General features: G+C 44.7%; 1 protein-coding gene, 1 long non-coding RNA gene and 1 pseudogene across 3 annotated transcripts; 1 reads left to right on the forward strand and 2 right to left on the reverse strand.

Annotated features, from left to right (window-relative positions):
* The first annotated feature begins 4,897 nt into the window (after positions 1-4,897).
* LOC138570016 (uncharacterized) lies at positions 4,898-272,797 on the forward strand. 2 transcript variants are annotated; one of them, XR_011303379.1, is made up of 3 exons: positions 4,898-5,144; positions 240,476-240,559; positions 253,942-272,797. It is a non-coding gene; the product is annotated as an uncharacterized lncRNA (long non-coding RNA). The 2 variants fall into 2 exon arrangements; XR_011303380.1 differs by lacking the exon at positions 4,898-5,144 and adding an exon at positions 18,385-18,562.
* DLX6 (distal-less homeobox 6) lies at positions 6,759-16,731 on the reverse strand. Its single transcript, XM_069648545.1, has 3 exons — positions 15,787-16,731; positions 12,760-12,953; positions 6,759-7,782 (listed from the first exon to the last, which is right to left on the reverse strand). The coding sequence occupies exons 1-3, from the start codon at positions 16,160-16,162 to the stop codon at positions 7,531-7,533; spliced, it is 822 nt and encodes a 273-aa protein (XP_069504646.1). The 5' UTR covers positions 16,163-16,731; the 3' UTR covers positions 6,759-7,530.
* Positions 272,798-495,243: 222,446 nt separating the features above from the next.
* Positions 495,244-496,214, reverse strand: LOC138568842 (plexin-A3-like; annotated as a pseudogene).
* Positions 496,215-576,716: the final 80,502 nt, after the last annotated feature.

A 576,716-nucleotide genomic window follows, 5' to 3' on the forward strand; every position in this document is an offset into this window, starting at 1 on the left:
CTGGTTCTCATGCTCCATCTACCAGGTGTCACCTCGACCGACAGCGTATGTCTCATCCACTCGCTTGCAGAGACGGACACTGACTGGCGTGTCACCTACCTCCCTGAATCTCTGGTGATGGCACTTGTGTTGTTCGCCCACCTCAAATCAGTGAATGTGTCGCTCAGCCCTGTGTACACCAAACAAATGCCAAATCTAACTGTCTTACTGTGTCCCCAGGCCCTCATTACGTCTCACGACCCTTCTTCATACTCAACTTCTCTGAGAGCACTCTATTTTATGACCCCTTCCCTAAATGTCCTCGGTCTGCCACCAGCAATGACCTCCTGCCTCTCTGGAAAGGGACTGAGACAGAAAAGGAGATCCAGCCATGTGTCCCCCTTTAGGCCATGTTTTCAAACTTCAGCACACGTTTCCAAACATTTGTCAGACGTGCGACCTCTGTTGAATCACCTAGAATTCAGCGATTTGAGGTTTGTGTAGGAAAGTTCATCCAGGCCTACGTGCGAGCCACTCAATAGCTCACCTTTCTGACTACATGGGAGAGCAGCAACCGGAAGATGTGGAACTAGAGTTTGTTAAACCTCTTTTGTTCACCCTGAAAGTTTTGTTTTCTTCTCCCTTTAATGTATTTTGTTGTGCAATGGCTGACTGCTCATTTGACCTCTACTTCTTTCTGCCATGGTTTCTAAAACAAACAAAGAATTCGAAACTGATGTTGCTATGTGGTACTAAAATAAAGGGCAGCACCAGAGAGGCTCCTGTGACCAATTTGGACTTTGGCATACCTTCAACTTATCCCGCCAGCCGCCAATGCGTAGCAGAGTATTAATGATTTACTGGCTATGTGTATGAGGCCTGGGTAGGAAGGTACTGACTCACTGGGGGCAAGAAGGCTATCAGCACAAGCAAGGGCAAAAAGGTGGCACGCCACACCACTCGTTCACCCTATTGTGCTGCACAGATCATCATGCTTTGGGAGAGTGCATGCTGTGGACACTTTTCCTTGGCCACCGCCGAGTCTTGCTGAACTGCTTTTTTTCTGTGGTTGTGGACTTTTGGAACAGGTTTGGGACTCAGATAGATCCCACCAATGAGAGAACCAGACACTTTTGGGACGCGAAATGAATGGCTCTGCCTCTGCATGGCACCACTAGTATTTGAAACCCACGGGGAAAAGCTGCAGTAATGTAGTTATGTGTTTGAGCCCTTAACTAGGTTTCTGGCATGTACTACTCAAAGATGGGGCGGGGGGGGGCAAAGATAATTTTAGGTTGCCTACTTAGAAACTACTGGAGTCCTCCGTGGAAGTTGCATCTTTTGAAAATTGACTAAATGAGTCAAATGGAGGAAAAACATGGATAAACAGCAGTGCCAAGCTGCAGCCAATAGCCAACATTACACGCGCACAGCAAGTGTGACTGCTCGACTGGAATCATCCGGGCTTAGTGGCAGTGCCAAGCTGCAGCCAATAGCCAACATTACACACGCATAAGTGTGACTGCTCGACTGGAATCATCCGGGCTTAGTGGCCGTACCAAGCTGCAGCCAATAGCCAACATTACACGCGCACAGCAAGTGTCACTGCTCGACTGGAATCATCCGGGCTTAGTGGCAGTACCAAGCTGCAGCCAATAGCCAACATGACACGCGCACAGCAAGTGTGACTGCTCGACTGGAATCATCCGGGCTTAGTGGCAGTGCCAAGCTGCAGCCAATAGCCAACATTACACGCGCACAGCAAGTGTGACTGCTCGACTGGAATCATCCGGGCTTAGTGGCAGTGCCAAGCTGCAGCCAATAGCCAACATTACACGCGCACAAGTGTGACTGCTCGACTGGAATCATCCGGGCTTAGTGGCAGTACCAAGCTGCAGCCAATAGCCAACATTACACGCGCACAGCAAGTGTGACTGCTCGACTGGAATCATCCGGGCTTAGTGGCAGTACCAAGCTGCAGCCAATAGCCAACATGACACGTGCACAGCAAGTGTGACTGCTCGACTGGAATCCTCCGGGCTTTTCCCGTAGAAATTCGGTAAGGGTCAAACACCATGCGGCAGCAGTCGAATTCAGCAAAAAAGGTGTAGCTGGCTAGATGAACTTTCAGAAAAAAGTGGGGTCATGTTCTCTTGCTGTTTGACTCAGAATTGTCACTTAGTTTAACCACATGCAGTAGAGCATAATTATTATAATGGGTCTAGATTGCAGATGTGTATGATAACACGTCCACCTAGGTAATGTGTCAGTATACTCTTCTTTGCATGTTTTCATATTGTGATTTGCTAAATGAAGAGCATTGCGTGTGTCTTTGTTGAAATGGATTGTACCCGCTGACAAGTCAATTGAAAGAGTCCCAGCTGTCTGAGGCTTGACCAAAAAGAAATCATGTTTGCCTTGCTCTGTTTAAAGGCTTCAATTGTGTTCAGTAGTAAAGTGGCTGCCATCATGTGTAATTGTGCGAACAATACAGTTGCCCTTTGGTCATGGCATAAAGTGTATCAAGGCAGATGAGAATGCACTTGTGGTGTGACAGTCACAACCTATTGGCTTTGCCCGTACGTGTTTCTAACTGCACAGGGCGTACCCAAGAAGGTTCACAAAGCACTATGAAGACCCGGGGAGGATCCATTTAAAGAAAGTCGCTGCCTGCTGCGGCCCTGGGTCCGGTGGGTGCCTGGGTGTGCCCCTTTGGGAACACGGAGACACCACCCCTTGTCCTGTGTCCTCGGGAACTTGATGTGATCGTCGCCTCGTCTCCTCGCGCCTTTATACCATTACTCAGCGAGTGCCTCGTGAAATTACACTCGCGCATTTTCCACTCAGCAGCCCATCTGCAGTGCAAAAGTGGGGCCTGTGTAATAGCTGCATTTGCTCTACTGGACAGCTTCAGCTGCAACACTCGGTAATAATTATACTGCAGGCTGGATTAGGACGCTATTATCATAATCTGGACGTTTACAATTATCGGCAATTTGCAAAGATGCGCCAGGTCTTGATTACAGCGGGACTTTTTGTATATATATCAAGCAAACCATCACTAAACAGTGACAGTAATAACAGCTAATTTTGCTGGCAATATAAGAGGTGCCGGGGTGTGCAAACAATTTCACACCTGGATGTGCTCGCTCAACCAAGAAGCGCGGGAAGCGCTTCCGCCGCGAGGCTCAGAGCCCTGCCTAGCGGCGCTTCTGGTCGGTCTAGGGTTCTGGGCACGCATTCTGCAGCCTGTTACGGAGGTGAGTGTTGAATTTGACATGCGGGGCGCGCGGCGGTTCGGCAGTTTGGTGTGTGTCTTCTGCCTGAGGGTGGTTGCTTCGTCGGCTGCGGGCTAAAGTCTCTGGAAACTGCTTGGTGCTTCTTAGGACTGGCTTAGAGGGCGCGTTACATCCGTTTCTAGGGTATACATCTGCGGGTGCCTTCTCGGTGCCTTCTCGGTGTGGGCATAGCATAGCCGTGCATGGCAGAGCACCGGAATGAACAGTGCCACCAGCGCTGCTTTTCCTGCCTAGGTCGGTACCTTGGTTTGCCCACGCGAGTGTCTTCGGTAAAATGTCGGAGGGGTCCTTGTTGCCCCACTGCTGCCCATGCGGTGGCAGCACTTCGGCTCTCTGCGGGCGTGTTCCTCTGAACTCTGTGTTGCATGCTAGAGAACGGGTGTATCGGTATACATAGGTTGGTGATATAGACCTGCGATCAGCGCTCTCTGCAGATATCTGTGGAAGTATATATATATATATATATATATATATATATATATATATATATATATATGGCAAGATAGCACTGACAGTTAAGCGCTCTGTGCAGATATGTGTGCGATTTGACTGAGTATGCCATTAGGAGTCGGGTAATAATAGCGTCTATTGATACAGCGGCTGGGAGCAGAGGAAATATATATTCGAGTTGCTATAGTAGCAGGTGGTCTTTGTTGAGTGCGAGATCATTGGTGTGGTGGACGGTGGGGGGTGAGTAACGCGACAGAAGATGCAGTCACCGATCGCTAGGTGCCGCTGTTTGCTGTGGGAGAAGCTCCGGTGCAAGCTCCCAAGGAGGAGCCTTGGCTGCTGTCCCGGTGTTGCCCGCGCCGTGGCAGGGCGTGGGCGGCTGCGGGATGGCCCGGGCCGCTCGCGTTGGCAAAAGCCACTTGGCTGTCTGTGTTCTCCCCACGGCATCACGGCACGCGCATGGCCCTAGGCAGGCATGGCACGCACGCGCAGGCACCACGGTGGCGAGACCGCGGGGAGCAGTGGCCCCGCCCGGGCTGCCGGGGGAGTCGGGGCTGACGGCACACATAACGTACACAATATGGGAAAGGTTTCATCCGACTGCTTGGCACTTTATTTATTTTTTAAAAGGAGGGATGCGTCGGTGTCTAATACATCTAATACAGAGGTAAATAGGGGCTCGGGGTATATTTGCCCCCCACCCAGTGCACTGCTCGCCTGGCGAGCTGTGTGTGGCGGGGGCTACACGTGCCCCCTTCGCCCAGACTCTCTCCTGCATTAAAGTGCCCGTTGAAATGCGCGAGGCTTTCCTGCGCTTTCCGCGGTCTTCTGAATAATTCAGCGAGCCTCGCTCCCAGCTGCACTTCTGAGGCCTCAGCCATTCTTTTCAGCTTTATAATTTCGGTTAATTTTCAATTTTGGGCCCTACATCTCTGCAATCTGTGTATGAATAACAGAATAATTCCCCTCTTTTGTTTCGCCTTTCCTGTTCCTGAATCTAAATAAAGATGGCTTTTTAGTATTAAAAGTGGAAGAAAATTACAGGTAATTATCTTTGACGGTAAAAACGCTGTAATCAGCGGGCTACATGAAAAATTACTCTAATTACGGCTGCATTTAAGAGAATGGAAAAAACCTTCTTGCGGATAAAACCCTCAAATTGTCCCCAATGTCTGCTTCAAACTGGATGGGACTGCAGCTGGAGGCTTTGTCTGCGAGTGATCCCGGGGAGCTGGGAGCCCGGACTCACAGTGGGAAGAGGGGAAGAGAAAGGGGCGCCTTTCTTTGCCCGCCGTAACAATATGAAACTTGTCTATGACAAGCCCGCTCGGGCTGAGCCGGCGCTCGAGCCTGTCTGGGCGCGGAGCTCGCTCGCTCGCTCGCTCGCAGAGCACCCCGGCGGACCCGCGCACTCTGGTAAGCGAGCTTTGCTTTGTGCCTAATTACAGAGACTGTCCTTTTTGCACGACTGTGTCTAGCTGTCATTATATCGAGCACTCCGAGGACGCCTATTGACTTCTGATAAATGGCTCAGTGGTTTGGAGGTTCGCAATTTCGGCGGTGCCCGTTCGCTAGCCATTAATTCTCGCCGCATGGGGCTTCCTGCTTCTGGGAAGAAAGTCCTTTTCGTGTTCATTATGTGCTCCCATTACACAATAATGGGAGGGCATGCTTTTCGCAGCGTGTGAGTGTGCGCGCGCGCGCGCTCGCGCCTGTGTGTGTGTGTGTGTGTGCGTGCGTGTGTGCAAATACATATAGACAAACAGCCCAGTGTATGTGTGTGTGAGTGGGTGAGTGAGTAGATGGATGGCTGGGTGGGTTCGAGTGGTGTGGGTGAGTTGGTTTGGATAGATGTACCTGCTCTTAAATTGGATGACTATTGATTATGAATTTAAAATGTACTGTGTTGTATATGTATAATCTAAATCTATAGGGTGTGCAATAAACCATGTACTTAATATTTTTTTTAAAAAAAAGATACGTGGTCGGGTGGATGTGAAGTCAGATAGATGTGTAAACAGGGTAGATGGTTTCCATCACAAAAGCGCTGTCAAACAGACACGAATATATATATATATATATATATATATATATATATATATATATATATCGAGAGAGGTAGGTAGATAGGTAGGTAACTAGACCGGTAGATAGATACCTAGATATAGAGAGATAGACAGGCAGAAAGATAGATAGATAGACAGACAGGTAGGTAGATAGATGGATAGGTAGGTAGGTAGATGGGTAGATAGATAGATAGATGGATAGGTAGGTAGATAGATAGATAGATAGATAGATAGATAGATAGATAGATAGATAGATAGATAGATAGATAGATAGATAGATAGATAGATAGATAGATAGATAGATAGATAGATAGACAGAGAGACAGGTAGGTAGATAGATGGATAGGTAGGTAGGTAGCTGGGTAGATAGATAGATAGATAGATAGATAGATAGATAGATAGATAGATAGACAGACAGACAGACAGACAGACAGGTAGGTAGATAGATGGATAGGTAGGTAGGTAGGTAGGTGGATAGATAGATAGATAGATAGATAGATAGATAGATAGATAGATAGATAGATAGATAGATAGACAGACAGACAGACAGACAGACAGGTAGGTAGACAGACAGACAGGTAGGTAGATAGATGGATAGGTAGGTAGGTAGCTGGGTAGATAGATAGATAGATAGATAGATAGATAGATAGATAGATAGATAGATAGATAGATAGATAGGCAAGATAAATGGAGCAGTGATAGATGGATGAATTCATGTGTAGGCACTGAGCACAGGCATATACAATTTCATAATCATACTAGGACAATTTTCACTCAGTACAACTACACGCATCCCATTGTCACGTTTTGGGTGGGTGGGGCTGATAGGACAACTTGATAGAAGATGTGAGCGACATGGTGTTTTTGAGGGTACAGCCGTCATTAACACGGATTGAGGGTTAGAGTGCATCGGATGCACGAAATGCGCGCAACGCCCTTTAACAATAATAACAACCGGTCCACATTAAATACAAAATTAAGATTTATAGTGAAATCAAAATAATTGAGAAACACACATTGAAAAGAAACACTGCTCCCACTTCCTGGGAGACGCCGGGCCAGCCGTTCCACGGGCGCACGCTGTGTGCGACGGTGCAGCACATTTTAACGGAGAGAAGTGTACAAGACAGAGGACGTCGGTGGCTTCACGCGAAATATGAAAGGTGACATTACCATACAAAGTATTTACAACCGAAATTCAACCATATATACATACATGTTCTTCATATAAATGTCCCTTCCTTTTGCAAAAGGGATGCCATCGGGAAGGCCCGAAACCCCTGTAGGTCCTCCTTGTGTTTCCTGGTGTGTTGCTGGTTTGTGGAGCTTCATAACAGTGGTTCATGTGTTGCTTCCTGTCTTTTGCAAAGTTTAGACTAGTCGTGTTAGTGCTGTGTCCATGCGTGTGTGTCTGTGTGCACGGTGACCCTGCGAGACCATCTCATACAGAAGGCCTCAATTAGTTTTTTAAAAAAGGAAACAACATTGGAGAGTGAAAGGTCGACACGTTCGGCGGCGCCGAGGCAAGGGCCTTCTGTGTGAACGCTGCGAGCCACATAGGCCTCATTCCACAGTTAAGCAGGCCGGGGGTCCTCCCCAGGCGGCCTTTGCAGAATCCATGTGAAGTGATGCAAGCGTACCCCCGGGCCGTGCTCTCCACGCCCGCCGGAGTGGCCCCGGGCCAGCCCCCGGGCTAGCCCCCAGTCCCTGGGCGGCTGGCTCTCTCTGGCGCACCCTCACATCATCTGAGCTCTCTGCATGGTGTCCTGGTGTGGCGACGAGTACCAGTGAGAGTAGCCGGGCATGTAGCTGTTGGCCGCCATGTTCACCCCCTTGGCAGAGGCGGAAACGTCCCAGGCCGGGGGCATGGCCGGGGAGCGCGGAGACAGGGCAGCTGTGCCCGGCAGAGGGTCGCTTTCGTGCGGATTGCCGCCCTGCTTCAATAGCTTCTTAAACTTGGAGCGCTTGTTCTGAAACCAGATCTTCACCTGTCAGAGAAACAAGAGAGCGTTAGACAATGGCAGCCCTGGCCCGGCCCCAGACGCGGCGCACTTGTCGGCCCTTCACACATGGTTGCACTTGGCGTTTCCTGTCAGTTGTAAATCACCGACCTCTCTGGCAGCCATTTTGTAGATCCCAAGGATCCGTGGGGATCGCGCAGAGGGCCCCCTCTGGTGCCTAGTGGACTCCCCCTGATTGCTTTGTCTAGGCAAACACGCCTCCGTGGAAATTACAGACCGACCAGACTCTCTCAAAGTGCAATATTTATTGTTGCACAACTAAGCATGCATCCTGCTTATGTCACCAGGGCCTGGTGACCTAAGAAATATTGCACTTTGGGAGAGTCCAGCCTGTCTGCACTGGTGACTTTCACATTGCTATTAGCCATGTAAAGGGAAAGAGAAAATCAATCGTGTGCACAATCGTAAACATAGGAACGTGTGACCATTCATACACAATTTTAGTTCACGACTTGTGTACATCTCAGCTACCACTCACACGCCTACAGAACACCCATAGAGCCACTTTCACTACACCAGCCTTATTGGTACGACTGAGGCAGGGGTCAGTTCCAACTGGGGTGTGCGGACATTAAAGGGGCGAGATCTACGTGCATGATATGATCTGATAGGTTATTTATAACACGCTTAATACCCAGAGGTTTCTAAGCGCGGACCCGGGGATCGGACCTGTGTTGCTCCATGTCGTCTTGCTTGCAAGGCGAGCAGTTGCCCCTGAGTTATCCACCCGAGAAGATTGCTAATGCACCCCATTGTATCCTTACATGTTGTTTATACCAGGTGATTCATTCAGCTAAAAGAGCATTTTGGTGCTGCTTTTAGTGAGTGTTTGTGTGTCTCTCCTGTAATAGAAACTCGCCTTTTGCGTGTCTTTTCTTAGTGTGCGAGAGCGTTTATTTGTGTCAAATTAAGAAGAGAGGCGGTTCACAAAGCACCGGTTGTGGAAAAGAAAGGCTTTTCTTGGGAGAAAGCACATCCACCAGGTGCATAATAGGCATATATCGATATTTTCGTTTCAAACTCACGGTTTCTGCGCGCTCCCATGTCCCTTGTTTTGCACGATGAGGCATGCAATGTAATCAATCCATCAACCAATAGCATGCGTTCCCCGGGGATGCAGGCAATGCTTGCGCCTCAAGGCGCCAAACAGCGAGTGCTGTGAGAAAACTCCAGGGGACGTACACAGGAGCATATGCAAGTATCCGAAGCGATATCAGCACGCGCGCACGACAATGTGATATGGGGGGAAATAAAATGCGCGTTCCTTTCATGTCGCTTTTTTTTATCATCTGAGCCCTAGTTACTAGTGCTGGTATTTCAAGCAATGCTGGAATCCCCTGGAGCCTGCCGATGATTTCACCGGCGCTCTCTCCCTTTCTTGATTGAATTCACAATGTGCGTGTTGTTGTGTCCCTGTGGGTTTCTGGCAGCCATGTTGCTCGAGGCACATTGTCCGCCATCTTGTGTGGGGGTCATTGGATACATCAGGGTATTATTTATGTAGAGCGGTATTAAAGAGCAGGCCAGTGAGCAAACACACTTAATTACACTGTCACACGGCACGCGCGCGCACACCCAGGCAAGTCGTTTTTTCCTCAATATTTGTGTGAGAAATCTGTGTTACCACTGCAACCACAATGTTTGCTCCAACGCATTAACGCATTAATGTTTATGAAAATAAAATTACCCTTTTGAATACAGGGAGACGCTGACCTACTTCAAAATCAGCACATTTAATGCGCGCCCTTTCATTTATTTTGATGCACGCTGTGCCCATATGTAGTCAGAAAATGCACACGCTACAATATATACATATGACAGTGAAAAGAACGGGGCCCAGGAAGCTGGCAGGTCAGCGGTCAAGCCAGGCGGCGGGGATCGCAGGTTGGAGGGGTCGGGAGGGGGGACTTCTTGCCCTCCCATTAGGCTGCACCACCCATTAATATTAATGTGACTTCAAAGGCTCCAAACGTTATTTATACACCATTTACAATGCGAATGGAATCATTTGCTACGAAATCCCTGTAAAAATTCTCCATACCCCAAGAACTGGCCACAGTAGCCCCCAAGTCGCCCTGATGTGGAGGCTCCCGTATGTATGGGAAGTGTTTGCGTTCTCATTCTGAGGTGATCATAATATGAGCACGAGATCACGCGCCTTTGCGAGCATAGTCCAGTTCACACCACGCATGTCATTTCATGATAAATGGGCCTACGGGCAATGGCAAAATGCACAGTTTCACAAACATGTACCGTCATTTGAACCCCCCCCCCCCCCCCCGCTCACTCAAAATGGCAATCGATTTGGCCCATTGTAAAACACACAGATTCATACGGGCACCGGGTCACATGCACGCACCACTGAGCCAGAGCAAACCAACTGAACTGCAAACGTGAATCATAGGTCTGGGAAAGGTGCAGGCATTGAACATACGCCTGCGTGTATGCACGAAGAATCATCGTACATGTTGCCTAGTAATGTCTACAGCATCCTGGGCGTGATTTACACACATGCTTTCAATCGGTCTTTCCCATGGTAAAACACGTGTGTAAACCAGGCCCTCTGTGTGGCGTGTGCTCGACCAAAAACCGCATCAGATACACGCCCACATTGGAGCCCATATTTAAAGCACAATACACCGTGAGATGCTTGAACCGCTCACGTGCCGGCCTGTGCTCCCCTGGCTTTTACTACTACAGTATTAGTGTACACCTACTTCACCAGCGAGACCCCCTGATTGGTTTCCAGGTGCCACCCCAACTGCAGCCAGAGACTCGCACACTCCACGGTGCCCGGCCGTGTACCTGCCTTTGGCCAGTGCACTGATGTGCATTACACAACATCTGCTATGTGGCAGAGTTCAGCAATGCCAGGACGCAATGGCATGCATGTGCACTGTGTCACTCCCCGTCCCACCCCGGGTGCCTCCTGCCCTGCCAGCGGAGAGGCGCGTGTGCCCGTCCGTGCCTGCAATCATGTTAACTATGTGTGTGCACGTGTGCGATACACAGCAGTGTGATGGTAGAGTGTATACATTCATATAACTGTACAACTATTAGCCAGGTACTATACACACACACACAATCTCCTTGCACGTGTATGTCCGTCGGTTTACACACACGCACTAACCCAACTATTTAATTCATCGATATTGTATAATTTAATACGTGTTTTTTATTTGTGCTGTGGTCGTTTTTTTTTTTTTGCATTATTGGGGCCTGAATTAAAAACATGTTTTAACATGGGAAAGACCCATTGAAAGCATGTGAGTTAATCGGACCCTGGGTGTGTTGGTTCGCCTTCACTCGCTGGTATGTGTGCAATTGCTCCCCTGTACACCCGCATGCTGCGGGGTTAGGACACGCTTTGCTTGACACAGCGCGCACTGGCTGTGCTCACGCGCCTAAGCTCCGACAGTCGCCGGTACTAGTTACACGCTTGCATTCGATGCCGTATCACGGAGGGGGCAGGCCACAGGCCACGGGGAAGCGTGTGTATTACAAGGTTCCCCGTGCGTGGCCAAGAAATGACAACAGTCCATAAAGGGTCAAAGGTTACGTTGACGGGTCTCACAGGCCTGCTGCTGGCGCTCTTGGTCTGTCAACAGTAGATCCAGTTGTTCATTGTATAAACGCCCCCCCTACCCCCACCTGCGATGGAACTGCTCTAAGGACAGGCCGGCTCTCCCGGGGTGTCCTGCGCCTGCCACCTCTGCAGGGCCATCTTCTGCACTGCAGGCCATACACATACATGTCTGCGTGGGTGTGTGCAGGATCAAGAGGGGCATGTGCACTGGCCCCTCACTGCAAGCATGTTTACATACATGTAACTACACATTTCACTGCCTTTGATCTTTGGGTGCCTATAGTTGTTTATATGGATTGAGGAAAGTGTTGCATTGTTGTCTAGAAGTATGTATCAACAATTGGTATGCTACAGTACTTCCCCATGCACATGTACACACACATGCTGTGCCTGTGTGAGAGCATGTGCTGTGAGAATGGGTTTTCCAATTCCAGGCCTTGAGGGCCGGAGTCATGTTGGAGTTTCAGGATAACCCTCATTAATTTTCATCAGAAAAATGTGCATACATGTATTCAAATGTATGCGAATTTGTCCTCATGAATATTAATGAGGGATATCCTGAAAACCCGTCAGGATCCCAGGCCTGGAGGCCTAGAGTTGGCCAAACCTGATTATAGATAGAGCAGGAGGGCCTGATTTACACAAATATTTTAACATGGGAAAGTTTCATTGAAGACATAAGATACCTCGTGGCTGTAGCTGGTCTGCATTCTGACACTTTTGCTAGCTGTTAAATATTAACTATTTCAGATTGAGGATCATTTTAAGTTAATGGTTGAGCAAGCGTATTGTAGGGCTGTCATGGGTTTTCCAGACAGATGGCACCTGAGCAGTATTTACTGTGATCATTTCTGTCCCGTGAGATGTGATGTGAGTATGGCTGCTCCTTATCCATTGGTTATTTCCAGAATCCACCTACTAGGGCCCCCCTGCAGTACAACATCAGTGGGAATCTTACCGACTCGTATAATGAATGGCCTGTGCGTGCCCTGGCCAACATGGCCGCCCTTTCACTGACACAACTCCCAAGCCAGTAGTTACCCACGCCCAGTGCACTTGATACTTGTCATGTGGTCCATACCCTGTCCCAGTGCCGACCCAGACATGGCCCGTGTGGTCGCTCCATGGCCTGGCCCAGTTCTGGCAGGGGAAACCCTACCATGTACCCCAACAGGAGCCTTATTATTGCTTAAAATCCATACCCAGTGTTGTTCCCTCCCAATGGCCCCCCAAACCCAATCTTGACCCAGGCCTGTCCCGATCAGGCTCCTTGACAGTGAGCAATGCCCCCCCCAACCCCCCACCAGGCTGGACTCACTGTCATGCCCCCCGCACGCCCATCGTGGCCTGGTCATTACCTGAGTCTGCGTGAGTCCCAGAGAGGCTGCCAGCTCGGCTCGCTCGGGCAGGGCCAGGTACTGCGTCTGCTGGAAGCGGTGGTTCAGCGCCTGCAGCTGCAGGCTCGAGTAGATCGTGCGAGGCTTGCGGATTTTCTTCCCCTTTCCATTGAAACGGATTTCGCCATTTTCTATCACGGTTGTTTTCTGCTGATCTGCAAAGAAACGCGTCCACAGTCGCGTTAACAAACACCGCACGGCCGTGTGCGCTCGAGGCCATTCACATTACACATCGCGCGCAAGGCAATGGGCGCCTCCACGCGCCGCCCGGCATTTCAATAAAGGAGATATTCCCAGCTGGATGAAGATCGGGGCCCTGCTTCCCGCGGAAGCAAATACACAAGCACAAGAAACCAGTGCCAAGCGTGCAGCTCTAGTGCGTAACTGTACAGGGGCGCGGCATTCTTCATTTAGAGCGCACACCACTAGTTTACTTTAAACGAGCCTCCCCGTACGCAGTGGGCCAACAGTCTTTGGTTTGAGAGTATTCCGATTCACCATTACTTATGTATTCCTCTAGTCACTAGTGCAATGCAATACCCCACAATTAGTGTCAGCGAAAGTGCATTGCACAAGAAGCAATCATATGTTTTTCAACAGGGTGCGGCGAGCGAGTTTCATGTTTACGTTTCTTTAGTATCATATATTGTCATTATTATTTGTACACTGACTACTTATCCAAGTATGGTTGAAGTTATTATTATTAAAATGATTATCACAATTATTATTGTTATTATTATGACTATTGGTATTGTTCGTTGGTTATTCGTATTAATACGGCTACTGTTGCTACTCGTAGTATCGTTGAAGAAATTACTATTATTAACATTATTATTATAATTATTCCGATTGTTGATATAAGCGCTCTGGGACCCTATAAGTAGGACCAGCGAAGAACAAAAATTAAAACAAAGTAGAACAAAACAAATTATTATTATTATTGTTGTTGTTATTATTATTATTATTATTACTATTATTATTATTATTATTATTACCCGTATTGTTATTATTAGTATTATCAGTATTATTATTACTGTTGTTCACAATTCTATTGATAAAATGCAGCAATGTCACTGCCTGACAGTGTCCCCTCTAGTGGGGATATAATGAGAGGGGTAGTTTCGGGGTACCCGACACACGGTTAACTTCTTGGGTACATATGAGTTCCCTCAATTTTTCAGTGATTTGAATGACAGCCAATCCAGGCGCGTCGTCTGTCAAAAACAAACAGCGCGACCACTGTGGCTTCTGCCCCTGTGCCTCTGCGGCCCTGGCATGGGAAGGGCAGCGTGTTTCTCCACCGCGGCCACACGTTGAAGCCCGAAACACCTTCATGCACACACATGGCGGCGTAAAATAAAACGTGCAATTTACAGTAAAAGGCTCGTATTCAGCGCGCCGTCGCTTCGCGAGCGAATCCTCGGCAGTGGATTGTGGAATAAAAACATGGGAGCAGAATTCTGAGTTATGCCACAGAATCGGCCAACTAGTCGTCTGCAAGCTAGTTATCTTCACACCCCTTTACCCGCCCAGGCCCAAGGGTTGAAGGAAGCCCAGGAACGCCCTGCCGCCATGCTCCGTCTGCGCTCAGACGCGTGTGCAACAGAAAACCAGCTGCAGGCACCCCCAGTAGCAGGAAGTGCGGACTCCACTCGGCTGCTCGCGTCCCCGTGCAGGAGCAGCCCGGCCGCAAAGACCCATGCAGTACCCCGACCACCTGCACCCTAGCCCAGTGTATACCAGTTAGTGCCTGTTCTGTGCCTCTTTGGCTCAGAGGTGGCCTGCTCAGGGCCCTCGGTGTTTTGGTGCTGGTTGAGTATTGCCCTGGAATGCTGTTTGCTCTGCCTTCTTGTTCTATCAATGCCCCACTACGTGCCACGGCTGCCTGGGTGCCTGCTGAGTGCGTCCTGGATCTGGCGAGTCTCGCTCTCACCCTGGCCTGTTAAGCGGCTCGCCGGTGCCTTGCCTCTCTAGGCGCCTCTTGGGTGCCATGGCTGTGGTGGTGCCTGTTCAATGTTCTGGCTGCATTGAGGCCTCGCGTGCCATGGCTCTATGCATGCCTGGCCAGGTGGCATGGTTCTGTGGGAGCTTAAGGTGCCACCAGGTCGGCCTGTTCAGTACTTGCCCTGTGTGGCCTCTGTTCAGGCCCTCCGCTGCCCATTCCGGCTTCTAAGGATCAGGTCCCCCCCATCTGCACCACTCTCTGGTCCCTGGTTACTGCCCCTGTGTCCGAGCCGGTGTACTTGCCCTGGTCCCAGGGCCCTGAGCTGGGATTGACTGATCGCTGATCTCGGCTCTGGACTTTGGCCTGGTACCTGCCCCAAGGGCCTGATTTACAAACAGGTTTTCAATGGGACGTTCCCGTGTAAAAACATCTGTGTAAACCAGGCCCTGCACTTTACGCTGCCGCCTTCTCGTGTTTTATTGTTCCTAGTCCCTGCCCTGCACTGTACCCTGAACCTGTGCTCTGCCTCTTTATACGGCACTGTAGTGGTTTTTGCACAGGCCTGGAGCCCGAAATTCACCCCTAAAGGTGAGCTCTGCCTCATTCTCGCACTGCGCCCCCATCCCTCCCCTGCACTGGCCTGGTACCGGCAAGATGCTCTGGTTCTGTGCTCTGTCACGTTCCCGTGTTCTCTCCAGATCCCTGCCCTGTGCCTGGTGCTTGCGCCATACCCCGCACCTGTCACCCGCCGCACCCTGGAGTTCTGCCCTGGTTGCTCTCATTATTATGTTGGCCCGGGGCATGTGGCGAACATTATCATCCGCATGGTGTGAGCTGAGTACCGCTGCCGGGCCCTGTTGCATGCACCGTGCCAGCCACACTCCCTATGCCAGGCTCTGATCCCGGTGCTGCAAGCACCCTGATCCCGCAGGGTGTCCGTGGTCCCTGCCTTGCTCTTTGACCCCGTGTGCAGCATGTTGCACTGCGCGCCCCTCCCCCACTCCCCCCTCCTCCCGCCCCCCAGTGCCCGACTGCGGCCTCACCTGGGTCGTCGGGCCGGCCCTGCGCGCCCCCGCCGCTGTAGGGCTGCAGGTAGGGGCTGTGCTGCGAGTGTCCCATGTAGGGGTAGACGGAGGCGGCGGGCATGGGCGGGCGGCCGTACGAGGCGCCCCCGGAGTAGGACGAGGCGTCGTGCTGGTGCTGCGGGTGGTGCTGTGGGTGGTGCTGGTGGCCCAGCGGGCCGGCGCCGTGCAGGCAATGCAGCGGGTAGTGGCCGCCGGCGGCCGCCATGGCCGGGGAGCTCTGCTGCTGCTGCTGCTGCTGCTGCTGCTGGGAGGCGGACTGACCGAACTCCATGAAGGCGGACTTGGACGAGTCGGCGGCTTCCAAGCCGTCAGCCATGGCCGTCATGGTCATCATCAAAGTTTGTGAGCGAGCGCCCGCCAGCGCCTCCCCCGCCCCCTCCTCCTAACGCCAGCGGCGCATCGGGCTCCCCCAGCGGCGGCCGGGCCCCTGCGGGCTTCTCTGCTCCCCCTTTATTGCGCCCTTTGTTTCCTTTGTGGCCCGTCAGTTTAAGGCGGATGTCTTAAGGTGGATCCGCCGCCGCTAAAGTTGCGCTCCTGCTTTTAGACTTCGCTTAGACGCCACAAGTCGGAATGGTTTGTCTCCAAAGGGCATCGCTTCCCGATTGGTCACTCACCCCCTGACGTCACAAACCTTGGGGCTGCTGCACTAGTGCTCGGTGCTGCTGGTGCCTCCCCAGAGCTGCTTCCTTGTGTGCTATGCCCACCTCCACTGAGCGGATTCCTTGAGTGCACAATCCACCTTACGGGACATCCCCCACGTGTGCACACTCCACCTCCCAAGGACTGCCTCCCTGTGTGTACCACCAAGCATCCTCACAGCAGATCCCCTGTGTGCGCACTCTACGTCCACAGATCAACCTCCTTATGTGCGCGCACGAAAGAACTTCACCATACAGCCTCACCCAAACGAGGCGTGCGTAGCACACACGCCGCCATAGCACGGCTTCCAGGTGTGCTCACAACCAATAGCCACACTACTGCCTCCTTGTGTGACGGGCCTGCGTGTTGCAATGTGCACCATTCATGCGCGCTGCCACGCCACAGAGCGATCGCTCCTCGGTGCTGTGTCCACCTTAACTGGGTAGAAAGCACCTCCTCAGATCTGCCCATCGCTCTGCTTAAGTCAGATGCACGGACCAGGCTCCTGCGCGAATCGCCCGCTTTCATAAACACGCCCCCCCCTTTGTGATGAGTGCACCCATCGTGTTGTGTGACCGCATTTGGACCGTTAATGGCCTGAGCCCACCTTTCGGAGGGCGCCCCCTGCTATTGTTCTGCACACACCATTCACTTAAGCGTTGCTAAGTCCATCAGTTTAGTGTCCAGGGCTGTGTATCTGCCGAGCCCCTGTAGCGCCGCGAGTCCAGCACTGGTTCAGTGGGCACCCACATGCTACAACCTTCCTGTGTGCCGAGTTCACCCCCAGGAACCAGCACCGCTGCGTGCCGATCCCGCCCACTGTTCTGTGCCCAGACTCTTATCACGCCCCCGCATCCCCGCCAGAGATCCTTCCAAGCCTTTCATTCCCTCTCCCCTGCCGCTGCAGCCCCTGATCCCCGCCGATCGCCCCCGTCGCCGGCTGCAAAACGAACCGCTCTGGCAGCGTGAGCTGTTCTATGCACCATTTCCATCTGAAAATGGGCCTGATTTACTAAAACGTTTTCAATGGGACTTACTCGTTTGTAAATCGGGCCCAAAAAGGGGCCTTGGTCCCATTGGCTGACCCCCAGACCCACCGAAAGGCTGTCCCAATTGGATGCATTATTGCATAGAATCGGAAAGCACCAGCCAGTCCTTATCACGTCCATAATGGCCCGGTGGTAAAGATTCAGCTGGGCTGGCGATAGGGGCCTGGCGGGGCAGCAGTCAAATGCGCGCGCGTGTGTGTGTTTTACATGTTTGTATTGTGCTTTGGTTCCATCCTAAGAACCTTTTGTGAGCAGCCTGACTCCATCCTGCCCGCAGGAGGCCAAGCATGGAACCTGCGGCCGGGCAGGCGCGCATGTTCACGGCTGCACGCCGAGGCCACCCCTGCATAATACGTTCAAATGTGTGCGAACGACACCATGTGGTTAGTGGTTTTGGCAACTCCTTATTTGAATACAAACTTGCCCGGCACCAGAGGCGTCCTCCTAGATGTGTCAGTAGATTGCGATTCCAATTGATTTTTTTTTAAATGTAATTGTCAACACGGCTAATGATGCAAATAGAGTCGTTTCCCAGGTATGTGCGCTGTCTGAAGAGACGCAATTAGACTTCTAATCAGGAACGCAGAGACATTTCCCATGATTAACCGCAGCAGTTTCTTCAAATTGCTGCTGTAAAATTCAGAACAATTTGCGCTTGCAATGATTATGGACTGGGTTTATTTTGGGAGGTGGAATCAAAGTGGCTATAGCATAAATTATCGGCTAATTATACACCAGTGTCGCCTCAATTATCCTCTTATCAAAATGGTTGTCTAACTGCAGCATTTAGTTTCAATTCTATTCTTTTTCTCCTCCTATAAAAAGAACTTCATACCTTGTTATTATTAATCCATTTATTATTTGCGAGGGGAATTTATACGCGAACACGTCGCCGCGTTCCTCCATTTCTCGCTGGAAGATGGACCAGGGAAAGACATCGGGGTGCGAGCGGCAATGCGGCGGGCGGCGCCCCTGCCGGCTGCGAAACCTAAAATGGCAGCGAACCCCGGGGGGCGAATTCCTGAGCACCTGGTGCGGGCTACCAGGTAGGAGAGAGAGAGAGACTGGATGCGCGAACGAATGACGAGGCGGAACGCCGTCCATCCCCGGCGGGGCCAGCAGCGGAGACGCAAGCAAGCACAGGGCACTGATTCAATGTGGCACGGGACCACGCCGCTGCAATCCGGGATACACGTGCGCCCCCCCCTAACGCTGCAATCCGGGATACACGTGCGCCCCTCCCCCCCCCTATCGCTGCAATCCGGGATACACGTGCGTTCCCCCCCTAACGTGACTGTATTCTCATTCTTCTCGCAGAGTGGCCTCGGGTGTCAAGTTTGCAACAATGTCTTCGATATTGGCTTCCACTGTTTGATGATCAGAAATACATATTCCTTCGGCACATTTAAAGATGGGGGGGATTTAGCAATCTCTCTTTATATGGCTATTATAAATAATTAATTATATCTACGTCTCCCCATATATAAGAGAGAGAGATCGAGCGAGAGCTTGCTATAGATATTTAGTTAAAGCTATATATTACAGCGCCTCAATGCCCCCGGGCTGTGTAAGCGCTTTAAAAATGCAAGTGAATAAAAAACAAATACAAATATGTATTGTTACATATGTAGAGGGAGGGAGATAGATAGATCGATAATGTGATGGATAGATATTTCCCTGGAAGTGTCGCTTTTGGCCCGGGTTTTGTGTTTGCCCTGCTCCCTGTGTTGGTTCTCCAGCCCACGGTGCCGGCTCACTGAGCCTGAAAGAGGGTTTAAGTGTCTGCCGTGTTCTCTCCTTCCTTGAACAAGCGTCCCCACTTGAACACGCGGAGGGGTAACCCGAGCCCGGCTTTTACAGAACGTGCTGAATTAAATGCCCTCTCTGCTATAGAGCGGGCCGACAAGGTACAGAGGGGGGTCCGGCCGAGTCCTAGGGTCTGCCCGGGCGCCCACTGGGAGCCGCCCCGAGGCTGGCGGGGACAGGGGGCAGAGGGTGGCGGGGTTACCTCACCAGCCACAGAGCCCTTTGTTCGCAGCACCCCCGTCTTTACAGGTGCACGAACTCAGCGTACATTCCCACGGATTTCTGCAACTATGCCGCGAGATGCTGCCGGAAATGGCCAGTTAACACAATCCGGTGGCTACCCCCCTACCCTGCCGGTGTTACCGTGTTCCCTATCCAAGGACCCCCCACCACCCCCACCAGCTCCCCTTCATTAGAATCATCCCCGGATATTTACTGAGCGGGCATTGTTTCTTTTACACCTGCACATGTGTCCGCGCTTCTCTATTTTCGGGGCAACGCATTTTCCGGGTAATTATGCGAAATAGCTCTTGTGTATTTACATGCGCAGAACACATCGTGTGTGTACTTAAAAAGCAAAGCTGTGACTATACAGCGCAGAACATTCAAAGGACGCGGTGCTACGCATCTGATTAGAGCGTGAGGGGCCGCGCAAACGAACACAGACACAAACACGCAAACGCGCGTGGTTGTGACTTCACGCAGCACGGAGACGCCGGAGGGCCACATGGCCCGGCATTCTGCCACACTCCGGCAACACTGCCCCCGCCACTCCGCCGCAGTTTCCCAATGCCCAGTGGCTGATGTTAATGAGACTTGACAGAGAGAAGCGAGGCGCTGTAAATATTTATCACCTTCTTTTTGTGTCCTCTTGAGAAAGGCCTGCTCCGAGCGCGCCACACCTTCAGGGGCTGTAAAGCGCTTTGGGGGCCATTGAGGCAGGCTTGTGTGCTCGGCCCTCTGCGAGGTGACGAACTCGGGTTTCATCGCCAGGAGGTATCTGTCGCTGGGTTAATTATTGCCCATCTCTGGGGTCTGAGGGCTCCTGAAAGCCGCTCTTTGTTCGGGGGCACTGGCTTGTTGTAGGGTGTTTTTCCCCCGCTGAGAGGGCCGGCTCCCGCCCAGGAGAGGGCCTCTTTCTTCCTTTATTATTCCAATAGTGCTGCGGGGCTAAGGAGGGTAAGGGTGGACTGGCAAGGTGTGTGGGGGTTTGTGGGGTCTCTGGGAAGGGAGGACGGCAGGTGTAGACGGTTTTTAAACAGTCGGTCACTGCCAGGGTGTTTGTTATATTAATAAACATGTATACTGGCCCCATCGTCACCAGTTTGGTTTTATGGACTTGTCACACATGATCATTGCAATGGGAGCGGCGGGAGCACCCATTTGCGAGAGCAGGCGCCGGGCATCTCTGTGGGTGGGATGCACGGGTGGGAGAGATTGATTCACGTGTACACACAATACGCAGCCATGCATCGGGAATGCAAACACACGTGTGGGTAAGTGCAGGCGCAAGTGTGACATGGTATTTGCAGTTGTAAAGGCGCTCGGTAAGATTCCACGTTTAGGCACGACGTCCGATGATGTGCAGTTGACATGTGCGCGCGGGCACATAGCATGCACGCGTGTCGTTAATGTGACCTCTCTCTGCTTAGGGCATGTGCACTGGTGCACTGGTGTACGTAGCAGGAATGAACATCTGAAGGGAAGAGTGCTAATATTTAGATAAGATGCACGCATGCTGATGAGAAGAATGCACGTCTGCAGGTAGGTGCATGCACATTGGCAAGTAAGATGCACGCAACTAAGCGGGTTAAGTGCAGATAATATACGCGAACACATGGATATAGGATATATCTGCATCCACATGTAAGGTCAATATGCACGTTTTGCTAGGGTATGTACAATGTCTAGGTCAGATACGTTTGCATGTGTACGTTTTCGTAAATGCACGTGTGCAGTGAAGGCACGTGCATTTGCGTTGGTATTGTAAGGTATAGTCACACATGTTGCTAGCTGCTGCCACGCGTGGTCATTTCTCGAGATCCCGAATCACGCGCTTGCACAGTCAGATCATTCCATTAGTTGGGTGTCATCTCACATGAGCGCTGTTTTGTTAAGTCATTTCATTAACTAGGCCATCTGCACTCTCACATGAGCACTGTTTCTGTAAATCATCGAAAAATCTGTTTTTTTGTTTGTACTCACACATGAGCACTGCTTTTGTAAGTCATATAATTATTGGGCTATCCTCACTCTCACACGAGCACTGCTTCTGTATGCTGTTTCATTATCTAGGCTATTTGCATTCTCACACAAGCACTGCTTCTGTAAGCTACCCCATCACCGGAGCAATCTGCATTCTCACATGGGCATTGCTTCTGTGAATCATCACATTACATAGGCTACCTGCCCTGCCACACAATCACTGCTTCTGTAAGGCATCTAGGCTCTCTGCACTCTCACACGAGCACTGCTTCTGAAATCATCCCTTTACCAGGGCTATCTGCATTCTCACACGAACACTGCTTCTGTAAATCATCTAGGCTCTCTGCACTCTCACACGAGCACTGCTTCTGAAATCATCCCTTTACCAGGGCTATCTGCATTCTCACACGAACACTGCTTCTGTACGTCATCACATTACCTGGGCTCTGCACTCTCAAATTAGCACTGCTTCTGTAAGTCATCACATGACTTTGGCCTCCTGTACTCTCACATGAGCACTGCTCATGTAAGTCATCTAATGATCTGGGCCATCTGCACTCTCACATAAGCACTGTTCTGTAAGCCATCCCATTGCCTGGGTTATCTACACTCTCACATGAGCACTGCTTCTGTAAATCAAACATTACTTTGGCCTCCTGTACTCTCACATGAGCACTGCTCATGTAAGTCATCTAATGATCTGGGCCATCTGCACTCTCACATAAGCACTGTTCTGTAAGCCATCCCATTGCCTGGGTTATCTACACTCTCACATGAGCACTGCTTCTGTAAATCAAACATTACTTTGGCTATCTGCACTCTCACATGAGAACTGCTCCTGTAAGTCATCTAATGATCACGGCTATCTGCACTCTCACATGAGCACTGTTCTGTAAGCCATCCCATTGCCTGGGCTATCTGCACTCTCACATGATAACTGCTCCTGTAAGTTATCTAATGACCTGGGCTATCTGCACTCACTCATGAGCACTGTTCTGTAAATCATCCAATTACCTGAGCTATCTGCTCCCTCACATGAGCACTGCTTCTGAAAGTCACCACATTGCCCGGACTAATTGCAGTGTCACATTAGCACTACTTCTGTATGCCGGTTCATTACCTAGGCTATCTGCATTCTAAGTCATACCATTACCTGGGCTATCTGCTCCCTCACATGAGCACTGCTTCTCCAAGTTATCACATTGCCTGGACTAACTGCAGTGTCACACTAGCTCTGCTTCTGTATGTCGGTTCATTACCTAGGCTATCTGCATTGTCACATGAGCACTGTTCTGCAAGTCATCCCATTACCTGGGCTAACTGCACTCTCACTTAAGCACTGCTTCTGCAAGTCATCACTTTATCCGGGCTAACTTCTGTCTCACATGAGCACTGCTTTTGTAAGTCATCCCGCTACCTGCGCTAACTGCGGCCTCGCATGAGCACAGTTTATGTAAGTCATCTAATGACCTGGCCTATTTTCAATCTCAGATGAGCACTGCTTATGTAAGTCATCTAATGACCTGGGCCATTTTCACTCTCACATGAGCACTGCTTTTGTAAGTCATCCTGTTACCTGGGCTAACTGCGGCCTCGCATGAGCACAGCTTATGTTAGTCATCTAATGACCGGTGCTATTTTCACTCTCACATGAGCGCTGCTTCTGTAAGTCATCTAATTGCCTAGGTTATCTGCACTCTCACCGGCCACTGCTTCTGTAAGTCATCTGTTACCTGGGCTTTCCAGACCCTCACATGAATACTGCTTCTTTAAGTCATCTACCTATCTTGGACTACTTGCACTCTCACATGAATTTTACATTTCTCTGAACAATCTCACACCCCTATATTAGCTGCCCTCCCACCTGAGCATTGAGATCTGTGTGTGACCTCTATCACTATTGTAACTATACCATGTAAGAGGATTCAATTCAGCACTACAGCTAAGTCAATGCCTAGTCTAGAATACTGAATGAAAACCCTTATTGATATATCTTTATGTCCAGTTCATGCGTTCTGGATGACTACCCCTATATAACACCCCTCCCTTGGAATCCCCCTGACCCCACTGAGCCAAGAAGTAGTTCTGTTTTGCAAGTTTAAAGGTTTATTTGATAACTTAAACAATATATATTATCACACTTTATAATAAATTAATAATTGAATAGCACACTTAATCTGATATGATAAAGATTAACAACGGAGAATCTGGCACTAGCACACTTCTTGATAATCACTAAGGAGTTGACATGAAATGGATAAGATAGCAACAATACTTTTATGGTTTCCAATGGATGCAATGTGGAATGAAATGCAGTACAGAAAATAACTTGATAGGATTTCAGCAAAACAATGTAATCACTTTCTTGTACAATTCACCCCCCCCTTTTATGCAATGCAAGGAAATGGAGGGAAGGCACACAATTCTCAGAAATGCAATTAAATGTGATTCAGTTCAATCCCCCCCAAGCACGCTTAAAGAAAACAGATAGGAGTTTAAAACACAGCCCAAAATGCTTCTATATGTGCTGGCAATGGAGTGAAAAATATGCTAAAATGCTTTTAATTCCCTGTAGAGGTTCAGGGTGAGTGAAATCAAGTTAATATTAGTCCAGGCTCACTTTAGCAAGGATCTAGGGTGTAACTAGCAGGTTAAACGAATTTTTAGCAACTTAAAGCAAGAAGCTTCTGTTTTCACACGTGGAGAAATTTGCAAATCGCCGCAAAATTCGCGAGTGCGTTTTTCACGATTACGGCAAAACTAGGTTCTAGGTTCGTAGGAAAGCCACGATTCTCAGCTTTCAGGGGAAAGTTACTGCAAGTCTCTAGCACAAACGGTTGCAGAGATATGAGCGATTTAGTGAAGGTCGTTTTTCAGATTTGAAATTTTAAAAGCTCAAAATGACAAGTGCAGCTTGCAACTAGAAAATGACAAGTGACAGCTTTACAAATGACAGGTGACAGTTAGGAGGCAGTTCTACTTAGATTAAACTAGATTGAATTATATTATTTTAACTAGGAGATTGGTTCTGCACAGTTTTCTAGGTACTCACACTATATTCTTGAGTTAAATGGGCCTCGCCATGGATCTGGTCAGGTTTTAGACGGGACTCTGGTCTCTGCACTTCACAGTGATCTGGGTCTGCTCTCTCTCTGGATTCTGAAGATTGAGGGATTTAAAGTCTGGATCTTTCTGCACAGCTTTCTCTGGAGATTGATGGAGGTAAAGTATGGATTTTCCCGGCAGAGCTTCCAGCTGCAAATGGATTTGAAAAGTCCCTATCTGTCCTGTCTGTCTGCTTTTATGTGTTTAGAATGTGGGTGTGTTCTAGCATCACTGACCCTACCTCTCTCTCAGCTTCTAATTGGTCAAACTTCCATTTCTCACTTGATTGGGGGAGCTAAGTTGTGTCAGAGTGATGTCATTTTACAGTCTTGCAGAGAGTCCACTCCTCCTGTCAACTTACACACAAATCTAGAATTGAAACAAATACATATTTGCACAGGTAAACATTGGTTTTAAATTACATGCACACATCACATATCACAGGAGATATACCCTGTCCAAACTTTGCTCTTCCTGGGGGCTTGCATTCAGAAATGGCACATATTTCACTTTTTAACTGATTTTGCAATTCCGGACATTGACCCAAATTTACACACATGTGCGCAAGGAGTATGGACATTAGTTGATGAAGTGTCAGATTTTTCACATGCACACATTTTGAGTAATATCCTCTTTTCCGCTAAAACCCCCCTGAACATGCCACCGGTTCGAAAAACCTCTTAAAATGTGGGCAGAAAAATCACAAGAATTATGGTGTCATTTATACAATTTTCACATGTCCGCTCTATGAGTTATTCATCTTTTTCTAAAACCATATTCTGGCTATAGAGGTGTGTCTTTTCATGTCACATGGTACAGAAACCAGTCTTTCCAGTTTCTGGCAAGCTCAGAGACCCTGCCCCTCCCAGCTTCTGCCAAGAGGAAGCTCCATTTACGACTCCCGCCAATAAAACATTTGCCTGAGTCAGGACAGGGCTTTGTTCAATTTCCTGCAGAGCCCAGGTAATTCAATCAGGGAAGTGTCATATCCATTTTGGTGTGAGCAGCAAAAGGGCAGCTAGGCCTGGGAGCACAGCTGTGACTCAAGTTTCACTCCTGATGGGGGTAGTTGCCAGGCAGAATTGGAATCTCTTTAAGCCAGTTTCAGATAAAATGTCACTTTTTGTTCCCCAGTTTCTGCATTCAAATAAAACTAAACATTTTTACATATGCAGCTAGAATGCTGATTCTAAGTTTAAAACTATGACATTTAAACAATTGCAACCTATGTGACACTCAAAGTAGGTCACTCATGTCTTTTAAACATTTAGATTTGTAGTGTCTTTCAGTGCAAATTTACTTAAATTGCTGAAATCCACAGCTCAACCAGTCTTGTTATAAACCTTCAAGTCACTTCAGAATATAACTTTAGATTGTATCCACCTCTCAGTAAGTCTTTCTTTGGCTTGCTTTGGGTTCACCTATTCAGTTTTCTACAAAAAAGTAAAATATGGTGGTTTTAAAACGCCGGCTTTTGGATAGTGGTGAGTACTGGTACTGCACCCCTTTTTGGGATTTAAGAAAATGAATTCTCCACAGTTATGGGTTTGCTTTTGGCAATCAGCATTGCCACTCCCAATGGTTTCAGACTACTGTGTGGGTAGTCCAATGGTGGTTTTAGGCAGTGTCCTTCTGTGCCCATAACATCGGCAAAAATGAGTGGCAGCCTATTCTTCATGCATTTCCCTGTGCATTTTCTGGGAAGCTCTGGCCATCATGATGTTTTCCATGTCAATACTGCACAGTTTTGAGGTAGGGCTCGGATGCATGGGTAAATACATCCCACAACCAATACATGTCTGCAGCGACCCTTTCCCTATTCTACCTGCTCGATCACATGACACTAAGGGCCTGATTCACAAAATGAGTTTCAATGGGTACAACCCATTCAAAAATACTTTGCCAATCAGGTCCTATATGTCTATAAGGGAGTTTATACCCTACTTTAGCTACACTCTCATGTGAGCACTGCATGCCTGCATGGTGGCTCTTTCACTGTGCTAGTTGCACTCTCACGTGATCCCTGCATTTCTGTAAATGCTCTAATTCCTATGCTAACTGCACTCTCACATGTGCACTATCTTAAACCAGTTCATTCCCTAGGGTAGCTGACCTCTCACCATGTTCACTACAGGCCACTATTCCGGCTCATTTGCCCAATTTTGATAACATGGACGGAATGGCAGGCTTATCTCCTTTTAAGGTCGTCGATCGTTGGTTAGTTGTAACTGTGAAAGTACACTTATTACCCAATGATACAATGAGTGTCCAGTCAAGGTGGTATAGAAATATCTACTTTTATTTTATCACAACAGACAGTATAATAACACTACTAAATTACAACCCACCTTGTAAAGGAATGCAGAGGACAGAGAGTTGGCCTCATTACGGTAAGGGACCGGCACCGTTCATTCCGGGCCGTCACATTACAAGTTTACTTGCGAGTGGCGGTATACACGTCTGGGCCAGACCAGACGTGCATACCGCCACCCACGAGCAGACCAGGATGCTAACAACGGACCCGTCATTAACGGGTCCGTTGTTAGCATCCTCCCCATTCCCATTGAGCCCTATGGGGGCTCGAATGGGAATGGGGATGTACCAGATCCGGGTCCCATGAAAAGGGAATTACCGGGCCCGCAAAAGTCAGAATGGCCCGGTAAGAGACTAGATGTGGTATGTTTTATGGTTGGAACTGAATTAATCTGAGACAGTACCCGCTAGGATTCCAGAGGATTCCTCCAGTTGTTGCAGAGTGTGCCTGGGATGGCAACATTTCAACTGGTTTATGTGGACCCACTTGTCTTCCCCCACTGCCAAAGGACCTTTGGGGATGTGGATTTTGTAGGCCACAGGGGAGATCTTGTCGATGATCTCAAAGGGTCCCTTCCATGTAGGCAAAAATGTGCGCTGTTTTGCCTGGTTCCTTTGGAAGTTGTATAGATAGACCCGGTCTCCCACCTGATATTCCTTCCTGGAAGTTTTCAGGTCATAATGGGTCTTCATGCTATCAGCCGATCTTTCTAGATTCCGCTGAGCGTAAGCAAAAGCATGTTGGAGGTGTTTCCTTAAATTCTCCACATACTCATGAGTTGTGGAGGCATTTATCAGTGTCTGCTCTTGGGTCCTGTAGAGCAAATGCTGCGGAAGCACCATCTTGCGCCCAGTCATCAACTCAAATGGTGACATTTTGGTTGCAGATGAAGGGGTAGATCTGATGGCCATTAGGACCAGAGGTAATCGGATATCCCAACTTGGCCCAGAATCTGCCACAAACTTTTTTAAGATGCTCACAATTGTCCGGTTGTAGCGTTCCACTGCCCCAGAAGAAGCTGGTCTATAAGCAATATGCAGCTTTCTCTTGACCCCCAGTATCTCCCACATCTTTGTCATTACTTCACTGGTGAAGTGGCTACCTCTGTCTGACTCAATCCTTTGAGGTAGACCAAAACGGGAAAAGATGTGGTTAATCATCAAGGCAGCTGCCATTTCTGCCTTGCAATTTGGGGCTGGGAGACATTCTACCCACTTGGTAAACAAGCATGTCACAGTCAACATGTACTTATTCCCCCTAGCAGAGCGAATCACAGGGCCTACAAAGTCGATTTGTAAATCTGACCATGGCAGGGTCATCCCCCGCTTTTGGAGAGGTGCACGGTGCGTGAGGGATGATGGCTGAAATTGTGCACACACAAGACACCCCTTCAAGTATTGGTCGAGGTCCTGCCCCATGTGTGGCCAGTATGCAACCTCTCTTAAGATTTCCAATGTTGTGTGAAACCCCCTATGACCGGCAGTGGCCGCATCATGGGCGTGACTTAACATCAGGCTTCGGAATGAGGTAGGAACCACCCACTGATCGTGGCCAGCTTTGGATTTCCTTACCAGCAAACCGTCTTGGATTCGGAACATTTTTGGACATTTCATCAACACTCTTAGGTCCTCTTTCCCAATGTAATCGGTATCCGTCAGGGGAAAGTTCTCAGGGTCCTCAATGTGCTGGTAAAATTTACCAATAATTGGATCCCCCTTCTGAGCGGTAATCAAATCAGCATCAGGGGTCTCCTTACTCCATTGTGCAATTGAAAGGTCGTTGTGAGCATTTGTCTGGGACCTAGTGATAGCAGTGACCTGGATTTCCCCCAACAGGGACTCAATCTCAATTAGATCCCCTTGGATGGCCCCGGTTTTGGCCAGCTGATCAGCTAAGTCATTTCAAGTTTTGTCTGGTCCCTCTACTTTGGAATGACCCTTGATCTTTTTCCAATAGATGGTCATCTCATTCGAGGTGACCAGATCATCAATGTTTTGGATCAACTTCCCATGTTTCAAGGGTTTGTTGTTAGCACATAACATGCCTCTGGTTTTCCAATTAACCAGGTGCTCCACGAACCCGTTCCGTACATAATCCGAATCTGTGATTATGACCAGTTCGGGGAGTTGATGCTGGACAGCAGTGAGGATGGCCTGATGCACAGCCATCAATTCTGCCACCTTACTACGGGGACCAATTTTGTATCCAGCGGAGGGTTCTGGGGACTCATTCACCCATGCATTCCCTACGCCGGCCACCAGTTCTTTCTCCCCGTTGTTGTCAACATGGTACGAGCATCCATCCACATAGACAGTGGGCATTCCCTCACACTTGTCCTCTTCAAAGACTTTGTGTGGGGAATTAAGGTATGCCTCCGTGTTGTCCTTGATTTTTAGACTTTCGTCCTCGAGACAGTTTTCTCTGGCACAATCATGCAAGTCAGCCAGACCTTGCGCGAGGGGACTCTTCTTGTTTTGGCCATATCTGACCTCCACAGGAAAGCCTTGCATTGACAGAATCCAGGAAGTAATTCGGGAATTACTCACATTTCCGGTCCGGATTCTATCACTTTGGAGATATTGCAGAGGCTGGTGTGGAGTCTCCACTATGATGTGTTCCCCCTGGATAAACGGGCGGTAATTCTTCAATGCCCACACCGTTGCCAGGAGTGCCTTCTCACAATCGTTGAATTTTTCCTCCACAGAGGATAAAGTTTTGCTCGCATAGGAGATTACTTTATTGACCTTGTCATGCTTTTGGTATAATACTGCCGTCAAGCACGTATTAGAGAACCCCGTCTCCAGGAAGAACTCCTTGTTTCTGACAGGGTAAGCTAGGCAAGGCGCTTGTGAGAGGCTTCTCTTGAGTTGTCTTACTGCCTCGGCTTGTTCTGGACCCCATTCCCACTTGACCCCCCCTTCAGGAGATGAATCAGGGGTCTAGTGATCTCTGCGTAGCCCTCAATGAACTTTCTGCTGTAATTAGTCAGTCCAAGGAGGCTCCTTAGTTCCCGCAGAGTTGTTGGGTCTTTCAGTTTCTGAAGTGCTTCCACTTTCTTTTCCTGGGGACAGAGACCCTGAGGAGTAATCTCATGCCCCAAGAAATTAACACGGGTTCTACACCACTGTGCTTTCTGAAAGGAAAGTTTTGCTCCGGCGGCCCTCAACTGGGTCAGAACATAACGGATCTCCGCTATGTGTTCCTCCACAGATGAACTTTTGATGAGGACATCATCTACATAAGCCAGGTTACCCCTCGCACCCAGGTCGGGCATGGCCTTATGTAGGAAAATGTTGAACTCATTACCGGAGTTAAGGTATCCGAAGGGAGTCCGGGTCCATGTGTACTGCTGGCCCCCAAAGGTAAAAGCCAGTTTGTATTGGTCTTCCCTGCTGACAGGCACGGTCCAGTATCCATTGGTCAGGTCTATTGCAGTGAATACCTGTGACCCCTGGATCTGGGCCAGCCCTTGGTCAATGTAGGGCAGAGGACATCGGGAAGTATGGACCCGTTTGTTGAGCTCCCTGAGGTCGGCGCAGAGTCTCCACTGGCCGCTTGGCTTCAATATTCCCAGCACCGGATTATTGAAAGTGCTGTGGACTGGACAGATTATTCCCCTGGACTCAAGGTTCTTAATTATTTCAGTAAGGGACTCCATTGATGCGAGAGGCAAGCGATATTGCTTCACAAACACAGGAGTCATGCCAGGGTCCGTGGGGATTGTTGTGGTGTGGATGTCGGTGCGACCACAGTCATATGAGTCTACCGCAAAGAGATCTTGGAAATCCAAGAAAACTTGTTTCAACTTTTGCTTTTGTTCCAGAGTCACACAGGCATCAGCTAGGTTGACTCTCTCTTCCACCATCTGCCTGAAGCCTGGAAAGACTTCTGGTTTGGCTATCTCCGCGGTCTCCTCCAGCTGGGTGGAGAAGTCCCTGGTCAGAGTGCTGATTTGGACCGGATGCTTCAGGTGGGAAAGGCAGCCCTCATGGACCTGGAAAATCACCTCATCCCTCCTGAAGTCACAAGTCACATCTTCCTTACCATAAGGGCAAGAAGTGTACACCAGGAAGTTCCCCCCATGCCGGGTAAAAATCCTGTCTGGTGTTGTATTGTCCTCACTGTCACTGTCAAAACAGTCCTTGGGGATTGGTCCTAACAGTTCATTTAATAAGTCGATGGAAAAATGTCGGTCATCAACCGCCATTCCAATAATGGTGCCTGCGGCTAGAGTCTTTAAGTCGCTGTTATCCACCTCTATTGGAATGGTGTCATGTTCTATGTTGACTAATGGAGTTGGGTTTACCCCCAACCCTTGCTGTTGGAGAGAAGCATTTAGATGTATGTAAGCATCAGGGTTTTTCAACTCTTGTCCCCTTTTGACTTTCACTTCCAGGGAGAATTGTCGGGTCCTTTCTGGGATGGTGACTTCCTCTTTAACCTGAATTTCAACTGCATAAGGTAGCAATTGAGCTGACCTAAATGCTTTTTCTGGATCATCAAAGCTCATGGGATTATCCGCTAATCGGGACCAAGCTTTGAAGTTTATTAGGTCCAAACTAATGGCAAAGCGATTGAGAATGTCACTGCCTAAGTAAAAGGCGGCAGGGACGTCTCGCACGACCCAACAATTGTGGACTATGCTCTTGTTGCCAATGGAGATTTTGAGCATACACCTGCTTGGCAGGAGATGTTTGGAATCAGGTGCTTCCAGGTCCATTTCCCATTTGTCTATCAGTTTGACGGTGGGAATGGCTGGATCTTTTGGGAGTTGGCGAAACATGGCTTCGCTGATGAAGCTCTTACCGTTGTTCACACACACTCGAGCGAGAACAGAGTCCTTCCCATCATTTAACTGAACAGGGATGAACAACTGCTCTCCAATTTGCTGAATATCAGCCAGGCTCTGAGCTGATTTCACATCTTTCTGGACTATAGGAGTGGGAGTTTCTGATTGTGGATTAGTATAGAATTTCAGAGTGTTTCCTTCCAGCGTGGAATACCACCTTAAACTGGAAGGAAGGTTGATTTTCAGAAATAGAGAGGACCCCCCATCACCAGTCTGTTGTCCTACTGCTATTACTGTCACGTCTGGAATCTAGCTATTCTGGAAGTGAAATTCTACTTGGTCAGATTTTTGTTCAACCATGTGGCAGGTGCCGTTTAAACTAACATGGTTAACACTCTGTTTTAATTTTATTGGTCGGCTAGTCTGGGTCCAGAGGACCTTGTTTACGCAGTCTATTAGGGGTGACAGCCTTCTCACGAGGTCATTCCCTAGTAAACAAGGGGTGCCCTCTGGGGTCACAACTATGACCGGGTGTTTCAACTTATGTCGCCCAATTTTAATGTCCAAGTCTGCCGTCCCCTCAACGGGAATTTCCTTCCCGTCAAAGTTCTGGAGTTGTCCAGGAAGAGAGGTGAGAGGAATTTGGTAATTCTCTCCCCTTCCTGCATTCAGTTCGTCAAAGGCCCTTCTGGACAGAAGGGTAGCTTGAGATCCCGTGTCCACCAGCGCTGAACTTGTACCCTGCCCCTGTACTTGTACCGGGGCATAGTATCTTCCCTCCTTCTCCTCAAGGGGGCACAGATAATGCACATTTTTGGACAACTGGTGGGCTAACTTTCTGGTTTTGGACATCGCTAGCGAAGAGATTTGGGCAGAATTCTGTGGAGAGCCTTGGGAATCTGAAAGAAAAAGTTGGCAACTGGAGATCAGAGCCATTGTGGGTTCCCCTGGTCCCGGTTCTGGGCCGCCCCCCCCTTTTTGGAGGCAGTCACCAGGATGGGTTTGAACCAGGGGATTTTCTTGCTGTTGGTTCTGGGATGAGATGGTGGGCGGCGGTAGCTCAGTCTCCACATCTCCCCAGTCTGGACTTGCATCCCTAGGGACCCATTTTTCTTTGGGAGGAGTTCCCCCCTCTCTGAAGGAGAAGATCCTTTTCCCAGGATCCTCTGAGGATCCCTCTCCCTCAAATTGGAAGATCTGTACCTCCTCCTCAAACTGAGTCTGTTTGTGTCTTTTGTTTCTCCTACCCCCCCTCTGCTCCTTAGGAGGCAGACTTTCAGGGGCAAGAGATTTTGTTTCCGGTTCCTGGGTTTCCAGGGGCTGTTTACAAGTGAGGAAGGAAGCTTCCTCCAAGGCTTTACACCCCCCTTCCCTTTGTGCCTCCTCCCTGGGAACCGGTGAGTTATCGGAGTGCTGCCCCCGTCATTGTTCTGGAGCACCAGGTCCAGAGTTAGGTGCGTTCTGCGCCGGCACGCCCATCTGAGGGTTCTGCTGAGCCCTCAGTATGTGACCCAGATCCCGCGCCATGTTTTGAACCTGGCGCTCTAACTGGGAAACCCGCTCAGGCTGATACGGGGCCCTGTTTTCTCCCCTGGGCTGATCCCGGGAAGGGTAGCTGTCCCTCCTCTGGTAATACCCCGGGTTGGGAAGATTTGGGTACCCCTCCACCCTTGGCCTCCCCTCTCCCGGATTCAGTGGTCTGGGCTCAGGGAATTGCGGAAAGAAGGATGGATGATTTTGGGGTTGGAAATTGGGTGGATACCTGGGGAAAAAGTTCTGCCCAGGGTTTGGTAAATTTCTGCCCTCCTGTGGGAAGTTTGGAGGGAAGTTCCCTGGGTTAGGTGCTTGGCTGGATCCCCCCCTTGGGCTGGAGGAGTCCACACATAACCCAGGATGGGTCGATTTCCCTTGTAACGGGGGCTTACATAATCAGGAGAGCGAGGGACCCCATTTGTGGGACTGCCTCCTTGGCTCCCTGTCTGTGACTGACCCGAGGACCTCCTGGGCCTAGCATTATTAGGTGCAGGTAGGTTTTTAGGCCCCCCCATCTCCAAATCCAAAACGGGGGTGACCTTTACCTCTGCCACCTTGGCAGCAGCAGGGGTGCTGTTGGCTTTGGGGTTTTTCTGGGCATTACTTTTGCTATCTATCGGTTTCTGCACCTCATAGATCCGGGTAGCCTGTTCAATGACCCAGTCTAAAGATCTTTTCTCGTGAAAATCCCTCACGAGCTGGGTCATGATATATTTGGGCAAGGCATGGAAAAACGTATTTATAAATTCTCTGCTATCCGTGCGCACCCTTCTTGTGGTCTGTGCAAAAGCACGCTTTAACTCCTGCACAAATTCTTGTGGGGCCTGATCCTCCCCACATTGCAAATTGTAGGCTGCCTTGCGAGCCTCTTGAGGATTTCTGTGAACAGAAAAATGTTTCAAGATGGCCGCCTTATAGGTGGACCATCTTAAATGATTTTGGTCCTCCAGCCCCGCAAAGAAACTGGAGTATTCCGGGGAGAAGGTCCACTTTACATATTGAATACAGCTTTGGCTGTCCTTCAAATGGAAAGTCTCCATCATTTGTTCAAACAACTCCAAGTGCTCCCAAACAGAATACTTAGCGTTCTTATGGTAAGGCGTGATGACGCTCCTGATCGCCTTAATCTGCTTTAAGGGGTCCTTAAGCAAGGCCCTTTTTGCCTTATTGGCCTTTTTGGTTCGGGTAACCCTTGTCCATTCGTCCTCGGACTCAGAGGCACTGCTCCCAGAGGTTCCCGTCTGTTCTTCCAGGTTTTCCCGGATTCTGCGAGCCTGGGAATGGCTGGCAAAATGTGGGGACCTGGTCTCCTGTGTCCTGCGCAGTTCAGAGGAGTCTTCAGATTCGTCCTTGCTGCCAGGATTTGATGGGTACCCCCTCCACTGACCTAATTGGGCAGAGGTTTTCAGGATGCCCTTAATGGGCCTACTCTCCTGGGGTTCCCCATTGAACTGTACTGTACTTGGGTGCCCATACCCGGATGCCCACCCCTCCATTCCTGAGTGGTACTGGCCTATGAGCCCCATACTCTTAGCTGGATAGTAATCTGCCATCCCTGTGGCCCTGTGCTCATGTGCGCCAGGGAACATGGGGGTGGTAGAGTCCAGGGACTGGGGGAGATGAAGGCCCCTGATGTTAGGGCTCCTGCGGTTATGGTCAGGAGTCTCTCTTTCCCAGCGGACCTCATCTCTATCCGCCCCTACTCCCTGTTGCAATGCAAGAGCCTGCATTTGTGCTTTCAGTTCCTCAGTCAAGGCCTTACTAGACTCTATCAGTCTCTCCTGCATCGCTACCTGTTGTTGGAGCCTATCATTGTGTTGACAGAGGGCCTCATTTTCCCTCTGTGCTTCCTGGTTGGTCCTGGAGAACTGGGCCAGTCTTTGCTGCAGGAGGTTTACCTCCTGAGTCCCATCCCTACCGGCCTGCTCCTTTCTTGCCAGAGCATCTTCCACCCTTCTGGTGTGCTCTACCAAGTTCTGGTTTTCTTTTTGGAGGTCACCCAGCCCCTGGAGGGCCAGGTGATTTTCTTCAATTTCCTTTTTTAAGTGGCAGACTTTCTGGCCTAAAGTGTCTCTTTCCTCACTGAGAGCCTGCATCTGTGCTGCCAGGTCGTCCCTCTGCCTTTGAAGGGCACCAGCTTTCCGGCGCTCTTCATCAAACTCTGCCTGGGTATCCAGGTCTTTCAGAATCAGTTTATTGCTTTCTGCCTTTTCCCTATCTAGGTGGCCTTGCAGGGTGACTACCTGCTCAGCACATACCCTGTTGAAGTCCAGTTGTTGCTCCAGCTTTTTCTGGCTTTGCAGTAGGGAGTCCAAACCTTCTTGGTGTTCCTTCTGTAAGGCCCGAAATCTGGTATCCTGTTCTGACTTTTCCTTTTGCAGCATATCCATATCCTGTCTGGTCTCATTTTCTGACTCCTGGCTCCTGAGCAGCCTCTGTTCAGAAGAGTCCAGCTCAGATTGGGCCTTCTGTAATGCCAGCAGTTGCCTACTCGCCAGATCTTGGCCTTCAGCACATTTGTCCTGCATGGCTCCCATATGTAAATATAAATATGCCGCTACCCTGGCAATCTTGATGTGCTCATCCTTGGCCTTAGAGGACATATATAGTTCACTCAGGGCCACATGTAAGGGACCCTGGTCTCTCCATATATCTGACCCTGTTTCTGTGATTTGGGGTGTGATGGCCTGCAACCAGACTGTTTGGTCCTGGTGAGTCCACTCACCTCTCACAAATAACTTATGTAAGAAGTGCTCTCTGGCTATTTTCATGTCTACTAAGGTCGTCATTCTAGAGATTGGTCTCTGTCCTGACTTACAGAAGTTTGTATTTTATTTTTGCAGAACAGAACTTTTCTTGGAGTGTCCCTTTTGAGGAATGCTTTACAGCGTAACACAGCGTGGTGATCCGACCGGATATGTGTATCTGGTCAGCTGGCACGCTGTATTAATCTGCACAAATGGTAGATCTAACCCAAACGTCCGGCACGAGCCCCCAATTTGTAAGAGGATTCAATTCAGCACTACAGCTAAGTCAACGCCTAGTCTAGAATACTGAATGAAAACCCTTATTGATATATCTTTATGTCCAGTTCATGCGTTCTGGATGACTACCCCTATATAACACCCCTCCCTTGGAATCCCCTCTGACCCCACTGAGCCAAGAAGTAGTTCTGTTTTGCAAGTTTAAAGGTTTATTTGATAACTTAAACAATATATATTATCACACTTTATAATAAATTAATAATTGAATAGCACACTTAATCTGATATGATAAAGATTAACAACGGAGAATCTGGCACTAGCACACTTCTTGATAATCACTAAGGAGTTGACATGAAATGGATAAGATAGCAACAATACTTTTATGGTTTCCAATGGATGCAATGTGGAATGAAATGCAGTACAGAAAATAACTTGATAGGATTTCAGCAAAACAATGTAATCACTTTCTTGTACAATTCACCCCCCCCTTTTATGCAATGCAAGGAAATGGAGGGAAGGCACACAATTCTCAGAAATGCAATTAAATGTGATTCAGTTCAATCCCCCCCAAGCACGCTTAAAGAAAACAGATAGGAGTTTAAAACACAGCCCAAAATGCTTCTATATGTGCTGGCAATGGAGTGAAAAATATGCTAAAATGCTTTTAATTCCCTGTAGAGGTTCAGGGTGAGTGAAATCAAGTTAATATTAGTCCAGGCTCACTTTAGCAAGGATCTAGGGTGTAACCAGCAGGTTAAACGAATTTTTAGCAACTGAAAGCAAGAAGCTTCTGTTTTCACACGTGGAGAAATTTGCAAATCGCGGCAAAATTCGCGAGTGCGTTTTTCACGATTACGGCAAAAGTATAGGGGGTAGGAATGCGGTTCTAGGTTCGTAGGAAAGCCACGATTCTCAGCTTTCAGGGGAAAGTTACTGCAAGTCTCTATCACAAACGGTTGCGGAGATATGAGCGATTTAGTGAAGGTCGTTTTTCAGATTTGAAATTTTAGAAGCTCAAAATGACAAGTGCAGCTTGCAACTAGAAAATGACAAGTGACAGCTTTACAAATGACAGGTGACAGTTAGGAGGCAGTTCTACTTAGATTAAACTAGATTGAATTATATTATTTTAACTAGGAGATTGGTTCTGCACAGTTTTCTAGGTACTCACACTATATTCTTGAGTTAAATGGGCCTCGCCATGGATCTGGTCAGGTTTTAGACGGGACTCTGGTCTCTGCACTTCACAGTGATCTGGGTCTGCTCTCTCTCTGGATTCTGAAGATTGAGGGATTTAAAGTCTGGATCTTTCTGCACAGCTTTCTCTGGAGATTGATGGAGGTAAAATATGGATTTTCCCGGCAGAGCTTCCAGCTGCAAATGGATTTGAAAAGTCCCTATCTGTCCTGTCTGTCTGCTTTTATGTGTTTAGAATGTGGGTGTGTTCTAGCATCACTGACCCTACCTCTCTCTCAGCTTCTAATTGGTCAAACTTCCATTTCTCACTTGATTGGGGGAGCTAAGTTGTGTCAGAGTGATGTCATTTTACAGCCTTGCAGAGAGTCCACTCCTCCTGTCAACTTACACACAAATCTAGATTTGAAACAAATACATATTTGCACAGGTAAACATTGGTTTTAAATTACATGCACACATCACATATCACAGGAGATATACCCTGTCCAAACTTTGCTCTTCCTGGGGGCTTGCATTCAGAAATGGCACATATTTCACTTTTTAACTGATTTTGCAATTCCGGACATTGACCCAAATTTACACACATGTGCGCAAGGAGTATGGACATTAGTTGATGAAGTGTCAGATTTTTCACATGCACACATTTTGAGTAATATCCTCTTTTCCGCTAAAACCCCCCTGAACATGCCACCGGTTCGAAAAACCTCTTAAAATGTGGGCAGAAAAATCACAAGAATTATGGTGTCATTTATACAATTTTCACATGTCCGCTCTATGAGTTATTCATCTTTTTCTAAAACCATATTCTGGCTATAGAGGTGTGTCTTTTCATGTCACATGGTACAGAAACCAGTCTTTCCAGTTTCTGGCAAGCTCAGAGACCCTGCCCCTCCCAGCTTCTGCCAAGAGGAAGCTCCATTTACGACTCCCGCCAATAAAACATTTGCCTGAGTCAGGACAGGGCTTTGTTCAATTTCCTGCAGAGCCCAGGTAATTCAATCAGGGAAGTGTCATATCCCTTTTGGTGTGAGCAGCAAAAGGGCAGCTAGGCCTGGGAACACAGCTGTGACTCAAGTTTCACTCCTGATGGGGGTAGTTGCCAGGCAGAATTGGAATCTCTTTAAGCCAGTTTCAGATAAAATGTCACTTTTTGTTCCCCAGTTTCTGCATTCAAATAAAACTAAACATTTTTACATATGCAGCTAGAATGCTGATTCTAAGATTAAAACTATGACATTTAAACAATTGCAACCTATGTGACACTCAAAGTAGGTCACTCATTTTTTTTAAACATTTAGATTTGTAGTGTCTTTCAGTGCAAATTTACTTAAATTGCTGAAATCCACAGCTCAACCAGTCTTGTTATAAACCTTCAAGTCACTTCAGAATATAACTTTAGATTGTATCCACCTCTCAGTAAGTCTTTCTTTGGCTTGCTTTGGGTTCATCTATTCAGTTTTCTACAAAAAAGTAAAATCTGGTGGTTTTAAAACGCCGGCTTTTGTATAGTGGTGAGTACTGGTACTGCACCCCTTTTTGGGATTTAAGAAAATGAATTCTCCACAGTTATGGGTTTGCTTTTGGCAATCAGCATTGCCACTCCCAATGGTTTCAGACTACTGTGTGGGTAGTCCAATGGTGGTTTTAGGCAGTGTCCTTCTGTGCCCATAACATCGGCAAAAATGAGTGGCAGCCTATTCTTCATGCATTTCCCTGTGCATTTTCTGGGAAGCTCTGGCCATCATGATGTTTTCCATGTCAATACTGCACAGTTTTGAGGTAAATACATCCCACAACCAATACATGTCTGCAGCGACCCTTTCCCTATTCTACCTGCTCGATCACATGACACTAAGGGCCTGATTCACAGAATGAGTTTCAATGGGTACAACCCATTCAAAAATACTTTGCCAATCAGGTCCTATATGTCTATAAGGGAGTTTATACCCTATTTTAGCTACACTCTCATGTGAGCACTGCATGCCTGCATGGTGGCTCTTTCACTGTGCTAGTTGCACTCTCACGTGATCCCTGCATTTCTGTAAATGCTCTAATTCCTATGCTAACTGCACTCTCACATGTGCACTATCTTAAACCAGTTCATTCCCTAGGGTAGCTGACCTCTCACCATGTTCACTACAGGCCACTATTCCGGCTCATTTGCCCAATTTTGATAACATGGACGGAATGGCAGGCTTATCTCCTTTTAAGGTCGTAGATCGTTGGTTAGTTGTAACTGTGAAAGTACACTTATTACCCAATGATACAATGAGTGTCCAGTCAAGGTGGTATAGAAATATCTACTTTTATTTTATCACAACAGACAGTATAATAACACTACTAAATTACAACCCACCTTGTAAAGGAATGCAGAGGACAGAGAGTTGGCCTCATTACGGTAAGGGACCGGCACCGTTCATTCCGGGCCGTCACATTACAAGTTTACTTGCGAGTGGCGGTATACACGTCTGGGCCAGATCAGACGTGCATACCGCCACCCACGAGCAGACCAGGATGCTAACAACGGACCCGTCATTAACGGGTCCGTTGTTAGCATCCTCCCCATTCCCATTGAGCCCTATGGGGGCTCGAATGGGAATGGGGATGTACCAGATCCGGGTCCCATGAAAAGGGAATTACCGGGCCCGCAAAAGTCAGAATGGCCCGGTAATTCCCCTTTTTCGGGACCCGGACACAAGTTTGGAGGCAGCCATGCCGCTAAGAACGGCATGGCTACCTCCAAACTCATAATGAGGCCCAGTGTCTTGGAAGGAAAATGGACGCGCTCTGGATACTGAGCGAAGGGTAGACAGTGTGGTAAATAAACACCACTGTTTGTTAAGGTTTCTTGGCTCTAGCATAAAGGGAGCAAAAGGTCTTGAAATGTCTCTAGGGGCCTTCTGGGAAGGACCAGGGGGACAGAACCACAAAGTACAATTTTCTGTAGTTGTTCTTGATGCTTGACATGGTTGAGTCGGCTTCAGGGCACCTCTGACAGAGTTCGAGATGCGAGTAAGCTTCTGGTATCAGGCGGCAAGACAGTTCAGCAAGCGAAGCTTGATGAACGGCTACAGGCTAGACAACACAGCAACTCTGGCTCAGGAATATTTGTCTCAGTGCTGTTTGGCAGTTCAGAAGCACTGGTTGAGAGGTCTCAGGGTTCTTTAAATGACTGCGGCCTGATGGCGGTCAGTGTTGCAGTCGGTTGTGGATTAAGGAACTCGACTGGCTCAAAACTGTGCTTTAAGGCATATGGCAGTAGATGCTTGTTGATGCACTCCTCCTAGCTTCTTCAATGGGCCTGTGTCGTCCTTTAAGGTGGACGTCCCAAAGCTCGGGAGTGTGTTGCAGGCAGCTGCCTTGTCCTTGGTTTCGGGTTCAGAGACGTTCTGTCACTCTTTGTTCAGGGAGCTTGCTGAAAATCCTAGCAGTGAATTTTATGTCCTGGCTGGCTACTGGCTCTGAAGAAACTGATGGGTCTTCTGAGTTCCTTTTTTCTCTCTGTTCCTTTGGAGAATTTAAGGGGAGGGATATTGCTTTCCTCTTTGGATGCTCTGGCCTTCATTCACTGGTGGAACCTGTAAGGCAGACTGTACCTTCAGCCAGGGTCCACAGATTAGTTCTTCTTTCTGCTTCTTCTGAAGCCTTCATATGATCTGCCAAAAGAAGGACCCCAGCCCTCTTTTAAAGCCAAGTGGGGCACAGTGATTGTTGTAGGCTAAGTCTACCTTAGTGAACCAATCCTGGGGTCCCTACCAACAATATTCTATATGCGCGAGGTCATAACTAGAGTACTTTGAAACAGGAAAAGGTAAGGGGGCCTTACAGGAACAAGGAGTGGCCCAGAACCAATATGGAAGCTCTCATCAGAAAGAGCTCTAGGCTCACTCCCTTGTGCTATTAGGTTCCACCCGTCTTCCTGTCGGTTATGATCAAAGAGTCTTTCTGGTTAATGGTTCTCCCTGTGGTTCCTGATTAAAGCGGTAGGTTTCCCTTGACGATGCTGGCGGCCCAGGTGATCCCACGTCCACCATGCGGATGGTCGAATTCCTCACATGCCCCCCAGCTTCAACATGTGAACCACCACCCTACTAAAGGTCTGGTTTGTCATCTAGGCAAAAGTACCGGCTTAGGACATCTGCATTTCCATGCTGGGAGCCTGGCTTGTGCTGAATGTCCATATCTAATCCCTGTAGGGATATGGCCCTGCAAAAAAGCATAGGGTTCTCCCCTTGTATGGCCATTAACCATCTAAGAAGACGGTGGTCTATTTAGACTGTGTAGTGAGACCCAAAGATATAGGGTTTCAGCTTCTTCATTGCCCAAATGGCCGCATAAGCTTCTTTTTCAACAGCGTTCCTTTACATTTTTGTTAATTGCCTGCTAATGTAGGTGACAGGTTGCTCTATCCCTTGAGAGTTCAGCTGCGCTAAAACTGCCCCAATCCCAAAATCACAGTTGTCTGTCTGGATAGTGAATTCCAAACCATAGTCTGCCACTTTCATAACTGGGGCCATGCACAATCCCCCCTTCAAATCCTGAAAGTAGGTTTGACAGGTGGAGGTCCAAGTTAACTTTCTTGGAATCTTTTTTGCAGTTACATCATTCATGGGTATGGCAATTTTACCATACCCCTTGATGAATGGCCGGTAGTAACCAGTGATGTCTATGAAGGCTCTCACCTGTGTCTGTGTTTTGGGGATGTCCCAATCCTTCATATCCTGTACTTTGGTTTTAAGAGGTTTTTTCTTACCTTCACCGACCAGGGGGCCGAGGTAAGTCACTGTGCCCTGCGCTATCTGACACCTTGTGGCCTTGATAGTTAGACCTGCATTCTGCAGAGCCCGAAGCACTTGTTTCAGGTGGCATAAGTGGTACTTCCAGGCATGTCTGAATACAGCAATGTCATCTAAATAGGCGACACTGAAGTTTTCCAGTCCAGACTGATCCTATTTGACCATCGTCTGAAAAGTGGTAGGGGTATTCTTCAATCCGGAGGTCATCACAGTGACCTGATAATGTCCTGGTCGGGTTGAAAATGCTGACCTCTCTCCTGCTCTGTCTGACAAGCCGACCTGCCAGTACCCTGCCATGAGGTCAATGGTACTCATGTACTTGGCAGTGCCAGGCTTGTCAATGAGCTCATCTGCCCGAGGAATGGAGTGAGCATCTGTCTTCATGACAGAATTGAGCCTCCTTTAGTCCACACAGAAGCCGACTTCAGTCTTCCCACTGCTGGTCTTTTTAGGGACCAGTACCATTGGGCTAGCCCAGGGGGTTTGAGACGGCTCTATCACTCCTAGGGTCAACATCTTAGAAATGTCCTCGTTGATGGTGTTCCTTACCTTATTGGACAGCTAGAGAATTCTGCTTTTCACCAGCCTAGTGTCTCCAGAGTCCACATCATGGGTGCACCAAACTGTGCAATCTGGAGTCAGCGAAAACAGAGCGGCAAACTGTCCCAGTAAATGGCAACAGTCTGTAAGTTGCTTCTCTGACAGGTCGGCTTCAAGGTTGAACCCTTCAACTGACCAATCTGAGGCTTCAGTGCGCAGGAGGTCTGGGAGGGGATCGGTCTCCTCTTCGGTGTCTCCATCTCTCACTAATACCATGACCAAGTCAGCCTGGCTATAATGGGGTTTTAGCTAGTTGTCGCAAATGTCACAAATCAACTTCTGGGACACCAGTGGTCCAGGGGTGAATATCGGTTTCTAAACCATCAATCAGCCCCACACCTCTAGTACACGAGAAGGGCTCCAAACAGATTGGAAACACAAGCAAATTATAAACCTCCTTGTCCAATTTTGGTAATGTGGACGGAACAGCAGGCTTATTCCCACAAGGTCATAGATCGTTGGTTAGTTGCAACACAGCGAACATACAATTATTACCCAATAATAAACAAAACTGCCTAGTCAAGGTTTTATGCAAATATCTACTTTATCATTCAACAGACAGTTCTAGCACACTACAAAATATTCACATTACAAAAGACAACCCACCCAGTAAAGGAACGCAGAGGACAGACAGTTCCAAGAAGGAAAAGGGATGCACTCTGGATACTGACAGAAGGGGAACCCGTAGGCCCTTTAAGCGAGGTAACGATTTATTGGATGGATATGGATGCAGAATTTACTCTTACACCAATAATAAAACCGACTCAGGAAGTTGACAAAACATAACTGTTTTAATATCAATTGTCTAAAACAGGGAGTACAACGGACATCAATGGACGTTCGCTCAAGTCTCTCAACGTTTAACATGAAAAAATACATTTATATAGCAGAAACTCATCATCATTGACGTCATACTACATGGCAAAATGAGAAAAACCTAACTGAGATTGTGGTTGGTCTGTGGGGAACATCTAGATATGCTTTCTATGGGGATAGGATTGTGATTGGGTCTCTACAATCAGTTGTACAACTTATGCCCACCCTTAGTGCAAGTCATCTTCATTGTCATCAGATACAAAACGTTCAGTTGGCTCTCGAACTATAGGGCTCTTTGCTATGTGGCCCTCTATGATTGGTTGGCACACTTGCACCCTTCTGGAATATTCCACTCACTAGCAACACGCAAGCAGGTATCCCAGGTGCTTGTGGGTGGACTTGACCATGCCTTCCCACTCAATTAACCCATCAGCCATCATCACTCCTGCTGTCTGCTATTCAAATTGTCTTTGAACCCGGCCTTGCAAAGTAACCCTGTGTGTGGGAATAGAAGGGAGTGTGAGCACGTTCTTATCTTCAGTCTCGATTTAGCTTCCCCAAAGTCTATTTTTATCTACACCATGTGACAGGAGACTGTGTTTTAGCTCCTTTTTTTGAGTTTAATACTATTAAATGAATAATACTTGGCACTCATAGTGTTTTTCCATTGTACCTCAACAGAAGCTCTTCTCACGTTCATTATATCTTCTCGAATAGATAACCAGTTTCTTGGCTGCCTCAACTCTTGACACTGGGCCAGGCAAGTCTTCTCTATTCTTCCTCCATCTTCAGCCGTCTTTCTTTGCTGAGCCACACTTTCAGCCCTTTTTGCTCAAGGGGTCTTAGTTTGCTAACATACAACATGGAATATCTAGATTCTATACACAGACATATATATACGTGATCAAGCAGCAGGAGCGCTGCGAAACGCGTTGTACCATGACAAATCTGTCTCTTTTTGATGCCTAATAAAACTGGATAAGTGAACAAACTCGTCGTTGTTTGATGGGCTGATTTCCAGAACTGGCGTACGACCGCAACTTGAGAGTGCCATCCTCCTCTGGAAGAAGTGAAACCACTTAATATTTTTTCGAAATATATATATATATATATATCTGTACAGTTATAAAGCAATTTTCATTTTCTTCAGTGCTCTTCGCACATACAATCTTCATTCCCGCACATAAAATATTACTCGACTCTTTACTTGACTTCACTGGACTCTTTACTTCATCATCAGATGATGATGTCTATGTACTTTCTTCCTTGGCATCTCTTTTTGGTGCGTCATTCCTACTTAATGTGACATCATGATCCTCTTGCGTTCATTGCTTCATACTTCTTCACGGACCTCCCTTAAGAGACTGTCATCTCTCCGTGTGTACATCATGTATGGCCTTCTCAATGGATACCTAGTTTAGATGCTAATTCGTGGGATGGGTACCAGTACTGGTATCGTGCATGTTGAGATTTCCGGCCTCCAACATATAGGCAAAATAGGGGTTGGATTTCCGGTAGAGGCATTTGGCTTCTCCTCTACAGAGGGTAGTTGGTAAAGTAATTAATCTCAATAGTTCAAGGATACTTGGTTTCAACACAAAGGAATAAATAGGTCATATAATGTCACTAGGGGCCTTCAGAGAAGGACCAGGGGGACATAACCACAATGTTCCTTGTGCTTATGAACATTCTTGGTGCTTGACATTCTCGAGTCGGTTTCAGGGCGCTTTGCAGCTTCTGCGACAGAGTTCAAGATGGGAGACAGCTGCGGGTATCAGAGAGCAATCAGTTCGGCGAGCAAGGCTGGAAGGACGCTGCAGGCTGGCCTACACGGCAGCTCAGGGTCAGGAATCATTGTCTTAGTGCTGGTTGGTGGTTCTGAAGCACTGGTCAAGGCATCGCTGATGGCATGAGTGACTGTGGCGTGACAACAGTTAGCGGTGCAGTCGATTACAGCTTGAGGGGCTCGACTGCCTCAAAGATATCCTTTAAGGTGGTTGCTGACTGATGCTTGTCGGTGAACTCCTCCTAGCTTCTTCGCTGGGCTTGTGTCATCATTGAAGGTGGACGGCCCGAAGCTGAGGAGAGTGTTGCAGGCAACGGCCTGGTCCTTGGTTAGGTTCAGAGATTCTTTGGCACTTCCCACATAGGAAGCTTGCTTGCAGAGCCTAGCAGGCTACACTGTGTGCTGGCTGGGTGCTGCATCTGGAGCTGCTGAAGGGTGCTCTGGATTCAGTATCTCCCCCTGTTCCCTAGGAGATGTCTATCGGAGGGATATTGCTTCCCACTTAGAGCTCCTGGTATTCCTTCACTGGCGGAAGCTGTAAAGCTGTAAGGCAGATTATACCTTTAGAAGGAGATCTTCTTGTTACTCTTGCAATGTCTTCAGATGATCGCCCAAAGGGGGTTCAACCCTCTTTTAAAGCCAAATGGGCCCAGTGATTGATGTAGGCTAAGCCTACCTTAATAAACCAATCCTGGGTCCCCAATAATAACCTTCTGTACCGCTACCCATGAAGTACCGATACCCATGTTTGCATATAAAAAATCAATTACCATTGGCAATCGGGTGAGCAGCAGTAAACTAAAAGAAAAACCACCTATCGTGAATAGTCTGACACAATCACGGGGACTCACGACAGTCCCTGGACATTATCCATGCAGGAGCTGTGCGATGTGTAAACTTATGGAAAAAAACAAGAAAGTGAATATTGGTTTACCCAAACCATGGCAACAAAAACAAATGACCAACTGCAACTCAGAATATGTGATATACATGATCACTTGTCCATGTAATAAACATTACATAGGTAAAACGAATAGAAAAGTGAAAGTCAGGATTTCAGAACAAAAAAGCTGCCTCAAAAATAAAGTTTTAACTGCTCCTTTAGTCAAACACTTTATTGAAACTAAACACAGTTTCAAAGACTTTAAATGGAGAGTGATTTTGTTGATACAGGGTAATAATCATAATATCAAAAGCAAAATCCTCTTTGAAAAAGAGCAAAAGCTCATTTTCCTAACTCAAAGCGATAGGAATGGTCTCAACGAGTCCATTGAATGGCTCAAAGTTCAATCAATTCTCTTTAGAGCCACCGATCCCTCCTCTGCTTTGCAGTATGGGGCTAATCTTCACTTAAGTATTGGAAAAATCCATAAATGCATGATTAAATTATCGCGAACACGCGACCACACAAAATATTTAATTATGAAAAAGTTCAATACAGTAACCAATTTAGTACGTTGACGAAGAGATCAAGCCTACGAAATGCACTATTTACCTAGAAACACTAAGATTCTGCTACGTTCAAAAGAACACAAAGACAGACACTAAAAAAGGACAACTATCAGGATCAGAATACACCGAGGAGCCAAAGTTTAGTAATCCAAGATGGCACCTTTTCGCTGCGTTTTTCCAGCGTTTTTCAGCATATTCAGTAAGTTTACTATATCAGACCAGCATTCAGATGCAACCCAGGAGAGAGGGGGAAGATCAACACAGTGGAATCAGATTCTTGAAATCATTTAATGCGACCGCGGTATTGACTGAGGTAAGTGCATAACGAGCGACACAGTTGATTATTACGTTCCCCAAAAGAAATATTAATCTTAGTAATTAAAAGATGAACACTCCCCAAGTGACGGTGGGTTTTGCCTAATATAAAAAGCTAATAACGGTGATATCTAGGCACCTTCTAGACAAACCGCTCAGAAGGTTATACCTCATAGAGATAGTTGGGGGCGTTTTTGCCTGTACCCATGGGGGAAACAAGATTGCACTTAGGTGAACAACTAGGTCGACAACCATACAAAAAGAATGATAATATACTTCTCGTCCGGTTTACCGATATTAAACCAGACAGACTATAGATCCTATACCTCCTCATATCTTCCGGGGTTGTCTCTTTTCTTACAGACAGTATCCGTAACATCCAGCAATACAACATTTTCTAGTTACATTTTTAACAAGCTGCACTAACACCATAAACCGAAAACTGATCCTAGAGACTCCACCTCGTCAAATAGAGGTAAGATGTCTCCCTGTTTACACGTTTATAACCGGCTTTATAATCTTGAATATTTATTCAATACTCTTATACTTGGAACTGTGCTACTAATTATATTGAGAACTCAATCTCCAATCTCAGTCTTTACTCATGTAAACTATTTATAAGTTTCTACTCATCTAGACATTTTAGATGTATTGCGCTTGATAGATTTGAATCATCGTCCTAGGTTGAAAGCCCAATTTTATGATCCCTTCTATTTCTCAATTTGATTGCAGGAGCTTGTGGAAGTAACCCCCTTCCCATTCATAAAATTGCCCAACTAATGTGGCCACTTTTCCTCCTTCGAAGGATCAACTACACTCGGGAGTTCAGGTAATTTATTTAACCATGAACAGTTCCTGACACCTTAATTGTGTCTAAAGAATATGAGCCCATGTGCTGATTCTTTTTTCCTTTGGTATTTGCCAACAGTTACTCCTTTTATAGTGCATGAACCTTCAATAAAAGAAGATTTTACAACAGTGATGTACAAACTCTAATACTGCTAATGACCACTCCTGAAGCAAGTCCCACCACCATCAAGAGGACTGAAACTTGTTGAGTTCACATTCTAGGAGCTATACTAGACTGCATAGAAGTATTTAGAGATCTTGAATGATCAAAATCCCGACCTAATAAGACACTTCCCATAGATCTACCCATTTATTGATGAATGTTAACATCTGCTGTTTTTCTATTTTTAGAACATTGTATATGTGTTTTTTGTCATTATTATAATTGATTATATTCTTAGAGTGTTTTGATAAATATATTTAATATGTATTTTTTCTCAATTTTATGAGATATTTTATCCAGAAACTACTAATAAAAATAAATATTTTTCGTGAAAACGTATGAAGTTTCCTTGATAGGGAGTAACTGTTGACTTACACCACCCTCCTTCCTTCCTCTGTATTTGGAATTCTCCAAATCCCAAAACTAAGGTAGGATTCCACTCCGCTGCAGGAGTGGACTTTGGGATCTCCTCACATGTTTTGTACCCCTATATAGGGAAACACAAGCAACCCCAGACATGTTTCAACCTTGTTGGGCCTCCACAATGATGTGCAGCCTGGTTCCCTATGGCACAGCAAGCAAGGGACCCACGTCTGCGCATAACCTCTCTCATATAGGGAGACAAACTGAAACCAAAAAAGTGATGGTTGGAAGGTTATGAATTAATCTGAACCACTGGGCCAACATCTTGGAAATGTCCTCCTTGACGGTGTCGCTGACCTTATTGGACATTGCGTGAATCCTATTCTTCACTGGCTTACAGTCTCCAATCTGCACAAACTGGACACAGCGAAAACAGACCGGCAAACTATCCCTGTAACTGGCAACAGTCTTTCAGTTGCTGTTCTGACAGGTCCATTGCAAGGTTGACACATTCAACTGACCCATCTGTGGCCTCAGTGTACATGAAGTCAGGAGGGGGAGTGATCTCCTCCTCAGTCTCTCCATCGGTCACTAATGCCATGACCAAGTAATTTCAACTATAATGGGGTTTTAGCCAGTTGACATGAAATACCCTCCACATCTGTTTAGATCCTTTCAGGTCAATCAGATAATTTACCTCACTGACTTTTTCCAGAACACAGTACGTCCCAGTTCACTTGTCCTGAAGGGCACTGGGGTTGACAGGCTCCATAATCCACACCATTGGCCTGGAGAATAGACTGTCACTGTGACCTTCTGGTTGTGCGAGTGCTTCATCAGCTCCCGAATGGCCTTTAAGTTTCTCATTGACTGTTCCATGTACTTTGCCATTCTAGACCAAAGGCCAAGTACATAGTCCGCTACATCTCATGTAGGGGTTGAGGGTTTAGCCTCCCATCCTTTTTTCACTAGACTGAGGGGACCTCATATAAGGTGTCCAAACAAGATCTGAGTGTCGTCTGCATATGAATGATATTGTAAATCAAACTTAGCAAATCTTTTAGCAGTGGGCAGACATATAGGTTAAACAGTATAGGTGACAGAGATGACCCCTGCAGTACTCCACAAGATACTGTCAATGTTTTCGAGAGGTATGGGCCTGTTTTCACTTGTTGGAATAGGTTGGCTAGAAATGAATTAAACCATTTCAGTGCTTTTCCTGATACCTGTGCCAGTGAGGTTAGTCTAGAACTAAGTATATAAAAGCCTGCAGTGTTGAAAGCTTGACAAGCATGCTGATGTCCCCCACGTCAGCATTTTTGAGTAGGTCATGCCATACCATTAGTAGGGCAGTGTCCGTGCCATGGCCTGGCCTAAAGCCAGACTGATAGGGATCCAGGATGTCATTAGCTTCCAAATGGTCTGACGTTGCATGGTGACAACTTTCTCAAGAATGTTTGCTCGTCATAACAGCCCTGCAATAGGGTAATAGTTAGCAAGGACTTTATGTTCCAGAGTGAACTTTGTCAGAAAAGGTGTAACATGGGATTGCTTTAATTCCTCTGGCAAAAAACCTGGCCAAGTGATAGATTCACAAACATCTGAATAGGTTTTCTCAGTGCTTGCGGATGTTGTTTTGCCAAATATGCTGGAATTGGATTGAACATGAAGTTAGTGGGTTTAAGATGAGAAAGTAGCTTCTCAATGTTTTCTTTTCCCACCAGTGAGAAAGTAAACTCAGGTATGTATTCTTTTTTTCCTACTGCAAGATCTGACTCAGGGATAGAGGATATCTGTTGGGCATCAATAGTCAGTCTAATCAGGTCTATTGTATTAAGAAAGAAAGTGTTCAAATCATTAGCCATCTTCTGGGCTGGTGACATGTAGGCGTTTATGCAGATTGGATTTGAAAAAATCCTAATAACCATAAATAATTCCTAAGGTCTTGCTGCAGAATATATTTGTTTTTGTAGACTAAGTGCTTTCGCCTGTACAATCTCATCCTTATAAATATTTAAGGCAGATTGAACTATTATGTGGTCTGCAGTGGCTCTAGCCATGCACCACTTTTTTCAGTTTTCCGATATAAGCTTGGACAGAGCTTTAATTTGTCATTAAAACACTGATTCCTTTTCCTAGGTGTCCTTTTTTGTATTGGTGCAATGATTTCACAGATCAATTGCAGTTGTCTCATCAAGTTTGTATAAGCATCAGTACCAGCCTTAACATCGTATGTAGCAGATATATGACTCAGAAGGTCGCTGTCAGAGATAGGATCCAAATCTTTTTCTGATGGCAAGGTTATGAGATAGAGGTTACTTTACTTCTAGCAGTGGTCAACTTATTTGTCCATGTAAAATGAACTATGAAATGGTCTGACCAGCTCATCAGTTCATTATCCACACCCTGCATATTAAGGCCTCTAAACAATTTTATGTTGTGTGGGGAGATCCAAAAGAGTACAAAGATTGTGTGAGCCAAGAATGTCATTTAAATGTTTCCAGTCACGATCATCTGGCTCATTACACCATGGCCCTCATTAGGACCCTGGCGCTAAGTGTTTAACGGCGCCGTAAAAGGCTGCGGTGCCCTTAAACACTTAGCGCCTTACTACGAGGTCTCTTTGTGGGACCCGACCTGAACAGCTGGTCTAGACCAGCCGTTAAAGTAGGGACCCGCAAAGGGAATCTCGAGGTAAGTATGGTACCGCAATTTGCGGTACCGTACTTACCGCCTCCCCCAGTCCCATTGAGCCCTATGGGGCAAAAATGGGAATGGGGAAGGGCCAATGTTCAATCGGGAATTACCGCCCCGCCAACCTTGGGATGGGGTGGTACTTCCCCATTGAACATTGGCAGACTCGTTACAATACCGGCACCAACCATGGTGCTAATAGCGCCATGTTTTAGCGCCAGTATCGTAATGAGGGCCCATATATTTAAATCTCCCAATATGATAAGTTTTGAGTGATTAATTGCTTCAACCCCTAGGTAGGTATCGATAGTATCCAGGAAGGCAGTGGCCAATCCCAGGGATCTGTAGCACAGAATTAGTTTGAAAAAATCATTAGGAGTAAACTGACAGGCACAAGCCAATACCTGAGAGGAAATTTCCCAAATCAAGGTAAAAATATTTTGTATTTCTATAGTGTCTATATGTAATGGCAACTCTGCGCCTCCCCTTTGTTGTTCCCTATTGAGCCACTTTATCAAGTAATTATCTGGTAGCAGAGAGTGAAGATGCGACAGACAGGATATAGTAAACCAGGACTCAGTGATCTTGAAAAATGTCAATGTCATGAGCTTGAATATAGTAATTTATTACTACAGAATTCTTAATTGCTGACCTAGCGTTGATTAAAGCAGTGTATAAGTCATGACTGCCGCGTCAGTAGCTGCCACAGATCGCTCCAGCAGGATATTTGCGCCTCTAATTTTGTTCAGTGTATGGAGCAGAAGGGTGCCTTGACTGGTATCCCTACGGGATAGCAATGTATCTCTAGAGTAAAAATAGCTCATTATGCTGCCTAGTGGGCCGTATATGGGTACAGGATGAGCAAATAGTCAGGTTAGCAGTGAGGTGTGGCTAACCAACAACTTACCGCACAAAGACTGCTAAGCGCTTCTGCGTACACACGTACGCCACAGACCGCCACAGACCGGCTTGACATTGTCGCTCCAGCGGTGTCATGTTCATTGGATAAAATATACCAAGAGAAACTACAGCTCTCATGGAAGTTGTAGTTCAGTAAGAATCAGATTACACTTTCACAGTAAAGGAACGAGTGTGGTGTTCGAGCTACACTTTCCCAAACAACAGTGAATCGGAAAAGTAGGACATTTCACAACCAGACAAACATTCCATTCAGGTACATTTTTAAAAAGGGCTTTTTTGCTAATAAGAATTCATGATCATTTATATCAACACCAATATTATTCAAGACAATGGCCCTCATTATGACCTCGGTGGTAGCCATGCTACTATTGGCGGCATGGCTGCCGCCGAAATCGCGTCCGGGTCCGTGTCCATAGAATGAGGAATTACCGGGCCATTCCGGGTTCGGAAGGCCCGGTAACTCCTCCCTCCAAGGACCCGGACCCGGTCCTTCCCCATTCCCATTTCAGCCCCCATAGGGCTGAATGGGAATGGGAGAGGGAGCAAACAACGGGCCATTACGAGTTGGCCCGTTGTTTGCTCCCTCTTCCCCTCGCGGGACCCGGTAAGGACACCTGGTTTGACCAGGCGTTACTTACCGGGTCCCGCGAGGGGACCTCATAATGAGGCGGTACGGGGTTAACAGCGCCGGCACCTTTTACGGCGCCGTTAACCCCGTACCACCAGGGTCGTAATGAGGCCCAATATATACTAAAATCAGTGCAATTTAAAACTGATAGTGTCTAATCTCATCAAGTGTTTATCAAATAGCGCAGCATTCAAGTCACGTAAAACCTACATGGAGGTAGTCATACAGATTAAATACGCCACAGACCAGTTTGACGTTGTCGTGCTGGCACTGTCGTGGCCGTTGAATGAAATATACCAACAGGAACTACAGCTCTCATGGGAGTCGTAGTTCAGTAAGTATCAGGTTACACTGTCAAAATAAAAGAACACGTGCAGCGTTCGAGCTGCACGTTCCCAAACAACAGTAAATCGGGAAAGTAGAAAAGTAGGAAATGCCACATGACCCCTTGCTCACTGTGTTCAGAGAGGCACAGCTCCACCTCACTGATGAGTAGGGTGGTCACTGTCCCGGATTTCGCGGGATTGTCCCGCAATTAGGGACTCTGTCCTGCCATTTGCAGAGTGGCTGTATGGGACGCAGGTTGTCCTGACTTTTGTCAGGACAACCTACCTCCAGCACAGCCACTCTGCAAGCGGAAGTGGGCATTTACACAGCACGGTGCTGCCGCCTGCTGCTTTCTTTCCGAGGGCAGCTCCGCTGCCCTGGCTCCTTTTGAGCTTACAGGTCGAGCTGTAACGCTCGACACCTGGCTTCATTCAAATTCTAATAGTTTGTTCCTGGGGTCGTGATGGTCACGTTTGCAGTTAAAAAAAGTGACCATCACCTGCCATGGACAAACCATTTGCATTTCAATTAAGCAAAGAATTAAGAGCCATATAAAAAATGTAAATTTAAAAAGGGGCGGGCTGACGTCATCGCCGCCTTGTGGGCAAGTGTCCCGCAAAATACTATCAAAGAGTTGGCCACCCTACTGATGAGGCCCAACAAGACTGAAACAAGTGTCAGGGGTTTCTGTTGGTACTCTTGTTCACAAGAGAATTGCCATAGCATTTCATTGCTGGACTGTCCATGTGGGCGGGACAAAGACTGATATGCAAATGTATATTTCCCTTCTTTGAAAGGTACAGGAAGCTAAAGTGTGGCTGCGGACTCTCAAATTAGTACCTTCCCAAATAACAGGTAATTTAGTCATGTTTGTTCTCGCAGAGGGGCGCTTGTGGACTATTTTTTGTTTGTTTAAGTGACTTAGGTTTAGTCATCCTACGTTTCCTAGGGTCATCCAGGTGTAACCCTTTGCTCACTGTGCTAAGAGAGGCACCGCTCCACCTCACTGATGAGGCCCAACAAGGCTGAAACACGTGTCTGCGGTTGCTGTTGGTACTATTGTTCAGAAGAGAATTGCCATGGCATTTCGGTGCTGGACAGCATGTGGGTGGGACAAAGAATGATATTTCCCTTCTGTGAAAGGTAAAGTGAGGTAAGGTGTGGCTGCGGCCTCTCGAGTGGATACCCTCCCAAAGAACTGGTCATTTAGCCGTGTTCGTTCTCGCAGAGGGGCACCCAGGGACTATTTTTTAACATTACCAATGGCAGGAGAATAGCCTTCATTTACGCTGATATGAAGTTTGTTCCCTTGTCAGAAATTGTTTCTTTGGGGAAACCAACATGGGAGAATATCCATATCAGAGCCTTAGCAACCATGGGTGCTTTGATGCTCCTCAGATGGACAGCCTCAGGGTACCTAGTGGCATGGTCTACCTCCACTAAGATGTATCTGTTCCCTGGGCTGGTGTGGGGATTCAAAGTACCCACAATGTCAATGCCTGTTATCTCAAAACGTGGCCCAAACACAACAGTGGAATTAAGGGGGCCTTTGTGGCACTGCCTAACTTGCCAGAAGCTTGACAAGTCAGGCAGGACTGGACACATTCCTTAACCTTTACACCATACTGGGGACAGTAAAAGTGTGCAGACAACTGGTTCAATGTCTTAGCCACTCACAAGTCACCTGCTAAAGGAATTTGGCGGCCCAGATCCAAAAGGAACCTTCTGTGGCATTGGGGTGCCCACAACCTCAGAGTCTTTTGGCTCACTGTACAGGAGTCCATTCTCCCAGTACCCTTTGAACAGTCTAGGGGCCATGCCCTTAGCCTGCTCCTCCACCTGCTTCTAAAGGCCCCCCAAAGTGAGACACTCTTTCTGGACTTTAAAGAAAAGAGCCACCAGCTCATGTAAACTCATCCAGCTTGGGCAGGCCCTTCAGGTCTGAACGTACCTGCTCCTCCACCTCCGCAGTCTGTGGAACAGGTCATGGGGCTGCCGGCCATGCCAGTCGCTCAAACAAGCCCCCTGGAAGCAGTCCAGGCCCTAAACCTCTGAGAGTCTTGAACCGGGCAGCCTTTTTGCCCTTCAATGTGGTGACTGCTGCAAATATCTCAGGGTCAGGAAGCTCATTACCCAAAAGACATGGGACAGTGAGTGAGTCTTTCACTCCTACACAGTGCTGGGTAGTGTCACCCCCTCCATTGAGTTCTACTATTGCCAAGGGGCACTTACTGTGTCCATCAAACCCACTGATGCTACAATCAGGTCTAGCAACATACTGTCTGGGCTGTACCCACTGCTGTCTGACATCAGTGATGCTGGCCGCTGTGTCTCTGACTGCAGGAGCTTTATGCCCATTGATATGCATGTGTTCTAACAACAGTTGTGTATTGTTGGGAATGGGGACCTTTACTGGAGATCCAGTGGCTTTCCCAATCAGTGCAACCAGTCAACATTCAGCCACTCCTTGGCCTAGTGGAAAGTCCTCCTCTTGAAGGCCCAAACTACGGATGGTCTCTTCCATGAATTCCACATTCACTATGGCTTTCTTGAGTAAGCCCTTGCAAGTAGGATCTCCTTTCCTATGGCCAGCTCTTCACACAAGAAACAACCTTTGGGTTGTGCGAACGTTAGGGGTTAGAACTTTAAGTGTTAGGGGTGCCTGTGCTCCTCTTTTCTTGTTGCATGGCTGAATAAACGTTGTGGGATTTCCCTTCATGTGTTTGGGGACCTGACTTATAAGAGGAGTGGGTTGGACCTTTGTCCTTCCCATCTTTGTTGACATTATTGTTCGAGGATTTCTCTTTTGGTTTGAGTGTGCTCGCCTGAGTCTTTTTCTGAACTCAAGTACTGACAAACCTGTCAGCAGCCTTTCCAAGAGCCCTAGGGTCTGCAATAGTCATGTCCACAAGATGTTGGTGTAGATCAACCTCACAATTCTTCAAGACATGCTCACACACAATCGAATTGTGCATCCATTTGGGGTGGTCAGGAAAGGTCCCCGTGATGAAGAGAGGTTCATATTACCCATGCCATATTTGTGATGGGGTCTGGCAAATTGGGCACAATGTTGCAATTTTATATGTATCCAGTGTAGTTAAATGTTATTGGGATATGTTACTTTAGTGTTACTTTTTGTTTAGTTTAAATTTGTACATATAGGATTTGCATGCATGCAGAAAGATAAAATGCTAAAACAGCCAAATGAAATAGAAACGTGCTTAAACATGTACTGTGGAGTACCCAGAAGTAGGCAATGAGGAGCTGCATTATGCACATGCGATAAAGGGGGGTCTGTCATGAAGAACCAACTGTAAAGGAGAGATAATATGTATTTAACATGCATACACACTAAGAAACACATAAAGGGAATTTATAAATCTATATGTAGTGAGCTTTTATGAATTCATTTAGACGTTGCAACCAGCCGTTTGTGCAGTTAATTTCAGGTGGCTCGGTAAAAATCTAGTTCTACAGGAATGAGGGCTGGGGAAATGACAATGATTAACCAAGCAGAGGGTCAGCCATTGAACATGACACAATGTTTATGGCTTGGTAGTTCTGCAGGAGGAAGATACAGTCTCTTTAAGTGCATTGAATTCTTACAGAGGGATCCAGCCATTTGTTTTGACCAGCAATAAATATGGGATGAAGCAATGCTCGAGGCTAAAGTAATTGATTCCCAGGAGTTTCAATTGTATTCTCAGATATGCTCTGCATGTTGAAATGGTAGTCATTTAGATTAGGAGCTTTCAGGACATTAGTAAAAGTTGTGGTGAATGAGATGGTTATCGCCAGTTCAAAGGGAACTTGTTTTTTCTGCTTTCCTCATGTCGTTGGAGTATCCATGCAAACCATCTGCAATTACAATTATGGTTAAAGGGCTCATGCCAGTTGTTACTAGTAATGAATTGTGTTTGTACACAAATGTCTAACTGTGTGACTGTGTCATGACCTACCACAAACGAATCCCAAGAAGGGGTGTGCTATGAATATGATCTGAAGGTGGTAGTTAAGATAACAAGTAGCCAATGAAAATGGATGAATTGGAGAAAGATGGGATTTCTTTGTATATGTTTTGTCCAATAACATGTGCGGGTGGATTGTAATAAAATATATGGGAGTGTTTTAACTGTTGCAAATATATATATATTATGTGTCAACTTATGTAGTTCAGAGGGACTTGTTTTTTTTTTACTTTGTGGCATCATCTAGCTCTTTCCTGGATGATTGTACAATAAACCTGCCTTACTTACAAATGTGCACTCACTTCTTAAGTGGTAGGCCTGCTTCGGTTAAGGTGACTAAAGACCCATCCACACATTTGGCATCCCTGGGTGGCCCCAGGCTTCCCGAGATGTTGGGGGTCTCCTGTCCACACAACTCAGCTGCAGCAACTCTCTGCAGGGACCAGTCTTCTGGGCACAGTGAAAAAGATAGGTTTGTGAGCTCCATATTGGTTAAAGGCCCATCTGTTCCCCGGAGGCGTGGTGCCATGGTCAAGTTGTGCAGGATGACTTGACGAAGCTCCACATCGCAGCGCCTCAGGGTAACATCAGTGCACTTTTGGGGGTTAAAGCAAGAGGGGACAAAGGGGTAAAAGAGGGCTGTTTTTCATTTAAGGGGTTTGGTCAGGGTAGACTTGGAGACGTGTGTGAACTTAATTGAGGTTATGGGGTTTGAAAGGGTGAACGCTTTGAAGGAGTGAGTGAACGGTTTTACGTTGCAAGTCCTTTGTGTATGTATATATGTTTACCTAGTTTGTTATTTTAGAGGTGTGAGGTGGTATCCTACCCTGCACGTCCATTGTGAGGTTTGTCTTGATACCCTTCAGTTTGCTTGGCTGGTTGGCTGGAGCCCTCACCTAGAGGTGAGGTGGCATTGTATGGTAAATCTACCCGTAGATACCTTTCTGAAGTCAACGCTCAGCATCTTTCATTCTGTATTGGGTCTGTGGCAGAGGTCTTGCTTTGCTTTTATTGGTTAGTCGAATTAGTGAAGGGGCAACTTCCTGTAGTCAGGAAAAGATGGTATTGTAGTATAGAAGACTGTACTAGTGACGAAGAGAGCGAGAGCAGCAGTGTTGTAGTGAAAAGCATTGCGCTCCTTCTATGCTTGAGCAAAGGCGATATCTCGGAAATATTGGCCGGCGTGTGTATTTTGATAAGATGCTGTCTTTTGTAAGAATAAGAAATATAATTAAAGTGAAAAGATAAGTGAGGTGATTGCAGTGAAAGAGAGTGGGATGAGTGTTTGCGGGGAAGATCAAGAAACCAGGGAGTTGAAAAAGGGGGGTTCCTTGGGTGGAGATTCTTTATGCGGCATGTTCAGCTTCGGTGTTGTTTTTATGGAATTATTTTTGATAACTTGGGTTGGAGTATGGAGACTCCATTGAATCATTTATGTCAGGTGCTTCCTGGTTATAAGGCAAAGATTCTAAAATACCACCAGGAATTGCTGCGGGAAACTAAGGGTAAAGTGCTAAATTCTTGGCCTATTGAGGGGAACTATGATAAGGGGATATTGGAAAATATGCATACTTTTTTAACTACAAGACATAAAGGCATGAAATTTGAGAAGCGATTGAATGTCTCAGAGCTATGGAGGATGCAAGAAAATGTCAGAATGGACTTAATGTTAAAATCTCAGAATGGTGGCTGAAACAGGAGGATGTGGGAATTCCTTGTGCATCACCTACATATTAATGCTATGCTTTATCGCCTGCAGAGGGGTATATAGACCTTGAGTTCGAACCTCCATTTTCCCCAGCAACCACTGGTTGTGAAACTGACTTAGTTAACCCCTGCCTCAGTTATCATTCTTAGAAAATAGGACAGTGAAGAAAGTGCAAGGGTAACTTCTTCAATGGTTAGGGCTACAGAAAGACAGAGAATGGAGAGCTGAAAGGGAATAACTCCCCCGACTGCTATGTTAGCAGATAGATTAAGGGTGGAAGAACTAGAGAGAGGGAGGCTGGCAGCTAGAAGAATGGATGAAGGACTCAGAATGAGAGATAAGTAGAAGATTAGGTCTTTCCTGCTAGAATAGAGGTTAGGTTGCAAAAAGTGGTAGAGACACAGAACTGGGAAAAAATATAAGAAGCATTCAGGCTAATAGAAGAAGAAGTAATGATGTTATAGCGGCAGAGAAATGAAGAGCAGGAAGAAAGGAGTAGATATGTAAGGGATGTAGAGGAAGGAAGGTGGACGCATGGAAAAGCACTGGTTAGGTTGGATAAATTGGTTATCAAGGAGGTCAATGTGAACGTGGAGAACAGAAATACTGCCACAGGTATAGGGTTTGAGCAGGGAGGACTAGAGCCGGCACACTAAGGTATTGCTGAGTATGCTTCTGTGACTATGGAAGTATCAAGGGAAGTGATAACAAGAGAAGGCGATGAAGAGGAATGGGAATCAGATGTTGAGCAGGGAGAACAGGGTGTAGCCAGCCACAGAGAGTATATCATGGGGTCTTACAATGCGCCAGGGTACTCGCATGGCCATAGTAAGAAGCAGGGGAGAAATGGGGGATGACCCAATAAAAACAAGTAAAACTAATTTTCTGTTACTCCAAAATGGTCTCAGATAGGTGTATTATGTCCTGTGGTCACACATGGACCGCAATAACTTGATGAAAACACTCCCTTCACTTAATGCAGGGGCAGGGAAGTGGATGTATGCATTAGAGAAACAAACCGCTGGTATCATGTTGGCCATTGGGGACATGAAGAGCCCATTCTTGGCCCTGATGGGGGAGCGGTCAGACAAGCTTTGGAGGAGCTTGGGTTATCCAGGAGTTCAGTTGGAAACAAATGCCCATAATGCAGCAGCTTTAAAAATAATCTGGGCACGGGTATGGGAGACCGTGCAGACTATGTATCCTGATACACACGGATGTAAGTTCAAATCTAGCTGAAACAATGAATTTGGATGATGATTCTGCTGCACACATGTTAATTCAGGAGATGTGGAGAGTAGGGGCGGGAAAAGCATGGGATAAGAACAGGGCAATGTTTTACCACATGCTTAAGAAGGAACTCTCCAATGAAGTTCAGCATGATTTAGATAAGGTGGTAGGGATGGAGGACAGAAATTCAGGCACACATTGTGCATTTCTGTAAAAGGAGGCAAAAAAAAGAAACTGAGAGTTTAAAGTAGGCAGCGGCCAGATTTGTTCAGAAAATAATTGGAAAATAATTGTTTGGAAGGGGCAATAATTGCTAACTCTATGGAGGGAAATCAGGGGCAATTGGGACAACAGCGATATGGTGCATTGGTTATGACACAAGATTGGATGGACGGGTATACTCCTTGTCCAAGGCAAATGAGATACTTTCCGAGGGGTAGAGGAGAATTTTCACGAGTAAGTGGGCCATTTGCAAGGTTCAGAGGAATGGGTCCCCAGTTTAATAGGCCAATAGGAAATTTGGTTTAATAGGAAATAAATATGGAGGGATTTATGGGATTTAGTGTTGGTTATGCAGGAGGTTGGGACATGTATCACAAGATCGTAAAGACAGGTCACAGTATTTTAACATGGGGGCTCAGCAGATGTAATCTCTGACCCTGCTATATGCTCCAGGCTCTGTGCAACTGCAGCAGGCATGGGTTAAATAGAACCCAGCGACTGGGGATGCACAGACCTATGGGATCCAACCGACCATGTCAGCACAAGCACCGTTACACTGGAGAAAGTGTTTTTGGAGGGAGTCCGTTTTTGCCCCCTGGTGCTAATATTTACCAAGAGTAGGAGAGCCCACAAAGGTCCCTGATGTGTCCAGTCCTGTCCATTACCACCAATCCAGAAGAGAAACCCCAGATAGGTGCACAGGTAGGTGACCGAACGTTCTCTTTCATGGTCGACACAGGGGCTACACAATCTTGCATTAAGGAAGGTGATTTCCCATTGTCAGGCAAAATGATGGAAACACAGAGATTCCCCGGGGCTATCCTGTCAGTTCCTTATACTGAAGATCTATGTATTAAGTTAGGCACTCAATATGTATCTGCTCATTTGTTGTATTATACATACCCCCCGGAAAAACCTCTGAGTAGAGACCTTTTGGTTGCATTGTGAATGTCAATTGCTTTCATGGAAGAAGATATAATATGCTCAACTCCAGGTTTGTATCCATTAAGAGAGATATTGCATTTGCATGCATATTGTACACACAGGGCAATAAGGGGTGTGCCTGTACATTCAACTTTGTTTTTTTAAACAGTAATGGTTTTGTTGAGTTGGGTCCAGGGGATCAGAAATCAGACATGGCAGGTACTGATTGAATTATTGTTTTAGCTTGTGGTGCTGCAGGAAGTAACACCAGGCATCATTGTCACAATTCTCCTAGAGGCATTTGTGATAAAGAAGAACAGGCTAGTTCTCTCAAGCCCTGATGAGGAAGGCAGAAAATGGTGCACAGTGCTGTGCATTAATCTGACCTTGTCGCTAAGAGAGGTGTCCGACAAGCAATCTTCAAAGACACAGAAGACACAGGAGAGATGGTTTTTGAAATTTGAGTGCCTTGCAGAAAGCGTTACAGCAAAGGGAAGTACCACAGGCCATGCTCATCGTTAGATAAATACATCGCCACATTGGAAGGAGGATTTGGAAATGGTGCCGGACCATTTGTGGACCAGCAATCTTCATGATGTGGGATGTTAAAGAGTGTTGGAGCAGTGTGAAACAAATTGAAAAATGGTGCAATATTACAACGGGTTAAGCAGTACCCCATGTCAAGAGAAGTGCACATAGGGATTCACAAGACCATTATGGTGTTGTTAAAGCAAGGCATAATATAACCATCTGTGTCCCCATATATCTCGGCTATCTACCCTGTGCAGAAAGTAACGGGTCCAAGTTGGATGAAGGTCCAGGTTTTGCACCCCCTCAATAATATTGTTGAGACAGAACTTCCAGTGGTACCAAATCCGTCCACCATTCTCTGTAACATCCTTAATAGGTCAACCCACTTCACGGTGATTCATTTAAAAATGCATTTTTCTCAGTCCCCTTATGCCCCAATTCTCAGTACTGCACAGTGTTTACATATCATGGTCAGAATCGAGCACACAAGATTTCCCCAGGAATACTGTGAATCTCCAAGTATATTTAACAGTGTGGTTCAAATGGATTTGGGGAATGTACATGTGACCAGTACATGGATGATTTGGTTGTCTGTAGCACTTCAGAGGAGAAATGTCGAGGAGATTCAATAACGCTCCTCACCCTGCCCACTGAGAATGTTGCAGAGATATGTTGCATGTGTCATATTTGTTTCAAAGGTGCAGTGAATTGGGCACAATGTTCTGATTGCATATGTATCCATTGTAGTTAAATGAGAATGGGATATGTTACTTCAGTGTTACTTTTTGTTTAAATTGGTACATATTAGATTTTCACGTGCGCAGAAGGATAAAATGCTAAAATCAACAAATGATATTGAAATGCACTTCATACCTGGTGTGCCGTGGAGTGCCCAGAAGCAAGCAATGAGGATCTTCATAATGCACATCTGAGGGGGTGCCTGTCCTGAAGAACCCACTGTTAGGCGAGATACTATTTACTAAACATGCATGCACACTAAGGAACACATAAAGGGAATTAATACATCTGTATGTAGTTAGCTTTTATTAATTCATTTATACTTTGCAGCCAGCAGTTTGTGCTGTGAATTTCAGGTGGCTGGCAAAACCTAGGAATTTTGATTGTATTCTCAGAAGTTGCGTACATGTTAAAATGCTAGTCATTTAGAATAAAATGTTCTGGAATGCCAGTAAAAGTTGAGGTGGATGAGATGGTTATCGCCAGTTCAAAGAAAACCTGTGTTTCTGCTTTTCTAATGTTGTTGGAGTATCCATGCAAACCATGTGCAATTCTAATTAAGGTGAAAGGGCTCAGGCCAGTTATTACTAGTAATTAATTATGTTTGCACACAAATGTTTAACTGTTTTGATGATGTCCTGACCTACCACAGATGAATCTCAAGAGCTATGAATATGATCTGAAGATGGTAGTTAAATGGAAGAATTGGAGAAAGATGGGATTTCTTTGTATATGTTTTGTCCAATCACATGTGGGGGGAGGATTGTAATAAAATATATGGGGGTGTTTTAACTATTGACAAAATGTTTATAATGTGTCAACTTATGTTGTTTGGTTAGACATGGGTTAGTTTGAGTCTGCAGCATCATCTAGCTTCTCCCCGGATGATTGTACATTAAACTTGCTTTACGTATAAACATGCACTTATTTCTTAAGTGATGGGCCTGCTTGAGTTAAGGTAATTAAAGGCCCACCACAAAAACCCTTTAAATGTGTCTATTTTGTTACCAGACATCCACCTGCTCAGATATTTCAATGACAAGTTTGTGAACTCTTCAGATTTCTGCACACTTTTCTTTCTGAGCTCTCTGAACCTTTGGAAATACTATTCTGGTGTTTTACAGAATTTCCTGAGTAGGGAAACCTTCATACTCTCATAAATGGTCTTTTCCTTGGGAGTTAACTGAAGAATTCAGGGCTGCACCCCACAGTAAGTCCCCCACTTCCTGTAGCTGTAAAGCAAGCTCTAGCACTTCAAACCAATCAAAAATGTCCTTCCTCACTTCATAACCCTGTACAAAATCTTTGGGGATGTGGCTCCTTGGCTTGTCCCAGGCACCTTGGTTTGTAGCACCAATGCTGCCCTCGCTAGAGATGGATCTGTTGGTCTTCTTCTCTTCGAGTGCAAGTTTGTGTAGCTCTATGGTGACTTTGTCCTGCTCTATGGAGACCTTGTCCTGCTGCTTTTGTTGCTCCAGCACTAGTCTCCTCTCCTCAAAGGGGAGCTTTGTAGCACTTACATTGGTTACAGCTGGAACAACTACTGGGCCACTTAGAGGCTGTGCCGAGACCTGGGACCAATGGGATGCTTCACTATCCCCTGGCCGCTGACACCCAGCTGTGTTGAGAAATCAAACTCACCTCCCTGAAGGGTAGTTGGTGAGAAACACTACTCACGCTGTCTTCTTTGCCATCTTCCACCACCCCTTCTGGAAGTTCTTCTTAATTCTTGTACACAGGGTCTAGCCCACCACCATGGGTCTCTTCTCCAGCCATCGTAGCTTCTACCTAAGCTTGAAAACTGATCAGCATTAGCAGTTTATTAATCCGGATGCTGTAGGGAAGTCCCCTATCTTGACATATTATTGTGCTGATGCCTTTCACAGTCTCTATGTCAAAATCCATGATTATTAAATCATAACTGGCAGTGTCCTAAACATTGCTTGAAACAGTACTTCTATCATTGGGTGACTAAGTTGTGCACAAGGCTCCAACTAGATCTGACCATCTCCCACCATCGTGATGGATCAAATTCCAGAGTACCAGTGGTCCAGGGGTGAATATCAGTTTCTAAACCATCTATAAGCCTTACACCTCTAATACACCAGAATGGATCCGAACAGATTTGATTAAACAAGCATACTGTGCAGTGCAATCAAAGGCCCCAAACCAATGGAACGGAAGGGCCTACAAGGAAACTGACCTGTCAGCATTCAGAGACCTGCATGCTGAAGAATTGGGCCTGTTTAGACAGACTATGCAAGTGTCTTTCTGCAGGGGAAATCCAGAGAAGGCTAAAACAAAAATGTAATCCAAGTGCAGATTGCAAAAGCACATCATATTGCGGGCTGAGAAATAAATGCAGCAATGTTTTCACTGAAACCGTCATCCATCAAAAGGGGGTGCACTGTGACAATTCAGACTGAATTTTCAGCAGGAAAAACAAACAGCAAGTAATTCAAAGTGTATTTTGTTAATGAATGAAAGACACAGCCCTGCACTTTCAGCAACAAATAAAGGGGAACTCTGATCAGTAAAATGCACAGTGTGTCAAAGAATACATTCTGATGTTAGAAAATGCAGTATATGAGTCAATTTCAGCCAAGGACAATGGGAAAAATTCACAAGTGGCTTCTCCCACTGCCAGCCTGGTTTGTGCATTCCAACTGTTTAAAACTGCAATAAAATGTGGCCTGAAGGGTGTTGATAACCAAGTTTCCCTAGACCCGCCTGTCTCTGAGGGCAGTTCTAAGCAGGCATGTGTTTTAGCCTGTGCATGACAGGAATGCGGGGAATGGGATCTCTGTGTTGCCAAGGCCCAATGTGTTACAACCTGCAGCTACCAACTATAAGAAAACAACACAGAGGATAATAAAAGAAAAAAGAAAAAAACTGGTCACAGGCTGGCCATGGGTTTCAAATGGCCTGGAGGAAGGGAAGCTCATATTTGTAGATTTAAAGATTGACCTTAGTTTAAATGGACTGTCACAATTGGTGCTGTTTCTCATAAACTACAAATCACACAGCAGCCATGTATGTATTATTTTTAAGATAATTTCAAGGCGATTTCGGTGATATAACATTCCTCCACCTGCGACTAAGGTAATTGTTATCACCAGCTGAAAGGTGTTCCTGGCTGCTCTGAACATGTTCCAAATTTGAGAGTTGGCGAACGGGTGGGGGGGAATTAGGAATATGGGTAATAAATTACATGTTCCTAACTATTATGCTTTTCATAAAAACAGCAGAAAATAGCTGAACGGCCATACAAAATAGTGAAGACCTGGCTGTAGTTTTATGTAATAGCTGAATCAGAAAATATATATATTGTGACAGTTAATAGTAAATCACAACATTTTTGACACATTAACAAGATTATTGCCAAAAATTGACATGAGAACAAAAGGGGATTTAAAATGGAAGTTGCAATATGTCGGCTCCAGGCTCCGAAACCAATCCTTACAGAGGGGCTGAATGTGGAAGGAGAGAGAAGGGCAACTGTCCAATCCTATTTTGTAAGAACCCTTGCAGGGAACTACACAATGTTGTAAACATGATGGTGTCATCAACGGCATAGGAAGTGAATGCAGTTTAATGAAGGGAAAAGCTGCTAAAATGACCATCCGAGAGAGCTGCAGGAATGTACAATCTGACAGCTGCAAGGAAACACCAGAGGAGATTTCTCTGATTGCATCTGGGTGGAGCTGTCTATTGCTGGGGAGACCAAAACAAGTGAACTGGGCACTATGGTGAAGCGTGAGGGACCATCCTTTAGAGTGGAGTGACCAGACCCCTGCCCTAGCTTTCCAGAACATCCTGCAGCTGGCTTTCCTGAACTTTAAGCAAAGGTTTTCAATGTAAGTAGAATTGAGCCAATTGAAACCAAAGTTGGGGAATCTGCTTGCCTTGAAACCTTTCCCTTGTCAGTGGGTGTGGGCTGAGGCAAAGCTGTGTAGATCTTTAGCCTATTTAACTAAAAATATTCATTTAATTAATTCCCCTCGGCAAAACACCACGGGGTGATTTTTGTTAAAAGTCCAAATTAATAAAGCTCATTCCCAGTGTGTGCTGAAAACTATGGGCTGTAATTTAATTGGGCAATGTTTACCATCCAGCTTCCACAACGGGGGCTTTTAAGTGCAGGGGGGTCTGAAATCCAAAATTCTCAAACAATCCTAATTTTACTATCCAGCATTCCCAACACGGGCCTTTAAGTGTAAGCGGGTTTAAAATGCAAAATTCTCAAATCATCCCAATTTTTACCACCCAGCTTCCCTAACACAGGCCTTTAAGTGGGGGAGGGGTCTGAAATTGCATATGGTCAAAAGATCCCGATTTTTACCATCCACGTTCCCCAAAACAGGTCTTTAAGTGAGGGGGTTTGAAATCAAAAATTCTTTAATCATCCCAATTATTTTGTCAGACCACCCCAAAACAGACCAAAGTAGTGGCTGGGGGGGGGTAGAAAAAAACACTGCTTAATCACCCTATGCTTATTTTGAGCAAAGGTGTGGGTGACATAGTAATTGCAATACGCATCTGTCCAAATCTGTAAGCCAAACTGCTAGCCTTATACGCGCACAGGAAAAATCAAAATTGTACGTCACTAGATCTGTAAATTGATTGCGTTCACTGACCAGCAGAAATGTTTTCTTGAAGTGAAATCTTTAGAAAGAAAAGAATAGTTATTTGTGTTTTCCCAAATCGTTGGTGTGATTTGTGCAACAAGAAGTTCGTTGTGATCCACAAAGACGGTGGTATGTGTAGTTTAGTGTAATTTCTATTAAGTATAATTCAAATAAATACAAATATATTTCCTGTACACCCGCTTGGTTCTTGGCTCATTGGTAGCTCAGGGGGAGGAATCAGAGGGGCATGATAGAAGGCTGAGACAGGGCTGAATAAAAGAACTGACATTATCTGTTTATTGTGTGACACTTAGCTTGGGGAGGAAAGAATCTCCCTGTGTTGAGGATGGCCTCTCAATAAACTGTTAATAATAATAATTATAAACCTCCTTGTCCAATGTTGGTAGTGTGGATGGAACTTTTTCTTCCTCTGTTGCCTGGCAGAAGTTAAGGGGAGAGATCTTGCTTCCCTCGTTGGATGCTCTGGTCTTCCTTCACTGGCGGAAGCTGTAAGGCAGACTGCACCTTCAGCTAGGGTCCAAACATGAGCTTTTCATTCTGCTTTTTGTGAAGCCTTCAGATCATCTGCCAAACGAGGGGCTTCGATCCTATTTTAAACCAAGTGGACCACAGTCATTGGTGTAGACCAATCCTACCTTAGTTAACCAATCCTGGGGTCCCTACTAGGGGTGTACCGAACTTCGGCTTCGAGGAAGTATTTGGCTGAATTCCAGCTGAAAAAAATCTATTCGGCTCTTGCCGAATACTTTGACATTCTCATTTGAATACAATGCAACATGAACTCAGAAAGGCAAATACAGACTTCATTTTGCAAAACGGAATAGAATTAGACCAGACAAATTGTTATCACACAGCTGAAAAATATCTTACATTATAATCTGCTCTTTAGGGCATGTTTTGTTACAGATTCATAGACATAAAAGGTGCTCATCTTTAATACTTAGCCTGCAACAATAAAGAAAAATATTTTCTTTTGATGAATGTTTATATGCGTTGTGCACTTTTTTCAGTTAGAAAAGACAAACTGAAAGAAACTTGCATAGATACTTTCAGTTCCTGTCAAGTCACTTCCCACTGCGTACGTCATAGGCCCCCCTACTCTTTTTTTAAGGACTTGAGCCCTGAGTTTAACATTATCTGATATTTTATCAAGAATGATAAGTTGCAAATGTTTGTGTATTGGCGAGAAGGAGTGGCTCAGATAATTGAAAAGTGAGCAGCATTTGCTTGGGTGGGGTGAATAGTTGCGAGATGGAGTTCACACATTTCAGATTTCCTCTTGACTTGTGTCCTGCATGAGCCTATATATACCATTATATACATTTCTACGTGAGCTGCAAGGAAGTTTCGAAACTCGACTGCATCGACTTTGCAACTGGATAGAGAATGCAATGCATCTGATTCAGAAAGGCAGTCTTTTTGCATTTGTGAAGCCTCCTACTTTAACTGGCACTGAATATGCAACAATCGTCTGTACATTTGGTCCCTTCATTTTGGTTAAATCTGTTTTGTTTCTGGCTTTTATGTTTTAAATAATGATGTGACATTAATTACGAAGAAGAGAAATAAAAGTATAGAATGCATTTAAAATGGTGCTTTATTTGTTTTTTTAATAAGTGTGTTTTTTGAAGTTTGGAACATGATTTATTAAATAAAGCAACTATTCGGCTTCATATGTGGCTTCGGACGAATAGTTGACACACTACTCGGTATTCGGCCGAATACAAAATATGCTTTTCGGTACAGCCCTAGTGCCTGCCAACAATTTTCTACATGTGTGAGGTCATAACCAGAGTGCTTTGCAACAGGAAATAGCAAGGGGGTCCTGCAGGAAAAAAGGTTGTCCCAGAACCAATATGGCGGAAACGTCCTCTGGCTCATGTGCTATAAAGTCCCACCCATCTTCCTGTCTGCTTTGATCAAATAGTCTCTCTGTCTAATGAGTCTCCCTATGGTTCCTGATTAAAGCGGCAGGTCACCCTTAAAGATGCTGTGAGACCAGACTCTCTGGCTTCTGAAAACCACATTCTGTTATCTTATGGATAGGGTCCCCCTAGCGGGTGTGGGCTCCTGCATCAAAAGACCCAGGACCTCATTACGAGTCAGACGTTAAGGGGTTTACGGTGCCGTAAACGGCGCCGACCCTTAACGCCTGATTACAAGGTCCCTTAGCGCCATGGTGAGTTTAACGCCTGCTTTTTGCAGGCGTTAAAATCCATGGCGCTAAGGGACCTTGGAGATCATTACGGCACCGTAATTTACGGTGGTGTAACTATCTCCTTCCCCACTCCCATTATGCCCTATGGGGCAAAAACAGGAATGGGGAACGGTAAATGGGAAATGGGGATTTACCGCCCCACTCACCTTGGAATGGGGCGGTAAATCCGCCAACCACCATGGCGTAAACGTAGTAGTTTACGCCATGGCGGTAAAGGTACGACCCAGGCGGTAACTTACCGCCTGGGTCGTAATGAGGCACCCAGACATGTCAGTTCACTGTCATTAAGACTGAGGTTGGGAGCTGGATTCAGGTTGACACAGTTACACATGAAAGGTTGATAGGTTTCCTGTCTCCTTTGTTATCCTCTGCAGTCAGGCCCCTTGGCACCTGTTTGAAGTACCATCTCTTGGTATGTTAATCGCTGCCAACAGCTGCAGGGCCTAAGAAAAGAGCAGGGTCATTCCATGGATCCTTTGTCAGCTAATTAGGCTGATCATGGCAGGGGGAAGTTTCGCCTCCCCCTTCCTGGGATGACATTCTGCCCTCTTCTGCTGTTATGTTCAAATTAAATATGACAGGGTGGTCTGCACCTGTAGGCGGTGTCCATGCCAGTGTACATGGGTCTATGATTTTGTTGTGGTGTGAGCATATGAAAATGTGTGTGGATTAGCCCTACATATTTTTCTGAGGTTCGTCTACCATCATTCCATTTAATTAAAAATGTCAAAAAGCCCAGATGATCCCACACCCACGATGCGGATGGTCGAATACCTCACACCTATTCTAGCTGCATTCTCACATTAGTGCTGCATGTCTGTAAATTAGCTAATTCCCTATTAAAGCCGGGCTATCAACCGAGCACTGCTGGCCTGTATGCTGTCTCTTTCCCTCTGCTGCCAGCTCTCTCACTTGATCGCAGCATTTCTGTATGCCGGCTCATTCTCTATGCTAGCTCCACTCTCACATGAGAGCTGCAAGTCTGTGAAGGAGCTCATTATTTATGCAAGCTGTGCTCTCACAGGAGCACTGCGTGTCTGTGTGCTGCTAACTGCACTCTCTCTTGATCACTGCATGTCTATAAATTGGCACATGATCATCGGATATCTGCCCGTTAAAGCTCTTTCTGTATGTGGGCTTTGTAGGGGGGCAGTCCAAGGGTGTAAGCAAACAACATACACTTTAATTTGGAAGAAAGTGGCCGCATTCATTCACACTGCAAACGACACTGCAGCATAAACGCAACCCTTAAAAACATCAAAACAATAACAAGTATTCATGATAATCAGCAGATAAAATGTCCTTCACATTCTGACAGGTGGTCCAGCAGGATCATACTCCCCCAGGGTGTATAGGTAAACTGGCTCATTCTCTATGCTAGATCACTCTCACATGAGCTCTGCATGCCCTGTGCACCATGCCGTTCCAGACCTAGATATTGCCACTCACTTAAAAAGCTAGGTTTTAATACAAACTACACATTCAATGTATTTGCTAAGCAAGTACAAACTAAAGACATGCATGTATACTACCACAAATGTTCCTCTTACCGCCACCCCATTGAACGGCTTGTGCCTCATATACCCAATCTGCCCCTGTTCATTAATTCTGTTTCTATCATTACTTGTATTTTTTCTCTCACTCTCATCTATTCCTTACTACCAACGGGTTGTGGTCTAGACACTCCTTCTCAGGTCCCAAAACACTGATAGCAAGACAAGGCTAGGCGTCTTAAGAGTATGTGGTGGTAATGGGTTCAGAATAAATATATGTTAACATAACATAAAATATGTACACTGTGGGCCTCATTACGATCCGGGCGGTAGCCAGGCCACTATTGGCGACATGGCTGGCGCCGAAATCGCATCCGGGTCCGGGTTCCCAGAATAAGGAATTACCGGGCCATTCCGAGGTCGGAGGGCCCAGTAATTCCTCCTTCTAGGGACCCGGACCCGGGCCTTCCCCATTCTCATTTCAGCCCCAATAGGGCTGAATGGGAATGGGGTAGGGAGCAAACAACGGGCCGATTACGAGCGGCACGTTGTTTGCTCCCTCCTCCCCTCGCGGGACCTGCTCTGCACGTCTGGTGAAACCAGACGTGCAGAGAGGGGGCCTCATTCGAGTTTGGAGGTAACCACGCTGCTATTTGCGGCATGGCTGCCTCCGAAACCGTCCAAACTCCGGCCTGGTGAATGGGGTAATTACTGGTCTATTCCGAGGTCTGAGGGACCGGTAATTCCCCATTCACCAGGGCCATTCCCCATTCCCATTTGAGCCCCAATAGGGCTCAATGGGGAGGGAGAAGGCGGGAATAACGGTACCGTAAATTATGGTACCGTTATTGATCCCGGAGTCCCTTTGCGGGTTCCGTCCTTAACGCCTGCTGGAGTTAAGGAAGGACCCGCAAAGGGAACTCGTAGTAGGGCGGTAAGGGTTTAACAGCACCGGTCTCGTTACCAGTGACCGTTAACCCTTACCACCCTACTCGGAATGAGACCGCGAGGCGACCTCGTAATCAGGCGGTACGGGGTTCACGGCGCCGGCAGCTTTACCGGCGCCGTTAACCCTGTACCGCCTGGGTTATAATGTATCTTGAATCAGCCCACTTCTTATGGTAGCTGCACTCTCAAGTAAACACTGTTTGTAATTCAGCCCATTCCCTACTCTAGCTGCACTTCCACATGAGCACTGCGTGTCTGTAAATTGTATCTTTCCCGACTCTAGCTGCACTCTCACATGACCACTTCGCGTGTGCAACGGAGCTCATTCGGTGTGCTAGCTGAATACACACAGGAGCACTGTCTCAAACAAGCTCATTCCCTTTACTAACTGCACACGTGTGCACTGCATTTCTGTAAGCTGGCTCATCCACTATGCTAGCTGCACTCTCACATCAGCGCTGTATCAGTAAATCACATCATTCACTGTGTTAGCTGTGCTCTCACATGAGAACTGCGTGACTTTAAGGGAGCTCATTCACTATGCGAGCTCCATTCTCTCATGAGCAATACATGTCTCACATGAGCACTGCATTTCTATAAATGAACTCATTGGCTATGCTAGCTGAACTTTCACATGAGAAATGCATGTCTGTATGGGAACTCACAATTATGCACCACTAATGTGATGGTGCAGTTAGCACAGGAAATGAGCTTGCTTACAACACACATTGCTCATACCAGCGGTCAGCTAGCATAGTTAATGAGCTTATATACAGAAAGCTGATCTAATGCAGTGTGCAGTTAGCATGGGGAATGAGCAGATTTACAGACATGTAGTGCTCATGTGAGAGTACAGTTATCACAAGGAATGCTCTAACACGCTATGTTGACTGCCCTCTCAGATGAACACTGGGTCTCATTACGAGTCCGGCGGCAGCCGTGCATGTAAAACCGGCAGGCTGCCACCAGACTTGTGAATTTTTCAGGCACCTGGCTTCCCGGAATAACCGGGGGATTATGACCCCGATGTTCTGGGAAGTCAGGTACCGGAAAAATGTAAATCCCCATTCCCATTTCAGTCCCATAGGACTCAAATGGGAATGGGGATGACGGAAGCACCGGCACCGTTAATAGCAGTGCCGGTGCTTCCGTGAAAGTGTGCAAGTGGGTGCCGCCCCACCGGCCAGGTCAGGCCTGGCGGGCAGGACGGCAGCCACTCACAGGGCCTCATTACGAGTTTGGAGGCAGCCATGGTGCTAATAGCACCATGGCTGCCTCCAAAGTCATGTCCGGGTCCGGGTATTTGAAATGGGGACTTACCGGGTCATTCCAAACTTGGAGGACCTGGTAAATCCCCATTCTGAAAACCATTCCCCATTCGCATTCGACCCCCCATAGGGCTCAATGGGAATGGGGAAGGAGCTAATAACAGGCCCGCAAATAGCGGGCCCGTTATTAGCTCCCTGGTCCCTTAGCGGCTGCCGCTAATGGTGGCTGATAAAACCAGCCGGCCTTAGTGCGACCTGCTAAGGGACCTCGGAATGCGGCGGTATGAACCTGCATCCTTACCGGTGCCGTTAATCCCCTACCGCTGTACTCGTAATGAGGCCCACAGACTCCTAGTGGCACCGTTGTTACCGGACTGGCACACTTGAGAGGCCCAATGTCTATAAATAACAAATGAGAAATGAAAGTCAATAAGCGAGCTCACTCCCTTAATTAACAGACCTCCCACTTGAGCACTGCGTGTCTGTAAGTAGCTCATTCCCTGTGCTAGCTGCCTTCTCCGTGGACCCTTTATGCGTGCAAGCGAGCTCATTTCCTATGCTAGATGAACTCTCACATGAGAATGCCTGTCTGTAAGTGAGCGCCTTTCCTCGATTAGTTGACCTCTCACTTGAGCACTGCATGTGTGTAAGTAAATCCATTGCCTATGTTAGCTGCATTCTCGCGTGAACACTGAATGTCTGTAAGTGATCTCATGCCCTATGTTAGCTGCATTCTCGCATGAACACTGCATATCTGTAAGTGAGCTCATTCCCTGGATTTAGCTGAACTCTCACTTGACTGCTGCATGTTTGTAAGTGAGCTGATTGCCTATCCTAGCTGCATTCTCACATGAACACTACAAGTCTGTAAGTGAGCTCACTGTCTAAGCTGCAGTCTCACATGGAGACTGTATGTGAGTAAGTGAGCTAATTCCCTATAACTACATTCTCACATGGCCACTGTATATAGGTAAGTGAGCGCATTCCCAATGTTAGCTGCATTCTCACATGACTAATGCATGTCTGTATGTGAGCTCATTCCCTGGATTAGCTAAACTCTCACTTGACCACTGCATGTCTGTAAGTGAGCTCATTCCCTATGCGTGCTGCACCCTGACATGGGTAATGCATGTCGATAAGTGAGCTCATTCCCTGGATTAGCTGACCTCTCACTTGAGTGTGGCATGTCTGTGAGTCAGCTGATTGCCTACACTAGCTGCATTCTCACATGAACACTGCACGTATGTAAGTGAGCTTACTGCCTGTGCTAGCTGCATTCTCTCATGGAGACTGTATGTGTGTAAATGAGCTCATTCCCTATGCTAGCTGCACACTCTCACATGATTAATGCATTTCTGTATGTCAGCTCATCCCCTGAATTAGCTTAATTCTCAAGTGAGCTCATTCCCTATGCGAGCTGCACCACGGCATTTTATGTTATGTTATGTTAATGGGCATTTGTATAGTGCCTTTCACCATTGGTATGGTCTCAACGTCCTGTCGGTTGAATGTCCTCAGGGACCAGATTCCCGGTAACTGGAGATAGTCAGAGCAGTCACTAGTGCATGTGTACACTCTGTATGTGTACAGCTAGTCTGAATTTCTCGTGGTGGATAGCTGCATTCTAATGCTGGACATAGTGGGCAGGGTATGTGAGATAGGTAGTATGTGTGCAGCTGGGCCAAATTGTCATGGGGTTTGCTGCATTCTAGTGGTGGTGGTGCTAGTATGTGAGATTATGTTGTGTAATTAGGCTGAATTTATCGTGGGGGATAGCTGGATTCTGAAAGGTTGTTGCAGAGTGCAAAGTGGTTTATACTTATGTGCGCAACTAGGCTGCATTCATTGTGGGGGGTTGCTTGGGTATTGCTCGTGGATGATAAGCTTCTGGAAAGACACATACATGTAGGTCAATAACATTTCCAATGATTCCTCCAATGGGTAGCTGGATCCTCCAAGAGCCTAGAGATTCGAGTTTTGAAACCTGGCCTATCTCTTAAGTGTTTTGTGTGTTTGAAACGTTCATGTGCAGTGGATGGCTGTGTATTCTAGGTGCAGTGCATGGCTGGAGGTTGCAAGGGACAGTGCTTCACTTGTCCATTTTAGGAGCTGAGCTCGCCAAAACATCACTGATCTACAGAGCATAGTACATTGCCAAACAAACAAAGAGCCAACACATTCCTAAAAGTTAAACATTAGTGCTAAAAATGCCCAGGGTTCTGTGTCCCAGGCACTCTTACCTGTCCGTAGTGGTGGGTTCTTAGCCTTTCCCTGGCTGGGGATAGTTGATTGGGAGGCATGGTTTACTAGAGGGTCAAAAGCCGGTTGGGTCATTTAGCACGTTTAGGGGAAGATTCAAGTCTTGATTGCTTTACGGAACACCAATAAGTCTTGTGTGTGTCAAATGAGGGGATGGGGAGAGAGTTCCAGATTGTTGGTGCTAGGGTTGAAAAGGCAGACCCGCCGATCCTGGATGATTTGGAGGGGAGACCACTAGGAGGAGACCAGTGCTAGACCTCAGGCTGCAGGTTGGAAAGTAGGGTGTAATCTTCTCTTGTAGGTATTTGGGGCCGGTTTTGTGTACAGCTTGGTGTAATGCAAAAGATTTGGAAAGTCGCTCATCGCTCGTCACCCAATCGGGAGCCAGTGTAGTGTGTGGAGCACAGGTGTCATTTGAAACCCTTCGGCCAAGAGCAAGGAGGAGCCTGGCTGCAGAGTTCTAGACTCTTTGGAGTTTGTTTGGTTGGTAGGCAGGTGCACCCAGGTATAGGGAGTTTGCATAGTCAAGTCTAGACATGACAATGGACATAATTACTGTCAGTCTATGTGGGGTGGAGAGTAGCTTATTTGTACCCTATTTGACTGTGCTTGTCCTATTGTAATCACTTGACATTTAAAATATGGAGTCTACATAAATTCATTCTATATGTAATGTTCACAAAATGTTAACACACAGAGTCCTCGAGTGTTGAACAATGGTTACAGCCACTTCATGATAACATCTTATGTTATTCTATAGAATTCCCCAACAGGTATATTGTTAACTGTCAATCTTTTGTAGCAGCTGCAAAGAAAGTAGAGTTTACCTCAGTAGGTTTTCTAAAGCTTCTGGTCTGCATTTTGTCCCATTCAACATAAATATGTAAATCTAAGCAATCTTTTGTAGATTTATTGCAGTTTCCTGACAGTTCTAAACCAAATGAGTTAGCATTCAAATAATTAACAAAGGCAGCAAATAGTTCTTCAGTACCATTCCATATTATCAGAAAATCATCTATATATGTTTTCACGGAGACAAAAAATTTATATTGATAAGTGCATGCGTTTTTTCATATTGGCCCATGAAAGGATTTGCTAGTATTGGGGTATACTTAGCACCCATTGCCACTCCTTTAGTCTGCAAATAGAATTTGCCATTGAATAAAAATATATTGTGCTTAAGAGTGAAGTTGAGAAATGTTTTGACTATCGCTATATGTCGTCTGTCGGATGCTGAGATGTTAGGAAATGTGTAGTCAATCGCCCTGATCGCTAGCTTATGATCTATAGATGTATAGAGTGATTTTACATCTAATATGGCCTATGATTATTCGGTAGACCCTTTTAGCCCTTCAAAAAGTTGTAAGACTTGAATGAAGTCTCTAATATAAGATGGTAGGGCAGTAACCTGTTTCCTAATAGCAGTGTCGATGTTTTCTGATAGGCCTTCTGCAGCCCATCCAATACCACTGACAATAGGTCTAACTTCTGGTAAAGTCTCAAATGGCTTGTGAACCTTAGGTAAAAAATAAATGGTTGTCAATCTAGGCTCCGTTATACTCAGATACATTTGTTCATCTTCCGTTAACATGCCTGCTGCATACCACTCATTGATCAGAGTTAGGTGTTCTTTCAGTACAGTCTTGGTAGGGTTGCCAATTAGTCTGTCATAGCACCCTGGTGTCGACAGATGTGAGATTCCCATTGTGATGAAATCTCCCTATTCAGGGTGACTACATTGCCTCCCTTATCCACCTCCTTAATCACAATCTTTAAATGTTCTGCTAAGGTCTTAAGAGATATGTTTTCTTGTTTGTTTAAATTGTGTTTCTTAAATTTCACATGTTCCTTATCCATGTAACAGTGAATGTCTCCTGTTACGGCTTTGTGAAAAGTCTCAATCACACTTTCTGCAGTAGATTAGGGATTCGACTTGGATCTCACCTTCAGTTCCTGAATTTCCAAATTCCTATGGTGTATCTCTAATTCATTGCAAACATCTTCAATGGTTTTCTGACTCACTGTTTCTACTGTAAGTAGTAAGTGCATGTTTTCTATGTTTGATATAGTAAGAAGACTCTTTGGCATATGTGTGCTGGGTGATTTGTATATTTGGACTTGATGGTGAAAGAATTTCTTAAGCTTAAAATTACAAAAAAACTTGTATAAATCTATTTGGAAATCAATGAGATTGGATGCCACTGTTAGTAAAAATGACAATCATTTATTAAGTACAGCATTCTCTGAATCAGTGAGTATCTATCATAGAGATTGGTAACTAAATCTTGTCCTGTACCAGTAGGGATCCTTTCCTGAGACTGAATCTGGTTAGTCTTTTTATCAGACCATGTCCTGGTCGTGCCCCTACATCTGTTTCCTCCTCTACCTCTAAGGACGTTCTTCGTGTTGATGTACCTTGTGTTAGTGGGTCTTGAAACTATACATGTTTGGTAACTATTCTTAGATTTCCTCTCCTGTATCGCTTGATTTCTTCCAAAAAATAATGTTCTCAGACTGATAGACCCATGTGCCATGTTAGATGAATTGTCGGTCACTGTCGTCGATCAAGGCTCTTCTTCAGATTCTACATCAGAACTACCAGGGGTGGAAGCGGGCATACTAGCCCTAGATTATGCTTTTTGATTGTCATCATATCGTGTTTGGAATGTGTATACCCTATCCTCCCTATAGCCCATGTGATCTGGAAAATATTAACGAAATTTTCGCAGTTTCATTACATCCTGATAATCCTTAAGTATAGAATACATTTTAATATTTATTTTTTGTTTGATACTGTCAAGACTTTCCATCTCAGCTATCTCATGTTTGATTTTTTTGATTTGTGTGAGGGTCCTAGCGTGATCCCCTACTTTTAAACTTTGTGATAAGTTCTTTTCCCACTTTTGTGCCAAATATGTATCTTCAATATTTTTGAAATCAGAGAAAATTTGAATTCTCAGCACCCCTTGGTATTTTTCCATTGTCTAGGTAATTGGTCATGCAAGCAATTTCCCAATATTTATTCATTTCTTTTTTTAGAGTCTTCCCAGTCTGATGAATTTTTGACGCAGCGTTTCCGTAGAGCTCCCGCCCAAAAGCATTGGTAGTGCTTCGTCGTGGGGCAAATAGTGCCGTCCTTTCTTCTACTCAATTTTTGTAAGTGCAGAGCCATTATTTTAGAGTGCTCAACAAGCAGCACAGACCTGGGAAATGAAATAGTGTGAGAACTGTGGGGCAATCCCTAATATGGTCAGAGTGCATTGGGTACTAGTTTAGAATGATAGATTGAGAATAATTAGATACCGGAGAGCTGCTTTCAAAGGCACAATGAGGCTATTCGCCCGCCTTATAAAAGTCAAAGAGTAATGTGTTTGTACCCTATTTGACTGTGCTTGGCCTATTGCAATCATTTCAAATGTGTAATATGGAGTCTACATTAATTCATTCTATATTACATTTTCACAAAATGTTAGCACACAGAGTCCTCAAGTGTTCCATAATGGTTACAACCACTTCATGATAACATCTTATGTTATTGTGCAGTGTCCTCAAAAGTTGAACAATATTCACAATTTTCACAAACAATTCACATCCACAGCCGACACATGTTTCGACCATCGGTCCTTTTCAAGGCTAACAAAGGGCTTGACACCCAATTATATCTCATGCACTTTAGTGAGCATAGTGAATCATGCATACCTTACTTACATCAGTAAGGTTGGTAGAGGATGTATGGGGGGGGTGAGATAAGGGTAGATGTGTCTCGGTAGCTTGAGGTGGTAGTGGCAGGATTGGATACATTGTTACTGTGATGGGACAGGGTTGGGTTAGAGTCCATTGTGCAGCCATGGTTTTTAACCGAGGTGGAGGTAGAAGTGGGAGGAGCAAGGGAGGGTGGACAGTGAGACAGTTGTGGGAATAGGGTTGTTTTCCTCATACCATGATCCCTGTTTGAGAAGGAGGTGGTTACTCGTCATCCAGAGATCAATGAGCAATGCGTTTTTGTGAGCTCCCTGTGCTAGCTGCACTATCACATGAGCAATGAATGTTTGCAAATGTGCTCATTCCTTGGATTAGATTAACTCTCACTTGAGAACTGCAGGTCTGTAAGTGAACTCACTCCTTATGCTAGCGACACTCTGACATGAGTAATGCATATCTGTACGTGAGCTTGTTCCCTATGCTCGCTGCACTCTCACATGAGTAATCCCTGTCTCTAAGTGAGCTCATTCCCTATGCTAGCTGCATTCTTACATGGGCACTGCACATGTGTGAGCTCATTCGCTATAGTAGCTGCATTGTTACATGGACACTGTATGTGTGTAAGCAAGCTTGTTTCCTGGATTACATGAGCTCTCACTTGAGCACTACATGTCTGTAATTGAGCTCATTCCATGGATTAGCTGAACCCTCACTTGAACACTGAATGTAAGTGGGCGCATTTGCGATGCTAGCTGCACACCGACATGAGTAATGCATGTTTGTAGGTGAGCACATTTCTATGCTCGCACTCTCACATGAGTAATGCATGTCTGTAAATAAATTCATTTCCTGGATTGGCTGAACTCTCACTTGAGTGCTGCATTTCTGTGAGAGAACTGATTGCCTATGCTGGCTGCATTCGCACAAGCAGGCTGCATGTGTGAATTCATTCCCTATGCTATCTGCATTGTTACATGGACACTGTATGAGCCTGATTTACACAACGTTTTTCAATGGAACTTCCACGTTCAAAAGGCTTTTGTAAATCAGACCCTTTGTGTAACTGATCTCATTCCCTATGCTAGCTGCACTCTGACATGAGTAATTCATGCCAGTAAGTGAGCTTGTTCCCTGGATTAGCGGAACTCTCCATTGACCACTGTATGGGCCTAATGCACAGAAGCGTTTTATAATGGCAAAACCCCATTGGAAAGCGCTCAGTGAATTAGGCCCCATGTCTGTAAGTGAGCTCACTCCTTATGCTAGAAGCACTTTTTTTATTTTATTTTTGTATTAAATTGATGTACTTTACATATTAAACGTTTCCTTTGTATACTTTCTCTTGCTTTGTATGGGCTTTCAAATGTATGTTAGAACAGCATATAACGCGTTTTAACAGCTCTTAGTCTCTTTATCAATCGGCTGGACGAGGTGGAGTCCATAATATTGTTCCAGAACTGGATGATAGTGAAGATCAGTTGTTTATCCTTTCCTAGGAGAATCTGCGCCCATCTAGTCTCAGGCTCCATCTGTTTTGAGGATATCTTGAAATAGTATCTAAAAAGATTTCTCTTTTCCATCAATGCAGGGCCCTCCATGATGATAAGATGGAAGCATTTTTATAGAAACACTGAGCCTGATTTACAAAAGTGTTTTTCAATGGTAAAATCCTATTGTAAAACAAGTAAGACCCTGTATGTGCGTAAGTGATCTTATTCCCGTGACAGTTGTAGTCTCATTTGAGTGACATGTCATGAAACAGTTCTTTCCCTAGCCTAATTTCACTCTTAAACCAGTACTGCATGTCTGTGGCTGTGCTCCTCCAGTAGGCTAAGGTGTTTTTTTCATGAATTCGACATGTGCATAAGAGTGAACATTACTTCTCACCCCAGCAATGAATACCTTTTAAGTGAACTCATGCCCCGCGGGAGTTGCACTCTCAAATGAGCACTTCGTGATTATATACGCAATACGGGAGTGCAGGACTTGGTTAACCCTGCCCTGTCTGCATGCAGAACCATACACTCAGAGGCAGTGCAGGCTTCTAACTGGGCTTTTAGCACATTTTGGGCCTGAATCATGGAATTGTTTGCGTGGTGCAAAGTGTCTTTGCACCGCCAACAAACAACCTGGTTCATGGAGCAGTGCAAAGTGATTTTGCACTGCCAACAAACATCCTGATTCATGGAGCAGTGCAAAGTGACTTTGCACTGCAAACATACACTTTACACTGCCCCATAATACAATCTGCACTGGTCCACCCTGATTCATGGAGCTGTTCAAAGTGACTTTGCACTGCAAAAATACACTTTGCACTGATCAACCCTGATTCATGGAGCCGTGCAAAGTGACTTTGCACTGCAAAAAAACACTTTACACTGCCCCATAATACACTTTGCACTGCTCCACCCTAATTCATGGAGCAGTGCAAAGTGACTTTGCACTGCAAAAAAACACTTTACACTGCCGCATAATACACTTTGCAATGCTCCACCCTGATTCATGGAGCTGTGCAACGTGACTTTGCAGTACAAAAATACGCTCCACCCTGGTTCAGTGCAAACATACACTTTGCAGTGCTCCACCCTGTTTCATGGGACAGTGCAAAGTGTATGTTGGCAGTGCAAAGTGACGTTGCATTGCAAGCATACACTTGCACTGCTCCATGAATCAGGGTGTTTATCACGTGATTTCCGGAATAAGTTCAGTGCTCCAGAAACAAACCAGGGCACTAGAAGAGACAAGAAAAGAGTCAGAGCAGCACACCTGACGGCAAGTGGTAACATAGCTCGCCAAAACGTAACCATTTGCGGAAACTACTCAAATCAACAAGGTCCGGACTATGCAGCATTGACAAGTGGGGTCTGCATTGCCTGGGCCTAGTCAGTTTTTAAGCAACAATAGCGAAATTCTAGCGATAATAGACCCAGCACCACTGCGCCAGAGAACCCACTTCACCTTATCTATGGTGCCACCTCAAGGCCAAGCTCACGTGTATCTTTTATTTCATAAAACGTTCCCATTAAAAACAGCCACGGTCTGTGAGAATTTCAAGGTTGCGCGATTCACCGAAAAGCGTGCCACCCACGCGGGAAACGTGGGTGACTGGCTGTAAAGAGTGGGCTTCTGCAGTCCCCCCCCCCACCCCCGCCCCTTTCGCGTTGTGCCAGCTGAGTGCCAGGCCTAGGGTGGCAGCCGCAAATCTAAACCTATGCCAGAGAAGTAAAGGCCTCCCTTTCAAACCACAGGGAGCTTCCGAGCTTCCGCATCCAATACACCCCCACCCGCCAAACCCCTTAATTAATCTCCACTCCCGGACAGGGCAGCGAGCCCCACCACATGTGGGAACAAACATCAACAGGAAACCGGGCAGCTATTTTTAGGATAAGAGCTGCCAGGCCCATCGTCTCCCCGACATGCCTGCAGCACCTTGCAATTAATTGAGACTACACAGAGCGCCTGACGACGACGTGCTTTCATTTCTGGGGGAGTTCGGGCTTGTTTTATTGGCGCAGCTCAAGCGCCCCCTCTGTACTGACCTGGAGTGGGGATGGGGGAAGGGGGGAGGGGAGGTGGGCTCCACATTCACAAAACAGAATGTTTATAATGTCCATGAATCTTGAATCTATTGTCTCCAAGGCGCCCACCGCCGGCACGGAGTTCTGTGCTTTGTCGATGTCCATCATTGTTGACATGGTGCTGGTCCTTACTGACCCCAGTGATTGTGTGACACGTCCTCCGTGTAGAAATGAACGTGTGTCACCCTTTACGGTTCTCCTCAATGAAACGCCCCAGTGTGAAGCACCAGCTCTGACGCCGTGACGGAGAAGCTGGACTGAAAGAATTAGGCGGGAAAAGTGCGTCCTCCTCCGGGTTGGCATCGGTGCTGCAATGTTTTCATTCTCTTTTGGAATTTCTGGGGAAGACCCTGGTAGCATCGGTATTGTGAATGCAGGGCACTCTTCCCGTGAGCCCTATTTAAACCACCCGAAAACACACCGCGGTTGTGGCAACCCACACGCGCACACCAACCTCCAATTCCAAAATTACTGCGAGCCTGGGCGGATTTAAAGCGCGGTCTCCGGTGCTGGACCACGAGGGTTTTATTTCGGGGGTTGTTTGCTGCACACCCGACTCCTTAGGCCTGTTTTACAACATTTCACTGACAGATTAAAAGAGCCCACGAACTGAAAAAGCAAGTTTGGGATTTCATTTCAAACAGAAGGTTAATGGGGCGGCTGCATACCGCGGCCATGTTCCTGGGCCCTACCAACCTTTCATCTTTCCTTGCTCGGTAAAAGGAGTACCATTGAAAGCGGTTACATTAACTTCTTGTTGTTTAAGGGCACAACAGCAATTCGGGTTGTGCCAAGCTTAGGTGAATTGCAGCTGAGTTCCCTCTCCAAAGCATATATGTGTAATACTATTACTAATAATACTATTAATACTAATAATAATAATAATAAACACATCGCGTGGGAAGGTACTACTTTCTGTATAATGTTTCAGTTTGAACGTTTTGCAAAGGCGATGGCAGCGGGAAGCGCCCAGCCACTGCCACAAGACTTCATGGCGCCTGCTTCCAAGTCGGGGCCGCACTTTAATAATGGAGCGGGACCTCGGGCTCCCAAAGAAAGGCCGCTGGGTGCATAATACGCCGCGGCGGAAGGACGGGGGTCACCTGGCGGGGTGGCTTCTGCGTGGGGGGAGTATGCGGCTCAGCCCGTGGCCCCGCCACCACTGCCCCCTCCGGCTGCTGCGTTTCCACCGCACAGCTCCGATGAGAAGGCGCAGGAGATACACGCAGGGGGGCAGTGGGTCACCCATGCCATCTCCGAGCTTTTTTCCGCTGGCTCCATATTCTGGATTTGAGCTGGAAAGTTTGGGGTAGAAGCAGGCCAGTCCGTGTTTACATTTCGGTTGCACAACAACTCAGTGTTATTAAAATCCGCATGTTGTGCCAGCTCGTTGGGAGAGACCGCACGTAATCAGCGGGTGGCACCGATCTGCCATTGGATTAGGGGAAGGCTTTTATCAGCGGGGAGGGGGGTGGGAGGGGCATTTAAAGGGGTTTTGATGCCATGCGACGGAGTCCTGAGGGGAGTAGGGATCTCAGGGAAGTAGGCCCGACCGCCAAAGTTGCACCCCAATCCTTCAACTGCGGGGTACGGGGTCACAGGTTGGACTGGACGCCTGCAGGACGGAGCATCATGAAAGACAACACACCTTCGTTTTCATTTACTGAAACATGTCACCAACCTATCAGCCAGCTCAAAGGGTTGCGTGCCTGCTGCTGTCACATTATTCTAGCATTCCTTCTGCTGTCCATCCCACGCGCACCAGCGGGAAATCATATTTGTGGTGATAATTTCTAATTCAACATTCTTGATGATGCTGGTGAGCCCCCACCCCCATGCAGTCCCTACCTTCAGGTGGAATGGCTCCCAATGTCTCACGTTAGGGTGTGCCCGGAAGAGGCCCCTATCTCACGAGGGCAGGTGGGAGAAGTATATGTATGGCCCTTTTCCACCATTAGCACCACTCGTAATAAACCTCTCGTCACTGTTATAATACTCAAGTTTACGCGGCGTGTGCCAAGAGGCCATGCAATCGACAGAGGGGAGCTGTATAAAGACAATAATAAATATAACGTGGTATAAAGAGCCAATGACAAACTAGCTAGTAGCTTATCGCATGTGGTGTTTTGCAAGCTTCCAGTCAAGGCATTATACGTTATTAGACAGACAGGCCATTCTCCCAATAACCGACCGGCTCCTATGTTTAGGCACAGCTTAGCTGTTTTGTATATGCGCTTGCCGGCACATATATAAAACGTCATAAATAACCCAACCCCCACCCCCACATGCACCCAGCATGTGTGTATTATTGACGCATGTCCACTTATAGCGTGTGCATGCCTGGGCCTGGTTCTCTTCACTGCCTAGTGAAAGGGGACTTCCTAATTGCAGCGAATTATCACCCTGCCCCCCCCCCTTTATTTACCTTCTGCTTATTTTTAGAGCACTTCAAATGCCTGCCGTTTCAGGGCTATTATTCGACCTTCCTCTGGGGCAGCCGCATTTAGCAATCACGGGTGTTGTAAACACTGGGTCTTGGGGGGGGGGGCAGGATCTGCGATTGATTTCTCATAAAGGGTCGACGAGGCCAGTCACCGAACGCCCTCACAGGGGCCGAGGTCTCCACGAGCAGCAATGGGGGCCCTTGGACACAACACGCCAGCTGCCCCACTTTGCCAAGCTGGTTTAGGGCTTCACCAGTGTGCTGGGGAGCCAAGTGGCACCTGGACAGACCCCCAGAGCCTTTCAGAGTGGGTATCCTGGGTCAAAACGCGGTGCTATTTAGCGGGGTGTGCGGCGAATAAGGTCATGGTACCCAAATGGACACCTCTTGCAAACGTGCCATCTGGACGCCTTATTGCTTGTGTCTGCTTTCGCGCCCCTTTAAGCGCCCTACGGATTGCTGCAGCCTTTGTGGCCCCGGGAATAGGCAACCGGGACAGAAGGCCCCCTCTGTCAGGGAACCACTCACCTCTCACACACGAGGGTGCCTTGAACATGGGGGCGAGGAGGCATCGTGCCCGCATGAATGCCTCTATGCATGCCCGTGTATATAGTGGCACGGGTCTGGCGCTATACACACCACGACTGATACAGAAACCAGGACGTTTATTCGATTCCGCCTAACATGTCATTACCTGATCTGGGGGGTTGATAGAGGGGGGGAGGGGCGCTGTCCCCTTGCACCCGATCAGCCCACATCAGTTAATTATCTGTTGGATAATACAATGGGTTTCCTGAGTCCCGGGGCTGCACTGACTGTGGGAGTGCGCACCCCGCGATTCGACGGGGTTCCCCCTTGGATGGAGGACTCCCATATGCTGCGCTTCGGCTGGTATGGGGGCGCCAAGGCGCGAGGGGTGCAGCAGAGGCAAGTCCATGTTTGACCCAAGGGTGGGTGGGGGGTGGGGTGCTGAGGCGGTTCAGCCCTACGCTCTTCTCTGTGCCCCCTCGGCAGAGACAGCTCACAGAACACAAGTGTTGGCAGTGGCTTGTCTCCTTTGCAACTCCCCAGATTATGGCCCCGTCTGACACCCCCAACCCCCCCCCCCCGCTCCAGCTTCACATCAGTAGAGCCATACTTATAATAAACCATTAGAATGGAACCAGTGAGGCACACTGAGGTGTGTGTCTCCAAGCTGTGTACCGTACCATCGCCCTAAGCCCCACCCTTTAATGTGATATACTCCCGTGATCACAAAGACTGGCACCGCAGTCCCGTTTCATATATATTTTTTTAAAAACAACATCAGAAAGCAAACATATCTCACGAGCTACGCGAAAAGATGCCCTAAAGTCACGTGTACGTTCCAAAAACACAGTCTGATGGTCCCACGCAAAGGTCTCCTTTTGTGTTTACAAGGACATCCGTGAGCAACCCGGTTCCCTTTGCGCCCAGGCTGCGCGAGTGGCAGAATCAGAGTATTTTACGCCAGCTCACGCGCGCACGCGTGTGTCTTCGTGCACTTAGGTGTGTTGTGTGAATTTGTTCGTGCGCGAGTTTGTCTTCGTGTTTGTGCGCACATGGTTTTCTATGGGCGCATCTTTGCAAGACAATCAGCGCACATCTTAAAGCAAAGACAAACCCAAGCGCCACCTCAGCGCGATTTAATAGAAAGTGAAGGATTGCTCACATTTTTTGGGCGGGCATCAGTGTGTGTGTTTTTCACAGACTACAGAACACTGGCTCAGAGATCGTGCTTACACAGTGCGTAAACCGTAGAAAGTCGTCCTATCGGTGCTCTGCCTGGCCAAGCACACCAGTGACCTGTCGTTTTCTCCTATAACCTCGCCAAGATAACCAGCGTAGTGCTGATTTTCAAGTTTTAGCTGATAACGGACGTCGGGTGGTTCTGCGCACAGGCCCGCTGGGGTGGCTCTTCCCCACTTTCCTTCCTTTGCTGCGGCTTTCATCGAAGAGTTAAGTTCCCCGCACTGGCGCCTCCGCATCCCCAAACAATGCATGTTCCCCCGTGCAGCTCCCACCGCAGGGCGAGGCTTCGAGGCGCGCCGCACCTGCAGACCTCATTCTTTTCAGCTTAACATGGCAGGAATCAATTTCACGCTTTTTCCAGTTACTGCAGTGCATTTAAAAACGTAAAACAGACGCTTCAATGCTCCCCCACCAATAAATCCAAGTTGTCACCTGGAATTCCGGGAGTGTCATTATTTGCGCTCCTCTCCTAGGGGTAGGGATGGGGTTGAACTCTGGAGAATTTGCAGGGCACTCATTGCCCGATATCCTGGGATGTAGAACGAATGTGTCAGTGCGCGTTCGCGCTGCAGTAGCTGCAGTTTAATTCTTCAGAGCGAGCCGAACGCTCTGGTTATTCTCCCCACGGCGATAATTGAACGGCCCGAAGCAGCGCCTTCGTTAATTTCCCTGCAAGTGCGCGCAGTGACGAAAACAAATGAGCGGCGGACATCAGCGCCCACGCAGCGAGGCATCCTTCACAGCAGAAAGGTGCACTGGCCGTTCCGCCTCCAGTGCGTTTCCCTCTAAAAGACCAAATAGGCGGTCCGACCCCCACCGAATTCCTACCCTGTCCTGCTTTAGGAAAACCTGGCCTTGGCAAACATGCACACCTGTAATATACTCCCCCCCGCTTATACATCAGAAATAATGGACATTCTGGAGGAGATTTGCAGGTGAACACATTTCTAAAGCGGTATGTCAGTGCAGTGGACTAAAACAGAGGGAAGGCGGCAGAGAGGTCTTTAAAGTGCCCGCCCCATAGTGACCTGCCGCCAGAAGTGGCCAGCTGGCCCTGCACGTGAAAGCAGCCCAGTGGGTTCTGTGTCCGATGCTGGCGGGTCTTAGCAGCATGGCCGCCCCCACTCCCTGGCCACGATCTATAGGTGCATTACACGTGCACTACATCCCTATTTCAGCCAAGTTGGTTTTTGATGCATGCTATTGCCCCCACGCAGCCCCCTCCCCTCATTTCTTTATCATATTTTTTGGTATAGCGCACCATGCCAACAGCGGCCGCTTCGGAGCGCTGTATCTCGCCCCAGCCACCTTGTGTGTTGGGCCGAGATCCCCGCAATCACGGGCACTTATTGAGAAACGACATGTGTGCATTGAGCTGTGTCCCGTAATCATGTTGCTATCTAGTGCAAGGGGAAAATACATGTGTTTTTTAAACATGCCTGTTACCCTATGTTGTTCTGGGCACCTTGCAGATCAGTCACACAATGCGATGGTGGCCATAGTTTCGTGTACACACACCTGCGTATTCGTGTTCTTATGAACCCAAGTACAATGGTGCGTGACATTTATAGAACGTATGTGCATAGGTGCTGCGGCAACGTTAGTTCCAGTGCACACGGATACCCGCAGCAACCCGTCCATTTAAAAGCGAAGAGGAAGAGCGAGAACGCGTGAGATGGAGAGAAGGCTGGGGAGGAAGGGGGACACTGGGCAGGAAAGAGAAAGTTAGGCAGAGAGTGACCCACAAGATGGAGGGAGACGAGGCGGAGAGAGACACGGAGAGAGAAAAACAGAGAAATGGGAAATCAACGAAGAGCTCCGAGAGAGAAAGAGGGGCGAGAAAGAAAGAGAAGGGTGGGAATGAGGGGGCAGCGAGAAGAGAGGACGAGAGAAAGGAGAACGGGACATAGGCGCAGCGACAGAGAGAAAAAGAGAAAGAGGGCGCCGGGACTAAACAACAGTGCCCCCAGCATACAAAGGAACACAGGAAAAGTGCGCGGCTTGAAAAAACAACCATGCTCGGGGGTGCGTAGATAGGTAACTACATAGTTGGATACATATATATATATATATATATGTATATATATATATGGTGAGAGAGAGAGATGGATAGATACAAAGATAGGCAGGGACACGGATAGATGGATGGATGGGTAGATAGATAGATAGATAGATAGATAGATAGATAGATAGATAGATAGATAGATAGCCAGACATAGATATGATGTACAGATAGCTACATAAATAGATGGTGACATATAGACAGACAGTTAGATCGACGGAAGAATACAGATATATAGAGAGACAGACAGACATAGATATGACGCACAGCTAGCTAGATAAATCCATCTTTAGGCGCAGCAGATAGATCGATAGATATAATATCGATAGATGCATAGATAGAACGGATCGACAGACAGACATACATAGATAGACCCTACACCAATTCATATGCATCAAGCTTCTGGCGAGGTTGCACCTATATATCTAATTAAACTGCCACATCCTCGTACGAAAGCCACTTAACCAATAGAAATTAGGATGTGTGTCTTTGATTCCATGATATGACAATAATAATTGTTTCATCATATAACATTCTATATCTTGCTTTAAAAAAAAAAAAATCGCAGTGAACCAAAGGGAGATATGTGCAATTTTTAAATAAGCACTCTATTTAATAAATGGGAACATTGTGGCGCGCGGGCCCCCGGCCGGCCCCCGCCCCGCGGGAGACGTTATTAGCTCTGACAGCGCGCGGCTCGTGTGTTGCGCTTCTCGGGAGAGGATTTTGTAAAGGGATGACAGACAGGAAGGGCGGCAATCACGGGCTGCTCGGGCGAAGGCTTTCTCTGCTCGTTTTATCAGAATGTTCTGTTCGACGCCATTTATCCCTGATGATAGAAAATTGCTCTGTTGCCAGGACGCTGCCGCTGCAATACGGGGCAGGAGGCGCATTTCCATTTCCGAGCTTGAAAGCTATTCAAATGAATTCGAAAAAAAGCAGGGAAAAGGCCGGGGATAAACAAATAGGCATACATCTGGCTCCCCGTGCCACTGTCTGCATTTTTACGCGAGGAACATCGCGCCCTTCTCACCAGGGCTTTGCGGCCAGTGTTTGCTGAATGCCGCCGACATGTTGTGAAGCGCATGTGCCGTCTCTTCCCGGGCTCTTTATTAGTCTAAATATAAGACAATTTTCACAAACTGTCTGTTGGGCTCTCGGGGACGCTCTCTACACGGATAGAGTAAGACGGTAAAATGGATGCCAAGGCTCGTGAGACCGTGGTATTGCATCTCTTAGGCCAGGCCAGCCATTGAACGCCAATGATGTATGCACACGTCCTCACACGCCACGCTCTCGATGCGTCTAATCAGGTGACCACTAATGCACGCAGTCACTGCATTTACATTACGGTAATGATTATTATAACTTCTCACATTGTGAACCACATGGGCACACCTGCTGGGGCCTGTACACATTTAACTGGCAATACACGCAAGGAAAACAAAGACATCTGCACCCACACTCCTGTATGCAGCATTCAGAAATGCAAACACACATATCCATGCACACTTATTACATACACGCATCTATCCACACATTCAGGCAAGCATACATGCATAAACACAAGCATTTATTCTTGCACACTTACATACGCAAATATCCATACACACTGACATACACACATCCATCCACACATTCAAGCAAGCATATATGCATAAACTAAGCATATATACTTATTCACTTATTCAACTAAGCATATATGCATTACACAATCAGATATTCATGTACACTTACATACATGCATCCATTCAAGCAAGCCTACATGCATAAACACAAGCATATATTTTTTCACACTTACATGCATGCTCCCATCCACACATCCAAGCTTCGGTCTTCTGGTGCCAATTCTCTGCAGGTCATACGTTTCCCCAAACAGAGAATGGGAGGTAGATCCCTCTCCTCGGCTGGCGCCTCCATCTGGAACAGCCTCCCTCGCCCCTCAGACTTGAACCGGATCTTCTTAGGTTCCGGAAGCTTCTCAAGACCTTCCTTTTCTCCTATTGCTTCCCTCTCCCCCTAGTGTGCTAAACTCTCCATCTGCCGGTGGACTGGGGCATGTTCCCTTCAGAGTTATACAAGGGCCAAACCACCCCCACCAGGCCCCCCCACCAGTCCCCCCAGCATTCTCTGCCAGCACTTGCCATTGGGCTCCCTTTCTATCCCAACTATCCCAACTTAGCCCTCCTGTCTACTGCAATCCCCCCCTTTCTCCTGGCACTTGTCGCCACCTCGGCCCAACCCGCACTTGCCCACCACCCCATGGGGGCTCACCACTTCGAAACTTCTCCCTCTACCCCATACCCTTGCACTTATCACCTCATCATGCACTGCACAGTAGGATTGTCACAAGACCAATATAACCGTTTCTTTGCTCATGTGTTCATATGATTTCCCAAGCCACCCCCTTCCCCCCCACCTGTCTTGTGGTGCCTGGAAATGCCTGTGTACATGTGCCATACAAATTTCAAATAAATAAATAAATACACACAAACCTATATGCTTATTCACTTACATGCACACATCCATCCACACATTCAAGAAAGCATACATGCATGAAGACGAACTTATATTCATGCACACTTACATGCACACACCCTATCCATACATCCAAGAAAACATACATACATAAACACAAATAAATATCCATACACACTTACATCCACACATCCATACACACATTCAAGTAATCATACATGAATAAACACAAATAAATCTCCATATACACTCATATCCACGCATACAAGCAAGAACACTTACATAAACACAGGCATATATTCTTTCAAACTTACATACACACATCCATCCACACATCCAAGCAAGCACACATGCATAAACACAAAAACATATCCATACACACTTACATCCACGCATCCATCCAGACATTCAAGCAAGAATACATGCATAAACACAAGCATATATTCGTTCAGTTATACATATACACACACACACACACACATCCAAACAATCAAACATGCATAAGCATAAGCATATATTCTTGCACACTTGCATATACCCCCATCCACACATTCAATCAAGCATACATTCATAACCACAAACAAATATCCATAGGATAGCTCAGCGGCAACATGGTCGCCTTGGAAGCAAGACAACATGAAGCAACAGAAGCAACACAGGTTCGATCCCATATTTAAGCGCGATATAAATAAACAACTAAAAACAAACAATTTCTGTAACAGCGCCTCGATGCCTGTGGGCTGTGTGAGCGCTTTAAAAATGCAAATAAATTAATTTAAATTAAATTAAATACCTGCATCCGTCCACACATTCAAACAAGCATACATGCATAAAGAAAAGCTTACATGAATGCACACTTGCATAAATGCATTCATCCACATATTCAAGCAAGCATACATACATAAATGCATGCATACACTATGTCACACTTACATACATTCACCCATGCACACAACCAAACAAGCATATATACATAAACACACATCTATATATTCTTATTCACTTACATGCATACATCCATCCACACATTCAAGCAAGCACACATGAATAAACACAAACCATACACACTTAAATACAAACATCATCCACACATCCAAGCAAGCATACCTGCACAAAGACAAGCGTACATTCATGCATGCAGAAACACACGCATATATTATTTCCCACTTACATACACACACCAATCCATTCATCCAAGCAAACCTCTATGCATATTCACTTACACGCACACATCCATCAACACATTCAAGCAAACATACATGCATAAAAACAAACATATATTCTTGCACACTTACATGCACACACCCCATCCACACATTCAATCAAGCATACATTCATAAACACAAACAAATATCCATACAGACTTAAATACGCACATCCATCCACACCTTCAAGCAAGCATGCATGCATACACAAACATTTATTTGTTCACAATTTTACACACGCACACATCCACACATTCAAGCATGCATACATGCATAAACAAAAGCATATATTCTTGGAAACTTAGATACACACACCCCATCCACACATTCAAGCAAGCTCTAGATCTCTGAGATCTAGTCAAGATAAGTTGCTTCAGGTACCTCAGGCAAAACGTGTGAGAGCCGGGAGATGTTCCTTCAGTTTTTTGGCCCCAGCTCTCTGCCATGAACTACCTAGCAATCTGAGATTGGATTCTTCGCATTTATTCTTTAAAAAGGCTCTGAAGACCTTCTTTTTTACTTCGTTTTTATTGGACTGCTCAGATGTTTTTATTCTGATAATGTTACCATTTCTTTGTTATCTAATGTTTTTGTTGTTTTTAATTGCAGATGCAATATTTTTATGTGGCTTCACTTATTTGTTGTTTTTAGTATGTGTTTTTATTGTTCTTAGCTGCTTGTATGCTTCACGTATGTATTATATCAATTATATGTGTTTATTTGGTATGTGTGTGCGCCATTTGCCTTCGGGTTTAAGGTGCATCATTCATACTCAAACATAAACAAACATAAGTATACATACATACATACATACATATAAACACATATCCATGCACACTTACATACACGAACACATCCACACATTCAAGGATGCATGCATGCATAAACACAATCATATATTCATGCACATGTACATACACACACATACACGCATTCGAGCAAGCATACATGCATAAACACACGTATATATTCTTGCATACTGACATACATGCACCCATCCGCACATTCAAGCAAGCATATATGCATAAACACACACCTGTATGCGTATTCACTTACATGCGCACATCCATCCACACATTCATGCAAGCATACATGAATACACGCAACCTGTCTGCTTATTCACTTACATGCACACATCCATCCACACATTCAAACAAGCATACATTCAGAAAGACACGTTTATAGTCATGCACACGTACATAAACACACCAATCCACACATTCAGGCAGACATACATGCATAAACGCAAACCTATATGCGTGTACGCTTACATCCACACATCCATCCACACATTCAATCAAGCATACTTGCATAAACACAAACATATGGTCATGCACACTTACACAGATGCATGCACACAACCGTGCAGCTCGGCCGATTTCCTCCCATCTTCATCATGTCTTTTCTATCATGACATAGCACACGCATTTCGGGAACCACACCATACCCACCCAGACCACCCCCGCCTCCCACACACACACACTTGCATGTGTTATGTCCATACCTTACATGACAGGGTACGTATGTCATATTCAAGTTACATATGCAAAGTTGTACAGGTCAGGGGCATGTGTATGTCCATGTATATCTGGCAGGGTTTGTATGCTGTGTTCAAGTCATACATGGTTGTGTGTTTTGTCCCTGTCATACCTGGAAGGGAGCAATTCATGCCAGGGGTGGGGGCAGAGGGCTGTGTTATGCACGTACCATACACGACAAGGTGCATGACATAACCACATGTTATAGAAGGGGTGTATGAGTTATGTCAATGCAATACCTGGCAGGGTTGATGTGTAATGTGTTACACATTGCAGGATGCCCGTGCTAGGAAATGATATTTATGCCAGAATGCACGTGGTATGCCTATGTCATACATGACAAGTGTTGCAATTCTGCCCATGCAAAATGGCAGGATGCATATGTTCGCCCATTCCTTAATTGGCCAGGTGCCTACGCTACGCAATACGTGACGTGGTCAACATGTTATGCTCCTCATGTCGGCCCTGGGAAGGTTCATTATCTGTTATGGTGGCGTGCATATGTTGTGCATCTGCCATACAGCGTGGCGAACATGTGATATGCTCATGCCACGCATGGTGCAGTGTATGTGTTATGACCAGCCAGCACGTGTAAAGAAGCCCGTGTTAAGCCCATAGTTTGCATGTGAGTGTGCACATAATATACACGGCAGCAGAAATGCACACGTTCATGAAAGCCTCCCCTACGTCTCCACATTCACAGCCGGGGGGCAGCAGGGCCCTGTGCAAGGCACCGGGAAGGCGGCGACTAAGCAGCTCGCAGGACTTTGGGCATTGTGTAACCACGAGGCCTATTTTAATGACGCCGTTCTCCAGTGGTTTGCGAAAGTATGCTGCCAATGGCTGGCCGCGCTTTTCAGGCTTCGCTGGGTGTCTTGAAATCGCCATTTTAAGTGCCCGATATTTTTTAATGGGATGCAAAGTTTTTTCAGCCTACTTATTTACTCTCTGCCTCCACAAAGTTGTGTTTGTTATTAGCGCCGAGGTTGCGTTTTGGCTTCAGGTTTGATGAGGCTCCAACATGTTTGGCTTCTTGTAAAACGCGAGTGCATTTTGGAAGTCTGGCTTTCAATTAAGGGGAGGGGAAAACTAGACTCATTGGCCTTCCCACAAGATTTTCCATGAATGTAAAAATCGGATCAAACATCCGCCGATGTCACGCGCAATATCTCCGCATTTCAAGCGGGAAAAATCATGTGCGCGTTACCCCGGAGCTCCGTGGTGTAATCGGGAGACGATTAGCGCGCATGTGCGGATACTTCTATGACTGATGGATAATGTTTTTCCTGGAAAATAATCGAAGAAAGACAGGAAGGAAGGAAGAAAGAAAAAGAAAGAAAAGAAAGAAAGAAAAGAAAGAAAGAAGGAAAGAAAGAAAGAAAGAAAGAAAGAAAGAAAGAAAGAAAGAAAGAAAGAAAGAAAGAAAGAAAGAAAGAAAGAAAGAAAGAAGCTATGAATGGATGCAATGATACAATAACAATGTCAATTGATGTGCGACTGACGTGCCACATACGTGTATACATAAAACACAAGGTAGTTGTGATGTAGCCCTAAATTGCACACCTTTGGACTTTGTGACCTGGTTTCTAATCCCAGCTTTACCAATTAATCAAATATGGCGAGAACCCTTGTCCTTCCTGTGTTTCTAAATGTAAACATGTGTAATGTGATTGTGTTAAAACAACAGAAGGCTATAAAATGGCGAGGGCCCTTGTCCTCCCTGTGTTTCTAAATGTAAACATGTGTCATGTGTCATGTGATTGTTCTAAAACAACAGAGGACTATCTACCACTGTCCCTGTCACGTGCCCCCACTCCTTCCATCTTCCCATCATGGTGTCTGTGATGTTCCATGGATATTTCTAAAGGACTAGCCCATAATGGTCGTGGCCTCCCACCAAGGAGCCTTTAGCGATGCTGGCGCGTGGCTGCACTTGAGTTTGAGGTAGACCGCAGCACACATTGGCTGCCTAATGACAAACCAATGGCATGGCAATGTCGAAGCTACTCTAGCACTAAGCTATAGGCTGGAGCTGTATATGAGCTTGCGGGATACTATGTGAGGTTGCATCTATACTGGTGATATTTGTGGGAGGCTTTTAATGGTGCATAACATCAGGGAGATGTTAGGTGACGCTGCAAGATAGGAGCGATGGGGGGGGCTCTCAAGTGGGCCCCATGCAACACAATATTGTCATTGATTCATCTAATGGCTGAGATCCCAAATCTACCCACCCCGCATGTTCCTCCTCCCGCACCACGTGTCTGCTTGCACCCCAACACTGGAACACTCTTGCCATACAACAAACAGTGGAATTGTTCAAGACCTGTCTCAAACGTCACTTGCTAGCCAGTGAAGAGGCGTTTCATAACTTCATACTAGCCTTTCTTTGTGGAAACCCCCCAGACTATCTCTCCCAATCAGGGAAGCAGACCTTTGATTTTCCCTAGGGGTGCTGGTGGGCAGATTTTTAGGAAGTCCCATTGAAAGTATAGTGATTTGTAGTGCACATGGCATTTCGCAGGGTGGGGCCTAGGCTATAGACTAGAGCATCCACGAACCTGGTGCCTCTGCTCCCAATCACGATGTACACTGGTGTATCTATATATGTGCATTGAAACTGTTGATTCTGGTGGTAAGCCCTTAATGTGTATCCTAGTTGTGTCTGCTCCCCAGTCACCGCTTGTACCCCACACCGTATTGTATGTTCTTATACAACCAACCATCACATATTTTAAAAAAAACACTACATAGGAAATGCCTCAGGCATCTCTAATACATACTTTGTTCACCATTTCTGGTAGAAAGAAGATCGCAATGACTTAATAACTTCAAATACTGCAAACACTCTCTGTAAAGAGCTGCGATGCTCCTTATAGCTGGGTCCCTGATGTATCAAAGGTTTCAAGCCGTGCAATCCTTCTGCGTGGTCTTATGCAAGTTCTGATCCCGCAAGGTGATCTTATCGGTGGAAAACTGTAGATTTTAAACACTTGTCTGGTTTGCATGTCAGCTGCTTTAGCAGTACTCATTTGTCGCTTTCCAGAGCCACCAGAGCCACCAGACTGCCATGATATACCACTACCCCGAACACAGCTGTACCAGACTTTCACAAGAGCTTTTCTGCCATGATTTGCCCATGAAAGCACCACAGCCTCATCTAAAGTCACCAACCTGTCATGATGTGTGACTGACCAGCATTTCAGAGGCACTGACTTGACCTGATGAGTGACTGACACTGCCCCAGCCCCCTTCCTCCTTGCCTTTTAGGTGCAGGGGCCCATGGCAGTATCCACTGGTTTCCCTAGAGACCAGTCCACCTCTGGCAATACGTATACACCACTAAGAAGCAGCCTCACTGGATCAAGCCTTCTTGCAATTTACAATATCCACAAATCAAGCTGGTAAAACGTCTGGGGAATATTGCAGCTCTGCAAAGTGGGGCACGACGTTGTTTTAGTTGTTTAGAAGCGCGTCGACTAAAAAAGAAATTCATTTGCTGAAAAGTGGCAATTTATTGTCAGTCCATTTAAGGCAGGATTCGCAGGGTCTGCTCGAAAGTGCTCACACACCGGGATGGTGATATTGTTCCCAAGATACACGAATTTAATCTGTTGTTATACATCACGAGTTAAACACAGTCCAGGCAGCACAAACACGGCTACTGTGGGAAAATGATGATTGGCACAGTCAGGCAGAAGGAAGCATGCCGCTGGCTCCAGTCTGATGGCTGCTGCAGGAGTAGCGCGCCGATTGAGACCGGCTCAAGCTAGCCTCTTGTTACCACTCCAGCCTGCAACTTGCAGCCTGATTCACCGGGTGTGCTGCAATCCCAGGGATCAACGCGGCGTGAATCAATCCTTACGTGTTTCGTGTACTGTGCTGTTTTTAATTATTATTGTGGTATTTATTGTGTGCAGACCTAGCTTTGAGAACGCTTTACAGAGGTATACAACAATACAAATACATTAACAGAGCACTTTACAGAGGTGTACAACAGAACAGATATACAGCGGAGGGAGGGTTGGGGGTTAGGATACAGAGGGGCAGAGATGAGGGCTACAGCTGTACTGGGTGGCAGGGAGGAGAAGGAGGGGTGGCGTCTAGAGTGTTTGGTGGCACAAGACATTATGTCACGGCTTTACTCAGCCAAAGCCAACCTCACCAAAAGTGTTCTTGAGCCTATCCCGGCACCTGCTTCTCTTTCAAGTCCCATACCTTCCCAAATTGATCCCCATTCCCACTCAAACCTGATCCCCACCAAGACCCATCCCCACACCAAGGCCCATCCTTCCCAAAGGTCTCTACCCACCCAAGGTTCACCCCTGCCCTAAGACCATTGTAACCTTTGGGCCAATCCATATTTAAAGGTCTATCCTAGAACCAACCTCTCTCACCACAACAAGGCCCACTCGTGCTTTTAGGGGAATATCTACCTAATTTGAGGCCCATTCCCAATATTTCACCCATCCACTCCTCAATGCCCTGCCAGCATCAAGGCCCACCCAGGTACTACACTAGAATCTAAAACAGGGGGCGATGTACTTTTTTGACTCATGTAACACTCTCCAGTGAAAACCATTCCCACTGCATTGCTATTTTGGAAAGCAAAACAGAAAATCTGCAATTTCTCATTTTCCATGTTGTGATATCCAGTACTGGACACTGAAAAAAATGACTCTGGGATTCCATGTAAGAGGGAGAAGGTGGAGGTTGTGGGGTACATTTATCAGCCCAACAGAACTCCCCCTACATCACCAAACTACATTTTCAGCAGTTACTAGCACAATGGATGAGCTGGCCCTTTTGAGCACCATTGCCTTGCAACAAAACTGCATTTAGCAGTCACCAAAATAATGGTTGCACTGCTTTTACCAAGCAATATGGGGCGAGATGGAACATGGAACACCCTGAGAATGTCTGACATTGTTTTCCTTATGTGTACTAAAGAAAAGAATTCAAGGGCAGCGCTGCTATGCTGCCAGCTCAAAACTTCCCATTGAAAATGAAAATGTCCTGCATTTAAAATGACGGCGCACTGATGCCCTTTTCACCTTTTCAGCATTACCCAGTTTGGTTCCAGTAAGACACATTCATGTACACCCATATTCAGGGTGTACACCTGCAAATGGGGCAATTCCTCAGTGAATCGCATGTTGTGTCAGACAAAATCTGTGAAAGAACAGAGAACTTCACTCCAAACCGTACAAAAAATGCTTTACTTTTTGCAACAAAATAACACAAACTAACCCTTCATAAGAAGGTCTCCCTTTCTTTGATTTTGTCAGTTTCAATGGACCCTTGGCTTTAACAGATTCCTGCGTAGTAGAAATTGACTAGGACTACAAATAACGTTCAGAATCTAGACGCGAGAGAAAGCCGCATTTGTGAAAGTGAAATCCCAGAAGAATTAATCCACGTGTAAAAGGGTGCTTTTGACAAACAAGAAAATGTCTTTTAAAAATGTGAAATGTTAAACTAAGGCTCTGTGCTTACATAGAAATGTGATGAGGGCTTGCTTTATACATGTACATGATATTTATTTCTAAAAGACTTGCTTTTTGGTTAAGGGAATGAAAAGAAATAAATAAAATGACTGTGAAGCCAGCAGAACAGGTTTGACAGGCCCTGGCTTCAAAGGGCCCTAGTTAGATGAAGTGGCACTGCTCCAGCCTGAGACAAGGGACTGCTAGGACACATAGGTGTGAATTCCTGGTGACACCTCCCCTCAACTCAAGCTGAAGGGCCACAAAGGTGAATCCATGACAACACTGGGCTAAACTGACCGGAGCCTGACATTTGGCTGTAGCCTGGAAAGGAATGCCCATATTTGGAACACAAAGCCAGCCCAGTTGATTTCCGAGACTATGGGCCTTATTACGAGTTGGCCGGTAAAAATACCAAATGACCGGCATGTCGGTGCAACCATGTCCATGTTGCACTGCTACCGGGATCAACAGTTGATTCCGAGTCAGCGTGCACGCTGATACTGGCATGTTGGAAATGGCTGCACTTGCATGCCGGTAAGGCCCTCCAAAACCTGATAGCGGCATCATTCATGCCGCAAGAACTGGCATCCTAGATGCCATAAAGAACGGTACAGTTGATACCGATATCGTAAATACCGGCATCGAAAGAGGCAGTACCAGAAACAACGTCATCGCGCCAGAACGGGAAATGCACCGGCGGCCCTCTTGAAAAACACAATCCATTGAAATCCTCTGCCCTCAGGACCTGGATTTGCAAACAGTGTGCCCAGCCAGCAAGAAGATGTCTAAGGCTACCTGTAAAGGCACACCTTGACTGAATAAGCCCAGTTTCAGTGATATTGAGCTAAACATGCTTTCCGACATCCTGGTCCAGCATGCGGATGTTGTGTTCTGTCCAGACCTGCGCCGTGCCGCCCAAATAAGGAAGATAAACATCTGGGAGGAGGTGGCCCAGAAGGTCTCCGCAGTGGGGACAGCCCCACGCAGTGTGAAAGACTGCAGAAAACGGTCGGACGATCTGCTGCTGCGTGTTTGAAACATCTTGTCAGCAAACCGCAGCCAGGCCCAGTCAACAGGTAGTGGAGCAACATCACCCATAAAACTAGCACAGTGGGAGGAAACCTGCTGCTCTGTAATGGACATGGAGGCCATAGAGGGAGTTGGGCATTCGGAGATGGGAGCCCCATTATCGGGCAAAGACGTTGATTGACCCTTAGCGTAATACAAAAGTCACCACACACAGCTAATACCCCAAGTATAATGTTGGAGTCCTATTGGCAAGTAGATGACAGTAAATACATGGCCCATCACCTCCCACCTAAAGACAGCCCTAACTCAAACCCTACATCTCTGCCACGAAAACACAATACAAACCCAACTGACACAAACCACATGAGTCCACAATTGTAAACACAAGCAACATATGCATGCACACACACACATATATCACCGTCAAGATGCAGGCCTCACCACTGTGCCATCTCAATGCATGGTGCACACATCTCCACTACCAATTGCACATTTGAGACACATCCAAACAGCACATGGCACACAGCCCCTGAGCATGCAAGCCACAACACACCTGTAGGCCACCAAACAGACACCATGGACATCATGGCTGCACTGCACCAGAAGGATGCCCAAACAATACACCCCCCCCAACTTCTGTAAGCATCATGGCCACCCCTCCAACATGCACACAACAATGCACATGACTCGAAATGTACTAACATCAATGTATGTAGGATGTACATTCACCCATGACTGATGCCCTGCCTCTCCATCCCTCACAGGCACGGAATCAGACAGCGATGCGGAACACACCGCAACTACCAAAAAAACACCTGCACGCATTAGCAAAGGAGATGATGATGCCACCAGGCCTTTGACGTCAAGGGCTTGCCCAAGGAAAACCACTGCTCCCAAACCACAGCCCACCAGGCAACAGGGCGCACAGGCCAGAGACCAAGAGGAGCAGCTAGCTCCGACACATAGTCAGGATCCCCAGCCCGGACACATTGGTGCCATCAAGGAACACATGCTAAATAACACACCAGCCCCAAAGCTCACAGCCAGGAAAAAACCGCCCCCCCCACCAGACACCTTATGTGGAGGAGGATTCATCACCAGCGGCCAGTGATGTCGAGGGGCTGCAGTCAACGGCCATGAGTTACTTTGGTGAGGCAGCACAATCCGCCCTACATAGCATGGAGGAGGACGAGGTACAGGATGAGGCGGACACAGCAGGTTACTGCATGTCGGAGGACATGCAACCCACACCGAAAATGCTGCACACACCACAATACTCTATGGGACATGGATCTGGTGGAGGCAGTTCTGAGGAGGAGATGTCCGTAAATGAGAGCAGCCCTGGAAGAAGTCACCCACAACCTCCCATGCAACCAACAACTGGACCAGCCATACAGGGCCTTGAGGGGCGGCTGAGCCGCTTGGAGGCGTGCCAGCTGTCCATGCAGGAAATGTTAAAGCAATACCTTGCAGAATGGGAAGCCACACGCCGGGCCATGCATGAGAACACCATTACAGTTACCCGTGTTGTCTGTGGCCAGGCGGGTGCGTGAAGGCATGGCAGCAATGACGCAGGCTGTCAACCAGTTTGCCACCACCATGGCGCAACATCATGCTGCACCCGCCGACCCACAACCCCCCCTCGACAAGCTCAATACCGTCAAGTTCCACTCAGACGAGCCCAGTGCGCAGGTCAATGCCAGGTCAGGCGGACAAACTCCTCCATCCAAAAGGGGGCGTCAGTAGCCTGACACAGTTGAACTTCAAATGGGTGCAGGGAGTGGGGGGCGTGGGTGTGTGGGGATGTTGGGGGAGGGGGTGGGGGTGTGGGTGTGTGGGGATGTTGAGGTAGGAGTGTGGGGGCGTTGTCAGGTGTCTTGACCCACGTTTGAACTATTATGCTACAACATTTGGTGCCGTGGGCTTAGAAAATCCAAGATGGCCGAAAAGCCCACATTTGCGCCAGAATCCAGGAAAGCCGCGCAGTTTTTGCGCACACCAAAATGGTCACCTGACCTGCCACCACCAATGTGAGCGTGATGGGCCAGAAGCGCCATGAGCGAAATCAGTGCAAAGAAATATGGTGCTGTTCAAAATCTGTTTTAATTAATGTCAAAAATCGCTAAAATCATGGGCACAAAACCACCGGACAAAAAATCCAACTTCTGGTTGGGTGTTCTACATTACTCCACTACAGAATCCACATCAATACAATGTTAGCAAGGATCATATGTTATCAAGTAAAATCCCCTTTTTTAAATTGATTAATTCAAGACAGCTCCCAAAAAGGGGTGCAGTACCGGCGCTCAACACTAACCGGCACTAGTGGTCTAAACTCTGACAGGAGGCCTGTATTTTAGGAGCTGACAAGGGACCTGAGTTAGCTGGAAACTTCAAAGCCTTGCTGATCAATTGGAAGCCTTCACACCTCAGAACTCCTCACAAGAAGGCAGTCTGATTCAATTAAAAGGTCAAGAGGCCTATGTACATGGGAAACATTCACACCTGCCCTTACCAGCAACAGCACAGGAGATCCCATGGTCGTGTTAATCGGATGCAGAGTGGCACCCTAGTCTGCTTACCTCAGTCAACACAATAGACTCTTTTCTACTGAATAGGACATGCTGATTTGAGGTGTAATTGTCAACAGTTGCTCTGGGGGAAGGAAAGACATTTGATCTCTGAGTCAAGCCAAGTTCCCGGGGGCGGGGACAAGCAAATGGGTGTACTGAAGGAGAGGCAACTGTATGTTTTATTTAATTGCTTATAAAATATTGTATTAAACTTACAAAAATGTACAATTTGGAGATTCTTAATATGAAAAATGTACCTACAAATTGAGACTAAATTCAACTCTGTGTGATGTTCTGAGACCGAACCCCGGGATTTATGAATATTGTGGGTATGGTGTTTATGCTAGAGACATGATAATTTATAAAAATATGCTCAGGGAGGGGGTGTACCTCCATGGAAAATTTGATGAAAAACCAAAATGGCGAAACCCACTAAAAAGCACAAAATGTTGTCGTTTCTGAACCCAAGCTCGCAGGAACATGGGGCTTGAACAGAGAACTGTATTAAATTAATCTGGGATGTGTACATGTATTCTTAACAACTTGTGTACCTTGGAAACATGTTTGATTATGAAAAATTGGGTTGTCAGTAAAAGCAAAGGGGCGTTTCTTCAATAGATTGTAAAATGTAGCAACACTCTGACTCACAACTCTGTTCTCCAGTGAGAGCACAGAAAATCCTTTAACCTATCAGGATCCTCAGAGGGTTGGGCATAGAAAGTCAGCCTTCCCACCCACTTTCAAAAGACATAAAAAGAGCCATTGAGACCCAGGTAGAGAATTTCACTTTCCACTTTCTTGTGAAGCTCGTTGACGGGAGACTCCAGACTTTAAATCCAGACAGATCCAGAGACCAGAACTTAGAATTCAGACTCAAGAACTTAAGGCAGAGGGGCCAATCCATGAGCTGAATCCTTTTCAGCAGGCCTCAAAATCTTTTGCAACCTGATATTAAACAGCTGGTCTGTGCTGTTTGCTTCTGGCCAGAACATTTGCCGGACGCAGAGACCCAGACCCGACTGCTGTGCAAGTATCAGACCCAGAAAGCAGAGCTGTATCCGAACCGCAGACCGGACACAGACCAGACCGCTGTGCAGTGCCAAGAACTTTTGCCAGAACCAGAGATCCAGACGAGAAGAGCAGAGAGAACTGCAGTTAAACCTGTTGACCAGATCTGTGAGGAGGCCCATTCCTTCAAAAATTAGGAGTGAGTATCCAGCCAGAGCTGTGCAAAACCAATCTCTTAGTTTAAAATAATCAAATTCAAACCATTTCAACCTATTTAGAACTGCATAGAAATCATGTGTCCATTCTGTGATTTCAAACCTGTGAAAGTGTCATTTGTCATTCTGAGCTTTACTTTAATTTTGAGAATCTATCTCCACTAAATTGTCCGCATCTTTTGAACCACACGTCCTAGGAGCGAGATTTAACTTTCATTTTAAAGCTAAGAATCTAAGCATTCCAACAAGCCCGAAACCGTAATCACGATCGACGCACTCGGAAAAAGAGCAGCGAATTGCAATTTGACTCAAACTTCTTCACCTGTCAAAAATAGCTGTCTTTTGCTTGCATTGCTGAAATTCGCTTTCAACCTGATAATCCCTCATGAACCATTGCTAGTGTAGACCTGAACTAATTCAAAGTAGCTGTCACCTACCCTGATTCTCCTATAGGTAATTAAAATCATTTTTAGCATATATTTCACTTCTTTGCTAATCACATGTAAAAGTATTTCTGCATGTTTTAAAAGCATACCGGTTGCTCTAAGCTTGCTAGGGGGGAACTAGAATTTGTATTGCATTTGATTATATCCCTGAAAATTGTGTGCTCTTCTTCCATCTCTTTATATTGCATAGGGGGGGAGTGAATTGCCACAAGGGAAAAAGTGATTATATTATCTCTTGTTGAAACCATATCAGTTTATTCCTGTGCTGCATTCTTTTCCATCATTGCATTTCCTTGAAACCATAGAGTATTTTCAGCTACCTTATCCTTTCTATACCAACTCCTAAGTGATTACAAATGTGTGCTAGTGTAATATTATCCATTGTTGATCACTGACATATTCATAAGTGTGCTATCAAATATTAATTTATTTATAAAAGTGATATATATATATATATATACATATATATATATTGTTTAATTTTTCAAATAAATCTTTTAATTTGCAAAAAAACCTACTTCTTGGCTCAGTGAGGTCAGGGGGATTCAAAGAGAGGGGCGCTACACAAGGGTTTATCATCCAGATCTATGAACTTGTCATAAAAATATATAAATAAGGGCTTCCCTTGGGCATACCAGGCTAGGCATTGACTTAGTTTGAGTGCTGAATTGAAGTCACTTAACAGAGTGGGGGCTCAAACCGGGATGTCTGGATTAGAGTTAACACTTGTCCAGCTTAATACAGTGTGCTAACTGACAGGATACATAAATCCTGTTGGACCACCATGCTGTGTTACGCTGTAAAAACACCCCTCAAAAGAAGGACGCTCTAAGGAGACGGTCTGTTTTGCAAAATACTAACTTCTGTAAGTCAGGAAGGAAACCAATTTCCAGAATGACGACCTTGGTAGATATCAAAATAGCCAGAGAGCACCTCTTACATAAGCTATTTGTGAGAGGCTAATGGACGGAACAGGACCAGACGGTGTGGTTGCAGGCAATCTCACCCCAGATCACTGCAACACGGTCAGACAATGGAGAGATCAGGGTCCATTACATGTGGCCCTGAGTGAACTATATATGGCCCCTAAAGCCAAAGATGAGCACGACAAGATTGTCAGGATAGCAGCATATTTATATTTATATATGGGAGCCATACAGGACAAATGTGCTGAAAACCAAGATCTGGCTAATAGGCAACAGATGGCATTAGAAAAGGCCCAATCTGACCTGGTCTCTTCTGAGCAGAGGCTGCACAGGGACCAGGAGTCAGAAAATGAGAGTAGACAGTATCTCATTAAAATCAAAGAGGATATGGGTATCCTGCACCAGGAAAAGTCTGACCAGGATACCAGATTTTTGGCCTTGCAGAAGGAGTACCAAGCAGGTTTGGACGCCCTACTGCAGAGCCAGAAAAAGCTGGAGCAACAACTGGACTTTAATAGGACATGCGCAGAGCAGGTAGTCACCCTGCAAAGCCACCTAGATAGGGAGAAGGCAGAGAGCAACAAACTGATACCCAGACAGAATTTGAGAAAGAGCGCCAGAAAGCTGGTGCCCTTAAAAGGCAGAGGGACGACCTGGCGGCACAGATGCAGGCTCTTAGTCAGGAAAGGGACACCTTAGGCCAGGAAGTCTGCCACTTAAAAAGAAAAATGGAAGAAAATCACCTGGCCCTCCAGGGACTGGGTGACCTCCAAAAAGAGCATCAGAACTTGTTAGAGCACACCAGGAGTGTGGAAGATGCTCTGGCAAGAAAGGAGCAGGCCAGTAGGGATGGGACACAGGAGGTGACCCTCCTGCAGCAAAGACTGGCCCAGTATTCCAGGACAAACCAGGAAGCACAGAGAGAGAATGGGGCTCTCCTGCCAGGACAATGATAGGCTCCAGCAACAGGTAGCCATGCAGGAGAGACGGATAGAGTCTAGTAAGGCCTTGACTGAGGAAGCACAAGCTCTTGCATGGCAAAAGGAAGCAGGGGCCGATAGAGATGAGGTTTGCCGGGAAAGGGAAACACCTGAGCATAACCTCAGGAGCCCTAGTACCAGAGGCCTTCATCTCTCCCAGTCCCTGGACTCTGTCACCCCCATGTCCCCTGGCGCACATGAGCACAGGGCCACAGGGCCACAGGGATGGCAGATTACTATCCAGCCAAAAGTATGAGGCTCATAGGCCAGTACCACCCAGGAATGGATGGGCAGGCATCCGGGTATGGCACCTAAGTACAGTACAATTTAGTGGGGAACCCCAGGAGAGTAGGCCCACTAAGGGCATCCTGAAAACCTCTGCCCAGTTAGGTCAGTGGGGGGGGATACTCATCAAATCTTGGCAGCAAGGAGGAATCTGAAGACTCCTCTGAGTGTCACAGGACACAGGAGACCAGGTTCCCACATTATGCCAGCCATTCCCAGGATCGCAGAATCCGGGAAAACCTGGAAGATCAGAGGGGCACCTCTGGGAGCAGTGCTTCTGAGACAGAGGATGAATGGACCAGGGTTACCCGAACCAAAAAGGCCAATAAGGCAAAAAAGGGCATTGCTTAAGGACTCCTTAAAACAGATTAAGTCAATAAGGAGTGTCATCACCCCTTATCACAAGAATGCCAGGTATTCTGTTTGGGAACACTTGGAGCTTTACGAGCAAATGATGGAGACTTTCCATTTGAAGGACAGCAGTAGCTGCATCCAGTATCTAAAATGGACATTCTCCCCAGAATACTCCAGTTTCTCTGCAAGGCTGGAGGACCAAAACCATTCAAGATGGTCCACATATAGGGTGGCCATCTTGAAACATTTTTCTGTTCACCGTAATCCCCAAGAGGCTCGCAAGGCAGCCTACAATTTGCAATGTGGGGAGTATCATGCCCCAGAAGTATTTGGGCAGGAATTGAAGCGTGCTTTTGCGCAGACTATCAGAAGGGTGCGCACGGACAGTAAAGAGTTTGTAAATATGTTTTTCCATGCTTTGCCCAAATACATCATGACCCAGCTAGTGAGAGATTTTCACAAGAAAAGATCACTAGACTGGGTCATTGAACAGGCCACCCGAATCTATGAGGTGCAGAAGCCCATAGAAAATAAAAATAACGCCCAGAAAAGTCCCAAACTGACCAGCACCCCTGCTGCTGCCAAGGTGGCAGAGGTAAAGGTTGCCCTCATTTTAGATTTGGAGATGGGGGGCCTAAAAAATTGCCTGCGCAGAATAATTCTAAGCCTAGAAGGGCCTCGGGCCAGTCTCAAACAGGGAGTCAATGTCATGAACTCTGCTTCCAAAAGATCAGGACTTGCCCGACTCCCTTGGAAGCAGACCCATAACCCCGGTTCCGAGTGCCAGCCAGTCCCAATTGGGACCTTTTGGACCCTGTCCTGGCGCCAGTGGCACCAGGCTCATAAAGATGCCCAGTCCCAGCGCTGAAGCGCCGGGCTCATAATGCTTGGGTGGACTTACCTGCAGCAGACCATGCTGCTTACTTTCCTGCCAGTTGAGCCCCTGATCCTCTTCTGTTTGGGACTACTTTTCCTGTTGGGTGGGGCAGGAGCCACTCCCTAGGTTCAGAACACTGGAACTCTTCTGGAAAGCAGGAACTCTTTTCTTACCTAGGCGAGGCTGTGGAAGGAGACACCTAAGCACTACAGGAGGCTATTTAAACCACACCCGATGGATGAATCTTGCTTTGCGTTATTCTGCATTCTCTGCAGCAGAACGCTCATCGTGTCTTCTGCTTCTGATCCTGGGCCTAAGGGAACAAAGGCTTACCATCCTGGAATCCAGTCTTCAGCAGCACCTGTAAAGACAAAGAAAGAACAGGTTAGCACTACGGTCTTCAGTGGCAGCGCATCTCTTACCTGGTCCATCGGCTGTCACCAACGCCTCGCGCTGCATTCCGGCATCTGAAAGACAAAGGCTTACCTACTCTTCGCATGCTCCGGAGGTCTTCGCACTGCATTCCGGCATCTGAAAGACAAAAGCTTACCAGCTCTTCGCACGCTCCGGAGGCCTTCGGCGCTGCATCCCGCATCTGAAAGACAAAAGAAGGTGCGTTTAAAGACATTGGGCAACTTTATTACTCACGTGCCATTACTCCTTCCCACGCCGAATCCAGTGGGTATTCCAGCACCCTTCAGCTTCTCTAAAGCTCCGAACTTGTACCTGCAAGATAAAAGGGACAGTTAGTGCGCATCGTGAAGCAGGCTACAAGCGCTTACTTACGTGCTTCCAGGCGCTTCTATTCCTCACGCGGGTTCGATCCTCTACTCTCATCAGCCCGCCATCCGCCATCGCCGGAACCCTGCAAAACAAGAGATATCATTACAAAAGACTTTTAAGACATTTGAAGTGCCCAGAACTTACCGTTCGTGCAGTTAACGACGGACAGCAGTCCTCTGAGGTCAAGAGGCCTGCACCCTTATCCAGTGAAGAAACTGGTTACGGCACCCTGCCCCGAGGCAGATGGAGAGCTCGGCGTTCACTTACCTAAGGTGAGGGCGTTAACCTTTGGGGTTCTACAGGAGAAGAGAAAGGGAAGAGGAGAGAGGCACCCAATAACCCCAGTTCATTAATCCCATATTTTCTATCTGCAGACATCTTACTCTTCGAGTCAGACATACAGTGCACAGAGGTCCAGCCCAAAGAGCCAACTGTGTGTTACACATCACCTTTGAAGATACGGCATTCACACAGTCAAGACCGGCGCCTCTGCGGGAATCAGGTGAGCGTTACAGAACGCAAAGCCTACCGCAAAACTCCCACCCAGGCGCTATGGAAACCTCGGATACCGACCAGCTAGCCCAGTTACTTGGGGAACTAAGAGCAGAAGTGCATGCAGCCCGTCAGGAAACGAATGCTCTAAGAAGGGAACTGATTATTTCCAAGGAGCGAACAGACGATCTCGCTAGACAATTGCTACAGTCACAAGCCGGACAAACTCCGTTACCCACATCAGGGGCAAATCTTCCTTCAACATCCTCTACGAACCCAGTGCAGATCAACCTACCTGGGAATGTACCTCTGGCTCCGCCCGAACGATTTTCTGGTGACCCAAAGAGGTTTGCAGTATTTATTAATCAGTGCCGGTTGCACTTCTTATGCCGGCCAGCAGCCTTTCCAACTGATCAAGCTAAGGTAGCTTTCGTGCTTTCGTACCTTAGTGGCAATGCGGCAGACTGGCCGATCCCTCTAGTTAATCAAGATGATCCGGTTCTCCATGATTTTCAAGCTTTTCAGCTCAGTATGGAAAAACTGTTTGCAAGACATTCACAGGGGCAGGCCTTGGACAATGAGCTCCTTTCATTGCGACAGGGTAATCAAGACGTTTTGGCTTATAGTGTGTCTTTCAACAGACTGATAGTGGAAACTCGATGGCCTGACGACAAAAGGATTACGCTGTTTTATAGAGGTCTACGTGGAGAGCTCAAAGATGTGTTAGCCCAAGTAGTGAATCCCCCGCAAGACTGTTCGGACTATATTGACTTAGTCGTTCAAATAGACCACAGACTGCAGAACCGGAAGGCCGATCGTTCCAAGTTTGATGCTCGAGTATTTTCCAAACCACCAACTCCTACCAAAGGAGTAGACTCCGGGGAACCCATGCAAATAGGGGGCCTGAAAGGACCACTAACACAAAAGGAGCGGGAAAGGAGAAAACAGCTGCAATTATGCTTCTATTGCGGAAACTCGGGGCACTTTCTTCGAGACTGTCCGTTGAAACCAGCCAAGAAGGCAGTAGGAGCTGCAGTTACCAGGGTCACAAACTCTGAGCAGGGAAACGACCTCGCCCGACAAGAATAGAGGTCATCTTGCCGAGCGTTAAAACCAGTTCCGTGACCTCGCATTTTGTGATACCTATGGTCCTCATTAGCCCTGAACATCCGGATCGATTACATGCGATTGAAGCTTACGTCGACAGCGGTGCCATCGGCAATTATGTGGATCATGAAATGGTTTTGAGGATGAATCTGACTCTTTGTCCAAAGGCTGTAAAGGACGTCATTACTACGGTGGATGGTACGGAGATAGCCTCCGGACCAGTAACGCATACCACCCAAGAAGTGACGCTAGTAAGTCAAGATGGACACCATGAGAAGATCGTGTTCGATGTGATCAAGGCCCCTCAGTTCCAGATTATTCTAGGAATTCCTTGGTTAGAGAAGCACAATCCTCAGATCGATTGGCGAGCAAGAACGGTTCAGTTTCCAGAATGTGTCTCTACTTGTCACCCTCCACCTGGTGTTGCACTGGCAGCAATTTCCTCGGAGGCTCCCCAGTTACCTCCCGAATACCTAGAATTCCAAGATGTTTTCCGGAAGGATCAGGCTAACTCTCTACCTCCTCATAGGTCTTATGACTGACAGATAGACCTGATACCTGGATCTACTCCTCCTTGTAGTAGAATTTATGCCCTCACCGAGCCTGAGAATCTTCACCTCCGACAATACCTGGATCAATACCTAGCGAATGGGTTTATTCGTCCTTCCAAGTCCCCTGCTTCCTCAGCTTTGTTCTTCGTTCCAAAAAAAGAAGGGGACCTTAGAACTTGTATAGATTATCGCGCCCTGAACCAGATCACCGTTAAGAATAGATATCCGTTACCTTTGATCCCTGAACTCCTGGACCAAGTCAGAAAAGCATGCATATATACAAAGCTGGATCTTAGAGGAGCCTACCAGTTGGTACGAGTAAAAGAGGGCGATGAATGGAAGACGGCCTTCCGCACCAAGTATGGGCTATTTGAATATCAGGTCATGCCCTTCGGACTTTGCAATGCCCCGGCCGCCTTTCAATATTTTATGAACGATGTCCTCAGAGAGCTCATAGATGTGTGTGTTGTTGTTTACATTGACGACATCCTCGTTTATTCTTCATCAGAAACTGAACATCGGAAACACGTGAAAATGGTCCTCGAGAGATTGCGTCAACACAAACTTTTCGCTAAGTTGGAAAAATGTGTTTTCAACGTGACAGAAGTTGAATTCTTGGGATTCATATTATCACCTAGCGGAGTGCGTATGGATTCAAAGAAGGTCGATGCAATTCTCAAATGGCCATCGCCATCCTCCGTAAAAGGTGTTCAAAGCATGTTAGGCTTTGCTAACTTTTACCGCAGGTTTATCCCCGAATTCTCTCGAATAGTCCAGCCCATCACCGCCTTGTTAAAGAAAAACAAACGTTTTGAATGGTCTACCGAGGCGGAACAAGCTTTCCAGAATTTGCAGACTAGATTTATCTCTGCACCGATCTTAAAACATCCTCGCCCAGAACTCCCCTACATCGTTGAAACTGATGCTTCGAGCCTTGCCATGGGGGCAGTTCTATCACAAAAGGACCCAGTAACCAATCAGTTGCATCCCGTGGCATTTTGGTCCCGCAAATTCTCGCCTCCTGAAATCAATTACACTATTACTGATAAGGAACTTCTAGCTATCAAGTCCGCCTTTAAGGCTTGGCGGCATTATCTTCTGGGAGCCCGACACACCGTTACTGTGATTACAGATCACCGAAACCTGCAATATTTGAAAACCGCAAAAGCTCAATCCTCTAGGCAACTCCGTTGGGCACTATTCTTTGCCGAGTTTGACTTCATAATTACCTATCGACCTGGTACAAAAAACGGTAAAGCTGATGCCCTTTCTTGGATGGGAGTGGAAGAACATTTGATCAATCCTAAACCTGTACCTATCATTCCCGAACAAAGAATTCTAGGTGTAATCGCCACACAATCCATAGAGGAAGTTAAGGATAAAGCCAGGCTACTGGTAACTCCAGCAAACATACAGAATTGGCATCTGCAGGGAAAGGACTTTACGGTGAAGGACAACCTATTATATTTCCAAGAACGGTTATACCTGCCCAGCACAGATTTACAGAAAAAGGTAATCTCTTGTTATCACGATTCTTTAATGGAAGGACATCCCGGTATGGCCAAAACCTCGGAAAAGATCAAGCGCTACTTCTGGTGGTCATCTTGGAAAAAAGATATCAGAGACTTTATAATGTCCTGTGGAGTATGCGCCCAAAACAAGAGTCAAAAGGAAAAACCAGCCGGCCTCTTACGCCCTATTGACATCCCACCTCGCCCTTGGCATACGCTTTCTATGGACTTCATCACCGATCTACCTCCATGCTCCGGATACAATACGATCCTAGTAATCGTGGACCTATTCTCCAAGATGGCGCATTTCATTCCACTCAAAGGCTTACCAACAGCAGCAACTCTGGCCCAAGAATTTCTCGAAAACATCGTCCGACTGCACGGTTTTCCTTCAGTTCTAATTTCGGATCGAGGTAGTCAATTTATTTCTCATTTTTGGCAAAGTTGCTGTCGGTCGGCTCAAATTGATGTGAGACTTTCGACCAGCCACCACCCTCAAACCGACGGACAAACCGAGAGGACCAATCAAACTCTGGAACAGTATTTGCGCTGCATGCTACAACAAACTGAAAAAACTTGGAAAGATATCCTTTGGATAGCCGAATATGCCTACAATAACTCTGTCCACTCGGGAACTGGGAAGACCCCGTTTTTTCTTTTATACGGTAGTCACCCTCGAACCTCGGAGTTGGATCCACTCCAAGATCTTGGAACACCAGCAGTAGACCACCTGCATTCTACAATCACCCAAGCCTTTAAGGAAGCCGTTTATCACCTTGAAAGGGCTAAAGAACAATACAAGAAAGGAGCAGACCAACATCGGAAGGAAGCCCCCCAATATCAAGTAGGAAATCAAGTCTGGTTGTCCACCAAATATCTACCTCTAAAAGGAACACGCACATTCAACCCAAGATACCTTGGTCCCTATTCCATCACTACCATAGTAAATCCAGTAGCGGTCAAGTTGGACTTGCCCCCTCACATGAAGATACATCCAGTCTTCCACATCTCTCTATTAAAACCCGTGCAACCTCAAACCCGACTAACTAAATCTCCAAAACCTATTCTAGTTGATGGAGAACTCGAGTTTGAAGTCAAAAGCATCCTGGATTCCAAGATCTCCAAATCTAAACTATTTTACCTGATTGACTGGAAAGGCTACGGTCCCCAAGAAAGATCCTGGGAACCTGCAGAATATGTCCACGCGCCTCGTCTAATCAAAAGATTTCATCGAACATTTCCTAACAAGCCCAAACCCCCGGAGAAGCCCGGTTTGGGAGGGGCCTTGAGGGGGGGTGCTGTCATGATCTCTGCTTCCAAAAGATCAGGACTTGCCCGACTCCCTTGGAAGCAGACCCATAACCCCGGTTCCGAGTGCCAGCCAGTCCCAATTGGGACCTTTTGGACCCTGTCCTGGCGCCAGTGGCACCAGGCTCATAAAGATGCCCAGTCCCAGCGCTGGAAGCGCCAGGCTCATAACGCTTGGGTGGATTTACCTGCAGCAGACCATGCTACAAAACCATTATATTAAAAAAAGACAGTCACAAGGGGGCACTTACAAGTAAACTGCTGCTTACTTACCTGCCAGTTGAGCCCCTGATCCTCTTCTGTTTGGGACTACTTTTCCTGTTGGGTGGGGCAGGAGCCACTCCCTAGGTTCAGAACACTGGAACTCTTCTGGAAAGCAGGAACTCTTTTCTTACCTAGGCGAGGCTGTGGAAGGAGACACCTAAGCACTACAGGAGGCTATTTAAACCACACCCGATGGATGAATCTTGCTTTGCGTTATTCTGCATTCTCTGCAGCAGAACGCTCATCGTGTCTTCTGCTTCTGATCCTGGGCCTAAGGGAACAAAGGCTTACCATCCTGGAATCCAGTCTTCAGCAGCACCTGTAAAGACAAAGAAAGAACAGGTTAGCACTACGGTCTTCAGTGGCAGCGCATCTCTTACCTGGTCCATCGGCTGTCACCAACGCCTCGCGCTGCATTCCGGCATCTGAAAGACAAAGGCTTACCTACTCTTCGCATGCTCCGGAGGTCTTCGCACTGCATTCCGGCATCTGAAAGACAAAAGCTTACCAGCTCTTCGCACGCTCCGGAGGCCTTCGGCGCTGCATCCCGCATCTGAAAGACAAAAGAAGGTGCGTTTAAAGACATTGGGCAACTTTATTACTCACGTGCCATTACTCCTTCCCACGCCGAATCCAGTGGGTATTCCAGCACCCTTCAGCTTCTCTAAAGCTCCGAACTTGTACCTGCAAGATAAAAGGGACAGTTAGTGCGCATCGTGAAGCAGGCTACAAGCGCTTACTTACGTGCTTCCAGGCGCTTCTATTCCTCACGCGGGTTCGATCCTCTACTCTCATCAGCCCGCCATCCGCCATCGCCGGAACCCTGCAAAACAAGAGATATCATTACAAAAGACTTTTAAGACATTTGAAGTGCCCAGAACTTACCGTTCGTGCAGTTAACGACAGACAGCAGTCCTCTGAGGTCAAGAGGCCTGCACCATTATCCAGTGAAGAAACTGGTTACGGCACCCTGCCCCGAGGCAGATGGAGAGCTCGGCGTTCACTTACCTAAGGTGAGGGCGTTAACCTTTGGGGTTCTACAGGAGAAGAGAAAGGGAAGAGGAGAGAGGCACCCAATAACCCCAGTTCATTAATCCCATATTTTCTATCTGCAGACATCTTACACTTCGAGTCAGACATACAGTGCACAGAGGTCCAGCCCAAAGAGCCAACCGTGTGTTACACATCACCTTTGAAGATACGGCATTCACCCAGTCAAGACCGGCGCCTCTGCGGGAATCAGGTGAGCGTTACAGTCAATGAGGTAGTCCCACAAATGGGATCCCTCATTCCCCTGATTATGTAAGTCCCCTTTACAAGGGAAACCAACCCATCCTGGGTCATGTGTGGACTCCTCTGGCCCAAGGGGGGGGGATCCAGCCAAGCATCTAACCCAGGGAACTTCCCACAGGAGGGCAGCAATTCACCAAACCCTGGGCAGTACTTTTTCCCCAGCTATCCACCCAACTTCCAGCCCCAAAATCATCCATCCTTCTTTTCCCAATTCCTTGAGCCCAGACAACCTAATCCGGGAGAGGGGAGGCCAAGGGTGGAGGGGTACCCAAATCTTCCCAACCAAGGGTACTACCAGAGAAGGGATAGCTACCCTTCCCGGGATCAGCCCAGTGGAGAAAACAGAACCCTGTATCAGCCTGAGCCGGTTTCACAGTTAGAGCGCCAGGTCCAAAATATGACACGGGATCTGGGTCACATGCTGAGGGCTCAACAGAACCCTGAGATGAGCATGCCGACGCAGAATGCCCCAAACTCTGGGCCTGGTGCTCCAGAACAATGACATGGGCAGCACCCCAATAACCCACCGGTTCCCAGGGAGGAGGCACAAGGGGAAGGGGGTTGTAAAGCCTTGGAGGAAGCTTCCTTCCCCACTTGTAAACAGCCCCTGGAAACCCAGGAACCGGAAACAAAATCTCTTACCCCTGAAAGTCTGCCACCTAAGGAGCAGAGAGGAGGTAGGAGAAACAAAGGATCCAAACAGACCCAGTTTGTGGAGGAGGTACAGATCTTCCAATTTGAGGGAGAGGGATCCTCAGAGGATCCTGGGAAAAGAATCTTCTCCTTCAGAGATGGGGGAACTCCTCCCAAAGAAAAATGGGTCCCAAGGGATTCAAATCTAGACTGGGTAGATGTGGGGACAGAGCTAGTGCTGCCCATCATCTCATCCGAGAACCAACAGCATCAAAATCCCCTGGTCCAAACTCATTCTGGTGACTGCCTCCAAAAAGGGGGGGGGGTGGCCCAGAACCGGAACCAGGGGAACCCACAATGGCTCTGATTTCCAGTTGCCAACTTTTTCTTCCAGATTCTCATGACTCTCCACATAATTCTGCCCAAACCTCTTCTCTCGCAATGTCCAAAACTAAGAAATTAGCCCACCAGTTGTCCATAAAATGTGCATTACTATGCCCCCTTGAGGAGAAGGAGGGAAGATATTATGCCCCGGTACAAGTACAGGGGCTGGGTACAATTTTGGCACTGGTGGACACTGGATCCCAAGCTACCCTTTTGTCGAAAAGGGCCTTTGAAAACTAAATGCAGGAAGGGGGAGAATTACTGTATTCCTCTCACCTCTCTTCCTGGACAACTTCAGAACTTTGACGGTAAGGACATTCCCATCGAGGGGACTGCAGATTTGGACATTAAAATTGGGCGACACAAGGTGAAACACCCGGTCATAGTAGTGACTCCCGAGGGCACCCCTTGTTTACTAGGGCACCCCTTGTTTACTAGGGAATGACCTCCTGAGAAGGTTGTCACCCCTAATAGATTGCATAAACAAGGTCCTCTGGACCCAGACTAGCCGACCAATAAAATTAAAAGAGAGTGTCAACCATGTTAGTTTAAACGGCACATGCCACATGCTTGAACGAAAATCAGACCAAGTAGAATTTCACTTCCAGAACAACAAAATTCCAGACATGACAGTAATAGCAGTAGGACAACAGACTGGTGATGGGGGGTCCACTCTATTTCTGAAAATCAACCTTCCTTCCAGTTTAAGGTGGTATTCCACACTGGAAGGAAATACTCTGAAATTCTTTACCAATCTACAATCAGAAACTCCCACTCCTATAGTCCAGAAAGATGTGAAATCAGCTCAGAGCCTGGCTGATATTCAGTAAATTGGAGAGAAGTTGTTCATCCCTGTTCAGTTAAATGATGAGAACGACTCTGTTCTCGCATGAGTGTTTGTGAACAACGGTAAGAGCTTCATCAGCGAAGCCATGTCACACCAACTCCCAAAAGATCCAGCCATTCCCACATTCAAACTGATAGACGAATGGGAAATGGATCTGGAAACACCCAATTCCAAACATCTCCTGCCAAGCAGGTGTATGCTCAAAATCTTCATTGGCAACAAGAGCATGGTCCATAATTGTTATGTCGTGCGAGACGTCACTGCTGCCTTTTACTTGGGCAGTGACATTCTCAATCGCTTTGCCATTAGTTTGGACCCAATAAACTTCAAAGCGTGGTCCCGATTAGTGGAAAATCCCATGGGCTTTGATGATCCAGAAAAAGCATTTAGGTCAGCTCAATTGCTGCCTTATGCAGTTGAAATTCAGATTGGAGACGAAGTCACCATCCCAGAAAGGACCCGACAATTCTCCCTGGAAGTGAAAGTTAAAAGAGGACAAAAATTGCAAAACCCTGATGCTTATATTCATCTAAATGCTTCTCTCCAACAGCAAGGGTTGGGGGTAAACCCAACACCATTAGTCAACATAGAACATGACACCATTCCAATAGAGGTGGATAACAGCGACTTAACGAGTATTACTCTAGCCACAGGCACTATTATTGGAATGGCGGTTGATGACCGATATTTTTCCATTGATTTAGGAAATGAACTGTTAGGACCAATCCCCAAAGGAGTGTTTTGACAGTGACAGTGATGACAATACAACACCAGACAGGATCTTTACCCGGCATGGGGGGAACCTCCTGGTGTACACTTCCTGCCCTTATGGTAAGGAAGATGTGACTTGTGACTTCAGGAGGGATGAGGGGATTTTCCAGGTCCATGAGGCCTGCCTTTCCCACCTGAAGCCTGCAGTCCAAATCAGAACCCTGACCAGGGACTTCTCCACCCAGCTGGAGGAGGCCGCTGAGATAGCAAAACCAGAAGTCTTTCCAGGCTTCAGGAAGATGATGGAAGAGAGAGTCAACCTAGCTGATGCCTGTGTGACTCTGGAACAGAAGCAAAAGTTGAAACAAGTTTTCTTGGATTTCCAAGATCTCTTTGCGGTAGACTCAAATGACTGTGGTCGCACCGACATCCACACAAAAACAATTCCCACGGACCCTGGCATGACTCCAGTGTTTGTGAAGCAATATTGCTTGCCTCTCGCATCCATGGAGTCACTTACTGAAATAATTAAGAACCTTGAATCCAGGGGGATAATCCGTCCAGTTCACAGCACCTTCAATAATCCGGTGCTGGGAATATTGAAGCCAAACGGCCAGTGGAGACTTTGTGCCAACCTTAGGGCGCTCAACAAATGGGTCCATACTTCCCCATGGCCTCTTCTCTACATTGACCAAGGGCTGGCCCAGATCCAGGGGTCACAGGTATTCACTGCAATCAACCTGACCAATGGATACTGGACTGTGCCTGTCAGTTGGGAGGACCAATACAAGCTGGCTTTTGCCTTCGGGGGCCAGCAGTACACATTGGATACCTCAACTCCGGCAATGACTGCAACATTTTCCTACATAAGGCCATGCCCGACCTGGGTGCGAGGGGTAACCTTCTTATGTAGATGATGTCTTCATCAAAAGTTCATCTGTGGAAGAACACCAAGCGGAGATCCGTTATGTTCTGACAACAGCTGAGGGCCGCTGTAGCAAAACTTTCCTTTCAGAAAGCACAGTGGTGTAGAACCTGTGTTAATTTCTTGGGGCATGAGATTACTCCTCAGGGTCTCTGTCCCCATGAAAAGAAAGTGGAAGCACTTCAGAAATTAACTAAAAGACCCAACAACTCTGTGGGAACTAAGGAGCCTCCTTGGACTGACTAATTACAGCAGAAAGTTCATTGAGGGCTACGCAGAGATCACCAGACCTCTGATTCATCTCTTGAAGGGGTGGGGGGTCAAGTGGGAATGGGGTCCAGAACAATCCGAGGCAGTGAGACAGCTCAAAAGAAGCCTCTCACAAGCGCCTTGCCTAGCTTACCCTGTCAGAAACAAGGAGTTTTTCTTGGAGACAGGGTTCTCTAATACATGCTTTACTGGAGTATTATATCAAAAGCATGAAAAGGTCAATAAAGTAATCTCCTATGCGAGCAAAATTTTATCCTCTGTGGAGGAAAAATTCAACGAATGTGAGAAGGCACTCCTGGCAACGGTGTGGGCATTGAAGAATGACTGCCCGTTTATCCAGGGGGAACACATCATACTGGAGACTCCACACCAGCCTCTGCAATATTTCCAAAGTGACAGAATCTGGGTCGGAAATGTTAGTAATTCCCAAATTACTTCCTGGATTCTGTCAATGCAAGGCTTTCCTGTGGAGGTCAGATATGGCCAAAACAAGAAGAGTCCCCTCGCGCAAGGTCTGGTTGACTTGCATGATTGTGCCAGAGAAAACTGTCTCGAGGACGAAAGTCTAAAAATCAAGGACAACATGGAGGCATACCTTAATTCCCCACACAAAGTCTTTGAAGAAGACACGTGTGAGGGAATGCCCACTGCCTATGTGGATGGATGCTCTTACCATGTTGACAACAACGGGGAGAAAGAACTTGTGGCTGGCGTAGGGAATGCATGGGTGAATGAGTCCCCAGAACCCTCTGTGGGTACAAAATTGGTCCCCGAAGCAGTCAGGTGGCAGAGTTGATGGCTGTGCATCAGGCCATCCTCACTGCTGTCCAACATCAACTCCACAAACTGGTCATAATCACAGACTCGGATTATGTACGGAACGGGTTCGTGGAGCTCCTGGTTAATTGGAAAACCAGAGGCATGTTATGTGCTAATAACAAACCCTTGAACCATGGGAAGTTAATTCAAAACATTGATGATCTGGTCACCGTGAATGGGATGACCATCTACTGGAAGAAGATCAAGGGTCATTCCAAAGTAGAGGGACCAGACAAAACTGGAAATGACTTAGCTGATCAGCTGGCCAAAACCGGGGCCATCCAAGGGGATCTAATAGAGATTGAGACCCAGTTGGGGGAAATCCAGGTCACTGCTATCAGTAGGTCCCAGACAAATGCTCACAATGATCTTTCAACTGCACAATGGAGTAAGGAGACCCCAGATGCTGATTTGATCACGGCTCAGAAGGGGGATCCAATAATTGGTAAGTTTTACCAACACATTGAGGACCCCGAGAACTTTCCCCTGACGGACACCGATTATATTGGGAAAGAGGACCTTAGAGTGTTGATGAAATGTCTAAAAATGTTCCGAATCCAAGACGGTTTGTTGGTAAGGAAATCCCAAGCTGGCCATGATCAGTGGGTGGTCCCTACCTCATTCCGAAGCCTGATGTTAAGTCACACCCATGATGCGGCCACCGCCGGTCATAGGGGGTTTCATACAACACTTCAGATCTTAAGAGAGGTCGCTTACTGGCCACACATGGGGCAGGACCTCAACCAATACTTGAAGGGGTTTCTTGTGTGTGCACAATTTCAGCCAACATCCCTCACACACCGTACGCCTCTCCAAAAGAGGGGGATGACACTGCCATGATCAGATTTGCAAGTCAACTTCATAGGCCCTGTGATTCGCTCCTCTAGGGGAAATAAGTACATGTTGACGGTGACATGCTTATTTACTAAATGGGTGGACTGTCTCCTGGCCCCAAACTGCAAGGCAGAAACAGCACCAGCCCTGTTGATCAACCACATCTTTTCGCATTTTGGTCTATCCCAAAGGATTGAGTCAGACAGAGGTAGCCATTTCACCAGCGAAGTAATGACAAAGATGTGGGAGATACTGGGGGTTAAAAGGAAGCTACACATTGCTTACCGGCCAGCCTCTTCTGGTGCAGTAGAACATTACAACCAAACCATTGTGAGCATCTTAAAAACGTTTGTGGCAGATTCTGGGACAAGTTGGGATATCCGATTACCTCTGGTCCTAATGGCCATCAGATCTACCCCTTCATCTGCAATTAAAATGTCATTGTTTGAGCTGATGACTGGACACAGGATGGTGCTTCCCCAGCATTTGCTTTACAGGACCCAAGAGCATCATTGATCAATGCCTCCACAACGCATGAGTATGTTGAAAATTTAAGGAAACACCTTCAACATGCTTTTGCCTATGCTCAGCAAAACCTAGAAAGATCAGCCGATAGCATGAAGACTCATTATGACCTGAAGACTACCAGGTAAGAATACAATGTGGGAGACCGGGTCTATCTATACAATTTCCAAAGGAACCAGGCCAAACAGCGGAAATTTCTGCCTACATGGAAGGGACCTTTTGAAATTGTAGACAAGATCTCCCCAGTCACCTACAAGATCCTCATCCCCAAAGGCAGTTTGGCGGAAGGGGAAGACAAGTGGGTCCATATAAATGAGCTAAAGTGTTGTCATCCCAGGCACACTCTGCAGCAACTGGAGGAGTCCTCTGCAATCCCAGAGGGGGCTGCTCCAGATGAATACAAGTCCAACCCTAAAATATTCCACATATAGCCTATAAAATTCTATGATTCTTGAATGCAAAGGTCTCCTGATGTATAAAATGTATATGTTCGCCCCACCATTAATAGTGGTGGGGAAATGTCTACGAATATGGTTCAGCCGCTTTGCTTTGTCATCCGAGGTGAGAAGAGAGAGAGATAAACCATGGAGACTGCCCAAGAAGGACGACCCAGGGACCAGGAGCCAAGATCCGAGGGGCCCTGGGTACCGCCCGAAACTCCCATCAGGACCGGCAAGGAGAACCGACTGATCTACCCTGATGGTGGAAAAGATGCTGAACTGTGCCATCTGCAGAATCAGAAGAAGATGATGCGGACATCCCAGCGCGTGGATCAAAACATCCTTTGCACCCAACTCCCCCTCAACTCGAAATCAAAGTGCAGTCAGGCGGGGTGCTTGTCCGGTGTCTTGACCCACGTTTGAACTATTATGCTACAACATTTGGTGCTGTGGGCTTAGAAAATCCAAGATGGCCGAAAAGCCCACATTTGCGCCAGAATCCAGGAAAGCCACGCAGTTTTTGCGCACACCAAAATGGTCGCCTGACCTGCCATCCACCAATGTGAGCGTGATGGGCCAGAAGCGCCATGAGTGAAATCAGTGCAAAGGAATATGCTGTACAAAATCTGTTTTAATTAATGTAAAAAATCGCTAAAATCATGGGCACAAAACCACCGGAAAAAAAATCCAACTTCTGGTTGGGTGTTCTACATTACTCCACTACAGAATCCACATCAATACAATGTTAGCAAGGATCATATGTTATCAAGTAAAATCCCCTTTTTTAAATGGATTAATTCAAGACAGCTCCCAAAAAGGGGTGCAGTACCGGCGCTCAACACTAACCGGTGCTAGCGGTCTAAACTTTGACAGGAGGCCTGTATTTCAGGAGCTGACAAGGGACCTGAGTTAGCTGGAAACTTCAAAGCCTTGCTGATCAATTGGAAGCCTTCACACCTCAGAACTCCTCACAAGAAGGCAGTCTGATTCAATTAAAAGTTCAAGAGGCCTCTGTCCATGGGAAACATTCACACCTGCCCTTACCAGCAACAGCACAGGAGATCACATGATCGTGTTAATCAGATGCAGAGTGGCACCCTAGTCTGCTGACCTCAGTCAACACAATAGACTCTTTTCTACTGAATAGGATATGCTGATTTGAGGTGTAATTGTCAACAGTTGCTCTGGGGGAAGGAAAGACATTTGATCTCTGAGTCAAGCCAAGTTGTCGGGGGCGGGGACAAGCAAATGGGTGTACTGAAGGAGAGGCAAATGTATGTTTTATTTAATTGCTTATAAAATATTGTATTAAGTTAACAAAAATGTAGAATTTGGAGATTCTTAATATGAAACATGTACCTACAAATTGAGACTAAATTCAACTCTGTGTGATGTTCTGAGACCGAACCCGGGGATTTATGAATATTGTGGGTATGGTGTTTTTGCTAGAGACATGATAACTTGTAGAAATATGCTCAGGGAGGGGGTGTACCTCCATAGAAAATTTGATGAAAAACCAATATGGCGAAACCCACTAAAAAGCGCAAAATGTTGTCGTTTCTGAACCCAAGCTCGCAGGAACATGGGGCTTGAACAGAGAACTGTATTAAATTAATCTGGGATGTGTACATGCATTCTTAACAACTTGTGTACCTTGGAAACATGTTTGATTATGATAAATTGGGTTCTCAGTAAAAGCAAAGGGGCGTTTCTTCAATAGATTGTAAAATGTAGCAACACTCTGACTCACAACTCTGTTCTCCAGTGAGAGCACACAAAATCCTTTAACCTATCAGGATCCTCAGAGGGTTGGGCATATAAAGTCAGCCTTCCGAGCCACTTTTAAAAGACATAAAAAGAGCCATTGAGACGGTGCCGGTGTTACTTGCTTGACGGCCGCATGCCCGTGCCTATTCTGGGTAGGTGCTACCAAGTCATAACGGGTCCCTGCAGATGCCGGTAGCACCGGCATCGTGGGTCTTAATGCACCGGTCCGGCAAACAATGCCGGTATTTCCTTAACAGTATCGTTATTACCGGACCGCCAACCTTGTAATAAGGCCCTATGTATTTTATGTCATTTATTTCAGTAACCAAAAGACACATTAATGTGAAATTATGACCATTTAAATGTCATGTTTGCACCATTAAAATAAGACATTGGGCCTCATTACACAGAAGGCGGTAGCCATGGTGCAAATAGCACCATGGCTACCACCTTACCGCCGTCGGAGGCCGGGTTCCCGGAATAGGGACTTACCGGCCTGCTCCGACCTTTGCGGGACCGGTAAGTCCCCATTCCGGGAACCATTCCCCATTCCCATTTGAGCCCCCATAGGGCTCAATGGGAATGGGGAAGCAGCAAATAACGATACCGCAATTTGCGGTACCGTTATTTGCAATGAAGTCCCTCAGCGGATCCCGTCCTTAACGTGTGGTCTGACCACACGTTAAGGACGGGATCCGCTGAGGGACCTCGTAGTAGGGCGGTGGGGATTACCGGCACCGATGCCCTTACCGGTGCCGGTATTCCCCTACCGCCTTCTGTGTAATGAGGCCCATTGTAGGTTTTTCTAGCATGTTGGGGACGCCAACCCCGGGAAAATGTGAATTATGGGGAAAACATACACGGTACAACTTTGAAAATTAATGAGAACATGACCAGTGATAATATGTATACATATATAAAATTGTAGAATTTTAGGTGAACTTTTTTCCATGGAAATGGAAAACATTACCAGAATGACTAAACAGCATCGTACCGACATGGGATTTGAATCAGCACGTGCCTTATAAAATGTGTAGTCTGCCCATATAAGTTTCCCGATGATGACATTTGTAAATATGAGTGTTTTGTTCCATAACTGATTTTGGTGAAAGTAACTTTGACAGCACATTGTAAAAACACCCGCCATAAAACTGAGTCACCTCCTTCAGTCCAATCTGCTTCCAAGGAGGAGGTGACATACATAGGCTGACCTATCCGATGTTAAGAGGTGTATCTAGCTTAGTTTTTAGTTCTTAGTTTTTAGTAAAATCCTCTGGTGTCATGCTCCTTACATTTCAATGCTTTCAGACTTTTCCAGTTCCTGCGCATCCGGAGATCCAGACATTCCAGATTCTCCCTGCAAGATTCCAGATTCCACTGCCAGGCCAGAGCTAGCTGACCCTATTCAGGCAGAACTACGGATCTAGAAAACCACCACAAAAATCCCAATAATTCAGGGGGAAAAGGGGAAAGCTGTGGTACCCTTTTTGGAGTATCCTGTAACCAGACAGGCTTTTGCCCTGCTACCTGCTTGCCCAGCTGATCCACCTCGCTGTCCAGTGACCAGACTAGGCCCAGCCGTCCCCTTCTAGGAGAGACCGCCGCTGTGTGCAGTGACCAGACCTTGCCCCGCTGTCAAGAAACCTGGTCCGATGTCCAAGCTACCCCATTCAAGTGCTTGTTGTGAGTATTTCCCTTCCCCAGCAACCACAAACTGCATCCCTTGCTTTGTTACGTTTTATTAAGTCCAATCCCATAGAGATACTATAACTGCACTAGCAAAAATCATTAACTGTCAGAATCCTCTGTGTACCTTGTTTTTAGGAAAATCTGTAGGGATCTCCGAGTGTTAGCCCCATTCTTTCCATCTCATTTCAGTCCTTGGGCCTCATTACGACCCAGGCGCCAATGGGTTAACAGCGCCGTAAAAGGCTGCGGCGCCGTTAACTTATTAGCGCCTAATTACGAGGTCCCTTTGCGGGACCCGACTTTAACGGCTGGTGTAGACCAGCCGTTAAAGTAGGGACCCGCAAAGGGACCTTGGTGCTAATTACGGTGCCGCAATTTGCGGCACCGTACTTAGCGCCTTCCCCATTCCTATTGAGCCCTATGGGGCAAAAATGGGAATGGGGAAGGGCCATGGAGGAAGGGGGAATTACTGCCCCGCCAACCTTGTAATGGGGTGGTAATTCCCCCATTCTCCATGGCGAACACAGAAGTTAGACTCCTCCTACGCTTACTCAAAAATTAAATCACCTCCCCAGCTCTCACCCAGCTGATTGGCTCCCTGTACCCCAAAGAATTGCCTTCGAAGTCCTCTGCATTGTTTTCAAAGCCATCCACTACAAAACCATATCTTACATTCATGACAAACTCAAACCTATTATCCAAACAAACACCAGACAAGCAAGGCAGCATCTCATACACATTCCACTCTGAAAACTAACATGCACACAAAAACAAGCATTTACCCACTAAGCACCAAGGCATGGCACATCCAACCTCTTTACATCCGCACAGCACACTCCATCACCACTTCCAGAAAGAGCCCCAAAACATACCTGTTTCCCAACACATAACGCCTCCCCCTGCTACCACATATCTATCCTAATCTTGCTATCCTATCCTGAAAACATTTTATAACCTCTGTTTCACCTCCAACCTTTTCAACCTTTGGACCTTGAAAGGTGCTCTGAGACCCCCTAGTTAGAGCCAGCACTGAACAAAAATTCAAATAAATAAACAAATAAATGATAGACACAAAAGAAATAAATAAAGGCCGTAGTGTCAATTAAGACCTCACGCCTTACCTCACCTTTTGAAAGACATTGGCCCTCATTACAAGTATGGCAGTCAGGAAATAAGGGAGCTAGTGGCAACGTAGCGCCACCCTTTCCGGATCACCATAATGCAACAATGCCGGTAGGGGCCACAGATCCCTGGCAGGCCTGATCTGCCCGGTTTTCAGACTACTACCTGCATGGTTGTCACTGAAGCACCAGCACTGTTACTAGAGGTGCCGGTGCTTCAGTGTCCCCATTCCTTTAAAGTCTTAAGGGACTCCACAGGAATGGGGATTTTACCATTTCCACCACCTGCCATAATTATCCCGATGGCACCAGGAAGTCAGGCAGCGGAAAAGGTGTTGTAGGGTTTCGAGTATCCCACCGCCTACCAGTGGGTTTTCCGGCAACCCCGTAATGAGGGCCCTTGTCATGAACCTAATAATTTGCTGCTGCAAATGTTCCTTTCTCACCCTGTCTTCCAACCCAGAATTCCTCGTTCATCTTAAAGTGAACATATTCTTTTATTTCTCCTACAGGGGTCCATTATAGTATTTTTGATGAGTGTGTTTGTGTTTTTGGTTGCGTATAAGTCTCCTATTTTTATATAAACTTGGTTGGACATTATTTTATTTTTATATCACAATGCTATTGTTGTTTGGACTGCTTTTGTGCTAGCTCGCATCTCTCCTGAAGAGTAAAGCCTGCCATCATTCGAGATTACCACAAGAGGCAAAGGAGGTACGCCTGTCTGGCTGTGCCTGTTTCACCTTTAAGATTGAGATCACTGCTGGTCTAGTGGTAGTGTTGGGCTGTGTAGGAATTGTATACTTGTATATAACACTGATCCCCGTACTCCTGCAAAGCAGAAGTCACTTATCACACTAGTGGCAGTGATTGGATCGTGCATAGAGTGTACCTTCATCTTAGAAATCTAGCATCCTGATCAGACAGCCTAGGAAACCCCAAAATTACACAGCAGATGAAGAGCCAGAAAAAGCAGACTCAATGACAGAAATAGGCAAAGTGAAATTAAAACAAAGCTTTCTGTACACCCAAAATAGCAGTGACAACATACAAGCAAAAGGGTGTTAGCTCTCAGAACTGTCATATAAAACAATACTTTTTATACCAAAACACATCAGAATGACGCATCATAATACAAAACAAATGGGATGAGGGGATAGGTCAATTTTAGAAACTATATTTGTACTCAAAAGGTGCTGAACCTTTATTTGGATAACTCTTAACTGACGGCTCCTCTGCAACCTATAAATTGATAACAACAAAAATACAACATTTTTACAATTTACAATTAGTTGGAATAGTATGTAATGGGGGGCTTGTCGCCAAGAGTTTTGATTGGTTGGCTTTGCACTGACCAGCCTTGAGCAACTGACAGGTCGACAAGACATGAGCCACTTGGGAGTCAGGGGAGAGAAGATCATGGGCTGCTTTCCTTTTAGTTCAAGAAAATTCCATCCCTCCTCTCCGAGGCCATGAGCCAGGGTGAGCACCTTTCTAGTTAACCTAGTATGGCATATCGTGTCTGGGAATATTCATAAGGGGTGAAGCAGGTATCTTATCTGTGCATGTTACTACTGAATAGGCAGTGTTCTTGAATTATGTGTCATGTGTGAGAAGGCTGCATTTGGAATTATTTCACCCTGCAATTATGAGTATTTTAGTTAATATTAATATTTATGTTATGGTTTCCTCTACCACTGGAGACACTCTTGAGTGTATTCTTCATAGAGTCTTCTAACTTATGATTATCCTGTACCTGGCTCACAATGGTCAGTTGTGCTTTCCCAAACTTTGATTTGAGAGTATTCTTCTTCCATTCTGGGAATCCTTATCTAGTGTCTTTTCTGTACCATTCATGCCCTCCCTAAATTATCATTAACCTTGGCTTGGGCTTCAAGCTACTGTGTGGGCTCTGCACAAATCTGTATTGTATTAATTCAGCATTCTGTGCTGTCTAAAGCCCTGATGCTCATATGTGTTAAGGAGGCATGCTACAAAAAATATGGTTGCCCATTACTCTTGCATTTCTGTGTTAATGAGCTATACTCACGTGTCATTCATGTAGCATTCAACATACATATTACTTATGTTAGTATTCTTCATGTCTTTGTTATTGCAATGTTAATATCCTTCATGTATAAATGCCTATTTGACCTAGTGAATTTTCTTCGTGGAGAGTGCATATGTGCTTCATGTCTAGTGATTGCATGTGTGAGATTCTATTACCAGTTTAGTTAGTCTCGCCATCTTCAGCTTACAATGTGTTTATCCCTTGCTGTACCTGCCTGGGATAGGGGCAGTATTGTTGTCTTAAGGAATAGCATTTCTCACCTTTATGATATTGGGCTGGGGGAGGGGCAATAGCTTTGGATGACACAATCATCTGTCTCTCAACATTCCCCCCTCTGGTGGAATCCTCAATTATATCCTCCTTTCTGCCCTTCTGTGCATAAGGTATTTTGGGTGTCCATATTTTAGTCACCACCCTCAAGGTGCCTGCACGTCTTATGTGTTCGTCCACGATCTAGGTCATATAGCAGCACTCCCCATTGGAATCACAAAATAATCATCATCCGATATAATTTCTAGAGTCCTGGGGATAAGTACATTTTGATCCTGGATGGGTAATAGAGCTTTCACTTACGTAGACACAAGGTAGGCCATCTGTTTGGGTACACCCATGTACGTGAGTATCCACGTTTATTACTATTTTCATTTCAACTGCCCCTTTGGCTGCCTTCTTACAGCCGTGTTTAGCAATTCTTAAAATGCAAAACCCAACTAGTACTAATGCTAAAATGGCTATTAGTATTTTAAATGTGTTAGCCAACCAAGTGGGGATCCATGAGAACAGGCAAGAAAGCCAGTTATCATTTTCAATATCTTGTACCTCCTCTACATTTTTAAGTTTCTAATTCTGTTGGGAGGTTTATGGCCTCTTTTGTGAAATTGCTTCCATATTTTGTTAGCCTAAGCCCTCCATTTTGTTCACATACAGACTCCATTTTGTGCCTCCTATTTTCTCTCTCCTTAAACTTGTGGCATAACAATGCTCTGGTAGCACGTAAATGTTTGGATCAGTTTCGTTCAGCCAGTGTTGTTCAGCCAGGTCCAACTGAGATAGGAGATAATATGAGCCTTCCCCGTCTCTGCTAATGGCGTGGGTGTCAAGATGTATGGCCAATGATTAACAATGCAGGAGACGTTCTGTATATATCAGGAAAGGGGTATCCTACATAAACTTCAGATGCACGGTGTCCTTCGGTCAGACAAACATATATTAGATGAGTGAGAATGTGTCCTGGCACTGTGAACAGCCTTAACTCTGAGAAGGTTAAAGTATGCAATTACAATACTAATGACTAATGTATGTTTATGCATGTTTTTGTGGAAAATTATATATGTTGCAGGAAACCATAAACTGTCTGGGAAATGACAACCTCAGCAAGTCAATGTGTATAAAAGACAAAGTCATCTTGTTGCAAATTGCTCACTTCACTATGACTATACTTTGTTGTAGATGAACGAGAGTCAACTTGAAGTGAATACACTGTTGTTTATATTTTACACGTGACTGTTGGTCTTCTCTTATCTTGTTTGCAGTTACCAGATTTTGGTCTAACACTTTGAGGGTTACATTTCCCACATCATGGCAAGCAAGACAAGTCAATTTATGCACAGACGCCACCCTCCATGACCATGATCAAATCCAAGAAATACCTGTTTCGAAGGGTCATAAGGCCTGTGGCCCTCAGCTCCTCTTTTATGGGGTTGAAGCCTTTAACTATTGTATTAAATGTATGCATACATGCCACCTTGTACTGTGTCACCTTCATTTTCATCTTTGGGTCATCTGTCATAGCTTTTGTTTTTATGTAGCTATCCTCGTAGGGGAATGTCTGTTTTGACATCCATCTCAAGGTAGCCCATTTTTCATTTGTGTGCTTAAGGAGTTATTTTGTTATCACTTTACTTGTCAGGGTAACATTAGTCATATTTTGGTATACTGGTTTGGCTATGTTATACAGCACCAACTCTCTCATTGCCGTGAGGATAAGAAAATAAAGGCTGCAAAATGTAAACACATGTTGCAATAGCATTATAGCTAATGTGTCTACTTTCTGCAAATAACTGAAGGTATTATTCCTTCTAAGCGCTAGGAGAGAATATCTGACATGATTGACTAGTCTCATCCTTATCACCCAAAAAATGAGTCCTTCTTGTTTTCATTAAAAAATAATATTGAAAGAAAAAATGTTGTACGAATTCTCCTTTCAAAAATAAGATGTGCTTTGATATTAAATAGCAATTTGGTAAGTGTTATACTCCAGACCCCAAGAAAATGATAAGTGATAAGACAAAACAATGAAAAGACAACAGTTTTGTGTTCTTCTTTTATGTTGTGCAAGTGTTACACTTCACTTTTTATGCAAGTTTGGTCAAATTTCTTCTCTGAGTCCTTTTACTATTGATGGTTCCTTGTCATGGATCTCATCTGGACTCATCTCATTTCTTCTTCTTCTTTGGGCTCAAGGTTGTCTGGCAGGGGGGTCTCTCCTTTGTAGAGCTTGATGCCATTGTGGTGCAGACAGGCCCTTCTTCCTTGAATCTTCACAGCTCTTGCTGTAACTGCTTCTACAATAAAATGGTCTTCAAACAACATCCTGTGCCAGCAGCGTATACAATGTTTACAGAGGACTTTGTCCCCAGGAAACAATGCTAAAGATTTGAGTACTGTTAATGGATCAACTTGATAATTTGCTTTATTAGTCTTCTTCGACTCCCCCTGGCTGGCTCGAATATGTCGAGACATGCATTTAATAGACTCCAGCATAGCAGTCAAACAATCATGCATTTCTGTTCCCATTACAGCAGCAACATTATGTGAATCAGTTCGAACTTGAATGGGAGGAGCAAGGGGTAGGTTCATGCAGCGTTCTGTCACTAGCTCATGTTTAATCAGGTGATGGTCAAAGCAGGGCTGATTACTTAATGAAACTTGGGTTATGGGAAGACAATGGAGACAACCTTTTTTCAAGGCCACCTTTTGCCTGGCAATAAACTCCTTGAGGAGGCTGTTGAGGTGCTCACAAATGCCATTCACTTGTGTGTGGTAAACAGAGAAAAACGTGCGTCTAATACCCAACAAAAGAGTTATGTGCTTAAATACTTCATTTATAAAATATGGTCCATTATTAGATCTGAGCAATTTGCACACTCCACATCTTGGAAATACCTCATGTACGAGGAACCTCACAGCACATGTGGCATCTGGATTTGTGTATGGTCCTGCTTCAATCTACCTGGGAAAGGGTCATTCAATTACCAACATGTACCTGTAGCTGTTACAAATTTGGGTCAGATCTACACAGTCTATATGCAAATGCTGAATGGATCCAGATAATGCTGTGTTACTCCTCCCACTGTTCGCAAAGTATATCTAACAGTGAACTGCTGGCATATCAGACGGTTTATAATAAAGGCTGCAACATGTTTGGCCAGGGACAAACCAGTCCTCCAAAATCATTACTGCAAAACACTCTCTTGAAGTATGTGTTGGGTGGTGCAATTGGTCTAGTGCTACTTTGAGTAGCCCTAATGGAAAAATTGGTTTCCCGATGCTGTCTTGCCACCACATTGTGTTTGTGGGGGACAATGAGCACCCACTTCATTTCCACAATTCTTGTTCTTCTGGTGGTGCCCTTCCCTGTAATTCTGTTATTTGAGGTAACGGTAGTGTATTAAAGCCCTCCTTCATTACCATATTGCGTGCATGTGTATACTTATTTGGTGCAGTTTCAAACTCAGATATCTCAAGAAAATATGCTGCTATTTTTGCTTCCAAATCGGTGGCCTCATTGTGCATTAAATTAAATCTTCACTTTTAGTGTGTGCTGTGCACTTCACCACAGCGATGGACGATGGGAGTTGGAATGCATCTATGAGTCTGTCAAATAGCGGTGCATGCTGCACTGGCATGCCGTCTGCAAGCTAGAAGCCATGCTTCTTCCAGCATGACAGTCCTGCATGTCCTGTTGACATTACGTAGGCAGAGTCAGAGTACACTTTATGCCCTTATAATGCCAAAATGTGCAGCAACTATTCTGCTGCTTGTGCTCAGAAATGCAATGGCAATCTGGCATCCATCACTGTCTCAAAGCTGTCATTCAGTTCTGCTTTTACTACTGCTGTCCCATGTATGACTTTTACCTGTGTCCTGATCTATTGACGATGACCCGTCAAATAACAGAATTGTCCGCCCTCGTACAGCATTTCCTTTAACATGTGGTATCTCATCATAGTATTCAGTGCACTTAGTGCCATCGTGCACATTGGGCCTCATTAGGACCCTGGCGGAATGGGTTTATTTGTATTTGTATTTATTTATTTATATTGTGCAACCTGCCCACGGGCATCAGGGTGGATGTTTTGGAAAGGTTACAGTGAGAGGTTACAGAAGGCAGTTACATATTACATAATATATATATACATAGAACAAAGATATATACATACATTTACAAATGTAGTTATTCATCTCAGTATATTCAGAGGTAATTGAGGTGGCACAGCATGCAATAGGTGTTTACTAAAGGGTGGCCGAAGCTTCGTCTTGCTCATAGAGCCATTGTTTTGCTCTGTTTTTGAAGGATTGGAGGGAGGGGACATTTCTGAGGTCATTGGGTAGTGAGTTCCACATCTTCTCTGCCAAGACTGGGAATTTCGAGCCTCTGGCAGTCTGAAGCTTGAAGCTAGGAATGATGAGTGTGTGTGTGCAGATCTTAGGGGTCTGTAGGCTTTGTGTTGTGTGAAACGCTCTGACAGGTAGGCCGGTACTGCGTTGTTCTGTGCTTTGTGGCTTAGAACAAGTGTTTTGAGGGCGATACGCCGTGAAATGGGGAGCCAGCATAAGTTGCGTCTAGTGGATGCGATGTGGGCGCACCTAGGTATGTAAAGAGCAGCCCTAATGGCGTTATTCTGGGTTACCTGAAGTTTGTCAATGTTTCTTTGACTCGTTCCAAGGTAAAGGGCGTTGCAGTAGTCAATTCTGGATAAGATGAGGGTTCTGGCGAGGATCAGGCAGTTGTCCATAGTTAAGAAGGGACGGCAGGCAGTGATTAGTTTGCACGTGTACGCAGATGCTGAAACTACTGAGTTGGTTTGTCTGGTGAGAGAGAGGGTGGAGTCTAGGTAGATTCCGAGTGTTTTAGTGACATTGGTGACCTTGATGATGTTACCATCAATGTTGAAGGCATCATATTTGTTGTCAAGTTTTGAAAGTTTGGACTGAGAGCCTAGGATGAGTAGCTTGGTAAAGGTGCCGGTGCCATTAAACCCATTCCGCCCTATTACGAGGTTCCCTTGCGGGACCCGCTCTGGACGTCTGTTCAGACCAGACGGCGAGGGGACCAGGGAGCTAACAACAGGCCCGTTATTAACAAGCCCGTTGTTAGCTCCCTCCCCATTGAGCCCTATGGGGGCTCAAATGGGGATGGGTACATTGAATGAGGAATTACCGGGTCCTCCAAGGCTGGAATGTCCCAGTAATTCCTCATTCAAGGAACCCGGACCCGAGTTTGGTGGCAGCCATGCCCTTATTAAGGAGATGGCTGTCTCCAAACTCGTAATGAGGCCCATGTCTCCTTCCTTCACTGGTTCTGCTATAAAGCCTAATGGATTTACTACTCTGCATCTGACAATTTTGATTGATAGGATTTTGATGGATTTTATATAATCAACTCATAACCGAAGGCTCTCTGTGTGGTCAATGTGCTTTTGGGCTTTTCGAAGATAGCAAATAGGGCATGCTTAACATATAATGTGACTGAGCAGCTCATGGTTATGCTGGCGGATTTCTCAATTGCGAAGGATGCTGCCGCCAAATCTTTTTTACATGGGTAATGGCCTCTCATTACTAGACCTAGGCTTCCACTATAAAATGCTAGTGTTTTATGCCCCATGGTAGTTTTTTGTGCAAGGCCAGCTGTCATCCCTACTCCATTTGAATGGGAAAATAAGAAGAAAAAATCTTCATTATAATCAGGGAACCCTAACACAGGTGCTGTGCTAATTGCTAGTTTTAATTTGTTAAAGACATCGATTATCTCGCCTGTCCAGGCGATGTCACTGTTTTCTATCTGTGCTTTTGAGTGCTTTTAAAAGTGGCCTCACATATTTGCTATAGTCAAAGATCCACACCCTGCAATAATTACAAAGGCCTAAGAATTGTTGTTATCCTTTAACTGTTTCTGGCCTGGGTGTCTTCATGGTTGATTCTGCTCATTCAGGTGTTACTTTCCATCCTTCATGTGATATTAACTGACCTATGTACAGGACTTCCTGTTGGCAATGTTGCATCCCCTCTTTGTCAGCCTTGTATTCTTTCTCTGCCAATACTATCATCAGCTTTATTGATGTCATGATGCTTACCCCCAGGCATCCGGACCAAGCCCATCAGCCCCGGGAGCAGGCATCTAGACATTTAGTAAAACCTCAGCAGCCCCGGCTAGGGGCTATCTGGGTTCGGTCCTGGCGCCTTAGGCACCAGGCTCATAGTGGGAATCAGTCCTGGCGCCTAAGGCGCCAGGCTCATAGTGATTACTTACCTCAGCAGACCGTGCTGCAAATGACTCCAATCCAACATCTGAAAGGGACTATTTTTCTACAGGGACTATTTTTTACTCGGGTGTGGTTCTAGGGACTTCTTACCTGGGACTACTTTTGAGGCTATTTAAACTACGCCCGACCAGCAACACACGCTTCACGTTATTCTGCATCCAGCAGCGTAACACTCACCGTGCCTGCAGCCTGCATCCAGTCTTCTGCCACGCCCGCCTCGAATCCGGAGCTCCTAAAACAAAGAGGAAAGAAAGGGACAAGGTTAGAAAAACAAACTTATTTCTATTCCACACCTGATTCTGGATCCATCTTGTCTCTGAAACTGTAAAGAACATCATTTCTGCACGCGCCGCACCTCCAGCTGCAGCGCCGCGCCATACTCACCAGTCTTCACAGCATCCATCGGGTCGGCTCTGCCTCCATCATTTCTTCACCGAACTTCGGCACCTAGGAGACAAAAGAAAAGCACAAGGTGAGCTGAGGGAACCAACAAATATAATTCTTACCACCATAGACTTACTTGATTTACCAATCGAGGCATCCTTTTGTGACTCTCCATATTTTCACGTGCCGCATCTGTAAAGAGAGACAAAACAACACGTTTTCCTCGTGTAACATTTACTGGACAGCGCCGGGTAATACAGACTCTTACCTGAGCGCCACCAGCTGCCACAAGAGCATCTTTTCACGAGCCAGCTGCAAGACAAGAAAAGAAGGGGGGAACAAGAGTGAACATCGGACATATTGAACTCTATGAACTTAATACTTATTGGTCCTTACCAGGAACCTCAGAGTCAATACTCTCCAGAACTCTCCCGAGCCTTCAAACCAGTGAAGTAACTGGAATGGACGCGCCCCTGCAAATCCACGTAGGATGGAGAGCTCACCTTTCAAGAATATAAGGTGAGATTGCTGTGAGGGCATTTCGGAGGTGATTAGTTGGGGAGGACTGTGGGGGTGTCATCACTTGAATCCACAAGTGGCTAAATCCATCTCTCCACTTGCAGGAGAATATTTCTACGGGTTAAGCAGACAAGATTAGGAGGGCAGATCCAGTCAGTCATCGCTGCACTACGCATCACATGGGTGGAGACCGCAGCTGTCCGGGTCCGACCGACGCCCCTGTGGGAGCCAGGTGAGCGTAACAGAACGCGAAGCCTATCTACAAATCCCCACCCGGGCATTATGGAAACCTCAGAAACCGACCAACTAGCCCTATTGTTAGGGGAACTTAGGGCAGAAGTGCACTCCCCGTGCCAAGAGACTAATGCCCTCAGGAGAGAACTGATTGTGTCAAAGGAGCGCACTGATGATCTTGCTAGACAATTACTGCAAAACCAAGGTGGGCAAACACCATTACCTGGACTCGGGGGGAATCCAACTCCTGTTTCATCGAGCAATCCTGTGCAAGTCGTTCTACCAGGGAGCATTCCTTTAGCTCCACCCGAACGTTTTGCTGAGGACCCAAAAATGTTTGCCGTGTTTATGAACCAATGCCGCTTGCACTTTTTATGCAGACCTGGAGCTTTTCCGAATGACCAAACCAAAGTAGCCTTTGTACTATCATATCTTAGTGGCAGCGCAGCAGATTGGTCAATTCCATTAGTTAACCAGGATGACCCTCTTCTTCAGGATTTTCAAGGTTTTCAATTGAGCATGGAAAGACTATTTGCCAGACATTCACAGGGACAGTCCCTGGATAACGAACTTTTACCATTACGACAAGGTAACCAGGATCTACTAACCTATATCACCACTTTCAATAGGTTAGTGGTGGAAACCGGATGGCCAGAGGTAAAACGAATGACATTATTTCATCGTGGACTTCGGGCTGAACTCAAAGACGTTTTGGCCCAAGTTGGGAACCCACCTCAGGATTGTGCAGAATATATAGACTTAGTGGTCCAGTTAGACCACCGACTTCAGAATAGAAAGGCTGATCGAGCTAAGTTCGAGAATCGGTTATTGGTTAAACCCAATGTTACCCTCAAAGGAACAGATGTATCAGAACTGATGCAGATCGGGGGGGTCAAGGGACCCTTAACTCAAAAGGAAAGAGAAAGAAGACGGCAGATGCAATTGTGTCTGTACTGTGGGGCCTCAGAACATTTTCTACGGGATTTCCCTATAAAAACATCTGAAAAAGTAGTCCGAGTTGCTGATAAAAATCAAACAGAGCCTGATTCGGGAAACGACCACGCCCGACAAGCGTAGAGGTCCGCTTGCCGAGCTTGAAGAAGGATACTCAGACCTTGCACTTCATCATACCAATGGTCCTTATAGATCCAAGGCAGCCATCACGTATGCACGCAGTGAGGGCATACATTGATAGCGGGGCCATAGGAAACTATGTGGACCACGAGTTGACTTCTAGGATGAATATATCTCTCTGCAAAAAGACCACTTCGGATGTCATCACCACAGTCGATGGAACTGAAATTGCCTCTGGGCCTGTAACTCATTCCACCGCAGAGATTACACTATTGGGTCAGGATGGGCATCGAGAGACTATTGTGTTTGATTTAATTAAAGCCCCGCAGTTCCAAATCATACTGGGGATACCTTGGTTGGAAACACATAATCCTTGTATTGATTGGTGAGAGAAGAGAATAACCTTCCCGGATTGTGCACATAGTTGTTACCCAAAAAAAACCTTGAACCAAGGCCGGCCCCAGTCGCTACTCCAGTCGTGCAGTTACCTCAGGAATATCAAGAATTCCAGGATGTTTTCCAAAAGGAACAGGCAAACACCCTACCACCTCACAGATCATATGATTGTCAAATCGATCTCATACCCGTTGCACAACCTCCATGCAGTGGAATCTACGCCCTTACGGAACCCGAAAACCTTCACCTACGACATTACTTGGACCAATACCTTGCTAATGGCTTAATTCGTCCATCCAAGTCCCCTGCATCTTCAGCTTTGTTCTTCGTGCCTAAAAAGGAAGGTGACCTCAGAACGTGCATAGACTACCGCGCATTAAATCAGATCACGGTTAAGAACCGATACCCATTGCCTCTGATGCCCGAATTACTAGACCAAGTAAAGGACGCTTGCATCTACACTAAATTAGATCTCCAAGGGGCATATCATCTGGTACGTGTAAATAAAGGCGACGAATGGAAAACTGCTTTTCGCACTAAGTACGGGTTATTCGGATACCAGGTGATGCCCTTCGGGTTGTGCAATGCACCAGCAGCCTTCCAGTATTTTATGAACGATGTCCTTCGTGAACTCATTGACGTCTGTGTTGTTGTATACATAGACGATATTCTAGTGTACTCCTCTTCAGAATCAGACCATGTGAAGCACGTTTGTGCAGTCCTTGAGAAACTACGCCAGCACAAGTTATATGCAAAATTGGAAAAATGCATTTTTCATGCTACAGAAGTTGAATTCCTTGGATTTATCTTGACTCCAAAAGGAGTCCGAATGGACTCTCGAAAGGTGGACGCAATCCTCAAGTGGCCATCACCCAGTTCAATTAAAGGGGTACAAAGCATGCTCGGATTTGCTAATTTCTACCGCAGATTCATTCCGGATTTCTCACATGTTGTACACCCTACAACAGAACTTTTGCGAAAAAACAAACGCTTCTTGTGGACCAAAGAAGCTGAAAAGGCCTTCCAAGAGCTGAAAGCGAAATTCACGTCTGCACCTGTCTTAAAGCATCCACGCCCCGAACTTCCATACATAGTTGAAACTGATGCATCCAGTTTAGCCATGGGAGCTGTCTTGTCCCAGAATGATCCTGAAACCGGTCAACTTCACCCAGTAGCATTTTGGTCCAGAAAGTTCTCGGCACCCGAGTTAAACTATGCGGTTACCGATAAAGAATTATTAGCCATCAAATCCGCCTTCAAGGCTTGGCGGGATTATCTTCTCAGTTCCAGGCATACCATTACGGTAATCACCGATCACCGGAACTTGCAGTATTTAAAAACAGCCAAGGCCCAATCGTTGCGTCAACTTCGATGGGCATTGTTCTTTGCCGAGTTCAATTTCATGATCACTTATCGACCAGGTTGTAAAAATGGCAAGGCAGATGCCTTATCCCGAATAGGGATGGGAGAAGCATATGCGAACCCGGAACCGGTGCCTATAATTTCAGAACAAAGAATTCTTGGCATAACCACTCTACAGACACTAGAGGATATTCAAGTAAAGATCCAACAGCCCTGCAGGACTGGGTGAAGAAAGGCCCGGATTACTCAGTCATCAATGACCTACCTTATTATCAAGGGCGACTATTTCTACCACACAAGGAACTACAAGAACTAGTCATCTCCAATTATCATGACACCCTGATGGAAGGACACCCAGGTATCGCTAAAACTGAAGCTAAAATTAAGAGACAATTCTGGTGGCCCACCTGGCGAAAAGACGTAAAGTCATTTGTAATGTCTTGTGGCATTTGCGCCCAAAACAAAAGTCAGAAGAAAAAAACAGCTGGCCTCTTACAACCTTTGGATATTCCACCTACACCATGGCACACCTTATCGTTAGACTTTATTACAGATCTACCTCCATGTAATGGATTTAACACCATTCTAGTTATTGTGGATCTTTTTTCCAAGATGTCCCACTTTATTCCTCTAAAGGGATTACCTTCTGCTTCAATTCTGGCTAAGGAGTTCCTCGAAAACATTGTTCGAATACACGGATTTCCTTCCGTATTGGTCTCTTACCGAGGTAGTCAATTCATTTCACATTTTTGGAAGAAATGTCAACTGGCGCAAATCGACGTGAGGTTATCAACCAGTCACCATCCCCAGACCGATGGTCAGACGGAGAGGACCAACCAGACCCTTGAACAGTACCTACGTTGCATGCTACACCAGACCGAAAGTAATTGGAAAGATATTTTATGGATTTCCGAGTATGCATACAATAACTCTGTACATTCAGGAACCGGACAAAGCCCCTTTTATACCATATATGGACATCACCCTCGAACCTCAGAACTAGATTCGCCTCAGCATTTAGAAATGCCTGCAGTTAGTCATTTGCATTCCACTATTACACAAGCCTTTAAAGAGGCAACAGAACATTTGAAACAAGAAAAAAAGAAATATAAGAAAAATGCTGATCAACATAGAAGTGAAACTCCACAATACCAGATTGGGGATCAAGTTTGGCTGGCTACAAAACACATACCTCTGAAGGGAACTCGTACTTTTAACCCTAGATATTTGGGACCTTACACTATTAAGGCCATTATCAACCCTGTAGCCGTCAAATTGGAATTACCCTCTACTATGCGCATTCATCCTGTCTTTCATGTTTCACTTTTAAAACGAGTTCAACCAGGAACAAGATTAACCAAACCACCCAACCCCATCTTGATAGATGGAGAACCTGAATTTGAGGTAAAAAATATCCTGGACTCCAAGATGGTTAAATCAAAACTTTTTTATTTAATCGATTGGAAGGGCTACGGACCACAAGAAAGGTCATGGGAAACTAGTGACCATGTCCATGCACCTCGGTTGGTGAAAAGATTCCATTGGAACTTCCCAGACAAACCAGGGCCCAGGGGAAGAACAACGTTAGGAGAGGCCTTGGGGGGGGAGTGCTGTCATGATGCCTACCCCCAGGCGAGCCCATCAGCCCCGGGAGCAGGCATCTAGACATTTAGTAAAACCTCAGCAGCCCCGGCTAGGGGCTACCTGGGTTCAGTCCTGGCGCCTTAGGCGCCAGGCTCATAGTAGAAATCGCCAGGCTCGTAGTCATTACTTACCTCAGGCAGACCATGCTGCAAATGACTCCAATCCAACATGAAGCCTGAAAGGGACTATTTTTGTACAGGGACTATTTTTTACTCTAGTGCGGTTCTAGGGACTTCTTACCTGGGACTACTTTTGAGGCTATTTAAACCACACCCGACCAGCAACACACGCTTTGCGTTATTCTGCATCCAGCAGCGTAACACTCACCGTGCCTGCAGCCTGCATCCAGTCTTCTGCCACGCCTGCCCCGAATCCGGAGCTCCTAAAACAAAGAGGAAAGAAAGGGACAAGGTTAGAAAACAAACTTATTTCTATTCCACACCGGATTCTGGATCCATCTTGTCTCCAGGCCTGTAAAGAACATAATTTCTGCACGCGCCGCACCTCCAGCTGCAGCGCCGCGCCATACTCACCAGTCTTCACAGCATCCTTCGGGTCGGCGCTGCCTCCATCATTTCTTCGCCGAACTTCGGCACCTAGGAGACAAAAGAAAGCCACAAGGTGAGCCGAGGGAACCAACCAATATAATTCTTACCACCATAGACTTACCTGATTTACCACCGGAGGCATCCTTTTGTGACTCTCCATATTTTCATGTGCCGCATCTGTAAAGAGAGACAAAACAACACGTTTTCCTCGTGCAACATTTACTGGACAGCGCAGGGTAATACAGACTCTTACCTGAGCGCCACCAGCTGCCACAAGAGCATCTTTTCACGAGCCAGCTGCAAGACAAGAAAGGAAGGGGGGAACAAGAGTGAACATCGGACATATTGAACTCTATGAACATAATACTTACTGGTCCTCACCAGGGACCTCAGAGTCAATACTCTCCGGAACTCTCCCGAGCCTTCAAACCAGTGAAGTAACTGGAATCGACGCGCTCCTGCAAATCCACGCAGGATGGAGAGCTCATCTTTCAAGAAAATAAGGTGAGATTGCTGTGAGGGCATTTCGGAGGTGATTAGTTGGGGAGGACTCTGGGGGTGCCATCACTTGAATCCACAAGTGGCTAAATCCATCTCTCCACGTGGCTAAATCCATCTCTCCACTTGCAGGAGAATATTTCTACGGGTTAAGCAGATAAGATTAGGAGGGCAGATCCAGTCAGTCATCGCTGCACTGCGCATCACGTGGTTGGAGACCACAGCTGTCCGGGTCCAACCGACGCCCCTGTGGGAGCCAGGTGAGCGTAACAATTGAGTGTCTCCTGCACTCCTCTTCTGTTTCGCTGCATACCAAAATGTCAACTACCTATTGAATTACTGTGCTGTCTAATTGTACATTTCCCAAGTCCATCAGTAACACTTGTTTCAAGACTGATGGTGACTCGCAATACCCCTGGGGTAAACAAGTATATTTTAGTTTCGTCCTGCAATAGGTAGACAAGGTCAAATCTTGAGATTCTTCATGGAGTGGGATCGAAAAGAAGGCATTCTTTAAATCAATCACTGTAAAATATTTGGCTCTGGTTGCAATATTACACAATATTTTGGCAGGGTTCGAGACCAATAGGAACGCGCCTCAACATAATTGTTCAGAGGGCGTAAATCCTGAATAGATGATCATGACCCCCTATCGCTTCTTTCACTAGGTACACAGCTGTGTTACAGGGGGAGTCTGATGGCACTAATATCCCTATTCGCGTTAGGGCAGCAATGGTGTCATGAAAACCTTTTTCTGCTTCTTTTGAAATTGGGTATTGTCTCACCCATGGAAAAATAGCTCCTTGCTTCAATTGAATTTTAAGTGCCCCTACTCCTTTCAATAGTCTAACGTCATATGGGCTGCTGGTCCATAATGTGTTTGGTACATGTACCAAATCCTCGTGGAGAAAAGACAGTAACTTTGTTACTGGTGACATTATCTGGGGTATTTCTCTGTTCACAATTCTTAAAGGGTACATAAGGCTTATAATTAACATTATTTCATCATCTGAATCACCGTCTGTAAACAAGTTTTCGGGCCTCATTACGAGGCTTGCGCTCCCATAATGAAGGGTGCACCATTTTACCACATATCATTGCTTTTTATTTATTTATTATTATTTATTGATATACTGTGCTGAAAGCCCACAGGCATCAGGACACAACACTTACACACTGAAAAACAAACGTAAAGAGACATGACCAAGTGTTTCCCGGGTGGTAGGGGCCAAAACTAATAGGTTTTAAGGAAACCATTCCGAACCGGGATCAACACAAATTAAGGGTGTCAGAGCCTTGACTTTTTTATTTTCATTAATAATAAAATGATTCAGATAATCCATTTCAGAAGGGGTGTTCTGCACGACAGATCCCCCATCAGAAAGCTCCACACCAAAAGCATAGTGAGCACATCTGCCCCGTTGCATCAGCCTCCTGATCTGCAGCTCCTGCTCTTCAGTGGCATAGAGTTGGTTCAAAGGTAGCATGTGCCCTGTTTGGCAGCAGCTGTGACACCAAAGTTACTGCAGGAAGAGGCTGCATTTAAAAGTTGACCCAAAAGCATAAAACATTTGAGGATATCCATCTGGTGGCAGGGTAATCTCTATGACTAAGCCATAGCTGAGTGCTGGTGTGGTGATTGATAGTGCACATAATTATCAAAGCTGCATCAGATTTGTATCAAGCTTATGGCAACCCTGTGAGCTCATGGCTGCTATGGAAGGCTATGTGAGTTCATAGCCCGACTGGCAGTCTCTGCTTCATCAAGCAAGGCAACATGAAGGAGAGCTGTCTCTCTTAAGTCTTGTTCAAAACAAGCACTGGCAAAGCCAATATGGATGATTGAGTATATGTATGAAATAGGCATTTACTAGGCACGTCTATTATATGCCTAGGTACTCACACCACTTTTCAGTTGCTACCAATAATTGCCATTTACTACCATTACAGCAGATCCTGGCAAATGCCTATCCCATGCCTACATAAAAAGCCAAAACTGTAGGCATTGCCAATTCTTGTTTTTAAGAGAACTCTGACTTTGGGGATACCATGCATGCAATTTCCTTAAAAACATATAAAGATGGAAATCGTCAAGGTAGTTCACAGGCAAGTCCCCCTACAATTTCTACGGCAGTATGTGGGGGACAGGCGATGGCAGTGCAGAGGGATTGAAGAGCGTGGGAATGCAGGTAAGTGGTGCTTGAGGGGTGGGAGCAGGTGCAGATCTTTGAGGGGGTAGGAAAAGCACAGGTTTGCTGACAGGAGCAGTTGACTGATTACAAGAGGGCAGCCTGTGGGAGGGGAATGGGAAGCTAGCATAGGCCGCCTTAATTTTCAGACTGCATTCCTGCAACCTCATTGGCTGCCCCCGCTCCCTCCCCGGGTTCTAAATGTATTTTATTGGCATTTGGAATTCTGCTGAGAGCTTCCTTTCACACCCTGATCTGACTCTTACAGTAGCATTATGACATAATGAATCAACTGTAATGTCATAAGAGTATTGATGGCTTTAACATTTTATATTACATTTCACCTGTAATCAACATATTGTGTACCACCTTTTCTAGAGATTTTTGCAGGATTGCATGTGTTATAAGGCTATTAAAAGTGAGCTAAGATGTCAGTGCTTGTGAAAAAGCACTCAGCCTAACACGTTATGCATTATGTGGCATATAAGCCCTTGGGGATGTTCAATGTGCTAAAATTGTAAAGTTAGGTGCACATTAATCAATTTATAATACCACAATGAGGAGTTCAGACCCAGATAAAGCACTAGGCAGAAGGTGACTACATTAAACAGGCAAGGACCTCCACCATGACTTCTCAAGGACATTGCAGTGTACCTAGTGCTGGGACATTATTCCAGCATTCAAGTTTTATAACATTCTCCAGCCGATGTTAATGGCGATACTTTTAGGTTCGGAAAATATGACAGTGCCACAAAGCACAAACGTTTCAGAGTTAATACGCCCAAGAACTTTTACTCAGAGCAGAGTATGGGACAGCAGCTGCTGCAGCTTCCTCACGTGACTTTAGCCCCTTGTCACAAAGTGTTCAGTGATGTCACTCCTAGAGGGATAAAATATAATAAACCCATTATGGCGTCATACTGACAACTGTGATATCTCAGCTACAGAGTTCCATCATAATCTGTCTGTTGAGATGCCACAGCTGGAGTATTATAACCGACTAGGGGTGATATCACAACTGCAAATGATAAGAGTATTAAATGGCTTCATTACGAGTAACTCGGTCCAGAAAAAATGACGGTAAAACGGCTGGTACTACCGGCTCTGGCATTTATTCCGACTGGGTTACTCTGATTCTGCTGGTAGGGGCAGTGGACAAAGGCAGGCCTGAACGGCCATTAGATCAGACCCCTACTGGCAGAAAATTCACTGAAGCACCGGCTGGTGCTTCAGTGTTCCCATTCCTAAGGGACGCCATAGGAATGAGAATGGGAATTGACCATACCACTCTGCGTGTAATATCCCGGTAACACTGGGATATTGGGCGATGGAAACGGTAAACTGAGATTGCCGGCAGCACCCGCGGCGTACCAGGAAACTCGTAATGGGGCTCATTATGTGTATACTGATGTAGTCAAGAATTGTATATGCCTGGTAAACCTAAGACAGCGATGTTTCTGTATTCATGTTGTACTTTTTCATATAGAGCCTCATTACAAGTGTGCCGGTCTGGTAAAAATAGTGCTAATTCTGGCTACTGCATTTTACCAGGCTGGCACATTTCAAGTTTGTCCATAGGGGGCCACGGTACTCCCTGCAGGGCCGGGAGTTCAGGCCCCTACATGCAAATAAATGCTTGAATCGTTGCTGACGGTGCCGGTGATTCAGTAAATCCCATCCCATGGAAATTTACCATCACTCCGCTGCTCATAATATCCCGATAATGCCGGGATATCGGGCGGTGGAGACGATAAGGCAGGGTTGCCGGTATCCTGCCAGAGTACTAGTGGGATACCGACAATTCTATAAGTGTTACATTTTGCATCCCATCTATCAGAAGGAGTGCAACCACCACACCACACATTGGAAAGGGGAACATGAGTTGTGCAGGAAAGCATCGTTTTAAAGAAATTAACTCATATTGCAGACCCAATGATAGCAGTGCAACTAGGATTTTATGACCGGGTGGCCTGCACTGTGTACACCTGAGCAAGAGTTCCTGTGTACAGGATCCTGCCAGGACAGCAGATTGGGATCTGGTGAAAAGAGAGCAGACCTTACCTTTGGCCACCACCTCTTTACGCCACTGGACAGGGACTAAAAGAAGAAACGCACCCGGGCCCCGGCTAGTGCACACACAGCGACAAAACCATGGCTGAGGTAATTTCGTCACTTGATGAAGTGATCTCTGATGCCATCCTCTGAGCTTCCAATCGTTGCACATCCTGGTGAAGCCTGTGTGTGATCAGTTTATCAACTAAACCACAATGGCCTATGAAGTACAACATACACGCGTCTGTGCATCTGTTTGTGCCGCATGGCCAATGTCATGGGGCTCAAATTACCCAGCCCGATTTCAGAGCCATCAACATTTTCTATGTAGGGAACTAGAGGCTCATAAATGCAAAACTGGAGTTTTCAGTATGAAAAGTGGCGTTCTATGCTAGGCCAGGGCTGGATAATAGGCACGCTCTTTAGAGTGGGCTAATTGACAGCTATGTCAGAGTGAGGTGTATTCGAAGTCACCAAATGTATAGGGCAGTAATCTAAGTATGAGGGAATGGAGCCTTGACAACTGGAAGAGATGCCAGCTGGAAACGGCCAATCTGTGCCACTCACTCGCCCTCTACCCCACAGAAAACATTCCCAGAATTGTCATCCTGCCACACTAGTCTTCCAAAGCATACATCAAATAAGACCATCGCCTGATTTACAAAAACGTTTTTCAAAGGGAACACGCTTTGTAAATTAGCCCCCCCCCCTGTGATTTGCTTTGGGAGTAGTCTTTCTGTTCCCTGACTACTTTGAACTGCCAAGTGTGGTTAATAAATGTCACCCGAGCTAACCCGGGTCATCATTTCCAATTGGTACCCCCCTTTGCCCAGGTTCTGTCCCCGGCAGCGGGTAGAGAAGGGTTTATTACAATCACGCCACTTAAATCGTGTTCTTCCTCGAAGCTTGCCCTGCCTGGGCGCGGTCTGGAGTGCTCGAAATACACAAAGCAACGCAGCTTTACGACGTGCAATGTAAACAGTTCGGAATTACATTAATCCCTCTTTGATCCCCGGAGGGCGCTCGCAGCAGAAACCCGTCCATCCTGCACCAAGGCCCCGCTGAGGAAATACGCTTTCTTTGGGATTACTCACCGAGCTCGCAGAGCCAGGTGGCCAAACGGACTCGTCAATATAAATACAGGCCGCCATGTCATTTCTACGGAGGCACATGAAAGCACCGTGAGCGCTGCCTCTTTTCAATTTCCATGCCATTAATATCCCGGAGTTTCTGCTTCTACCACCAGCCAACAAGGGTTTAGTAAACTATCCGACCAGCTGGGGAAGTCATCGCTCTCACACAGGTTCGTTTCCACCGCCTGAAAACGTACACACGAAGCAGGTTTAAACTCACATGGGTTTGTATTTAGCGAGTTTAATACGAATACTTCGAAAACAAGGCTCCATTTCCAGTCTAGTTAATTACCAGCTTGATATCTTCCACTGAGCAACAACGGAAATGAAGAACAAGAAACCACGAGGGACTAGAGGAATTATTGCTTTACCCGCTTTGGTGTGCATTCATGTATCTAATACGAGGAGTATAGGCCAGAATCAGACACTGGTGTATGTAATGTTGATCTTTGTGTGCAGTTCTCTTTGTTTGCAGAAACAGTTATTTGTTTGCTATTCGTTGCTTGCTGCTTCTATACAGGGTTTGATGTAATGCAGGGCCATTGAACGCATGTATATCACCCTAGGACAAAGTGCAATTTGGTCAGCAAATTCCTTATAATGGGGCTACATTTGATGCGTTAGGGCCCCACATGGCGCCTCCAGGTGGAACGCTGGGCAAGTACTTAAAAAAGACTTATTGTACAACCAACCTTGGTGGGATGGAGCACTACTGTATAGATGTAACACAGTGCCATACAATCTCCCATTTTATTCTTCATGCTATGTTATGCTAATTGATTTTTATACTGCCCCAGTCACCATTGCAGTGATTTGATAACACACATGTTTGTCTAGAAAAGTGTTCTTTGAACTGTGGTGCTGGTTCACCAGGGGCCCCAAGGATGAACATGGGGGTTGTGAGGCTCCTTAGAAAGGGATTACAGTACATTCTTCTAAAAGAAAATATAGATATATAAGCAGTCATAGCTGGTGTGGGGGCCCAGAAACAATATTTGTATTCAAGTGGGGTGAATGGGGGCGGGCTCAATATAAACAAGTTTGAATACTACTGGTCTAGAAAGTGTCCTATTGTTCTTCCATCAAGGGTATCCAGACATTAGTCTGTGGAGGAGTTTAAAAGAGCATCATAGCAGAGAACAGGGGAAGGGGCAGCACAGTTAAACACATATAAAAAGTGCGTACAGGTAAGAGAGGGACTGGAAAGTAGGGATCACGTTTGTGAAAGTGTGTATAACTGTTGAGTGAGTGATCACAACAAACCACTTATCAGGACACTGACTATTGCATAATGCTCCACAGAAGACGATTATAAACGGTGTTGTTTTAAAGTAGTACTGAAGTTCGTAAGTTAGTCACTGCATGATGGCCATTGGGTTTGCTCCAGTGTACCATTAAAGTATGGAGGCTTTCTTGTCTGCTAGTTGTTACCTTAGCCTGATAAATCTCAGACGGAAGAATCTGGACTTGCCCTCCATTTGTCAGGAGTGACTTATCCAAGCGTGTGATGTTTGAAAGGAGAATGCAGTGGGTTGAAAAGGGGAAGAGGAATAGGAACGAGGACCATCTCCCAGATTGCTCTACCTGCACGGCCACTTGCTGACACCGAGGTATGATTAGGTTGGAATATTGAAAAATACAGTTAGATGAAGGTTGAGATCAAAGTGGCCAAAATCCTACAAAACTGCCAACATTGTGTCTGCGTAGTTTTTACATCTAGTTCCTAAACTTATGAAATTACATGTTTTGGCCATGTGGGCTCCCGTTGATGGCATGTGTTTTCCTACATTTTTTAAGATGTATTTTTCACTCCTTGATCACATTCTGTATCATAATGTATCACATTCTGCCAGTCATAATGTCGAATGCAAAAAGTTGAATCCAAAAATCTCGAAAAAAAAGTAAAAAAAAAATGTGAATGTGTTTTTTTTAATTTGTATGTTTTTTTGGCTTTAGCTAGTAAAAATTAACGGGGGCTGGGGGTCCCCCCCCATTAAAAAAAGAAATAAAAAAACACATTAGAAATTTTCTTTTTCGATATTTTTGCATTCGACTTTTTTGAATTCGACTTATTCACTATAAACCATTCTGTAGCTCAATTTACAGAGTGAATAAAATGTGAAAGGCATTCCTGGGAAGAGCAAGTGAAATAAGATATACCAACACTGGCACTTATTAGAAATTCCTTCCTTTTGCTGGCTGTCTCGTTAAAAAGGGACACCTGTCAAATTTCTGCGCTCCCAGATGTTGAAAAATAAACTGATAAAGTCATTTATTTTAAAGATGTACTTGACAATACGAATGCACAGTGACATATTTCTTTTATCCATTATGCACCCCATAGAAAGTGCATCAGAAAGATATTTCCAGAAAGACAAGCTTTAATAAGTGTTGTGCAATACACATCCCTTCTTGGCAAAGAACATCTCTGCCATGTGTAATTTTCTGAGCCTAAAAGATCCAGCGCAGGAAACCAAAAATTAGAATTGTGTGACATAAAAAACATGTGTATTTTCTGGGACTGCAAGATTTCATTTACCTAAAGTAACTGTGAATGATAAGACTAGACTCAATGTTAAAGTTCAATATATTTCTTACATATGTGTGTACTTGAAGTACTTGCATTACAAATTAAAAATGACATGCCTGAACCTGGTGATTAACATTACAAGTAGAAAACTTCCAAGAAACAGAATTGGAAACACTTTGGGTCTCATCACGAGTTGTGCGGTAACTCTGGCGCTAATAGCGCTGGCGTTATTAGCCCTACCGCCAAGGATCACGGGTTTGGCAGAACGGGTATTGCCCATTCCCCTTTGAGCCCATTCGGGAATTCCCCATTCCCCATTGGGCTCAATGGGGAAATTTTGTGCTTTTACCGCTGGCGGGAATGTTAAAGTTCAATGTATTTCTTAAATATGTGTGTACTTGAAGTACTTGCATTACAGATTTAAAATGACATGCCTGAACATGATGATTAACATTACAAGTAGAAAACTGCCAAGAAAAAGAATTGGAAACACTTTGTGTCTTTACATTTCCATTCATGGCTTAGCCAACACATTTAGAATCAGATAGAAGAGTTCAGACCCCTCAGTCCAGTTGGAACTGGATAGAAAAGAATGAAATGTTACGGTCAGGCCAGATAGCGTTTAAGACTACTTTGAAATGCTATTTCATTACACACATTACACACAGCACTTCATAAATGTACTTCAGACATCCATTAGTTAACACACAACTTCAAGTTCAAAGAGAATCAGCGACCACTTATTTGAATCTGCGACCACTTATTCATCCATCAATGTTAAATAGGCATTTTCATGTGAAAGGTTAACAGATCAGGTCAATCACATTTTGATGCATGGCACTAGTGGCTTCCTTGGATTAGTCAAGGCTAAAGGTCATTCAAGCAATGCACAGCTAAAGGAAAATTGCTTTGTATAGGATAACATGGAGTGGGGCGATTTAAATGAGGTTTCGTTTCTACCGTCTTATGAAGAACTGCTGTAATAACACACAACAGAAATCTGATTTCATCGATATGAATAAAAATAATGCTTTAAATGTGCAAAAACACAATTAAGTCTTGCATCTCCATGCAAGGTCCAGCGGATTTGAGCCTTAGATATATTGTCATTTTGGAAATGGCTTAAAAATGGCATAAATAGTGTAAAGTGTCATCATATAACTTATCAAAATGTTTGTATCAGCGTGATGCAACTAAACAGCAGGAAGTCTTTTCAGGTAGCATAGGTGAGTCAGAAATTAGAGCATAAAAACAAAATTAGCCTCTCTTCAGAAATAATAAGCTCCCTCCTACTTTTTTGATCTTGTGGAAAACTTACTACTCCTCTGTGACAAACCAGGGGATGGATTAGATGGAAATATAACAGGATACCCATAGAGCACAAGGATGGAATATGGAATATTCAGTGAGGAAGAGACAGGAGGGAACCAACTGGAGATTGGAGAGCCAGAAAACTGACTCTTATAAGAAAACAGATCAGTCCATGAGACCTGTCCATTGAGAGAAGGAAGCTAGAACAGCTCACGCAGCGATGACCAGCCAGCTCTTGCTGATTCATTCCAAAGAAGCCTCCAACATTAAACAGAGGATAGGACAGGTGCAACGCACTGGTTTTGGAAGCAAGTTCACGCAGAGCAACAGAGGTTCAAATCCCAGATCCACGCTTAGAAATTGAACTCAGGTATGGTATTAGGCCCCTTATTAAAAAACAATCAAATAAATAAGTAAGGGTTTACTCACAGAATGATGACAGCATGACTGGGTCTCTAGTGTGTTTTCAGAATAACAAGAATCTTAAACTAAAAAGCGAAATCAACCCTGATCCCCACATTGTCCAATTTGAAAATTGGGTGCAATTTGACAAGATAAAAACACTGGGAATGTAAAGGGGTGCACTTTAAAAATAGTAACACCTGTGTTGATACGTCCATGTCCTGTGCTTCCTCATCTATGTATTGAATACAAAGTGAGAGATTGTCCTTTAAAGGCCTGATTGACTCTGTATTGAACACATTCAAAATTAAAAACATTTTGGCTGCTACTTTAAAGTATGATTGCCTTGTAAAGCTAAGTATTATTTGAAAATGTAATTAGTGGTTGAACCTAGTTTTGAGTCATGGTGAGTCATAGTACAAATCTAAATACTATTGTATATCATGCTTTGATGCAGCCAGCCTAGGCCATAGTGTAGTCTGGATGTTTGCATGATCAAATGCATGTTGAAAGAATTAATTATATTCATTAAGACCTGTGCGAAGTGCAACTCCTCTGCATTCCCCTGTCTGTCAATTCCTAGGCAGAGTCAGGTGTAGTGTGGGCAGGAAGAGATTGTTCAACTAAATATCTGTTACTGAAGAATAGTATGTCTCCAGCCCAGAAATGTAAAGAGAAAGAAAGCGTTACATGTTTCTGGATAGAAAGGAATCCATCCATGTGCAAGGAAAACCATACATTCAACACATACCAAAGCATGAAAGAACAAATCCTGGTTTAATGAAAGTTACATTCACATGTCTAAAGAATGTGCTAGGTACTGCACTCACAGATGCAGGAAACATACATGTGAGTTCAGAACCAAAAATTAGATCCCAGAGGAAAATATTTCTGAATGCAAACTTACATGAGCAAATGCAAACAATGTACTGTTTGCATGTTAATGGCTTAACACATAGCACTATGTTAGCCCATCCTTTCATATATGTCAAGTGGCCTTGGCATGGCTAATTCATTTGCTAGCTTCCATGTACACAGGGAAGTTGGTGAATAGATATTTTTGAAAGTGAGTAATGTCAATTTTTTTGTCACCATACTTGTCTTTATGTTGGAGAAAATGAAATGATTTAACCCTACTTGCCTTATGTGAAATGTTCCATTGGAATGTTAGTAATGTTCGTAGAGAAACCCATACTAAGTTGAATGTTAAAATCTTTAGTGTTAATTAGAATATAGCAGTGTATATGTAGATTGTTGTGATTGAAAGTGGATGCCTTATGTGAGATCGATATAGGTAGATAAAATGTCATTTTGGTTTAAATAATTGGTTATATATGATTTTACCAACCCCAATCACAGAGTGGTACATTTCATCGGGGTCATCGCAGATTTCCCACCCTTATAACACCACCCCAACACCATGCTGACTCATTTTACCCCTTACCCCACCACCATGTATATATTTATTAAATCTTTTCGGTATTTTTCAGTGTTATTGTCTACTCTGTTATGTACCACTCTGTAAGGTTTGCGATAACATGACTGGGTACCAAATAATTGTTTTAGATACATACCATATTGTAGTGGGCTCTAGAGTAAAGGCAGAAACCCAGTTGTCTGAAAACACATATTTTTTAAAATATATTCCGATTATGTAATGCCTCACTGTCTGTGTATTGCCCTGAATTATTGGGTGGGACTCTATAAATGGGGATGTTAGATTGATGAGTCATGTCTGATTGTACCACCTACCAAAATATATGAAAAATACACTACATGTTAATGTGGATCCAGAAACACAAATACAAATGGGGAACTGTTAAGTGAAAAAAAGAAATGGGACATTAGGTAGTAATCGTCTGCAAAACAATAAAGAAAATGAAAAGAAGCTAACAGTCGAAAGCTTGCAAAACAAGCCTGCATGATTTAAGAGAAAATAAAGCGTATCTGAGTTTTGCCCCTTTTACATCTCACCCACCACACCACAGCTTATCTGATCGAAAATGCAATCTCTTTCTCCTTCTGTAATGGCTTGGCAGGCTGAAGCACAATGGTCTTGTAAAGGATTTCAATCGGGCGTCAAACACTGGAACAGAACTCTTGCCTTTAGCCTCTGATGTAGCGCTCAATTAGAATACTTTTTCTTTATTTTCTATGAAATCGGATTGAGCAGGCACCCAACCCATCTCACACCCCCTTTTACAAATACCCTGGGTCACAATGGACCATGAACCAGGCCAGTAGGTGGGAATACCATATTTATTTATTTTAAATTCAATGAAAAATCACACAGTTGGAATATTGGGCCGCAATCACCAATGGGGTGATAATTACAGAATAAATTATGAAATACACATAGTTTGACCTTCTGTTATAACATATCCAAAGCACAGAGGAATTGGAGCAATTTTACAGTTCGGGTAAATAGCACCCGAGTTAAGATTTCCCCCTGCAATGCTCCCTCAAAACTATTAAGCACATTTTGAGTGGATAGAAAGGAGCAGCGGGTAGTCAGGGATATTAGGCAACAAACAGAATTAAAATCCAACCTTCCCTCACAAAATAAGCAGCAAAAACCCTTTGCAATTGCATAAAATGACACTCAGAATTGTCAAATAATTAAATTAATGTGTGCTTGAATCAAGGAGTTAAATATGATTTATCACAGTATCAGGGATGTAATATCACTAGCAACCACAAGGCACAGTATCCACAAAAGGCATACAGTTCAGAAAGCAACTTGAATGTAAGACCACATTGCAGCCAAAATCACATGTTGAACAGTTGCATTTTACACTTTTTGCAGTTTTAAATGTCAAAACGGATTTTAGAAAAAACGGGTGAAATATGCAGAATCGGAATGCATTTTGTAGGCTGGGTGGTAGATGCACATCACAGGGACAATATAGAAATGAACAAGTGGCTCTAGCTGAATACCTGGATGAGACTTTCAATGTGGAAACAGATGTCGTTTTGGGAAAATAAACACAGTAAACAGAGAAAGTCGATTTGGGAAGAAAGGACAAGTTTTACTTAAACTAGATTATCAAGAAGATAGCACTGGCCATGAAACAGGTTAAGCGGCCACATTTACCCCCTTCACGCCGCGTGTCTCTTTATGTGGAAATTGATTAAATTATTCAAAATATTACTAAGGTTCTATGCAAGACAGAGATGAGTAGAAGAATGGCACTAACGCTCAGAGATCAAGGACAGGATGCACAGAGAATTATGACAGTTTTAAACAAGTTACCAGGGTATGGATAGGGTTACATAGAGAGTGGAACAAAGATAAGATGTCAAGATGGGGTATTCTATGTGTGGCTATGGGATGGGGAAATACTCACAATTGGGCACTTGAGTTTGGGTTTTGGGGCAGACAACTGGGTTTCTGGACAGCGAGGCAATATCTGGTCATGGTCACAGCGGCGGACTCTCCTAGCAGAATAACAGCTGGGCCTGTTTGGTCACTGGATAGCAATGGTACAGCTGGCATGCAGGGAGTGGGGCAAAATGCTGGTCTGGTCACAGGATGCTCCCAAAAGGGTACCGCAGCTTTTCACCCTAGTTATTGGGATTTTTCGTGGGGTTTCTGGATCAATGGTCCTGCCTGGATAGGGTCATCTATGCTCTGGCCTGGCAGTAGAGTCTGGAATCTTGCAAAAGTGGATGTGGCATATCAGGATACGCAGGAGCTGGAATTCAGAAGAGAGTCCCTCCCTGTGAGCTTCACCCCTTTATTTATAAGGCAAGTGACATCACAGGGTTTATTGTTGGGCAGAACTGAGCTAGGCCTCCCCCTCTGAACCGGATATGACAGCCTATGTTGGTCGCCTCCTCAAGGAGGGGACTCAGTTTATGGGGTTGTGTTTTATGAGGTACAAAGCCATCCCACAGTCCTTTTTGTCAAAAATCAATCTTAACATAAATCACACATTTATACGGTTGTGGTACTTATGTAAATTACGTAGGCAAAATGTATATTTCACACAGAGTATGGCAGTCCAACTCCCACGTCTGTGCGACATTATTCTGCCCTTCTAATAATTTTTTGCAATTTTTAGTGGGAACTGCTTCACCCAAAATCCCACAATTTTAGGTTTATGTACATATTATCATGGAGCATATTTCCATACATTTTTAACATTCCACCATATGTACTTTTGCCATGATTTACATTTTCCTGGCATTCGCGTCCTATACACACTATGGACAGCCACAATATCTTGTTTTGAAGCCACCCAAATCACATTCAAACTGTAAAACATTTACATTACTGCATTGTCTGGTTATAGAATTAAGAGTCTTTAAAGCTTATTCATTAAATAGACTATTAAGCCAAAGTGGGCTGTCCTTTGTACTTCAACTGGGACCATTTTTTTCCAGGCTACCACCAAATGTCAGTTTAGCCCAGGGATACCATGGAGTTTTTCAGTTTGAGTGAATGGCAGGTGTCACTTCCAAAAGTAACATGTAGGTGTCCCAGAATCTATTGTGTCAAGCTGGAACCCAGACAGAAAGTCTGATGGGCGTGTGATATTTCTTCCTCTTGGCCATTCAAAGTTTCCAAGGGCAAAAGGTAACACGTAGGTGTCCCAGAAATTCATTGTGGCTCCTTTTGGGCAAAGGCCCCTCCTGTTGCTAGCACACAAATGTCCATGTAAATTGAGCAGGAAACCTGTTTGGCTGGTTCCCCACTAAAGCCAATGCATTTATTTATTTGACTTTGTTCTGAAGCAGAGGCAAGTCAGTTGAAATAAAACATATTAGATTTTACCCAAACCCCTTACATTTCTAGGCAAGGACAGGGCCTTATTCAACATTGTACTTTTAAAACAGACATTTTTCTTGTTTGCACCACACATTTTGACACGTGATGAACTCTGCTGGGATGTCCCTTTCAAATTTGGTGTTCCCTTCCATCTGGATTCCAAACATTGTTTTCAGCCCAAGTCAGTTTCTCTCACACAGCAATCTGTTCAAGGCACCAGCGCACTGAAATTGACATGTGCACAGAGAGTTAGGGTTTCTTTTGAAGGGTTTATTTTTGACACTTTGAAGAAATAAGTCAAGTGTTTTTCCATACGGCTAAGGGTAATGTTTCTGATGATTTCCCAGATCATGCCTGACACAGCCTGTCATTCGGTGATAATGCTTTCTCTTGCTGTAGCACAATCTGAACGTGGATGGGCACAGCTGGATCTCCCTGCATCAGAACTGTGTACAGTTTGATTAGATGAAAAAGAGCATCACAGCGCAATAACTTTAAACACCAAATATTTCCTTTTTCAAAGTGGAAATGTGGAGCTAGCAGCAAAGCAGCGCTGCTTCTTGATTCCCTTCTTTGGTGCATGTAATAAAACTCACTGGCAGCCTTTCTCAGTGTGCTCCCTGTTCCATCTTGCCCAATAGGTGTTTGGCAAGACAGTGCAGCCATCGTTTTGTAGCTGAAAATCGCAGTTTTGATGCGAGGCAATGGTGCTCAAAAGAGCCAGCACAGCCATTCTGCTGGTAACTGCTGAAATGCAGCTTGGAGATGGAGGGGAATTCTGCTGAGTGGGTAAATGTATCCCACAGTCTGGAGGGTTGCTGGGTTGCCCAGAGCAATGCCAGAGGTTAGGATTAATTCCAAACCTTCCAGCCATCAGCTCTTTTGTTTTGCCTAAGTCACTCCGAGTTGGACGGATATGCCCAGTGGTGGGTCCGAGCCTGCTGGGCCTAGAGAGCCAAACTACAAGTCACTGATGACACCCAACGAGGCTAAAATATGCATGGAGATGCTTGTGGTCTCGTGCAGAAGGGATGAGACATAGCAGTTTGGGCTGGACTGCCCCTTTAGGGGTGGGACCAAGACTGATTTGTGTATGGTCTTTCTCCATCTGTATTGACTTGGCAGGCTGAAGAACGATTGTTTGGTCGGTTGCCCAGTGCAATGCCAGAAGTTAGGATTAATAGCAAACCTTCCAGCCATCACCTCTTTTGTTTTGCATCCTCTCTTACTATACCAGGATGATGCACAGATTAAATGGCTTAAAAGGACTGACCTTTTAAAAACAGAACATTTTGTTCACTCTTCTGCTTTCCATCATAATTAACTTGCACATACATTGAAACCTAACATTCTTTTGTCTCATTTCACCCAACAGCATTTTTCTTCCACACCAGTACCCTCTATACTGAAAACACCTCTTTGGTTTTGTTTACCACACCAGTGATACAAATCTGGAAATACACTTTTGAACTGGATAGACCCTAGACGGCCCATAAGACTGGGGGTCTCCAAACAACAGCCCTTTAAGATGAGCAGCAGCACCCTCGAGATAGATGGGGATGCAGATTTGTACTCTTGAATTAACTAATAATGACAACTCAATAGTTTAGCAAATGGAGTCCGTTTAATGACAAGTACAGAAAACGGGGAGTTCAATGAACATCAGCAACCACTTGATCTTCCTTCTCGCATAAACTCCAATTAATTTCAGAAAAACAACAACATTTATACCAAAAACTCGTCATCATTGATGTATACTCTTAAAAACCTAACATGCAACTTGATTGGTTTTAGGAAGGTAACTTTAACATAGGTACTATATCTGTATATGGTAACAGGGAGAGAGGATTGGATAATAATATTGGATGGGGCAACTAAGCCCTTCCTTCAAACTGGCCACTGTAAATGTCACAAAAAGTACGACATCCTATTGGCTCTACTCTCTTTAGGACCCTAGATTACATGGTCCACTATGATTGGGTTGGCATTGATCCCACACATACTTTTCCACTTGCGCTTAGCAGCATGCAGAATAATGAGAAAAGTGCAGGAAGTAAGTCTGCACCCCAGCTTCTGTCCAATTTATGTTACAAACATTCATCACCCCAGTGGCCGTGTGTCAGTTACTGCTTTGTAGTTTGGCCATGAGTCTGCTTCTTGGTCTGAGAAAGTTAAGGAGTATGGGTACGACAAGGCTCCATGCGTAGGTCTCTTTCTGCCTGCCTTGCCACGTGACTGGAACACTGTGAAACAGGCCTCTTCTTCATGCAATTTTGTGTATTTGATTTACTTCTGTCAGTCGTTTACCATCTGTGGCTTATCTCGACCCTGCTGAACAGGAGACTCTTTTAATTTTTCTCTTTAACTGTAGGCATTGCTAGCCTATTCCAGCCTGACACGACCTTGGTTTCCTTGCATGGTTACCTTCAGCTGTGTTTCTCTGCATCTTTAATTCTTGAATTGTCTGATGAGGCCCTCTTCGCTTCAGACCTTTAGTAACCTCGATTAAATTCTGCTCATGTGCGTAGTGGATTTTCACTCATCTATAAAGTGCTTTGAGGTAGATATGTATAGTTGGCACTTGCCACAACCTATTTTACTATTAAGCATACGCAAGCTTCGCGATTTCTTTGCTTCTTGTGGTTTCCGGCGTATGTACACCTTTAAACTGGTTTAATGTTTTCAGATGTCACTTATCCATGGCATTTTGTCTCCTTATCAGCATTCTTGGGTCATTATATACTCTATGTGTGTGTTGTCCGATCTCTCATGACATCACCAGTCATCTTCTTTTAGTATCTTCTTGGCACCTTCTTGGCAACTTCCTGTATTCCATTTTGACAAATGTCCTTTTGTTGTGTCTGTAGATATGGATTTCTCAGTGGGTACCTTACTGTCCAGAACTGCTTAGGTTTCGGTGCTTCAATTGGTGCTGTTATTCGGACAGGAACTGGGCAGAGCCCGACTGCGGCTCTCTGCTGGTTTATTTGTTCTCCATACGTCACATACCTTGGCATGAACGTTCCTGGCACTTCAAAGCGGGTGGCTGGAGTGCAGATGCTGTCTGTCACTTCCTCTTCACTCCCTCCTCTGGGCGATTCATCGACCACTCCTACTTTTTTCTTAGCACTCACCTTTCTGTCCTCATCTGGATCTGGACATCCAGGACTGCAGAAATGTTCCTTTGGGTTCATATCTTTATCACTACCTTTAAACATCCCGCTGTTCTTATGTGCTCGTCTTTGTTCCATGTCATTAGTTGACATTCTCCACTTGGATTGCAATAGATCCATTTTCCCACATATTTTCTTTGTTTCTTCGGATACTGAAACTTTATTCCCTTTGGTGCATAAATACTGGCCTTCACAAAGTCTCTTATTTCTTCATCCGTCAGGTCATTGGGCTTCCATCCTGACTCGACGTCAATCATGATTTTCATCCCTATGGCAATTTTTGCAGTTTTCTGGCACTGAAAGATTATTTTGATGACACAGACTCCAAGCAATATCATCACCAACAGGGCTCCTAGGATCTTGAATGTGTCTGCCATCCATTGTGGAACGCATGAAAATAGTGATCCAAATCAGCTGTCATCATTAACTTCATCAGCTTCATCAATCATCTGATTCTGCAGTTTTGTCAGCATACCTGTGACTTCTGTTAAGGTTCCATTTTCATCATCATGAAATGGTATAAATATGCAACATGATTCCCTGATTTTTGCACAAACACCTCCATCCATCGCTGTGATCATGTCTAGGACATATCTGTTCTGGTGAGTCATTAGTCGAATCGCTCTTAATTCTTCCTTGATTGCATTGCATCCTTTTATTGTTGTGTTGATAGTCTGCAGTAATTCCCATCTGGTTATCTGCAACCATTTAGTATTTGCTTCAATCTGAACTCTTGCCATCAGTATTGTTGTGAACACAGATGAGGTCAAGCTGGAACACCTGTGTTCATATGGGATTGGATGAAAGGCTTCTGCTGTTTTGGCAGAGAAGTAATTCTCTCTCTTCATTTGGCTCATCAGTTCCACAGATCTCTTCTTCCTCATGTGAGCATCTGCTTTCGGGAAACTGTCAATATTCAGGTCACCTTTTGGAATCACCAATGCTGGAACATGGGCATTCACCAATGTGCATATACCTCCCCAATTCTTCGGCAACCTAATATATGCTTTGGATCCACATGCCCAATTATGATCCTTGATCACTGCAGTACCATGTACCATTTCTGTGGCATCGAAGATTCGTCCACAGTTCTTATTTTCTCCCATATTTCTTGTACCATTGTTTCTGAAGCACAGTTTGGAATTATCCAATGGCACTATCTGCAGGTGCCCTCCTCTGTCTCTGACCCACATTAGCAGTCTTGCCAACCTCGGCCATAATGGTTTGCATACCCTCCGTGCATTTTCAATGATTTCCTTATAGTGTCCAATGATCATCCATGCTCTGCAGATCACTACTCCTTTCTCCCATCCGTCTGGTGAAAGCACTGTTCCTCAGATTTGCATTTGGCCTCTGTTCTTCCATCTTCACGCTTCTTCTGGAGATTTCCATTGACGTTCAGTTTTTTGTCTATTTCACTTCTGATTTCCTCTCCTTTAACTCAAGGCTTTTCATATCTTATCACAATGTTCTTTGTTTTGCCATTGTTTCTTGTCTGTATGTCTTGGCCATAATCATCTTCATCTGGATCAGTCGTTTCAGTTGCCCATTTGAGTGAAGCATCACTTCCCATGAACTGGCCTCTGGTCTTGCACATGGCTATGTGTGACAGACAGTGTGCTGTCTGCACATCTACTTCAACAGCTACAAAGATTTTCAACTTCCCCATGCTGTAAGGTAGTAGTGCACTCACAAAGCATTCTTCCTCTGAAGTTTGTCTTCCAACTTCCTTCATATGTTGGTATCATATGTTATTACTCAAGTGTGCTGTGCTGTCCAAGTAATCGTTCAATTCATTATTGTCTTCGTGTGTGCTCATTCTAATTCTTAAGGTCTTCCTGTAGTTTGCTATAACCACATCCTTAAACACATCTGTATATCTTCTTCTTCCTGGAGGATTCTCAGGTATCTTCATCAATGACCCAGGCATCTCCGTCTTGTTAAGGATTTCAATCAGGCAATGCACCCGGGTCTCAGCCTAGCGTGCAATGCACAAATGAAATACTTATTCATTGTATCTAAAGGTTCAATATTCTGAGTGACATACCACTCATATCACACACCTCCTCAAAATACCCCGAGGTCACAATAGACCAGGAATCAGGCTGGTTGATAAAGGTAAATATTTATTTATTTATTTATTTCAAATCAAACACAAGTTTTAATATATGGGGCAGCAATCACCAATGTGGTGACAATACAAATCAGAAGTAAGTAAGGCAATTGAATTCACTTATAGCAATACAGAGGATAAAACACAGGGAAAATAACAGTTTTGGCTTGTTGAAAAGATCGTGCGTAGGTTAAGATTTCCCCTGCAAAGTTCTCAATTCACAAGTGAGCAATTCTACACAGACGTAAGTAAGCAGCAGGTATTTAGGAATAATGAACAGTTCATAGGGTTTGAATGCAATCTTCCCTCCCCAAAAAAGAGAGAAAACCATTTTGGAACTTTTATACTTTTAAAATGACAGTTGAAAATGGCTGAGGAAAACAATGAAAAGTGTACAAAAATCCTCAAAGTGATATAAATTCCTATGAGAGCAACACTAAACAGGTCCTAACAGGTCCTAACAAACATAACCTACAATATGAGCAACAGTACGCACTTTGAATCAGAATGGGAGTTTGGAAATACTTTTAATGGGAAAATACAAGTGTAAAACATTTGCAAAATTGAAAATTCTCGCCAAAATTTCACTATGCGATTTTTAATAAAAACGGGTCAAAGACACTATTTCGGTTTTTGGTTGTGGGTGTAGCTACAGGTCTTAGGTTTAACTCAGGGTTGAAATTAAGTCTCTAGCTATACAATTGAAGAAGTTATGCAAGTTTGAATGAGAGGCGTTTTTAAGAGAAATTGAACAGAGAAAAGCAGAAATTCGGTTTTGTAATGACAGATTGGTTTTATTTAAACTATATTAATGACTAAGAAAAATAAGAATGCCACCCGGGAATCTGCACAGTTATGCATGGCCGATTGTAACCCCTCACGTGGCGGATACTCCATTTTTCTTTTATGGGAATTACTTTAATTAATCCAAATCACTAATGGCTTATGGTCTAGTAAACCAAATGAGAGAAAATCAACGCTAACAATAGGGATTACAAACAGGGTTGCAAGAATGGTTCTGACACTATTAAAGGTTCTTAAGTTAAAGATGGGATAGGTTGAGAGATGGGGATAGGACAAGGTAAAACAAGATATGCTATGGTTTACTATGAATCCTATATATACTTACAGTCCACTGTAAATTAAGATTGGACCGTCAGGATCTGGTATTCATGGATCGGGTCGATAGGCAACAGGGCACTTCTGGTGGGATTGGATCGGCTGGGCGGTTCAGGTCAATTGGGCTGGCACCTCAAACTGGATTGGATTGTATTGGCCCTTCTGGTCACTGGACACTGTAGATCAGTGGGATAGCGAATTTCAGCAGGCAAGCATAAATGTTAACAAGCCAGATTGGATCAAAATTGCTTCCCGGAAGTTTGGGATGGTTCAGGATTTGGGCCTGAAAAGAGTTCAGCAAATGCTGAGGCCTGGGTTTTGCAAAGTAGTCTGGATCAGGACAAGATGAAGAATTCTGGAACAGGGCGCCACGCGGAAATTAGGATGTAGTCAGGAATCATTATCTGTCTGTGTGTTGTGAGGTTCCCTTATTTGTCATGCCAAGTGACAGCACTAATTTCTGGTAGGGCAGACTTACAACCTACACCCACAATGCTGTGATAAGTCAAAGGCACTTCCTTTTTCCTGGTTGGAAGACAGAAATGGCTGTCATATTTTATGATGTGACTTGGGAACTCCCACAGTTATTTGGACCAAAATTGAACTTTCCCAAAAATACACATTTCTATAATTATGCCCTCTAATAACATCAGCCACATACATTACATATTTTGAGTGTTACATTTTCATCCAACTCTCACATCAGTGAGAGCTGGCTTTGTCTTTCTGCGGAAGTTTGTAAATTTTAATCATAAAGATTTGGTCTATCAATTCCTATTTCAGTACACATCTGTGCAATCACCCCTAGAACACCCCTAGAACACAGGTATACAATATTAGGTTTGCAGCATTAATAGTCTTTGCGCAATTAGTGTTTTTGTATAACTTTTGTTCCTTATGCAGTACAGGGTTTAATCATGTCTTCAAAGAAAGAACATAAAATTAGATTTACAACTACCTTTTAGATTTATCCTCCTTCTTGTGGCAAAGTTAAAAGTCTTTAAAAATGTATTACAAATAGGCATTTAACCACCAAAAGTCCTTACTTTTCTGTCAACTGGCAACAGCGGTCAAATTCCTTTGATCAGGGTGAGGGTCCTCTTCCTTGAGAGGGAAGTTTCTTGACCCTCCCCTGTGGAGATGAGTGTTCAAGCATGCAATTGTCTTTGTCTGATGAGTTCTTTGTCATAAGTATGTGAAAACCTCCCAGCAGCAATTAGTCCTTTCCTGCCAGCAGTGAGGTGTCACCCATTCCCAGACTGAGGCTGTCAGATCAGAATTAAATAGTTAATTAACTCAAGACTGGGTTTTAACTTTAAGTACCTACATCTTTCATTAAAACATATAAATTGAACACAGTTGGTAGGTGGATTTTGACATTTAGCAATCCTTTGACATTTCTTACAGAATTAGGACTTTCAACAAAACATGCTTTTAAACCGGCGATTTTGCACTTTCTTCAGGGAAAAAGCACATTAACTGAGTCCTTTAAATCAGATATTCCTCTGCAGCACACACATTTTATTCAGCACCAGTATTTTCCTTAAGTGCTGGGATTTGTTTTGCCTTCTGGATATATGTATCCAGGCTTTTGTTTGGAGTCTCTGCCGCATTTTACCCGTGGAACTGAAAACATGTGTTGTTGGACTGGTTTTTCATGAGATATTTTTCTTAGCTGCTGTCAGACAATGAGGCCTGGCTCCTCTGAGCCACATTGGATGATCTGTAACCCTTTTACTCTCAAGGATTCACTGGAAATTAATGGATCTAGCACCAAAAACTGCACTTTGAAGTTTGCAAAGCTACATTTTAAAAGGCATTTTCAATTTTAGGACAATTCTGCTGGCTTTCTCCATGTTGAATGTAACAGAACCCACGGGCATGCTCCTGCAGTGAGAATTCTGTTTTCACCCCCACTTGACGGTGTGTGGCAGGGTGTGCAGCCTTTTGTGATTGTGACCCAAACGCAGTTCTGCAGATTTGTGCGTGCACAGCGCTTAGCATATCAATTTTTGCCTGTTTCTTTCCCCATTTGTAACGTGATGCAGTGGGGCACATTGGGATGGGTCAAAATATCCCATAGTCTGTATTATTTGAGTAGGAGAAAGTTCAGTAAATCTTTCTTTATCCTTCTGGTTCTTTCTGGCTCTGTTTACAAACGTCCATATTGATTCTGCCAGTATCTTAGCAATTGATTGTCTTGCAGGATTTATGCTTGACCCTTTCGTCACTGGATCAGGTGTGCTTGTCGGTGCTGTCTCTATTCGTTCATTCTCTAGAGTCTTTTGTCTCTTTAAATGTTCAGCTTTCTCCATATGTTTGTCCAAGCTTCCCCCATTCTCTGGAATGTGGTTCTGAACTTATTGACACTAGACCAGGTGTGTATGTGCTCATTATTTGTTTATGTGTACCTTCCCTACCCTTCTTGGGTCTACTTTGCCGACCCTGTCGTCGGCGTTGCAATTCATTTGTTACAACAAGTTTTGTGTGTGTGTGTCATTATTTATCACATCCATCTCAGGTTCAGTCACTCTATCATTCTTTCTAGGAACTGGAATGACTATGTAATGTCTGGGTACCTTTGTAGGTTGCATGTGTACATCATTAGGTGGGCGCACAGGAACCTGAACGCTCTGTGCACCAATGAAAAATGCAGTTCTAATCATTAATGATAGTAATATGATGATAAATACTATGCATATGTTAGTGATACATTTGTAAGTGATCTTACAGCATTTGTTCCTTGGCCAGTATGTACGTCTCTCCTCATGAGGGAAGACAACGTTACTGCTCTGGTTTACAATCTCAATCATTTAAGGACGCAAACTAACTTTTTAATACATAGTAACGCTTACCATTTTTATCTGAATTCTACTGTCTTTGTTTGCAGGTTACAGATGCTAAACTGCTTATCCTTTTTGTCTGACCAATAGACTGTCTCTTCTCTCTGAAAACAGTTCCTCTTCTAAGAATGAGAGTTCCAAATGAGGCAATAAGTTCAGAAAGTCTTTTAATTTGCATGTTCAAAATAAACCAGTTCCCAGTCAATGTCTCTTATCTGTTTCACTCCAGATGACATGCCGTTCCTTTTTTGTCAGCATAAACAAGAGCGAAGTCCTTGGCAACACCTTCACGATCTGTCCCTCGATGGGAAGTTTAAGATCTTCTCTGGTGATTCTGTTGTTGATTACAAAGTTCGACCTGCATTATGATACCATGCAGGAGCATACTCATCTGGACAGAGTTCGCTGGGTCTCTAATGAAAGTGAGGACATCAACACTGGCATGTCTCCCCACAAGTTCTGGAAAGTCCTCAATTAACTGAAAGAAAACGTTACTAGCTAATCTGCTATCTTCTCGTGACATGGACATTTGTCTTGTCCTCGCTGTATTCCGGAAGCAAAAGAAACTGCTCTGAAATCACTATGAGCAGCCTCCATATTGTCTTTTCATTTTCAGGATCTTGAAGAAACTCTGTATTGCTGGTGATCCTTCCCTCCAACGATGGGTATGACCTCAGTACTAACTCGAAATAGATCAGAAGGTCTTTGGTGAGGTGACTATTGCGTGACACCATAAGTAAATGCAAATAAGGGTTCTGTATTGAAAGAGTCAGGATACTGTATTCTCTTCCAATTTACGTATCCTCGATCAAAATCTGCCATATCACTTCTTTTCAAGGCTTCAGTGTGCCTCAGTGTAATGTCCAAAACCAACAAGCTATTTTTGTGGCTTGTAAGAGTACAATAACAAGGCCGGACAGGAGACCTTCAAGTTTGCTACTGTTAAGACGGATTTCTGAACTCTGTCCTAGTGGCGCAGAAGTTCAGAAGGCCAACCTAATTACTTGGAACAGGGTAACCTCTGGACGAGCCAGACCAATCAAGGTAGCGATCGCGGCGGTCAAGACTAGGTCTCAAGAGGGGTGAGGGTGACTGAAAGCCCACAATGAGCACACAAAGCAAGATCACTTACAAACTACTCCAAACAGTTGTTATATTAAAAATATATACACATTTATTTCAAGGCCTTTAAAACAATGACCGTAGCGAGAAAATCACAATATAACGATAGTAAACCAACACATACCATATCAACACAATATATATACAAATACAATAAGTCTCAAGCGTTATATGCACGAAATGTGTAGTCCACCTAAAAGGGAGGGAAAACAGGCAGTGCGCAATAATGCTTAGACCCAGTTCGCCTTCAGAGGCACCTAACTAGATGGAAGTCCGAGCCCTGCGAAGAGTGGAGCCTTGTGCTCAAAAGTACCTGCACGCGCTGGTGCCAACGGGCAAAAGGAGAAGCTCTTCGAGGGAAATCAGGCAGTTCAGTTTAGTGCACAAAAGAAGAAAAAGTTCCGCGACTCAAGCGCAGCCTCCACAGTGGGCAGAAGCAGAGCGCGAGTACGGAAAAGGGTGCTGTTTGACACAGCGGGGAAAAGCAACGGGTCCCCGATGCAAGCAGACCCAGGCTTCTCCGCGTCAGTTTCAGCAGCTGGCAGGTTCAGAAGAGCAGGGAATGCCTCGTCGTCGTGTTGAGTAAAAAGACGTCCCAATCGAAGAAACCCGCACAGTTTGTTACCACAGCAGGGCAACGGAGCGGCCGTGTGTATCTGAGCCAAATGTACACTACTCACTTCTGACCTGGGAACGCCAAGTGTATGAAGCGTGTGAGAGTGACAAGGGCTCGAAATACTACACAACCTGGCGGCAGTTACAGAGCAAGACTCCCGTGTAAGCTGGTCAGTCAGCTGGATGGCCCAGAGACGCTTCTGAAGGCTTACTGGCAGGAGATAGTGAAGATGCCGAGAATAGCTGTTCCCGCTATTCCAAGGGTCGAAGTACCAGTACAGGCCTTCTGGTTCGATCAAAGGTGAAAAGGGTTTCACCAGGCGACAGCAGTGCAGAGGAGAAGTCCTTCAGCGGGTCACCAGCGATTCCTCGGTCCAGCCTCTTGGTTGCAGGATACTTGGCTCCTGTATTCCTTCGTTCGTGAGAACTCAGGAGATCGACACGGTAGTGGTGTTTCCAGCCCCCTCTTATCCACGGTTCCCTTCGCGCCAAAACAGAGGGGACTCAATGAGAGATCCGCTCATCAACACTCACACCATTCGTGGACCAATCACGGACCACAGTGGTCCCAGGCATTCACACCACCCTAGACTCTCTGGCACCCAGGATGTGTATTGGGACCAGACATCCCAGCCCACATCCTGGAGGCACACACAAGACATGTAGAAGCCCGCGAAAGCATCTGTGTTTCGCGGGAAAGTACATGCCCAAATAAGGAAGGCCCCGGGTCGGCTCGACCTGGGGAAGGTGAAGGGAGCAAGACGGTCAGCGGACAGGACAAAGGAGCCTCGTGGTCTGGCCATTTTGTGAGCCAGGCCACCATTTTGGGTTAAGCGCGAGAAACGCGCTTAGAACGCCAAAAGGAGCTCAAAATACAAGAAACGATCGCTGCCACCATTCCCGTCCCTGAATCACTTGCACCGATCAGATACAATCCTAAACGAGTATCTAAGGCCTGTAGAAGGCTAGAGACCCAGGAGAGCTGTAACTTAGCTTACAGTGCCCTCTTGTGTCATGTTGCACGAAAGCCGCAACATGATAAAAGAAACTACGGGAAACAGCGTTCCCCGGTACTGACTGTTTTAAGGGCATGTCAGTTTCCCCGTAAGAAAGGAGCGAAAGCCCAGAGGAGTGCGGCAGAAGGCTGCACTTCTCTGGCAAAGTGAAGAACAAGGTGAAAAACAACAGCAAAAAGTTTAGGGGTTGCCACATGGAAGGAAAATTACCTACAATTACGAAATCTTTCCTAACAGCTACCATTACCGAAGCAGAGTTAATGGAAGTGCTGGGTCTTATGAAGCCCACGTCCTGTGTAGAAAATGTGTTACCACCCAACATCATTCTTCAAAATAAGGAACAATTTGCTGCTATTCTGTTGAGAATAGTCAATGCCTCATTAAAGGAGGCAATAGTCCCCAAAGAGATAAAGAAGGTCACCATCACACCACTGGTAAAAAAAGTTGGACTAAATCCCAAGGACCCGGGGAACCTCCGTCTAATTACCAACTCCAATTTCATACTTAAGATCTTATAGCTTCTCAGCAGCGGCAGAATCATGTGGAAAAACATGCATCCCTACATCTACAACAGTCTGGTTTCAGGGCTTCACATAGCACAGAGACGGCTATGTTAGACCTTCAAAATCACATGCTGGGTCTGATGGATAAGGGTAAAATTGGGATACTGATGTTGTTGGATCTCAGTGCGGCATTTGACCTGGTTGATCATGATCTTTTAGCCAAAGCACTGAGAGACAATGTGGGATGCTCTGAAATGACATGAAAGTGGTTGGCCTCTCTCCTCACAGTCCGCCAAGCCAGAGTACACTGGGGTAACAACTTCTCCGACCCGAGCTCAATCTCATTCGGAGTCCATCAGGGAGCTAGTCTCTCGCCCATGCTTTTTAGCATTACATGCATAATCTGTGTAGTATTCTGGTGGAAACAGGGGTTTTCTTCACTAACTATGCGGATGATATGCAGCTCATACTAGATCTAGAGGGCTCTCATAGTACAAACAGCAAAAAGATTGCGAAAGTATACAGTAAAATCAATGATTGGATGCAGCTAAACTGGATGTGTCTTAATGACACTTAAACTGAACTCATGCTGTTTGAGTCCAGCCGCCTGCTAGCTAAACTTGGGGTGGAGTATGAGTCATTCTAGATTAAGGATGCCATAATCCAAGTATCCAACCAGGTCAAAACTCTGGGTATGATGGTGAACTCCTCCGTCAATTCAGAAGCACAGGTCAAGTATCTGCAAAAAAGCACACCTTCCTACCTGCGGCTCATGAAGGCCATCAGCCCATTCCTAAATGAAAACAATATGTCCCCTATCGCCAGGGCCATTGTGTTATCCAGGCTTGGCTATGGCAATGACCTTCTTATTGGGGCCTCTGATAAAGACTTAGCCAGATGCCAAGTCATACAGAATGATGCTGTGAGGCTTGTAAAGCATTTTAGGAGAAGGGACCATACCACCATGGCCAGAAGATCTCTTCATTGACTCAGGGTGGAGGAGAGAATAAAGTTCAAATCCTTGACTCTCGTGCAAAAAATGCCTTCACGGAAAAGCCCCCAGCTACCTCTAGAATAGTCTGGTACTATATACCCCGCAGAGTCAGCTACGCTCGGAAGGCAAGAGCCTACTGATAGTACCCAATTACAAGCTTAAGTCAGGCATGGGCAGATCTTTTGTAATGCTTTCAGCTCAGCTGTGGAATGCCCTTCCGACGACTATGAAAATGGAAGGTAATCACTTACAGTTCAGAAAACTCCTGAAGACTCACCTATTCAGGTAACTCAGAGCTCCCAGCTACTGTTTTAGTTTACTTAGTTAGACACAGGAGGTCCTTTTGATAGCTTTGTGTTTGTCTTGTCAAAGCACCCGGATGCCTGCGGGCTGCCGGCGCTATATAAGATGATATACATACATACATACATACATACATACATACATACATACATACATACATATACGTGCAATTCTTCTACTCCACCCTGCAACTAGGATGCACAGAGTGTCTGTGTTTTTATGTCCTTTACCCTTATTTTGCTCAAAGAAAGTGTCCAGCTTGAGCCACAACTTGCACAAAATGTTCCTTGTCTCTGCTTTGCTGGTCATGCGTCCTTCTTCCTCGTCATGGATCTCGTCTGCACTTGCTGTGGTTCTTCCCCGTTGTCTGTAGTCTCTATGCAGTGGGGTGCGGGCAGAGCGTCTTCTCCGACATATGGCTTGATGTCCCCCAGAAAGATCCAAGCTCTCCTTCCCTGTAGCTAGACTGCAGAGGGTGTAATTTCCTCCACTCTAAAGGGGCAGTTGAACCTCGGCTCGTCCCACTTTTTCCTTGTATGGTTTCTCACTAGTAGTGTTTCCCCAGGGAATATCGGAGGTATGTGTAATTTCGGAACTGGGTTTGTTGTAGTATCTCCATCTGTGTTCTGTGCTGCTCTGCACCCTTCTTCTCGTCGCTGCAGCTGACCTGAAATGACAATAAGACAAGATGTCATGCAATTCAAGTAGTTTTGCATTTCCAATCCTAACACTTATCCTGTTGGCTGGGCATCACATCTAGCTCTATTCTGGGGTGTCAATGGCGTGCGCATCCTTCTGCCTGTCCCGATTTCATGCGGCGTGAGATGATGGTCAGAATCAGCCTGGTTTCTGAGTGCATACAGTGCCAGTGGAAGACAGTGTAGCCATCCCTTCTTCAGAGTTAGCTTCAACTGGCTATCCTTTCTTTTAACAAGCCATTGAGCTTCTCGCATATGCTGTTCCCTTGAGGATGACACGCCGAAGGAAACTTATGCTTTATACCAAGCAACAAGCTAATCTGTTCAAATACTGCATTAACAAAATGAGGACCATTGTCTGATCTCATTACTTCACACACTTCCCATCTGGGAAACACCTCCATCACCAAGAATTTGGCTGCACAGGTAGAGTCTGGGTGTGTACATGGACCTGCTTCTATCCATCTAGAGAATGGACACACCACAACAATTAGATACCTGTACCCATTACAGACTTGAATCATATCGATGTAGTCGATATGCAAGTGCTGAACAGGCCCGTTATGCCTTGGGATAACTCCACTAATTACACGTAGTGTATGCCCAGCCATGAACTGCTGGCAAATTATGCAGTTCACCATAAAAAATGCCATGTGTTCTGCCAAGTTCGGTATGAACCAGTCTTCAGCAATCGTTGCTGTTAGACTCTCCTTTGTCATGTGCGCTGGATAGTGTAACTGTTCCAGTGCTATCTATAATAAGGCTATATGCATCACTGGTTTACCAGTGCTGTCTTGTCACCACAAGCTCTCAGAGGGGTTTAAAGAATACCCTTGTCACATCCAAAGGTTCTTTTCTTCCTGTGTTGCCTCCCCTTGGAGCTCCACTAACTGAGTTCTCACCAAATTTCTATAGCCTTCAGGCTTGCTTCGTGCAGGAGTAATTCTCTCATGCACATCAGTTATTTCCACACTCATGATTATTTAATCTTTAGTCGCCAGACGCTTGGCTTCAGTGTCTGCTGCTTGAGTTCCATGTGAGATAAAATCTGTCCCTTTCATGTGGGCGACACATTTCACGACCGCTATGCCCACTGGGAGCTGTAGTGCCTTAATGAGCCTGTCCAATAAGGCTACATGCTGCACTGGTTTGTCGTCCACTCGGAGGTAGCCCCTCCTTTTCCAGCATGCTAAACCTGCATGCACTGTCGACGTCACATAGGCGGAGTCACTTTACACTGTCACTTTCTGGTCTGCGTGATTCTCGAATGTGAGTATCAATGCCAATAATTCTGCAGCTTGTGCTGAATAATGTGAGGGTAATCTTTCCCCATTAGTTGTGTGCTTCATCACAGCGACGCCTGTATATCTTTGCCCATCACTTTGATCGACCCTCAAAGAACCATCAGCGAAGACGATTTCTGCTCCTGCCAATGCTTTTTCTTTTACTCTGGGCATCTTATCATAGAATTCTTCATAGTTCGCGCAATCATGTATTGGCTCTCCTTCAGTGACTGGCTCTGCTATAAACATAGCTGGGTTCACTATTTTGCATCAAACAATTTTAATTGTTGGATTTGATATGATCACTTCATAAGCTCTCTGAGATGTCAACGTGCGTTTTGGTTTCTCTAAAATGGCAAATAATGCATGCTCAACGAACAATGTCATTGGGCATCCCATCACAATGGTTGTAGCCTTTTTTTATGGCGAAAGCTATGGCAGCTAAACTTTGTTTAAACGGGAAGTAAACCCTCATCACTGGATCTAAATTCCCACTGTAGTATACAAGGGGCTTGTACCCCAACGTGGTTCTCTGTGTGAGTACTGCAGTCATGACACTGCGATTCATGTTTGAAAACAGGTAGAATTCCTCTGCATAAATGGGAACCCCTAAAACTGGTGCCGTGCAAATGGCCCTTTTTAGTTCAACAAACCCTTCTTCCATGGTCGCGGTCCACACAATTCTTTCTTTCATTGCCTGTGCTTTCTTCAATGCTTGTAACAAAGGTCTGGTATAGGAACTGTAGTCAAAGACCCATGCCCTGACATAGTTACATAATCTGAGAAAACTCTGCATTTGTTTTATCGTGTGTGGTTTGGCTGTCTTTGAAATGGCTTCAGCTCTTTCAGGGGTAATCTTTTTCCCCCATGTGAGATTAGCTGGCCTATTTACAGCACTTCTTGTTGACAATATTGTAACTTCTCCGTGTCAACTTTGTATCCTTTCTCAGCTATTATAGTTAACAGCTGAATAGAATTGTGTCTGCACTTTTCCTCTGTCGTGCTGCAAATTAGGATGCCATCCACGTATTGTAAGACAATACTCTCTAATGTGATATTGCTCAAGTCCATCTGCAGGACTCTGTTGAAAATTGAAGGAGACTCACAGTACCCTTGAGGCAGTCTTGTGCTTTTCAGACAAACTTGTCTGAACGTAAACAATGCCAAATCTTGTGAGTCTTTGTGCAATGGGATTGAGAAAAATGCATTTTTCAAGTCAATCACATTGAAATACCTCGCTTCAACAGGTATATTACATAGGATCGTGGACGGGTTAGGGGCTAGAGGGAACTCGGCCTCGACTACCTGGTTCAATGGTCGTAAATCTTGGATTAAACACCAAGACCCCCCTTCCCTTTTTTCACTGGATAAATTGAAGTATTTGCATGACGACTCTGACATCACTTAGATGCCCTGCTCTATCACGGCTGAGATTGTCTTAAAAATCCCTTCATCTGCTTCCCTAGACATGGGATACTGTTGTGCTTTTGGTAAACTTGCTCCTTGTTTAAATTTAATCTTCACTTCTCCGACTCCTTTCAATAAACCTATGTCATAGGGGCCTCTAGTCCATCCTGAGACATGCATCTTTGCAATGTCATCCTCAAAATATTCAGGACGTAAATAATAGATGAGATTAACCTCAACTGTTATCTCATCTTCGATTGTTTATTCTTCAAACAGATCGCCATCAGTGACGTCAGTCAATCTGTAACCTTCCCCAATGGCAATTACTGCACACCATTATCTGCCTTCATCATCATAACCGTCAAGCAGAGCCTTTTCTCTTCGCACTATGGCTGCTTGTATTGTCAAGGGAAACACTTGTCCCTTTTCCTCATGCATAGGTATTCTTGGTCTGAATAAAACCTCATCTGGGGTTTCATGGTTTTGTCTGCAAGGCCTGTTAGCCATGACATTAACATGCGCACTCCATAAGCGAATATTTCTGGTTCCAGTGGAATAGCTCTCATAGCCATTTGTCCTGCGTATGCTCTAATCATTTTGCATACGTTCAAATAATGTGAAAATACTCTGCCCTTCTCCGTGAACGAGATTGTCATGTTCAACTTTGTCATTAGGTCTCCTCCCAATATATTCACTGGGGCTTGCCTTGAGTAGAGCAGTGGCACATTCATGTCACATTCTCCTATAGAGATTGGAAGTTCTGTTGTGAAAGAAACACAACTTGTTGCTCCTGTGAAGCCCTGAGTATTTATGGCATCGCCGGACAAAGAAAACTTGCCTTCACGTATACACGAGCATATCGCACCTGTGTCAACTATCCCTATACAGACATCCACCCTTGGTTCCTCGTGAGGGTTCGGTGTCACTGATAGGATAGAACAAATCAGGTCTCCCAGTGAGCTGTCCTAATCTATATATAATCTTGTCCCATTCTGAGTGAACGGATTTCCCCTGTCACTTGTGGCATTTCTTATTCCTGAATTCAGTACCTGTCCTGTACCTGTTGTTTGTGACAATTGCATTGGCAACTGTTGAGATTGTCCCTGTGGAAATGTTGTCACATTCTGGGGCTGCACACTCTGCTGTTCTCCCGGAGCTTGCTGCTGCACCGTGCAATTCTGCGCAGCTCCATTTTCACCCTGCTGTGAGAATGCAGATGGATTCACCATCTCTCCTCTTGTGAATTGGTAGTTTTGCACCATTCCTTCACTTCTGCACGTACGTGCTAGATGCCCTGTCATCCCACACGTTCAACATGTTGGCAGTGGTCTGATTATTTCCCCATTTTGCATACCTTGGGTTCCATTTTGCATATTTTGAAAACCTCTTTGATTGTTCTGAACCCTCTCTGATTAATCTGTCATCCTCTCCCGCGAAGGCCTCTTCCCATTGGGTAAAGCCTGTTATTGTTTTGATCGAACTGTCTCTGGCTATTGGCCTGCTGCATATTTGATCCATCTGTATCAATTATCATTGCCCCCTAAATGGCATACTTTGATAATTTTTTCTGCACCAATTTAGCCTCTTCACCTTTCCGTGCAGTGTCCTTTTTGCGATTCTTTTCTTGCAGCAGCCTGCAATAGTGCGCGATGGTCAACTGCATTTCAGACCATGGCTTTGCCTCTATCCCTACCAATTTCTTGAGCTTCTTCTGCACCTGTTCTGGCAGCCCTTGACACAATATATGATAAAACACAGGTGTAGATTTCCCCCAAGATTTATGAGTTTCCAGCACCCAGGCATCTTGGAAATTCTGAATGTAAAGCAACGGATCATCTGACTCCTTCATCCTGCATGACATTAAAGCTCCCAGATCAGAAGTGTCCAGGTATAGCACTCAGACCGCTTTCCATACCGCGGTTCTGCAATTGTTAAAATGTGCTCTGTCATGCGCATTATTACTGTAGTCACGCCAGGGTAAACTGCTCATGCCCACACATAGTCAGCTCTATCACTAAGTATGGTGATTAGAAGACACTTAATATCCCCTATAGCTAACGTGTTCCCTCCTGTAATTTTTTATAACTCATGTATCCATTTTCCGGCTCCCGATGTCAACATAGGGAGCATATTTTTCAGGTTTTCTCTGTCCATGTGAGGCCAGGGCATATATTGTGGTCTTGCTCCTCCTTTTTCTAGTAAAGGGAATTGTGACACACAACACTCCTTTTCCTATCTCATCATTTTTCTGTCTACCGCAGGGGTAATCTTCCTGCATCGCCCTCTACCTGGCAAGGTCCTTAGCCTGCTTACATAGGGTGGTGGGGACACCCCCCTCTGTCCGTATGATACCCCTTCATGCCGATCTGATTGTATGGCTAACTCTGATTTCTTAGGTGCAGACCTATTAGAATCTGACCATCTCACTCCCTTTCCCCTAGAGAAGTCTTTTTCACGTCCTCTCTCATCTTCTCTTTCTTCACATTTTTCTTTCTCTGCATCCGATATTGTATGTGCCCAACTCATGCAACTTCTCTCATCCTCTTCATTTCTGGTTAGGGTCAGCCTGTCTAATGACAGCTCTCTATTTATGTTGCTTCGTGAGGCATCCTCAGTATCGTACAACTGAGTGCTCTCCAAACGCTCAGCCTCTCCTCTCCCTTGGGGTACCGTTTCTAGCCCCATCTCATCGAATATTTTATCAATCGTCTCTCTGATGCTTCTGGTGTCGAAGTCATCTTCAATATTTGCCCTAGACGTGCCTGGTACTGAATCGCACTCAGGAAAGAAATCTTCTATATCTTTCCATCCTAATACTGGATCAGGATTTTTTACCTCTCTTTCCAGATACTCGAGATCCTGTGCTCTCTGTCTTCGCTTATGTTCCATGTCGTCATCAAACTCTCTATGCTTCCTTGCGTCCTCTCTGATCCTATCTTCTTCTTGTTTCCTCGCATCTCTTCGTTCATTTGCTCTTCGTATTTCCTCATCCCTTTGTCTTTTTATTCTCTTCTCCCGTATCTTTTGTTCTTCTTCTATCCTCCTTTGTTCTATCCTATCTTGAACAGCAGCTGTTCTCTGCTTATGATCACGTCTTCTCTGCTCTTCTGCCTTTTCCTGTTTTCTGACCTGTTCATCACTATATAACTGCTCTCATTTCTGTCTATCCTTTTTCTTAGCCCCTTCATCTCTTGAACGGTTTTCCTTTTCCGTTCTCTCTAACTCCTCCCGTTGTCCCTTTTGTCTCACATCCTCAGTGCCTTTACCATTGAGTTTCAATAAAATCTGACCTACCATCCATTCGTTCTGTGTGAATGCCATCTCATCAGTCCTATCCTCATCTCCTTTTCATCTCTTTGCTTCTCTTCCCATATCTAGAGATGTACTTGCTTGTGTTTGGTCCCCTTTTTCCTTTTCGCATCTCTCCTTGTCCTTCAGGACTTTGGAGGTAACATCTCTGCCTCTGTCCTTCTCTGGGCTTTCATCACTACTTTGCGTAGCTGCTATATCCCGTGGCTGCTTCAAGTTCCCTCAGGGGGTATAATCCTTTGTCTTTACCAGCTTCGCTTTTCGCTTCAGACGGGGCAGGTGGCGCAGAAGGCTCTTTACCCCCCTCTGCGCATACATTCAATATCCAATCTATTGTTGGCTCCTCCTCCTTTTCTTGTTGATACATCTTCCAAAGCCCTAAACTAGCTAGGCGTTTGTTTAACTTTTTGCCAGTGTACGTGGCGTGCAAATATGTCATCACGTGCTGCAGGACCGTTTTAGACAGCAATCTTCCCTGGGGCCATGGCATAAACATTTTGTTTGCAGTCCCTTTAACCCGTTCTGCACCGTAATGTTTAAGCTTAGGTGCATGCTTCGGCAGCTGTTTGCACATGTGCGCCAATGGGGTAATGTCTTCCATGCTCAACCTGTTTATTTTATCCTCTATACAACACTTTATTATACTTTACGTTTCACAACCACAATCAACAATATGAGCGAGCACCAATCGTTGCAAGCTCCAACCCTGTTTTTCAACAAACAATGTCACTGTTACTTTTGTTAGCTACAACCTTCAATACATGCCATGCAACCTCATATTATCATACTCGTGCAATTTTCATGCTTATTTTTAAAAGATTTTTTACCTTTTTACGTCATAGACAAAACATGAGACAGACAAGACAGACTCTGGCCGGCTACACAAATCTCATGCCATCTGCTTCCTCAGTTGCATTCTGCCCCTAATTGTATTCTGACATGGAATGTAAGCTCATTTCTTTCAGAGCATCTTTAATTGATTCTGGTCTTCTACGTTGTCCTATCAATTCAGGACCTTAAATGAAGGCTTCTTCTAGCGCTCTTTAAAACCTAGGAAACTGGGCGTATACTCTCTACCTCGGTCACTCCCGGTATCTCTCGCTCTATTGCTCAGCCACCCTTGAGTCAATATTTTCCCCTTATATATACATTATATTCTTACTCTAATGTTATATTTGTCCCAACTCCCTCCGTTACCTCCCCTTTACTTGTTTCGAGGCCTATAACTTTTTGCCAAAACATTCAGTCTGTTTCACTCACCATTCGCATTTTTTTCCTCTCCGGACGCTCAGGATCACCGCCTTCGTTATCGCCTTTCCATGCTGCTTGTCCGATCAGCTGCTTGTAGAAGTGGGAAGGGATTTTTGGGGGAAAGCAAAGGTTCCTTGAGACCTTACCTGCAGGGTTTTTAATTAAACTAGCCACTATCTACAGGGAGCTTCTCATTCTATCAACCGGATGGCCAAGGACTTGTGATATTGCCGAGGACCCGAAGTTAATTATGTCGATGTTCAATGGGTGTCTTATTTAATCTAACCATCTAATCTTTGCTACTAAGTGAACTGGATGGACCCCAGCCGGCCCATAAGACTGGGGGTCTCCAAACTCAATAGTTTGGCAAAGGGAATCCGTTTAGTGACAAGTACAGAAAATGGGGAGTTCAATGAGCATCAGCAACCGCTCGATCTTACTCCTCGGTTAAACTCCAATTAATTTCAGAAAAACAACAACATTTATACAAAAAACTCGTCATCATTGACGTGTACTCTTAAAAACCTAACATGCAACTTAATTGGTTATAGGAAGTTAACCTTAACGTAGGTACTATAGCTGTATATGGTAACAGGGAGAGAGGATTGAATAATAATATTGAATGGGGCAACTAAGCCCTTCCTTCAAGCTGGCCACTCTAAACATCACAAACAAAATATGACATCCCATTGGCTCTACTCCCTATAGGATCCTAGATTACATGGTCCACTATGATTGGGTTGGCATTGAGCCCACATATACTTTTCCACTTGTGCTTAGCAGCATGCAGAATAATGAGCCAGGTGCAGGGAGTAAGTCTGGGCCCCAGCTTCCGTCCAATTTATGTTACAACCATTCATCACCTCAGTGGCCGTGTATCAATTACTGCTTTGTAGTTCGGCCTTGAGTCTGCTTCTTGGTCTGAGAAAGTTAAGGAGTATGGGTATGACAAGGCTCCATGTGTAGGTGTGAAAGTCTCATCCCTTTCTGCCTGCCTTGCCATGTGACTGGGACACCGTGAAACAGGCCTCATCTTCATGCAATTTTGTGTATTTGATTTACTTCTGTCAGTTGACATTTTGTCTCCTTATCAGCATTCTTTGGTCATTATATACTCTATGCATGTGTCAGTCCAATCTCTCATGACGTCACCAGTCATCTTCTTTTGGTATCTTCTTGGCTTCATCGGGTATTCCATTTTGACAAACATCTTTTTGTCGTGTCTGTAGATATGGATTTCTCAGTGGGTACCTTGCTGTCCAAGTTTGCTTAGGTGTCGGTGCTTCAATGGGTGATGTTATTCCGAAAGGCACTGGGAAGAGCATGACTGCGGCTCTCTGCTGGTTTATTTGTTCTCAATACTTCACATAACTTGCCGTGAAGGTTCCTGGCACTTCGAAGGGGGTGGCTGGAGTGCGGATGATGTCTGGCACTTCCTCTTCCCTCATTTTTAGAACTAATTCAAGTTTGCATCCTCAGTTTTGTATCTTCTCATGAGGTGAATGTTTCGTTTGTCAAATAAGCATCCTTGTAATTTAAAAAAAGCACCTCAGTGAAACAATTATTGGCTGTGTTCCTAGATCTTTTGGTTTTGTGTAGTTTGAGCCATGCTTCCATGTGCCAAGGACAAGCATGCTCGTCCTTTTCGTATTGACTTGCATATTAGCCTGGCACTTAAGGAGTTAACCAGACCCTTATTAACGTTGACCTCAAGGTATGCTATGATTTCTCTAGGCACTGTCATTTGAGGACGATCAGTTAAAGTGAGGGTATTTTGGAAGCTGTGTGCATCAATTGTATTTATATTTCTTTTTCGCAGGGCGATTTTAGGTGAATGAATGGCATTTTTGTAAAATTAGGCACATCTCAGTGAGGTTTAGTACAACATGGTCATACCAAAAAAGTGCCATGTACTAAGAAATTACCAGGTAACTGCCTGACAAGAGGCTGGGTGTTTTTTTTTTTGCAGGGAAGGAGAAATACCAATTTTGTTTTTTAACTTGTGTAAGACTACACCCCCACAGAACACATTTCTGTTGTATGCCTAACACGTTTCTTTCTTATCAACAGTGATGTTGAATTGTGAAAAGTAGCAATGCTGGAGTGTCAATGTCCCTTGTCTGGATTTCATCTTGCATAACCAGTCAGTCAACTCTGTCTAATCCTACTGCAGCTGTAACTTTACCATACTCATTCCTTGTGCCATGACCCAGTCAGGTCGGTCTCTGAGCCATAATCCCTGCGTGACTCTATTATCAGCTGGAAAGAAAACCAAACCTGAAGACCAAATTCTGGTCATTTTTCTAATAAAGCAGACATACATAATAAAGGAAGACTTGCATTCTAATAGAAAGGCATTGTCCAATCACTGTTCATCTTGCACTTTGCCTCTGCCACCGTTGTCTCTTTCTGTGTCTAATTATTCAACAATACATCAATTCACTTGAGCACAGAGTGCACATCTATCAGAAACGTTGCTGTCATCTCTTCCAACAAATGCAATGATAAACTACTTGTATGCTGGAATGCCTAACAACATCCTGTAGTGTGGACTCACTAAACGAAGCTGCAGAGGAGAATGTAGGTGAGTACGCTACCTTCCAGTCGAAACTCTCTTAAGGACTGCATATTTTCTTTAGGCACAACTTTCTGCTGTATACTACAGTTACCTTTACATATTGGGCTGTACTCGCTTCCCTGGTTGTGATATCCTCGCTATTGACTGCCCGATATTTTTGTTACTGTTTCCCAGCCCACCTTTGATGCATTGGGAGCCAGGGATATTTTTGCGTGGATTTTCTGAGAAGTTCCCTGGACTCCTGCAGACTGTTCACCCCGGGCAATTTTGTCTGCGTCCCTGGTAAGAGGATTTCAAAGTTTGCGCCACAAGCTGTGTCCGTGCCTGGAGTTCAGGCAATTGTTGACTCCATAATAAAAATTTGGCCCACAGAAACGCCCTTATGAAAGCTAGGCTGTTTTTGCCTTCCGGCCAATTAATCGCCACTTAAAACACAAAGTTTCACTAACTCGCATCGTCTACTTGTCATTCCCACAGTTCAAACTGGTGTGCTTTATATGGGTGTGGCAAGACCTTTGTGGTGCTTACTGGTAATGGGGCCCAGAACAGAGTGCCAGGGTTGGAGGTAGATTCTACCGACTCCATGCTGGTGGTAGATGCCACAAGCTGCAGTGCCAGGGCTAGATTGCCATCCTCGTGATTGGAGGTGGTCTTTGGTGTGCTTTCTTCCACTCCTTGGCATCAGTGGCAGCACTGGTTGTTGAGGCTCTCAGACCCACCTTTGCCACTTTGAGCATGATGGTACCTTTTGGGGCAGAGTGCAAGTTCAACAGTGAATCCTGTTTCCCTTGAGTCTGATGGTCGGCCAACCTCATAAATACAGTCAAACCTTTGATCCCTAAAATCAACCAACCATCTGATCAAGAACATTTCAATAGATCCTGCTTGTGTGTGGACACAGGGCCCTTGGCGGCTCTTTGGAACCATCCCTCTTGCTTCATATAGTTTGTTTCTCACTCCATGTGAATCAGAAGCCTGAATGGGAACTTAAAGCATGGATCATCAGATTAACCATTTTTTGTCCTAGCAAATCTGGGCTCTGTATGAATAACCCCTCCCCCCACCCCTATATCCCCCACACCCTCAGAAAAATAAGATAATGGTTATGCCTGATGTGGGATTAATGTTTTTGATATTTTCATCCTATATGGAAACAGATCAGTGATATTAAGGTCTCTGTCCTTGAATTTCTCCTAACTTGGCATCCTACTTCCTTGACTCTAACACTTGACTCTTTAAGCTAGGTAGGGTTGCTAAAGCTTTTTCGCCACCACCACCTGCCCCGGTAAGGCAAAAGGTGGGAGATCTGGCTGTGTTTGAATAGAGATTGTGGTCTTGAGGCACCTGGTGCCATCGTAATCCCTCTTGCAAGCAGTGGTACAGAACAACTAATTTCCCAAATCTGGAGACATGTTGCAGTGCAAGAAGGCTGAGCGTGACCATTGAGCAGCTCCAACAAAAACGGATGCGAGGCAGTGATGCTGTCGCTGGGCACAGGCCTGCAAAGCACAGTGCAACATTCATGTGGCAGCAGCAGTACAGCAGGGCCCAGAAAGATCATAGCTTGATGCAGCGGATCTTCAAAATGGTTATCAGAGGCAGGTATCAGATGGCGGTAAAAAGAGACTACACTGCTGGAAGCACTGAAATGTAAAGGCATCTCAAACCCTCAAGAGCCTAAGATTGCATACCTCACTTCCGATGGCAGCAGGCTATGTAGGAAGTAGTCACTGATGTTTGCCAGAACTATAAATCATCCTTTGGATTGCCGGGCCCATCCGGGAGGACGAGCATGGACGCTTCTACCAACCTAATTGCACTGCTTCCTACAAACGGACCACACTTTTCAATCCTGCAGCCATACCTGTTAGGGGCCAGAAGTAGAATATGATATAATAAAACATTGATAGAAATAAATAAACAAAACAAACGAGAGTTCTTTTGCTCTCAGAACCTGTAGCAAAAGATAAAATAATCTTGATTAGATAATCTTTATGGATTATGCCATGTTTGGAATGTAATTTAAGAGGCTTCAGAGGAGACGAGCAGATGGCCTGAAATCAATTTGGCAATGGAAACACATGTTAGGGATTTACTGGGCAACATAACAATGCAGGCTTTGATAACTGAAGGGAATTTTGATGGGTGAAAGGAATGAAGAAAACTTTTTTGCAGGGCTTCTCTCACAGAACAAACAAGACAGACTGGCTTTCACTTTTGTTTTTACCTTTTAATTTTTCAAAGACCATACATTATTAACCTTCGTCACTAATACATTGACAGGAAATAATACATATATTGAAACACAACATTAATTCATCAACGTATATTCTTTAAATGTTTACCAGCATTACCAGAATATTCAAGTCAGTAGTACCCTTTCACCCTTCACTTAGTGGCAACATAAATAAGCAGTCTCAACATTTTCCTACTCTCTTATTCTGGCATTGAGCCTCTAGTACCCTGCATTCCCTTTAACCTGTCTCCAGCAGTTCACTCCACCACTCTTGGATTGATAGGTAAATCTAGCCGGTCAAGTGGCACAGCAAGTAGAGCGCTCGCTTTGACATCCGTGCAGAGCCTGCTAACGCAGGTTCGAATCCCAGTGGGGCCAAACTCACAGGGTAATTCATAGAATTTCGCACAAAAGTGGCGCACATGGTTGGTGCACAGTGTGCGCATGCGAATGTCTGCGCCAGCCGCGTGCACTAAAATCGATTTCCGCGCACAGCGTATTCATGGATTTTAGTCTCCAAAAGCAGAGTGGCGCAGCGACCCTGCAGCAGCACCAGTTACGCCCCCAAGAACGCCCACGCGCAAGGAAAAGCCATCAAAATTCCCAATTCAGCGCAAAGGGCTGCGCTAACCCTGGACCAGTATAACGCCGAGCGGGGAATGTGTATTACTGGGGTGCGCGGGAAGTTCCACACGCGATTTCAGCAGAGTACGTGTATTTCTGGGGTGCAGGGAAGTTTAACACGCTATTTCAGCAGGGTACGTGTATTACTGGGGTGCGTGGGAAGTTCCACACGCGATTTCAGCAGGGTACGTGTATTACTGGGGTGCGCAGGAAGTTCCACACGTGATTTCAGCAGGGTACGTGTATTTCTGGGCTGCGGGGAAGTTTAACACGCGATTTCAGCAGGATACGTGTATTACTGGGGTGCGCGGGAAGTTCCGCATGCAATTTCAGCAGGGTACGTGTATTACTGGGGTGCGCAGGAAGCTCCACATGCGATTTCAGCAGGGTACATGTATTTCTGGGGTGCGGGCAAGTTTAACACGCGATTTCAGCAGGGTACGTGTATTACTGGGGTGCGCGGGAAGTTCCACATGCGATTTCAGCAGGGTATGTGTATTTCTGGGGTGCGGGGAAGTTTAACACGCGATTTCAGCAGGGTACGTGTATTTCTGGGGTGCACGGGAAGTTCCACTCGCGATTTCAGCAGGGTACGTGTATTACTGGGGTGCGCATGAAGTTTCACACGTGATAGGCCCTGTGCGATTGGGGTACGTGTATTTCGGGTGGTGCAGGGGAGGCCTACGCGTGAATCGCCAGTGTGGATCCTCCCAGGTGTTCCCTCTACACTCTCCACGGCCCCTGCAGGCAGCCCACACCACAGGGGACTGCCCTGCACCCCAGGTCATGTCCCGCAGGCAGCCCATCCACCTTGGGCATGCCCCCCCCAGCCAAGCCACATGTCACCTTGCACTAGTGATCACCAATGCCTTACCCCCTTGTACCCCCACCCCCCAGCAGTGCAGGGCACCTGCACAAGGCCCCCACTCATGTCCCACTCATGTCCCCTTGCACCACCACCCCCAAGCAGTGCAGGGCACCTGCCAGCAGGTCCCCACTCATGTCCCCTTGCACCCCCACCCCCCAGCACTGAGGGTTACCTTCCAGCAGGCCCCCACTCATGTTCCCTTGCACCCCCACCCCTCAGCAGTGCAGGGCACCTGCCAGCAGGCCCCCACTCATGTCCAACTCATGTCCCCTTGCACCCCCACCCCCAAGCAGTGCAGGGCACCTGCCAGCCTGCCCCCACTCATGTCCCACTCATGTCCCCTTGCACCCCCACCCCCAGTAGTGCAGGGCACCCACCAGCAGGCCCCCACTCATGTCCACTTGTACCCCCACTCCCCAAGCAGTGCAGGGCACCTGCCTGCAGGCCCCCACTCATGTCCCCCAGCACCCCCACCCCCCAGCAGTGCAGGGCACCTGCCAGCAGGCCCCCACTCATGTCCCACTCATGTCCCCTTGCACCCCCACCCCCAGCAGTGCAGGGCACCTGCCAGCAGGCCCCCACTCATGTCCCCTTGCACCCCCACCCCCAAGCAGTGCAGGACACCTGCCAGCAGGCCCCCACTCATGTCCCCCAGCACCCTCACCCCCTAGAAGTGCAGGGCACCTGCCAGCAGGCCCCCACTCATGTCCCCTTGCACCCCCACCCCCCAGGCAGTGCAGGGCACCTGCCAGCAGGCCCCCACTCATGTCCCCCAGCACCCCCACCCTCCAGCAATGCAGGGCACCTGCCAGCAGGCCCCCACATATGTCCCCTGCACCCCCACCCCCAAGCAGTGCAGGACACCTGCCAGCAGGCCCCCACTCATGTCCCCCAGCACCCCCACCCCCTAGCAGTGCAGGGCACCTGCCAGCAGGCCCCCACTCATGTCCCCTTGCACCCCCACCCCCCAAGCAGTGCAGGGCACCTGCCAGCAGGCCCCCACTCATGTCCCCCAGCATCCCCACCCCCCAGCAGTGCAGGGCACCTGCCAGCAGGCCCCCACTCATGTCCCACTCATGTCCCCTTGCACCACCACCCCCCAAGCAGTGCAGGGCACCTGCCAGCAGGCCCCCACTCATGTCCCCTTGCACCCCCACCCCCCAGCACTGAGGGGTACCTTCCAGCAGGCCCCCACTCATGTCCCCTTGCACCCCCACCCCTCAGCAGTGCAGGGCACCTGCCAGCAGGCCCCCACTCATGTCCAACTCATGTCCCCCAGCACCCCCACCCACTAGCAGTGCAGGGCACCTGCCAGCAGGCCCCCACTCATGTCTCCTTGCACCCCCACCCCCCAAGCAGTGCAGGGCACCTGCCAGCAGGCCCCCACTCATGTCCCCCAGCACCCCCACCCTCCAGCAATGCAGGGCACCTGCCAGCAGGCCCCTAAATATGTCCCCTGCACCCCCACCCCCAAGCAGTGCACGACACCTGCCAGCAGGCCCCCACTCATGTCCCCCAGCACCCCCACCCCCTAGCAGTGCAGGGCACCTGCCAGCAGGCCCCCACTCATGTCCCCTTGCACCCCCACCCCCCAAGCAGTGCAGGGCACCTGCCAGCAGGCCCCCACTCATGTCCCCCAGCACCCCCACCCACTAGCAGTGCAGGGCTCCTGCCAGCAGGCCCCCACTCACGTCCCCTTGCACCCCCACCCCCCAAGCAGTGCAGGGCACCTGCCAGCAGGCCCCCACTCATGTCCCCCAGCACCCCCACCCTCCAGCAATGCAGGGCACCTGCCAACAGGCCCCCACATATGTCCCCTGCACCCCCACCCCCAAGCAGTGCAGGGCACCTGCCAGCAGGCCCCGACACATGTCCCTCAGCCAACACGTCATCACAATCTAGATCCCTGGCCCTTATGGCCAGCCTCTACAGTCCAAAGACCCACCCAAGTATTGCATCCACCCACATAGAAATGCCAATTACATGATACAACCCCAATGGCAAGTATGTAAATGAACACATGTCCGTCACACACACACAATGGGTGCAAGTGAATGTCAAAACCCATATCATGACATGCATGAAACCAATGAGATAATACCACAAATGGAAGTATAAAAAAATATATATTAAAGATAACATGAACGTAAATCAAATTAAACACACAACAATGGGAATAACAAAAGAAATGGTCCATGTCCGATAAATAATGAAAATCAATAAAACATAAGAAAAATAAATCCAAAAAGAAATGTTGTCCAAAGTCACATGTCCAAAAAATCAAATCCAAGGGAAAATAAAAAGTAAAAACCATTGCTCCATGGTGAACACAAAAGAAATATTAAAAAAGATGAATCCAATGTAGAACTATGTATAATTGAAGAATCCAGGGTCCATGAGCCCAACTTAAGAAATTAAACCTACCAAAAACTACTACCTAATAAAAAAACTATATACAAAAATGTGGTACATTGTCCAAGCGGTCCAAAATAAAAAAAAAAACGAAAGGAAACCTAATACTAACCAACTAACTATTTACAAGGGCAGCGGGCAAGTCCAATGGCTCACTTGTTGATGTCCCGGGCCTGAGCATCTTCGAACTCCTGCTCGATGTCCCGGAGGCAGTCCTCTTCCATGGCCCTGAGGGTTCGCAGGGATGATGACATCAGGATCTCCAGGTCTCTGCGAATGGCCTCAAGGCACTCGGCCCGCCTCAGGGCCCTATGCATGGAGTTCTCCGCCCTGACCATCGTGAGCCGTGCCTCTTCTGCCCGCTGCCGCTCTACATCTATCTGCTGGCTCAACCGCAGCCACACGGAAGACACTCCCATTCCTGGGTCCTCCTGCCCTATGGCCGATGCCTGCCCCTCTGATGTTGATGGCCCGAGCCATCATTGCTCCCACCTACAGCCTGCTCTGCTGCTGCTGCTGCTGTCTATGTGCCCTGTCCGATGGTGCCTGCACATCCTCCATCTGATGGTCTCCAGTTGTGGTGTCCACCCCTGCTGGACCGCCAACTCCCGACTGTGGCAGGGATGGGATCTCTACCAAGCTGGCTGTGTTTGTCAGGCCAGGTCCACAGGGGCCCCTGGTGGAATCTGGGCCGGAAGACGATGTGGAGAACGACCGGCGCATAGCCTCCACAGAGGAGGAGAGGTCCGCCAGAGTTCGCGTCACATGTAGGAACCCACTGACCAGGGCCCCTCCCAGCAGTGCCACGTCACAACACTGCTCTTCGTGATGGCGCGCGTTCTCCGCCCAGGAACAACGCACGTCATCACGAATGTCACGCGTGCGCAATGCGACACCCACGAGGACGGATCCCATACGGTTGCGGGACCCCTCGCCCGCAGGTAGTGGAAAGGCAGGTGATATGGCACTCTCCCCTACCTGCGGATGGGCCTGGGACAGGGCCTCCCTGCTGGTGCATGATGGTGCAGTCACAGGGTCAAGGACAGCGACATGCACAGGCCCCTCCTCGGTGACCTGTGCTGCCTCCTGACCCTGGCCTGCACCACTTGCACCAGTGGTAGTACCCCCACCAGGTCCCATGTGCGGCTCAGTAGCGGGCTTCTCCTCCTCTGTGGAGACCACCAACCTGGATGTCTCCACACTGTCTTCCGCCATTGGAAGCCCCTGTGGGGGCTCACCCGGCCCTTCCGCCACAGCCGTTGTGGCAGACGCGGCACCAGTCCCCTCGCTCCCGGATGATGGTAATTCCTGGGAGGGTGGCTGGGCCATGTGTCGCCGCCCGGTGGAAGCATCCCAGCCGCTTGGCTCCACAGCGCCATCTCCGCCCTCTTCTTCACTTGATGCTGCATAGAGGGAGACATAGAACACAAGCATCAGGGTACAGCACAAAATACCCTAGACAGGAAGCAATAACACATGAGTGGCACTGTCAAATGTCACTTCCATCCTGTCCTTCGACAACACATGGGTCAATGCATGCAACACACATGCAGAAACACTCCCGCCACCTGCAATCAACATCAACACCCATGGCCCCTGTAAACCAAGATGTTGCCTTCAAAGTCACATGCATCCATGGCGTTTCAAAGTCAAACACACACTTCTCTGGTGCACACACATACATACACACACATGCACCATACATGTATATGACATCAGCACCCATTCCTCACCCCCCCTCCGTGTCCAGCAACAGAGACCGGCATGCTTTCAGGTGTGCATTCTGCATAGAGGTCCCCATGTTGCATTAAAACACATGCACCTACCATGTGGTTCACACATAACTGGTCCCACATGCATGACCATGATGTCCCTGCACACACACATCCATACATGGCCTATGTCACACATACAGGCAAGTATCAGACTACCAGCACACTGCAACATGCCCTGTCTCACACAGCAATGCTTGACCACTTACCGCTCAACTCCAGACGGGTCTGCCTCCGAAGGATCTGGGCATGGAGCGCTGGGCCTACGCGTTCCAGGACCCTCATCTGGATGTTGCTCAGGCTGACCCGGCCCCCCTCCGCGAGGTGCCAGACCTTGTTGAGGGTCCTGGACCTGAAGTCCTCCCAGCGCTTCTTGACATGATGGAATTCGCGGACTGCCACCCCCTCCGCGTTGACGGCAGTCACGATGTCCGTCCAGATCCTGGTCCGTCCTTCCTTGTTGGCGCGTCTTGTTCCGAAGAGGGCATCATAATGCCCCAGGACATGCTCCACCAGGACACCAACTTCGGTGGCAGTGAAGCTGGTGGCCCTCTGCCTCCCTGGCTGGGGGTTGCCAGTGGTGCCAGATGGGGATGTGCCCGACATGGCAACCCCAGAGGCAGGAGTGGGTGGGCAACTGGGTCCTGGGGCAGGCTATGGAGCGATGGAATCCCAGTCGGATGGAATCCCAGTCGGGAGTCTTCTGTTCCAGCAGGGGTGGACATAGCAAGCAACTGGACCCCTGCAGATGGCTGACATGCAGGCACCAAATAGCAGGGCACGTGGGCAGCAGGCAGACAGGCAGCACCAGATGGCTGGTGGGAGCGTGCTCGGGGCTCTTGGGGGCAGGAAAATGGACTTCAGGGCAGGAGCGTGGTCTTCCGTGTGTGTACGCGTGGCCAGCTTGATACAGAGTGATTTGGCATGTGAAAATCTTGCACGTCAGTGTGTAATTCGAGGAAAGGCCCTTCGTGCGTAAGCGCGTCAGCAGACGTACGCGATATCATTGGACCAAAGGCCCTTAGCACGTAAGCGCGTCTGTGACGTATTGTGCATGGGCGTTGCCCTTTCGCGTGTAAAACCTGCTGCGCACCCCTGAAGTACCCCTGAAGTACACGTACCCTTGCTCACCCAGGCACAATCGCGTGTAAAACTTCCCACGAGCCCCCGAAGTACACGTACACCGCTCACCCAGGCACAATCGCGTGTAAAACTTCCCGCGAGCCCCTGAAGTACACGTAACCCGCTCGCCCAGGCACAATCGCGTGTGAAACTTCCCGCGCACCCCCGCAATACACGCTATTTTTGACACAGCGGGTGTCTGTGTTTGTCGCGTACCCGTTTGCACGTGCAAGGGGACATGAGTGGGGGCCTGCTGGCAGGTGCCCTGCACTGATGGGGGGTGGGGGTACAAGGGGACATGAGTGGGACATGAGTGGGGCCTGTTGGCAGGTGCCCTGCACTGCTGGGGCGTGGGGGTGCAAGGGGACATGAGTGGGGGCCTGCTGGCAGGTGCCCTGCACTGCTGGGGGGGTGGGGGTGCAAGAGGACATGAGTGGGACATGAGTGGGGGCCTGCTGGCAGGTGCACTGCACTGCTGGGGGGTGGGGGTGGAGGGGGTCATACGTTGGTGATCAGTAGTGCAAGGTGACTTGTGGCTTGGCTGGGGGGCATGCCCATGGTTGATGGGCTGCCTGCGGGACATGACCAGGGGTGCAGGGTAGTCCCCTGTGGTGTGGGCTGCCTGCAGGGGCCATGGAGGGTGTAGAGGGAACACCTGGGAGGACCCACACTGCCAATTCACGTGTAGGACTCCCCTGTACCCCAGATATACACGTACCCCAGTTGCACAGGGCCTGTCGCATGTGAAACTTCCTGCGTACCCCCGAAATACATGTACCCCGCTCGCCCAAGGCCAATCGCATGTGTAACTTCCCGCGCACCCCAGATTTACACGTACCAAGGCCAATTGCGTGTGAAACTTCACGCGAACCCCAGAAATACACGCACCCCACTCGCACAGGTCCTATTGCGTGTGAAACTTCCCGCAACCCCAGATTTACACGCACCCCGCTCGCCCAAGGCCAATCGCGTGTGAAACTTCCTGCGCACCCCCGAAATACACGCACACGCTATTTTTGACACAGCGGGTGTTCGTGTTTGTCGCATACCCCTTTGCACGTCATTTGTCCTAGAGGGCCACAGTATGGGACAATCATCAGAGCTGTATATACATGCTTTTTGTTAGCGCACATTTTGGCGCACATTTTTTCATGCGCAGGGACGCTACCGCCTGCCTTCATGTGGCGTACGTGTTTAGGCCTGTGCGCGTCTTCGCCGGTGCGCTGGTTTGCCCTATTCGATTCCATGAATATGTGTTATAGGCAAGTGTGTGGGCGTTCCGCGCACTTGCCTCCTGTACTTCCCCCGTGACGCCCACATTTTCACGCGTTGTTCCCCATTCCGCGTGTCACGCCCGTGTTACGCCTACTTTTGTTATGTGCGCCGCGCTATGTGCGCTTTCGCTGTGGCCGTAGCGCACGCCGTTAGATGACCTGTGCGCCGGCGTGCGCCACGCAGATTTTCAGCGCACATCCCACATTTTACTCACGCACAGACTTCCATGAATCTATGTGCGCGGGTTTTGCTGCGATTTTCGCACTTGCACTGCGATTCGCACGGTTTTGCACGCTTGCGCAGGAATTTTCAGCGCACATTCATTCCATGACTCGGCCTGTCAGTCTTTCATCCTTCGGAGGTCGATAAATGAGCACCACACACCGTGGATAATAAGCAGCGGCCTCAGATACCTAACTGAGGGTTCGTAGCGCTATATAAATGCCAAATTATTATTAAATGCTACTCTTCCATTATCTAGTAATGTAGATTGCAACTAAATCAAATTCCCCAAATATTACACCTTTTACCTCTGGGTTAATTATCTATCTAGGAGTTTCTTATACTTTCTCACTTTTAGATTGTGAGCTTGGAACATTAAAGAACGCATGGATCAGATCTGCGATGGCCAATCACATTTGAGACATTCATGGATGCCACTGGGATTGCATGAATCTAACCCTTTGTGACATATATAGTAGAGCCTTTGCGCTTTGAGGCCCATGGGCAATTTAGCGGGTTACACAAATGATACATAAATAAATAAAATAAAAACTGTAACAGAGGATTGTAATGTAAATGAAGGCAAGACAGAAAGCATGCACTTCTGAAACGTCTTTCACCAGAGTTGTTGTCACACTCAATCGCACAGTGGGGCCAGTTCGGAATCAAGCGCACCTCTGGCAGGCTGCACCACAGGGCCTATCAAACTGAACAGCATATTAATAAAGGGTTGAACTGGTGGACTTTTAAAGTGGTGTGGTGTAAATGTCCCCTCCCCTCCTAATTGGTGCAAGCAGAGGAGGTGAGCGAGCCTGAAACTACCTAGGAAAGTTGGTGTAGTTCCCTCCGTTTAAAAAATAAAAATGTCAATATAGTGTTTTATACAGCACACATTTAAGGTGAAATTGGACAAACGCCATTGGATTTAAAAACATTTCTGCCAAAAATCCCAAAATACTCAAATACTTCAGATTACAAACAGTGCACAGTAATATTTCACTGGGGCAAATCATGGATGTGCCTATCAGAAAAATTGTGCACCCCATAGAAAAATAGATGCACAGTGCATAAATATATGTTTCTGCCACACTATCAAATCAGCAGCGGCTGCCAGTTGCCGCTACCATACTGGGGGAATAGTGCTTGTTGATATATTACATGGCCAGTGGTGTGACACTACATGAGGTCACCACTGCATGCCATGCTGAGGAGCCCCACCGAGCTCTTTAAATAAGTCCATGATGTGCCAAAGTCTCCTGGGCAGACCTTGGACACCTCAGATGCGCAATGCACATCATGCTCATGCTGCTGCAGGAGCATGATCCATGCTGCATGCTGCAGGAGCATGATCCATGCTGCATGCTGCAGGAGTTCAAATATGTGTAGTCTTGTGAAAACCCTACACCTTTCACTTAGCATAGACACATGGGGCGGCATGGCCCCTGGTGTCCAAACATACTAGGGGCGGCATGGCCCCTGGTGCCCAAACATGCTAGTGGCGGGATGGCCCCTGGTGCCCAAACATGCTAGGGGCGGGATGGCCCCTGGTGTCCAAACATGCTAGGGGCGCCATGGCCCCTGGTGTCCAAACATACTAGGGGCGGCATGGCCCCTGGTGTCCAAACATGCTAGGGGCGGCATTGCCCCTGTTGTCCAAACATGCTAGGGGCGCTATGGCCCCTGGTGTCCAAACATGCTAGGGGCGCTATGGCCCCTGGTGTCCAAACATGCTAGGGGCGCTATGGCCCCTGGTGTCCAAACATGCTAGGGGTGGCATGGCCCCTGGTGTCCAAACATGCTAGGGGCGGCATTGCCCCTGGTGTCCAAACATGCTAGGGGCGCTATGGCCCCTGGTGTCCAAACATGCTAGGGGCGCTATGGCCCCTGGTGTCCAAACATGCTAGGGGCGCTATGGCCCCTGGTGTCCAAACATGCTAGCTACCACTGTGCGCGGCCAGTTTCAATGTTTATGTGCATGCCAGCAGCAGAGGCAGCATTTGGTGCTATGGAGGCCTGACGAATTTAAAGCTAGTTTCGTTTCAACAGGTGAATATTTGTGATGGGGCATTAGCATCTCCCACAAATTAGTGCAAGTGAGTAGCGAGATAACCCTAAGTAAGGTAGGCAGGTATTGCGGGGTTCTTCCCCTGAGAATATATAATTTTTTAATAATGTAATTTACAATTGGTTCTCTAGCGTTAGGCATAAATAAATCCAGTAGATGACATGCCACCAAATGTACAAAGGAGTACTTTAAAACATTTGAATTATGGCTGTATTGACAATATATGCCAGCATTGCCATTGAAATACACTTTCATGTAGGTGTGCCCAAGATATACATGCCATCATTGCCACTGGAAATCACTTAATGTATCTGACTCCAAAATATATGTCAGCATTTCCAGTGTTACCCATTTTGATGATGTAGCCACAATCTGTCCAAGCATGGCCACTGCAAATCCTGTTCATGAAGATATGGTTATAAACTTTTTCAGTATGGTAATTGTAAATCATTTTAATTAAGCTGCAGCTATAATCTATATCAGAACTCCCAATACAGCACTATTGAGGATATGATATGATATGATATGGCATTTATAACGTGCCTATACACAAGTGTTTCAAGGCGCGACGAGGCAAGGGAGGGGAACAGAGGGAAGACAGAGACAGTGATCTTACTAGGCAGGTGACATTGAGATCGAGCAAGTGCAGGGGGGGAAAGGGAAAGTAGGAGGGGGTAGGGGGAAGGAAAGTGTCGTACATAGGATAAACAGTAAATAAATAAAAAGAATAAATATGAATAATAAATAAGAAGTGCAGCCAGCTGGTAACAGGTACAAAGGTAAGTGCAGACATCAGGTGTCGAGTGCTGGTAGGGGCTGTAGGGATACAGAGTGCAAGGGTTGCCAGGGGGGCAGTGCAGGTGTGCAACTGGCGTGGAGGGGACTTGGGCCAAGGAGTTCAGCAGGGGAGAGGAGGAGAGAAAGCAGAAGCAAAGAGGTGCTTCCCAGAACCGGAGATGGTTCTCCTCAATTTTTAGAGAGGCAGGGAAGCTATTCCAGAGGGAGGCCCCAGCAGAAGAAGGATCTACCACCAACTCGTTGCTTGGAGAACCGACGGACCCTGAGGGAGTTGGAGGCGGATGGGTGAATAGCTTGAGAAGGAAGTTATTTAGGAATAGAGAGTTCAGGGTATTGAGGCACCAGGCCTCAAAAGGCCTTGTGGACAATGCAGAGGGTTTTGAACGTAATCCTCGCAGCCACTGGGAGCCATTGCAGAGATTTCAGTCCTGAGAGACACGATCCCTGGGCTTGAGGCCAAGAGGACAAGTCTTGCATTCCTGTTTTGGATGAGTTGCAGAGGGCAGAGAGTAGAGGCAGACATATTTAGAAAGAGGCTGTTGCAGTAGTCCAGCCTGAAGAGAACCAGAGCTCTGGAGACATTGAGCTTCTGGGGGAAGGAGAGGAAAGGAAGAATACCTGCGAGGAGGTGCAGCTAGTAATGTGACTTATTAGAAACGTCAGAGATGTGAGGATAGAAGGAGAGGGTGGAGTCGAAGATGACCCCAAGGTTTTTAGCCTCACAGGTGGGAGCAGGAAGAGGGCCAAGAGAGGCCGGCTAGAGCGTGACAGGAAAGGAGGGAGGGAGGATGTTGCAAAAACAAAATAAGACAGTATTGTCAACATGCAATACTTTCATGATGCAGCCAAAAAAATGCAAGCAGTGGGCAGATTTATGCGGGACCTAAATGCTTAATTTATAAAACTGTGTGCAAATCACACTTGTTTGTAGTCCTTTGCTAATGGCATTGTTTTGCTTCCAGGCCAGCTCAGCAGGAGGCCGCCAGGGGGGTACACTAGGTGTGAAGGAAGTGACCCTTTCTCTAGTTCTGCCACCAGCACATGCATGCTTGTTAATGGCCCGTGCTTGAAGTGGGATGTGACATATGATGGAGGGCTCTAACATGGCGACATGTCTTAAAGAGCATGTGGAGTTGCCTGAATGGGGGGCTGATGCCACACACAATACATCATGATAACCTGCAAATGCGTATTTTGAGTCACTCTGTGTGGTCTCGGGTAGTCTTGTTTGAATCAGTCTACATATTGTAAATGCATCGCCCTGGCTTTGTCTGAAAAAAATCACTGTCAGTAAATGAAACATTCTTTAGCTCAGTAGATAGACAATTCAATCAATGAGTAAATCAGACTCATTTGTTAAATAAATTGCCAGTGGGGAAGGGAAAATATAGCAAGAGTGAGGGTTGCAGACCGCTTTGAATAAAATCAAAGAGCATTTCAGGAACATATGAATGAGCATATATTTTTTATATTTGAGAAATATATCTGTGATAGTTATTTAAGCATAAAACCCTTTTAAGCATGTAATGCTAACTGGGCTTGTTGCTAATATTTTATTTAAAATGTACAGTACAGTCAATAAAATTAAAATGTACAGTACAGTGCAGTACATTCTATGTAAAACATATATAAAATGTACAGTACAGTCAATTTCATCTACGGCTGTCCACGCTGGCAGGCGCACATCTCGGGGACCATGAGGCGGGACCACCATTGCATCGTCAGCAAGCTCTGCTGTCTTGGGCATGAGTTCAGTGCTTTTCCTCTGCACCTACGATTGCTTGTACTGGTGAGTGGAATTTGCCCTTTCGGCTTTTCACATATCGTTTGTACTTTTCTGACCCAAGGAAGAGGTGCCGCTACTTGCAGGCAATATTATCGCCATTTCAACTGCCCGCATGTACAGGCCTTAAAACATCTCCAAGATGACTGTCAACACGCTTCTTTCACCAAGGAGTGCCTTGATATCGGCTCCTCCTGCGGCAGTGATTGGCTACCTAACACCTGAAACAGCCAATGGAGGAGTCGGCAGGCCTTAGCGAGCCAATCAACAAACCACTTCTGTGGCCCCCTGTCTGGCACTCTCTGGGGATGGGCGGCCCAGGGAGACCCCCTAACCTTCGTGCTCCTTCAATTGTGGCCGCTTGGTACTTCCTGCTCTCTTATGACCTTGGCTTTTGGTCCTCTTCGTAACCCAGTGGATTGCTTGAGTGCTGGCTGAACTGTCTACTGCCTCCTCCTCTTACACCTGAACCTTTAACTGGTGATGTTTGCACTCAGCGACTGTACCTTGCCTTCCTACTCTACCTCTTTCACTGCACTTGTGTTCTTTAAAAATAAAATACACATTTTCTGTGGGTGTGCCTTTTTTACATCACTGCATCCATTTTGCATTACATTGTGCTCTGTTTATATTTGAATCTACGTGGTTGTGTGCCTTGTACATCACTGCATCTATTTTGCATTGCATTGTGCCTATGTAAATTCAAATCTAGGTGGTTGTGTGTCTTTTACATCACTGCATCTATTTTGAATTTGCAAGGGGTCTGTTTAAATTTGAATCTAGACGGTTGTGTGTCTTTTACATCACTGCATCCATTTTGCATTGCATTGTGTCTGTTAAAATAATTTTTGAGGGTGTGCTTCTTACATCTTGCACCCTCTGTATGCAGTGCACTCTTGGATCCTTTTTCCGTACATTACTGGCACCCCCACCCATTGCTGCGCAGTTGTGCCCAGCTTATCAAATATGACTCCTAGGGACTGGCCAGGACTGTGCAGAACAACCCCTCTCTTTTTTCCTACTTCCTCATTTCATCTGTAGCCTCTTTGTTATTGCCTAGTGTTCCTCTCACTGCCACCCCTCCCCACTTCCTCTCCTACTACACATCTCATGCACTTATCTCTATCAGAAACGCTGTCAGGCACGTATGATGGACTAATTTCCTTGTTCGTCTTACCCTCTCCTCACTCAATTTTTTATGTATTGTTCTTGCATTGTTGAAATGACAGGCACGTACAATAATTATGTCATATTTTGTAACCGGTTTGTATTCCTCTTTGTTCTTTGTTCTTTGTTGTACCTGCAAATACATAGCACTTGCCCATTCAGTCAGTCAATTTCTGTTTTGCTAACCTACTCCTTCCCTGCATTGGTGCACTTTGAACCGTTTGTTTAAGTGTATTGGTGCTATACAAATGACCAATAAAATAAATAAATGACTTTTTAATCAGTGAAAAAGAGCATTCATAAAAGTATCGAAGAGACATAAGAAAATGCATATATCTAGTATGTAAATCACAGTCAGGAGATTAACTAATCAATACAGATAGGCCAATCATTTTTCTTAATAATCATGTATTAGTTCAGAAATTGTAATGGATTTCAGTTCATTAATTTGTCCATTCATATAATATATCACTAATATCAAGCAACAACGCAGTTAAATAATATATAAGTTTAAGATCGTCTCCTTCCATGAAATGTCCCAGAAAGGTTCTCCATCCCAGAGCGATACTTTCTGGCCAAATTCCAAGATATATTTACAAGGACCACACATATTGTGAATAGATGATTGGTCGTTTCTATTTGTGATTCTTTGTAGAGCCCACATGACCTATGTTCTATACTTAAGTGTGTCATGGATCCAATTGTTATCGTGTTCTCTACAAAAATGAATTTTAGCCTCATATACTATCTTCTAATGTGATGACTAAAGTCCTTTAATAGTTATCTTGGTGTATAGTAATGCGCACAGATAGTCACCACTATGACTCACATTGCAGAGGTAAACCAGATTGGTTTATCTCTCAATAAGACACTTTATCCCAAGGTTACATTTTCTAGTTGGGGTCCTATTAAGCCCAATCAGGAACATACTCCCAGTGCTTCCTTCAAAAGCTTATCCCTAACTCCATATGCATGTCTACTACTTGTATTGTCATGTTCATGAGTCCTGACTTTCAGTAAGGTGTTAGGTTCAGAGTGTTGCTTATTTAATTTGTAAGGAAAAACAAGGGTATTTCTCCATTAAACCCATTGGTATCCTCTCCTGGGGCAACTGGAGACCACTGCTGCGACCGGAACCAGAGAGGGAGAAGGAGTCTCAAGGTGAGACATGGGACCCCCCTTTCTATAACACCTTCCTACCCAATATTCCCTCTGTTACTGTACACCATTTCATAAACCATATCATTACACCCTCCCCAATTCCAACAGGTACCAATACGAAAGAGAGGCATAGGAGAACCGGGAGAAGGAAATTACATAGGTCACCCCATGCCCTACAACAACAGGATTACCCCCCTTTTCCCGACACTATTTTACTGGATTTACATAAACTCATTTGTGAAAACTACAATTCCCATATTTCCTCCCCTCTGTTCTTTTCGCTGGGACGATTAGTAGGAGGACCGGGGCTATGAAGATTGCCCATAGGAACCAACGTACCATGGATTCCTATGGGCAATCTCCATTCTGTCCCACTAATGAGGACAGGGAGAGTGAGGAATTTCCTTCCAACCAGTCACACCTGGTTCTAGGTAACTCTTCCAGGAAATATAAAAAGCGGAGCAGGAAATCACACTTTGAGCGAGTTGGAGATGCTGGAAGATGTCAGGAAGCAGGAGAAGGACCTTGCGAGCTGCCGCGACCCTGGGAGAACTGGAGGAGGAGAAAACAGCCCAAACACTGGCCCTGTTACGTGAGAGGAGACTGCAATGTGGAGGAGGGAACTGTACCACCAGCAGGCAAGACCAGGGGCAGCTGGGGCTTGCCTGGCGGTACCCACAGCAAAACTCCTGCCCTGGGCCAGGCAGGTGAACCCAGGTCTCTGAGGAACAGGTGCAGAGACCCTGATCTCTGTTTAACACCCCCTTCTAGCTCCTGCAGCTCCAAATGCGAGAAAATGCCATTTTGGGGAGCTATCAAGTGGGTACGAAATTAGCCCAGTGCATTCTGGGACTAGAATTCCCAAGACATTTTTTTGTGAATTGTGAACTTTGAAAGGAGGCTCGAGCCTGGCTGAGACAAGCCTTCAAGGTGAACTGTGTTGTATGAGAGAAGGCTTGAGCCCGGCTGTGGGAAGCCTTCATATGTGACCTTTGAAAGCTGGAAAGGAAGAGAACCATGCATGACCAAAACAAAAACCTTGCCCAACAAAGCAGCATCAGAAAAGACAGTAGAGCCAGCATGTCAGTGAGACTGATGGCAGAATGGCTTTTATTTTGAACCAAGGTTGCAAGCAGCAACAGTGTACAAAGAGAACAGTGCGTGAGGCGTTTGTGAAGAGCGACACGGATATAATTGGAAACTAAAAGGAGTAGTTGAATTTTATCCAACTGATTCTGAAAGTGAAAAAAAGGAATATTGAGATCAAAGTGATCATACAACGTGTCAAGCTAAACCCAGTGGACATTCGAAAGTCTTCGATAGTTTAAAGTGCGTCACAATTTGTTCCTAGCCTGGCTGAGGGAGACTAATTAAGTGAAAGAAAGAGATCTTGAAAGGGGCCCATAAGGGACCCTGACGTCTATGGAAACAAGGCGAGTCACCACACACGATAGAGACGCCAGACACGAGGCTGTATTCCCAAAGCTAGGGTTTTATTGCCAAGCAAAAGTCTCAGTTGGCCAACTCAGTCTCACGCCCCGCGACGTGCATCTCTAGACCTCGAGGGATGCAAGAGAGTGAATTACGTACATCAGTTACATATATACAAAATGCATATCAAACAATCAGCTATGACATGTTTAACACCCCCCTTTATTGGGTTTCTTTGAACTTGGTGTGATGATGGACATCTCCGACCACTATGACATCTTCAAACATCTATTCTAGTAACAATTTGCAATTTGTGAGTGTAAAGTCATCTTTCGGTTATTGAATAGAACACAGCGCTTCTGTTCTTGGAAGTGAACTACATACGGGGAGTTGCATTCCGGACCTTGCTATCTATCAGGTGCTATTCGCGTCCTGGGAGCCGACATGCTCTAGCGGGCTCAGCAAAGGGAGGCCGTAAGAAAAGCATAATTCAAGCCTTTAGCAGTTTTATTCTAACATATTCTACCATATAACGAGACTGGCTGGCAGCTGTGAAATGATTAAATGCCCTGCAGCTCTGCTTCAAGGCTACATTCGGGAGGGAGCTGGGCATTCTTCCTGGCGCTGCCTACGTTTGTGTTTCAGCGAATTCTTGTTATCCTCACGGCCCTGCGGCCTTGTCCTTTTCACATACAGACAACAATGTTTCACAGTCGAGCAGTGTAAGCGGAAAATATACTGCGAAGCAATAGGAACAGAAAGCAATGAGCAATGGTTAGAAAACAAAATGGCGATTCTTGTTACATCAAAATGGCCGTTCATTGACAAACTCGAAAACCTATATTTTGTCATATTGTTCATGAGATGGTTGGCCCACGGCCACCAAAATGTGTTTGCGGTTTCAAAGTAGAGGTATCCGTATTTCTAGACTGACAATCAGAGCCCGGCTGAGGGGGATCCGAGGTGAACCGTGAGTCACCCGAGAAATAGTTATCTGAACATAGTTTGAAAGGGATCTGAGCCCGGAAGAGGGACACCCAACATCGAACTTTTTGTTTAGAAAAGGATGTGAGTCTGGTTGAGGGGGAGCCAGGGTCAACACCCAAATTGAGTTCTGGAAAAGGAAAAACACTTTTTTGTGTTGTTTCTGTATACCACTCCCTCTGAGTCAAGCAACTTGCAATAAGTAAAGAGGCTTGGAAATGGAATGTCTTGAACTGTGAAAATGGAACTGTATCCTCGTGCCGCAGAAGACAGAATGTGCGCTTTCCTCTAGTGAACCGCCTTGCCCCCTGCTGGAAATGCAGGGAAGGGATGCCAACAATGCAATTATCCTGACTTATCAATTTGTGAACACTGTTTTCTTTTTCACAAACTTCATCCCACACTATTTGAAACTTAGTAGTAAGGATTGGCAATAGGTTTATTTAGTATAAGCCCTTTTATGTTGACAGGACTCCACTAGGACTGCATTCTTTATTATTTGATGGTCATAGCTTGCTCCCATCTTAGATTTACGTTTAGATAGGCGTTTATCATACCCTTGAAAAATGTCAATAAACACCCTTGAATTGTGGTCACTTGTGTCTGTCTTACTATTGCACTATTGAACTTTGAACAGAGAAGAAGTAGACGCTATCCTAGAAGATATTAACAACAAACTATCTAGAAATAACACAGAATTAGAAACCAAAAAGATTTGTAAATTCAAACGGGATACGTACGATTACTTGAAAGACGAGGTATACAGCTGGATGGACAAATATGGACCTCCTTTGAGAAAACCTAAGACAAATTACACCAGTGAAACATCAAGCTCAGGGACGGACACAGAAAGAGAAGCCACTAATCAAGAAGAAGAATCAGCTCCAGGTACCTCGGGAGCAACAGGTTCGACAGAAACACCTAACAGAAATAGAGTTTTTTTTAGAGAGAGGAAGAAGAGAACAAGAAGGGGGCAAAGAAAAACAAAAGGGAAAACCGAACACAAGATTACAATAAAAGAAAATATAGTAATTAATCTATCTTCAAGAGTCCTCACATCCAAAGAGACACAGACCCTACAGAAAGGCCTCAGTTTCGTTCCCATGTATGACAGCACCCTATTCGAGTCCAAGATCGAATTGTATAAACTGATCCCGAAGATAAAGCTAAACGTGTTCTTCACTGAGCTCGAACAAGAACACCCTGGAGACAAGGACACTCTTGATCTTAAAGAATTTAGGGGGAAGAGTAACTTCATCCCACCAATTTCTGTACCATCCGTTGAGATATTCCAAAAACAAGTAACAAAAGATCTCGAGAAAATCAGATTCAGTCACCCGAAAAACCGCAATATGAAACCCCACGAATTAAAACTGATCAAAAACCTTTATGGAGACGAATCATTAACCATAAGATCTGCAGACAAAGGAGGAAGCCTAGTGCTACTAAACAGCTGCAATTACGATCAGGAATGTGTGAGACAACTCAGTGATACTAACACCTATGCCCCACTAGAGACCGATCCTACAGAGGAGATAAGAAGCAACCTAGAGAAACTGCTAGAGAGAGTGGAAGACCTCAAATGGATCAATCATAACACCAAGAAATTCTTAATTAACTCTCATCCATGGATACCTTATTTTTACACTTTACCGAAAATACACAAAGATCTGCTTAATCCACCAGGAAGACCTATAGTGGCAGGGATGGATAGCATTTTGGACCCATTAGGAAAATACATCGACTATTTCCTACAACTGCTCATCCAAAAGACCAGTACCTACATCAAAGATTCCACACACTTCCTACAACAGCTAAGAGCTATACCATTTAATTCCAACAATATGTGTTTCACAATAGACGTCAAGACTCCTTATACCTCCATCCCGCACGATCTGGGTAGAGAAGCAGTGGAATGGTTACTTTTACAAGAAGAAGACATACCAGCACAGAAGGAATTCATCATGCCACTCCTCGAATTAATTGGCAATAATTCATATTTTCAATACAAAAACTCATATTACTTACAAGTTGCAGGCACAGCAATGGGGGCCATCATGGCCCTGCATACGCGAATGCCTTCATGCACAAGTTTGAGACCGAACATGTACTCCAAAACCACCAGTGGCACAAAAATCTAGCCATATGGATCAGATACATCAATGACATTTTTGGTGTCTGGACAAGCACAGAACCTGAACTTCTAGCCTTTTTCAATGTCCTCAACAGCATAGATCCCAGGATGCAATTCACACATGACCACTCACACAAAACCATACATTTCTTGGATGTGAAAATAATGATCACAGATTGTGAGTACCAAACCACAATTTTCAGAGACAGCACAGACCGTACCAACCTTCTACAAAGACTGAGCTTTCATCAACCTAGCTTGATTAAGAATCTCCCTTATAGCAAATTGCTACGGGTTAAAAGTATAGTCAGCGACCATATAGACTATCAAAATGCAGTCAAAGATATGGGAGACAAATTTCTAGAGAGAGGATATTGAAAGGAGGAAGTGGAGGCAGCAGCTACATGGACAGCTGCACAAAATAGAGAAGATCTGCTGAAACCCAAAGCAAAAACAGAATCAACACCCCCTCTGGTTTTTGTATCTAAATACTCCAGACAAAGCAGCCGCATTAAAACTATAATCAAGAAAAATTGGAACACAATAACTTGGGACCAGAGAATAGAACATTTGGGTTGCCAGACATTTGGTCGAAAAAAATTGGTCGACCAGACAAATGGTCGAACCAATTTGGTCGAAAACCAAATGGTCGAATTTTCATTTTTTTATTTTAACCCTTTTTTTTTTTTTGGGGGGGGGTCCCCCTCTAACCCCCTTTTTTTCTCTAAACACCCCTTTTTTAACTAAACGAAAACCCGAAAAATAAATATATAAATAAAAAAAAAAATTCGACCATTTGTTTTTCGACCAAATTGCGTCGACCAAATTGCAGTCGTCCAGTTTTTTTTCAACGAGTTCAGAGAGTTTCCTACTTTTGCCTATCAACGTAGCCAAAACCTAAAAGACAAACTGGTCAGCACCAAACCTCGACGAAAAAAGAAGATTATAGATTGCATTGGGACATTCCCTTGCTTAAATTGCAGCAACTGTAACTACATTATGAAAGGGGAGAACGCCAACCACCCGTACTCTGGAGAAGAAAATCAAACTGAAGGACTACACTGCATGTGACACACAGAACATCATCTATGGGATCAAATGCCCATGCAGCCTTTTTTATGTTGGCCAATCACAACGTACAGCCAAAGTCCGGTGGAATGAACATCGATCTTGCATAAGAAATCATACTTCTACTTCAGCAGTAGCCAGACACTGGCAGGAAAAACAACATAATCTGGCACAGATAAAAATGTGTGATCCTAGAAGTAGTCCAGAGATTTCATAAACATGAGAATTTAGAGAAGAGATTAGACCAATGAGAAACATATTGGATTGACCGACTGAACTCTTTGACACCCAAAGGGATCAATGAAGAGATAAACTATATGTGTTTCCTGCAACATAGAACATTATATAGGAAACAGCGATAATCTCATTTGTACACAAGATTTATGGACTCCATATAGACTGTATGAGAATATGAACAATTTTTTGATTCTGATGTTCCTTTTCTGTTTTATATCCCTGCACATACTGTGACCTAGGTTCCAGTGGACATTTCTGAATATAAATTATTATGCAAAAACAACTGACCATCATAACATGTATTCGAATTAACTTGGGATTCTGTACACTGTAAATTGTTTTTGTTTCTAACTGGATTTTGTTTCAAATTGGATTTTGCATTAGAGTGGCTGATTAAATCTGGGGCCTTAAGCATCTCACTCGACACCAGCTGATGCACGAACTATGTGTCACCTACATGAGAGACTAATTCTACATATTATATGTGGCTTCTACACAGAGAGAATCATGGCTGTTAACTTCTGCACATAGCGTACGTCCACATACTCTGAGCACTGCTTTCCAGCGGCTTCAATATCAGTAGAAAACCTTAGATTGTTTACGTTGCCACAGAGACAGTCCCACCCACCCGTGAACACACGGGGGGGGTTGGTTTCCCAAGGCGTACGTGCAGCAGCCTGGCTGCGGCGCATCGCCTCGCCTCAGTCCCCATGGCAACACATAAATGCTCGAAAGATCACTCGCGCTCGCGCTTCTAAGAGTGCGTTTCACTTCGTGACAATGTTCTGCTGAATAAGGTAAGCACCCCAGCCACACGTAGCAATATAGATCACGTTAGTTGAAGATCTATATGAAATATAAGGTACAGCACTTTCACTTGAACGCATTCAGACTGCATACTAGACATTTTGATTAATTGAACTTTGCTGACTTGTAACTTTCTTTTGTTTCTATATGAACACTTTGGGACACATTGTGAAAACATAAAAATTGATATGAGGCTTGGAAGCCCAAAGGAAACACACCAACACAGGTTACAAAGGACATACAAGTGCTTTATTTAAAAGCTACAACAGTTACCAAAAAGTCAATTGACAAACGGATAGCTATTCGGCTCTCAGAGTAACGTAACGAACTTCAACGAAGGTTTGATGCATTAGTAGAGAGACCGTACATTGGAATACTTGGGCTTTTATATTCTTTATCCAGCCCTGGCCAACCCCCTCGCGGGTTAACCATTCTTGGGACCAGGCCTAGAGTTCCTTGCCAGGTCAATCCCATAATGTATGCATTTTGATCAGTTCCACTGATACAGTTGTGCATTTACACAAAGGTCAGGGATAGGACAAGGTCTCAGTTCACGACCCTGACAAGTGGCCTGCAGGCATATTACTTATTCATGTGTGCGGAGGTCACAACGGCCAGAATCTCACTCAGAATGTCATTCGGCCTCCATTTTGATGTTCAGGGTGGCTTCCACATTACAAGAGAACCTAAAATGGCGGCTAAATACAAGATGGCGACTTACACAATTTCTTTGTTAAGGTCAAGACCTTGCCGCAGAGTCTATTTACATGATATTTTAGACAACTTGGCGTAGGCCAACACACATTCAAAATACTGCAATAGGAGGCATAATATCATTTCAATTCCAACAGACCCTCCTTTTGGCCTATGCCAAGTGCTAATATCATTTCTAATACTTTTGCAAATAACTCCATGCGTTGTCATCCATACATCCCGAATCATTGTCTGTAATATCTATAGCCATTAGGTCGTTCATCAGAACCTCTTGTAACACGAACTCTTTAGATGCTGTATCTGGGGCATATATTCTACGCCCTATTGTGCTCACTGCTTGGGCACAACATCCCCCTAGCATTCCACATATACTCGGAAGACATTGAAAACAGCAACAAAGGAATAGCAGAATCCCCAAAATAACTAGAATAATAGAAAGCACCTTCCAACCCCAAGATCGTAAAGAATCCCAGAACCAGGTGCTTAGATTCCAATCTCCTACAGGGATATGTACTTCAGAACTAAGAGTATGCAAGTTCTGTATTGCTTTAAAAATTGTCGGCGAGGAATCTGGTAGGAAACCACAGCAAGCGGACCCCACTAATTTGCATACTCCACCTCGTTCTGCCAGAATGACATCTAATGCCATCCAACTTTGGAGTGCTACCAATCTTATTGCTTTTTGTTCTAAGGTCATATTGTAGAGTATGTCCGTGGTCCGGTTGATCGTTCTCTCCAGTAACCTTGCTAATCCCCTAATGTTTTCAAAGTTTGTTATTTGTCCCCAAAAGAGCACAACTGATTTCGCTATATCTCCCAATACTTGCCCAGGGGTATCTCCGTTCTTGTCCCGCCGTGGGCGTGCCTTAGAAACTTCCAATGTACTAGCTATAAATACCCCGGGTAACAGTATTCCTAAATAACAGGTTCCCTGCAAATCCTTGGGCAACCAGGGAAATGCTAAACTACCACAAACAAAATAAACAGGCCCCCCCTACATATAGAGGCCTGTTTTCTCCAGTCAAATTTACAATGTTCTTACAACCTTCAAAATCTCCCATTGGCCGAGTGCCATTTCTTTGTACACAAAAGGGGACCAAGTCAGGGCTATGATTTATAGAGTAAGAAGGAGGTACGGCATCCTTATTGCCTATCGGAGCCATTTTAAAGGAAATTAGAGTTTGAAAAGGAAGAGATAATTTATCAGACGGCCTAATAGAAGCGACATTGGGTTTACTTCTATTTGCAAAAAGCGAGCATCCCAGGGGAGTTAATTCACGTTTCTCGAAATCATTCAAATTAGTTCCATCAAAGTTCCCTGAGATGCTATCATTCCAACGGCCAAAGAATAGTGCTCTAAGAGAGACATAGCAAGCAGTAGTTAAAGGTAAAGGATGTATATACCATCCCAGTCCCTTGTTCCCATGTTGCGGTAAATGAGTACAAATCCAACAGTTACTCTTATTAAAAATGGCATGAGTTGCATTCATTACTATCATTAGAGTGTTATTATGATACTTTTGTCTATGTTGGGAGTCTCTAGGGGACAGAGTGTGAAGGTGTACAGAGGGAGTCAAGGCAGTAGGTACAATCTCGGTTGGTAGTAAAGGTTTTAGAGGATAGATTTCTTCAAAGTACCAAAGTCCTACAGCCGTAGTTGCAAAAATAACAATTATCATTATCAAAACACAGCAGTGCGTTTTCGGGGCCCAGGCGCATTGTTCATTGTCCAAGTTGGTCACCCCCTTATTCACAAGTCCAGTGCGGGGAGCAGCAGTGGAGGTGGCAGGTATTGTAGTACCTCAATCGACGACCCCAATGTTCGTTGCTGGCGACGCTACGGTCGTTCAATTTCTTAGTCCTTCCCAACCCTAGCCAGCAGAATCCCTTTTTGTTCAACAGAAACTTTCTTATACAAAAGAAAACTTCCAATCACTTCCCTTTTCCAGACGCACGAAAAACCTGTGCCGTAGTTCTATTTTCTTCATCGAAGGTTGTACCTGGTGGTACCCAAGATTGTTTGGTCCGGAAATAAAGTGTCGTCACTTCCTGAGGGAAGCGACGTGCCGGAGGCGACGGAAGTCGCAGAACTTGAACCAGTGTTTTCCGGAAGTGATTTTTCAAGAGAGTGCGGAGATGAAATGGACTGTTCCCCAAGCTCCTCAGGCTCAGAGAAATTCTCCGACGCACTCACAGCGCTGTTTGCTACTCCAGGATCAGAGACTGTAGCATCAGCGAGGGGTTCTGCTTCTTCTGTAACGTGTGGCGTCGGGTGAGGAAGTTTCTTGACATGCGTCGCATGGATCCAGTGCTTCTTTCCAGCCACCCGCACTGCTGTCCGGGTGACCAATAGCACCTGGTAGGGTCCCCGCCAGCAAGGAAGACCTTTCGTAGGCCTTCACTAGGACCCAACTTCCAGGCTGTATATCGTGTCCTGGGCCCGTGAACCGTACAGGTAAAGCTGAGTGCACCTGGTGATAAATGAAATACAAGTTTTTAGTTAACTGGTTACAGTAGTCTACAAGCAATACATTTTCCACCTCTCTCAGGGCTTTAGGTTTTGGGAGACCCCAAATGTTAGCAGGTCTCCCCATCACTACCTCAAATGGAGAAAGCCCAGTCTTAGTTTGAGGTGTGGTACGCATAGCCAATAATGCAATAGGTAAGGCATCTGGCCATTTCAGTTTGGTATCGGCACATGTTTTCGCAAGCTTATTCTTTTTTTTCTTTAAGATACCATTGTGTCTTTCCACCAACCCAGCACTTTGAGGATGTCTAGCTGAGTGAAATCGTTTCTCAATACGTAAGGCTGTGCATATCTGTAAAATTACTGCTGCAACAAAATGAGGACCATTATCTGACCAAATTACCCTTGGGAGCCCAAATTGAGGAAAGAATTCTTTTACCATAATCTTTGCTGTGGTCATGGCGGTAGCATCTTTAACGGGGAAAGCCTCGACCCATTTACTGAAGGCACAAATAATTGCAAGAACATATTTAAAATTGTTACACCGTTCCATCTCAATAAAATCAAAGTGAATGACTTCGAAGGTAACAGAAGGGGGCCCAAAGCTTCCCCTTGGAGTTACTGTCCCCTTGCCCACATTGTGCTGTAAGCAGATCATACAATTTCGGACATGATATCTGGCAGTCTCCGGAATCTTGTTATTCACCCAAACTTGTTCTAACATTTTCGTGATCTGCTGAGCACACACATGTGTAGGACCATGTGCCAGCGTAACCATTGCCAGTACGTATGAATCAGGGAGCAACCATTTTCCTTCAGATATATCCACCCAATACCCATCATCATCTAGTTTCCCCATTCCTTCAGCCCACCTTTTAGATTCTTCTACTGTGGCATCAGTTTGAATATCTCGCACAGACCCAATACCTTCATCCATTATATAAGCATCTCTTATTTCCCTCAAAGCATACATGTCCGTGCTAAGGTCTGTGGCCGTTTGTCTGGCTATCAGGTCCGCAAAAGCGTTCCCTTTCCCCACATCATCTATGACCTTACGATGTGCTGCACATTTCATGATCGCTAACTGTTTAGGGAGTGAGAGTGCCGAGAGTAATTGCACTATCAAGGGGCCATGCTGGATCTTGGTCCCATGTGAGGTCAGGAACCCTCTTTCCGACCAGAGCCTTCCAAAGTTGTGAGCCACCCCAAAGGTGTACTGGCTATCAGTATATATATTTACTATACGACCTTGGGAGAGTTCACAAGCTCGGGTCAATGCTATAATCTCTGCGGCCTGCGCGGAGTTATGCGAAATTCTCTTAGTTTCAACAACTTTACTCAATGTAGTAACTGCATAAGCAGCTGTAGATGTACCATCTGGAAGTTTGAAGCAGGAGCCATCACAAAACAGCTCCCCTTCTGCATTGTCCAAAGGAGTATCTATAAGATCTATCCTGCCCTTCGTTTCTTGTTCAGTAGTATACAGGCAGTCATGTAATTCTTAATCACCGCAAACAGTGTTTTGCGGGAAAGGTAAAAGTTCAGCCGGATTAAGAACACAACACCTCTTAATTTGAATGTGAGGGGCAAACAGAATTAATTCATACCTTGTTAACCGTGCAGAGGTGAGGTGTTGCGTTTGGGTTTTATTCAATAGGATATCTACAGAGTGAGGTACCATCAAAATCAAATCATGGCCTAGGACCATTCCCTCACTCTGTTTTACAGACGCGGCAGCAGCAGCGACAGCTCGCAAACATCTTGGCAAAGCGCATGCGACAGGATCAAGGGTGGAGGAGTAGTAGCCGCACGGCCTATTCTTCTCTCCATGTTCCTGTGTTAACACAGCCAAAGCACATCCATCACATTCATGCACAAACAACACAAAGGCCTTATCATAATTTGGAGTACCCAGAACTGGTGCAGAGCATAACGCGGTTTTGAGAAGCTCAAATGATCGTTGGTGTTCCGATTTCCATGGCAGTGGCAGAGAAATGCCCTTCTTCGTCAAAGCCAACATCGGTTTTATCACTAGCGAAAAGTTCGGGATCCACAACCTACAGTAAGAAGCCATACCTATTAAGGCTCTGACTTCCTTCTGTGTATTTGGAACAGACGTGCCAGAAATGTGTTTTATTCTTTCAGGTGTCAATCTTCTCCCCTCCTTTGACAGGAGGTAGCCTAAATAGGCGACCTCCTGACAACAATATTGACATTTTTTGAGCAAAGCTTTATGACCATTTTTAGCTAAATGAACAAGCAACAGTACAGGCCTTCTTTACAAGCACTCTCAGAGTCTGCAGCCAAAAGCAAATCATCAACATATTGAAGCAACGTACAAGTAGGTGGCAATTCAAGGGTGTCGAGCTGCTCTTTCAAAGCTCTACTATAAATGCTTGGACTTTCAGTATACCCTTGAGGTGCCCTGGTAAATGTAAATGAGCGTCCCCCCAAGGTGAATGCAAACAAATATCTACTTTCCTTATGTATAGGAATGCTAAAGAAAGAGTTTTTTAAATCCACAACGCTGAAGTGCGTAGCCGTAGCAGGGATCATTGTCAATATCGTCGTCACGTCAGGCACAATTGGAAATTGTGGGGCGACAACTCTGTTAATAGCACGAAGATCAATTATGAACCTGTATGGAATTGCATTGTCGCCTTTCTTATATACAGGCAAGATCGGACTGTTACACAGACTACCTGTAATCTCCTCGATCACCCCACAATGCACAAAATCGGAGACAATGCATTTCAAAGCACGCTCGCCCTCAACTGATATTTTATACTGTGGAATGCGTGGTAGTTTCACTCCATGTTTCAAAACTATTTTAACAGGCTCAATCTGTAATACCCCGACATCATTGTCGTCAACCGCCCATAAACATTCCGGGACAATGCTAAACTCAGGAGGTAAAGGTCGAATCAGGAACTGAGAATTAGGACGTTGCTGTGGTGAAACCGTCAGCTGTACTCCATCAGAAGAACAATGAATTACTGCGTTCAATTTCTTTAACAAATTCAACCCCAGCAAATTCTCTCCACAGTTCGAAATGAGAAGAAAAGGGCAATGGTCCGTAAAGGGACCCAAAAAAACAGACACCGGTGAAGAAACCGGACAGACAATTGGTATACCAGAAAACCCTACGGAAACATTTGTTTGCCCTGACAGTGGAATGTTTGGAACCCGGGAAAGATCAATGGAGCACTTCTGTGCTCCAGTGTCTATCAAAAACTGGTGTTTCCTATTCCCTACTAATAATTCAACGTAGGGGCCTTTCTGATTAACGGGAATAGGTGAAGGTTCCAAACCCTGCTTCGGGCAATCCTAATGAAATAGAGCCTCGTCAGAAGGAAGCTCTTCAGAAAGGTAGGCAGCAGAAGGGTGATCAAATATGTTCCTCGAGTCCACACTCGAGGTCTGATTTTCCTGTGAAAAAGGTTGCTGAGGATCTTGTAAAAACTGACCTCTATCAGGGCCCCCTGCTCCAGGGTGGCCCCTAAGTCGTCTACCCATACTCCCAAACGCACTGTTTGACCTTTGTCGAAGGACGGGGCACTGTGCTCGCCAATGACCTTCCTGGCGGCAATAAGTATATTGATTAATATTCACAGGACCCAAAGGAGCATTTCCTTTTGGGACATACTGACCTCTGGTCTGTGTCGTGCCTCCTCTGGGGTTTCTAACAATTTGTTGTAATAATACTTTGGTTTTCAAATCTCCTTTCCTCTTTTCAATTTTGTCCTTCTCATTATTAACACGGTTCTCATAATACTGAGCCATGTGCAAAACCTCAGATTGAGATTTTGCCTGCCAAGCGCTCTCAGAGGTCATAATCTGTGACTGGATGTCTGGCAACAATCCACGTACAAATTTGTCCACAAACAACCTTTTCCCAGACTCTGTACCCAAATCCTGTCCACTGAAGTCAGAAAATACCTGCTCGAATCGGTTAAAGAATTCGGTGGCGCCTTCAGTTTTTCCTTGAAGACAGGCCGTAAGCTTGTCCCAAATGATTCTTTTCTCTGGAATTATAGTTTTTGATTTCGCAACAATTCTATCAGGCAAAGTAAGTATTACCTGTGGTGGTTTCTCACCTGCTGGTCTTTCCCCATCAATCCTAATCATATTAGCCCACGTATCTCCCAACCCTGGCACATCGTCTACTGTCCGAACCTGTTTCCATACATCTACGGGTAGGAGTACAGGAAATAGCAAGTCAATATCACTCAAGGTGAACACAGAGGACTGCAAGATGGACTCCATTTCTTTGTAAAACCCGTCAGGTTTTTCTTGATATCGGGAACTGATTGTCTAATAGTGTTCACTTCCTGTCGTGAAAACGGGACGTGAACGAATTGTGATACATAATGTGCAGTGATATCCACAGCGGGGGCACCAGTCCCAGCGTTGGCGGGGATCTCAACTTTTGGGACAAAGGTCGGAGGAACCTCTCTCATAGGCAACTGTGATATAGGTACCTCCGGCAGCTTACTATGCAACAGAGCCAGGTCGAGCGCTAAGGCAGCCGAAGGAGTGTCGGGCGAAAAAGCCCTTTTACAAATCCCCAACAATTCTATGGGACAACTAACCTTCCTTCTTACACATTCTTCTTGCAGGTACTGTACCATTACCTGAATTACCTTTCTTTGCATTTCCACTGTATACTGACTATACGTGTCATATACTTCATCTGGCGGAATCGATGAATCCGAGATCCATCGGATCGCATCTTTGGTACAAATTCGTACTTCCTCAGGTGCCGATCTACGACACGGAAGGAACCGTTTCTGTACATACATACTATTGTCTTTGTCATCCTCATCTCGTGACTTTTCAAAGTCTTCCCTATACTCAAACAATTTTTCAACATGCCCATATACTTTCTGCTCTGTGTCCCTCGAAAGTGCCAAAGCATTCAGATCTCTCACTCCTTGTGGAAGATCCGAATTTTGTAATATACCCCACATCACACATAAATGAGTCCCCAAACCGTCGATAAAAACATTTTTCTCGTTAAACTATTCAAATTAGATAATGTAGAAAAACATTAACTTGATCACCTTTCTCCATACAGTGCTTAGCCCATGCAAACAATTCCTGATTCTTATCTGCAGAAACAGTATTACGAGTGACGATCTTTGATCCTGCACCTGGATCAACTTCAGTCAATACAGGGCCACTCGAGAGCAGAGGTGCAGGTAAATTTAATAAAGGTGTAACTATCGGTGCAGAAGGAAGGGGCGGTGCGATAGGTGGAGGAACAACAACTAGAGGACTAGGAACGATAGGTTGTACAGGGGGAACAGGAATAACAGCAGGAACAACAGCAGGAATGGGCAGAGCGCCCAAAATAGGAACATACGGAGGTGGCGCAGAGGCACCAGGCCTGCATTCGTTTAACAATTTCTCAATAAATTCTTCGGAAACATGGAAATCTTTAGAGGGGTAACTTTTCTGGATTCCAAGTGAAAAAGCCCTATCCATATTTTTAACTGATTCTGAATGTTTTTCTTTATCATACAACAACGCTTTTTCGGCGTTTGTTTTATGACAGCGTGCATGTTTGTTCCTGCTTTTAAGCTGCTGTAACGCTTCCTTTTTCCAATTCTGTAAAACATCAAAGGCTGGTGGTCTAGCCTTCTTTTTTAGCAAGACTGATTCTAGGTATTCAATATGGGGGATCTCAAAACTGCCGTTGATTGGCCACTGAAATTCGGAGGCATGTCTGGTCTTTCTGTGCCAAATATCATAAAATACTATACTACCAATGCCATATTTACAGTACATAGTACATGCCGGCGACCCCTCCTGTGGTGCCGGGCGGCTAAATTCCAAAGATTGTCGATCGCTGTGGAACAGAGCCCTAAAGCAGCTAGACAATTTCCCAGGCATTTCACAAAAAAATGGTGTTACCTGGTCAATAATTGTATCTGCAGATACAATACGCCAAATTCAAATTGTCAGGGTTAAATTAAGAGCCGGGTCACGACTACACCTGACCAAACCTAAGGAGGACCATACGGTTTATCAAAGAACTTACCTAACGAATTTTAACTTGTGTTTGGTGGTTTCGACAAATCTGCCCGCCTCAAAAATGGACCCTCGTCAAGATGCCGTGTCAGACCACACGACTATCGTCCAAGGATCAGATCGTGCAGCGCTGCCGAGGTATCGCGTCTCGTTCGGTCGGGCCCACAGAATCACACCGTCCGATCCAGGTTCGATAGTCTGCGTCAACCTTCAATGATCCGGCATCAATCTTGAGGGTCCCTATTCGGGCGCCAACTGTGAAAACATAAAAATTGATATGAGGCTGTGAACCCCAAAAAATAAACCAACACAGGTTACAAAGGACATACAAGTGCTTTATTTAAAAGCTACAACAGTTACCAAAAAGTCAATTGACAAACGGATAGCTATTCGGCTCTCAGAGTAACGTAACAAACTTCAACGAAGGTTCGATGCATTAGTAGAGAGACCGTACATTGGAATACTTGGGCTTTTATATTCTTTATCCAGCCCTGGCCAACCCCCTCACGGGTTAACCATTCTTGGGACCAGGCCTAGGGTTCCTTGCCAGGTCAATCCGATAATGTATGCATTTTGATCAGTTCCGCTGATACAGTTGTTCATTTACACATAGGTCAGGGATAGGACAAGGTCTCAGTTCGCGACCCTGACAAGTGGCCTGCAGGCATATTACTTATTCATGTGTGCGGAGGTCACAACGGCCAGAATCTCACTCAGAATGTCATTCGGCCTCCATTTTGATGTTCAGGGTGACTTCCACATTACAAGAGAACCTAAAATGGCGGCTAAATCCAAGATGGCGACTTACACAATTTCTTCGTTAAGGTCAAGACCTTGCCGCGGAGTCTATTTACATGATATTTTAGACAACTTGGCGTAGGCCAACACACATTCAAAATACTGCGATAGGAGGCATAATATCATTTCAATTCCAACAACCTTGATGGACACTAAAAACATTGGTATGTGATTTCCTGTTTTTTGCATGAATTTAATACACTGATAATTGGTTTTTTGCATGTAATTTATTTTGGCAATGAAAGTGTTTGTTAGTCATATCAGAATTAACACATTATGTAGAGCCCTGAAGAAGTTTATGAACCGAAATGCATTGGCATATGTACATGAAATCTTAACCATTATATTTACCTGGCCTCATTGAATATGAATTAACAATATTTGATGAAAGAAGCTAAGAGGAATGTGAATAAACAGTTCCTTTGTGAAAATCTCAATGATCTGTTGTTGAGAATACTAATGATTTGGGAAAACGCACAAATACTATAGTACCCACATGTGCAGCCCAGATAATGGCTAACTGGGAGCACCAGTTCTAATAGGGTGGATTCACTCTATTTTCGTTTTTCTCATTGTCTTACTATTGCCACCATACGTTCCTTACACAACACACACCCCAACAGTAAAATGTCTGTAAACCATACACTCCATATACTAATTTGGACAACCTTAGTTCGCATGTGTGGGGCTTAGGCTGTCCTTTTGGGTTGAAAACCTCCTTTTACAAAATGTATTGCTTTCATGAGTTGTAAATGGAGTGCTTATGTGTGCACCAGAAATCTCCATGCAATTATTAGTGAGGCACAGAGGGAGCCCTCATTATGGTGGTGTTCATCATAGGGATGCCAACGCCATGTGGGCCTCAGGTGCCTACGCAATACCATTGTATATTGCACTAAGAATCACACCTGATAAAAATGTGATTTGGGCCTCATTACGAGTTTAGAGGTAGCCATGCCCTTCAAAAGGGCATGGCTACCCACAAACCCGGGTCCGGTTTTGGTCACGCAAAAGGGGACTTACCGGGCCATTCCGACCTTGGAGGGCCCGGTAAATCCCTTTTGCCCAAACCAGACCCGGTACGTCCCCATTCCCATTGAGCCCTTATAGGGACCATTGCTGCCATCCGGTGATGCTTGCGGGTGCCGCTCTGCACACCTGGTCTGACCAGGCATTCCAGAGCGGTACCAGCGAGCATACTTGGAATGTTGCGTTGAGGTAACAACGGCGCTGGTAGCACTACCGGCGCCATTGTTGCCTTACCGCAACACTCCAAATGCGGCCCAATGTGTGTATATAAGATCTATCTTAAATTGCAGCTTTACATTTGTGGTAAATGCTTATGATTTCAGTTTTTCATGCAAGGTAACATTCTTAAGCACTTCATTTGAATGGAGAAGAATTGAGGTAGTACACATAAGGTTCATCAGTGATTCAGGTTCATGGGAAACAAGAGAACATACCATGGATGAATACTTGTAACAGTGAGAGCTCCACCAAGTCGAATTCTATTCACTAACACAAGATGCAAAAGTCACAGAGTGCATCATTAAATTGTTTAGCATTGTTGAAGACAGGTGCTATCATGAAGGGCATGCATGATCTATTTATTTATATTTATACTGGTGGAACAGCCCATGTTCATATGCTAATGCCCATAAAGGAAGACATTTCCAGAGTGTAAATATATGATGTGGTGTTTTTTTATTATAATTTATGTTAATAGAAAAAAACATTGTAAAGGATTCTGCTCCGTTTTACGTGGAGGAGTAGTAACCTCAAACAAAATCTCACAGACTCAGTTCAAAGTTCAACATAGTACCTATTGTCAATTGTTGCATCTGCTCCCCATTGTCTTGTATTCCACTTCAGGGATTTGCACTCAAATATATCATGTTGAGGAATGTCAGAGTAATACCATTCATGTGCAGCATGATTTGAAGTAGACATGAGATCATAAAATAATGTAGGTTGAAGTCAAATAAAGTTTAAAAAGTACATAAAGTACATGAAGAATGTTGTTGATATAAAAGTACATACCAAGAAATATTACAATGAATAAGGACTTAATACTTAAACGCATTGAAAAAAAAGTTATTTATTTTTCAGAGAAATATTGCTTCATTGAATGAATTTCTGTTTAAAATGTATATGTTTTCTTAGTGTATGAAACTTTAAATATCTCGTTAAAGTGGTATCCGTCTTGTCCCTTTTATGTTATCATTGTTGAAATACAAATTTTGTTTGCTTGGAAGATGAACATGAAGTCTTATTGTTGCATGCATAAGGCAACAGCTCCCTCTAGTGGTGATAACAGGTGAAGCGGGGAAACCGGCTTCAGACAAACATACATCTGGCCATTTATTGTTTAGTGAGATATTGGGCCTCATTACGAGGTTGGAGGTAGCCTTTCCGGTTATACCGGCATGGCTACCTCCAAACTCGCATCCGGGTCCGGCACCTGCAAAAGGGGAATCACTGGGTCATTCTGACCTCGGCGGAACCGGTAACTCCCCTTGTGCAGGTGCCGGGCCTGGTACATCCCCATTCCCATTGAGCCCTAAGAGGGCTCAATGGAAATGGGGAGGGTGGTAGCAACGGTACCGTCATTAACGGTACCATTGATAACATCATTGTCTGCTCACAGGTGCCAATACGGCCACCAGGTCAGACCTGGTGGCTACAAGGACACCTGCAAGCAGAACCTCCAGTATGGCGGGACAGTACCAACTGTGCCGATAGCGATACCGGCGCTGTTGTTGCATTACTGCCATACTCTTAATCAGGCCTGTTGTATTTATTTATTTATATATGCAGCAAAGCACAGTGCTATTTCGATCACAAACAAATGTACAATAGATATTAGATTTGTCGGGAAGCGTGATCTACTTACAATGTGGTGAGTTTGAGTGACATTCTGACCAGGTTATGGTGGGTAGTAAAGGGAACAGTCACCAGAGACAATACATACATTTAGGACAATCACTAGTAGACATTTCTAAGTGCAAGTAGTGGTATGGCTCATTATGTTAAGGATGTGGCCGTAATAGAAGAATTGTTAGAGTGGAAGCAGCGAAAGTGAGGGACAGAGGCAGGTTGGTGATGAGGAAAAAATGTTGGTGCAAACGCAGATTACAGGTTGGTTAAGAGGATAATTTGGAGTATTGGAGGTAGTCTTTTCATTTTCTTTCAATAATTTGGTTTGGACTGTTTCTTGGATTTCCGGAGGAAGAGAATTCCATGCAAGTGGAGCAAGACGAGAGAAAGAGTAGAAGCGAGAGGAAGCAAAGCGAGGGTGATGTGCCACAAGGGTAGTCGAGGAGGTAGAGAAGAGGTTACGAGAAGGCATGTATAGTTGGATATGGAAGGATGGATATGGTACTGCCTTTCCGTGGATATATTTGTGGACTAAGAGAAGGCATTTTAATCTGGCCCCGTTTAGCATCATCAGTCATTCAGCCCGGTGACAGTTAGAGGAAGTAGGTGTGAAGTGAGGGAGGTCAAAGAGAGTCCTGGTAGCAAGGTTAATGATCTTGCGGAGAGGAAACATAGTATAGTTGGGGAGACAGAAGAGGATGCTGGCACAGTAGTACAGTTTACAGAAGCCAAGAGTGGTTAAGAGATGCATGGCTGTGTTGAATGGAAGACGGACCCTGATTTTCCTAATATATAGAAGGTTGAGGCAAGCAACTGTTGCAGTTCTGGGGATGAAAGTAGAGAAGGTGTGAGAAGAGTCATAGATGACGCTGAGGTTTCTAGCTGAAAAGGAGTAGGGAAGAGTGTCAGTTGGAAACTGGATAGGCAGGGGAGGAGATGAGAGGGAGTATTTTGTAGGGACGAAGGGAACCTCTGTTATGGAAGAGTTTAACATTAAAGAGTGTGTAGCCAAGCAATATTTAATGGCAGAGAGACAGATTGAATGTATGATGACAGATCAGAGGAGAGTACAGGAAAAGAGAAGGAGATTTGGGTGTCATCCGCGAAGAGTTGGCTCAAGAACCCAAAGGCGGAGATGGAATCCCACAAGAGCAGAGGTGTAGATTGTAATGAAGAGAGTACCATAGACAGAGCCTTTTGAAACACTAATAGTTAGAGGAGGCTGTTGTGAAGAGTTGTTGCTCCAGGAGACAGAGAATCGCAAGGTCCTAGGTAGGATTCAATCCAGGCAAGGGCTTGATTGCTAATCCCAGGAAACAACACATATTAAGTAGATTAGGGTGATCAACAGTGTCAAAGGCAGCAGACAAGACATTGAGAATTAGGATAGAGGATAGGTAGTAGCTTAGTAGGGGGGATGAAGTTGGAGACAGTCATGAGAGCAGTTTCTGTAGAATGACGGGATTGGAAACATGCTCGCAGTGGGTCTCGAAGGTTGTGAATGTCTGAGAAATTGGCAAGAGAGAAGAAACCAACACTTTCCATCAATTTAGTGTGGTGTAAAGGGAGAAACACATAGCAAAAGTTCACCGGCAGGTTGAGGTGAGCTCCTTGCTTTTTTAGGCGAGGGATGATTGTGGCCATTTTGAAAATAGAGAGGTTGAAGAGTTTAGCAAGGTGAGAGGCCAGTAAAGGGCAATAGGCTTGACTACATGAGGAGTAAGTGGGCCTGAAGGGGAACAATAGGGGTTAGTCTTCATAAGCAGAAATAGGACTTCTTCATTATTAGTCTTACTAAAGTGGAAGATAGAGGCAGAGGAGTATGGTAAAGTTGGCAGAGTGTAGACTGTAGGAGGAGGGAGTGTAAGGAAGGACAGGAGAGATACTCTAATTGTGAACATTCGTGCAGCACTGTATTCAGCTAGGTCATTAGCTGTGAGAGTGGAGTTGATAATCTTAGGTCTAGTAGGAGTGAGGAGTGAGTTAAGGGTGCCCTTGAGAGGGCGAGAATGGTTGAGAATGAGAGTTGATGAGGGTGAGGTTGATTTCACTTTTTTGCTGTATTAAGAGAGGACTTGAAAGATTTATGGGCAGAGAGGTAGAGTTGCAAGACCTCATGCAAGTGGGTATACCTCTATTTGTGCAGCAGCCAATTCATGTCTGTGCAGGGACAGCGTATGAATGGGGTGACCCATGTTTGAGGATGTTGAGACTAAGGGGTGAAATTTAACAGTCGCAAGTGAAAGTAGAATGAGTCATATAGTAGGGCTTGGAGGCTGGACCAGGAAGTGGTAGTAGAAGATGCATCAGGTGTGAAGGAGGCAAGTGAGAAATGTAGGTCAGAGAGAAAGGGAGGAATGGTGAAAGGTTTACATATCATTTTAGTAATAGGTGAGCCAAGTTGTAAGGTCAGAAGGTGAAAAGGAGATGGTGATGGAAACAATGGAGTGAGTGAGCAGGTGGGAATGGCGTGATAGTAGTTTTAGTGGCTAAGAGAGAGGAGGAGATAAATAAGCGATCCCTTGTGTGGGTTGGTAGGATGTGCATAGAGTGGAGAGCATGGCTTCCAGAAAAAGACTGAATCTCCGATTTTTGAGAAGTGGTGGGTGTGGGAAGGTTAAAGTCACCCAATAGAATGAGGTGATATTTAATGGAAAGAGAATCAATGATTTCCCATTAATTAAAGAATGATCCAGTGGGACCAGGATGGCAATAGATGGATATGATGTAGACCGGGTGAGGTTGAGCAATAGTAGAGATGGTGAATTCAAAAGATGTAGTAGAGGACATGGCATTGAAGATTTGTGAGGTGATGACTGTCTAACACCTTCTCCTCTGACAGTCAGGTGAGGAGAGTAAACAAAGCATAGTTTGGAGATGTGTTGGTCTGCCATGGTGGCATTGATAGATGGAGAAATCCATGCTTCAGTGATAACATGGAGATCTAGGTGAGGAGAGCTGCCATGAAAGTAGCAGTGAAAAAGGACGTTTTGTTGCATAAAGACTGAGCATACCAGAGTGTAATGTTCAGAAGAGTAGAGAAGTTGACTTTCAGAGGAAGAGAGGTGAGGAAGATACAGTTTAGGTGAGGGTTTGGTCATCGTCTTTATTTATTAGAAGAAGGAGGTGCAAATGGGATGGAGTAGTGGACGTTTCAAGACATTCGTTTTTTTGATTGGGATAGGAAAGGAGGAAGATGTAGCATGATTGGAGAAAGAGTAGAGAGAGGTAAGAAGGAGAAGCAGCAAGAACAAATGCATTGTAGGTGAATTCTGCAGTGTGGAGTAACAACACAGTAATTACAAGCTAGGGGTACTCACTTTGCTTTTGCTTTCCTACCTGAAGGCAAAAGCAAAAGTTCAAAGGCAAAGAGGCAAAGAGGCTGGTCAATGGCTGTTCTTTGCCGTTTACTCTTCTGCCCTTAACTGGGTAACTGGAAAACCCTGGAATGGACACCCCCATGGGAGTTTAGATAAGACATCACACATCTGCCTAGACAATCAGTGTTTGGTCTCTCTGATTTTGTCCCTGCTGTTGCTGGGATGAGGTGATTTCTTCTTGTTTGGTGTTCCCAGAGTAGCCTTTTGTGGCCTTCAGCTGGAGGTTGGCCGTATTAAAATGGCCACATGAAGTGATGTCATGGTTAAGAAGTGATGTCACCAACAGGAAGTGATGTCACCAACAGGAAGTCAAACCACACACAAGAAGTGATGTCACACACTCTCGTCACCTGATCGCCTAGTCAATCAATGGTTAGCCTCTCTGATTTTGTCCCTGGTGTTGCTGGGTTGAGGGGATTATTTTCTTGTTTGCTGTTCCCAGAGAAGATCTACCCACACCGATGTTATGTAGAACCCACACAGACATGAAAATGTTGGAGCATGTACTGAAAGATCTTCTGTACAAAGGGAGATCTTTTCACAAGCAATTATATCACCACTAAATATCTCTACACACTTCTGCCAAATATTTTTGGAGTTTAGGATTGACATAAAACCAAATGTACGAGCAACCAAAAAGTGAAAGATCTTGGATAAAAGGTTAAAACAGAAACATTTGTATCTCTATCATGCATTGGTATAGTTTTTGTCCTGCCTGTTGCCAATTCATGAACAGAATGTTTTCATGAAACCCATCAGTTTGGGGGCTCATCTAAATACACACCACATTAAATTCCCTGATAGCCTAATGTTAATTGAGTGCTTAATGACTCAAAATAAAACAGTCAAACTAATACACTCAGAATAATACACTGGGAATAACATGTGCCTAATACAAGTCAGCAACATAGTTATTCATGCCAGGTAATACATATAATCCCACACAATAAGCACAACTTGACCAACAAGAATGTGCACAAAACAATACACTCAAATCAGTAGACTTGAAATAACATGGCTGGAATACAGTTTAGCACAATATTATTTCAATTCATAGAACCTGTGCTCCGGGACCCCCAAATGGCCCATAGAGTCGGGGTTTGCCCCGAAGCACTTTACGACAAGATAGCAGCACCCAAGAGATAGATGGGGTGCAGATTTAATACTCCAGCCAATCAATAAGGTCAACTCAACGGTTTGGCAAAGGGAGTCCGTTTAATGACAAGTACAAAAAACGGGAAGTCATGAATATAAGCAATGGTGCGATCTTCCTTCTCGCTTCAACTCCACTGAACTTCATAAAGATCCTAACATTTATACTAAAAACTCGTCATCCTTGATGTGTAACACTCAAAAGTTGACATGCGCTTCTATTGGTTAGGAAAAGGTAACTTTATTATAGGTGCTATACCTGTATATGGTAACAGAGTGAGGGGATTGGGAAAACACTGTCAGGTGGGCATCTAAGCTCTTCCTTCAAAATGACTATTGCAGATGTCACTAAAAGTACAAGGTCCCATTGGTTCTACTAACTATAGGACCCTAGATTACTTGGTGCACTGTGATTGGGTTGGCACCAACCCCATGCATACTTTTTCTCTTTGCTTAGCAGCACGCTGTAATGCTCACCTGATATCCCTGGGGGCGTCTGGAAGGATCTGAGTGCTGGAACCCTGGATGCGTAGTTGCCCAGTGTTGAATAATGAATCTTAGTTATTTGTAGGGTGAGCTATCCATCCTACGTTTCTTGTGCGGGGGTGCTTGACGTTTGTTGGCGAGCTGCCCGAGTGGCTTCACTGGTGCAGTACGCCTTCCTTGGGCCAAGGCCAGCTGTGACCCCGAATCTGCTGGTAGGCAGGTAGGTTTGTTAATTGTAAGTCTTTGTTCTGTTTATGGTGGGAATTCGTTAATGTCTTTATCTCCTTCTTTACAGGTGCGAAGGTCTTGATGCTGGCATGCCGGATGGAGAGGCACGTCTCTAGGTAAGAGAATGTGCAAAGCACAGCGCCTTTATTGTCTTTTAAAGCTAACCTGTGTTTTCTTCTTCTTCTCCTCACAGGCCGCTGTAGTGCTGCGAGAGGATGAGAGCGCGATGAAAAAAAGGTCCCCGGAATCAGTTAAGGTAAGAACAGAGCTGTAGAGCTGTGCGGTTGGTTAATATTGAAAGCAAACCTGAATATGTCTCTTTTCCTTTGCAGATGTTGCTGTGGTGCTCCGGATGGAAGCATGGCATAGCGCATTGGAATTCAGGTAAGACTGATGGAATTCGATGTTTTGGCACGCATTCTAATATTGTTTTTCCCTTTCTCGTTATTGCAGGTCACAATGTTCGAACAGCAGCTGTGGTAGCAGTTCGCCAGAGGTCCATAAGCTAGTACTCACAGGTGAGTGATGTTTCTTCTTCTCTCGGTTTCCACAGATTGCAGCCCAGTTGAGATGCTGAGTGCTGGATGGTGTTTTCTCAAGCAAGACAGAATAATCTTGTTCTTGTTCTTGCAGGATTACAGGAAGATGCTGAAGACCAGGAGCTGGACACAGTGAGCTTCACACTGCGGGTTGCAGAATAACACAAAGCTTGTTCTGCAGTCAGGGTGTGGTTTATATAACCCAGGTAAAGTAGTACCAGGGAAAGTAGTTCCAGGCCTGCCACACCCAAAACACTACACCGCATGGCTTGGTTCTTAGAACGAGACTGTGAGGGTGCTTCCATGTTGGATTTAAAGGCCCATGTATATAAATGGGACCTATCTTGAACAGCCCTTCCTTCCTACATATGAGCCTGGTGCCAAAGACACTAGGATTGGCTCCATGAGCCCTTTTGCAGTGGTTTTAAGGCCCTCAGGGTTCTGGTGGGAGCCTGCTTGTGGTACAACTTGGCCCCCTCACAGTGGTCATGACACACGCAGAATGGTCAGCCAGGTGCAAGGTGCCCCTCAACTCACCCGGCCTTTCTTCAATCAATCATCACTTTAGTGGCTATATAAATGTGGGTTTCTGGTAGGGCGTTCAGAATTTTTTTGGACAAATTTGTCTGCAAGATATTTGGGGCAGATTTAGTAAGACATTTGTGTGTAAGAGTTAAAGTTACAAACTTGCATACTCTCACAAGAGCTTTTGCAGCACCCAACCACAAGCCAGTTCTATCTGGGTCGCTAGCAGGGACTTAGCCACCCTGGTCTACTTTTTACTGGCTAAATGTAGACACATATTCTGAATTTCCAGACTAATCTCTCATACCTCAGACCTCGGTCTTCCAGCAGCGTTCACCAATAGTGTTTTGAGGCTATACCAATGGCAATAGGTGCTATAGAAATGCCAGATTACATTACATAATAGTCATTCACAAAAGACTCAGCACACCATAACCAACAAATATACACTCAAAAAATGCACACAAAATAAAAGACTCAAAACAATACACATATTAAAATAATGTAATCAAAACAATTGACTCAAAGCAATCCACGCTGCATATTATATTAGAAATAACATGCACAGAATGCAAGTCAGAACAATAATATACAAGCCCTGTTTACAAGCCCACATCATGAGATATCCATTTCAACAACAATACATTCAGAATAATATGTTGGTAAAAGTACGCAGACACTACAATTAAGCACACTATACAAAAAACGAAATTGGTGGAGAAAAACAAGTTTGAATAAAGAGTTAAAGCCTATACAAATGTGAAGTCCACAAATGTTGTAAATGCCAACATTAAGGAATAAACAGTGCACATGTACAATTACCCCAATAGAAAGTCCATCGGATTACAAATGAAACCTTAACTCACACTATGAGAGTGAAACCCAAAGTGGTATACAGAAAAGCACAAAGGGGTGTGAGAAACCCTAAAAAAAGGATGATCAAAAACGTAACTATATTGTTCTCTGGGTCTTGGCCCAGTTGGAGGGTTTCAATCACGTTTTTGCTATCACAGATTTTTAGACAGTAGAATATCCATATACATATTGTTGTACTGTGTATCTTCTATGTTGAGTTGAGCATTCTCAGACCGTAGAACCTTGGGTGGTGGAACGCCTTGATGGAATCGTTATCCTGGAAGCTGGTCAGTTGGGAGTTGGAGAGAAACTGACCAGAGCTGGGGGTTGCTGAGAGAAATCTTATCTTAAATCAATAACTGAGCAATCCACTTACCTGTGTGTTGACTCACACCTTTTCACTGGCGACGAGCAGAACCTGCAACCCCCAGCAGAACTGCCACGACCGACATTTACGCACCATCTGCCCTTATCTGCTGGAGTTGGAAGGACACAGCGTGGTCGTTGGAGTGCGAGGGATCCCCTCTCCAATTGCGCTGTAGTGGTTCAAGGCACAGCAGTCAAAACATCATGAAAGGGAGTGCGCCCAATGCAACACCAGCAAACTCTGCCTTCAAGGAATTGAGATGTCAGAAGTGTGCAGCAGTGAAGGAGTGGGAAACATTTCCTGGAAGAAAGAGGTTGTTCTCCAAAAAGTGCTAAAAACACCTCTAGAGAAAAAGGTACGAGCTGTGCATGCATTGCCTAACGTAGCAGATGGGCTGCTTGATCCTCGTCTCGAGCGAGCAAATAGTTCACAGGTCCAGCATCAGGGTTGTCTAGCGACTGCATGTGCAAAGGCTCTCCAGAAGAAAAGATGACCCTCCATCCTGGTTGACACTCGGCAGCTATTTTAGCTTATATTGGTTGCCAATGCAACCATCAGTGCTACGGAGCACAGCGACTGTGTTCTGCGAACTGATGGGCAGCGCCGAAGAGAGCGCTCGAGAAAAGAGGAATTTCTCAACATTTCTCTGGGAAAGGAGGAGTGCTATAAAAAAGGTCTTCTCACACAATTTGCTGTACTAAAGGTACTTCTCTGTCTGCGGAATCCGCAACCAGCCTCAAGGAAGTGCAGTAATAAGAATTGAAACTGTGTTGAGAGAAAAAGTGTTGTGCTTGATGCCGGGACCCAGTGCACATAATGGCTAGTCCAGGCCCATTGAAAATAAAGTGGGCACAATGGAAAAAACGATTTGTACACTATGGAAGGGCTGCATTTGGGCACACTATTTCTACAGACCATTAAGATTCTCCTTAAATGCATTTTTTAGGGCATGATGGTCAATCCATTTATGAGACATTGCCGGAATTGGATCAGTTGGATGAGGGGTCTATTTCAAATGACCCCAGGACCAGTACTATCCTACAGCGACATCATTTTGGAGTTAGAGTGATGGAAGAACGAGAATCAATAGAAGAGTTTCTGCTATTTGCCACATGTACCTGTCCTGCAAATTTGGTGCAAGTTGGACAAATATGTAAGGGATCAATTGATGATTCACTGTAGTAATGACAAAATAAGGGAGGAATTGTGGTTCAAGGACAAGCCAAGTTTGGATGAGGTTATAAGTATAGCTGAAACAGTTGAGCATTCAATGGCGTGTGTTGCCAAATTGGCAAAGAAGGGCAGTAAAGCGTCTACCACTGAACTGCTGATGGGGGGCAATGGAGGGAGGGGTTAGCCAAAGAAGCAGAAGGGGAGTGCTCAGCAGGTCTGAGAGCCTCCTGACTCAAAAGGTGATAAGCTCAAGAGTCACAAAACAGAGAAACGATTGTGCCTTAGGTCTGCCAGTCCAAACCATTTTGCCAGGTCTCCAGCATGTCCTGGATTGAAGGTTACATGTTCCAAATGTAAAAGATGGGTCATTATGGTAATTGCTGCAAAGACGTTGTACTTGGGGCAAGGTGGAGAGTATTGTATGTGTCAGAGAAGGAGCAGCAATCCACAGGGGATGAGGAAGTGGATCAAGTAGAAATAATTTCAGTCAATATGGTGAAGTGTACCAGTGATGAGGATTGGTCCATTTGCAGAAATTGGAGTTGATTGAAAATGTGTGAGGATGATGGTGGATTCCGGGGAGAAGATGTCATTGATGTCACCGGAGGTGTTCCTGAGGGAGATGTGTAGACAGTTAAAAGACCTATAACCTCCTGATATCAAAAGGGCAGATATAATTTGGGGACGATTGATGTTATTGGTTACTTTGTTGCAAGGTTGAAGTTTAAGGGTAGAGAAGCATGTGGCAAGATTTACGTCACAAAAGGTGGCGAGACACTATTTGGGTGGAGAGAGCAGAAAGGATTGGGCATAAGACTTGATCCCAACATGGTTGAACAAGTGTTGCATGTAGGAGAGAGTGCAAGTGTAGTTGAATTGTATCCAACTGTTTTCTTGAAAAATATTGGACGTTTGAAAGGTATCAGACACAAAATAGGGCTTAAGGAATGAAGTGTGCCAATTGCTTGCAAAGTTGTGTTCCCTTAGTGATGAGAGAAGGCGTGAGAACAGAAATTGAGAAACTAAGGATATCATGTGTAATAGAGAAGGCTGGAAGTGTGAATGGGGGTCTCCTTTGGTGGTGGTGAAGAAACTCAATGGTGAGTTGAGGCTGTGCATAGATTTGCAAGAATCCATCAAATGTGTTGTTGTGCTGGGACAGCCACTGCCTAATCCACTGCCTAATATGACGGAGATGCTGACAATGGTGGGAAAGGCAAAGTATTTTTCTAAACTAGACATGGCGTCGACCTACCACCAAATAGAGTTATATTTGTATTTGTATTTTATTAGGTTTATATAACACTTTAATCCAAAGTGCTTTACAAGAGGAACAAGCTAAATATAGAAATCATTATATAACAATTGAATCAAACCATAAAACAGTGCAAGGAACCATTTACATTATAGATGAAGTTAAGCGTGAGTGGAGAGGGACGAAAGTGAAAGAGGGAGTGGGAGGTTTAGGGAGGTGAATGAAAGAGATAAGATTTTAGAGAAGTGCGAAAGGTAGGATAGGAGGAAGAAGAGCAGATGGAGAGAGGGAGGCGATTCGAGTGGAAGGGAGCGAGTAATTGGAAAGAGCGGTAGCGGGAAAGGGGAGCAGGGTGGAGGAGGAGAAGCAAGTAGGAAAAGGTCAGTGGAGCAGTGTGAACGAGAAGGAGTATAGAAAGAGAGAAGGGAGGATAGATAGGGAGGTGCAAGGCCATAGAGAGATTTGTAGACTAGACAGAGGAACTTGAATTTGAGTTGGGAGTGAAAAGAAAGCCAGCCTAGTGAGGTAAGAGAAGAGGAGTTGGAGTCCTGAGGTGAGAGAAGGCAGAGGGAGCGGATGGCAGAGTGGTAGACAGATTTGAGGGGGGAGAAGTGAGTGGAGGGGAGACCAAAAAAAAAGAGTGGAGCAGTAGAAAAGTCTAGAGAAGATGAGGGAGGTGATTAAGAGTTTAGTACATGAAAAGTTAGGATGGGTCTGATTTTACGAATGTTATAGAGATTAAAACGGCAAGATCTGGGAGTAAGGGAAATATGGTGAGATAGAGAGAGGTGGGGATCAATGTGGAAACTGAGGTTACGGGCATGAGGAGAAAAGGAGAGTTGGGAGGGGGAGAAGAGAATATAAGGAGGAGGTGATCAACAGTCAAAAAGTTTAACAGCCTTTATTACTCATGAAGGTGTGTTTCAATTCTGCCAGATGCCATTTGGGCAGGTTTCAGGTTCATCTCTTTTTAAAAAGATGATGGATATTCTTTTGAATGGTCTGCAGAGAGTATATTGTTTTCAAGGCAATATCTTGGTGTGTAGAACCTGAAGAAATACTAAGGAAAGTATTGGAAGTTTTGAATGAATTAGTTATTACTCTAAGAGCAGAGAAGTGCATCTTTAGGAAGGATGTTGTGGAGTATTTGGGACATACAATCTCTGCTAAAGGGTTGAGGCCCAAAGGTGACATGGTTGATGTAATAAAGAAGGTGCCTTCTTCAAAGGACAAGGGTGAACTAAGGTTGTTTTAGGAATGATCGAATTCTATCAGAAAAGTGTTCATAACTTTGCTGATAAGGTATTTAAGATGAGGAGCCTATTAAAAAGGGAGAGGAGTTTGTGTGGTATGAGGAGTGTGAGAAGGAAGTAGATATTGTGCTAATAAAAAGTAGAATTGACTTGGCAAGGCCACTTGCACAATTCAGTACAAAAAAGAGGTCTGTCATCACTGTAGAGTTTGGAAAGGCCACTTGCACGATTCAGTACAAAAAAGAGTTCTGTCATCACTGTAGATGCCAGTGATAGTGGCATTGGTGCTGAAAGGAGCAGAAAGAAACTATTCTGTTCTTGATAAGGAAGTTGTTGCTTGTCATTGGGCCGAAGATTATTTTTTAAACTTTGTGTGGGGGCAGAGTTTACCATAAAGTCTGACCATAAGCCCCCTAAGGTGATATTTGAAGAAAAAGGGGTTGGACAAGGTGTCGAGAAGAGTTTCTGGATGGGTGACCAGAATGCACAGAAATAAATTTGTTATGGAGGTGATACCAGGGAAGGAGAATATGTTGGCAGATAATTTGCCTAGGTTGGGTGGTGTCGCTGAAGATGAGGTTACGGAAGTGATGGATACTGTGCTTGTGACACATGATAGAGTTGTGTCTTAGGAAGACTGGTGTAGGGCTGTGAAAGAGGAGTGCGTTCTGGGAATAACTATTGGATTTATGGGACATGGTTGGCCAGAAAAGAGATTGTTGAGTGTCGAGGGGGGATTGTTTTGGGAAGTGTGCTCAGAACTAAGTACCAAAGACAGTGTTTTGTATCGGTGGGACTATATTACCAAAACCAAAGCTGAGTTGAGGAGTGTGTACTGGTGGCCTGTGTTTGATCATGAAATAGAAAGAGTTCTGGGGAAGTGTGTTGCGTGTGAGAAGTCAGAAAGAAAAGGGAGTGGTGGCTCATTTACAGCCAATGGTGAAGTTGGATGTCCCAGAGAAACTGTGGTGTGACTTGGCCTTGGATATATTGGGCCCTGTTCACCTTGGTGGCAGTCATGGGGAGTTTGTTTTGGTCTTGATTGATTTATTGTCATGGCGGACAGAGTTTAAGATTGTTCGTGAGACTACAGGGAGTCCTGCGGTTAAATTTCTGCAATGTGTAATTGAGAGAGAGGGTTTGCCCAATTCTGTGTTGACCGATAATGGGAGACAATTTGAAGCACTTTTGTGTGAAGCATAAGAGGATGGCGGCCTATCATCCCGAAGGATACAGTGCTGTTGAGAGAATGAACAGTTGCGTGATGGGGGCAGTGAGGAAGGCAGCAGTTTGTGGGAAAGATAAGAAGGTTGCAATGAGGGAGAGGCAGTAGGCCTTGAACATGGCTCCTCATGCCGCCACAGAAGTGAGTCAATTTGAATTGATGAGGGGGAGGAAATCCAATACCAAGGTAATGCCTTCCTGGTTCAGTAGGGCGAGGGAAACAGATTGTATGTGGAGGAGGTGTGGAGGACTGTAGAGAGAAAGAAAGATGCGTGGGTAATAAAGGAAAATGAGAAACATGGTTGGAAGAAAGTGAAGGTGTGTTTGTGTGGGTGATTGGGTATGGATTAAGAAAGAGGTGATAAGGAAGAAGGGGAAGTTGTTGTATTCTGATCCCATGCAGGTGATGGAAGTGTTGAGAGGGACGGTGAGAGTGCCTGGAGGGCAGGTTTGGAATTTGGCCACAGTGGCGCCAATCAGAAGCAAGTGAAATGATCAAAATAAACCATGTGCATGTAAATACCATTGCACATAGTTGAGGAAAGGAGATGTGTTGTATTGTGTATCTTCTATGTTATGTTGAGCATTCTCAGACCATAGACCCTTGGGCGATGTAACCTGTTGGTGAAATGTTTATCCTGGAATCTGGTCAGGTGGGCGTTGGAGAGAAGCTGACCAAAAAGGTGTCTTAAATAAATAATCAAGCAATCCACTTACCTTTGCGCAGACTTACATTTGTTCACATATCAAGGCTGACAAGGCTGTCTTGCACCAACATTCTAGAGTCTAGACAATCTACACTAAACATGGACTTGAAGGTCACGGCTTGTAAAAGTGTCAAATACAGAAAAGAAATTCTGTTGAAACACGATTATGTAGGATGGGCCTCATTTTACTTATAGCTTTGTTAATATCTTAAAAGGTGTAAACTCACTTAAAAGAGACATACAGAGTATGGCGGGCATAAAAACATTTTACGTCTGAAAAAGTAAACACAGAAAAAACACACACAATCATAGCAGCTGGATGCAGGGAAGCAAAGCAAGGCATGGAAACACGTAACCCAATGATAGTGTTGGAATATTCCCAGCATGGCCAGGATTAGTCGGGATACAATCAGTCCAAGACAGTCAGCTGAAAATGACTGTGCAGCCACTACCAGGAGGGAATGCACGATATTGCATAAAATCATAGTCCACATGAGTGCCAGTGCTGCAAGAGTGAAAAACAGCAATACTGTTGATTCTAACCCCACTTTTCAGTCACCTCTCACAATTTCAAAATGTATGAAAGATGTGCGTTCTTTGAAATTATGTCAACTACATGAGAAACGAGTACATTGGAGAAATATTTTTAACTGGCTACCCCAGCAGGTAACAAAGCTATCTTGTAATACAGCAGACATCAATAGATATAGTTATGTTCTATAAGTCAGCCCTATGCCGGAACACATATTGGTGGCTCAGTGTGCTTCTCGTGAGCTGTTAAGGAATACAAAGGAACTTGCTGTTCCCTACTCGGCCTGAGCTCTCCTAATCTCAAGACACTTGTAATGCTATCAGCTTGTTTTTTGCAGACAAGATTGATATGATCAGGAAGTCGATCATGAAGTCGGGACTGGGGACAGTGGTATCTGCTTCACAGGCCCCCCTCCCTTTACAGGGGTGAGTCCACGGTTTTCTCCCGCTTCGAGCCGGTTTCAGATGGCTGCTATTTGAAAATTAAAATCAGCAGCCCCCTATGACACGATTCCCCTGCATTATCTCCAGTCTCTCCAATTGACTCCATTGCTCTCTTTACCACTGCTCTTCATTATTCCTTTACAACCGGTGTGATTCCAGCTTTGTTGAAACACGCAATGGTGATGCCACTTTTGAGGAAGCCGCAACTGGACCCTTTGTCCCAGGCCAGTTACCGCCCTATTTCCCTTTTGCTTGCTGTTATGGAAACTGATGGAAAGTATTGTTTACCCCTCAGCTTTTAAGGTTTCTCGAAGAAAATGGTCTTTTGAAACCTTTTCAATCTGGGTTTAGGCCACTTATGGGGAAAGAATCGGTAATGATATTAGTCCTGGATGACCTAGCCCTGCGGAGTTCTGATTCTCCTTGACCTCTCCATTGCATTTAACCCGATCACAGGATCCTTTTGCAGTGACTTGAGCAGGCAGATTTGTCAGGCTCAGTTCTGGCATGTTTCTCTTCTTTCCTGGCAGAACGTATCCAGATTCTTTCATTGCCTCCTTTCTTTGCCCCCTTACACCTATTCTGTGTGGTGTCCTGCAGCGTTCATCTTTAGCCCTGCTACTTTCAATCTTTACCTGCGTCCGCTGGCCATCTCATTACCTCATCTGCCATATGTTTCTACACATAGTCTTTAGGTTGAATTCTCCATTACTAGAACCCTCTAAGTTAAAATCTTGTCTGTCGGAGATTGGTCGGCCGATGTCTCAAAACAGTGAGAAAACATAGATATTGGTAGTTGGTCCACCAAATGCCCATTCCTTTTGACACTCTGATTTCTGGCCTGAATCTTTGGGACCCTGTTCAGACCTGAGACCCTCAGTCAAGGTGTTAGAGGTTAAGCTTCTCCCCTCTGGCTCTGGAGAAGGGCAGATTGCAGCAATCTGTAATTCAGGTTTGTTAAACTAAAACTCTTAAGGAACATGCTTCCTTTTGTTCCTTTGCAGCTTCAGGCAACATTAGTCACAGCCTGCACAATGGGCTCCCGAGACTACTGCAACAGCATTTATTTTAGTCAACCTGACTTTTCGATGCAACGGCTCCAGATGCTGCAAAACTCAGCAGCACGGCTGGTGCTGAATGCCCCTAGACGGTCTTCCACCTTGTTCTTAATGGCTAAACTTAGTTGGCAGCCAGTGAGAAACCACATAAAGTTCAAGATGCTGTTCATTGCACATCAGGCCTTTTATTCTCACTGGGCCTATACTTCGTCAGTTGAAACTTACTCAATATATGCCCCTCCACTCCCTACGGTCTGCTTCTTCAATGCAGTAGACAACCTGTTTGGTTTTGCAATTAGTCAAGTTGAACTAACTCCAAATATGGTGAACTTGCAGGCTGAGCAGTTCCCACATGGGAAATGTCAAGTGGCTCTGCGTAGATTCCAGAGACCTGTCCCGGATTTGGGTTGAGAGAAATGTGAATGTACTGGTTGGTCTCTCAGATTTTGTGCTCGTTTGAAAACAAATCTTTGTATAGGTTCATCTGGTAGAAAAAGATTTGCCAAAGACTCGTATTTTGTGATTCATTTCTTCACTTGGAAGGTATGGAGGCCATGTGTGATCACACACGTCATCTTGCTCTCTTCATGCTCCACATTAGGAGGCACTTTAGGAATTAGTAAAGTTCCTAGCGGACCCAGATACGTTGATCAAATTGTATCTTGGTTTCTATCTGGATCCCAATATTTATTTTATCCATCACATTTCTCTCATATCTCGGTCTTGCAGTTTTCATCTGTATAATATTCGTAAAGTTTGCTTTTTTCTTACCTTCCAGGCAGTAAGCTGCTTATTTCTTCTCTCATTTTTTCTCGACTTTTCTTTTACTCTGTTACGATCTTTGGTTTACCTTCATCTTGTCTGATTCCTTTGAAATCCATATACCACTCTTCTTTTAGATTACTCTGCCTTCTCCCCTATCGTGATTCTATTTCAGCATCACTTGCATCTCTTGGATGCTTACCTTTTCATTCTCAACTTAAATTCAATTTTCTCTGCTTAGTTTTTAAATCTCTCTATGGGTTAGCTCCAGACTATCTCAGTGCTCTCCTGTCCTTTTATACTCCTTCTCGATCTCTTCGTTCTTCTTGTCTTTTTAAGTTGGCTGTTCTTCGTCCACCCTGTGCTCAGCCTCATTTTCATTCTTTCCAGCTTCTTGCTCCTCTGAATTGGAATACTCTTCCTCTATCTCTTCGTTCTATCACTGTTTATTCTCTTTTTCAGGTCTCCTTGAAAAATCATCTTCTTCACTGTCCTTGATTGATATCTTCCCGAACTGATATTTGACCCTCCCTACATTTCTCATATGTTTGTACTGTTTTAAAATGTTGTGCAGCGCTTAGGATAAAAGAGCTATATAAGCTCTAATAAAATACAAATACAAATACAATTGAATTTCAGCCAAGCATTCCGAGCTGCGGCCGCTATGAACCTCAGCATTTTTCTAAACACAAGGTACCAATGTAGTTTTACCAATAGCATCTATTACTTGCATGACTTGACAATAACATCTATAAATATGTGCCCATATTCTCACATCAGTCATGTCAGTACAAATTCTTTAATCTGCCATTCAAACAAAGCATCCATTTTCTAGAGAACTTATAGAAATCTCCAGTGCTATTTACTCCCTGAACCCAATAAAGTCCACAGGAGAAGGCTTTACTTGGACTGTGCCTTCTCCACACATTGGAGATGTAATATTTGGAACTCTACTACGTACCCATCAGAGGGTAAGTCTAGCCAGGGGAGAGGTGAAAGTACAGGCAGTTAGAATTAACAATATTTAAGGTACACAATGTATGCTTCAATCAATCCTATTGGTTCCCCCTCTTTTGTCTGGGCAGACCCCTTCAAAATGAATAATTAGACAATTTCTCCACAACAGAGATTAGCTCTCTCACTAATACTAGGCAGCAACCACTTTGAAGAGAATGTTCTCTACTCTGCCACCTACAAGAACATTTCATGGTTTGTGAAACCTGGAACAGTATTAAAATCAACTAATGTTAGGACAGTATTCGAAACCAACTAATGTTTGGAAACTGAACTCATCTCATTAATTGACTGATGCTTTACTTTACATTATCAATGAAGTCTATGAGTTACAACAGAAACATTTATGTACCTTTTCTTTATTATTAATCTATTTACACGATATGTATGTCATAAGGCACACATTAATTGACTATTAATTTCTTCTGTTTAATTGGAAACCAGTTGTATTTTACTGTATATTTCCTTTTGATACAATTCTTTGATGTTTCACGTATTGTGTTATGTTATGTTTTTTTAGCCTAACCAATTTGTTTTGTTTAATCATTTTTTTGCTTAACGTTTTTTCGGTTCTTTGCCCTTGTTTGCTTTTAGTGTTACCCAACGCGATATCCTCTCAGATACATGCAACCAGTAGGATGAAATCTATGATTGTAATTAGATGTATTGTTTGCAGCATGGACTATATATCATTGATGACTATTACAGGACCCCTACAACTGCTGCAAATCAGGGGCAGCCGCTCTTATTTTATGGTACCTTTTTCTAATTAGAGCATTGGAACAAAGTCAATTATGTTGGTGTCTCCAGTAGAAACAATTTCAATCATATTCCTCTGCTTTTGATTTTAATACCCTTTAGTTAGAAACAAATTCTGATGAAATTAAACTCAAAACATACTTTCTTAATAACATGTTTTAATGATATACCAACTAGTACTAAAATGAAAAGGTCATCTGCTAACACTCAACTAAAGTAAACTAACTGATTATTCGATAGCGCATAGTGTAAATAGGCTTTCACATTATTTGTTGCACTCGTGCTTGCTGCTCGCCAAGGAGAAGAGAACTATTTATAACACTGTGGAAGCTTTTTCTTACACTAAAAAATACATATAAAAAATGTATCCTGGAAAAAACTTCAAACATATCAGTTCTTATAGAAAAATTAACATGTGATCCACGCTTCAGATAATAGGGAATACTCTGCCTGATTCTCAACGATTTGTGCATGGTACCTTGTACCTGGAGCCTAAAGCCTTCACAAAGCCTAAACCTGGAGCAAATATGTAGATGCCTGGAGCATCTCAGAGATTCCCTTGAGCAAATCTTTGTGAATTGCATTTGCACTTGAGCATCTCAAAGATGATTCAGGCATCTACTGATTTGCTCCAGTTTTGTCATTTGCGAATCGGGTGGAATGTTACAAATTAGAGATGCTCATGGGCATGACTGATTTTCTCCAGTGCAAATCTTTGAGAATCAGGCTTAGTGTATGTAAAAAAGGCTTTTTGCCAAAAACATACAAGGACATATTTTAATAACTAAATGTGCATCGTGTGAACTTAGTGAATAATATTTTATAAGCGAGAAGGCTGTTCAGGACCTATTGACCTCCCTCACCGGTTGTAGGAAGCCTGCATTTCTGATACACCTCTTTGCTTCATGACATTTCAATGCACATTTTTGATATTGAAATGTTTTGGACTACACCTACCATCAACATAGTCAACCGTGAGGCTGCATGGGAGTCATAGCTATAGGCCAAAACATCTGGTGAAATGTAGGTTTCAGACGCCTGATCTAAGGGGAAGGCTTTTGAAGGCATGGCTGTCAACCCTGACGTGATTGCTAATGATGCGTATACAATCGATCCAGGCTGCTATGCAAAAGAATGAGCTCTTTTATTAGAGCCTGCTGGAGAGAACCCCTAGTTCTTGAAAGGGCAGACTGGTGAGACCACAATATAAAAGGAGGCAAGGACGAATCAGCAACACATTGATTTATTTCCCTTTTAGATAGTACAGGAAAAGCATGTTTCTGATTGATTAAACTAAAAGGTTAGCATATGCAAGTAAGACAAATCCGCACTGACAAGGAACAGAGTGCTCTACTTTCTGTCAAAACTAAACAATGCCTAAACGGAAGAATAAATAAAGCAAACCACCATGTCCACTATTAAAAGAGGGATTTATCTACAATGTATCAGCATTTCACGGTGTCAAATACAATTTATTATTGAAGAACAAACCTGAATAGTATGAGGATTTTCTCACGTCTGATAGGCCAGCACACAGCCAGTTGTCAGAGGAGATCGAACCATTTACCAAGCCATAATAAAGTTACACATAGTATCAGGCAGGTAGAAGGCAAGGATTTTAGGAAATAAGTAAATGTGAGAGCACAGTCAACTCATATATTTTAGGCTAGAGACCAACATACTAAGGCTATCATGTATTTGGCAGTAACAGATAAAACTGACGGTAGCGGAGTTACTTTAATTCTTACTGTTGCTGAATTGGGCTGGAGGAATTACCTCTGGAGGAATTAGTACCAAAATAATGATGGTAATTTGTCGAGAGGAATTATTGCCAGAGGAATTATCCCCCAAATCATTCTGGTAATTCCACCTGAATACAAGGGAAAAACTGCCCATAATGCACATAATGCACATAATGGGTGCATTTAACTCCACCTGAGTGTGTTTCCCTCCACCTTGTCAAGACAAAGGAGCAGGAAACAAGCATGAAAAGGAAATGTAGGCTCCACTCCTTCTCCCGGGACACTTACCAAGACCATACGGACTCTAGCAGTCACACACCTTGAGTCCCACGAATACCTGCTCTTCACAGACCTCTAGAGGCATGTGCAACAACAGCAGGCATGGAAATCACTGGGGCAAAAGTGGAGGCAACGTGTTGTGCCGAGACTGCATATTCCAGGAGCAAATCAATACCTTTGGCACTGAAAGATGAGCGGATTAACACACTCCAACGCTTAATGAGGACACAACTGTCAGACTACTCCCCTTGATTCAGGCAGAGATCCACAGTGGCTCAACATCATGACCGGCATTATGATACTCTGGAAAATGGTGTTAGTGTTGTACTTCTATTGCAACAGCGAATTTCCACCCACTGTGGACATGGCGGTGCATAGTACGTTGCAGCCAACATATTCAAAAGTGATAGGGGAGATGCTTCGTGCACTATTGCAACATAGGGCATTATCCCAACCACATCTCCCTATCCACTACAAAGCAAGCTTTGTATGCCACAAAGAGATGTTTTTATGAAATAGCCCACTCTCAAAACATTATATAGCTTTGTAAGGGAGCCATGTTGCATTGACGCTCCCTAGGTATTGGAACAGGTATGGCTCAACCAGAAGCAGCAGCATTCCATGAAGATGCAGATGTCCTACAGTGTGGACTTTACAATACGCCACTGATGCGCCTGTCTCCCTTATTCTTTGGTGCTGCATCACCATATCACACTATTCAACTGTGACAGAATGGCCATCTGCTGAAGACAGGATAGCATGAGCTTTTTTCTTCTTTTACTATAGCTAGTGAAACGTTTCAATCTGTTTGTGAAATGGAGGCCTGCTAATCCAAACCCCCTTTCATGAAGTACCATGCCAAAAGCATTATGCAATCATGTGCCTTGGTTGTAGCCATCTACTGACATCTACAGTAACTGCTCTGCAGTGGAGGAAGGGAAGGGTCAAAGATCACATGGGCATTACTGATAGCTGCTGTAGAACATAACTCCACCAGGCAGAGGTGGCTTTTTAATCTTCAACACCTTTTAGTCAAAACACAATAAATGTGTTTCTTAATAAGACTGGTGGCACGTTTATCTTGGTTATGCAATGGTGGCTACTAAGGACACACAATTATGCGGCCAGAGAAATTCGAAATCATACAAATGTGAGTTCTGTGAGCAGGGCTTCAACAATGACATGGCTAATGTGTATTGCCTGTCTGGCCTTGATAGCTCAACAGCTGCCATGTGGGACAATGGCCAGGGAGCTGCCTCTTTGATCTTTACACAGGAAGGTCCACACATTCCTACTAGGGCATAATAAACCTCCTCAGGAAATCCTCTGGAAACCGCTGCTTCAAAGGCAGCCCTCACAGAGCAAAGCCACAGTCATACTAGAGTGCTGATCCCTAAAGTCCTTTTGATAGTAGACATGGAGAGGAGACAGAGACAGAGTCAGAGTAGCTAGAGGAGAGAAGTAGGGTGAGAGAGTGATTCCAGAATCCTGTCTTCTTCTAGGGCTCTCTACAACCGCCTGTCCTACAATTTCCTATTGCACCAGACACTGTGGGTATGATGTAAGAAAGCAAAGAACACTTGTTACAACAAACTGGATTGGACCCCTTACAACATCCTTGCTCTTGACCAATACCCTCTGATATATTTCCTTTATAAGGAGGGGTCAACATATGCTTCATTGATTCAGAGTTGGACTATAAGAGAAGAAGGATTCACTTGGCACTCTGCTGGAGCAGAGGTGAAAACAGAATCATCCAAGGCAGAGAAGAGCTCTGCCCCCTAACTGCGCCCAGTGAGTATTAGGGGTAACAGAGCTATTCGATCAAGGCCTCGCTGATGGCTGTGCACAGGAACCAGGATTCTGTTCAGTGTAGGTGAAGAAATCCCTGCAGGTATAGAAAACCTTGGGAACTGTGAGAGTTTGGAAATGAGGACTCAACTTGTCTCCACCCACTGCCTCAGACCATATTGATTAGCCAGATTTCTGGCTCAACTCAGTCGAGGAACTGATCCACATGCCGATCCTACCTTCTGGAAGACACTGACCGGCTTATCTCAAATTCTGATTTGACCCAGCAGAAGCATTGATCTGCTACCAACTCAAGCACCTTCCTGAATTGCTGTAATCCATTAATTCAACCACTCGCTAGAAGCCCAGCTCGATGCTCTCAAGCACCCGAGAACACAAATAAAGGTATTTTTAACAGGCCCTATCTAGTGGCCCATTTGAAAGGACCATAGTGAATTTGAAGCATCGCATTCTATACTTTCAAAAGCTTAAACAATGACCATTGCTGCTAAGTCTCTTGCCTGAACAATCCAGATCAATACCTCAAAGTGCCCTTTCACATCAACGTTCTGTATGCTCTGTGTTTATTACAATTGTGCATTTTTAGTGTTGTAATGTGTTTGTTTGCATTGATTGTCCTATTAAAGTTCATATTTTTTCTAGAACCTTGATTTGACATTCTTTTATTTTGAATATGTTGTATTAAAGCTATTTAGGTTGCTACTGTTCTCATGAAGATAGTGCTTGCCCTCTGCTCATGTACCCAAAGGATGAGAAGGATGTATGCCTGACGGACAGTGCCTATTTCACCTTTATGATTGGGATTGCTGCTGGTTTCGTAATAGTGAGTGACTGAGTAGGCGGTTTAGCCACTACTTATCCCTGTACTCCTGTGGAGCAGTAGTCATTTCATCACACTCCTTTCCTTGGTAGTCCCCTGGTGTCGATGGGCCTACACGGACGTTTGATATTTCTGTGGGCAGGAGAATGCTCACTCCACTGTTCTACAGTAATGATTTCTATCGAAATAAAAGTATTTTCAAAATGTGGCACACAAAATTTTGCAGACTCAAAATAGCTCAGGCGTGTAGGGATGGGTCAATGAAAAAGTAAAGGGTTTTAGAGGTTGGTGAGGTGGCAGAGAAAGGGCACTGTATGAGGGTCTTCCCCCATAATACTGAATAGGATAAAAAATGCTAGTATGGTTTGGGCAATTTTGAGGTGCACTGTTTTAAAAGGTTCTTGTTTGATGTTTGCAGTTTTTACATTAGTTATTATGAACCCAACGCCTACTGTTGTAAAACAATTTCACTAATCCCCTAACACAACTAACCTTATACCATTTAATCTGTATTGCAGGTGACTCCGGATAGCTCATGACATCACTATAGAACACCAGGACACCACAGGAGATGGCCTACAATGAAGCAAGCAAGAGAAAAGGTGTGCATATAATTGACTTTTGCCCTATTGAATGCAGGTTTCCAGTTCCTACAAAGGATGTGGGGTGCCTTCAGATAAGGGGCAGAAAAGGTGGAGAAGAACATAAATGTATTCTCTATGATGCTAAGGAGGAGTGCATACCACCCAAGATACCCTCAGCATCAGAGGAGGGGGCTGTGGGCCACCATGGAGTGAACATGTAAAAGTGTGGTATGTCGAGATGATATGTACACAACTGACAGAGAACATTTTTCTATTGGATTCATACTCGAATGCCACTTACGTTGATATAAATACTAAATTAATAACTATTACACCACCAAAATTATCACCTAATTTATGTTTTGCATTCTACTATTTATGCATGACTTATCACCCATGGCTACCGACTTTCCATCTCCCAAATACCAATGACCCCACAACTGCCTCTACCTCCCTTACAGTGTGTTAAAGAAGTCTCCAGTTAATATTTCTCAGTGTGTTTCCCATGCCCACATACCATGGCCACCATCCAGGTGGGGGAGGACCATGGCTGGTACAGCAGATCAGAAGTTGTTTTGTGGGATGAAGGGCTTGATTTTACATAGATGGGAAAATGGGTACCAAGCCATTTGTGTCTTCCTTGCCATGTGCTGTTTGATGGAGAGGTGTCTGTGAATGGCAAACCCAAGGGACCTGGCATAGGGGGCCAGCTGGGATGTGAAGCCATTGAAAGGCAGAGACGATAGCCAGGTCTGGATGTCAGAGTGTTTGGTGTTGTTTGTCAGCAGTAGGAATTCAATCTTGGGGGGGATGAGCTTCTAGTTAGCACTAGACATGAAGGCCTGGATCCATGTAAGGCAGGCCTTGAACCTGCAGATGTCTTCATTGGAGGATATCTTGAGGCAGAGGTGCATGTTATCTGCATTAAGTGGATGTGGATGCTGTGTGGAACAAGGAGGAACGATCGACGATCACAGGGGAGAGGATATATCCTTGTGGGACTCGACAGATGATAGGTAGAGATGGCTTGCTCGAGGAATCTATTTGTATGAACTGGTTGCAATTAGCATTGTAGGATTTTAACCATCTGAGGCCAATCTCACTGATACCCATGTGAGGATGTAGATTGTCAGTTAGTGTCTGTTGGTCTACCGGTCAAGGAGAACCAGGAGGCAAGGATGGCAATCATCGAGGATTTTAGGGCCATTGTCAATCACCTGAATGGTTGCCATTTGTGTGCTGCATCTGGGTCTGCAGTCAGACTGGTAGAACAGATGGGGTTGTTGGCTTCATTTTGTTGGAGGAGTTGCATGGCCATTGCTTTCTCAAGGATCTTACCTAGAATGAGAAAATGGGTGATGTGACAGTAGCTGCTCAGTTCATAATGGTCCAATTTTGATTTCTTGAGAAGTGGGAAGATTGGCTGGTCTCGAGGTTTGAGGGGAAGGTGCCTTGAGTTAGGGAGCTGTTGATGATTGTCAGGTAAGGGAGCAGTGTTTCAGTCTTAATGCTCTGAGTAAAGAGGCAGGGAGGATGTCGTCTGAGTACAATGTAGCCTTGAAGAATGCTATGGTGGCAGTGAGATCTTCTACAGTCAGTGTATTGACAGTTGTCCAGGTATTTTTGGATTTGCATGATGAGATGTTTAGAGCGCTGTCAGTTTTGGCGTTGCTGTGTATGTGTTGGCTGATCATGCTGATCTAGTCGATGGCAGTGGACTTTTCGATGGAGTGAGGTACCAGTGGGTCAGGCAGAGTTGATGCAGTGTTTGTTGGTTTGGAAGAGGACACTGCTTTCATTGTTGGCCTTGGCCATGGTGTTTTGATAGTATTTGGCCTTGGCACTGGTGTTAAGTCATCTGAGTGTAAATGCAGTTCCTTCAGAAAGGCGAGTTTGGTTTCATTGCAGAACTGTTGCCAAGTATGTTCTTGTTTTTTGATGGTTTGTTTGCTGAAGTTGAGTATTTGGGTGTACCAGGGTGTGGAAGGGTTAGGCTTGTGGGTGCATTATTTCACTGAGGAATTGCAGCTGATGTTGGTTGTGAGGGTGCTTCTGAGTTCTTGGAGAAGCGAGCTGCAGTCCTGCTTTGTCAGAGGTAGATCAGCTGATGTGAGGTGGAGTTTGGTGATGTCTTCCAGGGGAGCCTCCAATGGGAAGATTTTGAATAGTCTGCAGGCTTTTTACGCTGTGTTTCCAATGGGTTTGCTTGACTGGTGTGGTGTGACTGATGGCAAAGGGGATTGTCAGATGGTCTGACCAGTTGGGCGAGATTGGAGAGCTGTGATGAAGGGTGGGCTGGGTGGTGATGATGAGTTTGAAGATATAACCTTTTCTGTGAGTTTGGTCTTTTGTGTGCTATGTGAAGTTCAGAGTGTCGAGTAAGTAGTGGAGATCTTCCTACATTGACTTGGTTGGTGGGTCACCCAGAAAGATGATTTTGGGATGTGTGAGAGACATGTTGGTGTCCAAGTCCCAAAAGTCTGTGAGGAAGGAAGTGTTGGGTTGGGTGTTATGCTGATGAGGTGGAAAGTGACTGTATCTGTTGGAGAGTGCAGGACGTGGCAGTAAAGAATTTTGAAAGAGCCAATAGTGGTGACATCCAGTTGCATGGCCGTATGCCGTGTGTATGATGGTGAGGCCTCCACCAACATTGTTTGGACCATCTTGTTGTAGAATTCTGTAAACGTTTGAGTATGAAGACATTTAGGATGTGTTATATTATGTTATGATAATTTAGATGGATGACATTCATATCTCAGCAATGAAGATGGTGTCCAATTAATGTGTGGTGATGCTTCAGGTTTTGTGTTGTTACGGTTGATATAGTGCTGATGGGGTCTATGGTGACATGGGTGAGGTTGCTGCAATGCAGTGTTCATGATGTTGCTGGTAAGTGACTTGGTTGGCAATTAGGTTTGATGGTAGGAATGGGCTGCTGGGAAAGAGGGTTTAAACACATATTCGAGGGAGCTCAACTGATGTTAGAAGAGCAGGGATTCTGGTACTAGCTCCTTCCGGTCCAAACAGGTCTGATCAGAAATTGCCCTTTTCTTCATCTTCATATCATGGAGGACCACTCTCTCTGCTCCTCCATCTCCAGCATCACCTGTAATAATATCATATTTTGATCCCTGGGTCCGCGCTTAGAAAGCTCTGGGTATTTCAGCGCATTATAAATATGCAACTAAGACAAACAACTGCGCAACTAAGATAAACAACTCCTGTAACAGTACCTCGATGCCCCCGGGCTGTGTGAGCGCTTTAGAAATGCAAACATAAATAAATAGTCGTGGTTTTGGTGCCAGTGATATGTCATAGCGGCAGATGAAGGGGCATAAGGGTCAGAATATGGAAATGGGGGTAGGCCTCCCAAGAAGTCTGAATACTATTGGGAAGTATGCAGCTGCAAATAATCTAATTGTGAATCTCTCCAAAGGCAAAGTTATGACTTGGGCAAAATGGTTACATGTGATTATGTGGAATCGCAAAATAAATAATCCAATTACAACAAATCCAAAAAAACGAATTCCAAAATAACACATTTTTGTTGTTTGTTTTGGGGGGGGGGGTTCCCCTCCAAAGTCCCCCTTTTTTTGTTCCTAATACTTTTTCCCCAACTCCAAAATCACTATTCCCATTCCCAACCCCATTTTATGTTTTTTTTCTCCCAAATACGTTATTTTGGAATTCGCTATTTTGGATTTGCTGTAATTGGAGTCATTATTTTGTGATTCCACATAATCACTGCATACCGGCAAAAGAAAGAAATATAAACAAAATCGGCTACAATGGTAGTTGGATACAACCAAATTATAGGAAGTTATGGAAGGGTTCCTGTGATGATTACAGCTGATTCATGGGCTGTTTTCGAGTGCTGTTGATGTGGCTAGGAGTGTCAGACAAGAGGAGGCTTGGGGCACAAGGGGCTCATTTTTTAGCATCTCCTAGCTCAGCTTCACTGACTACTTTAACAGCTTGCAGTTTACTGTTTTGTTAAGAGTAGTTAGTTTCTTCTTAATATATCTCTCACAAGATCTTAATCTACAGTGGAAAGCCATCATATTTCATGTACACCTAAACATGAATGTGCGAAGAGGCACGTGCTGTGAAAAAAGACACCAAAGAACACCCTGAGTACACTTTAACTTTAATGCAGCGGCCATCTCAAAGGACATTTAGTATATACAACACAGTTAAGCAGACTTCTCTATCGCTTAAGGAAACATCTTCAAGAATATCACTGATCTGCATTCAGGAAGTTTTTGTCAAAAGATATAGACAAGAAAAGCACATTGAAGCAGATAAAAAGAAGTATGCTGTAACGAATTGAACACTGCAAATGACAGAAACAAAGCTAGGATTAACAGCGAGTACAATACACAGTTCAATAAAATGTCAACTAGTGCAGCAAGGCAAATACACACACCTGCCTTGTCTGGAAAGTACCCTGATATCCTGCCTCATCCTTATATTCCCCTGAAACATCAGTCCTTGCTAGCGACCAGCAGAAACAGCAGAAACTCAGTTCATATATGCCCTGTGCAAGACCCTCATGCACAATATTACTACTATGACACAAGGGTTAGTCCCTGGAAGAAAAAGCACCTGGTAGGATATGCACAAACAAAATGACAACACTGCCCTCCTTCCTATGTCTTCATCCCCCAAGCAACAAAGATTGCAAGTTGTATGCCAATAAATTGACACACAATCTTTACCAGATCACATAGCAAACAAACCACACTAATCAACAGCCTCACAGAAGGGAAGACTCACTGAGTAGCCCTCCCCAACCACTTGTAAATTGATGGCACTGGATGCAAATTATGCAGTGTTACTAAGTGTGGATTGTGAGATTTCTAAGCTGAACCAATAACTGACCATCAAAGATCAAAAATCAAACAAACAGACTACCTCAATGAGTGATCTTTCCCCAGTTTTCTTTATGTTATTCTGCACCAAAGGGGCTTTTTTGCACCAACCAATAAAACCAAATCAAAATCCAATTTTAATTCAAATGTAAATCAAATGTATAAGCATCAAATCATTCAATAACCCCATATAAATCACTCTTGGATTTCCCTTTTGTACTTGAATTCTTGTATTCTCTGTGAAACTATTCCTTAAGACCAATCCAATTCACTACAACAATTCCCGCTATCATCCGCTAACACGACCTCTCTTGGTACAACTATGCAGATGACACCCAAATCATCTTCAAGATCCCTAAGTAACCTTCCAACACCTCCCTGGATCTTGCTTGATGCCTAACAGAAATGGACTACTGGATGACGGCTAACCACCTCCTTCTTAACCCTGAAAAATCCAAAATTATGATCCGTGGGAAGAAAGCCCTCCTCCCCAACCACCCCTTGGCCACACTCTCTAGGTCCACCCCATCTACCTCCAACCTAGTAAACAACCTTGGATGCACCATGGACTCAAAATCCTGCTATCTAGACCTATGCATTCTCCAATTCATTGCCCCCTTCCTGACGTTCCCACGCAGAGTCTCCGCAATGACGGCCATTGTCCTCTCTCGCCTAGACTATACTAACTCCCTATAACTGGGCGTCTCCGCATCTTAACTTGGAAAATTCCAACGGGTCCAAGGAACTGCAACAAGTCTCCTTCTTGCCCTAGGCCCCGAGAACACATCACACCCACCCTTTGTGTTCTACACTAGCTGCTAATCGGGCATCATTCCACCTTCAAGGATGTGTCCACCATCCACCATGCTCTGCACAACCCAGGCCCAGAATATCTACAACACAAGCTCTTTCCCTACAGGCCCAACAGAAACCTGAGATCAGGGACATAGTTCCTCCTTGTCATCCCAATCGCCAATTCAACTGGAATATGGGGATTCCCCTTCCTTGTTCAAGCTCCCACCACATGGAACTCTATCCCGTTTGGAATTAGCTGCATAGAGGATCACCTTGCATTCCGGATGGCACTCAAGACCTGGCTCTTCCCATCTGAATCTTGACTAACTTAATTGACTAACATAATTGAGCTCATGGGTGAACTATCAATCCCTATCAGGTAGGTAGGGGCATCAATGAGTCACGTGAGGAGACAAGACAGGACTGAGCACAAACACAATCGATTCCAGTTGATCCATATGATATGATCTGCATTCCCCCATTACAACTTCATAAAAACTTTGATTCTCTGGTACGTATCAATCTCCATCGGAATGGAAGATAGCTGTATCCTGCCAGGGGCATGGCCACCTACCAGCACACATCTGCAATAATCCACTACTGAAATTCATAATGCACATCACCTCTGCCACTAGAATGCAGCTGAGTCCTATGAAATAATGTGGTCTAGCTGGGCACATAATTAGTCTCCTTGACTCGCGTCCACTCCTGACAGCTTAACACAGCAACCATCCACTAGCCAGATCTCCATGGGTTGCTAGTAGGGACTTAGCCGACCCGACCTACCTCGTACTCTCTAAAATGCACGCACGCATTCCAAAATCCTCTGATCTGTGTTCATACTTCGCACTTCGGTCCCCCAAGGACGTCTACCCACAGCGCTTTGAGGCCATACCAATTGCATAAGGTGCTATACAAATGCCATATAACATTACAACAAAACACCCGCACAGATGCAATGGTTATCTTTTGCACTAATCTGTATTACAGAATGTTATCTGACCTTCTAGGAGCTAGAAATTCCAATGTTCAGCTAGAATAAAGCTTATGAATGTTCATTAATGGCTGCTCCTGCCTGTCCTGGTTTTCCTTCTGTTTTTTTAATGATGTCCTCTTCCAGGCAGGTTAGATGTTGAATACACGTATAACCCATCCCAAGTAAGGTGTTTGCTTTCCTGACATGATCCCATTGGTCCAAGGATTCTTAAAACTAAATCCTTCTTAGTCGAAAATACCATTGGTTAATTCATTCTGGGGAATATTCTCAAAATCCACCTCCAAAATCATTGTTGGCTATGCCACAAAAAAAATATCTATGAAAGCACATTCTAGGCAGCCTCAAAATTATGCAAACTGAGTAAGGAGTTCAGAAAATGTTAGGGCTAAGTCTGAAGGGGCGGTGACTGTGGGTCCAAGGAAGTCATCCATTAATGGGACTATGGTATCTGGGGAATGAAACTGACATAATTGGAAGGCCAAGGATTAAAGATTTACCTGAAATGGTCTGCCACATTTCAGATGGTTAGGCTGGAGTCTCAAGTCCTCTGGGAGGGCTTTTCCACATTATAGGGGCAAATGATGATAGTAGCCTACTTAATGTTTTATTTATTATTAATGGGTTTAGACATTTAACAAACTTTACACATTTACATGTAATGCATAGTAACATTAATCAAATCAAATTCAATACTTAATCATTACAAATTATACAATTTTAAACATACATATAAAATATACTTATACACTATAGAATAAAATATACCATGAATCATGCTAGTTATATCAAACAAGTGACTAGAAATCTTTTAAAGGCATTCTAAAAATACTTCTAAAATATTCTCTAAAAATCCTCATTACAGTTTCAAAACCATCTCATTATAAAGTGCTCCATGTTTCTCAGTGCTGTTATTCAAATTTCGATAATTACTTCACTTCAATAACATCTTTGCTTCAATCCATATATGGTGAAGTGCGAAATGCAGTGATTTATTTTCACTATTTCAATATTCAAACAGCAGTGCCAAAACCCATCCTCCTTAATGCTATCATAGTGGGACACACATTTACCTAATACATTCATATATCATTTCCCCAGGTTCCTACATAACGTCAAAACATGCCTTGCAAGCTTCATGGTTATTTTGCAAGTACAACAGTATCTATCCACCGTGGGAAGATGTAATTCAGGTCCTAACGTCATCAATACAGGCAATCTATTTATACGTAGAAGAAATAAGAATCTACGAATCTGCCGTGAAGGACATAACAGCGAATAATATCTAGGTTTCCTTCTGTTGCGAGTAACAGCCATGATGTCCTTGCAACTTTTCTGCTTTGTAATATGATCATAGGTCAGGAACCTGCCCCAGGCATCAAGTTATTTTTCTAAAATGTGCATATTAACCAATCAGGGCTCCAGTCAATCTGTTCAAAAGTATGTATGACTAATTCAAGATATGAATCACCATCTCCTTTGTTAGCAGTTTCCCTCAACATTTTCAACAGTGGACATGTGGGAACAGCTCTAGATTTAATATACAACAAACATCTCCTCTTTAGAGGTAGAGCTCGAAGAGTTATCAGATCTAATTCCAAACAAAGCAGCTTAATAGACACAGGCTGTGCCATGCCCAACACGTTTCCCTTCAATCACTATTATCCAGTTATAATCCTTCATCGCTAGGGCATCTATACCATACATCATGGCAGGACAGAAGCATTATTTGTACAGCATCAATATTTCAGCCAGACTGTATCCAGACATTCACATTATGGGGGCAAATGATGATAGCAGCCTACTGCCAGTGAGTTTCTTCTTCAAGGTGCCCAAGCAGAGAAGGCCCTTTAAGGCAGAACATCAGTGTCTGGTCAATGCAGTGGGAATGGAAAAAGAGGTGAGGTATTTGAAATCAGCTCACCAGACAGCTCTCTAAGTGAATGCCATAATCTTGAACAAGATCGTGAAGATTACCAGGTGCCAGTGTAGGCCTTTCGGACTGGGAAGATGCATTCCTGTTCTTTGGTGCCCACTATAATGAAAGCTGTTCTGTTTTGTATGAGAATTTTAGGGTCCCCTGAATATATACTATTTCAGTAATCTAGGCAAGGAAGTATCAAGGCCCTGACAAGGGCCATTTTTCAGATGGGTCGGGATCTAAGAGTGCCATGATCTTCTTCAGCCTGTTTTGGTGTAAGTTGCTATAAGTTAGTTGTCTTGGACACCATGTTCATAAGAAGGAGAGACCTGAATCCAAATGACTCAGACGGTCTGGGATTCATAACTTGAGTAGGCATAGTGTCCAAACTAGCAGGGCTACAGATACACACACACTGCCAAATTAAACCCTTCATTCCCCCAAACGAATTCCGTATGGTGATCCAAGCCCTCGTTATCTCACACATTGATGGGGAAAATGCCCTCCTTGCTGGGCTTCCAGCCACACACCTGGACTCTCTCAAAAAAGCACACCACGCTGCAGCCCGACTTTTTACAGGTGCCTGCAAATTCAACCGTATCGCTTCAACACAGCTCATGCTTCACTGGCCCTCCCCCCACCAGGGTCATATTCAAAACTGCATGTATCACCTACAAAGCAGTCTACAACAGAACACCAACATACTTGGTGGCTAAACTCCACACCTCTGGAGGCTGTCACACCTCATTAAGAAGAACAATCAAAAAGTCGGAGTCAAAGCAAGCCTGCAAAGAGAAGACTTGCAAGCAGTCCTTCTCCTTCCGCACCTCGACCATCTGGAACTCAATCCTGGTAGAGGCTTGAAAAGCCCCAACCATCCTCCAGTTCCCCAAAACACTAAAAACGTGGCTCTCGCAACAAAACCTGCCAGAGGAATACAAATCCCTCACTCCCTCCACCAACACTACTGCATTACTGTATAAAATGCCATGCCCAAATGTGGCACAATCTTTTTGTAAAGCAGTCCACTACTCTTGAGTTAGATTTGTGTTATAAGCAATCAAATAAAAATAAAGTAAAATGTTTCCCATAAGATCAGTACAGAGTTGGTATAGGATGCACTAACGAGATTCATCTCTGTTTGTTGCATGCTGCCCATGCCTCTAGACCTTCGTGGTGTTCTTGAGGTTGGTTGTTTTCTGCTCTGAGCTGCATCACTGCATCAGAACCTGAACATCGTCTGCTTACAATTAAAATGCTTCTTCCGAGGTGTCTGGGTGCTGCTAGGGGCTTCATGTACATGTGTGTGCAGGGGAAGAGTAAAGTGAGATGGAGCTGCCTTAGTGAGCGCTGCAGGTCGAAACACATTCCGTGGAGACAAAGCAACCCCGTTTTCCTTGACAAGGCCTTTCTTTGAGGATTGGTTTTAATAATGTAAAAGTAGCCCCTCTAACCCACATCTCCTATTGGGGATGATGGAGCATAATGGAATTATCAGCCATGTTGTATGCGTCTGAGATGTCCAAAAGAATGAGGGTAAAATTGTGGTTGAGATCCAAAGAGTGAAGATATTTCTCTGTAATGCACGCAACTGTTCCACTGTTTCAGTGCTCATTGGAGCAGAAGCCCAATTGGCAATCATGGTAAAGATTATGATCTGAGTTTTTGAACATGGTGCAGGCAGCTTTCTTCAAGATGTTGACATCCAGAAAGAGGTTGATGATCATGCAGTATTTGGGCAGGAAACTGGAATCTGCATTACCTGTCTTTACGATATGAGTGATAGCCAATAGCTTCAGGAGAGGTGGAAATCTCTGTGAGCAAAAGGAGGCATTCCAGTGGGCAAATAGTAAAATTGTTAGGGGTGAAATGTGTTCTTTTGGCAGCTCGTTGGGTAAGGGATTCTCCAAGCTGGTGTTCACTTCTTCTGGGAGATAATATGCTGGATTTCGAGGAATCCAAGACAGGACGCAGAGTGTTGACCACAGTGGGGAAACATGCCAGTCATAGCGTGAAAAATGTGATGCCAGTCAGATTTAAGGATTACAATTGTGGTTATTTTTGAAATGGTTGGCCAGACCTTCAACCAATCTCTGTCTTGAGGCACGGCTAGCTGGTAGGATGTTTGAGGATGATAGTTTCTTCAAGACTGTGAACATTATATTATCATAAAAGTACTTATCTTCAATTATTTTATTTCATTTTTTTGGAACGTCAAATGTTCTCAAAGTTCCAATTTAAAGAGGAAAGAGGAGTTTTATTATTTTAGCCATGCATCATTAAGCCATTATTCTAATTCACAACCTCACCAAACATTGCATTTATGTAATTACTGTTCTGCGTCTTGTCTTCGTACAAATCAACCACAGTTCGCTGAAGCACACAAACTTTCTATATTTGAAAGCATGGATGGACAGACAACTGATGTAAACCTGGAGAAGGCTAAATCACCTGCATCCTGATGAAACGCTTTATGTTGGTCATCTTGCCCGGGCCATCAATGACAAAAGCGAAAGCTTTCTGATCTGATGTGCATATAGCCAGGATCTTGAAATGTGTACGGAGAAACTTGGCTCTTTTGAAAGGAAAATGTGGATTTGTCTCCTATACATTTGGAATCCAGTACTAGAGATTTTACTGGACTATATCTTTCTACCTGCACATGCATAAAAACAAAAAACCTTAATATGCAATGCTATTTAAATGCACTCTTTCAGAGATCTTAATTGATATGCATTAGAAGGCAATATGTTAACCACATTTCAAATAAAAAAGTAAAACGCAGCATGCAAAAATGAAAGAAATATGTTATGGTTTGCTGAAACATACATATGGGATTTCATGCATGGGAGCTAGAGGGCAATGTCAATTGCTTGGGAGACCCGCCTGCATTTAAGGAAGAAGTAATGCTGGATATTGCAAACGGTAAACCATGAACTGATCCGCCACTCTGCGCATGTCAGGGGCAAGCACTTCATCGTTTCACATCCTCCGATTCCTCCCCTTTGCAATCCTTCCCCACATTACAAACCAGGACTTTACAACAGCTTTCATGTACAAGACCGAAGGTGTACATTTTGTACTGTTATAATTTTCTTTTTTTAGCTTTATGTGTAGGTTACCTTTTTGGGCACAAAAGTCAAATATAGAAATGTGTAAAACCAATTAATTGAACAAATGAAGTACACATATAGTAATACATGCAGCTTTTTGTTATTTTTTACACACTTGCCTGTGAGTATTGTTCGAGTTTTAACTGTAAAGTGAGGACATGAGAAAACAAAATAAAACAAACAGAGATGACAGAATAATAACGGTTAACTAATGTGTTTATTAACTAATGCATGTTCGGTGTTGATACACATTTTTTGATACAAGGATTCAAAAACAACTAGTCTACTAAAACGAAAACATTTGAACACTGCATTAAAAATACACGTCTCTTCTCAGGTATTGAGTGACCTTTGAAAAATACAGGGACTATGTCCTGTGACTCTAGTTCCCATAGGAGTACACATATTGCTTTTGTAACCTTGGTGTTTTGAAGCAATGTTTTGTTTGTTTTTGCCTTTTCTTGTAAACTGCTGTTTTGTGATTTGGGTGTACCCTTGCCATAGCAGTTGTCTTTAGTGATAGAAAATTACCAAGCTTGGGCTCCAACAAGACCTCCACGGCCTGACAGTTTGTTTGCTCTTACACGACTGTCAAGTTTAGGAACAACAAACAATGTTAAGGTGTTTTAATTGTTTTTCCAATTACATTTTGCTGGTTGAGCCCAGTTGTAAATCTTTCCAGAGTTGTTTTTTCTTTGTTTCATAATGTTCTGCCTTGGACACATCACGCTCTTTGGCACAGCTGGGGGTCGGTTGCCCAGGCCTGACACTATTCAGTTGCCCATTACATATCACTATTGCTTTCATGAGCATACTGTTTTGAAGTAAAACAATGCTTCATTGTGTTCTTGCCTTGTTGTTTGAAGCTGTAAATATGCCAGTTTCAGCCTTACTAGATGTATGGCCTACCTGTTGAGATACACGTCCTTACATGGGCAGGAGGGTCATGGTCCATGTTGAAGTAAAAGGCTCCTTGGGCCTTTACATACTCAGGGACATTATGTCCCAACTTTACAAGATTCCCAGTCCGGTGCTGTCATTCAGGAAATGATGTTTCAAACAAACATTACAACAATCATTGACTAAGTAAACAGTTGTTTCTTTTGTAAATGAAGCTCCTTTCGTCAGCAAGGATGATATCACTGCTGGCACTAAAGGATCATCTCTGAGCCAAAACTGTGCAGCCCAACAAGTTTAAAGCTAAAGTACCACATGCGAGGCATCTCTGGTGAAGATCAATTATACGCCGCATTTGGTGGCACTAAAGTGACGCATATCAACCAAAGATAATGTTGACATGAAGGGTCCACCTATAAAACAAAACGAGGCTCCCTCACTAATTGGTGCGGCAGTGAAACCTGAGTCAAATCTAATAGTGCCACTACCGTGCCACCTACGATGCAAAAACAAATGGTGGCATGGGTAAGTGCCATTTGTGAGTGATAAACTAAAGGTGACCAACTGAGCAGCTTTAGGACACCTATAGGAACTCCTGCCTCTGAAATACTACTGAGTTCTATACACTATAAGACAATATTCTTGACTCTATGGGTCCTTAATAAGTGCCACATATGAACCAAAACATAAAATGAAGAGCATGTTTGTTTTTGGTGTTTCTGTTTTTTGGTAATACCGTGGAGTAGACGTGAAATGATGGTACTTTTATAACTTTGACCTATGTCTTTTTTTCGTTTCTGTGTTCACAGAAGCAAGACGAACAGCACTACACACCAGGCATGCTGGAATGAGTAAATCTCTCAACAGAGCATGCAGCCATGCCACACGAAAAGACCTGCTGGATCAATCTGAAGCACAATGTTGGTTGAGAATGGCAGTGGTTGCGGCCAAAATTCGGACTCAACACAATTGGTCATCGTCGTCATCATCATCCCTATCGGGCAATGCGAAACCCAGGGGGATCGCCAGAATCTGGATTATCCTCTCCTCATTTGTTGCAACGAGGAGAAAAGTCTTGATAAGCCCCATAGCGAGGTGCAAGGATTGGGAGAAGGAACAGATTTCCCTTCATGTGTGAAGGGCTACACTTAAGTATCAAGGCACAACTTGGAAGAAGACAAGGGACCATTATGGCATTGAAAGGTGAATTTGAACCGGGACTGACAACCAAAAGCCAAGCAAAGCAATTTCTTCTCCAGCTTCTTTGGAGGCACTCACACAATCACCTGTGGCAGCAGCTGACTGCAGAGGACTTTGACACCCATCATACAGATGATGGTATTGAAGATGAAGAGGGGGAAAGGACGCTGCTGAGTCTGCGATTTCAGCAGCAGCACATCATCACGATGAATCATGAGGCGACCACAGACACACAGATATCGGGAATTCTTCTGTAATTCAGTGGCCATCAATGCCATTTTATCAGGTGCACTCCAAGTACTTCAATTGCTTTGGGATATTTTCCTGGAGGCCCCAGTGGATATCAGCGCTAAACATGCATGGAAATGAGGCTAACAATTAGTCTCGCATCTTTAAAAACACATGCTACCAAAGTTCCAGCCGACCCGAAACCGGTTGCTACTTCTAAAATCATAGCTCCCAGGCCTGTAGCAGGTCATTATATAGTAGCATGCCTCACATCTCAATCCTTAGCTATTTCCCAAACTCCTGCTATCATATGTGGAAGTCTGGCGCTCTGTAGTGTGTGCTTCCCATCCGCAGAGTATCCCCTGGTCCCCACGTGCCTCTCATGAAGCAGTGACAGAAGTGTGCTAGCAGGCAGTGACAGTGGCGCTCAATTCACTGCAAGGATTGGGGTGTACTATTTCACCTCAGTATTTTATGCCTGCCATGTTCACTCCGTTTGTGCTCGTTAGAAATGCCCGAGAGTTCCTAAGCCACCAGGCGCCAGTTAATAATTGTCATCATGTAACACTCTACATGAACAACTTGGAATAATAAAAAAAAAAAGTGACACGGACTTATACAATAGAAGTGGGGCCTTCTTCTTCCTGGTGACATTTGATTACAGACCTTTCGATTTATTGTTGTTGATGTGCCAACCCTGTTATTCATGATGTAATCATAGCTCAATTTATTTTTCACAGTGATTTAGTTCGATATTAGCATTCGGATTACACTTTATTTTTGGACCTCCTTCAAGACATCTACTATGCATTCCACTTCTTTTCAGACATCTACTAATTCCTTAGACCCCCGCGTCTTTTGATTTCTATACTTCTTGCACGTCACGAAATGAGGTTTCAACATTTCAGTTTCTCCGCAAAAGTCGCAGTTCCCACCAATGTGACATTTGAGCTTGAATAACGCAGCATTACGTTGCGTCTGTCTTGCCCGGATTCCATGTAACGTGCTTTCTTGTTTCATTGTTATTTTGTACATTAGTGTACCAGTGCATCGCATTGCTCATGGTGCTTCTGTATGCTTAGCCAGAAACACACAGTTTGCCAGACACCTGGCAGCCTGATGCTGTGTTCCTTTGGTTGAACACCATCTTGTATGGTACAGTGTCTCCTTGAGCCGCAACATGGAGGGCACTTCTTCGTCCCATTATGCAAAAGCGTTGGATGGCAGGTCTCTGCCAGCAAACCGCTGGCGCCTCATCAGACAGTTGTGAGTATCCGACGGGCACAGGCAGCAACCGTAGTTTAGACAAGAAGACCAGAATTGTTGCTATGGTGATCTTCCTGCTAGACAAGACACTGATTGGCATGGTCTAAAAAAGCGATGCTGCAGAAGATTTAAATGCACTGACACACATCTTGCTCCCAGTTTGGCAAAGATTCCCCTGTTATTCCATGTTTAGTTACTATGCTTTTATACTGTGCCTAATCACCACCGCAGCAGTTTCAGGGGTCTCCAGTCCTTAGTCTACTGGTTGAAGGACAAGGAGAAAGGGGGAGAAAAGGGAATGGGAAATCAAGAAAGGCATGTTGCAAAAAGAGGGAAAAATGTATTATGTACTTGAAAGTCATCACTGAGCGTATCATAGCAGCATTGTGTGATACAAGGACAGGGTAGCAAGCGCAATGAAGAACAAAGTGCTTAGTTGACTATGAACGCAAAGATATTCTGTAAAATCGAAGCATGTGCTCAGGTTTCTCAGTGTTTGGCTCTCTTCACACCTTAAGTAGTCCAAACACACGGTACTGGTGGGAGCAGTCACAATCGTTCTGCTATCAACATTCACATTTTGATCTACTGAGCATGACAATAATAACAGAACACTGTGGGCCAATTCCTGCGGAGTAGGCACAGCAATACTGGCAGAACAGCATTCTGATAGACTAATAATTTGAATGCCTGAAGGACCTGCAAGACAAATTGACCGTTTTGTTACTAGATGTGAAGGCTGTTTCACAGATTCGGATCTTTGCTGATCAAATGGGGGTTTAGTGCAAAAGGTGCAGGTGTGTCTAACATAAGAGCCTTTCTGTCAATTGAAAGTGTTGAACCACACTCTTGTATGTGAACCAACATCTAATCCCAAACATGGTTGCACTTTTGACAAGTAACAAGGATATTATAACCCAACTTAGAAGTGGCATTGACTTTGCACTCAGACCCTGGACCAGAGGCTCAGCAACTCAGGTGAGAAAGACTACCTTGTCAAAAATGTCCAGAAAGATGGAGCGAAGTCTCTAGCCACAGTAGATACTGCCTGCATCCGCTGTATGCATGTCCCCTGTAATAAAGTCATATTAATCTTCATGAAAGGCATATTTTAATATATATAGAAAGTGCCTCCTGAGCCTGTGAAGGCGGCGGTAAAGGCATCACGTAGTATGCACATAACACTTTATAGTGAACCCCCAACACCATTTTTGTAAATTGTCTTTGAGTTGAAGCTGCTCTCCCTTCACTGGCCCTTCACACAGACTTTCACATGCAATGTAGTGCTGAATGCACAGGCCTTTAGCTTTTGGCTCATCAGGGGCCAATCAAAGGACCTGGTTCTGTTGCATCACAGCAATCCCTTCCCTGCAGAGTGTGAAGCAACACCTCCATTATGAGGCCGTGATGTAGCATGGCATACTACTTCAAACTGAGGGGGAGGTTGCCAAGTGCACCTTTTCTGCTGCTTCACTTCTGCAGTATTTGCAAAGACCTGACCCAATGTCTAAATGGAGACCAACAGGTTCTACAACAAGCGACAGACATTGGCGTGTAAAAAGCTTGCCTTCATGGATAGACCACTGTTGGGACTTAATCTCCCTGATATGAATTAGAAAAGACTTCAAAAGACCAACGAGAATGTGCTACAAAGATCTGAGTGCACAAAGCGATGGACAAGCTCGCCTTCACCACACCAAATATATTTGCTTGACTTTGTAATTGTAATCTGTAACATTTTCCATTTTTATTGTCATTGCAAGTGTCTAAAACAGTACAGTTACGGTGCTGTCTGTTGTGTGCATCAAATGACAACCCATTAGAGCGCTTCCAATTGCATTTTCGCATTCATTTTGTATTGTCATCAGAAGGATTTGCTACTGTAGTCGTGTACAGTATTATCTGTTGTGCTCTTCCCATTACAAACCATTACAGCTCTTCCCATTTCAAGTGTTTCCTTCGATCTCTATTGGCATAGGAAGGGGTTCATACTGTATGAGGCGACACTACACAAGGATGTATTCTTTCTATTTCTCAAGGCACATGACATTAACTTCTTCTAATCCTAAATGTCATCCTGAGGCATTGACATGATCAAGTGGAGGAAATGTTAGGTGCCAGATCATCCTGTCTTTGGTCTTGCTGAAGAAATGGAAGTGCAAGGAGTGCATAGTCGGTGGATGACACCATGAAGAGGAAAAATAGTCACAGGTTAAAACCTGTCTTAGATCTGGGTAATAGGGTGGAGGTGCAAGAAGTGCACACACATCATATAATTATTTATTGTTGTTTCAGGCGGATCATCATGACTGGGGCAAGAATGTCAAGGGTGTTAGTAATGGCAAGATGGAGGTTGGTGAGAGCAAAGTCAGAGGTAGAGTCTGTAGTAGGGACAAGGGGGATGAAGGTAGTTGTGAAGGCAGCAGCTCACACTCGTTTCATTGGGCAGATGTTCATGAACGAGTTTGGCAGGGCTGGGGGAGGTGCAGTCAGAGGGCAGAGAGGGCCCAGGTGAGAGGAGAGGAGAGAGTGGGCTGACCAATAGAGAGGGGTGATCAGTGGGGAGCAGAGTGAACAATCAGTGTGGATGAGGGCATCAAGAGTGGGTCCGGCCGAGTCGGTAGGACCAGAAGGGAGACTGGTGAGGGAGAGCGAGGTGCAAAGGTCACAGAAGGGAGTTGATTCTGTAGTTGAGGTGTCAAGGTGGATGTTGAAATCGCCCATGAGAAGGAGTTTAGAGGTGGCTGTGAGGAGAGAGGAGGACAAATCAGCCCATTCAGAGAAGAACATGGTGGTGGAGCCAGGTGGTCTTTAGATAGTGGCAATTTTCAGAGAGGCGGTGAGAAAGATGACCAGCTTGAAAACCAGACTCTCAAAGGAAGAGTAAGGCTGGGGTGGGTATGAGGGAAGAAGGGACCCACTCAGGGAAGATCAGAACAACCCAACCACCAGCACGGTTAGGGCAAGGCTTGGAGATGAACATGTAGCCATCGGGAAGAAAGGAGTCAAAAGCATTAACTGAGCTGGCATTGAACCATATCTCGTTAAGTTTGAGGATATTGAGGTAAATGTCTTCAAGGAGCAGGCAGTTGTCGGCAGAGTGTTTGGTGGTAGAATGCATATTAAGTGTGGCTAGGGGCAAGAGGTCTCCACATTTGAAGGTCTTCTGAGGAGGGGTCGAGGTGTGTGGTGAACCAGCCGGAGGGGAGTGGACAAAGTGAGTGGAACAAGGAGTAGCAGGAGAGGGAAGGAAGTTAATAAGGGACGGCAGTTGCCGGTCTAAGAGGAGATGGTTAGGTTGAGGGCTCTGAACCAAGATAATGCCAGTGTGATAGACATTAATGATACACCTGGATGATCTGAAGCCCACCAAGAGGACATCACATTTACTGCCACCATTAATGGGTGAGGATGTGAGAGGAGAGAGAGGAGATATGAGATGGGGAGTTCATAGATCTGCATAGATCTGAAGAGGGGACAGAAAGAGGATATCAGTGAAGATCTGTCTGGAAGTTACACTGACCTGGTTGTCTGTGATAGGTAAGCCAGGGTTAGTGATCAGGATGTCTTTTTTTAGCTTTTGTCTACAGGACATTGTGAGAGGGGGAGTGTAGGTGATAGTGTAGCAGTTAGAGAAGATAGGAGAGATGGCGAGTGCCACAGGGATGGAGGATGATAGTTGGAAGAAAGAGGGGTGGCTGCACGGCATGGTCCGGGCCCAAACTCATCAGGCGGCCCAGTAGCCAAGACAAACAAGAGAGAAGATGCACTGGGAATACTTTAGTACAGCAGATGGGTGCAGAGAAGTTAAAAGATATTAAAACACACACCTGGCTTTGAATTTGCAAAAGGACACAAAATGCAGTGCCAAAAAGGGTGCAAAGATGTTAAAAACATACACGTGACTTTGAATTAGCAAAGGACACACAATGCAGTGCAAAAAAGGGTGCAAATATGTTAGAAACAAACACCTGGCTTTGAATTTGCAAAAGGACACACATTCTTTGAAATATGTGAGAATAAGTAAGGCATGAAAGGCAGAGTGGAGTAGGTACACCTTGGTTCAGCAGTTGTAGAGGCAGTGACAGGTATTGTGCAGGATGTGTGGGCTTGCACAGTCCCACGTTTGTGGGGTAACAGGCTGCTTGCATGAGAACTGTATATATGTTTTCAAAATTGCTGATCTATATATATGGTCTGAGGTGACAAACCCTCCCTGTACATCTAGTCTTGAAAAAATAGACCCAGTACGTGATGTTTTTTCATAGTATCAAAAACGAATTATTTTAATAAAGTTTTTCACAAAGGATTAAAAACTCCTAAAAATGTTTTGCATGAAAAATAACCCCGCACAACAAAACATGGTAGATATAAAACCAGTACAAATCACTAATTCACATGCATATAAACACATAAAATGAATACAACACAGTACAAAAAAGACACAAATGATTTTAACACTTCTTCCAAAACTGAGTATTATTGACTCAGGCAAACAACAATCCCGACATGTTTCAATTCTTCATTGCACTAATTGCACAAACTTTCTTCAGGGGAAGAACTCGATTTTCTTAGTCTCCACCATGTAATCTAGGGCCACACATGGAGATTTCAATAGTACTCCTAAAGCCAAAAGATAAAGAACAAAAAAGGGGGGCTTTCACTATACGTCACCATCATCCATATATGAAAGTCAGTAAAGCTAAAAAACATACCTCAACAACCCAGTCAACATGCTGATTAATTGCAATGTACTGGGTGAGGTCCATGGGTTGCTGTCAACCCTGCCTCTGAAATCACTATAAACAACTACATACCTCCTAGTAGGATATTGGTAGTGCTTTAAGTAGCTGCAGACTTCAATTATCAAGTCTTTGTAATTTTCTTAGTGGTTCTTGAATAACCAAGGGTCCTAACCAGTGCTGCAAAAAAACAACCATTGTAGTATGTCACAAACGGGACCACATTGAAACACCTTAACCCATCGCCACACAACTACTGTCACCATATTCAACACTATCTTGTGCCCTTCATTCTAGGCGTGAGGACTAAATACCATCCTACATCATGCGCCACCACACCTGATGTAAAAAACTGTGCTGTGCGTTACCCAAAGTGCTGTAGACGCTAAACCCATCACCACATCAAACATCAGTACTACCATAGTACCTCCTATATGATAATTAACTGCCCGCAGAGTTTCCACCGTGGTATTCTCCACAGCCATAACGTTTTTTTCTCTCTCTCTCTCAAGAACAACCTCGCCTTCAAAGTAGAGTACCTTTAAACAATAAAGGTAAACAAACAGTCACCAAGTTATCACCTAAAATCACTCAACTATCATTGTAAACATACGAATTTAGCGCTTTCGCTCCAGTCACCATTAATCTACCTTATTTCCGAAAATAGTCTTCAATGACTCCAGTCTGTGCGGGAAAGGAGGACTATGAAAACGCGGTTACAATTGTGATGGGACGTGATTGTGGAAACAAATCCACATCAAGTACACCGTTCCTTTTCAATTGTGAGTGAATAAGACATCACATGTCTAATACTAACCCAATTAAAAAACAAAAATAAGAAAAAAATGGCGACCATAGAAATGAAGGAAAGACTTCACCATTTAGGACAACCCCAGGGACAAAGCATAAATGACGGCCCCCCAGAATTTCTGGAGTAAGTAGCCTGCACTGGATTTCATGTTTGGAAAGTAAAAACAATCTAGTTATATTTCCTTTTCACAGTATCGGCCAGATATTTCTGAAAAAATTGTTAATATGGAATTAAGGGATGCTAACACCAAATATATATCTGTTTTTTCAAAGAAACATTTTGATGGTACACACCCAGTAATTTATACGGAACAATCAAAAGTACAATGGAAAAACTTTCTTCGGAAGGCACAAAGATTCTGCTTGATAACACATGCCCGTAGACAACAAAGAGGAAAAAACTTGTTTTCAAAGGGCACAAGATTTTACTTGATAAACACAGTATTGCATGTCCCACAAAATACTTCATTATTCATGCGTGTTCTGCCAATCTATTTCCTCATTGAGACCAATGATCTGACTTTGGCATTTAAAAATCATGTTTTGCTCAAACAATATTAGTTTGCCATCTGTTTCTGATTTAGTTTTACCCACAATTTTCTTCAGGATGACCCACCTCAAATCTTCATGAGAATGTTTCATTTGAACAAAATGTTTGACCATAGGAGCCATTAGTATTTGATTTTTTATACAACTGCGATGTTCTATCATCCGTGTGCAACATTTCCTGTTTGTTTTTCCTACATGTTTTAGTCCACACGGACATGTGATTAAATAACCACATTCTCTGTATTGCAGTTAGTCATATCATTAAGTGTCCACAGAGTAGTTGGATACAACATTATCTGTTTGGTTTCTTTAGTCAAGGCACACATCACACACTTCCCACAGGGGACGTCTCCCTTCACAGGTGGGAGTCCCCATAGAGTCGTTTTTCTGGGTCCTGCCATATGCTTTATTGATATATAATTCCTAATCAGCATCTCTCTGATGTTCTGACTTTTCTTGAAAGCCACTAGAGGAGGAGTGGATTTGTCATTATAGACTTTTCTGCATGTTTTGTTAATTATGCCTTTAATTTTGTATGACAAATTCAAAAACCTGTTAACAAACACAATACGATTATCTTTATCTTCTCTTTGCTTTTTTTCTAATAATGCCTCTCGGTTATTGTTGTATGCTCTTTTGGGGGACGTCTTCACCGGTTTAGCTGGATAACCCTTATTGTGAATGTTTTGGACATTGTCTTTGTAATCCTGCTGCAAACTACTATTTCTCTTTAGCCTGAGAAATTGCCCAAAGGGCAAATTTGTTTTCATGTGATTGGCATGATGGCTGGGGAAATGTAGAAGGGCATTTTTATCAGTTTTTTTGTTACATGGTTTCACTTTGAGATAACCAACCTGATTAAAGATGGTGATATCAAGGAAATTAATCTCTTGCACATTAATCTACTTGGTGAATTTTAGAAACAGATTTTGCTGTGCCTTCCCACAATATAAAAATATCATCTATAAACAGTAACCATTTCGATAGATGTTTTCTGAAAGGATTGGTAACGGTATAGATGACCCGTTTCTCAAAGTATTCCACGTAAAGATTAGCAAGGTTTGGTGCCATGGCAGCACCTATGGCAGTTCCTTCAATCTGTTCAAAAAAGCTCCTTGAAACTGAAAAAAGTTTCTAGTTAAAGCAAACTCTGCAGGCATTACTAACTGGATGCCCATCTTCTCTGTCTCTCAAAACTTCCTCTACCACTTCCAGAGTGGCCCTTTGTGGAATTACTGTATACCATGATTGTATATCGAGGCTAATCAATAAAGACTGTCCTGGGCTGAAAGGTACATTTTCGATTTTTTTAATGGCAACTGATGTATCCCTTAGATAGCTACTCATTTTGAGGACAAATGGTCTACAGACCATATGTATAGATCAGCAATTTTGAAAACATTGAATCTGTCTCCTTCATATATACATATTTGTGGTCAACCCCTGACTGTGTGAGAGAGGGGGTATTCCAAAGGGGTACTGTTTGCCTTTAATAAGGTGCATGAGAACTGTTCCATGGTTTCCTGTGAGGTAGTAAAGAGGGGCGGGGGGCTTTGAGCCCTCCTAGGCCCGGGCTGACATTCACCTGCGGGCTCCCTGATTGACTGTGATGCAGGTGTGAGCAGCCAATCACAGCAGTATCGAGCTGCAGTTACTGAAGACTCCTGCTCCTTAGGCTGTGGTGGCCATTTTGGAGTGGTGAAAGTAGGTATTGGAGGGTCCCAGGTGACCTAAGCAAAAAGGGTTTCGGAGCGCTCAGGAAAAATGGGCACACAATCAGGAGGCTGTAGGAAAAAAGGCAATATGCGCTCAGCCAGCAGAGGAAAGTGAGAATTTGCTCAGAATCTTCCTTGGTTCATTTTCTTGATCTCGTCTAATTCTTCACAATTTCAACGTTGCCAATACACCCGCTGCTGCCGCTAACTGCCAGTAACTTCAGTGAACTCGCCTACGAACTCTGCTTCGCCCGAAAGGTTTGTGAGTGAAAGTAGACTCCTCCTGCTGGTAGCACATTGTAGTTGCCAGTGAGAACAGATTCCTGCCAGTAAATGCAGTGAACTTGCCTTCAAACTCTGCTTCTAACTGCGAGGTTCGTGAGTTAAAGTAGGCTGCTCCTGCCGGTAACACTAGTGCAGTTACCAGTGAAAACAGACTCCTGCCAGTAACTGATGTATGACACCCTCATGTAGGAAACGGAAAGAGGGTGCCGGTGTGAGGTGTGGATGGTGATACTGATGTTCACCAAGTCCAGGAACAATGGCAGCAGTATCCAGAAGGACATTTGAGTGCTTGCAAACATTCTTGGTACAAGCAGGGCTGACTACACACCCTGCACTGTTGGATCCACATCATTTACTCTGAACTGCACACCCAGAAGAGGCATTTACTTTATTAGGAACAATGAGCACCTGCTAATGAGGGAGGTGCAAAAGGAACACGTGGGGGTTATAACCACGGATAGCTTGTCCATGATGGGTGAAGTGGCACCAACCTGCCTCCCTTTGTGTGGGAGCAGCCAAAAGCTGGGAATCATGGTTTTCATTTACTTTTTCAGTGACCCAGCATGTCTGCCCAACAGGACATACAAGACTTGAGTGATTTTCTTTGCTTGCATGCCCATTGGGAATGCATACTGGGGAACGGAAAGCCTGAATGTGCACAGGGGGTGCTCCTGCACATCCCCACACATTTATGTCTCCTTGGGGAGCGAGCTGGAGGTGCTCCATCTGCCCTATGTATGTCAGGAACCCAGAAGCTCTACCAGCTTCTTGGTCTCTGTCTGCTTGGAGCATAGGAGCCGAACTCCTGAAGAGCAACTGAAGAGGCGGCTTTGAGTTAGGAGCTGGCGAGAAAAGGGTAAGAAAAGCCTCTATTTATGTGTATATGTGTGCTTGCAAGGATGTGCATGTATGTATGTGTATATGAGAGGGGATGTCCGTGTAAGTAAATATATGAATGAGAGTGCACTGTGAATGGTGTGCATAGGTGAAAGTGTGCGTGTAAATGAGAATACAGTGTGAATGTTCTGGGTGCATGTAGGAATGATTGATTGAGATAGGCAGGTGTATGAGTGTGCGCGTGTGTGTGTGTGTGAATGGGTTTAAATGTGTGTGTGTGTGTGTGTGCGTGTGTATGTACCAAGCTAGGCAGAAATGGTGCAGGCAGCATGGACACTTTCTTATAGTGGCATTGCATGTTTTAATGTCATTTTTATGTAAAGCCAACTTGATGAGTGTTATTACGTAGGGCTGAAAGGGATACACTATATTGGGGCAGGCCGACTGGACTTTTTCTCACTGTGTCATGGCATGTTATACTCTCATTTAGGATGAATATTCTTAAATGGGGAGGGCATTTGTGCAGCCAGCAAGGATATGTCTTCTTAATGTGTCTTGTCCTTTTTTACCGGCATTAAGAGTAGAGATGTACCACACTTCAGCTTCAAGCAGGTATTTGGCTGAAGGTCCGAAAATATTGCAACGAAAAATATATTTATTACGTCCTTCTATGATGAAGAGAAAGAGTGGTGGGAAGGAGTGTATGCTGCAGGACCTCATTAGCATGTGGGAGAACGGAGGGGGAAAGCTAACCAAGGATTCGTTTGAACCCCCAGTGCTATTCAATGAAAAATATGCATTAAATTTATTTGCCCATGTAAGTTAAAATATACTAATTTACAAAAATACAGAACACAAACACATCACACTTTCTATCTATTCTTGGCTAATTTACAAGTTTCTCATTTAATGGATTAATTTTTCATTAAATAATATATACACTTTGACACACCATTTGGAACATATTTCCATATAGCTAAAGTTTACTTCTTGGAGTAGGTGTGAGAAATTCTCAGGCAGGCCGCAAGGCGTGGTCGTTTCACATGTCCTCACGCTTTGGCCTAACAGGGCATTGGGGATCACTCAGCATAGCAAATATAAAGCCTGCAGTCTCACTTTACCAGTTAGCTAAGAGACACAGAAATGCTAGACTTAAGTGAAAATAGGAGGGCTAACAACTGAAGATTGCTTCTGAAAGGCTGCTTGGGCTGAGAACAAGTCAGTAACATACTAAATGACTGGCATGTGACAGTTCCTGCCACAGTCCGACCTGCCTCTCCGAAGGTTCAGGCTAAGATAAACCGATTTGTCGTAGCCTAGAAAAAGTGTACTAAATTATGTAAGACATAAGCAAAGAACAAGAGACAGCAAAATACCTGAAATGTGTGTTAAAGTATGTCCTACTTGAAAAAAGAAAGTAATGTCAATGTTTCTTTTTTTACCTCATGCAGATTATCTGCACAGTATTGTATGACATGGATGGTTACACAGCTTATTGGGTTAGTGTACCTGCTGAACAAACTTGTATGCAACCTGAAAGTCATAGGCCCACACCCCAGCATGCTGGCCAGGGCCTCATTACAGGGCTAGTGGTCTTGTTAAAAACAGTGTTATTTACAAAATACCATGATCTGTACCGCCTGCAAAATATAGGGTCAAAGATATATACCTGCAATGGTATTCCAAGGGAATACTGCAGGAGGTAGAAACCTACCCATCACAAGACACATTTTCAGTATCAAAAAACACCGTTTTACCTTCACCCCAAAGTTGGAGTTAAAAGTGCCCTGCTGTACTCTGAGGAACCTTCCAATTGGGAAACCCACCAGTTGCTTTTATTAATTTGATTTTATTTTACTTCAATAGTGGCGACGAGCCAAAGCAGTTTAGAAAACCTAAGCAAAATGGTACAAAATAATTGACTGATGATAAATACAGTGAACAGAAGAAGTAGAGCAAAAAAGAAAACTAACAGCAAAAAATGTCGTGATGGTCCATGAAGCAGTTCATAGTGAATGTCAAGCAAAATGTGAACAGAGCAAGACAAAATCAGGCAACCCCAACGCATAAGCTAAGATGACAAACTTATGCGTTTGAGCCCATTACTAAAAATACCCAAAAAGTGCTAACTGTACAAATAAATACATGGACCTGTTTCAATGTAAATTAGTATTCCTGTGGTTGTAAACAGTGAGCGAAGATGAGGCCGTGTGGGATAGCTGGGATAGAGCCAGAGACAGAGCCCGAGATAGAGCCAGAGAGAGCTACATGTGCTAATGTTGGGGAGCAGGAGGGAGGGAGTGGTGAATGGGGCCAGGATTGAGAGGGTTTGAGAAGGGTTTTCTCAATGTAGGAAAGAACACTGCATGTTCTATTTTCTTGATGATACATTCTCTACTAGCTTGCAGATTATTTAATAAAGCTGATGTGCTCATGAATATGTAAAGTAATACAAGAAACAAATGCTGATATAACAGTGCTTTCATTTCTTTTATAAACTGTGTTTACCAGGTATAGATCAACTTTGGCCGGATAGTTATCCAACCATTCATTATTCGGCTGAATAGTAAATATGCTACTCAGTACATCCATAATTATGAGCAAAGTTAACATGAGTGTTCTTACATGCTGTGGGGTCAATTTGTGCAGCCAGTAAGGATATATTTTCTTTCTGTGGAATGGGATTTTATGAGTCGTGTTAAAGGAAAAGTGTTCTGATGTGGGAATATTGACATGCACTTGCAGAACCAGCAAGGATATATTATCTTATGGCATCAGTACTGGCATCATGGGCAAAGCAGACATAATTATGTCTTATATGGAAATAGTGGCATATATTGGTTCAGCCAGTGTGCCCATGCATGATCAGAGACAGCATATAATTGATTTTTACACTGGGATACTGTGTGTAAAGGCCTCAAGAAAGTGTTTTGAAAAATAGTCCTTTGCACCGCTGGTGAATTGGAATCTAATGGATTGTTTCATGTCTTATCCTAAAAAACTGATTGTAAACTGTGGATTTGTATCCAATTTCTCTCTGAAATTGTGATGTAAAATGCACACTTTTTTAAAAAAAATGTAATGGCATTTCTTAAACATGTTAACACATTCTCCCCTGCCTTCCCCCTATCTCCTCCCTCCACCTTGAGATGGCACTGCTTAGCTACTGCGTCTTTCAAGCACTTCGACTATCCGTCGTTACTCTCCACTACCTATTACTTAAAAATGTTTCTCTGGGGAGACCCCACTGAACACCTCTTAGTTGGTTTGGGCTCCCTCACAAGACTCAGCCCCTCCAATTGATTTAAAAATCACCAGGAAGAGCACCAGCATGAAGAGACTGAGGCCATGACCATGGCATTTCATGAATTGCGCCAGTAACAGCCGAGCACCTTCACATGCAACTGGCATCTGTCTTGGTTCTGCCACTCCTCCAACCCTTTACCAATCATCTCAGCACCTCATTCTCTAATTGACACCTTGTCCACCCAACTCAACTCTTGCCCCCACTCCTGGCACCCCTCATAGGCAACCTCAGAATATCTATCCCATTAACAGCACAGCACATGGCCATTTCAACTGCAGCACCACGTTCTTGTCTACAAGATAGATCGGCAACTGTGTAACCCCCATCTTGCTTGCAACCTCATTCCGTGGTTGGTCCTCATGGTGGCACAGAGGGGTCACCCCATGGTTTGTAGAAATAGGAACACTCTGCTCTTAGTATGACTACCCATTGTGAGCCATTGCCCTGAGGGGATGATAGTCTCTACAGACAGTTCCTGGTCAAGATGGTATGCATACCGTTCAAACTCCTGGTGTCATTTGTGCAACACTGTAAATATTATTATAAGAAAATTAACTTTGATGGGTCTTGAAAAAGAGGCATCCCAGCTAGTAAGTCGGAGGACCATATGCTGACATTTGTTCATGCGTGCTTCATAGGGCATCAAACTGTGCACATTATAGACAAGGCAAATTAATTGTGAATCTTCTACAAACAACCCTGGCAACTTTTACATCCCCATTTACCTGCTTTATTCATTGCATCTGTCAAGTATCTCTGACATCAACCTCCGATCAACACATAATGACCCCCATGCATACAACAAGCCCACCAGACTGGACCCCCCATGAACGCAGACTTGTCTCATCATATGTGCCATTATTTACTACATAGATGTATTTATGAATCAATATCTGCAATGTGTTTATGGTTCAGCATATGCAAATAAAGAAAACAAAAAACAATTTTGCATAGTGATGAACTAGGGTGGGAGTAGACCTGGGGGGAAATGAGAAAAAGTCATGTCACTTGACATTATTTAACACATTACATCACTACTTTATGTGTCTATACCTAATATATACCAAGCCCAGGAAAGCAGGTTTCACAATACTAACTGCTTATCTTCAAACGTGTCGAACAGTAACTCAATTAAACCTTGCCATTGAATTTCCTGGGTGCAGCTGATGACAGTGCTAACCCAAAACCTTTGGTGAGCAGCAGCAGAGAGAATAATGGCATTGTGTATCAGAATGCATGCAGCTCGGAAGTAGATGAGAAATTAAATAAGATCATGACAGTTCACATCAAACTGTGGGATGAATTGACCCACTCTGCTATACTATGCAACATCGCTCTGCTATCTATGGTGCAAGAAACAGCAAAAATGGCGGCAAAACTTTTGTGTGCACCAAAACCACCAAAACCGTGTTTTTCAACACACAAAAAGATGGCTCCACAACCTGCCACCCATGGTGCATGTATGGTGGAAAAGAGCACATGCTGCAGAAAAAGGGCCAGTGGGCTCCATGACAAATACACCTAGAGTGCAGAGGGAGAAGCAGTGCTTTGCAAGTGAAACTCCAAAATTTGCCTGTAAATGACATTTACTTTGCTGCTAAAACTCCAAAAGGCCTGTATACAACACTTCTTAACACTCAAAATCTTGCTTGGCGCTAAATCCAATTAACCTAAGGAAGCACTGTGAATGTACAAAGTCCTGAAATGTTAAGAGCAAAACCTCCTCAGCAAAACTGGATTGCCTGTGAATGACAGTTACTGTCAAAAATCTGAGTGCAGCACACTGAGCTACCTGTGAATGATAGTTCGGGCTCTCCTGATTAAGCTTTAAAGTTATTTAAACTAAAAGTCTGCCGGATTAGAAAATATAAAAGGATTGTTGCTGAAAGAAACACAGATTTCAGTTGTTTTTGATCCCACAGGTTTAAATCTAAGAAAGTAATTTATCTATGTCATTTGATGTAACAAGTTTGTTTTCTGCTGAGTGTTAAGTCAAGCAATTAAGAATAAATTAGCCTAGCTGGGTCTGCAAGAAGAAGTGGAAAAACAGGTTTCCCCCAATGGGAGGGCATTCCTCTCAGCAGACACTCACTGACATATGATAATTGTGGGGTAGGACAGACTTTTGTCTGCAGCCAGAGGCTGAACAATGGCAGATTCTCCAGGCCAGGAAATGGACGTGTGAAGAGGTCGTAAACTTGGCTTGCAGAAGGTTCTCAAAGGTGGGGGCTACTCCTTGAGCTCCAGAGAGAGACAAAAGACGGACCATTTGCTGATAAGAAAATATAATGAACAATTTTTAGAGACTCATAACTTATCATCAGAAATGGTGAAAAATGTTAAAACGGCAGATTTGTTAGTCTAAGTTTTGGCACTACATTTCAAAATGTGGTAGAACTGTGTAGCATATTCTGAACAGGAACGGCAATAAATGTGATTTTATGGGAACTGTATTTATGCTAGAATTGTTAAACTGTACACACACATCCCTATGATAAACACACATCTTTGTGGAAATTTGGAGAAAGTATGAAAAATGTTTTCATGGAGAAATAGACAAAATGTTGCAGAAAGGCGAAACAAGATCTCACAGCTGCAGGACTTTGATGAACAGATACTACATAAAATATGGACTCCTTGTGTGTGATGTTTGTAGAGGTTACAAATGTATATATATGTATTTAGGATAACATTCAATTTTGATACTAGTGGCCAGGGGAGATTCCTAGGATTGTAAAAACCAAACCATAAACTTGACATCACCTGTGTTTGAGCCAATCACTCAGATGCAAGGTGGAGAGGAGGCTCTGATCCAATCCCAGTCCAAAGGGGCGAGTTTAGTTAAGCCGGCCCACTCACCCATTTTTGTGATGTAATTTAAAAGGATAAATAGAGACAGCTGACAACACATAGGGACTCACTCTTCTGATTCCAGCGAAGCACTCTGATCCAGCATTCAACATCCAGCATTCAACCTCCTTCCAGATCCAGATGCCAAGGACCAGCCCAAGCAGTAGCTGAACCATTTTCAGTTAGGCCTCAATCCTCAAAATAATCCTTACAACCCAGTGAATCGCTGTGGTGTGGGAAAGCATCCTGAAACTAGCAACCTGAAACTATCTGGCTTGCTACAATAAGGCCTGCCTGATGAACTGGCTATCCTGCTGATGTGAAATACCCAGAAACAAGAAGGGCAGATCCTGTGCAGTTCCGGTGACCGGCCTAGCTGATCCAGTCCCGCGCCTGATGTGCTGTCTTTCCTTGATAGATCCAATCCATTGACCAGAACCGTGATTGTCCAAAAATCTTAAAATCCCAGTGGATAGTATTAATAGGATGCTAGAGAACTATTGTATACCTTACATTGGGCCTCATTACGACTCAGGCGGTAAGGGGTTTACGGCGGCGTAAACAGCGCCGACCCTTACCGCCTGATTCCGAGGTCCCTTAGCGCCGCTTTTAGCAGGTGTTAAAATCCATGGCGCTAATGGACCTTGATGTTAATTACGCCACCGTAATTTACGGTGGCATAATTAACGCCTTCCCCACTCCCATTATGCCCTATGGGGCAAAAATGGGAATGGGGAAGGGTAAATGGGGATTGGGGACTTACCGCCCGCCAACTTCGGAATGGGGTGGTAAGTCCGCCAACCACCATGGCGTAAACGTAGTTTACGTAGTAAGCGTAGTTTACGCCATGGTGGTAAAGGTACGACCCAGGCGGTAACTTACCGCCTGGGTCGTAATGAGCCCCATTATCTTGTTCCATTCTGATCTCTGAACTATCCCTACTTTCCCAACCAGTAACAGTGACAAAATCTTTAGTGCCATCTCATTCTGTCTAGTTGCTAAAGCGCCATTTTATAGTCATCTTTATTTGTGTAACTCTGATCCATAAATCCCACTTTGAGTGTTTGGACTGCTGCCACCAGGGAAGGTGATGGGGATCTGTTACTGAAGTCATGAATCAGTCTCAGAGCTTACTTCGTCCCGACTTTGTTGCCGAGCCTGAATGCTCTAGCCTTGAATGAAAGCATAAGCCATATTTTCTGATTCTAAACGGAAGTCTGTGTCCAAATTCGTGTCTTTATTTTCAAAAAACACCTCTCACTAAAACCTCTATAACTCCCTCAGTTTTTAAGATAGAAACGAAATTTCAACGCCCACTTGTACCTAACATCCTTAGTTACCTCTACAACTCATAAGCACATTGAACTTTAAATTATTTCCCACTTGGCCTTTGAGATCCCAACTGTTTTCTTTTGATTAAATCATTGCTTGTGTTTGTTTACATCTGTACAAAGTGGCTCCCATAGGAATTTATAATAATGTAATAATTTTTAACATTTTTGTGTCAATTTCAAAGCCATGCTGACAGTTGAAAAGTCAAATCTGTTTTTCTCTTGTGTTTAAGGGGGGAAGGTGGGAGTGATATTCTGTGTTGTCTGCATTATTCCTGAATACATGTTCTCTCCTCACATCTATTTAAATTGCCTATTGGTAGGTTATGGGGTGTTGCAAGGGGAACCCCTAACCACAGTGCTATCTGTTCCACACCAACTCAAAAGTATTCTTTTCTTTGCTGCATTCTTTTTGTGTTCATTACTTCATTCCTAGTTCACTACAGATATCATTCATTGTTCCTTTCACCTCATTGGTGATTGTTGTTACCTATTAAAAATATATTGTGATTTAAAATTCTAAATAATAAACAATAATTACCTTTACAACTAGCCTGATTCCTGGTTCAGTGTAACCTGGGGGGTATTTTGAGGAGGGTGTGATATGAGTGGTATATCATTCAGAATATTGAACTTATAGATACAAATAAATAAGGCTTTTATTTGGACACTACATGCTGGGCGAGACTTGGGTGTGTGCCTGATTGAAATCACTTACAGCACCAAAACACTTCCAAATGGTGCATTCTACTGTTTATGATCGAACTACCACTTCTATCATGGGATAAAAAGACCTCACAGTCATCATCACAAGGACTTGAAAAGAACATCTGCTGTTCCACAAAGCCAACCTTAAAGCCTAAACCCATGTACCCCTGTCAGGGCATCCATCACCTTTCAGAAAATCCAATAAGTGAGAACTATGTCTAAGATAATTCTCCTAGCTCATAGAGGGAAAACCTGGGGTCGATTCTGGGAAGTGCAGTATGGATGTAGGAGAAATCCCAGAGTGCATCTTGGAAATGAAAGTACAGAAACAGGCAGACTATGTGGAGATCCAAATCAGGACCCAAACACAGGGAGGATGCTGAGAACTTGTCTGAAGGCCAAGTTAATCGGGTTCTGATAACATACCAAAGAGAGGAGGTCTAGGTATCCCATAGTGCTGTTCTTATGCAGGGGGAATACCTAGAATGGGTCTGGAAAGGCTTCGGCCAAAAAGACCGAATCCAAATGACCTACCCATCGAAAAATCCGAAACTAGGCACCACCAAATGTTCTACCTACCAAAAGTTTGACATTTGGTTGGGTAGGTCATTTGGATTTGGTCTAGGGCTGTGGGGGCTGCAGGGGTGTTCCCCCAACCCCCGCTTACTATACTGTGAGCGGCGGTTGCAGGGGTGTCACCTGCAGCTGTCTCGCAGGCCCTTTGAGTGGACACCCCTGCAGCTGTTCTGCAGTCCCGAAAATAAAAGGGTTATGGCGGCTGCAGGGTTGTCCCCCGCAATCCCCGCTCACTATACTGTGAGCAGGGGCTGTCCCCCGCAGCTGTCCTGCAATCATGAAAAAAAAAAAAAGAAAAAGGAAAGGACACTGCGACGCCGGTTCCCAATCATGTAATTGAAAGGGAACCAGCGTCACAGGGACACAGCACTTTGGAATGAAAGATAAGTAAGGGGGTGGGGAGGTGTTGGGTGTGTGGGCAGGGGGCTAGTGTTTCTATAGATTTGGGGTTGTTTTACAGTGGATGTCCAAAATGGAAATGTACAAACAGTATTGTATAATGTACATTTCTCATGCAGTCATTTCCATCGCGGACATTTCATCCACGCTAAAACAACCCCAAATCTCTGCAATTATGCATTCAGGGGCATGGCAACAAAGGGGAGGGCCTTATCAACCCTTGAAAGTACCTTCCACTACCGAAGAGGACAGTCCTGGAAGAACTACACCACTCTCCCACTTGACAACTAGAGAGAGGGGGAGGAGTGCAGCCCTTCTGATTACAGAAACCAGAAACACAGTCTTCCCCTTCTCCTCCAAACCAATGGAAGACCACAACAAAGGACAGCTCATATATTCCTCATAGCTGCAAGCACGGTGGAGAAAGGGGCTCCAAAAATTAATCCCTCCATTTGAATCAATGAGAAGAACACCCACTTAAAATGAAATGCAGCTCTCCAACCCGTCAAAACAAATTCACAACAGACCCATTGACCTGTTATGTATGTGGAATCGTGAAACTGAATCTCAGAGGGGAGGAACCCTTCAGCAAAATGCAGGGACAGAAATCAGAAGATCCACGCCAGCCAGCAAACATTCACATAAAATTGAGTCACACTGGTTGATAGCCTACCTAAAGACAATCCCCCATGCAGTTTGCACTACAAAGCTTTGAAAATGACCAGATGTGTCACATTACTTCTCTAGCCTGAGAAATGCAATTCAGTACAAGCTCTGTTATAGGGGCAGCTCTTAGGACAGCAGTGAAAGGAGGCCTGGGACTACACACCTTTTGAATTGCAGTGTTAGAGACCTGGAGACATGTTAGAGAAGGGGCTCATGGTTTAGGAGGAGGGAAGACGAGCCTAAGAGGACTGACAAGAAGGTTACATGTCACACTGGTTGATAGCCTACCTAAAGACAATCCCCCATGCAGTTTGCACTACAAAGCTCTGAAAATGACCAGATGTGTCACATTACTTCTCTAGCCTGAGAAATGCAATTCAGTACAAGCTCTGTTATAGGGGCAGCTCTTAGGACAGCAGTGAAAGGAGGCCTGGGAGTACACACCTTTTGAATTGCAGTGTTAGAGACCTGGAGACATGTTAGAGAAGGGGCTCATGGTTTAGGAGGAGGGAAGACGAGCCTAAGAGGACTGACAAGAAGGTTACATGTTAGATCTGGACTAGAGCCAGGGAGAAGACTCTCAGAGCAATGAGGAGGAGGTATCCTGTAAGATCTTAGAAAGTGGCAAAGGAAGACCCACAGAGGAGTAAAAAGGTGGCATCCTGGAGTAGGAGGTGAGGAGAGTGGAGCAGAGAGGGTGACTCTCAGAGAAGTAGAGTGAGCGTCAGACTCCCTGTAAGATCTGGAGGCAGTGGCAAGGTTTGAGGAACGCACACTCTTAAAGACCTGCAGAGCAAAGGAACAAGGAGACTGTGAGACATAGTGGAGGGAAGAGGCAGAGTGCAGGAGAGGAGAGTTGATACAGGAGGAATGGAAAGAAGTGGAGGAGAAGCGAGATGACAGAGGCAGGGCAGAGCAGGGAATATGCAGAGTGGAAGAGATGAGAGGTGATACAGAAGGAGCGAAGGACATGCAAGGTGATGCAGGAGGTAAGGAAGAGAGAAGTGGTGGAGTTGAGGAAAGGAATATAGGTGATATAGGAGTAGAGGTGAGAACGCTGGAAAAGGGAAGAGGACGAGAAACTAACACACACTGTCATGGGAGAGGGTGTGGTGAAAGGGTAGATGAGCTGAGGAGAACTCATATGAAGAGGCGAAAGGGGCAAGCATGGATGCTCTCCCCAAGGTGAGATAAACAGAGCTAAGCACCATTTCCCCAGAGTGGAAAGAAGGACAGAGGAGGAGGAGAAGATGGCAAGCTGGTAAGATTATGCCCAGCGGAGGAGAAAGTGAATGGGGCAAATCATCCCGAGAGAATAAAGATGGAGGAGAAGAGGGTAAGTTGGTAAGCATACCCATGCAGGCGAAAAAGGTGAATATGACACTTTATTACAAGTGAGGGATGGTTTCACCTACAGGAACGTGGATATATTGACCCTGGCATTGCCTGAAGACATAAAGGCCAAGACCCTTGCCATGGAGAAACAGAAACTACCCAATGAAAGGGCAGAGGAAGCACAGAAGGACAAAGTGGAATCACACAAATAGAAAGCACTTAAGGAATGGATGGAGGCACTGATCAAGAAAAAAGTGAAAGAGCCCAAATAGAGGTCAGAGAAAAAACAGGCAGAACACCTAATCTGGAAGAAAGGGAAAACGGCCAAGGAGTGCACACAGAAAGAATGTGTAGTAGCCCTATCAAAAAGAATGAGAAAACAACAAAACAGAGGTTAGGGAAAAATGGTGTGGAAAGCCAGGAAAAAGTGAAGACAGGAACATTTAATCTGTGGACTAACCCTTGACAAAGAGAAGCCAGAAGAGTCATATGGGGACTAACTCAGGAAGAAGACTAAAAGTACTACAGACAGTTTTGAACATTGCGGCAAAGAAAATATTGTGTGGTAAGCACAGTCCTTGTTGCATATTTCGAAGAGAAAATATCCCTCTTCCATTGTGACAGTCAGTTCTTCCCATTTTCATCTTCTTGGGGGGAGAGGGTAAAGGAACATTTCCCTCTCATTGTCATGATAGACAGCACCAAAGAGCAACACATTCCAGAACGTCTATACAGTATGGCAACACACACATACCAAACCTGCAGATGTATCCATGCGGCTCGAGTGCCCCACTGCCACCCCAAAACTGCTCTGTAGTAAATGGAAAAGCCAGGTATCCACAGCACTGGTTTGTCCACAGTATGTGGCATTAGAGTGGAAGAAGCACAATGGAGACTGGTATTAAGCGCATTATAAAAGATTCATTAATTCATGGAATATTATGAGGACTTAATATATACCATTGGAAAGTCTTATCAGTTTGCACCATAGTGCATACATGTGGAACAAGGATGGAAAACCTGCATTATCAAATTGCATTGTCCAAAAAAGTCTGACACTATATGGTTTGCAGTATGGCTGGAGGGTCATAACGTCAGTCTTCAACATGATGCTGAATTAAACAATTAGAAAACAAGTCACCTTACCCCTGTGTACTGTACACCCAAGTAATAATGAACACGGTTTTAATAGCATGCACTTGACCCCAAGGGTCGGAATATCATGTTGAACTCTAGTGATACAGTAGTAGTGAGCTTGAAAAAATCATGACCTTTTAGATACCAATAGTTGACAAGGCCAGTTTTTGTATGTGCACCTTCCCTTGCACAGCAAAATAAAGTTGCTGAAAAGTGCCTTGCCCTTCCCAACTAACTGCTAAGCATAAACCACCATTTCTATAGCTACTGAAATCGACACACTGTAACAATCAGGCTCAAACACACCTTGCATACCAAGTTGCCAGAAATTGCCTTCTGAAAAAGTGTGAATCTACACCATTTCAAGATTCAAAATGCTCTAGGGGACCAGCCTTAAGTACCAGGTATTTGGCAACAAGATGTTGTCTACGGCACTAGCCAACCTCAATGTCTTTATTAGTTATGGTATTATGCTTTTGTACTGTCCTGAATCACCACTATTGTAGTTTAAAAGACATTAATCCTTGTATGAGGTGGATTGTGCTTCCCCTTAGTCTGCTGGGAAGAATGACATGAGGAAGGGTGAAGTAAGATGAAGGGATAGTGGGCAAAATGTTTTCCAACACAGGGAGGGAGCTAGGCACGTCTAAATATTGTATTAGAATGGATGTGTGTTTGTCCTATTTATATGGACTATCTTCTAGAGACAGGTGACACAGAATAATCTGTGTTGAGCTAAGCAAGCACTGGTATTCTGAGGCAATTTTGGAGTGTTATAAGATAGAGATTGAGTAGTTTTGGGTGAGCGAGGAGCACTAGAGTATGCTTGAACAATCCTGATGGATATGTAGACTTAAAATACCTGTCATGTCTATTTATGGTCAATTCCTGAATAATAATCCTTGCGATGGCAAGACAACTCAGAAGGCTGACTAATTTAAGAATGTGTGTGAGAGATGAATTGTTGCTGGTGACATAAGGTAAGGGAGTGGGATGGACAGAATCAATTTGTGATATGTATAGCATTCCATGCCAAAATGCATCGTTCTGTCAACAGTCAAACTAAAGCAACGCATCAGAATAAAAATACAAGGCAACTTCAGACATACATTAGAAATGTCGGGATGCCAGTGAGCTCTCATAACTATTTCTGAGGACAAACCCCACACCCGTTCACTACTAATACTGTATTTTGGAAGCCCATATAAGCATAGCAAGGGCCAACCCATCCTCACATGTCACCATGCACTGTGCATATGAACAAAGCATTTCACATTGACAGCACAGTTTTTGTCTATCACTATACAGTGGTAAAATTGGAGCAGTGCCTTAGAGGTCACTCGCCGAGATACAGAGTCTCATATCGGGGCAAAGAGTGAATCTTTGTCAGATGAAATTTCAAATGTTGATGATAAGTACTGTATCCTGAGTGTGGGTGGCTGGATTTCAATTGTGTAGGTGATGAATGAACACAATGTCTCAGATAGCATACAGTTGTACAAACTGGACCAACACAACCTTACAGGTTTGGGACGTTTACCTACAACCATTGTTGTTTTCAGGGCTGCAATCTCTGAAGAACATATCTTAATGCAACGTAGTAAACATGCCACATTGTCTGGGCAAATAGGTTAATCATTAACTCATGGTTCAGATTTCATTATGTCTGCAGGTGGCCACCTTAGAAATCAATTAATTTATCATATGTAATGTGCTTAAAAGTGCAGACCAGTCTCTAAACACAGAACTGGGATTCAAATGTGTGTTGTCTTGCTTTCAAGACAAGCGCATTGCCTATCCTCCAAGCACTGTTTTGATGTTATATGATCTGTTATATATCCATGACCATTTTGGAGGTTGATCTGGCAGAGGGCATGTGTGGCTAGTAAGCACTTTGCCTGGCAGTGTAATGTGACTTGTATCACATTACTTTGTTGCCTGCAAATATCAGTGCTTAGTTACATACTGTGACGAATTGAGGGATTCAGTCACTTCTCCCCAAAGGGAAGCCTTTCATTGTGAGGCTAGGCAGGTGAGCCCACTATGCAATAATACCCCTAGGGGTGGCAGCGTTCAGGACCTCACATGGGGAGACCCCCTCCTGGGGGACAAGGGCTCCTGTTCCGCAGAGGAAATCCCTATAGCCCTCTTTTTTAGAACAACAATAATATCAGAAATCCAGAAACACCCATCAAACCAGGCCACTGTTTGTTATAGCGATCCAACACTACTGTGACAAAGAAGAATGCGAGTCGAGAGGGATGGCATAACCCAGGAGTGGTGGTCTGTTCTGTCTAGCAATAACACAGAGAATACAGATCCTGTGCATTGATGGACCGCCAAAGTTGCCCGGATCCTATCAATTAATTATCCCCTGCATACTCTGTCTTTTATTGTCTCTTTCAGATCATTTCTTCTAAGGAATCTTTGCAATCATTTTTAGTCCACCACTCCATTCTCACCCTACAACCTCAACACATCTTTCTTTTGGACGCACGGAAGGCAGAAAAAAAACATTGATAGGTCCCTTACACAGAGCAGCAACAACACCAATGGTTCACCCTTTCCATGCTACTCTTTTCGGTGGTATGTCCCAAAACTGGCACACTTTCAACATGTAATATTTGCTCTTCTTAGTTACCACCATTGACTGCTTATGACATCACACGATGCGCATATTGACAGTGAATAGTGCTCTTGCAAATAATATTTACAGTCATTTTAGACTATTATTTTTGTTGGCCCATAAATACAATTATAAGTATAGTTAACCAGTCTGTAATACTTATGTTTTTCCATAGATCTTCCTTCATCGTGTCATGTATGAACTCTGGTTATGTACATATCATTTGTGATGGCATGTGTGGTGTGATGAGCAGTGCATGTTGATATCTGATCTACGGTTCGTTTACGAAACATAGTAGGACAATTTGAGGGAATTTGATGTTCTGCAGTTCCACCATAATGTCCCTTTTACTTTACCAAAGATTGCTTAACTGAATTTCAATGTATTTTTTTAAAAATCTAACCATAACCATAATGCCCCGTTAACCAAAGAGGTTTTACTCAATTGTTTAATTTTTTTTAAATGACATATGTTAAGTCTGGTCATGTCTAGTAGCTATCTTACTCTACGCAGGCCCTTAAACCATGCTCCTGTCGCCCTCAAGCAAGCCCATGGATCCATATGGCATGGCCTACAGCCATGGCCAGTACCCACATTTCATAGAGGATGGCTTATGCCCATGCCCATGTTACAGGCACACAAAAGTCACTGCCTCTGCCCGCATAGCCTGTTGCATGTCCTTCAACCACGTCCAAGGCATCTGTAAATCACACAATGAGCATGTCCTGGTTCCATGCCCAGCGGCCATTTTGACTTGGGTATGGCCTCCAGCATGATCTTGCCATCCCAAGCTAACCACGAATGCCACTGAGCATGGCATCCCCATTAGCGATAGCAGGTGATCGGGTTACCATCTAGTCCAGGGGCCTCATTCTCTGAGTTTGAGTTGGAGCTACAGGTTTCAGTGTGTTCAAACATAATTAGAACCCTCTGGGATGTCTCTGGCCCTAGGGAGGACCCTACAGGGCTGGCATATAGCCTGAATAACCAGGGTGGGTGGCAATGTGCTCCTTTGCAACGTTTTTGCAGTGCTGGGTCTGCAGGACCACACAAACATCTGTGGGTCGCAATAGCATCCAATTTGGAAATTGTCCGGGGCCCAAATCACTCAGATTGTTTTTCAAGCAGTCAATTTAGTTGTCCGTCCCTTATATTTCTGGATGTGCCGAGTTTGTAAATGCAAATTGTACAGTAAGAAATCCAAAAAGGACATATGGCTCTGTCACTAGGGTGCATTCGCCATCATATTTCGAACAGGATTTTGGCTTTTTGGGTGAGTTGCAAAGAAAATGCTGGACAGATAGGCAGCAAAAAAGCAAACAATAATGCCAAGGTTTTTGCAGTGGGCTTTCCATAGGAAGAAAACATGCTGCATATCTAGAAGTTGTCCATTGAAATGTTTGGCATTTTTGCCAGACACCTAGCCCTTACATGGCACAGGTAAAAAGCGCAATATTTTGAAAATCAGGTCAGCCAAATTTAAGATATTCACATTTGAAACTACAAAACTGTATGCACATATTTGAACATGCACATTAAGAGTTTGGTTGATGTATATGCATACAAGCTCACAACATTATCATCGATCTTCTCTGAATCGCAGAAGGGGAAGAGGCCCCGCATCATCATCCTAGCTACGCTTCAGGAGGAGACCGCCTTGCTTCCAGAGCGGAATCCACTTCAGACAAGAAGTGCAACCCACCACCAGCATCGTCGCACGTTGGATCGCCGACCCATCACTCTTCCAGCTGATTCCCCGACATCTTTCTTGATCAGCTGTCTTCCTTTACTTACCGCGTGGCTCGGAGAAATTCTGGCCGGAAAATGGCCACCACCACTTGTTGATGTGTTGCTAGGCAACACTCAAGGCTGCAGCAGAAGCCACAGATTGGCTCTAGCTCAGCATTGCCCTACTACCACACAACCGGAAGGCATGAGCCGGAGTCCCACAGGAAAAAGCTTGTGTAATAAGGATCTCAGCCTGTCCTTGTCTATCCAGTCTTCTCCGAATCGCAGGAGGGCAGGAGCCCCCATATCATCATCCTAGCTGTGTTTCAGGAGGAGCCCGCCTTGCTTCTTAAGCGGAATCCACGTCAGACAAGAAGTGCATCCCACCACCAGCATCGTTGTACGTTGGGTCGCCGACCCCATCACTCTTCCAGCTGATTCCCCGACATCTTTCTTGATCAGCTGTCTTCCCCTTACTTACCGCGTGGCACAGAGAAATTCTGGGCGCAAAATGGGCACTGCCACTTATTGATGTGTTGCTAGGCAACACTCGAGGCTGTAGCACAAGCCACAGATTGGCTCCAGCTCTGCATTTCCCTACATCCACACAACCGAAAGGCGTGAGCCGGGGTCCCGCAGGAAAAGGCCCGTGGTATAAGGCTCTCAGCCTGTCCTTGCCTGTCACTGCCTGGAACTGGCCAGGAATCTCTGCCCCGTCCAACATCTGCTAACAGCATAGGTGTCCAACGACTAGCGGTTGAGACCACAAGGCGCCTTGCTCAGATGGTTCGAACTGCCCGGGGTGTGTAACGCAGCTTTGGCCTGGCCAATTACAACGCAGTGCTCACCGGCACCTTTTATAGACTAGCACGCCTTACGCGGACTTGGATCTTCTGCCAGCTACCATTCGATGCACCCGATTTCCCCATGAACTGTTCTCATTGCACAACTCACCCTGACCACCTAGCCATGAACTCACATCCCTATTTGACCTCACTGTGAGTACATATCTTCTGCCTGTATTAAGATGTCCTTAAGCTTGTAACTGCCGTAATATGAACATATACATACTATCTGCCTCACTATCAACATATGCCTTGACTGCCTCGCTTTGAGTAGATTTCTAGAGCACAGATGGCCCTAGATATGCTATAATTATACCAGCACTCCATAGTAATCCACACTAGCCTATATTGTTGATTCCCCTTTTAGATAAATGTCAGATTTGCCCATCATGCTAACTTTCTGCACTGTTGGACCAGCCTATCATGATAATTTATTTTTGATTTAGCTTGCCCTGCTGATTCCCTCCATCCATACTATGCTGGACTAGCCTACCCTCTCAATTCTTTAGTGTATACTATATGCTGAGGTTGACTCCCCTCCACCTACACTATGCGGGACTAGCCTACCTTGCTAATTGTTCTACTATGTACTTTGTGCTCAGTCTGATTCCCTCATTTTATACTATGCTGGACTAGCCTACCTTCTCAATTGCTTAGTGTATACTATATGCTGAGGTTGACTCCCCTCCACCTACACTATGCGGGACTAGCCTACCTTGCTAATTGTTCTACTGTTTACTTTGTGCTCAGTCGGATTCCCTCCTTTTATACTATGCGGGACTAGCCTACCTTCTCAATTGTTTAGTGTATACTATATGCTGAGGTTGACTCCCCTCCACCTACACTATGCGGGACTTGTGCTGAGGCTGATTCCCTCCATTTATATTATGCGGGACTAGCCTATCTTGTCAACTGTTTTAGTATGTACTTTCTGCTGAGGCAGGCCTAATATATGCTCCGTTATCCACATCATTGTTGTTTAGCCCACTCTGCCTAGGCTTAGAGGTCCCCAATTATAACTACAATATCTTATCACAATATGCACACTACAATTCACAGCCCCTGCGCCGTTAGCACACTATTTATAATTAGCTTCCTAGTGTGCTGCGCATGGCTCCCTACACCTGACGTTCGAGCCCCCCTAAACCAGAACAAAATGCTGGCCCACGGTCCTCCTATCATGGGACAAACCAGTTACTCCACTCTATCAAGCCCACTCCCAAGTAACCCTTGCACCTTAAGCCACAGGAACTCCAGACTAACCAAACTCTACAAACTCCTCACTAGATCCTTGCCCATGGCAAACAAGAAAACAAATCTCCCTATCAGTGAGAAACCCACTAGTGCCAATTCTATCACTAGCTTGCCCAGCCTTCATGCCATCACCAAGCATCACACTGCGCACAAACCCAAGAAACTTGATTTACCCATTACCAACTCCACCTCTGCCACAGCCACTACCACTGCCCACCCACTCAAAGGAGCGCTAATAAACGCTAGGTCCCTGGTCGCTCATGCAACAGACATTTCTGACCTTATACTAGCGGATAACTTGGATTTTATTGCTATTACAGAGTCATGGTTGCATGAAGCAGCAGGACCTATGCTCTCATTAGCTGCCCCAGACGGCTACACAGTCCTTAGACAGGATAGAGATAAGGCACGAGGCGGAGGCATTGCCATTATATCCAATTCCTATCTCTCTATGGGACTTGCTCCCTCCCAAACTATCCAATCCTGTGAAGTCCTCACAGTTAAACTTCCTATAGTCAACTCCCAGACCCTTACTATTCACTTAATCTGCAGACCCCCCCCGGCCCACTCGGAACATTTGAGGAGGACATCCACACTTTACTCTCCCATAATCTCAAAACCACCTCTCAACTACTCCTATTAGGTGACTTAAACATAGGTTTCAATGACCCACTAGATAAATATGCTACAACCACTGCCAATATCCTGTCCAAACTTGGCCTATCCCAAAAAATCAGCAAACCTACTCATAACAAAGGGAGAAACCTTGATTGGGTGGCTGACTACAACTGCTCTTCCAATATTACCTCTATCGCGCCGCAACCTTGGACAGACCACTTCCTTGTATCCTTTGGTCTCTCAACTACTTGACCACTCCCGCTAGTCACACCAACTGCCCCACCTTGCTTAACAAGGAACAAAAAGAACATCACAGTGGACAAAGTGATCCCCGCCATTCTCCCGACCCTTAACTCGCTTGCTGACAACCTAGATCCAGGTATGCTTGTCGAGGAGTACAATAAAATTATGATAACTTCACTTGACAATATTGCCCCACTAAAACTCAGACCCAGCAAGCCCAAATCTCACCTGAACAAATGGTTCACCCCACAGTTAAGGGACTTATGACATCTAAAAAGGAGCTGCAAAAAACTCCTGGAGATCACTCCCATCAGAAGCCAACAGAACCAAATCAACTGAAGTCTCGTCCCAGTACAAAAAGGAAATTGGCCTGGCCCAATACAACTCCTACAACAAACGTATTTCCCATGCCAACTCTAGTATGAAGGGATTATTCACCATCCTAAAGGAGCTAGAGTCCCCCATCCCTACTCTGGACATCTGTACCAAAAATTAAACTTGGTGTTCAGATATACAACAGGCACTCTCTAACAAAGTAACCACCTTCCAAAACAAAATAGCCTTAAAAACACCTTCCTCAACTCCATATCTCAACCGATTAACACTCATGACCTCCCTTCTAAGGAAACGCTATCTGGCTCCCATGCCAGATTCAACTTCACTAAAACATCCATTCTTGAGGTAGAAAAAGTTATTCTCTCACTCAAGCCTTCCAACTGCCAAGGCGACCACTGCCCAGCCCAGCTGATAAAGGATGTTGCAAGAGATCTTGCCCCTTTTATTTCCAAACTCTTCAATGCCTCATTCGCATCTGGCATTATCCCCTCCAACTTGAAACAATATTGGGTGCTCCCACTGTTAAAAAAGCAAACCCTTGATCCACTCATTCCTACCAACTACCGTCCCATCATGACAGGACCCTTCCTGCTCAAAATACTTGACTAGGTTGCATACACTCAGATCCAAAAATATTTGTACCTCCATAAACTCCTAGGAGCGCGACAATCAGGCTTCCGCCCCCTACACGGAACAGACACTGCCCTCATTCACTTGAAGACACAGGTCGATGAGCTAAGATACAAAGGAAAAACAGCCCTCCTCCTACTGCTAGACCTCTCGGCCACATTTGACCTTGTGGACCATAAGGTTTTATGCAGCCACTTAGATTCAGCCGCCCACTTCTCCAAAGAGGCCATAATCTGGCTCGAGTCCTTCCTCAGAGACAGGGCCATGAGGGTCTTCTCCCCCTCAGCAGCGGCTGACTCTATCCCCATCACGTGCGGGGTGCCCCAGGGCTTGTGTGTCTCTTCTACATTATAAACAATATATTTACTAAGCCCCTTTTCGATGATCTGGACCTTCTGGGTATCACCTACACTAATTATGCAGATGATACTCAGATTCTCCTCCCACTTTCCAGGGATTACGATAAGGATTTGGCCTTGGCGAATAGAGTGTATCTCATCATCCAGGCATGGATGGTGACCCACGGTCTATGCCTGAATGATGACAAGACCAAGCTCATCATTCTGGGCATTCACACTAACCTCAAGAAATTAGGCCAGGACTACTCATCTTTCATAATTGATGGTAACCTCATCAAGGTGGCCAAATAGATAAAGACCCTTGGCTTCTACCTTGACTCCACTCTTTCCTTCGCCAAACAACTTAACTCCTTGGCGTCTGCCACCGCCTACACTTGTAAGCTCATTAGATACGTCAAACCCTTTCTTTCATATGATAGCTGTATTATCCTGGCCAGAGCCCTAATACTCTTGAGGTTTGACTATTGCAACAGCCTCTACATCGGTGCCAACAAATCAATCTTCCAGAGGATACAAACCCTCCAAAACAATGCCCTAAGAGTGGCGCTTGGTGTGGCCAAACCAATTGGCTCGCAACCCACAATAAGATCCAGCTTAAAACCGCATCCCTCACTGAACAATGCTGTCCCTAGTTACCTTATGGATAGATTACATAGGAGAACGTCTACCAGACCCATGAGACCCATTAGCACTAACTGCCTTACTATCCCTAGATTCAAGCACGCTAAGGCAGATGGCTGCAGTTTCCCCGTGAAAGCGGCTCAACTCTGGAACTCCCTACCACACCCTATTAGAGAAGATCAACCATATCTGAATTTTAGACACATGGGTCTGGTAGACGTTCTCCTATGGAATCTATCCATCAACCTGCTCAAATCTGCCGACCATTAGGCCCGCTCGTATCTGTCTTATGGGCCTGAAATGTAGCTATATACTCTCCTCAAAGTATTGACTTATGCTTGTCGTGTATCTGTACTAATCCTGCTACTTATGCTTGTTGTGTATCTGTACTATTCCTGCTCATACTTTGTAACCTCGTAATCTAAGCTTTGTATATTCTTAATTGCTGTGCCCTGATACCCCTGGGTCTGGTGCGCATTAGAAATGAATAAAACAAATAAACAAACAAACAAACCGCACTCTAAGAATAAATGCACGCACCAACAATATGCATAGAATGCAAGTCATCAACATATCCACAGACATCAGACATGAAGAACAGGTTTGGACTACACACATGGACTATGAATGTGCAGAATAGCTCAATACAATTGAGCGGGTTAGGCGAACACAGCACACACAACCCATAGCCACAAACAGCATACAATGACAATATGTGCAGAATGTCTACATGTGAAATGTCAGTGCAAAGAAACCCTAAGACACACTTCACTTATACAAGATTCAAACACACCCTTATATATTCCAATGCTCGTCTCTCTCTCTCTCACACACACACAACCGCCACATATGGGCACTCCACAAAAACACATGCACAGGGTTCCCCAGGCATATAAACTGTACCCACACAAGTGATGCTTTAACTATGCATACACCCATACAACATGCTCTGAACACATGGGGATACAAAACAGAAAAGAAATACACATATCATGTGCATGTGCTGCGACAGCAAGCAATATGCGCACACACCAGTGCAGAATAAACATAAGTATAGAACCTGCCAATACTCTGCTGACACACACACAGTCACACACACACACACACACACACACACACACACACGCAGTCACACACACACACACACACACACACACACACACACACACACACACACACACACACACACACACTCATTGTTTAGGGAATTAAAAGAAGCATACAGAACCCACGAATGCACAGACTGTACATTAACACGAATGACACACAGTACATTTAGAATAAACATATAAGTGCAATCTTACACACAATACCACAACTGACACAACCATGCTTGAGAACACACACAATACATATGAAGTAACGCATATCATGAGCTATTTTGCATATGTCATAAGCACAATACACCTGTCTAGAGCTGAGCGAGTCAGGGGAAACGCAGGCTGGCCCAGGCCATACAGCTGGCTCTAGCTGGACTCAAGTGTCATGCTGGGGCAGGGCTCAAGCACAGGCTGTGCCAAAGCTCACATGGTAAAAAGAAAACATTTGCAAGTAAATTAAAAACACATCCTGCAGTCGAGATTCAAACCAGGGTTCTGCTGGTTGAGTACAGTGCTTATAACCACCAGTTTAACTCATTGAGCTTTCCTGGCCGCATAGTGAATGCATTTGATATCTGTTACTTTGATGATACTGGGTATACATATTGCAAGTAAAACACAAAAAGCACAATTTCACAGGGGAAAGAGGGTTCACAGTGACTTCTATCTCAACACCACTGGACGGAAGTCTCCCTTTTTCTGAAGTGATTTCCAGTGTATACTAGGATTGAGAGGAGTCCACCACTGGACAAGTGAAAGAAATTCACTAAGGTTAAAAGTATTCATTAACTGCAGACAATCTACTGTTTGTAGGTAGTGTTCTTAGAGAGGATCTGTCCACACATTCACATTCACACAAACAGTCAGGCAGTCACACAAACACACACACACAATCACATATAAATAAACATATTATCATAAAACCAGCTGTACTGCCCCCTCTTCCTTTTAGTAGAAATCATTGATTGCACTCTATTCAATGCCTTGGACACTTCTATGTTCCTGTACTACAGCAACCTTGTCTCTTCCCTTGACTCCAATCCAGACAGGCTATCCAGTCACACACAGGCTATGGTGTCCTCTCCATTGTCCTCTTTCCTTCTTGTTAGGCGATGTTTGAATGCTGTACCATCTGGGAACACTACAAACAACTATGACTACATGTATAGGCAACCCAGCCTTTGGTATGTGCTTGTACTACACAGTTTTGGTGGTGTGTTGAGTAGCCAGGCTTCTCTCAAAAGGGGAAATGTGAGCTGCAGTGGAGTTACACAAAGATTCACAGTTACAGGTATTCAAATAAGCTCTTACACTCAGGATTTCATGCATAAACTATTGATAATGTATTTATCAGTCAGTTATAAAGCTGTCTTCAGAAGGGAACCATCGAATAGTAACACACAAATATACTTCAATACTGTACACTTTCAGTTTCTGAATCAGACAAGGCCCTTTTGGGATGGCTCACAGACACAACCAACACCCACAGGTGTCTTCAGTAACAAGGGTGCTGGGGACATTAATACCTTACCTTTGGCATTTAGAATACTCTTCAAAAGTTGGTAAAAGGCAAAGGTTATGAGAACACAATAGACCACAAATATTCTTAGGCAGTGCAGATACTTTTAGAGTTCACTAGAAGAGTCATTCAATTCAATAGGCTAAGCCACAGTCAATGGGCAAAAGTCTTGGATAGGATAAAGCACTTCTGGTAAGTAATGGTCTTTGCACAAGTTCATAGGAGTCTTTGAAGAAAAGAAGAATGAAATGTAGGGTCACAGGCTGATTAGGCTTGTGAGTTGTAGAAGTTACAGGCACTTCTACAGTAAGAGGTAAGTTCTCTTAGACTTGTTTTACAGTACCTTGGTAAAGAAGAAAAGATGCAGCTGATGACTTCTGTTCCTGTGCAGCTCTGCAGATCTCATTGTTCCTTGGCCTTAGTCGTCGGGACAAGAGGGAGGACCTCGGGGGACTCCTGCACTGCAGCAGTACTGTCAAAACAGGCAACAGGCAAATTTAACTTTCAGTGACTGTTTCGCGTTTCAGCTCCTTGCGGTACAGCAAATACCAAAAAGCATGGTTAGTGACTTTCAAGGTAGACTTTCCGTGCTTCTGGGGTCCCGCACTCTGCTGAGGCAGCTCAGGCTTGGTCAGTCCTGCTTTGTGGGAGTCCAGAGGATCTTCCAAAAGCTTTAGGCCAGCTAAAAAGTAATGCACACAATCTGGCATCCCTCTCTCTGGCTATATGGTTCCTGCAGCAACTCTGAGGAAATTCCACCAGCTCTAAGATGGGTGTCCAGATGGCTTACTTTGGAGGTGATTGGTCCCACCAACTGAAAGGGAGAAGTCGTCCTTGCAGGGGCTTCTCTGTCAATGCAAACTTGGCAAGTAGTCACTGCAGCAGGGCTTCACCGGGCAAAATAATGGTCCAGGAGTTGCAGCAGGCGTCCTCTTCAAGCTCGTCTTCAGTTCCTTCATCCAGTGGTCAACTCTGCCTTCCAAGCCAAAAGACTTGCCTTTAATTCAGTTCTCTCCTATTGATTCCAGCCTAGCTGTCACTCACCCAGCAGGTTGGCTGTCCTTGCCGGACAGTCAGCCAGCCAATCACCACAGAGTGCATTTGGGTCTCCTAGGAGAATAAGCACCAGGAGTTTTGGGCACCTCCCTCACTTCCTTCCTACGCCAGACACTCGGATGCCAGAGGCAGGTTTTTCTCAGAAACTCTGCCAAAGGCTTAATGAACAAAAAGACCAAACCTGGTTTGGCGTGCAGAGAAACTCTCTAGAAGGACCTTTCCACAAAGACCTGGTGAAAAAAGAAGACCGGGCACCATTTTAGTAACGATGGCTGGACACCATTTTGAAAAAGATGGCTCCCGTGGTTTCTTTACTGGAGCCGCGAACGGTCGCAATCAATGCAAACCAAGGTGGATCAAAACGAAACCACTGTCACCAGCCAGTCAATTAAGGAAAGGGTAATATTAAAAATGTTACATGAGCATTTAGACACAGGGGATACTAAGTAACCCCTCCAGCACTCTATTGTACGATAGGGTGTGCTGGGTCTAGCAAGTACAATGCTAACTAAAATCAATTTTCCTTTACTGCTCTGGAAAACAGTAGTTGATCCCAGAGAAGGTATTTAAACCCTGGGAAATTTGGAAGACTTCCCTGTGGCACTGCACTGAAGGTGCTTTCTGACACAATTATAAAAGATGATGCCCATGGAGTTGGTTAGACTCCATAACCAAAAGAAACACAGTTCATAAAATCACATTAACATACATGAGAGAGTGGGAAAAAGGGTCTCACTCTCTCCAGGTAAAAAAATCATGTCCTCAAAATCCAGCAAAGTTGCTGGGGGTCTCTAAGGTGGAGGGAATAAGCAAATGTTTGAGAATTCTCGCAAACACTTCTCCTTTTCACTCTCAGATAATGTTCTTACTTCTCTGCTATTTGCAATGCCTGCATTGTATCTTTCGTACTGTCTTTTCTTACTACCACAGCTGCTAAACTAGTGCCTGTTCTTTGATCTGCCAAGACATTATGTGCTCCCATACACCCAGGAGAACCCCCACCAGCATGAATCTGCTGTAATTTCCCGAGATGCAACTATCATCACTCTCCTATCTATTGCTGATCTTGTGGATCCTCCAAGCCTGCCTCTAGATGGTCACTGCATTACCCATCCCCAAGAAACCAACATGTCACAAAAACCTTTTAACTATCAACCGGTCATCTTTCTCCCACACCACTAACTTAAATGTGAACAGACTCTGTATACTGCCTCACATACTTCTGTAACTTCCTCACAACTGCACACGACTCTCACCTCTCATCCTCCCTAACCTCCCACATGCCTTTGACCCTCTCACTCACCCTTGTCACTCTTGATGCTCTCAGACCGTATTATGATTTGATGGGCGTTGTCCTTAATTGGGTCACCTCCTACCTGACTCCTTCTGAATAACCTGGATTAGCTCCACTGCCATCACCATTCTACTTATACATATACTCGAATATAAACATTTGTTTTGTATACATTTACAACAGTTAGTTTAACAATGTGAATCACAAAATACACAATGCATGTCTGCAGGTGCCAAACACAACCAGTAAGTCAATAAAGCAAAAAATCATCAAAACATTTTTTTAAAAATCATCAAAGACTTGCATTTAACGTGCCAAAATTATTCTTACCCGAGTTAATTGTATTTCAACAAGAGCTTGCATCTAATAAATAATAAGATGATTCTAACATGCAACACATCTAAAATGACAGTCCCTAACATACATCTAACATAGCAAAAAGTCACTAACATTGGTCAACTATCTGAGGTACCCTATACATAAGGGAGGAACTTGAATTAGTCTCTTGGAAACCTTCAAGGTTGCTAGTTTGACAAAATGAAGCCGAAAATATGTCTTCATCTGTCTTCCTCAGGACCATTAAATAGAAAAATACAAAACAAAAAAATTGAAAATAAATAAAAATCTTGTGTGTGAATATTCTGTCAAATAAAGCCATGCGTGTATGGATGGACAAAAGCTGAGTCCAAATTAAGCTTCCATAATTTTTTCAGCAAGTGTGAACGGTAAACCAAGGGAAACATTGAAGCATCCTCCCTGCTATGTCAACCTCATAGTTATGTTTGACTGGTGGGCTGAGGGAATGCCTATGCACATGAGAAATAAACAAAGCAAACCCATGGTTCGCTTACTTATTCATTGTAATACGCCACAACCACTACAAAGGTCCGACTAAAGTCGCAAAAGCAATACTTTCTTTGAGTGTAGGGGTGCGTCCTGTGCTGGATCTAATATGTGCTAACGTACCATATACTTATAAACGTGATAACAAATCTACGTCGTGTAAGGCCGTCATTAATGTATGCAGAAGAAAGACTAGTGGCAGAAGTTTGCGCATGTAGATCTAATATGATACACCCTGCAACCGAAAGGCAGATGACAACATAAAGAAATCCATGACAAATCCCTATATTGAGCCTCTGAAAGACAGTAAATAAAATAAAGTCCAATTTCAATTGTGTCTGGAAAGCAGTCACCTAAATCAAGTGTATGGCCTAGATTCCCGAAAAGAAACATCCATAATACATATCTCTCTAAATCTAAAACTCATAAATAAAGTACTATTTAACATAAATAGCCCTGTGAAAAACATACTGCTAACTGCTAGGGAGAAAAAAGGTGGATCTGAATTGGTGCCATTCACCATAATTATTGAGTCCATTAATATGGCTTTTAGTGTGGTACATCCAGAACTGTTCTCTGGCTGACAATGTTTCTTCCAGTCTGTTTATATCAGAGCATTTAATGTTTTCTATGGCACGCCATTTGATTTCCGGCTATGGCCACTGGAAATGTAATATTCCACAAGAGGCAATGCCACATTTTTGTCATAATTCTTGTTCCACTATCAAGATTGTTACTTGACTAGATATTTTGCCTATATATACTTTGTCACATGGACAATAAGTGAATGACATTGCTCCTCATATGATATGATATGGCATTTATAACGTGCCTGTACACAAGTGTTTCAAAGCGCAACGAGGCAATGGAGGGGAAACAGAGGGAGGACAGACAACGATCCTACTAGGCCAGGTGTCAATCAGATCGCGCAAGTGCATGGGAAGGTGAAGGAGGAGAAGTGCGAGGGAGAAAGGGAAGAGGACAGTGCAGTACATGCGGTAAGAAAAAAACAAAATTTAACAGTAAGTAAAAGTACAGCCAGCAGGTGGCAAGTGCAAGGATAAATGCTAACACCAGGTTTCAAGTGCTGGTAGTGGGACTGTAGGGATACAGCAGAAACAGTCCCCAAGTGCAGGGGTTGCCAGGAGGTTAGCACAGGAGTGCGACTGGCGGGAGAGGGGACCTGGGCCCGAGATCAGAGGGCGACCAGGTAACCAGTGCAAATTCTTACATGTGGTGTGTGTATTCAGAGTTCATTTCATGGTATATCTGCACACACTGCAATTGCCACATGGGTGTGAATAGATAACTGTCTCACCATCTCAAACTGAATCAAACAAGAAAGACATAGAAGGTCATGTGATAGGTCACATATCACGTGCAATGGCTCCAATGGGTCTGTGCCTGTGGCCTGGTGGAGTGAGGTAAGCAGAAGGAGGCTGGCACCCACTGCTGAAGGATCTGTCTCAAGTGGTAAGGCAACCAGGTGGGGAGCAGTACCTCTACACTTCAAGTGCCTGCAGTCACGTGATAGGTCATGTGTCCCATGACCAGTGGTCGAAGTGGGCGGGAGCGGTCGGGAGCGGTTCTCCTCTACTTCTTTTAATGAAGATTTACCGTTCCTATACTTTTATTTTAAAAAGAAACCGTTCCGAACGGTTTCGTTTTAAAATAAAAGTGTAGGAAGCAGCTGAAACTTGCAATTTCAGTGCAGTGCACTGAACATTCCCTCAAACTGCAGGCGCATGCATTTTGGGGTTTATATTGTGCATGGGAAGAGGTGTGGCTATGGGGTTTGCAGGGAGTGGTGCAGACCAGCAGGGAACATAGCTCCACTACTTCCTTACGTACACTTCAACCACTGCCCATGACAAGGCAGTGGGAAGGGCCTCATAGAGCCCAAAGCCTGGTAGAGAGAGGGTAAAGCGGGGAGGGGTGTAATGGTTTATTGAGAAGCCACCCCCTTCTCTCCCCACTAAAGTGGTTATTCAACAAACTGTTTAACAGATTCACTTTTTATTTAGCCCTATCTCAGACACATATCATGCCCCTAGGATCCCCATGCCCTGAGCTACCAATGAACCAAGAACCAGGCCTGTGTACGGGAAATATATTTGTATCTATTAAAATGAACAGTAATAGAAATTAGCACAAAATTGTCAAAACACCACTTTATCTGTGGCACAACACAATCCACTACTCTAAGCATAAATAAATCACAAAAGTGAGTTAAAAAGAACACATTCACAGTTCTTCACTTTCTGCAAATTTCACTTCATGAAATAATTACACTGATCAATAACAAAGGTGCTTATCATGCAATGTTGTGAAATGTTGATTTATTTTCCTGCAGGCTTAAAAGGGTAGCAGTAGGATTTCAAGATTGGTAAAAATACATGTGGCAATTATAAGTTTTCCCACACTTTTGGTTTAACATAAAGCAGGGTGATTTATCACTTTGTTTTTCAGACCCCCTTGCTTTGGTCTAGGTGGGGAAGTCAGACAGAAAAATTGGAATGTTTTTGGGGAATTGTGGATTCCAGACCCCCTTACTGAAAGGCCTGTGTTGGGGAAGCAGGATAAAAAGGATGGATTGTTTTAAGAACAAATACACCCCTCTTCCTTAAAGAACTTGGGGTCAGTTGGACAAAAAGGATCACCAAATTAAATTATAGGCTATAATTTTCAGTACACACTGGGAAGTGAGCTTTGTTAATTATGAATTCTAACAAAATTCAACCATAGTGTTGTGCCAAATGGGGAATTAATTCAATTAATATTTTTGGTTACATAGGCTAAGGATCTACACAGTTTTGCCCCCCTCACCCACTATAAAGGGAAATGATTCAAGGCAGGCAGATACCCCCACCATTTGGTTTCCCGGGGCTCAGTGGTACTTACATAACACGCCTCTGTTTAAGGATCAGGAAAGCCAGCTGCATCTCAGGACACTCTGGAGAGATAGGGCAGGGGTCTGGTCACTCCACTCTCAAAGATGGTCTCACGCTCTCCACCATAGGACCCAGCCAGCTTTGAGGCCTCCCTAGAGATAGACAATCTAGATGCACTCTCAGCAATCAACTTTCATGTGTCCTTACTGCTGTCAGATGTTAAGTTTCAGCAGCCATCCTGATGGTCTATTTCCTCTCCATGTCCTCCTGTCTTTCTCCTTTTTCTGTAGTGCAGTCCCCCTTATATACCAGCAGTGTCACCAGCAATTTTGCAATCTTGGGGAAGTACCCTGCAATAATCCCTGCCACTAGGATTGGACAGTTACCCTTCTCTCTCCTCCTAAACCCAGTCTCCGAGTCAAGATTGGTTTAGGGGTCTGGAGCAACATATGGCAATTCCCATTTGCAATCGCCCTTTATTCTCCTTTCAACTTTTTGGCAAAAACTAGTTATCTATCAGAACTTCATAATTTTACTAACAACTGCCATGCTAAACATATTTCCTGTTTCAGCTAATCATGGAGAATTAGATATGCCGGCCACCAAATCTGTATCATGTAGCACAGCCATGTGACATCTTTCTGCCATTTCCATAAAACGCACAATGGTTATGAATATGTAAGTTATTAAGCATATCCCTAATTTCATTTTCTTCCCACTCACCAACTCTCACATTTGGAACATGTTCAGATATGCAAGGAACACATCTTAGATAGCCATTACAGTTCTGTGAGTCACATGTGGATGCCTTTTATATCCCAAACTCGCCCGGAAATTACATAAAAATAGTACATAGATGGAATCCAACCGTCTTATGATGGCTGAGAAAAAGGCCTGGATGATAATAGTCCTTTTAAATTAATTGAGAATCTTCATGTGGGACAAATGGCCCTGACTCCTGCCTTCTGGCCATTTGTTTTCAATGCGTCAGCCTGTGGCCACAGTTTCTTTTTTAATCAATCTCCTTTTTCTTGGAAGCTTGCTCTTTGAAGCAGGTCTAGAGAACACTGAATTTCAACACCTTTAGCAGTAAATTGTATTGCGGTTGGTCATTAGATGGGAGATGTGACATGCAGCATGAGAGTGGGAGTTTTCCTTGCAAAGTTTTGCCCACACCCAGCAAAAGGGTCTGCCTTTGGCTGACATTTTCCATGAAGACAAAGTGGCTCTTCAAATGTGACGGGAGTTAATAAACATTGCTTTTGGTCAACCCGCACATCATGTTTTGTTTTCCTGACATTTTTCTGTGAGCAGTGATATTTTTGTTCACTTTTATTTTTTAAAACTGTTTTTATTTGCACACTCATGCGCAGGCCATTTTTGTTTTCAATGTTTAAAAATCCTGTTCTCCATGTGACAGGGGTATTTAATTCCTCCTTCTTTTGTAAATTAAAATGCTGCTTAGCCATTGGTATTCACAGGTAGGCCCCTTTCGACATGGCTCTTTCATTTTCTTGAAAAACAAAAGCAAAGGCCAGGCCGTTTCAGTGTTCAAAATCTTGCTATTCATGAAAGGGACTTCTGTTTGGGGCCTTTACATGCACCACACAGAGGCGGACGACCACTGCATGCAAAAGCTGGTGACAAGCTGGAGGCAGGGTACTTGGGCCCTGAGTGACAAGGCAGCCAGGGGGAGAGTAGTACTTCTGCACTGCTAGTGACTGCAGTCACGTAGCAGGTCATGTGACACTTGACCAGGGACCAGTGGGAGGAGCCTTACAGAGCCTGCAGTCTGGTGGAGCAAGGCAAGAGGGGGGAGGTGGCCTGCCACGGCACACAAGAACTGGAATAGTAAGGCAGCCACTTACAGCCACAGTCAGGAGATCAGTTGTTAATAGTGCAAAGGTATTCCAGATGAAAACCCTAAAATATGTGATTATAATCAAGAATCCCAGAGATTTGACTATGCACAAAAGGTGTGTACTCTATTATAAATTCTACCAGTGATCTCTTGACTGGATATTTTCAGCTGTCATTTTCCAACAATATAAATTAGGTCTTAACAGTATTCAATGAAAAATAAAATGCTCCTACCCACTTTTCAATCTTTCTAGGACAGTGCTTCAGATGTTATTCGTAAGAACCTGACCCATTGTTCAGGTATATCTGGTTATCATATCCATGTTTTTTGAAGAGATGAAGTATGAGAGAAATAATTGACGCCTGGTCTGGGATGCACCAAAAGGCATTGGGAGGAGTTCAAACTCAACTATTTTGACCTTGGATAGCTGTTGTTTTTTTTATAAAGGTGGCAAAACAGTCAATGTCTTATACCCATCAGAGATTTTAGGATGTTTAACGTCACCGGCTGATCATATATGTCGGGTGTCACTGTAAGAGCTAACAATATTAACAAGTAGTCACCCCCATCATCCATGCAGCATGTGTGCATCATCGGTGGCCTGTAAGGCCCCCCGCCTCTGGGCTGCAGCCATCTGAGCAATAGGGTGCAGACTGCACTTCTGCTAATCATTGCAGCCCCTTATTGGACCCCAGGGCACTCATTACCCATTTCCCAAAAGCCACATGGGTGGGCACAAAATGTCGGCCTTCTCCTGCCTATGTGGCTGTGAGGATGATTCTGTTTTAGTACTAGTCAAATCGGATTAATGTATTTGTAAGGGGATGTTTCCCATGTAAATTAAGTGATACTTGTTTTCAGTATGTGTCACACGCTGTGTAGCCCCCTCCACTACCTCCCCATTCCACCCATCTCCTTCCTTCCCACCATTCCTCCCTCTCTGTGATTGACCTCCTGTAATCAGAAAACACTTCTTGACTGGTAGAGCTATGGCAGCTTTGCCCAGGAAGCCATTGGCTAAGGGCCACAAGGAAAAAGGGCAGATGCCTAAAGCAGCTCCACTCCGTGTTTAACCATTGTTTGCCTCCAATGCCTGACACATACTACCTACAGTGAGGAATAAGGTAAATGTGGTATGGGTGGGGAGTATATCCATTACTGTAGTCCAGCAAAACCCCACCAATGTTACTACCTAATACCGGTACCTAATTGCACCTAGCCTAACTAGGCATTGTACCCATGAGAATTGAAAGTTGTCTTAGATGTTTCTCTATTAAATGGGATAAAGTTACATCTAGGTGTTTCTATTGCTGTGCCAAAGTCAAATCTCTGTGTTTTCCTTTGCTGTTGCCAAAGTTAAATCTAGGCCTCTTCCCTTTGCTCTACCAAAGTTAAATGTTGTTTTTTTTATTGCTCTGCCAACGTTATAACTAAGTGTGCCGATTTCTGCGCCAAAGTTAAATCTCAGTGTTTTCCTTTGACGTTGCCATGGTTAAATCTAGGCTTCTTCCCTTTGCTCTTCCTAAGTAAAATCTAGGTGTTCCTATTGCAGTGCCAAAGTTAGAACTGAGTGCGTCCATTCCTGTCCCATAGTCAAATCTGAGTGTTTTCCTTTGCTGTTGCCGAAGTTAAATCTGAGTGTTTCCAATTGCTGTTGCCAAAGTTAAATCTACAAATTTCCCCTTCAATCATCCAGGTGTTTCTATTGCTGTGCCAAAGTCAAATCTGAGTGTTTTCCTTTGCTGTTGCCATAGTTAAATCTGGGACTTTTCCTGTGTTCTTTCCAAGTTAAATCTAGGTTTTTCTATGTCAGTGCCAAAGTTAAATCTGAGTTAGTCCATTGCTGTGCCAAAGTTAAATCTAGAAGGTTTTAAACTGATTCTACCTAGTTGAATGTGTGTGTCTTTCCATTGCTGTGCCAAATTTAAATTGTTGCAAAAGTTGAATCTAGGTGTTGTCAGAGTGCTCTACCATAAGTTGAATCTAGGTGGTTTTCAACTGATTCGACGTAGTTGAATCTGAGTGTCTTTCCATTGCTGGGCCAAAGTTAAATCTGATTGTTTGCCTTTGTTGTGCCAAAGTTAATTCTAGGTGTTTTCACATTGCTTTACCAAAGTTAAATTGAGATAGTTGTCAACTGTTTCAACCTAGTTGAATCTGAGTGTCTTTCCATCTCTGTGCCAATTTAGAATCTGGGTGTGTCCCATTGCTGTGTCAAAGTTCATTCTAGGTGGTTTTCCATCGCTGTGCCATAGTTACATGTAGGCGTTTCCCATTGATGTGCCCTAATTAAATCGGAGTGTTTTCCATCACTGTGCCAACGTTAAATCTGAGTGTTTGCCTTTGCTGTGCCAACGTGAAAATCTAAGTGTTTTCACATTGCTCTACCGAAGTTAAATCTGGGTGGTTTTCAACTGCTTCTGCATAGTTGAATCTGAGTGTTTGCCCTCACTGTGCCAAAGTTAACCTAGGTGTGTTCAGCTGCTGTGCCAAAGTTGATTTAGGCAGGTTTCCATTACTGTGTCAAAGTTAAATCAGAGTGTTTCCCATTGCTCTATCAAAGTTGACTCTAGGTAATTTTCCATTTTTGTGCCAAAGATGAACATGAGTGGCTTACCATTGCTGTGCCAAATTTGATTCTAGGAGACTCTAGCTTTCACTCCTTGCCTTATCATGCCGGCCCCAGACTTAATTCACTCGTCCTGAATCCTCTCCACTTCCTCACCCCAAATTTCTCCGCCCCACTCAGCTGACATTTCACCTTACAAAAGGGGTCTCAGGCAGCTCACTGGTGCGCCACTCTCCAGAACCCATTCACTACTCACCAGCCCCCGCCCCGCACAACTCACCCGCCCATCCAACTCCACCCAACCACTCTTCCCAAACCAATATCCGTCTAAACCTCCCTCCTTCTGAACTTCCCACCATGCGATCAGACATTCCTGCTGCTCACCCACCACGGCCATCCCACTACCACTCTTGATGCCGACCATAAAGCTGAATTTTCTCACATGATCCTGTGTACTCATCAATGCCAGGTCATTAGCCAGAAATAAACACAACATCTTTGACCTCATAGTAAAAACCCTGACATTCATCACTCATCACTGAAACCCAGTTCAGGGATGACTTGAACCCCATTGCACACGTGGCCTTCCCAACCGGCTACTGCCTGCTCATACAAAACAGGCCCAGCAGAGCGGGGGTTCTAGCCATCCTCCACAAACAACACTTTTCAGTACTATCCACCAAGAACCTACCTTGCTACACTAAATGCAAATCGGTTCTCACTCACCCACAGCTTCCTGCTCATATATAGGTCTCCTGACAATGACTGAAATTCTGCAGACTCCCTTTGTGACTCACTCTCAACCCCACTGATCCAGCACCATATGCTCACATTGATAGGAGACTTCATCATCTAGTTTGATTTTCCTGCCAACCCCATGACTCCCTCGCTCACCGACAATCTGAAAGCTCTCGGCCTAACACAACTTATCTCCCACCTGGCCCACATTGCAGGACACACCTTCAATGCAGTATTCTGCACATCAGATATTGTCTCCCTATTCCCACCTCGCCCCTCATCTGGACTGATCACCACGCTATACCCTTCCCACTTTAACACCACTCCCTCACCCCACCACTTTCAGCAAACATTTCCTCAACCACACCGGTCACACTCCCTCTCTGGAATAAAATCATCATAATCCCAGTCCTGTCTAATTCCCTGCTTCACACACTACTTGATCTCTCTCCCAAAGAAGAACACCCATCCATCATCCTCTTTGACCGATGCTAGGACCCCCTCATACCAACCTGTCACCATCGCCCCTCCCTACGATCAGTCCCACACCAAAAGTGGTATACCCCATCCCTCAAAGCTCTCAAAACCCTCAAGGCAACGCCTAGAGCGAACTTGGAGGAACATCCCTACCCCACATAACAAAACGACCTTCGCAAGACTAAACAGGGCATATCTGTGTGAGTTCAAGAAAACCAAAAAAGCCCACTAGGGAAACAGAATCTAAAGAAATCCATGCAGGGAACTCCACAAAATCCACAAAATCCTAGGGGAATTAAATTCCCCTAGTTCCCTAGTTGCCTAACCACCCCCTCTCAAAGCTATGAACTTTCCAACCACTTTTATATTGTTACACTTGAACGACATTGTGCCATCACCACAAAACTAGCTCGGATCCTGCCGTCTACATCCATTCCTCTCTGAAACCCAAACCTTGCCTCATACTCCCTACCAGCTTTCTCTTCATTCACACCTCTTTCTCAGACCGGTTTCTGAAACCTACTAGCACATAGCCGGCCCTCTGGCCTGCCGGGAGATACTTGCCCTCCACCCCTACTAAAAATATTGTTTCCTTCTCCTGGGCTGGCAGCGTAGCCCACACCATCATAAATAAATCCCTTTCACGTGGCACCTTCCCAGACCTTTTCAAATCCTCTCATGTCAAACCGCTATTCAAAAATCCCAGCCTCGATCCACTCTCCCCATCAAGCTACCACCCAATCTCCAACACCTGCTTCATTACTAAACTGATTGTCCGCATGGCATATAAGCCACTTGGCCTCTTAAGTCTCCTCAACCCAACCCAATGAGGGTTTCAACCTATCTGTAGAATGGAATCCTCTCTGGTCTCTATCTGGGATGACCTAAACAGAACTGCTGATTCAGAAGGATGGGCTGCACATATTCCTCTTAGATCTTTCCCAGCCTTTGATATAATCAACAACTTAATACTCAGGAACAGGCTATTCACCCTAGGCATCAAAGACTCCACCCTTAATCGAATCACTTGTTTTATTTTCAATCGCTCTCAAATCATTCACCTCCGACATTTCTCCACCACTCCTTACCCCATCACAAAAGGTGTGCCACAAGGAGCCTCGACACTCCTCTTCAACCTCTACCTAAGCCCTCTGCCAGTTGTCTTCCGCTCCCACAACCTTGCCTGCTACAATTACGCAGATGACACCCAGATTATTTTCAAAATTGCCAAGACTCTACCCTCCCCACTTCCGACCTCCCCTCTTGCCTCTCTAATATTGACCTATGGATGACGACCAACCGCCTAATGCTCAACCGGGCAAATCAGAAACTGCTCTGATTCCCCAACCTTTACCATGGCCAATAGCCCTGGGAGCCCCACCTGCTGACTCCACCTCCATTATAAATCTTGAGTGCACCATGGATGCAGACCTATCTCTCTCTCTCTAAACACATCAAATCCGTATCCAGAACTTGCCACTTCCACCTAAGCATCCTCAAACAAATCTTTCCCTACCTCTCCTATGCTCAAAGGGTCTTTGCAATACTGGCCATCATCATCTCCTGCTTAGACTACGCCAACTCCCTCTATCTTGGTGTTCCAGCACGCCAGCTCAGGAGACTCTGACAAATCCAAAACTCAACAGCCAGGCTGCTGCTTGCCCTCACGCCCAGAGAACATATCACCCCTGCACTCAGAGAAATAAAGTGGCTCACTGTTAGCCTAACAGCGACCTTCAAAGCCATGTGCATCACACACAGAGCCCCCCATAACACAAGACCTGAGTTCCTTCAGAACAAAATCATTCACTATCAACTCCCCAGAATCCTCAGATCAGGCTCAGCTCTTCTCCTCACTATTACCCCTTACCACTCCACCAGAGTTGGCAGCTTGTCTTTCTGTATCCTAGCTTCCACCATCTGGAACACTCTTTCTCTGCACATCCGCGGCACCAAGCACCACCTTTCCTTCATAAAAGTCCTCAAACCCTAGCTATTTCCTGCATTATCCTGAAACCCCTCCCTAAACCTTCCTAGTCCACTTCTGAACAGAGGAACACTCACCAACAGTCGGCACCAGATGCATTTACGGGAAACCAACCTTGCAGCACCTAGCGGTGCTGCCCATTATCGTGCTGACCCAGACCCCACACACTTTCATACACCAATCATGGCCCTGTTTTCCCGCAAGCACCACCAGCTAAAATGCAGCCCTTCATGTCTTTTTCACACTTTGAAATGTCACAGGATTCATTAGCCACTGCAAATAGCATGTACGGGAAAGTAGGAAAATCACACTCAAAGTGGTTGTGATAGAATCACCATCATCGCAGTCGGATAGATTTGGATCCACTGCAGGGAATGGTCATTGGAGGAATTGTGCCATGGCTCAGTCACGTGCCAGAAGGCCAGGCAGAGGTTTCTCGTGCATTACAACAGGAAGGCAATCATGAACTAGCCCTGGAATTGCACTGAAAGGACATGAGGGATGGGCAGGTATTGCACATGCATGAACTATAGGATGGATAGCCCATGGTAAAGGTAACAATTGAGAAGGTTCTGTAAGCGCTCGATATCTGGGTAGACTCATCACGCTATCCACCTAGATAAACCAGAAAGTACATAACTCCTCTAGTTGCCAATAGTTGGAGCCCAGACTGTCACTGTTGTTAACCCTTTTTCATCGCAGCCACAGGAATCGACAGAAGAAGCCAATACCTGATTGTGCACACAAGCGACAAATCACCACTGAATCTGCTACGTACGTAGAATGCACAATTCTGGTGGACACTGACACTGACCACAGACATGGCTACTGTCACATAATTCTCTGCCTACTTACACCAGACTACACCTCAACACCTATGACATCTAAATACAGCGAAAACCTATCACAAATTGGGGCACGCTGAACACATAGCGAGTCTCTGGCACTCACGACATCTCCCGACTCCTCTTGGTACCCACCCACATGCCTTTCTGCATGGATTGCTCACTACCAGAGACACATGGGTTGCTCTCTACCAGAGCCTGGCCAGCCCTGCTATGACTTATTTGGCCAAATGCACACACGCCTTCTAATCTTACTCCATGACCTCCAACACTGTGGACTTTGGTCCTCTGAGGGCGTTCCCACTAACAGCGATTTGAGACTATAATTATGGTAAAAGGTGCTATATAAATCACAAGTATAATACAATACAATACAACACAACAACAGAGTGAATGTGCGTAGGACAAAGTAAGGGGGAACATACCCAGGTCTCTGTAAACTCCTCTGATGGCTAGATGGATTTTGCATCAACTATAGGATGAAGACATTTAAATTTAAGAAAGCACAAAAGATGTCCATATAACCACTCGAAGGAGATGTAACGTAGGCTGAAAATGTGCATAGTTTGGATAGTGTGCTGTTATATGAAATAGATTCCTAGCAAAATATCCAGGCTCCCAAAATGGGAAATCCCTACAACAATAAAAATATCAAAAGAACTATCACTTTAAATAATGTTCATTGTTATCGATTTGTCCTTAAAGAGGATTCCCTATGCTTCCACTTCACAATGCCTCTCATATTACGTTGTTCGTTTATTCCTCTGCAGCTTTTTTGGGTTTCAATATTTGTGGCCTTCACTTACCTTCCATATTCCAGAAATCAGGTAGGTCTCACCGCATACCCACAGAGGCCTGTTACTTGGTTTTGACAGTGCTACTTTCTTCCTGTGAATCATGTTATATTTTCGGATGGATTACAAAAGGGGGAGTGGAGAGAGTTGCGTGAATGGACTCTGAGAATAAACGTGGTTGCCCAACTTTGACATGCTTCAGAAATTGAGCCTTAATGGACAGGTTCTATATTAGAAGAGCGGGCTCGGTACATTAATAAACAAGAAATAGCACAAGCTGCTTTGAAAAAGTGCTGCTTAAACAAAAGTGATGCGCGCTCCAGCCACAACCACACCTATCCATCAGTTTTTAAAGTCTCATGAAAACAATAAGACCCGTCAGGCAAACATGTTTTTTTGATGACGAAGCTCTATGTTGAGCCACATTGCCAAAGAGTGGCCTAGAGGGTCTTGTTGCCCGGGAAATCTTTTCCTTAAAAAATAGAACATACGAGGCTACTTATTGACTTTATTGTTCTATTTTTACTTGTAACATTTGTATTACAATTTATTAAAAATGTAACTTTTTTATAGGAACATTTTTCTTAGAAGTATGAAGAAAACTTGACATAATGTAGGTTATAATACAGTACCTGAAGCCTATCATCAACAGAAATAGAGGTCATTAAAGGGCAATAGTTGGGATGCCTGTGAGGCATGTAAAATATGAAACAGGAACTGTTCGAAGATTGGCATGAACGAATTAAGGCCAGCAGTCCATGAAATAGTTACTTGAGAGTCAGCATGGGCCCATCCCATTGGCTCTTTTCTCCCTCTGATAACCACACCCACAACACCCATACAACACACAAATGAGGAACACTACGTTTGATTGTTCTTCACAGAAGTGACAGTTGAAAAAAAGGCGCTGTAGCTGCCCATGCCTCAGCATATTATGGACACTCCGAAGCCCTGGACTCCCTTTCCACTCCCACTCACTTCACTTAGGCAGTGAGCACAATTTCCAAAAGAGGCCATTGCTTGCGTAAAACTCTTGGCAAGGGTTTACCTTTTGTACCGGCTCACTTGCACCCAGCAATGGTTGCCTCTTTGGTGTCTAGCCGCTTGGACTATTGTAATGCCTTGTTTTTGGCCCAGCCTCTTAGTTTGGTACACCGGCGGCAGTTTTTACAGAACCTGGCTGCCCGGGGTGCCACTTCTACTCTCTATGGCTCACACATTAGCTTGGTACTTCATTCCTTTCATTGGCTCCCTCTGCCCAACAGGATTAAGCTCAAATCCCTTTGTTTGGTCCACCGGGCATACTATCGCCATGCAGAAAATGTCCTTCAAGACAGGTTTCTGCTATATGTTCCGGGGCAGTCTCTCCGCTCTAGAGATGCCTGTCTTTTTGTAATTCCTAAATGTTGCATATGCAGGATTGGGGGTCGAGCCTTCTCTGTTGCTGCCGGCAAATTATGTAATGAATTGCCAGTTGCACTTAGGCGTACTGTAAATCATTTGCAAAAACCTTGCTATTATAATTCTCGTGTCACCTAGCATGCTCTTCTCGTCCTAGCGCCAAGATGCCTTTGGGTGAACGTGCGCGGCACTAGTGGAATTAACATAACATAACATAGCTCATGCATGGAACAAGGGAAGATGGCATAACGTCTCGTGCAATCACTCAAGCCGAATTCCAAACCTGTAACAGCTCCCTTCCTGGGACAGGGCCAACATACACATCTGCAAAGACCCCTTTCATAGTAACATTTTGTTTCAAATCATTTTTATCCCAACATATAGAGCATGAATAGACTATATATATATATATATGTATTGCTCTTGGATTCCGCTTCCTCTCCTGCCATTGCCTACCACCACAATGTCAACAGCAAACCCTGAGATCTCACTGACAGCTTGCATAGCTGATATGTCTTTCGGCAGCGGCACTGCAGGGCTCGGATTTCCCCTGCCAATAATAGCGGCCTGAGCATAACTAATGTTGAAGCAAGAGAGGAAATTGTTTCTGGGAGAACACACTTGCTCTCGCTTGACTCTGGTTCGTGAATAATATAAGACATCTCCCTTATTCATAATTATTATCCCCATAAAACAATATAAGCACATATGAAAGCGATCATGGAGAATCAGAATGTGTGAGTCGTTACAAGAACAGTGTGCCCATTTTCTAGCAAGCATTGTAAAGTTATGTTATTGTGCATTTGTATAGAGCCTTTTTACCCTTGGTATGATCTCAAAGCGCTGTGGGTTGAATACCCTTGATCTGGCTTTCTTGATGAAGGGGCCTGCTCTCTACATTTGCGAAGCCAAAACAATTCCGTTTGCCAAAGCGTATTATTGTAGAGTTGTCCTTGAAGAGGGTTCCCAATGCTTCCACTTCATAGTGTCTGCGGTATTACTTTGCTCCCTGTGATTTCTGCAGTCTCACTTGTGGTTGATATGTCAGAGCAGCACCTACCAGACATGCTCCAGAAATCAGAAAGCTCTCATTAGCATGCCTTCAAAGAAGTCATTTACATTGCTGGTTTCTTCCCTTAAAAAATTATATATTTTAAAATATGATGGATTTCAAAAGGTGCAGGGCAGAGGCAGAGAGCTCCCTGGATGGACACTGATGTGAGAAAAAACATGGTGATCTTAACTTTGAAACTTTCCAGAACTGTCTATTCTGTATTAGAAGAGTCTACTCCGTAAAAGACGCAGACAAGACATATCACAAGCTGCTTTAATAATAGTGCTGCCTTAACAAAATGGAGTCTCCATCTACGCTTCCCACCGTCTAACAAGCCGCTTTCTAAAACTTTATGAAAATAATTATACCGTATGTGCACAAGTGTTTTTTTGTTCCTTTTGCAGAGGCTTCCAAGGAAGGCCAAACTGCTAAGGAGAAGTCAGGGGACCTTGTGCTCTTGAACACTTGTTTACACTGCAGAATAAAACAGCTATATTGTGGTGTAATTATGAGTTCTAGTTTTAGCTTTAACATTAATATTATATGTTATCAACGTATACCTTTCTTTAGGGAAATGATCAACGCCTCTTGGAAACATAATGCAAAGGATACATAATGCTCATTACACCGGAGTATCTGAAGCCGGAGAGCAACAGAAATACATGCAACTGACATCCACCAAGCCAAGCAATTACCACTGCTAAGTCGTCATCTGCAATTTATAAACATGATTTTGTCAGTTTGCGAAAAGTAGAAACGTTGCTGCTACTACTGGGGGTGCAATGAAGATCAAATGACAGACACCTGCGTTTCTGCAATGGTGTGCGAGGTTGAGGAGGACTCCCAGCACAGGATAAAATTCTCCTGCACAGATTTATGTACATGTTTTATAAGAGAACAAATGGCCCCAAAATATAGTTGTTGCTAAGCTTAAAAGACAGTTGTTTGCTTAAATCCCTCCACTTGATGTCAGCACATTAGCTTGTGGTATACTGTTGTCCCATGATCGCGAGGGTGAACTGCAATGGATAAGTCCAGCCCCTATACTAACTGCTACACTGATTATTTGGCTCTCTGTGACTGGAAAACAAGATATCAGAATACACTGTTTGACACAGATCCCATGGCTTCTCTGCATTAAAACCCTTCACCTCCGAATTCCTTTTCCTTCCTCCATGCGAAAGGTGACCTCACAACACTTGTGCGTGATCACAAAGATGTACTTTAAAGAATCCGTCCATTTCACACAGCTGCTTTCTTTCCTTTGCCCTGGATGGGAAGTGTCCGTGTATTTATTTCCAGGATCAGTAGCCTGCACTACAATGAATCCCTCCATCCCGAGTGCTGATTTCTTCACCATCCTAGCCAATGTTTCCTCTAAATATTTTTATTTATGTGCGGAACCGCTTGGCTGTTGTGCGCACATTATTTTCCATGTGCGCAACTGACTAATGAGGTAAGCCACTTTGTGAGCTACCGTCGCAGAAGATTTAGGAAAGGAATTTCCTCTTCCCAGCCACTGCAATTCTTTACAAATCTAACAATACTTTTTCAAAACATATAGGCTAAAATAACTCATATGTGATTCTACAGAAAACTCATCAACTAGTCCAAGACTTCAATATCGGCCACAGTACCTTGCAAACGTACTTCTGCGCAGAGAAAAATGGGCCTGGAGTGGAAGAGTTGCCTCCAGGAAAATCCTGGAGGTAAATCCTCCAAAAGAACACTAAATCGTCGGAATTTATGCTGCAGTTATTTGGCCGAAAAGCCACATTGAGTCCAATGGATCCAATATGGACTCAGTATGAATGGGGAATTACTCTGCCACCACCAGTTGTAATCCTACGGAAACTCCTATGGACCAAGTGGCGGACACAGTAATTAGTTTGGGCGGTTTCTGGCAGATTTACGCCAGGATACTGCCCCAAGTATTAACGAGGACCTGTATGTTTTATGCCACTGGAAAATCACTCATTTGAATTACAAAACACACAAATCTCTTAGTTGTGTTCCCAGATATCTTGTGCAAACAATATTTATTCTTAAAGGAATGTTTCTTTGTATTCTGATTTTTCAAAAAAGTGCATTTTATTCTTGATGCGATAATCTCATGGTTAGCCGACACGTGTTTCAACCCAAGACGTCTTTATCAAGGCTTTATCAAGGCTGGTTCGTTATTGTTCATTGGCCGTTAGGTAGGTTGGCTCTTGGTGGTGGGTTGGGGTAGGTGGGTTCCACTCCTTGAAAAGGCTGGCTTGTCAGCCTGTTACTTCTGCGAACAGCGTCCCTGGCGTTTGTGGCCCTCAAATATCTGTTGTCATAACTAATGTGGCTGGCAATTAAAAGCAATGTGGCAAAAACATGCTGAAAGGAGTTCAAGTGCCACTTTGATGAAGTAATTCAAGGGCCAGGAGAACATGCTTCTGATCATTTGTGGAAGGATGATAATTGCATCAGAATAACTGCACTTTAGACTATGATGATCCAAAACTCCTGTGCCTCTGCTTACTATCCACATTACAATCTCCTGTGAGTAGTGATAACACCAGCCTTAGAGCTAAGAGACATATGCACCATGCATTTTTACTACGTAAAAAAGGCAAATTTGCCTAACGAAAACGCAAAACAATGAACATATCATTGCTTCAACCCACAAAGCTCCACTGATATTTTTTTGAATTAGTGACCAGTAGAGCAGTGGCGTAGGAAGGAAGGAACTCTAATAATATTAATGCCTGATCGCAAAAGGAATTTTGTGGGGAAAGAGCATCTTTTAATAAGCAGAAAGTATCCGTATTGGCAAAGCAATTACGTTTTTACTGCCTGCAAAATCAATTGACTCCAAGTATGGAGCAAAATCTGATGAGAGCCCTGCTTGTACCACTGACATAGGGAGTGAAATGACAGGGCACATAATAAAGTGTATAGTTCTGCCCACCCTTGTGCACCACAGCCTAAATATAATTAAACAAGAGCCTTACTGAGGTTTACTATCGAGCCCTGTTGAAGAAAATCCACACATACATGCCTTTTAAGTTAATTGCATCAATTCATCAGAGATACAACTGATTTAGTGCCTTCTTCTGTAAATATGGATCCCTTGTATGTACGATGCAGGGAGGTGCTAGAGACTGCACACAGAGAACACATGGCTATATTGAAAAGCCCTCAGCAGTTGAGCATGGAAAGAAAAAGAAGGTGCTGTTGTTTAGATTGGTAATAGAATTTCCGATCCTTTAGCAAACATACTACACATTTCCTTCAGTGTACAGCCGAAACATCTGACTTGGTCTTTGAAATTTGCGGCTTTGTTCATCACTCGCAAAGAGTGATGCTACCGCACATATCCTTCCCCGGCCCCTGTGCTTGCCTCCAATACTAGTTGATGGAGCACTGTAAAAAGTGAGGGATTGTAGCAGTAAACACTCACTGGGATATGTGCAGACCCATATAACTATGCAAGCAAGGTATATTTAAATGCCTCAACATATGATGTGCATTTTAAGAATGTCATGACTCTGCACGTACACAATTCTTTTGCAGTGCATACAAGATTGTTTGCAATATAACCCACCCTTACATCATTGTGTAGGATTACACAAGTGCTCAGTGAAACTGTTTTGTGTAGAAGCGTGTTACCATACAATGTGTGAGGATCTATGCCCAAAGGAACTCTGAACACTTGGAAACGATGCAGATTGTGTGAAAAACATTCTCCTGTCTGAATATCTGGTGCCCTGATACTATGGACGAGTAATCCCAGGCATAGTCCATACCCATTATCCCTTGTAGATTAAGTAAATGATATTGCAATGTTGCTCTCCGCTTATGTGGTAATGTTAATAAAGCTAAAGTAGGAGACGCTGAGCATCACATTTGTCTTTTCAAGATCTTTAGAGGGCAAATTAATATTTGTGATTTATAATGCATTAACTTACAAGGGGGCCGCTTCAAAGCACTTACGTGACATATGTACAAAGAAGAGGCAGTGTGGGATTTGGTTACGCATCCCAGTAGCCTGCTTACCTACAGTCAGTATCCGATATGTGAGCTGGTAGTTAGATTATATAGTGTGGGTGTCGCTTTTGGTAAGGAACAATGAGCAACAGAAATTGTGGCGAGTGAACGTTATTCATGTTACAACAAATATAAAGTGGAGTAGGTACACGTTTGCTAACCTTTCGCAGAGCCAAGAGAGGAAGAGCCAAGGTTGTCCGGTAGCATCTTCATGTACTCATAAGGTAAAAGTGTGGTAGAGTCAGGTTTAGGAGTCATGGGTGGGCAGGGAAACTTTTTTGATTAATGTGTGCAGGCATATCTTGGTTAGATTATTCTCTTCATGGAGGCAGTTTTTCATTCAGATTCGTTTTTAACCTCTTGTGTTGTATTTTGCTATTAGGCCTTTTAGGTGCATAGTAGTGTAATGCAAATTAGCAGAATATCAAGACTAGGTGCTTATTTTAAGAGAATAAGAGCAAGAGAATGTCAAGTAATTTCTGTGACTTGTGCTTTACTAAATCATTTTGAATAGGTGAGTATTGTCTGTGTGCGCCGCTAAACATCTTCTGAGCGGCACCCAGAAGGAAGGTTGGGCAAGCGCACATGCGCACAACTTAGAGGGAACATTGATTCCTAGCCATAAACAACCTCTAAATATACAATTGTGTGGCAAAAATCAGTTTTGAAATCTGAGGAGTACTGCTGTCATGTCTAAATCTACTATTGCTACAATCGACTGTTCACATTTGTAGGGGGTTTTACTTATCAAGCTTGAATTAGATTGCAGATTAATTTAACAAATACCATGATCCATATCACCCCTATGCTATGCAGTTTCCTAACTATAATGTAAAAATGAATGTCTAATTTGCTTGAATGATTGTTGTATCTAAGGACATCATTGTTGTCCTTAAAGATATAAGCATGCACTGTTATTGTTTTTTGGGGCACATCCAATTGAAGTATGTCTTACTTTCAGCCACATTATAGCTTCAAACGATTTTGTATTTATTTGAATGATGATTACCATAAGCTATTACATAATAAAGAAATCCAAGGGGCTATGCCATAATAAAGAAATACAGACTGCTGGTAATGGATATAGATGTACTAATATACCCCTGGTTGTATTTCATTACATTTGAATGCATTATTTATTTACATAACAAATGGCATTTTCATCCTCATCTTGAGGATGAAGTAGTATTATATATAGTAGCAGCTTGTATCACTACTGTACAGTTTTTAACAATGAAAGGACGTACATAACAGCAGTGAAAACGGGTAATGATTATTTCTGCACAAAAGTCTAAAAAACAATGTACCAAATAGCATGGAAATAAAACTGGCTCTTAAAAGAAACATTCACCAATTCTCCCCTAAATTAAACAGTTCAATTTGCTTATGGAAAATGGCTGCTATTGCAAAAGAGTGTCTACCATCATGCACGTATTATGTATCATGCAACACTTGATTTACACTGGGTCTCAGCTAATATTTATCTGCAATAGCTCTGTGACTGAGCTGAAACTCTCTGTAGACAGACCTAAAAAGGGGTTGGTTATTCTGTCTTTTCAGCTGATTTTCTTTTATGAGTTTATTCATATTGGATGTAAATAGTTTCAAATATGCCAGGTCCCTTACACTGACTGCATATGCTCAGAATATGATATTTGACCTTTATTCAATTTGCATTGAGTGTCATTTAATGTTGCTTGACTATTTAATGTCAGTGTTTTCCTGCATTGCTCTCACCTTTGGCCAGTTGATGGTGAAGATTACTGTATATTTCACTTTGTTTGTGTTTCTATCAAATGAGGGATTGCTTCACTTACCTGGACAAATCACATGAAGTAATATGGGTCCAATAGTAGAAGTCATGTATAATTCTGACACAGGAAGGCAACCAATACACACGTGTCCTCATAAAATGCTAAATTAAAGCTAGTACAACCCATTGGGGAATAAGACCAAAAGATGAGTTGCAAGGATGACAACGTTTATATAAAATAAAGAATGCAAGCAAGGAACCTTGCTGCCCGAGACCGCTCTGCCCAAACCTACATGCACATTATAAGAAACAATTTCGTCATGAATGGTGTCATCACATAAAGTACAGAATCACAGTGTGGATTGGTGGGCCTGTATGGCAGAGCCTGCTCTATATGGGATGACAGGCTGCAATTGGCCACTGCTTACCAGTGTATCAGGTGGCAGGTGGGTCAGCTGGGCTCATCTTCGTGGTGAAGGTCAGGCTAAATGTGAAACATAGCGGACTTTCTAAGCTAAACAACAGGAACTGATAATATGAGAATGATGGCGAACATAAAATCCTTGCATGAATGGGGGTACTTAGAGACGATGGACTAATATAGTGGAATTCCAACCTCTACACTCAGGGCTTAATTGATACTGAGGTCCCGCTCCCAGGTGTCTCCCCCTGGGGGTTTGATTTACTGTTTACTCTCCCTGGTGCCCCATTATACGATCAGATGTGTGTTGCTTTGGGGAGAATATACTGCTGCAGGGGATTACATCTATGGTGGGTGTTCTGGAATGGTCAGTGTGAGAGGGTCAGATGTGTATCAACATTAAAGAGAGTGGAGGGTTGGGACTGGTGGGCCTTGGCCGGGTGGGGGTTCAGAGGGCATGAACAGTTTAGTGGAGATTGATGAGCACTTTATACTGGGGTCGGCTCTGGTCTCACACTCTGCGGAGAGCAAATTCTGTGGAAATGATACTATACATTTGCAACAGTAAATGGCTGGACTTCTGTGAGAACAGGGTTTGTGCTGAGCTGGCAGGGGGTGGCGATATTTTGGGTCTCTGTGCGAGGTGATGGGGATGGGAAGGCTGAGTTTGACAGATGATGATTTTTGGGCCTGGTAAAAAGATGTCATCTGGTTTGCTACAAAATGGCATCTATCCTCGGGGGTGTGATCTGCATCATTCATATAAGTCTCTATGTTGTATCATGAGGGAACGTGCCTTGGGGGAGGGTGTCTCTCCCCCCCTTGGCCTCGACATGATCTATTTACTGTGAGAAAGGTGAGGGGGTGAGATATGACCATCTCCATCCCCTTTCATTACTCCTAAAGTAACAAATGCACTACCAAAGTATTTCTCTGCTCCTCAGCCCTCCTTACTGCTTCGTCCCCCCCAGGCGGGGTACCTTTTATAAGCATCCTAAGCTTACTCTACACACACTTCTTAAACTCTCCCCACGTTGTGCATATTCTTCAGGAGTACATGTCATGTAAATACAAACCCCATCCACACCTAGGTCAACGGCCACCTCCTTGTGATTTTCAAGATCCTGGGGCTGTTGGATAGTGGTATGATGGTAATTGTATAGCTCATCCCGAGTGTGGTATATTGCCACCATACGGTATTTAGGCTCATCACTCTCACCAGTTTGTACCTGTGCTTCTTTAGTATCATGAGGCACCTTGTTATTGTTACTCCCATTACCAATAGTCACCATCATCATCACGCTACTTGGAACAGCTTTTGTGCAGCATCTGAGCCCTAACTAGCACACACAGAAGATCAGCAGGAAGAACACATTGATGTGTATCAGCATCTTCATGATTGTTCCAAGCCATGAGGGTACCCAGCTGAACGCGATATTGAACCAATCATTTTTCTTTTGCACTCCTCCTGCTTTTCTCATTTTTACACCAAATTCATGCACTGCTGCCATCACGTGTGATAGTGTCCCGTTCTCAGCATCTGAAGAAGGTGCAAATGTGCAACATGAACTTCTGATTTTCTTGCAAACACCCCTTCCATCACATTGAGGATGTCTAGCACATAACGATTCTGCATCATCATGAGTCAAAGGGCTCTTAGTTCCCCTTTGATGACATTAAATCACTCCTCAGTGTCATTTGCCAACTGGATCAGCTACCACCGCACAATCTGCAACCACTTGGCGTTTGCTCGTACTTGGATGCTGGGCACAAATGATGCAAAAAATGTCTCTGCTGAGTTGAAAAGTTTGTATTCATTGGGGATCTTTGCAAGGAGGTCAGAGGACTCTTGAGAAAGGTAGCTAGAGGTGCACTTTCTTCAAAACAGATGTTCAAGCTGCTCATCATCAGGGAGTACGTGAAAGATGGGGGTTGTGATTCTGTTAGCCGGGATGAACCTTGTCATCCAGGAGGCACCTCTCCCCCCTTTATGTGCTATTCGGGTATAACCAGCAGCGCAGAATGCAGTGATGCAAGCACACAATAGCCCCTCTATGATGATGGGAGGTGCAAGTATGACTTTTTGCTGCACACCCAGCAATAGTCCATTAGGGCAGCAGTGCATTTTGAAGATCAGGGATGATGAGGGTTCTGTTGCAATGTGTGTTAGAACCCATGGACACTTTTACTTCCCCATAGAAACAAAGTTCGTAATTCTCTTCTTGCTGGACCTTGATTGATTTTTCAAGCTCTGTGACCCACGTCAGCTTTGTGATATGCTCAGTCCATATTTGTGCGCATGTCTTTTCCATCCACTCCAGTCTTTCATCTGACAGGCCACACAGTCCTTCAGCTTTTCACGTGTAGGTTGACTCCTGCCGTTTGTTTTCCACAAACCTTGTGGCCACGATGGCCAGGATTGGCGCTTTGAAGTTTTTTGCACCTTTCAATCCCTCTTTACAGATCTTCTCATCTGGTGGGGGGAACACTTTATCCTACATAGTGCAAAGTGGATGAGAAATTGGGCTTCTGCTAAGGGGGCTTCCTGAAGCGCTAAAACTGTGGGCACCCCAGATGCATGCAGTATTAAAGAACACACATAGCAACTTCCATTGGTCGATCGTTTTCCTGGGGCACTCATATCAGAATATCAACTGTAAAATGGCCCAGGATGATGAAGATTCTCCACCTTATCTAGTACCAAACCATGGCAGGCATCGTATTTGTGTTGTTGTGCCTGTCTTTTCTTTCTTCTATTACCAAGAGTGATTGTCATTTCGTTGTTAAACTACTACACAGTTTGGTCTTTGTACATTAGTGGGTAACATAGGTTGCTGACTGCGCATTGGTAAAATATCAGTATTGATATTTACATTAGTGTCTGTAGTTGCTTGTCAGTATACCATATTAGGGAGGAACTTAATATCATATTGGGAACTGTAGTGGGGGTCACATCATGCATTTCATTAAGCATTGAGGTAGACATTATGTTAGGTTGTGAGGTAGCTTGTGAAACTGTAAACATGGGCAGCGTGACATTCAATGCAATTGATATATTCTCATTTTCATTAGATACAAATAATACATTATTTGGGGTTATACTGGTTGCAATTTTGTGGAGGGTTGTTAAATTTAAAGACACATTTTTATTTCCTCTCCATATTACCCACATCACTCCCTAACCCCCTTCTTTCATATGGGCCCCCAGATAAAAGATGCTGCCCAAGAAATGCCTAAAACAAACATAATCACTGTAAAGAAAATTGCTACACAATGAAGACCACATTCAAAACTGTACGCTCGAGTGGCACTTATCTTATTCCTACTGCAATCTCACTGAATATTAGCATTAAGTGGTGTCAACGCCAACATAGTTGCACCTAAAGAAATAATAAAACAGGGCGGGCATTAATGATCTTTTAGACGGGACGAGATAGAGAGAGCATTTTATAATTTACAAATTTATCTGCATTTCACACCACATATTACTCTTCTTATTTACATAGTTTTCCAGTGTTTCTTATCCCGAGTAAGCCTTTTAAGGTACTGTGGCGTTTGTTTAATTGTTATTCAATGTTTCAGGTGCTACACTATCGTGTGCCTTTATGACGTCTGAGAGATGGATCCAGTACCATAATCCCTTCACTTTTACAGCAAGGGAGGTACAATAGATCACCTCATATGGTCTATGGAATCTCAGCGAGTTCCACTTTCGCACAAAGCTCTGTACGTACACTAACTCTCCGGGCATCAGGGGTTGTGCTGGGCTATCTTCTGCTGCAGTTATTGTGTCGGCCTCATTGTCTCTGGTGAAAGGTGGAGCAATTTGTTTGGCAATACATCCCACTGCTTGTGTGAGTTGTGTGAGCTACTCTTTCAAGTCTTCTCCTAGTACAGTTGCTGTTCTGTGTGGATCAGCTACTCTTCTTACTGGTGACAATGACTTTGCATGAGTCGGCCAGCAACTATTTCATGGGGGGACAGATGGTGGTACTTGCTGGGCTGGGTGTAGAGCTGGAAGAGGGCCAAGGGCAGGCAATATACCCATTTCTTTTTTAGGCAGTGATATAGTTTTGATGACCGACTCTTAAGAAGGCAGTTGATTATCTCTACAGTCCCGTTTGTTTATGAGTGGTAAATCAAGCACATTTTGTGTTTTATTCCGAGCTGTGATGTCACTTCTTTGAATAGGTAGTTGACAAAATGAGTTCCGTTATCAGATCGTATGTTGTCACATATCGCCCATCGGGGGAATACCGCTCTGACAAGGAACTTAGCTGCACACTTGGCATCCGGGAGGGGGCAGGGCCCTGCTTCCACCCATCGTGAAAAGGGACACACTACCACAATCATCACATTCAGAGTGACAGAGCACCCCATGACAATCGTTGAACTTTTTTCGATAGCAAAGGTGGCGGCTGCGAGAGCCTGTTCACAAGCAAAGTGACCTTGCATTACTGAATCAAGTGAGCCACTGTAGTATGCAGAGGTTTGTGGCCCATAGAGCTCTTTTGTGTCACTACAGTCCCATTGGAGAGTGAGAAGAGGTAAAATTCTTGCTCATAATAAGGTGTGGCTAAAACTGGGGATGTGCAGATCAATTCTTTTAAGCTGGTGAATGCTGGCTGTATTGTAGCTGTCCAAGTTACATGTCTTGTCTTTCTGTGCTTCTTTTAGACCTTGCAAGAGGGGCCTTGTGTAGGTGGCTTAATCTAGTATCCATGCCCTGCAGTAATTGCAGATTCCAAGGAACTTCTGAAAGTCCTTTGCAGTGGGTGGTCTGGCTGAGGCATGTACTGTTGTTGGGTGGAAGCAGTGCCCTGCGTCCTTCCGGAATTATTCTTTTGCCATCTTTTGAAATCAATTGGCCCAAGTACCGAACCTCAGTCAGACAGTATTGCAATGTTTTCTTGCCTACTTTATACCCCTTTTGAGCGAGTAACTGGAGGAGGACAATAGAATCTCTTCGACAATTTTTGTCACTTTGACTGCAAACTAGGAGGTCATCTAGGTACTGAATGATGGTGCTCGGGACTTGAATATTGCCGAGATCTTCATGCAAAATCCTGTTGAATATGCTAGGGCTCTCACAGTACCCCTGGGGCAGTCAACAGTGTTCATATATCCTCCCATCCAGTGAAAATGCTGTGAGATACTGTGAGCCTGGGTCGAGGGTCACTGAGGAGAAGGCGTTCTTTAAATCAACCACAGTAAAGTGAGTGGCATGTTTTGGAATGCTACACAAAATGGATGCAGGATTTGGGACAAGAGGAAATTCCTTTTAGGCAATATTGTTGAGTGGGTGAAGGTCCTGTATCATACGCCCCGACCAGCCTGTCACTTTCTTAATTGGGTACATGGCCATATTGCATGGGGAGACTGAGGGGACAAGTATCCCTTGCTCTAGTAGTGCTTGCAGTGTTTCTTGGATCCCTTCATCCACCTCGCTGGTCAAGGGGTAATGCTTGACACTGTGTAATATTACTCCTGACTTTAGAGTTATTCTTACAAGGGTCAACTCTTTCAATAAGCCCACATCATGGGGGTTTGTGGTCCACGAGTGGGGAGGCACTTGTTGCATATCTGTGTCATAGCAAGAAGGTGGTGTGCTGACGACAGCCATGAGGGGTCTTGGTACCTTTCTGTACTGTACCATCCCTTCACAGGGGACGCTTATTTCTAAAATAAATTCCACATCATTGTTGTCATCAGTGAACAGTTCTTCATCAGTTAACTCACGCAATGGTATATTTGGGTCAATATACAACACTGTGCACCATTCACATCCATGCATGTCCATCCCTATTGCCACTATTCTCTTTGCAGACACTTGCACTCCTTCTAGACCTAAGGATAATATTGTGCCAGCAACCATTTCGGGGGCAGCTGCAGGGCGGAACACAAAGTCTGAGGGCATGCTCCATTCTTTTCTTGTGAGCTCAGGCACTACTATAGCCAAAATCCTGATCCTGTACACAAACATATCAGGATTTACTGGTACTCACCTCACCTGTAGTTCATTTGCCATAACGTGCATCAACAGCATTGCTCTAAGGGAACACATGCCTGGGGTGGAGCAAACAATCCCTCTGTCGGTAAATTATATCATCATGTTTAGTTTGCTGAGTAAATCTCGTCCCAGCAAATTGACAGGGGAACTTTCATAGTAGAGTAGGGGTGCTAACACTGTTTTCCCCCTATCTTGACATTCAAATCTTCTGTATAAGGAACTGTGACCACAGCCCCAGAGAACCCTTGTGTTTCCACAGTTTGGCCAGATAACGGAAAATCACCTTCACATATGCATGATTTCTACGCCCCCAATTCCACCATAAAGATGAACTGTTTGTTCCCTATCTATGCCCCCACCAGTGGTTCCTCTTCTGGATGCAAGGTAGTGGATAGGACTGGACACGCAAGTGCTCTCTGTGGGCTTTCCTAGTCAGGTTGAGTGTTTGTCCCCGTGCAAGAAAAAATATTTTCACCGAGCATGCACACCCCTTGGTAGGGTGCTGGTGCACCGTTCTGAGGGGTGGCGAAAGGGTTTTTGTGCCGTTGGGCCAGCTGGTTGGGATGGTTTTGTTGTGATTGCATTGCCTGAGGGGTGGCAGAGTGTGTTGTAACCAGGTGGTGGAGGGGGTTGCTGCAGGTATTGCGGTGCTGCTCGTAAGCCCCTTGTAGAAGTCTGTGTAGGCTCCCCCGATGAGGCTGTCCATATTGGGGTGGACTGTAATAAGGTTGATTGTATATGATAGTTTCCTCCTTGCCTGCTGTGGCATTCCCAAGAGAAGTGGCCCCACCTCCCGCACAACCAGCATTGCCCTGTACACCCTCCTCTTGGCCCTTGTCCCCTCAAGCACCCTCCCCTCTGTCCCACCTCAGCCTCTTGTAGGCCTTCCTTGCCACTGGGGTCACATGTATTGTTGCTCTCCTCCCCACAGCTCTTGCCCGTTGTCTGTCCATACTGTGGCCATCCTTGCCCGCGTAGCCATGGAGACAACCCCTCTTCTCCTAGCTGCTATGAGGGCAGTGCTGCTGTTACTGCCACAACCTTCACCAACTTTGTCTGCACTACATTCACTTCTTCAGCTAATCTCCTCTGAATTGTTTCGTTTCCCCTTTCTTTGATCCTCCTATGGTGGTATAATATAATGCTCTGAATCTCAGGTCAGCCTTTGGCTTCTATCCCTGCTATCTTGTCAAGGGCCTTCTGTACTTCCTTTGGGAGTCCTATTTTAATGATAAAATAAAATAGTGAGGTAGACTAGTCCCACAAAGTGCCTGTCTCTGCACACCACATCTCCTGGACCCAGAGAATGAACTGTGCAGCATCTTCCTCATTCCCCATAGTGCACTGCATTATGGAAAATAAGTCCGGGGTGTCGGGGAAGCTTCTCCGCAGTGCATCCCATACCTGTGCTCGGACATTATTAAATGACTTCCCATCATGAGTGTCGTTACTTATAGTCACACCTGGGAAACCTGCTTTCACCCACAACAAGTCTGCTTGATCTCCTACTGCAGATATCAAGAGACTTTTAATGTCTCCTATGGCAAGGGGAACCCCTGCAGTATTCTTTTTGAAGGCATAGATCAATTTTCCAATGCCCGTCTTAAGTGGGGGGGGGACTTGAGGATGATATCTTTGTCCATTCTTGCCCAGGGGACAATGTGGTGCCGCCCACTCCCTTATGGGTAAGGGGCATCTGTAGTTTAAGATTTCACCTTCCCACTGTTCGCCCCTGTTCCTTTCCTTTTTGCTAGAGCCATCGTCCCCATTCTATGTTGAAGCCTCCCCTCCCATCTCTCTCCCACTCTAGGGGTGGCCCACTGGACTTGCTGTATCCCTCCCAAGCCACCTTCTTCTGATTCATCAAAGTCACTCCAATACTCCTCATCCCTCATCGACGCCACAGTGTCATACCCCAGACTATCAGTTTCCCCTTCCGGCTCCACTTATACTGCTCGTATGGGCGGTGATTCATCAAAGTCACTCCAATACTCCTCATCCCTCATCGACGCCACAGTGTCATACCCCAGACTATCAGTTTCCCCTTCCGGCTCCACTTATACTGCTCGTATGGGCGCACAGCCAATCCTAAAAAGGATTGGCTGCACCCGGCTCCAGTGAATAGCAGGGTATTCGCAAAGCCGCATCCCACAAGAACCTTTTTCTTCTGCGTCGGCGTATTTGGGGACTGGTCAGCTCTAGGTGGGTGTGGAATTTCTGGAGAAGCCCTGTATCTCACGGCAGGTACGGGGGTCTTGAGGAAATCACACTAAGGGGTTGCCAAATGAAGGCACCCAATACACACTTGTCCTCATAAAAATGCTAAAGTAAAGCTAGTACGCCCCATTGGGGAATAAGACCAAGAGATGAGTTGCAAGGATTACATAGTTTATATAAAATAAAGTATGCAAGCAAAGAACTCTGTTGCCCGAGAGCTCTGCCAAAACGTACATGTGCAGCACATTATAAGAAACAATTTCGTCATGAATGGTGTCATCACAAACAGTACAGAATCACAGTGCGGATTGGTGGGACTGTATGGCAGTACCTGCTCTACAGGGGATGCCAGGCTGCAATTGGCTGCTGCCTCCCAGTCGATCGAGTGGCATGTGGGTCAGCTGGGCTCATCTTTGCAGGGAAGGTCAGGCCGAATGTGAAACATAGCTGACTGTCTAAGCTAAACAACAGTAAATGATAATATGAGAATAATGGTGAACATAAAATCCTTGCACGAATATAGTGGCATTCCAACCTCTACACTCAGGGCTTCATTGATACTGGGGCCCCGCTCCCAGGTGTCTCCCCCTGTGGGTTTGATATACTGTTTACTTTCCCTGGTGCCCCATGATACGATTAGATGTGTGTTACATTGGGGAGAATATACTGCTGCATGGGATTAAGTCTATGGTGGGTGTTCTGGAATGGTCAGTGTGAAGGGGGTCAGATGTGTATCAACATGAAAGACAGTAGAGGGTCGGGACTGGTGGGCCCAGGCCTGGTGGGGTGGGGGTTGAGAGGGCATGGGCAGTTTAGTGGGGAGGAATGGGCACTTAGTACTGGGGCCGACTCTGGTCTCACACTCTGCGGAGAGCACATTCTGTGGAAATTATACTAGACATTTGCAACGGTAAATGGCTGGACTTCCGTGAGAACAAGGCTTGCGCAGAGCTTGCAGGGTGTGGCGTTATCTTGGGTTCTCTGTGCGAGGTACTTGGGATGGGACAGCTGAGTTTGACAGAGGGACAATTTTTGGGTTCAGTTAAAAGATGGCATCTGGTTTGATAAAAAATAGCATCTATCCCCGGGGGTGTAAGGTGGATTATTCGTATAAGTCTCTATGTTGTATCATGAGGGGACGTGTCTTGGGGGTGGGTGTCTCTCCCCCCTTGGCCAGCACATTATCTATTTACTGCAAGAAAGGCAATGGGGTGGGATAGGACCATCTCCTTCCCTACACACACAAAAAGTGTTCCTTATAATAACTATGTGAGCATATATTTTCACAGAAACCAGTGACTTTGGAATCAGGTTGGGCTACCATTGATATTAAAATAATCGGGGAACAAAATCTGAAAACATTCTTGTTGGATTAAGTTACATTATTAACCAATGGTGGAAAAGCCACCAATTGTATTCGGTTTATAAGAATTGTCCAGGTAGTGCCATTACACACCTGCTTAATTACACCGTTTCTATGCTGTTTTGCTCTTCTGAATAGGTAGTACAATATTTGTCCACATACTGAAATGATATGCCGACATTTTGCCACCATTTGGAGCACAACATAGCAGGCTTTGCTATTACGTATCTACCAATGGCATTGTTTGCCCGGGTACTGAAACAACTGCAAGGCATTGGCATTGCATGGCAATGTGTTCCCACAATTACACAACCAATGTTTACAGATGTATATTCAACAGCTGTGAAAAGTATTTGTATATGGGCATATGATGGCAGTGCCAACCAAAATGTTTAGCCAATGCCCATCAAAAAACTGTTTGGGTTTGGAAACGATTGTCTATTTGTGTTCGTACTGTTTTGAGCACCAAGGTACATTTAATTTGATACTTGCAGTATAGAAATATCATTGACTAGCAAAAGGCACATTCATTTGCAAACAACACTGAATTTTAATGAAGGAAATCCCACAAATAAAACACAGGTATGCATTCCATGAACATAAATGATGAGAGATGTCCAGATATGTAAATATACATTCTGCTTTGGCATGGAGACTGGTGGGGACAGGCAGAACATGTGTATGGGTTATATTGCTTCCTTTTAAAACAAGACAATGGTTACTGAACAGGAAAATAAAAGCCTGATGGTCCTAAGAATGTGTATCTGCGTGTTTGTGGTGGTAGGAGCAGTCTATGTGTGTGCGTAAGTGATTTAAAAAGTGTGAATATGGCTGGGGAGCAATAGAGTGCTGTACAACAATTACATGCCCAGGGTTACAAGTAGGGTGCAGGGGTAGCAGATGAGCTGGCGTGAGTAATAGGAGGAGGGGAGGAGAAACAGGGAACACATTGGAACTTTGTTGAACTCCACAAGTTAATTGGCAGAGTTGGGATCCCTTTAGGCCCATCTGGATGATATGTTCTCTTTTGGAGAGATATGAGGTGATCCACTGCAAAACTGTTCCGTTGAAGTCCATTGGCATGGCAAGGAAGTTGAGCAGGGCTTCGTGGCCAACGGTATTGAAGGCAGCAGAGAGGTTGAGGAGGACAAGTAAGCAGGGATCCCCTTTGTCCAGGATTTGTAGAGCATCATTGATAACTTGGATAGTGTCAGTCTCTGTGCTGGATTTTCATCAAAAACCAGAATGGTAGTTCTGTATGAAATTGTGCTGAGTGATCCTTTCATGAAACTGGATGGCAATAGTGTCCTCAATCATTTTGCCGAGGAAGGGAAATGCGTGATAGGGTGGTAGTTGAAGAAATCATTTGAGTCAAGTATGGGTTTCTTTAGTAGTGGGAGGATCTGTCCCATTTTTGATGCTTCTGGGAAGATGCCTTATCTGAGGGATGCATTGATGATATTTAGAAGTGCTCTAAGTGCTTCACTTTTGATGATTTTCAAAACAGGCTGTTCAGTTTCCCTGGAGTAATTGTCCTGACTTTGGTTCATCTGCCTATGTTGCGGGCTGGTATGCATGGGATGTCTGGTGTGTGTTGTTGGTTCTAGGACACTGAATGTGCAGTGCTGCACCAATATACTTGCAGTATGCAGTGTAGTTCTGGTGTAGTGTGCGTTAACGCATTTTGGTAGACTGTGTGTGTGTACATGTGTGTTTGCAACAGTTGTGTGTGCTAGAGTGTTTGGGATGGTATGTGTGTCCAGTGCAAGTGGAAGTGGTGTACTTATTCCTCTTCTGTGAAATGATGTGTGGCAAGCCTGTGTGATTTGTTTGGTGGCCTCCATGTTGTTGCTGCAGAAACACCACTCTTTAGTCGACCAATGGTCATTTTAAATTCAATCTCCAGATGTCCATAAACAGATCAGATTGTTTGAATGTGTTTGAAATCATTTGGATTTTGGCTACATCAGGCATGGCTTGGGAGTGGGAGAAAGGGGGAGTAGTGTTAAAAAATGACTGACTGAAATATTCAACATCAAAATAGGGAGTTCACAACGTGCCCATGCCAGAGCGAGTGAACACCTAAATAGATGCATGTTCAGTTAAGTTAAGTAGTCATCCATTCAGGATGTGCCTAAAGCTAGCATCCCATGGTCAGGCAAAAGCTAAGGAACTCTCCACAAAGTAACAGTAAGCAAAGGAGCTGTATTCTTACATGAATACAGACATTTCACACTACAGCGTTACTTTGTCCAACAGGATGTCTTTATGACTTTTCACCCAAAACTAATTATAGTAGGTATGTCAAATGTGGCAGTCTATTAATGTAACAGTTTATTGAGAGGCAACACTCAACACAGGGAGTTCCTTCCCTTCCCATCTAGGTGTCACACAATAAAAGGTTTAGTGTCAGCCCTATTTCTGATGCATATCATACCCTTTGGATCCCCCCTGAGCTACCAATGAGCCAAGAATCAGGCCGGTGTACAGGAAATATATTTGTATTTATTTGGAGCATAGGTAACATAAAATCACACTGAAATGTCACACACTACTTTATCTGTGGCACAACACAATAAACATCTCTCTGCATAAATAACTCAACAAATGTGGTTGGGAAAACTCAAATCACAATATGTTACCTTATACAAATATCAAACTAAATGATAATCAACACTGGTCCCTGAATAAAATAACATTCCATTTGCAATGCTGTACAATTTCGGTTTTCTGACATGGTTAAAAGGCTAGAAGTAAATAAACACAAGGTGACATAGCAGTGAGTTTTTCAGAACCCCCCCACCTACTTTGGTCTGTGTTGGGGAAGTTGGACAGGAAAGTTGGGATGATTTGAGAATTTGGGATTTCAGAACCCCCTCCACTGAAAGGCCTGTGTTGGGGAAGCAAGATGGTAAAAATGGGGATGATTTGAGAATTTTGGATTTCAGACCCCACTCCACTGAAAGGCCTATGTTGGGGAAGCTGGATTGTAAACATTGGGATGATTTGAGAATTTTGGATTTCAGACCCCCCTCCACTTAAGGGCCTGTCTTGGGGAAGCTGGCAGTTTAGGGAATTTATTTTAGGTTGGGGACAAAGAAGTCAGGGTTAACAGGCAAATTGCATTACCCAATTACATTAAAGTCTATAGCACACAGGAAATGAATTTTGTTAACTTTGAATTTTAACAAAAATCACTCTGTTGTGTTCCGCCAAGGGGAATGAATTACATTAATATTTCTTTTTAGTTAAATAGGCTAAGGATCTACAAGTTTTTGCCCCGCTCCAACCCACTTTAAAGGGAAAGGATTTAAGGCCAGCAGATTCCACTACCTTTTGGTTGCAAAGGGTTCACTTCTACTTAGATAGACAACCTCTGTTTAAAGTTCCAGAAAGCCAGCTACACGTCAGAGCCTTCTGGAAGGACAGGGCAGGGGTCTTGTCATTCCAATATCAGGGATGGTACCTACCTCTCCACCATAGGACCCAGTCTTCTTTTAGGCCTTCCCAGCAATGGACAGCTTCACCCAGATTTCTCAATTTTTGCCCATCCATGAGTTTGTACTATGTACAAGCACGCATCGATCTTGACAAATTCCGATGAAAAGTTAAAGTCAAGAAGGTTTTTGCTACTATTGCTACCACTGTCAAACATTCGACACCACACACCAGTGGTACTGATCTTCTTATTTCAGACATTCCTACACTCATGGACCTTGCTTGCCTCGATGATGACAAATTTGAATCAGCCAATTTTGATCTTTTTGATTTTGACATTAATCCAAATTGGGATATACGCACTAAAGTGAAAAGCAAATCAAGATTTAACCCACAATTTCCGGTGGGGGGCTGCATTGAGGCATTCCAAGATCTCTGTATAAGTGATTTTAGAAGATTGCGGCAAAAGAACAATATCACCAAGCAGAATCTCACTCCTGCACAATGCTCGGCTATTGGAGAACTTCAACAATTATCCAATATTGTCATTAAACCAGCCGATAAAGGCTCCAACATTGTGATTCAAGACAGAACCAAGTATGTGGCTGAGGCCAATAGGCAATTGCGTGACCGTTTGTGTTACACTGAGCTTTCCAAAGATCCTTTCCTAGAAATACGAGCAGAACTTACTGATCTTTGTACCAAGTGGGATAATGAAGATTTATTAGAGGATGACTTGATCAAATTCCTCATTCCAGCATGCTATACAATACCCACTATTTATTTTCTTCCCAAAACACACAAATCACTTAAATATCCCCCTGGTAGGCCTATTGTTACCTTATGTGGCTCACTATTAGACCATCTGGCTCAATTTATTGACAAAACACTTTTCCCATTTGTATCAGTGTTGCCATCTACCTGAGGGATACTAAGGATTTCTTACAACACATCACTAATACACCTTGGGAAGATGGTCTGATTCTGGCTACACTTGATGTGGTTTCTTTATACACCTCTATTGACCACACTGTCAGAATCAATGCATGTAAATATTATCTTGACAACCGCTCACTTAATTATTTTGGACACAGCTCTATGATTCTGGATATGCTTCTGTTCTGTCTAAATAACAATGTTTTTTTGTTTGAGGGGTCCTTCTTTTGTCAAGTTATGGGGACTGCCATGGGCAGTACTTTTGCCCCATCATATGCCAATCTCACGATGGGGTGGTGGGAGTCTACGCTCCTGTCTGACCTAATTTCGTCTTGTTTTCCAACACAGATTTTTCTTGATGGTGGTACATTGATGACGTTTTTATTATTTGGAAGGGCACAGAAAGTGATTGGCTATCATTTGTTAAGTGTATTAACACCAACATGGCCAACCTTAGCTTTACGGAATGCCATAGTCGTACTGAAATTGTCTATCTGGATGTTATCGTCATGCTTGATAGCTCAGGTATACATACGGCACTCCACAAGAAATCTTCTAATACTGGTTTGCCCCTTCATGCCAACAGCTGTCACCCTCCTTCATGTAAAAGATCAATTTCAGTATGGTGAATTTATCAGTTTTCGCCAGAACTGTACTAACATTGCTTGGTTTGATCACCATTGTGCATTGGCAGCTGCTGACTTTGTGAAACAAGGGTATGACAAGAGAACCATCGAAATGGCTTATATTAAGGCACGTGGCATGGCTAGAGACAAACTGTTATATGATACCAACTGTGTCAAATCTATTATTAATGATGAACCCAGACTGATCATTTTGTTTGATACTGCCTCCAATAACATCCGCAAAATTGTTGAGAAACATTGGGTGTCCTCACTTCAGACAATGATCTCAGGCCTGTATTGTCTAAACGCCCTACTATGACATACAAACATGTACCCTCCCTCAGAGACAAACTTGTTTCTAATGTTCTGTCCCCAGCAGAAAAAAATCACTCTGCTATGACTTGGCTCTCCGCCTCTCCACCTCTCCTATGGGGTTCACTAAATGCATGAAATGCAAAGGTTGCGCACATGTCATTGTGATGAAATCATTTGTACACCCGGTCACTAAAATCCATCATAAGATAAAATATTTGATCAACTGTGACACTACTTTTGTGCTGTACGTTCTCTCCTGCCCTTGTATGAAATGGTACATTGGGAGTACGACATGCAAACTGAAATTGAGAATTCTTCAACATCTCTGAGCCATTAAGAACTCTGATCCTGCGTACCCCATGGCCAAACATTTTAAACAGGAACATGAGAACATTCTTTGCAGTGGGACATGTGCCCATTTACCCCAGGGGTGGGGACTGTGTCTTGAAACTCAAACAACCACCCCCTATATTAGTGCCTTGGCTGGCTTTTACAGTGGAATGAATCTTTGCATTGTTTTATATTATGAGGTGTGCATTAGTTTTACTATGACTTTTGCGTTTTTTTTTCCATTTTCCTTACAACCTTGTTTGCAATTTAGTGTGTAGATTTGAGTATTTTTATACATAGGACTCATTATATTTGGTGTGTCCTATGTTCAGGTATGGTTGTTTTTTACTGTGACTCCGTAATTTGGGTCATTATTGCATTGCCCCTAATGGCAGTGATTTCACCTCCATTTCTGCACTAGCACTTTAGCCCTTTGATTATCCTTATAATCTCTGCAACCACTATATTGACCGGCAGCCTCGTCTGCATTTGGTTGTCATTGCCTGCCCTTTTCTTTTGTGCACCTCATATGTTTTCTTTATTGTTGCATACAGCTTTGTTTTTTTCAACATTTAATGTTTGTGATTCTTCCCTACAGCCATTTCTAATATGAAGAACAAAATCTCCTGTTTTACTGTGTGCATGTCTACTTCAAATTCGGGGATTATCTTGCCACATCCGGTTTTATACTTGCCTCTATTAACTATTGTGCATATATGGTATTTTGATATGTATGTTGACTTCAACGCTATACGGTTTTCTTTTATGCCATGTATTTATACATATTCAGCAGTATCTGTGCACTATGCACCTAGTTTGTGGTGTCGCCCTTTGATCCGAATTCTGTGTAGGCTAGATTCCAGCCTCATATGTATATTCATGCTCCTGACTCTATTCCAGCATGGCTGCCACTGTTTCTATCTACTGCCATGGCACCTCTAGGGTTGATTGACAGTGTTGTAGGACTGCCGGCTTTGTTGACATTAATATCAGCTAACCCTTTCTCCCCCCACGTGATCAAGTGCTCAGTGCAGCGCGAAACACGTTGTGTTGCAGGTCGTGCACCATGGCGTCCTGCCTCTGTCTGTGTTTATGTTGCTGCTCGTTATGTTGTATACTTTTTTTGTGCAACTTTTAAACATTAAAAAACATCCGTATTTACTACACAGTTGTTTTTTAATTTTGTCTTTGATTTTGGAGTTTGCTATTTGTATTTGGCCCGCAGGAGGGCAGTTTGCCTTTTCCTCTTCTCTTTTGTGTATATATATATATATATATATATATATATATATATATATATATAAAACAAACTGAACTGTATCTCAGTGAAGTGCACTTGTATGTCAAAAAACACACTCCCACCATAGCGCTTGAAGCAAAAGCACTCAATTCCAAAATAGTGCTAAAATGTTACTTTTATTCAATAAAAAACATTAAAAGAAACACAAGTCAGTATGGACTTACAAATTGTTGCCTGGCTCCATAGCCGTAGTGTTAGCGCCATGCTTTCCGTCCCAACCCGGGGACTTCTTCAGGCTAAATGTGCAGCCTAAGGCTTCTGAGCTGTTTATCTCGGGTCAAACAGGAAGTAAAACCTACTCTTTCATGGTAATGTGATCAATCTATGTTGGTCTCTGTAGATACTAAAAGCTGGCAGCCATATTGGACTATTCAAATTGTATAGGCTTATACTCCTTTTAGTTCAATATTTCACTTCATATTCAAATAAAACATTTGATGCTCGATTATTTAGTGTCAGATTACATTCCAGTTCTACTGTTTAAATATCATTTTTTCATTTTTTTTTTAAATTTTTGGGCAAAGATAAAATATCTCACAAATAAATTTTTAAAAAAATTATGCATTGCATCATGCATGTCTACGCTGCAGAAACCGCAACTTAGAGGACTCTAGAATTGACCGGCAGCTCATAAGTCTCTTACAATATAAAATACAAATCTCTTGTATATTACTCGTTACTCCCCAGTGGGTGTCTTTTGCTCCACTCAGACTTTTAGTCTACCATCCAATGCCTTGAGGTCTCACTCATATGTATTCTCACACACATATTCGATGTGCTGTGAGAATACATACCACAGAACTGTGATGTCATCTTTGACGTCATTGGTGTTAGTCTTTGCAGTGCACCAGGGTAGCATGAGTTATGGTTGCTTAGCTTAGCATGACTGGCACATTTCTGGGTTTTTTGGGTTTTACCTGTAACCATAACGTCCCTGTAATAACATTTGTCGATTGAATTGCATAGGTTTTTACTAGTGCAACGTAACCATAATGTCCCTTTAACAGCGTTTTTGTCAGTGAATTTCATTTGTTTTTAGCAGGATACCCTTAGTTTGTTAAGAAGTACTGTGCAACATAGTGCAACTGCTGGCACTTTGTTAATGTGGACAGCAGTCACAGACTATGTTTCTGTTTGCGGAGATCGTGTGGCATCCAACCTGCCGAGGAAGGCAGGTGCTCTCTTATATAGTGGTACCAATCACCAAACGCAAAGAACATAGACAACGGCACTATGTGCAAGAATTATATAAGAAAACTATTAGAAAATAGAGTAGGTTTGCAAATTGTGTACTTATGAAGCAAACATGACAAAGGCATAGGGAGTGTACCACAACGGAATGCAACAACAACAGAATCTTACTGCACTGCTACTGTAAAGGGGAACAAAGAACGAATGGCAGAGTAACCTAGAAAGTGCAAAGACCTGAACGTCACTACAATGTAGTAAGGATCCTAATCTTTGTCTAATAATTGCACAGGTGCTGCAGTATGCAATAGTACAGAAGCATAACGTGCCTTTTTGTAATGCAGCAATGGCAAGCACCTTAGAGTGGCAGAATGAACATTTCCCTCATGACGCAATGACTTTCTATAGTATCCCCATTGGTACACACAGTGCTGTGAACCGTAAATTATATAATATGTACTGCTGCATGTACACCAAACACATTCTCTTTTGGGTAAGAGAACATATTGGAAAGGAAAGCAAGGCAGTACAAGCGGCAATCCTTCCACAGCAGCATACGGGCATAGGAAAAGAAAGAAACTCTGTGCATTATTTTAGGGACAGGAGCAGGATCCTTGAACAGCGGTAAAGTGTAGGGTTGAGCAATTTACGGAGTGTTTTCCGGAAAGTACACGCTTACAAACACACCACAATGTGCCGTTGCACATGTATGTATGTTTTTGAACAATGTAGGCCTGCTTTCCTGATGAAAGTTGTCCAGAGCAACCCTACAAAAGGGCACACAAAGTATTGTGTCACTGCCAACCAAACCACACAATCTTCACAACATTGGGCCTTCTCCCAGCAATCTCCACAAAGGAGAGTACCCAAGCATATAGGAGAGCCAGTTCAACCCTACCCTCTTCTATACTGAGAGTATTCCAACACTGCACCGAGTGGGCACACTGCAGAACTTGCTGCAGCATCTCCAGCCATACACTGAAAACTGTAAAATGTTGTAACAATCTCCTCACCCATGGTACCAGCAATATATGCATGTCAGCTCACTTCTGGTGCGATACCAAGTCTGAAACGTGCTCCACAATCATTCTTTAAAGGTCATCACCCTCTGAGAGATGCAGAGTGAAAACTGCATGGCTGCGATGGGTGTGGTCCAGGCCTAGGTTCTTGGGTGCATGGCCTACAGCCTACGGCTTTTGGCCATGCACCCAAGAGTCTAGGCCTTGGCCACACCCACCGCAAAGTAATGCAGCCATTCATGCGAACATGTGATCAAGTACCACAATCCACAAATGTACCACAACCACTGGCACTCCTGTTCAACCTCTGCCACATAATACAGCTATGATTGGAAACATGCAACAGTTAGCAGAATCTGCAAAGATAACACAGCCTCTGCCACCCCTGCCCACTTTCATTCCCATACAATGGCGTTACTGCCAACCGAACCACAAAATCATCACAACAGTGGTCCTGCTCCCAGCACTCTAATAAGTGCGCAAAACCAATACTTCATAGTGCAGTACAGTAGTAAACACTCCGTGCAATGGACACTACCCAAGCCGATAAAATATGCAGTTCAACCCTATCTACTTCTATACACACAGCATTTGAAGATTGCACCCATTTGCCACACTGCAGGAGTGTTCACTCCATGACCTCCAGCCATTGAGTAAACACTGTAGGATGTGATAAGAATCACCACACCCATGGATTCAACAATGTATGCAATATTGACAAACCACACGCACAAGACAACAATGTCAAACCGACTTGCAACCAGGGCACAAAGTTCTTGGTACAAAACCTCCAGCCATGCATGTAAGGGGCTACGGGCTTACCACACGCAACACACCTCAGTACACGCTATGTTAAAATATTAATGTCATAATGTCATGTGCAATGCACTCCCCTTCTGCAGTTGACCTGCCACCTGTCACCACAGAAAGAGGTTGCCTCACAAGCTATTGCGCCGTAACGAAGGCTGCCTGCATTCTTCTCTGCACAAGGTACTTGCCTCTCGAGGTACCCGCAAATTGGCGCAGTACGCACAGATACTGCAGGCACACCACCATCTTCTTCCATCTAATGAGATATATCAGATGAGCCACTTCTCACTCCCCCACCCTTTCCATCCATTCTTCCCACCACCACATGGCGTAAAGTATGTTTGCCTGGCCCTTTCAGTGCCACACTGTCCACGGATAGAACTTGGTGGCGTAACCCAAAATTGTGGCACACAGCACGCTTCCCTCCAGCCAACCAGTGGGTGCATACAATGTTCGCCAACATCACGCCATACTCCAGGCCAATGGAAAGTTGGACTGAGGAACGGACAGCGGAGCCAGCGATCACTATTTTTTAGAGGTGTACATTTTAGTTGTTTTTAAAGAAAGTACTGGATGCATTTTCACCAAATTTACAAAAGCACGCTTTCAGTTCCAAGCCGCCACCCCTACCGCAAATTTGGTGAAAATCCGTCCAGCCGTTTGCCCTGTGGGTCTGCAGAAAGTTTTTCTCCATTCAGTCTATGGGGAAAACCATTTTTTTGGGACCCCCCTATGACTTTGTCCTCTCCATGAAAACTCACCCAACTTCCCAATAAGAGGCCCATATGCTTTTTTTGCAAAGTCTGATGCAATTTCGTCCAGCAGGAGCGAAGTTACAAGCCAGCCAAAAAGTGGTCTTCGTATGAGATGAGCAACTTAACCATAATTATACAGCTGCTGCGCTGCCCGTGTAATATGTATTCCGAGTTCAGCTAATCATGGGGAATTTTAAAAAACAACATCCAGGTCTGCTTGGTTTTGCAAGGCCGTTTGTCAATTTGCCAGCATTTTTACAAAAAACATTATTGTTAGGAACATGTAATTTACTCCCCACATTCCTAATTTTACCCTCTACCAGTTTGCCAATAATCCAAATCGGAACACGTTCATAGCAGTCAGGAACACCGTTTAGCTCGTCATTACAATTCACTAAATCGGAGGTGGATGAATTTTATTTTAACAAAATCACCTGAAAAGTACCTAAAAATGGCACATCAATCAAAAAAGTATGACTTATGGTTGCTGAGAAAAATGCTTAAATGATAATAGTCCTTTAAAATTAATAGCAAATCTTTAGTTGATACAAATTGGAGCCCTCCTATCTCCTGTGCCATTTTCTCTTCTGGGCCAGTATATTTATTAGTCTCTTTGTTGTTTGAAGTGTAGAGTTCAGCCTTGATTGCAGCCCCTGTTTTCACACCTCCCCCTTACATTCTGGTCATGCACTGGCTGCAATATTCAGAAATGAACTTTCAGATACACCAAGTGTGGGCAATTTCTTTTTCAACAACCACTAGCAGGGCACACTTTATTGCAGTTGCACACAGCTGGGAGTTACAAACTAGGCTTTCAGTGGGGGATGTCCTTTGTGAGGTTTGCCCACAGACCCATCAGTTTACCTTGGCTGAAGGGAACTCCCATAATGCATTTTCTAACATCAGCATTATTCTTTGACATACTGTGTGTTTTACTGATGAGGGTTCACTTTGCTTTTGCATCGATGGACTTCTTTTTCTTTTCACACACCATTGTTTTTGACAGCTGAAAGTACAGGGCTTTTTCTTTCAGTCCTTAATGAAATACACTTTTGATTATCTGCTGTTTGCATTCATGCTTAAAAGTGGGTCCGAAATGTCACAGTGCACCAACTTTTGATGGGTGACAGTTTCAATGAAAAATGCTGCATTCATGTCTCAGCCAGCAATATGATTTGTTTTTCCAATGTGCACTTTGATTACATTTTTGTTTTGGTTTCTCTGTATTTAGACTGCAGAAAGACACCTGCATAATAGGCCCATTTTCAGTGTGAAGGTTTTGTTATAAATGCTGGATGTCATTTATTTCAGTGGGTCCTTCAGTTCCATTGCTTTGGGGCCTTTGATTACACCACACATTAAAAATGTACAGAAAAGGGATTTGTGTGAGAAGAATGGAGGATGACAAACCGAATAATCAGTTTGCTCCATTTATAAAAAGTAGTACCATGATGTCAGTGTCTAGCAAATGCTTATTTCATACCTACACAAACACCCAATCTGTATTTGTTGCCAATTATTATTTTTATGTTTAAATGGTAGCTAGCAACCTGACAGTGCTGGAAGGGTGGTCCTAATACACAAATAGGAAGGCCATTAAAGTGGTGGCAAGAGGAGTGGAAGAGTACACACAGATTTTAGCATGACCTGGTGATTGACTGTTGGACATTCCTATAGGGAGAGCAAAGGTAACCCACCCTCATATTACAGGATATGCTATTACCACACCAACAAAGGCCTCAACTGTTATCATTACTGCAACAAATACAGCTGAAAACAAGTGAAACACAGATTGGCTTGCCCAGGCCTAATAGTAAAAAAGATGGTAAAAAAAATGATTAATACGGACAACATTTGACATGACTCATTAAAACATGAGTGGATGTATGTATGGATCTGTTTTATTGCTACTCGGGTCACCTATGAATATTAGTGGGTCCCATGGAGGACAGGACTCATAAAGCAAGAAACAGAAGAAAACTTTTTCACGTCCTTACCAGTTAGAAACAGAACAACTGTTATCCCTCACAATTTGTAGCTAGCCCAAACTGAAAAGAGAATACATTTATTTTCTGTTTACAGTGCAAGTTGGCCCCTTGGAAACAAGAGACCATGAGCCTCCTTATGGCAATGTGCACATGCACATGCAGTTAAGGGAAATGTTCATGTGAGACCATGCAACCGTGAGAAGCACCCATGTGTGCTGTTAAAGGCCAAGTGGAACCACATGTAGAAGACAAATCATCAGCCCAACAGGAAATGAGTCCAACAAGCAATGAGCCCATGCATATGCAGTGTTAACCCTCATCAGGCACTACTCTTTCCAGCAATAGCCATTTCCATTGGTTTCAATCTACTCTGCCCATAAAACCACATGTGTGTAGGATGACCATCCGTCATGTTGCTTGAGTGCCTTGCAAGCCCATGTAAAAGTATGCATGTGTGCATGATGACTGACACGCATGTCATTGCCCACCCAAACTCAGTAACTATCGACTCAGGGCAATGATGCTGGCCAATCTATATCCCATGCTAGGGCTGCCAGGGCAAGCACATTAACCTCCACCACTGAACTGCTCAGCCATCGGAAAGGCTGGTTTGAGGCGCCATGGTCGGGCCCAGCAATGCCATGGCAGCCATAACAAGTGAAGACACTGCCACAGTCCCCACAAGTGTGTCAGGTAGCCTAGCCACTAGTACTGCACATGCCACTTCACCTGATAGCAGCACACCAGATGCATCTGTCAGTAGGGCAACCCCGGCGGCTGCAACTGCCACTCCACAGTTGGCCCTTGTGGTTGTGTCTGAGGAGCCACATACAGCCACTGGTACTGATGGCTCTACAGCGGCACCCTCACATCTGCCCCCTGATGCCCTCTCATTACCTGAGGCAAACAACAAGGTGCATCTGCAGCACAACTTGGATACAGGGACTGACACTGATGGCCAGTGGACCACATGATACAGGTGACAGGGGTTAAGCTCCCCCTTCTTCAGCCCCAGCTTTCCCCACAGTCCATAGTACATGATGCAATCTGGAGGAGGCTGGACACAATGGAGCAGTGGAAGATCCACATTAAGACCATTGCAGAGACAAAGGGGCAGCATCTGCAAGCCATTCATGACTCAGTGCAGTGCTCCTCATGAAGGATTACAAGGCCCTTGGACCAGGAGCGCTGGCAATCTTCCATGGAAACTGCTTGACCAATCTACTTCCCCATGGAGGGGTCATTAGCGGACATACCATGTCTCTGCTCAGTACAAAATGTGCCCCATCCACAGCCAGACCAGCCTGACAAGGACAAGAGGGCACAGAAATTACATTGGTACTTACTTATTGACAATATTCCACTGGGTACAAGGGAGGTGTGTGCATTAAGGGTGTTGGGATAGCAGAGGTGGTAGGGTGTTGGTGTTGGGCAGTTGGGAGGGCATGGGTGTTGGGGATGGGAAAGGTGGGAGGGCACGTGTGTCGGGGTGGGGTCATTGGGATGGCATGGGTGTTGGGGATGGGGAAGGTGGTTGCGAAGGGCTGTTGGGGAAGGGTGTTCACCACAGTTGTTAATAAGAAAAAATAGTTAACTTGAAGAAATGCGAGGACAATACTTTTTGTGTGAAGGTGATGTATTCAAAATGTGCACATATATAAAAGTGTGATGCATGTGAAAAGTATGTTTTTCTGGATGTCTGGCCCTGGCTTCCTCATGCTCAATGTGCGGCGGCACTGCACCTGCGGACAGTGCATCATTGTCTACAGAGGCATGTCGAAATCAGAGGGCAGGGGAGCATTTTGCCTGAGACAGATGCTGTGCAGCAAGGTAAAAGAAACACATATCTGGCAAATCTTCTCTGGCCTGTACGTCTGGTCCCCTCTGGTATGGTTCGGGCACCGGATATGTGTCTTCAGCAGTCCAAAGATGCGCTAAATGCAGAACCTGGTCCTGACGTGTGCCTCATTGTAGACCACCTTCTCTGGCATACGTGGATTGCACACAGGAGTCCTCATCCATGGTCACTGGGGGTAACCAGAGTCACCTGCAAGAGCAGAGGACAGAGTGGCCAGTGCATTGAGTATGGATAGCATATTACATGTCTTTTTAAGGGACTCCCTTGATGCAGTTATGTTGAATTCGTAATTCATGGTTTACATTCCCAGTAATTCAATGATATGATATATAATACTGGGGTATGTGTGCATGGTCACCTAGAGATGCACTGTGCACAAAGCTTGCACACAAGTTGTGTCAGCCATTTCCTGTGATAGAATTTCAAATGTTAATGTTGTTTGTATTGGGCCTGTGGTGTGCTGTGCTGTCAAGTAGTGCCCTGCTGGGTAATTCTTTGCTCTTGTGCATGTTTTTGGTTTGTGAATTCCTGCCACACTGGATACATATGCATGGTTTGCAGTGTACATGCCATCAGTGTCTGGCAGTGTTGAATTGTCATTGTGCATTGCTGAACCGTTGCATTGGCTGTGTAGGTACGTGTGACCTATGTATTATGGTTCCTGTAGTCATCTGTTAGTGCAGGAGTTACTTGTTGGGGCATTACACATTGCTGTCAGTCTGCTGCATTGTCATGCTGGTCCTGTGGGTTTGTGGGTGTCATGTGTGCTGTGAGAGGGCAGGTCCTGCATGTCTGGGTCCTTGGCAGGGCACGCATTGATCAGTAGTAGTAATGCTCCACCCCCTTCACATGGTATTGAATTGGTGCTGCAAGATTGTATTGTGGGATGGCACTTGTACTCGCCCAGTTGTTACGCAGGACTATGGCATCTTGGGTAGATCCAAGAAAGTGGGCACAGCAGTGTGTTGTTGCCAGGTCAGCGTTGCATGTAACCTGCACATTCATCAAGTGAAACTGCTTCCTTTTGTGTGCAGTCAAGCACAAAAATGATGTTTGGTATGTGGGCTACTGCATAGAAACCTGCCTTTGTGGCAATTAACGGTGCTAGGGTGGTGGGCAGGGAGATGTGCTAGAATTCATGGCATAGGAATGCCTCAAGCACCTGCTCCGAGCACAACTGAAAAAGTGGTCTGGGCAATGCCATGTAGCATGCCCGCAGTGTGCCGGAAGGTGCCACTGGCAAGAAAATGTAGCACCAACACAAGCTTTAGCAGCAGAGGTAGGCCTGCCCCGATATTGATCCAGCTCTTGATTTTGTCGTGGATCATGGCAAGCAAAGGTCTCCCTGTTCAGCCGGTACAGGGTAATGAGCTGTGCAACAATCAATGCCCAGTTTGAGGGCGTGATCCAGGGAATTGCCACTCACCTTGCATCTCATCTCCTCCTCCTCTCTGCTCTATGTACCCTGTGTTCCTGCCTCTGCAGCTCAATGTTGAGTCCCAGTTAGCAACAGCTAGTGGCAGGAATGGTGTAAGAAAGTGTGTTTGCATTCAGGTGCTAGTGGCAGGAATGTAGTCTTTCAGAATGGATTGAGTTCACCTGGTCCAATGTTCCCACCATCGCATGACTCGAGGGTTAGAATCTTTTCGCTGGGCTGGCTAATACAATGTTGTATGAAACCCCCTATAACCGGCAATGGTCGAGTCATCGGCGTGACTTAAAATCAGGCTTCAGAATGAGGTAAGTACCACCCACTGTTCTCATCCAGATATGGATCTCCATACCAACAAATAGTCTTCCATTACGAACATTTTGGAAAACTTCTTCAACACCTGGAGATCCTCCTTCCCGATATAATCGGACTCTATCCAATGAAAATTCAGGGGGTCTTCAATATGTTGATAACAGTTCCCAATTATTGGATCCTCCTTTTGTGCAGTAATCATATCTGCATCTCGGGTTTCTTTACTCCACTGGGCAGGTGGGAGTTCATTATTGGCATGGGTTTGGGACCTGGTGACAGTACTAACCTGGATTTCCCCCAACAGGGATTGTGTTTCTATGACATCCCCATGAATGGCTCTGGTTTTGGCAAACTGGTCAGCCAAGTCACATCCAGTTTTGTCTGGTCACTCTATTTTGGAATCTTTTTACAATAGATGGTCATCTCATCAGAGGTTACCAGATCATCAATTGATTGGATTACTTTCCTGTGCTTGAGCGGTTTGTTATTTTTCTTTTTTTTCAGTGAAGGGGTATACAGCAAGCAACAAAGCCAACAGAATCAATAAATCCAGAAACAAAGGAATAAAAAGAACTATGAAAGCAGTAATAACAAGGAAAAAGCCATAATGTTCTGCGATAAAGACAACGCATCCAATAGATCATCACTACCCAATATCATTGTTTTGAAGCCCAAATCAATGTCCATTCCCACCACTCTCACACACATACTACAAACACAAGCCCAAACCCTTGCACACATGTACAATGCCACAGCATATGTTCCAAAGTGCCTACCTCACTCAAACAGTTCAAGCAATCATTTGAGTCTACCATTCCACGCTTCATCAATCTCTCGGCACTCCAATAAACTCTGTTAAGAATCTTTATTTGTCTAGACCTCTCACATAAATTCAGCGAACAGAGATTCACATTTCCGCACATACCACGCCACATCTCCGGCGTAATATTATAACCAAGTCAAAAACTCCATTCTTCTCTCACATTGACATTCTCTCTATAGTTTGCCACTATATGTTTATAAAATCTACTTGCAATAGCCCCTTCTCCTGGTCCCCTTTTAGCAGTAAGAGATCAAGGTTCACATCTTTGCTCCATTTAACCTCACCAACAATCATTTTCAGACGTCTGTAATCAGCCTCAGAAAAATTAACAATATTCCACTGCAGACTCACCTCCGCCCCAGGAATCCATTTCCCATCCTTCCAAATATCACCAATCGAGTTCACTCCACAAAGAAATAAATTTGGCCAAACAAAAATGTCCCCTTACCCTTAATTGCCGGGTTCAACCAAATTGAAGCATTGGGCGATTTCAAAGCATCCGCACTGAGAAAACGTAAAGTCTCTTCACAGTATCTCATAAAAACTCTGTCATAGGATATTTTTTGCTAACAGCATTAGTAGTAATAAGAACCGCCCTACGAGAAAGCGGGCCAGCAAGACTTGCCTCGGCAACAACCCAATCATCAGGTTGATCCTCCAAAAATGGCACAAGAAATTGGCAAGGAAATGCCAAATGATAGGCTTGAAAATTAGGAATTCCAAAACCCCCTTTTTCCAAAGGAAGTTGAAGCTTCCAAAGCTTCAATTTGGGCAGTTTCTGATCCCAAATGAATGATTGAATTAAGCCATCTAACTCTTTCCAATAGTGTGGGCTAATTTTTAATAGGAGCATGCTTAGAATATAATTAACCTTTGGTGCAGAAGTCATTTTCAACGCATATACCTTATCCCAAATTGACAAATTTAATAGAGACCACCTTCCCAGACACATTTTGAAATCTTTGCAAACTTCACTCATATTCTTATCCACCATACTCCCAATCAAAGGAGTCAACTATATGCCAAGATATTTCATTCTTTTTTCACACCATTGGAAGCCCCAGGCCATGAAACAAGCCTTATCACACAAAAGCGACAAAGGCATAACCTCAGATTTGGACCAGTTGATTTTGTAACCACCCACTTCACGGACTTTACAAAGAATATTCATCAATACAGGTAATGAATTGTCAAGATCTCGTAATACGAACAACAGGTCATCCACATAAAACCAGGACCTCTCCTGATAACTTATGCCTTTCAATTCATGATTACACCTGAGAGCAATAGCTAAAGGTTCAATGGCTAAAACAAAAAGGAGAGGGGCAAGGGGCAGCCCTGGCTGGTACCCCTCATTAACTCAAATGGCTCAGATCATAATATGTTTGTCCTAACATCAGCCATTGGGTATGCATATAAAAGTGCTGTCCAAGAGATGAAACTTTCACCAAGGTTCATCCTACACAAGACTAAAAAGAGATAGTCCCAGTTTATCCGGTCAATTCTGAGCGTGAGATATTGTTAGTAGTAACTTCAGCATATTACTTGAGGTTCTACGATTTTTAACAAAACCAGACTGATTATCATGTACCAGTGTCTGTAACAGATGTTCGATTCTCAGAGCCAACAACTTTGCCAATATTTTGATATCTGTATTGATTAAGACAATTTGGCCGTAGCTGGCGGGCAGATTTTTATCCTTTCCTTTTTTCAAAAAGACTGAAATGGTAGCATGATTAGTGGACAGAGGCAATAGCAGTTTGGTATTTGCCCACAGCATGCCTCAATTTTTCCAATTAATTCTGCGAACCCATTCCTGACATAACCTGAATAGGTGATTATGACCAGTTCTTTGAGTTGGTGTTGCACAGCAGTGAGGATGGCTTGATGTACCACCAACAACTCTGCCACCTGACTACTTTGGGGAGCTATTTTGTACCCAGCAGAGGATCCTGGGGCATCATTCACCCAGACATTCCTAATGGCAGCCACTAGTTATTTTTCCCTGTGATTGTCAACATGGTAGGATCACCCATCCACATAAACTGCGGGTATCCCCTGACACGTGTCTTCCTCGTAGACTTTGTGCGGGGAAGCAAGGTAAGCCTCCATATTGTCATTTGTCCTTAGACTTTTGTCCTTGAGACAATTTTCTTGAGCACAGTCATGCAAGTCAGCCAATACTTGCACTAGAGGACTCTTCTTGTTTTGGCCATATCTGACCTCCACAGGAAAGCCTTGCATGGCGAGAATCCAGGAAGTAATCTGGAATTACTTATGTTCCGTGTTCGGATTTGGTCACTCTGTACGTATTGCAAGGGTTGGTGAAGAGTGTCCACTATGATATGCTCCACCCGGATGAATGGGAGGTAATTCTTCTATGCCCACACAGTTGCCAGAAATGTCTTTTCGCAATTATTGAATTTCTCCTCCACAGAGGAAAAAGTTTTGCTCGCGTATGAGATTACTTTGTTGACCTTGTCGTGCTTTTGGTACAATATCGCTGTTAAGCAAGTATCAGAGAACCCTGTCTCCAAGAAAAACTTCTTTATGGGATAAACCAAACAAGGGGATTGGGAAAGGCTTCTCTTTAGTTGTTTTATTGCTTCAGATTGTTCCGGACACCAATCCCACTTGACCCCGACCTTTAATAAATGGACCAAGTGTCAAGTGACCTCTGTGTAGTCTTCAATGAACTTTCTATTATAAGGAGTGAGTCCAAGATGGCTTCTTATTTCTTACAGAGAGGTAGGGTTTTTCAATTTCAATAATGCTTCTGCCTTTTTCGCCTGGGAACTGAGACCCTCAGGGGTGATGTTATGCCCTAAGAAGTGCACATGGGTCTTACACCACTGTGCCTACTGAAAGCACAGTTTTTCTCTGGCTTTCTGCAACTGGGTCAGAACATAGCGTATGTCCACAATATGTTCCTCCACAGTTGAGCTCTTGATTAAGACATCATCTACTTAGGCCAGGTTTCCCCTTTTGCCCAAATCGGCATGGCCATATGTAGAAAGATTTTAAATTTGCTGCCAGAGTTTATGTATACAAAGGGATTCAGGTACACGTGTATTGCTTCCCCCTTCAGGTAAATGCAAGCTTCTACTGGTCTTCCCTACTCATGGGTACTGTCCAGTAACCATTGGTCAGGTCCAGGGCTATATACACCTTTGACCCTTGGATCTGGGCCAGACCCTAATCGATATAGGGACCCATTTATTTAACTTCCTTATGTCTGCACAAAGTCTCCATTGGCCATTGGGTTTGAGTATCTGCAGTACCGGGTTCTTAATTTACTGTAGATTGGACGAATTATCCCACGGGATTCTACATTTTTAATAATCTCTATGAGTGACTCCATAGACGCAAATACTGGAGCCATCTTGTAGTCTGTGGGTATGATGGGTAACTATATCTCTGTGCCTCCACAATCATATGAATCTACTGGAAAGTATCCTGAAAATCCAGAAACACCTGTTTCAGCTTCTGATTTTGGCTCCTCAGTCACACAGGCATCGGCAAGATTGATTTGTTCTTCGACCATCTGCTTGAAGCCTGGAAAGACCTTGGGAGTGGCAATTTCGGTGGTATCCTCCAGTTGGCTGGAGACATCTCTTGTGATGGTGTTGGCCTGGATGGGAAGTTCCAAGGATGGGAGGTATTCACTGTTGACTCGGAATACCACCTCATCCTTCATGATGTCACAGGTCACCTCTTCCACACCATAAGGGCGGGAGAGTACACCAAGAAATTCTGACCTTGCGTGGTGAAAATCGTTTCAAGAGGGATACCGTTGACTATATGTAAGCAGTCATTTGGAATTGGTCCAATGATCTCATTACTTAAATCAATAGAATAATGTTGGTCATCAGCCGCCATTCCAATAAAGGTGTCTGCACCCAAAGTAATACTTTGTGGGTCGCTGTTATCCACCAATATTCCAATGGTGTCGTGTTCTAGGTCAACTAGGGATGTCGGATGTAAATACAAACCTTGTTGTTGAAGATGATAATTCAAATTTATATAGGTGTCCTTTTTTTTGAGGTTCTGTCTTCGCTTAACTTTTGTGGGGATTGTAAATTGCTCCACCTGTCCTGGGATGGAATCCTCTTCTTTCACTTAAGCTTAAACCGCATAAAGCAGCAATTGAGATGACTGGAATGCTTTCTCAGTGTTGTCAAAGCCCATGGGGTTACCCCCAGTCACGACCAAGATTTGTTTTTAATTATGTCCAAGTTAATTCCAAATCGAATGAGAATCTCAGTGACTAAGTAAAAGGCAGAGGGGACATCTCTCACAACCCAACAATAATGTTCTATGCTTTTGTCGCCAATGGAAATGTTTAGCATACACCTGCTAGGCAGGAGATGTTTGGAATTTGGAGTTTCCAGGCCCATTTCCTACTTATCAATCAATTTAAATGTGGGAACGGTCTGATCTTTTGGGAGTTTACTGAATATTTTTTTTATTTTTATTATTATTTATTGTGAATTAGTTTTGTAATAAACGTTTTTCACGGTACAAAATCAAAACCAAAAAAAAAGTTGTGTCCTTCAATCTTCTTTACAATTAAAACCTAGTTCCACACCAGAAATGTCAGGAAGGGAGTCCAGCGAGATATTACTCATCTTTATACTTGATGCTTAATGACACATTCCTTTTAAGCGTATAATTCCACGCCTGCTTCTTGTTCCTTCATTAGGTTGTCCAAAAGGTTTATTCCAGCACATGTGAATCTATGATTCCTTCCCTGTTCAAAATTTTCCCACCATTGCACTGTGGTTTTGACTTTGAAGTGTTCCAAGTAGCCGTGGAGACATTGTTGTCTTTCGTCCGTGACAGCAACACATTCCAGTAAGAGGTGCCTTGTTGTTACCATATGATTGTGTCTCAGGCAGAATCTACAGGTCCCGTTGTTCGTTCCTCATTTCCCTGTACAATGTTTTTATTCATTCGTTGGATAAACGCCAAGTCGAATCTTCATCAGCCTCTCTTGAAAGTGTTTTGAGGGGAATTTTGTCAAGTCGTCTGGGACTACGTCCTTTTTTCGATGTTCATTTGACATGTTGATATGAGACTTGAATGATAGTTTTGCTTCCCTTGTTTGTATCCAATCTTGTCTTTTTAATTTTTCCCTTACGTGATTTGGTTTGAATTTCAACTCATCTAGTGTTGAATTAAGCTCATACAGTTGCTTCTTCTACTCTTCTTTCCAGATGTGAAGTATAAATGCACTTTTTCCTTGTTCACTCGTTACTAGAATTTTGTAGCCAACCACTGGTTTTTCTACATAGATTTTTCTTAAGAGGGCCAAAGATTTCCATTTCATTTTGGAGTGGAGAGATTCTAGACCTAATTCTGCTCTTATTGCGTCAATTGGTGTACATCTCAGAAGTTTTAAGATTGGTTTCCAGAAAAGACTTTCGAGCTTTGCCCAAATTCTCCATGACAATTCAGCCCAGCCTCATTTCCATAGGATAGCGTGGGGATCACCATTTGCATGTACAACATTCGTACTGGAATTAGAGAGAATTTTCTGAATCTTCCATTTAAGATGGAACCTTGGGAGGTTAGCATTCTCACTTTAGAGCAAAGCTCGACCTCCCAGTTTTTCTCTGCAATCGAGTGGTTAAATCTGATTTCCAGATATTGCATCTCCGGAACTTTCTCTATTATCTCTCCACCAATATGACAACAGAATATTTTGTCAATTTGTTTTTTAGATCCACCAATGGAAATTATTTTTGATTTGTTAATATTGATCTCCAAGTTATTTAAGTTCATGTAGGTTTGTAACTTATTTAGTAAACTTTGGAGACCGATTTGCATTTCATCTATGATGACAATATCATCTGCATAGCAGATCATCGAGATCTTATGCTTGTTCATTTTTGGGGGGAAATGCCTCGTCTCTTTTAGAGCCTCTGGGAAGTCCGCAAAATATACAATTTAAAAAGAATTGCGGCAAGTGGACAGCCTTATTTAACTCCCTTTTTAAAGGGTAAATCTGCTGATAAAGTAGAGGTGTTCTGATGTAAAGCACTTATTGGCTGTAAAAGTTCTTCAGGACACTTCCAGGTCTTCAGATTTTCCCACAATTTGTTATGATTCCATCAAAAGCTTGACTTAAGTCTATGAAGGCTAAGTGTATACTCTTTTTGGTTTTGATGGAGTTAGATTTTAGCATTGACAGGATAAATAAGTTTAATTCCGTGCCGGTTCCCTTGGTGAATACTGTTTGGCGAGGGTCGATGATGTTCTTGTCCGCCCAGTCTGAGAGTCCTCGCTGCAGGTCCCAAGCAAATAATTTTCCTATGGTTGCTAGTAGAGAAATGGGCTGATAATGTTTTGGGTTGTCACGTTTCCCTTTTTTGAAAATTGGAACCGTTATGCTTTTGGTCCAAGATTCTGGGATTTGTTTTTTTCAATTATTTTGTCTATCATGGTGACCATCTCTGCCCATTTTGCTGGGTCTTTATTCAGGTGTAGGTTTGTTACACCATCCGGAATGGGTGCAGAGGAGTCTTTCAGTTTTTTTATTGTGTGCTCAATTTGTTGTTCATCCATCATCATTTTTCATGCTTCGCTGATACAGATTGAGTCATCGTCTATCATCGTCTCTAAGCTTCCGAAAACCTTTGAATAGTCTTTCATCCAATCGAATTCTGAGACTCCACTCATGAGTCGATTCTGGTGGTTTAGTGTTAGGTTATTTATTATGTCCCATGTGTCTCTTGTTGTTGCTTGATTTAGGGCATGTAACATGATTTCCCCTCGCTCCTGGTCTTTGCCTAAAACTAATTTACCAGTTCTTATAATTTTGTTGTTTCATTTTAATTTGTTTTAATTGTTCTCTTCCTTTGACTGCTTTTCTTATTTGTCGAATTTCTTGTCTCAGTTGTTTTCTTTTTTCACCCAATTTTATGCTATATTGGTGATTTGAATTTTGTAGTGATGACTTTAGACCCGATTTTTTTATTTCATATATTTCTAAGAGCGAATCATAGGCTACATCCGGGTTGTCACAAGTTGTTTGACTTTTATATTTTTCATTAGATCCGTGATTTTTCTCTTCCTTAATCTTAAACAATTTCCATGGGTTTAATTCATGACTACAGCTTTTGCTGTTCTCTTTTAAGTTGGTTTTCGTTGACCACGTTAGATGTTATGGTCACTGCCAGCCTGCGCTTTCACTTCAAAGCTGGCTACCCTGTGTAGGTGATTTTTCAGATTCCAAATGTAGTTAATTGTTGATCTGGCGACTCCATTTGTCCAGATTGTTTTACCCGGAATGTCACCATTCACTCTTTCCTGAATAATGCTTCGCCGATGCAGCTTCTCCATTATTCAGGCATGTTCTGTTGAGAACAGGCTCCTCCCCCTCATTTATCTGAATTGGAAAAAAACAGCTGTTCACCCTTTATCCGGATGTCGATCAAACTATGAGCTGGTTTTTCATCATCTTTTGTCATGGGATTTTGGGTTTCCTCTGATTGTGGATTGGTATAAAACTTCAGAGTATTTCCCCCCAGTGTGGCCTGCCACTTAAAACTGAGAGGGAGGTTGATTTTCAAGAATAGAGAAGGGTTGCCATCACCGGTTTGTTCTTCTACAGAGATGACAGTAATGTCTGGGACTTGATTGTTCCTAAAATAGAATTCTATGTTGTCGAACTGTTGTTCAATCATATGGCATGTGCCATTCAAACTCACGTAATTTGTACTTTTTTTAAATTTGATTGGCCGACTAGTCTGGGTCCAGAAGACCTTGTTTACACAGTCAATCAGGGGTGACAACTTCCAAAGGAGGTAATTCCCCAAGAGACAAGGTGTCCCTCTGGAGTAACGACTATCACTGGGTGTTTCACCCGGTGTCGCCCAATTTTTATTTCCAGATCAGCAGCCCCTTCAATGGAAATTTCATTCCCATCGAAGTTTTCCGGGAAAAAGTTTGAGGGGAATTTGGTAACTCTCCCCCCTTCCTGAATTTACTTGGTCGAAGCCCTTTTTGGACAGGAGAGTGGCGTGGGATCCAGTATCCACCCGTATCCACCAGTGCTGATAATGCACACTAGCACTGTATCTTGACAGAAGCATAACATCTTCCTTCCCTCGCCTCAAGGGGGAAAAGACAATGTGCATTCTGGCCAGCTTGCCAGTTAACTTTTTTATATTGAACTCTGACACTGTGTGATCCAGGGCATTTTGTTGTGTTGGAGTCCGGGAATCTGTAACAAAATGTTGCACCCAGAAACAGATCGGATGGGGAAGTCCTCTTTTCCCCTGATTCCCAGATTCTTTGCTGTGTGCCTTTTCCTGGAGACAATTACCTGAAGCTGTTTGGGGGAGGATACCTCTGTGATTTCTGGGCCCTCTGGGTTACATTGGGGGTCATTACGAGTTGGGCGGTAAGGGTTAACGGTCACCGTTAATGATGCCGTTAAAACCTTACCGCACTATTCCGAGGTCCCTTAGCTTGTCCCAGCAGGAACAGCTGGTCTGACCAGCCGTTCTCTGCGGGTCCCGTTAAGGGACCTTGGAGCTAATAATTCCATTGAGCCCTATGGAGGCTCAAATGGGAATGGGGAATGGTTTACTGAATGGGGACTTACTGCGTCCGCATAGGTCGGAATGTCCCGGTAAGTCCCCACTCAGCCAGACTGGATCCGGACCCGGGTTTGGAGGCAGCCATGGTGCTAATAGTGCCATGGCTACCTCCAAACTCGTAATGACCCCCATTGTTTGGGTTGAAGATCTTCTTGCTCTGGGTTGGTTTCCATACTTACCCCATCCAAAACAGGGTCTTTTGGGACCCATTTCTCCTCGAGAGGATCCCTCTATTTCTGAAAGAGAAGATTTTCTTCCCTGAATCCTCAGGGAAGTCTTCTCCTTCAAAGGGGATGACGCAGACTTCCTCCACAAAGTGGGTTTTCTTTTGCTTTCGATTTCTCCTACCTACCTTCTGTTTTTTAGGTTCCAGCTTTTCATGGGCAGTAGATTCATATTAAGGTTCAGAGGTTTCCAGGCATTTTATTCCGGCTTTCTAGCTTTCTCTAGGGCTTTGCTTCTCCCTTCCACCCAGACACCCTCCTCTGGAACCTGTTGGTTGTCAGTGTTTTCTTCCCGTCATTGCCCCGGGGCATCAGACATGGGTGTTGAGTTATTCTGGACAGCAGTTTCCAGGTGAGGGTTCTGCTGAAACCTCAAAATGTGACCCAGGTCAAGGGTTAATTGTTGGACTTGTCGCTCCAGTTGTGACATTTCTTCTGGTTGGTGGGGAGGTCTGGATTCTGCCTTTGCTGCTCTGGGAAAGGATAGCTGTCCCTTTTCCCATAGTAGCTTGGCTATTTGGAGTTTCCCTGATACCCTTCCATCCTAGGTCTCCCTTCTCCCTGATTCGGGAATCTATCGTCCTGAAACCAGGGAGAGAGAGGATGATTATTCTGGAAATTGGGGTTTGAAGTGTATCTGGGAATGAATCTTAGGTTGGGGGTGGATTATTTCTTCCCTCCTGAGGGAAGTTTGGAGGATGTTTTTAGAAAAGTTTCCCCATGTGGTACCTCCCTGGTTTCTGCCCTGGGGGAGTGTAGACGTACCCCAGTATGGGTCTGTTACCCTTGTATCTTGGACTGATGTAGGTGGCAGGGTCAGATGGAATGTTGCTCTGGTATCCTGCCACCCGATTGGGTTGCATCGAAGGGTCTCCTCTGTCTCTCATTCTGCTAATTGGTGGGAGGAGTATTTTTGCCCCCCTGTCTCCAAGTCCAATGGGGGCATATTTATCACCTGTGCTACCTTGGCAGATGCAGGTGTGTTTGATAGTTTGGGGTTTTTATGGTTGTTTTTGTTTTCACAGGGCATTTGCACATCATAAATCTGTGTGTCCTGTTCTATTACCCAATCCAGGGTCCTACGCTCCTGGAAATCCCTTACTACTATTTGGGTCATTATGTATTTTGGAAGCACATGAAAATATGTGTTGATGAACTCCCAGATATTGGTGTTTACCCGACTTAGAAGCCTGTGCAAATGTTTGTTTTAGCTCCTGCATGAATGGTCTAGACGCTATGTCTCCCCCACACTGCAGGTTGTATGCCGCCTTGAGGGCCTGCTGCGGGTTCCTATGAATGGAGAAGTGTTTTAGAATGGCTGCCTTATAGATAGACCATTTTTGGTGATCTTGGTCATTCAGCCCTGCAAAGAAGTTGGAGTATTTAGGGGAGAATGTCCATTTGACAAATTGCCTAGAATTTCTTTCATTCTTAATACCAAATGACGTAATCATTTGGTCATTAAGCTTGAGATGCTCCCATACTGAATATTTGGAATTCTTATGGTAGGTTGTCATAAAGCTCTTTATGGCCTTTATCTGCTGATTTGGGTCTTTCACAAGACCTCTCTTCTGCTGCTGCTATTGGTGGTCCATCCCCTGTCCTTTAAGTGCTCCCTACCTCTATGAGACTGGGAATACCTCCCAGAATTCTGGGGTGTGTATTCTTCTCTCCTGTGGTGCTGTGGGCTCTCACAGTCATATCCCTTGTACTCCTCTTTTCGCACTGGAGAGTAATCATCCTCCTCATCCCTCCTTCCAGTGGAGCATTCCCCCCACCACCCTGAATATGTGAAGGTTTTTAAAATACTCTTTTGAGGCCTAAACTCTGGTCCTTCTCTTTCTGCAAAGCGGACCAGGTGGTCCTTTTGTAACTTAATTTTCTGCCAGTCCAACTCCCTGATATTTTCTTCATAGGAGCCCCCCTGGTCAGAAGTACATGCCAGGGTATGTTTCAATTCCAAGAGCCCACTGGTCCGGCCACCTTCCCTTCTACTTGGTAACCCGGAACCCTCATCAATGTCAGATAAGGACTGGCCTTCTGGATTAGTTGAACCATTTTCATTTGATTCTAGCTGCCTCATGTTTCCCTGTTCTTGAGAACTGGTATGCATGAAGTCAGATGCACTCTGTACATATGAGATGGTGAGTTGGCTTGAGGTTCATGGTAAGAAAGTCATCAATCTGTAATCAGAGGGTGCTTTTACATACCCTGACTGGTCAGGGTGCCTCAAAGCCTGTTTATATTTGGCTATTTCACTTTTCAACCTCTCACATTTGTTTTTTCTCAGTCCCTATCTCTTGGTGGTATGCGGAGACCTGAGTTTTTAATTCTGATACCCGTGCTTGAGTGGTTTCTAGAACTTTACCTTTTACCATCAATCTGTCCCTTGTTCTATTCACAATGGGACTCATTTTCCTTCTGTAAGGCTTGCATTGTCTGGGCATAAGCAGAGTGTGTCTTTTTCAGGAGACTAATCTCCTCCCTGTGCAATTTTGTCCTGTGTTTCCTGCTCTATGTCAATCTTTGCTTGCCTCACACGTTGCATTAATTGTGCTTTTTGTAAAATTCTGGCAGTCAGTTCCTGAGAACAGGACTCACTTTTCTCCACATCCATCCTTAACTGACGCACTATTCTCTTGACTTAATGTGTTAATTTCGTCCCTAAACTGCTCTCTCTGCTGTTCCAAGGTGTTCAGATCTTGGTGCACCTGATCGAATTCACCCAGTGAATCAACCACCATAATAATAGACTGTTTTCAGCTTTTAGTTGTTTAACCTGTGCTCTATTGTGAACAACCTGCTCATTTAATTTGTGTTGACTTGCGCTCAGATTTCCAACACAGTCTTTATACTCCAATTGCAGTGCAGAAAATTGCGACTCTCGCTCTCCATTTTCTTGCTGCTGTGTTTTCAACTCATATTATAGCTGTTAATAATATTTCAAAATTTTAACTCCACATTTTGGCTGTTAATCTTTTGCTTCTAATTGTTCCAGCTCTTTCTGGGCTTGATTCAAAAGCTCAGGCCACACTAATCTGATGTCTTTCTTCCATGATTTTCAGCATATGGAAGTACATGTATGCTGTGAGCTGAGCCATTTTAATTTGCTCATCTTTGCTAGTCTGTGTCATGTAAAAGTTTGTCAGTGCCTGATGTAACAGCCCATTATCCTGCCACTTGTCAACATTTGCAGAGGTAACCTCCTGCATAATTCTAGCCTGCCACATTTGATGTTCTTGTTCTACTTGTTCACCTTTAATAGACAATGTATATAGGAGGTGCTTCCTGGCCATATTGATTTCTATGGTGCTCATTCTGAAATGTGTTATGCACCTTATATACTCTCTATGCAAGGGCAAAAAATTAAACCTGGTTCCTGCTTAGTTTCCACTCACAATTACAACTCAAAATCACCACTGTTTTATCTATACACCCCCTGGAACCCAGGGTATAGGTTGAATGGCACCTTTACAATGCAACACAATTTTTCATCCACTGCAATGCAATTACACCCAAATGAATAGTTTGTGGCTACTGCAGTGTTACAAGTGAAGACTCTCAACCAAACCTTGGACGAGCCCCCACCTTTGTCACGATTAATTAGGTAGTCACTCTCAACTCAGGGAGTTCCTTTTACCCACAAGCAAGGTGGCTCTCACCCAAAGCGCTTATACAGATTCAAATTTAGTGAGGCCTCCCACTTATTTCGCTCCACCCCAACTAATACCAGAATACTGAGTAGAATTCCATCTTTCCCATTCAGTTGGAATGCTCACTGGCTATTTCATTGTTCCCATGGGAATCAATCAAGGAATACTGGACTGGTCACTATGCTTCAGATCTGGTTAGACGACAGCTGCTCAACAAAACCACAATTATATAGTAACTAAATGCTTAAAAGTGGCTTTGTTGTGCACTTTATAAAATTATAACTTGTATAACGTTGCAGGTGTTTTCTCAACTTGCCTCAATGCTACAATCACAATGATTCAGACTATACTGCAGTGATGATCTTTAATAAGGGTGAAAAAGTATGCAGTAGTTCCCTGAGAAGCGTTCTACATGCAGCCGCACGCCTCATCAAGGATCTGCGCAGATACGACCACATCACCACAGCCCTAGTCCCCTGAGAAGCGTTCTATGTGCAACCACACACCTCACAAAAGATCTGCGCAGATACAACCACATCACCCCAGCACTAGTCTCCTGAAAAGCATTCTACGTGCAGCCGCACGCCTCATCAAGGATCTGCGCAGGTACAAGCACATCACCCCAGCCCTCATCGACCTTTACTAGCTCCCACTACACACACACCAATCACCTACAAGTCTTGCTGCATAATCTCAAAGGCAGTCACCCTAAAGTCACCCAGCAACCTTGTGCAGAAAATCAGCATCTCGGGCAGACAGCGCACCACCAGATGCCAGGACACATGCAGAGTTGAAATCTGCTGCTGCAAAAAAGAAAGGGCCAGAAAACAGACCTTCTCTGCCTTCGCCCCAAGACTATGGAACATCCTCCCCGTCTGCTTCACACTAGCCCCCACACTCCTACAATTCAGAAAAAAACTCAAGACCAACCTTTTTAAGGAATCTCTCTGCCTCAACACTGAGGCAATCACATTCCCCCTCCTGCCACCTGACTCGCTAGACGCCGGCCACCCATCTCCTCCCACCACCCGGTACTGCTGTATCCCTCCTCTGTGCCCCTGAGTATCCCCTCCGCTGTATTTCTGTTCTGTTGTTACCTCTGAAAAGCACTTAGTTATGTATCTATATTGTTGTAAATCTGTAAAGGTCTGTTGCTTCTCGAAGCTAGGAGAGCTCAATAAATACAATAATAATAATAATAATAATAATAATAATAATAATAATAATAATAATAATAATAATAATAATAATAATAATAATAAAGTCTGTATTATTGAGAGCTGTATTTCTTGGGTTGAAGAATGCTGTGGATAGGCTTAATAATTGGGCACATATGCATCCCCTCAATATATTGCCTATCTTGCTCTAAACTAGAGGTGATTGTCCATTGACGGCTAATGGGGGAGCTGTGCTGTTTGTGACTAGGCTGACATTGCTAAGTATGCTTTCACCTCTAAGGTGGACGTTTTTTCCCCAGGCCTTTTAAATCCACCATAACTTTGGTGGGGGGGCTGTACATTTGTTGACTAGTGATTCATTTAATGCATGTGCAAAGCACCTCCCCTTGCTTCCGAGTGAGTTTTACTCACTTACAGATTACAGAGGCACACGTTATCTTCTTTTTATTTTTTTATTGTGATTTGGTTTACTCAGTGAAACTTACACAACACACAATTTTACATATAATATACACAATACAAAAACATTCCTTTAAAAAGACAAGATCCATCCTCCCTAAATCTAAAATGGCAGCTCAATAAAACCTTTCATTGCACACAACTTTAACATACAAAATACACAATACAAAAGGTTCCTTTTTTTTTAAAAAAAAAAGAACTATGTCCATCGTCAAAAACTCTTTAAGAAAATTAAACTAATGTTATATAATTGATAGTATATACATCAACATTCAACTAATCAACAGAAATCAACGCTGCCCACTTTTTTACCCATGAAATAATTTATTTGCCTTTACCACTTGACCTGCTTCGTTTCTAGACACAAAGCAACTAGATATTCTCTTCGACATTGGATGTCATGGGAAATGGGGTCACCCACTCAACAACTGATTTTCCAAAACACTCAGGGCCTCATTACGAGTTTGGTGGTAATGATGAGAAATTGTTGCCACACTTGTGTACCATTGCTGCCACTCGATCTGGCGGAATTTAGAGCCAGATTACAAGTGGGGTACGATAGTCTCAGTCCCCATTCATGGAACCCATGGTACTCTATGAGGGATTTGGGGAACTCATCACGGCTAGTAATTACACCCACAGTAATTCCCTCTTTTGTTGTCAATAAAGTGGAGGGATAGCTCCAGCCAAGGGCTTGCCTCCAATTTACCACTACTTAATTTGAGTGTGTAAAAGTGGTGGTGATGTGGTAGTAACAGAATTACTGACACTTGATCACCACTTCTTACTGCACCACCAAACTCAGAATGAGCGCCCTGAGTTGCCTTCACTTTTTTTTGCTCTGCTTGTGCTTAAATATTCCTGCCTATGACTGAACAGAAAAACGGTCCCACCTGTTTAATGCAGAAGATTGGGGTTGCCTAACACCACGCCTGCCTTCTTTGTGACATATATTTTAATTTCTCCACAGGAATGTGTTGCGTTTTCGGAAGGAATGTGTTTGTGTTTTATTGGAAATATTAGATCAATATTACACTCTCTTGCGTTCACTTTTACTGGTTGAGGTGCACTGCCAGTGGCAGACGCAGGGTCTTAAATGCATTCTTTGTTGCTCTGGCGACCTGCCGGGACCTTATCTGAGAACTGACACTCGAAGAGTCTGGATGTCTGATGGAGGTCAGGGAAAATATACAGCCAGCACACGGGAACGATTTTGTGAAATTAAAGTCTGTAAGGGAAGTGCTGAAATAGTGGGGTGTCAAAAGTTCCTCCTGCCCCTTCAGAATGCGATATGACTGGCTTACCTATTGCTGTCACCCAGTCCTCGCCTGAAAGGCAAACGAAAGATAATGAACGGCATTAAATCGTGAGATGACTTCTCCACTTCAATCGCTCTGCCTTGAACTTTCCCCACACCACATGCGCTTTAACTAACGAGCAATTATTACAACTTAATTATGCACCACTCAAAGAGGGAAGAAAAAAAAAATCAGCAGCCTTCTCACGCTAAAACATAACATATGGACGTGTGTGCTTTTGTGCAGTATAACTGAAGCAGAGAGAGCGACATCAGCCAGGGAGCCTTTATTTCCAATCTTCTTAATATATTTGTACATTTTAATTAAATTGCCATTAAACATATACACATACACGATCCATGTTCCTCTTGTTAAGGAACTTGGTATTGTTTCATGTTTTTTAAAGTTCTCTCGCTCCTCTCTTCACTACCCAGGCAATGCTAGTGCACGGGGATAGTGCAAGGAGTGAAGGAAGAAGACGGGGGCACCCACAACAAACCTCTGTACATTTCAGCGGCGTGGTGTACTCCACCTCGGAGGTGCACGTGACGTCATACGCTCGGAAGGTAATTACATTGGCCTCTTGAAGTGGGTTCTAAAATAGCAAAGACTGCAATGCATGACGAGGCGTTATTCGGTGAGGTGGTTTTCCGCATATGTATTCCTAAAGGTTTATTTATTTTTATTTATTTATATAGCACACACAACCCAGCGGTATCTAGGCACTTATACTTCAGAGACTGGTTACAGTGCTTCAGGTTACAGAAAGGAAGCGCAGGAAGTGATTACATCACAGAGAAACGTACAGAGGTAGTTACATCAAAAGCAAAGTGCAAGAAGAGTTCAGAGTGTGCGCATTCATGGAGCCTAACTCCATGTTGCAGGGCAGCTGCAGCTCAGAAATACAAAAATCAGTCAGGTGGGCAAATACATGGAGCCTAACCCCGTGCTGCAGGGCAGCTGCGGCACAGAAATGCAAAAGACAGGTGGGCAAATAAATGGAGCCTAACCCCATGCTGCAGTGCGGCTGCAGCACAGAAATGCAAAAGTCAATCAGGTGGGCAAATACATGGAATCTAACTGCACGTTGCAGGTCGGCTGTGGCTCAGAAATGCAAAAGTCAGTCAGGTGGGCAAATACATTGAGCCTAACCCCATGCTGCAGGGCGGCTGCGGCAGAGAAATGCAAAAGTCAACGAGGTGGGCAAATACATGGAGCCTAACCCCAAGTTGCAGGGCGGCTGCGGCTCAGAAATACAAAAGACAGGTGGGCAAATACATGGAGCCTAACCCCATGTTGCAGGGCGGCTGCGGCACAGAAATGCAAAAGTCAATCAGGTGGGAAAATACATGGAGCCTAACCCCATGCTGCAGGTCGACTGCAGCACCGAAATGCAAAAGTCATTCAGGTGGGCAAATACATGGAGCCTAACCCCATGCTGCAGGTCGACTGCAGCACAGAAATGCAAAAGTCATTCAGGTGGGCAAATACATGGAGCCTAACCCCATGCTGCAGGTCGGCTGCGGGTCAGAAATGCAAAAGTCAATCAGGTGGGCAAATACATTGAGCCTAACCCCATGCTGCAGGGTGGCTGCGGCTCAGAAATACAAAAGTCAATCAGGTGGGCAAATACATTTGTATTTGTATTTATTTTATTTGTATAGCACATATCAGGCCCGTAGGCTACCGGGCGCGTATCTTGAGGCAGTGGTTACATAACATAACAGTTTACATTACATAGAAACATATAAAAAGAACATATAGCTGAAACATTAGAATAAGATCACATTGCAGATTCGAGAACAGCTAAATAAGTAGACATGCTTATCAAGGTGGCAATTCGTCTTCAGAGGAGACTAGCCAGAGTTTGGCTTTGTGTTTGAATAAGTTCAGGGAGGGCAGGTTTCTGATAGAGAGAGGCACAGGGTTCCACAGTTTGCTGCCAGAACTGGGAAGCTAGACCCACCGGCTGTTTGGAGCTTGAATCTAGGGATCAGTAGGCTATGGCTAGTGGCAGACCTTAGTGAGCGAGGTGGGATATACTGGGTAAACCGTGAGGATAAGTAGCTAGTGGCCTGGTTATTCATGCATTTGTAGGTCAGGGCAAGGGATTTTATTGAGATCCTTTGGGCAACTGACAACCAGTGAAGGTTCTTCCTAGTTGCAGAGATATGGGCTGATCTAGGGATGTTGAGTGCTGCTCTGATGGCGTTATTTTGTGTAATCTGGAGTTTGTCCAGGTTGCATTGGTTGGTGCCTTGGTACAGAGCATTACAATAGTCACCTTTGGACATGACTAAGGTCCTAGCAGGGGTAGTGCAGTTCTGAGAAGAGAGAAAAGGGCGACAAGCTGTGATTAGCATGCATGTGTAGGCAGAGGCTGCTACTACTGCATCCGTTTGTCTGTGAAGGGATAGAGTGGAATCGAGGTAAATTCTGAGGGTTTTAGTATCTTTGGAAACTTTTATGAAGTTTCCGTCGATATTGAAGGAGCTGAACAAGGGGTTCAAATTGTTGAGTCTTTGCTGTGTCCCTAGGATGAGGAGCTCTGTCTTGTTGTCATTAAGACAGAGCTCATGATGTGTCATCCAGGTCTGAATGACATGGTATATGACATTCAAAGCTTTCAAGTCTACTGTATAGTCACCTGTGATGGGGATGAGTATCTGCGTGTCATCGGCATAATTCGTGTAGGTGACACCCAGTTAATCAAGCACATCAAACAGGGGTTTAGTAAAGACATTGTAAAGGGTGGGGGATACGCACGATCCTTGAGGAACCCCGCAAGGGACTGGCGCAGGGTCAGCAGAACAGGTCGGGGAGAATACCCGCATATGTCTATTGTCCAAGAATGATTTGATCCAGCTCGTGGCATTGTCAGAAAAGTGGGCTGCAGTTTTTAGGTGATGACAAAGGATTTGGTGGTTGACCAGGTCGAAGGCAGCTGATAAATCTAGTAGTAGTGGCAGGGCTAGTTTACCTTTGTCTTTGAGATCCTCAATTTGGGTTTTGAGGTCTAAGAGGGCTGTCTCAGTACCGTGCTTAGGTCTGAAGCCGGATTGTCTGGTGCCTCGAAGGTTATTGGTTTCCAGATAGTCCTCTATCTGCAGATACGCAGCTCGGTCTAAGATTTTCAGGAGAAATGGGACAGTCGTGATGGGCCTATAGTTGGTTGGGACCTCAGGATCCAGAATTGTTTTTTTTAGAAGAGGGATAACCCAAGCATCCTTCAAGTTGTTAGGGACCACTCCCGAATGAAATGAGGAGTTGATAAAGGTTGTAATGAAGGGTACGAGGTCGTGGGCCGATTCCTTAATGATAGGAGTGGCAGTTTGAGGGTTTTAAGTTGCAGATGATTTTTTCAACCTCGAGGGTGGTGAGCGGCATGAAGCTGAAAGGCAAAGGAGGGTCTAGGGTGGTAGTTGTGGGTGGCATGGTTTTGCTTGAGAGGGGTGTGTGGAGAGAATTTTGTTTATCATTGATTTTACATTGCAGAGTGGTTATTTTGTTGAGGAGTGCATTTTGTATATTGTTGCACCAGGTGCTGTCTTTGGTGCATGAATCGGGGTTCGGTGATGGGGATTCTAATTCTTTGAGAATTTTGAAGAGTTCTCTTGTGTTAGATTCTGCTTGGGATATGCAAAGGTTGTACGTCTCTTTCCTGGCTTGAAGGATGGCTTCCTTGTAGTTCAGTGAGGTGATCAGGAGGGAGGCTTTATTAGTCGCACTAGGATGACTTTTCCAGAGTGCTTCGGCCTTACGCTTTTCTTTGTGTAGGTTGTTAAGCTTTGGTGTGAACCAGGAGTTCAGGTGAGACTGTTGTTTGGCTTTGCAAATTTTTAGCAGGGCTATGGTCTCAATGACTTTGAGCAGAGTGCCGTTGAAAGTGTCTACTAGGACGGTGGGGTCCTTGTGCAGCAGGGCACATGTGTTCAGAATAGGGAGGATGAGGGGAAGCAGTTTCTCCCTGGTAATATCCTTTTTATTTCTAGTGGGTATAGCCGGGGCTATAGTAGGTGTGGGCTGAGAATTGGTGGCCGGCATGAGGAAGGTAATGACGTGATGGTCAGACCAAGCGCAGGCAGTGTTGGAGCTGACAGTGGTATTACAGTTGAAGTCTGCTATCCAGTCTAGCGTTCTACCCTTGTTGTGGGTAGGATCATGTATACGCTGCTGGAACCTTAGGTTGGTGAAGGTAGAGGCAACTTCGGTGGCCATGTGGTCCTTGGGATCGGAAAGGCCAAGATTGAGGTCACCTAATAACAGTACCTGGGAATTAGGTTTCGTGTTGGCAGACAAGGTGGAAGTGACATCATCAAGTGGACCTGGAGATCTGTATATAAGGTGGAGTGTTGCTGTGTTAGTAGGTGAGAGGGATAACTTTACTGATAGGGATTCAGCAGAGCTAAATTGGGCGTTGGCAACAGTTCTCATAGTGATCTTGTCACTGTGTATGAATGCGACATGGAGCCTAACCGCAAGTTGTAGGTCGGCTGCGGCTCAGAAATGCAAAAGGTCAGATGGCCACATACATGGAGCCTAAGCCCATGCTGCAGGGCGACTGCGGCACAGAAATGCAAAAGTCAATCAGGTGGACAAATAAATGGAGCCTAACTGCAAGTTGCAGGTTGACTGCGGCACAGAAATGTAAAAGTCAATTTGGACAGCACATTCAAGTTAACAGGGGACGACGTTTTGCCTTGGCACACTCTGATAGCGGACATGGAGCAGCAAGGCGCCATTATGAGAGAGGCTGGTGTGGGCCCAACAGCGTGGTGGAATGCACTCTGGAAACAAGGTGCTGCATATCGCTGCGGCCACAAGCACTAATTAGTGCATGTATCTTCATTCCGAGTATAAAGCACAATTCTGCAGGGTATCGCTTCACAAGTGTAGTATCCCACATGAACAGCCCAGAGTGATTACACTAATGTGGGTGGTAGGTGGGGTTGGGGGGAATTCCAGGGCCTCCAGGACACAAGATAGCAAGTGGACCAAAGTCAGGAATGACAAATAGTGATGACAATGTTAATGTTTGCCTTGTGTACGTTGTTTCTAGGTGTTTCACTTATGATGCAGTACGGTATTGGCATAAATTCCGTGTCAATAGCGTATAACTTACATATGTTGCGAAGTGCTCTTGCATGAGCTTGGATATTCACAAGAAAAGTGCATTTACGTAAGAATCTTCAAACGTGCATACACCCGCACGTGCACACACAGACGCATAGATTCACAAAAAGGAATATGAACTTTATTTTTGGACTTATTGTCCTGTTAATGACGTGCTATGGAATTTGGGTGCGCTGGATTTTGGGGGAATTGTTTTCACAGTTTTTGTTTTTGTTTTTTGGTTAGTATTTTGTTTTTTAATTTTTTTTATTATCTCTAATATGGAAGATTTGGTTGAAATGTATTAAAAGTTGATTTATTTTAACTGTATTATACTAAGCAAATAAATAAATACATTATATTTTTTCTTCCATGCAACAAATACATTTCTCCATTTCTGCCCTTTTCTCCACCTGTCCTGCCTATGTTGCCCACTTTCTTTCGCTGTGCCTCATTTACTGCACCATCTACACTCCTAGATATTGCAGGAGTAAGTAAATTATGCAGGCTAGCGTGGGAGGTAAATTTGAAAAAAAACTAAATTCTGCTCATGCATACATGTGGGTGTTTAAAATCAGAAAGTGAGCCTACCAGGGCCAGGATTTGAATCACTTTCTGTGAGCAGGGCTATGCACATATTGCTTCGCGTGTTCCAGTGTCCTCCTTTTCACGTTCAATCAAACCCACTCCCCTCCCCCAGTCACTGTTTCCTCCAATCATGTTTCCTCCAATCATTGAGTACACCTCAGCCAAACATAACAGTGTCCCACTGCTACTTAACATCTTTTGAAAACCGACCGGAAGGGGACCATCAAATGGAAAAGTGATATCAGTATTTACGTTCTCTTTTGGAAGCTCAACTGGCTCAGACTGAGTCGTGCAAGCCACTTCCCGGTCTTGCCGCAAGCCAGTTCAATCTCCCAAACAGTGATGACCTTTCAGCAGGAACCATCAATCCTTGATGTCTACAAGAGACATACAAGAAAAAGCTGAGGCTCAGAAACATTGCTTGTCTTATAAATTGCCATATGAGTCCACTACAGCTTCAGGTAGGCTCACATAACTTGCATTTCTGTGATACGAACACTCACCAGAGTGTGTTGCCCTTTATGGTGCATAGGTAGAGGATACCCGTAGGCATCTCAGGCTTCTCCTAATCATGCTTCCCTGCTATGTGCCGGCCCGCCCTTTGCGCTCTCAGTCTGCTCTTTTCATTTTCATCCCTCGAGTCAGACTCTCTCGTACTGGCGGTTGTGCCTTTTCTGTTATTGCCGCCAAAACCTGGAACAGTCTTCCACTGTGGCTTTGTGCGGTTGACAACCATTTGTCCTTTCGCCATGCCTTAAAGACCTACCTTTATTAGGTATTCCTAAATGATTGCTGCTTCTTGCGTCACTTAGCGCCAAGATACCTTTGGGTGTACGTTCGCTTTAGAAATTAATATAACATAACATGCACCTAAGTATTAACTTGGAAGGGCACTTGCTAGTTGTGCTGTGTGGGTGCTGTAATATTCCGGCAGCATCTGGCAAAGCATTTATGGAAGTGACATATTTGTTAGTTGACTGAAGTCTACTCCTTTTTTTCTTTTATATTATGTTACATTATCCAACATTTATACAGCGCCCATCATCATCATAAAGGTTTTACAGAGCCTGGCCGTGTCTGAAAAGTGGTATATTGTGACCCTGCAAGGCTATCGCCAGACCTTAGTCTGTGGAAAGGAAGGGGAGGTTTGGGGACAAGGTGATAAGAAAGAGAACTACATTAGACAATTGGAATGAACAACATCACAGAGGAAACACAATTGGAATGAGTGGGAGGGGATATGGTTAACAAAATAGGAATGCATGTTTCTTCAATGTGATAAGTTATTGATACTCATAAATGTAGAACTCGTGGCTAACTAAAACACTCACAACCATGCTACTGGCTTCATCTTGCAAAGGTGTGAAAAAAGAGTAATCCGTTTTTATGGAAATCCTTTTCTATTGGAAGGCAGACAATTGTTTCATTTTACTAACAGTTGAATGTCATATACCATGAAAATGTAATCTATTGAAATGATAACTGCAGCTCGACAGTCGAAAGCATCACAACACGATAGTGGATATTAAATATTAAATATTCCACCAGCTACAAGAGGGTGTTTATAGCCACCGGTTGATAACAAGATGGTTGAAAAAAAAGAAGTTGTGTTTGCGACTGGTTGGTGTCACTTTTGTAATTGTGTACTTGCCTGTGATAGGTTGCAGAGAAAATGTGTCAGGCAATTTCAGTATTTTGCTTACTATAATTCTCTTGTTATGCTATTGATTTTGTAAAGTATGGAAGCCACCACTTTGTATACTTTTCTCATTCTAATTGCATAGCTCACACTGTGTACATGTTGAGTGTGTGGCTGGTGTGAAAGTGTCAGTAAATATTGACATATTTAAAGGTTGGGTGGATGTAGAGAAGGTGGGATACAGAAGGTAAACAGAGGTAGAGACACTAGCCATAGCAACAGTAACATGAGCACAGTGATTATGTCCTATTGTGCACTTTTCAGTCTGTAAAGAAAAATAAAAAAATAATAAACAATTACTCAGAGAACAAAATTCTAAAATGAGAAAAGTGCTTGTTGTCTAGTGGATAAGCGTCTGCACTGGGAACTCGACAACCTGAGTAAAATCCTGGTAGCCAAATACTTGAGAAAGCTTGTCAACCACAAAATAACCCAAGGAGCTGCGTCTGCACAGTGAAAAATAGATACACAGTCATCCCAAATCTGTCTTTTACTCATGCCCTGAAAAGCAGCCGCAAGTGGGGGGAAATAACTGCACCAGTATTCAGGATTGCAAACTCTCTTTCCACAACCTGAAGAAATACTCCTGAAAGAACTATTGCTGCAACATATACATGTACCCACGTCCGAAGGACATGGCTGGTGGGCACTGAGTAAACTATAGTATATATAAAGCCTTAACATTCAGTGAAAAGACATTAGTTAAGAGAGAGTTAAGATGATCAGAATTAACCAACAACCCCCTGAAATTCAACACTCTCATTCAATCAACTGCACCTTAACCATGCTCCCTCTCCCCCTGTTTTCAGCGTTTGACCACAATGATGATGTTACCGATGACATCACTGATGACTACACTGGTGACCTCACTAATTACATCACACATGAAATCACTGATGATGCGCCTTGAAACAATTGTGTATAGGCGCGTTATAAATGCCATATCATATAATATCATATCATATCACATCTCTGAAGGCATTACTACTGACATCATGCGACACATCACTGATGAGATCAATAATTACATCATATATATATATACCTATATATATATTACATGGACAGCAGTAGCAGCGTTGTAGTTATGTTTAAATTGCTAAACTCATAGGTAGAGCACTTTTTCGGCGGCGTATAACTTTGCTCCCCATAGAGGAATCCTCACCAAACTTTGCAAAAAACGTATATGGCTGGCTCTGATTTTGTTCACCAAGTTGGTTGAGGGTTCATGCAGGCGGGGCAAAGTTACATGGGAGGCCCCAAAAATATTTTTTATTCCATAGACTGAATGGCGACAACCCGAACGGCTGGACGGTTTTTCACCAAATTTGCGGCAGGAGCGGGGGCTTGGGTCAGAAAGCGTGATTTTGTGTGTTTGGTGGAAATCCGACCAGTAATTCTTTTTAGCCAAATACTGAAATGTACATCCCAAAAAATGAGTGATATCTGGGTCCGCTCCGCAGAACCCATTTCCCTGTTTGCAGTACGCTGTGCTGTTGGTGAACAGTGGACGCGGCCGGTGGTTGGCTGGAGGGAGGCATGCTGTGCATTACCATTTTTTGGGAAAGCCGCCATGGTGTATCGGAGGACAGTGCGGCGGTAGAAGGGTCTGGAAAATGTACTGTTTGCAATGAGTTGGTGGCAATAATGGAGGGAACGAGTGGGGGAGTGAGAAGTGGTTCACGTGACATATGTAGACAAGTACTTTGTGTGGTGATTGGAGGCAGCTCTCGTAACAGCCCCATAGCTTCTGCCGCAACCTGTTTGCGGTGACCTCTTTTCGTGGTGAGTGGTGGCAGGTCAATTGCAGAAGGGGAGTGTTAATATGTAAATGACCACGCTTCACGCTGATGCTTGTCTTTATAGAGAGGCTTTATTTCTTTAGTTCATCCAAGAGAAAGGCCCCCAGCTCTGGCTGTCCTCCTGCTCTCAATCCTCTCTCTCTCTGCTGCTAGAATGTGGAACCTTTGCTTAATCATAACAACAAAGGTTCCTTGGTAACTAGGTTACATGGCAGCAGCTGAATTGATGTGATTGTAAACTCAATGAAGTAAATGTAACCACCTCCTAACACCTCCCTTCCTTTTACCAAAATATAAGTATTTGCCTAAACTAGATAATAGATTTCATTGAACATAAGTAGTTCATTATTTACATAGTATCTGATACACCGCTATATGAAGAAATAATTAAATTGCTTTAAATACCTTGCAGTGCAGTTACAAGTTGTTGTTTACCTTTTTGCAAATTGCTATCCTCTCCTTGTTCCAGACCCCACCCCCTTTAACAAGCACCGAAGATCCCAAATCTTTAACAACTTGTTTGGGCTGTGAAAATATGGATGCACCTTTGCGCACCTTGGTGGGAAGTTTGATCTTGATCCAATCACCTTCCTCAAGACTGAATTCTCTACAAGCATTCTTCCTGTCATATTGCTCCTTGGATCTGACCCCAGATTCAAATATCTTCTCTCTCACTCCCTCCAGATCTATTCCTACGAATTTTGACCTTCCCATCCAGCCTGGACACATGTGTGAGTTAGGTTTCCTCCCTCTTAATAGTTCAAATGGGGATACACCCGTAACACTGTGTGGTGCTAGTCTATATTGGAATGTTCTCTCCATTATGGTCCTGATCCAGTCACCTCCTGTTGCTACCGCAATTCTAATTGCATCCATGAGAGTGCGGTTGAAGCGTTCTACACACCCATTGGTCTGGGGATGATATAATGAAGTGGTTACTTGTTCTATTCCATGGTTACTGAAGAACTCTCTAAATTCCTTGGAAACCAATTGGGTCCCATTATCTGATAAACACTTTCTGGGGAATCCCTCTCTCCAAAATAATTGCTCCAAACATTTAATGATGCTACTGCTGGATATGTCTCTTAGTGTAAATATTTCGGGCCACTTGGATAATAAATCTATGACAACCAGTACATAGGTTTCTCTCCCACCCTTGATATTGAAAGGCCCTAGTAAGTCTAAAGCAACCTCATCCCATGGAACTGTGGATGGCTTTCTAACAGTCATGGGTACTTTTTGAATCCTGAGACCCTTATTACCTTCAATGCAATCACAACAATTGTTGACCACTTCTTCAGTGTCTTTGTCAAGATTAGGCCACCAAAATTCTGCTCTAACCAAGCCTTTGGTTCTAGGCAGTCCCAAATGCCCAACATGAGCTAGCTCAATTATTAATTTTCTCATTTTAATAGGTACAACCATCAGATGTCCTCTATGTAAGTATCCTTTATCAATCCAGAGTTCTTCCTTAACTTTGGCAAACCCGCCTAAATCACCAATATAGTTTCTTATTCTGTTCTGCGTCACCAATGTTAAAACTCTCTGGTACAATTCATCCTCTGAACATGCATTGTCCCACTCCTCTTTCTTTACTGACTCATGAACCTGAAATATTTCAACACCTTTCTCACGAGTCAGAGGAGACTCCTCAGACACTGTTTCTCTCACTACTGATCTGGATAAGGCATCAGCAACTACGTTGGTTTCACCACTAATGTGAAGCATATCATATTGCAGGCCTTGTAGGGATGTCACCCACTTCATGATGCGTCTGGAGACTCCCTCCAGACCACCTTTGGTAAATATTCCTATTAGGGGTTTATGGTCTGTACATACTGTGAATTCTCTGCCCCACAAATATCTTTTGAACTTTTCCACTCCCCAGACACAAGCCAATGCTTCCTTTTCTACCACTGAATATCTGTTCTCAGGTCCTTTGAGAGATCTAGAGGCAAATGCTATGGTGTGTAAGCCCTCCTGATCTTCCTGCATTAGGACTGCCCCAATACCATAGTCACTTGCATCCACAAATAGTAATGAATGTCTACTTTCTTCAAACGTTTTCAAGATGGGTGCATTGACTATAGCATCTTTAATCTTACCAAACTCTTCCTCACAAGATTCATTCCACTTGAACGTAACACCTTTACGAGTCAACATCCTCATGTTCCTTGACAAATTTGCCAACCCTCTAACAAACTTGCCATAAAATTCAACCAGACCTAGAAAAGATAGTATATCTGCTTTGGATTTTGGTGCTTCCATCTTGCGAATAGCTTCTATAGCCTTTTCTTTGGGTTTGATCCCTTCACCTGTAATTTCATGACCTAGATATTCAACTTTGTCAGTTTTGAATATGCATTTCTCTAACGATACTGTAAGGCCAGCCTCTTTGAATATGTTCAACACTCTCTCTAACCTTTTATCATGTTCTGCTTCATTTTTCCCACATACTAGCACATCATCCTGGTAACACATGACACCTCTCTCTCCTCCCAGTAATCTGTACATGACGTTCTGAAATACACTAGCTGCTGAAATCAATCCAAATGGCATTCTTATACATCTGAAAAGGCCAATAGGGGTAATGAAAGCTGTGAGATCTCTCGAATCAAGGTGTAATTCTACTTGGTGATATGCAGATTTGAGGTCAATAAGAGAAAATACTTTGGAATCAGACACCCCTGCCAATAAATCATCTATTCTGGGTAAAGGAAATTTGTCAGCCACTACATTTTTATTCAGGTGTCTAAGGTCTATGCATATCCGCAGAGATCCACTGCTCTTTCTCACTATTACAATAGGACTAACCCACTCTGAGGAATCAATTCTCTCTATCACCCCTTCACTTTCCATTTTATTCAATTCACTCTCTACATCTTTTCTCAGGGCCAAGGGAATGGTCCGTAATTTGGCAACTTTGGGAATGGCATCCCTTTTCAAACGAATTTTGTGCACAAATCCCTTCAAGCACCCTAACTTAGTGCCACTCATATGCCCTCTGGCCCCTTCCATAACAATGCTCGAGACCGATTTTCCACCGGATTTTCCACCTTCAACAGTCAAAACCTGTTCTGGGTGGCTTGCTTCAAGTCTTATCTTGAGCTCTGCCTGATCGCTCCAGGACAACAGCTCTCCACCTCTGTTGGCTACATGGATAGTCCCTAACGCCTTCCTGTCTTTGAATTGGAGCTCAGCTTCAAAGCACCCTAAAATTTCTATGGGCACATCTCCATAAGCATTTGCTCTGACTACATTCTCCCACAATGTACAACATCCAAATTTCTCCTTCCACACTTGAACACTTATCAAAGTATAATCTGCTCCACTGTCCATGAGCATTGATACTGGCACCCCTCCAACTAACACAGTTGCATATGGTTTCTTTTTCTTGACCTTCCCATCAATGGCATTGACTGAAAATATAACTTCTCTACCAGCATCATCAATTGATATAAATTCTTGATCTGCATTGACTTCATGTATTTGACTTGGGGCGGTATAAAAATTCCTACAGCATCTAGCCATGTGTCCTCTGACCCCACATTCATTACATATAATGTTTGATGCATAACATTCTTTGTCAGATGCTTTGTGATATAGACTTCCACATCTGAAACACCTCCTAATTGATGCACCTCTAGGATAACCAGAGTCCCTGCCACCCCTGAATGTAACATTCTCACTGGGCGACCCTCTGGTAGATGATCCTTGTCCCCATGCTCTGGTAAAGGGACCTTGGCGACCCTCAGGTCTCCTACCCATTTGCCAAGTGCGACGCGCAGTTGCCGCACCTCTCTGCATCACTCTCGAAACTTTATGTATGGCAGCTTCATTGTCATCAGTTTTGGGCTTATCTTGAGATGTATTATCCACTTGAAGCATTTGTATACATTTGTCTGTGTGTTCTATCATTTTCGCTATCTCAATTGCTCTATCAAGAGAAGGATTTCTTTCCTTCCATAACTCCTTCCTGATGTTATCATTAGAACACTTAATCATGAGTTGGTCCCTGACATGCTCATCTCGACAATGGTCAAATCTACATTTGATGGCTAAACCTCTAAGAGCAGTTACAAATTCCTCAATACTCTCTCCAGTTTTTTGAGTTCTCGTGGCAAATTTGTACCTTTCAAGAATTATATTTTCTTCAACACAGTAGTGTTTGTCTAATTTTGCTAATGTTTTCTCATATGGACCTCCATCAGGAATGTCTGGAGGTTCTGGTAGTTTTTTGACCACTTCCTGTCCTGCGGCACCTAAACAGTGAAATAGGAGCGCCTCTTTGCGCTCATTGGAGAAATTGGGTCCAAATGCTGCCAGTGCATATTTTTGAAAACCCTCTTTCCAGTCTATCCAACGCACTCTGGGCTCACCTGGTGTAGGCAGGAAGAAAATTGGGGCTGGGACGTTTGCCATGTTGTGAATTAATTAATGTCACCCCCAGATAGGAAACCTTACACAGCCACACTGTCACTTACTTGTACTTAAATTTTATAAGGTGTGATTTCAGGTGGAACCTGTGCTGATATTGTCAGCGCTGTCTGTGGTAGTTGCAATTTGTGATCCACAGGTCAGCCTCCTCCGTAATCCACAGGTGATCCAATTTGTGATCCACAGGTCATCCAACCTCCTCAATATTCGTGCTCAGCTCCAGTAAGCTTTTATGGTTCTCTCCACTGCCAGGCACTGACTTCTTTCTTGGTGCTCCGCTCCAAAATGCGCTTTGCTGGTTTACTCCGCTCCAGGAGGATGGCCGTGTTTCTCGCCTGCTATTACACAACACATCTAGTGTAACACTCCGTCCATTTGCATCCAAACTGTAATCAATATTGCTGCAGTGTTGCTGCTTCTGGGGGCCTTTTCTCCTTGGCCCAATCCTCGTCGCCAATGTTAATATGTAAATGACCACGCTTCACGCTGATGCTTGTCTTTATAGAGAGGCTTTATTTCTTTAGTTCATCCAAGAGAAAGGCCCCCAGCTCTGGCTGTCCTCCTGCTCTCAATCCTCTCTCTCTCTGCTGCTAGAATGTGGAACCTTTGCTTAATCATAACAACAAAGGTTCCTTGGTAACTAGGTTACATGGCAGCAGCTGAATTGATGTGATTGTAAACTCAATGAAGTAAATGTAACCACCTCCTAACAGGGAGTCAATTGCACATGACATAGGTTGGGTGGGAGCGCAGGTGGCTGTGCGCTGCGGATGGAATACGGTAGTTGGGCACAAGTTGGCATGTATGAGTGAATGAAGGTGCAGTGGGTCTGTGGAAGGATTAGACTACTGGGTGCATGGCTGAAGGCCATAGGCCGTAGACTGTACAGCATGCACTCAAGAGTGTAGGGCTGCAACATATCCACCGCAGGAAGCCATATTTGACGCTGCATCAGTTAGAGGGTGGTGCTTGCATGGTGTGTGCAGATTGGTTGCAGTAGGGCCAGTGTTGCGAACAGAATGTGGGTAGGTTGGCAGTGACACAGTACTTTGTGAAAAGAAACTGGGTATGCCCATAGTATGTGAATGAAAGTGCACAAAGTCGCAGGAAAGAGTGTTTTGTTTTTACATTATGTTAACTGCTGCCATTTGTTTTTGTTGTTTTTTTGTTTATTTATTTGTATTGCACGCCAGATCCGAGGGTTTCAGGGCGCAATGGAGGATTAGGAAACATTCATATTTTCAGCTTAAAGTTACATAGGGTGCAAAGGATATGTACAGACAGATTACAAAAGAAGTACAAAAAGTGAGTTACAAGGTAGATATAAATGGGCATAGTACAGCATAGTACAGCAATATATAAATGGTTAGGATTCAAATATCATGAGTAATACAATAGTACACTAGTTATGTACACCTGGTCAACTAAGGTCAGGAAGGAAGGTCGACAAGGACGGACAAATGGTCTTTGTCTCGAAGCCATTTGATGGCGTTGTATCTGAAGTTCAGAAATTTTTGCTCAGCCCTTAGTGATGGGGTAGAGCGTTCCAAAGTTGTGCTGTTTTAACTGGAAAACTAGTTCCAGTAAGTTTAAACCTAGGTACGACTTCTATCTGTTGGCTTGTTGCAGATTTTTGGACAATTAGATACCTGTGGGCGTATTCTAATTGTTTATTTCTACTTTTATGCTATTCATCTATCTGTTTGCTTGTTGCCGATTTTTTAGGGCAGTTAGATACCTGTTGGCATATTCTAACTGTATATTTCTTGTTTGATTTTAGTGGTATTTATCTGTTTGCTTGTTGCAGAATCTTGGGGCAGTTAGGTACCTGTTGGCGTATTCTAACTGTGTAGTTCCTGTTACATTTTAGTGGTATTTATTTATCTGTTTGCTTGTTGCAGAATCTTGGGGCAGTTAGATACATGTTGGCATATTCTAACTATGCACAGTTTTGAAGTTGAAGTTTTGCTTATGTTCATACACAGATTACGTATAAAAGTTTGGTTTTAAGAATATTAAGTAAGCATTTACAAGATTTGCTGGCAACCTCTGCTTTAGAGTAATGGTACTATAATTACATTCAAACCATCCACAATTCTTTTTTTATATATGCAATGTAGTGATCTGCATTGGTTGTGGCTCCTGCATGGTAGATTATACCTATTGTTGTGAAAGTTTTCTTACCGAGTGATATTTGACCATGTGTGAATCCAGTCAGCTTACATTTGTTTTTGGTACCATCTGCATTGTAACGTAAAAGAATTACTATTACGTATTTACTATGTGTCTGTATTTGTAATGTGGAGCGATTATCTGAATTGCAGGTAGTACATAGTCTGCCATGATTTGCATTTTATACAAGTTGCAGAAATGGAATGGATTCACAGTTAGGTATGGATACATACACAAAACTTTCATTAGGGACTTGTTCTTGTGCCACATGGTTGCAGAGAGTGCATGTATGTTTCCAATTAAATCTGAAAGATTTCATTTGTAGGTATGTTTTTGTTTTCCAGTACTTGTAGTACGTACATTAGAAATTCTTGTGGATCTTCTTGTGAGTTTATATTGAATTTGACAATTCCAGCACAGTAGTCCAATTCTTGTCTTATTCCATGAACACTGTAAGTGTTGTCAGGATTGTTGGTTGCATTTCTATGAAGGACTAACATTTGCAAACACAATTGATCTGTACTGTGTAAGTAAATGTTGCCAATAATTGGTGGCAATTGGAATAGAATATTTAATGCTACATTTGCGTAGCAATTTACACCAGTTGTATTTGAAAATTTGAATGGACCTAACAGTTCTGTTTTGAAGTCATTTGTTCGGAGTGTATATTGCTTCTTTGAAGAAGTAGTTGAGTAACTTTGAGCAGTTTATTCTTCTTTGGTTGTGGTACTTGATGAAGTATTAGCTTATTTTACTTTCTTTGGAGGAATTGCAGTGAGATCCTGTATCATTTCAGTTTGAAGTAGTTTTCTTTTTTAACGTTTTGCTTTCGCAGAACAAGATAGGTTTTTAGATGGGGGGTGTAGAGTGAACGCAGTCTTGTGTATTCTAAAATGCAAGGAATATCAGCATTTACTTTACTTGCATCAAAGTTGATTAGAAATAGCCCGTCAAGTGTACGTAAGTGTGATAGTGCGACATAGCTCATACCTTCTTTAAAGACTGTACTTTCAATATCTATCAATTCTTTATCTAGGGCAAGACCTTTTGATTTGTGAATGGTAACTGTCTTTGCTAGAGTTAGTGAAAATTTTTCTCTGCGTAGATACATGTCATGATGCCTGCCCCCGGGAAGCCAGACCAGGCCCAGCAACCCCGGAAGCAGGCATCATGCCATTTGGAGCATGCCCAAAAACCCCAGTTAGGGGCTGTTTGGGTGCAGTCCTGGCACCTATGGTGCCAGGCTCATAAGGATAAAGTCAGCCCTGGCGCCATGGGCGCCAGACTCATTACAGAAAACCTACCTAATGCAGACCATGCTGCATACTTACCTGGTGCAGACCATGCTGCACGAAGCCACAAGCCAAATGGGGCTTAGGAGGGACTATATTACCTAAGGGACTACTTTCTACTCGGGTGGGGGCTGTGGAAGAATACTTACCTGGGACTTCTTCCAAGGCTATTTAAACCATGCCCGGACAGCCGCACGTGCTTCGCGTTATTCTGCATTCAGCAGCGTACCGCTCACCGTGCCTTCAGCAGCTTCCAGTCTTCAGCTACGCCCGCTTCAGTCCTGGACCACCTGGAAATGAAAAGAAAGAAGGAGAAGAGTTTTAAACTTGAAACCTTACCTGAATTCTTGATCCCTCGCGCCGTCGATCTTGAAGAAGAAGTCATCGCACGCGCGCCGCCACGCACCTCGCAGCGCTGCGTTGAACTCACCATCCAGTGCAGCTTTTCCTCACTCCATCGCGAACTCTGCACTTCCAGACCGCTCTCCGATATCTAAGGGGACAAGAAAAGCCAGGTGAGCAAGGGAATGCAAAAGGGCAATACAAGCTACCCCCAAAGACTTACCGGATTACCACAGGGGGGTACTCACCTCATCTCGGGTTGGCGCAGTTAACTCTGCATCACCGCCGCACCCCGGCCCCTAAGGGGAAACCACTGGACATTACAAGCTACCCCCCAAAGATTTACCTGATTTACCGCAGGAGGGTACTCACCTCATCTCGGGTCGGCGCAGTTAACTCTGCATCATCGCCGTACCCCGGCCCCTAAGGGGAAAACCACTATAGACTTACCTGACTCTCACCAACTGCCATTTGGACTCTTCGTGGTGGTTAATCGGAAAGAGTGAAGATCAGACATTTGAACTCTTACAAACTATTGGATTCTAGAGTCAATACTGAAACTCACCAATTTCTCCACGCCAGTGAAGTAACTGGTCTTCGTGCCCCTGCGCTCGATGCAGGATGGAGAGCTCATCTTTCCAAACCATCAGAAAGATATTCATACGAGCCGACAAACGAAGATAAGTGGGTCTGTCCAGTCAGTCATCTTGGCTCTACGTGGCACCAGGCCAGTCCAGATCGACGCCCCCGTGGGAATCAGGTGAGTGTAACAATACATGTCTTTGAAAAGAAGGAAGCGGGCTGTTGAGCGTCCTATCCTTTTAACTTCTGATAGTTTGTCAAAGAGAATATTGACAAACTGAATGTTGTTTCCACGTGGGTATGTTTGAAAGCCAACAACTGTACCAAGTACTCCATTAACTATTCCAAGCTCCACATAATGGTGACGTTTAAGCATTACTCTACAGTTTAAAGATAATTTTAATATGTTCTCTTGTTGTGCCTTGTTGACACATGGGTAGTGTCATACCATTTACGTCCAGTTTATCTGTGGAGCAAATTTCAATTATTGGTTGCATTTGTTTTCAACATTGTTTCATTGAATTTTGAACAGCTTGCAAGAGTTGGCATCAAGGACATAGAATTGACATTTTTGTGTGCTAATTGTTCCATGACATCAGTAGCACATGAGTTATGGCCATAGAGTGTATGGATGTGCCTGGTTTTTAATATTGATTGTGCTGCTTGAAATAGTACACCAACTCTAATAAGTTTTAAAATGTTGGCGTATTTGAGGTCTGCAGACTGGCACATGTTTTCTGTTAATTCTCTTTATTGGAAATGTTGCCAAAGGTTGACATTTCCTATGCTGCCAAGAGTTTTATGGCACAGTTTCTGCCCTAAGGTTTAAAAATAGGTTAACCTTTCACTGTTGTCAATTGAAGAAGATCTCCAAAAACAATAATGTGTTTTCCTCCAAAGAGCTCTTCGTAGTCTGTTTTGAGGACCTTTTGTGATCTGAGGTGAATCAAAGCCAACATTAGGTTTGAGACCATGCTCACCTCATCTATTAGTAGCATTTTCATTTGTTTCAAAACTGCGTAGTTCCATTGCAGTTTTTGTAGAAAGTTTGTAACTGTCTAATTTGGTTTGGTGTTCTACTGGAAGGAGTAGTAATCGGTGTAAAGTGACACTGCCTTTGTTGTAGACAGCTAAACCCATGGGGTAAGTTACAACAGCTGACAGTTTGTTGTTTGTCAATTTTTGGAGGAACCTGCTGATGATTTTGATTAAGAATGTTTTGCCTGAACAAGCTTGACCACTCACGTATAGCAGTATACGTTTGTAGTCCTGGCAGGTACCGTTTTTATTTTCATGTTGCACACCGTGTTTAATTTGTTTTGCTGCTTCTTGGAAAATGCTGCACTGTTCATTGTTTAGTTGTGATTTCAGTACAGCAAAGTCTTCTGTAGCTTATTCATACTGACACATGGTGTTTTCTACTTCTGTCATGGATAATTCTGCCTCGTTTGCTATTAGTGGCTGTCCAAGTGGTTCTTGGCTTCCTGTTACAGAAGGTTGACTACTGTCTGGAGTGTCCACTTGTAGTTGGGCCTGGAGTTCTTCTTCGTGTTACTGTTCATTGTGCAACATTGTTTGGTACTGTGTAAAGTTTATGTCTGTTATAATGCATTCATTTGCTTTGAAAGCATCTTCATAGGAGTCATATGTATCCAGTAACTCTTCTTCTTTTCTCCATGGTTTAAAAAGTTGTAGCAAGGATATGTACTACAGTGCTTTATGTTGAGGAGTTTTTAATGACAATGTGATATGATGAATTAAGCTGCATTTGGTAAGTTTCACTAAACTGCCTTCACAATGTACAACTCTGTATCTACCTTTCTTTTCATCTGATTTAATATTATTTTTGTGTGAAGTTTTGGGTTACGTGGTAGAGACACATGGTTTCCAAAGTGGTAGTCCTGTTTGGGTAGTATGTGTCTAGTAAATTGTTTTTCAAAATGTCTTGGCTGTTGGGATCAATTTTGGCTATTGTTTCTATGTCCTCATATGATTTGAGAACTCATTTATCTAGATTTAGCAGGACCAAGACTTAGCCATACTACATTGTCAGATTTTCCATACAAGGCAGTACCGGTTAAACGGTCTGCAGCTTAATAGCAGCCACATTCTCTATGAGAGAGCATTTATATGCCTAAGCTGTACAATTTCTGTAACAGTGTTTTGTCAAATGATATGTCATCCCAGAGGTCTTGAAGCTCTGTTTTCTCTGCTTTGGTTAAGTAGACTGTGACATATCGTGCAACTGCTGTGGAATTGTCTGCAATGTACTGAACATCTATGTGTGCATTCCATAGGAGGGCAATTATTGCATTGTAATCATTGATGTAATTTGATTCTTCTGTTCTTTTTATGTAATATGTGTTCTTAGGTGATTTACCTTTGACACTATGTCTGACTGAAGACATGAAGTTGTTTACTTGACCTGTTGATGAAACTGGTCTAGGGAAACCAAATCAGCATTTGGTGTAGCATTTCCCTTTTTTCATATATATATTTGCGATGACAATATTTCCCACATGTGTGTCTTTGAAATTGTAAAATGAGTGCATGAAGATCATTATGTGTTGTTTGTGAAGGGATTTCACAAGTGACATATTTTTGGATGAACTGCAAAACAGTGGCATCACCGTCCTGACTAAATTTAGGAGCATGCTTAATCCATAATAACATGTGGCTGTCTGGTGCTCCTCTGGCTTGGTATTCTTTTCTCCAAAAGAAGTGTTGAACTTCTCTGAGGGGAGGAACAGTCTTATTACAAATTAAGTGTAGCATAGCAATGAAGCGATGATGGAAATATCTTGATATATTTACAGGATCTAGAGAGCAGAGTTCTCCTGGTGTTTTTATATCTATGTTTGTTTTGTTTTTGTTTGCTATGAGTGTGAAATCATGTAAATCTTCCCATGCATATTCTGCAAAACTTAATATAACAAACCAAGTGGGTGGGCCAAGGTTTTTTTATCATACAGCATACATCTCTGTGACATCGGAACCAGTATTCTTTTGTACCACGCATGTTTGCTAAAAGATTTGAAATACTTAACTGTAAAACCTCATCTTTTTCTTGCACTTTTTGTAGTAATTGCATAGCTGACATATTTTGAAAATGGGTACCTGATTTGAATGTGTGTGCAACTCCTTAGCATAGAGTTGCTAGTTCACTTTCAAAGAGAAGGTGGAATATGTATTCCACATTTTGTCTGAATCTGGTGTCATCAGAATACATTCGTAAAGAGCAATATTCTTATGCTGTTATTTGTGTGGGTCTATCATCATACCTTCCTCCTTTCCCAGTAGGAAAGAGTAAAGGAAAGGCACATACTTCGATACTTTTTTTTTCCCATATGCTGTTTGGAGATCCTTTGGCTTGTCGCATTTGGTACGTTTCCAGTGCATCATCTATGGTGGCTTTAGAGTGTTATGGATGAATTGTATAATGGTCTAAAATATTGGATTCTGTAGCAAGATCTAGAAGGTGAAATTGACCAGTTTCTGGTGACTCTTGAATTATGTCAATGGTTTCTCTCAGGTTTTCTTCACTATGGATTTCTTTGTAGTATTCATTGTTGTCTTTTAGATATTGCGTGGCTTGTCTAACTTTTTGTAAATCCACGAGTTGTTGCCAATTTTTTTTGTCTTTTGTAGGTACGCCATTTACTAAGACTATTAAAGATTGATCTATTGGCAGTTGCACTCCTAGAGTGTGTACATTTTCTTTGAGATCTAATGGTAAATAAACTACTTGCGAATGCCTTTTACTAATTCAGAGGGAGGTAATTTTGCTGTTATTGGTTAAAGGCATATTATTGCTTGAAATGGGTGCACTGTTTGAAGTATGATGCTCTCATATAAATGTAGTTGTTGCAGGGGTTTTGGTAGTGGTTATAATTCCAAGTTGTTGGTGATAGCATGCAAATGTTTTTGGTTGTTGTCAAGTTTTGCAGTGCAGTAATTGCAAAGTATTAAGGGGTCAGTAATTTCGTATTCGTTTTCTGCTATAAGCTAGAGAGCTAATTGGAACCATTTGGAATCTTCATTGTCTTCTATTTTGTAGGTTATGTCTATAGTTTTTGTGCTACTTTTAGAAAAAATCCTGCGGCAACACACACACACATGGCTTGGTACTTCAGTTGAAGTACTTTTAAACTTTAGTATTTCTTTTTTGTATGTGTTTAATAGAAGGTTGTTATTTGTATAGTAGTTGCTAGTTTGTTGTAAATCTATTGCATTTTGTAAGTGGCTTTCACTTCCAAAATATTTTCTCTGGATATGCTCTATTTCTCTGAGTACTTGTTTGGCTGTACCATGTAGAAGATTGTTATTTAAATTGGCTAGTGCTAAAGCAGGACTTTTAGCAAAGTAGAGTATATGGACCAGATTTCTTATAGTTGAATGATGTGTTGATATCATTTTGATATGATGGAAGGTGCTTTTGCAAATAGGTCCTGAAATGCAGGCTAATGAATGTCCTTGTAGTCCTGTGTATTTGCGCACTGGACAGGCATCCATATTTTGTAGTAGTTTCATTTTGAATTTGCCTTTGCTTTTTACATACTCATTGAGGAACTGGTGTAAAGATGTGAAAGATTTTTTGGCAATGTTACACATTGATGTGCACAGCCATTTGTAGACTGGATGTTTTGGTTCACTATAATGGAGAAGTGATACAGAGTTTTCTGGGGATAGTTTTGTGAGCAGTGTTTCTTGTTCCATAATGGTGTTATTAAGTTTTTCACACCCTCGTCCACTGCTATGTATGGCAATTGGGTTTGTTTGCTTTTGTTTATATGCTTCTTCATTAAAATATGTTTCTGTGCTCATGGTGTGACTCCATTCACCTCCACGGATGTTTAAGAAGCTATTTTTGTTGATATTCCGTTTATTGAGAAGTTTTTTATATAGTTTAGTAGTTAGTTTGGTTAGTGGTTTCATTCTGTTTAAAACTAAAATAAATAACTTCTTTTTGAGAAGGATTGCACTGTCTTTGAGACCTTCTAGGATTAATATTCTTCGGTAGGTTTTAAGGGTTGTGCATGATTTCTCTCCTGTTTTTATAAGGTTCTAAAGGACTCTGTGGCAGACCAATATTTTTTTGGTATGGTTACTTGCCACTACATCAATGTTTATAGGTGCAGCGTTAGCAGTAGTGGTAGCTGAAGTCTTGTTAATGACTTTCTGTTTCGTTTTACTGTTTGATAGAGGAGGCAATGTTTCTGTACTGGAAGCTTGTTTTGTTCACTTAATGACTGTATCATCTCTTTTGTTTGAACTTTTTGTACAAAGTCTGTTAGAGATGGATACTTAATTTGGACACTTTTATTTTGATTTGCTCTACACCTGCGTTGCTTTCTACAGAGTTGCTTTTTGGTAGGCATTCTTTGGGGTCTGTTGGAGAAAAAAATAAAGTGTGGGTTGGGCTGTTGTGCAGTGTATGCATGCTTTGTGCATGAGTTTTTGAGTATGATGGTAAGGATGTTTGTGGAGTTGTGTGATTATGCAATGGGCAGCTACATCAAGTTGGGAAGGCTATTCTTCTATTTGTGTGTTACTATACTGGGCTTCAGATGACAATATAAAGTATGCAGCTGGTAAGGGGAAGCACTAATACTACATCTAATAGTAGAGGGTTAATACACTTGTTTGTTCTACAGTACTAAAATGTTAGTGTGTTTGAGTAATAGTTAGAATATTATGTTAGTATTGTACTTACATTTTTGAATGGAAAGAGTAGGTTTCTTCTAAGTTCTTGTTCGTACTTCAGACACTGCTGCTTTTCAGGAGAGTGGTCTTCACTGCAATTGTAAAAGAAAGAAGTTAGTGAATATCCGTGCTTATAACACTTTTGTTAATGTAGACATTGTTTTTTTGTTTTTGTTTTAGTAGTGTTTTCTAATAACTGAGTATAGTATACACATGCACGTTCCTTTGCCTCTGTGCATTCTGTATATTTTACTTACAATCTATTATTTGAACATGTTTTACAAATGAGTATAATAGTGAATGTATAGAGCACACTTGTTTAAACAGAAATTTGGAGAGCAGACAGGTTTGCAAGTGACACTTCATCATAGCAGATGGGAGAAATTACAGTAAGTTCATTTTACAGTTTATACTGGTTAAGTGGCAGTTACTATGTTTATATGTATTCCTAGAAGAGCTGTACATGTACTGTGTAGAAAATATTCATACCTGTAGTCTGTGTTCATGCATGTGGATGTGCATGAATCTTCAAGTAGAAATCTTGGGGAGTTTTATAGTAGTTGTTGCTTTAGGTCCTTTGCCGTCGCAGCCCAATTGTACAGAGAGTGATCAATAGTACATCTAAAGTTCTGATCTGTGATGATGGAGTTAGATGTAGAGTTATTGGGTGTGATTGGTGGATGATTGTGTGACTGCTTAACAGTAGCCAGTGAGGAAATGGTGTCGAGAGTGATGTGGAAAGTGTAGAAGGGCTGCCCCAGTGTTACATGCTCCGCAGACACCGCGGCTATCCGTGGGCAGAGCGTGCGACATTCAGGGTTTCTCAGCAAATCCAGCATGGAAAGGGGACTGTGGGGCTCAGCCAATCAGATGTTGAGGTTCTGGTTTGTGTTGAAAGAGGCTGTGTGTAGTGGAGATGGCAGAGGTGGAGAAAGTCAGGGTGTTGGTGGTTGGATATATGTTTGTGTATGGTTTGGAGCAGTATGCTAAATGAAGGAATGTGGCAAACAATTTTGATGTTAAAGGGGTGGAGGTGGTGTGGAGCTCTGTGCCTAGTTTCAATGTGCAGGGAATTGTACAAGTTTGTGGAGATATGGGCAGGGTGAACAGTCCACATGTAGTTGTTTTGCACTGTGGTGATTTGCATTTGGGCTATGCCATTGCCCCTACTTTGTTGGAAGATTTGGAACACTTGGTTCAGGCAGTAATGAAAATACTTCCAAATGCCAAGGTTATTTTTTCTGGTTTAGTACCTGGGGCAATATGGGACAATAGTTCTGTTTTCTGTCCTCAGTAAAATATTGCTAGGTGTGCAATCAACCAAGGCATGTTTGCTTTCATGCTTAGAGCTGGTATGTACTTTTGTAATAATGAGAACATTGATTCTGGTAATGTTGTTTATTTTAAAGAAGATGGCATGTCTTTATCTTTTATGGAAATGCCATGCTGCTTTGGAACATAAGGGTTGCTTTGGAGAAGCTAATGTGAAGATTATTGGAAGAAAATCAGAAGAAAAAAAAACAAAAAATACAAAATAAAAGGTGTTTCTGAAGCATCTGCAAAAACAAAAGGCTCTTTTCAGAGCCAACCTCAAAGGGGAAATGGGGCACACTATTTAAATTTTCATTCCCCACGCTCAGATTTTTTGATTTGTCCGCGGACAGCGCGGTTATCCACGGACAGCGCGTTTTACATACAGGAATTTGGGGTTGTGAGGCATGCAAATGCGACTGAGCAGAGCAACAGATTTGTCAATAAGGTTTACTGTGTGTGTTGTGCAAGGAGAGTTTGTCAGAAATTCTTTTTCCTGAGAGAAGAGCAGATAGCTATGGCTGTGTGTTTCAGAAAGCAGATTGTTTGGATTTTGGGAGATGTGTGGATAAATTGGTTGGAGGTGCATGCAGATCGCTGGGGAGTCGCTGCACATCTTGGATTCCCTCAAACAGAAGTGCACTGGAATTGAGTGCGTGGAATGCAGTGGCTGGATTTGGTACCTCTCAGTGCTACTTTGGTGACACAGTGTCATCCAGACATTATTATTATTAATAGTGGAGGGAACAGTTTAGGACATGTGTCTGGAATTTCTTTGCAATTTGCAATGAAAGAAGGACTTAGGAAGGTCATGGACATGTTTCAAAATTTCAAAGTAATTTTTTCCCGTATTGCACAGAGACAACTGTGGCAGCGTTCTTCTTCATTTGGTCCTCAAATGGAGAAAGCAAGGTTGTAATATCAATAAGGCTGTTTGTGCCTTTTTTAAGAGATGTTGGCATGTCCTCTTTTCACAATGAAAATATGATATTTCGTAGCACATAAATGTTTCGCAGAGATGAAGTACATCTTACTTATGCTGGCAATCACATTGAAAGTGCATTGCAACCTTTTTTGGAATTACATTAATAAGTTTTGTAGTAGGTGTTAATCATTTGAAGTTTTTGAAACACAAAAAACACCACCAAAAGGCTCTTTTCAGAGCCAACACTTCCATTCAGAGAAAGGTGCATTAGCTCTAATAGGGCAGCCCCTCAAAAATGTTAATGTCCGCAGACTGTCCGCAGACTTATAAATAAAATGCACAGGGGCCTGCACTATTTATTTGTCACTTCTATTTTTAAACTGTGAAAGGCGGCTCTGAAAAGAGCCTTTTTTTGGTGTTTTGTTGTTTTATATTTTTTTTGGTTTTTTAAACACGACACAAAAGGAAAGAGGGGAAAGGAGGGTAAGGAAGGGACACCAACCAAGGGGATAAGAAAGGGCAGGAGGAGAGAGGAAGATGTGGGGTGGGCCTTATTTAGGTAGGTAGCAGACCTACTCATGTTCCTTGACTGCAGTCTCAAAAGCACTCCGAAGGTTCTCCCCCCTGCAGAGTACTGCGTCGCAGTACATGCACAATATTGTGACCCTCGAAGGGTAAAGGTCAGCAGCATCATGAATGGCTTGCGAGGCAGCTGGAGGGATGCACTGTCAAACAGGAGTGTCTCTTGTGGTGGCAGGAGTGGAAACAGGATGCTGCAGGGAAACACAACCTACTACGTTTATCGTAAGGGTACAACCTCACGAATAGCCTCACCGTGGAACGACCTCAGGTGTCGCTTCATTGATGTCGTACCTTAGCTATACGAACCAGGCTTTCCACGACACAGCACCATGCAGCATTGAGTGCAGATCACCTTATTCGCACAAGCTTTTCGCACTCCATCAAGAGTGGTAAATAACCGCCACACCCAAAATCTCACGGTGAGTGCTGGTAGTAGGGACTTCCACTACCTCATCTTCTTCATGCGTCTCCTCTGCATCCTCATGCCTGTTCCCCTCTGCAGGCCCTTGGGGAGGTGGTGGTGGTGGAGGGGGTGAGGGTGGTGATGAGGCTGAAGCAGCCATGTTTGCCATCTGGATAACAGCAGGCAGAAATCACTAGCAATGCAGTCAATGCAGGTCAGAAGCAGTGCTCTGTCAGGTAGTCAGAAGCACAATGAGGATGAGCTCTGGGGTGTGGCCTTTTATATGGGTGCAGGTGCACGCATCACGGGCACCCGCGCTGTCTGAGGACACATCGAACACCAAGAAAGGGCTCAAATAGTTCCAAGAAGTATGTAGATCGCCAGGGACATTGTCTGGGAGATGTGCAATGGTGAACTTTTACTGTAAAATACCTTGGATTGTCCAAAAAAGCACTTTTAAAATGTTTGGGGGCCCGGACAGTGTCCGCAAAAAGGACACACGCTCAACGTGGGTGCGGTCACATGATGACATCGCGGACATGTTAGCGAATGGGAAGGCTGTCCGTAGGACACCAAATGTGCATGGTCAGTTGAACGCATGCATGCAGTTGTTCTACGGACAGTGTTCAAGTCCCCGAACTAATTTAAAGTGCGAGACATGTGCGACAGACAGCTAAGGACAGGTGCGATGTTTATAGGACCCATGTTTTCTACGGACAGTGTCAAAGACCCTGAATAAAATAAATGTGTGTCATAACATTGCAGACCGGTGGACGGGTTAAGTGTTCTACAGACATATCCATTCTGTTTGCGGACATTGTGAACAGGGGGATGGTTTTAGGACAATTTAATTTAAATAATTACGGACATGCGAATGGATGTTGTGCCCTGCGGACACTCCCATTTTGATTGAGGACAGTACGGACAGGTATAGTGTCCTTCGGAGACCTCCATTTTGGTTAATTGCGGACATCCCAGACATCGAGTGTGTTCTAAGAACAGTTCCATTTTGATTGCGGACAGTACGGACAAGTATAATGTCCTTAGGACACCTCCATTTTGGTTAATTGCGGACATCCTGGACATCAAGTGTGTTGTAAGAACAGTTTCATTTAGAGTGCAAACAGTACAGACAGGTATAGTGTCCTTAGGACACCTCCATTTTGGTTAATTACAGACATTCAGGACACAACGCGCTGTCAGCGGACACCCTAACTGCATTTTTAAAATTAATAAGACACAGAGGACTAAAGTAACAACACACATAATATTTTATTATTGTATACAAATATAAAATTTATGAAAGAGTGGGGGAAGCAGAAATTGAAACAAATACAGGGGAATTAGGGGTTTGAAGATGATGGATAGGGAGGGGATGAAGGGATGGAAGTCTCATCATAACGTTTTCCTTAGTGGGGAGGGTTTGGGGATAGTTGACTGGGACATGGAGAGGGGGAACAGGTACATATGGGACAGTGATATTTATTTGGTTTTCTTTTATGTGGTCCTCCACAAAATGTTTTAAAAGATTGATGTTTTTCATTAGCATATCCATTTTCTGTTCCATTCACTGCAGATCATTTTCTATTGTCTCTCTTGGTATATTATTTTCACTGTTAGTATGGTCTGTTAAAAAAATAAATGGGTTAAGTACACATAATGTAATGGTTATTAATGGGGTTATATAGAGAAGTGTTGTGTCTACCATTAGTATCACTGTCTTCAGTCATTTCATCATGTGGGAAATTTTCTTCCAGCCATTCCAAAGTGCTGGACATTTCTGTGTAAAATAAGAATATTTTACTTTTAGTGTACCTAATGCAGAAAGTTTAGAAATATATAAGAAAAATGAAGTTTACTTACTAGTTTTCGGTATGTTGTGTTGTTACTGTTGTGTAGGTCTGCTATTGCTTTTTGCTGTGCAGTTTCTGTGAGATACTTATGTTGGAGGCATATATATTTTGTTTTAGTATATTCCATTTTGGTGCTTATGCTATTTAAATGGTCGGTTGATGTCTTACATATATAGGTTCCATTTCTTATTTATTATTACATATAATGTGTTTATGTGCTGCTTTTTGAACTTGTTCAGTGTTTCTATTGCATGAACAACAATGTAAGATACCCCCTGAGGTTTTGTACAGTGTTGATGTTGACCGCGTCCATCTGCAGACATACGCACAGTCCTCGGACATCAAAATCACTAGCAGGGGTTCAGTATGTTCTAAGTTACAAACATATAAACTAAGAGAATCCTAGTAAACACCTATCAAATTCACAATATGTATATCTATATTTAGTTAAAAAAACTTTGCTAAAGGGATGTTATGGTTAAGTTGCACTATTAAAAAATCTATGAAATTCAGTAAAAAAAAACTTTGGTAAAGGGAAGTTATGGTTAAGTTGCTCACTAAAAACCTATGAAATTCAGTGAAAAAATGTTGTTAGAGGGATGCTATGGTTCCAAGTAAAACCGAAAACCCCCTGAAATTCACCAGTTATGGTATGCTAAGCAACCACAACTCGCGCCACCACCGTGCACTGATAACACCCAGGACATCAAAGATGACATCACAAATGTCATTGATGACATCACTGATGACATCACAAGTCTGGCTCACTCTTTTTTCCTTTACTGACATATCTAGGCCACATGGTTTTCTTCAGTAACAGTCAGGAACAACACATTCAAAAAGTACTATATTTGTAGACTTATACTTCAAATATGTTCTTACAGTAATTCACTTAGGGTCCACTTACATCATATGAAACATATACATAGGGGAAAACCAAGACTTGAATGCTTTGTGTGTATGAAGATAATCAGTAACTTTATCAACACTCTTATTTTTTTTTATTTTTTTATTACTGTACTTTCACTGGACATGCTCATATTTGTATGTGTTGTTGTCTGTTTGTGTTTTGTGTGCAATTATGTAATAATGTACTAAATGGGTTTTATTACCTACATATTACATGTTTACAGTATGCCAAACTCTAATAAGAAAGAAATTATAATTTTAGTATTCAACATGGCAAGTATATTAATATTGAATCTCCATCATGTTTGCTACACATTATGCCTATGTTAGTACATGTATACCTTAGTATATTGGAAAAGAATTCATAATGCAATGCTATTTGCTTAATGTAAAAGGGACGTTATGGTTACAAGTAAAATCGAAAAACCCCTGAAATTCGCCAGTTATGGTAAGCTAAGCAACTATAACTCGCACCACCACTGTGCACTGCTAAGAATTACACCCATGACATCAAAGATGACATCACAAACAAGATCGATGACATCAGTGATGGCCACCATGGAAAGGGATGGCAGGGTCCCGTACAGGGCCCCACTTCGCTTTCCATGGCAGCCTGCAGAAGGCGAAAAGATAACCCTATGACCATATTACCACAAGCACATTTTTCTTCTCTTTCAAACATATCCCAATTTCGAATAACTTTACAACAAAGCAAGTCCCAGGTGGACATGGCCACTTTAACCCCATGGGTTGTCCCTCGTGGTCATGGCCAGTAGCCTGATTGTCCAGATCATGACCTTATTCCATAACCCGGACAATCTGGCCACTGCCCAGGGCCACAGGCTACACCTCAGTCACCAAAGATATATCACTATTTTTTGTACCTACATTATCACACTTGTCAAAAAATAAAACGCGTGCACATTTGCAAAACCATGCTTTCAGGTCCTTGCCAGTGATCCTTACACAAGTTTGCTGGAAATCCACACATGTTTTATTTTTTCAAAAGTGTCAAATGTATGCACATACAATCGTCATATAACCTAGCCTTCACTTGACAAAATCCATTTAGACTTTCCGAAAACATTTATATCTAGATCTATAATCTTTATGCAAACCTTTGTGTAGATTTGTCAAATGGCACCACATTTATAAGCCTTTACAATATTTTGGGACCTCCCTCAATTTTGCCCTCTCTTGACAGAATCTCACCAAACTTTGCAAAAACATCTATATCTCAATCTATCATCAGTTTGCCAAAGTAAGTGTAGATTCCTCAAATGGCACCTCATTTATAAGCCTTTACATTATGTTGGGACCCCCCTCTTGAGAAAATCCCACTAAACTTTGTAAACTCATTAGGAATCAGGTCAGGAATATAATTGCAATTTCATGCAGTTTCATTGAGCGATGCCAAAGTTATATGCCATCCCAAAACTGCCCCCAAAAATCTGAAGTGTACCCGAACTTCTCAGGACTGAACATCCAAACTGTTTGCCCTCTTTTGCGGCAAAAAAACACCTGTTTTTTTGCTTCTTGCAGCCATATCCCACCTCATCCTCATCATCCTTCTCCTACCCAGAAATTATAAGATAAGTTTGACAAGTGCAATGTTGTGTTTTTTAATATGTTTTTACTGCAATATCCGCGGACATAGGCTGCTGTCCGCGAATCCAAGATGGCGGGCGTTTCCAAAAATCTGACGCACTTCACGCTTTTCACCATCCAATCAGCGGGTTGTGCTTGATGTCCGCGGGCACCACATTGCCCTCTGAGCCAATCGGAGTTCTGTCCACGGACCGAACAGGGAAGTGTGTCCGCGGAGCAGACATAGATATCACATATTTTTTTAGACCTACTTTTTGGTCGTTTTACTCGGTGGATTTCCACCAAATTTACAAAAAGCACGCCTTCGGGACCAAGCCGCTACTCCTGCCGCTTCGCTACCAAGCCGCCGCTCCTGCCGCTTCGCTTGGGTTGATAACTTGGGCTGCCGGGCCGGTATCCACTGTTCCAGTCACTGGAACGGAGGATGAACGCCACAATATTCCCATTAGCATAACACAAAATGCAAATGGAAATGTTGGAAAATCTTATTGAGTTTATGTACTTTACTGAGAAATATAAAGTAAATGGAGTCTACAAGGTTTTTTTTCTGTTCTATTTTTTAACTGTGAAAGGTGGTTGCTAAAGGAACATTTCTTTTGTTGTTTTTGGATGTATTTTCTTTTTGGCAGGAGAGCTAAGAACAAAAGGTGGGGAGGAAATGAGGGAAGAGGCACCAAACAATAATATGGAGGGGTAGATGGGCGGAGGAAAATGTTGCGCATCTGTTATTTCTAAGGTAGGGGGCAGTGTTTCCCATGCTCCTTGATTACAGCAGTGGTGGTTGCTCTTGGGGAGGAGGCATGGCATTAGCTGATGCCATTTTAAGATAAATAGCAGTTTTGATAAAAGTATGCACTGTGTACTAGATTTTTAATGGATAATGAGTAGCAATAGGTGTTGGAGCTGTGCAAGGTAAATTTTGAAGTTGAAAGTTCCTAGATCAGTAGAAAATGCACTTCCAAACTGTCAGCGAAGCATGGATCTTATTGTGAAATGCGGACGGGTTCTCGGACATGTCATCATGCAGCGTGTCAGCGTATGGTCATGTGGCATTGTCCGGAAGGTCCACAATGAAGTCAGATGTTCGTAGACGTCTACGGATGCAAAACTAGTTGAAATAGTTGCAAAAAGTGTATAGAAGTGTTAAAAATTATTCTAGAAGGTGGGAAATGGCAGTTTTAAGGTGACACTTTGTAAATTGGACACACATATTGCTATATTGGGTAAGTATGATATTAGTAAGTTGTAGGAAAATAGCACACACTGGTAAAAACCCATGAAATTCACTGAAAAACTTTGTTAAAGGGACATTGTGGTTAAGTTGGACTAATAAAAACCTGTGAAATTCAATGAAAAAACTTTGTTAAGGGGATGTTATGGTTAAGTTTCACTAATAAAAACATGAAATTCAATGAAAACATGTTTTAAGTGGACATTATGGTTAAATTGCACTAATAAAAAACTATGAAATTCAACGAAAACCGCAGTTAAAGGGACATTATGGTTACAATTAAAATCAAAACCCCCTGAAATTCGCCAGGTATGGCAAACTAAGCAATCATAACTTGTGCCACCACCGTGCACTGCTAATACTAATACCAAGGACATCAAAGATGACATCACAAATGTCATTGATGACATCACTCATGACATCACATGTGAAATACATTTTGATGAAAAGTCCCTACAAGGAGTTGTGTTTATATTGTTGGTAACAAGATATCAGGGGTGACCGGGAGACCTATCGTGAAGTACTTAATCTATTTAAGAATCTACTCATCTAAAATCATTGTATTGGAGTGTTGTTGTTAATACAGAAACCTAATCATATATAAACATAGGCAATGACTGCAGTATGCACAACAGAAGTACATTATTTATAATCGTGTAATTTTGGATAGTACAATAATGAATGCTACTTTATCAGAGTTTTGGGCAATGATAAACATGTAATAACTAGCTAACAATTCAAGACTTACAACACTTGTACAAACAATACATATGGAAACTAAAGGAAGAAAGAAACAGCATCATCAGAAAATGTTAATGACATTAAAGTTTATCTTCATGTATGCAAATGAATTGTGTGTTTGAGGCCTGCTCATTGCCCCATGTATGTGCACCATGAGCTGAGACCAAACCCTATGGAAAGTACTTAAAGAAAGTATCACAAGGTTAACATCTAGATATATAGCATCTTTTTCAATTTTAATATTCTGACTGTCAGTGAACAAAACCACCTGGCCTATATATGTCAGTGAACAAAAACAAGTGTCCCAGATATGTGATGTCATCAGTGATGTCATCAATGGCATTTGTGATGTCATCTTTGATGTCCTGGGTGTTAGTCTTAGCAGTGCTTGGTGGTGGCACGAGTTATGGTTGCTTAGTTTACCATAACTGATGAATTTCAGGGTTTTTTCGGTTTTACTTGTAACCATAACGTCCCTTGAACAAAGGTTTTTCAATGAATTTCATAGGTTTTAGTTAGTGCAACTTAACCAGAAAGTGCCTTCAATAAAGATTTTCAGTGTACATTATAGTCCGGCAGTCGGTAATAATTTTTGCCCCGTATCATGGATTTGGCTAACATTTAGCAAACAAAAATGTACTCATGTCCCCCCTACCACCACCTCCCAGACTAGACATTAAAAAAAAGTTTATTAAGAAAGTAAAAAAGCACAGTTTTGGGCTAGTCCCCATTCATTTTCCCATGAACAGGAATTGGACACGGTATGAAACAACTTGAGCATGCAGGATTGACTCAATGTCCGGGAGGGGTCTGGGGTTATTGCATCTAGTAGTGTTTCTAATATTTGATAGATAAGGGTGTGCCCCCCTCTTCCAAAATTGCAGCCATAGCTCACATGGTGCTTTGTAGAAATGAAACAGCAGCAACATTTCCTCAACATTCTATTGATATTAATGTTTGACTTGCTGGGTGGATTAGTCAAGGCCCCCTGACCCCCAAACTGCATAATTTTCTTAACAAAGCATTGTCAAATAGAAATGTTGTTAAGAAAACAAAGCACCAAAGTATCACAATTTTTAGCCCATTCATTTTCCCGTACAGAAAAAGTGCAGTTTTTTAACAGCTGTAGTGCGGAAACTACTGGGCAGATTTGGACCATATAAGAAACAATTTTGGCACAAAGTGCTCTCTTAATTTCCTAGACTGGTTTGGGGTAAACCCATACAGTAGTTTTTAAAAATATTTGACAGAGGAGCACCCTGAACCTTAAGACCTTTATATTGGTCTTGGGGCTTTGCAGCCAAGAGGCTGAGAGAGGATAATAACATTTGACTTGAAGGATGAATTTGGAGGACATTTTCGAAAACAAGGGTTTGTCAAGGGCCCCTTGAACTGAACATTCTGGGAACAATTCATCAAAAAAAGAAAATGTTATTAAGAAAAGATAAAAACTGAGTTTTCAGCCTTCTCTGATTAATTTTCCCCTAGAGAAAAAGTGCAATTTTTGAACAGCTGTAGAATGAAAACAGCTTGTATGATCTGGACCAAATAGGAAACAATTTGAGCATTGATTTAATTTCTTTGACTAGTTTGGGTTAAGTTCATCCAGTAGTTTTTAAAATATTTGACAGAGAACGGGTTGCTCGCTGCTCCTTAAAACCTTTATATATGTCTTGGTCCTTTGCAGACGTGAGGCTATGAGAGGCTAATAACATTTCTGGGGGAGGGCCTGGGGTTATTACATCCAGTAGTTGTTAAAATATGTGTAATATGTGTCAGTGATGGTAGTGCCCCTTTCTCCAAACAGTATAGCTATATATGTGTCCCACAATGCATCAGCAAGCCTTTTCAGAAATGAAAAATCAGCGTTTTCTGGCTCGATGCAAGAGATAAACACGGTTATAATGGGTATAACCAAGGTTAGCTGAACATGAAAAGTGGAAATTGGGAAGTTGGGGGCGGGGGGTTACGGGGCTGAGGACCAAGCTCAGAGCTTGAACGTTTTCACATAACAGGGGTTATCTAGTGGGATAACCGCGGTTATGAACGAAAACTAAATTGTGAATGAAAGTGCATCAGATGAAGGACAAAGCTGGGGGAATGGTAAAGCACTAGGGAGGGAAAAAAACGTAAATGGAGTGTGGGTAGCATGGTACAATAAAGAGGGCACTTGGTGAGTCCATGGGAGGGCATGGAAGAGTTTTGGATTTTGTGCCCTTTTGACCGATAACCGTGGTTATTTGTGTGTGTTTACGGATAACTTCGGTTATCTGTACTATATTGATGACCACGGTTATAGGGAAAGAGGTTTTTTTAAAACAGAGTTAAAAAAACAAGATTAAGACCAAACAATTGGGCATTTTACAGCTACAGTGAGGTGGCTGGTAATGGGTGTGGCTGAAGTCTACAGCACTGGATTACTTTAAGGAACCTATTGATACAATATGAAAAGTGGCCGTGGCCAAAGTCCATGGCTAGTGAACCCGGATGTAACCGAGTGGGCAACATGTCAAGGGGCCATGGCAAATGGCCATGGCCAATGCATCCTTAAGAAACCTTGTGGTGTGGCCATAGCCGAATGCCAGGGCCACTAGTCATGGCTTAAGGCCTTGGCTAGTGGGCCCATTTAGGAAACCTATTGGAGCAATATGTAGAGTGGCCACAGCTGAAGGCCATGGGCACTGGGCATCGCCAAAAGCCATTACTAGTGGGACCAGAAGAAAGTGTTGCAATTGGCTTCTTCCCTTGTGGCTTGCTGAGACTGTGTGCGTGATGTCATCGCAGTCTCATCTGCAATGCTGAGTGAGTGCATCTTCTGTGTGTTCTAAGTGGGACAGTCTGAAATGGTTGACATGCAAGAGAGGGTGCCAGTGGATGGTCATCTGAGAGACTTATCTGACTGTGTCCTAATGTTCCTGTCTTCCCTGGATGTTAACTGTACTGGAGATTTACCTGGTAAAAAGGGTACCTGAGCTACACTGCCATCTCAGAGTCGTCTGTGCAGTTAGAGCTGCATTGCAATACTGGTGACGATTTAATGGAACCTATCAAGGCTGTGCTGGGGTGGGGCACAGAAAAGGATAGGAACAGCAAGGAAAAGAACATCCACTGGAACCCCAACAGCAGAAAACTCTCTGTCTCCAGGTGAATTCCGGCAAGTTATGATTAGGTAAAGTGACTCCAGGGCCTGCACGATGCAGTGTTGGAGTTAGATGTGCCAGAAGCTTTCTAAATCTGTGAGGGGTGGCCAGCTCTATAGACTGGAGGCAAGGGAGTGAGCCATTGCTCCAAGAGGCAGTGAGGGGCTGGGGTGGCCAGTCGATGATGCTCACGGCAGGAAATCTGGTTCTGCAAGGGGCAGAAGGGCAGTGCTAGAGCCAGGAGGTCATTCTATCCTGTGAGGGGCAGGAGAATCACCTCTGCAGGGGGCAGAAGGACCAACAAGATGTGGCTGAGCAGCATCACAAGCTACATGTAAAGTGGTGCCGCAAACTACTTGTAAAAGCCTCTCCTGGAAAACGGTTGCAGCAGCGGGGGCTGATCACAATTCAGAAAGGCTGTCCTGTGTCTAGTAGGGCAGTTAAATCACGACTGAGTGTAAGAATGGTGCTGGACAGACTCACAGGAGTTCTGGTGTGGCAGTGCAGGGTCCTGAGGATGAGTCTGCAAGTATTCCTGTGTGTCGGTGAGGATTTGTGTGGGAGTTTGGAGCCCAAAGTTTCTTTGGGCTCAGACCTCCGCTCTGCTCAGCTTCCTCACAGGAATGATGACAGAACACCTAGGGGGCGTGAGTTAGAAGATGACTGTTATTTCAAGTCTTCACGCCATGTCCATGCTTCAAGGTTCTGTTTTCTACGTGGGTGAGGTGTCTGCATTTGTTCTTGGAATTTCAGCTGGCTTTGCAACAAGTAATGCCATGATGGGGTGTCACAGAGTTCAGTGGTGTGACAAGAGGGTTTCTGGCACCACTGATGAGGAGCTTGAACTCACATGGCTGGAGGAGTGTGTTGCTGCTGGCCCATGTGTTGATCTGGGAGAACACTTCACACAGAAGTACCATGTCGTGAAGGAGCGGCATTGCAGTACCAGTTGGGAATATTGTGATGTGGATGATGTGGCTGGTGGATCCCCTGTAAAATGTGAGTCATTGAGGTTTGGTGTAAATTGTGGGGTGCTACACGAGCTGGACCCCGATTTGTGTCTTCTTCAATAGTACATTCCAGTTGGTGTTAGACTTTTGATTCATTGTTGTTGTTTTAATTGTTTTGAGTTATGTCAGATATTGTGTTGTGCTAAGTGTGCTTTGTTGGATTTGGTGTCGATTTTAAGTATTGCATGATGTGGCCTCAAGTGAGCAACAGTGTTGGCTAAGCATTGTTTCTCGTGTTTTTATGCTTTCTAATAACCATTTGTCACATGTCCGCCATTTCTTGGAGGGCATGGACTTCCTAACACCAAGGTAAAGTTGCGCCCAGTTGCTTGTAGTATGTGTTAAAGTGGGGCGGTGCTGTGCGTGTTATGCTCTTAATGCATGTAGGGTTGGTGAGGGGTGTAGTGGGCACCATAATGTGGAGGCCACCCATTTTGTTTTAGGGGTGTAATACACCTGGCACTTTAGGGTTTTGTTGACCCGTGCCAATTTCTAGGTTGGCTTTTGATTAGCGCTGTGCCATAGTTGCATTTCTTCAGTGAGTTCGATGGGACTGTGATGGTTGGTGAGTGTATGTCATTTTCTTTTTCCAGGGTACTTTCCATGTTAGGTAGGTAGGGTGCTGTTAGTTGTTTTGGTCAATGTTTATGGGTACTGTGCGGTTAGTGGGGCAGTGTGGTGCTCCTGTGCGCTTATTCTGTTCTGGTGGTCTGGGTGCAAAATTAGGGTGTTGGGGCGAGGTACCTGCTGTGATGAGAGGAAAATAGTAGTGGTTTTTGCTTTTGGAGTTCCTCTCTTACTCAGTAGAAAGTGAGAGGGGCATTGTTGGCGTACGTTGTGGGAGTCCCTCTTTTACTCAGTAGAAAAAGAGAGGGGCATTTTGTGAGTGGATGGTGGTTTTCCTGCTGTTGCTGTCCCTCTTTTATTTGGTAGAAAAAGAGAGGGGCGTTGTTGGGGTAATTTGTTCCGCCACAGCAAGGACAGGTTGTGGATGTGAGTGGTGTTTCTGTATCTGTTGTTGGTGGAGACATAGGTGGGTGATTGTGTGTGGTCTCTCTGTTGTTTCCTTTCTGTTTTGTTCTGTTGTTGATGGAGGTAGAGGTGTGTGGCGTGTGTGATTGTCTCTCAGCATCATCTGTACTTTTAGAGCTACATTGCAATAGAAAGCTATTGGGGCAACATGTAAAGGGGCCACGGTGAAAGGCCCTGAATAGTGTGCCCAAAGAAAAGCTGGTAGTGTGGTCATGGCTGAGGCCAGGCCCACTGGCCATGGCCAAAGTCCATGGCTTGTGGGCCCACTTAGCAAACCTATCGGAGCAATATGTAGAGAGGCCATGGCCGAAGGCTCTGGGCATGGGGCATGGCTGAATGACATGGCTAGTGGGATCGGAAAATACCATTGGGGCAACATATAAAGGGGCCACAGCCGATGGCTGGGGTCAATGGCCATGGGCAAAGGCCATGGCTAGTGAGCGGGAAAGAAATGTAGTGTTTTAAAAGATACAGTGGAAACAGCCAAAGGGCGTGCTCACTGCCACGGCTGAAGGCCCTAGCTAGTGGGCCTGAAAGACATGTAACGTGGCCACGGCCAAATCCCATGGCAACTTAGTCGGTCCAAAAGATAATATTGTGGGAACATGTAAAATTGACATGGCCGAATGACATGGCTAATGGCCCATAAAAACCACCTATGGTATAAAAAAAACTCTTACATTTCACTGAGAAAACTTTAGTTAAAGTCTAGTTAAATTGAGTAGATTTAATGCAACAAAAGGCTTGAAATTCAGTGGATGTGGGAAGTCATAACCAGGTTAACTATGCGCTTCCCATTTATGTCCCCCATAATGCCATTTCGTCTGTCATTTTGAGTCCCTTCTCTTATATGTATGTGCCCAGGGGTTTTGCAATGGGAACGTGCAGAGTTAAGATGATCATGACTTCCCACATTTACTGAATGTCAAAGGTTTTGTTGCATTAAATCTGCTCAATTTAAGCACACTTTAAAGTTTTTTCAGTGACTATATATATATATATACACACACGTGCGAGAGAGAGTATGTATAATGATACATTTTTATATTGTAAACAATTATATTGAAGCTTGTATCATAAAGAGAAGACATTATATGTGAACCAGCGTCAGTAGCGTTTTAGGTAACTGGCACCAACGCTTTACCCATGTAGATATAATACAGTGAGTCAATAGTTGAAGATCAGCACATGCCAAATCTCTGTGGTTGGCAGAAAGAATGCTATCGAGCAGCAAAGAAATGGGAAAACCTTTCCAGAACAGATGTATTGAAGATTTATCATGATCTGGCACATGTCGCAGTGGTTAATTGGAGGGGGTATTTTCCAGGTTACAGCCCAGGCACTTATTTTCAAGCCCCGGCACTTATTGTCTCAGACTTACTTTAATTATGAAGTGGTGATAGTCAGTGCATCCATCAACAATGAACAGGTGTGAGCTGTAGTGTAACTCCAAATATGCTGACACTGTGGGGAGCAGGTGTGGGTGGTGGCAGCAGTGGTGGGGTATTGCCCAGCTGCGGCGTCACAGGAGTGCTAGAATATATTTGGGCCCTGGCACATATTTCTTTTTACAAATTAAACACTCCACAAATACGATGTCAATTGTGCTGTGTGGGGAATGTGAATGGGGGTTAGTGCAAAGGTAGTGGAAATTTTGCCAGCACAGGATGAAGTTAATCACTGCATAAGTGCAGAAGATGATAAAACGTGCAGCTATGCAGAGAACCCAGGTCTCTTTTTTTCTAATTCAATACTTTTTTGTACAACAAATAGCACAAAATAATATACATACATAAAAGAAAAAAAAACAGATTTCGAGACAAATTAAAATATCAGATCTAGGAAATATATGGATACATCTTTCAGCCTCAGCCCCAGGAATAGGCGCTTCTTTCAACTGAGTGAACATGAATATCTAATATATAGAAAACGTGAGGCATTTAAAATAAAGCTTCAGAGTCCAGGGAATTTCGTTTTAGGTGCTTCATTCAGAGCCATAATTGGCCTCATAGGAAAACACAAGAGCGCTGTCTCCACTAAATATGAAAATGTGCTGCAAAACCACATTTAGTCTTCCAGTCTTGCTTGTAATCATTTACCTTTGCCATTGTAAGTTCTCTGGAGGAGGAGACCTTTCTGCAGAACTGATCAGCTAGAATCCCTTGCAGGTATACCATTCGACATGCATAGGTTTGCTGCATTACGAGTGGATAGTCTTTGAAGTTACATCGATTTTGCAAATCCTGTATTTTCGAGAACCGGCATATGTTATGCCCCACATATCCTCATATTCTCAGCTGCCGTCATTACCTCCAAGGAGACAGTCTCACATACCCAGGTACTGCTTTCAAATACCATGTTCATCCACCTATGATTAGATACTGTCATCACATGCTATACGAAATCTCAAACACCCAGGTGCGCCTGCCTTTGCCACATAGTCTCATATATGGCCATCCTCAGCCAGCATATGTTCTAGTGCTCTACTTAATCCATGGATATCAGATTTTAATGCCACTGCCTGTGCCCGGGCATACTTGGCAGTTAGCCCATTGGGCCCACTAATAATGTTGTGCTCCATACCCCTATGCCCCCGTGCATTCCATCCACTTCTTATGTACCCACCCTTTCTTATATCCCCTTCAAGGTCCTGTGTGCTCTTTAGTAGTATATTGTTTGCATGTAACATAATCCAGAATTAAAAGCAAATAAATAAATAAATACAAAAATAAATAAAATATGCATTTTATTCCTAGAGTAGCCAGCTACTGCTCCTATTCAAGATACAGTCGTGTATGCTAGGCACAGCCTTAAGTGTCCAAGTACAACCACTATATGGTTTTGCTATCAAATTCCCATGTATTCAATGACAGAGTGCATATTTCTTCTGTTTTTGCGAAGGCCAATTGGGTCAACATTTCCCAGAATGCCTGCTGCCTCACTAACATGAGGAGCACACACACGTTAACATACACCATAATGCACTCTGCGCCATTCAGTAAACAGATAACAATGGCGAGGCGTAACTCAGAAAGCACTCTTCCTCAAATTTCACTCTGGGACCTATTCTTAGATATGTGTAATTTTAGAAAGGTGATGCTAGCAGGTTAACAGTTTCTTGGAATGTGTCGTATACTAATGTTTAACAACAAAAGGAAGAATGCTGGGATTTCGGCCTCTTTACAAATCATAATGGCAGTCATGATTTAAGACTTGGCAACAGTTTTAGAGTCCGCCATTTTGACAGCACACACTTATGAAGCCTATTCAACATTGGTTGAACGATTCATTTTGTGCAGCATTTAGCTCACTGCAATGCGATAGGTCTTGTTGCAAAACTGGTGCTTTCCTTGTGACAATATATTTCTTAGATCCATTTGTATGCTAAACATTCAGGACTGTGGCTTTCCTCGTGACTGCTTTTCCTTCTTCCTTTTATGCTTAAGGTACTCTAGTCTTCTGTACCTACACTGTATCTACCAGTGGATTGGAGGAAGAGCATCACGTGTTTTTTTATTCTTCATTTTTCTTTGTGCTGGTATAAAACCATTAGTCATAGCTTGTTAGGGAACTTGTGGCAGCTATTGTTCTCATGCACCGTAGCCATCTATGGCACAAGGAAGGTGTTGATGGTGTGGTTGGTTCTCAGTGCTAAAAGCAAAGCAAAATGAGCCAGTACATACTGCATTAGGGTGAACGTGCTTAGAATAGCTGAAGATCAAGTTCTCCTCTCTCCCTTCCCTTACCTCTTTCCTCCTTCTCTCCCATAGCACTAAATGAGGTCTCTAGACTAGTCCTCTCTATGAAAACCTGCAGCAATCAGGTAATTCCCTGCTCATCTAGAATTATCAACAACAACATTGCCTCCCTTGCCCCTTCCGTAGCTGATTTCTGTAAACACTCCTTGCCACTGGCTCTTTACCTCAACCTTTCTTGTACATCCCCTCCTTAAAAAGTCCTCCCCTGTCCCCTCCTGCCCTACTAACCATCAGACTATCTCCATTACCCCATTCCTGGCCAAACTCCACAAGAATCTTGCCATAGCACAACTGACACAACATTTTGATTCTTTCGGCTGTCTCCACGATCACCAGTCTGGCTTCAGAGCTGCCAGAGGCACGGAAACTTCTCTACGGAACACCTGTGAAGACTTGCTCTCTAATCTTGACTCTAACTCTCCTTTCATTCTTTTCCTCCTTCATCTGTCCTCTGCCTTTGGCACTTCCAATCATTCCAGCCTGATAAATCGGCTCTCTGTGACATCCTTGGCATCACAGGTCTGGCTCTGGACTGGTTGACCTCCTATCTCTCCAACAGACCTTCCCAGGTTCAACTGGGCCCTTTTCTCTCTCTTATCACAGTCTCCACCTGCAGCATCCCATCCTATTGGTGTAGCTTTTTAATATTTATATTGCCCTTTTGGCCCTCCTCATCTTGTCTTTCTCACCTCACTTCCAGACAACATGAAGCTCTAGTTCAAGATTCCTCTCCTTCCTCCTCTTCCTCCTCTCTCATCCCTGACTGTCTGACTACCATTTGGACATGTGTGCTGCCAATGATCTCTGCCTTAATGGCAGTAAGACTGAGATCCATTCCATTGGGACCCCAGCTCCCACATTCCCTCCATCCTTCTGGCTGCCCTCTAGGGTCTCCTCCCTTCATCCTCCTGTGAGGCAAAAAATCTTGGTTTTATCTTTGACTCCTCTCTCTCCTTCTCTCATCACATTGCAGGCCTTGTCAAGAAGGCCCACTACGAGCTGCACCTCCTCACCTTCCCCCAGAACTCAATGGGCCTCATTGCACGGAAGGCATTAAGGGTTAACGGTCACCGGTAATGGTACCGGTGACCATTAACCCTTACCGTCTTACTACGAGGTCCCTTTGCGGGTTGCTACTTTAACACCCGCCCCCTCAGCCTTCAGCCAGATCTCCTTAAATTCCAGAAGCTACTCAAGACCCCCCTTTTCTCCACCTCCCTCTCTCTCCCCCTTCCCTGCAAACTCCTTCCTCCATCTCTATGACTGACTGCCTGGTTCTCATTGAGTATCACTGGGTCCCGGGCAGCTTCCGCCCAGTCCCCCCCCCTTTCCTGCACTTACCTGCTTTTCATGGCACTTGCCTTTTGACCTCCCAGTTACACAAGACGTTAGCCCCTTCTCCTCCCCTTTCCACCTTAGCAGTTTGTTTTGCTTAGACCTGCCCCCTCCCTCGTAATTCTTGTTCTGCACTTGTATGATCCGAATGTCACAAAGTCTATTAGGACCATTACTGTATCTATCTCTCTAGTTCCCCTCCCTTTTTTATCTTGTGGCACAATAAAACACCACTTGTATAGGTGCCTTACAAATATCTAATAAATAAAAAAATAAAAAAATTGTGCAGACGTAATTCTAAACTCATTTTCTTCTTGCTGGGTCCATGAGCGCTAGTCTTTTAATATTACCATCACAGTTCCAACAATTGTTAAAATCGTATCAGGCGCACATTGTATTAGTGTTCAGTAGCTCTGTCTGCTGGTGGATCTGAAGCTTCCTTCTCCATGAAATTGCTGGTGGTAATAAGGTAGAGACTAAAACCTGATAACGAAATGTGAAACACTTGTCATTCTATGACTATTAAGTTTTGGGCACTATGTAAAAGATTTGCTATATCAACCCTGGGAATCTTTATGGAAAGAAGGGTATGACTCTATGCGCCTGATTTACAAAAAGACTTTTGAATGGTAAAACCCCATTGAAGAAGGCCCTGCAAATCAGGCCCTATGTCATTTTCGTTACGTAAAACTCTGTTTCAATTCTTTCATAATGTAAAGTTAATTGATTAAGAGGTTAAATGAAATGATCATTTAAGCTAGAGGAATGTGCAATAGTTTTGAGGCTATCTATTTGCTTAATTGTTCAGGTTATTTATGGAGGAATTGCTAAATTGTTATATTGTGATGATTTTAACTGTTACATGTGATGATAGGTATGTATTTAGGGCCCGATTCATGGAATATTTGCCAGGTCCAAAGTGAATTTGCACTGCTGAAAAGTGACTTTGCACTGCCTACAGAAACCCTGATTCATGGAACCGTGCAAAGTGTATTTTTGCTTACTATGGCAATAATGTAAACGCCAGCGGCTGAAAGTAGTTGTAGCCCTCATGTGGCTCTTGCACCTTTATTGAAATTGTGGTGGGGGGAACGCCCAAGCCTCTTTTTGCATGATGTTTTCCTTGCTGCAGAAATCTGTTTGACTAAAAGCAGATCATATTTGTTTTTGGCTTTGAATGTTTACAAAAGAAAAGGTTCATGTGTTACAAGTATGAATATGTAATACAGGTCTTGTTTTCAATGAATAACATGTGTTCATTTACACTGGACTTGGGATTTTGCCATGCAAGTCATGTATGTGACTGCTGTATTGCTGGTACCTGCATTGCTCAATTTCTAGAGCATTGGACTATGAGCCCCACAGATGGGAGTTCAATACCCACACATGGGTGAATGTTGAAATGTTGCATTCTTCTTCTTTTTTAATTCTAAAAAAAGAGGAAACACACACAGATGAAATGTGTGATGCTTAGTGTGTTTGGTACCTGCCTAACAAGCGTGGAATGCAGGGATGTCATCACTACAAGGCCACAGTCCCTCTGGAAATGAGGAGGTACTTTGGGATTCAGCTGATGCATGGCAGTTATCTCCTTGACTGAAGGAATGGCGAGTACTGGTCTCTGAACTTTTTTTCTGATGGCATAGCACCAAGGGCAGGAAGGTCCCCTCGGGTTGGCTACTGCATCTTCTTCTCTTGGGTCACAGGGCTTGCAGACTGATTCAGAAGCTAGATGGGCAGTAGTGTGGCTCCGAGTTACCAAACTTCCCATGGTGTGGGGTTTCTTGTGCTTAGAACATTCTGAATGAAGGTTCTGGGCAATGCAAACATGTTGGTTTGGGTGAGCCCTGGTAGCCTTTTGTGTAGATCTCTGGTCCCCCTGCACCTGGCGTTTGTGGTTTGAGCACACTGCAGGAGTCATGCAGAGACCAGGGTGGGTACTGGATTCCTGCTGTCCTAGTTTTTCAGCTGTCAACAGGTTGGCACTTGTTAGATTGTTGTTAGATACCATCTCTGCCTTGTTAATCTGTTGGCCATTATAACCCTAGCAGGTTGGGTCCCGGTGCCTTAATAGGAGTGCCGTAAGGGTGCCCATGAGTAGACTATAGGTTCCTCTTTCTGCCGTTCTCCAGTTGGAGACCACAGTCTTAGATAGAGGGTTTGTGTGCCCACCTCCCTCTCTGCTTTTATGGTGACAGAATTCAGTGATAAGAGTTGGCCCCTGTTTAGATTGGATCTGGTGTCCCATGATTGTACATGAAGTGTCTCAGGGCGGGCAGGTTTGTGGGGGGAATGGTAGTTTTTGGCCTGCTGAACTGCGCCCTGCCAGCAGGCTGGTTCATACTGCCTGGTAGTGGTAATGGTCAGTTTCACTGTTTTTAGGACAAATCCCTGACTGTGTTATTCTTACATTCTGGAGCATCTTTCAGTTGGCCTTTGCTACTCCTGGAGGTTTTGCAATACCTGAGAGTTAAGGCATTCCACCAGTATAATGGCAGCATCAGACCTCTGTGGGTCATTACCGGCCCCTCTTGTGTGATTAATGGAAGTGGACTTGTCTGGGTGCTTTATGTAAAGTGGCACCAAAGCTTTCTAGGGATCTAGGTATCTGGGGCATATGTGGAGGTGGCTTGGTTGGTTTAGCCAGGACCTGTGTCTCACGTCAGTGGATGAATGGACCGGGTACAGGTCGGCTGTTGGTAAGAGACCTGTTACAAATGTGTGCATTTTTTATGACTAGCTGGTGTATCACCTTTGTTCGGATAGCACTGTCTTAGGTGAGGCAGACCCTCTGAAGTTCTCTCAAGCCCTTTCCCATTCCATGGTGTAGAGGGGGGCTGATGAACTTTTGAGGTATTACCTCAGGAGTTTCCAAACCTTTTATTCTGAGCCACCGACCTGAGTAAAACTGCTGTTGTCAGCTTATATTTTCTGTTAGGCACAGTTGCTGTCTTCTCATCTGAAGAAGGATTGCACACCCTGGACATGTACTAGGACCCCCTCCTGGGGGAGCCAGCTCGACAGTTTGAATAACACTGTTTTATCTTCTGATTGCTTAAGGTAGATGGCCTGGTCTTGCAGTATGGTAGTGTGTCATCTTTAAACATGGTTAAGAGGTCTCGCCCTGTCAGTCGCCTGACAGTATTCTGTTTGTTGTGAGAGTGAGGTTGTTCACATTCTGGGTATTCTGGAGGGTTGGTCCCAGCATAGGTTAAGTGGTTTTGTGGTGCCTTTTCTTTGAATCAGCCTGTGTCCTCCATAGCCTCCCACCTCTGTCCTTTCAGGTTATGTAGTAGCAAGCAAGATCTGCTTGGGTGACATGTTGGAAGTTTTGAATAGGGAGATGAATCCGGGCACTTTTGCACCTGATTGTTCATGCTTCAATGTCTGCTTCTCACCCACCTGAGATGTGGTTCTAGGAACTGCAGTTTGGTAGACTAGATTATTTGCTGGTTATGTTTGTGGCACCAGCCTTGGGTAGGAGGTCTTCAGCATGGCCCCTTCTTTCAGGGGACTTAGCTCTCCCCAGTGGCCTAGGTTCATTGTTGATAGACCATAGTGATAGTAGGAGTATTCCGAGCCTCAGAATTATTTGCTGCTTCTTTGGAGAGTACCTGCCATGGTGCATCAGCCTCCAAACCTGGCAGCCATTTTGAATCTCTTTGATTCCCCCTTCCAATGGTTGGGCAGTCCCACACTTGAACTGCTGCTGGCCAGATATCGTTGGAGTGCTCTGGATGGGGGTCTTTCTGGAAGGCTCTTCCTAATAATCCAGCTCTGGGAATCCAGTTGCTGTTGTTTCCCTTTTAGGCGGTGGGGTGTTTTGGGCCTCGATTGTTCTTCGGGGCTACACGAGTTGAGAGTTGGACTAGGGTGGCTTTTTATCCATTGGTCGCTGCCTGAGACTTTGGTGATTCTCTAGGGGGTCTCCTGTTTTGGACTGTCCAGTGCTAGGTCCCTTGTCCTGCCTGAAATAGGTCTATTAAACGGTCTGAATATGTGTCGATCCATTGCACATGGCTTTTTACCCATTCCCTTTTGGTTTCTGTGAAGGATGTCCTCCACACCTCCCTCTCTCTCATTGTGATGAGGTTGCTTGTGACTCTCAATGGGATGACCACTGTCCTCATTATGCAGGTGTAGGTCATTCCACCTGCATTGTGGACCAAGTATGTGCAGGTCCAATCTTTGGAGTACTTGATTACTTACTGGTTATCTTCACAACTCCTAGTCCTACTCTTCCTTGTCACAGTACTGACACCTTTTTCTCTCTCCCCGGTGGTAAGATCGTCCCAGTTAATTTGGTATGGGCAGGGGGATTATGGGCTTGGTCAGGTGCTTTATAGCACAGGCTATGAGGGCTAAGGGCAAAAATACATATTTGGGAAATGGTTCTGTCAGAAGATAGAGTGCCTTGATAGAGTACATTCCGTGACAAGGAAGAGTAGGATTAGGAGTAATGAAGATTGCTGTAATTAATCCAAAACTTATAGCCATGGGAGAGGCAGTTTAACAGTGTCATTGGCACTGGCCCACTCTCAAGTTATGGATGTCAGATGAAGCTCAGGTCACATAACAAGGGTAAGAGTCAGTGCAGACCTGCTCCGACCTGTTCCCCTCTGGGTTGCAATACCTCATAATATAGCAAATTCACAATAACAGAACACATCTGGAGATAGTGCTTAGAGCCTGCAACTGAGCATTCCCAAAGTGAAATATTGGTGAAGGGAAACACACTGTTGTGGAATGTTTTTAGGGAAATGGAAGGCCTTGCAACATTTGTGAGGCCCTCTGCAGATGACAAATCCCTTACAATGGGCCACACATGTTATAATGCCCATATTCTACACTGTTGTTGAAGTACACAGTTAATCATTATTTCAAGAGGTTGTGACTTTACCTTTGACACTGACAGGTAAGTCAGGCTATGATGGCTGATTTTGACTGCCAAGCCTGCCTTTCACATTACAATAGTTCAGTGTATTTATCTATTAATGTACCATGCCAGGGTGCTAGACTTTCATGGTGATCTGCTTCACATAACGGTATGTGGTGCAAGGGTGTCAAGGAAGGATGCTGGCACAAAGGTGGCAAGGTTTTGGTTATATACTTAAATGTCTTTAGGTTAAAAAAGATCCTTACTATCCCTAACTTCTAAGAGGGCTTTCCCTGCCTCAAAACTAATACTAAAAGGGTCAGAACATCCATCAAAGTAAGTTCCACGGTCCTGTGTCACAACCTACTTCTGTCCCTCACACTTCAACGAAAAAGGTGAACTAACAGAAAGTTCCTTCTTTAAGGAGAATGGCTCCCTTCTCCTGCTTTTTGGATGGGGTTCAACAAAATGTTCTCTCAAAACAGATACACCAGGGGAAATGACTCCCTTCCCCTGGCTTGTGTGTTTCAGTTTCCCTTCTCCTGGTGTGGCTCTGTAAAATTTCCAATAAAAACAGTGGGAATGACTCCCTGCCCCTGGTATGGATTGGTATAATTCACAACAAGGCAAGGGGAAAGGACTTAATTCCCCTGGCCTCTTCACGTCAACTCTCAGTTCAGGATCAAGTGAATGTCTCCCTTCTCTGGGTTTGCTTTGGCACAGTTCAACCCAAGGCCAGGGGGAATGACTCCCTTCACATTGCGTTTCTATCAAAACTTCGAATTTGTTACCAGGAGAATAACACCATTCTACTGGTCTTGCTTGATATAGTTCCTTATCGCTGCTTCCAGCTTGATACACAATTTTCCCACTGTGACTTGTTTTCAACAATGTTCCAAATCTTCTTAGGATCCCACACCATTCTCTGGGCTCTAGTCGTCTCCTCTTGACCATTGTGATGAGAAAGAGATCTTCGAGAGTTCCGCTCATTCTTGCTGGGGTTCCCATACCCTTCTCTTGTTACTAGTGGAATTATTTCCACAACTATAATGAGGAAAGACTTCCTCTATGCTTTGGTTTACTGCTTCTGGGGTCTCAGATCCTTCTTGTCTGGCCATTTGTCTCCTTTTCCCCTGATATCATGCTCGGAATCCCATACCCTTCCCTAGTGGCCTGTGGGCTTCTCTTCCCCAGTGTTGACAAGCTCTCAAACTCTTCCCTGGTGTCTAGTGGGCTTCTCCTGCCTAGTGTTATGGTGGCCAGGGTCCAAGAGCTTTCTATGGTGGCCAGTGGGATTCTACTCCCCACTATTAGAATGGACAGGGTCCCAGACATTTCCCTGGTGGCCAGTGGGCTTCTCTTCCCCACTGGTACAAGGAGGAGGAGGTTGAATGCACTCATGACCCTTTTGGCGTATGTTAGCAGTATGCCTAGTACAAAGCCAGGTAAGAATTGCAGGTGCGGCTCCTTCCTGTGACCTCACATACCCTCCTGGTCTCCAGTAAGTCCCTTTACCTGCATTCAGGCTTCTGTACATCACCAGGGCTTCCAGGGATGGCGGTCCGACTTCCCAGATGGCTCAGCTTTCTCCGTCTGCTTCTGTAGCTCTGTGGTATCTCCAGTTCCTCAGCCACCCGACTTGGTTTTGTGCACAAGTCCACTCCTGTGGAACCCTGTGCGGACTCACACGGCCGACTGCTGGTGTCCTCGGTTCCTCTTCTCCTCAGGTCAGCAACCAGACTTTGGTTTTACTGTGACAAACTCTCTCTGTGTCTGTTGATTCTCCCAGCTGGAGCTGCAGCTGAGTTGCGTGCTGCGATTGACCAAAACTGTTTTCCATTGTTTGTCTTTATACGTTGCAGCCAGTATTTGGGGGGTGGGCTGTCAAAGTTCCTTGTTATTTTTGACAGGTTGATCTCTATGCCTCCTCAGGCCACCTCATCTCAGTAGCATAATCGGAGAGTCTTCAGGTGTTTTCCCTTGGCTTGGTGTTTTTGAGGCCATTTGTTTCTTTTGCATCACAGTAGTATATGGTTCCACTTTCAACAAGAAGATTGGGGATGCAAGGATCGGCTAAAGAATGTGAAGATATTTTATTATTTCCTGGTCTACCCCCAAAATGGTTGTATTTTTCCCCAAGGAGGGAGTTCCTCCCCACGAGGTCCACTTGGATTAAACTACCCTTAGGGGGACTATTTGATAGTGGCTTCACCTCCCTAGCTTCATGAGAAGGGTCTCCCCCTTGGGGAGAAGTGTCAAAACCGTGTGAATAGTCACAGTAGCCTCTGAAGGCTTAGCTGCTAACAACAATACTGCATCCACGATCTGTGCAGGAACAAAATTACAATACAATGCACCTTTCAGTGAGACTTCGAATGGGTACTTCCTTTCACTGAAGCACTCCATTACTTATTGTCCCTGATTTCGCTGCTGCATTTAACTTTAGAATTCAATCACAGGTCTGCCTTTCTTCGCGTCTCATCCCCACACATGCAGCCATATGATGTTGCTACTTCATTCATTTAACACACACCGGTCTCTCAGGTCGCTTGCCAACTCACCGGCTGTGTGCACTTCTTTCTTGGTTTGCGTGTGCTGATTTTCGAGTGAAGGTTAGCACCACAGGCTTGACTTTGCCTCCCCAACTCTGCCGTTCACCCAGGAGGGGCGCTGGCATCCTTGAAACATAATCCTTGAAGCACAATGCAATCTTCACTTGTGGGATCTGGCCTTCTCCACATGTCTTTCATGCAATGTTGGAGGCAACGACCTCCAGTAGCGAAGCCTAGGGGTTTTTGGCCCGCTGCTCTCATCCCTTGGTCTGTGGCTCTGCTCCAGTAGGTGTGCCTTCATCCCAGATGTTTTGCTTGTTCTCGTGTTCCACCTTGCTCCGGGTGTGTCTTTAGGTGTTGCCTTTTATTCATGTGAGGAGAGCTAATTGGTATCAGGGGTATGGACTTAGGGTAAAGTGCGTGACTTTGCCTCACCCGATTAACGGGACATGTGCAGTACGATGTGAGAGAGTTAATCTGGTTACTCAAAGTCACACTCTTCCTCGGCCCAGTGTTAGTGAAAAAAAGGTGGGGTTGGGACTTCAGAAAATCCAATATAATAGGATGGGGTAGATGAACAAAAAAGGGGTGAATACTGCATCTCACTATCGGATATCTGACCCCCACCCCCATGAAGACCCCCCACACAGGTGATCCGCCCGCACTGGTCCACCCGTAGGAACTGGATTCAAAAGCGATGGCTCTGTCCTGGGCACCTGGATGACACGTCCCTGAGAATTAGCACATGAGATAACCTTTGGTTTCTCACAGCACGCACATTTAAAGAACATGAAAAACAAATAATGTCATAATATTTATTTTCAATTCTTACAAAGGTAGACGATGTGTCTAAGAATGAACTTGTTAGAACTTTGGGTCTGTATCTTTCAATAATTATACAAGTAAGAAGGTATATTTGAATGAATTATTGACTGTGCGTATGTATAAATGAAGTATGACATGAAGATATGGAAAATGTGTTTGCCATAAGTACTTTAACATATATGAATATTATTTTTGTAAAGGCCAATCATCCCGTGTATTCAAATACGTTGACTTAAAACTTTATTACAATACAGGCATTTCTTATACATTACTCATATCACTAGTCCCATTAATGAAAATGTGTACTTGAAGAGAGTTTAAAATGTTCTTTTGCATGGTTTATACATATGTGGATGACAAACATTGTGAAGCACAACAAATGACTTTCAATAGATAACAGAGAGGTCACTGCACTGCTACTAAAAATCCCTGACCCAGAATCATGCTGTCTACAAATGGTCGCTTTGTGCACTTTGAGCGAGTGAGGTAGGCCTTTTACTGCCCACACTTGAGTCCTGAGGCGAAACCACTGTATACACCGGCTGCATGCTCAGATGTCAATCGGCTGGTGTGTAGTAATACAGGGTTCATAATGGACCTCATAATAGAAGTACAGCAAACAAACACAAGTAACAAACAGGCAGTTAAATATCAATATTTGTTCCTGCATAGCAGTGTTGGCCTTCTCTGAGCTGGAGTACTTGCAGTTGGCACTCTATCTTAAACCTACCTGCATCCTTCTCCTTGTACACCTATAACCACAGGGGCACTGCTCTCACTTCTTATTGTTGACTCTTCTTTAGGCACCATGTTGTTGACTGTTTTTAGGGTGCATTGCTTTTCCTGGGTTTGTATAATTGAAATAAGTATCTTCAGGCTCTCCGAATTGAATTTGACAGTTTTGCCCATTGACTTTTGTATGTTGATTATGTCATTTCTTGTTGCTTTTGGCAATTGTTTCTAGAGCATAGGCAACTTTCTCCGAAGTGGCACTCATGTGGTGTAATTCATTCACTAAGAAAATCCGGTTTGAATGCCCAATACCATTTGTACTTTTGGCAACGAAAATCTGCACCTTTTTTTGTGGACTTAAAACTGTCTAGGTATTAGGCATGTTTTCTCACTGGTCAAGATGAGTCACTGTTCATTACCATCCATACCATTCGTTTTACTATGCCAGGCAATTCTTGGTGCCGTTTTACCTGTCAGTGTCTTTTCATGTGATCATGGAAAGGGAGAAGGGACTACACGTAGTCCCTTCTCTCTTTTCCAAGGTGGCCTTTTTATGTTTATTTTCCTCCCATTCATTAGTACTGAGCAAGTTGCCCCAAAATGGCGCCCTGTTGCTCCGTACTAATGAAGCAGTACACGCGTTCTAGTGTTCCTAGAACTAACACGTACTGCTGCAACGCCTTTCCAAACGGCAAAAGAAATGCTGCTTGAAAAGGTTTCATCAGCCCATTAGTATTCCGGGGCTGCAAACCCCGGAATACTAATGGCAAAAACTGCCTCGCCAGCGGGTCAATACCACCTTACAGTAATGCCCACGGGGACACCGTTAAGGCCCTAGCTACGCTTGGGCCTGTAACTTCATGCACTGGGGCCATTACCTTAGGCGGTAATGGCCAACCGGCTCTGCGGTTATTGCCATAATAATATCATACCTTCCGGTCTCTTGCAACTCTTGGCTCTTTTATCTCTCTTGGTTCTTTTGGAAAGCAGGGATATTTAAGTCGCTTTAATGTATTCAGGTTCATTTTGAGGGCCAAGGGAAACATGGGGCTTCAATACAGGTTTGGGTACACTATGAGGGTGTCTGTTTTACTTGATCATTAGAAGCGAGGTCAGAGGCGATTTGATGTTATGCCTTTGTCTTGTTTGTTGGTCTCCAGTGAGATTTTTCTGAAAATATATTAGTGTTTGTTCAGCATGTGTTAGTCCCCCATAAAAAAGAAAAAAACACTTTGCGTTCATCTTGCACCTTTTCCCTTTGTTTCTCCTAATAAATAAAACAAATAGGTTTCTGAATCCTTAATACTTAATCCTATTCTAAAAAAAACCTTAAAAAATACCCAAAAATAGTGTATTCTTTCCCAGTTTAGCACTGCATGTTCTCTGTTGTCATTGTCTCATCTCCCTATTTGCTGATGTGTTGCTTGTCATTTGTTTGTCTTAATAGTAAAGTGGTATAGTTTACTCAATGGTTTACTTGACTTGACATTTTTCTCGATTACTTTACTCTTGGCATTGAGGTTATTCATTTTAGTTCTCTGGGTTGGTATTATATTTTGGGTTCTTGGTGTGTACTTCACTTCTCACTCTCATTTGTAATTCCCCAATGTTGCACCTGGGAAGTTGGGAGTGCAAGGGAAAGAAGGTTGGAAAAGAGGGAGAAGAAGAGGAGCTGATTTTGTCCATGCATGAGAGGGATGATCCCCATGATATTTGAAGTGGGAATGTTGTGCTGTTTGTTGGTGACACCTTGAAGGCAATGGCCACACAGTATCATGCATACACTGACTCAGTAGGGGAACTAGAGTCATTTGAGGAGACCTCAGTAGATGGTGTTGGAGAGGGGGTAGTGTTACCAGAGAATGCCCTCCATTGTAGCACAGTGGCAGGGGAGGCACATACTCTTGTTGATGCCCACCTCCAAAGAGGTAGGGGAGATGGAGCCTCTTCTGTGCAACCCCATAGAGGCAGGGCCAGCAGGCCCCACAAAGCTGGGAAAAGTGGAGGTGCAAGACGGCGTGTTCCTCATGTGGGAGTAGGAGGCAGCTGCAGCAAGCATCAAGGAGGAAAGCTATGCAACACTTTGGGCCTCATTAGGACCCAGGCGGTAAGGGGTTTACGGCAGCGTAAACAGCGCCGACCCTTACCGCCTGATTCCGAGGTCCCTTAGCGCCATGGAGGATTTAACACCTGCTTTTAGCAGGTGTTAAAATCCATGTCGCTAAGGGACCTTGTTGTTAATTACGCCACCGTAATTTACGGTGGCGTAATTAACGCCTTCCCCACTCCCATTATGCCCTATGGGGCAAAAATGGGAATGGGGAAGGGTAAATGGGGATTGGGGACTTACCGCCCCGCCAACCTCGGAATGGGGCGGTAAATCCGGCAACCACCATGGCGTAAACGTAGTTTACGCCATGGTGGTAAAGGTACGACCCAGGCGGTAACTTACCGCCTGGGTTGTAATGAGGCCCTTTCTGTCTGAATAGAGAACATTGCCGATACAGTTGTTTCCCAACAGTAGGGTGAAAGTACCAAGGATGACGAAGATGTCCATCAGGAAAAGGCTTGGGGGAAGAATAAGCCTGTGGAGGTAGCACAGCATGTGGTGCACCTGAGAGAGAGGAGTAGAAAAGGGGATGATAACATGGTGGATAAGTGGATAAGAAAACTCTTCTGCACCTACCTTTAGGAAGAGGAAAGACAGACACTAGACTAGCCCCAGGGAGAGGTGGCATCTACTCCCTACACAGCCTACTGTTTCTGGCTTAGGGACTATTTTGACTGCCACCACGGAAGACAATCGAAGGAAGGAGACTGAGTCCTTCTGCTTAGTAGAGGGCTGTGGGGAAAGGGTGAAGGGGCAGAAAGGAAGGAGCAAGGGCTGCATCCTTGGGTCAGCAGCGATGAGGATGCATGTTCACCAGTTACACAAGGATATATATCAGGTGAACAAGTCACTTGAACCCACAGAGTCACCGGTGACCCATTGCTGCCACCACCAATGGGACAGGGTGCAGCATGGCGGTAACATCAGGTATATTGTGCCAAAACCATCACTGCCATCGAACCTGCCCAATTGGTGCCAGTGGCACAGGCAACTGGGGACAGCAGCAGGCCCAACCCAACAAACATAGTAGCACCCAACTTTGTGCAAGACTCCCTGGATCTTATGATGAAGTGTGCAGGATTGTATTGCATTTATTGCAGGCAGTCATTTAGCTGGGTGAAGTGGGGGAACTGGACTGCCCAGTGGTGGTGGCTAACCTAAGGAGGCACATTAATTTGCACCATCCTTTCTACATATAGGTCATTGTGCAGGTTGAGAACAATAAGTCTTGAGAATTTAGTGGGTGACTGCACCCTGTGAGAGAACATGAGAACCTTAAGGTTAGCTGTGCCTTGAGGGAGAGCTTTAAAACGTTAGCGAGTGGCTGCGCCTTGCGAGAAAACCACAGATGTTTACGCCAAGTGAAAGAGCGCAAGCACCTTAAAGTGTGTCTGTGCACTCGTAGAGAACCTGATAAACTTAGTAGGTGTCTAATCTCTGAGAAAGACCCTGAGAATGTTTAGGGCTGGCTGTGCCCTTTGAGAGAACCCAAGCATGGTGGCTAAGCCCTGTTAGAGAACACAAGAAGACTTTAGATAGCAGCTGCTACTGCTACTGACATTCTGTCAAAATGGCCCATTTAGAACTATTCTTTGAGTGTTACTGTAATGAAAGATGCATTTGCACTGTTCATGTAGGCTGTCCAACATGCAAAGTAGAGTTCCAATGGGTGGTCACTCAGTTCTTCAGGCTGTGCAGTGGAAAACTGTGGTACACCTGCATTTGGCAAAGTAAACCTTTAGCATGTTATTTCCAACTGAAACAGAAGCAAGTCTTGTGGGATATAGTGACCATTTATTCACAGAAAGACAATTACTGATAAAGCATGTGACCAATAGGTTAAGGACATGTACACAACAGGAAGTGCGCATTGTCTTGCTAATTCATAAGGGAGCAAAGACATTTCATCGAATTTCCATGAACCAAGGCATACATGTGAATTATGAGGCCTTAGTCACTATGCCTCCTGGCATGATTCTTATCACCCCTATCTACAGAGGCCCACCTCCACCCGCAGGGGAAGATCAAAGACTCCCCAGCAGGGGCTGTGGTAGGAATTGAGATATGGAAGAATGTGATTACCAAAACCTTTGTCATGGACCAAAGGAACTTTGTGATTAATAACATCAAAAAAATGGACTGGAAAGAGCCTAGAGAAACACTGCGAAACAAGGTGCTCGTTTGGTTATGACAAAAGACAGGGCCCGGAGTGGTCAGAATGTCTGACTTAAAGATCCTCCGCAGGATAGATTTCAGTGACTTGTGCTCTCAACAAACTTGTGACGTTTTTGTGGGCTGTGGGCTTAGCACTCTACCCTCTTATCTTAGAGCATGTACATTTCTTCCCATGGGTGGTTCAAATTGTAAACTTATAATCTGATGTTTCCGACTGAACAGGTCACTTTTTACTTCATGATTGACCAACCCCTCCCTGGTTACCCAAATTTTAGCAACTTAGACTTTTTATTGTTTTTGGCGATTGTGCTGCTTTTCTATTTTATGTATCTTGCCTTCCCGTTTATGTTTCATGTTTTATATTTGTCTGTGATTGTTTGGTATGTATGTGCCCTCATGCCTATGGGTCCATTGAGTGTGGTTTAAATGTAATAAAGTAAAGTAAAGTAAAGGAAGAGTATATAGCTGTCAATGTGCATCAGTAAAGAGAGCAGGCAATGGTTTACCAATGTCACATTGTATTTTATTGATATTCCATTGCTCACACCTTCCAGTAACCCTTCATAGGTGTATTAAAGACATGCACCATGGATAACACATCAATACACGCATAGATGAATAGATGTCCCACTCTTAGAGTTCATGTAAAAATGTTTTGTGATATAAATCTCAGTAATGAACACTCAATGAATGTTTCTTATGCTCCTATGTATAACACAATCCAATAAAAATGAAAATAGATGCAAAGACATATTAAAAAAAAACTCCAATAAAAATCTCCATGGTCTTTTCATCAAAAAGCATATTAATTGAGGAAAAATACTCCAAAAAGAGTACATGCCAATTGAGATTGACCATGGTGGCAGCATGCAACCAAATAGAATTGAGGTTGTGAGCTGTCTTGTCATGGGTGGAAAAGTTAAAAAAATATTCTCCATAAAGCTCAAAATCAAAAGTTTGCCTAAAAAATCAGTAGACAGAGTTCTCTGGGAACTAAAAATGTCTCAGAAAAGCTGAAAATTCTATTTAGTGGCTTTAAATCCAGCCAGGGAAAAATACTTGACCCTCCCCTCTGCTTCAGAGCTGCTCCCTCTCCAGTCTTCTGTCTGACACATACCCCCAGGTAGCAGTAGTGTCACTGCAAGTCTGGTACTGGGTCACTTCTGATGACTTTTTTCACTGGGCCTGCCCTTCTTCGGTGACCCTGACAGGTGCAGTGATCTGCACCTTGGGCTGCTCTGTTGTGAGCTGGCAGGCGTGGTGATGGTGAAGGGTGCTGGAACCTACTGTGTCCCTGCACTCTATGGCCACCTGCAGGGAAAGGGTGAGGGACTCAGCCAGTGACACAATTGCCTCTTTCCCCCCCTGGACCCTCTGGGCAAGCAAGACCGTGGCGCACGAGGAGCAGCCCAGGGCACATGCGCAGGCCAGCCAGTGGCCTGCACACTCTCCCGCATCATTCGGGTCTCCTCCAGCTGCTGGCGCATGAGTACAGCCATCTCCTCATGCAATGTCTCGATGAGCCATATACGTGCATCCATATCTCGGATGCTGTGAATCGAAGGTGATGGTGGTCTGTGGAGGTCGGAGGGGCTGAATGATGGATGGTGGTAGGGGGTGTGCTCTGGTGACCCCTCACTGATATTCCCGCCCTCCTGCCCAGCATTGTCGTCCATCGAGGTGGCGACATATACGGGAGGCTGGTGGGAATTGAATGGCTGTCTTGCTGACCCACACTGCCATGTCTCTGGGGCAGCTGGCTGGGCATCCGTGGGCAGAGCTGGTGTTGATTCAGGGGCAGCTGGCTGAGGTGTTGCTGCAAGGGCAGCTGGCTATGCCTCTGTGAGCGCAGCTGGTTTGGCCTTGGTAGTGGTGGTGCAGGGCGTGGCTCGCCTACTCTGTGTGTGTGGCCGTGAGGTGCTTGGTCCACCTTGATCGTGGTCAGACGAGGTGCCACTGCAGGTGAGATGGGCATGCTGTTAGTCACTCTGTGACATTTTATGGCCTTGCAACATGCAGTTCATACATTGTGTGACATGATGCCTGCACATGGAGCTTTTCAGTTCAGTCATTGGACATTTGTATGGCACTTAAACAATTTTCTCCAGGCACCACAAGATGGAAAGGGGTGGTCCATAGGGGAACACATCCAGAATCAAGGGTTGTGCTGGGCCTTGTAACATTCTTACTGTGCAAGTGCACATAACTCAAAAGTACAGGGGAGGGAGGAGTAAGGGGGCAGAGTTGGGAGGGAGTGAAGTGCAGGGGGTGGGGGTGACAAGGGGCTGAGCAAGTGCTGATGGGAGGCACAGTGGCAGGTGCAAGGAGAAAAAGGGGGGAGGTGAGTACAGTGCGAAAGATGAGGTGCACGCAAATCGGGCTAGTCCAGGAAAGGGTGCACAAGGGTAAGTGCTGGTAAAGTATGCTGGGGTAGACTGGTTGAGGATGGGCTGGCCCCAGTAAGAATCATGAGGGACCATGCCCCAGGCAGCCTTTTGGATGATTCAAAGGGTCTGGATTTGGATCCCTGCAGTCACCGGAGGCCAGTGGAGAGATTTAAGGGCTGGAGAGATGCGGTCCCAGGGCTTGTGGCCTAGGATGAGCCTCACAGCCTCGTTCTGGGTTGGTTTGAGGGGACAAAGGGAGAAAAGGGGTAGATTGAGGAAGAGGTTGTTGCAGTAGTCAAGCCTAGAGAGAACAAGAGTTCTGCAGACAATGGGCTTCTGGGGAAAGTGTGGAAAGGGAGAGTGCCTCTGAGGAGGTGTAGCTGTAAATTGGACTTTTTGGCAAGGTCTGTGATGTGCAGAGTGGATAAGAGGGAGGAGTAAAAGACACCATGTTTTTTTTCCCTCACAGGAGGGTGTTGGGAGGGGTCCCATGGAAGGTGGCCAGTGAGTGGGTGGGAAACAGGGTGCAGACATCACATTGAGAAGCTTCTCTGTAGTACTGGCATTAAGGCAGAGATCGTTAGTAGAGCGCTATGCATGAATAGCAGTCAGGCAGTCATGCATCGGAGTGGAAGGTGGGGAGATAATGGATAGGGTGAGCTGTGTGTCATCAGAATGACAATGGAAGTGAGGAGGGAAGGTGGAGATCAAGTGGGCCAGAGGTGCAAGGAAGATGAGGAGCCATGGCGATAGCATAGTTCCCTGAGGGTCGCCACAGGTAAAGAGTGAGGAGGAGGAGAGGGAAGGTCCCAATTGCATTTGGGATGGTTGGTTTGTCAGGAAGGTGGTCAACCATGCCATGGCCCGGACCATCAGAATGGCTTGATGCGTGCATGCATGTGAGTGTGTTACGGGGGCACATTGCTCATGGTACAAGCACGCCACCTTGGAGACTTCTCATGTCATCACTTTGTGCACATTACCAGTACTCATGTGGGCATATGTGTGTTTGGATGTTTGTGGGGGCAATGCATGCGAACACTTTGGCAATGGCCATGGATCGTTGGCCACTCTATCGGTTGGATGTGGTTTGGTAGCATGCATTTGAACATGTCTCTGTGTAGTGTGCACTGTGTTTTTCTGCCCACTATGTATAGTTATTTTGGTGTGGCATGTTGTACTCCCTGCCCTCTCCATGAGTCCCTGCACCAGCCTTCACCACTCCCACTCCCTTGATCCCTTCAAGGTGCAGCACACTGCTGCATTTCTCCTCCCACGGGGCAAGCTTTATTGGTGAGGCCGTCCCACTGCCAGTGCCCTGCATCCCTTCCTGTGGGCCGACAGCAGGTAGCAGACCCTCATGTAGAAGTCATCCCACTGCTTCCGGTAGTCGCGTTCTGAGCGTGGTATGGCTCACATGGCTGACACCTTCTGCACCACCTCCTCCCAGGTGGCATTTTTGACCCTTTGTGTGCTATGCCGGTGGTCGGAGGCAAACAGCTCACCAGCATGTTGCACTATGGTGTCTGTAGGAATGGTGAGTTCCTGCTCTGAGAAGCGTGGTTTCCTCTGCCGCACTTCAGGGACCCAAGATGTCATGCCTGTTGTTGAGATGCCGGTGTCTATATGTCTGGATGGCAAGAATAACTCAGTGATTTTAAGTGGATTGTGTTTTTCCAAATGGCCCCGGCGAGCTTCCAGTACCAGCAATGATGTTGTTTCCAGTCCCAGTGTTTCTGTTGCTGGTCTTTCCGTGAGAGAAGTGCTGGGTACAGTGCCACCAGTATTTTTGGTGACAGTGCCAGCAATTTGAATAGACAATTATAGTGTTTCCATCATGCCGGTCGCACCATTTACGGCATGCCAGATTGTGCGCTCCCGCAAGGTTGTGATGTGTCTGTGATTCTGTGGTTGTGGTTGTGTGGTTGCGAGAAACAGTGCCACCAGCTCCATTGAATCACAGGCACATCACCTGCAAACTCGTAATGAGGGCCAGAGTGTCAGACAGAAGACTGGAGTACAGAAATGATGTGCTTTATTATTGCACTGCATCCCATGCAGTGTGTACTGTGGGTTGTGTGCAGTAGATGGGTGCTCAAAAGTGGTTCTCAATGAGTTCCTGGCGGGCTGCACGATTGTTCCTAAAATCCTGTGTTGGTGTTGGTGCATGTCTACAGTGGTATAGGACGAAATTACTGACTCTAAAGGTACCATACAGTATATTGTGCAGGGGTTGCGGGGGACACCCCTGCAGCGCACCAGAGCAACAAAAAAAAAAAGAAAAAGCTGGGAGCTGTGGGGGTGTCCCCCATGGCACCCCGCTCACTATACTATAGAGTATAGTGGGTGGGGGTTGCGGAGGACACCCCCACAGCTCACCTGAGCAAATGTAAAAAAAAAGAAAAAAAAAAGGACCCTGCGGCACCGGTTCCCGATCATGGAAGTGAAAGGGACACAGCGCGTCTGAAGTGAAAAATGTAAGTAGGGGGTTGGGGGTGCGGTGGAGGTGGTTTGGGCATGTGAGTGAGGGTGTGAGTGAGGGTGTGCGTTTGAATCTGCGTGATTTGTAATGGAAATGTTCGCATGGGAAATGTACGAACATTTTGTATTGCGTACATTTCCCATGTGAACATTTCCGTTGTGGGAAAATGAGCCGCAGATAAATCACGCAGATCTATCTACAGCTGCATCCCCGTCACCATCGTCATCAGCTTCCACTGGAGGCATGTCCATGTCTGGGGGCAGAGGTATTTTATGGCTGATGCACATATTGTGCAACATGGCACAGGCCAGGACTATCTTCCTCACCTTCACTGGCCCACCGGAGCAGTGAAGATACCGAAAGCGTGCCTTCCACAGTCCAAAGGTCTGCTCAATTGTCATCAGTGTGCTGATGTGAGCATGATTGTATGCTATTGCCTGGTGAGTCTGGGGCTCTCTCACAGGGATCAACAGCCATGGTAGTAGGGGATAACCGGAATCACCTGCATGGATGGAACACACGGAGGGCCATTAGATTGAGGTGACTCGACAGTGCATACTTATTGGGATGTAGGTGAATGACACATGCATCTTGGTCTGTGCACTCACAGGCCATCTTTCTCATTGATGCAACCTGTGACAGGCAATGCTGGTCAGGCCATTTCTAGGCTATGACTCCCAAGGATGGGTTGGCGGTGGTGGGTGAGGCTGATTCGGGATATGCAGGGTATTATGACATGGCACTGATGCATTCTGGTACTAGTAGTGTATTGCATGTGCCTGTCCGTCCGTGCCAGATTGTGATGGATTGTCAATCCATTGACACATGTGATGATGCCAGTCATGGCCACCCACTCTTGCGTGTCGATTGTGACCCTGAATTGGCATGTTGGGTGTGGGCTAATGCACTGGTGCCAGTGGATGTCCACTCGTGCCCTGGTGCACATGCAAAGAGTTGTGAGTGTTGATTCTTTTACCCACCCAATAGCCAGGTCCACTGTCCTCCATAAAATGCCACATACGCAGGCAAGGTGCTATTCCACACAACCATGGAGTCATGGGTTGATCCCGGGAAGCGGACACAGCAGTGGGTGATAGTCAGGTCCCTATCACAGATGACCTGCATATTCAATGAGTGGTACAGCTTTCTGTTTCTTTACACCTACTCCGTGGCATGGGCAGCCACTAGCTCAATGTACGTGCAGTCCACAGCTCTCAATACATTGGGCATGCCCACGAGTGCATGGAATCAGACCTTGGTGACGTTTACATGTGCCTATGTGATTGGTAGAGCTATGTGCTGGGACACATAGCACAGGAGGGCATCTAGGACCTGCACCACCACAGTTGAAAATGCTGGCTACGATATGGCATCCAGCTCGGCAACTGTATATGGAATGTGCCTGTGGCAAAAAAGTGCAGCAGTGACACCACCTTCAGCAGGGGGTGTATGGCAATCCGGATGCCAATGATGCTCTGATCTCATCCTGGATGAGCTCCTCAAATTCCAGGATGGTCTCCCTGCTCAGGCGGTATAGTGTGTTGATCTGCCTGTCATTCAAGTGATAGTACTCCCCCACTTGAATGCCTAGTAGGGTAACCTTGGTTGTTTCTATGTTCTGTTTGTCCTCAAGCGCACCGATGCCCACGGGCCTTCGGCACTTTATAAGCCTATAAATAAATTAAATAAATAAATAAATTCAGGGCGCAGGGTATGCAACTTGCATGCCATTGTTCACCTGCATTATACTTTCTATTCTCCTCCTCCTCATCCACTGTCTGTCCGCCTGTTGCCACTGTTGCAGCTCCTGCTCATTAAGCTGCACTCCTGCATACAGCACCTCCAGATCCATGACTAATCCTATGAAGGTCAATATGGTTGTTTTGGGAAGTGTGTGTGGTGTGGGTGTGGTCCTATTCAGCAGTCCTGATGCTCATTGTGTGCAGCTGGGTGCTTTGGGTGCACCTGTGGCCTGTTCCTCCATACCTGGGTCTGGTTACCGCCTGCTCTGCGGTGCCGGTGTTTCCGGAACGATTTTCCCAATGGTACCAGCATTTTTGTGCCAGTGTTTCCAAGAAAACCGATGTCATGATAGCAATTTATTTCCAGGGTGCTTGTGTTTCCGGCACTGCTTCTGGAGGGTCCCGCTGTTTTACTGTGCTACCGGCCTATAGAGAGCACCATGGAGGCAGGGGGAGAGAAAACAGACAGAGGAACTTCACAGTGCACGAGGAACTCACTAGGAGGCCTGCCTGCAGACAGATGGCGATAGACAGGGCCAGACGAAAGTCCTATCCACACTCTTGGGGGCCGCATGGCCAGTTAGGCCCTTCTTCCAGCAGGACATGTACAAAGATGTAATGGGTGAAGGCCATATGTTTTTAAAGTCTATGAAGCCTCCAGGTGGATGGAATTCCTCACCGGTAAGGCCACACAGAGGAGACAGTTCTTTGTCGGTGGTGCCCAACTTCACACAGAACATTAATAAGCACTGATTAGATCTGCACAATCAAACGTGAGGTGCTGCAAAGTCATTGAGGAGCGGGCTGAATTCATTTGCAGAAAAAATGAAGCACACACTGGTGCAGGTAGGGGGGAGATGAGGCCCAAAGGAGGCCAAGTCGTTAAACAATATTGGTGCAGCAAACTAAAAAAAAAGGTGTGCTGTCATAGCAATTGGGGAGTGGGCTGGATGCATCAACAGGAAGAAATGATAGAGCACACACAGATGCAGGAAGGGGGAGATGAGGCCCAAGAAGGTCAAGGTGAATAACCCCATTGTTGACGTTGACACATTGGTGCTATGAACTTAAAGATTCGGTGCCTCCATAAAGTTGTACCCCTTCATTGTAGTTAAAATTGATGGTGCTGTGAGCTCAGAGGATTTGGTGCCAAAACGTTGTACCCCTTCATTGTCGTTATTGTTAATAATGATGGCGCTGTGAGCTCAGAGGATTCGGTGCCAAGAGGTTGTACCCCTTCATTGTTGTTATTGTTAATAATGATGGTGTTGTGAGCACCGAGGATTTGATGCCAAAACATTGTACCCCTTTGTTGTTATTTTTAATAATGATGGTGCTGTGCGCTCAGAGGTTCAGTGCCACGATCATGTTGTGGAATGGCCCCAACTTGCCAAATGAAGGAAAGCCCAAACACAGTGTGGGTGCCCATGCAGCAGGAATGGACGAGGCTGCAGTGGGGTTCTAAGTTACCTCACAAAGGAAAGCCCAAAACACGTTGGTGCCCCTGCCGCAGGAATGGACGAGGCTGCAGCGGGTCATGATATAAGCAAGGATTGCAGTAGATGCAATGAAAGATGAAAATGTAATGCAAACCTTACTGGCAAAGGGCAAGTAGAGAAGCATCAGTGGTAGCTCAGGAAACCAATGAAGGATCAGCAATGCACTTATTTAGCAGCAGGTGTAAACAGGGAATAACACAGACAGAGCCAGGAGCTGGGTCCGAAGACAACCACTGACAATCTGCCAAACACGCTCTCCACACTCTGTGTGCTCCATGCCGGAAAGAGATTGTATAGGACTGGGCCGGGCCTCTGGCGGTAGAAATGAATTAAATACTCCCATGCCGGGAGCAGAGATGAAATGCCTGCATCTCCAACAACAAACACACTCTTTACACTCTGCATGCTCCATGCCGGAGGGATACCTTATAGGGCTGGGGCGGGCCGGGCCTCCCGGCGGTAGAAATGAATGAAAGAATCCCAGGTCGGGAGGAGAGATGAAATGCTTGCAGCTCCAACACCAAACACACTCTCCACACTCCATAGTTATAAGTAATGGGAAACCCTGGGTTAGGACTGTTTGCATCCAGACCTGCTTTTATGTCCTCATTAATTTATGTGCCTGAGTGTGTTAATGCCACTAAGACTTTACGTACAGTCTGCTGTCCTGCAGACTGGTCAGCAAGCACATTACCTTCACTTTGCACAGAATCATTTCTATATGCTTTAGTGTGCATAACTCAGATGAGAGGTCTAGCCTTTTTGATGTCCCATATTTTCTGCTAAATTTGTTTTTACAGTATTGGCTTCCCTTTAGAATCTCGGAATGAGTTGGCTTGCCACTATTGAAGGTCGAAATATAACCTCGTACTACATAGTCTGAATCAGATACAATTAGAGTGGGCTTATGTGGATCAATTTTCTTCAGTGCAAGGAGAAGCCCTTGTAACTCACCAACATGAGCTGATGTATCCCCTAAATGTTCTGTTTGGGTATCCTGGTGTTCAAACTCATATGTTATGGCTGAATCGTCCTTTTACAGCAACACAGGCGGCAGAATTATTTGGGCGTGTCCCAACCGCCGGAACAGCACTTCCATCACAGTATAGTACATTTGCAAACTTCCAAAGTGGGATGTCTGGTACTGCTTCATCTGCTTCTGGTTTTAGAGACAATTAAAGTTCATACATTTGTAGTAGTTCTGGTTCATAGTGATACTTTATGTCTTGTGCTGTCTGTGTTGATGCCCAATGAACAGAAACCATCTAGATTGCAGAGTCTTCGCATTTACAATACTAGAGCGTGTAGCTGCCTCCAACTCACTAATGCTATGTTTATGTGCATAATTTGTTTGCAGCTGAGGAGCGTTCCTTTTACACTATCATTTGTACTGCAGCCAGAATCCTTTCTTCTGGAGCAGAGCACATTTTAGCTCTGGAATTATATACATATGTGAATGGTATGCTATGGGTTTTATCTCCCCATGGTTACACATTACATTTGTAAAAGCTTTTAGACCAGGAAGGACTGTCACTTCTTAGTCCTTCTCTGTGTTTCTGTCCTAAAGAGGACTACTTTGAGTCATCTGTTGGTAGACATGTTGCAAGATGTGTGTGTGCTCTCCCTTCCAGTCTGTTGGATGGAAGTTGGGCTTCAACAATTCATCTAGAGGTTTCACTAAGGCTGCATAGCCTGCCACATATGAGCGCCCAAAGGTTAAAAGGCCAAGTATGGCATGCACCTGCTTAAGTGAATGTGGGCTTTGCAAATGTGCACATTCCTCTAGGAATTGTGGTGCAAGTCCCCTTCCCTCATCAGATAATGAAAACCCCAGAAATATGTATGTTTTCTCTGTGGGCTATTTTAGATTTCTTGAAATTGAAAATGTAGCCTTTAACTGCTAGTGTCCTAATAATTAAATCCACCTCCTCTAATCGTTCCTTCAAGTCATCATATGTACAGTATATGCCATCCACATATGTCCAGCATGCCTTTTTGTCTTGTAAGAGGGATTGTATTCTACTAGCAAATATCCCAGGACTCTTAGCCAATCAAGTGATTGTCTAATCACTGGTATAATACTTTATGTATTGTTTAAAGCTGTTGTTATCTTTCCCATTGTCCACTCTCAAACCTGCAGGTTGCTTCCTTTCGCTTTTCTCTTCCTCTCAGTTGGCAGGATTCTGCTCTCCCATGGGTGCCGAGTCCTCTCTCTGATCTTTGTGGTTGCCTAAGCTCTGCCATATCCCTTAACTGATAGGTACTATTTTCACTACTTCTGCCCTTGTAGGGTCTCCTATCCCAACCAGCATCTTGCCTCACACTGATTCTATCTCTTTCTACAGACATTTTTCTGATACGAAAGGTCTCCCTTTCTTCTTTAGCAGGGGGCATACTGGAATCCCCTGTCCTTCCCTTTCTGCCACTAGCTGAGAAGGTGTTCCTGCCCGTTTCCTGCCTCGTACCAGTGGTACTAGTACTGGGCACTCTTTAGAGTGCTTATTCTAACCTGATTTCTTCCTTTGCCCTTCTCCGGGCGATCTATCCAAGTGATCACTACCTAGGGTCCTGTAAGTAGCTGTTACAATGGAATCAAACTAGAGATTTTTCCTGGTCACTGGGCAATACTGCTAGACATCAGACTCATCTTTTATGAAGGCCATAAGAACTCCCTCTATCAGGGAATAATTGCCCAGCTGTTGCCAGCCCTAAAGCCATTGCTGCTTCTGCTCCCTGGGATTTCAATATCTCTCTCAGAATGGAGGTAAGTGATGTAATTGAAAGAGTCCCTATTAAATGAAGGTATAACCAACTATACACTGAAACCCAGCTATCACATTGTTCCATAGGGGTTACAACTTGTTGGCATTATAATTACTAGAGCTCTCCACCTCTGCTGTGGAGTGACCTGAGGGTAGGCTGCCTTTAGCTGGCTGTTTTTAGTGGAATACCATCTAGGGATTTACTCCTGCCTTGTGGAGCATGTGCCCAATAGGGCTTTGCGAGTCTGAAATCGAAGCATTCCTACCTCCTCTGCTATTACTGGTCTGGGTGCTGCCGGTGGAGCACCCAAGGCTCTATATTCTACAGCTTGAGTGCAGACAGTGTCAAAGTGTCTCACCAGAATGGCATAGTGCTCCTGGGTATATGGATCATTTGCTCCCTGTTTGGGTGGAACCTAAGGATGTGTTCTAAGGTTAACCCTTCCATTGCTCAAGGACCATGTCTGACCCTTGTAGTGGGATATGTCAAGGCCCCTTGAAACCAGTTCTGGTGGTCTACCTACTGAAAGGCTAACACAGGATACCTGTAGGGTGTGTACTGTATTTGATTTAGATCCCTTCTAATGCATAGGGTGTCAAACTTGTCCCCTGGCTTCACGCCAAGTGTCTTCATATATGTAAACAGGGATTCCCCTGACAATCCTCCAGGCACTGCCATTGTAAAGTTAGTATTGATATCTCTAACAGTTCCTTCCTGTATGCACCTGGTTACTGTGCAGTGACAGTTTACAGGTATAGGGACATCGTCAAGTGAGATTGCCATTATAATAACTCTTAGCTAGATAGCTTTTATGAGTATATGATTGAAATTACACCATGCCCTGTCCTAGAGTGCTGTAAGCTATTTATTCTACACCCTGCTCTTCACTGGAGTGTATTTTATTCTTTGTAACAGCAGGCCTGGAAACCTACATAGGGAGAATATTTTGACATTATAGTGTTCTGCCGCAGTTGCCAAAAGTGATGTGATTCTTATCTCTCCTATCCCCAGAGCCCCTCCTACACTGCCAGGGGAGTGTCCAATCCCCCCCGGCAGGGGCCATGGTAGGAACAGAGATAGAAAGTAGCATATATCTGTCACTGTGCATCATTAAAGAGAGCAGGCCATCAACCCCCTGCAGTGGGTGGCAGCTACTCAGGAGTCTGCACAGGAGAGGTTTACTGATGTCAAATTATATTTTATTGATAGTTCACTGCTCACACTTTCCAGGTACCCTTCATAGGTGTATTAAAGACATGTACCATGTATAACACATCAATACACAGATAGATGAATAGATGCCCCACACTTAAAGTCATGTACAAATGCTTCTTGACAAAAATCTCAGTGATGGGCACTCAATAAATGCTTCTTATGCTTTCATGTATAACACAATCCAAGAAAAATGACAAAAAAATGAAAAACATATAAAGAAATATCAATAGAAATCACCATGGTCTTTTCCTACTATTTTGTCACTATACACAACACACTTAATATGGAAAAAATCATAAATGAATAAGCTGCAATCACTGTCATTGCCTTTCATTGAGACAATGTCTACTCAAGATGTAAGGCTCCAAGATATCATCGTCACTTTAAGAAACAACAACCGTCCTCAACAGGTCTCACTAGGGAACCTCACCAATCGTACTAGGCAACCTTCATAAAAGCACCTAAAAGCACCTCCCCTTTCAATACCTCAATAACTTTATCAATGTGATATCACTGATGGGTAAAATACCTTTCATGCTCACTATTTGTAAAGGACAGGAAGATGAGAGCTGGAGGAGCCTGGAGCCTAAAGTGGTTTACACAATCTAAGAAAAATGCCAACAAATGCCAAAATAAATCCCAAACCATCAATAACCACCATGGTCTTTTCATCAAAAAGCATATATATGGAGGGAAATGCTTCAAAAAGAGTTAATGTCAATTGGGATTGACCGTGGTGTCAGAATGAAGCCAATTATGATTGTGGCTGTGACCTGACTTGCCTTGAGTGGAAAAGGAAAACATCTTCCCCATACAGCTAAATCAAAAGCAAACGTTCTGCTACAAAATCAGTAGACAGAGTCATCTGGGTACTCTAAATGTCTCTGAAAAGACAATCTATGTATTGGCTTTAAAATCCAACCTGGGAAAAAGAGGGACTTCACCCCTCCCCACTGTTCCAGTGCTGATCTCTCTCTAGCCTGCCTACTGTCTACTTGTCAACCCCCAGTCTGCGAACAGAAAAATCTCCCTCCTCAAGACTCAAATGCAGCCGTTTTTATATTCTCTGTGCTTTCACTGTTAAGTCCTAAAATAATCATATCTATCTGTCTGCAGTTTGAGGTTGGGCAGCAGTTTGAATTTGGCTAAACAAGCTCATTATCAACGCTGTGTCACGACCCACGCTCTGAAGACCCCCTGGCCAACCTATGGGCCAGGGAGAGTCTTGATTCCAGTCCCCACTAAACCCAAGAAATTGCAGCCTAGACCTTCTTGGGGTCAGTCCTGGCGCCTTTGATGCCAGGCTCATGTTTGAATATGGACTTGTGCTTGGGAACTTCTTTTCATTAATGCCAGTCATGCGGAGACATCCTCATAACCAGGCTTGCAGTGTAGTGTTTTTGGGTGTGGTACCATGGGGACTATTTTACCTGGACTTCTTTCTTGAAGCTATTTAAACCACACCCGAATAGACTGACACGCTTAGCGTTAGTTTGCATTACTGCAACGTAACGCTCACCGTGTTCAGCTTCAGCCATGAACCTCGTAAGAACAGCACCTGCAAAGGAAAGGAGAAGACATTGTGAGAAAAAGGCAGCAGCTTACCTGAACTTCATCGCCAGAGGTCCGCAGCTCTTCCGACCATCATCCTGGAACCAGCGCTCCTTCGGATCGACAGACCTGTAAAAGAGAAGAAACAAGGCATTAGACATTGTACAATTAACGAACTATGCCGAAAGGCTTACCTCGCCAGCCGCTCCTCAATCAGCATCACTACGGAAATTCCATACTCCGGCTGAGTACCGCGACCTGTGGAGAGGAAAAGATAACAGGTTAGCAAAGGCAAGGCATCTTAAGCGCAGAGCATAGCGCCTACTCACCGCATCAAGGTGCTCCAAAAACGCCCATACTTACCGGCGAAACACAGATTCTGCCTTGCCACATATTGGACTTCTGCGTATCTAGGAAGAAAAAGACATTGTTTAAAAGGCATGCAAGAACAGCAATATTCACAGCAATAAGACCTACCTGAAAGACTCAAGACGGGCCGGCATCAGTGAAGCAACTCGATCGCCATTGCCCACCAAGCTCAATGCGCCCCTGCCAAGGCTGCAGGACTGAAAACCAGCCAACATCTAAAACAAGGTGAGGAGAAGTCCAGAAGGGTCGCAGACCTACAGGGAGGTGGGAGGATGTTTACCCCGGTTGCCCAGTCCTGAACATAGCTTACCTGTATTCCAGGCAGAACTCTTCCGCTGGTCGCATCTGGGCATCGCAATGAGGGACATCTGAACCCCAACTGCTGGGTGGCACCCCTGGGGAACCAGGTGAGTTTAACAGAACACGAAGCCTCCAAAACTAAATCCACCTGGGCGCCATGGAAACCTCAGAATTAGACCAATTGGCCCAACTAATAGGAGAACTGCGCGCCGAGGTTCATTCTGCCCGTCAGGAGACTAATGCTCTCTGAAGAGATTTAATAGTGACTAAGGAGCGCACTGGAGACATTAGCAGACAATACTTGCAATCACAAGCGGGCCCGACCCCCCTACCGGGAAGCAACCCAACGATGAAGAATCCTACCCTGCCATCCACTTCTTCTACTCCTGTGCAAGTCGTGCTACCAGCAACAGTTCCTTTGGCTCCACCGGAGCGATTTACGGGTGATCCACGGAAATATGCCACATTCATGAATCAATGCCACCTTCACTTTCTTTGCAGGCCTGGAGCATTTCCAAATGACCAGGCTCGGGTGGCCTTTGTCTTGTCATACCTGAGCGGTAGCGCAGCAGACTGGTCAGTTCCATTGGTGACACATGATGATCCTCTGTTACATTACTTTGGGAGATTTCAGAGGGAAATGGAGAAACTTTTTTCTCGTCATACCCGAGAACAAGCAGTGGACAATGAACTCCTTTCCCTCCGACAGGGAAATCAGGACCTGTTAACGTACATTGCTACTTTCAACAGATTGGTCGCTGAAGGTAGGTGGCCTGAAAACAAAAGAACCATGTTGTTTCATTGGGGTTTACGAGGCGAATTAAAAGATGTTCTAGCTCAAGTAGTGGACCCTCCTCGAGACTGTTCAGAGTTCATAAATTTGGTTGTACAATTAGACAACCGGCTGCAAGACCGAAAAGCAGATCGCTCCAAAATGGATCCACGGGCAGTGTATGTTCGGTCTAGAGACAATGTAACTCATGAACAAGAAAACCCTGCTGAGCCCATGCAACTTGGAGGAGTGCGATCCCCAAGAGCGAGATAAAAGAAGGCAACAACAACTGTGTCTGTATTGTGGAAAATCTGGGCACTTCCTGAAGGACTGCCCGGTGAAACCCCCTAGAAAGTTTGTTGGGGCCACGGAAAAAGACCAAGAGAAAGAATATCAATCGGAAAACTACCCAGCTCGGCAAACGTAGAGGTCAGTTTGTCGAGTGAGGGAAAGGAGACACCACCCTCACACTTTGCAATACCAGTGATCTTGATCAATAACCAACGGTCGTCCAGAATGCATGCCATAGAAGCTTACATCGACAGTGGGGCAGTCGGGAATTATATTGATCAAAATCTGGCTGCAGAGATGGGACTTCCCATATGTTCCAAGCTGATTACAGATAAGGTGACTACAGTGGATGTGACTGAAATCGCTTCCGGACCCGTAACCCAATGCACAGCTGAGATAACAATGCTGTACCAGGACTTGCATAGGAAACTCATTTCGTTCAACCTCATCAAGGCACCTCAATTTCGGCTTATTCTAGGGCTGTCATGGTTAGTCGCTCATAATCCTTTGATTAACTGGCGAGCCAGGAAATTAACCTTCCCCAGTGACTGCTCTCCATCCTGTTACTATCAAGAACAGAAGACTGCTTTCACTAATTCTACGACTCCCAGAACCACGACATCTATCTTAGGTGTAACCAGTACTTTACCTGAGGAATACAGCGATTTCCAGGATGTATTCCAGAAGGACCAAGCCAATACCCTGCCGCCCACAGGCCCTACGACTGTCAAATCGACCTTGTTCCTGGTGCCCAGGTCCCCTGTGGGAGGATCTATGCTCTGACTGAACCTGAAAACCTTCACCTGAAGTCCTATCTAGACTAGTACCTCGCAAATGGATTCATCCGTCCATCGAAGTCCCCGGCAGCCAGTCCTTTGTTCTTCGTGCCGAAAAAAGAAGGGGAATTAAGGACCTGTATTGATTACCGCGCATTAAACCAGATCACGGTGAAGAACCGTTACCCATTGCCACTATAATCCGGAAATGCTGGATCAGGTCAAGGACGCTGAAATTTACACCAAATTGGATCTTCGAGGATCGTATCACCTGGTTCGGGTCAGAAGCGACGACGAATGGAAAACCGCTTTCTGTACTAAATATGGGTTATTCGAATATCAAGTCATGCCCTTTGAGTTATGCAACGCACCGGCAGCATTCCAATACTTCATCAATGACGTCCTGAGAGAGTTAATTGATGTCTGTGCCCTAGTGTACATAGATGATATCCTGGTGTACTCAACTTCTAAACAAGATCATATCAAGCACGTCCGTTCAGTCCTCGCCAAGCTCCGTGAACATCGTTTACTTGCCAAGCTGGAAAAGTGCTTTTTTCATGTAACCGAAGTGGAGTTCCTAGGCTTCATCCTTACTCCCGGGGCATCAGGATGGACCTGCACAAGGTCGACGCCGTTCTGAAATGGCCATCACCGCCGTCAATAAAGGGAGTACAAAGTATGTTAGGCTTTGCGAACATTTATTGTTGGTTCTGTTGGGTGTCCTGACCCACGTTGGGACTATTAGGCGCCAACACTTGGTGCTGTGGGCTTAGGAAATCCAAGAGGGCGTAAAAGCCCACAGTTGTGCCAGAATCCTGGAGAACCGTGCAGTCTTTGCGCACAACAAAATGGTCGCCTGTCCTGCCACCCACCAGTGTGAGCGTGAGGGGGCCAGAAGTGCCATGAGCGAAATCAGTGCTAAGGAATATGGTGCTGTTCAAAATCTGTTGTTATTAATGTCAAACAAGGGTGAAGCACTGGTGCTCACCACTACCAGAAAGCCAGTGTTTTAAAACCACCAGACACTTGTGTAAAACTGAACAAATGAACCAAACCAGGCCAAAGAAGGACTTACTAAGAGGTGGATACAATGTAAAACTATATTCTGAAATGACTTGAAGGAAGTAATTGTCTAATGTATGTATTGAAAATAGCTGGGGATGTCAGCAGCTTAAGTGAATTTGGGTTTAAAGCCACTAAAATCAAAATGTTTAGAATAAATGTATGACCTACTTTTGAGTGTCACATAGGTTGCAATTGTTTAAATGTCATAGTTTTGAACTTAGAATCAGTGTTCTAGCTGCATGTGTAAAAATTGCAGGTTTGGTTTGAATGTAGAAAACTGGGAACCAAAGTGACATTTAGCTGAAGCCTGGCTTAAAGAGATTGAATTCTGCCTGACAAGTACCCCGACAGGAGTTGAAACTTGATCAGCAGCTGTGTTCCCAGGCCTGGTTGCATTCTGCTGCCCCTGCCAAAAGGAGATGACACCTCTCTGATTGAATTAGGGGAGTGGCACCTGGGGACTGCAGGAAACTGAACAAAGCACTGTCTTGGGCACAGGCAAATGTTATATTGCAGGGGTCATAAAATAGCTTCCTCTTGGGAGAAGTGGGAGGAGAAGTGCCTCTTTGAGCAAGCTGAGCTTGGGGGAAGTGGACAAACCCGAAATTCCACCATGTGCTTTGGAAAACCACACCCCTTTGGGGCCAGAGCATCATTTTTAAAAGATGGATAATTCATAGTGCGGACTTGTAAAAATTATATAAATAATATCATCATTCTTGTGATTTTTCTGTGCACATTTTAAGAGGTGTCAGGACTCTGTGGTATGTTCTGGGTAGTAGTAGCGGAAAATAAGGTTGTTACTCCAAATGTATGCATGTTAAAAATCTGACACTTTATCATCTGAAACCCATATCCCTTGTGCACATTTGTGTAAAATCTGTAAAGGTTTAGAGGTCGTTATCTGGATGAAAAGGGCAGAATTCTGTCAAAAGTCGACACGACATCTTACAAAGACAGGGATCGGATGGTTTGGTGCTACAGAAAATATGTTAACTGGACATATAATATTAGAAAAATGGTACATAGATAAATGGGTATTTGGATCAGAAATAGATTTGTGTGCAATTTGACAAGGGGAGGATCCTCTGACCATAAACCTACCTCATCACTCTGACTCACTGTTCCCTTCTCAAATCAGGTCAAAGAGAAATCCTTGACCTATCAAATCGTGAGTGGGTTGGGCAAAGAAAGTTAGTATCCACACCCATTTTCAAAAGACATAAAATGAGCCACTGGAACCCAGGCAGGGAGATTCACTCTCCACTTCCTTGCGGGACGCTTTGCCGGGAGACTCCAGACTTCAAATCCATCAATCTCCAGAGACCAGAACTTTGAATCCAGACTCCAGAACTTGTAGCAGAGAGGCCTGAATACACAAGCTGAATCCTTTTTCAGCAGGCCTCAAAAATAATTTGCAAACTATTCAACAGCTGTTTGAATTCTTTGCCAAGAACTTTTGCCAGAACCGGTAGCAGACCCAGAAAGCAGTGCTGAGAGCTGACCCAGATCGCTGTGTGCAGAACCAGTACCCAGTGGCAAGAGAACCGCAGCCAATCCTGACCCGATCCGTGACGAAGTCGCATTCCTGTCCAAAATATTTTGCTTCCATTACGGAATTCCGTTTTCAACCTGATAACCATCCCTGAATCATTGATAGGGCTGGCCTGAACTGATTTAAAGTATCTCTCACTCACCCTGAATCTCTTAGAAGGAATTAAAATCATTTTTAGCATATTTTTCCCTTCCTTGCATACCACCTTTAAAGTACTTTGCCTGTGTTTAAAATCATCCCTGTTTCTCTAAGCTTGCTGGGGGGGAACAGAATTCGTATTGTACTGTGATTGTATTCCTGAAGACTGTGTGTGTTACTTCCACCTCCTTACATTGCATAGAGGGGGGGTGAATTGCCAAAAGGGGAAACGAGATTATATTATGTTTTGCTGAAATCATATCAAGTTTATTCCTGTGTTGCTTCTTTTCCACCTTGCATTTCCTTGTACCATATAAAGCATTCTCAGCTACCTTACACTCTATACTACTCCCAAGTAATTAAACCATTGTGCTAGTATAACATCATCCATTGTTGATCACTCACTGTCATATGTCTAAGTGTGATATCAAATATTAATTTATTATAAAAGTGTGATATATATCTATTGTTTAATTGTTCAAATAAACCTTTTTAATTTGCAAAACAAACCTACTTCTTGGCTCAGTGAGGTCAGGGGGATTCTAAGAGAGGGGCGTTATATAAGGGTTAATCATCCAGAGTATAACTTGTCATAAAAATATATAAATAAGGGCTTCCCTTGGGCGTCCCAGACGAGGCACTGACTTAGTGGGATTGCTGAATTGAAGTCGCTTAACAGAGTGGGGGCTCATAGCCGGGGATTCTGGATTAGATCTATCACTTGTGCAGATTAATACAGTGTGCTAACTGACAGAATATATAAATTCTGTTGGATCACCACGCCGTGTTACACTGTAAAAACGCCCCTCAATGGAACGCTCTAAGGAAATGGTCTGTTTTGCAAAATAAAATACAAACTTCTGTAAATCAGGAAGGAAATCAAGTTCCAGAATGACGACCTTGGTAGATATCAAAATAGCCAGAGAACACCACTTACATAAGCTATTTGTGAGAGGTGAGTGGGCTCATCAGGACCAGGCGGTCTGGTTGCAGGCAATCGCACCCCAGATCACTGAAACAGGTCAGATATATGGAGAGATCAGGGTCCCTTACATGTGGCCCTGAGTGAACTATACATGGCCCCTAAGGCCAAGGATGAGCACAACAAGATTGCCTGGGTAGCGGCATATTTATATTTACATATGGGAGCCATACAGGACAAATGTGCTGAAGGCCAAGATCTGGCAAATAGACCAGGATACCAGATTTCTGGCCTTGCAGAAGGAGTACCAAGAAGGTTTGGACTCCCTACTGCAGAGCCAGAAAAAGCTGGAGCAACAACTAGACTTTAACAGGGCATGCACAGAGCAGGTAGCCACCCTGCAAATCCGACTAGACAGAGAGAAAGAGGAAAGCAATAAATTGATTTTGAAAGACCTGGATACCCAGGCAGAGTTTGATCAAGAACGCCAGAAAGCTGGTGCCTTTCAAAGGCAGAGGGATGACCTGGCGGCACAGATGCAGGCTCTTAGTCAGGAAAGGGACACCTTAGGCCAGGAAGTCTGCCAATTAAAAGAAAAAATTGAAGGAAATCACCTGGCTCTCCAGGGGCTGGGTGACCTCCAAAAAGAGCATCAGAACTTGTTAGAGCACACCAGGAGGGTGGAAGATGCTCTGGCAAGAAAGGAGCAGGCCAGTATGGATGGGACTCAGGAGGTAACCCTCCTGCAGCAAAGACTGGCCCAGTATTCCAGGACCAATCAGGAGGCACAGAGAGAGAATGAGGCTCTCTGTCAGCACAATGATAGGCTCCAGCAACTGGTAGTCATGCAGGTGAGACCGATAGAGTTTAGTAAGGCCTTAACTGAGGAACTGAAAGTGCAGGCTCTTGCATTGCAACAGGGAGCAGGGGCTGATAGAGATGAAGTTCGCTGGGAAAGGGAAACACCTGAGCATAACCTTAGTAGACCTAGTACCAGAGGCCTTCATCTCTCCCAGTCCTTAGACCCTGCCACCCCCATGTCCCCTGGCGCACATGAGCACAGGGCCACAGGGAGGGCAGATTACTATCTGGCCAAAAGTATGGGGTTCATAGGCCAGTACCTCCCAGGAATGGAGGGGCGGGCATCCAGGTATGGGCACCTAAGCACAGTGCAATTTAGTGGGGAACCCCAGGAGAGTAGGCCCACTAAGGGCATCCTGAAAACCTCCACCCAGTTAGGTCAGTGGGGGGGTACCCATCAAATCCTGGCAGCAAGGAGGGATCTGAAGACTCCTCTGAGCGGCCCAGGACACAGGAGACCATGTCCTCACATTCTGCCAGCCATTCCCGGGCTCGCAGAATCCGGGAAAACCTGGAAGATCAGACGGGCACCTCTGGGAGCAGTGCCTCTGAGTCAGAGTATGATTGGACCAGGGTTACCCGAACCAAAAAGGCCAATAAGGCAAAAAGGGCCTTGCTTAAGGACCCCTCAAAGCAGATCAAGGCAATAAGGAGTGTCATCACACCTTATCACAAGAACGCCTAGTATTCTGTTTGGGAACACTTGGAGCTCTATGAGCAAATGATGGAGACTTTCCATTTGAAGGACAGCAGTAGCTGCATTCAGTATGTCAAATGGACATTCTCCCCAGAATACTCCAGTTTCTTTGCGGGGCTGGAGGACCAAAACCATTCAAGATGGTCCACATATAGTGCGGCCATCTTGAAACATTTTTCTGTTCACCGGAATCCCCAAGAGGCTCGCAAGGCAGCCTACAATTTGCAATGTGGGGAGGATCAGGCCCCACCAGAATTGAAGCGTGCCTTTGCGCAGACCACCAGAAGGGTGCGCACGGACAGCAGAGAATTTGTCAACACATTTTTCCATGCTCTCCCCAAATACATAATGACCCAGCTCGTGAGAGATTTTCACGAGAAAAGATCTTTAGACTGGGTCATTGAGCAAGCCAACCGCATCTATGAGGTGCAGAAACCAGTGGAAAATAAGAATCAGCCCCAAAACCCCAAAACCAACAGCACCCCTGCTGCTGCCAAGGTGGCAGAGGTAAAGGTTGCCCCCGTTTTAGATTTGGAGATGGGGGGACCTAAAAACCTGCCTGCACCAAATAATTCACAGCCCAGAATGCCCTCGGGCTAGTCACAGACAGGGAGTCAAGGAGGTAGTCCCACAAATGGGGTCCCTCGCTCCCCTGACTATGTAAGTCCCCGCTATAAGGGAAACAGTCCCATCCTTGGTTATGTGTGGACTCCTCCGGCCCAAGGGGGGGGATCCAACCAAGCACCCAACCCAGGGAACTTCCCTCCGCACTTCCCCCAGGAGGGCAGAAATTCACCATATCCTGGGCAGAACTTGTTCCCCAGGTATCCACTCAACTTCCAGCCCCAAAACCATCCATCCTCCTTTCCCCAATTCCCTGAGCCCAGACAATCTAATCCGGGAGAGGGGAGGCCAAGGGTGGAGGGGTACCCAAATCTTCCCAACCCAGGGTATTACCAGAGAAGGGGTAGCTACCCTTCCCTGGATCAGCCCAGGGGAGAAAACAGAACCCCGTATCAGCCTGAGCGGGTTTCCCAACTTGAGCGCCAGGTCCAAAATATGGCCCGGGATCTGGGTCACATACTGAGGGCTCAACAGAACCCTCAGATGAGCATGCCACCGCAGAATGCCCCAAACTCTGGGCCTGGTGCTCCAGAACAATGACAGCGGCAGCACCCGGATAACCCACTTGTTCCCAGGGAGGAGGCTGAAGAGGAAGGGGGGTGTCAAGCCTTGGAGGAAGCTGCCTTCCCTGCTTGTAAACAGCCCCTGGAAGCCCAGGAACCAGAAACAAAATCTCCTGCCCCTGAAAGTCTGCCTCCCAAGGAGCAGAGGGGGGGTAGGAGGTAGTACCCAAACAGACTCACTTTGTGGAGGAGGTACAGATCTTCCAATTTGATGGAGAGGGATCCTCAGAGGATCCTGGGGAAAGGATCTTCTCCTTCAGAGATGGGGGAACTCCTCCCAAGGAAAAATGGGTCCCAAGGGATTCCAACCCAGACTGGGTAGATGTGGGGATTGAGCTGTCGCCGCCCATCATTCTATCCCAGAACCCACAAGACCGAAAACCCCTGGTTCAAACCCATCCTGGTGACTGCCTCCAAAAAGGGGGGCGCGGCCCAGAACCGCAACCAGGGGAACCCAAAACCGCATCAATATACTGGGTAGATGTGGGGATTGAGCTGTCGCCGCCCATCATTCTATCCGAGAACCAACAATACCAAAATCCCATGGGTCAAACCCATCCTGAAGACTGCCTCCAAAAAGGGGGGGGCGGCCCAGAACCGGAACCAGGGGAACCCAAAACCATTTCCAGTTGCCAACGTTTTCCTTCAGATTCCCAAGGCTCTCTCTCAATGTCCAAAACCAGAAAGTTAGCCCACCAGTTGTCCAAAAATGTGCATTATCTGTGCCCCCTTGAGGAGAAGGAGGGAAGATATTATGCCCCGGTACAAGTACAGGGGCAGGGTACAATTTTGTCGCTGGTGGACACTGGATCTCAAGCTACCCTTCTGTCCAGAAGGGCCTTTGATGAACTGAATTCAGGCAGGGTGGAGAAGTGCCAAATTCCCCTCACCTCTCTTCCTGGACAGCTTCAGAACTTTGACGGGAAGGAAATTCCCATCGAGGGGACTGCAGATTTGGACATCAAAATTGGGCGACACAAGGTGAAACACCCGGTCATAGTAGTGACTCCAGAGGGCACCCCTTGAGAAGGTTGTCACCCCTAATAGATTGCGTAAACAAGGTCCTCTGGACCCAGACTAGCCGACCAATAAAATTAAAGCAGAGTGTCAACCATGTTAGTTTAAACGGCACCTGCCTCATGGTTGAACAAAAATCTGACCAAGTAGAATTTCACTTCCAGAACAACCAAATTCCACACGTGACAGTAATAGCAGTAGGACAACAGACTGGTGATGGGGTGTCCTCTCTATTTCTGAAAATCAATCTTCTTTCCAGTTTAAGGTGGTATTCCACACTGGAAGGAAACACTCTGAAATTCTTTACTAATCCACAATCAGACATTCCCACTCCGACAGTCCATAAGACTATAAGCAGGTGTATGCTCAAAATCTCCATTGGCAACAAGAGCATAGTCCATAATTTTTGGGTCGTGCGTGACGTCACTGCCGCCTTTTACTTAAGCAGTGACATTCTCAATCGCTTTGCCATTAGTTTGGACCTAATAAACTTCAAAGCTTGGTCCCGATTAGCGGATAATCCCATGGGCTTTGATGATCCAGAAAAAGCATTTAGTTCAGCTCAATTGCTACCTATGCAGTTGAAATTCAGGTTAAAGAGAAAGTCACCATCCCAGAAAGGAACCGACAATTCTCCCTTGAAGTGAAAGTTAAAAGAGGACAAAAAATGAAAAACCCTGATGCTTATATTCATCTAAATGCTTCTCTCCAACAGCAAGGGTTGGGGGTAAACCCAACACCATTAGTCAACATAGAACATGACACCATTCCAATAGAGGTAGAGGTGGATAACAGCGACTTACAGAGTATTACTCTAGCCGCAAGCACCTTTATTGGAATGGCGGTTGATGACCAACATTTCTCCATTGATTTAGGAAATGAACTGTTAGGACCAATCCCCAAGGACTGTTTTGACAGTGACAGTGATGACAATACAACACCAGACAGGATCTTTACATGGCATGGGGGGAACTTCCTGGTGTACACCTCTTGCCCTTATGGTAAGGAAGATGTGACTTGTGACTTCAGGGGGTTAGGTGATTTTCCAGGTCCATGAGGGCTGCCTTTCCCACCTGAAGCAACCGGTCCAAATCAGCACTCTGACCAGGGACTTCTCCACCCAGCTGGAGGTGGCCGCTGAGATAGCAATACCAGAAGTCTTTCCAAGCTTCAGGCAGATGGTGGAAGAGAGAGTCAACCTAGCTGATGCCTGTGTGACTCTGGAACAGAAGCAAAAGTTGAAACAAGTTTTCTTGGATTTTCAAGATCTCTTTGTGGTAGACTCATATGACTGTGGTCGCACCGACATCCACACAACAACAATTCCCACGGACCCTGGCATGACTCCAGTGTTTGTGAAGCAATATCGTTTGCCTCTCGCATCCATGGAGTCCCTTACTGAAATAATTAAGAAGCTTGAGTCCCGGGGAATTATCCGTCCAGTACACAGCACCTTCAATAATCCGGTGCTGGGAATATTGAAGCCAAACGGCCAGTGGAGACTCTGCGCTGACCTTAGGGAGCTCAACAAACGGGTCCATACTTCCCGATGGTCTCTGCCCTACATTAACCAAGGGCTGGCCCAGATTCAGGGGTCAAAGGTATTCACTACAATAGACCTGACCAATGGATACTGGACCGTGCCTGTCAGTAGGGAGGACCAATACAAACTGACTTTTACCTTTGGGGGCCAGCAGTACACATGGACCCGGACTCCATTCGGATACCTCAACTCCGGCAATGAGTTCAACATTTTCCTACATAAGGCAATGCCCGACCTGGGTGCAAGGGGTAACCTGGCTTATGTAGATGATGTCCTCATCAAAAGTTCATCTGTGGAAGAACACATAGCAGAGATCCGTTATGTTCTGACACAGTTGAGGGCCGCCGGAGCAAAACTATCCTTTCAGAAAGCACAGTGGTGTAGAACCCGTGTTAATTTCTTGGGGAATGAGATTACTCCTCAGGGTCTCTGTCCCCAAGAAAAGAAAGTGGAAGCACTTCGGAAACTGAAGGATCCCACAACTCTGCGGGAACTAAGGAGCCTCCTTGGACTGACTAATTACAGCAGAAAGTTCATTGAGGGCTACGCAGAGATCACTAGACCGCTGATTCGTCTTTTGAAGGGGGGGGTCAAGTGGGAATGGGGTCCAGAACAATCCGAGGCAGTAAGACAACTCAAAAGAAGCCTCTCACAAGCACCTTGCCTAGCTTACCCTGTCAGAAACAAGTTCTTCCTGGAGACAGGGTTCTCTAATACAAGCTTGATGGCAGTATTATACCAAAAGCATGACAATGTCAATAAAGTAATCTCCTATGCGAGCAAAACTTTATCCTCTGTGGAAGCAAAATTCAACGATTGTGAGAAGGCACTCCTGGCAACGGTGTGGGCATTGAAGAATTACCGCCCGTTCATCCAGGGGGAACACATCATAGTGGATACTCCACACCAGCCTCTGCAATACCTCCAAAGTGACAGAATCCGGGCCGGAAATGTGAGTAATTCCTGAATTACTTCGTGGATTCTGTCAATACAAGGCTTTCCTGTGGAGGTCAGATATGGCCAAAACAAGAAGAGTCCCCTCGCGCAAGGTCTGGCTGACTTGCATGATTGTGCCAGAGAAAACTGTCAGGAGGACGAAAGTCTAAAAATCAAGGACAACATGGAGGCATACCTTAATTCCCCACACAAAGTCTTTGAAGAGGACAAGTGTGAGGGAATGCCCACTGTCTATGTGGATGGGTGCTCTTACCATGTTGAAAACAACGGGGGAAAATAACTGGTGGCCGGCGTAGGGAATGAGTGGGTGAATGAGTCTCCAGAACCCTCCGCTGGGCACAAAATCGGTCCCCAAAGTAGTCAAGTAGCAGAGTTGATGGCTGTGTATCAAGCCATCCTCACTGCTGTCCAACATCAACTCCACGAACTGGTCATAATCACAGATTCGGATTATGTACGGAACGGGTTCGTGGAGCACCTGGTCAATTGGAAAACCAGAGGCATGCTATATGCTAACAACAAACCCTTGAAACATGGGAAGTTAAACATTGATGACCTGGTCACCTCGAATGGGATGACCATCTACTGGAAAAAGATCAAGGGTCATTCCAAAGTAGAGGGACCAGACAAAACTGGAAATGACTTAGCTGATCAGCTGGCCAAAACCGGGGCCATCCAAGGGAATCTAATAGAGATTGAGTCCCTGTTGGGGGAAATCCAGGTCACTGCTATCACTAGGTCCCAGACAAATGCTCACAATGATCTTTCAACTGCACAATGGAGTAAGGAGACCCCAGATGCCGATTTGATTACGGCTCAAAAAGGGGATCCAATAATTGGTAAGTTTTACCAACACATTGAGGACCCTGAGAACTTTCCCCTGACGGATACCGATTACATTGGGAAAGAGGACCTTAGAGTGTTGATGAAATGTCCAAAGATGTTCCGAATCCAAGACGGTTTGTTGGAAAGGAAATCCCAAGCTGGCCATGATCAGTGGGCGGTCCCTACCTCATTCCGAAGCCTGATGTTAAGTCACGCCCATGATGCGGCCACCGCCGGTCATAGGGGGTTTCATACAACACTTGAGATCTTAAGAGAGGTTGCATACTGGCCACACATGGGGCAGGACCTCAACCAATACTTGAAGGGGTGTCTGGTGTGTGCACAATTTCAGCCATCATCCCTCACACACCGGGCGCTTCTCCAAAAGAAGGGGATGACACTGCCATGGTCAGATTTGCAAATCGACTTCGTAGGCCCTGTGATTCGCTCGTCTAGAGGAAACAAGTACATGTTGACGGTCACATGCTTGTTTACCAAGTGGGTGGAATGTCTCCGGCCCCAAACTGCAAGGCAGAAACAGCAGCTGCCCTGATGATTAACCACATCTTTTCCCGTTTTGGTCTACCTCAAAGGATTGAGTCAGACAGAGGTAGCCACTTCACTAGTGAAGTGATGACAAAGATGTGGGAGATACTGGGGGTCAAAAGGAAGCTACATATTGCTTACCGGCCAGAATCTTCTGGGGCTGTAGAACGCTATACCGGACCATTGTGAGCATATTAAAAAAGTTTGTGGCAGATTCTGGGCCAAGTTGGGATATCCGATTACTTCTGGTCCTAATGGCCATCAGATCTACCCCTTCATCTGCAACTAAAATGTCACCATTTGAGCTGATGACTGGACGCAAGATGGTGCTTCCCCAGCATTTGCTCTACAGGACCCAAGAGCAGACATTGATAAATGCCTCCACAACTCATGAGTATGTGGAGAATTTAAGGAAACACCTTCAACATGCTTTTGCCTATGCTCAGCGGAATCTAGAAAGATCAGCTGATAGCATGAAGACCCATTAAGATTTGAAAACTTCCAGGAAAGTATATAATGTGGGAGACCGGGTCTATCTATACTATTTCCAAAGAAACCAGGCCAAACAGCGAACATTTTTGCCTACATGGAAGGGACCGTTTGAAATTATAGACAAGATCTCCCCAGCAGCTTATAAGATCCGCATCCCCAAAGGTAGTCTGGCGGAAGGGGAAGACAAGTGGGTACATATAAATCAGCTAAAGTGTTGCCATCCCAGGCATACTCTGCAGCAACTGGAGGAATCCTCTGGAATCCCAGAGGGGGCCGCTCCAGAGTAATTCAGTTCCAACCCTAAAATATCCCGCATATAGTCTCTAAAATATCATGATTCTGGTATGAAAATGTTTCCTGTTATATCTTGTTTTTTAAAATAAGACTGCAAAATGTATCCAGATGTATAAAATGTATATGTTCGCCACACCATTAATAGTGGTGGAAAAATGTCTAGGAATGTGTATTGCCGCTTTGCTTTATCATCCTAGGAGAGATGAAACCATGGAGACTGACCAAGGAGAACGACCCGGGGACCGGGAGCAAAGATCCGAGGGGCCCGGGGTACTGCCCAATATTCCCATCAGGACAGGCAAGGCGAACCGATGTATCCAACCGGATGGAGGAAAAGATGCTGAACTGTGCCATCTGCGGAATTGGAAGAAGATGATGCGGACATACCAGCGCGTGGATCAAAAGATCCTTTGCACCCGACTCCCCCTCGACTCGAAATCAAAGCACAGTCAGGCGGGGGCGCTTGTTGGGTGTCCTGACCCACGTTGGGACTATTAGGCTGCAACACTTGGTGCTGTGGGCTTAGGAAATCCAAGAGGGCGGAAAAGCCCACATTTGCGCCAGAATCCTTGAGAACCACGCAGTCTTTGCGCACAACAAAATGGTCTGCTGACCTGCCACCCACCAGTGTGAGCTTGAGGGGCCAGAAGTGCCATGAGCGAAATCAGTGCTAAGGAATATGGTGCTGTTCAAAATCTGTTGTTATTAATGTCAAACAAGGGTGAAGTACTGGTGCTCACCACTACCAGAAAGCCGGCATTTTAAAACCACCAGACATTTGTGTAAAACTGAACCAATGAACCAAACCAGGCCAAAGAAAGACGTACTAAGAGGTGGATACAATATAAAACTATATTCTGAAATGACTTGAAGGAAGTAATTGTCTAATGTATGTATTGAAAATAGCTGGGGATGTCAGCAGCTTAAGTGAATTTGGGTTTAAAGCCACTAAAATCGAAATGTTTAGAATAAATGAGTGACCTACTTTTGAGTGTCACATAGGTTGCAATTGTTTAAATGTCATACTTTCGAACTTAGAATCAGTGTTCTAGCTGCATGTGTAAAAATTGCAAGTTTGGTTTGAATGTAGAAAACTGGGAACCAAAGTGGCATTTAGCTGAAGCCTGGCTTAAAGAGATTGAATTCTGCCTGACAACTACCCCCGACAGGAGTTGAAACTTGATCAGCAGCTGTGTTCCCAGGCCTGGTTGCCTTCTGCTGCCCCTGCCAAAAGGAGATGACACCTCTCTGATTGAATTAGGGGAGTGGCTCCTGGGGACTGCAGGAAGCTGAACAAAGCACTGTCTTGGGCTCAGGCAAATGTTATATTGGGGGGGGTCGTAAAATAGCTTCCTCTTGGGAGAAGTGGGAGGAGAAGTGCTTCTTTGAGCAAGCTGAGCTTGGGGGAAGTGGACAAACCAGAAATTCCACCATGTGCTTTGGAAAACCACACCCCTTTGGGGCCAGAGCATAATTTAAAAGATGGATAATTCATAGTGCGGACTTGTAAAAATGATATAAATAATATCATCATTCTTGTGATTTTTCTGTGCACATTTTAAGAGGTGTCAGGACTCTGTGGTATGCTCTAGGGAGTAGTAGCGGAAAATAAGGTTGTTACTCCAAATGTATGCATGTTAAAAATCTGACACTTTATCATCTGAAACCCATATCCATTGTGCACATTTGTGTAAAATCTGGAAAAGTTTAGAGGTCGTTATCTGGATGAAAAGGGCAGAATTCTGTCAAAAGTGGACACGACATCTTACAAAGACAGGGATCGGATGGTTTGGTGCTACAGAAAATATGTTAACTGGACATATAATATTATAAAAATGGTACATAGATAAATGGGTATTTGGATCAGAAATAGATTTGTGTGCAATTTGACAAGGGGAGGATCCTCTGACCATAAACTTACCTCATCACTCTGACTCACTGTTCCCTTCTCAAATCAGGTCAAAGAGAAATCCTTGACCTATCAAATCGTGAGTAGGTTGGGCAAAGAAAGTTAGCATCCACACCCATTTTCAAAAGACATAAAAAGAGCCACTGGAACCCAGGCATGGAGATTCACTTTCCACTTTCTTGTGGGACGCTTTGCCGGGAGACTCCAGACTTCAAATCCATCAATCTCCAGAGACCAGAACTTTGAATCCAGACTCCAGAACTTGTAGCAGAGAGGCCTGAATCCACAAGCTGAATTCTTTTTCAGCAGGCCTCAAAAATAATTTGCAAACTATTCAACAGCCAGGCGAGCTGTTTAAATTCTTTGCCAAGAACTTTTGCCAGAACCGGTAGCAGACATAAAAAGCAGTGCTGAGAGCTGACCCAGATTGCTGTGCGCAGAACCAGTACCCAGTGGTGAGAGAACCGCAGCCAATTCTGACCCGATCCGTGACAAAGTCGCATTCCTGTGCAAAATATAGTGTGAGTACTCAGCCAGAACGGTGCAAAACCAATCTCTTAGTTTAAAATAATCTAATTCAAACTATTTTAACCTATTGAGAACTGCACCATAGAAATCGTGTCCCTCCTGTTGATTCAAAGCTGCAAAATTGTCATCTGTCATTCTGAGCTTTACTTTTATTTTGAGAATCTACCTTCACAAAATCATCCGTATCTCTTGAACCATTTGTAAGGAGATTTAACTTTTATTTTAAAGCTGAGATTCTAAGCTTTCCAACAAGCTCTTAACCGACTTGCTGCTCCTTATAGTTCCTTCTGTAATTGTGCTCGACGCACGCGACTAAATTGCAGCGATTTGACATTTTGCTTCATTTCAGCCACGTTTAAAAATATTTGTCTTTTGCTTCCATTACGGAATTCCGTTTTCAACCTGATAATCATCCCTGAATCATTGATAGGGCTGGCCTGAACTCATTTAAAGTATCTCTCACACACCCTTAATCTCTTAGAGGGAATTAAAATCATTTTTAGCATATTTTTCCCTTCCTTGCATACCACCTTTAAAGTACTTTGCCTGTGTTTAAAATCATCCCTGTTTCTCTAAGATTGCTAGGGGGGAACTGAATTCGTGTTGTACTGTGATTGTATTCCTGAAGACTCTGTGTGTTACTTCCACCTCCTTACATTGCATAGAGGGGGGGTGAATTGCCAAAAGGGGAAACGTGATTATATTATGTTTTGCTGAAATCATATCAAGTTTATTGCTGTGTTGATTCTTTTCCACCTTGCATTTCCTTGTGCCATATAAAGCATTCTCAGCTACCTTATCCTCTATACTAAGTAATTAAACCAGTGTGCTAGTATAACATCATCCATTGTTGATCACTCACTGTCATATGTCTAAGTGTGATATCAAATATTAATTTATTATAAAAGTGTGATATATATCTATTGTTTACTTGTTCAAATAAAGCTTTTTAATTTGCAAAACAAACCTACTTCTTGGCTCAGTGGGGTCAGGGGGATTCTAAGAGAGGGGCCTTATATAAGGGTTTATCATCCAGAGTATAACTTGTCATAAAAATATATAAATAAGGGCTTCCCTTGGGGCGTCCCAGATGAAGCACTGATTTAGTGGGTTTGCTGAATTGAAGTCGCTTAACAGTTCATACCAATCTTCTCCCAAATCGTACACCCAATCACTGTCTTGATTTTCAAAAAAATAACAAGAAATTCACCTGGACCGAAGACGCAGAAAAAGCCTTTCAGGAGCTATAGAAAAGATTCACCTCAGTACCGATCTTACGACATCCACGTCCTGACCTCCCATATATCGTAGAGACGGATGCTTCCAGTATAGCAATGGGAGCTGTCCTCTCACAAAGAGATCCCAAAACTGGCCAGCTACATCCAGTGGCCTTCTGGTCAAAGAACTTTTCACCTCCAGAAATTAACTACGCCATCACCGACAAAGAACTCTTGGCAATCAAATCCGCCTTCAAAGCCTGGCGACACTACCTTCTGGGAGCCAGACACACCATTACAGTTATTACTGACCACCGAAACCTGCAGTATCTTAAAACAGCAAAGGCCCAATCTTCATGCCAGCTGCGATGGGCTCTCTTCTTCGCTGAATACGATTTTGTCATAACTTTTCGACCAGGCGTCAAGAATGGAAAGGCTGACACACTTTCTCGTACTGGAACAGATGACTTGGTTTTTACAGCCCTAGATTCGGTCCCCATCATACCTGAAGACAAACCCTTAGGCCTGACTACAGCCTTAACACACATGGAACTGAAAAAAGAAATTCAACAAATCATGAATCTGTATACCCTCCTTGCATGGCAAGCGCAAGAAGAACAATATTCCATCCAAGACCGCTTACCCCTTATACATACCCACCAAGAACCTAAAACAGCAAGTCATTTCAGGTTACCACGATTCCCTAATCGAAGGGCACCCTGGAATCACCAAGACCTTAGCCAAGGCTAAACAGAACTTTTGGTGGCCTACCTGGCGGAGAGATATAATCCAATACATTCAATCTTGTGGAGTCTGTGCACAAAACAAATCGCAAAGACATAAACCATCTGGTCTTTTGAGACCTTTGGACATTCCTCCAGCGCCATGGCACACCCTTTCCCTCGACTTCATCACGGATCTGCCTACCAGTCAAGGGTTTAACACCATTCTTGTAGTCGTAGACCTATTCTCGAAGATGGCCCACTTTATTCCACTCAAAGGCCTTCCAGATGCATCCACTCTAGCCAAGGTATTTCTGGACAATATTGTTAAATTACATGGATTTCCATCAGTCCTGATCTCTGATCGAGGTAGTCAGTTCATTTCCAACTTTTGGAGAAAGTTTTGTGCAATGGCGCAAATTGACGTCTGGTTATCCACTAGCCACCACCCCCAAACGGACGGTCAGACCGAAAGGACCAACCAGACCCTTGAGCAATACCTACGGTGTATGTTGCATCACAAGCTGAGAGACTGGAAGGACTTACTATGGATAGCTGAGTACGCATATAACAACTCCTTACATTCCAGTACTGGGCAAACACCTTTTTATACCTTATATGGTAGACACCCGCGTACCTCAGAATTGGATCTCCCAACCAAATTGGAAATGCCTGCAGTTAAAACCCTCCACACCAGCATCACTCAGGCTTTCAAAAAAGGCCAGAGAACATCTGATTCACGCCAAAGCCAATCAAAAACAATTCGCCGACCAACACAGGACGAAGGCCCCCGATTATCAAGTAGGAGACAAGGTTTGGCTAGCCACCAAGTTTATACCCATCAAAGGAACCCAGACCTTCCAACCCAGGTGTTTGGGACCCTACACCATTAAGACGATTATCAGTCCAGCGTCAAGTTAGATTTACCATCCAATCTATGCATCCATCCTGTATTTCATGTGTCCCTTTTAAAACCAATGCAACCTGGTACACAGATTGAAGCAGCTCCGAAACCCATTCTTGTCGGCAGAGAACTTGAATTCGAAGTTAAAGGCATACTGGATTCTAAGTACTCAAGGGGGAGACTATACTATCTAATAGATTGGAAAGGTTTTGGACCCCAAGACAGATCCTGGGAACCCTGTGAAAATGTTCACGCACCGCATCTGATCAAAAGCTACCATCGAAACTTCCCAACTAAGCCTGGGCAGGACAGAAGGAATACCTTGAGAGGGACCTTGGGGGGGAGTGCTGTCACGACCCACACTCTGAAGACCCCCTGGCCAACCTATGGGCCAGGGAGAGTCTTTATTCTAGTACCCACTAAACCCACGAAATTGCAGCCTTGGCCTTCTTGTGGCCAGTCCTGGCGCCTTTGGCCCCAGGCTTATGTTTGAATATGGACTTGTGCTTGGGATTTACTTTTCATTAATGCCAGTCATGTGGAGGCATCCTCATACCCTGGCTCCTTGAAACCAGGCTTGCAGTGTAGTGTTTTTTGGTGTGGTACCATGGGGACTATTTTACCTGGACTTCTTTCTTGAAGCTATTTAAACCACACCTGAATAGACTGACATGCTTCGCGTTAGTTTGCATTACTGCAACGTAACGCTCACCGTGTTCAGCTTCAGCCACGAACCTCGTAAGAACAGCACCTGCAAAAGAAAGGAGAAGACATCGTGAGAAAAAGACAGCAGCTTACCTGAACTTCATCGCCAGCGGTCCGCAGCTCTTCCGTCCATGTTCCTGGAACCAGCGCTCCTTCACATCAATGGACCTGTAAAAGAGAAGAAACAAGGCATTAGACATTGTACAATTAACGAACTGTGCCGAAAGGCTTACCTTGCCAGCCGCTCCTCAATCAGCATCACTGTGGAAATTCCATACTCCGGCCGAGTACCGCGACCTGTGCAGAGAAAAAGATAACAGGTTAGCAAAGGCAAGACATCTTAAGTGCAGCGCATAGCGCCTACTCACCGCATCAAGGCGCTCCAAAAACACCCATACTTATGGGCGAAACACAGATTTCGCCTTGCCACATATTGGTCTTCCGCGTAGCTAGGAAGAAAAAGACATTGTTTAAAAGGCATGCAAGAACAGCAATATTCACAGCAATAAGACCTACCTGGAAGACTCAAGACGGGCTGGCATCAGTGAAGCAACTCGATCGCCAGTGCCCACCAAGCTCAACACGCCCCTTCCAAGACAGCAGGACAGAGAACCCGCCAACATCTGAAACAAGGTGAGGAGAAGTCCAGAAGGGTCGCAGAACTACAGGGAGGTGGGAGGCTGTTTACCCCGGTTGCCCAGTCCTGAACATAGCTTACCTGTGTTCCAGGCAGAACTCTTCCGCTGGTCGCATCTGGGCATCACAAGAAGGGACATCTGAACCCCAACTGCTGTGTTGCGCCCCGTGGAACCAGGTGAGCGTAACACGCTGATCATCTTTACTGCGATAAGCCAAAAGATTGTTTGTAATAAGAACAAGGCTAATGCACCTTTCACCCACTTTAAAAGCTGCCCATCAGCATAAATCTCCACACAAAGTTCTGTAGTCTTTTAGTAATTTTGTAGTTCTTTCATATTGCTATCTCAGTTTTGTTTACCATTTATCAGAGCACTTAGTGCTCATCCCCAAAAGACTGCAAAGTAGTCATAAGGTTTGTTTACACTAAACCTGTCCCAGACTCTCAAATGAAAACATTGTTTTCTGTTCAATGTAGAATTGGGAACACTTTTGGTTAGTCTTGCCGAAATCTAATGTGCATTTCTCACATTTACTAAAAATTAATCTGCATATGCATTGAGGTTTGGGGCCATGGCTAAAATATTATGCTTTAAGCATTATTGGACATGAAATCACACGTTGCTCCACCTCACCCACCTTCTTCCAGATGTCAGATGTGGTTTCTGCCCTGAAACCCTCGCATATGCAAGAATGGTGCTGAGTTTCATAAGCCTGTTACAACCTTGCATTATTCTCGGATGCCTCTTGCCTTTGAGATGACGGAAGACCACCCAATGTGGTGTGGTGGTCATATAGCTAATGCTCTCACCACTCTTCCACATGTCCATGTTGAAATGGATTTTGGTCCCACCGAATGCTGTAGTACATGGCATAAAGTAGCCATATACTCATCATACAATTCCATGACTGCATTGCAAGAGAAAATATGGTGGCAGGAACTTCCCAGTGGTGATTGACTTTTCCCATATGCTGTCGAATCCAGGGCTTTTCACAAATTAATAGTGCAAGAGGTATTTCCAACAATATAGCCAGGTTAGCATTAAAGAGGCACTGTCTGTTATGTGGCTTGTGATATGTTTAGCAATGCTCAAATGCTTCCGCAATGCTGGATTTAAACATCGAGAGATCACTTCAGCCATCTATCACTCAGGTAAGGGGTTAGAGTTTGGTGTCCCACTCCCAAGCACAGCTGCAGTATTCTGGTAATTTTGTGAACTGCTGCTTTATGGAAACAGTGAATTTAGAAAGACATTAAAGATGATCTCAGAAAACAACTTTGACCTTTGTAGCATATCATGGACATGGAGAAGATCTTAATCAATAAACACATACTATATTAACAGCCACTCCCAGGGCTTGTTTATTTAAAATGTGTCAGCTCATGTTGATAGCCCAAATTTTACATTCAAGCCATGTATATTTTATTGTATATTTTTGATTAATTTGCCTCTTTGAATGCCAAGCTTCTTACACTGTAAGAACCACTGACCCAATTATGTTATCTGCTGTGTGATTATTGTCCACATACTACTGAGACAATGCTGCATTGGTGTTCTTGCATATGATTCTTTCACTATATGCAATGATTCAGACATTGGCTGATTGAGCTGTCTGGTAAATATATGTAAGGCCACATGGGCACTCAGTACCATAGATCATGAATCAACGTTTACAATTGGATGTTGTTCTCAGTAGCCAGTGACGGCTTTGCATTTTGAAGCTCATTATTTTCTTTGTAAATGTGCACATTGAGCAGGTGCAACAGGCGCAATGACCCACTAAAGGGTCCAAGTTCGATATTGTCACCTTTCATACAAGGCAGCTATGTTTTAGGTGAAAAAGTTGATCTTTAAGGTTCTTAACTCCTTTTAGGGAAAACATAGTAACTTATTCATATGGTAGACATATCTGGACCGATGTCCAATATTTATTGATTACAATCTTAATATTAAAGGATTTGAACTAAATGTAAGAACACAGACCATCTTAGCAGTTCTTGTACATCTTTTTGTATTATTATGTAGTAACAAGGTTTTGCAGGGGTGATTATTGCTTCTTTATTGGAAAGACTTATGGGTTTCTGGATAGCTCCATTGTACTAGTTGTTTTTTTTCAATATGTCTGCATGCAAATATGAGTGTCGTACAGTTTCTTCATACGTGTAGATATTTCCCACACAATAAATCATCTTTTAGAGCACAGGTCATAGCTGCTCTGATAATGAAGTAATGTGCTTCTATCAGTAGTCTTCCTAAAATGTGAGCACAACAATTTGCCTTCCTGATCTTGAATAAGTAAACTAGAAAATAAATCTGCTTATGTCTCTCCATCTTGGTAAATTGAATATTACAATTCAATCATATGAGCTGCTGAAAAACAAAAGCTACGTATTTCACTTGTCCCTTGCCATATCAAAATGATGTTATCAATATACCACTTCCAGACCACAATTTGTTCTAGAAATAGGATGGAATACATAAGGATGTCCTTTTTCATATTCAGTCATACATACAATTACCATATTCAGGGCAAATGCAGCTCCCATCAGAGTATTTTTTGTTTTTTGATAGAATTATTTTTGAAACTGAAAATAATGTTCCTCAAGTTTGATGGACATTAACTGTACAATGAATTATATTTGTGATCCCTCCCCAATCTGTGCAGTAATCATACAGATGCAATCACTAGTTTCATTCTTCGGGATGCTGATATATAGGGCATGGATATCCACTGTATCCAAATATTCAGAGTATTCATCAAATTGTATATTTTCTTAGAGATTAGTCAGATGTGTGGTGTCTTGCATTGTCTTGCATGTCAACATTCCCAAATGTACACATTAACTGGCCCTGCAGATATTAAAAGACCAAAGCAGCACATCTCCCTTTTTCTTGGTTTGTTGTGTGCCGGTGATATGTTGTCCCAATGTATAATTCACACTGAATGGTTATCACCCATCTCCATAATTCTCTGCTGCTACCCCTTGCAAAAATGATATGACTGCGACTCTTCCACAAAAGGCCTGCAGGGATTCCTGGCTTGTACTGCCCCTGCTCTCACGTATTACCCAATGTTATGTCTCGCATTCACTCACTTCAAGAGACAGACAATGGGAGTCATTACAAGGTTGGAGGTAATGGAAAAACGATTCCGGTAAAGGATTACCGGCATCGCATACCGCTCCGGGCTATTCTGACCTAACACCCCGGTATTAACGGCACCATTAATAACGGTCCTTCTAATAGCGACAAGTGCGCGGGCACGCGGCCCATCATAATGGCAATACCGGCATACTGGCAATACCGGCATGCCGGTAATACCGGCATCGCAAACCAACCGTTAAATGCTATGTGCAGTGTTCCCAACTGCCACAGGTGCACAAAATCAGCACAGGTGGAGGCAATGGAGTCTGAGCCAGCACAAAAGGAGCACACCCAAACACCACAACCCTTCCTACACCAAAATGATTCCACTAGTAGTAGCAGTACTGGGGCTGGAGGACATGCTTGCATTGGAATACCAGCTACAACAACAACAACAACAACAGCAGGCACCACAGAGGAGACGCAGGAGGAGAAGGAGGGTGAGACAGGCCCAGCATGCTCCACCAGTGCAGCCAGTGGTACCACGCAGGCAGCCCTCAATCCCTCGCAAAAGAGCCAGTCCATTCAACCTAACCCCTGAGCAGATCCACACCCTGTACCGTCTTGACCGGGACACCATCACCACCATCGTGGACATGATACACAACGACATTGTCAGCCTCATCAAAATATGCACCTCCAGCCCTCCTCTACTCAAGATAGTGTTGGTGCTCCACTTCTTTGCCACAGGCACCTACCAGCACACAGTGGGTCACATGCATGGTATATCACAACCCTGTTGGGCTGAATGCCCTCCTCAAGCACACAAGGGACTACATATCCCTACCACGGACTCCCCAGGAGATCTCTGACACAAAAGTTGCCTTCCATGCACTGGCATGCATGCCAAATTGCATAGGTGCCCTCAACTGCACCCATGTGGAGTTGGTGGTCCTGCATGCCATGGAGGTGGTGTACCACAACTGCAAGCAATACCACTCCATCAATGTGCAGATGGTATTTGACGCCAGCTAGATCATCACACATTGTTGTGCCCGATATCCCGGATTAACTCATGACTCAATGGTCCTGCGCAACTCCATTGTACCACACTACATGGAGCGACATGCAGGACGACGTGCCTGGCTGCTTGGTAAGTAGCATGACAGGAACATGGCAGTGAAATGGGGGGTGAGATGCAGACACCATCATGGTGTCCATGTTGGTGTGACAGCACAATGTGAACATCTGTAAATACTGTGCCCCAAAGCATCCAGAACATGACAATCTAAACCCATAGGACTGAAGTAAGTTCAATACCTATCACAACATGCCAAACAGTAATCCACCCCACATCCCACAACACGTGCACCGCTCATCAGCGGACCTCACCCTCCATAACACCATCCAGCAACATGCATGGAATATGCACTATGTTGCAGTCTCCAACGAATCACAACACTGGACAAGCATCCATGGGAATGCATTGAACAAAACCACCAAGGGAATCCACTGTCTGTCACAGGGCCACCATAACCAAAGGAGTGCAGCACGTCACCAGGTGAAATATCAGCACTGAATGCCCAATATTGCAGAGCCTACTGCCAACGCACCCAGTCAGTTAAACTCACAGAACACAACACATCACTTATTTGACACAAATAAACCTGTATGCGTCCACAATGCATGAGCAACATCAAGGCAGTGCACACCGTGTATCATCTAGAAGATGCAACCCACACCATTAGTCCATGGCACAGGACACATTGAGGGCATAAAAATGGCATGCATACAACCAGGGACATATGCATGTGACCAACGATAATCTGCAGGCATGCATGACTAGTACAGCTGTCCATCATGAATCGACTGACATATACCTTTTTTGCCTCCCATGCAGGTGATAGTGGCTATCCCTTGAAGCGGTGGCTCCTCACCCCTGTCCGAAACCCACAGAACAGGCCTTAGCCGCTCGGGTGGGGCACTCCTCTACAGGCATGAGAAGGTGGCCAAGGTCATCATGGCATGTGTCATGCTGCACAACATGTATATCGGACGGAACATTCCCTGCCCCCTGACATTGAACTGCTACCACCTGGTGATGATGAAGGGGATGAAGATGTGGCTGCACATCATCGCGGTGCCGAGGCACAGGAGGGATGTGCTGTGCATCAGTCAGTGATAGCACAATATTTCTGACACACATGGCTGCAGAGGCTGTCATGAAGGTTGGACAGAGGGCACTGGGTGTGGGAATACATGTACACTATGCACTGTATATGAATAAATGACACATGCGCAATGAGGAATGTCCACACAAGATATTTTTTTTTTAACACAACAGGTGTATTCAACTGTAAAACAAAGATGAAAGTGCACTAACCCTCCACCACACAGACATCCCTCCCCCTCCCCTACAACTCCCCCACACACCCTCTCCCCCTCCCCCCACAACTCCCCCACACACCCTCACCCCCTCCCCCACAACTCCTCCACACACCCTCACCACCCTCCCCCTGCACCACAACTCCCCCACACACCCTCACCCACTCCCCCCACAACTCCCCCACCCACCCTCACACCCACTCACCCCACAACTCCCCCACACATGGTGTCCAAACAATTGTCTTGTGCCTTCATCAGGCTGGCCAGTCTACATTCTGCCACTCCCTGCACCTGGTGGCTGCATGTCCGGCCGACGCAGGGTGAGCGTCGACCTGCGTAGTGGGCTGGTCTGTGTGGAGCTCGAGGACGATAGGGTGGCCGCGTGCTTCATATGAGGAGCCGGATGTTCAGCCTCCATTGCATCAGCAATGCAGCTGAGGACCTGCCACAGGGATGATACCTCTTCGCACAGTCTACTGGTGCAATCGGCAATGATTTTGCCAAGAGAGGTGGTATTATCACGCCACTCCTGCCTTGCTTGGGCATTGTCAGAAACAAATTGTCGCACCAGGGCAGTCAGCTCCTCCTGCCGCTGCGAAGCGTGCCCTGCCTGCTGCTCCCCAGCTGGTACACCAGTGAAGGTGGAGGGTGCTTGCGTGTCTTCCTCAATTTCAATTGGGTCTGAGCTGGGCACCCACACCTGTGCCTGCACCTCGTCATCAGTCAGGGGTCCGGTAGCTGCCGCCTCCCCGACAGAACTGTTCTCTGCAGAGAGTGCACCTTCTACTGACTCCTATGGAAGTGTCACTAGAGTTGTAGGTACGATGTTGACGAGCGTTGACAGCACCCGGGCCATGGCATCCTGAGGCGGTTTGCTCTTCGGAGCCTGCTGTGGCTTTGGAGGTGGAGAGCCTGTTGCCCTCACCCCGGCCCACTTCCGAGGTGTGGTCGTCTGTGGGAGTGAGTCCCAGGCCTCGCTGTCAGGATCTGAACCTGTGGGGGTCGAAGAGAGGGACGGCATGAGTGATGGTTTGAGAAGCATCATGCATACATTTGCATAATAGATCATCTGCACAATAGAGGGGAATAGGCAGTGGAGTTTGGATTATCACGTTGCATGCTATATGGGTGGTTAATGCAGGAATCTGTCGGGGTCACTCATGTTGGGGCAGACGTATGCTATGTGACATGCACATCTGTTGTGGCTTGCATGCAGTGTGACTCTTGCCATTGACATCTTAGTGTGGTTTGTGTTAGGCATGGCATTGCTTTGCTGCAGGCATCTGCATGTGTCTGTGCTGCGGACAACAAGTAGGCTTGGAATGGGTGTATATTAGGGCATGGCTTGCCTCTTCAGACAGACACAACGGTGGACTATCATCAGACTATGCATCACACTGTTTTCCTAGGACACTCACCTCCTTTCACCGATGATGTTGCGCCACACTCCATATCACTCACGCCTTCAATGGCCTCTATGCCGATCAGGCTGGCACATATCTCCTCCCACCAGGACAGCTTTATCGGAGAGCTTTCTCCTCTGCCAGTTGCCATGGCCTGGCTCCTGTTCGCCGAGAGGATGTTGCGGACTCGCAGGCGCAGGTCATCCCACCTCTTCCTGCAATCCTTAGTTGTGCGGGGGGTATTGCCAACTGCGCTGACTTTTTATGCCAATAGTGCCCAGATCTCCTTCTTCCTGATGACAGCCTCCCTCTTGAGGCTCTGGGTAAATACTACATCGGCATTCTCTGCCAGGGTCTCCACAAGCATTGTTATCTTGTCTTCATTAAAGCGCTCCTTGAACTGGTGGGAGGTGCCTTTTTTCACTGCCTTGGGCATTGTAGAGTTGTTATTGGTTGATTTTGGCACACAGCAATATATTTCAGGTCCTGGGTGCTGAGGATCGCAATGGATTGTGTTTTTAAAGATGGCCGCCTTGCTCTTTCCCATTCCTGTGTAATGACGCTACTTCTGGTTCTGCTTATTTACGGTGACCGTTATTAGTGGTCACCGCTAACAGTGGTGACCGCTAATGCCGTCTTGATTCATGGCGGTAGTGCTATCGGCGCTTTACATGATGCCGCTAAGGGCCATTTTCTGGACTTTAGCGGCATGCCGGTAATGTCGTTACCGGCATGGCGCAAAGCTCGTCCCTCTATTAGCGGCCTCTTGACTACACGGACACGGTATTTGCTCCATGCCGGTAAGGACAGTTACTTACCTCCAACGTCGTAATGACCCCCCAATGACTTGTATACCACCCAATTCCCAGAGTATCTTCTACTTTCGGCCCTGCAAAAATCAAATGAGCATGACTTTCCCACAAGCTATCCACAGGGATTCTCAGCTCTTCCTGCTCCTCCCAAATGTAACACTATAGCAAGTGTCTTCTCCACTCACTTACATTGTTGGAGACTAACTGGTGGATCATCCGCTCCCGGAAATTCTACCCCACAAGTGTGACTCTTCTCTAAGATGCCCTCAGGGAATCCTGGCTCCTCGTACTCCTCCTAAGTGTTACCAGATGGCATTTGTCTTGTTCATTCACTTTAAGAGAAGGACCTGGTGTATCACCTTCTTCACCAAATCTCTGCTCTTCCACCCACTCTCACCCAAGAAGGCCTCAACAATTCCCTGTTTCCCCTCCCAGATGTCACCCGAGGGCACATGTCTCATTCACTCACATAAAGGGACAGAAATCGACTGGTGTGTCACCAAAGTGTCCTAATTTCTGCTTCTCCTCCAGCTGAAATCCAGTATGCATGACTCTCTCAAAAGGTACCCTCGTGAAATCAAGAGTCACATGCTTTTTGTTTTGTCTCTCATAGTCACCCAACCAGTACTCTCTCACAAGGGTTCCTCTACCTAAACTCACACGAGATGGCACTTATATTTTTTCACCCACTTAAAATCTCTGAATGTGTCACACACCTCTGCATAAGCAGAACCTGCCCCAAATCTACCCAGTCATTCACTCCCTCTCCCTACCTTTCTTCTTGCTCAACTTTTCACATTCTACTTCAGTTTATTCCCCACTTCTTTAAGATTTCTAAGCCTCCCTCCAGCAAATGACCCCTGCCTCTATGAAAGCTCCCTTGGACTGAAAAAGAGCTCCAACTGCATATTTTCACTTTAAAGTATGCATTTCATGTTTGGACAAACTGTATTAAACGTTTGTCCGAAGTTCAACCTGGTCCAGTCACTGGATATTTTGGTCATTTGGGGTTTGAACAGTAAAGTTCACCCACACGTACTCACCAAGACCATCAGTCTTGGGAGAGTCTACGTCACCATCGCCGCTGAGATTTGTCAAATTCATATTGACCAACCACCGGTCCCAATTTTATGATCTTTAGCCTGGAGATATTTTTTCCGCACTCTTCTCCTCCCTTCATGTCACTGTCTTGTAGAATTATCTGTCAAAGATGTTATATTCCAAATGCCATTCTTTATTTGCAAAGATGCACAGTAGTGATTATTCCATTGACCAAGGTCTTTTGGGCATTCTTGGAAAACGCTACCTTATGTTTGTGTAATGAAGGCCATGGTTTCCTGGTCCAATGATTGTTTTCCAGAGACAGTTGTCACAGTTGCCGCAGTTATCATAGACAGTTGTCCATCCACATTGTCTTGCAGTTGAAGGTCTCACAGTTGTGGCATGTGTCAGATGTATCTGACCATTCTTCTTGCAGCCACACTTATCACAGTTACCACAGTTGTCATGGCCACAGTTGTTCAGCCACTGTGTCTTGGAGCCACAGGACTCACAGTTCCTGCTCTTGTCACAGCCCCACTTCTTCAATCCGATTGTCTTGCAGCCACAGGAGCTAAAAGTGGCATGTGCACATTATATTTTCTGCCAGAAAAGCTATCAGCAAAAGTTTCAGTATTTTCCGGCACTTTCAGAAAGAACCATAACTGTTTCCTACACCAGCAGAAACACATGTGCCTGCAGACTTCCTGTGTTCGGCAGCACTTTCCTTATTTTAAGACAATTTCTGAAAATAACCAATCTGCCACAGACACACGTGGAAGCACATGTTTTGGTTTACTTGCGTCTAGCTGCACCTCTTTGATTATTTTTCACAGCTTCTCTTACTTAGCAAACATATAGCTGAGGCATGAGCTTTGGCGACTCGTTTGTTACATTACATAAATGACACCACAATCTGGCGAAGAAGTGTAAAACCAGCCAATATCTTTTCTGACACAAATGATGAGCAATGATGGACACAACCTCAAGACAGCAACATCGCCATGTTCAGAATGTAGGTGATGTAAACTGATGAATCGTTGCATTGGCAAACGCCATTACAGCCTGAGATTCACGACAAGCTTACAGTCAGCCCCCATACTCCTCCTCAAACACAGCTGGTCATGTCAAAGGGGGAACTCTGCCATACTCATCACTAATGTCACTACATGACTTCAAATTCTAAAATGGGTTTCACCTCGGTCATTGCAGACGTCTACACAGGAACAGATGTCCTTGGAAATGTCCAATAGAATTTCTGCATGAAAAGTTGATTTTCATTAATATTTTACAGCACAAAGACTATTTATGGGTCTTATGAATCGTCTTTTTAAAAGACACCAGCTACATGTGTTGAATGTTGACCGCTGTTGGGATTCTGCTTTAGATTAAGGGTCAATGGCCCACATGTCCTTTGACAATTTATAAGAAAAAGACCAATAGAAGTTGAAAGGATATTTATTGCCTTGAATGAGTTGTATGCCTGAATCATTCGGAAGTTGTATTTGCTGTTTGACTGTGGTTTGTTTGATTGTGTGTGTTTTCCCTCAAACTATATTATGGTAACTTAGGATAACCCCATACATTGTACAGGAGGGACCGTATGCAAAATCTCTCGTGGAATATAGTTCCCTTCATGCAATTTTGATTGCATTATGAGGTCTATATAACGGACATCGAGGCAGTTGTGTGTGCCCATGCATTTTTAGTGTGGGCTACTAAGTGTGCTAGAATCACCTATAAGCAGAAACTATTGCATTAGAGTACAGATCAGGAGAAATAGCATACGAGGCGGGACACAGGGCTTGTAGGTGTTGTTTGGTTATTTGTCCACCCAATGACTGCCCATGGCCATGCTTATCCCTAAGCCCATTCCCTCCCAGTTCCTGGTCCTTCCCGCACACAACACCTCCTCATGGGAACTCTTTGAACTTGATTTAATCAAACATGACCATCAAACTTTGCAATCAAAATGCCTGCCAGTGTTTTGTCAAAGTAGTCTTCTGAGAGTTAATGACTTATTTGGAGCTGTAAAAACGCTACTGGTGAAATAAACTTTTTTTAACCAGATCTGCTTTCAGCCACTCGATTTATAAGTACTATGCATGTCCTTCACTGAAGTCCTGTTAAAAACAAGAATTGGTGAAGCCATTTGTTTCGGCTTGTGTATATGATTTAGGCATTTGCCAGGCACTGCAATTAGATGCCCAGGTACTTGCACCATTTGGCACATGCTACCATCAATGGCCAGTTAATACCACTACTGCATTGCCTGGCAAGTGCCTTTCACATGCAGTCCACACATATTTACTTACTAAGAGGTTGGCCGTAGTCAGAACATTTTTTCAGACTGGCTGCACAAATGTAGGCCAGTACGGCAAGCCACCTAAGAACACTTACCATTAAGGCTTCATCCTTGATGGCCAGTAAAAAAAGAAGGACCCCACCAAAGGCAAGAGAGGAATTCTGGGGGATCTTTGCTTTCACTGAATAAAGTAATTTAAATAGCTAGCTGTGCTATACGAGTGTCAATTTAATTAGCAAACCTACAAAATTGAATAGCAAATTGTTATGCAACACTGCTTATTTGATGCGTTGCACATAGATGCATACACACATACAGAAATTCAATAGTTCACTTACTTTCGGCCAGCGGAGGTGAAATCTTCTGCAGAGGCACAAGCTCAGCAGAAGGTCAGAGGTAAGGAGCCTTTACCCTTTCTTCTTCTGCTCTTTTGCAGGCGGGGGAGGGGTAAGCACTCTGGCCCTGCCCTGGCCTGAGACGAACATGGAGAGATAGAGAAGTGAAGATGCATTTGTTTCACTGGATGGGCTGAATTTTCAGCACCCATGCAGGGAAAGAAATGATGTGACGTCAGGTGACGTCACTCTATTGTCTTTCATATTGCTGCACATGGTACAGTGCAGGGTGCTCCTGCTCTGACCACCGTTCAACTCCATAGAAGACAATAGGAATTGGGAATACACCATTCTTTGCATTTGAAAAGAATCTAAACATGTTTAGATTCTTTGCCAATGCAAAGACGAAATGTACATTACTAAATGCCCAAAAAGGTTTTTAAAAACATTTTTTCTTTCTTTGGTTACATTTATGGAAAGGGACCAAAAAGGGTCCATAAATCCATGAATTTAAGGGAGTTGGTACCATGGTGCCCCCTGCAGGCAGGCCACGCCTGAATTCCATCCTTCTCACATAGAAACTGTGCATGTTATAAAAGCATCTTCTGAAGGCGAGATGGCTGTCGAAATAAATCATGCCACCCCCATCAAAATAGATGTAGGCGTATTTGCAATTAGGCCGAGGCCTAGGTTGGCAGATTTCCACAGGAGCAGCGTGATTATTTACAATTACTTTAGTCTTTGTCTTTTTTCTAATGAAAGTTAATTTTCTTTTTTGACTCATGGCGCTCCACAACAACATGCTGGCAACCTTCACTGCTCTCACTCAGCTCAAGCAGAGCACAGGTAGCAGCACAAACAATGATGTTTTCTCTGCGCATAGGCCTGCGCTGTCTTTTGGCCCTCTTGTTAGAAATGAACCCACACAGAAAGTAGGCACAAATTAAGAAGATTAAGTGATTAGTAGTCGTGCACTCTAACATCCGAGCCCTTTGCTGTCCAAAATAGTAGTAATAAAAGCTTTACTGTTGCGGTAACGTTTGTAAAAAAAACAAATGAGCACAACACCCAGTGTTCATTAGGTATTTAGTGATTCAGTGATATAACTCTATTACTACTAACATATTTGCCAGACATAAACATCTAGGATCGTTCCTTTGTTCCAGAAATACTCCATCTTATGCAAAGCAGACAGAACCCTCATTGGTTATATGCCTTGTCCATTTCTTCCATGGTTTTATTAAACCTGATGAGTGGATATTTGCATCCTGTTTATCTGCTTCATTTTTTCTATCTTTTAATGATCTTGTTTCGCTGATTTAATAATGCGGGCATTTTTGCTGTAGAGCAACCTTATAATCTCACGCATTGTGGAGTTGTGCACAGGCTATCTTAGAGTGACAGTCTAACTTCCCGGAACTGGAAGTACCTATTCGATCACTTCTGGTCTGTGCAGTGACTTTATTAGGAGAACATGAGCTAACAAACAGTTTATCATACAGTGACAACATTTATTGGAAAGGAACCTGGATCTAAGTTTGAAATCCAGGTCATTTTTTTTTTATTACTATGGTAATTTGATGTGATTTTCTAATATTCAGTAAATGATTAAGTGGGAGATTTCTCATTAATGTTTTGATTGTAGAGCACATAAGGCTCATCATCAGGACGAGACCAAGTTCTAATTTATATTTGAAAGGAAGGATATCCGATAAACAAATTGTTTTAAATATTTAATAATGGTTATATCAAGTTTGAATATGTAAGACCTATTTTTGCTAATTGATGGTGTAGATCCAACAATTGCAAAGTCAGAAGCAGATTTACAAATTACAAATGATTTTGTTGAATAATGGTGTAGTCTACTCTGGAAAGTTAATGGATAATCTGGATATGAATATGTTTTATAAAGTGACCTAAATACTTCGAAGGGATGTAATAAGGTGTTTAACTTTGATAACATTCATTTACAATTTTACATCAATATCAAATAGACATTTAATGACTTATACTTATTTAGTCCATTGTTTCTATCATAGGAAGTTGTGAACCCCTTTTACTCCTGAAGAAGGGCTTAGACACAAACATATAGAGACAAGATTATTTAGTAGGGAACTAAATCAAGACAGCGAGAGGTTTCCATCCTATTTAGAGTTTGGAGTGCCTGATTTCATTAGGGTTAAGACATTGCACCTCATTAGGACCCTGGAGGCCCCGGAATGAACGGTACCCGTAAGGGACTGGCACCGTTCATTCCGGGCCGCCCTATTACGAGGTCTGCAGTGGGGCCCGCTAAGAAACGCCTTGTCAGACCAGGCGTCCTTAGCAGGACACGCTAGCAGACCAGGATGCTAACAACGGGCCCATCATTAACGGGCCCATTGTTAGCATCCTTCCCATTCCCATTTGAGCACTATGGGGCTCAAATGGGAATGGGGATACATTTTTACAGGCGCCCAGAAAAGGGCAATTATCGGGTCTGCCAAGGTCGGCATGACCCAGTTATTGCCCTTTTCTGGACTCAGGTAAAAATTCATTACCGGCGGCAGCCGTGCCCTTAACAAGGGCACGGCTACAGCCAGGGTCGTAATTTGGCCCATTGTATGATTTCTATTGAATATTCTACTTTGATGACTTTTTTTACGTGTTACTATACACTGGTTTTGTATTGATTGTTTGAACTGCTTAATACAAGATTACTTATGAATCTGGAGTATATTAATCTAATTACACATTGAAGTATGAATTTTATATGATCTATTTCAGGAATAAGTTTACTCAATGGCAGCAATCATTTGTAAACTTGAAGAGTGCAGCATTGTTACCACAGGATGTTTAATCCACTGTGCAATATTAGTTAAATGTATGGTTGCTGCTCACCATTCTCATTGTGGTTCTAACCAAAACACACATACCCTGTGCTAAGCAATGCATTTTCACACACAACCTTTCATGTGCAAATGCACATAACATGAATCCTTCAATTAATATTAAAAATCAGGATCTTCCCTCCAGGAAAGTAAAGGTTAAAAATGAAGTATCATTTTACAATATTAAAAACATGCTTGTGCTTAAGTTAAGTGCAAAGTTTCCATGGGTGGGCACTAACACTTATTTTAGAAGCAAGCCCTCTTTTTCCTTCCCTGCCCCAGGGGCCACCCAAAAGGAGCTAGAATGAAAGTGATTGTGTAGAAGTTAAATCGGTGAAAGGAAAATAAAAATGAACAAGTGTGATAAATTAACTTCTGCTCTGTACGAGTACTAATGCGCCTACTCAGCCCTTATACTTCTAGGAACCAAGAGCCATCTCAATCATAAAATAAAGCAGGAACATATTTCCTTCGCCTTTTGTGGAAATGTGGGCTGAGAGAAGGCTATACTCTCAAGAGGGCTCTGAATGTGGTTAAGTAGCAAGCCAAACAGCAAAGTTTAACAGTCCAAAATAAAGGAATGTCCAATTAAGGTTCTATAGAATTATATACTATAATCAAAAACACCATGTACAATAATAACTAGCTAGAAAACAGTGCAAAAACCCACCCTGTAGAAAAATCACCGAATGACAAAGATAGAAAAGATGCAGCACATTGGGTAATGACACAGTGGAGAAAAGACAATTAAAAGACCACATTTTTCAAAAGGATATGTTTTAGCTTGCAAATGGGATTAAGTTGACCTAATCAGTCTCTAGGGCCCAAAGGTGGACCAGGGTGGCACATATCAATCAGCGATACCTTTGCAAATGTCTTGGCAGTATGATAGCGCTGAACCAGGCTTCTCAGTGTCATTTTCGGCAAACTAGCATCAAGACAGGTCGAATGGAAGGTAGCTGTGATCTCAATGCATCAACTCGAGCTGTTTGGATCGGGCAGTCACAAGGTGCAGTCGGTGGTCATTGCTTGATGGTGGTTGAGCTGGTACCAGCATGTGAAAGTCAGTCAATCTGATGTGGAGGCTCAGTGGTCGCTGTTCGTGGGACACCAGGTTTGGGGTAATGAAGAAGCTAATGCTTCAAATGGTGACTCAAGCAATGCAAGGCAGCAATACTTTGAACCAACAATGTGCTTCAGCTGGCATGGTGCAGTTGTAAATGGAATCAAATAGCAAACCGCAGTTCAGAGAGCGAAGAACGCTGAAACAGCTTCAAAGAGTCCTGGAGGTTCGAATGCTGTCGAACATGCTCGAATCACAGCTCGCAGTAGATCAGCGTAAAATAAAAAAACAGGTATCTTGGCTTTTCCGGCTTTCAAGAGCTGTGAGTCCCAGTCCAGGGCTTCGAGGGTGAAGGTTAGTCCTTTTCCCAGGCTCCCAAACACGGGGGAGGCTGGGATACACCTTCAGGGATCCTGCAAAATGGTGAGATCCTAAGCAATAGCAAAGGTCGCCCCCAATGGACTACGGGGATGGCTTGGTGAATGGTGCTCACCACTGCCTTGGAACACTTACCTTACCCTCTCAACTGGAGGCCTTCAGCAAATGACTCCTCTCTCAGAAGGGTCCAGCAAAATATTCTTGCAGTGTTGCATACCAGAAATGATTCAAAGAAGTGGTGTGAGACCCCTTCTTTTAAAGGCAAAAGCCTTCAGGTTATTGGACTAAAGCTAGCCTGCTTTATGGGCCCAATCTCTGCTCTTGAAATGAGTGGAGTAGACTTTGCCATTCTTATATCACACCAAAAGTGCTTTGTGCTACAGGAAGTGGAGGGGACAGGAAAGAGAGAGAGAGGCAGATAGAAACACGATGGCAGAATCTACCAGAAACGGTTCTGATATCTACTTGGCTACACTAACGCTGCCCCTTCCCTTCTCAATAGAATCAAAGGCCTTTAGAAAAGTAACAAACCTGGTGTGAGCCTAGCTCTTTGTGAATGGGCACACTCTTTGCTGTTCCCAGGACAGCTTCCTGTGGTTGTCCCTGGGTAAATGGTGTCACCTGCACTAACAAGAGAAAAATGAGAGGAAATCCCCCAACGCTACAGTGGCCAGAGTGCCTTGTGTGGAAGTAAAATACATAACCCTTTCTCAGCTGAAATGGGCCTACAGTGCTGACACATGTTTGATATGAATTTAATGTGGCTGGGATAATTATGAGAGATGTTAGCCACCATATGCTAACTCAGGTATGGCTTATAGGTACCTGTCCCACCAGGAAAGGATTGTCTTTATTATGCAATTTTTGGAACAGGGGTGCATATCTTAAATGTAGCTCCTGCTCTGCTGAGACTTGGCTGTCACTACAGATGTCACAAGGGCACCAGTGACCTCTGAACCTGCTCTGTGTCACTGGTAGAGCATGCACTGCAAATCAGGATCCTGATGCTGTAGGGTACGTACACACTACGTGTTTGGCATAGAGCATTAGGAAAGGGAAATCTGATCAGCAGATTTCACTTCCTGAAATGGAATTACCTGCAGCATTTTATTTACTAATACAAATTTAAAAAAGTCAGGGCTCTAACACCCTTGCCAGATGGCAATTCCCCCACAACAAGTGCACTAAGAAGCCTGTGAAATGATACGCAAAACACAACACCCACAATGTACATGCCTTGTTTCACAGTTGTGATGAAGACATGTATAATGTCAAACTATCAGTTCGGCCATTTTCACAGAAGCTGCCCAGTGTTAACCAGGCAAATGGCAGATGGGCAGGGTTTTTAATGCATCTTTAGCACCTTTCAGCTGCACTTCTCAGTACTGCAAGGAGAACAACTGCAAAGTATGGCACCCAATGCATAACAGTTACGCTTATAAGTAACCTTTACGTGGGTTTATAAATGCTATGGATTTTAATTACAAGGTGAGACTTGCACTGTCAAATCTAGATCTACTAGTCTCACAATACTAGTATGGATTGTACAATACAATCAAATCTAAGCTACCACACATTTTAAACTACCACACTTGCGAGCAGGTAAGTCTAAAGCACAACACAAAGGTAATGTTGTCCTGGAATGTCTAACCATTTACTCAGTTTCACTGTTGAGGTCTTGGCTATTTTTAACAATAGCACAAACAGCAATGAACTGCACAGATACAAGGAAAGCTATTGCTTTACACCCATGAATATAATGGATTCCGTATCCATATTTGATCTATAGAAATGCCCTGTCCAAAGGTCCAAGCACTTTCCCAAACATATTTTACTCTACCGGAGCATCTGTGCCCAGGCAGAGTTTCCAAATGTTAACTTTTTTATTTGCTTAACATCTTGTAAGGAATTTGATGTGCAGGGGAGCGGAGATGCATGGGCTGCAACCAGTGTTATATTGCCTTATCATCCTTGTGCACCCGGCTAACACCAGAGTTGTAACATCTCATTAGACTCATGAGTAGGAGATTTGGTTCTTTTCAATCAATATTTTTTAAAGATGACCTTTTACCACCTGTATATTCTTCATATGTGAACATTACAATTTGAAAAGGTCACATGTAAAAATTGCAAATGATGTTAGCTTAAATATTCATATTATCACTCATTCAGGGTGCTTCCCATGATGTGGAAACAGGTGACAGACGAGATAACAGCAATAGCGTTGAAAATAAAATTCCTCATTACAGCCCCCTTTCACTTGAGTCCAGGCAAAGAGCTTATGTTCTGATCACTTCCTCTAAAATGTGATTTTCTGACCTAACCAAAAGTAGTCAGTTGGCTGCAACAAGTAAATCTAGTGCCCATCCCGCCTTCTTCAAACCCTGGGAAGCGGAGGTCTGGAAAGACTCTTTTAGCTACCATAACATATATGATAACATGCTTGCATTAAAAGAGTCAGAGCAATAACTCTCTAATATCCTCAGCCTTCGAAAACATCATTATGTTGCTATGGAGCCAGGGTAGAATGGGTGTGGTGTTCAGATAGGACAAATCAGGGGACTGTATTATAGTATCAAAGACAAATCCTGATTTAGCTAATTATAAGGCAACAGCAAACTTGGCTGCCCACTCAAATTATCAATTTGTCATATTATTACCTAATCCATTGTTTGTATCTTCCCCTCCCAGCCCCCTCAAATCTGGAACAGGGCATCGGGACCTTATTTTTTGAATAACCAGCAATCTCTTTGGTGTTCAATCCTACTAAGTTATTGCTTTGTGCCTCTGTATATGGTAGTCAAAGGTGAGTGACTTACCACACCATTTTCGGAGATGGATGGGGAAATCAATGTATTACAGATGATTCTTCCAATGACAATTAACTAACAATCACCATCAATGAAGTCCACTTTTACTAAACATTTTGTTGGGGGGTTGTTCTTTTCATGGAACATAGCTGGGTTGAGCAACAAAGTGGAGGATTTTAAAATTAGACCTGTTATTTATTATTTTAACATTGTTCTCCTCCAAGAAACTTGGGTTAAGTCACCTCCACACACAGATGGTTTTTTAACTATTGTTACACCAGTGGTAAAAAACAGGAGATGGAGAAATTCAGGATGACTTTTTGTTCTTGTAGCACTTCATCTTCTATGTTATGTTCAGAGTATACATAATCGGAAGTGGTTCCAAAATGCATTCATGTGACACACTGAATAACAGACAATGACAATAAATGCCAGTAACAATAATTAACATATTCGCAGGGGACAGTGCCTACCCGCTATCCAGATTCCTGCTCATGCCATTCAGGAACAGTGCCACACCCGCCGAGGTAAGGTACAATGCAGCAAATACAGTCACTAAGGGCACAATTGTTGGTGGTGGCCATGTGGTCAGGGATTTTGTTGCTTGTGTTGTGTGCTTTGGTGTGTGCAACATGGTCACTGTTGTTTGCAGTTGCTATGACTGTGTCAGTGTTTGTTGCAGTTAATTCTATGGCTCTGGCCATGCACAGTTTGCCTCTCCCAGACACACATTCTCAGGTTGTTGTTATGGGCACGTAGGACTGTACCAAAGTCATCATTAAATTGCACTAGGGATGTGGCTTCACTGTGTGCGCTCCACAGGGTCTGGTTTTCACAAGAAGCATGTGTGTACATGCTGATTGTGTGCAGCCTCTCCCTGTGCCCTTTGGCTGACCAAGGGCAAGGGTGGTGCCTTGGAGGAGAACACAAGTAGGAAGGCACAGCACAAAGTGAAAACTGCAGCTAACACTTGCGAGGACTGCCCTGGCCACCCTATACATGAGTCACAACACTATACAGCTTGAGTGGTCACCCCATTCCCTCACAATCGTCATGTTCACAATATGCATCTATATTAACATAGTCATACAGTATGCAAGAATTGTAGCTTCACTACAAGAAAGATGCACATCTTGCCTTATACCTTTCCCCTTGTGAGCCTGCTCTTCCCCTCCCCAGCCCGGAATGAATCCTTCCTCCCCTCTCTAGGCTTAAAACCCAGCCTACTCTGCTGACATGTTGTATGCAGGCATCCAACCTCACTGTACTCCGGAACATCAGCAACCATCTTCCCTCGCAGAATGCCTCAGTATACAAAAACAACACAAGGTCAGAACCGGTAACACATCTGTGCACCCAATGACACTGTAACATGTGCCCACTGAGTGCCATGCAACAAATGAAAGCAATAACTCTCCAGACATCCATCACCATATGTACCCTACACCCATGCAGCCAGACACGCCCACCTCAGGCCAGTGAAATGAAAACAGCCCACACAGTGACACCATCACCACCTAAAACACCAAGACTGACTGCCCCGTTTAGGTCCATGCAGTGATGGAACAGGCACCACTTACCACTTGTTCTGGTGACGGGTCATTGTGAACAATCTGATCTGGCTGGAGTCAGAATGACACCGAGAGGATTCCCAAATAGAAATCGCTGAGAAGTGGATGAGGTGGCATGGGTGTTCTGGGAGCACCATTCTGCAGTGGATCCTGAGGTGGTTGTGGGGGTGGCGGTGGATCCAGTCCATGCAGTGCCAAAGCCTGGTCTTCATTGGCTAAGGCCAGCAATGACATGGTTGCATGCACCAGCACCCCAAAGGTGGTGAGGTCACAATTTGCTTCATCCCAAATGGCCACAGAGACTGTATGTGCACTCACTCGTGATGCCTCAAGTTGCTGGCACAGTGTCTGCCTCAAGGCATCCATCTCTTCATGTAGCTGGGTCCTTCTGGCTGAGAGTTCATTGTGCAGTGAAGCCATCAAGCTCTCCATCTCACAGCAACTGGATTTACAAGATGCCAACATCTCCCTGTTTAGGGCCTCTCTATGTGCCTTAGCATCTGCATGCAGGGAGTCCTGCAGACACTTCGGAGCAGCTCGCTGGCCATTGATTTTGGCCCCCAAACACATTCTGTGGGAGAGCATTGAGGACCACTCAATCCTGTGCTCTTGCTCATTCCAGGCCACTTGTGTTCACATGTTCTCGACCAGGGGACCCAGGGGACCCATGCTCTCTGCAACATGACACAACATGTCACCATGCCGGATGGCAGAATGCAACATCTGCTGCTCCCACACTGTCTCTCCAGCATGCACATGTCCACCACGTGTGTGGGGCCAATGGTAGTGTGATGCAAAGGACCAGACCTGTTGCTGTGGTTCCCCTGTCATTGGCTGCAGGTCTGCAACCCTCCATTGGACATCAGCTCCAGAATATGACACCAACTCATGAGAGGGAGATCTTCATCACCACTGTGGACGCAGGGCTTGTTAAGCCTGCTGCACCATCGTAAACTCAATGGCCCCATTCGATCTGCCCATTGGGGCACTCACCTTTCCCCTCGGTGAGTCATCAATTTATGGTTCTGCATCCGAATCAGCAGAGTTAGAAGAGTCTGAAGAAGCAGGAGCACAATTGATGATCGCCTGTAGCACGTGCAGATTTTCATGGTGATGTAAACCACAGCCTCCACCGGTGGACCGGTGCACCACCTCCTCTTCTTCCTCCTCCTCCTGTTCTACATCTGCTTTATCATCACCTGCACACAGACAGATAACATTTTTAGTAATGTGTATCCTCACAAAAATGCACATGTTCATAAAAGTGCAAACAGAGTGAATTTGGCTGTACACCCATACACCAGACATTGTGACTTGTCACACTGTGAGCAGTACGCCACATATGTAAGGCTTTTGTTGACATTTGCCCCTTCTGTATCTTGCACATGCAGTTAGTGTGGACATAGCCGCACAATGTGGCCTATTCATGACTGATGGGTGATACAACAGGCATTTGAGTACACAACCCAGGGAGAAGTACAGCACATGGTTCACCATAATGCTGAAGGCCTACTCATGGCATCCGTTAGCCAGCCAAATCCACATATACTACTAAGAACAAAATATGACAGACAGCTTGTGATTGCAACTATGTACTTGATAACCATGTCATGTCGATGTCCACATGAAAACTTTTCACACATTTCATCACATTGTCACACATGGTGCATTCGTGAGAATGGCAAAGTGTTATGTACCTGCCAAAGTACTCCAGTGGATGCATTGGGACATGGCCCACATGCATTCCCATGCCATCGACATCCTCTCCATCCTTGCAACATCCTCCCAACATGGAAACCGCTGTCAGATGTCTCTAAAATGTGACTCTGCCAGCTGTGTAACTTATACACACAACAGTGCACTGTGAACATTGACATATGCAGCTACTACGAGTCTGCCATACTGTACCCACACTCAATCCCATTAATCAATCACACAATTCACCACAAATGCAACACTCCACTCTACCAAACCCACATACCTCACCACTACAACATGGTATACACTGTCTGCAGGCCAGCAATTACTAGAGACAGTAATGTCAGCGCTGTCAGTCGAAGCATGGTCCTGGTTTTTTGTGCATGTATCACCCATGAGGCATGGATAATGCTGAGTTGGCAGTGTCACTGTAAAGGTGGACCCCATACGACATTTGAAGAGCAAATTTTGTCATTCAAACTGCTAAGGGTCATTCATGGACGGGGAATTGTATATTTATGTTATCTATTTATTTAGCATTTGTAGCACGTGCCAAACCCGTACGTATCTGGGTGCTGGAAAGCAGGTAATACACAATACAAGGTTACGACAGGCATCCATAGAAACCAATGGTTGGGTATAGATCATATTACGCATATTTACAGATATAAAATATTTACATATACATTTTTCCATCTGTAGATAATAATATTTATATGTGCAACCTCGCTAACATATGTAATACTCAAATGAGGTAGAGCCGATATATTTTCGCAGGAGCATATTGTGTAGGATGAGATTGTGAGCATTAAGGCACAAAGGCTACACACTGGAGGTGAGGAGCCAGGCTTAAGGTTTTCTGCAGAATGAGGTGTGGGATGGGTCAGAACTAATGTCTAGTGGTAGGGTGTTCCAACCTTTGGCTGCCACAACTGGGAAGCTACGTCTCCCAGCCTTTGTTCTTTTGAATTTCGGAACAGAGAGAAGGAAGTCTGAAGCAGAGCATGTGGTCTTGATGTTTTGGGTTGGAGTTAACAGGATGGCAAGATATTTAGGAGCCATGTTAATGAGGCATTTGTGGGTGGTTGTCATTGTTTTGAATTTGATCCTGTCCTGAACCGGTAGCCAACGCACTTTGCATATATAGGTGCAAAATTCTTTCCCAACATTCTTGCATCCTGTATGGGTGATTTTGTTTGGGCATCAGACCCAGTCTATGTGCAGCATCCTACAAAGATGCGTCAGTATTGTTAACTAGCCATGCTCAGACTGAGAACCAGCACTTCATCTTGTACATGTCCACATCTACAATACCCAATAATTAAATATCTCATGACACGAGGTGCAACAGAGACATCATGCTACAGCGCCATGTCATAAAAAAAATCCACATGTCAGCACGAGCAGGCATGTCTCAAAGACAGGGCAATGTTTGTATGAGTGTTGTCAACAGTGATGCAAGCACAATGGCATGTTGCAGCCATGTATCGACTGATAACCACATACAGGCCTTACATGTCAAACTGGTGATGCAAACTTCAACTGCATCATCATATTTGCTATTTGAAAATGCACATACAAGACATCCAATGCAGACAGTCACACTCATTGGCATGAATCAACTCTGTAATCGTTCATATGGGCTATCAATGGGAGACTACCAGACTGACCACCTAGGCATGATGACCCACCTTCAGCTGATTTCACCTATGAATTGACTAGTGTTTGCCCTTGCAACTTACAAGTAAAGCTGTCTGGACATAATGCCTGCCACACAAGGCAGTGGTCTCCGGTAGGCTGGTCACACCACAGTGAGGCATTACAGTCGGCTTTGTAATGTATTCTGACAAGTCATTCTGTAAATCCAGGTGACAGTTCATACATGCACTGCGCCAGCAAATGATGTGCCTGGACGACATATTTGCATGCACTTGATGCACAATGCAAAGAGACAGGCCTAATGAATGTTGCAATGATTGGTTCATGTGCATGAGGAATATCTAGGCTTGATACAGGTTTGTGTTGTGGGTGATGCCTGCCAAGGGGGCACATCATGGGGTCTTGCTATGTGCACATGTTTTTGACATTGCAACCCTGCCTGCAAGTTCTGGCACAGCTGTGAGGCCCAGTAGACAATGTGTACTTTCACTCAAACGTGCAACAGATGTGAACCACACAGCAGCCTCACAGAATACAGGCCATGTCACAGAAGTAAATATGATAGCAAACAAGCATTGGCCAACAATGGCTGTCAAATGCAGCCAGCTTTACTACCTCACATATATATGTTTCACAAACATGATATTCTACACATACAATGCACACAAATGTCACTCAACAGATGTGTCCTCGTAGGTCCCCACGACTACAACGGCCTTGCACCTGCTCAGTGCTGATGAGTTGGCTCGTAGCCTCTTTGATTGGGGTCAGCTTCACCTCCTCTGCTGGTCCCCTCCAGTGGCGAGTGCAGAGGCCAGGCTGTTACTGAGCTTCTTCTTGGTCGTTCGTGTGAGGTCATTCGCTTCTGGATCTGTTCAGCATTGCATACCTCCACACCACATGCATTGATATGAGCTCTGAATGTATTCCAAAACACCAATCGTTGTGCTGGAGTATAGGTGCTGCCTGTATATGCGGCCCCTTCTCCTGTGTGGTGTCCTGGGGTGGAGCCACTTCCAGCTCTACAGAGCGTCCCCTCTTGGGACTAGTGTCCCTTGGTGGTCCTGCTTCACCTGTCTACCTCCGACCACACCCACGTCCAGGTGCTGGTTCACCTGTGGGTTGAGGCACACCACGTACTCGATATCCAGAAAGTTTCCGAAAGTTGAGAAACGCAGTATGCAGTACCCAGAGGCACGTCAAAAACAAAAATGACATGCGCGATACCTGGAAAGCTTGTGAAAGGTGAAAATAAGTGGTACACAATATGCAGTGGCAGCCCAAAACAAAAATATTGTGTATAATTATACTGTAGGCCATATAATGCACAAAAATACATGCACGTATGCGCAGAGGAAACTCCCCAAAAGAAAAATGCATTAAGTGTTACTTGAAGAAACCAGCTTGTGCAGCACCCACAAATGCATGCATGCAAATGTCCCCTGTCTTTATGTTGTTGCACACACAACCAGTGATGTGCGTTGCACACTTTAAATATCACAGCCATTGCCATGTGCCACGTAGCCCTGCAACCTATGCGCAAAGGGCCGTTACTCTGCGTTCAGCTTCCTCAGATGTGAGACACAGGCAACACCCCTTCTCTTCTACTGCCTCCTCCTGGCCTGTGCTGCCTCCCACCTTGTCATCTGCTGCTGCCTGCCCAGTGCCTGCTGCAACCTGCACATGAGTTGGGAGTGCCTGTTGACCCACATTTGCCAGTGCTCCGATGTCTGGTCCTGTGACCACCTCATTTGATATGTTGGACTCACACCTTTCCATTCCACCATCACTGCTCCACACCCATTTCCAGGACCATGTTGCCCACCCACACCTGCCTCAGAGGTGGCCTTATCTGGGCCATCTTCATCTTCACCAAGCAACACCCCAAAGCAGCAAGGCAGAGGGCTGCCAACTTCTCCTTCAAAGAAGTTGGCATCTTGGTCGATATGGTCCTGGAGAACTATGATGCCTCTTGAAACTAGCAACGGAAGCTTGGGACTGAAGGATGCAAGCAGGTCTGGGTGAACATCATGGCTGCCATCAGCGCGGAGGCAATGGCAGACTGTTGCCGAAGAGTGTGCACAAGCAATGGGAGGACCTCAAGTCCGAGACCCACTCCAAGGCATTAGCAGCCCTGGAGGCCGGTGCCACTGTGGAAGTCCACCGTGCAGGCTGCTACAAGCTTTCCACCATCAAAATGCAGGTCCTGCAGAGGTTCTACCCAGAGCTATATCCCCAGATCTGTGATTAACAGTGTGGATGCTACTGGTGAGTACACTGCTCTACACTGTATGTGTGTTGTGCATAGGCACGTGTGTAACGCTCACCTGATTCTCGCAGAGGCGCCGGTCTTGACTGGGCGACTACCGTATCTTCAAAGGTGATGTGTAGCACCCGGTTGGCTCTTTGGGCTGGACCTCTGTGCACTGTATGCCTGACGTGTAGAGTAAGATGTCTTAGGTAAGTGAATGCCGAGCTCTCCATCTGCCTCGGGGCAGGGTGCTGTAACCAGTTTCTTCACTGGATAGGTAGCGCAGGCCTCTTGACTTCAGAGGACTGCTGTCCGTCGTTTACTGCACGAACGGTAAGTTTCGAGTCATTCAAATGTCTTTAAAGTCTTTAGTAATGATCTCTCTTGTTTTGCAGGGTTCCGGCGATGGCGGATGACGGGCTGAAGTGAGTTGAAGATGGAGCCCGTGTGATGAATAGAAGCGCCTGGAAGCACGTAAGTAAGCGCTTGTTGCTTGCTTCACTATGCGCTCTAACTGTCTTTTTATTTTGCAGGTATGAGTTCGGAGCGGCTGCAGGGTGCCGGAATACCCACTGGATTAGATGTGGAAAGAGTAATGGCACGTGAGTATTAAAGTTCCCCAATGTCTTTAAACGCACCTTGTTTTGTCTTTCAGATGCGGGATGCAGCGCCGAAGGCCTCCGGAGCGTGCGAAGAGTTGGTAAACTTTTGTCTTTCAGATGCCGGAATGCAGTGTGAAGACCTCCAGAGCGCACGAAGAGTAGGTAAGCCTTTGCCTTTCAGATGCCGGAATGCTAACCTGTTCTTTCTTGTCTTTATAGGTGTTGCTGAAGACTGGATTCAGGATGGTAAGCCTTTGCCTTTCAGATGCCGGAATGCTAACCTGTTCTTTCTTGTCTTTATAGGTGTTGCTGAAGACTGGATTCAGGATGGTAAGCCTTTTTCCTTAGGCCCAGGACCGGATGCAGAAGACACGATGAGCGTTCTGCTGCAGAGGTTGCAGAATAACGCAAAGCAAGATTCATCCACCGGGTGTGGTTTAAATAGCCTCCTGTAGTGCTTAGGTGTCTCCTTCCACAGCCACGCCTAAGTAAGAAAAGAGTTCCTGGTAAGAAAAGAGTTCCTGCCTTCCAGAAGAGTTCCAGTGTTCTGAATCTAGGGAGTGGCTCCAGCCCCACCCAACAGGAAAAGTAGTTCCAAACAGAAGGGGATCAGAGGCTCAACTGGCAGGCAAGTAAGCAGCATGGTCTGCTGAAGGTAAGTCCACCCAAGCATTATGAGCCCGGCGCTTCCAGCGCTGGGACTGGGCATATTTATGAGCCTGGTGCCACTGGCGCCAGGACTGGGTCCAAAAGGTCCCAATTGGGACTGGTTGGCACTCGGAACCTGGGTTATGGATCTGCTTCCAAGGGAGTTGGGAAAACCCTGACCTTTTGGAAGCAGAGATCATGACAGTACCCCCCCTCAAGGCCCCTCCCAAACCGGGCTTCTCCGGGGGTTTTGGCTTGTCAGGAAATGTTCGGTGAAATCTTTTGATTAGGCGAGGAGCGTGGACATATTCAGCAGGTTCCCAGGATCTCTCTTGGGGGCCGTAGCCTTTCCAGTCAATTAGGTAGAATAGTTTAGATTTGGAGATCTTGGAATCCAGAATGCTTTTGACTTCAAACTCGAGTTCTCCATCCACTAGGATAGGTTTTGGAGATTTGGTTAGTCGGGTTTGAGGTTGCACGGGTTTTAATAGAGAGACGTGGAAGACCGGATGTATCTTCATGTGCGGGGGCAAGTCCAACTTGACCGCTACTGGGTTTACTATGGTAGTGATGGAATAGGGACCAAGGTATCTTGGGTTGAATGTGCGTGGCCCTTTTAGAGATAGATATTTGGTGGATAACCAGACTTGATCCCCTACTTGATAGTGAGGGGCTTCCTTCCGATGTTGATCTGCTCCTTTCTTGTATTGTTCTTTAGCCCTTTGAAGATGAGAAACAGCTTCCTTAAAGGCTTGGGTGATTGTAGAATGCAGGTAGTCTACTGCTGGTGTTTCAAGATCTTGGAGGGGATCCAACTCCGAGGTTCGAGGGTGACTGCCGTACAAAAGAAAAAACGGGGTTTTCCCAGTTCCCGAATGGACAGAGTTATTGTAGGCATACTCGGCTATCCAAAGGATATCTTTCCAAGTTTTTTCAGTTTGTTGCAGCATGCAGCGTAAATACTGTTCCAGAGTTTGATTGGTCCTCTCGGTTTGTCCGTCGGTCTGAGGGTGGTGACTGGTCGATAGTCTCACATCAATTTGAGCCGACCGACAGCAACTTCGCCAAAAATGAGAAATAAATTGACTACCTCGATCCGAAATTAGAACCGTTAGGAAAACCGTGCAGTCGGACGATGTTTTCGAGAAATTCTCGGGCCAGAGTTGCTGCTGTTGGCAAGCCTTTGAGCGGAATGAAATGCGCCATCTTGGAGAATAAGTCCACGATTACTAGAATCGTATTGTATCCGGAGCATGGAGGTAGATCGGTGATGAAGTCCATAGAAAGCGTATGCCAAGGGCGAGGTGGGATGTCAATAGGGCGTAAGAGGCCTGCTGGTCTTTCCTTTTGACTCTTGTTTTGGGCGCATACTCCACAGGACATTATAAAGTCTCTGATATCTTTTTTCCAAGACGGCCACCAGAAGTAGCGCTTGATCTTTTCTGAGGTCTTGGCTATACCGGGATGACCTTCCATTAAAGAGTCGTGATAACAAGAGATTACTTTTTTCTGTAAATCTGTGCTGGGTAGGTATAATCGTTCTTGGAAATACAATAAGTTGTCCTTTACTGCAAAGTCCTTTCCCTGCAGATGCCAATTCTGTATATCTGCTGGAGTTACAAGTTGCCTGGCTTTATCCTTAACTTCCTCTATGGATTCTGTGGCGATTACACCCAGAATTCTTTGTTCGGGAATGATTGGTACAGGTTTAGGGTTGACCAAGTGTTCTTCCACTCCCATCCGAGAAAGGGCATCGGCTTTACCGTTCTTTGTACCAGGTCGATAGGTAATTATGAAGTCAAACTCGGCAAAGAATAATGCCCAACGGAGTTGTCTAGAGGATTGGGCTTTTGCGGTCTTCAAATATTGCAGGTTTCGGTGATCCGTAATCACAGTAACGGTGTGTCGGGCCCCCAGCAGATAATGCCGCCAAGCCTTAAAGGCAGACTTGATAGCCAGAGGTTCCTTGTCAGTAATCGTGTAATTGATTTCAGGAGGCGAGAATTTGCGGGACCAAAATGCCACGGGATGCAACTGATTGGTTACCGGGTCCTTTTGTGATAGAACTGCCCCCATGGCAAGGCTTGAAGCATCAGTTTCCACGATGTAGGGGAGTTCGGGGCGAGGGTGTTTTAAGATTGGTGCAGAGATAAATTTAGTCTTCAAATCCTGGAAAGCTTGTTCCGCCTCGGTAGACCATTCAAAACGTTTGTTTTTCTTTAACAAGGCAGTGATGGGCTGGACTATTCGAGAGAATTCGGGGATAAACCTGCGGTAAAAGTTAGCGAAGCCTAACATGCTTTGCACACCTTTTACGGAGGATGGTGATGGCCATTTGAGAACTGCATCGACCTTCTTTGAATCCATACGCACTCCGCCAGGTGATAATATGAATCCCAAGAATTCAACTTCAGTCACGTTGAAAACACATTTTTCCAACTTAGCGAAAAGTTTGTGTTGACGCAATCTTTCGAGGACCATTTTCACGTGTTTCCGATGTTCAGATTCCGATGAAGAATAAACGAGGATGTCGTCAATGTAAACAACAACACATACATCTATGAGCTCTCTGAGGACATCGTTCATAAAATATTGAAAGGCGGCCGGGGCATTGCAAAGTCCGAAGGGCATGACCTGATATTCAAATAGCCCATACTTGGTGCGGAAGGCCGTCTTCCATTCATCGCCCTCTTTTACTCGTACCAAGTGGTAAGCTCCTCTAAGATCCAGCTTTGTATATATGCATGCTTTTCTGACTTGGTCCAGGAGTTCAGGGATCAAAGGTAACGGATATCTATTCTTAACGGTGATCTGGTTCAGGGAGCGATAATCGATACAAGTTCTAAGGTCTCCTTCCTTTTTTGGAACGAAGAACAAAGCTGAAGAAGCAGGGGAGTTGGAAGGACGAATAAACCCATTTGCCAGGTATTGATCCAGGTATTGTCGAAGGTGAAGGTTCTCAGGCTCGGTGAGGGCATAAATTCTACTACAAGGAGGAGTAGATCCAGGTATCAGGTCTATCTGGCAGTCATAAGACCTATGAGGAGGTAGAGAGTTAGCCTGATCCTTCCGGAAAACATCTTGGTATTCTAGGTATTCGGGAGGTAACTGGGGAGTCTCTGAAGAAATTGCGGCCAGTGCAACACCAGGTGGAGGGTGACAAGTAGAGACACATTCTGGAAACTGGACCGTTCTTGCTCGCCAATCGATCAGAGGATTGTGTTTCTCTAACCAAGGTATTCCTAGAATAATCTGAAACTGAGGGGCCTTGATCACATCGAACACGATCTTCTCATGGTGTCCATCTTGACTTACTAGCGTCACCTCTTGAGTGGTATGCGTTACTGGCCCGGAGGCTATCTCCGTACCATCCACCGTAGTAATGACGTCCTTTACAGCCTTGGGACAAAGAGTTAGATTCATCCTCAAAACCATTTCATGATCCACATAATTGCCGATGGCACCGCTGTCGACGTAAGCTTCAATTGCATGTAATCGATCCGGATTATCAGGGCTAATGAGGACCATAGGTATCACGAAATGCGAGGTCACGGAACTGGTTTTCACGCTCGGCAAGAGGACCTCTATTCTTGTCGGGCGAGGTCGTTTCCCTGCTCAGAGTTTGTAACTTTGGTAACTGCAGCTCCTACTGCCTTCTTGGCAGGTTTCACCGGACAGTCTCGAAGAAAGTGCCCTGAGTTTCCGCAATATAGGCATAATTGCAACTGTTTCCTCCTTTCCCGCTCCCTTTGTGTTAGAGGACCTTTCAGACCCCCTATTTGCATGGGTTCCCCGGAGTCTACTCCTTTGGAAGGAGTTGGCGGTTTGGAAAATACTCGAGCATCAAACTTGGAACGATCGGCCTTCCTGTTCTGCAGCCTGTGATCTATTTGAACGACCAAGTCTATATAATCCGAACAGTCTTGTGGGGGATTCACTACTTGGGCTAAAACGTCTTTGAGCTCTCCACGTAGACCTCTATAAAACAGCGTAATCCTTTTGTCCTCAGGCCATTGAGTTTCCACTATTAGTCTATTGAAAGATGCAATATAAGCCAAAAGGTCTTGATTACCCTGTCGCAATGAAAGAAGCTCATTGTCCAAGGCCTGCCCCTGTGAATGTCTTGCGAACAGTTTTTCCATACTAAGCTGAAAGGCTTGAAAATCATGGAGAACCGGATCATCTTGATTAACTAGAGGGATCGACCAGTCTGCCGCATTGCCACTAAGGTACGAAAGTACAAAAGCTACTTTTGCTTGATCAGTTGGAAAGGCTGCTGGCCGGCATAAGAAGTGCAACCGGCACTGATTGATAAATACTGCAAACCTCTTTGGGTCACCAGAAAATCGTTCGGGCGGAGCCAGAGGTACATTCCCAGGTAGGTTGATCTGCACTGGATTCATAGAGGATGTTGAAGGAAGATTTGCCCCTGATGCGGGTAACGGGGTCTGTCCGGCTTGTGACTGTAGCACTTGTCTAGCAAGATTGTCTGTTCTCTCCTTGGAAATAATTAGTTCCCTTCTTAGAGCATTCGTTTCCTGACGAGCTGCATGCACTTCTGCCCTTAGTTCCCCAAGTAACCGGGCTAGGGGGTCAGTATCCGAGGTTTCCATAGCGCCTGGGCGAGAGTTTTGCGGTAGGCTTTGCGTTCTGTAACGCTCACCTGATTCTCGCAGAGGCGCCGGTCTTGACTGGGCGACTACCGTATCTTCAAAGGTGATGTGTAGCACCCGGTTGGCTCTTTGGGCTGGACCTCTGTGCACTGTATGCCTGACGTGTAGAGTAAGATGTCTTAGGTAAGTGAATGCCGAGCTCTCCATCTGCCTCGGGGCAGGGTGCTGTAACCAGTTTCTTCACTGGATAGGTAGCGCAGGCCTCTTGACTTCAGAGGACTGCTGTCCGTCGTTTACTGCACGAACGGTAAGTTTCGAGTCATTCAAATGTCTTTAAAGTCTTTAGTAATGATGTCTCTTGTTTTGCAGGGTTCCGGCGATGGCGGATGACGGGCTGAAGTGAGTTGAAGATGGAGCCCGTGTGATGAATAGAAGCGCCTGGAAGCACGTAAGTAAGCGCTTGTTGCTTGCTTCACTATGCGCTCTAACTGTCTTTTTATTTTGCAGGTACGAGTTCGGAGCGGCTGCAGGGTGCCGGAATACCCACTGGATTAGATGTGGAAAGAGTAATGGCACGTGAGTATTAAAGTTCCCCAATGTCTTTAAACGCACCTTGTTTTGTCTTTCAGATGCGGGATGCAGCGCCGAAGGCCTCCGGAGCGTGCGAAGAGTTGGTAAACTTTTGTCTTTCAGATGCCGGAATGCATTGTGAAGACCTCCAGAGCGCACGAAGAGTAGGTAAGCCTTTGCCTTTCAGATGCCGGAATGCTAACCTGTTCTTTCTTGTCTTTATAGGTGTTGCTGAAGACTGGATTCAGGATGGTAAGCCTTTGCCTTTCAGATGCCGGAATGCTAACCTGTTCTTTCTTGTCTTTATAGGTGTTGCTGAAGACTGGATTCAGGATGGTAAGCCTTTTTCCTTAGGCCCAGGACCGGATGCAGAAGACACGATGAGCGTTCTGCTGCAGAGGTTGCAGAATAACGCAAAGCAAGATTCATCCACCGGGTGTGGTTTAAATAGCCTCCTGTAGTGCTTAGGTGTCTCCTTCCACAGCCACGCCTAAGTAAGAAAAGAGTTCCTGGTAAGAAAAGAGTTCCTGCCTTCCAGAAGAGTTCCAGTGTTCTGAATCTAGGGAGTGGCTCCAGCCCCACCCAACAGGAAAAGTAGTTCCAAACAGAAGAGGATCAGAGGCTCAACTGGCAGGCAAGTAAGCAGCATGGTCTGCTGAAGGTAAGTCCACCCAAGCATTATGAGCCCGGCGCTTCCAGCGCTGGGACTGGGCATATTTATGAGCCTGGTGCCACTGGCGCCAGGACTGGGTCCAAAAGGTCCCAATTGGGACTGGTTGGCACTCGGAACCTGGGTTATGGATCTGCTTCCAAGGGAGTTGGGAAAACCCTGACCTTTTGGAAGCAGAGATCATGACACGTGTGATTGCAGTTTCTCTTGTATGTATGCAGCATGTGTGTTCCAGTGATCCACAATGGCATGCAGCCTCCAGACAATGATTGTCATGTGTTGATTGGACATGCACTGGTATGTGCAGTGTTCGTAGTTGTTGATTTGGGCCAACCGTGTACATGAAATGTCAGTTGATATTTACACGTGCTTGGACAGTAAAGGTGCCAGCTTATGATGTTGGGCCCATGTGATGAGCATCAATGATGGACATATTGTTGTGTGGTCCACTGCAAAGTGTAGCCATCCACCCTCAACGTGTGGAGGTAAAACTTGTGTATGATGTTGGTGATTGTCATGTTGGAGCTTGAACGTTTCAGGGACATTGATTTGGTCTGTCATCCCACTGCATTTGAAGTCTGAGTTGATGTGTGAGCTTGAGGCTACAGCATACTTGCATGTGTGTGTGCAATCTGTGCGTGCATGTGTTATATGCTTACAGGTCAGGGTGTCAGGGAGGCATGTTGGTTGATGTAATTGTGTAGACAGATGCCCAAACAGGTATGTGGATGGGCATGCTGTGCATAGTTCAAACATGAGTGTCTACTGAGATCCACAGTTCCAGTGGGTGTCTTACCACCAATGTTTTCCCAGAAGCCGCGGTCCATCTGTGCTTCCATGCATTCCATGGTTGGCCAACCTACCAATTGACTCCCTCCCCACCCCTGTGCCCCTATGTCATGACTTCAGTTGAGTTACCTTACAATTACTATTGGGCCATCTCATGTTTCTTTGTATGTGTCTGTAGATCACCATCTATGTGCTGTGACATGTGAATGTGTTGTGACTGCGCTCATCATTGACCCTGGAGTTTTGTGTCTGTTTTCATGGTAATTGCATGGGCGTGTGTGTGTGTGTGTGTGTGGCTGATTGACCTGTGGTGACTTCATGTTACTGTGAATGTTGTGTATGCCACACATGCTTTGACACTGTTGATCGAAGTCAATGTTCTATGTCTCCTTTCCCAAAGTTTCTGCAGCGGAAGGGCGGAAGCAGTGCTGTGGAGTTTGGATACCGGGACCGGGCCAGCAAACCATGGCGCAGACCCCCAGCTACTTCCCCATTACAGCTCCTCTTCCGGGAGCAATATGGCTGATGGAGTGCCAAGACCATTGGGCGTGGCTGCTGGGGGTATGTCCCAGGAGGTGAAGGAGGCATGGGACTCCTCAGCAGTGGTGGGACACAGTGATGCCACACAGGGCCCATCCATGGGGGAAGACACCCTGCAGCCATCCTGGTTGATGGAGGTGGAGAAGGTGGCCACTGCAGTCCAGCCCATGGGGTCAGGTGGGGGCGTCAAGGAGGGTGTGCATGCTGCAACCCTGTCCCAGGTGCATGAGGCTTAGCAGGCTGTCATGGAGGTGCCTGCACAAATTTCTGTCCCTGGGCAATCGGATGCAGCAGTGCCCACCTTCCAGGTTGCCTCCACCCATACCAGCATCCCCATGCCAGCCATGTTCATGTGCTGCCCCTGCTGGCTGGTCTCATGAGGCAGACCACAGTCATCTGTGATGATATACAGGCTACTTGTAGTATGCTTGTGCATCATCACAATGAGCTGTGCCACCTCGTGGCCTCATGGCCGTGATGGCAACAGCAATATTCTCGGGTGGTCTCCATGGGCTGTTCTCTGTCGTGACCACCTCCTCCGCATCATCCTCTATGAACCAGACATTCCGGCATGGCCCCCTATGTACCAGTTCCACCACTGCTGCCCGTCTTGTGGAGCTAACGTTCCTGCCCAAGATGGGAGTCCCTTCAATGTCATATGAGGTGGTCACTGTGTCTACACAGGCACCAACACAGCCATAGGCAGTGGAGGGTCAGCAAGCACCTCTGAGCAGTGTAGGTGTTGTACGCCCCTGACAAAAGTCATCATGTCAGAGGGCGTACCTACATAGCTTTCATTATGCACAGCTGCACCAGATTGTGACTATGATGCAGCAGACTGTGACAGAGGAGGCATGTGGCACATTTGAGGCAGGAGGGGCATAGGGGGGCCATGCAGGCTGTGTGTTCTGTGTCGCTATCAGAGGCAGCTGGTGGCAGGGAGGCAGCGGGCATGGGAGGCTCCGTGATGGTGGCCAGGGCTGAGGTGGCGATGCAGCAAGCATGTAGATAGGCTGCTATCCTAGAGGCAAACGTACATATCGGCTGAGGTTGCGGTACAACAGATGGTGACAACCGTGAAAGCCCTGCATGTAACAACGGAGGTCTGCCTGAGGGAAGAGGAGGTTGCCTGCAACTCGGCCTTGGTCGACAGGTTGTCGGAGATTGGAGAGCTCTATTCCTTTGTAAATAGTTATTCAGAATTAGGTTTCATTCATGATTTTTTTTTTTTATTTCCCAGACTTTCAAGAGTTTCCTTCCCTTTTTTCATGTATATAGATCATTCTATTTCAATACAGGTTTTCCATCGCTTCATTCCACGCGTCGTGCAGTGTATTTGTCTGTCTATGTATTTGATTTTGTAATTTTCTGCCAGTGCATCTGTTCATTGTAGGTAATCAGTACTGTGGCCTGACTGTGTGTGTCATGTTGATGCAGTGATGTTTGCTGGTGGAGGTGTGCATATGTGCCTGACATGTGGGGTGTGGCCATCAGACAGCTTGCGGGTGCACTAGATGATTTACATATTCCATTGCATGTGCAGGGACACCTCGTGTTTGGAGTCAGTGTGTCTGTACGGTTGGCGTGGAGACTTCAGTTGTGTGTGAGGGTGTACATACGGGTATAGTTGTGGTCATGTGTGATATCTTATGATGGTTTTTGTTGATTCTCATTGGGGATGTATTGCCACCTGTTCATGTGTACTACCCTGCATTCCACCTGTTTACCCTGTGTGTAGTATCTGGTGTCATCTGTATTGCCTCTGTACATTTGCTACTGGAGGTGGTTTTTCTTTTGCATTGGTTTCTTTTCAGGCCCACTGCTGTTCAGGTGTCCCCTTGCAACATGCTTGGGATTGTATATGTGCCCAGACTCTATTCATTGTAGTGTATATTTGGCATTGTGGGTGCTGTGGTGGGAAGTGGGCTCATTGTGGATGGGTGGCCTGGAGACATCACCTGTGCATTTTACATTCCATTGTTGTGTCACTCCCATGTCATGCTCACCACCCACCCACATCTGCAGTCACGTACAACCTGTTCTCATGTCATGCACCACCTCTGCCACTGGAATGCAGATGAGTCCCATGATTGGTGTTTATGTGTGGCGGAACAGATTTCCTCTCTCACTGAGTAACACACACTCTGACTGGCTTCCCATCACCCATAAACAGGCCTGTCATGTTTTCGTCCCTGACAGGGATTTTGACACCCCTACCACCCGGGCTACATTTGCACGGGATGTAATGCACCCAATCATTCTCTGTGGATATGCCCAACCTATGATTCTGTGTTCTTCTGTGTTCTTCTGTCCTCCACAGGCATTACATTTGCTTTGATTTGAGGCCTTTGAAATGACATATGGGCAATAATGGTGGAAGCAGACCACCGAGGCTGAGGAAAATTGTGGCTCCACATGGGACTGGTAGGATGGGAGACTGTCAGGGTGCTGCCTGGGGTAATGTCGGAGGTGAGGGGGGAAGGCGGGTGGTGTCAGGACTTGAGGGGGCTGCCTCGGGTATTGCTGGAGGTGAGGGGAGCTGGTTGGTGGTGTCTGGACTTGAGGAGGCTGCCTGGGGGTAGTGACAGAGGTCAGGGGGGTGCAGCGAGGTGGGTGTACCATCAGGGTGTTGCTTGGGGTATCAGCAGAGGTGAGGGGGCCGGTGGGTGGTGTTGGTACTTGAGGGGGCTGCATGGGGTATTGGCAGAGGTGAGGGGGGCTAGTGGGGCTAGTGGGTGGTATCAGGACCTGAGTGAACTACCTGGGTTCTTGGCAGAGGTGAGGAGGGCTAGTAGGTGGTGTAGAGCTCTGAGGGGATGGCAAACTTGGGGTAGTGGCAGAGGTGAGGGGGGCTGGTGGGTGGTGTCAGGACTTGAGGGAGCTGCATGGGGGTAGTGACAGAGGCAAGGGAGGTGTGGCGAAGGGGGTGTACTGTCACAGTGCTGCCTTGGGTATTGGTGGAGGTGACGAGAGCTGGTGGGTGTTGTCAAGACTTGAGGGATGCCTGCGATATTGGCAAAGGAGTGACCAAGGTGAGGAAGGTGTGGGGAAGGGGGTGTACTGTCATGGTGCTACCTGGGGTATTGGTGGAGGTGAGGGGGGCTGGTGGGTGGTGTCAAGAATTGGGGCTGCTACCTGGGATATTGGCAGAGGTGGGGGCCTGGTTGGTGGTGTCAGGACTTGAGTGAACTTCCTGGGGCATTGGCAGAGGCGAGGGGGGCTGGTGGATGGTGTCGAGGTCTGAGAGGGTGGCCTGGGGTATTGGCAGAGGTGAGGGGGGCTGGTGGGTGGTGTTAGGACTTGAGGGGGCTGCCTTGGGGTAGTGACAGAGGGAAGGCAGGTGTGGTGAACGGGTGTAATGTCACAGTGCTGCCTTGGGTGTCGGTGGAGGTGAGGGGGCTGATGGGTGTGTCAAGACTTGAGGGGGCTGCCTTGGGTATTGGCAGAGGAGTGGGGGGCTGGTGGGTGGTGTCAGGACTTGAGGAGGCTTCCTGGGGGTAGTGACTGAGGTGAGGGAGGTGTGGGGAAGTGGGTGTACTGTCATGTTGCTGCCTGGGGTATTGGTGGAGGTGAGGGGGGGCTGGTGGGTGGTGTCAAGACTTGAGGGGGCTGCCTGGGGTAGTGGCAGAGGTGAGGGGTGTGTGGGCAGGGGGTGTAGTATCACAGTGCTGCATGGGGTATTGGCAGAGGTGAGGGGCCTGGAGGGTGGTGTTGGGACTTGAGGGTGCTGACTGGGTTATTGGTGGATGTGAGAGGCTCTGGTGGGTGGTTTTGAACCACGAGGGGTTCCTGTGGCATTGGCATAGGCGAGGGGGGGTTGTGGTGAGCAGTGTCAGGACAAAAGAGGCTTGCTGGAGTATTGGCAGAGGTGAAGGGGCCAGGTGGGTGGTGACAGGACTTGAGGGGGCTGCCTGGGGGTAGAGGTGGGGGTGAGGGAGGTGTGGGGACGGAGTGTACTGTCACAGTGCTCCCTAGGGTGGAGGTGAGGGGGCTGGTGGGTGGTGTCAAGTCTTGAGAGGGCTGCCTCGGGTATTGGAGAGGAGAGGTTTTTTTGTGTGTGGTGTCAGGACCTGAGGGGGCTACCTGGGGTATTGGTTGTGCTGAGGGGTGCTGGTTGGTGGTGTCAGGACTTGAAGGGGCTGCCTGGGGGTAGTGGCAGAGGTGAGAGGGGTTTGGGGAGAGGGGCATACTTTCGTAGTGTTGTTGGGGCATTGGTTTTGTCAGGACTTGAGGGGGCTGCCTGATGTAGTGTTAGAGGTCAGGGGGGCTGCTATGACTTCACAGGACTTGAGGGGGCTGCTATGACTTCTGGGTATATGCCAGAAGTTTAGATGCCTTGGGATTAGAGGGGACGATCCTCAGTTTTGGTGGGGTACAGCCATGATTTATGGGGTACCTCATGCAGTTTTGCAGGGGTGCAGCCGTTGCTTACAGGGTGCTGGGGGTAGTTTTGCAGGGTGCAGCTGTTGCTTACGGGGGACAACGTGCAGTTTCGCAGGGGTGAAGATTTGACTAGCGGGGAACCTTGCGTTGTTTGGGAATGGTGCAGCCGTTACATACGGGGTGCCACGTGTAGCTTCACAGGGGTGCAACTGTTATTTAAGGGGGGCCATGTGCAATTTAATCTGGGTGCAGCCTTGAATTACGGGGTGCCCAGTGTAGTTTTGCAGGAGCGCATCCATTACTTATGGATCCATCCATTGCACGCCGTTTCGCCGGGATGCAGCTTTGACTTAAGGGGGACCGCCTGTGATTTCACAAGCGTGCAGCCATTGCTTACAGAGGACAGCACACAGTTTTTGTAGGGGTGCAGCCTTGACTTACGGGGGACCGCATGCTGTTTCGCCTGGGTGCTGGATGGTGGGTCAAAAGTGGTCGTGAATGTAGTCTAAAATGTTTGTCTTTGGCAATGGATTTTGTTTGCCTGGTTACATGTTCTAGGCATTCCTGGCACAGCTCGGTATTCTTTGCACGTCGGGTTACTTTGAATTCCATAAATACAGGGATTGCGCAAAGTTATTTCATGCGGAGAGTACTTTGCAGGGTCTTTGCGCTATTTCTATAAATCGGGGCCATAAGTGTTTTTGTAACCTAAACTCTCACCCATTGCAGAGGTTTATTGATACTTATACTAATTGCATGAGCAGACTGTAAAAATTAATGTAGCCAAATGTTCCATTGTTGTATTATCTAAGACAAATTACCAGTCCACCACTTGCAAGTTTAGTATGAACCAAGATCTAATCAAGCAAGTGGTTTTTTATGACACCCAAGGCATTGGATTTAGATCCACGTTCATTTGTCTAAAACATAGGGGGAAGAGTTGGTCAGAATGGTGCAAGCCAGAAGGAGTATTTTTGGCCCGTGAGTCTAGTGTTAAATTTATTACCTTACATGTATCTGGCATTTGGGACATGAAAAACACAATGGTTTCTTCTTAGCAATCTCTGCTGGGGACAACAAAGACCTCCATTTGGAATGTGTGGCATTCACCAAACGCAGCATATACTCCTTTTACCCCCGCTACTGAAACTGGCTATGGGTTTGAGGATGGTAACGAGAAAAGAGGCCTGTTTTAATTGCACGCAATTCACAGTGCCCCAAAACTGGAGTGTAGTGTAAAAAAGCTGTTTAAAAATGATCTAACATGATAGCCCAGGCAGGCAGGCAAAGAATTTCAGTCAGGAATATTTCTCCCAATCCCAGCAAAGTAGATAAACCCTTCAATGGGCACATTTCCAACCATACTAGGCAACACTCTGCTAGGGAATATAATCCTAAAAAATACAAATATTAATAAACATACAGGATGTCCATGTAAAAACTGTGTCATGAAATTAAATAATTCATCCAATATTTCAATACCCTCCCGAAAGAAATATGCAATATGAAGGATCACCTACAATTCAGAAAACTACTTTAAACTTGGCTCTTCACCTCAGAACCAGACAGAAAAGACTAGAAAAACTAACACACCCTGGAAATAGAATGCACCCAAACAAGGGTGCATGGAAGGAAGAAGCTGGGGAGGGAGGCTAGGACATATACATCCCAAAGCCGAACCCCCACGTTAGGCATTGCCTAAGGGACAGGTACCCTAGCTACTGGCGAGGAAGCATTAACCAACAACTGCCACCACAGGAGGCCAGGGAGCACCTGGTATTATGGGGGGAGGGAGCCCCGCCCTACGAGCTCATGGAGGCGATGGCAAACTCACTCCTTGACAATCTTAGAGCAATCCCCACAACCACACCCATCACAATCCATGGTTGGGGGGAGGCCCCACCATTTTCGTGCCCACTGATCACTAGACAGTAACAGAGACAGCATCACTATACACAGAATCAGACGAGTGACCGATCATGGAATGCCCCAGCACATAGCACGGCCATAGTCACCTAACATAGATGTCCGAAGCCACGAGGTAGGAAAAAAGTCCCACTAACCCAACCGCTAAAACCTCAACTCTCTGCATAAACCTCTCAAATGCTAAACAAACACAACCACATCCCTGCACAGGAATCTGCATGCACTTGACTACACTGCAACAACAAAACAAACCACACATAGTCCCGCACAACAGCACATGATGGTCTACAAATCAGTAAATCACACCAATGCTCAACAGACGGTGTTAACCAAACTAAAACTGTCAACAGGACATCACAACTCTCACTCCACATTCTCCTGCAAAACCCAACCAACCCATCCTACCCTCTTATCTTTCAGATCCCCCAGAGCACCAGGGTACCACTCTGGTGATGATAGTGAGCAGTATAACTATCCTTTAGCATTAACAATATAATCATGACTCAATAATAAGATCCAATAGATAAGTTACAAATGTAATTCGGTATTCATGTAACAATGTGTACCATACATTACCAAATGATCAGTGAATCAAAGAAACTCCCAATAGTCTGCATAACACTTTGCACAAGATATTTTTAAATATCCATCCATGTTAGAATTGTCCCACAATCATAATATCAATGCGTTTAAGGTGTCATAGCACTCTTATTCAAGACAACCAGGTTCAAATTTCTCGAATTATCCAGTGAAAATAGGGTACTTGCATGTAAATATGCTGATTCAGTTAATGTAACTAATAATTAAGAAACACAAATTAGTTGTAAAATCATATCCACAACAGAAAGTCACCACAGGTCACCTTTCTATGATGTTCAGAAAACAGCTTACTCCTCCGTTGTAGGTCTTATTAATTCTGCCAAATTGGAACCAATTCGTGGAGGCGATTGTAGAGGAAAGCTGTCTTGGACTGGTGACTGGAGTCTGTCTATCGTGCCTGTTGGTGGAAGGAGGAGCTAACCTTGAAGAACTGCAGAGCAACACAGAGCTTTCGCGGAGCCGATTGTAGAGGCAAGCTGTCTTGGACTGTCTTTCACTGCGACGGCCTGACGCGCCTCTGCTGCTTTCAAGGTTGCTCTACCTAGAACCACACCATGGTACGAACTTGGTATTTTGCATTTCCATGTATCACCCTTCTTAAATGAGGAAATTGCACAACTTCCTTTTCATTGCCTCCTTGTCTAAAACATTTTTTGACGACTGAGGGGCTTTTTGCCCTTTGAACCAAGTCTATTTTAGCTCATTTGACTGACACTCAAAGGATCCGCCCTGAGTGATTCTCTAGCCTTTGGTATTCATGCTTTGAATTTTATCGCAAATAAAACCCAGTTGCAGGACTGTTGTTAGCCCTTTGATCCCTTTTGGGTGACTGCCAAGCTACTGCTACTGCTACTGTTCACTGAGTCTGAATCTCTGGATTGGCCGACTGTGGGGCTGTTCCTTTCAGCCCTTTGAGCCTTTTGTCCTCTCTTCCATACTGTGTTTCCATGGACATGCAGTTCTCCATCATCTTATATTATGTCTTTAAGAACTGGTCTTAGAAGTCAAATCAACGCTTCAGAGCCAACCTATCATCTGGCCGATCTGAAGATTTTTCTTGCCCCTCCTTCAACGTCTGCTAAAAACCTTGAGAAACTAAGTACTTAAAATACAGAGAAACCAAGTAGTGAAGCAGATATTGTTGCAGCCCTATGATACAATCTTGGAGTAACAAACACAAATGCAAAAGATCTAATGGAACCACCATTCACTGAAACTAAAAAAAGGATATCAAAGTAAAACCTGTTATCAAGAAGCAAGGCCCCTCATTCCCATTGTCTCCCTTAGCAGGTCAATGTATAATGGACTACTTTCCTAAATGTGTGGGGACTAGTACCGAAGTTAAATACTTCCTGCCTATTAGAAAGACTGCCGTTATAGACCGTACGCAGATGAATGTGGTAACAGACTTAAGCATGATTGACTATACAGACTCAGTCCCACTCCCAACCACCTGCGAGACTACAGAAAGTGTTATCCAACAGACTTGTGATACTTCATAAATAGGATCACCGACAGAACTGACTATCTTTCACAAATGATTCATAACGAGCATCCGATCTCCTCCCCTGATTATTCCACCAAAGCAAGTGAGAGTGCAATTCACCAAACTCTACTTGAGGCTGATGATTTTGTTAAGGTTTCTTCTCCCAGCCTTTCAGCACTCAACCTGGTTTTAAGTTTGTTTGTCGAATTATATGACAATATCTGGGAATAGGTCAAGTTCCACACAACTCTTCTAAGTACTATTAACATCAATGTTGAGGAAGCTTGTGTTGGACATTTAGCAGCATGAATCTCATTTGTACCAGCTGAAAAGCTATGTCACGATAACGTCAGATTCGCTGGTAACACCCAATATTAAATGAAGACTTTGTTATAGAAATTCCTCCTAAACCTAACACTGTCAGTCTTCAGTACCCACTTGCCCTGATCCAGACATTGCCACTCCTTCAGCTTCTCACACTGAACACACCATCCAAACAGTGGCTTTGTTCCACGCACAATGCTTGGATATCATAGACACTTCAAAGGGACAAATTAAAAAAACTAAAAACCAGAAAATGATACAAAGGCGAAACACCTCTTCTCGCAAGTGGCTACACAATCTTTCTATTGTAGAATACCTACAAAAATCGCACAAGCTGACTGAAAGTCAAAAAAGTCAGCTGACACCAGTTATCAAAGAAAGTAGTATGAATTACAATTTGCTCTGCCAGCTGGGATCTCTATTTCATGTACTTCAACTTTGATGCCTGTGCTGAATCTCCACCCCTCCCCCCGACAAACCTTTCATTCTCTTGGGAAGTTCAGTTCCGGCAACCCTTCTTCCTCCCCATCCACGAAGGTTGATGTTGGTCTGCAAACAATGTCAAAAACAGTGACCTTTAGGGATTCTGCTACCTTATAAGAGGGAATGATCCTCCCCGTTGGTAGTCAGAAACCTAATAATTCCTCCCCAAAAACCTTCTTATAGTCCCTCTTTCACGTTGAAGAATGATTGCAAGTGCGATCAAATAGTAGTTATACCCACTACTCCTAGTATGCCTAAAAAATGTGAGGCAATGGTGCAAACAGGGTGTGGACATCTGAGTGTGCAGTCAGTGGTCCAGGCAAAGCTCATTACCTCCCCATACACAGACATTTGTGTAGCATTCAAAATCCTAATGTCATGAAATCTACACCTCTTATTCGGAATGAGCCCCCTGTATCCATTACATCTATGCCTTGTCAATGTGATCGCGTTAAGGTTCCAATGTTTCTGGTCCCAAATGGATCCTCAAAATTCGTGGGGATATACAGCCAGAATGGGTGAGGGATTACGAGAATGATGCTGGTATGGCCAGTCATTCTGGCATGCCATCCTCGACCATTTAGACTCTAATCACCACTCCAGGAGTTCATCAAGCAAATCAAAATTTGAATTTGCTGGGTTCTTTGAATAAGATATATGTTCTGAGAGGTGGCGCCATTGATCCTATGTCTGATAGACCCATTCATCCAAACTTTGGTCCTGCCTCTTCTGATATGGCAATTCATATACAGGCTTCAGGGGAAAACTGTACTGCAACACCCAGTCAGCAACCCATGCAGAAAGACAGATTTCCTTGGTATAATGCTGTTGTCCAATGAAAAAAACTCTCCAATTCCACCAATTGGAACTATCACAATATGCTGATGTTGTCTCCAAATTTGTTTAAACCTACACAGAATGTGAATTCCCAATCGAATGAGCATACACCACACAAGGAAAACATATTGTTGAATTCCAGGTTGTTGGGAGATAATTTCCTCATTTGCCTTAATAGTACTAATGTCTTGATGATATTCTCAGACATTCCCTCTTTGAGTTCCCTTTCCTCTGCTGACATTCAAAGACTAATATGTCTAGTTAGGCAAAATACGATGCAATCTCTTCTTTATTTCCAATCGAGACTGGTATTTGATCTGAAACGTGCATACACTTAAATAACACAGGCTTTTCAATCGCTCGATTTTTCGAATGTAAGCATTCCACGGACAGAGACAGCTTGTTTACACCTAAATCTAGAACCGCCCAGTATAACACTGATGCGGCATGTAACCAAAGCAGATCATCTAACTTTAGAGTACAAGGTTTGGAGAGGCACAACAATTTTAGATTTAATCCCAAACAGTGATGTATGTAGTTTCTTTCAAACCCTAATTGAAAAAATGAGGTGCTGACGCTACTTTCCTGGAACTCTCGAGACAATATACATCTTTTGACAAACCTTGATACAATTGCTCTCTTAAGAAGCAATAATTGCCTAATGCTCCAGGGAACGTGGATGACTTCAGCTCCTGCTATTGGCGGGTCTGAAGTATTTCACCAGCCTGCAAAACCGAGTTGTGGAGGTAAACCATCAGGTGGCCTTATCATAGCTCTTTGCAAAAATCTATGTATGTCTGGTGAATAGATTAAAAACTTTACCTATGGTATGCGAGCTGTAGAAGTGTCAATACAGACCCTTAACCTGTATGCTTTGCTAATTAATGTATACTGGCACAATTGTGTTGGGGCTGTAGATGAATTTTTATTTATTATCATTGACCTTGTCCCCAGCTGCAGATCCAGGAATAGCTATAGATATGTTCTTATGGCAGGTGATCTTAACGCCAACTCTGTTCCGCTAAGTCTAGGAGGCAACCAGTGTGGGTTCACCCTACCATCCTTGGACTCAAAATCCAGAACAGGTTGGCAGTGGAGAAAAACCCTTGGTCCAGAGGTTCGACCTGTTCAACCTTGGATTATATCTATGCTGACCAAAGGCTGTTTGAGCTTTGCTCTGAATTTGCGATCGTCGAAAACAAGTGGAGCGATCACTGTACTTTAAGTGCCAAATTTACGCTTTTGTTTCAAATGTAAGATCAATTGATAATCAGACCTACCAATCTAAAAGCCCCTACAGCCCCTACTAGCACTTGACACCTGATGTATGCACTTATCCTTGCCACCAGCTTGCCACACTTTTATTTATTGTCTTTATTTATTTCAATGTTATCCTATGTAGTGCACTGCCACCTCCCCTTTGCCCCACACTTTTCCCCTTCTCCCCTCCCCAGCACTTGCCCGATCTCAATGTCACCTGGCCTAGTAGGATTGTTGTCTCTGTCTTTCCTCTGTTTCCCCTCCCTTGCCGCGCCTTGAAACACTTGTGCATAGGCACGTTATAAATGAAATATCATATCATATCCAAAGTAACCTCCAGTAAAAATGCAGTTCGTTGGTCCTCAAGAAATATTGACATACTGGGCCTCATTCCGAGTACGGCGCTAACCAATGGCGCTATTAACACCTTGGTTGACGCCGTACCCGGACCGGCAGCGCCTTGGTGGTTGGCGGAATTACCGCCCCATTCCAAGGTTGGCGGGGCGGTAATTCCCCAATCTCCATTTACCCTTCCCCATTCCCATTCTTGCCCCATAGGGCATAATGGGAGTGGGGAAGGCGTCAATTACGCCACCGTAAATTACGGTGGCATAATTAACATCAAGGTCCCTTAGCGCCATGGTTTTTAACGCCTGCTAAAAGCAGGTGTTAAAACCACCATGGCGCTAAGGGAACTCGGAGTATGGCGGTAAGGGATTACCGCCACCGCTCTCGTTAGCGGTGGCCGCTATCCCTTACCGCCGTACTCGGAATGAGGCCCACACTCTGTGGAATTTAATTTGATGATGTGTCAAACCACATTAGAATGGAAACTGGAAGTTTTCAATGTGGGCTATTTTGACTCGACTGTCGAAGACCTTCTGAGTGCTGTTATTAACAATCCAGGGTTGAATAAGCACAAATCAAATAACAAACAAACCTGTGTCTATGATGGAAGGTTAGGCCCCATGAAAGGTGAGACCAGACGTACACTAAGACAAATAATGAGCTCCGATCTGATTCTTACTGAAAAGTTATCCAAATGCAGAGCACAAAAACAAAGGCATAAACATGTCTGTAGGTTCACTCGCTCTGCATTATTACAACGAGATTAACAAAAAAAAGATCTGGGAGCATTTTGGCACATAATCAATGGGCAGGAAAAGTTTTCACTTCTCAACTGAATGCTGTTGCTGAATTTGACTGGGTGACATTTCTTTCCAGATCTGTATGCCCCAGGTAAAGCCAAGATATTACCTAATGTCCCCTTGATAGATACTAAACTGTCTCCTGAAATTAATATCACAGTAGCAGTGAATAAATTACATGTATTGATCATTTTGTCAAAATCTTCTAGAGCTGCTGGCCCTAATGGTATTACCAATCACACACTAAAGCAGGATCCCTCTAACTGGGCAATGTACTAACTAACCTCTTTAACTGTATTATTGACTCACAAAGTTTTCCCAAATCTTGGCACACTTCCTATGTTGTCCCGATTTTTAAAAAGGGAGTAAGATCAAATCCCAAAAATTACAGACCAGTATCGCTGCTAGATGTTGACAGTAAGACATGGGCAACTTCAACTATCAACCTTTCAACATTTCAGTCTGGCTTTCGCAAAGCCACATTCCATAAAGGTAATGACCTTATTTTACGCTCTTTTCAAGAATTAGCCTGGTCTTCACCCGGCAGTTGTACATATGTTGCATCTGTCAACTTGTCCTCTGCATTTCATCGCATGGATCGATCTAGGCTATGGGGAAAATTAGCAAGCTGGGGAATTCCAACTGGCTTTTTAAAACTCATCATTGGACTACACAAGAATTCAAGCATTCAGGTCAGACAAAACAAAGAGGGAATGATGTCCAATCGTATTCCAAGTCCCTCCGGCCTTAGACAAGACTGTATTCTTGCAGCCTGTTTATTTAATTTATATGTCTCTGACGTAAATAATTATTTGGCTCTTGCCACCCTCATCTCCCCTAAGGTGGGCAATATAAAGGTAGCATGGTTAGCTTACACCGTCGATTTTCTGTTGTTTGATAAATTGCAAGTTGGCTTAAACAGGCTCCTGTCGTCATTCTCTTCCTTTGCGGTTGGAAATGGCCTTCTAATCAATCCAAAAAAAAATGGTCGTGCAAAGTCACCCTGTGGCCTAAAATGGCCGACTTGTGGTCTCTTTTTCTTGCTTTAACCTCTTCAACCTCTGTAGGAGAGTTAATGTCCAACCTGCCTGCATGCTACAGGTTAGGGTCTTGTAGACCTTGTCCTTTGTTGACCTCGGGATCAGGGGATTACTTGAATCGGCGATGTTAACCTACAAGTATACAAGAACAATAACGCTATCTAAACACGACATGCAAAACATCTGTTTGACCTGTATAAAAGCAATGTGTAAAGAGTGTAAAGTTAAACCTAGAGAATAATAGTGTTTGTTAGCAAATGTATTAAAAAGTACACCGCATGCACGAGATATGTAAATTAGGAACAAACCTGGCGCGACCCTAGCCCAGTACATGATTAACTTGTAAGAGGCTGGACATCGTTATAAAGAAACTGTATAAATACGCTGATGTCCAGATAGCAATTCCTATTCACTGCTCACATTGAACCCTGCTGGTAGTCTCTGTGATGTATTGATGGCCAAATAGCTATTTGTGTACTTTGTTTTGTAAACTGTATAGAATTGCAATAAAGATTCTGGGAATATTTACAAGCCTGTGTCAGTGTATTTCTCTTTGCATGGTGTAAAAGCCTTAGTATTGTATTTTCTGATTCCACAATAGGTCATAGATTTGCAAGGATGTGGTAGATGGTAGTAGATGGTGGTGATTATGTCCCTTAGCGGCCCGCGTTGCCAATGTGCAACCACCTAATCTCTGTTTTTTAAGAGCACTACGAGACTTAGCCTCTTTTCGAAGAAAATCTTGCTCAAAATACTCAATCATTCACATAGACATTATAAATATTAGGAAAGAAATCTTAAATATTGTAACTGATAAAGGCGACCAGAGGAGCACACACTTCATACAGTGGGATTTCACATTTCAAGTTGTGAGCAGTGAAATAAAATGTCGTGTCACCGTGCTGATGCAGGACATCTCCTTGAAGAGCAGCCAGGGAAGGGAGAGCTGGCCCTCTCCCCGGTAGCAAGACTGGATGCGCTCCCTGTTACGCCCATTGATTTCCCTCAGGGTGAAGAGGCACAGCACAGACTCCCTGGGAGGGTTGGAGCAATTCTTCTGACTCTGGGAGAAGATTGTGAAGAGTACATCCTCATCCTCTGGGATTCCCAGCGACTCGGCCAGCCACTTACCCGGTTTGCTCAGGTAGGCGCTCTGTATCAGCCGGTACTCCACACCATCCTTGGTGCAACCTATGGGGAACTCCATGTAGGAATAGAATTTGCGGTCACCCAAGCACATGTGCACAATCTTTGAGGTGAAAAACCTCTCCCCCATGGAGTCCAACATGGTCTGCTGAGTGTCAAGTTGCAGGGTGAGGAAGTACACAAACTGCTTACTGACAAAGCCATAGACGTAGTAGATGTCGAAGGCAGGGTAGAGTGAAAGCGTGTCAGAGGGGATTCTGATCTGAGAAGAGACAAACTCATCTTGGTACACCAGGCTAAACATTTCAACGCTCTCCTCATCCGTGATGAGCTTGCGGCTGGATAGGGTGGGGATGTACTCAGACTTGCTATCCGTGGAAGTGCCAATGAAGAGCTTGCTGAGGTTCTTCCCTTGCTCCACGATAATGCCCGCCATGGTGTCAGGCTCCCTTACTCCGGACAGGTAGTGCTCCTTTCAGTGGTGGGGCTCCCTAGCTCGTAGAGATTCTCTAGACAGAGAAACTGGCATATCCCCTACCAGATGCTGCCGCAATCCACTAGCCTCTTCCCTGTGTGGTCGATGAGCAGCAGCGCGTTCACATTGCCAGCCGGGGAGAGCTTGTGGGCGCAGAGACGTACACTGGGCAGTAGATAGCAGCTGGCCTTGTCCTTGATGGTTCCTGTCATATGATCAAAGTGGTCTGCCACTCAAGGATTGCACCACACATACGTTTTTTCCAAATCACAAAACCCTTTATTCCTGGTTTCAAAGTCACAAAGCCCTTTATTCCTGGTTTACACGTGTTTCGGCTGCTCAAGAGCCTTTCTCAAAACAAATAGGGCAATAGTAAAACAGTCATATGCCGTCTTATTGCAATAGTCCCGGGTAAATCCCTTGAGTGCATCTGATTCATATTCCTCGCGTCGGCTTTGCACAATATACTATGACTGTTTTGCTATTGCCCTATTTGTTTTGAGAAAGGCTCTTGAGCAGCTGAAACATGTGTACACCAGGAATAAAGGGCTTTGTGACTTTGAAACCAGGAATAAAGGGTTTTGTGACTTGGAAAAAGAGAAGTTTCTATGGGGATAATGTTCATGACACAATAGCAGTTGCAGCCTTTTTTAAATCTATTGATTTGAAATTACTTGTCAACCACTTTTAATTGTTCATCTGTTGAGATGTATGATCCCAGAAAATGTTATTGATGATATGTAGTAACCATTTCTTAACAATCTAATAATGGGTTCATATTTATTTTTTGGCTTGCTTGTACTATTTATCGTTTCTTTTAGTTGTTTCTGAATTTTAACACGATTTCTAATGTAATGTAAAGTTTAAACTCTTTTACTCAATGTTTTGTAAAGGTTTTTTAAACCATAAACACATTTAAAAAAAAGAAATAAGCCCTATAGTATCCAAAAGTGAATACTAATGAACATTTCTCCAAGTATTTTAAATTCAAAATAATACAACCGCTTCAAGTCAAGAATACATAACACTTCCTGTGTCAGTTTCAACAATAACAAAAAAAGATTAAACAAAAAATCAATGCTGGAGCCCAACTCATCCCGTCAAGGTACTACAAAAAGCAACCTCTAAATGATCGTCCTCTCCCTTGCCTAACTGATAAACCTTGGATTGTTTCTGAAAACTAGCAAGTAAGCCATCAAAACCGTGGGTTATCCTTATATTGGAAAAAAGGTCCGAATGTGAATTTAATGACCACGTAATTCCAGCCCTTTAATCGGACACAGCATGCACCATGTTTGCACTAATCAACTCATCAACTAGAATGTCACTTGAATAAATACAACAAGCATATTGTGACGCTATGTTCTACAGGATGGTACTTTTATCTCATTAAAAACAGATACCACAATGCTTGTTCCACCAAGTTCATAAATACACATGGATACCAGTGGTGTGCGGAATAATATCAGTTCACTCATCTAGTCCCTAAAAATACCAAAAGAAGTATTTACCTGAATATTAATGACATACTTAATAGTGTCAATCCGATTGTTTACTCCCTATAAAAACAGAACAAATTGCAAGACAGCTAACATAGGGTGTGATCTGATTTATTTAAAAGTAGCTCTAACTCTAAGCGTGCAGCCTTCATTAGTTAGAATACACAAGTCCAAATATCCCAGAATTTAAAATGTGCCCACAGTGACCTTTCTGGTAGCGCACTCTTCGGACAGTGGTTATCCCATCAGCAATACAGACATATATCATACACCATGGTGCTCTGACTCACTAGCACAATTGCAGGTTGTTAAACTGATTAACAGTGATCATACATTGAACAGCCAGTAAAAAACTGGCCAAACATCTGCAACAAGCTCCAGGCACCAAGAGTATGGGAAACTAATTTGAAGGTTGTCCGAACTGTTTGCAGTGATTATATCGAATGCAAAACAACTAATGAAAAAATAACAAATGAAAAAACAAATAATAAGAAAAAAACTAATTTTGAAAAAAGTAAAAATGGAGTTGTGAGAGGGAATAGTGGTTTTGGGGGTGGGGGAAAAGTATTATTTACAAAAGGGGTGGCTTGGGGAGGAAACCCCCCAAAACAACGATAAATGTATGAGTTATTTTGGAATTATTTTGTATTCAATATTTTTTCAGTAAGTTCTTTTTTCATTAGTTATAATTGCATGTAACCTGCCCAAACACCTGCATGACAAGCCTTCACGACATCATGACACATTTACAGCACCTCTCCTCACCGATAGCCTGGTGTCACAAAGGTTACAGTGCTCACCCCACCACAACCTGAAAAACAATCTCCTCCCAGAACGATTTTGTGAAAAGTGGCAAAGTAGCAGCCGCCAGAGTTTCCTTTACTCATGTTATAGAAATCACTGTATCAAACCAACAACTTGCTCAACTGATAGCCGGTCAAGGATAGAGCGCTTGCTTTGACATCCGTGCAGAGCCTGCTAACACAGCTTCGAATCCGGCAGGGCCAAACTCAGCCTTTCATCCTTCTGAGCTCTATAAATGACACCACACACAGTGGGTAATAATAAGTAGCGCTCAGATACCTGAGGGTTTGTAGCACTATATAATTATTATTTATTTAATTTATATCTAAAAAGAAGTTGGGATGCCCAAATAATATATTTCAGGCTACTACCATTACAAAGTATTAGCTTTCAAGTTCACACATTAGGTTCGAGGTAAACAGAGGACAGTAAAATCTCTTTCTGTCTTGTGTTACTGTGGAAGACAATTTGTATCACTGACTCAACCGAGGCCAGTTCTTTGTGTACATTGACTGTATCACCATGTGCAGGATCATTTCAAGCTCCTAGTCTCTGCAGCTAACTTCTTAAACTGGGTGATATAAGAATAAACGCCCAAAGCACCCTGATGGAGGTCACAGACCACCTCTTCTGCAGATGGTTCCTCATCTGGGCTACCAAATATCTGATGAAAGTCACTCATACAATTAGAGTTACTATCCAAAGTGGACTCCCCTGCTTTCACATGAGGCATCTCCTACACCAAGGCTTGCCCATGAAGCCTGACATCATGTGTGCTCAACCCTAAACATTAAGGGATTCATTTGAAATGAAAGGCAAATTGCATGCGGTGGACCGCCAATATTAGCACTTACTTGCAGGCGGGTGCCCTGCATGCAATTTTCAACTTTTTCAAGATCGAGTATAAAGACTCAAACCAGGCAACATTGCCTTTACTCTTTACTTTAATGCACTGTCTCGTAAAAAAGTAAACAGCACCTACAAATGAAGCTTTGCAGATGATACTTTCACTAATAGAATCCTATGGAATCCACCTGCCCTTTAGCTGGTGCTCATTTGAAGCAGATTGTATAGGAATCCATTTATTTAATGCATGTAGGAAAATCTCACGCAAGAATAAACACAGTACTCGTCCAAGATGGAGGAGGAAAGCATGTAGGTGTGTTAAAACCTCGTGCCCCCTCCCATGCCTTCAAGGGGGACGAAAATGGGCATGTAGAACAACATGAAACCATAATAAGATTACACCTTTCTTTAACACTTTCATTTTGCGCTCCACCCTTTTTGAAATTGACCATTTGGAAGTTGTTAGACATGCAGAATGGTGTGGAAGGATAAAATAATATATTGCAATAATTGTTCTATGTATCTTTAATAAGCATATTGAATCAAATGCAATTTGCACTGCATCACATACCAGTGGAAACCAATGAAATGCTATTTGAATGCCGGGAGCTACCAAAGATTGCATTAACGTGCTGCTGGGTCCCCTGCATGCAATTTTAAACATTTGCAAAGCGGCGTGTAAAAGTAAAGATTAAAGCCAAGTGGCATTGCCTTTCCTCTTTATTTTTACGCCTTTTGTTTACACCTTGTTTTACCACATCACCTAGTTTAATATCACTCCCTAAGTGTGTTTTCACCTTGTGAAGGCGAAAGAGAAGATTCCAGTGAGGCCTCACTGTTGTGTGGATGTTAGTTCGAAGAAGATGGGATAGCTGATCAGAATAGGATGGTTGAGGCACCCCTTCTACGTAGTGGTGCTGCCACTCGTCCTGCCCGGCCACTGGCATGGTGCTGCCTCTAATCTTATTATTGCTGCTGCTGTTCCAAGTACTGCCTCTGTTACTTTTCCTTTGCTGGCCTGTGTGCTCCTGTGATGTCATGTTGTGGGTGGAGGCACAAATACATTTTCAGTTTCATATTTTACTATAAATTATTGAACAAATGTAAGTTTCTTAAGATCCGTAGTGCATTATCCTGTTGTCATTGATAAATCTTTAAACAAGTAAATATTGGAGGTTTTGGGGAGGGGTCATTGCAAAATGGTCAGTCATGTGAAGTGATTGTTACAAATTACATGCAGATATTGACTAAGGTATCATTCTTACCTTTCCTAACTTCTAGCATCCTCAAGGTAAGATCCAAATGACGACATTGATCGTATAGACTTTTCTAGCAATACAACTACTGGTACCCCAATGACATGTCTCTAGCATGGCTGCTGCCCTCCTTCATCTTTGAGTATCGGGCGTTGCCACAGCCCATCTGTCATCATGTCCTTTGTCATTGTCTGTAGCGCGATCCTCTGATCATCACTACCACTGTAAATGCATGGATTGTCCCTCTTTCTATCACCATCTCCCCCTTCCCTAACTGCCCCTCCTCCATCCCCTGCATATTACCCTGTGTTCCGTCCGCATCAGTGCCATCTCCAGCTCTGCCATTGCCACCATCTCTATGGCACCAACTCTATTACCATCACTGTCCGTTCCACCACCATTGTTGCTGCCATTACCATGCATCGCCACCATTGTCACTTCTTCCTCAAATTGTTCTCACTGCCGTGATTGAAAAATCATGAGTTCATATGTTGCGGGGTGAAATGAAATGGTTTGATAGTCATGTAAGGGAACTGAACTTCTTTACTAAGTTCCACTGGCAAGGAATATACATCAGGTAAGTACAAGGGTAAGTAAGTAGGAGGGTACACGGGAGACATCCACTGACCTCCTCTCTCACAGGCTGCTTCACTCCAGCTGACCTTCAGGGATCTAACAGGGGCACTCAAAGGACCACATTCCACAGACATAACATTCCATCAGGCATTCTCTCCAGCAGGCATTCATGCAGGATCAAGGCAGACAACACAAGGCAACATCATGCCCTCAAAGATGACATACTACTCGGCTAGGTACAGGGAGACAAGTGATGAATTTAGGTTGGTTGCTGACTCTGTAAGAAGGGCTGTCCAAAGAGGTTTTTCGCAACAATTAATTCTATTGTGATAACTACCATACCTCACTCATCTTGTGCACCTCTTTCTCGATCGGTGTCTCTTGATACCAGTAACATCTTGCTATGCCGTTCATGGTGTTTGGTGCGAAAAGGGCATCGGTGCTGCACATCACAGAAGTCGTTCTCACCACTTACCTATCTTCTGTCATTATGCTGGTGATAGGGCAAAGTCCAGTCATGGTTAGGCAACTGTTGCTCCCAATTTTTCCCTCCATTCCTGTGAACAAAGAAATACCACACCAAAATAAAAACTACAAAGAAAACTCAAAAGACACAGACACACATGCACACTCAAACACACACACGGAAATACAATGTACAAATATTCGAATAGCAATGTAAATGGAAAGGTGGCAGTTGACACTAGTTTAAAAGAAAATTGGATTTTGTAAAACATAATACTGTTCAATTAATAATAAACAAAAAAAACTAAAGATAAGATATATAGATATGTTCAAAAATCCAACCCAGTAAAAATAGCATATCTATTGGTACCACATAAATGGATATCACAGCTCGTAACCCTTGCATCAAACTATACCTGTCATGTGGTTATCTGCCACACTACCCAAACACCACTCTGAAAGGTTTTTTGCAGTCCAGGGTATCTTCTTCTATGGGCAGCTGATGCATGCATGTTTTGCTTAGTTCCCATGGGGAGTTTACTTTCAACGCGGTGAACAAATCATTCAGCCTCTGTGTCTGGTACCACAGTGTTAAAAAGGATTTCTGAACTCTGACCTGGAGGGGAAGAGGTTCAGAAGGCCAACCTAGTTTCTTGGAACAAGGTAACCTCTGGACAAGCCAGACCAATCAGGGTAGCTATGGCAGGCGGTCAAGACTAAGTCTCAGGAGGGTTGAGGGTGACTGAAGGACCTCAATGAGCACACAGAGCAAGGACACTTACAAATTACTCCAGACAGGTGTTATAGCAAAAATATAGACACATTTATTACAAGGCCTTTGTAACATCGACCATAGCGAAAGCATCACAGTAATACTAAGTTAAACCAATACATCACACTCAATACAATATATATACAAGACCATTGGGGTCTAAAGGGTTCAATGCACGAAATATGTCGACCACCTAGATGGGAAGGAAACAGGCAGTGCAGATAATCTTTAGGCCCAGTTCAACATCAATAATACACCTAACTCAAAGGCAGTCCAAGCCCTACGAAGAGAGGAGCCTTGCGCTCAATAGTACATGCACGCGCTTGCGCCAATGGGCGTAATAGGGTCTCTTCAGAGGTCTCTAGCAGCTCAGGAAGGTGGATGAGGCGATGCAGAACATGTTCCCACTATTCAAGAAGGACCTCCACTTGAGGGCAGAGGCAGTTCGAGAGTGTGGGATGGAGTCGCTATTTCACAATAGCTGTGGAAAGGAGAGGGGCCCCCAAGGGCCACTTGTGCACAAAAATGGGCTCTCGCGCTAGGGCCACCGGTTTGGGTAAGGAGTACTCACCGGTCCCCGATGCAAGCAGACCCAACCTTCGCCAGTTCAGTCCACTTCGCTGGCAGGTACGAATGTGGCAAAAAGGATGTCTCGGCACCTTTCAGTTCCTTAAATACAGCGATGATTCCCAAACAGGACAGTGGCAATTTCTCCGCTCTGGGTGGAGGAATCAGCCCAGTTTCACTGTAGGAGGCTTCAGTGGCAAGAGGGTCACAAATGCAGTGAACTTGCACTGGTCGTTGCCACAGCAGGGCAACACGGTAACCGCATTTACTCCGGTCCTGCCTGGCGCACTCGTCTCACTTCAGACCTCGGAATGCCAAGTGTACGAAATTCGGTGTGAGGGTGCCGGTGACAAAGGGCTAGCAGTATACCAAGTATTGAGGGCCTCCTTGAAACAATGACGGAGACAGAGCAAAGGTCCTGCGTAAGCTGGTCAGCCCACTGGTAGGTCCAGGGATACTTCCGAGAAGGCTTATTTGCAGGATTTGATGAAGGTGCCGGGAATAGTTGGTCCCACTATTCCAATGGGTCGAAGCATCTTCGCAGACCTTCTAGGACAACCAGATGCAGAGGGGTCCCATGGGACGACAGCGGGCTCAGGGTGCCAAACCTTCCAGCAGGTCACCAGCGGTTCCTCGACTCAGCTTCGTAGTTGCAGGATACTTGGATCCTATCCTTTATCTGTGAGAACTCAGGAGATCAACATGGTAGTGGTGTTTTCAGCCTCCTCTTATCCAAAGTTCCCTTTGAGCCAAAATGGAGAGGACCCAATGGGAGATCTGCTCACAAACATACACTCCACAGGTGGACCAATCATGGACCACGGTGGTCCCAGGCATTCATGGCACTCTAGACTCTCTGGCACCCAGGATGTGTATTGGAATGAGACATTCCAGCCCACATCCTCGAGGCACACACACAAGGCATACAAAATCCCGCAAAAGCATTGGGATTGGCGGGAAAGTGCATGACCGAATAAGGACTGACCCAGGTCGACTCGACCTGGGGAAGGTGAAGGGGCAAGATGCCAAAAGACAGGACAAAGAACCTTGAAGCATGGCCATTTTGGAGACAGGCCACCTATACGTGCCAAACGTAGTTAACGCGGTTAGCATGGCAGGAAAGGATTAAAAATAATGTGAAAAGATTGCTGTCACCAGTCCTGTCCATGACACATCTGCACAGTTCCTAAAAAGTCCAGCAAGAGTATCTAGGGCCTTTGGAAATGACTATAGACCTAAGTGTGCTGTATGGTAAGATACATTGCACACTCGTTACATGTTGCACAAAAGCTGCAACATGAGGAAATGACTAAGGGAAACACAGCCTCCCAGTACTGACTGTCTTAAGGGCATGTCAGTTTCCCCATAAAAAGTGAGTGAAAGCCCAGAGGAGTGCAGCTGAAGGCTGTGCTTCTCTGGCAAAGTCACTCAATGGTATCTAAACAGCAGGAAAAAGTTTGGGGGTTGATACATGGAGGCAAAATTACATACAATTATGAAATCTTTCCTAACACACAGCGGGAGACAAAGGCTAGATATGTTGCCCAGAAGTCACACTAAGGCCTACCCACAGACATTTGCTTTTAACATCTCATTACTCCTGCTCACCAAAATAAAAAGCACCACTGGATGCATAGACCCTCGCGGTGACATGCTTCATCTTCGATGTTGTAATTCTTACCAGGTCTTTAGAGTTGCGTCCCTCCATCGCAGAAGGTGACCTTCACGTCAAGAAAGGGACCTTCATGGAACATGTTCACATTACTGTGGCTCCTCATGTCATCATTTTATCCACGGCTTTTTTGAGGTAACAGAGCTTCTGCATTTTCAATGGCACTTTATGTTATGTGATTGTGTTATGTAGTTGTAGCGCTCTGAGGCCTAAGGCCAGTTAGAGCTACATACAAAATAAAATAAATAAATTAAAAAAAAACAGTCCTGCTGGCTCTCTGCTGCTCTCTGGATGCCATCAGCAATGAAAATCAAAAGTAATGCCTTTTGCTGCTACCTCACCCTGGACCTCGATCCTGGGAGTGCTGCACTCCGAAGTATACTCTACTGCTCTCAACACTTATATCAGTGAGCCCTTGCCACCTCCTGGATGAAACTTTGAAGTAGGAACTGGTCAGCAGCATAAGGCAAAGCTGCCTTTCATTTTACCTGGGAGTTGGGTCTTGCATGGGGGTTTAGGGTGGGGTGGATCTAATGGCTGTATGATCTCCGTTACGATTGTAAAAAATAGGGAAATCCGGATCGCAACTGTTTATGGATCTAAACGTGTGGTCTCTACCACATTCCGGATAGGATATCAGTCATGAAACAGTAAGCGGTAGAGAGTTAACCGCCTGTAGTGTGAAGCAGTGTACTCAAACAGCAGGTGATGTATCAGAAATTTAGTTTTATTACAAAAATATAAAATACATATCAAAACACATTGATATGGGTGCTAAAAAGTGACTTTAGGCCTAGCAAGAATTTCTAATACTTTGGAGTAGTATAAGTAAAAATTATCGAGACATATGATCTTCAGTAGAGTAAAGATTACTCTGTGTGGTTAGCTATTAAGCACAGGCTAATAGCCTGTGCTATTGAGCTTAGGAACTTTCTCTATGATCTCCCCAAGTGTAATGGATTTTAAGGCATGGCACACCTCAGCCAGAGACTTCTTCTCCTGACACTGAAGTTGGCGCACAATAAAACACCTTTTTATTTTTTTATTATTTGAACCCTGGGTTCTTTTTCTGAAGAGGCACCCAATTCGTCTCACACCCACCTTAACAAATACCCTTTGTCGCAGTGGACCATGAAGCAGGCCGGTGTGTAACAAAGAAATATTTATTTATTTTTAGAATTCAAATAAAAATCAGAGCAAAACCATTTTTTGGGCAGCAATCACCAGTGTGGTGACAATATAATGCAAAATGTTATAATACCATTAATTCAACTTTCTGACTACATCGATATAAACTTTACATAGAAATTGGAGGCAAAATACATGTTTTCCTACTCCTAGATGGCACTTATGTTATGCACTCCCCCTGCAACACTCCCCAAACACCTGCTTACTGAATTCTGTGTAGATGGAAAGTGGCAGCAAGGAGTCAGCAAGAAGAGGGAAAAAACATTTGTTAAGTTCGACTCACCACCCCTGAATGGGAGCCAAAAAATAAAAACCTTCAAATTGAGCAAATGTCAAGACTTGATAGTCGTGTAGATTATAAAGACATCCCCAAATACCACACAGGAAGGTATCAAGCAACTCCCTGTGCAATCTTTCAGGCCACAGGTGATAGGTACTGGAACACCGGAAACCCGGAATGCCGGAAACCCCAGGCTGCTGCAAGGCAAACAGGCAGTTAACACAGAACACCAAAGTAAGGGAATATCAATAGGGACAACTGAATACAGGCCAACATGAAATAGCTTACCTAGTTGTGGGAAGGGTGCAACTTTGACAAAACCAAGGACTCACTGGGGCAAGTACCGTGGTAGGCATTATTGGTAGTACCCTCAGTGTATGGTAAGGGCGACAGCAGAAGGATGTAGATGATTAGTCACTGCTCCAGATTTGAACGTACCAAACACTGGAAGCACCTGTAGATGCCTGAAGTTGCAATCGGGATAGAAGGAAGGAGTACCTTGAAGCGTTGTGGTAAAAGGGAGGAGCCAGTAGCAGTCTGTGACACAGATCCGAAATCGGGTTAATCCTGGAAAGACAGAAGACCACAACAAATCCGAGGATAGGAGCAAAAGGAATCCAAGTTTCAAAGTCCGGAGGTCGAGGCAACAGGAGATCAGTTAAAGAGGCAAGAATCCAAAGGGTAAGGCAAAAGGAAGTCTGTAGTTCGTAGTCCGTGGTCGAAGAAGCCAATAGTAGCGGTTCGAGAAGTACGCCAAACAGTGCTAACAGGAACAGCTGTGAATCACTGGAGAGCGCGGGGCCAGGGCTTTTAACCTGTCGCCATGGGGACTACGTCACATGAGCGGGTCTTCTGTGTCACGTGATTCATAGTCGAAGGTGGCTGCTTAGCAACAGGATGCCTGACCCTGCCTGAACCTATATGCCTGGGAAGTTGCCAGTAAAGAAACGGACGCAAACGTCCCGTGTGATGCTAAATCGTTCTCCCCAGATGATGGCTGTCTCTAGTCCATGAACGAGGCCAACGGACACCAAACTGCTGCCGCCCTGACTGGGAACTGGAGGTAGATGTGGGTGTGCATGCAACAGGGACAACAGTAGACTGAGGGATGGAGTGCATGACAGCAAAATAGCATACTCAGACTGCACGTCTTACAATGGGAGGCCAAAAACAAAAAATGAAAACCTTCAAATTGAGCTAAATAGCATACTCGGATTGCACTTGTTACTTAGAGATCAGTTTACATTTGTGGTTGGATAGATAGGACAGACATTCATGTGGCTATACTAAAGAGATAAGGAAGCTCACAGTCTACTGAGCAGGGTACTAAAGCAACTTGAACACAGGTGAGAAAATCGATTTTGGGAGGAAAATTATGCAGCAAAAATCACATGTGGCAAAATTTCTATTTCTTATTTCACACAGGCTTTAAATTGGGAAACAGCTAAGAAAATGGGCTTAGCAGGCAACATCGAAAATCGTTTTTTGGATAGGAACCAAAGACACATAACAGATAGGATACTGAGTTATTATGGGATGGTGATATGTTTTTTTTAATGGGAAATGCAAATCAGATTTTAAAAGGAAAGCAAATAAACGGGCAAAATCGGTTTTGTTAACACAATGATTAGTTCCACTGAGGCTACATTTTAAAGAATATAATTATTAAAGAAAGGCACTTGTAATGAAGAGGTTGAGTTCAAATTACAACCAAATCACTGTGAATCTGTTTATATGGGAAATCATTTGAGTTATTCCAAATGATACTAGGGACTTACACAGGTAACTGTAGGAAAAAGGAAATAAATATGCTAACAGATATAGCCTAAACAGATTTTTCTAAAGAAAGGGTGAACAGAGGATATTGGCAATTTGGAAAATGACTAGGGTTTTTATGGGATTTTAATAGGGTTTGAACAAGATGCAAGGTAAAATACGGGATGTGCAGTTTTTGGGTACTGGGTGATGAGATACTTACAAGGCAAACTTGGGTCTGGTAATTTGGACAACCAGCAGGGTCTTTAGGCGGCGGGGCCAAGGATCTGGCCACGGGCAGCGTAGTCAAGAGATCTGGGTACTGCGTCTGCTGGGCTCTCCTTGTTGGGAACAGCTGGGCAATGTATGGTCACTGTGGACAGCGGGATGTGTCAGCTGGGCAAAAAGGGCTGGTCACTGGATGCTTGTAACCTCACCTTGTGTCTCCACGGGGGCGCCTCTCGATAACCGGGAAGTTCTTCGGAACCCCTCGCCTGCCCCTGGAATCGATAGCGGTAACACTGGAAGACAGGAGGGGCGATTTAGAAACTACTCCTTCTTCGAGACCCTCCACCCGGGTTCCCCCTGTAGTTTTCCCCCAGTGACGGCTCTCACCTTGTATAATGTAAAGATGCACTCTCCGTCCTGCCACGCTGGGCAGGGGCGCGTCGATGTGCCACTGTATCGCCGAGTTACTTCACTGGCGAGGGCCGGAGTTCAGGCCGGCTGCAACTCCTATCCAGGTAAGTACTCAGGTGAATCTTGATTGGTGGAACAATGTCTTTGGGTGGGGGTTTTGCTGTGATGAATTCGGCGGTAGTAACCTTCTTGCTATTGTTGCAGGTGATGATGCTGTGAAGTAGCCAAAAGCGAGTCCGAACAGTTAAGTGAAGGCCAAGTGGCGCAGAAGCGTCCTTGCAAATAGCTAACCTGTGATTTGCTTTATCTTGCAGGCCAGGGCGGCCTGGAGGTGAATTGTCCTCGAAAATCCGGGAGGAGAGGGTACTGCCCAGGCAGTGGATGCAGCTGTGCAGGAAGGATGAAGACGAGACTGGTCTTGGAAGTCGACGAAGCCGGAGGACATAGTCTAGCCGACAGATGCAGAGATGCAGGTAAGGATGAAGAAGAGACTGGTCTTGGACGTCGACGAAGCCGGAGGACACCGTCTAGCCGACGGATGCAGAGATGCAGGAAAGGATGGAGAAGATTCGGGCCTTGGATGTCGACGAAGCTGGAGGTATGTTGGACAGGACCAGATGAGCGTCACGCTGCTAAATCAGATTAACGTGAAGCGCGTGCCTCAAGATGGGCGTGGTTTAAATAGCAAGGCGGTCTCCCAGGTGTCTTTGGGGCGAGCCCCACCCTGGAAGCTAGACCGCAGGATACAGTTCTCCTGTATTCCACCTGGGGGCGGCCATGCTGGTCCAATGCTCATTGAAACCCTGTTCCTGCAAGCATCTCCTATGCCAGCAACGCCAAGACTGGCTCCAGGGCAACCGAGGCGAGCCAAATGAGGTCCTTAAGGGCCCGTGACCCCTAGAAGGGGATAAGGTCGTGACAGCACTCCCCCCCAAGGCCCCTCTCAGGATAGTTCTCCGGCCAGGTCCGGCTTTAAAGGGAAATGTCCAATGAAAGCGTTGGAGCAAACGAGGGGCATGAACATGCTCACTAGGCTCCCACATCATATCCTGAGGTCCATACCCCTTCCAGTCCACCAGGTGGTAAAGCTTCGACCCTACCTCCTTGGAGTCCAGGATGTCTTTTACCTCGTACTCAGGTTCTCCTTCGATGATGATCGGATCAGGTGGGGTTGTTACACGGGTTCCCGGTTTGAGGGTTTCAGGAGAGACACATGGAAAACTGGGTGTATACGCATGTTGGCTGGTAACGACAGCTTCACTGCTGCTGGATTAATGATAGCTTCCACTGGGTACGGTCCCAAGAACCGTGGACAAAACGTTCACTTTCCCTTGATTGGTACGTGCTTGGAGGCAAGCCACACCATGTCTCCCACCTGATAGACAGGAGCTTCTGAACGATCCTGGTCCGCGCACTTCTTCTGGCGTGCCTTGTCTTGTCGTAGATGTTCCTGAGCCTTGGCGAAAGCTTGGGTGATGGTCGTATAAAGAGTCTCGACTGCAGGCATTTCCAGAGTTGTAGGGATGTCTAGTTCGGAAGTCCGTGGGTGCTTACCGTAGATCGTGAAGAATGGGGTTTGCCCCGTGCTGCTGTGTAACGAGTTATTATATGCGTACTCTGCGATCCATAGGAACTCTCTCCAATCCCGTTCTCCCTGGTGAAGCATGCAGCGCAGATACTGCTCAAGAGTCTGATTTGTCCTCTCGGTCTGGCCGTCGGTTTGAGGGTGGTGACTGGGGGATAGACGGATGTCTATCTGGGCCAAGGAGCAGCACTTTTTCCAGAAGCTGGACACGAACTGAGTTCCCCGATCAGATACTAAGACCGATGGAAATCCATGCAGGCGCACAATTTGTTCCAAGAGGACTTTGGCGAGACCGGAGGCAGTTGGGAGTCCCTTAAAGGGGATGAAGTGGGCCATTTTGGAAAATAAGTCCACAATCACCAAGATGGTATCGAAGCCTTGACACAGGGGAAGGTCGGTGATGAAATCCAGCGACAATGTGTGCCATGGGGCTGGTGGGATGGCCAGGGGCTGAAGGAATCTGGCTGGTCTTTGCTTGCTGGACTTGTTTTGGGTGCACACTCCACACAAGGCCACAAATTCGATCACATCCTTCCGCCAGGTGGGCCACCAGTAGTTCCTTTTGATTTTGGCTAGAGTCTTGGCGATTCCTGGATGGCCTTCCATAAGGGAATCATGATGCCCGTAGATGACCTGCTCTTGTAATTCCTTCACAGGGACGAATAACCGTTCACAATAATATGGCAGTTGGCTCTTGACACTGTAGTGCTTTCCTCTGGAGGCCCACTCTTGTAGCTGCTCCTGGGTGAGAACCTGTTGGATTTCATACAGAATTTCACTCTGGGTCACAGTAGTAGTAATGCCCAGAATCCGATTCTCTGGTATGATAGCCACTGGATCAGGTGGAGTATGTGCCAACTCATCTGTGCCGATGCGGGAGAGAGTGTCGCTTTGCCGTTCTTGACACCAGGTCAATATGTTATTCCAGAGTCGTATTCTGCAAAGAATAGAGTCCAACGCAGCTGCCGTGAAGATTGGGCCTTTGCCCCTTTCAAGTATTGGAGGTTCATGTGGTCTGTTATCACCGTGATGGTAGGGGCGTGGCCAGCGCCGATGGTGTAAAGACGTGTCTGTGAGGAGCTCCCGTCTCGATCCTGGCCTAGATCCTTAATTCGATCGAAAATTTTGACCTGAACAAGTTCCAAGCCCATACTCCGGTGGGGGAAGCGATTCTGGCCCTGCCCGGCGCAGGAACGAAGAGAAACGGAGCCGGCGTCCCTGAAAACGCAGCATCCGAACTGATACCCCCGGGAGAAACAAGATGGCGGACGGCGCCGAGGCCTGACGGAAGAGCAGTTTAAGCCGGCAGCGAGGCAGCAGGGAGAAGGTCGCGTCGAAGGAGTCCCTGTGAGTAGAGCGGAAAGACCCCAGTGAAAACCAGGCGCAGGACCGGCCGCCCTTAGATCTCCCTCCCCCCCAGAAGCCCCTGAGCGCACAGGAGAGCCTCCGCATTACCCAGGGGAGCGAACGGAACTACATCCGAGGCCCTGGGACCGCTGCAGAGGAGACACAGGGGGTAAGCGGACCGCTGCCATTTCGAGGGAGACCCGTCGGTGAACTGCCAGCCGCGAGTGCGGTGGGGCTCCGTGGGCCAGAGAGGCAGCAGAGTAAACGAACCCTTGCCGCTGTCGTTACAGCGTACTGCACGGGGCCCTCCTCCCTCCCTGAACAGGCAACCGCGCGGTTGAAGAGGGAACGGTCCACGCTCAGATGAACCGGAAGACTTGCAGACCCTAACCCAACACCGGGGAGCAGGAACTCGCCCGTGCCGCAGACAGCAGGGCCTAGCAGGGTTACAGGACAGCGGCAGAGCACTCCATTGCCCAACCGGGAGAATACCCTGCGCAGGAGCGTATACTTAATTGCACCCCCCCTGTGTTCTCCGGTGCCATCACGGACTAACACTGTGCATCACTACATAACGCTCGCCTTGTTACTCACTGTCTAAGGGCTCGTATCTGCCTCCACAACATCAAGAGGGACTAATGTCTACCTCACGAAACAAAAACAGGGGTGCAACAATCATGGACTCGTTCTCAGGGGCTAAACCTAAACAGTCCAGCCAATATGAGATCCCCACACAGACGGAACCCCCTGCAACAGTTGACGACCCCAGCAACGCCCAAGTGCTGCAGGCCATTGCTACACTCCAAACGTGCATGGAGACCAGGATAGATGAACTTAAGGTAGACATGCAGCTCATCCGCCAAGATGCCCGCAACCTAGCGGAAAGAATAAACACGGTGGAAATAAAACTGCAGGACACCACAGACACTGCCAAGGACTTAAAGCACAAAGTTATCGCACTTGAGAAACAAGTGGCTCATCTCGAGGCGAGGTCTGAGGAAGCAGAGGGAAGGGCCCGCCGCAGTAACATCCGAGTCCTTGGCGTTCCGGAAGGGATGGAAGGTACCGACCCCACGGAATTCATTGAATCCCTATTAATACAAGAGGTGGGAGCTGGCAAGCTTACACAGGGATTCTCCGTCGAGAGAGCCCACCGCTCCCTACAAAAACGACCCCCACCGGGATCACACCCACGCCCGATGATAGCCAAGATTTTAAACTTTCGCGATAGAGAGACGATCCTCAAATTCTCGAGGGACGGAGGCGAGATCAGACGCAATGACTCCAAGATCGTTATCTACCCAGATTATACCCCACAAGTGCAGCGTGCCAGGAACTCATTTATACCTGTCAAAGCCCAACTGCGGAAGCTGGATCTCAAATACATGCTCCTGTACCCCTCGCGCCTTAAGATACTATACAAAGGCAAAGCTGTATTCATGGAGACTCCGGCAGCAGCCACTATGTGGATGGAGCACAATAATTTGGCTGAGGGAGAGGATCACGCCCTGACGCCCAACGGCTGATCACGAACAGATCTCTTTGCTGTAATGATCAATTGGTTCTTTCAAGGACGGGAGCTATAAGGACTACCCATGGACATTGTCACAACCCACCCCACCCCAAGCATGGCTGGCCTATGGCCAACACCACATCCGCACCTCACGGCCCGGATCGGCCTATGGGTAGCGGAAGCCCCCGAGCGTTGTCCTCCCAGAACGACTGCTGGGGGCAACACACAGTTATCTTTCATATTCGATCCACCTGTTCGAGTGGAAGTTAAATTTGTTCATAAGTCTCCGTTTAATATATCAACACAACAATCATGGGCAACAGGAAGATTACAATGCGCATTGCTGACGGCCGACCCAGGGGGCATTTGTTCAGCACACGAAGCTGGCTTGAAGACGGTTGAGACCACCATGAGTTCAGCGCTCCAACTCCTCTGCCACCATCATGTCTACACGCCTTAAGATCGCCACTTGGAATGTGAGAGGTTTGGGTACCTACTTACGCCGCAACAGAGTTAAATCCTTTCTACACAGGAAGAAGATAGGGCTGGCCCTATTACAAGAAACCCACTTAACCAAGGAATCCACCGCGACGCTCCAATCATACTGGGGTGGACAGGGGTTCGGGTCCGCCTATTCTAAATTCGCAAGAGGGGTGTTCACTTGGATCAGCCCTCACATCCCCTTCCAGCTCAAAAAAGCCGAACAGGACCCGGAAGGAAGGTACGTGATACTCTGGGGCCACATCGAACAAACTGAGGTATGCATTGTCAATTCATACCTCCCCAACAACAATATCCCCGCGCACCTTGCTATGTTGTACACAAAGATTACACTGTATAGAGACACATTCTTTATCTGGGGAGGCGATTTTAATTGCGTCAGTGACTCAGTGCTTGACAGATCTGCTCCTCCCTTGGGGGGCCCGTCGACCGCTACCACCGCCATGAATGTCATGCTGAACCGCCTAGACCTGGTAGACATCTGGCGGGAGCAACACCCAGGGGATCGAGGCTATTCCTTCTACTCCTCGCCACATAATCTTCACACCAGAATTGACTACCTCTTTACTGGCAGAGAAAGCTTTCCCCAGATTGCTTCTTCCAATTATTTGGGCCGTACCATCTCTGATCACTCCCCCCTGGTAATTGAATGGAACATTACGGGCCCCAGACCTCCTATACCTACATGGAGGATGCCCACCGAGGCACTTAAAGATTCGGAGTTCAGGGAAGATCTCAGGGAATCCCTAGAGGACTACATTCGTGAGAATAAAGACAGCGTTGACCACCTAAGCACAGTCTGGGATGCTCTCAAAGTGGTTGTAAGGGGAGAGGTCATAGCAAAGGCTGGAGGAATGAGAAAACGCCTAAGATCTGAACTTGAATTACTAGAGACTGAAATAGAACAGCTAGAATCCAACACCCTGGACCCCCAACCGCAGGAAGACAGGCTTGCCAGTACAAGGGCCACCTGCAAGGAAGCTTGGGACAGACTGGCCAAATTTGATTATATCACCAGAACCAATAAAGCACACGCCCACGCTGATAAACCTGGTAGACTGCTCGCCTGGCTGTGTAGGAAAGAACACCCTAAACATCCGACTACAGCCTTAAGAGATGCGGATGGCACATTACATCGGACCCAACATGGGATTAACGACACTTTCGGGCAGTTTTATGCCCAACTATACTCCCATAATGACGTGGTGCCCCCTGAGGAAATTTCAAACACCTTGGATGAAATTGGCCTGCCCCTACTCCCGCCGTCACATAAGGAGGCTTTGGATGCTGATATCACCATAGATGACATAACCGATGCCATCAAGTCTCTGGCCACTTGTAAGGCCCCGGGCAGTGATGGGCTACCTGCCGAATTTTACAAAACCTACGAGCCGGAATTGACTCCGCTGCTGCACGAGGTGTTCCTAGAGGCCTACGAGACGGGTATCCTGCCTGGGAGCATGCGTGAGACTTTGGTGGTTCCGCTCCTCAAGCCAGGTAAACCTGCAGATGACTGTGACTCCTATCGCCCTCTCGCGATGCTCAATTATGATGTCAAAATTCTTACAACCATTCTGGCTAAGCGGCTGTCCAGGGTGATCGGAGGAGTGGTGCACCCCGACCAGAGCGGCTTTGTGCCGGGCCGCAACACCACTGCCAACCTTCGTAGGCTACAACATGTATTATCACATTCCACTCATGTAGGGGAATCTTATGCCTTGCTCTCTTTGGACGCCATCAAGGCGTTCGATTCTATTTTCTGGGAATGGCTAATTGCGGTGCTCCGGGAGTTCGGCTTTGGAGAACGATTCGTTAGATGGATCACAGTTCTCTACACTAAACCACGAGCACGAGTAAAATCTGGCCGGCTCATCTCCACGGCATGGGACATACAAAGGGGCACGAGGCAGGGCTGCCCGCTCTCCCCTATGTTATATATACTTGGGCTCGAACCCATCGCCATCTTTTTTAGGAAACAGTTCTTCGATGCTGGTATAAGGCTAGACGGGGTGGACCACATAATTTCCCTGTATGCAGATGATGTCCTCCTTTATGTGAGGGACCCGCAGTTGAATGTCCCGACCATGCTGGAGGTCCTCGGCAACTTTGCCAAGGTATCAGGCATACACTTCAGCAGACATAAGTCTTGTCTGTTTCCGTTAGGCGCCCTCCAAAACACACACGTCGATGACCTCCCCTTGCTGGGTATAAGTTGGCGCCCCATCACGTTCCGCTATCTGGGCATTAATATTTATCACACGCCTGAACTTATGCACGTCAACAACACGGCAGCGGCGCTGCCTCCCTTGCGCAGGTCGATTAAGTTTTGGGCTCGCCTCCCCCTATCCATGATGGGCAGGGCTTCCATCATCAAGATGATTGTTCTCCCCAGATTTCTTTATGGTTTCCAAAACATTTTTTATTATATTAGGACACCCTTCTTTCGCCTTTTGGGGAAGATACTTAAAGACTTCCTGTGGGGAATTAGTAGGCACAAATTTGCATTATCCACGCTGACCCTACCCTATGAGCAGGGAGGCATTCGGCTCCCTGATCTGGAGCGATACTACCTGGCTGCCCAACTAAGCTTCGTGGCTAAATGGCTAGCTGATGATGACACCCCCGAAACAGCGCTTTTACAACGCTCAATTGCTCCGATCCGGCTAAACGAACTCATCTGGGCCCCTCAATGTCTTGTGGATGGGATCCCATATTTAGCTACCCTGGGTCGTCAGATATGGCAAAGGGTTAAAATTCTTCTCCACTTGAAACATAGATATACTCCGGACACACCGCTCCTGGCCGACCTGTGTCAGAACTCTGTAGACCTTGCTTCCATTAGATACTGGGAAAGGCTGGGAGTGTACACTTGGGGGGATCTATATAACGAGGGCTCCTTCCGGGATTTCTCCTCCTTGCAGTCAGTAGATGGCGTCCCGGCTGGCCAATTCCTTTGGTACTTAAAGATCCGTAAATTTGCTCGGACCAAATGGGACGCGTGGCCAGAAGAACCTGAAACTGACCCCTTCATAACACTCCTATATAGTTTGGGAGATGGATGGAGGCCTGTGTCCCGTATATACAGCCACCTAATCGATAGGCCCAATCCCCGCAGTCAGGATCTCAAACTCAAATGGGAAGGAGACTTGGGGCATGAATTGTCTGAAGCAGAATGGGGCAGAGCACTAGCGTTCCCCAACGTGGTATCTAGAAACTCTAGATTTAAATTGATTCAGCTTAATATGTTATATCGCTCGTACCTGACACCACTTAGAATAGCCAAAATATATGGGCTACCCCAACATAACTGCCCTTGGTGCGGCAGAGATGAAGCAAATCTTTTACACATGTTCTGGGGATGTGTCCAGGTCCGGCAACTCTGGGCGAAGGTGGAACTCCTCTGTAGCGAGGCAGGCATGACCAGATATGAGTGGACCCCAAAGGAGTGCCTTCTCGGAACGTATCCCAGACTGGCCAAGTTCAAACACTCAGTTAAGCTCATGGACCTAGTATGCATTCTGGTCAAAAGGACCATTGCTATGGCCTGGAAGCGACCTGGAGGCCCACGATACCAGGTATGGCGTAACGAACTGGAGCGCTGGATAGGGGCAGAAACCTCTGCTTGGGAGGATGGGGTCACCACATCCCCCGAAGACACGAGCTTGGCACTTTCTGCCTGGAAAACTCTCACCTGGGCCTTACTTAACCCCCCCAATGACGATAAACCCCCTTGAGTAACTTGCCACTATCGAAACATGCTATCTGACACAGAACATTTGCGCAGTCCATAACTTGAACTTATTTGTTGCCTGATCTTCCTACGTTGCTTACGCCACTGACCATACGGAGACTTGTTAATGTTGTTTACGTTTTGTTGTTTCTGTTTAATTGTTAATTTCTATTTGGCCTATCTTGATTAATCCTGACTTATACCAATGTGATCGCACAATGTTACGATGCAACTGTCTCTTATATAAATGCCAATAAAGAAATTTGAAAATAAAAATCACCGTGATGGTGTGTTGGGCTCCCAGTAGATAGTGCCGCAAGGCCTTGAAGGCCACCTTTATAGCCAATAACTCCTTATCGGTAATTGCGCAGTTGAGTTTGGCCGTCGTGAACTTGCGCGACCAAAAGGCTAATGGGTGTAGCTGACCAGTTAACGGATCCCTTTGAGACAAAACCGCCCCCATGGCCAGACTGGAGGCATCAGTTTCCACCACGTAGGGGAGCTCCGGACGCAGATGATGTAAAATGGGGACCGAGGTGAACCTTGTCTTGAGTTCTTGGAAGGCCTTTTCCGCTTCTTCGGTCCAGGTTAAAGTCTTGTTGCATTTTCTGAGCAACGAGGTGATTGGGTGCACGATCTGAGAAAAACCTGGGATGAAGCGACGATAGAAGTTCGCAAACCCCAGCTTGCTTTGAACACTCTTGATTGAGGTAGGAGCTGGCCAATTGAGGACTGCGTCCACCTTATGTGCGTCCATTCGAATGCCTTAGGGGGAAAGAATGAAGCCCAGGAACTCCACTTACGTACCATGGAATGAGCACTTTTCCAGTTTTGCATAAAGGTGGTGCTCGTGACGCTTAGTCAGGACCGCCTGCACGTGCCCTATATGCTCCTGCTCAGACGTGTAGTACACCAGGATGTCATCAATGTATACAAGAGCACAGACATCAATGAACTCTCGGAGGACTTCATTCATGAAGTATTGGAACGCGGCTGGGGCGTTGCAGAGGCCAAACGGCATTACTTGGTACTCAAATAGGCCGTACTTCGTACAGAAGCTCCGTCTTCCACTCGTCCCCTTCTCTGATGCACACCAGATGATAGGCCCCTCTTAGGTCCAACTTTGTGTAAATCTGGGCTTCCTTAACCTGGTCCAATATCTCCGGAATCAAGGGTAATGGATAGCGGTTTATGACAGTCACTTGGTTCAATGCACGATAATTGATGCATGTTCTCAGTTCACCTTCCTTTTTTGGTACGAAGAATAACGGTGCCACGGCTGCAGACTTGGATGGGCAGATGAAGCCATTGGCCAGGTATTGCTTCAAGTATGCCTTAAGATGTTGATTTTCAGGCTTAGCGAGCGCATAAATGAGCCCACACGGAATCTGGGCTCCGGGCAGCGGGTCGATTTGGCAATCATAAGGTATATGGGGAGGCAACTTGTTTGCCTGTTCCTTCTGGAAAACGTCAAGGAAGTCTTGGTAATGAGCAGGCAGGGTCACGACCCCTCCAAGGGTGTGAGCCAGTCCCTCTCGACCCGGTGCACTTGCGAGTTTGGCCTTCCGTCCCTTTGGGTAACAGGTATGCGTACAGATATGGGCGAAAACCAGTTCCCGAGCTCTCCAGTCAATTTGAGGATTGTGAGCCACTAACCAAGGCATTCCCAGGATCAGCCGGAATTGGGGCACCTTAATTAAATCAAAGGCTATGATTTCACGATGCCCATCTTCGCACAGAAGGGTAAGTTCAGTGGTGCACTCTGAGATGGGGTCTGAAGTGCCATCAACCGTGGTAACAGTCTCTGCAGTTGGTTTGGAGCACATGGCTAGGTCCATCTTTACCGCAAGGTCCTGATTGATATAGTTCCCCACTGCCCCGCTGTCGAGGTAAGCTTCCAGTAAATGCATTTTGGTCGACTGCTGGTGGGGAATTAAGATCACCGGTAGCGTAAAATGGGAGGTCTGAAGCTGGGTTTCTCTGCTCGACAATTGGACCCCTACAATTACCGGGCTTGGTCGTTTCCCGATTCCTCTTCCAGAGTTTCCTTATCGGTGGCACTGAGTGCTCGTCTGGGGGGCTTAACCGGGCATTCCTTCAAGAAGTGGCCTGCTTTGCCACAGTAGAGACACAACTGCATCTCCCTTCTTTTCTCCCTCTCGGCCTTGGTTAACAGAGGTCTGGCACCTCCTATCTGCATGGGTTCACTGGCTCCCTCTGGGCCCCGCGAGGAGTGTTCCTTGGGACGTAAGAACAAGGGACGCGAATCCGATCTCCCACGGTCACTCTTCCTATCCTGTAGGCGACGATCCAGTTGTACCACCAGACTGATGAATTCAGCACAATTCTGGGGCGGGTCCACCACTTGGGCCAAGATTTCCTTTAGCTCTCCACGAAGACCACGATGAAACAAGGTAGTTCGTTTATCCTCCGGCCAGTCAGCCTCGACCACCAGCCGATTGAACGTAGCGATATAGGTTAGCAAGTCCTGACTCACCTGACGGAGTGATAGGAGTTTGTTGTCTAGAGCCTGCCCATGGTGGCGTCGAGCGAAGAGTTTCTCCAGCTCCTGTTGAAACCCATCAAAGTCTCGCAGCAGCAGGTCATCTCGACTGGTGAACGGCACAGACCAATCCGCTGCACTCCCACTGAGGTAAGATAGTACAAAGGCAAAACGGGCTTGGTCCGTAGGGAAGGCCCCCGATCGGCACAGAAAGTGGAGGCGGCATTGGTTCATTAAAGTGGAGAACCGCCGGGGATCTCCCACAAAGCGCTCAGGAGGAGCTAGTGGCACGGTTCCAGGGAGATTGATTTGAACTGGATTACTGGCGGTGGCTGAGGTGGACGGACCCAATCCGGGCAAGGGAGCCTGTCCTGCCTGGGACTAAAGAAGCTGCCGCCCTAAGTCCTCCGTCCTCTCTTTGGCGACAATCAGTTCCCTTCGTAATGCGTTGGTCTCCTGCCGCGCAGAATGGACTTCTGCACGCAACTGTCCCAACAACTGGGCTAGCTGATCTGTTTCTGAAGTTTCCATACTAGACACCCAGGTGGATTATTAAGTTAGGGCTTTGCGTTCTGTAACGCTCACCTTGTGTCTCCACGGGGGCACCTCTCGATAAACGGGAAGTTCTTCGGAACCCTTTGCCTGCTCCTGGAATCGTTAGAGGTAACACTGGAAGACAGGAGGGGCGATTTAGAAACTACTCCTTCTTCGAGACCCTCCACCCAGGTTCGCCCTGTAGTTTTCCCCCAGTGACGGCTCTCACCTTGTATAATGTAAAGATGCACTCTCCGTCCTGCCACGCTGGGCAGGGGCGCGTCGATGTGGCACTGTATCGCCGAGTTACTTCACTGGCGAGGGCCGGAGTTCAGGCCGGCTGCAACTCCTATCCAGGTAAGTATTCAGGTGAGTCTTGATTGGTGGAACAATGTCTTTGGGTGGGGGTTTTGCCGTGATGAATTCGCCGGTAGTAACCTTCTTACTATTGTTGCAGGTGATGATGCTGCGAAGTAGCCGAAGGCGAGTCCGAAGAGGTAAGTGAACGCCAAGCGGCGCGGAAGCGCTCTTGCAAATGGCTAACCTGTGATTTGCTTTTCTTGCAGGCCAGGGCAGCCCGGAGGTGAATTGTCCTCGAAAATACGGGAGGAGAGAGTACTGCCCAGGCGGTGGATGCAGCTGTGCAGGGAAGCATGAAGATGAGACTGGTCTTGGAAGTCGACGAAGCCGGGGGACACCGTCTGGCCGACGGATGCAGAGATGCAGGTAAGGATGAAGAAGAGACTGGTCTTGGACAATGACGAAGCCGGAGGACACCGTCTAGCCGACGGATGCAGAGATGCAGGTAAGGATGGAGAAGATTTGGGTCTTGGATGCTGGACAGGACCAGATGAGCGTCACGCTACTAAAGCAGATTAACGCGAAGCGCGTGCCTCCAGACGGGCATGGTTTAAATAGCAAGGCGGTCTCCCAGGTGTCTTTGGGGCGAGCCCCACCCTGGAAGCTAGACCGCAGGATGCAGTTCTCCTGTATTCCACCTGGGGGCAGCCATGCTGGTCCAATGCTCATTGAAACTCCGTTCCTGCAAGCGTCTCTTATGCCAGCAACACCAAGACTTGCTCCAGGGCATCCGAGGCGAGCCAAATGAGGTCCTTAAGGGCCCGTGACCTCTAGAAGGGGATAAGGTTGTGATAATTCTCCTAAAGGGATCAGCAGTCTTTCCTCCTTTCTCCCTGAATTATTGGGATGAATGTGGTTCTGGATAGGTGGTTCTGCCTGGATCGGGGTCAGCTATCTCTGCACCTGGTTCTGGAGTCTTGGAATCTTGCAGGGTGATTTTTGTATGTTGAATAATCTCTGTGCCTCCCTATCTACCTATTATTTAGGCAGAGTGACTTCATAGAATTTTACAATATGGACGGAAGTATCCTGGACTTACCCCCTGAATGGGATAGGCCAGGCTTTGGGTTCGCCTCCTCACCTGAGCTGATTGGTCTAAGGAAGTGATATCAGTTTAAGTTTGTGCGTTTTATGACTTGCTTTGTCTCACCACAGTTACTTTTTACCAAAATAAGTTATGGAACAAAAACCTCATATTTACAATAGTCACCATCATAAAAATCAGATGGGCAGATCCCATATTTTACAAGGAATATGTCAGTTGAAACGCCAATTCTGTGCGATATTGCCTCACCCTTGTGCACAATTTTGCCGTTTTGCAGGAAAAACATATCATCAAAAACTCTGCAAATGGCTATACATATGCATAATATGATTTGGCATATTTTCCCCAAGTTTAATATCTGTGCCCTTTATGCTTCGCCCAAAATTGCATTTTCACTGCCATTTCATTTCCCAATATGCCAGAGAGATGCAAATAGTCTTATTATGCTTGTCCACAAATTAAATTAAAACTGTCATGAAATCACATTACTGCTTATTCAGATTGTGGAGACAAATGTCTTTATATGAAAAGGTCTTTAAATCAAATGGGCTGGATTTGTCCCTAGAATGTGGGTGGTCTTTCCAACCCCCCCAGCCAAAATGTCTTCCCTGGGTCAGCTTTCACAAGGGTTGCCATGACTCCCCTTTGAAGTCCTCCAGTGGATACTGGGAATGAATGCAGAGGAACTCACACCTACGAGGCATACACAGGGCTTCCCTCCATCCTTTGTCCTTGAGAGCAGCTCTGCCAGGCAGTCTGGGAGAAGCTGTAATTATCACGCAGCCAGCGTCAAGAGAACAGGGCACATGCCCTTGCAGCCTTAGTCACTAGTAGGTGCAAAATTAAAACAAACTGGTTTGACAGGAATGCCTGGGCCCCAGCCAGGCTGTTGAAGTCCTATTGGGGGGGGGAGCATAACATACATATCGTGCAGCCCCTCTCCTCAATGTAAAGTTGTGTTTCTGTGCGAGCTACAATATTATTTCACATTTAGCTTTCCCAAGGTCACCTTCTGCTTTGCCACAACCGATTTACATGTATGCATTTATTTTCTCATGTTCATTTCACAAAATGTGGTTTTTCACGCACACAGCTTTCCTTTGCATTTACTTTTTAAAAGACCTTTTATAAATCTGGTCAGTGTCTAGAAATAGAGATGTGTTAGAAAATGGTTCCTTGGTAATTCACACGAAGCAAGAAAGCATCTTTCCTTTGAAGTACTTTGCGTGTGTTAGTTTATTTCAAAGAAGTAAATCCAAGCCGTGGGAACTTGAAGCAGAATTCCTTTGCTTTTCATGGACTTTACTGATGAAACGATGCCGTTCTGTGAAGGATGGCCTTATCTGATGCTGTTCAAAATGAAATACACGGCCAGGCCTGTGGTTTAATAGAACAAAACTGTATGACGTTTGAAATGAAAGAAAGCAGCAGTGCGATGCCGTTCGAGATGCAGATCATTTTCCTGTGCAGCCTGGAATGTTTAAATGACAGAACAGCAACGTACAGCCATTCTGGATTTGATTTGTATTCTCAGGATTCACATGAAGGAAAACAAAATGCAGCTATCCTTGGGGTGTCTGTGTTGAACTCTCGCCCCATATGTGCTCAGCAGACCAAAAGCACAGCCATTTTTTTGTAACTGCTAAAATGCAGTTTTTGTTGTTATTAATTTCTGCAGGGCTGGTTAATGTAGCCCACACACCACAGCACTCCTGAAAGTCTCTCTCTGGACCAGCTCATCACCATTTTGTTTTATATATAGGAACTGAGCAGTCTTAGGTAGATTCTAAGTTAAGGCCCTCATTACAAGTTGGGCTGTAATATAGCAGTAATCCTGCTGGATGTAATTACCGTTACCCTCATTGTGTCCGACAGAAATCCTAACGCATTACTAGTAGTCAGGAGTGCACGCACACCATTGGCGGTAACAGTAATTTAGTCCAGCAGAATTCCAGATGGTAATTCTGCCCGGTCTTGGTAGAATTACCAATACCGCTGCCAAACTTGGCACTTTTTCCACTGGAGGAATTACAACCAGCGGAATTACCACCAGAGAAAATAGCATCATCATCAGAACCAGAAGACTGCCCGTGTTAGGCAGAATCCTGTGCAGTTCCCTTGGGGACCACTGCAAGAAGATTAAGACTACAGGAGTAAGCAGTAAACCTAATTGGTAGCAGTCTGTACCACCCAGATGTACCTGGTAGCTGTGGCTGAGCAGTCAGACTTCTCTCAAGATGAGTAGGGCAGTATACATAGGATACACAATAGGGATAAAAACACAGAGCAAGCAAACACTGACCAGAGCTTGGTATCAAAAGTATGTAATTATTTATTTAAAACACACTTTAGGAAATACACTAAGCACTATAATTCCAAGCAAGTTCAAACACAGTCAGAGAAAGTATACACACCTCCCTTAATAATTATTAGACAAGTCTAGGTCAAAACACCACGATTTGTAAAAACAGATGTGAGCGCGTAACTTAGATGGCACTCCAATAATTAAGTTAGAGGGAGAGAAAAAGGCTGTCATAAAAATAAAACAGTTCCCAACACTTTTATAAGACCACAGCAAGTTAGTGAAGGCAGAGTCTACTGTAGAGCCAAAGTTCATAGGCCAGGCCCACTTTAAATGGAGAAAGGCTAAATGTGCCCAAGATCACACAGTTTAAAAAGCACTCAAGTCTTTGCAGAAATGTTCAAAGGAGGTTGGTTTGATGCGAAAGATAAAGTTAGAAGGTCTGGGGCCAACCCAGTTGGAAAGCCAAGGATTTAAGGGTCACCTTTAGCAATCCGCAGAAAGGGAGGCCAGGCGGAACACAGTACCTTAAAGAGTGAGGAAGCTCCAGCGGTGGCAGTTGTTCCTGGCAGCGGGTGCAATTCGTGGTTTCAACCAGGGGAAGAGAAGATCTCGTCGAGGAGGAAACTTGGAGTCGTTGCACTGCCCAGGGAAGAGACCACCCGCGGAGTTCGTTCGGTAAAAACTGTGCGTTCCTTATATTCGCGGTCACAGTGGTGAAGCTTGGCTATCCAGCCGCCGGGGTGCTTGGCACTGGCGATTCGACCAAGGGACGTCCTGGAAGGTGAATGGCGAACTGGTTGTCCCCACCAGCTCAAAGGGAGAAGACTCTTACAGCAGAAGATCTTCTCTTGTCGTCGGGAAAGTGGTGAGGTCGTTGCAGCAGGGCTCCACCGGTGGTGTCGTCGTTGCAGGTGGCTCAGTTTCTCCCCTCTTCGGATTTCTTAGGTCCTGTGGCGACGTCTGAAGTTTCAGTCCCAAAAGCCCTGCTTTTATGCAGAAAAACCCCCATTCAACACCCTAGCTGTCACTCATACATGCTGGACGGCTCACCACTGGGCCAATCAGAACAGAGTGCGACTTGGGTTGCTAAGGCAACGCAGTCCAGGGTGCCAATTCCCCCACCCACACATCCTGTGGAACCCAGACAGAGTGGTACCAGTTGGAGGGCTTCTGTGGAGAAGCCTGCCAAAAAGTGGAACAAAGGGCCTGACCTTGGTTGGAGTTACAGAGACGGACGCAAGCACCATTTTAGAAAAGAGTTCTGGCAAAAAGACTCAACCAGTGATTTTATATTAAACAAATAAACCGGCGGTGTCTTTAACGGTTCATGGTCATAATACCGAATTTAGAAATCTCGAAAAAAAAAATCTTGAAAGAAAAGGCCGAAAAAAAAATGTCGAATTTTTTTTTATGACGTTTTTTATTCGAAATGGGGGAGTTCACCCCAACCCCCCTTTTTTTTTTTTTTATTTTACCCCTTTTTTTTAATTACCTGACCCCAAAAACACATATAAATAAATAAATAAATAATTCGATATTTTTTTGTTTGAGATTTTTTTTTCGAGATTTTTGTAATTCGATATTATTTTTTCGGCCTTTTGACTGACCACCATCTTTAACATTGCATCAAAAAGTGGTGCGTTTAAAACCAACGGGAAAATCCAATAGGAAATATTCCGGTGGAATATTTTGTGTGGTAACCACTGCCACCAGCCAGAAACTCGACAAGGGGGGACTGGACAGTGCCTCCTTGGAAACAGACCCAGGGGCAATCGAATTAACCCCTTCCGTACCTCCACAATATGATGGTTTGTACTGGTTCTGTTCACAATTTTGGACTAGTAAAGCCAATAGTGACTTTACATGCCCTGGGAGACAGTAGTCAGTCCCTGGGTATGGAGTCTATGTTTGGGGGTCACTATGACACCCCTGTGTTACTGCACTGAGGGTGCTGTGTAACACATACATAAAAACAGATGATACCCTATGGAGTAAAAGACCCCATAGCCCATAAGCACGCAATAAGTCGAAGACATACCTCAAATCATGCCTAAGAGTGGGAGAAAAAGAGTCTCACTCTTAGCAGGAGAAAAAAAACAAACCCCAAAAATCCAGCAAAGCTGCTGGGGGACTCACTCACTAGGTTTGGGAAATTAGCCTTATAAGAGAATTCTCCCTAAAAGCCGGCAGCCATCTTAAATAATTCAATCCTTCCTGAATACCCCATTTGCTGGTGCCATCCGAAAACAACGGTCATGAGGAACATGTCACAGGAAATGGGGAAAGGCAAGGCACCCGAAATGAGGTTGTGAAAGCCTACATTTAGTGAGAGGGACCTGCAGGTGCTTGTAGATAAGATTGTCGCTCATGCGGGCTACTTTCTGGGGTGGCATATGGGACAAGGTCATGGAACTGGGCATTGTCCCATGGGACAGTGAAGATTGCCACAAAGGTGGAAGGCCAGGATCGGCAGACTTATCGCCAAGCACAGACATGAGACATCCACCATAGAAGGTGTCACAGTGGAGCCACTCACCCTGACTCCATGGGAGGAAAAGGCCAGTTCAATCTTCCACATGGAAGGGATAGAGGAGAACCGCAGTGCCCAAGTTGGAGAAAGCAGCCAAGGAGATGCCTGAGTCTTTAAGTTCCCATTCCCATGTGAATGCACTGACCAAAAGCTTGTGTCCCCAAGCATAGATGAGCCCAAGCCTCGGGAATGTGCAACAATATGGCAATCTGTACAGGAGCACAGAGACTACATGTCTGTGCAAAGGAAGGTGGGATACTGTTGTAATACACCTGCACCACAGGGGAAATGTGCTTGTCAAGCCATGGAACTATGAGAAGCACCCATGTGTGCTGTGAAAGTCCATGTTGCAAAGTGAACCCTCTGTGCCACCACAGGTCATATTGGCAGGCCCACAGACAATTTGCCCATGCATATGCTGTGTACACACTCAGCAGGCACTACTTCCACCTTGAATTAGCTGTACTCAGTGGTCTGTAACTGACCATGCCCATCAAGCAAAATGTGTGTAGGGTGACCATTCTTCATGTTTCATGAGTGTCTTGCTAGCCCACATGCTAATATGCATGATGAATGATAGCATGCCATTATCCATCCAACATATTCACAGTTAACTCAGGCTGATGAGGCGGGCCCCCCACTGACCAGGAGACCTTCACCACTGGTAGCACACTACACACAGGGATGTTGCTAGGTCTGGACAAGATTTGGGGTATGCTAATGTCTGGACTATTGGGACTCTGGGCTTGCTAGACCTTTGGTTGTAACCCCTGAGATTCTATCTTGGGCTACAACCAAAGGACCCAGGGCTCTAGCCCTTTTAGCCCCATAGCATCGCTTCTGTTGCTCAGGCCAGCGATAGGTGTAGTGGGAGGAAGAGCGGCACGGAGGCAACAAGGCCACATTACATCAGTCCCATGTCAGCCATGACAGCCATGACAAGTGTACCCAATGGACCATCCACAAGCATGGCAGATGTCACAGATTGTATTGAACATGCAGTTGCAGGTGCAACAGTCCCAGCAGCTGTGACTGCAACATGACAGCTGGCCCCTGTGCTGATCCCCAAGCAGCAACATGGTGCCAGTGTCAAACATAGCACATTGCCTGAACCCACCCATCTGCTCCCAAGCACCCTCTCGTCAGCTGAGGCAGACAGTCATTTTCAGCACCAGGCTGAGCCTATCATAGGGACCAATGAAAGTCATTCACGTAAGGAGGATGAAAACTGGCTTCAGGTTCCCCTGATTCAGCCCAAGCGCTCTCCACACTTGTGGGCCAGATGATGATGAGCATGCAGAGAGCATTACAGTCTTTGCAGAATCCTTGCATACGCACATGCTCCTCACCATGCAATATGTCTGTGGCCAGGAATCAGAGCATTCCACCTCCATCACCCCCAAAGAGGGATCATCGTCTGGAACCCCACAGCGACACTCATTGCGCAATGTGGCCCGTACGGTGCCCGAGCAGGCTGGCAAGGGCCAGATGCCACGAAAGTGATATGATGTGAGTTGACACTATTTCACTGGGCACAAGGGAGGTGGGTGAGAGTGGTGCTGGGTATCCAGGAGATGGTTGGGAGTGTTATTGGGGATTGGGGAGCTGTGTGGGGGTGTTGTTGGGGATTGGGGAAGTGGGTGGTAAGGGCTGTTGGGGATGGGTGTTCACCACAGTTGTTAATTAAAAGCATTGTTTACTAGAAGAAATGTTACAGCAATAATGTTCTTGTGAAGGAGATATATTCAAAATATGTGTATATACAAAAGTGGGATGCATTTGAAAAGTAATGTGTCTAGAAAACCTGTTCAATTAGTTCTTGCTGCACCAGACGTCCGTCCCTGGTTTCCTCAGGATCAATGTGCAGCAGCACTGCATCTGCGACAATGCATCGTTGTCTGCTGGGAGAGGCATGCCTAGATCAGGAGGCAGGGGGACATTTTGCCTGAGGCAGATGCTGTGCAGCATGCCACCAGCAACACGTATCTGCCCAACCTTCTCTGATCGGTACATCAGGGCCCCTCAGGTATGGTGCAGCCACCAGAAACATGTCTTCAGTAGGTAAACTCAATGAAGAGTCTGGTCCTGAGCTTTGCCTCATACTAGACCTCCTCCTGTGCCATATGTGGATTGCACAGAGGTGTATTCAGCCATTGGAGCGGGGGGTTAACAGAGTCACCTTCAAGAGCATAGAACACAGATGTCAGTCACGGTGCATTGAGGAGGCTTAGCCTGTTAAATGTCTTGTTGTTGGACAATATCTTGATGCAGTTATGTTGCATTGGTACTACACGATTTTCATTCCCAGTAATTCAACAATGTGTGATTTACTACGGTGTACATGTGCACGCAGCTCACAAGTTGCGCTAGACATGGCCTGTGATAAGATTTCAAATGTGCATGTTGCCTGCGTTGGAAACCTAGAAAACTGTACATACCAGGAATAATTTGGAAACATGTATGAATATAGACAATTATTTAAACATTGGTGTATCCCAAAGGGGTCACAATACAGCGACCCAATACACTGGACAAATCATCCAAGTAGACCACATTGACATTTCTATACAATAATACTCATACAAAATAAAAGAATGTAATCATTTAATTATATCTCACGTGTATACATCATAGAAAATGTAAAGGATCAAATAAACACACAATAAATCACAACAATGCAAATCTAGAGGTGCAACACAATACACCAATCACTGTATTCTTTTGTACAATGAAACCGCTAAGGGGCCTTCTTGGTTCTTAATGACCAGATCCCAAAAATTGATCTGATCAGACATGGACGGTTTTCACAACAACGCTGCAATTTTACTTTCGGTACAAGACTACTACTTTCATGCAAACAATTTGAATGAACGTCTCAAAGCACGGGGATAGCCCAAAAAACTGGTGTCACACTCATTGAAAAGGGCATGCTTTACCTCCAGAGAGTCACTCCTCACCCTTAAGGTGGTAGATACAAAACAAGCCAAACTGGTCTGTGTTGTTACACACAATGCCAACACATTTGAACTTAAAGAAATAGATAAGATGTGTTGATCATTGACACAAGTGAGTATGCCTACTGAAACTGCCCCCATTTCCGCACTGAAACATAGCAAGACTCTCAAGAACTATTTGGTACATTCATGGTTTACGGAGTCGGGATGTGCTACATCCAACTTACTCCCCTTCATCAGCCATTTTCCCCATGGATCATATACACTGTGTAAATTAACTAAGAAAATCAAATGTTTTATGATTGGGAAAAATATTGGAATTTGAGAGACCTAGCAAACTTTGAAACTACAAAGATGGTCTATTTTATAGAGTGCCCATGTGGCCTGAGATATGTGGGCCAAACTATGCAGGCAGTCCATTTCTGCTATCAGAACATTGTTCACAGCATCGTTCTAAGATTCGCTGCTTCAAAAATATCCCAGCACATTTGATCACACATTTCTTAGAATACCAGCATTCTTCGGAGAATTTAAGCTGGTTGATTGTTGATGGAGTTAAAAATGTACCTAACCACCAACGTGCCTTATTATTGAAGGAAGCACAGTGGATTCAAACAGTGAATACTTACCTGATGGGGCTTAATGACCACATCATTTCACCAAAATTATAGTTTAAGGTCACAGGTTACGTGTCTTCTGCCCTGTGTATTCCCAGTTATCTGTTTCAGTGCCTGCTGTAGTCTACAACCATTTGCTATTCCATCTTTTCGCTATTAGTTCACCTGCGGTGTACCATCTACGCCAACAGTTCAGGTCCCCAGCTTTTCAGGTGCCCCCTGTCACGGCATGTGCATCTGCCTTTTGTTAATATCAATAATGTTGGGGTTCGTGGGCTCTTTGCCTTCGTTACTCAACATATCTACGTTTTCATTTCCATTAATTTCGTTCCAAGATGGTGGACTGGTTGCCCTTCTTGAGCTTGCACGGTTTTCATGTCCGTCTTTGTTGTAATGAGGGAACCACCTGACCACTCAAACATGCACCCTGCTCATACTTTCCTTGTATCAGACTGTCTGTTTCTCGAATCTGAAGCCTCGGCCTCTTGTCCTGTGTATAGAGAAATGTTAAGGTGAGACACTAGTAGTCACGAGTTTCTTACTAGGTTGGTGGCACCCAGTTAATTTTTATTTTTGTTATTTTTTCTGTTGGGTTACTGCTCTTCTTATGTTTCCATTCTGGGGGTAAGCAATGTTTTACCAGGGAGCGTTCGCTCACTAATATGCTGTGAAATAATTGCTCAGTTTGAGACACTGGCCTTGATTACATCTACGGCCGCACACTTTTCAGGTGAGCTTTGTATTTTTCTGTTGTTTACGCATTGTGTAAAGCTCCCTTTTCTCCCATTGTGACAATGGTCTATATGTGTTTTACAGCCGGACGCTACCTTTATCACTTTGCAGTCAGTTCTTTTACAGGCTATATTCTGTGTCTCCACATCCTTGCTAAGATGTTAGGTTAAATTGACAGGTATTTTAATTTTTTTGCATATATCTTTCTTTTATTCTGTTGCATGGCGCTTTACCATCTGTCTGCCTTTTGGCTTTGAATATATTCTAAAAGTTATTAGTGGTCTTTTTTACATGGCACTGCCTTGTCCTCACAAGGGTTGTACATTTTTTAAATGTTTTGTGATTGGGTTTTGTTTATTCCTTTACATGTTTTTGTGGAGGGTTACAGCAACTCTTACATACGTTCACGAGTGTTCCTTACTGTTTACACTCAAAGTTTTGTTTAATTGCAGGGTCGATATTCTTTGGTCCTGATGAAGGTGGTAATATTAGAATTAGTCACAGAAACATATGTTCTACGCTGCAGAACATTTTGATTAAATCAGACTCCTTGCATCATTTATTTAGTGCCTTTCCATAGTAGACCCTGTGTTATACAGCCCCTGTAGAATAGCGGTAGATTAACTCTGTTATGTAGTGTAGGGCTGGTTTAGGGGCCATTATAATTAACTGAGTGAGGAACTTCTTGAGTGGGGATCTCTTAAGGTGTACTCTCGCGACCCGTATGTCAGTGCTATTAAGGTTAGCAATGGTTGTCTTATTTTATTTTATTTTATTCTTGTGTCGCAAGGGTGTCGGTCAACACGGAGACATAGAGTCCCTCAACTCCGTTTGTAAAGTAAGCAATAGTTTGTTTGTGCCTACACCTCTTTGCGCCAAATTTCTGATCTGAATGAATCAAAGTACGTAGTCAAGTTTCTTCAAGCATATTTTCTTAATTTATTTGATATATATTCTGCCCATATGGATGACACGTGTTTCGGCGTATCTTTGGCGCTTTTTCAAATCCGGGCCTTATTGAATGTAATACGAATCTCCCTTTCCTTATTTCCGGGAATTAGTTTTTAGTTGAAGTGTATCACGGTAGTTCCAGGGTAAAATTTGCCTGCTCATGCCTCAACCCGACGCTTGAGGCATGAGCAGGCGAATTTTGTAGGTGGGATTTAACCCTGGAACTACCGTGATACACTTCAACTAAAAACTAATTCCCGGAAATAAGGAAAGGGAGATTCGTATTACGTTCAATAAGGCCCGGATTTGAAAAAGGCGCCAAAGAAACGCCGAAACAAGTGTCATCCATATGGGCAGAATATATATCAAATAAATTAAGAAAATATGCTTGAAGAAACTTGACTACGTACTTTGATTCATTCAGATCAGAAATTTGGCGCAAAGAGGTGTAGGCACAAACAAACTATTGCCTGCCATTATAATTAAGTCTGCACCACCATTTGGATTTGTGTGCATGTTTTTATGTTTTTTGTTTAATGTGTATCTCTTTTTAGGAATGATAGGTGTATTGTGTTGCACCTGTATTTTTGTATTGTTTGATTTATTGTGTGCATATTTTCTGCAGTGTATTTTCTATGATTTATACGTGTGAGATATAATACAAATATTAAATGTTTTCATTTTTATTATCATTATTGTATACAAATGCCGACGTGGTGTCCTTGGATGCTTTGGTCAGTGTACAGTGTTGCTCTGGTGTAACCCCTTTGGGATACACCATTGTTTAAATAATTGTCTATATGTATAGATATTGCTAAATAATTCCTGGTGGGCACAGTTTTCTTGGTTTTCATTTGACTTCCCCTGGTCCCACTGGAGTCGGGGGCTGCCCTTTGGTGTGACTGTTGTCTGTGTTGGGCCTGTGATTTGCTGTGATATCAATTTGTGCCCTGCTGTGCGATTTTTTGGGCATATTTGTGGTTTGTAAATTCCTGGCACAATGGACTCACACACATGGTTTGCAGTGTACATGCCAATAGTGTCTGGCAGTGTTGCATTATCATTGTGCAATTCTGAACTATTGCATTGGCTGTGTAGGTATGCGTGCCCTATGTATTGTGTTTACTGTAGTCATCTGTTTGTGCAGGAATTACTTGTTGGGCATTATGCATTGCTGTAATACATCTGCATAGTCCTGCTGGACATAGTCATGTGGTTTGGTGTCACGTGTGGTGTGAGAGGGTAGGCTCTGCATGCACAGGTCCTTGACAGGCATACATGGATCAGTAGTAGTAATGCCCACCCTTCACATTGCATTCTACCTGTGCTGTGAGATTGTATTTTGTGATGGCACTTTTCCTCATCCAGCATCAATGTCAATTGTCCTCTGTTGTTCTCCTTGTATGCAGGAAAGGTGCTATCACACAGGACCGTGGTGTTGTGGGTGTATTATTCTCAGGTCAGCATGGCACATAACCTGCACATTCATGGAATGAAACCGTTTCCTTTTCTGGTATGCCTCTTCGGATGCGTGGAGGGAAACCAACGCCACAAGGTTACAATTCAACAAAGCAATTACATTGTACGTGTGGGCTGCTGAGTAGAAATGCACTTTTGTGGCATGTATCTGTGGCAGTGTAGTGGGCAGTGAGATGTGGTGGGATGCATGGCATTGGAATGCCCCCATCACCTGCCCAAGCACAAGTGAAAAAGTGGACTGGGACATGCCATGTAGAATTACCACAGTGTGCTGGAAGGAGCACTGGCTAGAATATGTAGCGCTGACACGAGCTTCAGCAGTGAAGAGAGGGCAGTCCTTGTATTGATCCTGCTGTGGATGTTTTTGTGGATCGTGGACAGTACCTCTGCTTTTGTCTCCCTGTTCAACCGGTACAGGATAATGAGCTGGCATCAGTCAATGCCGAGGATGAAGCCTGACCCTGGGTATAGGCGCATGCCTAGTATGTCGTCTCCTCCTCCTCTCTGCGTTTTTTGTCCTGTGCTGCAGTTCCCGCCTCTGCAGCTCAATGTGAAGCAGGAGGTACTGAATGTCCCAGTTTGCAAGTGCTATGGGCAGCATGGTGTTGTAAAGTGTGTTTGGCTCAGGTGTGGACCTTTTGTACTCTTTCTGAGTGGATTGACTGCACCTGTGACTTGATTTCCATCACCTGCATGCATGTACATCCATCTTCTGGAAGAACGATAATTCCGCCAGATCATGGCATAATTCCGCTGGCGGTAATTCCGCCAGTGGAATTGGTGATAGCCTCTTATTTGGTGGTGTGGTAAAAGTGGCAGTACATCTGTTAATGCCACTTTTACTGCATTCCTCCCAACCTGTAATGAAACGTAAATCCTGTATTAGGTGTAACGTGTAACTAAGCAACTATGTACATGTAGGACCCACCAATTCCCACCACACAAGTAACTGTCCCAACGGTCCTTCGTGGTACTTACTGGTAGGGAGAATTCCACTGACAAGTAAACAAATTTAAAAAGAACTTGATAAATATTTAAAATATGCATCAAATAATAAATTATGTCAAATGAAAAACTGGAAAGAGTAAAAAAAAAATCAATAAAGAGACATACCATCATTTAAATTGATGGTTCATGCTGACCTCTGTTTCTTGCACATTGCATACTAAACTCAGAAGAGTTGAGAGGTTAGAGCAAAATAAAAACATTCAAGGGACAGGTAGGAAGGTAGAACATGTATAAAGCCTGTGCTCTCAGTCCAATTGGGAGTACTAGTTTTCAGCCAGTCTCATTTCTTTCTTGTCCTGTTGTTGCAACATCAGTTTGCAATTTGGTTGTTTAGCTGAACTCGGATCTGCCCTTGGCCACTCACGTGAGCAAACTCATGAGTAGCTTTTTCATCCAAATGAAATCAAGTAAAATGTTCCTTGAGCACTTTACTTCTTCTGCAAGAATTAAACATAGGAGCGATTTTATATCAAGTCATTTAAACTACTGTAACACCAAATATCTAGGATTACCAATAAAAAGGTTTTCAAACTCCAATTGATTCAGAATGCAGCTGCTAGTCTGGTATTTCATCTAAACAGACTTAATCATGTCTCCTCTGCTCTTCGAGACTTGCACTAGCTGCCGTTGGCCAAACAGGTTGAATCTAAAACTGTTTGCATGGTACATATATTTCTTTATCACAAATCACCTGCCTTCATATGTAACTGTATTGTGGCAGACAACTAAGTTCAGCTTTCACAGATATGCTAAAAAGCCCAAACTTTACATACCAATGCTGGAGATTATGGTCTTTTAGTGTCTTGGCACCAACCCCTTAAATGCCTCCCCGCCTTAATTACAGGCCTTGAAGAATCATCTTGCATTCAGATGACATCTGAAGACCTTGTTATTCCCAAGTTAAACATACATACAAGCTTGCAAGGTAGTCTGTCCCTGATGTGTGATCCCCTACATGCCTACTTCGAAGCAAATAGAGCACAATGTATACATTCTCTACCTAGCTACCTACTTACCTTCCTACCTACATAAGGACCTTGAAACACATTTAATCAATTAGATGACAGATGTCTGAGCTAAGATCTGTTCTCAGACTACTCATTCTGCATAGATGGCACAACGTGTTAGGCCCATGACCACCTTTGGCCCTATCTGTAATTCTCACCAAAACAACACATGTGTGAGGGAGTTATATTTGATGGCATCAAGTTTTCCAGATGCTTTGAGAGTCTATTTCAAATATTAAAGTGACCCTGGCTTGCTGATGTGGATTCGTCAGCAGCCTTCAACATCCTCAACCACACTATTTTTCTTGAGAGACTGGGAAAATGGTGGGGATGTCAAAGGAGGTTGTGAACTGAATAACATGCTTCTTGAGTGGATGAGAAATGAGACTCACCCAGGGGTGGATGATTCTTTTTTTGCTCAAGTTAGATGTGGCATGCCACATGGATACTGTTTTGTGCCACTGCTATTCAACATACACATCAAGCCCCTACATGACCTGCGCTTCTCGTAGGAAGTGAACTTCCATAAATTCCATAACTTTACCCATGAAACCCAGACTATCATAAGATTAAATGGGCATCCTCTGGCTAGCCAGGCTATGCCCAAACACCTGCTCTTATTATATTTGTGCCCACAGAAGGGTACTAAGCCAAACTGGTGTCTGGAAATGCGGGCGAGAACACACAGTGATGTGGGGTATAATGGCAGCCCCAGGATCAAATGAACAGAAAGGCCATGTTAGCACCTTAAATGCATTCTTGTTATGGAAAGGCACACTAGCAGATGGAAAAGCCATCCTCAACAGTTCAACACTGCTAATGTACCTAGTGAATTCAAACTGTATGAAGTTCTGCAGTTTGGCCAAGGAATATGTAAAAATGAAACAGGCTGCTGAAGGAAATCAGAAAAGGCACTTTGTGAGTTGACAGACAAATCCGTATCTGCCACATAACAGAATGATGTCTGTGAAAAAAGAAAAATACACTTACAAAATGGGTTTTGCATGTGAAATTCAAAGTCCTAAAAGGATATTTTATTACAGGTGATCAATGCCTATCTTTCAACACCAGCAACCTTACTGACAAAAGAAAGACGCCTTAAAAGGTGGGCATTCTACAGTTTGAACAGAAAGGAATTGTTTTACAGTGAAACTCCCTTGCATAAACCACTCAAATAAAGATCATAAAGTTAAGTGGACATTGATGTCATGATGAGAGATATTAAAAGGCTTCAAATCAAAAGTAAATGCAACAGATTGAATCAGCAGTATCTTATTTCAGATGCAAAATTAAATGTAACGTTCAAAGTGCACGTTTTCTGTGCATCATCAATCAGGGACTAACAGATATGTTCAGCTTCTCTATCTGAAAGACAATTTCTTTAAAGTTTCAGGGTCTTAGAGAAGAGCTGTGATCATGCGTGACAGTAACCATTAATTGGGGGGCTGGATCAACAGAGAGACTGCTATTAAATTGGTTGAACTCTAAAAATATGTGCTTTTAATTTTGAAATGCGGTGTGGCCAAGGATGGGAATTACTAATGATAAGTTATAGAACTGCCCCATGACGTTCAGAGGGCAAAGGTGAGCCATGTGGCCTGAAGATTAGGATCCCTGCTAGAGGTTCTGACTCTATTGCAAGCTAAAAGAAACAGACAGCAGATGAACAACCTTCATCAAAATCCGATTTTGGAACTCAGGTAACAATCCAAAATTTTATGGTAGCTTCTCAGAAAATGTCACGAGACAGACATTTTGGGAGGTAATAGATTAGTGAACATTTTAAATGGGCATAAAGTTTGGGAACAACTTTTTTTTGTGTGGAAAGAGTGAAAAACCACAGTTCACATATGCAACATCCTGCTGAGACGGGAGCAATTTTAATAAGTCTGCCATGAGTAGCTGAATCAAAATATATATATTTTGTGATGTTTATTTGCAAAGCCTACGTTTTTGTCACTTAGGACTTTTTCAGTGCAATCTTACATGTGTAAACTAATATTAATCCAAGTGGATGGATTCATCCTTCCCTTCAATTAAACTTCATAACTCCAAGGGCCTATCCGGAGAGAGGGGCTGGGTCTTTGGGGAGTAGAAGGGAATACATCTCTAATGAAAAGTCAGAACCAATAAACCTGCACCTTATAATTTTAATATGTTGTAGGTGTGGCTTAGAGGGTAAAAGGGCCTTGATTATGGGGAATTGGAGACTTGCCTAAACACCATCTAAGTGAATCCTGGGATAGCTGCCTTAGATCATCTGGGAAGGCTGCACAATACTAACTTGGTTGGAATTATTGAAGATTGCTGCAAGATTATCTTTGCATGGGAGACAGAAATTGGAAAAGTCTAAAAGCTGACTGGGCCCTATGACCAATGAGAGCCAAATAGAGGGATGAATGCTGGCGGCTATCCTTGACTAAAGTATCTGACCACATGCCTGTGCTTTCACAAGCGAGGTTCCTAAACATTGCTGACTTTCCTAAACATCAAAAACAGAGATGTCCAATGTAAGAAGCTTGTCCACCAGAATAAAGTGTGGCGATTAATTGATTAATACCTTCCCCTTTGTTAAAGGGTGTGAGGTATGGAAGCAGATCCTTAGTATATTTTGAATAATAATAATTTAAATAATTCCCCTATAGCCAAATATCACAGGGTGATTTTGATAACCTTTGAACACATTTCATTCCCAGTGTACTTTAGAAACTGTAGTCTATTAATGTAATTGGGTAAACATAGTTTCCTTGTCAACCCCAGAGTTCCCTAAAGGGGGTGGGGGTGCTGGCCAAGAAATGAAATTCCTGTCACCATTCCTCAGACCTAGCCTTTAAGCAGAGAGGTGCTGAATGTAACTGAAGTTGGGGTTTTGGTGCTGGGCAGAGAAGGTCTTGACTAAATGCAACAAATTGTAATTCCTAATATAAACATGCACACTCTTTCCTGAGAGTGAGAAAGTGACCCCGATGGAAACATTATTTTGTATTGCTTTGTGGTGAAGAAGAGACAATGGTTCTATCAATCCAAAGTAGTATCAAAAGTCTGTTGGGATTTCAAAACTGCTAGCATATTCTAGTGTGTAGAGAAATTAAACATGCAAAGTGCTGCATGTGTGAGATTGCTATTTAACACAGAAAAATGTTGCAGTTTGTTTAAATCTAGACCTTATCAAGGAATGCTAAGGCTCCTGACCTGTTAATGCTCCTAGGTATTGGTTAATTTTGACTTAAAGGGGTTCATGGGACAAGAGGTTTTATCGGTTTCTTTGGCCTGTGTTCCATGTACATGAGACAAAAGTAAAATCAGAAAAAAATGTGATTTTGTATCAAAGCTCTTTTGTTGTGCCCCAGAGAAGGTGGTGTGTGTAATCATTTAGTGCAAATATTCAAGGAACCTATTATTTAATGAATATATATTCTTTCTGTAACCCGGCCAAGTTCTTGGCTCATTGGTGGCACAGGCGTGGGGAGGTCTATGTGGCTCTAGATGAGTAAAAGACAGGACCTGCTTGAACAAAATCAAAATAACTGATGTGTTGTGTGGCACCTTAATTGGGGGAAGGAACTCCCCATGTTAGGGGTATTCTCCCAAATTAATGACAGTGTACCGCTTGCATATTCCATCTATCCGAGGTGCTACCCGGGTGACGCCATGTTGATTGTGGGGAGACAACAGGGATCCTCTCCCTGTTGCCTCCCAAAATACCCACCCTGCCCTACCCCCAAAGAAATTCTGCTCCCTTTCCCCACCCTCCTCTCACCCACCCCACTTATCTGCTGGACCCGAGCTTTGTGCTTTGGTCCCGGTGCTCCTCCCGCCTGCTGCCCACCATGGAAAGGGAAAAGGGACTATGTCTCTTTTTCTATGACAGTAGCCTTCTTGTTTGTTTTTTTACAGGCGAATGGGCGTGTGCAATAAGTGCCCCGCGCTGAGTCCATTGCCTATCCAAAAAAAATAAGATCCACACTGTGGGATGTTCTGACCCACTAGGCTCTGCCCTGCAACATCACTGTGTGCTGTTTTCATCAGAAACAACAGGATGGCCGCCAAAAAGCTCTATGCACTAAAAAATCTCTGAGAAGTGTGCAGGGAAACCTGAAAAATAGGCCGCCAATCCGTTTTGCCTGTGTCAGTGGTGGAACCGGAGACCATACTACCAAAACCTGTCATTGGGCTGCCCACAGAGTGTAAATGGAAACTTCATGAAAGGCACTGCTTTATTGCAAGGAAGCCCAAAGGTGCTCTGAAATCCTTTTTTCCTTGGCTGCTGAAATTGCTAAATAATGGTTCAAAAACATCAGAAAATGTCCAACATCCTTGCTGGGTGTTACCCATCACTTCATTTAAAGAATTAACAGAAGCACACAATGTCAGGAGAAGCAGAATCCATCATAAGAATATCCACAATAAAAAGTGTACTTGTCTGGGAAAATCTGTAAAATATGGGCGCAGTACCGTCGATCGCCTGTAGGAAAGCTGTCAGTTAATTACATTGGAAGCTTAACTTGCGCAGTTAGAATCACATGGTTGAAATTAAGTAACTTGCCATCAAAAGCAATATAGGTTGCAACTATTTAATCTCTGTGTTTCAAAAAGACTGAAATTAGAGATTTGTTTGCCTGTTTTAAAAATTGTAACTTTAATTTCAACAAAGAACAATGTAACATTTTTCTTTAAAGTAACCTGATTCAGCAAAACTTCAAAGAAGCTTCCCCCACTGGGAAACACACCACTCTTCTGCTTCCCACCAACAAGGCAGGAGCTCATATTCAGGTGTCGATTAAGAGGGGAGGGGCACTGGGTGCTGCTCCTGGGAGTGAGACAAAGGACTTCCTGGGCTGAAAGAGTATGCAGATTCAAGTGTCAAGAGTAGCCCCTGCCAGAAGAAGGAGGCAGGGATTGCTCTTCAGCCACCCGAAACTTTGGGGTCGGGACAGACAGTTTTGTTCATTCTGAAAGGACAGAAAAGTATATTTTGAAAAGAACTAACACAGAACTGTGCGAAATTGTAAAAAATGTAAAATTACAGTATTTTTAATATGAAAATTCTGGTCATGTTTTAAAAGTACTCAGAACTCTGTGCTATGTTCAGGGACCTAACTGCAGAAATTGTGGATTTGTAGCAATTGTGTTGATGCCAGAAGTATGAAACTTCATAGGATTATACCCAGATATCATGCGCACATATGCATAGAATTGAGGACAAATCGGACAATTGTGTCCCAGACAAAAGTGCGAAAAATTGCCAAATCCAGACCCAAGCTCTTACAGCGACAGGGATTTGATAAATACTTGCTCCACAAAATATGTGATATAAATATGCCATTGATATTAAGTTGGTAAAATTATAAATGTGTCTTGTATGAAAAGTAGATTTCTTGTGCAAGAACAAATGGGAGGTTTCTCCTGGATCATAAAACAGAGCATCATGATGACACTCTGGTTGCTTCTCCAACAAGGGAGAGGGAAGACTTTAACCAATAGGATTCCTAGAGGGTGTGCTTAGTATAATTCAGCCGACTCACCCCATTTGGAAATACATACATAGGGACAGTTTAGGACCTAGAGACACACACACATTCACCCATCAACTGATTTACTGGCGAAGCGCTCTGCGTGAGGAACCCAGATCCAAGACTCCAGAACTCTGAAAGCAGAAGGCCCAATTCCAAAGCTGAACCTTTCTCAGCTTGGCCGTTAAAATCTTGCAACCTGATTTTAACCCCAGACTTCCAAGGGGAACACAAAAAATTGAATAGCCTGGTTGTGCTGATTCTGCTTCTTGCCAAAAACTCTTGCTAGAACCCAGAGATTCAAACCAGTAGAGCAGAGCTGTAACCAGATAGCTGTAACCCAGAACCAATCCGTCAGATCCGGTTTAGAGACCGTGCAGAGACCAAGTGCCGTGCTGAGTGCAGAACCAAGCGCCTGAATCCTGTCCGGTGGGCTAGCAGATTCCAGTCCAAAACCTTTGACCAGATCTTTGACGGGCCTATTCCAAACCATAGTTGTGAGTATTTAGCATAGAATTGTCCATAGCCAATCTCTTAGCTTTAAGTAATCCAATCCAAAACCATTCTAGTATATCCATAACTGCATTGTAGAACCTTCTTGTTTTTCTGAATCTTTCCCTCAACCGTATAGTCCTTTGTTGATTGTAGTGATAAATTCATCTTTGCGCTAATATATTTGCTGAGGAAAGACAAGTGTCTTGGCAGGCAAAAGTCAGAGCAGAGGCACTGCTGTTCTGGTGGCTGTCCCGTTGGGTATCTTGTATCTTCTTAGCCTCCCTTAGTGTAAACAAAATTCTTGTTTGTAATTCAAAAGCACATCTTTCATTTGAAAATCTTGACTCTTTCTGAGAAAATTCGACCTCTACTAAAACCTCTGTAACTTCCATACTGTACATACTAGAAACGAAATTTAAGTGTCAAATTGAAGCTATCATCCTCAGCTTTCAAACGAACGTATAACCGCATTCCATTCCTTGTAGTTTTTCTGTAGTCGCGTTTCTTGCGCGCTGAAAAGTTTGCTGCGGATTTGCATTTGGCTCAATTTCAACACGTGTAAAATAGCTATTCTTTGCATCTGACCTCAGAATTCAGTTTCCAATCTGCTAGTTATTCAATCACCATTGCTAGTGTTTACCTGGAACTATCCAAAGCGCCTCCCAATAGTTTTGAATCCAATTTAGAGAATTAAATCCATTTTCAGTGTTTTTCCCATTCATTACAAGCCACATTTAAAAGCATTTGACCTGTTTTGAAATCATACCTGTTTCTCTCTATGCTTGCTGGTCGGAACTGGGATTGAAACTGTATTGGTTGAGATTGTATATTCTTGAAACCTGTTTTCTCTCCTTCCATCTCTATATTGCATATTTGCGTGGATTGAGTAGTATCAGGAGAAAAGAGTGATTACATTGCATTTGATTGAACACACAACAGTATTATTTCTGTGCTGCATTAATTTCCTCTCATTGCATTTGACTGAACCCACACAAAGTTTTATTCTATGCTACATTATTCTTCTCATCCAGACTCCTACTGATTAAAGAGATTGATGATTGTAATATCACCCATTGGTGATCATTGTATAAATATTAATAGTGTGATATCTAGATATTGTTCAAATTCATAAAAGTGTGATATCTATCTTGTTCAAATCCATAAAATAAATATTTTAACTTTGCAAAACAACCTTCTTCTTGGTTCAGTGAGACCGGGGGGGGGGGTTCAAAGAGAGGGGCGTGATATAAGGGTACATCATTCAGATATAAAAGAATTTATAGACACAAATATATAATGAAGGGTTCCAGCTGTTCATCACACGCTAGGCATTGACTTAGATGGAATGCTGGGTTGAAATACTTACAACACTCTGGGTGTCAGTGGTGCATGCATGGCTGGTAACAGCCCAAAGCCCTCGCGAGGCCCTCACTTCGCTGACGTCTGCATATGCTCGGGCTGGCAGGCCATTACCAGCCATGTATGCCCCCCAACTCGGGGGTGATTGATATATGAGTAATGGAAGAGCAACTTCAAGCTATATCTGGAATCAGCCAAAGCTGAGTTGTTACTCTCGTCTTCAGAGCAGGCTAGCATTAAAACCAATCCCCAATAAGGAAAATTCCCTATTACAGATATCACAATTCCTACTTTTTTCTGAGCATCTCTAAAAACACAATGAACTGTCTCAAACTGCTGAATACTGCAGTTAGGCTTGTTGCAGTCATCCCTGGACATGAATCTATTTCACTTACCCGCAGTAGGAACCACTGGCTTCTCATTTGAGCCAGATTCCGCTCTCAGACTTGCATACCGACACCCTAAACCCTGTATGTCAGCAATATCGTCAAGAAACATTTCACTTTTACATTATTTTGTGATTGCTGCATTTCTGCAAAAAATCGCTGGTGATGGCTCACCCTTTTGAATAGTTCAGAATAATGGGGAATGAATTTTTCAGCTTTTAGAAGCTAATCTATGGAAATCCCAGCCTGAAGGTGCTTTCCTAAAAGTGAAAAATTAAAAACCGTGTTCTTCTAACTTTTCTTTCTTGAATGCTTTGTTCCCATGGGTTTGTAAGCAGAACATAAATGAGCCCTGATTGATGGATCTTACTCTCAGTCACACGCCCCCCGTCTCTCTTTCTCTCTCTCTGGCTCTCTTTTTTTCTTGCTCTCTCTCTCTCTCTAAGTCTTGCCATTCTAGCCCCTCTTTCATAGCAACTTAAACACACAGCTTCCAGCAAGGTCTGAGGCTTGGCCTATCTCCTAGGTAATCAGCACCCTCACTTCAATATCTCTATCCTTTCGAGTGTGGTGATCAAATATGCTACGTGCCACTCTGACTCTAAAACACCTAGATAATACATCACAGCTCTAATGTACATTCATTAAACTTTGTTCAGTGTTTGAATGAATAACTACTGTTTACTCATGAGAGATCAAAGATTAAATTGAAAACAGTATTTTTTAAGCAGATCTCTGATCATAAATATCCACTCCAAAGTTTTTTCTGCTACAGCGGGCGCCAAACACCAGATTGGGCCGCTCTGTAATAGAAGTTCCTTTTGTAGCTCTGACAGTCAAAAGTGATGGGGAAGTGATTCCGCCAAACGCAACGTCTTCCTTTTTGATAGGAATTTGGATTTTCCACTATGTACTATAGCTTTTACGTTACCTATGACTACCCTGATGCCTTACTGTATCCACCACTGATGTATGTATCGCCACGTCCACTTCTGTAATCACTGTCCTGTTTGTTTGCAATATCTGTAATCATGAAGCCTAAAGTAAACTTGTAACCTTTGCGCCCAGTTACCTGAGGGTTCGGTGCACCATACAAATAAAGAACACAAACAAGCAACAAAGAAATAATTTGGGATCATAAATTAGTGTGCATTGGGCAAACAAACCTATCAGCGATTATGTTTTGAAAGAAAGTATCACAAGTCAACTGCAAATCGAAATTTCCTTTTTTATTATTTTTTTTAATTCATTTTGTATTTCCCATCTATACAGGCGTGAACCTAACCCATTACTGGAGAACGGAGCACCATACAACATTTTAAATACACCGTATTAATTACATGAAGTCAAAATAAGTTGGCAAGGTGTCTGAACTAGCCATGGAGTGCTTTACCGCGCTTAATGTGATAGGATGCAGTGGATGAAGGCATTGCAAAAGTGCTCCTGTTATGGTGGGTTGTGGTGTTCCCCCAGGGTCACCACTTCTCCTGATTCTCTTTGATAGGTCTCTCATTCCTCCATGTTGGTTCTGCAATGACAATTTGAAGAGCACATCATTTAGAAAAATAATTTCAGAAATGACATGACGGTTCAGATTTCTCACCCACGATTGCTGAATGAAAGTGTCCACACCAGCAATAATGGATGAGGAAACCCGAACAAGGCACACATGGTAAACAGCCTGGCCTTCAAGCAATCCACCATTCAGCGCCTCCTCCAGCCATCCATAAATATAGCTCCGGAGGGTAGCACAGGAGCCAAGTGTTTGCCTCTGGCATGGGGGAATCCTGCCCATTATTAGTATACCATTAAACTGGGTAATAACTCCCGGCATTCCAGGCAGAGGAATCCAGCAGGACACATTCTATAAGTGCACAACTTTGTGTTATTGGTCAGAATAAGTACAGTTGAAGAGCAGGAATGTTGCATACATAACATCATGATACGTAACTGCTGTTTGTCTATTAACATTTGCATAAATATAAACACCACAACTCTAATTATGATGACTGTGCTTTTTTTCTCCAGCTCGGTCTCTCTACGTTGAACACTGGTAGTTGAATGTTAGATGTCCTATGATCGTGAACGTGGAATGAATTATACCAGTCCTATACACAGAGAACACCGTTTCGCTACCGTATATGATCGCAGCATGACACTGTGGAGATGGGCAGACATTTTCGACAACGATTCTGCTCGCAAAAGTACCACTCCTGTGGTTTCTGAGTACCGTTTCGGGTAAAGTTGCTTAGCCCAGCGGAATGTCCCGGAGACTTTTGGCAGCAGCTTAGCCCCCAAAATGGAACACGTTTAGCAGAGACAGAAAGCCTGTGCACAAATAATGGACACGCGCCAGTGTAAATACGTGTGGTCTGTGAGCTGTGGTCAGAAATGCCTCTCTGTCAGTTCGCTGCGCCAACATTTGCCATAAAGTTATTGCATGAAGCAGTTTCCCTCTCTCTGACTGGACGCCAATGAAAGGCCGTCTCTAGTCGTGCAGTCCTGCACTGGAGCTGGAGTGGGCTGCATGAAAATGGGCCACTGTGTGCAGTAGACGACCTTCAATGTGCGCCATTGGGAGCCACGCCTTCCACGTACTCAACATGTTCCCTCGTAGCTGCCACAGCCTCCACAAGGACGGCGTGTCCCATAAAAGTGCCGCTACTGTTAGCCTCTACAGGGTAGAGTCTACACTTCAATTCTTGCTTTTTAACTAAACCTAATTTGAAGAAAACTGCTTGAAAGCATGTCATGCAAACCAGTTTCAGAAATTGCACTTTTCCTATTATCGCATTGCACTCCACGGACCATTGGAAAAAAACAACTGGATTTAGAGAATCGAGCATCAATGCTTGCTTGATACACGTCACATCTCCTGATTCAAGTTACCTCGTGTTGCTAATTAGTTTGGACTCTTAGGTGGAGCATACTCCGAAACTATTGCATTAGGGTACAGACATAGAGAAATATATGAGGGAAACAAAGCTTGTAGGTGTTGTTTGGTTATTTTCCCACCCATTGATTATCCATGGCCATGCTAATCCCTATGGCCATTCTCACCTGCCCCTCCCCACCAAAAACACCTCATGAGAACTCTTTGAGCTTGCTTTAATCAAGCCGTACCATCAAACCTGGCACTCAAACTGCCTGTCAGTGTTTTTTCATAGCAGTCTTCTGAAAGTTAATGACTTAATTGGAGTTGTGAACACAATACTGCCCACGCTTGTAATCTAGGCATTTACTTTGACTCATCCCTCTCCTTCACCCATCATATTTCTATTACTTCTCACGCTTGTCGCTACCACCTTTTCAATATTTGTAAAGTCTGCTCCTCTCTCACCTTCCATGCCACTAAACTTTTAATCTCACCCCTCATTTTCTCTCGTATTTTCTACTGCTCTTCTCTCCTCTTTGGACTCCCTGCTTCCCATCTTGCCCCCCTCAAATCCCTCTACCACTCTGCCATTCGTATCCTCTGTCTTCTCTCTCGTCTCGACTCCATCTCCTCCTCGCTCTCTCATCTTGACTGGCTTTCTTTTCATTCCCAACTTAAATTCCACTTCCTCTGTCTTGTCTTTAAATCTCTTCACGATCTTGCTCCCCCATATCTCTCCACTCTAATTTCATTCTACACTCCCTGCCACTCTCTCCAATCTGCCGATCTCTTCATTCTCTCTGTCCCCACGTCCCCATGTGTCTCCTATCGTTTTCTTTCCTTTCAGCTCCTTGCCCACCCTTCACTGGAACTCCCTACCTCTCTCTATCCGTTCCATCCCGCCTATTCCTCCTTTTGTGTCTCCTTGAAATCTCTTCTTCTCCCCTCCCCTCCCTGACACTCCTATCCCTCCTTTCACCTTCCTCTCTCCTCACGTTTATCCTCCTCTTCTTACCTCTATCTTCCTGCTCCGATCCTCCTAAGTCCCCTCTCCTCCTCTCTCATCCTTAGCCTATTTCTCTTCCTGTTTCCCACTTCCCACTTCCTTCCCTTTCTCCACCCCCTCCTCTCTCGTTTATCTACACTGGCAAATTGTTCTACCTACTGTTTTACTAGTTTGATTCTTATTTTGTAATTGCTTCTACTGTTTTTTTGTATCATTGTTGTTGTTATAATGTAAAGCGCTTTGGCGTAAAGCGCTATATAAACACAATAAACAAACATAATACTTGTTCTGATGCTCATAGTTCAAACGTCATATTTAGAATGTGTACTTGTCATAAGTTAGAATGTGGAAGGTGACAGAACTCTCTTTCAGTTAAGATTAGACATTAAAAGTATATTGGAATGATTATATTGGTCTCCTGATCTGATAATACATGGTATATGTTACAAAACAATACTGGTGAAATAAAAATGTCTCGTCTGCTTCATTAATCACTAGCAAGGACCTTCTTTTGGATTAAGTAGGGTTTGTCAAGTAAGGTTTTATACCACACATGGGACAGAGAAACTCACGCACAAATTTCAGATACACAGGCACAGCTCCTAAAAAGTAACTAAGTTTCATGAGACAATTCAAACTAGTATAGGAATCAGTCAGGGAGACAGAATGCAGATCTAACTGTCCCTGACTCCACCACCCACTCATCCTAGTGGTGGTGTATCGCCTAGGAATGGACTGAACAAGAAGGACCCCTCAATCATTTACTCGAGATCTGTAATTGCTACTTCTCATTACACACTGAAGACTAAACACAACTAAATATATTTTTTGGGGGTATTTTTAAACAAAGTATTCAAGTGAACAGAGACCATGAACATTAAAGAGAAACACTTAAAAAAATGTCACTCTCTCAGGCTTTCTCATTTTATTCCCCCTGGACCAATAGACACTTAACTAAAAGATGCTAGATTTGTGTTCTTAAGCACCACCACTACGAAGACGTAGTATGGTCTTTAGGCAAAGTCCCTCTAAAACCATACATTCTGGGATTTGCTGGGTTCCAGCGTTATTCCCAATTTTTGTGTTGACCGCTTTTAATTGCCTTTATTTCAGAACAAGCTCTAGTACTTATTGAAACTGTCTTTGGCAGAGAATATAGATATAACGTATTTGTATAAAAGCATGTTTCTGGAGGCAGCAGGTAAGATTGACACAGATTCCTTTTATTATAAGATGACAGCAAATAGGACAGGAACATGAAGGAGCTGGAGTTGACCTCACTGGCTCCCACCACCCAGGCTACATGGTTCTAAATGCCTGGGCTGGAACTCCTACCATCATATCACAATAAACCAACACTCCACGCACTCAGGGAACATTCTCTCCATTACATCAAACCATGACATCACCAGATACATCCAGGAAATCAGATACTACATAACAGACTTCCCATGGCAATGTACACAACAGCTCTGCAGAATCCATACCTTGTCAAAACCCTGATGGCTGAAATATCAATGTTTCTGATAGGTAATTGCTGTGTTCAGAATGTACTGGGGATCAGATTATAGTTCTAGAACTGTATTGTTTAGAGTGAGACGGTTGAGGTTACCCAGCGGACTAGCAGCCGATGCTGTACTCTGTGGTCTCTAATAAAGGAGCTTGAAACACTCTACTTTGGGGCATGTTCAAAGGCGAGGAGGATAGGCCTTTAAAGGGGAGTGAGCCTGCGGAGAGGGCGGAGGCTGCCAGCTACTGGCTCTCCAGATCTCCTGGTGCGTGGAAAGGGCCGTTGAAAATCGGCGAAAAGCAGGAACTACTGTGATGGACCAAGACAAGGGTCACCTGTTTCCCTTCCTTTACACCTGCGGTGAGCAGCATTCCCCACCCGAGGGGTGGAGGACTGAGGGCCTGGGGGCTGTGTGATTATGAGCGTGCACCTTCCTACAAAGCCGCCCTGCGTGCACAGAGCTGTGTCTCTGTTGTAAGAAGGTCAGAGGAAAGGAACTCACAATGCGCTTGCCAATGTGCAGTCCTTAGCAACCAGGACGCGTTGCCAAGGCCCAACATTTCAAGACAATCAAGCATTGCCCTTGCCAACAGGAGGTGGAGAGAGCAACGAGCACTGGGCGGCAGGTTCTAGGAGACAATACAATAAAGAGAACAAGGCTAATTTAAAACCAATGCAATAGACATTCCGAGGGAAAAAATAAACCAGAAAGGAGGATATGGCTGCTGTGGGTATTCCCCCTCCCCCACCCTTTCTGGCTCAACCAGCTGTTTCCCAGTTAGGTGGGACAGATGGAAAAAGATGTTTGAGACATACTTGTTTGCCATGGGGGTGGGGGAGATAAATTTGCACCTGCAAGGAAACAAGCCTTACTGCTCCACAATTTAGGGTGCAAAAAGGTTGCAGTGTCTTTGATGGTTTACCAGAGCAAGAAGGAGAGGTCCTGGTGACTTGGACGATTTTGCTGTTGCAATTAGGAAGTTACAAGAGCTCTATGAACCAAGAAAGAATGTTAAATTTGAGCACCACAAGTTTTTTAGAGACGTCAAGAACCATTGGAACTCGTCAAAGGGTACGTGGCTGTGCTTCGCGCTCTTAGCCACACCTGTGAGTTTGGGCACTCGGCAAACTCTTTGTTTAGAGATCAACTGGTGAGATGTAGGAACAGCATCAAATTTCAAGAAAAATGATTGCCAAAGGATTTCTCGCTTGAACAGGCCATGGAAGTGACTTGCAGCATAGAACAAACCACTCATTACATGGCGGACAAGCAAGTGGTGCAGACTGGGAGTGATATATGACTCTTGAGAAATGGGAAAAGCAGTGAAGGAAAGAGAGATGTGAGGTGTTTTAAGTGCAGCAATAATGGACACCTTACTTCAAGTTTGTTCTGCCTGGCTCGAAATGTAACCTGCATGTAGTGCAAAAGTAGAGAACATTTTTCACCTGTTTGCAAAGAAGGAGGTGTGAAGTCTATAGACCAGCCTCCACCGGAGCTGGAGCAAGAAGTGCCAGAACTGTCCCAGACAGAGAACAAACTGAGCAATATCTGACATGCGTTTGAAATTTCTGCACTTGAGGGAGGCAAGAGAGGTCAGTTGGATGAATTATCTATCAATGAAAAGACTTTGACAATGAAAGTAGGCAGTGCCTCTCCTTGGACCATTGTCTATGGTGAGCCCTTTACAAATGTCATTGGTGGAAGGATACAGGATCTCAAAGAGCATGGCATCCGCCCTCACGGTTACAGAGAGTTTGAGATAGAAATATAGGGGAAGTTCCAAGGCACAATTCGTTACAAGGCTGCAGTACTGCAGCAGAAATGTTTGTATCAAGAAAAGGGTTGTCTCTTCTCGGATGGGACAAGAAGCTGAGTCTTGTTATTCACATTCAAGTGAATTTGAAGGAACCTGTGTCTATTGCGAAAGTTCAAGCCAGATGGGCCCCAGAGTTCCCAGAAGATTTCTCGGACAAGTTAGGAAAACTCTAGGATTTTGAGCACTTCATCAGGTTGAACAATAATGCTGTACCTGTTGTGAATAGGGTACACCCTGTTCATCACCACTTACGAGATCAGTTGAAGAGGGAGTTTGATATGCTCTTGCAAAAAGGGGTGATTGAAATAGTTGAAGGAACAGAGTTGCTGTTTCCAGTGGTCTTGGGGATGAAGGCAAATGGAAGTCTGAAGTTGGCGTAGACCTCAGAGATCTAAACAGGAACATTCTAGTGGACCGGCATCCCTTGTCAGTAATTTCAGAGTTTCTGGCTCGGTTAGAAAACGCCAAGCAGTTTACAGTTATTGATCTCTCTGCGGCTTACCATCAAGTACCATTGGCGCAAGACTGTCAGGAGCTCACATCTTTCATCACGCCAGATGGAACTTTCAAATATCACAGGATGCCCATTGGTCTGGCTTCGGTAGCTGCTGTATTTCAGTGGATCATGGAGAATTTTCTTCAGGGCACGAGGAACATCCTCATATTTCAGGGTGCTGTATTGATACATGCTGGCTCAGTTGAGGAACACAGAAAGATTTTAAGGGAGGTTTTATGCCAGCTGAGGGAGCGGGACTCACAGTTCAAACGAGCAAGTGCAGGATTGGGTTACAGACTGTGGAGTACTTGGGACATTGTATGTCTGCTTTTGTGATTGTTCCGAAATGCAGTTTAGTTGAAGTGATTAGGTTGGCTCCTGAAGATAAGGACGAAGAACAATTGCGCTCTTTCATGGGTTTTTCAGAGTGTTACTGCAATTCTGTCAACGCCCCTCAGGTTGTTATTTTAAAAAGGGTGGAGGTACACATGGTCTGAGGAGTGTGGGGTTGCCTTCTGTAAGCGATATTCAATCAACACTACAACTAAGTCAATGCCTAGTCTGGGATGCTGAGGAAAACCCTTATTGATGTATTTTTATATTCAGTTCAGTACTCTGGATGACAACCCTTGTATAACACCCCCCTCTTAGAATCCCCCTGACCACACTGAGCCAAGAAGTAGGTTTGTTTTGCAAATTAAAAGGTTTATTTGAGAATGTAAACAATATATATATCACACTTTATAATAAATTAATATCTGATAGTACACTTAGACATATGATGTTGATCAACAATGGGTAATCTGGCACTAGCACACTTCTTTACAATCAATGAGGAGTTAGCATAGGATGGATAAAGTAGCAAAAATACTTTTATGATTTCAAGGGAAAAGCAATGAGGAATAAAATGCAGTACAGAAATACTTGATATGATTTTAGCAAAAGATAAGACAATCACTTTTTCTCTGGCAATTCACCCCCCGCCCCTATGCAATGTAAGAAATGGAAGGAGATGGAAAGAGGAGCACACAGTTCTCAGGAATGCAATCAAATACAATACGAAATTCAGTTCCCCCCCCAGCAAGCTTAGAGGAAACAGGTAGGAGTTTGAAACACAGGCCCAAAATGCTTTTTAAATGTGATGGCAATGGATGGGAAAATGTGCCAACTGATTTTAATTCCCTCTAGAGATTCAGGGTGAGTGGGAGATGCATGTTGGTATTAGTTCAGGCTCACTTTAGCAGTGCTCTATGATTTATTACCAAGTTGCAACGGATTTTAACAAAAGAAAGAATGGAGCTGCTATTTTGACAAGTGGAGATATTGAGGCAAAATCGCAAATCGCGGTAAATTTCACGAGTGCGTGAATCGCGATTGCGGTAAAAGTATAAGGAGTAGTAAGTCTAGGCTTGTTGGAAAGCTTAGATTCTAAGCTTTCAGAGGAAAGTTAAACCTCGTTCCTAGCCCAAACGGTTCCAGAGATACGGATGATTAAATAAAGGTTGTTTTTTCGGATTTAAAGTAAACTCAAATGACAGGTGACAGCTTGCAGCTGCATAATTGACAGGTGACAGTTGTGCAGCTTTAAAAATGACACGATTTCTAGGAGGAAGTTCTACTTAGGTTAAAATAGTTTGGATTAGATTATTTTAACTAAGAGATTGGTTCTACACAGTTCTGCTAGGTGCTCACAATATAAATTTAAACTAGGCCTCGTCACGGATCTGGTCAACACGTCTGGCTGCGGTTCTGTCTGCTCGGTGGGTCAATCAGCCACCGGTTCTGCTTACAGTGATCTGGGTCAGCTCTGCTCTGCTGGTCTAGCCTCTCTGGATTCTGGATGTAACACTGCTTTCTGGGTACTGCTACAGGTTCTTGCAAAAATTCTCGGCAAAACTTCAAATAGCTCGCCCGGCTGTTGAATAGTTTGGTTAGTTTTGAGGCCTGCTGAAGAGGATTCAGCTGGTGGATTCAGGCCTCTCTGCTACAAATTCTGGAGTTAATTTCTGCTACAGGTTCTGGAGATTGATGGATTTGAAGTCTGGATCTCTGGATGTGACGTCGTCGGTCAGCATGCTCCGGAGCAAATGGAATTGAATGTCTCTACCTGTCCCAGCAGTCTCTTTTTATGTGTTTTGAAAAGTGGGTGTGTGCGTTGGTCATAACTAAACCTGCCCCTCTCACTTATCATTGGCCAATTCCTCCTCTCTCCCTTGTTTGGGGAAAGGAAATGTGAGTCAGAGTGATGATGTAGGTTTTATGGTCAGAGGAACCTTCCCTTGTCAGATTGCACACAAATCTATTTCTGACCCAAATACATATTTATCTATGCACCATTTTTCTAATAATATAGGTCCAGTTAACATATTTTCTGTAGTACCAAACCATCCGATCCCTGTCTTTGTACGATGTTGTGTCCACTGATGACAGAATTCTCCCCTTTTCATCCAGATAACGACCTCTAAACCTTTCCAGATTTTACACAAATGTGCACCAGGGATATGGGTTACAGATGATAAAGTGTCAGATTTTTAACATGCAGACATTTGGAGTAAGACCCTATTTTCCACTAGAAACCCCCCAGAATACACCACAGGGTCCTAACACCTCTTAAAATGTGCACAGAAAAATCACAAAAATAATGATATTACTTATATAATTCTGACAAGTCCGCACTATGAGTTATCTATCTTTTTAAAATTATGCTCTGGTCAAAAAGGGGTGTGGCTTCCCACATCACAGGGTGGAATAACTGGTTTATCCACTTCCCCCAAGCCAGCTTGTTCACAGAGGCACAGCTGCCCCCCAGTTTCTCCCAAGAGGAAGCTATTTTACGACGCCGCCAATATAACATTTGCCTGAGTCCAGGACAGGCCTTTGTTCAACTCCCTGTAGTCCCCAGCTGCTCCACCCCTAATCTAATCAGAGAGGTGTTAACACCTTTTGGCCAGGGGCAGAGTGGCTGAGCATCCAGTTTTAACTCCTGTCGGGGGTAGTTGTCAGGCAGAATTCAGTTTCATTAAGCCAGGTTTCAGCTAAATGTCACTTTTTGTTCCCAGTTTTCTACATTCAAATCAAACTGACAATTTTTACCTATACATTAAATAATTACTTCCTTCAAGTCATTTCAGAATATAGTTTTACATTGTATCCACCTCTTAGCAAGTCTTTCCTTGGTCTGGTTTTGTTTCATTTGTTCAGTTTTACACAAAAGTCTGGTGGTTTTAAAACGCCGGCTTTCTAATAGTGGTGAGTACTGGTAATGCAACCATTTTTGGGATTAAGAAAATTAATTCCCCACAGTTCTGGGTTGCTTTTGGTAATCAGCATTGCCATTCCCAAAGGTTTCAGGCTACTGTGTGTGTAGCCCAATGGTGGTTAGGCAGTGCCCTCCTGTGCTCACAACATAGGCAAAAATGGGTGGCAGCCTATTCTTCATGTTTTCCATGTGCACTCTGTGGGGAATTCTGGCCATCATGATGTTTTCCATGCCAGTACTGCACAGTTTTATTGTAGGGTTTGGATGCATGGGTAAAAACATCCCACACTTCAAGAAGATTAAACAGAGCATTGCCATTGCCCCCTCAGTAGGGACATTGTCGTCTAACAGTAAAACGTTTCTCACTGTAGATGGCAGCATTTTAGGGCAAGGGGTTTCTTTGACTTCGAGTGACAGGAATGGAAGGAGCATGTAGTTGCTTTCGCCTCCCTGCCTTTGAGAGGTTCAGAAGGGAACTTCTCCATTGTTGAGAGGGAAGCGTTGGCAGTGTATTTGGTGATTTTACATTTTAAATGTTTTCTTTGGGGCCAACATTTTGTGGTGAGATCAGATCATAAGCCATTGGTGCAGATGATGGCTAGTGTAGGGTGGAGCAAGGGTTCCCCTAGAATTTCAAAGTGGTTGTCAGGTCTTCAAGGGTATGATTTTTGTGTTTGTTACCTACCCAGTAAAATAAATTCTGTAGCAGACTGTTTATCGGGATTGCCAGTGGTTTCATCAGAGTGGGAGGAATCTGATCATGCTGACGAGAAGGTGGTAGCGAGTATCAAGGAAGATGCCACGGTGAGGATGAATGGAAATGTGTGGTTGAGGAGGATGTCATTTTGAAGGCTGTTGTAGAGTGGACTGTCATAGGAGGCCTGAAAGGAATGTCTTGGATAGGAAGTTTGAACCCTATTTTGAAATAATAATGAATGAGCTAACTTTGGTTGGAACGAGAGTGAGGAGGGGAGTGATGTTTGTTCCACCGGAAAGGATCAGAAGTAAATTAGTAGAGTTGGCTAACCAAGGTCATTTAGGTGTGAATGGCACAAAAAGGAGACTGTGCCAAAGCTATTGGTGGCCTTCCATGGATAGTGCTGTGGAGCATCAGGTGGGTGATTGTGTAGAGTGTGCCACGAGCGATAAATGTAAAGTGGTGCGTGAAACATATTTGATTCCTGTGAAAGTACCTTCTCAGACTTGGCAGAAGGTGGCTGTGGATTTAATGGGTCTGATTCAAGGTTTAGGAGATGATTTCAAATTTGTGATGGTGAAATGTCACTCCAAATGGGTGGAGTGGGTAGGTGCAAGGGAGGCCACGACAATTGACCTGAAATGATGTGTTCTTTAGAGAGGGGTTCCCTAGACTTTGGTGAAAGATAACGGAGTACAATTCTCCTCTGAGATGATGAAGACATTTTTGAATGAGTATTGTATATCACATATGCCCACGTTCTGTATCACTAAAGGGAAAATGGCCTACTAGAACGGGTGAATAGGTCTGTCAAAGGTGGGAGACAGTTAGCGTTGAGAGCTGGCTTGCCATGGTGGGCGGTACTGAGACAGATGGTCTGGGGCTGCTGCACCACTCTGCAAGTAAGTACTTTTGTTTTGTTAAAGGGCTGCGAGCCGGGAAAGAAATTGTGCCCCAGTTGGTTGGGAATGGCGATTCCCGTTTGGGTGGACTGTGCCAAGCTGATGAGTGTGATAGAAAAGGGTCAGGAGCATTACAAAAGGGTCTTTGATTCTGGTCACGGGGTGAAGGATCGTGTGTGATCTGTCAGAGATTTGGTTTGGATGAAAAATCCCAGAATGGGACTCAAGTGTCTTGAGAGTAAATCACTGCTGTGCGGGAGGGAGTTGTGATTATAGAAGGCGGAGATGTGTGGTCCAATGGTGGGTTGTGGGAATGGGGAATTGGGTTTGAAACCTCACTTGTAATGGCGCTGGATATGGCAGTTGCCAAGAGGTATAGTAGTACCTTAGTATACCTATCCAATAATTATTGGACACAGTTAGATCTTTGTGGTTCATCTGATTATAATGGTGCATTGGTCAGGTCACACAGAGTGCCAAGTGTGGCAGACACATTAGTTTACAATTGCATATTATCTATATGCTATCTGCATGTCAAGAATTGTCAACACGTGTTTAGCCCTAATATGGAGCAACCCATTATTAACAGACAACTCAGGGAGTAACTTGCATTGGATTGAGTTGACTTACTTAGGGAATTTCTTTTATTTGGCAGATCTGGGGAGGTGATGACATGCACAGCTTGGGGTAACTCATTTAAATATAAGCTAGAGTCTGTGGAAGAGATCACGTTAGGGTTAGACATATTGTGTCTGGGCAATCCACCACTTCTGGTATATATATATAGGCTGAACCTGGCTCAGTTTCGACCTTATGTGCTTCACTAGTTCAGAGGATCATAGGAATAAAACGTGGAGACGTTAAAGTCAAATGGTCAAAGGAGCTCAGTTGTAAAATCATCAATGAAGAATAGAAAAAATGGTAAACAAATTTGGCTTGACAATAGATGAAAGTGTGTGTTTAATTCAACAGGACTGGCTTCATTAAGTTTACTGGCCCTGAGAAGATGGACAAGCTGCCTCCTCCACATCTCCCCCTCCCGTGATAACGTTCCCTCTGCCGCTATGACTGGGGCCTGGTCCCTTCAGAGATTTACACAGAGGCCAGACCACACTCCTCTACCAGTCCCTCCAGCATCCTTAACCAGCACTTGCCCTCAGGCTTCCTTCTCGGACTAGCCCCATGCTGGTTCCCCTGTCCACTGCACTCATCCTCCACTCCCCCTCCCGTTACCCCTGGCACTTGCCTCCTTGGCCCCCCATCTATTGCCCTCCCCCTCACCTTGGGCACTCCACACCTGCACTTCTCCTTCATCCCCCTACCCCTGCACTTACCACCTTGTCTTGCACTTGCACAATAGGATTGTCACAAGGCCAATATAAAAGTGTTTTATTCCATTTCTTCCAATGTCCTCCCCGTCCCCCAACTTGCCTTGTGGCGCCTGACAACACATGTGTATAGGCGCCATACAAATGACCAACAACATAAAATAAAAGACTCTAATAGTGTCCTGGCTCTGCAAAAAGGGAAGATTGGCTATCAGACGTGCTTGCTCTGGCTAATTATAAGCAATTTCATTTTAGACAGAGGAATTCCCAGAGTAAAATGTGACCATTTGGCAATCTTTCCTTGAAGTCTACATCTGAATGCTTCTCAGAATGACAGAGTGTTGCACTCTCGCTCCAAAACCCATGCTACATTGGTGTTCATAGGAAGTCACCCATCCCTTTCTCTCCATGTCCTCCCCTTGTCTTGCCTATTGCTGTTTGACTTCACCCTCGTGTGTAGGTCCCCAGGTGTCCTTCCCCAGTTTCCAGATGTGTGTCCCTCTTTGTCACCTGTGTTATGTGTACCTAAACAGAGCACAGGATTACACAGCCTAGAATGTTTTACCAGGCTGCTTTTAAATCCTGAATATGATGACATCTGACATGTGGTTACTGTTTGGATACTTTTCCTCTCGCTATAGATGTATTTTCGTGCTTGTTCCTTGTTGTACACCCAATAAAAGTAAACCAAAAGAAATGCTTTCAGTACCTTGCTCAAGCATGAATACATAGGTTGTCCTGGCTGCAGTCCTTTATGTATTTGGGGGGGGGGGGTATATAAAACATACCACGTCATGGTCTCTTGGAAGCGGTTCAATGAGATGTTCTTTTGGTTGTGATAGGGAGGTAAAATACATAGAAATACCCATACATTGTCCAAATTAGCTCTATCAGGCAATAACGAATTAGACTTAGTTGCCCATAATAGCAACACATGTCTATTCCAGAGCATTTTTAACACCAGGTCAGTGAAGATATGTTAAGGACAAATGTGTGTGCCTCTATGGGTTTAGTTCATGGGAATGATTGGACCTAGGTGGCATGTGTTAGTGTGTTTTAATGTAGCCTTTCTTGTATAAAAGGTTTTCTTGACTGACAGATGGTGAAAGGCAATGCCTCTGAAATGGGTGAGTGAAGGCTTTCAATGAAGATGCGTGAATAGACCGGGCTCCGGGTTGTTCTGTATTTGGACAAAACAGGAGGTTTTGGCACAGGAAATTCTCGCTTATATTCTTTGGTTAGAGAATGGAGCAAGAGATGTGTGACAAAGTAGTCATGTCCAGTCTTCGGTTTTGTGATAATTATATGTAAATATGTTCTCTGTTTAGTGTTTTTGCACAAGCGCTATATAAATAATTATCTTTACCTGATGCTACCCGTTACTGCACTGTACAGTCTTAGAAATGTCACTGATTCTCATGATTTGGCTAATAGCTTTTGTAGAATCCAGAAGTGAAAGATAGAGAATCAGTTAGATATCACCTTACAGAAAAAGGTTGCCTAGGGTCAGGGTTGAGATGATAGGTTATTTATAATGTGCTTAATACCCAGAGGTTTCTAAGCGCGGACCCGGGGACCGAACCTGTGTTGCTCCATGTAGTCTTGCTTCCAAGGCGAGCAAGCACGTTGCCGCTGAGCTATCCTCCCGAGGTGCATCAATGCTGAATAAGAGGAGGAAAAGGGGATCTTAGACTAAGTTGTTAAACTTAAAAAATGCTTTGGCTATTATTCTCAGAGCGTTTTTCAATGGGAATTTGCCATTATAAAACGCTTCTGTGAATTCGGCCCTTTGTCTCCCACTAACTCTAAATGGCCTACATGGAAATACTTAAATTCCCATTGATGTTAATAGCCACCCAGATGAAACATTTATTCTAAGGTATCAATGCTCAATAAGAATGTATATTTTGTGTGATGATCCCAGGTGTGACATGATTCCTTTATGCTCCCATGGGTACATTGTAATAATAGACCATTGCTATTTTTTGCGTTTTCCCTTTGGATGAAACAGTTTTTATCCATTGAAATGATTTTCATTTTGAATCCTGGATCCTTGCACCCTGCTGCATAGTTCAAGCATACCTTGTGCTTGAACAAACTACAAATACAATGACCAGCAGTAACTTAGGGAAACGTGGTTTTTGCTGCCTGTGAATATGTTGGGTCCAGGTGGGGCAAGAGTCAAGGGACGTAACATTAGGCTGTAACTCACTCAAGCTATTGTATTTCTTACCATTGCAACCCATGAACCTTAACAACAACAGGCCTCCCAAAGCCTTGTGATCCAATTAAGGAAGTATCCAATGGTAGGCATGGTCAAGGTGACGTGTAATGAAAAGACACAGCAGTTAAGGTATGCAGTTGAGCTGGTCCCATGCATATTCATTCACTCACATAAAGCAGACACTTAGCGACTCTACCTATGCCTATCTGAACAAGCTATCCCCTGACTTGAGAAAGTTCATAATATAAAATAAAAATGAAGAACTGCACCCCCATCCCACAATCACAAATGACTACTTTTTCCCACTCTCCAAGTTTATCACCGACTTTCCTTATATCACTCTAGTAAAAGCTAACCCATTACTATGCAGGGGATTACAAATGGTACAATGTACACTTCACTAGCACACTTGTGTGTGTGGCTTGGGTGCAAAGAAGCAGCAGTTCACATCCATGTGTAACTGTATATTAATTCCACAGCTTCCTCCCACCCACTAAATGCTTTCAAAATGAATGGATACTAAAGAAATGTAGCACCGCCTTTTTCAGTAAATTCCCATTTCCCTTTTACACACCATTAAATGCAAAGCTGTCTCTCCCTTCCCTGTGTTCACTTGCATCATCCTGAGTTTCCATATGTATATGATTTGCTCTTCACTAGCCCCTCGTTGTATATAATTATGGCAGCAGGGCAACTAACATTTATATCTATGCATTAATACATACTAAACCTCTACTCTCCTCGAACCGACTATAAAATGCAACTGAGATGAATGGGTGTTAAACAGTAACATTTATTTTTCACCAAATGTACAACCCCCCTCTAATTTGTATATATGCTTTGAATTTTGATTTGACCTCTGTCTACAACCTGCATCTGCACAGAACTTCAAATAAATATAGTCATTTAATTCTATTGAATGCTTTCTATACATCCAGTGATAGGGCAAACTTTGCTTCTTTGGCATCTACTCCCCTTGCATCCTCTTCTCAGATGGCCAGGAAAAGGCCATCACTTTTAGATCCCGACCCTGGGGGTGGAGAGTGAGGGAGGATCACCTGCGTAGAGGATCCTTTGGGATTGGGGCTGAGATCTCCTCTGACGAGACATGGTTTTCTGCCATCCCATTTCAGGAAGAATCCTCTATCCCAGAGGTAGTTGTGGGATAAATGCTATCCCTGCCCCACTGACCTAGGAAAAGACAACAGGGGATATTACCAATCTGGAAATACCATGAAGAGGGTGAAGAAGAGAGGGGTTAAGGGTGAGCTAGTCAAGGCAAGGTATCCCCCTTTCCCTACTAATGACCAGCCTAAACCTCCCCCAGCCTTTATAGGCTACTGTAAACCATCTCCCCTCATTTTCCCACATTTTGACTCTGACAGTACTGGGTCAAGGAAGAGGTGACTGAGAATAATGAACATTAAAGACCCATTTCACAACTCTAGTACTGGAACGAGGAAGATGCCTGCAGAGTACTGTGAGGGTCAGGCATGTCCTTTTATTACAGTCAGGCAAACCCAATTGAGGATCCACCCCTACAACCTTTCAAGTGGTTGCATGTGTATAAAGGGAGACCAAAGCAGCAGCAAAGGGAGCAACAGGGAAGCCTGTGTGGAAGTGACCAGCAGGGGACCATTCTCATGAGGAGGCAGCCATGGTGGGACCTGAGAAGGAGCCAGGGCACGTCCAATATCCCAGAGATCCTGTGAAGCACAGAGTGAGTCGGGCCGTTAGGCTGCCACAGGTGTGGGAGCCTCTGTGGAAAAGGGAAAGCAGTCGGAACTGACCACATCTGTGGAGCAGAAGGAGAGCTGCCAGTGGATGTCAGGAAGCACCCAGAGAGTGAGCAGGGCTCACAGAGACCAGCCGGCAAGCCTGTGAAATTGACTGAAAGCAGTGGAGCAAAAGTGGAGCTGCCGGTGGGTGTCAGGAAGTACCAGGAGAGCGAGTGGGGCTGGCAGAGTCCGGCCCACCAGTCCGTAAAGCTCACTGGAAGCAAAGTAGCCGAACGCAGAGTACACGTGAGTGCAAAGGAAGGGCACTCAGAGCCGGGACGCTCGTAGGAGGCTACGCTTAGGTAACGAAGTGCAGTATACATTATATTGAAGCCAGAACTGAATGAAACATTGAAACAAAGTTACAATTCACATATTGAATCTAGATCTGAATATAAACTTGAAGTAAAGCTAGTTCATGCACATTGAATGCTGAAATGAATGAAAACCTGAAAAAAAGCAAAATTAAGCCCGATGTGAATGTAAGTTTATAAACAAAAGCTGATATCTGATGAAAACCAAAAAAGGAAGAGTGCCCATTTGAAAACAACCTACTAAAAGAATACTAGTGTGAAATAGTGGGACAGAAAGATGGGGAATACATAAAACCACCTTAAAGTGAACTTTATGAATGGATACAGTGTGTCAAGGTCCAGGACTGATACAAGATGTGTGATAAATAATGGCAAAGCCAAGAGCCTAACCAGGAAAAGCCAGGAGAGTGTGAAACTGCACATAAAGACAAGAGGCCAACAAAGAGAAGTGAAGAGAATGTGAATCTGTACATATGAGCAAATATAGAAGAACCTGCGTGGGCTGAAGAGCCTAGGGTTCCAGGTTGCTCGACCTCTCATGGGTAGAACATGTGGTCTGACAACTACACCTAGACCAGTGAGCCCTAAATTGTGAAAGCCAACGACATTGGGAAATAAACCAAGAAGGAGCGCTGTGAGTGAACTGGTAATGCAATCCAGAAGGAGGGTCAAGTTGACCTATGCTTTTGTTGAACTTTGAAAGACTGAAACAATTACAAGTTACTAAGTTGAAGTATTGGGGAAGGGAACCCTGAGACTTGATAAACTGCAAATACTGTCTTGTTGAAGTCTTGGGGAAGAAAACGCTCAGACTTGATAAAGTGTAAATAGAGGACCTGTTGAAGTTTTAGGGAAGGGCACCCTGAGACTTGATAAACTGCAAAGACTGTCTTGAGGACGGAGCCTCAAAGCCCCTTTTGTTTTGAGCTGTTGCCTTAAACTTGGTGAAGGGAACCAGCAGGATTGTGCATAACTGTCTAGATTTATTTTATTGCTTGTATAGTGCCACATCCCCGTAGACCTCAGGGCACACAATAAAAGACATGGGCACAACAAACACCACCAAAAAAGGAAAGCAAATCAAGGAACAACTGGCTGAGACAGGCAACAATTTAATCGGGCTTTAGGTTACACAAATGGGTCTTAACAGCCTTTTCTAAATCTGGAGAGAGCCAGACACCTCAATGAGAGAGGCAGAGCATTCCAGGCCTTTGTGGTAAGGACATCAAAGCTACTGCCCCCACATTTTATCAGCCTAAAACAAAGCTGGACAAAGGAGCAAACATTGCTAGCTCGCAGAGACCTAGTGGGCTGGTACAACAAACGGCGCTGTGAAAGATACGGAGGTGCCGTAGCTATCCAACATTTGGAAACCATAAATAAAGTTTTGGGAGTAATCCTATAAAACACAGGGAGCCAGTTCAGAGAACGTCTAGCTGAAGTAATATGTTCTCGTCTGGAGATACCCAAAATGGCACACACTGCCCCATTCTGGGTAACCTGCAGAGCATGAATGTTGGCCTTAGATGTTCCAACCAATAAACTATTGCCTTGAACTAGGGAAAAAGGTAATCTTGAGACTTTTGCAGAACTTTCTTGAACTTGGGGAAGGGGAGCTGATGAAGAAGCCAAGAGCTGGACGAAGCTCAGAACTTTATGTTGATCACCATTTTTTTATTATTGACATCCCTCACATTGTTTAGCTTTAGTTGTGAGGGCAAGGATAGGTTTTGGACACAGACAGACTTTTGAGTTGAACTCTTTGACTCAGACTTTCCTTAGTATTTTTCAGGTAGAGAAATCCCTGCTTAGCACAGGGTAATTTAGGCCTTCTACCATCCTGACATTTAATTTAATAAACCATTTTGTTTTGAACTTTGAATCTGTTATCTGTGTCATGCTTCATGATGCCTTCACACAATACTATTTGGTACAAATGCTGTTCGTGAATCATGAACTAGTGCTGGGGTGGTTCTACTTAGTGTCATTGCTAGATTCCTTGGCAGGATGTTCATGTCAGAGCTTATCAAATATATGTATCTGTAGTTTGAACATTTGGTGTGATCTTTAGCAGGTGTCATGATTTTTATGATGGCTGCTAGATTAAATTCTGGCTTAATAGATTGATCAGCCTCTATTTCATAAAATATGTTTTGCAAAGCAGGAGATTAGGCAGTCTGCCCTATCCTAGTACTTTGTTAGTGGGGAGGTTGTTCAAAGCTTTACTATCTTCTGTTATTTGGGCCCTTTACTTTCTCCATCTTTTGTCCCAATTCATGGGAAGTTCAACTGATCCCAAAATAATTCTCTGCTGCACAACATATTGCCTGCATTATATGAGGAACTGTACCATTGCCTAATGTAACTGCAGAACCATCTGTTTTGGCAAGGAGTGAGATCTCTGCAGCATTCTACTTTTGTTTAATTGTCTTGCTATTAGTTTACCCACATTTTCCCCACATTCATAGTGATTTGTTTTAAGAAAAATAACATTCCTTCCACGGCTTTCGAATAAATATTGTTACGGCTGTGTTGGACTTTGGTGAGCGTCTTAGAACATTGAATGATCCTCCGTATATTGCTGAGTTAACTGTTTAATATCTTTTTCCGATCCTTCTGTTTTCTTTCAGTTTATCTTTTCTGTAGCTGGTGATGTAACATGTAGAGAGACATGCTTGAACGGTTTTCAAAATCACAAAATATCCAATTCTCGTGAGTGTACCATGAACAGAAGATGTGAACACGTATTCTCTCCCCATTGGGTACAATAGTCACCAAGGGTTTACTGGTCCAGTGTTCATAAGGACTTCTCACATTACTTCTCTTTCCTAACTATGCGGATGGCCTTGTTTTCCCATTCTATCAAGTACTGGATCTATTGTCAGATTCCAGACCCCTCTTAAAACGATAGAGGGTCTGCGTTATAGCTGCATAAATCCTAAGCATGTCTGATACAAAGGCAGTTTTGTCTGTGGTGGGGGGCATAGACAATCCTACTTTAGTTGTGTGTCTGCTATGTGATAATTTGGAATTAATACGGTTCTCCTCTCAATCTCACAATTTTTCATTAAATTGTACAGCGTAGTCTCTTATATATTAGATTAGGGTTTTGACTCCACATTTCTTGCAATGCTCCCTAGAACTATGATATATCTCCCTCACCCAATCCCATTTTAATCTTTCAGCTTTATTTGAGGGTAAATGGGTTTCTTGAGTAAATCCAATATGGATTAATAGAATGTAAGTAAAATACGGATCTTTTTCACTTTGTAAAATGGTTCAGCGAATTAGCATTTAACAAGTGTACTTTGAGGGCTTTCATGATCTTAACATAAGTAGTAGATTCATATACTGGTGAAGTATAATAGTAAGGCATATCTAATGTACGACATTTATGTGGAGATTCCAATAAATGACCCAATATATTATGGAAAAAGTTCACCATGAGTAGAGTTGGAGGAGTGACAGAAATACCTTCAAACTATAGGACACAACCGGCATCTGGGTCTTCTGAAAAAGACAACCAAGTTTCAGCTGCAATAGCTGGAGATAGAAGTTTCTCTCTGTACAATAAGTGGCAGAATTACACTCTCATCATTTTCCTGGGCACATGTCAGTGGTCAGATAACCCATTTCACATTGAAATTGATATATCTAAAAAATTAACTCATTCCACATTAAAATGCTAACGTCATGGCCTGAAGCAGTCAGAACGATTATGTATTGAATTAACAAAATAAGAGAGGAAACTGAAATAATGGACATACATAGATATTCTCAAGTCTGATTCCTGTACGGTGGTGGATATCCATGACAGTTACATATTAATGTAATGGAGATGGTTGGACATTAAAGTGGAACAGAATGACCCCCAGTTCTAGTTTGAGATTTTTTATAAGCAATAGGTATTCATCTCTTGCAGTAGTTTTTTTTTTTATAGTTGCAAGGACCTTTCATGTTTGAATTCTCTTCTTGCTGCTTGGTTGTGTGTACTTTGCAATACTTCAATCTGATCAAGTGGTCCTCTTTGTGCATGCTGGCATTCTAGGAGCTGACGGGTGATGAAGAAGGGAGAACCATCTTGTATATTCTCTGTTCCTTAGGAAAGTGGAGATATATGGTAACCTCCACTGGGTCCAAGACTTTCCAAGTTGTGTCTTCCTTATCAATTATCATTTTGCTAGGTCCATGACACCAAATTGCAGATGACACCTGCACAATTCTGCTCTAAGTTCCACGAGGTGTTTCCATTTTTGCATTTTTGCCTGGCAACAGTCAGCTGAAATGTAGATCTCGCAACCCTGCTATTCGAGTGTGGGGCTTGCTTTACATCAGTTTGGAGTAAAAGGAACGTGTGTTGATGGCAGAATAGGAAAATAATAAGTGGTCTTGGGTTTGTGCAACATGAGACATCTCTCTGCCTCACTCTGTGTACTCTCTGTGCGTCCAAAGACAGGTTAAATATAAGCCAAAGGAGTTTTGATATCCAGGATTCCATGAACGCGATTGTGATGCTTTCTTCCATTTTCTCAGGTAGCCCACCCATCTCTAGCAGCCCACACTGATCTTGTGCTCAGATGTGTATTCCGTCTACAAACAGTCAAAGACTTGGTCCCAATCTCCTATCCCCAACCCTCTATGAGATATAATCTCTCTCGTCTCATTGCACTCTTCAATATCTCCTTCAAATCTTCAACTATCCTACTCCTTTTGAAGGAATCCTCTGCCTACCAAATAATCTCTGCAAATTCTCCCCAGTTTCCCATACCCAATTATTCAAAAGGTCCTTGAGAATGTGCTTTTCATCCAGATCACTGTGGACCTTGAGAATAATAGCTTTACAGATCCATTTTAATCTTGCTTCCATAGTAAGCACTCTGATTGTACAACCATACATGTCTCCAACTTTTTCTCTGATGCTCACAACTCTCCTCTATACTCTTCCTATTGGACTGCTCTGCTGCTTTCAACAATGTCAACCCCTCCTCATTCTCTAGGACATTGGGTTTTGTAAATCTGGTCTAGCCTGGAATGAATCCTACCTGGCACTCGCAAACCTCTGAACCCACTCCTCTGCCTTACAGCACTGTCTGCATCCCCACCAAGAATCACTCCTTAGACCTCTGCTCTTCGCCCTCTGTTCCTCTGCCCTGTATCGACCTTTCTCATCTTTTTGCTTTTACTACCAACTCTTTGCTGATAACATTCAAATAATGTAATTTTTGCCTCATTCATCACAGCCTTCTCAGAACAGATTACCAACTGCCTCACTGCAATCCATCACTGGATTATTCTTCAACTCTTCAAAAATGGAAATGATCCCCTATCCGGTTATCCCTTCCAAAGCCAACCCCACCCTTCCAAATCCTCTCGCTTTCCTGCCTGACCTTCTTGCTCCATCACCCAAGGCTTACAAACTTGGGTTCCACTTTGATAGTGATCTCTTACTGCAACAATTAAAGACTATCACTGATTTGGCTGCTCATATTAGTCTTCGTAACATTTTGAAAATGCATCCATTCCTTACTGCTCTAAGAAAATTCTAATCTCCACACTTGTGGTCAGCAAACTTGACTACTGCGCATGCCTAGTCCTTGACCTTCCTTTCTCTACTCCTTCCTCCCACTTGACAAAATCCTCAACTTCGCTGCCCACACTCTACACCGCACTTAAATCTTACCCCACTTTTACCTATTGAAAGGCTGGATGACTCTCCATGCACAACCGCAGCCTTTTCAAGTTCCTTCTCCTAGACTACAAAGCTGTCAATGAGCTTGCTCATCAGGACATGGCTGACTGTATCTCTATATTCTCTGCCTCTCATTTCATCCGCTCCACCTCTGCACTCACACTCACTGTCCCATGCCCACCTTCACCTTCTCTTTCTTTCAGTCTTTCTCCCCTGCTCCATTGGAACCATTTGCTCATCACTATCAAAGCCAGCCTGACTGTGGATTTTTATAACGCTCCGCTTCAGCTTAACTAGTGGTCAAAGAGGTAGCTGCTTTCTACCTACTCCTCCAACCTGCCTATCTGAACCTACCACTCCCTCTAGTGATGCATAGTAATATAATTTTGAACATCGTTACAGTATTTCTCTTTAGTTTGTGTACTTGCTAGCTTATGTTAATGTTACTTTTGTAAGTCACATGTTTTTTTAGTTGTGCCCCTTGTCCATATTCATCTTTATGCATACACTTATTAACTGGCTCACTGGTTGATCTCATCTTTGTGCTGTTGTAAAGGCGACCATCCTAGGAATGCCTGGGCCGTCTATAAATGCACCATTATAAGTCATTTCTGATCAAAATTGATATCCCTCTCTTTCAAACAACTACAAATGCAAATAGTGGTTTTATTTGTCATGGTGACTATATAAGGCTACTATTTAGCTCACTATTTTAAACCCACCACTTTCTAAAGGATTTTCGTTTGATAAAGGTAGATTATTTTGTTAAGGCCAAGTAATATATGCAGTTTTTAAAATATAGCTTTACATGAATTAGGATGGTGAACTCCGCCTACCGGTGATACCTGATCCTTCTCCATAGCATTTGATAGGGTGGACCATGGGGCATAAGTATGAATCATTGTAGAAACTCTTCCTTTTTCTTTTGATACTTCTCATCTCTTGTTGTCAAAATAAAATATACCCCATAAAAATAGGGAAAGTGGAAAAAAAGAAAAGTTTATAAATATGAAACAAAAAACTGACATTAAACTTTATTACCATATGGATTCTGCAATTAGGCATGAAATAGGCCTTCAATCACTAGCATCCCAAGTTCTATGGAAATCTCTTTCGCTCTGCAGGAAGTGCATAATGGAAGATCATTCTCCACCTTTCGAAATCCTTAGAACAGAAGTAAGTGGGAGAAAAGAGCTATTTCTCGACCAATGGAAGACTATGTGCCAAATTCGCCTAAATGAACTTGGAGGCAGAAAGGATATGCTAAAAAACAACCCTGAGATGATTAAGAAAAAACTGAAAGAGTAAGACTGGATTTTGACACAATTCATGATCTCCAACAACAGAATGCACATAGAGAGCACATTTAAAAGACTATCCCTAAATGACGTGCCAAATTATTTGAAACCGTTCCCCCCAAGTCTTGTTAGAGAGTTATTCATGAGATTTCATCATAATGTGCTACAAACGGGACTAATTATTTTTCTCTGGAAAAAACACCCATATACTAACTCGGGTGTAGATTTTGCAAAAGATCGGAAGACTGCGAAATTTCAAAGCATCTGTTGATCACTTGTCCAGCATTGAGAGCTCTGAGAACCCTTCATCTTGGAAAATGTGTTGATAATATGCCTTCATTATCAGCAGAGGACTGGTGGAACCGGATTGTATCAGGTTTGGATAGCAGCCTAATATTAGCAGCAATGAGATTGCTGAAAAAAATCTTGGAAAATCCACCAGTAGAATAGTGTCACGTGTGCTGGACTGAATGATAATTATCTGTAAATTCAGTTGATTACTTTGACGATACCTGAAACTGATGAAGTGATGTAACATTCATTTAAAAGGTTTGTAGAAATAGAAAACATATTACATTTTTTTTAAAGTGATAAAGCTCCTCTAAGCCAATCAGAATGCTCAGAATGCTTTCTATAATTTCAGGTATAGACCTGGTTCCAAGCAATTTCAGACTTCAGCCACAGCCTCTCAAACAGATCAGACATAATTGTTTTCAGCTCTGTAAAGAAAGAAGCAAGTGCAGTCATATTGTCCTAGACAGAAATAAAACAAAAAAATAAATAACGTTTATTTTAACTAGTTGCATGTTTATTAAAATAATAATACAAGTTGTTTGTGTGTGGTTATTTCTTCCTGCTAATAAAAACTGTTTCCAATTCAGGTGTAAGCCTCCATGTGCTAATTGACTCACACACCTTGGGAAGGGGTAATTATTGCTTGGGTTAATGACCCTTCCCCAACTTCGCCTCATGCAATAACTTGGGGGCAGGCCATTTTTATATATTAGCACGCTGGGCGGGGGCACCCGTCATTCAAACAGGAGTCTGTCTTCAGTGTTGATTCTGAATCAACACTGAAGATGGACTCCTATTCCCAACGTGGCATCGCAGGATGGACTAAATGTACGGTTTTTCCTTTTTTTAAATTTTAACATCATATTTAACATCATATTTAACACCCACGTATAGGTACTCGCAGGTGCTAAAGGAGATATGTCCCTCAGCGGTGGGCCGACTTTGTCGGTAACGCCACCGCTACCCACGTTAAGGGATCCTCGCTTCACTCGGGCCCTTAACTTGGGTGGTTGGCCGTTACCGACAGGGTCCGCCCACTGCCTTGGGACATATCGCCTCATTAATGACCCCACCCTCGGTCCATAAGGCTTAATTAAAAAGACACTGAAAACATTAACCCTCTTCGAATAAGTATAAAACTATTCTTGTATGCTGTATGATATGCCACACTAAAACTAAACAATACAGGTGAGCAGAGTTTCATTCTTCTACGATCATTTCACATGGAGAAATCACGATTTTATTAAAACCACAATTACTTTTATGGATTCTGCCAATACTTCTGAGAAGAAATTGTTACACACAGCTTGGAAAATATAAGAAAAGGCGTACTCATATTACAATTCGAACTGCTATGAATTAATGCACTGTCTTGGCTGCCAGGTGCTTATTACAGAACACTGAAGTCTGTCACCAGTGTGTACTTTATTTGCACTTCTAAAGCATTAAATAGTAGAACAGCTTCAGTACAAGCACTGTGTAAACAGCAAGTGCATGTTTGCACAGTGTAAAGATACATACAACCATTTTCTTCTCGACACTTTCATAGTGCAATGCAAACCTTTACCAAGGTTCGTGTTTACTTATGTTCTTAAGAATTAATAACTAAACTAATGCAACAAAGAAACTGGATATTGCCGTAGCTTACCCTCCTTGGCAAATGTTAAATCTTGTTCAAGCCTTCTGGGATGTGTGTCTGGCTACGCGCAAGGCTTACTCACTGCTATAGAGACACTGTATACACATTGACAATCTCTCTGGGCAGGGAAGAATTGAATATCAGCCTATTAGGAACCTGTAGTTTGTAAATCATAATATGTTTGTCGTATTTCATGAAGACAAATAGATATCGAGCTTGCACATTTGCGATAAAAATTATCGCACCTGGCCCCACCAAGCTGCCTAGAAGGTGTTTTTAAGACTCTCGCCCAAAGAAAAGGCTGTAAATAATGGGACCAAATGGTGTATGTTGCAACACAGTTTTCTTATGAAATTGGTCAAAAGCCATAGAATCGACAGTCAGTTCTGAAGAAGAATGTATGAGATACCCCAATAGCTTAGAGTCCATATCTGTCACGATGCTCAGGGGCACTTCTACACAGCAGGGCAAGAAGGAAGGGCCCATCCGAAAATTGTGCACCTAATTTGAAACAACAAGGGCCAGATGACCAAACATTTGTGCATACTGAGCAAAGCTATTTTTCACTGGCGATAATGCAAAGGTTCATGTGCAAATGCTGTTTGCACTTGCGTAAATGATTGGTAATCAGGCATACCATTGCACATTTAATATTGTAGCACTAATTCAGACAATGCTTGGTGAAAAAAGGAAATTAAAAAATATGTTATTTGTATTACATTTTTGCCGAAGTGCAAATACCATGTAAAAATGCAAATGAAGTAGTGCCACTTTTCTGTATTAAGGCTTTGGTGTTCCTACTCACATTTTGATGCCAACACACATGTTCGAGACTAAAATGGTTTTTCACGTGAGAAACATGCATGAGCAATGACAATGTGTGTTTTTAAAACTTTTCAAAAATATTTGTCGATAATCCAAACATGTGTCATAAACTATCAGTTATCTCTTCGCGAAGACCAAGGGCATGATTTACAAAGAAAGTGCGAGCAAGGACATTGGGCTGAACAAATGTACTGCACTTTGACCCTGATTCATGGAACCAAAAGCGCCCATAAACTTGCAGCACAAAGAAAAATATGTAGCGCCCGGCACGCCCACAACACGCCCCCATGGCAAACAGAACATAGTGCTGTCGAACAACTTTTGCCAATGGGAAATAAGTAATCAGTTTACTTACCAGCAATCACCATTACTTCCCACTCCTTTCTTGCAACCGACAAGTCCTCGTCCCAGTACCCCAACTAATCTGTGTCCCAACCCCCTACATTAAGGCTGCACCCACAAGTCTGTCATCATTACAGTACCCCCACTAATCTGTGCCCCAAACCCCTACTTTATGGCAGCACCCACGAGTCTGCCCTTATCTCCGAAAACCCACTAATCTGTGCACAAACCCCTACATTAAGACAGCACCCACAAGCCCCAGTACGCCCACTAATCTGTGTCCCCAAATCTGCATCACTCCACTCCCACTCCTCTCCGACACAGTACTTGCCCCAACAAGGTGCCACATCACAATAATGCACCCCAAATCACATCACCCCAACTCCCACTCTTACTCTTTCAGTGCAGTACTGACACCAGGAGTTGGATGAAATGTGAAATGTCTGATTGGATATCCAATGAACCATCTAGCTTGCAAAGGTCCATGAGGAATCCCCAGTCCACCTTAGTAGACCACATACACACCCGTGTAATATGGCAACAACACTTGCCTGACAACAGCTCCCTGGAGGCCCCCCGCTGCCCCATACCCCTTGCACAGAGGGACACAACAATTGGACTGCCACAGATGTTCAAATCATGTGGCCTGCTGAACAGACAAAATAGTATGCTGGCACACACTCATGATGTGTTGGGAAAAGGGTACATTCCCATACCCCCAACAGTAATGAATACCAACAACCATTCACTATCCATGCAAGGTGACAAACAGGCTTACAGGCCGTGTTCTGTATGATGGCATGTTACCCTTACAATCGGTGTAACAGCAACAACAGTTGCCAGCTATGCATCTTGAACACCCATGGCCCAGTAGACTGCATGCCTACCTCAATTCCTCTGGCCTGTGTCTTCCTGAACTACACCTGGCAGACCATATTGTTGCTGCAGCTACACTTTGGCCCCTTGATGTCCAGGTGGCAAAGTCCACATGTGAGGTCTGTAGTCCAGAGAATCAGAGTGAAACTACATCACTTCTTGTCATCCCCAGTGCCAATAAGATATACCTGTTTTTGAAGTGTGAGCACATCCACATGGACAAGCAAGTGCCAAAGGACAGTCTAAAAAGCTGTGGTAGCATAAAGGAACACAATGTCCAAGAAACTGAAATCTTGAGAAGTGAATGGGCAGAGGTGAAAGAGCTGTCAACAGAACCTCAAATATCCCTGCTCTGTGGAACATCAGGCCAGACACCTAAACAAATGAATACCCATCATCAAAAAGAGACTTGAAACACCATCATGAAATATACCTATCTCCAAATGTCTCTCCACACCACTGCCATTAGACACAACATCCAAAATATACTCAACCAACATTGATACACCGGCAGTAAACATGCAATGCCCCTGCACAAGCAATATCATTAGGCAACCATCCCTTGCTACCCATACCATTGTGAAATGCATGTCCACATGGCCATATGGGCTAGCCAAGCAAAGTAACACTAATATGCTTATCCCATACTAACCCCAAACTTACTCAGCACCCTTGAAGACGTACAAAGGAAGTGCCATGCTAACCACAGCATACATTATTGATACACCCTACACACACTATGTACATTATGTAAGTGATTTCAATCCGGCACTTCACCTAAGTCAACACCCAACTGAAATCCTTATTTATTTGTGTCTAAAAGTTATTTTTGATTCTGAACGATGCACCAATCATATCACACCCCTCTCTTGGCACCCTCTCCCTCTCCCCCCCCACCCCCCGCTCACACTGAACCAGGAATCAGGCTGATTTGCAAAGTTAAAATATTTATTTATGTAGTTACAAATTAATCACACTATGTTTAATGGGTATACAATAATCACCAATGGGGTGATGTAACACTAAAAAATATCTTTAGTACACAATGAGTAATAGTGAGCAAAACAATTCAGCACAGAAATAATACTTTTGTGTGTGTGCTCCGATGAAATTACAGTGTGGTTACTATTTCCCCCTGCACACCCCTCAACCCCCCAACCCACAGCAGGCAATGCAAAGAGATGAGAAGAGATAGCAGGTATTCAGGAATAGTAGAATTCAAACAAATATCAATGCCAATTTCCCCCCAGCAACACAAGAGAAAATAGAATTGATTGGCAAGCTGTCAAAAATGGTTTTTAAAGTTATCTTGAGATTGGATTGGGTAAAACACTAAATATGGTTTAAATTGCTGAAATTGTTTAAATTCTTATGGGAGCCACTTTAGTTACAGACAAACACTAGCAATGATTTAATACTAAGAAGCAATTTGAAAACTTAAAATTGAGGTCGGGAGCAATGAAAAGCTGTTTTACACGTGTCAGAATTTTCCTAAAACGAAATTCGTGGCAAACTTGTACGTGCGCAGTAATCGCGATTACGGGAGAACTATATGCATTCGGAATACGGTATGGATGCGAATTAAAGCTATGGATGATAGCTACATGCAGAAGTTTCTAGCACAAACACTGAGGAAGTTATATACATTTTAGTGGACGTTGTTTTTCTGACATAGGCGCAAGAATGGGAAGCAGGAATTCACTTGAACATGACAAATGGGATTTCTTACACTAGATTATGACTATAGAAAAAGAGAATGCCACACATGAATCTCCATCAGTTCCTGGCCAGGGAACCCTTCACATGGTGGACACTCAATTTCTTTCTGGGATTCACTTCAGTTACTCACAACACTAACGATTTATGATTTTAGAATACAAATAAGAGAAACTCAGCGCAAGAAAAGTTCTGACAATACTATGATTCTGAATTTGCGGATAGGATGAATTGAGATTGGGATGAAACTATACAAAGTACGTATAGTATGTGACACAGTTCTTTCTATAGATACTCACTAGATAGGTTTTTAAACAGAACCGTCAGGATTCTGGTCAATGATTCTGGTTGGTGATTCTGGTCAGGGATTCTGGTCAAGACAGACAGCTGGGCACACTGGATTGGACTGGGTCTGTTCACAGCACGGCACAGGACTGGATCGGGTCTGCAATGGCTCTGGTCACAGCTCGGCACAGGACTGGATTGGATCTCTTGGTTCTGATGATAATTCTTTTAGTAGGTAGCAGTACAGCACAGCCTGGCTGTTTGTTTGATGTTCCCATTTGGTGGTGGGATTCTGGGTCTGGAATTAAAGGCCTAGCTGAGAATGGTTCAGCTATGCAATGGGCCTTTCTCTGCTTTGCCAAGTTTCTAGAGTCGGAGCAAGGAAATGGATGGTTCTGCTCCATGGTGCTCTGCCAGCAATCGGTTAGTGGGTGAATCTGTCTGTTTTTTTTTCAGTGCTGAGCTGTCTCTATTTATGCTTATGATAAAGGGGTGTGTGTGCTGGTTTAACCTAAGCGCGCCCCTTGGACAGGGATTGGTCAAGGTCTTCTCTCTTCCTTGATAGGAGGAGAAAAACAGTGTGTCAATTTTATGTGTAACGCTCACATGGTATCCACGGGGACTTCACTCAGCCTGTTCTGACCTCTTACGACCTCGAACCCTTCCCTGGAGGCTATTCGACTGAAGACTGGGCCTTGTTTCCTTGGATAGTGTGCTCTCCGTCCTGCTTTCAGCGCAGGGGCGCGTTGATTGATGCGGGCTCATTGCTGCCTAGTTACTTCACTGGCAAGAGTCCGACAGGTAAGTATAATGAGTCTTTTGAACAGTTCTCTAACTTCGTTCCTTTCCTTCCTTGGATGATGGCTGGCGTCTGGGGATGGTGGCGTGCTGCTGAGATGAGTAGCGCTGAAGGTGGGTGAGAGCGCGATGCGCGATCCACTCCTTTCGTATTTGCATTGAACTGAGTTCTTTTTCTGTGTCTTTTAGGTTCCGCGACGTTTTGAGCATGGATGCCGGTTATGAAGAACAAATGCGGTGGGTAAGCGTGGTATGCAGCGCCTCAAGATGTTTCCACGCTAACCTGGAGTGTCTTTTCCCTCTTGCAGATGGATGAGAAGTTCCAGAGACAGAGTTCCCCCAGAGCGGCTGGGATTCAGGTAAGCGTTTGAAGCTCTTACAGTATTTAAAAACAAGCGAAGATTTGCAGAATGCTTACTAACGCCTTTTTTCTGTTGTTTTCCCTTTTCCTTAGGAAGCGGCGTGCCGGGATGGGAATGACACCGCCGAAGATGCCCGCAGAACAGAAGGAGCGATGAATGATGGGCAGAAGCGCGACAAGGTAAGACTGTTCCTAACAGTGTTCTTGTTCTTGCAGGAGCTGAGCGCAGAAGAAAGATGCAGGCCTACTGGAGACCGATCCGAACACGGTGAGTGTCATGCTGCAGGTGCAGAAAACGCAAAGCATGTTTCTCAGCCTGGGTGTGGCTTAAATAGTCTCTGGCTATTCCAGGTGTCTCTGGGCTGAACCACACCCAAAAGACTAGACCGCACATGCATTTCTGGGAACCGAAATATGTGGGGGCATCCATCTTGTCCCCATCAATGCAATACAAGTCTAATCCCCAATGTTATCCTATGGGAGTGAGTCAGTCTGGTGCCACAAGCGCCAAGTCTGACTCCAAGTGGGTCTTTGGAGGGATGGAGAGGCCCTTGAGGGCCATGTAGGTGATCGTGGCCTGGCTCCAGCCTGACATCTTGGAGGGGTGGGGACATGAGGGGCAGGAATCATGACATTATGATGTGAGTTTATGAGGCCTAGAGTCCACCCCTAGCCTCTTGAACACACCATCTACTTTTAGTACAATACATATATCCACATGTGCAAGCTCTATAACAATCATATATACAGATTACATATTTTGTGTAGCAGATACTCCTCCAAAACCTGTCGCTGTAAGAACTTGTGTCTGCTGTTTACAGAATTTTTCCCTTTTTATCCAGAACACAATGTCCAATTTAGGAGCACATTTCTACAAATGTGCGCATTGAATATGGGCATAAGTGTATGAAGTTTCATGCTTTCACCAAAAATACATTTTGTGTAATATCACATTTTCCACCGTTTCTTCCTAGAACATGTCACATGTTCTGGCGCCTTTTAAAATGTGCAACCAATATTTACATTCGCAATGCTGTTATTTTTGTGTTTTTAACAATGTTACACAGTAAGTTATCATCTTTTTTAAAATGTGTCTTTGATCCTTGTTAAGCAACAAATGTTTGTTTGTCTCCGCCTCCCTCTGTCTCCCTGCAGCTCAGAAGTAGTCTCCTACCAGTTCCTCCTGGGCCCTGGCCATTTACGACCCGTCACACTTGGCATTCCTTTGAGCTGGAGGAAGTCCATTGTCTCCTTCTGATTCCCCAGCGATTGGCACCTCCCCATGAGTTTCAGCTGGGGGAAGTGTCCTCCTTCTGGGAAGAAACCTGCCTTTCAAGTTCTTGCAGCTCAGCCAGGCTTACATTTAATGTTAATTCTGTTGCATTTTTTCTTTTGCTTAAAACCAACTTGTAATTTCAAAACAGGCAGCTAGAACACTTATTCCAGATTATAAACCCTGGGATTAAACATTTACGAAATAGGTTACTCTCAGTAACAGGCCACTTAGTTTTCAAACATTTGATCTCAGTTTGTACAAGTTTACAGTTTCTCATGCAGGCTTCTGACAGCTGTCATTCAGGCGGCAGAGGGTACTGCACCCAATTTTTGACAG

The sequence above is a fragment of the Ambystoma mexicanum genome, chromosome 2q (genome assembly GCF_040938575.1).
Source record: "Ambystoma mexicanum isolate Mex_15411 chromosome 2q, UKY_AmexF1_1, whole genome shotgun sequence".
Lineage (NCBI taxonomy): Eukaryota > Metazoa > Chordata > Amphibia > Caudata > Ambystomatidae > Ambystoma > Ambystoma mexicanum.

Coding starts and splice junctions, on each gene's coding strand:
- DLX6 (XM_069648545.1), bottom strand. CDS start 16,162: ATGATGACCATGACGGCCATGGCTGACGGCTTGGAAGCCGCCGACTCG. Junction 12,954..15,786: donor GGGCCGGCCCGACGACCCAG/GTGAGGCCGCAG, acceptor GTTTCTTTGCAG/ATCAGCAGAAAACAACCGTG. Junction 7,783..12,759: donor TGGGACTCACGCAGACTCAG/GTAATGACCAGG, acceptor TTTCTCTGACAG/GTGAAGATCTGGTTTCAGAA.